The sequence below is a fragment of the Ovis aries genome, chromosome 2 (genome assembly GCF_016772045.2).
Source record: "Ovis aries strain OAR_USU_Benz2616 breed Rambouillet chromosome 2, ARS-UI_Ramb_v3.0, whole genome shotgun sequence".
Lineage (NCBI taxonomy): Eukaryota > Metazoa > Chordata > Mammalia > Artiodactyla > Bovidae > Ovis > Ovis aries.
The window spans coordinates 63,749,069-64,325,784 of NC_056055.1; the positions used below are offsets into that span (position 1 = coordinate 63,749,069).

At 38.9% G+C, this 576,716-nt stretch overlaps 3 protein-coding genes, 1 long non-coding RNA gene and 1 other non-coding gene across 15 annotated transcripts; 3 read left to right on the plus strand and 2 right to left on the minus strand.

Annotated features, from left to right (window-relative positions):
* Window positions 1–223: 223 nt before the first annotated feature.
* ALDH1A1 (aldehyde dehydrogenase 1 family member A1) lies at window positions 224–55,307 on the plus strand. The gene is given in 13 exon segments (NM_001009778.1): window positions 224–330; window positions 14,837–14,941; window positions 24,082–24,222; window positions 26,664–26,793; window positions 28,438–28,499; window positions 30,057–30,185; window positions 31,505–31,618; window positions 35,863–35,965; window positions 37,867–38,051; window positions 41,190–41,354; window positions 47,928–48,085; window positions 49,571–49,645; window positions 54,703–55,307. Coding segments are annotated over 13 exon segments (1,506 nt in total). The 5' UTR covers window positions 224–264; the 3' UTR covers window positions 54,776–55,307.
* Window positions 55,308–86,647: 31,340 nt separating this feature from the next.
* On the minus strand, window positions 86,648–94,479 carry LOC121818635 (uncharacterized). The gene is made up of 3 exons (XR_006058654.2): window positions 94,320–94,479; window positions 91,878–92,143; window positions 86,648–87,618 (listed from the first exon to the last, which is right to left on the minus strand). It is a non-coding gene; the product is annotated as an uncharacterized LOC121818635 (long non-coding RNA).
* A 12,628-nt stretch (window positions 94,480–107,107) lies between these two features.
* Window positions 107,108–396,010, minus strand: TMC1 (transmembrane channel like 1). Of its 9 annotated transcripts, none has more exons than XM_060409363.1 (26): window positions 394,775–396,010; window positions 374,889–374,958; window positions 361,974–362,120; window positions 281,147–292,265; window positions 278,875–279,055; window positions 275,197–275,326; window positions 256,990–257,233; window positions 254,821–254,955; window positions 253,733–253,915; window positions 213,703–213,750; window positions 210,145–210,313; window positions 203,623–203,751; window positions 185,674–185,764; window positions 183,489–183,570; window positions 174,981–175,087; window positions 170,820–170,918; window positions 157,657–157,799; window positions 152,397–152,541; window positions 151,599–151,793; window positions 147,529–147,708; window positions 147,248–147,409; window positions 138,513–138,641; window positions 127,464–127,531; window positions 121,413–121,652; window positions 116,496–116,621; window positions 107,108–113,121 (listed from the first exon to the last, which is right to left on the minus strand). In XM_060409363.1, coding segments are annotated over exons 9-26 (2,613 nt in total). In that variant the 5' UTR covers window positions 253,734–253,915; window positions 254,821–254,955; window positions 256,990–257,233; window positions 275,197–275,326; window positions 278,875–279,055; window positions 281,147–292,265; window positions 361,974–362,120; window positions 374,889–374,958; window positions 394,775–396,010; the 3' UTR covers window positions 107,108–112,622. The 9 variants fall into 9 exon arrangements, with proteins under 9 accessions (XP_060265346.1, XP_060265347.1, XP_060265348.1 ...); XM_060409364.1 differs by lacking the exon at window positions 394,775–396,010 and adding an exon at window positions 376,067–376,436; XM_060409365.1 differs by lacking the exon at window positions 361,974–362,120.
* Window positions 396,011–463,203: 67,193 nt separating this feature from the next.
* LOC114113436 (small nucleolar RNA U13) lies at window positions 463,204–463,308 on the plus strand. Its single transcript, XR_003588470.1, has one exon. It is a non-coding gene; the product is annotated as a small nucleolar RNA U13 (small nucleolar RNA).
* A 29,447-nt stretch (window positions 463,309–492,755) lies between these two features.
* ZFAND5 (zinc finger AN1-type containing 5) lies at window positions 492,756–503,700 on the plus strand. 3 transcript variants are annotated; one of them, XM_015092739.3, is made up of 6 exons: window positions 492,756–493,256; window positions 497,378–497,535; window positions 497,946–498,057; window positions 498,664–498,767; window positions 500,914–501,039; window positions 502,055–503,700. In XM_015092739.3, exons 2-6 carry the CDS (start codon window positions 497,385–497,387, stop codon window positions 502,201–502,203), a joined length of 642 nt encoding a protein of 213 aa, XP_014948225.1. In that variant the 5' UTR covers window positions 492,756–493,256; window positions 497,378–497,384; the 3' UTR covers window positions 502,204–503,700. The 3 variants fall into 3 exon arrangements, with proteins under 3 accessions (XP_014948225.1, XP_027819670.1, NP_001157077.1); XM_027963869.3 differs by having other exon boundaries at window positions 493,192–494,476; NM_001163605.1 differs by lacking the exon at window positions 492,756–493,256 and having other exon boundaries at window positions 497,385–497,535; window positions 502,055–502,203.
* Window positions 503,701–576,716: the final 73,016 nt, after the last annotated feature.

Genomic DNA, 576,716 nt, shown 5'->3' on the forward strand with positions numbered 1-576,716 from the left:
AAATAGCGCCCTGACTCCGGACGCAGCTTCGATACTGGAGCACTGGTTTCTTAAGGATTTAAGTTTAAAGTCAAGGGCTTCCTGCTCTAGGTGTTACAAATAAGTAGTGTCGTTTTCTTTTTGCTCCGAGTTTGTTCATCCAATCATATCCCAGTATGCAAATAAACCTTAGCCCAAGCAGATAAAAAGGAACAAATAAAGCCAAGTGCTCTATCAGAACCAAATCGCTGAGCCTGTCACCTGTGTTCAGGAGCAGAACCAACAATGTCGTCCTCAGCCATGCCAGACGTACCTGCCCCACTCACCAATTTGCAGTTTAAATATACTAAGGTTAGTACAACTTCTGCTTGCTGCTTTGCCTCAGCTTTATAAAAACTACATTTATTTAAAGCACAAAAGGTCAATTTAAGTAAACTGGTGTAGAGAGCCCTTTGCAAATATAAAAATAAAAGGCTTGCAAAATGCAGGTCTGGGTTTAGTGTCTTGATCACATAATGAATTCTAAATCGTATCAGGCAACTTTTCAGAAATTTATTTCTTAAAATATTTCTAAGTAAAAGGAATGCTCTTCACTGTAATAGGTTCTTGTGCCAGGATTCAGTGGACTTTACTAAGCAGTTCTATTAACTTTAGGCAGAGCACCCAGCATGTATAAGAGAGGCAAATACTTACTAGAGAAACTTACTGGAAACAGGCAAACAAATGGAAAATTGGGTGGTTTTTTTTTTTTAAGGAAAATAGAGAGAGAGAGAAACAGAGTATAGTGAAGTAAAACAGAGCATACTGAAGTAACATGATTTTTATATATGTCAAATGAGTGTTAAAATTGAAAGACCTGAATCTGATAATTGGATGAAGGAAAACTCCAGTTACAAAAAACTACATGGTCCTTGCATTATTTAGCATATTTGGGAAAAGAAAGCCTTCTTATTTACTTCTTCAGCCAAATTTGTTGCCATTGGAGCCGGCATGTAATTGTTAGCTGATAAATATTTAGAGAAAAAAGAGCAGGAGCCAGACCCAGACTTAAAAATCCACAGTTAGGGAGAAGGAGGAAATGGATCCTATTTGAGTCAATCAAGAGTATCTCTGAACTTTGCCTGTTTCACACATTCCTGCTTTCTAGTCAGAGCCTAGAACTTTCAGAGAAACAAATAAACAAAACCAATCTAACCAAGATCATTTAAGAAATGAGATTTATGGTGTGATGCGGAAAGGAAAGTAAGGAAGGAACTATTCCCACTCAGGGAGAGCCACTTTGCTGTCTGATTAACCAAGGAAATTCCAAGAGCACTGTAAGTTTATGATAAAGTCCTGCTATTATTGTTTCCTTACTTGTAACCATGGATGGTTTTGAAATTCTAGTCTGTTAAATTTTCATTTTCATAAGCACAACAAATGAGGAAGTTGTTCAGCTGACTGGCTCTTTTCCTTAGAAAAGTGTCTGCAGAGATCAGATTGTGCCTTTAACATGATCGACCAACAGTTATAAAGTGTATTAAAGTATTATTTTTACAAGGTTTTATTAAAAGGGAAAATATTTTTTTGTCCATTTGATTTTATTCCAAATGGGAACATGAAAAATGCGATTGAGACTATACCCTCCAAAGATTTTGCACTTGGCAAAAGCACGCCTAGCAGATAACAAGACTCCAGTTTTCCCAACTTTCTTACTGTTTGTCATTTGCAAGATATTTCAATCCAGAGTAAATACATTTAAAAATGCGTTCATTTTATAAAGATCAAAACCACTGGCAATGATTGAATTATCTATCCCCGTACTATTATAACACAGTTTTGTTTTGTTTTCCCCCATGATACTGGGAAGATATTTTGATAGTCTGAATGTCACATTTTCTGGTAGTCTGAATGTCACATCTTTTAAAAATTTGGTTTGCAAAAGTTTGAAGTCTTCCTTGTCTGTGAATTTCCAGCGAACTCTAACATGAAATATTCTTTCTACTGAACTAAGCTTCTATAAGTACTTATTAATTAAACATGTGAGAAACACTAGTGGGCAAATGAGATAGTCCTCAAAATATATATACAAACACAGATCTAGTGATTCTTTAACATATGAGATGATTTTAAGATTAATATCGCCTGTTCATTTAAAAGTCATTACACAAGAACACCCTCTAGGGAAACTAACTGACCTACGTGCTCAAAAGGAGGCAAGATTCCAAGCAGGAATTTGCTCTTGCATATAGGAACTTTTCTGGGTAAAAATACCCAACGCAAGCAAGTCAGTGAATTTCGATTGCTCACACATCTTCTCTATAAATCTGTTCTGCTCAGATAGCATTTTATTGTCTGATTTATTGGTTACAGCATTTTCACACTTGGGAGGACACCAGTTATGTATGTAATTAAATCTAAATGGGTGAGCTTTTTCAAATGCCTTTGCATTTTCTTTTTACTGTGCCTAACTGAAGAACTGTATTGGATTTGCACTTGCAAGAGGAGTTGGAAAAAGATGGTTATTAGCTAACTTTCCTGGTTGCAAACAAAATAAGCAAGGGACTTTATAGTGTCTGAGAAATTACCTTCTATAGCAAGCCCCTAAACTACGTTATTTTCCTTGCACTGTTTTAGTGTTCATGTTTATTATCATTAGAATATGTTGGTTGTTGGGGCAAGGTGGAGGAAAGAGGCAAGCAAGACTGAGTAACAGAAAACAATTGCAACTACGGTAGAAGAACTATACATGCTCTCAAGCTTGAGGCTGCTTCTAGTCCAAACAAAAGATCCCATTGATGCATAACTTTTATGACTTTACAGTCTACTTTCTTTTTTAAGGTACATGAAACAGAGATTAGCGTTTAAGAAATACTTTATAAAATGATACCAAAGTTTTTGGAATTTAAAATCTCAGTAACATTAGTATAAATGCACTCAAACTCAGAGTCTGTCTCTATCCTCATATCCCCTCGCCCCTTTCCAATTCTAAACAAATTCTAAACAAAATCTCTGCCAGCTCTCTGCTCATCCTTTTAAAGGATGAGTTTCTTGGGAAATTGTGTGATCTCTGAGAAAACTACATTGCCTCCCTCTGCCTTGGTTTCCTTACATGTAAAATGGGAATTCTTAAGGTTGAAGAAACCATCACATGCATTTAACGCATATGAAGCCCTTGAAATAGGACCTGACACATGGGAAGTGATCGATTAACATTAGCCATCTTAGTCCGATTTATTTTCCTGAATTCCACCCAATTTTCCAGGACCTCCTTTTACTCAGCCTTTCCTAGATCTATTTCCCACAAGTGTTCTTCTCATTTCATTGTCATCCCCTAGCTTTTCTGTCACTCTTTCTTGCGCAGTCATGCCCCACCTGACAAGGATTTCATTGGAGCTAAGTTCCAAGGGTTTATCCTGGATTTCAGGGATCAAGAACTTTCTCTTACAGGATTTGGTATCTTTGTTTTCCATTCTCCCTTTACAACACTATTTTCTACCTTAAAGACAAATAGAAAATTCAGGAAGAAAGCTTTCTCAGACAGGAATCAAACCTCCAAATATTTAGTTGACTCTTAAATGTAACTCATTCAATAATGAATAACTTATTCATGCTAGAAAAGATCTTCACTGGCTAATAACATTTCACATACCCACACAGACACTCACAGACAGGAAATATCATAGTTAAGTTTCATTGTGTTTACTCTGTGCCAATGACTGTTTTAGTTATTTATGATGATTTTATTTACTCTTTACAATAACCCTATGAGGATGTTACTATTCCTGCTTTGTAGTTGAGAAGACTGAAGAATAGAGTGGCTAAGTAACTTTCCTTAAGTTACACAGCTAGTAAATGACAAAGCTAGACTTGGAATGCTGGCAGCTTCAGCCCTTACCCCAAGTGACTCGTCTAAGACCAGTATCACTACTTTGGGACACGGAGTTGCTGGCATCCCAGTCTATCTTTATTCTGACTTTCATTTGTTCATTCCTGATTACTAGAGGGGACATGCCTATGAGCCTTTCCAGCTGTTGCTCAGCTGTTTCCAGGCCAACAGGAGGAAGTTTGCCACCAATTTAGAAAAAGAGGAGAACAATAAGAAAGGTTGGAAACAAACAGACTTTCCAATTTGATTGAAAAGGTGGGGTTTGAGCTGGGAGAGGCTGTGATGCAGAAGACTATGACACAGGTGTACCATTCCTGTGAGAACCGCATTTCTTCAGCTCCTAGGGAATAATAAATTTTGCTTGGAGGAGGATATATTTCCCCAGTTTTCTGGTATTATTACTTAACCCATGTAGGTTAAAGATATGTTTTTGATAAAGAACGTTTATGAATCATTGAATACTATGTGCTAGGCACAATTTAAGGTGTGTGTGTGTGTGTGTGTGTGTGTGTGTGTGTGTGTGTGTGTTTCATCACTATCTCCCTTTAAATTCTTAAAACAAACAAGTTCAGGCCACATGCATTTCCAAATACCCCATTCTTTTCACTCGTTTCTCCTTTTTTCCCCTCCTCTCTCTCATTTTATATCCCTTTATTTACCAATCATCGAGTTGTTCTCTGCTAGGTCTTATGATATCAAAAAGCAAGAATGATTCTTGCCTCATGGAGCTTGTATTCCTGGAGTGGGTGGGAAGAAAACTAAAAAGAGGAAAACTGAAAGCTGAGACAATATGAGGAGAAGAGCTTTCTTTGGATGAGGTATCAGGGACAGCCTCTTTAGGAAGGAAGGGGACAGTTAAGGGAAGTCTGAGGGAGGCAGACATAAGGTGGCCATGGAATTGAGGAACCAAAGACCCAGAGTAGGAACACCTGCAGGGACATCTGTGGACAAGGGCGTGGTATATTCAAGGAACTATCCAAAGCTGACCATGGTCGGAATGAAGTGAGAAAGAGAGAGCATGGATAAGACTGGAGATGAGGCTGCTGCCAGATGGCCTGATGGGTTTCATTTGAGCAAACCACTGAGGGGTGCTTAAAACAGGACAAGACTTAGGTTCAAGACAAAGATGACTGTGCCGTGTCACTGCTTTCATTTGGGAGATCGTTTAGCTTCCCTCTGACTGATGCAATATTTTGTTTGGTCTTGGCTCGGAAGCAGTTGAACAAATAGCGGGATGGCTGCAAGGTGAGGCAGCTTAACAAGATAAGTCCGGCTTCGATTTCCAGCTCTTCTACTTATTTAATGATATGACCTTGGCCAAGCCTCTAAGCTCCTTGAGTTTCAGTTCCCTTGTCTGTAAATTAGGAATAATAATGACTACCTTGGAAAGTGGCTGTGAGAATTAGGGTAATTTGTGGAAACTGCCTGGCACTTAGTTATTAGCTCCTTGGTCCAGGCTCTTTTTAACCCTCTCCTTCCCAAGATGATTCCCAGAATTCTAAAAATTTTCAGTTGCCAATGTAAGCAAATCAAATGCTTGCACTGCATGTCACAGTTCAAAACTACATTCATCTGTTGGTCTCATTTGAAGTTCATAATGAGCTGCCAGGAAGGAGATAGGGAAGATGTCTCATTTTAAAGCTGAGGAACCTGAGCTTAGATAGCTTAAGTGACTTGTTCAAGGTCACACAGCTTTTAAGAGGCAAAGACAGAATGAGCTGAATCTTCTCATTTCAGATCGGATTCTTTTCCACGAGAGTTCATTTTTTTCCCTCAACACTGAAAATAGCAGTATTTAATATTTGAATCTCATTAGATTGTCTCTAACAAGTGCTTTTGCCCCTGTTACTTAACTTGTATCATTCATTCTTTACTCTGACTGAGAGAATGGAAATTTGGATGATAAGAGAAGAGAGATGATTTGGACGTCAGATCCCTAGACAGGTGGACTAGTAGAAAGAAGATACTTCAGAGCAGTATAATCTCAAATTTAATTATGTGAATGACACTTACAGATCATGTTGAAATGCAAATTCCAATGCTATAGGTCTGAGGTGAGATCTGGTATTCTGGATTTCTAATAGACTTCTAGGATTTGTTGATGCTACTTAAAGCATGGTCTGTTGACCAGCAGCAATTGTCTAAAAGCATTGAGTCAGCCTTATAACTTTACCTACACAGTGGTCACCATTGAATTAGGGACCTGACGTCCTGTTTCTCCCAGAAAGTGGCTGTCACACTTTCTGGGAGAAATAGGAAAGTCCACTCACACCCAGCCAGGTCAGAAGTATTTATTTTCTCCTTCAGAAAGTGCCAAGTCCTGCAAGAACTAGATCATGGCCACAAGCCAGTGATGGAACCAACTTTGATTTTTTTCCTGGGATATAAACCTTCTTTAAGAATGTAATATTTAACTCATCTCTGAAGACTGTGTCTTGGCAAACTGTTTTGTTCTCAGATACCTGCCTAGCTTTAAGAAAATCTTATCAACAAAATCCTAAGGTAAATAGCACATCCCCTAAAAGAGGGTGTTATTCCCATTTCATAAGGGCTCTCAGAACAAGTGTTCACAGGGTTTCCTTAAACTGAACTTCACATGTTTGTCACTACTTGCCGGAATAAGGGGGTGGGGTGAGAAAAACTCCTGAGGAGTACGAGAAACAACTCATTTGAAGAGCAACCCAAAGTTAGATTGAAAAGTGAAAGTGAAAGTGAAGTTGCTCAGTCGTGTCTGACTCTTTGTGACCCCATGGACTGTAGCCTACCAGGCTCCTCTGTCCGTGGGATTTTCCAGGCAATAGTACTGGAGTGGATTGCTGTTTCCTTCTCCAGGGGATCTTCCCAAGCCAAGGATTGAACCCGGGTCTCCTACATTGTAGGCAGATGCTTTACCGTCTAAGCCACCAGGGAAGTCCAAAGTTAGTATCTCTAAAATGGTCTGGGTAATCTATGGGATGATATAACACAGATCAGCATAAAAGAACACTCCTGGGAATACTGGCATTGATAAAATAGCCATGCACTTGTCATAAAGTGGCAATTATCTAGCATAGAGTGGTGGTGGTTTGGGTATTCATGATGCTATTATAATTGTGGCCAAATGCGTTATATGTTTATTAGATTGAAGCAGCCATATTGAGCCCTGTTCCACAAAATATGGGCAATAATTACTTCATTATTAAACATTTAATTAAGAGCCACTGCTAATAAACAAATCAGAAAAGTAAATTTTTGTGTAAACTGGATTTCATCATAGTGATGCATTTTGAGTATGTATGTGTGCGAGTGTGTAAGTGTGTGTGAGTCTGTCTGTCAGAAGTTCCCACAAATACCAGCATTGCTTGCAAGGTGTGTAAAATGTTGCTAATATTTGACTTTCTGATATTATAATATCTATACTTGATACCTTTATTGTAATGTTGGAATTATTAATGTGAATTTCTTGACTGGGCATTTGTATAAACATCGCACTTCTGAAAATTTTGTCTGAACAACTCTCTCCCTCACCCTGATTCCATTAACTGACCATTTCCGCTGCTCTCCGAATACTTTTTCAGAAGTCAAAGAAATGTAAATATCAAACAGCTGAATTATGCTCTACATTTGCCACTTTCTTTAGAAGGAAGGTATATATGCAAGCAATTATATTACTGGGTCTTAGTATTGTTAAGTATTAAATATTTACAGAACTTTCCAGTGCTTCTGCAGCTTACCTCTGATATAGGGTATACATAATGTATGGAAATTATTGATGAGTATTTTTGCCAGCTATGGGACAAAATGATGATGTGGCTCAAAACAGAAAAGCTTCAGCATCTTTTCTTTTTCCCTGATTGAGTTGAAAAGGATGAAAAGGCTCTTCCAAAGACAAGTAAGAAAAGAGTATACACTCATGTTACTGAACTCAGACTGTAATATAAAACAGAAATGAAAAAGAAAAACTTTCTTTCTCCTACTTTTGTTTTGGCCACCCTCTCATTTTGTTTTCATTCTTTTGACTGCAGTTAAGCATTTTCCTCCCATCTGTTATTTCCTCCTTAATTTCCTTTTGGATTTTTTTTTTAACTTTGAGTCTCAACATTTTGCTTTGCAGCCTCAGGGTTTGGGTTAAAAATAATTGCCAGAAGATCTAGCTTTGATTCTTTTAAATGTTTAACACCCCACCTGACTTTTGCTTAGTCTCCCTCTCTTATTAGGTCGCATCTTGGTTCTTTCTCCCTGCCGTACTTCCCACCCTCTGGGTCTTTGGTACATTTTAGTTTCCTAATGCTGGGGAAAAGTTAACACATTTACAACGTGCATCAGTTCCTATACGTTTTCAGCTGTACCCATTATTCCACATAGCCGAGGCTCGGGATGTCAGGTTTGGAATTTCACACAGGTGACATAAAATAGAGAATCCCTTCAACCTTCCTCACTCTTGGCATGACTTAAAAGAGATTCTCTGTGTGTTGAAAATGTGATCTGTTAAAATCTCTCTGCCACCAAGACAGTGCTGGCTTCTCTTACGGCATCCAGAGCTGCTGGCCCGGGTACAGTTCTGCATAGATCAGGTGAATTTGGGGCACCCCAAGAGACTTTTGGAGGGAGTCAGGGCTTCTCTTTTAAGCCAATGGGTTTCAAAATATCAGCAGATAAGGCTAATAGGTTTTATTTGCCTATTAGACAAATCTAACTTCCTCTAAACCAGTCATATTTTGAGAAAAGTGCCTATTTATTTAGAATTGTAGCTTTATACCAAACACACTAAGATATAAGAACTTTTCCTCAGGAAAGGCTTTCTTTCATTCAAAATTATGACTTATTCTTGGACACTAAACTACATTCAAGAAACAGCCATTTTGTTTTTTTAAAATCAAAGTTTATATACTGTATCTCTTACAATCTGACATATCTAAAATTTAAAGAGTAAAAATCAATTATTAAGTTGCCTCAACATTTCCATTGATTGTTTTCCCAAATAAGAAGCACTTGAAGTTTAAGGGTATGCAGAGGCATCTATAATTTCCCATCAGTATTGTGAACTTGGAGTCTACTGCACATATATATTATTTAAAAGTATCCTGAGTCCAAACTTCATAATTAGAATATAGTTAATATAGTGGTTAAATAGGATCCAATAATTGTTTTTTACTTTTATAGCATGATCCCTTTCCCTTCAAACTTGTTAAAGGCAAACAGCAAATGGAAAATGTTGTAATCAGGATAGATCATTTCAACAGACCTAAAATGGTTTCATAATCATTTTAATAAACATTTATTAACCTATACATCTCCATTTTATATAACTATAGGAAGGATGATTATTCAAAAACATTCAGCTACACAGTTGGCTGTAAGGCATATATAAACTGGATAAAATTAAAACAGAGAACAAGATGATCCAGATAGTCCTACCAATAAATTCTCCACAGCTAAGGGGAAGAAAAGGATGGTACAATGCCAGATTGTTTCATCTCATTATCTGTGCCAAATTTTGTTTTCATACTGAAAGGCTGCTGTTTGCGGGAGAATGTATATCATTGATAACTTAGAGACTATATTGATACATCATTCTTCTTTAAAGGCTTAAGACCTCATGCCTGGAATGTTAAAATGGTCTCTAGGCTAATCCCCTGGACTCTGTCTGTTGTTGTTGTTGTTGTTGTTTTTTAGTCACTAAGTCTATCTTGCCGGAAACTTTTGTGACCCTATGGACCGTGGTCCATGAGGCCTCTCTGTCCATGTGATTTCCCAGATAAGAATACTGGAGTGGGTTGTCATTTCCTTCTCCAGGGGATCCTCCCAGACCAGGCAGGGATCAAACCTGTGTCTCCCGCACTGGCAGGCAGATTCTTTACTATTGAGCCACCAGAGAGCCTGACTCTGTTTGCTCTACCTCAAATCCATTTTTGGTATCAGTATTTCTAAAACATCCATTTGATCCTGTCACTGTCTCATAACATCCAGGATAGAGTAACTTGGGTGTCAAGACCCATCACTAAGTGGTTTAATTTTCACTGTTGGAATTTATCTAAGATTTGTTTCCACTGGAATTCTCTGCTTGGGGCTGATCTCTTGACTGTGTTTCAAATATCCCAAGGGGGTTCCCTCTCTCTACTCCTTGGTTTCCTTCTTTCTACCACTTCAGTCCAAATTTTCAAGGTTGCATTCTTCCAGGCCATGCTCCTTTCTTCTATGAGTTTCTCTGTGCAACTTACTAATTAAAGCATTGCTTTGGTCATTGCATTCTACAATCTTCAATTCTTTACTGACTGATCATGATATAAATATACTCTCCTTTTAGATCACAGCCACTTGAAAGCAGGGCCATAGCTCACTAATCTTCCATGTCTCCCTATTACTAACAGTATTTCTCAGGCGTCTACTCATTATTTGACTAACACTTTTCTGATAAAACAAAAACGATGATTTTGTGTCATATGAGTATAAGCACAAATTCGAACAAAAATTAAGTTCACTGTGTTCCCCTATATTAAAGATGGAAACTGAATAATGCAGAGTAATTGCTGGTAATTTGAGATCATCTGCCACTGATCTCTTTAGTAGCCTGGAGGAGGATAGATAAACTTCTGTTCTTACTTTAATGTTCATTTACAAAATATTCACTGACTCTAATCTGAAAAGGTAGTTTTATGTACAGTTTAAATACAAGAGTCTGATAATGAAAATAGATGGTACATACATATTATAATGGTTCTTTCACCAAAGAGAATGTATGAAGGGATTAAAATAATTTGTAATACACTGGGATGACCCTGAGGGATGGGATGGGGAGGGAGATGAGAGGGGGGTTCAGGATGGGGAACACATGTACACCCATGGCTGATTCATGTCAATGTATGGCAAAAACCACTACAATATTGTAAAGTAGTTAGCCTCCAATTAAAATAAATAATTTTTTTAAAAAGTAAGTTGTAATATATGAGAGCATATTATTGAAAAGCTGAAACCACAAATTATCAGTGTAAGAGGACTTAGGTGGGAGATGAAAAGCTTCACCACAGGTTTAACAAAATATAATACATTCTGTACCTTCTTTTTATTAGAGTTTTGGTGAAATTGCACTGTGGAAGGGTAGAATTCTGGGCATATTTCTGACAGGGGGAGACTTTGTGCTCTCTTAGTTTAGAGATATAAAATTGGAAGAGGTCATACTATCTTTAGAGCAGAGAAAATGCAGAATTAGAAATTTGCAAGGCTGGCTAAAGAATCTAGGACAAATAATATGATGTCTTTAGTTTTTGTTTGTTAGCTGATGAGCTGATGTGTAGATAGCTAGCTTTAACTCAAAACAAAACATAATAAATAATTTATTAGTAGGAGATTCAAATGCTATGTTACGAAAGAGGAAAAAAAGAGGCTAAATCCAACTGGACCAACTAGTGAAATCCTCAGGAGGAAATGACGTTTTAAAAGAGCTTGAAGTATGAGGAGAAGAAAATAATGAAACTCCAGTCTGAGAAACAGAGTAGAATGAGGCTGAAACAAAAGGGAAAGAGTGGGATAAAAGGTTGGAAAATGATCTTGGGGCCAAGTGGTGAGACACCTCAAACACCATGCTGAGGAGTTTGAGAAGGGAGAACAACATACATATTCTGAGAAGGTGACACAATTTGAACTGCTTTTTCTTAGGAAGATTAGAATAAGATGAAAAATCGATTAGGCAGAGATGGGGGTAGGGAGAACAGGGAAAGGTTTTTTGTGTCTTTTTTTAAGCAGCAGCAGCAAAGTTAGTGAGTGAGTGAAAGTCGTTCAGTCGTGTCCTACTCTTTGTGACCCCACGGACTATACAGTCCATGGATTTCTCCAGGCCAGAATACTGGAGAGGGTAGACTTTCCCTTCTTCAGGTAGCAGAGAACACAGTGTTAAAAACAGATGAGTAGGGGTTCTGTGTGTCTTTAACAGAAGAGGGAAGATGTGTGCATGTGTGTGTGTGTGTGTGTGTGTGTGTGTGTGAGAGAGAGAGAGAGAGAATGCAAGAACAAGTTTTAGAATCTTAGTTTGAAGTGAGAGCAGTGTAAAGCTAGAAATGACAATGAGCTGAACTTGGGACTCTTTGATTAAGGTGCTTCCCAGTGATCTCTTGGGGGAAAAATAGGACTAAAGACATAGGAAAGAAAACACTGTAAACTTGAAGAATATGAACTGTAAAGTCTACAATAACTTCAGGGAAAAAAAGATAATATATAGTGAAGGACTCTTTATCAAACATACCAAAATTTACACATTCAGCCTAGTATTCGTTCTTTCAAAGCAGTCAGTTTTAGGTATCTAGACTTGTTTCAACTATTTGTACAAGATTAAGATTTGTTGTTGGGCCCAAAAAGGAAGAATTTCACTTCAAATTTGCCTTTAGAACTTAGAACAAATTATTTTTGATATCTTTGTTATCAAAAGATAATAAGTGTTTATCCTTTGAAAGTAGATTTGATTTTCACAAGTAGGCTAAAATCATTTAAACTTCATCTAGGGTATAAAGTGGGTAAGCAATCAGAGCCCGGCTTTTATGCACAATTAAGCTGTGACTATAAGTTGATGGTATTTTCTTGTTCATCATAAATTTCCTCTAACCTTTCGTAGTATATAAAGATGAATTTCATTGAATATTTAAATCTTATGTTTACAATAATGATATAACAGTTTTTTATTTCTCCCTCAGCCATCTTTTAAAAATGAATTTTATCATTAAATAAAATATTGTAAATAAAAAAAAAATAATAGCTACAATGCTGATTCACTCCAAAAGATGTTGAGCAAGTCAGTAGTTGTAATATAAATTTATTTTTCTTTAAGTTCAGCTAAGAAGTTTATATTTTTTTCATAGAGGCTAATAGGAATTTTATGGTCTTCGTCTGTATTATATTACCCTATCAGAGAAACAAGGATTTTCTCGATACTTCTATCTTTCTCAAACTTCCATATTCGTGTCTTTGGACATCTAGTCTCTTTAGCTGAACTGCTTTGCTTCCCCTTTAATTTACTCATGTCCACATCTTTTTCCTGTCAGTTCCAGGCTAGCGCTACAATTCTTTGGAACTCCTCCAAATACATAGGTTACATTGGCATGAATAGGCAAATAAGGAGACATATCCTTCCTCTTGTTTTTTTAGCAAGTCAAAATATCAAAGTGGACACATGTGCAGAATATTATAGATTCTACCCATATGTAACTACTGGATTCTCGGTTCTTTGATTCAATTTCAAGTTATTTAGTTAAGAGTTCTTCACTGAGGTTAAGATCACTTGAGGGCTGGGATTGTGCTGAACACTTTGACTGGGATTTTTTTGTTCTGAGGATAAATCAGAGAAACAGACACATACTGTCCTTGACCTTATCTTAACTTACAGCTTAAGAGGGAAGGCAGACTTTAAAAATGAGTTTTTTAAAAAGTGACAAGCTTTATAGTAGACGTATAGGAGAACAGGGAATGCTTTTGTAATAATTTTTTAATTTTTTTGAGTAACAATCTTGTAAATCACAGAATATAGAATTAATTATGTGTAAGCATTTTGTGATATATAGTAATATATATCTTATTATTTTGACAGAATGTTAAGCTAAATTTGGACACTGCACAGAACAGCTAAGTCAGTGCAAACTCATAGGTTAATTTAAAAGACTACTTTTATTTCAAATATACACAATATAAATAATTAAATCAACAATGTACAATCTTGAGAGTTGTCACTGGGGAATCTTTAATAGTTCAGTAATTTGTATTTAGCATAACAACCAATTTAAACCTTGAGGGGCAGTGTTTCAATACATTCTCCCTCAGAGTTGCACAATTAATAACTTATCTTTAAATATCAAGTAAAGAGGAGGTGTCTGAGTTAAGATATATATTACAGATCCACTGTGTATGTCACCTTTCATTTAAAATTCCATGGGTCAATTACCTGTGGTTTAACATTAAATAAACTAGTTTATGTTGTAAAAATAATCTAACAGGAAGTCACAACACATAATATTCAACACTGTACTTATGATTTTTTATATTTCAATAATGAATAAGAAAAAAGAGAATAAACAAGAAATAATGGAGTGAGAGGAGAAAGAAGAAATTCTAGCTTTTGTCAGAAACAAAATATCACTTTATTCACCACAAAAATAGTCCGTCTCAATTTGGCTACGTAAGATATTTTTATTCTGTGAAAAGATGAATGAGATATCAAAGGTATTATAGTTTCCATAAAGAAATGCAAATTCAGCATTGCAAAAACTGAAACAGACTTTTTAAATGACATACTAACACTTCTTAATATTTTTACTCTTTGTGTACATAGAACAAAACTCAATTATTTTCTGGACCACCTGTTTCTTTAGATGCAAGTCTCCTTTTCATAGATAGAACTAAGAAATCTAGTACCTGATTTCATCTGAGGACAAATAATTTACTAGACAACCTTTTAAAAAGAAGAATGAAACCCTTATGTCTTTAAAAAGTCAATGAAGAAATGTCACTAACTGATTTTTTTCCTAAGCAATCTTCTTTTAAAATCCTCCCTCAGGCTACTTTTAAGACAGTAAGCTAAAGGATCAGAAAATAGTCACTTACCATACCAAATCACCAGTAGCCCAAGATGAGCTTGTTCAGAATCTGAAGTGGAAAATAGACAATGATTCATAAAGATCAAGCCCAATTAAGCCTTCACTCTTGCCTCAAATTCATGGTTATTTGAGATAACAGCATCTTTCTCTAAATTGTTTTCTCCAGTCTGTATTTTCTGTTCTTTAAATGACCTCATATCTTAGTGAAATTGTAAAGTATTACTTTATTTTAGTGTGTTATATATGCACGTGTGTGTGTGTTTGTGTGTAAAATGTTTTAAACAGTCAAAAAATTCCTGGAGAAGGCAAGTAGCTGAGGGAGGTGAGGTTGTAACATTGGGTTCACTTAGTGCTTTAGTTTAAGTTTATAAAAAGTTTCTGAAATTGGCTGGATATTTAAATGCCTTTTTACTTATCTTCCCTCTGTCTACAGATCTTCATAAACAATGAATGGCATAGTTCAGTGAGTGGTAAGAAATTTCCAGTCTTTAATCCCGCAACTGAGGAGAAACTCTGTGAGGTGGAAGAAGGAGATAAGGTGAGTTTTGTAACACTATTTGCATTTTATGCCAGGTTTCTTTGTTTCTCACCATTCTGAGTGCCTACCCCCTATTCCATCTTCAAACAGTCATGTCATGAAAATATGGTTTCCAGGGCATCTGGGGAAATATTCTTGGTACATAAAGGGTACTCAATAGTCACGTAATAATGATGAGCCTGTTCTTCTGGGTGTGGAGTTTCTTTTCATATTGTTTTCCTTGCTTGTTTTTCAATTTAAATAGTATCTATATTTATTGAATGACCAGACTGCATATGAAGTGAGTGGTCATAGGTTTAAAAAGTGGAGAAATCCTTTATTTATATAAAACATTTTTCTTAAGTGACAAAAGGAAACTAAAAAAAAATTTTAATACAGGACTTTAGTAACAATACATTGCAAGTCATTGCAATAACAAGCATTGAATTAACATTAATCAGTACCTAAAAAACTGAATTTTAAAGGATTTAAGTTGAATCACAAATTGTGTTGTTTCTTTTTAGCTAATAATATAACAACAAAAGCTAACTTTCATAGTGATAATTTTTAATATTGATTTTTAAAAAATTTAGTACACAATGCAACCCTATGTACTATTGCTAGCCAGTTTTACAAATGATGATAGAATAGCAGAAATAAAAGGGTAATTTCCTGAAGATGATATTGCTAATACATAATGAAATCAGCATTCAAATGCTGATTTGAATCGTGCTTCTGACTCCAGAACCTGTGACCAGCAGAGCTACTCTCTTCCTTTGTTAATATTATTAAAGTAAGAGAAGAAGAAGAAGTGAAGTCACTCAGTTGTGCCCAACTCTTTGTGACTGCATGGACTGTAGCCTACCAGGCTCCTCTGTCCATGGGATTTTCCAGGCAAGAGTACTGGAGTGGGTTCCCATGTCCTTCTCCAGGAGATCTTCCTGACCCAGGGATTGAATCCAGGTCTCCCGCATTGTAGGCAGATAGGTCAGGGAGTGAAGAGAATAGAAGCCTTCAGAATTTTTATCTGAACACATATCTTAAAAAGAATATGGTTTAATTGGAAAAGATTTTTCTGGTCTTCAGTTGTCTAGCTCTTATCAAGATTTTAATTTTCTGTCATGTAAGATATAAAGAGGTTAATTATTTTGCTACATGAAAAGACTACTTATTGGAAGATGAAAACTCAGCAAAACTCAAGGATAATACTACTTTCAGTAGTATTAACTGCCAGTTCATGGCAGCAGTCATATGTTCTCATTCTTTCTCCATTCTTTCCTTACCTTCTTCCCAATCAACTAATCTCAAGATATTACACCTTGCAAACCTATTTGAAAACAGTGATAGACCTGAAGGGCTCTTTAGGATTTAGGAAAGGCCCTGGATTCAGGTTGCAGTATTATCAGAAGAAATAAGACCCATGCCTTGAGGGGCAAGAATGCAGAGTTTAGACAGAGGAGTCAAGGGCTTGAGAAGTAGAAACAAAATAGAATGGAGACACATGTCATCTGCTTTCAGATTTCACTTTCTATATACCAGAGTTCACCCATGCATAAATTCCTCAAGGGTTTCTCATTGACTATGGGGAAAAAAATCTTTGCTTCTGGCTTCTATTTTTCCCTTTCAGTGTAAGAGTTCCAACCTTTACCATGCCCCAAACATTGATATTGGTCACTGCCTCTAGACGATGGCCGCGGTACTGTCCTTGGGACCAAGTTCAAGTCATCATCTGTGATAAGAGCACAAAAGATCCACAGCTGCATTTATCATTTAACCTTTTGGCTCGTCTATTCCTTTTTGTATAAAAGAGGGAGATAGAAAAAACTTGGGGAGTTTAACTAAGGAAACATGGGGGACTTCCCTGGTGGTCCAGTGGTTAAGACTCCATGTTTTCAGTGCATGGGGTGCAGGTTCAATTCCTGGTCAGGAAACTAAGCTCCCACATACCTTGTGGTTGACTGCCCTCCCCACAAAAGAATTGGAAAAAAAAGAAGAAGAAAACAAGTAAGTAAAGTGTTTTAATAGCGCCAGGCATATAATGAAGCCTCCATTGTTATAGGTTTCACACTTCTTTAAGCTTTCTCTAACCTTTCCAGGTATAATTGCTCTCTTCTATGTCATTATAGAACACCACGTTTATGTATACTCTAAACCTTGTGTTTTATTGCTTATTGGTTAATTTGTCTGAGACAATATGCTTCTTGTAGAGATCGAAGACGTGAGATGAACTTGGTTTAGAGGTGAACTGGTAGAGATGAACTACATCTCACCTTTATGCCCATGGTATCTAACACACTATAAGTCATGAATAAATGAAATAATTTACTCCTTTATCAAGTTTTGTTTCTTTATATTTCATATATCTCAGAAATCTAGTACTAAATTGACTATTGACTAAAGCAGTAATTCTAGAAATTTTGAATGCTTTAGAATTTCCGGGCCGGGGGGGGCGGGGGGCGGTGGTGCTTAAAACACTGATCCCTGAGCCCCACCTATCCCCAAGTTTGTTTCAGTAATTCTAGAGTGAGACCTGAGGACCTACATTTCTGACAAATTCTTAGCTGAAGCTGATGTTGTTGGGATCAGGATAAGGGAATATACTTTGAGAACCACTGAACAAATATATTAAATCATAAGTTGTATCTCCTCTCAGGTGTTATTAACATGTAACAGGAGGCAGGGGTTCTGACAAGTACGGAAGTTAATGATTGGGAACTGTGCTAAGACAATCCCTCTGCATCTCTCTGAAATGGTGCAAGACTGAACTAGGGCAGAGAAGTACTGATGATCCCTGGCACAGTATTCAGGAAAGGCAGAACCCTGGGTCCCAATGAGCCATTCCCAGAAATGAGAGAAAAATTGGTTCTTCACATTCAATATGGAAAAATAGCTTTTAATCAGAGACTCCTAGAGATCTACCCAGCATTCTGTTTGTGCTAAATCACTTCAGTCATGTCCGACTCTTTGCAACCCTGTGGACTGTAGCCCACCAGGCTCAGTGGGATTTTCCTGGCAGGAATACTGGAATGGGTTGCCATTCCCTCCTCCAAGGGATCTTCCTGATCCAGGAATCCACCTGCATCTCCCACAGTCCCTGCATTGTAGGTGGATTCTTGACCACTGAGCCACCGGGGAAGCCCCCAACCCAGCATTGCTGCTGCTGCTAAGTCATTTCAGTCGTGTCCAACTCTGTGCGACCCCAGAGACGGCAGCCTACCAGGCTCCCTTGTTCCTGGGATTCTCCAGGCATTACATGACCTCAAATATCCTAGTTGCTTGAGTGGCTCTGACAACCCTGAAGAGGTGGGAAAAGCAACAACAGGCAAGCTGAGGGCAGAGTTGAGCCCCTGATGGTTGCCTACTCGTTCTCTCCAGAGGTGTCCTGGCCTCTCAGGAGGGAGACCGCAGAACCGTTTGCAGTTTGCATTAGGGAAAGGAAAAAACATTTCTTAATTCTTTAGCTCTGGGGCCTTGGACATCTCACTTGGCCCCTAGCTTCTGGAATGAGTTTCCTCAGTAAAACAAATCTGTGCCTGGAATTCCAGGTGAAATCTTGTCAGGCCATCTGAGGGCTTGGCATCGTTGGTGAGATTTACCCTCTGTATAAAGTGGCATGAGGGAAAGCTGATGATCACACCTGAAGCTTTAGAAATAGCGATTATCCTTTTGCTCTCTGCTTATTGACGGTTACTGCTGCTTGTCGAAGAGAAGAACTGTCTGTGCAAATGTAGATTAAAAACATTCATTAACGTCCAACAAAGCTGCAAATCAGGTCACTGTGCTAATGGAGTTGGCTGAATACTTATCTCTCAAGTTAGATTGTTTATGGTATAAACTGTCCATAGCAAGCAACTGTTTGCTTGAGATCCAGTGCTCTTGTCATCATATTCTTTTCTGAAATAATCAACCAGCTTTTGTTTTAAAATAATTATTGCTGTTCTCACAAGTTTGCCGACAAATGTATAGTAACTTCTAACGTTGCTTAGTGAAGGTACAAATCTAGTAAATTACAGGGTCACAGTAAACCTAATATTCTGGAACTGACTCTTTAGATAATGAGCCAAGAGGTTTTAAGGATTTAATTTATGAGTAGAATGGAGCTAACAATGGGCTACATACAGCCTTTCAATGGTATTATAAAGAGAGGAGGAGGGGCAAGAACAAATGGAGGTTACAAAGCAAAGCACAGATGTGGGTGGGAACTGTTTTCTTTTCACTTCAGTGGCTCTTTTAGGCTATATCGCCTAATCCCACAAGCTGCTTTTAATACTACAGCATGACCTAGCAAATAATTGGTGGGGATAAAAGTAAATGTCCATTACAGTAAGTGTCTGTGACAGGTGTAAAACTGGTCTGATAACTATTTTCTCCAAATATGGATGAATGTAATATGGAAATGCCTGGTCTGGAATGAATGGATGAGTTCAGTCCTTCCTTAACTTCCTCTGTTCAACTTGGGGTCCCTTACTTTAAAAAAAGGAACACTTTAAACACTATCAGGTAAAAGCGCTATTGATGGTAGAAAATTTGAGTTAATGTATCAAATTGTTTTCTAGTTATTTAAAAATTATGTCTTTGAAAAAAAAAAAATTATGTCTTTGGATATGCTAGTCCTGGATGAAAAATCCAAGCAATAATAATCTTGGGATAATAATAATAATAATATTTTTTAAAACCTCTATACCTAATAGTTTGATTAATGTAAAAGCTGTGCTATGTAATGGAATCAATTAAGATATGAATTATTTTATAAATATCAATATAAGAAGATTATTTATATAAGGAGCACCCTTATATGAAATCAATGTAATGTAATGAAACTCATTATATGATACATAATAAAATGTTTAAATATTTATTAACTGCCTATCGTAGAATCAAAGAGTAAGAAATATTATAGCTTATACTAGCTGCTACTGCTAAGTTGCTTCGGTCGTGTCCGACTCTGTGCGACCCTGTGGACTACAGCCTACCAGGCTCCTCCATCTATGGGATTTTCCAGGCAAGAGTACTGGAGGGGGTTGACATTGCCTTCTCCGAGCTTATACTAGAGGTAGTAGTAAATATTCATTGCAAAGGAGATCATTATCAGGATAGCTTTAAAGCTATCCTAAAACTGGATTTTGGAATCAGATTTGGAATCAAATTTTGGTTCTACTATTACTACATCTCATGTCCTATAAAACCAAGTCTGTGATGCTTAACTACAGCAGTAGCGTAGTGCCAGGAACTTAGTAAGCTCTTAACTAGTAGCTATTATCAAGCTGGTTTAGTTTGGCAAAGGTTTAGGTAGGTTGTGATATTTGAGCTGGGTCTTAAAGAATATGAAGGATTTTGAAAGGCAGGGATGAGCTGGGAGAACGTTCTAGGAAGGAAAATTACAAAAGCAATTGTGAGAAATAGAGGGCTACCTAGAGTAGAAAACGTATAAACACAAGTTTGAGTAGATGACTTAGAGCCCGAAATGAGAGGCCTTGAAAATCAGAAAGAGGAGACTGGCTTCAGGACTGTGGGCAAAAGGGAGCATTTGCAAATACAGGGAAGGAAAAGTGATATGGTCAAATTATTTGAGGAAGATTAGCCTGGTAGAAATAGGCAAGACCACAAAGTGGTGGCTCAGTGGTAAAGAATCTACCTACCAGTACCGGAGATACAGGAGATGCAGGTTTGATCCCTGGGTTGGGAAGATCCCCTGGAAGAGGAAATGTCTACCCACTCCAGTATACTTGCCTGGGAGATCCCATGGACAGAGGAGCCTGGCAGGCTACAGTCCATGGGGTCGGAAAGAGTTGAACACAGCTGAGCGACTAATCACGCAGCAGGCAAACAACCTGAGGAGGGAAGAGAACGGACTTAGGAGGGTTACCAACAATGCAAAATGATAGCCTAAAATAATACAGGGCAGTGAAAAGTGAAAGGAAGTATTAAAATACACTAGAATTGCTGAGTTAAGTTTGTTTTGACTCACTCCAACTCCAACAGAACATACTACCACTTAATGAACATTTAACAAAATGTCTGTCACACAGAAAATGTTTCAAATATCACCTTTTTTAGTCTTCAACACAACTCCATGAGGTAAATTATGGTGGTGGCTTAGTCACTAAGTGGTATCCATCTCCTTGCTAGCCCCTGGACAGTAGCCTGCTAAGCTCCTCCATCCATGGAATTTTCCAGGCAAGAATACTGGAGTGGGTTGCCATTTCTTTCTCCAGGAGATCTTCTCAACTGAGGGAATGAGCCCATGTCCTGTTTTGGCAGGCAGATTCTTTACCACCGAGCCACCTGGGAAGCACGTGAGGTAAATTATCCCTGTTTTAAAGATAAGAAGAGACATTGCTGGTGGTCCAATGGTTAAGAACCCTTCTTGCAATGCAGGGGGCACAGGTTCAATAACTGGTTGGGAAACTAAGATCCCACGTGCAGCAGAGCAATTAAGCCCACACGCCACAACCACTAAGCTTGTGTGCCACAACTAGGGTATCTGTGTGCCACAACAAAAGATCCCACATGCCACAGCTAAGACCTGACACAGCTTAAATAAATAAATATTCATTTTTAAAAAGACAGGAAAACGGAAGGTTAGAGAAGTCATATAATAATATAGTTCACTTCAGAATGAACTGAACCAAATTTCTCATGGTTTATAATAATGATGTGATTATGTGGTTGTATGTTTCTCCCACACAATTAGGATTTTCCAAAGGTTGGTCTCATTACTTCACTGTTTTATGGTTAGCAACCTGATAAGAATGCTACAGAATAGAGTGTTTAGCAAATCTTTAGTGTTTAGCAAATCATAAATGGATGACTAGATGGATGCTTCAAAACTTACATAGTTAATAGGTGAGGAACCAGAATTCAGATCTGGGTTGTTTTGTTCCAGAGCTATATATTAACTACCATTACTCTATTTCTGTGCCTGAAAGGTAAAATATATGAGAAAAGGAGAAGCATGATCTAAAGAATAAAACCACAAAACTGTCCTTATTTATAGCAGCATTCTCCAGGAACATATTTTCCATATGGCAGAGTTACTTGTCTTGAAGCCAATTATTCCATATCCCTTTGAGAGGCCAGAATGCCTATGATAAACCATATTTGGCTAAGGCTGATGATAGAACACTGAGCAGAAGGATCCCAGGGAAAGCTGTGTCATACAGACCTTTTTAAACACAGAGCATGTATTTTATAAGCTGTGGTATCCACAGATCATGCTGGCGATTTCAGATTCTTGCAGTTTGCCTTTAATGTTTTTCAATAGCACTCTTCCAAAATGATTTGGAGAAGGTGAGAATCTATGGCCTAAAACAATGTCTAAATATAAGTAATCAATGTGGTTAACTGAATGCTCAAAATAGGAACTATATATGTGTGTGTGTATATATATATATATACACACACACACATGCATTTCTTAGGAATGGAGAGTAATAATACATTTATTTTATTGTATATAATCTTCATTCCCTCAAATGTTAAACAGTAATATATACAAGTATGATGCTTACAGTGAAAGAATATTTGCTTGTAGTCTGTTTTGTGATAATATTACCACTTAGACCAGATTATGCTTCTAAAATATTTCTCTGGCCCAAGATCATTTTAGTGTGGCAATAAATATTGTAAAAATAATTTACTTTGCTTGTATTTTAATTTGCAGACTTGTAAGTTTGGGACGACTTCTTTTTTTTTTTTTTTTTTTTTTGCTTTTTGGCCACACTACACTGGATCTTAGTTCTTCAACCAGAGATCAAATCTGTGCCCCTTGAAGTGGAAGAGTAGAATCTTGGCCACTGGACCACCAGGGAATTTCCAGTTTGGGACTTCTTAACTAAATATAATAAAAGACAGGGAATATTAATCTGAGATCCATGCCTCCTCAAGGGAAGATACCATTGTTGAATGGGTTCAGTTTAATTTGGGCAACTTAAAAAAAGAAAAAGAACAATTTTATCTTCAGTTTCTTTCAGGGAACTATCACTCCTACCCAAAAGAAAACACACTGGCCTAAGAGGTACATGATTTGTGGAGTTTGTATAGCTTCACAGAGTGAACAGACTGATGTACAAAAGAACACTGGGATGATGTATGTGTTTAAAGTATTTGCAACTGATTTAATGGGGGAAGGAAAAAGGACACAGGATGTAGTCATGGAAGAGGTAGTGATTTTTGTAGTAGATGGATTCCATAGGAGCTCATCGATCTGAACAAAGATCTATGGGAGTGAGTGGTCAGGGAGAGCACTTAACTGAGGCAGAGGAGGAGAGAACAGGAGTAAACCAATTTAGGAAAAGGTGTGAGTAAAGACACACTAATGAAGGCAAGAAACCTAGACTGAGTGTGAAATTTCTTGATTACTTTTGTTTGAATTAATATAATTAAAGCAATGTCTTAATAGTAAGAAACTGACCAGTTGGGAAATGAGAGGTTGTAATATACTGACCCTTCTTTATACCAGACCCTGCTGCCTCTATGCCTTTTTTCCTCCTGCACAAGAGGACTGAGGACATGTTTATAATGTTTACTCTTCAACAGCAAAACACAGTTCTTATTGACCCTTCAGTAGGTTCTTCATGAGAGTACACAGCCCATAAAATCAACAGAGACCCAAGGAGATACTCACTGTTTAAGATCTTGAGTTTCCCTGGAACTTTTGGCAACCAAGTCACCAAAACAGTAAAATGTAGTGATGAAGAGCTAAGATTCTATAGCCAGCTGGGCTCTGTATAAAACATAGTTTAGCCACTTTCAGCTACTGAGCTTGAGCAAATCTCAACCTTTTTTTGCTTCAGTTCCCTCATCTGTAAAATAGAGAAGGTATCTGTGTCATAAAGCTACTGAAAATTAAATGAGTTAATATGTGTGAAGCAATTAGAACATTACCTGATATAAGGTAAACACTCCAATGATAGCAACTATTAAAATATAGTATTTCTATTCTAGGAAATCATGCATGTGCTTTGTATATGGCACTCATCATTCCAAAAAGTAGGCAGCAGGTATAATTCTAATATGCAGTAGATGAGTCTGTACAATGTGCTAGACTTTGAGCTGATGAAGACACAGCTTACGAGGAACTCTAGTCTATTTCATATGGTTATTATCATTGAATTTATGAATATATTTAGCCCACTAATTGAATTCACTTTGACTTGCAGGAGGATGTTGACAAAGCAGTGAAGGCTGCAAGACAAGCTTTTCAGATTGGCTCTCCATGGCGTACTATGGATGCTTCAGAGAGAGGACGCTTGTTAAACAAGTTGGCTGACTTAATTGAAAGAGATCGTCTGCTCCTGGCGGTGAGTATTAACTGAACTGGGCAGAACTCAAAATCTCTAGAAAGCATTCATGGTTCAGATTGGTAACTTATTTTGTTGTTAGTGGTCACTACATACTCTCTAAACAACAATAACAACAATATACTTTCTAAAAACAAAACAAAAAACTTCTACCAGCTCTTGTATATGAACCATACCACTGAGCTTATTTTCAGACAATAAGTACTCTGCACTCGGGTTCTAGATGATGTTAATATCTACTCCCAAAATAGATTTTGCAGTCTAAACTTTGGCAGATGCTGAGTTAAAACAAATTAAACAAATTTCTTTCCTTAACTGTAGAATTTCTGAGTCTTTAACAAGGTCATCTGCAGCATGAAGATTCTAGAATAATAGACTAGCTTTCTTGAATTTACTTGACTACTGAAATCTGAGTGAAAAAAATCTCATGGAGTTTCTTAAAGGTGCCCAGAATATTTCTTTAAAATGACTCTTATTTCTCCAGTCTTAGCCTACCAAAGCAGTTAATAAGTGGCCACTTTTTCCCCTCCTGAAATGAACTGATACACATTCACAATGGCCTTGATTAAATTATATGCTTTTTGTAGGTGAGAGAGTAATAAAGAAAAATCCATTCATGTGTTTATAAAAATGTTATTTTTATGTATACTCCTTTTAAAAAACATTTCAGCAGTTATATGGATTAGCACATAAAATGGGTAGAGGGGGTGTTTCCTTGTTTTCTCCTTGAGAAGCCAATTTAACACAGGGCAACAGCAACAGAAGATTTCAGAGTAAGCTTTTACTGCCTTTAGAACCCTAACTTGCAGTAACAGGAAGGCTTTCTTTTTTAAATCAACATTGTTAGTTATAGTTAATCAAAGTGTTGTTTATTAGCCAATCAAAGATTCAGCATAAAATATGCAAAAGTATGGAATTAGAAGTTATACACAATTAACTGAAAATATCCTATAGGAGGAAAGCAGAATATGTTAAAACTTGGCTTCCTTAATTTATTTAATCTGTGAATTACAGAGACAGAATATTGTACAACAGACGAGGAACTGATTTAAGAGTCTGTCACCTGTACATTTTTGTCTCAGCAGAACGTCAGGCCCCAAAGTCTTAAAAGTTCTGCTTAAGAAAAGGAGGAAAAGAAGAGATAGTCATCCTAAAACCATTAGGGCACTAGATTAAAAAATGCTGAACTTTACAGACTAACCATTCAAATAATTATGGTATTAGTGACAAAACTCAGAGTTTCACAATTCAGAATTTTGTGGAAGAAAACTCATGGATTAAAAAATATCTAGAGGTTACTTAAGTTTGTGTGAATTGTGTGAGAATATCCAGACGGAATGTAAAAATTAAAAATGATTATTGAGGGATTATTAATGGTCACTGACAGTAAATAGACACCCACTGTTGTATCATGCAACAAGTAAAATCTTCTTGGAACCCTGATCCGACTAAAGAGACTAAGCACCAATCTCACAAGCTGTGCATATATCAAATTGTGACCAATTCCTGGAAAGTTGGTTCACTAGGGGCCCTCAGAATGAGACAGAAGGGCACTAAAGTTTAGAAACCAGAATCTCAATACCTTTTCTACCCATATTTTATGTCCTTAAGCAAGTCATTTTAACTCTATTTTTTAATCTCCTTTCCACAAAGAGGAAGTTACACAAGATTGCTCACAGAATTTCTTCCAGTGTTTTCAAAATTCCCTATCACATGACTATTCAAAATATTCAGGTCATTTCAGTCACTCAGTTGTGTCCAACTCTTTGCGACCCCATGGACTGTAGCACGCCAGGCTTCCCTGTCCACCACCAACTCCCAGAGCTTGCTCAAACTCATGTTCATCAAGTCAATGATGCCATCCAACCATCTCATCCTATGTCGTTCCCTTCTCCTCCTGCCTTCAATCTTCCCCAGCATTAGGGTCTTTTCAAATGAGTCAGTTCTTCACATCAGGTGGCCAAAGTATTGGAGTTTCAACTTCAGCATCAGTCCTTCCAATGAATATCGAGGACTGATTTCTTCTAAGATGGACTGGTTTGGTCTCCTTTCAGTTCAAGGGACTCTCAAGAGTCTTCAACACCACAGTTCAAAAGCATCAATTGTTTGGTGCCCAGCCTTCTTTATGGTCCAACTCTCACATCCATACATGACTACTGGAAAAACCGTATTTTTTACTAGATGGACCTTTGTTGGCAAAGTAATGTCTCTGCTTTTTAAAATGCTGTCTAGGTTTGTCATAGCTTTTCTTCCAAGGAGCAAGTGTCTTTTAATTTCACGGCTGCAGTCACCATCTGAATGATTTTGGAGCCCAAGAAAATAAAGTTGGTCACTGTTTCCATTGTTTCCCCATCTGTTTGCCATGAAAGGATGAAATATTAACTATCTTTTTAATGTAAAATTTCTATGGAACTTTAGACTTGGGATGATCTCTTTTTCAGACAATGGAGGCTATGAATGGTGGAAAACTATTTTCCAATGCATATCTGATGGATTTAGGAGGCTGCATAAAAACACTACGCTACTGTGCAGGCTGGGCTGACAAGATCCAGGGCCGTACAATACCCATGGGTAAGTAACTTTAGGAAACCACCCAGAGTGAGGGTAGGGGTGAGGAGAATACTGTAGAGATGAATAAGTCCAAACTCTCCCTTTTAAAGATGTCAACCAAGTAGGGGAAAATTATTTTCTTCTTGACTTTGAGACAATGCAGTTCTGAACCTGGAAGTTCTGCTAAGATTCATCATGTGGATTTTAAAATTGTTCCAGCATAATCATGCAGAAGATAACAGTACAGATATTTTAGAAAATATTAGAGTAAGAACATCTGTATGCCCACAGTTACTGATTTAAGCAGTTGTCTCTCCAAGGAAACTTTTCAAAGCTGGCCTCTGAAATTATTTATTTGGGTTTTATTCCAACAGTGACATTTACATTCTTCCTATAATGTAATTATTTAAGCCTCTTTGTATGTTTCAGTATGAGTAAGCTCTGGTCATTCTGTGTGCCTGGTCTAACTCAGTATAGTTAGAGCAGGCTAATTAAACAAACTAATTCACATTGATTTGTTTCAAATAGTTTCAAAGAAAGATGAGCCTGTGTTTATAGCTTAAGAATTTGTGTGAGTGAATATGTTTGCTTTTTAGTATTTTAATACAGTATACACATAATGGGATAAGAATATGAAAAACATTGATTTGGAAAACACCAGGAGCTGAATTTAATTCATATAAACTTACTGACTATGAAAACAAAATATCCTCCAGGACTGGCCCTGATGTGCATTTCCATCTAATTGGAGCAGCCCTCAGCTTAGAAGTGAGCACCAGGAAGTGCAAAGGGGAGAGAGAGACCATGATGGGACCAAGAACTGTGGATATTTTAGAAACTTTTATTTTACCTTTGACAAAACAGGAGAAGCCATTTAGAGTACAAATACATCTTGACAAGGGGCCTTCTTGCTCTGACAGCCAGGAAATTTTTGTGGGAACTAGAACAGAACAAATCACAAAGCACAGTGCAAACTCAGGATGAGCACATCACAGTCACATGTGGTCATTCATTGAGGCATATGAATCAATCAGATCCAGACTGAAAAGAAATGTTTTCTACTTCTGACATCTTTTTCATAGATTAAAAGAATTTGCTTTTATCATTTGGTAGGCCAAAAAAAGAGGACTTTTTAGAACAAGTCAGTGGGAAAAACTTGCCACTCATAGAGAGCTATTTTTTTAATTCTACTATGTTTTAATTTTACTATTTTTTAAATTATATTAGGCACTTTAAAAATTACTGGTTGAACTTGAGTCATCAGAAACAGAGCTCTGTTTCTTTCCTATTTATACACCTTTTATTTCCTTTATCATGAAAGAAAGGAAATTTTGACAATAAGTATGAATTAGAAAGTAGTCCTCTGGGAGGATCAGAGATAGAATAAACATTATTCAGATCTTTAACAATTGTGCACCTAACTCAGTTTTATGGTTCCTCTTATTTCAAATTACTATTTGAGGGCTCTCAGTTTTATGGTTCCTCTTATTTCAAATTACTATTTGAGGGCTCACCCTATTTTAGGCTTTTCATTTTGTAAATAATCAGAAATATAAACTCTTTTTAAATTATTGTCTGTATCTTCCTCTCACATCAGCCCCAAACCACCATTCTATGACTATCAAGCACATTTGTCCATAAATGTTTGTGCATTTTATTTTCCAGATGGGAACTTTTTTACATATACAAGAAGTGAGCCTGTTGGTGTGTGTGGCCAAATCATTCCTGTAAGTTGTTCCCTTATGTAACTTTCAGTCTCAAAAGAAATGAGTTCTAATTCTATTTCATTTGGTAATAATGCTTTCTCAGGCACAAATGAATGCTTAGATATTTGCTAAATGTGGAGCAAATATAGTCATTTTTGAACTTAGGTCTCTCTGTGACTATACCCTTTGAATACGAACTAGGTAATCTAAATCCTATCTATACTCTGGTACATCTCTTGAGTGTGTTTCCATAGTACAGTATCACCAAATCTTAACCTTTTACCCTAAGGTTTGTTTTAAAAAGCTATATTGTAAACTCTGTTTAAGACTTACGATTAACATGTACATAGCAAAGCAGTCATTGTGCAAGACACCAGCCATTTTAGTGAAGTATAGTATGGCCAGCTGCTCTCTAACACTTCATATATCTGCATTGGGACTTCTCAGCATGGAGAAGAGTAGCAACCAGAGTGTTCAAATTCTTGAATGAAATTTCTTAACTAAATGAAAGAAACCATGCCGGAGGCATTTGAAGCACAGTATGGAATATATTTTACCTTTAGATAAAAGGCTTTGATATTCCATATTCTTCTTTGAGAAAGTACCATGTTTAAGCAGAATCATGAAGATTTCCTTTGAAGTCCAACAAATAGGAGACTACCAATGATTTTACTTTAAATGACATATTCAAAAAGGCAAAAAATAAAAATAAAAAAAGATGGTAAAATGCCCTGGTGTTCTTAAATGAGGAAGTGGTAATGACTATCTTTTGTTCCAACGAGACTAAAATATACGTGTACCAACGTTTTGAATGAAATTGCTTGTTAGTTCAAAACTCCCAATAAAATCCATAAAATTACATAATCCTGAATAGTAGTAATTGCTAATAGTTACTGTTTGTCTGTGGTGAACCAATCATTGTGTTAAACGTTTGGACCACTTTCTCTATAAATCTTCAGGACAGTGTTCTGAAGTAAAGAGAATTGTTGTCAGCATGAGCAGATGATGAAATCATACGTAGAGTGCATATAACTTGTCTGAATTCATATGGCTGCTCAGTGATTGAGCTGAGATTTGAACCAAGCTGTCAGTCTCCAGACTTTAAACTTCTGCCTTTAGCAAGCTGTTTTCAGTAGAAGTAAATATTACTAAATATTATTATTGGGTAAATAGTTATAATTAAAGACCTATTAAGGAGTGAGGATAGTTACACTTTTTAAACACAGACAACTTCTAATATATTTAATAGTAACGTTTGTTTTCTAAACCATGCAGTGATTTCTTTTTCCTGGTAGAAAATAAACTCAAAATAATAGCACTTGATAAAATTTTATGACTTTCTCCTACTCTCTTCCTGTATCTAGTTTATTCGGACTTTGTTTTTGTTGTTGTTGTTATTGTTTTTAGCATTTATGAGTTGCTTTGAGCAATGAACTTAATTAGGATATAACAGATGCTTAAACAAAACTACCACAATTCTTATTTAACATCTACGGGGAGCATAAAATGTAGAAGTTAGATTAGCAAATGTGGCTTTCAGTAATACAAAGAATCTATTGTTTACATATTGCTTTCTAGTGGAATTTCCCGTTGCTCATGTTCCTCTGGAAGATAGGGCCTGCCCTTAGCTGCGGAAACACAGTGGTTGTCAAACCAGCAGAGCAAACCCCTCTGACTGCTCTTCACATGGGATCTTTAATAAAAGAGGTATGTTTGCTAAATCAAAATGTGTGCATGATCTCAGGAATCCTAACTGATAGTAGGAAGACCTCATCTGGTGCTACTATAAACTACATTATCTGCCAACGGCACCTATCCAGTGGGGACACATTACACGTGGCTATTGGCAAGGATTTCTGGCAGTCAACCCAAATGAATCTATGCCCAAAGGGAGACAGGAAGTCAGACTCAAAAGCTTTATGTCAAACTGTCACCTATGAGCTCTTTTTTATTTCTTTTGCCCAAGATTCACAAACGTAGATTCATGTTGAAATTGGCATGAGTTTCTTCCAAATGTTGAAATGTAGGTTGGTTTATAACTGCTATTAATGACTTGGAAATTCTGCATATTTATTTAAACTGGTCTATCTGAAGGTTGGAGTCCTCTGAGCTTGCTTGTGGTATTGGGCTATATTATTTCTAAACAATTCACCCGTGAAGGAATAAGTTTATATTCTCTTACCTATTATAGTTTCTTTTGCATTTACTTCATTGCTCAAAAGCTGACAAAAGAACACATAAAATTTATTTTCATAAATTTTGACTATCCAGGTTGTTTTATTTTTTCTTGTAAACAAGTTCTTGTCCTTGTTCCTTCATATCTTACCAATATTTTTAAAATAAGCATTAGTTCTGAGAAATTTAAAATTTAGAAAATCTGGACCCGTATCTTAAAAATATTCTGCACTTCAAATTAAAAGTAGGCAAAAGACGTGTCAAAATGAGACCTTCTGATGCAAATAACATGAAATTTTAATGTGCTATTCCATTTGCCACACTGCTTTATACTTGATAATTCTATAATTGGTATTAGAAATCAATCTGTGATGCTTGATCATGAATTCAGTGACCATTTTTAACCTAACATTTTTTTCTGATTAGATAATGTGGATAAGAATTTGCAAACAAATTAGTATGCCCTGACAATGAACAGGTAGAAGCTAAAAATATTAACATCCTTTTGGCTTCTTATTTTTGCTGAATGGATAATAAAAGACATTGTTTTCCTTCCACGTGAATAATTTACCAAACACTTTTACACATACTATCTTGAGTTAGTATTATGAAATTTGAGACAGCCATCACTGGGGTAAAGAACCATGAAAGTCAAATGCGGACTTTAATGCAACCCATGAGGTTAAGTGAGCTAAGCAGTGAAACAAGAATAATAATAAATGATAAAACCATGTAGATAAATCTTTCCTTGTAGGGTAACTCATTAGAATCAAGAGGGAGCTTTGGCTCCATACTCTCCTCTTTTTCTGTAGAATTAAATGACCAACTGTTCTATTTTGCTTGTCTTTTAGGCAGGGTTTCCTCCTGGAGTAGTGAATATTGTCCCTGGTTATGGGCCTACTGCAGGGGCAGCCATTTCTTCTCACATGGATGTAGACAAAGTGGCCTTCACAGGATCGACAGAGGTAACATCATTTACTTAGGCCAGCAGTGAAGCAGTCAGAAGCGTGTTTTATGTTACTGCCTTTAAGCCGACATTTCCTTAAAACAAAAGTTCTTTTAATGATTTGTTCCTTATTCCAGCCTTCAAACATGTTTATAGAACATAAGCAGATGTCACTGAGATGAAACGGAATACCCATTACCAATGTGGGAGGATTGGAGCAAACTGTTTCTAGTATGTTATTACTTTGTGCGACGAGAAATATGACTGATCAGAACTTGTCATATGATTTGTAAGGTTTACGATAGAAGATATAAATTAGGCCACAGTGATGTGTATGAATGAATTGTAACTTTAACCTGTAGATTAGGAAGATCAAAGAATAGAGCCTCACCCTTAGCTCCTTATTTGGCGCTCTCCCGTGAACATTCCGAAAAGAAGCCAGCAGCTTAGCTTCCTGGATCCTAACTTTTCTGCCTCACTGGCTCCAGCTTGGCTATCCAAAAGGTGAAAGAACAGGATCCCAGCCATAGGCACTTCAGAGGACATGAGAGCTGGTAAATGCTCTCTAAATGCTCTGAGTGTTGAAAATGTTTACTTTTTAAAACTTTGTGGAGAAAGAAACAGGAAGAACATTCCAGATAGTAAGGGAAAGCTAATTTGATTATTTTATACTCCTGATTAGCCACTTCAATATAAAAATTGTTTACATAGAGAACTAAAGTAATAGAAAATAAAATTTTATTTTTCTTGATCCTTTTTAAGCTAGATAACTATATACTTTTTTCTTGTTGGTTTATAGACATAGAGTAGAAAAAGTTCACATTCTACAAATTCCTAATTGAGACAGGAGAAAACCAATTCTTCATTCAGGAGTCTGGGGATAAAACAATTGGGAATGTTTGAGATAGAGCAATAAACTGAAAAATGATGAAGTCACAGGTAGAAATCATAGCAGAGGAGGTGAAGCATGAAATTTCAAATTCCTCGGCCTAGTATTGTAGACCATCCTCATCAGGGCCCATGCACTGCTTATGGTCCTGGTCTGGCCCACACGCTTTTCTAGCTCGTCTGAGTCAGAGGCTGCTGTTCCCAGATGCCATCTCCACAGCACTGCCTGTTTGTCTCAGCTCATCCCTAAGACTCTACAGCACTTTGGGAGCACTTTATCTTCCCCGCTCCCCCAAAACTTTGATATTAGAAAACTAAGAAACATCTGTGTTCAAATGCTAAGTCTACCCCTTGTGGCAGTGTGCCTTCCAAAAGTTAAGTATCCTTGCTAAAGCTGAGTTTCTTTATATGTAAAATGGGAATAATAATATCTGTCTTATTGAGTTGTACCAAATGAAACGGAATAAGCTAATGAGTAGTAAAACATTTAGCATCCTACGATTAAACTAAAACATTTAGTATCCACATATTAAACATATTAAAAGCATTTAGTATCCACTAAATGGCATGATTACTATGTGTTCTATTGTCATTTCCATTCTCTTGTTCCTTCCCTTACTCTTTAATTTTTCACACTAGTTCAGGTGTGAGGGAAGAGGTCCCTTCTCCACATAATATTTCTTCATCACCGCCCCATCATTTTCTGATTGTTCCCTGTATTTTTTTCATTCCCATAAGTTTTGTTCATGCATGGCCACACTTACCATAATGTGGCTCCCACCCCAGGCCACCGGGACTTTCTCTGCAGTCCCAGGAGCATCCTAAATTTAAAAGCTCTCCATCTGTGCTCCCATTGTCCTTGATATATAACTGTAACAGCACTTGCTCCTTGCTTTGTTATGTATCTCTCTCCACTTTGTTGACTCTCCTCAAAGACTGTCTTATCCATTCTTATCTCCAGAAACCAGTATAGTAACTACTTCTGATTGAGTACTAAAGAATTAAGTGTGACTAAGGAACTGGCAAACCACTCCATTGTTCTTGCCTAGAGAATCCCAGGGACAGGGGAGCCTGGTGGGCTCCCGTCCCTGGGGTCGCAGAGTCGGACACGACTGAAGCAACTTAGCAGCAGCAGCAGCAGCAACAAGATGACTTTAGAAGTCACACAGAAAAATCAGTCTTTCTGGGTCGTCCTCTATTAGCTTCAAGTCTGTGGCTTGGCAGGTAGAAGTGAACTTGCCAAATGTCATGAAAGAGGCAAACCATGGATTTTATATTTTTGCAGTCCTTTACAGCAGCTATGCTTATTATAAAGATGCTTCTGGCAAGGTTAGAATTTTAATGTCCCATTAGATTCGTTTAAAATAGTAATCAACCCACGTTATATGAGATGTGCTAAGGTAGAACATTTTTATGAGCATTTGCTACTTCTGCCCCACATGGCAATGCCACGATATCATGGAACGTATCTTTTACCACAGTCTTAACAGTGTTTCCCTTCTCTTCATTCCAGTGCTTACCTTTTCTTTGAGAAGAAAATTATAAAGTTTTACTTTTTTTCCGAATAAGGAAACAAAAGTATGGGGAAAAGACTGATTCTTCCTTATTTTGACTTTACCTAGACCTTTGGCTGCAGTCCATGGGGTCGCAAAGAGTCGGACACGACTGAGCGACTGAACTGAACTGAACTGAACTTGGGAAAGCTCAAGCAAACCTTTTATCTGCAAATTACACAAACAAAAGTATAACCTTTCTTTCTCACTCATACTTCTAACCATTCTTCATGCTAGTTTTTTTAACACCTGTAGCTTTTAGAAAAATACCTCTGATTTTACTCCCTTCCCCAAGACAAAAATTATCTGCTTTAATAAAGTATCTCCAGCAAATCTTTCTAAGCCAATAAAAGAAAAAAAACATAAAATAAAAAAGATGCAGAAAGAATTTGGAGAATTCAAAGGGAAAAAAGCAAAGAATATTTTTTAGGAAATACAAAATTCTTAATCACCTCAAATGAAAATTCAGTTTTTGAAACTGGTCATGAGAAATATTAATATGTTGTGGAAGCAAAATAAGATATCATAGAAATTTCAAATAGGGTTTCCCCATTTCCAGTCTACTTTTAGTTTATTATTTTAATTAACTTACATTTATAGGTTTCATTTTGGGCATGTAACTTTTACATAAGATGAAAATATTAGCAGATTAATTAATGCTTTACTCTGTAAAGCACAGTAGGGGTCAGTTCAGTAGTCACTTAAAATTTAAACACACACTCAGCAATGTCTACCTATCATTTATTTAGTCAGGATAGAAACTTGTTACTGAAATCGATGCATTGAAAAAGAAAAATGATCCAGAGAATAAAAGAAGCAAGATAAAATGAATCATCTTGTAAAAAAGAAAAGCAAAGATCATTTTAGTGTAGTAAGACTTCAATAAGAAATAATAAAGAGGAAACAGTTGTAAAACAGACCAGGTTTCAGACACGAGAAAAACATAAACAACTACAGAAAATAATCTTGATGGGAAGTGATCTGCAGAGGAAAAAAAAAAAAAAAGAAAACTCTTTCCCTGAAGATAAGCCACTAGCGTTAAAGAAACAAGTTCAAGATTCCAGCTAACTAAAGTAGCAGCACAGAGTACAGATCTAATTTCTTCCTCCAAGTTCCAATATTCAAGGTATGGAGGACAGCAGGAGAAGAGGGAGTGAGAGAGAAACAGTTACTGCTACCAGGCAGGTGACATCTGTTTGGGAAATTGATGTGTATGCAAATGATACAATCCACGGGAAACTCTGAAATCAGAGTTCCTTTGAGGGAATTTACTGGGGATCAGAGAAAGAGAGGGTCACGTTCATCTTGAGTCATCATAGAATGCTAAAGAGGAGCTAAGATACAAGCTGGACCCTAAGGAATGATAGGATTGGAGGCAGCCCAAGTTGGGGTGAGCATGTACTGAGAAGCAGAGATTCGGGGGTGGTAAATATGCTACTTTATTTGGATATGGATAGAGTTTTCTGTATTTCAACAGAGGGATGAAAAGTCAAAACAGAGTAAGTTATGGTTGAATCATGATATATCAGATTGAACAGAAGAAAGATGAAGCTCTGGTTAAAATGAAAAGTAAACTCCTGTTGTGCCATGTACGGTAGAATCATGTACATCAAATCAGTTATTACATTCAATATATCTGTTTTCATGATATATCATATGTTTATGCTTGGATGGAAGAGCCTTTGGTAGCAGAAGCAGCCAAATCTGAAAAAATGCCATTTTTCCCATTTCTCCCACAAATGTCATATAAATTTAAATTGCTAAAGAAACTTGCCTTGATGGCAGCAGATTAAGCCTCCTTCTTTGTAATGCTCCATTTCAGGTTGGCAAACTGATCAAAGAAGCTGCTGGGAAAAGCAATCTGAAAAGGGTTTCCCTGGAACTCGGGGGAAAGAGTCCTTGCATTGTGTTTGCTGATGCCGACTGTGAGTAAAAGCCTCTTTGCTCACTTCTCACACTTCCTCCTTTTTGGCCGGGTAGTACCATACAGAAAAGGGTTTCCTTCTAATGTCAAAGTGTAAGGCATTAACCAGAGTTCAAATACACTCTTAAAAATCTGTCAAACTGTCCTGAAGTTATAAAGCCTAGATAAGTCCAACACAGACACGATTTCTTCCTAATTAGGAATAGATTGAGAAGGAAATGGCAACCCACTCCAGTGTTCTTGCCTGGAGAATCCCAGGGACAGGGGAGCCTGGTGGGCTGCAGTCTGTGGGGTCACACAGAGTTGGATACGACTGAAGCGACTTAGCAGCAGCAGCTGTTTTCTCGGGCTTCCTTCATAGCTCAGTTGGTGTTTTCTCAGCTGAACTCTAGAGAAACTGTTATGCATTTAGGAGCCATAAAGTATATTCTTAATTTCATACCTTAAATATTAGCACCACCTGAAGTGTGGTAAGATACCCTCAGACATGTTGCAGTAGACCAGCTGGAGAAACAGCAAGGTGTGCGTTTGTCATCTCGCTTCTGTCTGGATCACATGTTCATTGAATGAAATGGCCAGAGGAAAGGACACCAACTATTTAAATAATTCCTTTCATTTTTTTTTCTAGCAGGTATAGTTGAATTTACATATATTAAATCTCTAATTATGATAGGACTCCATCATACCCTAAGTTCATCCTGATTATATTATCAAGTAGAATGCCACAATTATTTCCTAATTGGAAGTTAGCAGAAAACGATCAAACATTCCTCTGTATCTTTAAGAGCTGCATTATTTGTTTGAGGCAATCAACTTTTTAGATAGAGCATGCTACCTTATTATACATTCTACAGACATGACATGATTTCTCATTTTACCAAACCTTTCTGTAAAATGGTTTCACTACAACTTAAGTATATGTGAGTAGTTTGCAAAATAAAGATGCTACACTTAGTTGCTCAGTCGTGTCCAACTCTTTGTAACCTCATGGACTGTAGCCCGCCAAACTCCTCTATGCATCAGAGTTCTCCATGCAAGAATACTGGAGTGGGTTGCCATGCCCTCCTCCAGAGGATCTTCCAACTCAGGGACCAAACCCAGGTCTCCTGCATTGCAGGCAGACTCTTTACCGTCTGAACCACCCCCCAAATAAAGATAGCAATAGCCGCTTGCTATAATGTTAAATCTCCTGCATTCAAAAAATTAAAATGCAAAGAAAATTTTCTTCTGGTTGTTTAGGATCTGCTAATGACACAAACTATCTCCTCTTTTTAAGACCCATGTAACCATTTCAAATAAACACATAAGAATTTATAGGCATATGTGAAATAACATGGCACACTAGATAAATTTGGAAAAATTTTCATAGAATAGGGTTGTAAGGTGGTTGAGCAATTCTGAATATTAATTGTTTGGGGTTTTGAGGGGGTTATGATTTTTCTTAGAAGTACCACTTTTTCTGTTGATCAGAGTGTATAAGAATGTTTTTACATTCTTACTTAACATAGTGGATATTTTATATTTTCTTTGTCATTAGTTCAAACCTGAGACCTGAAAGAAATATTCAGTCATTGAATTATAAACGGAAATACTTATAAAAGTCACTTGAAGTAAGATTTAATCATAGATTACTTTCCAAATTTTGTAATTATTCATATCAAAGTTGTATTGATAACCATTATATTTCAGAATTTACTATTTTACTATTATTTGAGTAGCAAATAAAGGATCAGAAAGGCTCATTTGTCACCTGACTGGTAAGAGGTAGAATATATTGAATCTATGTTTGACTACATGACTCGTGATTTTTTTATACCACCATATCACCTCTAATAAAGATATATAAAAAATATTTTATTTTTGGAAAATGCCTTTTCTTTAACATGAATGTCTTCTCTGCAGTGGACAATGCTGTTGAATTTGCACACCAAGGAGTATTCTATCACCAGGGCCAATGTTGTATAGCTGCATCCCGTCTCTTTGTAGAAGAATCAATTTACGATGAGTTTGTTCGAAGGAGTGTTGAGCGGGCAAAAAAGTATGTTCTTGGAAATCCTCTGACCCCAGGAGTCAGTCAAGGCCCTCAGGTGAGTGTAAAATTGATGGAATAACGTTCACAGGGCATAAGAGTAAAGTATCTTCTTTAGGTCTGGTTTTAATTGAATATGATTATTTCCCATCCACATATATTCCTTGGTGATGATATTGCATCAGTTTAGTGACTAAAAAAATAATGAATTGAACTCCCAATGATAAAGAAAATATCTTGATTTTGTGTTGCCCAGTTTTCACATCCAGAAACAGTTAAAGAGATGTTGGAAATTAAAGACATGAGGAAAAGTAACAAATACTAAAGATTTGTTTTTCTCAATCTGTATACCTCTGATGTCCTATATACAGTTCCTATCCACTTGGAAGTTCTTATACCATCCTACAGTTTATTTCATTCTCAGCATCAATCCTTTTTTTCAGCTTCCATCCCACAGATATAGGCAGCTGGCATGGCTAAATTCTTTCCAAACTCTTTAGTCACTATGACCTTCTAAAAATAGCACGAGTATCCTAAAATGTCTTGTTGAGTTCTGACTTTGTACCAAACTTCCCATTTTAGTTGTTAAAGCCCAGTTATTCCTGAGGGTCCCCATTTTCTTCTGTTGGCTGAGAACCACTGTCAGTGAGAGTGTCTCTCTTGTCTAAAGCCCAGCTTTCCCTCTCCCTTACACAGTTCTTTGTTCTTTGTTTTCAAGATCCTGGACCTTAGGTGCTAAATTTACTCCTGCTCCTGATCCAGAGCAGAGTTTTTATGTGATTTCATAGCATTTACAGTGTAGAAAGCTAAAAGGCTGTCTTATATTTTCCTCCTCATGCCAAGATATTCAACTAGGAAAATTTTAGGACTTAGGCAATACCAAATATTGAAACCTAAAAGCCCTAAAACAACTGGTAAAAAGGACTTATACATTTTGTTAAGTCTAAGCCTGTTATATTTTATATTATCTTTGTGTTTAGTGAGTACATAGAAGTAGTTGCTAATTTTGATCGTATATGGTAACTTTTCATATGGATGCCAAGATGCAGTAAATTCAATTTTGATTTGGTCTCCTATTCTAAGAAAGTATGAGACTCTAAGGTTTCACCTGTGATTATTTCTTTCTCTAAATATCTATCTATGGAAAAGTAAAGCACATTTCCCATTTGAGACAAATATATCAAAAAGACATAGATAAATAAATAGATAGATAGATGATAGATATCAATGGATAGATAGATAGGTAGATAGAAATATATATATGTGAAGAGAAAAGGAAATAAGAAGAGAGAATGAGGGAAGAGAATATAACTTAATATTCAGTGTTGTTGGGCAATACTTCTCCCCATCAGGGGATCTACAAGATTCAACCAGAGGCTCAAAAATTGAGCTAGGACACTTCATTATTCCTGAGAGAAGGAAGTTAAAATAGACTTGAAGGAAATTTCCATCCATAAGGTTCTTAAGTGAATAATCTAGTGATCTAACTGCTTAACGTAATAATTTAATCTTTGTAAGTGAAAAGATTTTGGTCACAGGTTGCACTGAATAAGTAAAAAAAGTAGATGTGTTGGGACTTTGAGAAGGCAAAGACTTAAAAGTCCATGAGATGTCTTTACCTTTAAAAATATTCTCTATTGTTATAAGAAAGAGCTTATAGAGACACTCATTTATAAGCTTTAATATGTGTTATAACTTATGATATAAAATTATGTACATATATATATGGATATTATAATTTCTTTTTCAAGTAATAATACTGATTATTTCCAAATCCTTAAGGAAATGCACATTCTGGTCTTTGAAATCAAACTGGTAAAGGACTTTATACACATATAAATGTGTATATATATATATACATATATATACACATATATATACACATATATATACACATAGTGCTTAATCTAATTGGATATGGGAGCTGGATTGTGTGCATTGAGAACTTTATGAAGCCTTTTCCTGGGATTTAGAAGACACAGGAGATGGTAGTGTCAAAGAGAAAGATAGAGAACAACTTTTTAAGTAGTGAGTAGAGACAAGGTAAATTGGCAAGAGGCTTTCGCCTTAACTCCTGGATCTCCAGTGTTTTCCCTTTAAATTTTAACTCCAGCCACATCTGAGACAAGGCAGTCTTCGCCAGTGATTTGGAGTCCCCTCCTCCCCACACCAAGTAGGAATTGAGGTAATAGGTAGGCCCAATTCTAGTGCATGGAGAAGAGGTATGTGCTCCTGATGCTCCCAGTTAGAATTCTGGAGTCATTCTTTTCCTTATAAAAATATAGTTTAACAAAATATATAAGTTCTGTAGTTCTTAAAGTATATTTAGATGTGGTCCATTTAGCAAAGCAGGTTGGCAACAATCAGGACAGGTCAGAAATTAGAACCAGACCTGTTGACTGCCCTGGAGGGACCTGAAGTGGGTGAAATAACTAGGCTGTGGTCAGCATGGATCTGGCCACAGAGGGTGGTCAGGAGAAGAATCTCATCCTGACGTCTAAAAATCTGAAAGTCTTCCTGAAGTCACAAAGCATCTGCTTTATAACTACCGTGTCTAATGAAACCCAGTATCAAAGTTTTCTTTTTTATCTTCTGTCTTTTAATTTCCATCAGTTTCCAGTTTCCAGGTAAGACTGGTTGATGATTAACAGGCATTTCTTTCCGTGTAAGTAAATGACAGTTGTATGAAAAAGTATGGGCTTCCCAGGTGGCTCAAGGTAAAGAATCTGCCTGCCAATGCAGGAGACACAAGAGATGCATATTCAATCCCTGGGTCAGGAAGATCCCCTGGAGGAGGCAACCCACTCCAGTATTCTTGCCTGGGAAAATCCCATGGACAGAGGAGCCTGTTGGGATATGTTCCGTGGGGTCGCAAAAAGTAGGACACGACTTAGTGTCTGGGCACACACACATGAAGAGGTATACACATGTTTGCAGTGCCAATATACTTCTCTTGTATAACTGTAAAACAAATGCTAAATACAAACATTTATCTTCAAGGTTTCTTTCCAGAAAAGTCATGAGAATTAAACATGCCCAACGATGAATCTGAGCCTCTGTCAGCTGTTTTGGTTGGAATATGTAACTTAATAACAATAATCTGAGCATTTTGAAACCCGTATTTACAGGCTGGGCAAACTATTATCTTTAAAAGTTGCCACTTTTTCTAACTTTTCATGTGATATTTTTCCAATAGATTGATAAAGAACAATATGAAAAAATACTTGACCTCATTGAAAGTGGGAAGAAGGAGGGGGCCAAGCTGGAATGTGGCGGAGGCCCTTGGGGGAATAAAGGCTACTTTATCCAACCCACAGTGTTCTCTGATGTTACTGATGATATGCGCATTGCCAAAGAGGAGGTAAATGGTTTCATTCTGTTCTGTTCTCTTTTTTTGCCTTATTTTGTCTGCATGGATATATACAAAGTATTCCTTTAACTTACTCAGCTCTTTGAACACCTTTCTCAATAAATGTTACTCTTCATTTCTAATACTGATAAATGATTATTTTTTATTAAGACTAAAAATAGTCAGGAATTCATTGGTCAGGCCAAGAATTTCCAGATGAACACAGATAAGGATGCTTAACAATTGCTAGATGTTTCCTTCACAAACTTAGATGGAAAATACAATTCCACATTCACTGATGCTTTTTTTTCCTTTGGAAATAATATATTTGAAAATAATTGGGAAAGAATAAAGTGATATGCAGTTTTTAAAAATTAAGCTCCTTATTTTGAGATAATTGTAGATCCAGTTGTCATTGTGAGAAATATTAATACAGAAAGATCCCATGTACTCAGTTTCCTTCAATAGGTAACATCTTATAAAACTATAATATCACAAAGAGTATGTTAACATTGATGCAGTCAAGACATAGAACATTTCATCATCACATGAATTTCTCATGTTTCCCTTTCATAGCCAGATCTATATCCTCCTAGGCCACCCCATCCTCAATCCTCAGCTTTCTTTTCACCACTAATGTCGTCTTTATTTCTATAATTTTGTCATTTCAAGAATGTTACATAAGTGAATTCATATGCCATGCAACCTTTGGATTGACATTTTTTTCACCCATCATAATTCTCTATAGATTTATCTAGGTTGTTGCATGTAAGAATAATTTGCTCCTATTTATAGGTGAGTATTTCATAGTATGAGTGCATCATAGTTGTTTAACCATTCACTCATTGAAGAAGAAGTTTGGGCTGTTTCCAGTTTGAGACTACTTTAAATAATGCTGTTATAAATATCAGTATACAGGCTTTTGTGTAAAGGTAAGTTTTCACTTCTCTGGGGTAAATGCCCAGAAATATAATTCCTGGGTCATATGATGCATATAGCTTTTTAAGAAACTGCTAATCTTCCACTGGATCATGGATAAAGCAAGAGAGTTCCAGAAAAACATCTATTTCTGCTTTATTGACTATGCCAAAGCCTTTGACTGTGTGGATCACAATAAACTGTGGAAAATTCTGAAAGAGATGGGAATCCCAGACCACCTAACCTGCCTCTTGAGAAATCTGTATGCAGGTCAGGAAGCAATAGTTAGAACTGGACATGGAACAACAGACTGGTTCCAAATAGGAAAAGGAGTATGTCAAGCCTGTATATTGTCAACCTGCTTATTTAACTTCTATGCAGAGTATATCATGAGAAACGCTGGACTGGAAGAAACACAAGCTGGAATCAAGATTGCCGGGAGAAATATCAATAACCTCAGATATGCAGATGACACCACCCTTATGGCAGAAAGTGAAGAGGAGCTAAAAGCCTCTTGATGAAAGTGAAAGAGGAGAGTGAAAAAGTTGGCTTAAAGGTCAACATTTAGAAAACGAAGATCATGGCATCTGGTCCCATCACTTCATGGGAAATAGATGGGGAAGCAGTGGAAACAGTGACAGACTTTATTTTTTGTGGCTCCAAAATCACTGCAGATGGTGACTGCAGCCATGAAATTAAAAGATGCTTACTCCTTGGAAGAAAAGTTATGACCAAACTAGATAGTATATTCAAAAGCAGAGACATTACTTTGCCAACTAAGGTCCATCTAGTCAAGGCTATGGTTTTTCCTGTGGTCATGTATGGATGTGAGTGTTGGACTGTGAAGAAGGCTGAGCACCGAAGAATTGATGCTTTTGAACTGTGGTGTTGGAGAAGACTCTTTAGAGTCCCTGGGACTGCAAGGAGATCCAATCAGTCCATTCTGAAGGAGATCAACCCAGGGATTTCTTTGGAAGCAATGATGCTGAAGCTGAAGCTCCAGTACTTTGGCCACCTCATGTGAAGAGTTGACTCATTGGAAAAGACTCTGATGCTGGGAGGGATTGGAGGCAGGAGGAGAAGGGGACGACCCAGGATGAGATGGCTGGATGGCATCATGGACTCGATGGACGTGAGTCTGAGTGAACTCCGGGAGTTGGTGATGGCCAGGGAGGCCTGGAGTGCTGCGATTCATGGGGTCGCAAAGAGTCAGACATGACTGAGCAACTGAGCTGAACTGAACTGAATCTTCCAGAGTGGCTGAACAATTTCATATTTCTATTAGCAGTATATGAATGATCCCAATTTCTCTGCATCCTTGCTAACTGTTTTTGTGTTGTGAATATTTTTTATTTTAGCCATTCTGATAGGTGTGATAGCTTATTGAGGTTTAAATTTGCATTTCCTTAGTGGCTGCTAGGGAGAAGGAAATGGCAACCCACCCCAGTATTCTTGCCTGGAGAATCCTGTGGACAGAGGAGCCTGAAGGGCTGCTGTCCATAAGGTCACACAGAGACAGACACGACTGAAGCGACTTAGCATGCATACATGCATTGGAGAAGGAAATGGCAACCCACTCTAGTATTCTTGCCTGGAGAATCCCAGGGACAGAGGAGCCTGGTGGGCTGCCATCTATGGGGTTGGAGAGGACTAAAGGGACTTAGCAGCAGCAGCAGCAGTGGCTGGTAATATTGAACATCTTTACCTGGGATTATTTGCCATCTGATATCTTCCTTGATAAAAGGATTTCTTTTGCCCATGTGCTAATTGGAGTGTTTGCTTTTTACTGTTGAGTTTTGAGAGTTCCTTATACATTCTAGACACTTACTGTTTCTTAGCTCTGTGGTTTGCAAATATTTTCTCCCAGGCTGTATCTTGTCTTTTCATCTTCTTACCAGAGTCCTTCTCAGACCAAAGTTTTTAATTCTAAGGAAATCCAATTTATTCATTTTTCTTTTTATGAATAGTATTTTTGGTGTAAACTCTTATGAGCTATACTTTATTTATTCCTAGATCCAAAAAAAACACTTTTTCTGTGTAATTTTTTTATTGTTTCTAAAAGCTTTATAGTCTATGTTTTACACATAAGTCTGTGATCCATTTTAGGTCAATTTTTATACAAGGTGTGAGATTTAAGTAAAGGTTGTTTGTTTCTGTCTATATGTTCAGTCGCTCCAGCATCATTTGTTGAAAAGGCAGTTTTTCTTCCACTTCATTACTTTTGCAACTGTCAGCATTTCAGTTATGTGTATTTGTGTATTAATTTCTGTGTTCTCTACCCTTCAATTGATCTATGTGTCTATTTCTCTACCTACATTCCATTTTAAAATGTAATTATTTTTACTAAAGTATAGTTGATTTATAATGTTGTGTTAGTTTCAGGCGCACAGAAAAGTGGTTCAGTGATTCTTGTTCAGATCCTTTTCAATATAGATTATTACAAAATATTAAATATATTCTCTTGATTTTAGTAGCTGTATCAATAGTCTTGAAATTGGAAAGATTGCATTCTCTAACTTTATTCTTCTTTTCCAAATTGTTTTAGCTAAGCTAATTCTTTTGCTCTTCCATATACATTTTAGAATAACCTATTCATATGTATTTTAAAATCTTGCTGGAATTTTGAGAGGAGTTGTGTTAAACATATAAGTCTGTTTGGAGAGAATTAACATCTTTATTGTGTTAAAAATTCCAGTTATTGAACATAGTAGGTCTCTCCATTTATGTATATCTTCTTTTATTTCTTTCATTAGCACTTTGTAGTTTTCAGTATACAAGTCCCATAAATGTTGTATTGGACTTATACCTAAGTATTTTTTGAGTAAATGGTTATTTCTGATTTCAACATGCACATGTTCATTGCTAGTAAGTATTAATACAAGTGTACTTGGTTTTTGTATATTTTATTGTATCCTGTAACATCACTGAACTTGGATATTTTAGAAGGTTTTTGGAGATTCTTTGGTAATTTATATGTAGATGATTATGTCATCTACAAATTGGGACAATTTTACTCATTTCTAATCTGTATGCCTTTCTATTTCTTTTTCTTGCCTTTTTCACTTGCTATAATTCCAGGACTGTGTTAAATAAAATCAGTAAACATGGGTGTCTTTTTGCTGTCTATCTTAGGAGGAAAGCCTTCAGTCTTTACCATTGAATATGATGTTACCTGTAAGATTTTCGTAAATGCCTTTGATCAGGTTCAGAAATGCCTTTTTATTTTTAATTTGTTGAGAAGAAAGGAAAGGAGGTTGGATTTTATCAAATGATTTTCCTGCATCAACTGAGATGATTATGTGGTATTTTTTCCTCATTCTATTAATATGATATACACCGAGTGAGTTTTGAATGCTGAATCAGCCTTGCATCTCTAGAATGAACCTCATTTGGTGATGGTATATAATTCTTTGTAGGTATTGGTGAACACTAATTGCTAATATTTTTTAGGAATATTTGCTGTAGCTTATAATGGTCTGTGGTTTGAGGGATATTGGTTGTACTTTCTATTATTTTTATTGATAACAAAATAGCATTTAGTGATTGTTTACTATGTGCTAAGTGCCTTATAGTCAATATAAAACATAAGTATATTTATATGAAATACTGAATATAAATTCTCTTCAAGAAAATTAGAAATACCAAGGGAACATTTCACGCAAAGATGGGCTCAATAAAGGACAGAAATGGTATGAACCTAACAGAAGCAGAAGATATTAAGAGGTGGCAAGAATACACAGAACTATACAAAAAAGATCTTCACAACCCAGATAAGCACGAAGGTGTGATCACTCACACTCACCTAGAGCTAGACATCCTGGAATGTGAAGTCAAGTGGGCCTTAGGAAGCATCCCTATGAACAAAGCTAGTGGAGGTGATGGAATTCCAGTGGAGCTATTTCAAACAGTAAAAGATGATGCTGTGAAAGTGTTGCACTCAATATGTCAGCACATTTGGAAAACTCAGCAGTGTCCACAGGACTGGAAAAGGTCAGTTTTCATTCCAATCCCAAAGAAAGGCAATGCCAAAGAATGCTCAAACTACCACACAATTGCACTCATCTCACATGCTAGTAAAGTAATACTCAACATTCTCCAAGCCAGGCTTCACCAATACATGAACTGTGAATTTCCAGATGTTCAAGCTGGTTTTAGAAAAGGCAGAGGAACCAGAGATCAAATTGCCAACATCTGCTGGATCATGGAACAAGCAAGAGAGTTCCAGAAAAACATCTATGTCTGCTTTATTGACTATGCCAAAGCCTTTGACTGTGTGGATCACAATAAACTGTAGAAAATTCTGAAAGAGATGGGAATACCAGACCACTTGACCTGCCTCTTGAGAAACCTGTATACAGGTCAGGAAGCAACAGTTAGAATTGGGCATGGACCAACAGACTGGTTCCAAATAGGAAAAGGAGTATGTCAAGCCTGTATATTGTCATCCTGCTTATTTAACTTATATGCAGAGTACATCATGAGAAATGCTGGGCTGGAAGAAGCACAAGCTGGAATCAAGATTGCCGGGAGAAATATCAATAACCTCAGATATGCAGATGCCACCACCTTTATGGCAGAAAGTGAAGAAGAACTAAGCCTCTTGATGAAAGTGAAAGAGGAGAGAGAAAAAGTTGGCTTAAAGCTCAACATTCAGAAAACTAAGATCATGGCATCCGGTCCCATCACTTCATGGCAAATAGATGGGGAAACAATGGAAACAGTGACAGACTTTTTATTTTTCTGGGCTCCAAAATCACTGCAGATGGTGATTGCAGCCATGAAATTAAAAGACACTTGCTCCTTGGAAGGAAAGTTATGACCAACCTAGACAGCATATTAAAAAGCAGAGACATTACTTTGGCAACAAAGGTCTGTCTAGTCAAGGCTATGGTTTTTCCAGTGGTCATGTATGGATGTGAGAGTTGGACTATAAAGAAAGCTGAGTGCCGAAGAATTGATGCTTTTGAACTGTTGTGTTGCAGAATACTCTTGAGAGTCCCTTGGACTGCAAGGAGATCCAACTAGTCCATTGTAAAGATCAGTCCTGAGAGTTCATTGGAAGGACTGATGTTGAAGTTGAAAGTCCAATACTTTGGCCACCTGATGTGGAGAGCTGACTCATTTGAAAAGATCCGGATACTGGGAAAGATTGAGGGCAGGAGGAGAAGGGGGCAACAGAGGATGAGATGGTTGGAGGGCATCACTGACTCATGGACATGAGTTTGGGTAAACTGCAGGAGTTGGTGATGGATAGGGAGGCCTGGTGTGCTGCGGTTCATGGGGTCGCAAAGAGTCAGAAATGACTGAGCGACTGAACTGAACTGAAAATAATAAATATAAATATTTACTTTACATATTATTTAGACATATTTATAAGCATTATATGACTTCCCTGGTGGCTCAGATGGTAAAGCGTCTGTCTACAATGTGGGAGACCCGGGTTCGATCCCTGGGTTGGGAAGATCCCCTGGAGAAGGAAATGGCAATCCACTCCAAGACTCTTGCCTGGAAAATCCCATGGACAGAGGAGCCTTGTAGGCTACAGCCCATGGGGTCGCAAAGAGTCGGACACGACTGAGCGACTTCACTTTCACTATAAGCGTTATATACAAATACTTAGTTGTAATCCATTACTTTGACTTATTTCATTCATTTCTTTTTGAATAGATATTTGGACCTGTGCAGCAAATCATGAAGTTTAAGTCTTTAGATGATGTAATCAAGAGAGCAAACAATACTTTCTATGGGTTATCAGCAGGAATTTTTACCAATGATATTGATAAAGCCATCACAGTCTCCTCTGCTTTGCAGTCTGGAACCGTGTGGTAAGTCAAACCTATGTAATGTCCCCTTTTCCATGTTAACCACCTTAACAGGTTACTTTGAACTTTCTCTGACTCTCACACTGATCCCTGCCTAGCGCCTAGTCTCTGGACTGCTTTGTTAGTTATTTTTGTTCCATCAAATTGTACTTTGTCCACTCAGTCCCAGTAACAGCCCAAGATTATTTTTCTTGCTGATAATGTCACACCCAAATCCATGAAAAGTATTTATCCTTGAGATGTTGAAAAGTTTAGGAGGCAGCCAAAAATCCTTGTCCTTCTCGATAGCTCTAGAATCTTTTTTTCTGAAGCAATGGGACAGTCACTATTTCATTACCGTGTATTCTGTGCTAAGCCCCACACTGTGAAGTGAAGTGAAGTCGCTCAGTCGTGTCCGACTCTTTGCGACCCCATGAGCTGTAGACTATCAGGCTCCTCTGTCCATGGGATTTTCCAGGCAATAGTCCTGGAGTGGATTGCCATTTCCTTCTCCAGAGGATCATCCCAACCCAGGGATTGAACCTGGGTCTCCCACATTGTAGACAGACGCTTTACCATCTGAGCCACCAGGGAAGTACACTGTAGTCCTCACATTTATTATCTCATTTTACCTTACTGCAACTGTTAATTGGTATGGTAAATTTATCGACAAAAAAACTAGTTTAGTGGGTTTATGTAATTGATCAAGATCACACAATAAATGACTGCTGAGGTTCAGATTATTTCAGACTCTAAAGCAGTGATTCTCAACACTGGCTGTGCATTAGAATTGTCTGGGGAGCTTTAAAAATATCTACACTGATGTCAGTGGAGGTGGGTATGCATCAAATCCACCAATTATATCAGTGATTGTTACTGAATCTGGATGTAGTTTTTTAAAATTCTAATTATTCATGTTTTTATAATTATATTTGTTCATATAGACATTTTGAAACTTTTTAAAAACATGGCAAAGGATAAAAAAATTATATAATGAAATTCAACTCCTGCCACAGCCTCTGTTTAAGCAATTTTTTCAATTAATTAATGAAAAAAATGAACTAAGTAATATGAGATATATTACAATTACAAAAGAAAATTGATTCTACCCTAAGGAGACAACCCACAAGAGAACCACAAAGCTTACTGAATATAGGCAGTAAAGAATACTCATCCAACAAACTCTAATCTCTCACAAATGGTATCCATCCACTTACAGTATGTTGGGTATCCTATCTTTCATAATTCAAGCTATAACTTCTCAGGGACATGGTGTACTGCCAACATGGCTATCCACACATAGCATCGGATCATTGCTTTTATTTCTAGTTAGTGTATATACATGTACTTACACTCCTGCATTCTAATTTATGGTGCTATTTTTTTAAGTGACTATGTAACACTAAAATTAATAGAGTTTTAAAAGATCTCTCTGAATTTCAAAAATTCCAAATTTAGGAGTTCTAAGTAGGTTAAGTGTGAGCTATAATGTACTTCTTTCCTTTTCAGGGTGAACTGCTATAGTGTGGTATCTGCCCAGTGCCCCTTTGGTGGATTCAAGATGTCTGGAAATGGACGAGAACTGTAAGAATAACTTTCACTAAGATATTTATCTTGATAAAAATGGTTATCACTCTGAAGGAATTATGATAATCCTTGAAAGTGAGAGTTAGTCACTCAATCGTGTCCCACTCTTTGTGACCCCATAGACTAGCCCGCCAGGCTCCTCTGTCCATGCAATTCTTCAGGCAAGAATGCTAGAGTGGGTTGCTATTTCCTCCTGCAGGGGCTCTTCCCAAAACAGGGATTGAACCCTGCGTCTCCTACATTGCGGGCAGATTCTCTACCATCTGAGCCACCAGGGAAGTTACTATTCAAATTAAAACCTGCTTCTGTGCTTTCCTGGAGATTTATACTGTCAAATAGTTTTTAAATGCTGGATTTACTCTCAAAAGTGCAAAAATGCGATGGCAGAGGGAAATATTATTTATTAAACTTTTTGTAAGGGATCATACTAAGCACTTTACATTGGTTCTTGAAATATTGCAAACTTTTTGTTTTCTGGATACATGAATGTAATTTGGGAAACATTTCCAGAAAGGAGGTGGAAACTACCAATTGGTGATTGTAAAAAATGTGCAAATATAAGAATGCTTCAGCTATTTGAATATATCTCCTAAATGAACAAATTAGGTGTCTTTATCTCAAAATACTTTTCAGTGTAGGAGGAATGATTCTCATTGTTAATATTTTTAGAGATGTGACTCTAAAAATTTACATAACCTGAATGAGTTGTTTTTGATTCTAAAATTTAAACTGAAAGGAAAATTTATTCAAGGAAAACATGTTTTACAATCATGACTACATTGAGGATATATATATTATATAAATGAATTTATGAGCCTTTTTTTTTCAAACTGGGACATACTGACTTTTTAAAATATACACATACATATTTATGCATAGCAAGTAGTGGTAATGTTTGATCAATTTTGCTCAAGCAATTTTAATCATTTTATTTCTTAAAATTTTCTTTCATTTCTCAATAAATTTAAAAAATCATAAAGAAAAGTCATATCATATTCAAACCTTATGAAATCAAACAGTGAAACTGCTCATTTTGTAAATGACAAGTAAAAATTAGCCTCTGTCTGAGAGTATTAAATAGCTAGGTACTTGTCATTTAAATAAAACAATATCGCAATGAAACAACTGTCTTTGGGGAGTCAGTGAAAGGGGGCTGTGTTAAAATGATCCATCCTCTTTCTCAATATACTTTCATTAAATAGTTACTCTATGTATGAGGTCCTTGGAGCCCTACAAACACAATACCATGTCCCATCTTCCATATAACTGCAGTGACATGAGGAACATGTAACAAATATATGTGTGTATATATATGTATATATATATATATATATATATACACAGTGAAAAATAAACACATACTATGAGATAAATAGTAACAGACTGTGAATCCATAGGTCATGGGGGTAGAGAAGCAATTTTTAAAATGCAGAGTGCAGTATTAGAGCACAGAAAATCTGTACCCCTCTAGACTATAACATTTGCAGCATCTCTCTAAGTCTCACTATTTCCATCTGTTAAAGTCAGCATTTGTGGTGGGGATAGGAGTCGGGGAAGAAAGTAAAAGGTCTATGAGCTCTTTTCCATGCCTAAGAGTCTGTGGTTCTAACCCTCCTGTGGAAATTCAATTGATAAAGACAGTTGATAGAATAAGAGAAGATGTAACAGAAAAGATAGGACTTGATCTAGGGCAGGAAACAAGCATCAGATGTTAGGAAGTAGAGAAGAGGACATTTGTGAAGGAACAATCCAGGTGGAATATTGAGGGGTGAGCGAATTTGCCTGGCTGGTAGGGAATTATGGGGGAAGTATGATTTCAGAGTTAAATAGGATACAGATTAAGAAGGCTTGAATTCAAGAAAATCAGCTTACATTTATTAGTGGAGCAGTGAAAAGCCATGGATAGCTTTAGAATATTGTTGGAGATGCAGAGTAGCAAAAGATCAATTCAAAAATGCACAACATAGCTGAGAAAGCATGCTTGGAAACTAACCAGCCTGCATTTGAATCCCGACTCTACCACTTGCTAGCCTTGCAACCCAGTTCAAATTATCTAACTTCTGAGCCTCTGTTTTCTTCTGCTTAAAAGGGAAATGCTAATATTCCTTTTAAGATGGTTTTGAGAGTTACACATGCTTCCTATTCATTCCTTAGTACTGTAACTGTCACAAAGTGGGGACTCAACTAATAGTTCATCCTCCCCAAGTTATTTTTCCTTATAATATCCATTATTGGGGAGCCCCTTGGGAGCACTAAGTACTTTGTACAAAGAACTATAATGAAACTCAGATTATTTTGAAGATTATTGATTGCTGGCCCAGATATCCAATACAATTCCCTATGAATGTTGAAAATAAAATAATCAGAAGGGATGAAATGATTAAAGCAGACTAGACATATAAATTTTGTTAGATTTTTAGATACAATTTATTCAAACCTTATGTTCAAGACATAACGAATCAAATAAGAGAAGGATGAAGAGAATCGACCATAAATTATTCCCCAAAAATGTGGAATATGGGTATAGATAACTTCCTTATTGAAAATATAAAGGAAAACGTTATACTGTAATTTTTACTTCAAAAATCCCAGCTGAGGATTCCACTGTTAATGTCTATCTGAAACCAAAGTTGGCAAATTTAACCAGTCATCCACTGCAAGATGTTTAAAGAGCATGGCTAAAGCAATAATCTCAAATGACCCCCAAGAGTTCAGGTACAGTTTATCCTCAAGGATAGAAAGGTAGAATTGATCATCTGGTTGATCATTGATCAAAAGAGTCCTTAAAGAGCTAAAAATAATAGTATACAGACCCCACTGAGGTACTGATGCTGGGTGTCCAAAACAGAATTGGCACTCCCATCATGACATTAGCCCTGGAATGAGTTAAATGGCAGAAATCCCTCTCTATGTGTAATTGGACTCATTTTTACTTAGATTAACTTAGGTCACTTGAGATTTTACTAGCATACCATTTCAAACTTAATTGGCCCTCAACGCCTCACAAGATGTTTCTTTCTTCCTGTCCCTTTCAGAAATGGGGAGAAATAAAGTATCATAAACTGGTGGGCTAACATGAATAGATTTTGCTTGACTATATTTGCCAAACCAGTTCAGCAAAATTTCCTCTGTGCCTACTTAATTAATTAGTGCCAAGCTAACTTCTGGATACAGGGTGAAAAACAGGCATAATATGTTACTGCATCTTATTACTCCGGGGTACACCCTGGAATAAGCATGGATATCACCTAAAAGTGTGTTGGAAATGCAAAGTCTCAGGCCTCTCTCCAGACCTGATGAAATAGAATCACCATTTGTATCAAGTGCCAGGTGACTGGTACACTGACAATTTTAGAAGCACAGAACCAATAACTCATAGACTAGCGATATAAAGAGAAATGTAAACAGGTATTTTGTGTTATATCAAGACATAAGAATGTCTATACATCAGAATACTAAGAAGCAAGGTTTATTTCAGCTTAAGTAAGACAATTATCACACTTTGTACTCTCCTGAGAGTTTCAAGTGTCCATGTAACCCAAAATACAATGGAAAGTCTATTGGCAAAAAATCATGGGTTAATATATCTAACTTTGCGAGATAAAAATACTTACTAAAATATTATCCTTTAATGGGTTTCAGACAACTGGGGCTAAACCCTTTAATTACTTTGAAGAACATGCTCACTGAAGCTTTTAGAAGGTATTTTCAGAAGCTTAATGGTCCAAGAAAATAATCAGTGTAAGAGGATTAGGTTACCCAGGAGAAAAAGATGTCTTCTACATACCTGTCTACATCACCAAAGGGGAGGGGTAGAAAAGGATCAAGATCTTTTTCCACTGTAAGTCTACATGTACATGAGTGTTATGATTTTAAGAGTACTCTTATAATTTCATAAAATTTCATATAATTGAATCCTTTTATCAAAACAAATCACAGTTTCTAAAACTGGTAGGAGGTCTCAATAAAACTGATAGCAAGATATCAGAGTTTTGATTGATTGACTCAAGTTTAATTACCGATCATTTGGGTTGGATTTAAGAGTTATATAGCAAATAACGGGGGTTTCATGAATCAAAAAATCCACAAAAAGTCCCACATTTTAGCCCAATGAACCCTCTACCCCACTCAAATCAAAACAAAACAATCAACCCTACACTCAAATACAAACCTGTAACAATAAAGTCAAGCTTTTTGTTTTGCTTTATTCTGGGGTGTTTTTGCCTTTGTCAAGAATCAAAAGATACTACTACAATTACAACTAGAAAATATTCTATTCTGTTTTAAGCTAAGCTAAGCTAAGCTAAGCAGGGTCTCTTGCCTGCAATGCAAGAGACCCAGGTTTGATCCCTGGGTGGGGAAGATCCTCTGGAGAAGGGAATGGCAATCCACTCTAGTATTCTTGCCTGGAGAATCCCATGGACAGAGGAGCCCAGCGGGCCACAGTCCATGGGTCCACAAAGAGTCGGACACGACTGAGCAACTAACACTACTACCACTACTAGGGTAAGTTAGAATGAAAATAGAAGTCTGGTCATTTTTAGCAACTTCCTCATTTCTAGACCAATAGGAAATGGTGACTACACTAAACTGAACTTGAATTTACAATTTTTCCGTACTACCCAAGTGATTATATTTTGAATATAACTACATTTCCTCTAGTAATACACCCATCTTATATATTAGAACCTAAAAACTAGAAATGATAAAATTCCTCTTGAGCTTGTATACGTGTATGGTGAGCACTTTTACAATCAAGTAGAAAAAATTGTCAAAAATGAACAATTTCCTTAAAAGTCAATTCAGTGTACGTGATCATTTAAAGCGTGCAAAAAAAAAAAAAAGTAAAAAGTTTTCCCAAAGGGGATTTATATAAGACCAGATATCTTATGGTAGGCTAGCTGCCTTTTGAAATGCTTCTGTACACAGACCACAGAAAATATTTTCCATTGTCCCTAGCCAGATAAGCAGAAACAAACTTATACAAAATCATTGACCATAGTGTATTTGTACAGCTCTGCTAAATTCTGTGCATTTTTTTCTCTACTCTCTAGCGGAGAATATGGTTTCCATGAATACACAGAAGTCAAGACAGTCACAATCAAAATTTCTCAGAAGAACTCATAAACTATGAGAGGACAGAGATGACTCCTCAATGGCTAAGCATCTCCTGCAGTGGCTAATGTATCTTAGTGGTTTTAAATGCAAAATTGTTCTTTCCTTGATTCTTTAAACATAAGCTAATCATATTAGCATTAATACTACACATAGACAACTTGACTTTTATGTTATTCTGAAAGAATCATCAGCCTTCTGCTATGACACCCAAGCCCTCTCTGAAATGAAAATGATGGACTTGGATGCAATCTCTCTAGCTCTGTAATAGCCATGTGCTTCTCTCTGTAGTTACTTGCCTAGGATAATCACTTTATAGAAGAGGACAAGTTGTCATTTAGCATCTTTCTCTTGATGACCTCTTGAAGTACTTACTATACCTGTTAATTTCAGACTAGGTATGTTCTGTTCTCCGTAGTGGTTCAGTCCTTGGAATTTGTTGAAATGTTTCCTAGAATGTCATGTCTGCTTGTCAAATGAAGTAATGCCTGAAATACTTAGATGTAACCTAAACATACACTGTAATAAAAACAACCTTGCATGATTCTTGTTCAGTGTGAATTTTTTAAGTAGAGTTTTTGGCTATAGTGATTTATTCTCCCTGTCACTCAAAAGCAGTGTTAAATTGAGCATAAAGATGTATTTGAAAATTAAGTTTAATCTACTCATTCTCAAATAAGTAAAGAAACAAATTTTATTTTCTGGAAGAATTTTTGAAATCAGTAGCAAACATTTGAGATAGGTGGCAAACATTTACTGAGTTCCTATAGAGTTCTGGACACTATGTTAGGTGTTGCAGAAAATAGGTTAATAGTGGATGGTCCATTATCCAAAATGCTTTAATATGTAGAGAACAAAGATACTGTCTGAAAAAAAAAAAAGATGGGGCATGTAATGTAAATTCGAATTAAAGACCATAAGATTATAGTAAGATGCCAAAGGGTAGTGGTGACCAATACTGATGAACTTAGGAATGGCAAGAAGGAAATTTGACTGAATATAAATCTTAATGATGAGCAAATTTGCAATGAATAAAGAGGAAAGAAGTCTTACAAAATAGTACCTCTGGACATATTCCATCAAAAAATTCTATATAATATTTTCCCCTCGGAGTTGCTGATTGCACATTGGCATAGTCTAAGTTCTGAGAGAAGTCATAAAACTTGTTTAGTTTTGTTTAATAGGTTTTTTCCCCAAATTTATTTAACCAAAGTCTTAGCTTTCCCTTCACTCATTTAATACCAATGAAGATTAAGAACCCCGTGTTGGAACGTACTATTCTAAGCAACAAGGTAGTGCTGAGGGTTCTGATCAGGGATCTAGGGGTCAAAGGGAAGCAGCAGGGAAAATATCATCTGTAAAACTAACTGAACCATATTTATGTAATTTTGCCTTCAAAGAGCCTCTTTTTATGCTCCCACATGAGAAATGACTCAAGCCCAAGTATAATGTTTTTTGTATATTCCTGGGTTGGAAAGATCCTCTGGAGCACGATAGGCTACCCATTCCAGTATTCTTGGGCTTCCCTTGTGGCTCAGCTGGTAAAGAATCCACCTGCAATACAGGAGATGTTCGATCCCTGGGTTGGGAAGATCCTCCAGAGAAGGGAAAGGCTACCCACTCCAGTATTCTGGCCTAGAGAATTCTATGGACTATATAGTCCACAGTGTCAGAAAGAGTTGGACATGTCTGAGTGACTTACTTTCACTTTCATACATATTATAAAACTCTTAGTTCAGCAGCTTAAAATTTAAGCCTAGCAATCTTAAGGATAGCACTTTTTTCCAGATTCAAATTTTATACAAATGGTTAAGCTTGTCATTTTACATTAACAGATTCCTCAGTGGCACTGTTACTAGAACATTGTAATAGCTGCTGTGGTCAAGTGCAACAATGCATGAATGAATGAAATTTACTAGCTTCTTAGATCTGAAATAATTTCATTTCTAACTGCAAGAGTTTCTTTAATTTGTATGGACCAGTAAGATTTGCAGTCTGGACTGTTTTACATAATTTGGGACATAATAACCATTGTGAAGTCGCTCAGTCATGGCCGACTCTTTGCGACCCTGTGGACTATAGCCCACCAGGCCCCTCCATCCATGGGATTCTCCAGGCAAGAATACTGAAGTGGGTTGCCATTTCCTTCTCCAGGGGATCTTCATGACCCAGGGATCGAACCCAGGTCTCCTGCATTGCAGGCAGACGCTTTAACCTCTGGGCCACCAGGGAAGCCTATTTTGAAAACAGGAGGAATTAAATTCTAGGGAGAATTGAAAGGTGTTAGGACACTGAGAAGGGAAAAAAGCCAAATACAGAGGAAAGTTGTGTTTTCCAAAAACCAGACGGTGTCTACATCATGAAAAGATGTTTAAAGTCATACACAAATAAATTAATAGATAGACAAGTTAATATTGTAATGGTGTTCCACCAGAACATTTTTAAATATTGAACAAACAGGGATGAACATAGAACAAGACAAAAGCCAGAAGCAAGTTTAAATATTTGAAAATTAAATCTTCCTTGTATAAATAAGACATTACAGGATTAAACAAAAAAAAATCTGTTTAATATTGGCTCATTCTGACCCTGTAGACGTTATTTGTGTTCCTTCTCCTCTGATTTCTAAAGCTATACTGGCAATAATTCTTAAAACATTGAAAAGTTAAAGGATATCTTATTAACCCATGACTACAGGATGTACAATAGGAATTTTATCATAAAGAATTCAGTTCTGCAGTCACAAATGTGACCTCATGATCATCAATATCCACATGGCAGAAGTATTTTCATCTCTAGGAACACCAAAGCAACTCAGGAGTGAGAGGTAACTGTTTAGGAAAAGGCAGTATCAGGGGTCAAGAATGGATTCTCAAATGTCTAGTATCTTTTCTTTTTTTTTTTTTCTTCTTTCATTTTTTAGGATGCATGTTTCTGGGTTTATTTTGAAATAGTCAATGAGAAATAGAAAATATTTTTCTTAAATTCTTGTAGCCAACTAAAAATAGAGTTAACTCAAAGTAAGAAATTTTAGTTATTTCTTCACGTAATTCAGGGAGGAGTAATGGACCCAAAGACACCTTTCCCTGGGCTCAGTGAATACTTTGAGTACATAATTTCACTCAGACTTTTAGAAGTGTGCATGAGTCATCAAGTAAATTTATCTTTCGGTGACTTTTACAGGGTATATCAAACAGCCAGATTATATTTTCACATGAAGCATTAAATACCCAATTACAATTTCATTGTTGATTCACCCTGGGGTTTTTCAGTGCTCTCTGGAGGTATAGTTGAGTCTTCCCTTTTTTATAGTGAGAAAATATGGAGGAAGGAGAATTGGAGAGGACAGCTAAATTACCTGGATATTAAAATTCAGTGACTCCCAGAAAGGCATGGAAGCTCACTCTTGTAACCTGATGAGACTGTAGGAGTCTGGAAGATATCAAGACACAAATGAGGGAGAAATAGCTCAGTTATCCCTTTGACATTCTGTGAGAGAGGGTGGGTGGAGAGATGGCATCTCCTTCTGAAGGCAAGGCCACAAAATTTCCAGGGGAGTTTGAGGTTTTTCTAGACCATATCTCTAAATCATTCTTTGGACTCTAGGTGGTAGTTTTATTCCAAGAGAAATAGTCACATCCATTAACTTAATTTAGGATCCATAATTTAACGATCTATATCTTAATTTAGGATTATGCCTTTACATCTATTAACATATATAAACACTTAGAATAATTTTTAAATCCCTAGAAAGTCAATTTTATTGCCTAGTAGAATATCTATGCCAAGGGTATTGCAATATTTTTTGAGAGTTACTTCAGTGTAGTATGCTAACTAGTTTCACAAACATTTAGCTTAGTTTTCTTTCATTTTGTTTAGTGTGTTTTAATAGACATCTCTGAGTTTTATAGAAATGTTTACGGGAGGCTGACAAGGCATGATTCTGAAGTGATTTCACCAGTTTCATGATTTTAGACTTTTTTATATTTTTGTCAAGTCACTTAAAGATTCATCAGACCTTGAGAAATATAACAAATATAAAAATGCAAATCTGATTAGGCTGACAAATGATTTTTAACTTTGTCATTTTAAAATAATTTAAACTTTTGGAGGAACTGCTATAGCAACACAAAAAACTCTCATATATCTTTTATTCACTAATATTTAACATTTTTCCTCATTGACTTTTTCATTCTCATTCTCTATATAGATTCTTTTTTTTTTTTTGGTCTTGAGACAAACTTTTAAGAATAACTCTTAAGCATCATGTCCCTTTATCCCAAAATACTTCAGTATCTTTTTCTAGAAATAATGAAATCTTAGCTACAGTATAATTATCTAATTCAGGAAAGAATGAAGGGATGGAGCTAAAACAAAAACAATACCCAGTTGTGGATGTGATTGGTGATAGAAGTAAGGTCCAGTGCTGTAAAGAGCAATATTGCATAGGAACCTGGAATGTCAGGTCCATGAATCAAGGCAAATTGGAAGGGGTCAAACAAGAGGTGGCAAGAGTGAACGTCAACATTCTAGGAATCAGCGAACTAAAATGGACTGGAATGGATGAATTTAACTCAGATGACCATTATATCTACTACTGTGGGCAGGAATCCCTTAGAAGAAATGGAGTAGCCATCATGGTCAACAAAAGAGTCCAAAATGCAGTACTCGGATGCAATCTCAAAAATGACAGAATGATCTCTGTTCATTTCCAAGGCAAACCATTCAGTATCACAGTAATCCAAGTCTATGCCCCAACCAGTAATGCTGAAGAAGCTGAAGTTGAACGGTTCTATGAAGACCTACAAGACCTTTTAGAACTAACACGCAAATAAGATGTCCTTTTCATTATAGGGGACTGGAATGCAAAAGTAGGAAGTCAAGAAACACTTGGAGTAACAGGCAAACTTGGCCTTGGAATACAGAATGAAGCAGGGCAAAGACTAATAGAGTTCTGCCAAGAAAATGCACTGGTCATAGCAAACACCCTCTTCCAACAACACAAGAGAAGACTCTACACATGGACATCACCTAATGGTCAACACCAAAATCAGATTAGTTATATTCTTTGCAGCCAAAGATGGAGAAGTTCTACACAGTCAACAAAAACAAGACCAGGAGCTGACTGTGGCTCAGATCATGAACTCCTTATTGCCAAATTCAGACTTAAATTAAAAAAGTAGGGAAAACCACTAGACCATTCAGGTATGACCTAAATCAAATCCTTTATGATCATACAGTGGAAGTGAGAATCTGGGGAGGCCTTACAGAAAGCTATGAAAAGAAGAGAAGTGAAAAGCAAAGGAGAAAAGGAAAGATATAAGCATCTGAATGCAGAGTTCCAAAGAATAGCAAGAAGAGATAAGAAAGCCTTCCTCAGGGATCAATGAAAGAAATAGAGGAAAACTATGGGAAAGACTAGGGATCTCTTCAAGAAAATTAGAGATGCCAAGGGAACATTTCATGCAAAGATAGGATCAATAAAGGACAGAAATGGTATGGACCTAAAAGAAGCAGAAGATATTAAGAAGAGGTGGCAAGAATACACAGAAGAACTGTACAAAAAAGATCTTCAAGACTAAGATAATCACGATGGTATGATCACTCACCTAGAGCCAGACATCCTGGAATTTGAAGTCAAGTGGGCCTTAGGAAGCATCACTACAAACAAAGCTAGTGGAGGTGATGGAATTCCAGTTGAGCTGTTTCAAATCCTGAAAGATGATGCTGTCAAAGTGCTGCATTCAATAGGCCAGCAAATTTGGAAAACTCTGCAGCAGCCACAGGACTGGAAAAGGTCAGTTTTCATTCCAATCCCAAAGAAAGGCAATGCCAAAGAATGCTCAAACTACGGCACAATTGCACTCATCTCACATGCTAGTAAAGTAACGCTCAAAATTCTCCAAGCCAGACTTCAGCAATACATGAACTGTGAACTTCCTGATGCTCAAGCTGGATTTAGAAAAGGCAGAGGAACCAGAGATCAAATTGCCAACATCCGCTGGATCATGGAAAAAGCAAGAGAGCTCCAGAGAAACATCTATTTCTGCTTTATTGACTATGCCAAAGCCTTTGACTGTGTGGATCACAATAAACTGTGGAAAATTCTGAAAGAGATGGAAATACCAGACCACCTGACCTGCCTCTTGAGAAATCTGTATGCAGGTCAGGAAGCAACAGTTAGAACTGGACATGGAACAACAGACTGGTTCCAAATAGGAAAAGGAGTACATCAAGGCTGTATATTGTCAACCTGCTTATTTAACTTATATGCAGAGTACATCATGAGAAACGCTGGGCTGGAAGACGCACAAGCTGGAATCAAGATTGCCTGGAGAAATATTCATAACCTCAGATACGCAAATGACACCACCTGTATGGTAGAAAGTGAAGAGGAACTAAAAAGCCTCTTGATGAAAGTGAAAGAGGAGAGTGAAAAAGTTGGCTGAAAGCTCAACATTCAGAAAACAAAGATCATGGCATCTGGTCCCATCACTTCATGGGAAATAGATGGGGAAACAGTGGAAACAGTGTCAGACTTTATCTTTTTGGGCTCCAAAATCACTGCAGATGGTGACTGCAGCCATGATATTAAAAGACGCTTACTCCTTAGAAGAAAAGTTATGACCAACCTAGATAGCATATTCAAAAGCAGAGACATTACTTTGCCAACAAAGGTCCATCTAGTCAGTGCTATGGTTTTTCCAGTGGTCATGTATGGATGTGAGAGTTGGACTGTGAAGAAAGCTGAGTGCCGAAGAATTGATGCTTTTGAACTGTGGTGTTGGAGAAGACTCTTGAGAGTCCCTTGAACTGCAAGGAGATCCAACCAGTCCATTCTGAAGGAGATCAGCCCTGGGATTTCTTTGGAAGGAATGATGCTGAAGCTGAAGCTCCAGTACTTTAGCCACCTCATGCGAAGAGTTGACTCACTGGAAAAGACTCTGATGCTGGGAGGGATTGGAGGCAGGAGGAGAAGGGCACAACAGAAGATGAGATGGCTGGATGGCATCACTGACTCGATGGGCGTGAGTCTAAATGATCCCTGGGAGTTGGTGATGGACGGGAGGCCTGGCGTGCTGCAATTCACGGGGTTGCAAAGAGTCGGACATGACTGAGCGACTGAATTGAACTGAACATTGACAAGGTACTAGTATCTAATATACAATCCACAGACAATTTTCTCTAATTGTCCCACTAATGTCCTTTATGATATCCCCACCTTGATCCATAACTTAATTGGGGGCCATGCATTGCGTTTACTTAACCATCGCTTCCTCTCATCTTACTATTCCCTGATGATGGCTCCATACCTCCTGCACACGTCTAATATTCTGTCAAGTTGTGTTGTTAGCCTGGAGAGAACCCTACAGGACAAACGAAACTCACAGTTACTGAGTTAACAAGAATCAGAGAAAAGCAGGTTTAATAGTTTTAAGGAATAAATATTTCATGTCAAGATTTGATTATTAATTACCATCCTCCATGGTAAACTGACAAGGATATTTATAAATTGTAAAATATACCTCTTCTCTTGGGCAAGTTTAAAGAAAAGTTTTATGCTCTCTTAAGGATATTAGTGACTGTCCCTTGTTTGTACTACTGAAATATTGCCCTTTTTCATTCTATTTCCTAGCTTACTTACTTGAATATTTTCCCTTAAAAACAGATTGCTTGTATTCTAATGACATCTGTGGAGGTACTTTAATTTGAACTAGTTACAAATCTCTAACCACATAGAAACACGCTAAATGACTTTCCTATCAAAGTGCAATGAGGACATAAAGATGTTGACCTTTGGAGTCAACGAAACTCTAAATTCTGGTTCCACTGCTCACTAGTGGTATTAACCTATGCTAATTATTAAACTTTTCTCATTTAGCAATCATTCAACAGATAATGGGGGCTATTGCTATTTGGGGAGAATTATAATGTTCTACATAAGCACATGGTCCTTGGAGCACAGCAATATGGTTTCAAATCCTTGTTCGGCACTCATTGGCCTTGGAATTTGGGACAAGATACTCAACCTCTCTGAATTCAAGTTTCTTTATCTATAAGAAGAAATCAATAATGGTACTTAACCTAATTGCATTATTCTATTGAATGAAATAATGTTTGTAAAATGTTTTGCAGGGTTCTTAGGATGTAACAACTGCCCAACCCATTACTAATTTACTAATATCTTAAATTAATAACAATATCAACAAAAATAATAAAGTATATTTAGACATCAAAGAAAGTATCTTTCTTTTGACCTTGACTGTATCATCTCTGCACTCCTTTTCTCAGTCTTCCAGGGGCCTGCTGCTAAGCTAATTTCAGTCAGGACCCCATAATTGTGATTTGCTCATCCTTTCCATCTTAAAAAAATCATTCCCTTCAAATAAAAGTTAAAATTTACTATCAAAGACAGAACAGGATGGAGAGGAATGTGAACAAAACTTGGCTTAGAGCTGAAGTTGGAAGTTTGAATACATTTAATCCCAAAGTGGGGTTAGTTCTAATTAAATGAACTCAACTGCCTTTCACCCCTGAGTTACCAGTCATCATGATTTATCTTTAAGCTAATAGTCAGGGACAGCAGGACTAAGCAGATGACAAACAGAAGAGACTGGTTTCAAACGCCGCCCAGGAGCCCACAATGACATTGGTTAGCCAGTGATTGAGTCAGAGCCTCAGCCAGTACGAATTCAATAAGAAGGATTAGGGGACTTAAAAGCACATAGCTTAGCATTTGTGTTCAATGTTCAGTCATCCCAAATTCAAGTAACCACAGACTGTCAGAACTAGAAAAAGACCTAGTGTTCTGCTAGCCCCAATAACTTCACAGAGGCATGGAGAAATCGAGACCCTTGAACAGTCGCTAAATTACCATTGGGAGAGTCTGGCTAATGCCCTCTTGTATTCTAACTCCTAGTTCTGTGCTACTGCCTGGGTCCCATGTGGCACTGCAGATGTTTAATTGATACTTGACCAAATATGTAACAGCCATCATTTAATTTTATTTTTTATAATTTAGTCCTTGTATCTAGAAAGACATGAAGTTATGTAATACCCATTGTTACATTTTGTTTGTATAATATATTTTGTTTTCTGGAATATATTCCTTCTGTCTATAAAAGGAAAACCTCTAAATGATAGTTTTTTAATAAGCCTTCACATAAGCCAAATTAGTTTCAATCACTTACCAGCAAAGCAAAGTGCCTTGATATAGTTTCAAAACCAAAAATCTGTTACATTTATTGATTTAACAGTAATTTGACATCTACTGTGTACAAAATAACTGCTGCTCCTAAGTTACTTCAGTCATGTCTGACTCTGTGTGACCCATAGATGGCAGCCAACCAGGCTCCCTTGTCCCTGAGATTCTCCAGGCAAGAACACTGGAGTGGGTTGCCATTTCCTTCTCCAATGCATGAAAGTAAAAAGTGAAAGTGAAGTTGCCCAGTTGTGTCTGACTTTTAGAGACCCCATGTACTGCAGCCAAGGAATGCTAAAGAAATAACAGGTATTCAGTTCTTGTTCTGTGAAAACACAATTGTGATTTTCAGAGGTTATTTGCTTCTCATAAAAATGAAAGCTCCTGCTCTCTCAATGCTTACATCTAATAGAAAAAAAAATGAGAAATGTATACAAAATCATAGAAGTAAAAGACAGAATGTAAAAAATATATCAAGATTGATACAGAAAAAAAAATCTGCAGTCATTTGGAGGGAGGAAAGTAGTTTCTCCATGGTTTTGTGATGTAGGCAGAAACTGGCCCAGCCTGACATGGAGGAGGATCTGAACAAGATGAATCAGGAAAGGTGTTCCGGCCACAGACAGAAGTAAAATGGAAAAATCCAAGTTTTATAGGGTGAACAGTGAAGGCTCTGCTTGTTTGGGAGATAAAGCTGGACAGGTAGCTTGGGGCAAGATCATGGAAACCTTGAATTCCAACTTGTCATAAAAATGACAAGACAAAGCAAAATCTTAAAGTGAATGGTAAATTCATTAAGATTTTTGTCAATTAAAATTTTAAATAATTGTAGATTCACATTTAGTTGTAAGAAATAGTAGAAAGAGATCACACCTTTTCTCCAATAGGAAGATGTTGCAAAATTATAATGCAATATCACAACCAGAACACTGATGCCATTACAGCCTAAGATAAGGAATATTTTCATCACCTTGTGGACCCTTTATGTTGCTCTTCTATTTTCATACATGTCTCTCCTACCTCACCTTTCCTTTATCCCTTAAAATCTGTCCTCCTTTTCTATAGTTGGCCATTTCAAGAATCATAAAGTATGCAACCTTTTGGACTTGCTTTTTATTTCAGCCAGAATAATTCTCTGGATATTCATTGAAGTTATTGTCTGCATTGAACCATACTCATGTTAAATATATGATTGAATTTTACCATTTCTAATGGAGATTGTCTTGACAGGTTTTAAGATAGCATATCTCTAAAGAGAATTTTACTTTACTTTTTCATAATGACTTCTGAGTAGAGTTGAAGTGCCTTATTGTGCCCCAGCCAAGTGTGAGTATAGAATGACAGTGAAAAGGTAGGAAAACAGGAGGATCTGTTGGCAGAAACACAAAATGTTTCATTTTTTTGCTTCTAGAGATGTAATTGAATCTCCTCTGAAGTTCTGAGTTAGATTTGAGAAAGTAGAAGGGACAAGCTGGAAATGAAACAAGGCCTTGCAGTATACAGAGCAGGGACCCAAATGACAGCATGTGCCTCAGGTTCTTAGGCAAGCACACAGGTGAGGAGATTGTCACCCCCATGTATCTTCTTCATCTAGCTCTATTCATGAGTCTTCCCCAGAAAGCCTGAGGTAGAAAGCATGGGGCTTCTTCCTCAGAACTCCCAATATACTGGTCCTCACAATGGTCTAAAGGACTGGTCCACTCCAGCTGCTCCCCCACCCAGAAGAAGGTAGGTTGTCCCTATTTGTGCCTGTCAGTCCATGGAGTCGCAAAGAGTCGGACACGACTAAGCGACTTCACTTTTTTCCTTTCCTTCTCCCCACAGCTGCTTAATTAGATTAAGACAACCAGATCACTCAATAGCACTCCAGACCCACCAGCAGAGTGAAAAGAGCAGCTGCCATGGGACACCATGGGATAACACAGAACAGAACACCACACCATAGGACACAACAGAGAATGACAGGACACTACAGAGTACAGCACACCACAGGACACCACGCAATACCAAGTCACCACAGATACCGCGGGATACCACAGAGCACCACAGAATACCACAGAACAACACAGCCTACCACAAGCACCACAGAACACCACAGAAAACACCGAACACCACAGAATACCACAGACAACACACTACACTACAGACACCACACCATTCCACAGGCACCACAGCGTACCACAGAACATCACCAGACACTATAGACACCTGAGAACACTACGTGGTACACAGGTCCCACAGAACACCACAGACATCACAGTACAGAGTACAGCACACCACAGGATACCACACAATACCAAGTCACCACAGATGCCACAGGATAGCACAGAGCACCACAGAATACCAAAGACATCACAGAATACCACAGACAACATCAAACACCACAGAATACCACAGACAACACAGAACACTACAGACACCTCTAAACACCACACAACTCCACAGGCACCACAGAATACCACAGAACATCACAGAATACCACAAGCACCACAGAATGCCACAGACAACACAGAACGCTATAGAATACCACAGACAACACAGGACACTACAGACACCTCTAGACACCACACAATTCCACAGGCACCACAGAGTACCACAGAACAACACAGGACACTATAGACACCTGAGAATACTACATAGTACACAGGTCCCACAGAACACCACAGACACCACAGAATAAAACACAATACCACAGTATACCACAGAATACCATAGCACACCATAGAGCACCAACGAACATCATGGAATACCATAGGATATATCACCCATCACAGAACACTTTGTTCACTCCAGTCAGGATACTAAGTGCCATCAGAAAATTATCTCATTTTCTCCTCTCAACAGTCCATTGAGACCAGTAGTACTGTCCTTATTTTGTAGTTGAGGAAAATAAAACTCAGAAAATTTAACTATCTTGACAGAGTTACACATTTAGTAAGTACTAGCATGATGATTCAAAGCCAGGCAGTCTAACAATTTAATCTCCCTCATTCTGAACCAAGAAACCTTAATAACTAGGCATCAGGTCTAAGTCAAGCAATCACAAATTACATATTATTAGCATAATAGGGAAGTTGTCATCTCTCTCATTCATTGGCTCTTCCAGCCAAAAATTTACCCAGATATTTGCTTGTCCAGTGATGGTCAAAGCAGTGGTCTGGTGTTCAAGGTCTTGTAGGCCAAGTGAAGTGATTAGGGTATGACTATAGCATTTTAGGACTTTAAAGCTACTCTTAGCTGATTTTTAAGGACAAAAGAGTTTTATTAGGGCTCACTGACTCCAACAAAAAAGGATTCAACAGTTCTTAAGCTAATCAATTCTCAAGGGAAAAGGATAGAAGAGAAATATTTAGATTTAAATTTTTTAATAATTAAATTATGGCTAAGAGAAAAATCGATGGAAGATCCGGAGAAATAGGGAATGGAAAGCTCGAGGAGATTGCAGGCACAGGCCCTGAAAAGAGAGGAAAAAATAATTTATTATAATGTTAACTTTGGTGATTGTTTGAAGCTTAAGTGTGTGGTTACCTCAATCCAGAAGTCTTCCCTCACACACACTTTTCTCAACCACTCTTCTAGTTAGCTGGCTCTCCAATCTGTCCTATTGTTAGTCAGCCAGTGAACCTTTCACCTAGAATGCATTGTTCTCAACTGTAACCCTCTGTTGCCTGGCTTACATTACATCCTGGACTGAGGGATGACAGCCTGAGATTTGACACTATGCTTTTACTTTACATTCCCCCATGCAGCACAGTGCTTAGCACTTATTAGGCATTCAAATCAAAGCTACAGAATGAATTTGCCCTCTGACACCATGGTCTTTTGCAAACTCATGTTACACCTCAAAAAATGGGTTTTACATGTAAAACATATATGTTGGATTTGTCACAGCTGGACTTTGCCATTTGCTCTCTCCTGTCTTAAATCTGGGGATAATGGAAAGGTATGGGCACCAGTGGTCAGAGGATGTAGGCCAAGAGAACCAGAACCGCTACGCACTGCACACCCTGCAGGTGGAGAACAATCACCAAAGTGGATCATAAATATACCCTCATTACCCCAGGCAGGCGGGCCAGTTCCTATAGGAAATACCTTAGAGATTTTGCACAAGAAAGGTGATTTCAGCATCATGCAGACTTGCTTTTAAGAGTCAGTTATTAACTCTGATGTGAATAATTGTACTACTTTGGGTAGAATAACCATTCTTCTGCTGCTACTTAGTTGCTCAGTCATGTCCAACTCTTTGCAACCCCATGGACTGTAGCCCACCAGGCTCCTCTGTCCATGGGGATTCTCCAGGCAAGAATACTGGAGTGTGTTGCCATGCCCTCTTCCAGGGGATCTTCCCAGCCCAGGTAATGAATCCAGGTCTCCCACATTGCAGGACTCTTTACCGTCTAAGCCATGAGGGAAGTCCAATAACCATCTAGATTTTATTTTCTTCATGTCATGAGTGAAATGGGGACATAACACTAAAAATGCAGGGGGTTGTGAGAATGAATCCATGTAAGTAATGAATAGCCCATAGTTCATGATTCATAAGAGTTAGCAATGAAATCATTAGCAGTGCAATCCTTCATGACAGCTAACATTTCAGTTGCATATGGCACATTATTGTATTTGATTCTTATAACATGTCATGAGGTGAGCTGAGAAGGACTTGTCATCCCACTGGATATATAAGAAATCTTAACTTTTAAGAGATTTACTAACTTGTTCAAGTTCAGACAGGGAAGGTACAATGGTGCAAAGATTATGCTGAAATCTTCTGATTTTATTGCTCCAGGCTCCTAGAAAGCATTTTCATATCTATAATTGTTCTTTATCTCACTGTGCTTTTAACATCAGAGGCTGCCAGAAGAGTAGCAATGGCAAGGAATAGTATTTCACTGTTGGGGAAATGGTGGGAAGGAGGAAGGAAGGTGATGTTTATGCACAGAGGCACTGGGACATCCCTCCTTCATACAGCTCAGGAATGTCAAAAGAGAGCTTCCTGGAGTTAGTTCTGTGTGGGGAAGGGGTGCAGATAAGGGATGCAGGGCTCAGAACACTGGAATGACAATCCCACAAAAGGATGCTTATTTTCCCTTTGGAAGGCTGGGACCTCTTAATTTTTCTTTATTCTCTTACTGTTTCTACTACTAAACAGAGCAAATAGCAGGGTAGGTGGGGACAGTGTAAGAATGGAAGGAGCCATCTGTCTTGAGAGTGCCATCTCTCCATTCCAGAGCGCTCTCTTAGGGGCCTGAGAATCTGATTGTAAATCCCTTCATATCTAAAAGAGGGACAGAAGCTTCAAAATAAAGTCTAAATGGTGATAGAAGTAGGACACTATGGAAATTTCTGGATCTTTCATCTAAAACAAATATTGGAAGCAAAATGGTCGCTCTTAAAGAGCCAAAATATCTCCTCCAAATAGGATTTACATCATCCAGCATTCTGAAAGGTAAAATCTCAAACCTGGCAAATCCCGGGCCAGTTCATTTCACTGAAACTGAGAGGTCTGTCCTAGTCTTTCTCAGGCAGAAAGAGCTGTGGTAGATGAAAATGTTAACCTACAACCTGCCCTTGGATAATTGCATGTTCTGAGCAACATCAAACAAAAAGGCAGTCTCGACTTTATTGGCATGAAGGGTTATTAGGTTGTCAGAATCCTGTGATCTCAAACTGCAAGAATAGGCAGAAAATGACTATGCAGAGGATATTAAAGGATTGCAGGATATTCTCTCCATTGTTGCTTTATCATTCTTTTTCCAATCATTTGAAGTCACATTCTGGAGGGGGTAAACTGAGTAGGATTTTCCCATTATGCAGGCGATGCAATTTAAAGAAAGAGAGTGGTTTTGCCAGGCTTATAAAAGTCCCATCTGATCTTCTGCTAGTTTATAAGATGCTTTAGAAGCAAGAAAAAAAAAATGTAGGCAGCTGGGACATGATTATACCCAGCAGGTAAAAGGGAAGCAATGAAATCGCGTTTCTGGAAGTTATCCACATTTCAATTAACTTTCCAGTATTTTGGGGGGGGTTGTGACAGATTGTTTGTCATAGATTCGAGAAAGAAATCAAAATAAAATGACTACAAAGTCAAACTCCTTTCTCTAGAAACAAGGTTTTTCTATACCTCCATCAGTTCAGTTCAGTTAAGTTCAGTTAAGTCGCTCAGTCATGTCCGACGTTTTGTGACCCCATGAATCGCAGCACGCCAGGCCACCCTGTCCATCACCAACTCCCGGAGTTCACTCAGACTCACGTCCATTGAGTCAGTGATGCCATCCAGCCATCTCATCCTGGGTCGACCCCTTCTCCTCCTGCCCCCAATCCCTCCCAGCATTAGAGTCTTTTCCAATGAGTCAACTCTTCGCATGAGGTGGCCAAAGTACTGGAGTTTCAGCTTTAGCATCATTCCCTCCAAAGAAATCCCAGGGCTGATCTCTTTCAGAATGGACTGTTTGGATCTCCTTGCAGGGGTTAAAAATGGAAAAGGATTGGGACTTCCCTGGTTGTCCAGCGATTAGGACTTTGCATTTTCATTGCAGGGGGCATGGGTTCTATCCCTGTCAGAGAACTTAGATACATGATTGGGAACTAAGATTCTGCATGTGGGAAGGCACGGCCAGAAGAAAAGAACAGTGGGAAAGGATCTAGCCCACACCCATCATTATGTAGCTGAAGCTGTTGAGGCTCAGAGAGGTTAAGTGGGTGCCTGCTCTCACACACAGCTAGTTAGTGGCACAATCACAACTAAATTCCAGGATTGCTAATTTGTATACTGGGGCATTTAACAGTATCATTCTACCTGTTATATATTTCTAAACATATAACTGACTTGAGAGCGTGTGGTCACATATTATTGGTCATTGTTTCGTTTTGCCAGCTTAACATGTGTTTGAGGCACTAGTATTTCCCAAACTGGTTTGGGAAAATGGGAATCCATGTACATCCTCTAACTTTAGGGATGGGCATTAATCCAAGTCTTCTGAGAGTTCTTATCTTGCTGTACTTGGGGATTAGTGTCCATCTTCTCAGCTAAGCCAATCAACACAGTTTGAGACAACTGCTAGAACAACAAAGACTGATCACTAAGACCTCTAGCATATAGAATAAATAAAACTTACAGGATCTAAGAGCTTCCCAGGTGGTGCTAGTGGTAAAGAACCTACTCACCAGTGCAGGAGACACGAAGACATAAGAGACATGGGTTCAATCCCTGGGTCGGGAAGATCCCCTGGAGGTGGGCAAGGCAAACCACTCCAGTATTCTTGCCTGGAGAATCCCACAGACAGGGGAGCATGTGGGCTACAGTCCACAGGGTCGCAAAGAGTCTGATGCAATTAAAGTGACTTAGCACACATAGGATCTAAATGGTACACAGCTTTTTAAAATTTTACCTTTCTCCTCTGAAAATATATTGGACGAAGTTCTAACCTTCCATGAAGACTTCAATAAACTGTTTACTTTCTCTCACTCTCAAAGAATAAAAAGTTCTTTATATTTTTAAGAAGTAATTCTGCATTTAGAATGTCAAAGCCCACTTCTTAGTCAAAGGTCTACCTTTTCTCAAAGTCATAATAACTTCTCCTCCCCTAACCAGAGTTTGTGGTTGATGAAAACTTACAGACTGGAAAGGAGTAAGAACATGGTCCTTTTCTTCTTATTTCTCTCTTTTCCCAACTTACAGCTTTATCTCCTTCTTCCTCAACTTACTAAGCAGATTTCTTACCCTTTAGGGTCAAATCGAAGATGGAGGTAGGGCGGGATGAAAGGGGAGGAGGAAGCAGTGAGGCAGCAGGAAAGGTCTTATGTGCCTGGCGCTGTGGTGTCCTGGCTTTGTGCTCTCTGCCTCTGACTGTCTCCTGTGGGCATTTTCATGGGTTCTTTGGAAACCTTGAACGCAGGAGTTTTCATATCCTCCATGCCCTCATTCAGAGGAATATTTCTTCATTACTCCTGGAACCCTATTCTTACTACAGTCATAAAATGTCTGCAAGAAAACCTTCTTTCTGGCAGAATCTAAGATAGCGCTCCCGACAACCCTCTCCGATATATAGCCCCACACATTCTATGATGGACTGAACTGTGCCCCCCACCTCCTGTTCATATGTGGAAGTCCTAATCCTCAGTAGCTCAGAATGTGACTATATTTGAGTAAAGTTACTTTAAAGAGGCAATTAAAGTTAAAATTAGACCAGTAGGGTGGGCCAATATGACGGTCTCCTTATAGTGAGAGATCACTATAAGAACATACACTTGCACAGAGGAAAGACCTGTGAGATCACAGCAAGAAGGTGGCCACCTGCAAGCCAAGGAGAGAGGCCTCAGAAGAAACCAAACCTGCCAACACCTTGATCACGGATTTCAGCCTCCAGAACTGTGAGTAAATGAGTTTTTGTTGTTTAAGGCCTTAAAGTCTAAGGCCTTTTGTTAAGGCTGCCCTAGAAGATTAACACACAGTCCAAGGGAGACACTTCTGCATCACTCTTGCTGTCAAGCTGAACACAGCAGCAACTCTCCTTCACTCTGCTTCTAGGAAAGCTAGTCAACTCTTCTCTCATCCTCTAGATTCCTCAGGAGAGAGTCATATAGTAGTACATTGCAGGGGAAACTGATTATAGACAGCACAGCAAGCTCTAGGAGTACATTTTTTTGAAAGCTCCTCACTCATACCTTCTCACAAACTGTTTTCTCCAAAGAAATCATTCTCCTACTTCCTCCTTAATATTGCATAAGTCAGCCTGTTTGTTAAAGGTGAGATATTTTTAGCATTACATAATGCATCTTTGGTTAATTCTGCAAATTCCACATATGGTTTAGCACCTCTTCGTAAGGCAACAGACATTGAACTTCAGTGATTCAACTGAAACTTTTACTTAATGAAATGTAAAATCACATCCTCTATAGCAAGAACCTAGACATAAAAGAAGTGAACTTAGAAGGAAAAGTAAACCCAGTAGATAGACAGAGTCTTGGTATAATTCACACTCTTGAATTCAACCACACCTGAATAGAAACTATCTTTGGATGTTTCAGTTAAGCAACCCAACTACAGAGCTCTTTCTCTGAAGTGTTCTCATTGTTTGATTCTTCATTTCCAAAGTTTCCACTGAAATAAAACAAACAATTAGGGCCTTATTTTCAAGTGTTTTCTTATTGGGTGGTCAGTTCCATTGTCCTGTCATGAAACTGTCAGTAGTGGGTACGGTAGATGCAGAGCTGGGTGTTGTGGGGTAAGCCTAGCATCTTCAACCTCTTGGAGGGCTGGATGGGAATACTCCTTAGAGCGTAGGAGTCTCTCTGGGTGTGGACATTTGACCAAGGAGGGATAAATAGAGATGGAAGCCATTTCAAGAGAGGCAAACTGATCAGAGCCAAAAGTGGCAACATTTTACCAGTGCACAGTCCCACATGATTAAGTCTTTTGAATCCTTGAGCTTCACAGTAATCTTATCTGTCTTCATTTCCTGTCAATATTTTCACTGTAATATCTTTTATATCTCAACTTGATTATCTGTTCCTATAGTCTGTTATACCAAGTGAGACTCTCAATAAAACTCTCACTTGGTATTCATTATATTTAGATAAAAGACATTTACTTATGCACCTAATTTCGTATAAAATTTCATGGCATTTATCCACCTTCTGAAATCCATTCATAAGTAGGTCTTATAACTTAAGAATCTTTCTTTTGTAGTTTTGCCTGAACGGCTTTCATAATATTGACTGACATCCTGAATAAGGCAGAATGAGTTTCTTTATTATTTTATATTTTCAAACATTTTTAAAGTGCTTATATGTGCCAGGAACTATGAAGAATACTTTGATATTGCCTGAATTACCTCATTTATTCTTATCACAAACATCTGAAGTATATACTATTCTTATTCCCACTTTATGGATGAGAAAACAGGTTTAGTGGTGTTAATATAAAGTCACAGACTGAGATGGACCCTAGACTCAAACACAAGTCAATTTCTGCAGGATGACTTTATTCTTTTTGCACTCCTTTTTTTCTGCCATGGCTTTGTCTCATGAGCGTTAGTCAGGATGGGTTATAATGTGGTGCAATAACAGATAAACCTCCAAATCACAGAGGCTTTGCACAAAGAAGTCTTATTACTCTCACATATAGTCTCAAGTGAGTACCTCAGCCTTCCTGCATCTTTCAGCTCTGCCATCTGGAACACAGGACCTTTAAGGTTGCCACTTTAAGGGAAGAGGTAGATGGAAGACGCACATTAGCTTTCAATTGCCTCAGCCCAGAGGTGATGCACTACACATACAATCTACTTTACAGAACTTTCAGAAATTATACTAGCTGTATAAACCCTGCCACTATTACAGAAAAATGCATTATGTTGCAAAGTCACCTCAAAGCAGTATATTTTCCTAAACGTTAAATAAGCTCAGCCATTGTTTTTTCTGTATGTTTCCCAATCCCCCCATCACTGCAGCAATGCATAACCCATAACAGACTAAGTTATTAGAAAAATGTCTAGAAGAGGAAAACTTTTGATGATTCTAATTTGGAGTTCATCGGGCATCATTTCTCCTTTTTGTGGATACATGGTTTCTTGGGTTGTATAGAATCTGCAACTAAGCCTAGAGACATTTGCAGCTTCCACCATCTCATTGCCAAACAGAACCTCTAAATCCATGAACAAACCACTCCAACTTCAAGCATCCACACATCAAAATATTAATAACAAGATTCTGTAAATTCACTAAAGTGATTTAGGAAAAAGTAAGAATCTATAACTAACTAGACGTTAATCAAAATAAGTTACTGTGAAAAGCCCAACAATAAGAGAAATATAGAAGCTATCAAATGTCCCCATCCTTCAGTAAGAAAATGCAAGATGTTGGAAAACTGTTTCTGGAATGTCATTGGAAGAGGAAGACAAGCTGCTACTCAGAAACTCACTTGCCCATATCAATCACATTAATCGGGACAATTATACTGGAATGTATTCCCCCCTCCCATTTTTTTTGTTTTGTTTTTCTGCTTTCCCTTTGTCTCAAGAAATGATGGCTATATTTATTTAACTATAGGCATGGCACTAGGCTCTGTGGGTATATGTTTGTGTGTGTGTGTGAGTGTAGGTGTAAATGTGTATTCTATACAATTTTTCATAATCCTGGTGATGTTACACGGGAATTAAGAATTTTCATTATGAAGTGAAAGAAACTGAAGCACAAAGAGGATAAGTTATTTCTTCCAGGTCCTAAGCCCAGTAGGTTGTGAAGATGGCATTCATACTCTGATTGGGATAAAGTCAAAGGGAGTCTCCCTCACCAGATTAAAAAAGCAGAACAGAAGACCTCCTCCAGAGCCTCTTAAAGAATTCCAAATAGACATGGCTGACTCTGCTCCATCTAGGCCAGTCAACCTGTGGTGAAAGTGAGCAAAGAGAATGAGCTGCGGGCGGTGCAGGAATGGATAGAGAGACTAGAATGGTAGTTTGCAGGGCTGGAGATCAGGAAAGTAGGAAGATGGGTCAAAGGGTACAAACTTCCAGTTATAAGATGGATAAGTTCTGGAATTTTAATGTACAGCATGGTGACGATAGTTAACATATTATTGACCAGGGTTCTTTTGCAGAAACTAATGCCTATGGCTGGCAATTTGTTAGGTAAGTGAATATTGATATGCCTCTGATCAATAATGTTCAAGCAACAAAAGATGTATTAATATATCTCTGGTCAATAATGAGTTAATAATACTATATTGTGTACTTGAAATTTGCTAACAGAGTAGATCGTAAATGTGCTCACCACAAAAAAACATAACTACTTAAGGTAATGGATGTGTTTATCAACTTGAATGTGGTCATCTTTTCACAATGTGTACCTGTATCAGATCATCACATTGTACACCTAAAATATACACAATTTTTATTTGTTAGCTGTACCTTAATAAAGCTGAAAAATAAATAATGAGAGGACAGGAGGCTTGAAGCTTGTCCCTTCTGTCATCAGAGCCCCAAGGCAAGCAGGCAGGCTACTAAGAATAAAACAATGTGCTCCCTGAGTCCTTACATTGCTTTCATGCCACCAATTAATGCATTCATTTCTTCCTTTGTGGGCTTGTTTACTCATTCATTTATTAACTCAACTTTTTTTTTTCTCTTATTGTTTCTCCTACTTCTGAATGATCTTCTATTTACCCACTCCTTAGTCAAACCTCCACACCCAGAGGGACTCCTGAGTTCAAAAGACTCTTTCTGCCCATCCCTCTGAGTCATGAGGACTCCAGACCGATTCCACCACACCCAGCTACCCAGCTCCTGGGACCACTGCTTGTTTTATGGCAAAACGGCAGCACAAAACCAACTGGCCGTGAAACACCTGAAAAGAGTCTTCTCATCAAGAGGCTGGTTTTAATTCAATTGGAACTTTGCAGATAAGAACATGAGATTAAAAGCTGAAGTCTCTAAATCTAGGCAGTGCTGAGTTCAAATCCTGGTTCTACCTGTTCTTACTGTGAAACCTTGATCAAGTTAAGTTGAATGCTGTCACTTGGAGTGTAGGGATAAAGATGGTATTCAGCCCACTGGTTGAGAAAGTTAAACAGGCTCAGAGGGAACACTTAGAACACATGGCAGGGCACATGATGGTCAAGGTTCAAGATGGTAGGGACGCAGCAAAGAATACTGAGAGAGATAATAATAAAGAAATAATAAATATAGAATACTTTGGCTGGTTATAAGTACTGAGAATAAACAGGCAGGATAAATGTCTAACAGTGACTGCAGAGCAATTGGGTTGCTCCTGAGGGCACACAGGGGTGAGGAACACAGTGATGCTGTGAACTCCCAGCAAGTGCTGCTCTGAACAGGTGTCCCAGATAGACCCCAAAACTGACAGACCTGTTGTGGAGAAGAAGAGAGAAGAAATTCATCATCTCTATAACAAAGTCATAAATAGAGTCTCCACCATAAAATAAAAGTAATTCTTCCTTGCTCTCTTTTTTCATATATGAGGAAGACTGACCACAATCCCTAAATCTACCTGAGAGCAATTTTGCTTAATAAACATGCTGAGCAAACTCCCTCTTTAATATAAATTTGTGAGCCTGCAGAACCCAGAACACTTTCAAGGGGCTTAAAGTCTTGCAGGCTTATAGTCATGCACCTTACTCCATTCTTAGAAGTCAAAATTGGGAACAAATTTGAGCTGGGAGGTTTGGAGGACCAAGCTATTAAGCCAATGGAGGAGGTAACAGTCTGTAACATTCCCAGGTTGTCATCAGTGCATCATGAAGCCAACTTGGATGACTGCCTTAAAGTGATCTACTCTTGCTGGGAAGGCAAGCAGCCTCTGGAATGCTATGTCCAGAGTAGAGAGTATTTGGCAACAGTTCCTAAGGGTTTCTCATGCCCCTCCCATCCTGCTTGATGTCTCCATGGGAGGTTTCCCATACAAAGAAAACGCCTCTGAATCTCCCCCCTCATTCAGTTCCTTCTACCATCTGGGGTACCTGTCAGGGGTGTTCAGCCCTCAGTGACCATCTATTGGGTCCTGAGGCCCCAGGAACCACTAACACTTCCCTACACTGCCTGCCTGGCTCTTATTTCCCCATGGCCTTAATGAGGCAGCCCTGTGCCCACACAATTGCTTACTGCGTGTGCCTGGCTACCCATTCCCTGCCCCAATGCAGAGGTCTCCACACCAATAACCTGCTTAATCTGGGACCAATTGAAGGTGACAGCTCACCCCATGTGCAACCAGTCTTGCTCTTTTAGTATAATGCCTCTTGCAGCTCAGTTTTGATGTGCTGGCTTCTAAGGGATTATCATTCTTTGGCTTAATAGCATAGAGTCTTGTTTTAAAGAGACAATCCCTTTCTAGCGCATTGGTTCTGGTTTGTGCAAATTGCCCCATAGACCCTCTTGGTGGAGTAGGACAGGAGGTGTTTGCGAGGCAAGGTAGGAAAAGGCCAGCTTCATTGGTTTGGACCCTCCCAGCTCCAACCAGAGCATCTCCTTCTGCCTCTGTTCACATAGCATGCAACTGGTTTTTAGTTGAAAAAGGGCTAGAGAAAGGTTGAATACTTTTGGACTGAGTGATTGACTTCCTCCCCATTTTGAAACGGGCCTAATAGTTTAGGGTGTGTGACTCAGTGCTCACAGGAGCCTTCACATTCCAACCCCGCATCTCAAATTGAAGCTATGACTTCAACTTCACACCATCTTCCTTCATTCAACCAATAACAACTGTTAAGAACATATTCTGTGCTATGAATCTGAGCAGGACATGATATCTTCTTCAGACCAGAGTTAGGCCCTCTTTTAATTGAATGTCTTAATTCTGGTTTCCAGGGACTTAATTCTTAGGCCCCCAAAGACCTTTTAAAAAATGTTTCTCTTAGGAAGTTTCCTGGCTATCGTGCCTGCCTGGGTAGCCCAGGATCCCAGTGGGATGCACTGTGTGTTAGACTCTGAAAGACCCTCAGGGTCACCAGGAGCAACTTTGCGGCATCGTTTAGTAAGTTTACCACTAACAGGTGCTTCTCACATGCACAAATAGATTGTTGTTGTTGCTGTTTAGTTGCTAGGTTGTGTCCTACTCTTTTGCAACCTTGTAGGCTACAGCCCACCAGATTCTTTTGTCCCTGGAATTTTCCAGGCAAGAATACTGGAGTGGGTTGCCACTCCCTTCTCTAGGGGATCCTCTTGACCCAGGGATTGAACCTGCATCTCCTGCATTGGCAGGTGGATTCTTTACCACTGAGCCACCTGGGAAGTCCCCAGTAGATTATGATGTTTTAAAATTTCTCATTTCTTGCAATGTTGGATATGTCTCATTGGAGAGATAATAAACTGGGTCTCATACCACAATGAAAGTAGAAAAAAAAGAGAAGAAAAGATTAAAAAGGGAAAGATTTGCAGTGGGGCCCGTAATATCCTCTGGGCACAGTGATGAAATCCAGTCTCCTGCTGGAAGGAAAGAAAAAATACTCCATCCTTTTTCCTAGAGATTTCCCCAGGTTTGAACATAAAATTCAATCTAGCCTGAATAGAGTCCATCCCATGGTATGGTTCAGTGAACAAGTAAGTTACTTTTTAAGTAGTATCTCTGACCCAAGAAATGTTTTTTTAAAATATCAAATTCTTACTCCCTCTCACTCTCTTTCTCTCATACTGCCCCTACATACACACACTCACACCCACACTCACAATCAAATAGGAAACACTCGCATATTATGTTAGTGGCAGTATAGGCTCCAAATTTCCCACAATATTTCCTCTGCCCTGCACTGCCATATGTTTGATATATACCACTTTTCAAAGTTTTGGCAGCTTCATCTGTGCATAATAAAAGAGAGGGGCTGTAGATGATAGTAATCATCACCAATGATTTCTTCTTGTCACACGTCCCAGAAAAGAAAGAAATCATTCTGGGATTACTCAATACTTTGAAGAATGGCCCAGAAACATAAGCAAAAGGCCTCAGTGTTTGTCTAGTTGCTATTGCTATAAGAACAAGGGTGTTCAGCCCTTCTTCTGAAGAAGCTTTAAATGCATCTCACTATTTCAGAATATGTCAAAACTATTTTAAAATATCACCCTTTGATTTCCTTGTTTTGTTTTAGTTTTGTCCAGGTGCTTTCATGGAATGAAGGAGATAGAAAAAGTGAAAAGGAAAAGACAGAATTGTTTCTTTTCTTTAGTTCTTACCACTAGAAGAAAAATGGTATAATAATAATAATAATAGTTACTGTTTATTAAATTCTATGCGGAGTACGTCATGAGAAACGCTGGACTGGAAGAAGCACAAGCTGGAATCAAGATTGCCGGGAGAAATATCAATAACCTCAGATATGCAGATGACACCACCCTTATGGCAGAAAGTGAAGAGGAACTCAAAAGCCTCTTAATGAAAGTAAAAGAGGAGAATGAAAAAAATGGCTTAAAGCTCAACATTCAGAAAACGAAGATCATGGCATCTGGTCCCAATACTCCATGGGAAATAGATGGGGAAACAGTAGAAACAGTGTCAGACTTTATTTTGGGGGGCTCCAAAATCACTGCAGATGGTGATTGCAGCCATGAAATTACAAGACTCTTACTCCTTGGAAGAAAAGTTATGACCAACCTAGATAGCATATTGAAAAGCAGAGACATTACTTTGCCAACTAAGGTCCGTCTAGTCAAGGCTATGGTTTTTCCAGTGGTCATGTATGGATGTGAGAGTTGGACTGTGAAGAAGGCTGAGCGCCGAAGAATTGATGCTTTTGAACTGTGGTGTTGGAGAAGACTCTTGAGAGTCCCTTGGACTGCAAGGAGATCCAACCAGTCCATTCTGAAGGAGATCAACCCTGGGATTTCTTTGGAAGGAATGATGCTAAAGCTGAAACTCCAGTACTTTGGCCACCTCATGCGAAGAGTTGACTCACTGGAAAAGACTTTGATGCTGGGAGGGATTGAAGGCAGGAAGAGAAGGGGACGACCGAGGATGAGATGGCTGGATGGCATCACGGACTTGATGGATGCGAGTCTGAGTGAACTCTGGGAGTTGGTGATGGACAGGGAGGCCTGGCGTGCTGCGATTCATGAGGTCGCAAAGAGTCGGACACGGCTGAGTGACTGAACTGAATTGAACTGAAGCACATCATGGCTTCATCTAATTCCTGCAGCTAGTGCAAGGAAGTTATTATCTCCACTCCAGAGATGAAGACTGTGGCTGGGGCGGTGAGGATGGAATTAGCCCAAAGTCATAGCATGTTCTAGCTGCTAGGAACTACTATCCTGAACTAGCCACTTCACATTGACTGTGGTGAAATCTTCAGAGCATCCCTAGAATAAATATATGACTGAAATTAAAAGATGCTTCCTCCTTGGAAGAAAAGTGATGACAAACCTAGAGAGCATATTAAAAAGCAGAGACATCACTTTGCCAACAAAGGTCCATTTAGTCAAAGATATGGCTTTTTCAGTAGTCGTGTACAGATGTGAGTTGGATCATAGAGAAGGCTGAGTGCCAAAGAATTGATGCTTTCAAACTGTGGTGCTGGAGAAGACTCTTGAGAGTCCCTTGGACTGCAAGGAGATAAAACCAAACAATACTAAAAGAAATCAATCCTGAATATTCACTGGAAGGACTGATGCTGAAGCTGAAGCTCCAATACTTTGGCCACTCGATGGGAAGAACTGACTCACTGGAAAAGACCCTGATCCACGGAAAGATTGAGGAAAGGATGAGAAGGAGGCAAGAGTATGAGATGGTTGGATGGCATCATCGACTCAATGGACATGAGTTTGAGCAAACTCAAGGAGATGGTGAAGGACAGGGAAGCCTGGCATGCTGCAGTCCATGGGGTCGCAAAGAGTCAGACAGAACTGAGCGGCTGAACAACAACCAACATTTTTATAACTGTTCAAAGTTGCAGGCTAAGTGGTAAATTCAGGGCAGAATTCAAAGCTAGGTCTTTTTCATTCCAAAACATGCACTCTATTGTGCCAGAAATATTCTCATACCTTGTCAGAATAAATGTCCTGAGCTTAGTTTGAAATGTATAGTTACCATGCACAGTCCACAATGAGAGGTTTAGCCTTTTGCTACGGAGTTTCTGAAAAGCATTTTTAAAAACATCCTTAAACAAGCATTTGCTGAGGAGTCCTTTGGGCAAAGCCTCAGGCTAGACAGTGCAGGTAGGGCTGGGATAGAGGTGACCCAGAACTTGACCCTCGGGAGATCATGGTCCAGGAGAGTTTAGGGTGGGGGTAGGAGAGGAAGGGAGAAGAAGGAAGTGAGAGTAGAGAACACAACACAAGTAGTAGAGAACACACACAGCATATACTCACACAACAGTAGGTGGCAGGGGTGGCATTTGAATCCTGGCCTGTCATCTTAATCAATGCACTGAGATGAACAACATTTTTAAAGTCTTACTAGGCTCACTCACTTTCTTTACACATCCATAGACCAAATATAGTACTATCAACATAAGAGAATGAATATTTATAAGCTTATATGTAGTATAATCTTTTTGTGGATAGTCTGTCTTATCCATCCTGGAACTAATTAACTAGTTTATTTTGGATGATTCAGTTGGGAGTCATGCCCATATCACCAGGGAAAATAATTTTTAATTTTGAAGAATAGAGTAAGTTTCATATCTTGGTTTATCTTTTTGGCAGTCCAACCTCTATGTGGAGACCAAAACAATCCCTAAAGATAATAAAATACTATTGACTGAGGAGACTAAATATATCGAGTTGTTTTTATTGGAATGACTTAACAACAGGCCAGAAAGCAAACCTGGAAGTCTCCTCTTCTTTAAATAAATACCTGAAAAGATCTTCATTCAGGGTTACTAGGAAGTTTCCATTTGCATTGCCAATTCTATCATTCAAATGATGCGAGTAAATTTACATTAGTTATATTTTCTAGGTATTTCTCAGAAAATTCTAAGTGGAATAGTTCCTTTACAGGAAGGGTATTTAAATAGTCTGTATGCTTGGCTGAGATAGCTAGGAGAGAATACTGATCATTTTTATTCATTCTCTTACTCCAGTAGACACTTAGGATCTGCTTCTTGATTATTCAATTTTTTCCTTTGTATCTACGGTCTATTAGTACATTATCCAAGATCTAGCAAGTAGGTGTTCCTAGGAACATCAACATAGGAATTGGAATTGTCACTGAAGCTGTATGAAATCGGTGGGTTTGAGACTCTTGTCTGTGAAATCAGGACTTGAGGAAAAATAACATTCTGACTCAGGGCGGCCAACCCACTAATTCATAAATAGCCCGCTACATGTGAGGAGTCAGAGAGGACCAGGACTGAATGCCAGACCTCTGACAGTCGAGTCCACACTAGTGGACACAGCGATACCAGATGCATGTCAGGTGGTGTCTTGGGATTCCCAGTGACTTGATTTCAAAGAAAAGTCATCCGCAGGTAGAACACTGTTTATCTATCTGGCTGAAGCTTGCCTTTGTGCCATTTTAGCAGTGAGAAAATGAACCAGATCTGCTAGTTAATGAAATAAAATTCCCCCAAGAAGCAAGGAGTTTGGCCAACTTAAAATGCAAGGCAAGTGATCTTCATGCATTTTAAAATTATTAGGAACAAATGTTAGGGAAAACTGTGCTAACAACCAATTTATGATCTCTACCTTCAATATCCACATAAAGCAAATACAGAGTGAGGACCCAATCTGAATGGACAAGAATTGTCCATTTCACAGACTTCCACAATTAAGGGCTTTCCCTAATTCTGAGAGGATTTCCTCTGTTCACCACCAATGTGTTCACCCATATTAAAATAATAAGCTCTTTAAAGAATAAGCCCCGTGCCCATGTATACATAGGAACTGGTTAAATTTTCCTCAAACACTTTCTAGCTGAGCAAATTTCCTGTTCCACTCTAATTGTGCTGACTGCTAGTTGTCTTTTTAGGTCTATGTTTAAACGTCCCTTAAAAAAATTTTCCTCAACCTCCTAATTGCTGTTAAGTTTCCTTATTACACTCTGTCTTAAAAGCTGCATATTTTATTCATAGCATTTATAGCAATTTATAATTGTATGGATGTGTATTTATTTGTTTAATGACTCTCTTCCCATTTAATGTTCATTTAATGCCATATGCATCCTTGTATCTCAAGTCTTCAGCACCAGAGTGGAGACTCAGTGCATATTCAGCGAATGAATAATGAATAAATGAGAAGCAGAAATGAGAGTGACCATGTGTTCCCTAAGAGAGGCAAAAAGCAGCCTCTGCTCCCAGTAGGCCTTGGCTATATTTCATTTCTTTTCCAAAAATGTCTGTGATATTCCTTCTTGTGTATTTATAATAGTATTCTCTTTTCTTGAGCCAGCTGGAATGAGTCTCTATTCCTTGCAACACAAGTATCCCAAGTCACAGCCAGAGAATTGTGCACTTTGACATAACAAACAAAGCAAGTATGATACTAACAAGGTAACATTTTAAAAGGAAATGTCAGAGGAAAGTAGTCCCCTTGGTATAGTTTATCTTTGCTTCATCCAATCTGAAAATGAAAACTCTCAACTTTCTAAATTTAACCCTTTAATAAACTACCCTCTAACTCCACCTGGTGGAGACATAGAAACCTGGGGAGATGAACCAATCCAAAGCAGGATAAAAAAGCACACCTAGTGGATTTCTCAAAAGGAAGACACATACTCATTAAGCCAAATAGATGACCTCTTGGGATGTGTCTTACCCACTTAGAGTCCCTGAGAAGAAATAGGTTGTAATGATAATTTTTGCCTTTTATTCTTGGCTCCCATTTTTGCCCTTCTATGTACTGCAAGGTATTCTAAGAGTCCAGGGACCTGCATATTCCATTTTTCCAGATACTTGCCAACAAGCTTCTGGTTAATTTCTACCAATGGGGAGTACTGATGGAAGTTCAAAGGGCAGGAATAGAGAAAGGGGGTTTGCTTCCTGTTCTAGAATCTGTTGGTATTTTTCAACAACTAGAGAGCTAACTCTCTATCCTCATCTTTCAGCACATGCAGCAAAGAGTCTTAGCACTGCTGAATAGCAGCCTCTCAGCAGTCCCAGCACCCCTTCATTTGTGGTTTCAACAGTGGCTCAGGCAGGCCCCTTTCTCCATGATCTTGTGTCTTGTAAAACCATTGCCCTCATTTATGTCTTCAGAAGGGTTGTTGATGCTCCCAGCAGCTACTTTGCATGGAGTTACTAGGCATAACTAATTCAAAGAGGCTAAATTAATGTTTTCCTACCCCCACCACCCAGATGTATCCAGGATCTAAGTTTTGGTCGTTAATACTATTATGGACTATAAGGGAACAGGGTCCCTCGGAGAGTAATTCTTTCCAAGCCATAGAGAAGGAAGATGAAAATCTATGTAAATCTCGATTACACTGTTTTCGCCAAAAAAATCTCATAACAACAGGACAATGAATTAGTACTGTTGTCCATTTTAAAGTGCACATTATTTCTAGAATCTCAAAAACAAATTTCATAATATTTATAAACTGAACTATCCATAGCCAAACAAGGGAAATCCATTATTAGAAAGGATATATCCCAAGTAAGTGATGCAGTTTGCAGTTCTGCAAACTACTAAGAATCAACGTATCGAGAGAGTAAACCCTAGACCTTGGCAAGTCGGAGTATTCTTCTGCTTTGTGGTTTGGAAAGATTATTTCCACCTTAAAGGCGATATTAAAGTCAACATCTCCCCATGTGCTATTCAGTAAGTCATTATTGGTTATCCATTTTAAATAGCAGTGTGTACATGTCAATCCCAAACTCCCTAACTGTGCCTCCCTTCCCCACTTAACGAATTTGAAAAAAAAACCATAGATACATGTAAAACTGAATCACTCTGTTGTACCCCTGAAACTAACACAGTATTGTTAGTCAGCTATGCTGCTGCTAAGTCGCTTCAGTCGTGTCCGACTCTGTGCGACTCCATGAACAGCAGCCCACCAGGCTCCTCTGTCCACGGGATTCTCCAGGCAAGAATACTGGAGTGGGTTGCCATTGCCCACTCCAACATAAAATAAAATGGTTAAAAAGTTAGCATCTGGCAATATCACTACAATCTTGGAACAGGAAAGCAGAAGAGCAAAAATAAGAATATGAATGTAAAATGAAATCATTAGTAGTGTAGTTATATGTTTTCATCATCACATTTATAACTATTTCAGTTTTACTGTAATACTTGTAATTGATATATTTTATGTGTAGATTTTCTGCTCTTCAAATTGTTTAAAGCCTTTAAGAGAATTTTGTATTTCATGTTTTGATTTCAACTAAATATTTAGAAGAGTAAAATTAAATGTATTCACAATCATTTAAATATTTGAGATATTTTTAACTGAACTCTGTAAGTACTGATGGATTATCCTTGTAAGTAATATAAAAATATTTAGAGAGATTGTGAGTGTTCAATGTTTAAGTGAATGTTTATAACAAAATGGTTTTAGGTTTAATGAATTAAGCATTAAAAAAAATAAAAGAGAAGGTTGCATTTTCCTTCATGGAGCTAAAGGACCCGTTAACACCTTTGACTCTCTCTGTAAAATGTCACACAGTTAAAGGAGGATGTATTATTCACTGAGGTTGGTGGAAGGATTTGTCAAAACATTTAGTCTCCCCTAGCACCAACACTATGGATACTTAAGAGACCAGGAACATAGCAGGCACGTGGCTTCAGCTATATTCGGCTTTGAATCTAGCCATGCCTTTTGAATTTCTTATTTTTATAGTTTACCTATCATTGTTACATATGCGAAGTAGACATGGCATTGCCCTCATATTATCTAGTGTCATCTTAACTGGGAAAATCTCTCTTACTGAGCTTTTAAACTGGAAATATATACTTTTAAGACACTTGTCTCTCCTACTTAATCACTAACTCCTTTAGACATTGTTCTTCTTTGTATATGCAGACTCCAGCACATAGTAAATTGATCAATAAACATTTTTGAATAAATTATTGAGAGGGTAACATTTTGTGAATCCTGGAAATGCTGGAAAGGGAAGACAGAAGCTATTGCTTATGTATTATTGATGGGAAAGTAAACTGATACAACTCTTTGAAACTGAAGTTAGAAATGTTTTATAAACTTGTTCAGATAAGCTTGGACTGACTTTATAGGAATCTGGCCTGAAGTAATAATGAAAAAGAAGCAAAACAACGACAACAAAATTGGAAACAACCTGCATGTTCACTTACGTGGAATTGGTTAAATAAATTATAGTTTATTCATTAGATAGAAAATTAACCCTCCAGTAAAATTACTTATTACGGCATCAGCTCATTTTAAAGGCAGCATTTGGAACAATTATGACATTATAAAACACATGGATTAAAAATTAGAGGAAAATAATATGAAAATTGTAGCAGTGTTAATTCCATCCCCTTTCTGTTTTTCAAATGATAAAATTTGGCTCTGTAAATTGGCCTTATATTTACATTATAATTACTTGAATTTTAAAAAATTTTTTCCTCTAACTATATACTCAATTGCAGGAATCAAACAGAATATACATTTTTAAAAATGTGATGTTTAATCTAGGAACAAACTCTACTTTCAGTTTTTAGCTCATAACAAGCATGAATTTCAGGGCTCCTATTATATACTTTGATATTTTTTTAAACTAGTTTTCTACATATAGTTAAATGTAAGTAGATGTTTCAACAGCCTTTGGGAAAATAAAAAGAAAGAGAAAAGAAATACTAAGTTGAAATCACAATGAAATAAGGCTTAGCAAGACTTAAAAATATTATGAAGCATTCCAGCCAGTGACCACCACCATCATAAGAGTGAAGCCATCTTGGGCCTTCCAGCCTAGCCCAGTTATTACTTTCAAACCATGACTACATTTTCAGTCACATGGCAGTTTCCCTCTGAAGAAGAGTCCCTGTAGTAGTCCACAGTGTTTAATGTTCTCATAGGATCTTGATAGCAGAGATCATTTGGCACTGCCTCAGCACTACTGGGAGAGGGCAATGGCGCCCCGCTCCAGGACTCTGGCCCAGAAAATCCCATGGGCGGAGAAGCCTGGTAGGCTGCAGTCCATGGGGTCGCTAAGAGTCGGACACGTCTGAGCAACTTGACCTTCACTTTTCACTTTCATCCATTGGAGAAGGAAATGGCAATCCACTCATGGATGGTCACATCTTATTATTCCTGTTCTATTTCTGTTTCTCTGAAAAACATTGATTAATACAGGCAGGACACTTGGATACCAGATACCACCAAATTGACAAATGTTCACTACATTAAAACTTCTCATCATTTTGAACATATTCTTATCCATCTCAATTACACACCTCATTGAAGAGCTATGAATAGAGTAGGATTTACCACTAAAGTATCTCAATAAGTATCTCAGTACCATTAAAGATCTCAATATTTATCTCAAGCTTATTGTTACTCATTCCCTTTCAAGTTTCTAGTTTGTAATTTTTAATAAGATAGATGAAAATGCCACAGCTTGCAAAACTGATTTCAACAAAAAACGTAAAATTGTTTCAAAAGGAAATAAGCTTACAGAAAGCAATATGTATTCTTATACCCAACTTGATGCTTTTGGCAAGTGAACAAGTATCAATGCATGTGTTCATTGCATTATCAATGCAAATATCAATGCAATGAAAACAATTTTTGTCATGAAACAAAATCAAGAGTACTGGATAAGGCAACTAATGCTTTGATCTTAGAGTTCAAGAATTTTAACTTGTAAACATTAAATATATACGGTATAATCTTTACATTTAAAATAATTTTTATTTGACATTTTTTTTATGTCTCCTCTTTCAGTGTTTTCTATAACAAAATATAAATATCAGGTAGAGATGAATCTATTGCTAGAACATAAAATTTTTTGCAATATACTGGCTTATAAGAATAATAAAGAAAACCTCTGAACTTTAGCAAAAACCCTGTGAGAAAAAAAGTGCTTTTGTTTATTATTATGGTCAAATGCTACTTCCTAAGGCCCACTTGACTTCTCATTTCAGGACGTCTGACTCTAGGTGAGTGATCACACCATCATAGTTATCTGGGTCATTAAGATCTTTTTTCTGTGTATTCTTGCCACCTCTTTTTAATATCTTCTGCTTCTATTAGGTCCATACCATTTCTGTCCTGTATTATGCCCATTTTTGCATGAAATGTTTCCTTGGTATATCTGATTTTCTTGAAGAGATCTCTAGTTTTTCCCATTCTACAGTTTTCCTCTATTTCTTTGCACTGATCACTGAGAAAGGCTTTCTTATCTCTCCTTGCTATTCTTTGAAACTCTGCATTTGAAACTCTGCATTCAAATGGTTATATCTTTCCTTTTCTCCTTTGCCTTTTGCTTCTCTTCTTTTTTCAACTATTTGTAAGGCCTCCTCAGACAACCATTTTGCTTTTTTGCCTCTTTTTTGGGGGGATGGTCTTGATCACTGCCTCCTGTACAATGTCATGAACCTCCATCCATAGTTCTTCAAGCACTCTATCAGACCTAATCCCTTGAATCTATTTGTCACTTCCACTGTATAATTGTAAAGGATTTTATTTAGGTCATACCTGAATGGTCTAGTGGTTTTCCCTACTTTCTTCAATTTAAGTCTGAATTTAGCAATAAGGAGTTCATGATCTGAGCCACAATCAGCTCGTGGTCTTATTTTGCTGACTGTATAGAGCTTCTCCATCTTTGGCTACAAAGAATATAATCGGACTGATTTCAGTACAGACCATCTGGTGATGTCCACGTGTAGAGTCTTCTCTTGTGTTGTTGGAAGAGGGTGTTTGCTATGACCAGTTCGTTCTCTTGTTAAAACTCTGTTAGCCTTTGCCCTGCCTCATTCTGTACTCCAAGGCCAAATTTGCCTGTTACACTAGGTATCTCTTGACTTCCTACTTTTGCATTCCAGTCCCCTATAATGAAAAGGACATCTTATTTGGGTATTAGTTCTAGAAGGTCTTGTAGGTCTTCATAGAACCGTTCAGCTTCTTCAGCTTTAATGGTTGGGGCATAGACTTGGTGTGATATTGAATGGTTTGCCTTAGAAACAAACAGAGATCATTCTGTCATTTTTGAGACTGCATCCAAGTACTGCATTTCAGACTTTTGTCAACTATGAGGGCTACTCCATTTCTTTTAAGAGATTCTTGCCCACAATAGTAGATATAATGGTCATCTGAGTTAAATTCACCCATTCCAGTCCATTTTTTGTTCACTGATTCCTAAAATGACAATGTTCACTCTTGCCTTTTCTGTTTGACCACTTCCAATTTTCCTTGATTCCAATTTTCCTGAGTGGACCTAACATTCCAGGTTCCTATGCAATATTGCTCTTTACAGCATCAAACTTTACTTCCATCACCAGTCATATCCACAACTGGGTGTTGTTTTTGCTTTGGCTCTGTCTCTTCATTCTTTCTGGAGTTATTTCTCCACTGATCTCTGGTAGAAAATTGGGCACCTACTGACCTGGAGAGTTCATCTTTCAGTGTCCTATCTTCTTGCCTTTTCATACTGTTCATTGGGTTCTCAAGGCAAGAATACTGAAGTAGTTTGCCATTCCCTTCTCCAGTGGACCACATTTTGTCAGAACTCTCCACCATGACTCATCCATCTTGGGTCATTCTACACAGCGTGGCTCATAGTTTCATTGAGTTAGATAAGGCTGTGGTCCATGTGATCAGTTTGGTTAGTTTTCTGTGATTGAGGTTTTCAGTCTGTCTGCCCTCTGATGGAGAAGGATAAGAGGCTTATGGAAGCTTTCTGATGGGAGAGAGTGACTGAGGGGGAAACTGGGTCTTGTTTTGATGGGTGGGGCCATGTTCAATAAATCTTTAATTCAATTTTCTGTTGACACCCAAGGCTGTGTTCCCTCCTGGTTGTTTGACTTGAGGCCAAACTATGGTGGAGGTAATGAAGATAATGTAAACCTCCTTCAAAAGGTCCCACTGCTCTGCTGCACCCAGTGCCCCCGATCCTGCAGCAGGCCACCGCCGACACACACCTCCACTGGAGACTCCTGGACACTCACAGGCAAGTCTGAGTCAGTCTCTTGTCGGGCCACTGCTCCTTTCTCCTGGGTCCTGGTATGCACAAGGTTCTATTTGTGCCCTCCAAGAGTCTGTTTCCCCAGTCCTGTGTAAGTTCTGGTAGCTCTATGGCGGGGTTAATGGCGACCTCCTCCAGGAGGTCTTATGCCATACCCAGGTCCGCTGCACCCAGCCTGCCCCTGTGGCATGCCACTGCTAACCCGTACCTTTGCAGGAGACACTCAAACACAGTTCTGGCTCAGTCTCTGTGGGGTCTCTGGGTCCTTGTGCACACAAGGTTTGTTTGAGCCCACCGAGCATCTCTGGCAGGTAAGGGGTTTGATTCTAAATGCGATTTTTGCCCCTCGTACCATCTTGCTGGGGCTTCTCCTTTGCCCGTGGATGTGGGGTATCTTTTTTTGGTGGGATCCAACATTCTCCAGTTGATGGTTGTTTAGCAGCAAATTGTAGTTTTGGAGTTCTTGCAGGAGAAGATGAGTGCATGTCCTACTCTGCCATTTTACACCCCAAATTCACTACTAATTTAAAATACGCAAATAATTTTTAAAAGTACATAATGATATCATTTCAAGAATTCCTGGGAATTCTGATTCTCCTTTCCCAGACCCTAGAAATATTACCTTGGAAACCCTATAATAATCTAAATCCAGAAACAGTGAAAGCCAGGAGGCACACAGTACACGGGAGACCACATAGACAAGTCCATCACGGCTCCCACCCACCTCATCAAACAGTGCCTGAGGAGATGATGGGCTGCCACCAGGTGGCAGCAGTGAGCACAAGCGCTTAGTTCTGAAACCCGACAAGGCCAAAGAGAACTTGACCCACGTTCAGAAGCCTCTTAGGTTTTTCGTTTTAAACTATCAAGATATTTAACCTTTCAACTGCCTTAATTAACCTATTATGATTATCTTTTCACTTGCTTTTTGACTGTTTAACCGAAAAAAAGTATAGTGGTCTCTTGTTTTCAAAGTAGGAGGCATGCCTTAGCTAGAACAGTGGCACATACCTGGCACTCAATAAATAGATGTTAAGAAAATTAAAGTGTGACATTAATTAATGAGAGGAACAGAGAATACTTTTATTTGGAACTGGCATTTTTCCCATAAGTCAAAATTATGCAAAACCAAATTTCCTGTAAAGAAAATGTTGTAATTGAATATTAGATTCTCTCCCATAATCCTAATATACAAACTTTTATAAAATAACTGCACACGATTTTTATCTTTTTAAACTTCAATCAATTGGGTGAGTGAAGAATCAGCTTTAATAGGAAGCTTTTAATTTCTTCAGGGGTATGGTAAGGATTATCTTAGCTGAAGTAATAGGAGACGCAGATGTATTGATTAGTTATAAGGAAAGCAGGTTAAAGTAAATAGTCTTGTTTTCTCATCTTAAACTTACCTGCTCATCGGAACATAAAATTAGATACAGACGATACTGCATATCTGGCTTCCCTGGTGGCTCATATGGTAGGTAATCTGCCTGCAATGAAGGAGACCTGGGTTCAATACCTGGCTGAGGAAGATCCCCTGGAGAAGGGAATGGCTACCCATGCCAGTATTCTTGCCTGGAGAATTCCATGGACAGAGGAGCCTGGCGGGCTATGGTCCTTGCAGTCGCAGAGAGCCAGACTTGATTAAGCGACTTTCACTTTCACACTGCATATACTGTATATAAAAATGAGATCTGGTTATTCAAAACTCTATATGTTTTTTTTCATATGTAAATACATCAGAGTATTTGCCAAGATTAGAAATACATAATAAAGTCAAGGACTGTGTTAGCACTGCTAGTCAACAACTAATTCTTAAATTTCATTACACTAAAGATAATTCAGAGCATAATATTAACAATTTAGCTAGGTATTTATTTTTTAAAGTTCTCTTGAACACTGTGAACTATATCATAGGAATGTCACTTCAATAAGATACACTTATATCAAATGTCTGCTATAATAATTCCTACCACATGTGGAATTCCATGTGTCAGACCCTGCATGGAGCACTTCACAGACTTCAACTCAACAACATCTTGCTAAGCCTTGTGAAGTACTATTATTCTCCTGGCTTTACTGCGGGGGACACAGGGGAGGAAACCAAGAAAAGAAACAACAAATAAATCACACCTCCATTCAGGGCTTGATGTGCGGGCTGATAAGAGAGGTTCATAGAGACTCCAAGAGAAACAGGGCAGATAAAGCTAGAAACCTATGAAATGACTAGGTTCTAAGCCAGAGTGGCATCTTTGGATACCTCGGCCCATTAGGGCTAACCATTGGTTTTCCTTTGCCAAAAGGAAAGCATATTTCCTGTCTCAAAGAATCCTGGGTTTTGGGGGGTTTTTTTCTTCCTTTTTTTCTATTTTAAATTTAAATTTGAATTGTAAGTTATAGGACTCTATAGAGTGGTTCCAAACTCTATATTGTTTTTGCTTCTTTACCTCTGCCTTGAGAATACCTCTGCCTTGAGAATGATATAAAAAAGTTAAATTGAATATATAAAGTAAAAACCATAAAATATAAAAATTAGACTGCTAGGCTTTAACATGAGTTTTAGGGGAGTTTGTTGTCTGTTTTTATATCTAGTGAAATAGTTCTTAACAAAATCAAGCCACATAGGCAATTTTAGCAGGAAGAGGTAACCTAAAATGTCATACGATAATAGTTTCACGTTTTGCATGAATTAATGTTGACTTCAGGTAAAACTTTAAAAAAAAAAAAAAAAGAAGTTTGAGCTCCCTCTTGTGGTAGTTGATGAGAGCTAGAGAATCCCAGGGATGGGGAAGCCTGGTGGGCTGCCGTCTACGGGGTCGCACAGAGTTGGACACAGACTGAAGCGACTTAGCAGCAGCAGTGAAGGAAAGTACAGATACATCTTAATGAGCCAGGAGAGGAATTGCATTCTTTTCAAAGGAGAAAAAGACCTGAAAAATACTGACAAATGGTTTCTAAATGTGCAGAAGAGGACTCTTTATCTGAGGGACTGCTAGTATAAGAACATCAGAGCACACCCTTGGACAACATCCTGCCAAGAGATGGAGTGCATGTGTGTATTAATTAGTGCTAATTACTAACATTTAAAATATTTTAGTATGTGCATGAAAGTCCAGGTTTCCAGCTAATCTTTGACAAACCAGAAGATCTGGGAGCCAGAGGTCTGCAATAATTAGCAAGAACTGAATATTCACGCTCCCTAAGTACAGGACAGAGCTCATTTCTCCACGGTCCCACTGGATAACTGCACTTAGTGTGCTGTTCTCTTGACTGTTGCTGGCCTCTGGGTTTGAATCCCTGTTAAAGGAGGAAGCTGATGGCAAAAAAGGCTCAGATATGATTGAAAAAGCATAAACCACGAAATAAAAGACCCTTCTGCTTCCCAGCTTTGTCATATCCTGGCTGGATCACTTTAGGGGTGGGGGATGGTCTATATCTTTTAGCCTTTACGTTTTCATCACTTTCTATACTCATCCAATCATACTGAGCTTTTATTTTTACTAAATAGAGTAGTTTGTAGAGAAGGTATGGATTATACTCTACAATACTATTTTAAAAGTGATGTTGATTTCTCTAAAACGGGCAAATTATGGTCTCCTCGAACTATCTATATTCATGGTAATTTAAACACTTTTTGTAGGCCTCCCCTTTATCCCCAAGGGATCTTAAGGAAAAACAAAATTCAAAGAATGTTTTTGTTTGTCCCTTTTTCATCAGTTATGTCTCAACTCCAGTGTCATCTTCTCAGACAAGCTTTCCCGGTTACGTTGCTAAAGCAGCCCTCCCAGCCATTTACCTTATTTTACCGTTTTCCTAGGGCATCCTAGGTGGCGCTAGTGGTAAGAACCCACCTGCCAATGCAGGAGACTTAAGAGACGGCTTTGATCCCTTGGTCAGGACGATCTCCCGGCGAAGAGAATGGCAACCCGCTCCAATCTTCTTGCCTGGGAAATCCCGTGGACAGAGGAGCCTGGCGAGCTACAGTTCATAGCGTTGCAAAATGTCAGAGGCGACTTAGCACAAACAAGCACCTTTTTCTTAGCCATTATCAACAGAAGCAGTGGCTGAAACCATGAGTAATGAGTAAATGAGTAAATCCATTTCACCTGCCTTCACTAATGAAGGTCGGTTGACGACTTACACATTCTTCAAGAGGCAGGTAACCTAAATAGGAAGTTTGCGTGTATTGTTTTCCAGAAACTGGCAGTCAGCTGTGTCGTTAGAGCTGAGCTGTTACGGTTGGACAGGACCACCCAGCCTTCAGCGGGGCATGTGCCTTTTGACCTGAACAGGCAGGAAAACTCCACCCCTCAGCATGGAGAGGCCTGTCGCCTTGGTGTCTCAGTGTTTTGTCTTTCTGAGCATCAGGCAAGCGAACCTTTCCGGAACCTTGTTCTTGTTTTAATTTACTCTTTCACTTATTTGGTTTGTTAGTTTGTTTTTGTAATGGTTTCTTGTGTGCTGGAGAGGGTGTGGAGAAAAGGGAACCCTCCTACACTGTTGGTGGGAATGCAAACTAGTACAGCCACTATGGAGAACAGTGTGGAGATTCCTTAAAAATTTGCAAATAGAACTACCTTATGACCCAGCAATCCCACTGCTGGGCATACACACCGAGGAAACCAGAATTGAAAGAGACACATGTACCCCAATGTTCATCGCAGCACTGTTTATAATAGCCAGGACATGGAAAACAACCTAGATGTCCATCAGCAGATGAATGGATAAGACAGCTGTGGTACATATACACAATGGAGTATTACTCAGCCATTAAAAAGAATTCATTTGAATCAGTTCTGATGAGATGGATGAAACTGCTGGTTAGCTGTCTGACTTGTTGGAAATCATGTAACCTTGTAAAGCCTCATTCTCAATAGTCACATGTTGCTAGTGGTTACCATATTGGGTCTCTCAGCTTTATAGCACAGGAAAGAATTTTGAAAATTTTGAAATATTTTGCAAATGAGGCTTTACAAGGTTACATGATTTCCAACAAGTCAGACAGCTAACCAGCAGCAGTGACATGGCTAGAACCCTGAGATCCTGATGCTCAATCATTTGCATTTTTCTTCATTTAGTGCTGCTTATCTTAAATTTGTCAAGCCACTCTATTACTAAAACAGTTCTATCTAAAAAATAACTAAGAATGTGGCAAAATAATTTGGACCATTGTTTTTGTTGGTCTGTAAAAGATTTGGTTTCTCCAACTGAATAAAATCTTCCTTGCAAATTGTTTTTTGATATCTCCTTGAATTAAATCAATGAATATTTCATTTTTAAACTAGAACATGAGTAAACTTTTCAAAAGAAAATATTTGACAAAAAAGGAGAATGAGAGGTAATATTTATCCAGCCTTTAACTAGATGCTAAATGATATGCTACATGCTAAACGGTGCTCAGTGGTTTTCAGGTTCATCTCATGTAATCCCTGCAGCAATTTGAGTGGAAACAATTATCTGTCTAAAGATGAAATAATTTGAAGGCTAGTGGGTGGAGGAGCCTGGTGGGCTGCAGTCCATGGGGTCGCTAAGAGTTGGACACGACTGAGCGACTTCACTTTTGATTTTCACTTTCATGCATTGGACAAGGAAATGGCAACCCACTCAAGTGTTCTTGCCTGGAGAATCCCAGGGGCAGGGGAGCCTGGTGGGCTGCTGTCTATGGGGTCACACAGAGTCGGACATGACTGAAGCGACTTAGCAGTAGCAGCAGCGGCAGTGAAGATAAGTAAGTAGCCTGAGTCCGAAAACCAATAATGATTACCAAAAAATTACATGGCCATTGGGTGACACTCTTCAAAACAAAACTTAAGCCTTGGCCTGGAATCCCAGGCCTGTTCTCTTTCCCTCCACCACCCAGCACCCACAATTATTTAGTTGTCTGTGGGCTTGATGTACATGGAACCTTTTCTGTGACACAGATCCAAAGACTGAGTGTTTCCACTAGCTCTTATCTACTGTTTCCCTGGAGACAAACATTTCCCATGGAATCAATTTATTCCATGTTCCACTGAGATCAGTTGTAATTCCAGCTCTTGACCCCTTTTGCACCAGGTTAATTTTCACCTGCTGTTGGGTTATTCCATCATATTCCACTACAAATGTATTTATTAATTCTGAAGTCAATCCCCTAAACACCTTACCCTTCAGGCCTGTTAATCTACCATCTTTTTCAGGGTTATCCTCTCATCACTCATAACAATATAAAATGTCATCATGCATAAAATGTTTCTTAATTAATGTCATTCAATTTGACCTGCCTTAACACATAGAGTCATTTCTAAAAATTTACAATAAATCCCCTTCCTCCATTTATTTCCATTATCAAGTCATGTGGGAAATATTTGATCCCAAAAGAAAAAAAAAGCACTTTAGGATTTTAAAATTTTAAAATACTCAGTGTTCCTGTTGACTCACAGTCCTTATGTATTTAGCCCATGTATATAATTCCTGAAATACTTGTTACATCTATAAGGCATATAGACATCTGCCCTCTAATTTATAAGCACATCTGCATTACGTACATGTGTATATGCTCAGTTGCATCCAACTATCTTGTGATTCCTTAGACTGGAGACCACCAGGCTCCTCTGTCCATGGAAGTTTACAGGCAAGAATATTGGAGTGGGTTGTCATTTCCTTCTCCAAGGGATCTTCCCAACCCAAGGATCAAACCCATGTCTCTTGTGTCTCCTGCATTGGCAGGCGGATTCTTTACCACTGTGCCACCTGCATTACAGATTGCTAATTCCATGTGCCTGGATTACTTAACAGAACAGGTAAGTGGGTATTTAGAGGCCCAACAAAGCAGAATTTTTTTTTTTTCCCCAGAAAGAAACATCTTCTAAATGACTTTCAGGAGTCAGAAAGCATAACTTCAGCATGCTTGAAAGTTTAGAGTTTTAAGAATAATATTTTTTAAAAATTTAAAATTAGATATTAGGGATCACCATTAAAATTTCATTTTTCCATTCATAAAAAAAAATGTAACCTTCACAAATTCTCATTTTAACAGTGTTCTTAATTTTTTCCCAGAGTTCAGATGTACAATCGAGCAGAAAAAAAGCATCTGAAATGGTTACCAATAATTAACTGGCAAATTGGTGACTGTGCTTTCCTGTCTGAAGCATTAAATGATCTCTTAATTACTCTTTACAGTTCATCCTTATTGCTCCCTTAGTGTAATGTGTTGGCTGGTATGGAATATTTTTGTTTACAAATGAAAGCTAACACATAAGATGGACTGTAATAAGGGGTCTTATATTGTCTGCTGCTAAGTCGCTTCAGTTGTGTCCGACTCTGTGCAACCCAATGGATGGCAGCCCACCAGGCTCCCCCGTCCCTGGGATTCTCCAGGCAAGAACACTGGAGTGGGTTGCCATTTCCTTCTCCAATGCATGCAAGTGAAAAGCGAAAGTGAAGTCGCTCAGTTGTGTCCGACTCTTCGCGACCCGATGGATTGCAGCCTACCAGGCTCCTCTGTCCATGGGATTTTCCAGGCAAGAGTACTGGAGTGGGGTGCCATTGCCTTCTCTGCTTATATTATCTAGACCTTTTAAATCCACTTTTATCCACAGATAAGAGACTGCTCTTAATAGTGGCTTTGATGTTGAGAAAGTAATCAATGAACCTAATCAGTTATTTTCAGGCAATTTATGGAGAGTTACCATTTTAGAGTCTTACAAGGAGCATGGGTATTTCTAATCCACTTTCAAGATGCTATTTTCCCCTTAAAATTCTTGGGGAAATCTTCAGAGGGTCAGTTGGGGATTTCAGAACTTAAATCACCTTCTGAATTTAAGCTGGATATATTTGAATGTCATGATCCACTTGACATGATCGATTACTAATCTGCTATGTTATGGAATATTCTATAACTTCATTTGGATTTAGGGAGTCTCTGTTAGTTTACATATGATGCACAATGAGTGATCCAGAAATTAAAAAATGTCCTGAAGTAATTTTTGTGACACAGAAAAATGTTAAATAAGAAAACAGGATAAAAACTAAATACATCTTGCGATTCAAAATATTTTATCAAGTCTGTGTGTGCATGAATCTGAGAAAAAAATACACCAAATGTTAACAGAAGTTATTCTGGCTGCTGGAATTAAGGGTTCTTTTGCTTTTTACATTTTATTAAAATTTTCTAAATTTGCTTTAATGAAAATGTACCACTACTATAGGTTTTTATTTTTTCAGTTTTTTAGTTTTTTACTTTTTTAATTTGAAAATCTTTAATTCTTACATGCGTTCCCAAACATGAACCCCCCTCCCACCTCCCTCCCCATAGCGTCTCTGTGGGTCATCCCCATGCACCAGCCCCAAGCATGCTGTATCCTGCGTCAGACATAGACTGGCGATTCAATTCTTACATGATAGTATACATGTTAGAATGCCATTCTCCCAAATCATCCCACCCTCTCCCTCTCCCTCTGAGTCCAAAAGTCCGTTATACACATCTGTGTCTTTTTTGCTGTCTTGCATACAGGATCGTCATTGCCATCTTCCTAAATTCCATATATATGTGTTAGTATACTGTATTGGTGTTTTTCTTTCTGGCTTACTTCACTCTGTATAATTGGCTCCAGTTTCATCCATCTCATCAGAACTGATTCAAATGAATTCTTTTTAATGGCTGAGTAATACTCCATTGTGTATATGTACCACAGCTTTCTTATCCATTCATCTGCTGATGGACATCTAGGTTGTTTCCATGTCCTGGCTATTATAAACAGTGCTGCGATGAACATTGGGGTACATGTGTCTCTTTCAATTCTGGTTTCCTCGGTGTGTATGCCCAGCAGTGGGATTGCTGGGTCATAAGGTAGTTCTATTTGCAATTTTTAAGGAATCTCCACACTGTTCTCCATAGTGGCTGTACTAGTTTGCATTCCCACCAACAATGTAGGAGGGTTCCCTTCTCTCCACACCCTCTCCAGCATTTATTGCTTGCAGATTTTTGGATCGCAGACATTCTGACTGGTGTGAAGTGGTACCTCATTGTGGTTTTGATTTGCATTTCTCTGATAATGAGTGATGTTGAGCATCTTTTCATGTGTTTGTTAGCCATCTGTATGTCTTCTTTGGAGAAATGTCTATTTAGTTCTTTGGCCCATTTTTTGATTGGGTCGTTTATTTTTCTGGAATTGAGCTGCATAAGTTGCTTGTATATTTTTGAGATTAGTTGTTTGTCAGTTGCTTCATTTGCTATTATTTTCTCCCATTCAGAAGGCTGTCTTTTCACCTTGCTTATATTTTCCTTTGTTGTGCAGAAGCTTTTAATTTTAATTAGCTCCCATTTGTTTATTTTTGCTTTTATTTCCAGCATTCTGGGAGGTGGATCATAGAGGATCCTGCTGTGATTTATGTCTGAGAGTGTTTTGCCTATGTTCTCCTCTAGGAGTTTTATAGTTTCTGGTCTTACATTTAGATCTTTAATCCATTTTGAGTTTATTTTTGTGTGGGGTGTTAGAAAGTGATCTAGTTTCGTTCTTTTACAAGTGGTTGACCAGTTTTCCCAGCACCACTTGTTAAAGAGATTGTCTTTACTCCATTGTATATTCTTGCTTCCTTTGTCAAAGATAAGGTGTCCATCTGTGTGTGGATTTATCTCTGGACTTTCTATTTTGTTCCATTGATCTATATGTCTGTCTTTGTGCCAGTATCATACTGTCTTGATGACTGTGGCTTTGTAGTAGAGCCTGAAGTCAGGCAAGTTGATTCCTCCAGTTCCATTCTTCTTTCTCAAGATTGCTTTGGCAATTCGAGGTTTTTTGTATTTCCATACAAATCTTGAAATTATTTGTTCTAGTTCTGTGAAAAATATGGCTGGTAGCTTGATAGGGATTGCATTGAATTTGTAAATTGCTTTGGGTACTATACTCATTTTCACTATATTGATTCTTCCAATCCATGAACATGGTATATTTCTCCATCTATTAGTGTCCTCTTTGATTTCTTTCATCAGTGTTTTATAGTTTTCTATATATAGGTCTTTAGTTTCTTTAGGTAGATATATTCCTAAGTATTTTATTCTTTTCGTTGCAATGGTGAATGGAATTGTTTCCTTAATTTCTTTTTCTACTTTCTCATTATTAGTGTATAGGAATGCAAGGGATTTCTGTGTGTTGATTTTATATCCTGCAACTTTACTATATTCATTGATGAGCTCTAGTAATTTTCTGGTGGAGTCTTTAGGGTTTTCCATGTAGAGGATCATGTCATCTGCAAACAGTGAAAGTTTTACTTCTTCTTTTCCAATTTGGATTCCTTTTATTTCTTTTTCTGCTCTGATTGCTGTGGCCAAAACTTCCAGAACTATGTTGAATAGTAGCGGTGAAAGTGGGCACCCTTGTCTTGTTCCTGACTTTAGGGGAAATGCTTTCAATTTTTCACCATTGAGGATAATGTTTGCTGTGGGTTTGTCATAGATAGCTTTTATTATGTTGAGGTATGTTCCTTCTATTCCTGCTTTCTGGAGAGTTTTTTATCATAAATGGATGTTGAATTTTGTCAAAGGCCTTCTCTGCATCTATTGAGATAATCATATGGTTTTTATTTTTCAATTTGTTAATGTGGTGAATTACATTGATTGATTTGCAGATGTTGAAGAATCCTTGCATCCCTGGGATAAAGCCCACTTGGTCATGGTGTATGATCTTTTTAATGTGTTGTTGGATTCTGATTGCTAGAATTTTGTTGAGGATTCTTGCATCTATGTTCATCAGTGATATTGGCCTGCAGTTTTCTTTTTTTGTGACATCTTTGTCAGGTTTTGGTATTAGGGTGATGGTGGCCTCATAGAATGAGTTTGGAAGTTTACCTTCCTCTGCAATTTTCTGGAAGAGTTTGAGGAGGATAGGTGTTAGCTCTTCTCGAAATTTTTGGTAGAATTCAGCTGTGAAGCTGTCTGGACCTGGGCTTTTGTTTGCTGGAAGACTTCTGATTACAGTTTCAATTTCCGTTCTTGTGATGGGTCTATTAAGATTTTCTATTTCTTCCTGGTTCAGTTTTGGAAAATTGTACTTTTCTAAGAATTTGTCCATTTCTTCCATGTTGTCCATTTTATTGGCATACAATTGCTGATAGTAGTCTCATGATCCTTTGTATTTCTGTGTTGTCTGTTGTGATCTCTCCATTTTCATTTCTAATTTTATTGATTTGATTTTTCTCTCTTTGCTTCTTGATGAGTCTGGCTAATGGTTTGTCAATTTTATTTATCCTTTCAAAGAACCAGCTTTTGGCTTTGTTGATTTTTGCTATGGTCTCTTTTGTTTCTTTTGCATTTATTTCTGTCCTAATTTTTAAGATTTCTTTCCTTCTACTAACTCTGGGGTTCTCCAATTCTTCCTTTTCTAGTTGCTTTAGTTGTAGAGTTAGGTATTTATTTGACTTTTTTCTTGTTTCTTGAGGTATGCCTGTATTGCTATGAACTTTCCTCTTAGCACTGCTTTTATAGTGTCCCACAGGTTTTGGGTTGTTGTGTTTTCATTTTCATTCATTTCTATGCATATTTTGATTTCTTTTTTGATTTCTTCTGTGATTTTTGGTTATTCAGAAGTGTGTTGTTCAACCTCCATATGTTGGAATTTTTAATAGTTTTTCTCCTGTAATTGAGATCTAATCTTAATGCATTATGGTCAGAAAAGATGCTTGGAATGATTTTGATTTTTTTGAATTCATCAAGTTTAGATTTATGGCCCAGGATGTGATCTATCCTGGAGAAGTTTCCATGAGCATTTGAAAAAAAGGTGAAATTCATTGTTTTGGGGTGAAATGTCCTATAGATATCAATTAGGTCTAACTGATCTAATGTATCATTTAAAGTTTGCGTTTCTTTGTTAATTTTCTGTTTAGTTGATCTGTCCATAGGTGTGAGTGGGGTATTAAAGTCTCCCACTATTATTGTGTTATTCTTGATTTCCCCTTTCATACTTGTTAGCATTTGTCTTACATATTGCGGTGCTCCTATGTTGGGTGCATATATATTTATAATTGTTATATCTTCTTCTTGGATTGATCCTTTGATCATTATGTAGTAGCCTTCTTTGTCTCTTTTCACAGCCTTTGTTTTAAAGTCTATTTTATCAGATATGAGTATTGCCACTCCTGCTTTCTTTTGGTCTCTATTTGCGTGGTATATCTTTTTCCAGCCCTTCACTTTCAGTCTGTATGTGTCCCTGTTTTGAGGTGGGTCTCTTGTAAGCAGCATATAGAGGGGTCTTGTTTTGTATCCATTCGGCCAGTCTTTGCCTTTTGGTTGGGGCGTTCAACCCATTTACGTTTAAGGTAATTATTGATAAGTATGATCCCGTTACCATTTACCTTATTGTTTTGGGTTCAGGTTTATACACCCTTTCGTGTTTCCTGTCTAGAGAATATCCTTTAGAATTTGTTGGAGAGCTGGTTTGGTGGTGCTGAATTCTCTCAGCTTTTGCTTGTCTGTAAAGCTTTTGATTTCTCCTTCGTATTTGAATGAGATCCTTGCTGGGTACAGTAATCTGGGCTGTAGGTTATTGTCTTTCATCACTTTAAGTATGTCTTGCCATTCCCTCCTGGCCTGAAGAGTTTCTATTGAAAGATCAGCTGTTATCCTTATGGGAATCCCCTTGTGTGTTATTTGTTGGTTTTCCCTTGCTGCTTTTCATATTTGTTCTTTGTGTTTGATCTTTGTTAATTTGATTAATATGTGTCTTGGGGTGTTTCGCCTTGGGTTTATCCTATTTGGAACTCTCTGTGTTTCTTGGGTGATTATTTCCTTCCCCATTTTAGGGAAGTTTTCAACTATTATCTCTTCAAGGAGATCTCATGATCTTTCTTTCTGTCTTCTTCTTCTGGGACTCCTATAATTTGAATGTTGGAGCATTTCATATTGTCCTGGAGGTCTCTGAGATTGTCCTCGTTTCTTTTAATTCGTTTTTCTTGTTTCCTCTCTGATTCATTTATTTCTACCATTCTATCTTCTATTTCACTAATCCTGTCTTCTGCCTCTGTTATTCTACTATTTGTTGCCTCCAGAGTGTTTCTGATCTCATTTATTGCATTATTCATTATATTTTGACTCTTTTTTATTTCTTCTAGGTCCTTGTTAAACTTTTCTTGCATCTTCTCAATCCTTGTCTCTAGGCTATTTATATGTGATTCCATCTTGATTTCAAGATTTTGGATCATTTTCACTATCAATATTCAGAATTCCTTCTCAGGTAGATTCCCTACTTCTTCCTCTTTTGTTCAGTTTGGTGGGCAACTCTCCTGTTCCTTTACCTGCTGAGTATTCCTCTGTCTCTTCATCTTGGTTATATTGCTGCGTTTGGGGTGGCCTTTTTATATTCTGGTAATTTGTGGAGTTCTCTTTATTATGGAGCTTCCTTACTGTGGGTGGGGTTGTATCAGTGGCTTGTCATGGTTTCCTGGTTAGGGAGGCTTGTGTTGGAGTTCTGGTGGGTGGAGCTGGGTTTCTTCTCTCTGGAGTGCAGTGGAGTGACCAGTAATGGGTTATGAGACATCAAAGGTTTTGGAATAATTTTGAGCTGCCTGTATATTGAAGCTCAGGGGAGTGTTCCTGTGTTGCTGGAGAATTTGAGTGGTATGTCTTGTTTTGGAACTTGTTGGCCCTTGGGTGGAGCTTGGTTTTGGTGTAGGTATGAAGGCATTTGATGAGCTCCTATTGCTTAATGTTCCCTGAATTCAAGAGTTCTCTAATGTTTTCAGGCTTTGGATTTAAGCCTCCTGCTTCTGGTTTTCAGTTTTATTTTTACAGTAGCCTCTAGACTTCTCCATCTATACAGCACCGATGATAAAACATCTAGGTTAAAGATGGAAAGTTTCTCCACATTGAGGGACACTCAGAGAGGTTCACTGAGTTACAAGGAGAAGAGAAGATGGAGGGGGTAGTTAGAGGTAACTGGAATGAGATGCGGTGAGATCAAAAGAGGAGAGAGCAAGCTAGCCAGTAGTCACTTCCTTATGTGCGCTCCATAGTCTGGACCGCTCAGAGGTATTTACAGAGTTATATGGGGAAGAGGAGAGGGAGGAAGTAGACAGAGGTGGCCAGGAGGATAAGAGAGAGGAATGAGGAGGAGAGAGACAAATCCTGCCAGTAACCAGTTCCTTAGGTGTTCTCCACCGTCTGGAACACACAGAGATTCACAGAGTTGGATAGAGAAGAGATGGGGGAGAAAAGAGACAGAGGCCACCTGGTGGAGAAAAAGGAGAGTCCCAAGGAGGAGAGAGTGGTCAAGCCAGTAATCTCGCTCTCAGGTAAACTTGGGTAGTGAAGTTTGGGTTTTAAATGTACAAAATTGACAACAAAAACCTAAGAGCAAAGATTAAAAATCTAGAGTAGAGGTTGGATTTTCAAAAATACAATATTAAAGAAAAGAAGCAGAAGGGAAAAGGAAGAAAGAAAAAAACCAAGAATTATTTAAAAAACAAACAAAACAACAACAACAACAGAAAAACAAACAAAAAACCACCAACAACCATCCAAAGACTATATATGGTGTTTGCCTTAAAAAAAAAAGTCTTTTTTTTAAAAAATAGTAATAGTAGGTTATAGAAATAAAAATTAGAGGAGAAATAGAAGACTTAACAATTTTAAAAAAGTTAGAAAAAAGAAAAGAAAAAAGATTTTTTAAAAAAAGGAATGATTTTAAAAATAGTAAAAATATATTTCACCCTTCTCTGATGTTGTGGGCCGTGTGGGATCACCTCCAAGGTGGTTCCCTCTGTTTAACTTCTTCTGTTTGCTGGTTTTTTAGGCTCACTAGTTCAGTCGCGCTGTGGGGAGGGGGGATGCTGCAAACAAATAGCACTGTCGTGTGCACACAGTGTCTCAGCCCCGCTTGACCTGTCCCTTCTCACTGCACACAAACCGCTCTGGCTCTACGATGCTCAGCCGGGAACCGTCTGGGGCCGGCCCTAGGTTGCGTGCACTTCCCCGGTCCAAGCCGCTCAGGTTCAGCGCTCAGGCAGCCCTCAGAGGCACAGATTCGGCTGGGACTGCGCTTTGTGCCCTTCCCAGGTCCAGGTAGCTCAGGAGTTTGGTGAGCGCAATCGTTGTGGCTTGTCACCTTTTCTGCCGCTGCTGCTCAGCTTTCTGGGTGGACCGCTGGTGCCCCCCGTGAGGCAGATGGTGACTGTCCAGCACCCCCAGAAGTCTTAGCAAAGAAGCCTGCTTGCAGTTAGGTAAGTAAAGTCTCTCCGGGTCTGCAATTGCCCCTTTCCAGTCCTTACGGCTCTGGCTGCCTGTCCCTGGCGGGGGATGGTCTGCAGCCGGCTTTTTCCGCTCCGTCCTTTGTTCTGTGCTCAGTCCTGGCGGTGTCTTATGTTCGAGCTTTTCGCGTGGTAGCTATCCCACAGTCTGGTTTGCTAGCCCAAGTTAGATCGTTCTGGTTGCGCGTGGGGCGTTCCTGCCAGATTCTTACAAAGCACTGCAGCCTGCGCCTCCCGCGTGTCTCTCTACTATAGGTTTTTAAATGACCAAGGATTTGTATGAAAACTTCTGGGTGTATAGAAAGATGTGTGTTATATAACATTTAAGTTCCCAGAAGAGATCAAGTATTTCAGGTCCAAAGTTTCACAGACACATTGTTCCATTATTCATAATTCCTAAGTCACCAGGACCCATTCTGATAAAGGCAGCTATACCATCCAAGGCAATTCATGACAAGAGAACTTTGAGAAAAAGAGCTTAAGAACTCTTGTAACCATCCTATCATGCTGTTTCCTTCTCTCACTGGTTGTAAAAACAGGTTTGGAAGTGGCATTCCCTCTTTTAGATGCTTGTCCATGTGACAGGATGGGAATATTGAATATTTTCAGCAGCTCTCTGGAAACTGAAAGAACTAAAATTTCTTAAAAATGTTTAATTTAAATCGGGTAGATACTTAGGTTGGAGAAGGTGATGGCAACCCACTCCAGTACTCTCGCCTAGAAAATCACATGTCGGAGGAGCCTGGTGGGCTGTAGTCCATGGGGTTGCTAAGAGTTGGACACGACTGAGCGACTTCACTTTCACTTTTCACTTTCATGCATTGGAGAAGGAAATGGCAACCCACTCCAGTGTTCTTGTCTGGAGAATCCCAGGGATGGGGGAGCCTGGTGGGCTTCCGTCTATGGGGTCGCACAGAGTCGGACACGACTGAAGTGACTTAGCAGCAGCAGCAGATACTTGGGTGCTATAAAAACCTAACTTAGTTTTTAATTTATAGAAAGACTGGAAGTTAGCATGTCGTGTCCTAATGCTTCTTACACCACGAGCACTTGTTTGGAAAATACATTGCCTTTAGAAGGGTTTCCCTTGTGGCTCAGATGGTAAAGCATCTGCCTACAATGTGGGATACCTGAGTTTGATCCCTGGGTTGGGAAGATCCCCCGGAGAAGGAAATGGTAACCCACTTCAGTACGCTTGCCTGAAAAATCCTATGGACCAAGAAGCTTCATAGGCTACAGTCGGACACGACTGAGTGACTAACACACTTAGAAGATGAAGCCCTTTGGGGACAATTTGTCATCTTGTATCATCTTCCTTGTGAAGCAGATCAAGACAAGGGAGTTTCATCCATATTGTAAACTTGGCAACATGTGTAAGTCAATTATCTAATCTTATTACTACACAGTATAAAAGTAATCCAAGTAGAAATAAGCACTAGCTTTATTTACTCATCTGCATTATAATCTAAGATAATAAATTCAGCCCATCAACAGAATTCCATTTTGTACAGCATAGTAAAGTTTTTCATACAGATAACAGAAAGTTCTTTTCACAATGTTATTGCTGCAAGTTAAATTGATTCAATTTAATTAACAAGCATTTATTCAGTGCCTACCTGTGCACAGCACTATAACAGGCATCCAAAAATTAGAATATATGATCCCTGCTTATAGGGAATGTACAATCTGGATAGGAAAGATGAATTATGCATATAATTTTTTAAAATTACAAATTACAGAAAAATCAGTAGAATAACAAACTCTAAGTTAAAGACAGGTGAGTCCGAAGGGAGCCTATAAAGAGAGTTATATGATTGGTAATGGAGGCTAGTCAGGCATATTTGACCAGAGGAAGTAATCTTGAATTTGGTTTGATGGAAGTGATGAGCACGTGGATTGGCAGAAGAACAGAGTGCTCACTCTATGGCCAGGAAGAAAAACTCAAAGAGAGAGTAATACAAAATTAGTAAATCAATTGTAGGGAATGGCAGGCAAGTTGGCTTAGCTGGGGATGGGGTAGGGGTGGTGGTGGAGACACTGAGTTAAGAGATTTAACTGAAATCATGAAACAAAGTTGGCTGAGTGCATTGATTGTTACTAGTCAAAGTCAATTTAAATTTTAACAAGGTAATAATGTTTAAACATAGGTATAAATCACCCCCCCCCCATAATAGTATGTGTTTTCCTAACCTTAACAAAAAATCAAAGAAAAGGTATAGAATTTTAGACTCCAAACTCAGGAGATATGATCATTGGAGGTCGTGATCAGACTGTGATGGAATAGTACTCACTTGATGGTATCATTTTTCTTTTAACTCACAAAGTTATATTTAAAGTAAAGTAAGACTCATATATCTCCTCAAGGTGTCAAGACCTTCAAGCCAGTGTTGATCAGGCCCCTAATTCACTTGGGACTTTTCTTCTAAAAAGTCCATTCCTTCTCATAGTGAATCTAGCATAAACAAAAAGGTTTGGGGTATGCATTTGTGGATGAACCATGGATGCAGAGGCAGAATGAAAAGGGAAAACAAGATAATTTCAAAAAAATGAATATATGAATGATTATAATGAATACTTTATCAAGATATTTCTGAATTTAGAAAAAAAAAGGTGAAATATCCCCATTTCCAGACTAAGAAAACTAAGGCAGAAGAAATGTATAAAATGAAAGTCCATATGAGCAAAAGGTTTTTAAATTAACTCAGCAAGTAAGCTAGTGATCCATACTGCAGGATCACACACACTTTTAAACTCAATTCATTAAAGAAAATGTCAGGAGAGTGGTTCAGGGGAGAAAGTGGTGGTGGGGGAACAAATCATTAATTTGGAAGAAGGTAGAGACCTTGTTTTTTTAGTTAGGGCAAGTGATGCCTTGATTGATCAGCAAGACCTTGATAATCCATCAGGTTTAGAACAGGGTAGAATCAACTCTTCATGCTTTGTCCTCTGGGCCTTCATGAAAGTCACTGACTTAGAAATGCATGATGAGGAATACTTCTGGGCCTCCAGAATATCCATGAAAATTACTGGCCACCAGCAGCTGCAGCTATTCAAATTAATTAAATAAATAAGAGACAGAAAGAAACAGAGAAAGAAGATAAAGAAGAGATAAGGAAAAATTCATTTCAGTGTGCATAATTGTTCTGAATGAGATGGCTTAAAAATCTGTATCTTCCAAATGTGCTCCATGTTGCCATAATATCTTTTGCCATATATCTCTATATTTCTTATTTTATAAAATCTGCATAAATTCTAAAGACAAGAGAATAAAAGTTCTCTTTTGGTAACATTTATTCATTCATTACGGCTTATGTAAGTAATATAGAAATGTATTCCTTTCAAATTTTTCCCAGTAAAAGAATTCCTCATTGTACAGTAGATATTTAGTAGGTATTTATTGAGTGACTGATATATAAGTCCTATGTTAAGTCCTGAGGAAACAACTATAAATTATATAGTCTCTGTCTTCACAAAGGTTATACACATTTTTAAACAAATTATGAAAAAATATCAGAAAAAAAGCATGCAATAACATCATGTCACTATTTAAAAGAATAAAGAAAATATGCCTTAGCTAGAATTCAGATCTTAGAAGTTAGAACATTTTGTCAATTATACCTCAATAGAGCTAAAAAAAAATGCAGTTAAGAAACAGGTAGCAGATGCAAAAAAAAAAAAAGCACACAAAACATAAGACAAGTATAATCCAAGGACATGGCATTGGAAGTTGCTACATCCACATTTGCCGCCATGACGGTTGGCCAACATAATAGGAATGTAGTATTGAAAGACCCACAGGAAATGGGGCTCAGTCCTGATTGCTTCTAAACTTGGGGTAAAATGTGATTGGAAGTATTACATACCACACTCCTCTTCATTTGTGTGAACTAATACATTTCTTTTCTACTTAAGATAATCTGGTTTGAGGTTTTTTATTATTAATATTATTAATTGTGGGGGAGATAGGGGACTGAAATGCAAAAGTAGGAAGTCAAGAAACACCTGGAGTAACAGGTAAATTTGGCCTTGGAATATGGAATGAAGCAGGGCAAAGACTAATAGAGTTTTGCCAAGAAAATGCACTGGTCATAGCAAACACCCTCTTCCAACAACAACAGAGAAGACTCTACACATGGACATCACCAGATGGTCAACACCGAAATCAGATTGATTATATTCTTTGCAGCCAAAGATGGAGAAGCTCTATACAGTCAACAAAAACAAGACCAGGAGCTGACTGTGGCTCAGATCATGAACTCCTTACTACCAAATTCAGACTTAAATTGAAGAAAGTAGGGAAAATCGCTAGACCATTCAGGTATGACCTAAATCAAATCCCTTATGATTATACAGTGGAAGTGAAAAATAGATTTAAGGGCCTAGATCTGATAGATAGAGTGCCTGATGAACTATGGAATGAGGTTCGTGACATTGTACAGGAGACAGGGATCAAGACCATCCCCATGGAAAAGAAATGCAAAAAAGCAAAACGGCTGTCTGAGGAGGCCTTACAAATAGCTGCGAAAAGAAGAGAAATGAAAAGCAAAGGAGAAAAGGAAAGATATAAGCATCTGAATACAGAATTCCAAAGAATAGCAAGGAGAGATAAGAAAGCCTTCCTCAGCAATCAATGCAAAGAAATAGAGGAAAAGAACATAATGTGAAAGACTAGAGATCTCTTCAAGAAAATTAGAGATACCAAGGGAACATTTCATGCAAAGATAGGATCAATAAAGGACAGAAATGGTATGGACCTAACAGAGGCAAGCAGAAGATATTAAGAAGAGGTGGCAAGAATACACAGAAGAACTATACAAAAAAGATCTTCACGACCCAGATAATCACGATGGTGTGATCACTCACCTAGAGCCAGACATCCTGGAATGTGAAATCAAGTGGGCCTTAGAAAGCATCACTACGAACAAAGCTAGTGGAGGTGATGGCATTCCAGCTGAGCTATTTCAAATCCTGAAAGATGATGCTGTCAAAGTGCTGCACTCAGTATGGCAGTAAATTTGGAAAACTCAGCAGTGGCCACAGGACTGGAAAAGGTCAGTTTTCATTCCAATCCCAAAGAAAGGCAATGCCAAAGAATGCTCAAACTACTGCACAATTGCACTCATCTCACATGCTAGTAAAGTAATGCTCAAAATTCTCCAAGCCAGGCTTCAGCAATATGTGAACCGTGAACTTCCAGATGTTCAAGCTGGTTTTAGAAAAGGCAGAGGAACCAGAGATCAAATTGCCAACATCTGCTGGATCATCATAAAAGGAAGAAAGTCCCAGAAAAACATCTATTTCTGCTTTATTGACTATGCCAAAGCCTTTGACTGTGTGGATCACAATAAACTGTAGAAAATTCTGAGAGAGATGGGAATACCAGACCACCTGCCTTGCCTCTTGAGAAATCTGTATGCAGGTCAGGAAGCAACAGTTAGAACTGGACATGGAACAACAGACTGGTTCCAAATAGGAAAAGGAGTACGTCAAGGCTGTATATTGTCACCCTGCTTATTTAACTTATGTGCAGAGTACATCATGAGAAACGCTGGACTGGAAGAAACACAAGCTGGAATCAAGATTGTCGGGAGAAATATCAATAACCTCAGATATGCAGATGACACCACCCTTATGGCAGAAAGTGAAGAGGAGCTAAAAAGCCCTTTGATGAAAGTGAAAGAGGAGAGTGAAAAAGTTGGCTTTAAAGCTCAACATTCAGAAAACAAAGATCATGGCATCCAGTCCCATCACTTCATGGGAAATAGATGGGAAACAGTAGAAACAGTGTCAGACTTTATTTTTGGGGGCTCCAAAATCACTGCAGATGATGACTGCAGCCATGATATTAAAAGACGCTTACTCCTTGGAAGAAAAGTTATGACCAACCTAGATAGCATATTGAAAAGCAGAGACATTACTTTACAGACTAAGGTCCATCTAGTCAAGGCTATAGTTTTTCCAGTAGTCATGTATGGATGTGAGAGTTGGACTGTGAAGAAGGCTGAGCACCGAAGAATGGATGCTTTTGAACTGTGGTGTTGGAGAAGACTCTTGAGAGTCCCTTGGACTGCAAGGAGATCCAACCAGTCCATTCTGAAGGAGATCAGCCCTGGAATTTCTTTGGAAGGAATGATGCTAAAGTTGAAACCCCAGTACTTTGGCCACTTCATGTGAAGAGTTGACTCATTGGAAAAGACTCTGATGCTTGGAGGGATTGGGGGCAGGAGGAGGAGGGGACGACAGAGGATGAGATGGCTGGATGGCATCACTGACTCAATGGATGTGAGTCTGAGTGAACTCTGGGATTTGGTGATGGACAGGGAGGCCTGGCATGCTGCAATTCATGAGGTCACAAAGAGTCAGACACAACTGAGCAACTGAACTGAACTGAACTGAACTGAGGAGTCCTAGTAATATAAAGAGTTTTAGAATTAGAAATGAGGGAAGAGTTAGAAAAGATTTTCAAAAAATTCATCACTTTTCCATGTATTAAGCAAAACATATCAGTAATTTTGGCAAATAGTTTAAAAATTAAGAAAGATAGCTCTAAGTCATGTCTAACTCTTTGTGACCCCATGAACTCTAGCCTACCAGGGTCCTCTGTCCATGGGATTCTCCAGGCAAGAATGGGTTGCCGTTTCCTGCTCTAGAGTATCTCCCTGACCCAGGAATCAAACCTAGGTCTCCAGCATTGCAGGCAGATTCTTTAACAACTGAGCTACACAGGAAGTTAAAAATTAAAGAGGTGAAAAAGTAAAAGAGGTTAATGAATTAGAGAACGCTCTGGGAAATCAATAATGATGAGCCTAGAGGATTCTCTTAGTATCTTCCCAACGTGTCCATCTATGTACAAAAATGGTCAAAATGGGCAGGAGAGATTGTATATCTGTCTCTGCTATTTGTATAACTATATGGATATTTCCTTCATCTTCCATCAATTAGTAAAAGCCCTTTTCTATCACTAATGCTACTTTTATGTTCCTGAATTTTTCTTTGTCTTTTCTTTCTCCCACTGGAAAATAACTGAACCCTGGATATGAAGCCTGAAAGGGCTGAAAAGGTGGACTGTAAAGAGTATAAGATGACTTGCTGTGGCAATAATGCCTCTCTGCACCAAATGCCCCATTATGAGAGGGGGAAAAAAAGGAAGAGTATACTGTTCGTAGGGGGAAAAGAATGCAAACATAGCAGAGCTCAAACCTGCTCGCGCAGCTGCCATTTTCTTGTTTCGCATTTTGTTCTCCAAAGCTTGCTAGCAATAAAAAATAGTAAAAAAGAAAAACATGAGATTTCCTGGTGTTTTCTACAACTTGACATGAATGACGACAAATATTTCTCTGAAATATATTGTATCCTACCTGTTTCATCTTCTTTTTTAGATCCAAATTTGCTGCCTTCTGGCCCTTTGCAGTAGCATTGAGATAATAGATGGTCAAACTAAGTTCAAAAAATAAAATAAAATGCATGCTATTTTTTCAGCTCCTCAAGATTCTGCTTAAATTTACATTACTTAAGTCATAGAATATTGGCCCTGGAGTGACTTTAAGATATTTTCTACTTCGAACTTCTATGATGTAGATAAAAGACTGAAGTACAGAGAGGTGAAGAAGCATGTTCAGAACTACACAGTGACTAGGCTGGATCTAGGAAGTGGCACCTAAGGCTCCTCCTTCACAGCCCAGGGCATTCTGTCTGATATACCTTACTGCCGAATTTTAGCTGTTCCTTGGAAATGTAGTAATATCATTTTATGTTATAATTGAAAACAGCATTTTAAATCGATACCAATGGCATCCAAGGGAAGAGGAAATCTCCTGAAGCTTAAGGAATGTGTAGAATAAAAAGGAGACTGACTCTCCACTTTAAATTCCCTCCTTGGGCTTTTACAACTAACACTATAATCCTCAGTCATAGTTAATTAACATGGCCTTTTTATCCATAGGATGTGTTGCTTGCCTTTCTCTCTCCTTCAAAAGAAAATGTCTCAGAAAAGAATAGTCTTGGCATACAAGTGACATTTACATTTCTCAAAAGAGCAAATTCCAGCCAAACATTTTTGCAAAAATAAACACATTCATCTTCACTTAAAGCAAAATAAACAAAGGAAAAAATGCAGTGAAAAAAAAAAAAAAGGTAACAGGCATTGCCCTTTATTGCAAATAACTGGATATCGAACACATTGCCTCTACTCCAACATGTCAGATCATAACCTTTATGAACCATCTGCTGCTAGCATCACAGTTATTGATATCGTTTCTGCTGGGTTTATTTCTTATACAAGTGTTAGGAGTTTGAATGATGTTATATACCTGAAAGCACCTGGTGTAATATCTGGGATGAAGTAGGGGCTTAATATATGTGTGTGTGTATTTCAAGAATTTTCTTAGAAAAGTGTCTGGATTTGGAGAAAGAACTCAAAGACCTCACAAATCATTTGCAGACTGTAATTCTCTATTCATTCATCACTTTTTCTGTCTTGAGATGCACCTTCAGTAAGGAATACTCATAGATCATTTTTTAGACTCCAAAGGAATGAAACTGCCTGCAGAGAATTAGCTTAAACTCAGTTACCCCAAAACCATCCAAGCTGATTGAATATGATTCACTGGGGAGATTAAAAATGCTTATAAACATTCTCTAATTAAAGGTAATAAAAAGCCAAACCAATTTTATGGACACCATTAAGTATTGAAGATGAGATCTTAGTATCTGAAACATCAAATCAACAATAAACTGAAATTCAGGTTTAAAATCAGAACGTCAAAACTAAACTCAACCTTGTGGGACATCTATTTGATCTTACATCCTTCTGGTTTCCATTTAGACAGCCTATATCAATGGTTGTCAAACTATGGCCTCCAGGGCAAATCTGACTCCCAGCCTGTTATGTATAACCCATGACCTAAGATTGGTTTTTATATTTTAAAATAGTTATAGAAGTATTTAAATAACATCCTCAACTTTGCCTCTTGGATCACAAAGTCTGAAGTACCTACTATTAATATCTTGACCCTTTAAGGAAAAGTGTGCTGACCTTGGATGTAGAACATCTCAGATAAGTGGCTTCCAACTCTTATGAGCATAATTATTTAGCCTGAACCGGGTGTTCGGTGCTAAATAAGTAGAGGGTGGGGAGGTGGGGAATAAGAAGACATGAGCTTGAATTTTACTTACTAGCTGTTTGATTTGGGACACATCTTCCATGTGCTTTCAATAATATGATTAATGTGGCCAACTTAAGGTTATTGTGGAAATTAAATGGGTTAATATATGGATCGTGCCTGGAACAAGGGCAGTGTTCATTCCTCTCCCATACCCTCAAGGTAGCTTATTAAATCTTTAATTGGCAGCATTAGAACAATGTTGCTCCTTTGCTTAGAAATAAATCTGTCTCTCACTAATTTAAGAATATAGTCATAAAATCTGACATTAAGTTTTGTGTGTGTGTTTTAAAACAAGACTTCCTTTATACCATGAAAGCCACATGATACTTAATATGGTCTCTGTAGCTGCTGAATCATAAAAACTCAGAGAAGGAAAATCACTTCCAGGGTTATCTGGGGAAACATGCTGCCTCCAGCAGGTTATGTTCTAACACATCTGCGCCAGAGATTCACTATCAGATTCCTAACGCCACCCCATGATCAAGGCTCTGTAATATATAAAATAATCTGTTTTACTGTTTAATTATCCCTACAGGCTATTAGCTCTCCCTCAAAGAAGGCATCATGGTTTAAGAGCTGAGTGCTGGATTTACTGTCAAAGCCTTCCTATCATTTTTCTGTATTCTCACCTAGGGAAAAACCAGTCCCTGCCTCTAAGTCTGTTTAATTTATAAACTTGAAGATGACACCTGCCATCACGGATGTGGCTTGTGACCACAACCTCTTCAGAGAGGATCACAACAACTTGGCCTAGAACCCAGTTCATTTACTTAAACCACTGGGAGTTCTCCCCTGAGATTTCCTAGTTTTACTTTTATTTAAACAAATCAGAGTGTCAAGAGTGTCCACAAGAGTGGTTTCACTGACAGAGAGCAGTAGCAGTTCTGGGCTTTTCATTTATGAGGGACTTGGGGTTTGAAAGGAAGGGCTGGGGCACTTTTTTGCAGCTCTTCCATAGGAAGCATATTTTCTTTCCTTAGAATGTAAGTTTATCTGTGGTGGCCAGGAGTCAGAAACCAAAGAAAGTCACATGGGAACAAAAGCCCCCTCTCAAGTTGCCCTTTGGGTATCACCTCTGACTTTGAAAGGAAAAACTAAATGACCTTTCCAAGAGCCTTCTGGTCCTCTGATTCTATTATGGGCAAGCACAGTTATTGATGGCCTTCTAGGAACAAGGACAGGGTAATTTTTAAGATCCTTTAAGCCTTCAGCCCTGAAATACAGCCTATACAGCCCTCAAGGGGAATATTAACTTAGAGGCTTATCATTTCTATGTGTTTACAGCCATCTGCTTTATGGAAAAAGAGGTGGGGGGCAGGGGCTGGAGGGAAGCCTGATGTGCTGATTAGATTTAGCATTTATGTTTCCCTTGCTTTAGCTGTTTACTGATAATTATTTTGGTTACTTGGGAACAAATCTTATAATCCTAGGCTGGCAAATATAGATGCAGATGGCTATGAATTACATGCAATAGGATGAGAATATGGCTCATGAATTTTAGCCTCTCACCACCGTGTAATCAGTGCTGAATTTGGTTAGGTTACAGCACAAGCCCTGGGGAGAAAGAGAGAGTTGAAAACACTGAAGCTTAAAAGGAGCAGGAAGAACATCACAAAGGCTCTTTCTATGAGGAGGGAAAGCACATACGCCATGACCAAAACTACAGCAATAACCAGTCCAGGATTAGAAAGCTGTCTCAAGATCTTTGCCATCCAGCTTGGAAAATCATGCTCCAGCGTTTCTCCAATGACTTCAAACATCCTATTTTTGCCACTGAAAAAAAGAGAGACATTTATCTTAAACAGATGTAAAAACCATGGTTACAGCAAGAAAACGAGAAATTTTTCTCAAACGCTGCCTAAGTACTCTTTCAGGTTAGAAATCTGCTGTTTAGCTACAACTCCTGATACTTCAAACTCATACTGTCAACATGTGGATGAGATATGAGAAACGTTATATCAATGCAAACACAGAGACCAAGCAGTTAGGAAATTAATCATAGAATCAGGAGATTTGTTTTTGATTTTTATTGGGACATAGTTGATTTACAATGTTGTGTTATTTTCAGGTGTACCTCAAAGTAAATCATTTGCACATATACATGTATCCTCTCTCTTTTAGATTCTTTTCCCATGTAGGTCATTGAGTAGATTTCCCTGTGCTATACATTAGGTCTTTATTAGTCATTTATTTTATATATAGTAGTATGTATATGTCAATCTCAATCTCCCAATTCATCCCTCTCCCCCAGGAGAAGACTTTTTAAAGTTATATTTCTAAGGTTTGGGTTACTTTGTGAATAAATATATAAAAATGAATATATAAAGTAATATCCATCATGCAAAATTATTTTTTTCTGAATATGCATATAGATTTTGCTATAAAATGTGTCATTTTCAGAAAAGATATTGAATTTTTTACCAGAAATTTGTATGTATCATGAGAATAAAGGTTAGCATAACACTGAGCAGACTATTTTCATTTTACTTTTGTCTTTTGACTGTAATACATTCTTATCCTCTAAATAAACGTGACCCACAAGTTCCAGATCAGATTTTTTCTCTCCTGGTCTAACTAATTGTATTTTAGTAGACTGAAAGTGACTTCAACTATCTTGTCAGGAGTCACTAGACTGCTAAGTCACTTTAGTTGTGTCCGACTCTGTGTGACCCCATAGACAGCAGCTCACCAGGCTCCCCCATCCCTGGGATTCTCCAGGCAAGAACACTGGAGTGGGTTGCCATTTCCTACAGAGATATAAATTTTGCTTCACAAATTATAGATCTATACACTAATTAGCAAAACCTATGATACATAAGAGGGAATGAAGCTTATTGACAATTTAAGATTATATCAACCTATCGCACCAAAGTTTATTCTTCCTCATCTATCTAGCTGACCATGCTTTACCACGACGTATGGAATATAGCCAGAGTGAGGAGACTGGCAGCGAGGACAAGAGAAGATAGAACAACCCACCCCCACCCTTCTCCAGCCTCTCAGGTGTGGCTAATGAATATCAGACTCAGGAAACTGGAATTTTACAAAATCATTCTTACCCCTAAAGTCTTCTCTGCGTCTAGCGTATAAGAAATGTGAAGCTATTAACATCTTTGAGGGTTCTTGGGTGCCTTTTCCAGGTTAGGTCTCTTACCAGGAGTCCGGATCTTTTATTATACACAAACTTTAGAAGCATCTACAAATCCCAGCAGCCTCTTTTTCTGACAGGTTAAGCAAAATATGCCACTTTATCATATTCCCAGAAGTCTCTTCCAACCTGTTGTGAGTATACAGCTAAGTGAAATGCTACTGAACTTAAATTTACAGCTCTCTTGGGCATAGCTCCATCCACCCCAGATTAAAATAGTCTAGTCTGTCTTTTCAGCCAGATGGAAAGTCCCACCTGATCATAATTGATGCCCAACATATTCCTACATCTCCTCTAGTGCTTAGTGCACAATAAACATTCTTCATTCATTATTTCAAATTACAGGCCAACACTCTACTGTGTTTGGACTTTTGAAATGAAAATATTCTATCCCCAAGCTGTAGGGCTTCCTTTGTAATTCAGCTGGTCTTACCAAGATTCAATCCCTGGGTTGGGAAAATCCCCTGGAGAAGGGAAAGGCTACCCACTCCAGTATTCTGGTCTAGAGAATTCCATGGACTGTATAGTCCATGGGGTCACAAAGAGTTGGACACAACTTAGCAACTTTCACTTTCAAGCTGTAAAAGTCAGCTACACTACTAAGAAAAACTGATACATCAAATGAGTAATGTAATAACAGTGTCATGATATATAATATAAACCTATATATATTATATGATCTAAGTTTGAAGTCTGCATAAAAAAGAACACCACAACACAAAATGCCAAAATGCTGAGAGTTGTTATTTTGGGTCTTTGGGGTTATGGCTAGTGTGTATTTTCATGTGAAAATGTTTCTATAATTTCCACGTTTTCTAGGATAAACACGTTACCTTTGCAGCTAGATGAAAATACATAAAGTTGTCATTACCATAACGTAGCAAGGAGGTGTGTGAGAACCTCTCTGTGTGTGTTCAGTCACTTCAGTCGTGCTTGACTCTTTGTGACCCTATGGACCTTAGCCCCCAGGCTCCTCTATCCATGGGATTTTCCTGGCAAGGATACTGAAGTGATTACCATTTCCTTCCCTAGGTGTGAGAACCTAGAGAACTAGAAAATGTTCAGAATTATTAGTGAGGGTGCTGTGGGGAGAAGCATCAAGTGTCAGGAAATGTGGTCGAGCAATTAGAATTTTCTTCATCTGGACACCAAAGAAATCATTTTTTAATTGTCACGCTGTTAAGGTAAATTCACTTTATGGCCTATTGGAATAATTTTCTGGAAAATTCACCCTCCCTGACCAGTTGTTGTGATACCAGACCAAGCAGAATATCTCATCAAACTGCTTTGCAGAATGGTCTTCTAAGGTATTGTAGTCATCTTACCTGAAAATGTACCTGCACTTGGGAGAGATTGCCCATGACCGTGTCCCCATTAATCTACCTCAAATGCATGTTTATCAATTTGCTGCCCACCCAGGTGTCAAGTAGGGTCAAACACCCCTCTCTAGGCAGGCTGGGCGTACTACCTCGAACTCAGGATCCTTAGGATGGCAAGTCATGAGGTTCCTACTATTAATGCTTTCTCACCTCACTACCAAGGTAGGAAAATGTTTTAAACTTTAAAATCCAATGAATAAACCACGTATACATTCTTTTGCTCCAGGAAAAGTAGACTAAATATTACAGATATACCCCTTTCCCAGTGCTCCACTAAAAACATTTACATTTCCTTCTTGATCTCAAAATAGTCATATATATACATATATGTATATATGTATATATTTACACATACACACACATACTGTTAATTTGCCAAAGTTTGTTAATTTGCCAAAGTTTGCCCATTTGGAAAGAGTTGGTCAAAATCAGATACTATTCCTTAGATACAGACTGATTTTTATTAATTAAAATAATAGTAACTCAGTGTGATTTAAAGAGAGGAAGAAGAATTAGACTTCAAAAGCTAAAACTGTGTAGTAACCAGCTCAATGATGTTTTTAATATCAATGGACATTTCTTACCACTGCCCAGCTATATGTTGACCTTGTAGGGTTTCTCTTGAAGACAGCTAAATTCCTTCGATTTTTCTGAGAAGTATCCACTTCCAATTAAAAAGTTAAAACTTATCCTGGATATTTAATTGTGTGGGTAATTTCCAATTAACTAAAGGTTTTAGATGGCTCATCTCTTGAACTTCCTATCATGAGCAATTGCTTTCAAAACTGCAGTTTCACATTTAGCCTCCAGATGTCACTGTTTGCATTATTTATTTCAGCCCACCTGGTTGGGGCAAAGAAACAGGACTTGTCAACTTCAGCTTTCTGAATATGTATGACAGGACTCCAGCAGTTTGGGTTTAATCAATAGGCTTAACCTTTTCTTAATTTCTTTTCCAGTAAAGCAGTAATAACAGGCTATTATTAAAATGAAAATATCTCTTTTATACTGAAGTCTGTGAGCAAGGAAATTTGACCTTAACAACTTGGTTCTGACGGCATGAAGGAGAAATTACGTATGTCCATTATTGCACCATGCTTGCCATTCACATGACTTTTCACATTCTCATTTCCTCACTGAAAAGTAGAAATAACTCAGATGCATGCTGATCAGTGACTCAACATGCTGAGATTCATGGGGGGACTGGTGGTAGAATGAAATCAATCCTCCAGACCTGGAACCTTTGCTTTCTTAGCTCAGTGTCACAGAGAGAACTGTCATAGAGAACTGTAGAGAAGTATATTTCTAAGAGCCTTCTTGACTCTTTATTACTGACTTGAGTGATTTATCCTTGTTATTTGAGGAGAATATACATGAGGAGCATCCTTAAATTTTTTACTAGCATGTAGAATTTGGATTATACATGATGTGACTCTCTTTATATACATTATTATCTAATAATGACCCCACTTCCTAAGTATCTTGTGGAGTAGTCTTTCTTTCTTTCTCATCCCTCCCACCTTCCTCCTTCCTTCCCTCCCTTCACTTCCTCCCTCTCTCTCTCTTGCCCCTTCATCCCTCATCCCTCTTGTCCCTCTGACCCTTCCTTCCTCCCTTCCTTCCTATTTTTTTTTCAATTAAGTGGTTCATGTTAGAAGTAATAGTAGCTTTCCAATGTCTGAATGAGATGACCTAGCACCAAGAAAATGTTCACATCTAGACTAGTGTAATCAAACTTTTCTCTTTGCTATCTCCTTATATGCAAATAGCTCAGATTCATTGTACATATTTCACATGGTTAGAGTCTGAAACAGTTAATTATTTTCCCTTTTATGACTGCCAATGAAAATAGATGGATCTTGCTTAAGAATTTCCATGCCCTATACTGAGTCTGAATACCCCAAAGATATCATTCTTATAGACCAAAATGTTGTTTTTTTTGAGGGGAAAAAAATGATCACTTATACAATGAGTGACCATTTTTATCTCCACCTCTGAAAGAAAACTATGCCCAAAACAAATCGCAAAGGTAAGAACCTGAAAGGGCCACAATCAAAAGATGGTGGGAGGGACACGATCATGTACAGGACGGGCATGGTGGACAGGAAGAGGATGAGCAAGAGCATTCCCAGGTAGAAGTTATTCGATCTGGAAGCTTTGAAGACCCTGGCCTCAGGAACATTGCAACACATCACAGCCCAGCACTGGAAGTACATGGATGTATGGAGCCGAAGGATATTGATGCCTGGGAGGCTGGGAGCGAAGAAGGAGCCCATCCTAGAAAGAAGAACAGAACTCTTGTCACCATGGAGCTTCACTCCACAAGGTCACCAAGCATCTGTTTATTTTACCTCGTGTTTGTTTGCCAAAGGCAGAAATGTGTTGGCACTTTTAGTCACATAAACCCTTTACGCTAATAAACTTAATTTATTTCCATCTCTTATACACATTCTACCATCTTCCTGATTATTTCAGGTATTGCATATACGTCTTTCACAGAAACTATGTTGATCACTCACCATATCCGCTTATCACTGGTAAATTTAAACAACAGACCAAACAATATATTGCATTCATTTTACTTCTCTCTTCTACTTCTAAAAACAGTTTACTTTACCTTAATGTCCATATAATTATTGATATATTGAAAAATTTAGCTCCAAAAAACTCCCCTCCCAAAAATTAAAAATTAGCTTTTTTTTATAAGTAACTCTTAAAGCTACCCATTATATTCAAATAAACTGCAAATGTTTGTTAGTTATTTTGTCATGGCTAGTTAATTTTTACTTAATGAAAGAAAAAGTTAAAATAAGTTTTTCTTATGTTCTTTTTTATTTCTGGCGGTTATGGTATTTTAGAGCTGATGGGAATAATCTGTGCCTAATAAGGTATTATGTTTTGTTGCTATTCAATTGCAAGCTTAATATGTTTTTGAGATGAAAATTCGACATATCCATTTAATTTTGTTTATCTGCTTATTCTCTTACTTTAGTTTGTCCTGGAAGTCCACTGATCTGTACATGCAATTTTTAAAAGGTATTTTAAAATGCCACTTTTAAACAGGAACCATTTGGGTAAGGTCACTCTTAACTTGCTGACTTCAATGGTTATTTCAACAAAATAAATTTTAACTTCCATTGATGAGAAAATCCATTAGCATCATAAAGCCACATTAATGGCAATTTATTAATCAAAAATCCAAAAGCGGATACATGTACACTTATTTCAGAAATACAAGCAGTGTCCTATCTTTTAAACTGTCCCAAATATAATAAAATCTAGCAATTCTAGTTAGGGTTTGCACATTCTATTTCCTGGTTACGTGGAATAATTGTTTTAATCAATCCAATATAGATTTGGTATATTATAAGGGAGAGACATTACTTTGACAAAAAAGGTCAGTCTAGTCAAGGCTATGGTTTTTCCTGTGGTCATGTATGGATGTGAGAGTTGGACTATAAAGAAAGCTGAGCACCGAAGAATTGATGCTTTTGAACTGTGATGTTGGAGAAGACTCTAGAGAGTCCCTTGGACTGCAAGGCGATCCAACCAGTCCATCCTAAAGGAGATCAGTCCTGGGTATTCATTGGAAGGACTGATGTTGAAGCTGAAGCTCCAATACTTTGGCCACCTCATGCGAAGAGTGGACTCATTTGAAAAGACCCTGATGGTGGGAAAGATTGAGGGCAGGAGGAGAAGGGGACGACAGAGGATGAGATGGTTGGATGGCATCACCAACTCAATGGACATGGGTTTGGGTAGACTTTGGTCGTTGGTGATGGACAGGGAGGCCTGGCGTGCTGCAGTTCATGGGGTCACAAAAGAGTCAGACATGACTGAATGACTGAACTGAAGGCATAAAGGGTTTAGTTAGATGAAGAAGTTATTTTCTGCTATAATTGAACTTGCGTAACCCAACATTAAACCATTTCATTGAAAAGTGATAATTTGTTACAGTTTGTGTTGTCTTGTTGGTAGGTTCCCACACAACAGATCTGAAAAATATTTACACATACTAAATTGACCAGAGACTTTGTAGAAAGATGGACTATCTTTTTAAAAAATGGTATGGACTTTGAGTGATGATGATTTGTCCATGTAGGTTCATCGATTATAACAAAGGTACAGCATTGTGGAAGATGTCAACAGAGGCTGTGCATGGGTAGGGGTAGGAGGTATAAGGGAACTCTGTACTTTCCATTCAAAGTTGCAGTGAACCTTTAACTTCTCTAAGATATAAGGTTCATTAGTTTTTTAAAAATGAGGGTAAACTTTGGAACAACCTGGAACCCCAGAGATGTTAGCAGATGAGTGACAGTCCCAGCTGAGGGGTCATAATTACAAAGCATTAAATTATATTCCCAAATGCCAATGTTTGTAAGGCAATATACTTACAGATGATTATGCTTGCCCCCTCCTCAAAGTCAGGCTTAGCCACGTGATTTATTTTGGCCAGTAAATTAGAGATAAAAATGAAGTGTTTCACTACTGGGTGAAAACTGTAATAATGCTGTGGGTTTTTTGTTCTCTTCTGTCTCTGCTGTTCTGACCAGTGATGCTCCAGAAGGATGTTGTTCTGTTCCGGTCTATGAGACTATAGTGAGAGTAACTTACAGGAGCAGAGTCCTTTACCTACTCACATTTCACATGGAGTAAACAAGAAATAAACTTTTCCTTTTCTAAGTCGCTAAGATTTGGGGATTGTATGTCATTGGTACACAACTTAGTCTATCCTAAGATCTGGTTCTGCACATAATTCAAGATGCAAACTTGCCTAATTTCACATACATGTGTATCTATAGATAGGCGTGTGCCATTTATCTATATGCACACATGTACACTCATATACGTAAGTGCATACGTATAGGTAAATAAAGTTAATAATTTCAAAATAAACATCACACAGGCATTTTGAACAAATGACTCAAGAACATTAACCTAGAAAGAGAGATGCCGGCACAGTGATATCTGAATCTTAAAGCTCATTCCATCTTTGCCTGCTACTCACTAATCAGCTCAGCTCACTAAGTCCCTTACTCAGACCTGATCCCATCATCTGTCAGTTGAAGATCACTCTAATACCTTAGCCTTATAAAATGCTTTTCTTCCAAGAAGATCAAAGCAAAAGAAAGCTTCTTTTATTTAGCTCTCCTTATTATTCTAGTGACATGGTACACGTCAGGTAAATTACTCACATTTGATCAAGGGAGAAAACGAGATAGCAGACTGTGACAAGACTGGCAGGGAGATACAGGAGCCAGTGGTGGAACAATGTCCAAACCCATCTTTCTCACTGTGTGTTCTCTGCTAGTGCTACATCCTGCTCTGATAGAGACATGATCTGCTTCCATCATTTAAAAATATGATTACAAAACCTGTGCTGTCTGTTTTAAAAACATGTGTGTAATATGGTTTTACTGATCAGTTCATTTCAGTCGCTCAGTTGTGTCCGACGCATTGCGACCCCATGGACTGCAGCACGCCAGGCTTCCCTGTCTATCCCCAACTCCCTAAGCTTGCTCAAACTCATGTCCATTGAATCGGTGATACCATCCAACCATTTCATCCTACGTCGCCCCATTCTCCTGCCTTCAATCTTGCCCAGCATCAGGGTCTTTTCAAATGAGTCAGTTCTTCGCATCAGGTGGCCAAAGTATTGGAGTTTCAGCTTCAGCATCAGACCTCCCAGTGAATATTCAGGACTGATTTCCTTTACAATTGACTGGTTTGATCTCCTTGCAGTCCAAGGGATTCTCAAGAATCTTCTCCAACACCACAGTTCAAAAGCATCAATTCTTCGGTGCTCAGCTTTCTTTATAGTCCAACTCTCACATTCATACATGACTACTAGAAAAACCATAGCTTGGACTAGACAGATCTTTGCCAGCAAAGTAATGTCTCTGCTTTTTAATATGCTGTCTAGGTTGCTCATAGCTTTTCTTCCAAGGAGCTGAATCTGATCATATTAGCTAATTCATAACAAAATGGATTTTACCTATGATTGTTTGACAATTGTTTATATCTGTGTAAATAGCCTTCGCTACTCAGAAACTCCTAAAGCAGTTATTGAACGTCTCCAGTCACAAACCAGTAATATTGAACACAAAATCTCCATACTCTTTCAATCGTTTCTGTAGAAAATGGCCAAATTTGGGTATCAAATCCTTATGCCTCATAAAATAGTGTGAGTACAAGGTAGCCTACTAAACTTAGACTACACACTCCCCCCACCACATCCCTACCCCCTCACCAATGTTCTGGGAAGGAAGAAAAGACCATTTGTACAAAGGGTTGCAAAGTGAATGATGTTTATTTTGCTTCTAGAACTCTGGGAAGCATGTAAATGTCTTATACACTCAAAAAACAGAATCACTTTCTAAAGTCCTCTTCAAACTAACCAGAAGCAAGATTCATCTGAAGGATGAATATAGAAAAAGTGATAGTGTAATGGTACTGCAAAGATTCTGAGATGGGTTTGCCAGAGAACTGAAGAGCATTTTTTTTTTTTTATATTTAAGAATTTCAGTATGAATAATAGTGGACTAAAGAGTGGCAAAATTACAGGTGAAAGCAATCAGGACACAATTATAAGAGCTTTGCTCACAATGACAACAAATTTCTAGGTCAATCTGTTGTCTTCACTATGAAAGCACAGGAGAGAGACATGCAGCATATGTCTGTACAAATGGTGCCCACCAGGCCTGAGGGATTTGTGACACTCTGCATAAGAGCCAAGGAATTTTAAAATCGGTAGAAGGCAGTGGTTTCCCATTACCCCAACAGCAGTGTTAGCCATTTTCTGCCATGACAGCAGAATCCCCTACAGGAGATAAAAGATCAGAAGGTGAGCCCTTTGCTGTCTCTGTAGACAGTCACACGTTGAGCCACCTTGACTTTCCTCTCTGCCTGAAGAAGGATGCCTTTCACTCCTTAGTGATTCTTTGGACATACGAGCCATAAATAATGTGTAAAACTTGGAGCAAGAGAACAGGAATCACATTTTAAAACATACCTGAGAATGGAGAAGAGGATCTCTTTATAGTCTTCTCTGCAGGATTTGACCTAGTGAGGCCCAGGAATTTGATGGGCCCCAACACAGGATGATGGAACCCTTGACTATAGTCTTCAGTTTATTTAAGCAAGATCATTTTAACAGTTGCAGAGAGGTCTGCCTTCACAAAGGTTTAACAATTCAGACTAGCCGTGGTTGTGGGAGTTGAGTAATATATAAAGCTCATGCAAAACTGACTCCAGTAACTAGCATATGTACTTAGGACAATGGTGTGATCACGGGCACAATATTTGTCCTGTGTCAGTGGGATAAGGAAGCTTAGTTATAACTGCTTGTTGGTTGATATATGTTAGTTAATTGTGACAGATTTTCAAGACACATGGTCCCCAGATGAATTTCCTGCTATGATTCAACTTTTATAGTCAAAAATGTTTTCTACTCTATCAACTCATCTTAACTTGTCAGGATTTACAGTGAAAATGCTTTCATTTAATAAAAGAAATGACAGTCCTTTGTACAGGTGAAGAAATAATTTTGATGTGCAAATGGCCCCATGAAACAAGTTACCAAAAAAAAAAAATCATATTTCTAACTAAACCTTCCTAAAACATGTGTTTCATCTCTATCAAGTATTGAATTTGGTAAGGTAATATCTTTTTAAAGTAGCTATAAATTCCATTTGAAACATATTCAGTAGTGACCACAAGTAAGTTTCTCAGAAAGGTCTTATATTAATTTCTTTCATTCTTAACATGCAGTCATGGGATCATTAATGTTTCACTGTGAGATCCTAGTGTCACAAGACATAAAACTACAAAAAGCATTCAAATAATCTAGAAGCCAGAACCTAGACTCCCAGTATTTGATGAAAAAGTGCTCTGCAAAACAAGATGCCTTACAGAATTAAGACTTCAAATCTGGGCAGAAAAGTAAACTCTACATAGCCATTCACTCTGAAAAACAAATACTGAGTTAGGCACTGACTGTGGACTTCTCTGACACCAGGCTCCAGTGCTTTGTGCAATAATGATCTTGCAGGCTCATTTCAAGTGATGAATTGTCCACAGTTGGCTTACCAGATCATTCCTTGATTGAAGATCAGAGCAAGGACATTGCCGCTGATGTCAAACTCAGTGTATGAAGGCTAGAGGAGACAGATATTCACATATGGATTAGCATCTCAAATGGTAAAAATTGAAAGGCAAGTTTTTCATATTTTTATATAGGTATGATTAGACTCTCAGCTCCTTTCTAGAAGCAACAACAGCAGAATAATCAATACAATAAATAACTAGCAATACATAAAATAAGACATCCTTTTTAACACCCTAATACTCATTTTTAGATGCTATCGTTTGATGCTGTGGAAGTGTGGTGAGACAGGCTCTCAAACATTGCTGGTGAAGGTAAAACTTGGCATATGTTTATAGAAAACAATTTGACAATATCTGATTCTCTTTGACCCTGTAAATTTACTTCCAGTAATCTGTTTTAACAAATTAATCCTAAATGTTGACCAATTTTAAGAAGCAGAGATGAAACCCTCTAAATGTCCAACATTGGATAAGTTAAATACAATATAACTATGCTATGATATATATTGCAGCTAATTACAATCACTGTTGGAAGGATATTTACATACCCAAGAGAAAACTATGCTCTAAGGTTAAACAAAAAATATGTAAACATTATTTTTTCAACTCAATACAGAAGTATGCATAAAGAAAAAACTTAAAAGTAATCAGTATATTAATAGTTGTTATATGTAGGTAATGGATTATACGTTATTTTCTTAAGTTTTGCATACTTAAAATATTTTTCAACAAAAAGTGGGAATTTCTTTTACAATTAAAAAAAGAGCTAAAAATACAACAAAGTTAAAGAAATTATTCAACTCAATGTCCAGTGTTCATATCCTAGATAATACCATCATGTTCAGGGCAACAGCACCTGGTTGTTCTTTGTATGCAGACACCACCAACTGGAAGTGAGCTGGGCATCTCAGCCCAAAGGTTTCCTAGTGACACATTAGGCATCTTAGAAGGAAAACTCTACCCATGGAGTAATGCTAGTTAGCCACAATAAAGCTGGCTCTATTTAATTTGATATAGGGAATAATCAATCAGGAAATTGACTAATTGTAACAAGAGAAGAGAACAGCAAAAAATATAAAGTGAGAGAACCACGAAGACAGAGTAATAAAGTGGCAGGACCCGATTACTGCCCCAGATCCTGAAAATGGCAGATGTGTATCCTCATAATAACTCCTTCCTCAGCACATACACACACACACACGCACACACACACACACACACACACACACACACACACGCATACACACAGAGATAACCTGAGAGTGTCTCAGTTCTTCTTAAACCCAAGAGTCCAAAAATATGTTTGTAAGAAGACAGAATAGGTCTCTGATTTGGAACCCCAACAAATCTTTCACAAATTGTGAACACTCTGCCTCCAAAAATTCTTGAATCCAGGCATCTACTTTGTTTCTTCCCCAAAGGCAGCAGTACCCTCCTAGTTAACTGAAGGATATGAACAATGTGCCTCGTGACAGCGTCAGGGAGTAAATGGCAAATCTGACATAACAAGAATGGTTAAATAGCAAGATATAATAATAATATGATACATAAGGGAATAATAAATAACCCTATATATTTGGCAGAACAAAAATGACAGATGATTTCAAGGTAAGTTCACTAAAGATATTACTGAAAGTGAAAGTGAAAGTGAAATTGATGTCGCTCAGTCATGTCCGACTCTTTGCGACCCCATGGACTGTAGCCTACCAGGGTCCTCTGTCCAAGGGATTTTCCAGGCAATAGTACTGGAGTGGATTGCCATTTTTACTAAAGATTATAAAATGTGTTTCACTTAGTTTGCAGATGGAGAAGCTTACTGTAAGATGCAAAGAAGTTCAGTTTTTGTTCTAAAATCAACAATGAGAAAACTGTGGTTTTCATGGAAAAACGAAGAAGATGAATTGCTTCTAATCTGGAGAAATGTTAGCTCTGAGTCTTTCTCTTTTTCAGGAGCCCTTTGCTCTGCATCAACTTCCCTTTTCTCCTGGAGCCCTGTGAGATCACAGAACACACGTGACAAACGCTCAGCCGGTGCCTGCACCATCTGTGGCCTTGAAACGGCTCTTCTCTGTGTACATTTATGAATCAAACCTTCAACCCTGGCCTCGTTAGAAAAGTGTCAGATTTAGCCCACAAAACTGAGGAAAATGAAAAAAATTCAGACGTTCAGAAGTACATTTCTTTTATTTTCATAAGCACATAAACCTCTTAAAGGCCATTTGAGATGAGATATTTTTATAACCAAGTAACTAGAAAAACACAAAGGACACACTAGGAACCCCTGGCTTCATACCGTGCATGCAGCAGGGGCAGCTGAAGGAATGACATCTTTGATGCATAAATTGATTAACTCAATTCAGAGAAAGGGTAGAGGGCCCCTACTGTGCCAGCGGGTTTGTGCTACAGACACTTGCCTGGGATTCAGATACTAGTATGAGACTTTGCCTGCCATTTCCTAGCTGGGTGAGCTGAGCCAATCACTGATTAATTCAGGCCTCAGTTTCCTCACAGATAAATTGATGGAATGAACTAGGTCAGGGATTGGTGCATTTCAGCCTAGGAGCCAAATCTGGCCACCACCAATTTATCTGGATAAAGTTTTTTTTTTTAGAACATAGCTGTATTCATTCATTTATGTATTGTCTATTGCTGTTTGGGATGAAAATAGGAGTTTAATAGGTACAACAGAAACCATATCACTTGGTGCAAGGAAAATCACTCATTTTCCTCTATGACTACTTATTCATGATACTCCCCCCACCCCCAACCCCGCAAACCAAGTGTTTCTCTCTGTAGACATCAACTGAATGTCCTACAATTTAACTCAATTCAGACACTAACAGACCCCACAGGTTAAGGTCTCGTTCCCACAAGACCCATTCATTGAAAGCTCAGGTTGTCATCTATGCTGATTAGAGATTCCCATGACTCCCTCCTCAGGTTTGATCATTTGCTGGAACAGCTCACAGGTCTCAGGAAAACTGTTTACTAGATTACTGGTTTATTATAAAAGGACACAATTCAGGAATAGCAAGTTAAAAAAAAAAAAAAAGATGCATGGGCAAGGTGCAGGGGAAGGAGTACAGTGTTTCTTTGCCTTCTCCAAGTGTACCCTCTTCCCAGCCCCTCAGTATATTCAGCAACCTGGAAGTTCTCCTAACCCCAAGGGTCAGAGATTTTTATGGAGACTTCCTCACATGGACAAAACCAATCATTAACTCAGTTTCCAGCCTCTCTCCTTTCCCTGGTGGATGGAGGAATAAGGTTGAAATTTCCAAGCTTCTAATTATGGCCAGGTCTTTTGCTGACCAGCCTCCAATCCAGGAGCACACCAGGAGTTGCCTCATTGGAACAAATAATGCTCCTATCATCCAAGATATCCAAAGGAATTTAGGAACTCTGCATCAAGAGTCAGGGCTAAAGACCAAATATAAGAACACAAGATGTTCTTAGCACCTTCAATGCTTAGGAAACTACAAAGATTTTAGGAGCTCTGGCCAAGAAATAGGATGAAAACCAAAATATTTCCTATTACATCACAATAACATACCTGCAGAAGTGAAAAAACTTACTATGCAGAGAAAGTTGGCTTACTTTTAGACAATTTCTAAGATCCCTTTCTAATTTAAAATCTGTTATTGATTGACTCAGTTACTAAAGAATTGCTTCTCTCTAAGCACCTTAAAAATGGAATTTATATTCCATGTATTAAATTCAGAAATCCACACTCTAAAAACAGAACAAATGTAAGAAAGCAAACACACACACACAGAGTGTGAAATTCAAGGCTCATTCTTTTTGAGGTGAATTTTTTAAAAATATGAGATAACATTATAGTTTCATTTTTAAGCCAATGCATTCATGAGTGTAAACCAATTTGCAAAGTTTGCCTCTAAAATATAAAAAGGTTAAAAGTAAACGATGTTTGAGGAAAAAACAAACAAACAGGTTTTCTTGAAACCTGAGATAACAAAATGATTCAAATGGAATAAACATAGAGAAGTCTCTAAGGGCTGCTCACCCGTAATAAGATTTTTAGGAACTAGCAACAGGAGAACCTACTTGGATTTGGGTTGAGGTCCATAATAGTCAAGGAACTAGAAATTATCTAGCTTTATTTTTAGACCTTTGTTTTCGGTGGGCTAAAGTCACAGTTAGCTACCCAGAAAGAAGACATGTGGTGCTCACTGGACTAAAAACTCAGAAAATCCATTCTCTCTCTGCAAGTTTAGTTATTTCTCGCAAATCATCAACCTCTGGATATTGTGAAATGAAATTCAGGATCCCAGAGGTAATTCTGTCATTGCAGTGACCTGCTTTCTTCACACAAATCTCATTCCCCACAGCTGGAATCACCCTGCCGAGAGCTTCAGGCAGGCCTGGCATAGGGCTCCCGGGCAATGGTATGCAATGGTGGTCCCTAGACCATCCACAGCATCAACACCTGGGAAGTTCTTAGTAAATTCTTAAGCCCCGTCCAGATCTACTGAATCAGAAACTGTGTTTTCATGTGCCTTCAGAGCACTTCTGATATATGCTCAAATTTAAGAACTAATGCTCAGACTACCGCGCAATTGCACTCATCTCACATGCTAGTAAAGTAATGCTCAAAATTCTCCAAGCCAGGCTTCAGCAATATGTGAACTGTGAACTTCCTGATGTTCAAGCTGGTTTTAGAAAAGGCAGAAGCAGCAGAGATCAAATTGCCAACATCCACTGGATCATGGAAAAAGCAAGAGAGTTCCAGAGAAACATCTATTTCTGCCTTATTGACTATGCCTAAGCCTTTGACTGTGTGGATCACAATAAACTGTGGAAAATTCTGAGAGAGATGGGAATACCAGACTACCTGCCTCTTGAGAAATCTGTATGCAGGTCAGAAAGCAATAGTTAGAACTGGACATGGATCAACAGACGGGTTCCAAATAGGAAAAGGAGTATGTTAAGGCTATATATTGTCACCCTGCTTATTTAAGTTATATGCAGAGTACATCATGAGAAACACTGGGCTGGAAGAAGCACAAGCTGGAATCAAGATTGCCGGGAGAAATAACAATAACCTCAGATATGCAGATGACACCACCTTTATGGCAGAAAATGAAGAGGAACTAAAAAGCCTCTTGATGAAAGTGAAAGAGGAGAGTGAAAAAGTTGACTTAAAGCTCAATATTCAGAAAACGAAGATCATGGCATCCAGTCCCATCACTTCATGGGAAATAGATGGGGAAACAGTGGAAACAGTGTTAGACTTTATTTTTCTGGGCTCCAAAATCACTGCAGATGGTGATTGCAGCCATGAAATTAAAAGACGCTTACTCCTTAGAAGGAAAGTTATGACCAACCTAGATAGCATATTCAAAAGCAGAGACATTACTTTGCTGACTAAGGTCTGTCTAGTAAAGGCTATGATTTTTCCAGTAGTCGTGTATGGATATGAGAGTTGGACTGTGAAGAAAGCTGAGCACCGAAGAATTGATGCTTTCGAACTGTGGTGCTGGAGAAGACTCTTGAGAGTCCCTTGGACTGCAAGGAGATCCAGCCAATCCATTCTGAAGGAGATCAGTCCTGGGTGTTCTTTGGAAAGAATGATGCTAAAGCTGAAACTCCAGTACCTTGGCCACCTCATGCGAAGAGTTGACTAATTGGGAAAGACTCTGATGCTGGGAGGGATTGGGGACAGGAGGAGAAGGGGACAACAGAGGATGAGACGGCTGGATGGCATCACTGACTCGATGGACGTGAGTCTGAGTGAACTCTGGGAGTTGGTGATGGACAGGGAGGCCTGGCGTGCTGCAATTCATGGGGTCGCAAAGAGTCGGACACGACTGAGTGACCAAACTGAACTGAACTGAACCTAGGACAAATCCAAGCCTCATCTTCTAGGAGAATTCAGCACCTCAGGGCTTTGTACTCTAACCCTCACTGCCTGCAGATAGATTCCATCCAGCCCAGCCTGTTCTTGTCCCTTTGTGCATGTTCTCATCCCCTCACTGGGGACCCATGACTTCTTACTGACTGTTTATCATACCCTCTTCCCTGGACCCCTGAATAGTATCTCATTCCCAGATAAGGAATATCTCCCTATCTCCTAATTCTACATCCCACTCCTCCTGCCAATTCCATTCTACAGCAAGAAACCTGTCTAAGCATTTGAGTAACAAAGGCCAGGGACTGGCTCATGAATTATTCATGTTTTGGTAGAGTCCTTGATGTTTCTAGGGGTAAGCATTACAGCAAAAATTCAATATGATGGAAGGCTGGTTCATGGCTTTGAAGTCAATCAGATGTGGGTTTTAGTCCTAGCTCCACCACTGACCAGTTAAATTGTCTTTGAGCAAATTATTAAGCATCTCTAATTCTCAACTTACTGTAAAGGAGGAAAATATCTACTTCATAGTGTTGCTGGCATGATTATACAGAATAACATATGTATTTTGTAGATGTTCTAACACATAGTAAGCACTATGTAAAAATATAATACAGTGTAATATAACTAGAAATATCCTCTGATGGTCTGTGATCAGATCTCAGCGAAATCCTCCATATTTTCCACTTACATAAAGTGGAATTTAACGAGGACCACGTTAAAAATGTAACTTTAAACAAGACACTGAGGTTTTAATTTGATTGAATATACTCTTATGCCATGTATTCAATCCATGTCTTCCTGGATGCTCTTTACTTACTTCATTGACAAATGGCAAGGATGGTGTCAACATAAATTAAATTGAGAGTAATGTTGAACCATCATAGAAAATCCAGAGTTTACAAGAGGCCTCAGGGTGATTTTGCTGAATCAGGGTGGTTAAAATTCTTTCTGTGAGCAAAGCATTCCACTTCCACGAGCCAGTGAACTCTTTAGAAACATTGAGAACCATCTGCTATGCTCAGAGAAGCCTCACAGAAAGATTAACTTACATTATATGGTCTAATAGTCTGCTCCTAGCCAGTAATTTTCCTACCCCAATTCATCCTCTTAGGTTTGCTGTGATGATACTTTGGCTGTGAATTTACAACTGGAAAAATATATAGGGTCACTTTAAGCCCAGTTTACTCAGATTTAATCAGTATGTAATTCAGTATACTAAACATAATAACTTTCAAAAAAAAAAAAAAGATCACTTCATTGTCCTTATTTATCCTCTGACTAAATAACTTAAGCAACTCACTTCAATTCACAGACTCTTGAATTTTTTTTGGGTAAAATAAAAGCATTATGATTTATTTTGTCAAAATTTCACCTAACCTTAACATTTTATGGATCTCTGAGTCTAATGCTAGAGTCTGCAGAGTTTACATTTTATAGAGGTTAGTTGTAGAAAATGTGAATGTACTTTTTCAAAAATATCTTCTCTATGACTGGGCAGTTCAATTTAGAGAAATTTCTCATAAGGAAATAATTTGTGCATACCACTATGGTTTATCTATGGAGATATTTATCTGCATGGATATAAATAAATGTGATCACAGTGTTTATTATAATAACAAACCATTAGGTACAATTAACTGACAACAAATAAAAAATAGGTAATTATAGCAAATTCATATGTAGAATCACACACAGTCATTTAAAAATTATAAAAGACCAGTTAATAGCATAGAGAAAGATCACCATTAGGTGAAAAATGCAAGTAACTAGTCAATGAGATACATGCTTATATGTATTTACAAAAATCTACAGTAAAACATATAAATCTGCAGTACATGTTTATCCATACCTAAATAAATATTAATACTCTACAATTCAATGAAGTAATATCCTGAAGGGTAGGATAACCTGTGATTTTTATTTTCATATTAATTTTCTATTACCTTTTACAGACTTTTTAACAATGAACTAGTATTATTTTTAAAGTTCAGAAAAAAATTTCTTTAGTAGCAGAAATGGACATCTTTTCTCTTTCATTCCTGAAAGGATTCTTAAAAGCATCTCCTCTGCCCATCTCAGGTTATCCTCTGCTTCAAGACAGGTACTTTCTGGACTCATATTGCCAGTCAGTAAGTTCAGAAGATCAGAGATGCATTCTCATCATCCTCTTCTTCGCTAAAGCAGCACCATTTTAGATTTTGCATCTCTATCTGCATTGTCCATACTTGCTAGCTGCAGGGCCCTGCCTTCCATCAGTCCATCCACTGAGAATGCTTTCTTTCATCTCAATCTTTTGAAATTTTGATTCTTCTTCAAGATTTGGCTCAAATGTTTCTTACTTCATCCTGTCTTTGAATTTCTATTGATCTCTACCTCACAACCCAAAGTCATGGTGTCTCCAATGTGCAATTACATTGTAAGAGCAAGCAATTACATTTCCTGCTCTGTGCTGACAAGGGAAGCTTGTAGCAGAGTGTGAAGAATTGGTGAATGAATATTTTACCGAAAGGGGGCAGTATCCTCAGCTCCTGCCAGTTTCTCCAGCATGGGAATATGGGCCTTTCAATATGTCAGGAAAAATAAGAAATCCATATTTTTTAAATGTAAAGCTTATGACAAAACCAATACAATATTGTAATTAGCCTCCAATTTAAATAAATTTATATTTTAAAAAAAGAAACAATACTGCAGACCTGAATAAAAATATCTATCAGCTGAATCTAGCCTGCAGGCCCTCAATTGCAACCTCTCCTTAGGCTTACAACTTTTACCTCTCTGTATCCTCTTATCTGGGGGCAGGAGAAGAAGGGGACGACAGAGGATGAGATGGCTGGATGGCGTCACCGACTCAATGGACATGAGTTTGAGTGAACTTCGGGAGTTGGTGATGGACAGGGAGGCCTGGCGTGCTGCAATTCATGGGATCGCAAAGAGTCGGACACGACTGAGCGACTGAACTGAACTGAACTGATCCTCTTATCAGCTGGCACAGAGGTTTGCTCATGATAGTTCATGACTTGCAGGCACTCAGCTCTGTAAACTATCCACCTGGTGAGTCAGTGATAATAAAATACATATCAAAGATCCAGCATCCAACCTTAATGTTTCAAAACTTGTTTCACTGGTGAGTTTCTCTCTGATGAGCCTTCCAAAGGTAACATGGAAGAAAATTCACTCACTGTGACCTCAAACAGAATTTGTCTGTTTACCTATATTTCATACTAACCCAAGAGCACCGTCAGCACTCAATAAATAATAAATTAGTCACTTAATTACAGCTTTTATGCGTATAGGTCATGTTATATTGACTTCATATTTGAAGCAAAATTTTCTAGCACTTAAGAAGGAAAAAAGGATAAAAGGCAAGCATAAGCTGAGTGATGGTCTAAGAAAGAAATGGCAATTTTTATGCCTGCTTCAGAAGAGCTGAATCAGGCCAGGAAAATAGAAATGAAACGAAGCCAGCTGAATACTTCACAGCGGAGAACGGGGAAACAACACAAGAGCATTCTGGATCTATAGCATTACCTCACCATCGTCTACCAAACAACATGACCTTCTGGCTCCTCCAAGAAGCACTTTCCGGAAGAAAGACAGAGATGACCTCATAAAAGGAACAGTCTCAAAGTCAGGAAGAGAATTTAGCCTGGAGTCTTAAAAATAGTTCTGAATATAGGACTTGACCGGAAACTAGAGGGCATGAGACAAGAAGACCAGCAGGGAAGAATATCCCTTCACGGGGGAGAAGAGAAACATCATTAGCTCAAGAATACTAGGGCAGAACTTGACTCCAGGGCACATCCCTGGAAGCAAGCAGAGTTCTGTCAGCAGACAGTGTTGCCTTAATGGTACTGAAATGTAGAGGTTCAACACTGAGTCAGCCAGGCAAAATAACTCCTGCTATGTGACAAGCACAGCTCAAAGCATGAGGTCAAGGCCTCTGTTTTGAGAAAGCTTTCATTCCAACAGAGGGAGACAGATAATAAGCACTTTCAAAACAGAAGATGTCAAGTAGTTATACATTGTATAAAGAAAATAAAACTGTGCTGAAACAGAGAGTGCCTGATGGGCCACCTTAGATTGGAAGGGCAGAGAAACGCTTGAAGGAGGTGACTTATAAGCTGAGTCCTTAATGATAAGAATCTGTCCCGGCAAATTCTAGGAAACTGCACCCCCAGAAGGAAGAACATCTAGGGCAGATGCAAGGAGCATCTGTGTTTGAGCATAACAAAGAACCCCAATGTTTATGGATTTTACAAAGCAAGAGCAAAAGTGGTAGGAGATGAGTTCAGAGGGGGAAAAAGCAGAAGATCACAAAGGGTATCGATGGCCCTGGACAGAGATTCAAATTCATTCTAAATATTTAGAAACTGCTGGAAATACTTGAGCAAATAAGTACTATCAACTCTTCAGGTCCTGTTTCCCCAGATAACAGTTTCATGTGCAAAAGGAGGACGCAGAGATGTGTGTTCTGCTGGCACTCTCAAACTTTGTGGGGGGATCTGGCATTGAACAAAGATGGGGGTTAATGATGAAATCAACACCAGTGGGGCTCAGAGAAACCTGTGCTGTTGCTATGGAGGAGCAAGTCAACTTGCTAGAATTCTACGCCACCACTTACCAGAGCCCTAGCAGCACCCTGGGCCTTTTACAGCCCCCTGCTGTGTCTCTGCTGAGTGCTTATTAGACTGTGAGCTTTATGAAGCAAGCAGCATAATCACTGATGCTTTCATCCCCCAACATCCTGCACAGTGATGCACTTGATAAGTGTCCAGGAGTTTGCTTAGTAGAATTCAAAGGAATTAACAGAAAATGTACAGTTGATACTACTCATCTTGCCCTGCTTCTAGAAATGCCAGCAAACTTCATGGGAAGGGTACAGACTGTGGGCCCAAGATTTACTGAGTTCACCAATTTAACATATAGGTTGAAGTCACTGCTTTTGCCACCTATAATTTTACTAGAGTCTAATTTTGTTAGACTACTGCAAGCCATGATATTCAAGTCTTTTCTCCTTCTGAATTAAAACAGTCCTCATTGGTCTTTGCTTATTGACATCTGAAAGACCATCCTACCTCCTAAGTCTTCTTATTGCACTGTATGTGTAAATGATGAGTCATAAAGGAATGATCTGATAAGAGAAAGATGAATATCACACTTACATATCCATATTCCAAATCCCAGCACCAGCAGTAGTTGCAAAACCTCACAAAACATGCTCGGAGAAAGTCCCCAATGAGAATTGTGACATAGGTGGTCAGAACATCAGAAACAGTCAGTCGCACAAATTCCTGTTGAAATAGTATGTGTATTAAAACAAGCATTTCTCCCTTCATGTGGTCCTAAAGTTGACAGCGAGCTTGTCATGCTTTCTAAACAGTATTAACTTGAAACCGCAACTAATGGTAAAGAAACTAGTTAGGCATATCGAGCCAGTGAAAAATGTTTCACCCCTATTTTATTAGTTTAAAAATAATTATTTCCTGTGCCCAAACCACGGGATCAAAAGTCTTTTTATTGAGAAACTTTTATAAACATGATACAAGAACACAAAACAGGAAAATACCTATAACACGGAAATTTAGCAGTTTAATCTGACAAGCAGTGCTATTTATAAAATTAAAAGACAAACTTGTAAAAAGTACTTGTGGCATATATGATAGAAGACTAGTTTTTCTAACAAGTTAAAACTTTTACAAATCAGTGCAACAGATGGGCAATTCAATAAGGAAAAGAATGGCAAATGGCACATATAAAAAATAAGAAAATATACAGTTAATTAAAACAATCAAAAGTACTTAATTCCTTATAAAAATAAAAAAGGACTTAATTCCTTATAAAAATAGAGTTGTTACTTTACACGGTGATAAATATTTTAAAAACCATGCTCTTCCATATTGATGAGAGTATGCTGAAATAGGCACTGCCATAAACTGATGGGAAAATTAAACTGGTGCATCATTTGGGGTGGCGGGGGCAGGACTGTTGTGAAGATCCATCCCATTGTAAGTGTGTGGAATTTGATCAAGCAAATCCACATCTAGAAATATATCTTATGGCAAGTGTCAATCTATACATATAATTATGAAAGCATTGTTTCTCCCAGATCAAAATTGGAAACAAGTTAAATACTCTCAAGGGGAAATAAAATAAAAATGGGTGTCAACACCATGAAATACTGTGAGCTCTTAAAAAAACAAATGCTATTGTGATTAACAACATAAACATTTACTAAAAACCACTGAATTCTGTACTTTAAAGTCCATGCAGCCTTCTCAGATGACATGCACTGCATTCTTGTAGTGCTTTGTTGACACTATAAAATTGTAAATGTTATCAATTCAGTGGCTTCCCTGGTGGCTCAGACTGTAAAGCGTCTGTCTACAATGCGGGAGACCCGGGTTCAGTCCCTGGGTTGGGAAGATCCCCTAGAGAAGGAAATGGCAATCCACTCCAGTACTATTGCCTGGAAAATCCCATGGACAGAGGAGCCTTGTAGGCTACAGTCCATGGGGTCGCAAAAAGTTGGACACGACTGGGCAACTTCACCATCAATTCAGTTCAGTTGCTCAGTCATGTCCGACCCTTTGAGACTCAATGGAGTACAGCACGCCAACCTCGCTGTCCATCACCAACTCCCGGAGTTTACTCAAACTCGTGTCCATCGAGTTGGTGATGCCATACAACCATCTCATCCTCTGTTGACCCCTTCTCCTCCAACCTTCAATCTTTCCCAGCATCAGGGCCTTTTCCAATGAGTCAGTTCTTTGCATGAGGTGGCCAGAGTATTGGAGTTTCAGCTTCAACATCAGACCTTCTGATGTATATTCAGGATTGATTTCCCTTAGGATGGACTGGTTGGATCTCCTTGCAGTTCAAGGGAGTCTCAACAGTCTTCTCCAACACCACAGTTCAAAAGCATCAATTCTTCGGCACTCAGCTTTCTTTATAGTCCAAATCTCACATCCATACATGACTATTGGAAAAACCATAGCTTTGACTAGAAGGACCTTTGTTGGCAAAGTAATGTCTCTGCTTTTGAATATGCTGTCTAGATTGGTTATAACTTTTCTTCTAAGGAGCAAGCATCTTTTAATTCCATGGGTGCAGTCACCAATTGCAGTGATTTTGGAGCCCCCCAAAATAAAGTCTCTCACTGTTTCCCGATCTATTCACCATGAAGGGATGGGACCAAATGGGATGATCTTAGTTTTCTGAATGTTGAGCTTTAAGTCAACTTTTTCACTCTCCTCTTTCACTTTCATCAGGAAGCTCTTTAGTTCTTCTTCACTTTCTGCCATAAAGTTGGTGTCATCTGCATATCTGAGGTTATTGATATTACTCCCTGCAATCTCGATTCCAGCTTGTGCTTCTTCCAGCCCAGGGTTTCTCATGATGTACTCTGCATGGAAGTTAAATAAGCAGGGTAACAATATACAGCCTTGACATACTCCTTTTCCTTTTTGAAACCAGTATGTTGTTCCATGTCCAGTTCTAACTGTTATTTCTTGACCTGCATATAGATTTCTCAAGAGGTAGGTCAGGTGGTTTGGTATTCCCATCTCTTTCAGAATTTTCCACAGATTATTGTGATCCACACAGTCAAAGGCTTTGGCATAGTCAACAAAGCAGAAATAGATGTTTTTCTGGAACTCTCTTGCTTTTTTGATGATCCAGCAGAAGTTGGCAATTTGATCTCTGGTTTGTGTGCCTTTTCTAAATCCAGCTTGAACATCTGGAAGTTCACGGTTCATGTATTTTTGAAGCCTGGCTTGGAGAATTTTGAACATTACTTTACTAGCGTGTGAGATGAGTGCAACTGTGCAATAGATTGAGCATTCTTTGGCATTGCCTTTCTTTGGGATTGGAATGAAAAGTAACCTTTTCCAGTCCTGTGGCCACTGCTGAGTTTTCCAAATTTGCTGGCATATTGAGTGTAGCACTTTCACAGCATCATCTTTCAGGATTTGAAATAACTCAACCAGAATTCCATCACTTCCACTAGCTTTGTTCATGGTGATGCTTCCTAAGGCCCACTTGACTTCACATTCCAAGATGTCTGGCTCTAGGTGAGTGATCACACCATCGTGATTATCTGGGTCATGAAGATCTTTTTTGTACAGTTCTTCTGTGTATTCTTGCCACCTCTTCTTAATATCTTCTGCTTCTGTTAGGTCCATACCATTTCTGTCCTTTATTGAGCCCATCTTTACATGAAGTGTTCCCTTGGTATCTCTAATTTTCTTGAAGGGATCTCTAGTCTTTCCCATTCTACTGTTTTCTTCTATTTCTTGCACTGATCACTGAGGAAGGCTTTCTTATCTCTCCTTGTTATTCTTTGGAACTCTGCACTCAAATGGGTATCTTTCCTTTCCACCTTTACTTTTGCTTCTCTTCATTTCACAGCTATTTGTAAGGCCTCCTCAGACAGCCATTTTCCTTTTTCTCGGAGATGGTCTTGATCCTTGTCTCCTGTACAATATCACAAATGTCCGTCCATAGTTCATCAGGCATTCTGTCTATCAGATCTAGTCCCTTAAATCTATTTCTCACTTCCACTGTATAATCATAAGGGATTTATTTTAGGTCACACCTGAATGGTGTAGTGGTTTTCCCTACTTTCTTCAATTTACATCTGAATTTGGAAATAAGGAGTTCGTGATCTGAGCCACAGTCAGCTCCCAGTCTTGTTTTTGCTGACTGTATAGAGCTTTCCCAACTTTGGCTGCAAAGAATATAACCAGTCTGATTTCGGTGTTGACCATCTGGCGATGTCCATGTATAGAGTCTTCCCTTGTGTTGTTGGAAGAGAGTGTTTGCTATGATCATGCGTTCTCTTGGCAAAACTCTATTAGCCATTGCCCTGCTTCATTCTGTACTCCAAGGCCAAATTTACCTGTTACTCCAGGTGTTTCTTGACTTCTTACTTTTGCATTCCAGTCCCCTATAATGAAAAGGACTTCTTTTTTTTGGTGTTAGTTTTAGAAAGTCTTGTATATCTTCATAGAACCATTCAACTTCAGCTTCTTCAGCATTACTGGTCAAGGCATAAACTTGGATTACTGTGATATTGAATGGTTTGCCTTGGAAACAAACAGAGATCATTTTGTCATTTTTGAGAGTGCATCCAAGTACTACATTTCGGACTCTTTTGTTGACTAAGAAGGCTACTCCATTTCTTCTAAGGGATTCTTGCTCACAGAAGTAGATATAATGGTCATCTGAGTTAAATTCACCCATTCCACCCATCTTAGTTCACTGTTTACTAAAATGTCGATGTTCACTCTTGCCATCTCCTGTTTGACCACTTCCAATTTGCCTTTGATTCATGGACCTAACATTCCAGGTTCCTGTGCAATATTGCTCTTTATAGCATCGGCCCTTGCTTCCATCACCAGTCCCATCCACAACGGGGTGTTGTGTTTGCTTTGGCTCCATCCCTTCATTCTTTCTGGAGTTATTTCCCCACTGGTCTCCGTAGCATATTGAGCACCTACCGGCCTGGGTAGTTCATATTTCATTGTCCTATCTTTTTGCCTTCTCATACTGTTCATGGGGTTCTCAGGGCAAGAACACTGAAGTGGCTTGCCATTCCCTTCTCCAGTGTACCACATTTTGTCAGAACTCTTCACCATGACCCGTCTGTAAATGTTATATATTTATTTAATTAATGGTTTTGTTCTTCCTATGAGATTCTAAATCTCACAAGGACAAAGAAGAGATCCACTTCTGTTCCCCACTGGACCTCCAGTATCTAGCACAATGCCCAACACTTAACATGCACTAACAAACATGGAGTGAGTGATTGAGTGACAGTAAATTCTTGCAGTTATTACTGAACATAACTTTTCTCTTCCCTACTCTTATTTATTCTTCTTTCCATTCCCCAGGAAACTTGAGTTCAGATTCTAATAATTAGCATCCATTAGAGGCAGGCTGTGAGGGATTTTTTTATCCTTTTTATTCTTCCTCAATAAGAGATAATTTCAGAGTGATTTTGAAGTCCTCCACACACTCCTAAGCACCCTCATCCCAATGGTTGAAGTCTGATTCTTCCCCTAAGCAGTGTCCTAACTTTTACATAAAATAGCAGAAGAGGATTCAAACATTATGTGAAAATATTTATTAACACACCATAGAAGGAATATACTGCTTTATAAGAAGGAAATTCCCAAAATGGTGGTCTGGCCCACCAAGGGAACATCATTCAGTCCCAGTTCCTAGCGTGCTAGTCAGGATGGAGCATGGCTTCCCCACAGGCCTTCTGCAGACCACTGCACTCCACACCTCACACTTCACACTCCAGACATGTAGTAATAAAATGCTTGGGAAGCTTTGATCAATACATCTAAGACTATCATTAACTAGTAGTGTTAGTGTTAGTTTTAGTCTCTCTCAGTTGTGTCTGACTCTTTGCAACTCCGTGGACTGTAGCTCATCAGGCCCCTCTGTCCATGGAATTCTCCAGGCAAGAATACTGCAGTGAATAGCCAGTCCAGGGGATCTTCCCAACCCAGGGTTCAAACCCAGATCTCCCACACTGAAGACAGATTCTTTACTGTTTGAGCCACCAGGGAAATAATAGAGAAGGTGTATCACAAAGACTATAGATTTTCCATGGCAGGATCCTGGGGAGCACGCACTGATGCTAGTTATGTTTCTGGGGGATGATTCGGCACTATGGAGGACACAAACTCTAATCAGACTCTGTAGGTTAAATTTGGGTTCCTATCACTGGCTTCCTTTAAGGTCTCCTTTAAGGTCTTCCTTTAAGGTCTTCCTTTAAGGTCTCTTTACTTTTCTAAGTTATGGTCTCCTCATCTATAAAATGGGGATAATGATATAACTTGGAGGGCAATTTATTAATAAAAACTCAAAGAGGTAATGCCTGGCACACAAGAATTTGATAAATGTGAGCCATTGTTGTCATTATCTTCAGTAGCAGTCTCTTTCCTCTCTGTCCCCAAAATGCAGACCTCGGTATACAGCTTCAAATAGTGATCTCCCAAGAATTGTTCTGCTGCCTACCTATCAAGTGCCGTTGGAGATGAGACTAAGTGACTACATCTTGAGATTTCCTGGAGACATAAAGGAGTCACCAAATCCTTATAATCAAGGAGAGACTGAGTTCCTCAGTATCCTTGAAGGAAAACAGAGGAGAGGACATCCACAAAGAAGAAGAGGAAACATCTGGAGTGTTCTCATAGAACAACAAACAATTCTTTGGGGTGCATCTCTAAAAGCTGCTGATACTGTTTCTTCTGGAATGACTTTGTTTTAAAAGTGGTTAAAATTAATGTTTCCAGGTGCATGCATATGCCTATTAATCTCTTAAAGGTGAGACCTTCCCAGCACTCAGGGATTTTACATCCCCTGTGTTATCTTTGCCCCCATGGATCTCACCTCCCTCATCAACATTCTGTTCAGAATCACAGCCCTTCCCTCCTCCAGCTCCCACAAGCTTTCCCACTGGTGCTGCCTGTTCCTTTAAAGAAAGGAAGGTGAAAAAGAAAAGGGAACCCTAACTACAAACAGCAGTAAGAAAAGATGATGAAGCAAAGAAAACCACTAGGGACAGGATTTTTAAAAAGAAAAAGACAAGCAGCATGGTACAGGGGCTCCAAGAAGAATAATTAAATAAATATTTTTTATTTATTTTAATTCAGGAGGCAGAGGAATATCCCAGAAGCTTCTGAATAATCAGAAACATGTTTTCTAGATTGCATTGACATTCACGTCTAATTAATTGTTGCCTCCTCTTCAGAAGTGAGCAGCTTCCACCTTATTCTTTACAGTTAGTTCTATTAATCCTGTTTAATCCAGGTGTTTTCTTGGTAAAGAATAAGTTTCTTAACCCTCATGCCAGTTTGCATTCTGGGATGTCCATTAAGAGAATGTCTCAAACTCTTTGAGTTTGTGAAAACTACATTTTTTTTTTTCATTTCTCTCAACTTTTGCTGAAGATTTAGGGAACAGCCTAGAAGTGATTACAAAAAAAAGATTCTATAAAAAAAGGCTCATGGCCCCCTTCCTCCACTTTTAAAGAGCATCACTCCAACCTCTGTTTCCACCGTCACCACCAGTTGTTCTCACTCTTGCCTCCCATGTATGAGCATGTTGTGACTTTGTTAGGCTCACCTATGTAATCCAGGATACTTTTCCTATCCCCAGATATTTAACTTACTCACATTGGTAAAGTCCATTTTACTATGTAAGGTAACATATTCACAATTTCCAGGAATTCGAACATGGACATTTTGGAGTAGCTTTTATTCTGTCTACCACACCATGTATCACAAGTATCTCTCTACCAAGTGTAGGCAGTTTTCCTTTCATTTATTATTTCATACATTGTATGATCCTGTAAACGTGTATAAAACATGGATGTCTGAAAACTGAGAATTTAATAACATATAACTGGAAAAGGAAGGCCTATCTGGTCCCTGAGAGCTTAAAAAATAAAGTAGAGTCCTTATTTATACTCTTTGGACTTGGTTCTAAATGATGTCTGTCTAGCATTATATGCATTTTCCTTATTTTTTTCCACAGTTGAAATCACAGATGAGTCGCTTAAGTCAGATGAATATCTGAAGCTAAGGACATCTAATGATATCTATATTTGTTTAAATTAGTTTTATAAAACTAATGCTAATTTTCAATTTTCCATTTATCATACAAATTTTATGCAAATAATAATACGAATAATTAAAAACTAAAGAAAGATATATTCATATAATTTCCCAAAGATTACACTACTACTGAAACTGAGCTGTTGTCTGACCAACAGAAGCACTATGACATGTCTTTAAATGTCTGTTCACCATAGTCCAAAGTCAGTTTATGAAATGCACATGAGGAATGTCAATTCTAATGAGATAAAAGTAAAGGCATTTCAAAATATAAATTGGACTTGAATAGAAATAAGAGACCTGAAGTAGGTTTTTGTTTTTTTTCTGGTTTGGTTTCCCTTTATTGAACAGAAAGCCATAGGAAACACTATTTCTTTTATCTGCTAAAATACCATTAGTCTTGGACTGGGATCGTTTACACAGTCATCTGAAAACAACAAACCTAAAATAGCTTTACTTTGATGCTTAAGGGGCAATTATTTGATAAAACTCAACATTATTGAAATAAACTTTAGTGTATGCTTCCAAATGAACTTTTTATCTTTTTTATGGAAAACAGGTAACAGTAACTAGAGTGCCATTTAAATATTTGCTTGGGTCTGGGTGCTAAATCTGGGTGTGTTATTATAATATATATAGAAAATATCTCCTCAGGCCATTTTAAAACATCCTTCCATTATATGCTATCAAACTGTGGTGTTGGAGAAGACTCTTGAGAGTCCCTTGGACTGCAAGGAGATCCAACCAGTCCATGCTAAAGGAAATCAGTCCTGAATATTCATTGGAAGGAATGATGCTGAAGCTGAAACTCCAATACTTTGGCCACCTGATGTGAAGAGCTGACTCATTTGAAAAGACCCTGAGGCTGGGAAAGATTGAAGGCAGGAGGAGAAGGGGACAACAGAGAATGAGATGGTTGATGGTATCACTGACTCAATGGATATGGGTTTGGGTGGACTCTGGGAGTTGGTGATTGACAGGGAGGCCTAGCGTGCTGTGGTTCATAGGGTCACAAAGAGTCAGACAAGACTGAGTGACTGAACTGAACTGAAAAGGGGTGTAAATGTACTACTTACCTGAATGGATGTTTGTGAGGACTGCAAGAGTTAATATATGTGAAATTCACAGCCAGCATATAGTGAATAGTCAGTAAGTCTTAGCAATTTTCATTAATAAGCAATATAAACCAGGTCACACTTACAGAAGAAATCTCTACTCTGCTCCTTTTTAATCCAATAATTGTTATGCACTCCTGTGTGTGACATTACCTGCCCCACCATTGTTTCCCAGCAGGGTCCTCGAGGTACATCTGCAGGGTGCACAAAAAAGGGTGGCCCAGTGGTATTTCCAGCAAGGGAAGCATTGTAGGCCTTGATCATGTTGGCTTCCCATAGGGTAATATTGGCCTTTACTAGCTTCTCCTCTTCAATCTAGAAAGGAGAGTATTGGAAACAAAACTGAAACAGATTTTGAAGGCATTTCTGGCAATCTTGAGACTGGGAATGTAACAACGTGCTGATGGCAAGGACAATCCAGACACAAGATTTACCTTGTTGTTAATCTCATCCATCAGGGCAAGAATAAATACATACAGGTTGCCTAAAAGAAGAGCAAAAATGCGTCCCAGTAGCCATTTCAGAGCAATGAGGGGATGGTAGTCTTCCAATTCAGCAAATAAGTCAAATAGTGTTGGACAGAACATCCCCAGGAGGGACATGACCATGTTCATCTACAAGAAGACACAAGAGGTGAACCAAGTTGACGATGTTTAAAAATTATTACTGCTTTCTTCCAAATTTGCAAGATTCCAACTAGATTCCTTTGTTAGTCTATAATACTAAAAATTATTTCATGCATTTTTAAAATTTGATCTTAATAAAATAGGGGCCATATTCAACTCACACTGCACAAGTTTATGGACATGCCAGTAATAATAGTCTGTTTCCTAGTACATGAGCGATGTGATTTACATTAATTTTTATGCAGATAGTATGTTGGTCTACATGGTACCAATTCTGCACTTCACAAGAAGATTTCCAAAGAAAATGAAAAACTGTCTGTTTGAGGAATAGGTTCAAATAGGAAATACTAATTTGACAATCATCAACACATAGGCTAGTTTAATCAACTAGAATGGATGAATTCCTTGAGATGGGCTCAGGACTACTGAGTTAGGCAGAACGCAAACTGTTAGGGGCAAAAAGAAAGAAAAAAGAAAGAAAATGGAACAGATTTTATCAAAGAAAACAGAAAGGATGTTCAGAAAATACAAAAGGAGAATGCATGGCATGATGTCATCAAAGCCAAGGCAGAAAAGTTTCAGAAATGAAGAACTGACTTAAAATGCCAAAAGTAAGAAACGTATGAAAGAGAGAGAGAATGAAAATATGACAAGCTGGAAATTTGTGGTCCACATCTCCAGATTGATTGACACACTTATGAATATATTACTAGGGTAAATTAAGCATGTGCCACATTTATAATAGGGGAGAAAAACCTTTAAGTAAAATTTTAAAAACGGTTCCAGTTAGCACTGGCAATTTCTTTGCCTGAGTATCTGGCTCAAATTGTCACTACTGTGAGTTCCCATTTCCCCTGGTGGACTCCATGTTTTGAATGATTAGAACTACCAGGCTATACTTAGAAAATAATTGTCAATATGTTGGGTTTTTTTTTTTGCTTTTGACTAAGAACATTATATAAGTATGACTAGCGGGAGCTAAAAGTCAGCATAATATAATTTCAGCCTAAAGTAAAAACTTGGCAAAGCCTATGCAGTCTAAGGTAAGTTTGAATTATTTCATCAAATTTGTAAAGTGTTTCATGAATCTGCATTATTACCTTTGTTGGCCCCTAGAATCAGAGGTCCCCTAAGATGGAAGTTTTTTAATCCATCTGGGCTGGATGAAGCACAAGATGGAATCAAGATTGCTGGGAGAAATATCAACAACCTCAGGTATGCAGATGACACCACCCTTATGGCAGAAAGCAAAGAAGAACTAAAGAGCCTCTTAATGAAAGTGAAAGAGGAGAGTGGAAAAGTTGGCTTAAAGCTCAATATTCAGAAAACTAAGATCATGGCATCCAGTCCCATCACTTTATGCCAAATAAATGGGGAAAAAGTGGAAACAGTGGCTGACTTTATTTTGGGGGGCTCCAAAGTCACTGGAGATAGTGATTGTAGCCATGAAATTAAAAGACACTTACTCCTTGGAAGGAAAGTTATGACCAATCTAGACAGCACATTAAAAAGAAAAGGCATTACTTTGTCAACAAAGGTCCATCTAGTCAAGGCTATGGTTTTTCCAGTAGTTGTGTATGGATGTGAGAGTTGGACTATAAAGAAAGCTGAGCACTGAAGAATTGATGCTTTTGAACCATGATGTTGGAGAAGACTGTTGAGAGTCCCTTGGACTGCAAGGAGATCCAACCAGTCCATCCTAAAGGAAATCAGTCCTGGGTGTTCATTGGAAGGACTGATGTTCAAGCTGAAACTCCAATGTTTTGGCCACCTGATGCAAAGAGCTGACTCATTTGAAAAGACCCTGATGTTGGGAAAATTGAAGGCAGGAGGAGAAGGGGACGACAGAGGATGAGATGGTTGGATGGCATCACCGACTCAATGGTCATGAGTTTGGATAATCTCCGGGAGTTGGTGATGGACAGGGAGGCCTGGTGTGCTGTGGTTCATGGGGTCGCAAAGAGTCAGACACAACCGAGTGACTGAACTGAACTGAACTGAATGAAATTAAAAGACGCTTACTCCTTGGAAGAAAAGCTGTGGCCAACCTAGACAGCATATTAAAAAGCAGAGACATTACTTTGCCAACAAAGGTTCATCTAGTCAAAGCTATGGTTTTTCCAGTAGTCTTGTATGGATGTGAGAGTTGAACTGTAAAGAAAGCTGAGTGCTGAAGAATTGATGGTTTTAAACTGTGGTGTTGGAGAAGACTCTTGAGAGTCCCTTGGACTGCAAGGAGGTCCAGCCAGTCCATCCTAAGGGAAATCAGTCCTGGATATTCATCAGAAGATCTGATGTTGAAGCTGAAACTCCAATACTTTGGTCACCTCATGCAAAGAACTGACTCATTTGAAAAGACCCCGATGCAGGAAAAGATTGAAGGCAGGAGGAAAAGGGGATGACAGAGGATGAGATGGTTGGATGGCATCACTGACTCAATGGACATGGGTTTGAGCAAGCTTTGGGAGTTGGTGATGGACAGGGAAGCCTGGCGTGCTGCAGTCCATGGGGTCGTGAAGGGTCAGACATGACTGAGCAACTGAACTGAACTGAACTGAAGATGGATATTAAACAAGTTCTTATAAAGAGTGACTGTTTTAATGATAATCAATTACTCATTCTTTTTTGTGATTCTCTGATACAAAGATATAATCAATATGAACCACAAACCAAAGTGGTATGATGATTTTGCCTATCAATGCTATCATAACTGCAAAAGATAATCTTAAAAGCAAACTTAGTAATACTGTGAGGCTCCCCCTTAGTTTTAAATACATAAGACCCTACCTAATGACTCTGTTTTACGGGATTCCATGAAATATCAATGTCTTCATAGTCTCTTAAATGTATGGTCTCCCATCTTCAGCATTATTGCTTCTGAAATACCTAGAATGCTTTTGTTTGGAATCTTCTGTTTTAAGTGTGTTATACCATTTTCTGTCCAAGATTTTTCTAGGAAATTCTATGCTTATGAATACTTTCTTAATCTGTTTGGCCTATAAGGCTTTGCAGAAATTTCAGTACTGTAAATCTACACTTCCCACTGCTTAAATCTTCATATTCTTTGAGAACCCCAGTTCAAAATGATGTCAGATTGTATTATGGAACATTTTATGGAAGGGAACAGGCCCAAGAAACAACACATGGCCAATGACCTCCTGACTCTAAATGTTTATTTCTGACCTCTTTTCTTGGACCTGCTAAATGGGCAGATACCCTGAAGACAAATCACAATGCTAATATTTAATTTCTGGCAAAGATCTGGCCTTCCTCATTTGACTAGCATTTGGAGGGGGAGGTAATAGGGTAGGAGGACAAGGAGGTGGAGTAGCTAGGCTGCTAGAGAGAGGCCCAGTCTTACCCAAAGTATGGGAGGCAATCTGAATGTTTCCAATGAGATTAATATAAGAACCCAGGGCTTTATCATCCCCACTTCAGAGAATTCAGGCAACAACTGGATCATTCAAAGACAGAAGCAGGATCTACAGAGAGTGTAAAACAGGATCATGGAAAGAGTGTTGGGCTTGAAACCAAAATTCTTAAATTTTAACTCTCATTGTTCTCCACGGCTCTATGACCATGAACACATCACCTAACCTGAGATTCATTATCTCTGTCTATAAAACATACTGGTTGGAATATATGTGTTCTAATCTCTCTTCCAACTCTACCTAATGTCACAAAGTAAGAAACACACAGTAGAGAGACTTGGAAATAAGGCTGGAATAAAGAACCATGTGCCAAGGTTGGTTCACTCTCAGGGCGAGATGACAGGGGTAGGTAAAAAGTGGCTGTATTTCATGTTCCAGCACTGAAGCACAACCCACAAAACCTTCAATGTCAGATTCTAAGTACATAAAAAGCATGCAGAGACGAACTTCATTTTTTTCCCACCACCCAAGGGTGTCAGGATCTTGCTGTGCAAATTCCTGGGATCGCTTCACAGCCCAAAAGATGAGGTATCCACTCCCGCCAAGTGTTAGAAACACGAAGAAGTTAGCAAGAAACCTCAGGAATCTGATCAAGTGGATGTTTTCTTCTACTTGGGCTGCTCTTTCTTCTATTATAGCTTCCTGTATCCAAGGAAAACAGAAAAAAAAAAAAAAGAATTATCTGATCTATAAAAAATATCATGAACTTAGGAATTATTTTCACAAACGTAAATGTGAGGAATGAAAATGTAAACTAAATCTGGGATTCCACAAACCAGGTGAATATTGCCAGCAAGTGAGAAAATGTAAGACAAAAAAGGGAAGAATTCTTACAAAGTCTGGTTGATTAAGACAGTCTTCATTCTAAAGTCTCTTCTAGTATGGCTTTTTAAAACAATTACAAAATAATACTTTGGAGTTATTTTAAGTACTGAGCTAATGTATTCTTGTAACTAATAAGTTAGCATTGTTCTATTATTTAAAATATCTGATTCTGATTACTAATGGTTAGCTATTCCAATCCAATGGTGTTTTATTACCAAATTTAGAGAGAAATAGTGCTGTCACAAGCCATCAATTATTTTTCAGTCATATTCATAACCCTGCCCAGATCCTGGTAGGAAGAAATGATGAGTTAATCTTTCTTTTAATTGTCAAGATACTCTACTACACATACCATTTGGAATGATTCCAATTTTACTTTTACAAATACCAAGGAAAGTCTCTTGACGTTGGTATCTTTACCTTAAAGTTCATTGTGATAGAATTGAATTTGTTGTCTGCTGTTTCAGGGTTGCCAATAAGGTAGTCCCAACTAGTGAACACCTTCCAGCTAAAGTTGAAAGTGTTATCATCACCACCTCCATCATCACCAATATTTTTGGTCATCCTATGCAAACAGGAGATTTAATCCAGCAGCCAGAATACAAACAGAAAGGGAGAGATTAGGAAATAGCAAGACATCATAATTTTAGGGATATTGGAGAAGCAATATCTAAAAGACATATACTTTCAATTAAGTTTGTTCTAATAACCAGAAAAGTTTGTTTTAAAAAAATTTTGGTTTGTTTTAATTTTTTAAACTTCATTTCTAGGCTTTCAAGATTAGAAAACTACTAAGCATTGATGGTTTTAACAATAAATTAATTTACAGGTTATATAAAAATGCTTTTATTTGTTTTCCTAAACTGTTTTCTTAGAGTCATATACTGTACTCTGAACCTTTTATGGGACAAGGATCTCTTAAGAAATCTGATGAAAACCACTGGGCCCCTATCCAGGGAGAAAAGATGTATAGGCTCTAAAATGGTTGTACACAATTTTAGTTGGTTTAGTTGAAAGCCTAGGGATAGATTAACCCAGGTCAGGTCAGGAAACTTCTTTATAGGTTTCAAATCCCCTAAGAATCTCCTCCCAAAGAGTGATTACACTGAATGCATGAACGTTTTCCATGCTCTACAACTCTTGACCAAAAATCAAGATGTTTATACAACTTTAATGCCAAGTGGTTACATATATTCTAATAACTTATGTTAAAAAAATTTTTTTTGGTTGGACCATTTAAAATACATTGACTTAAAGTTTTATTTCAGTGGTTAAAAATCTATATCCTACTTGCTTCACTTCCTTGTTTCCCCTACCACCATAGCTAGCAAAATTAAAATTTTATATGACATATATTACAGAATGGTCCTATAAGGTTTTGGTTTTTTATAGTGTTATAGAACTAAAAAAGAAAGGAGAATGAGGACATAAAGATGACATTATAATTTGGCAGACATCTCTCAGGTCATCTAAATTCTACCACTGTTAGTCCTATCTCTTACAGAGGTTTATATGTTTCAAATGGGCTTCTGTGTTTGAAAAATAACTAAAAATAATTATTACTTACCTCAGTCTACCACTTTACCCTCTGCAAATGGCATTTATGTGTATTATTATATTTGTCCTTCTCAAAAACTTAAAGAGAGGTCAAGGTAGTTGATACTAAGATAGTAGATACTATTCTCTGTTATAGATGAGGAAGCTGAAGGGTAAAATTATGAAGTGATTTCCTGGACATAATTCAGAAGTAAACCACAGGGGTGGGTCAAGAGCTTAGGTTTTCTGACTTCACTCTAGTACCCAAGCTAGGACACCATGAGATATGTTGAACCATATAAGATACCTTTTTGTAGGTCAAAAAGTATTGAAATCAAACATTCCTAATGATTTAACCTAGGGAGAAAATTATTTTTTTGATTAAGATGCCATGATTCCTTTTGTGCATAGTCATTGAGCAAAGGGCAGAGCCTCAGGTAAAACTGACCGCTTGACAGATGATTTTGCATGGACCTTTATCACTGGCAGGATTCTATATCTGTAGTCAGCCTCCCAGAGAAGGGAACTCAAGCTTGACAAGCAAACTGGGAACATCTAGCATGTGAGAATTGTCAAGAAAGGGAGTGGAATACTAAACGCATAAGGAAGGATACTGAAGACAAACTTTACTAACAACACATTTTCTTGAGATGGCCCTGATAGCTATAAAATGTTCCATGTATAGCTCCATCCCTTGGTTGCAGAGAAAAAAATTGAGTGTACATACTTAAACAGAAATTCTTCCTTTTTCAAGGGGGCTATAGTTTTTAACAACTGTATCTCAAGCTATCTCAACATGCAATTTGCAAGGAAGGAAGGAGCAGAGGAAGGACGAGTGACCAACCATCTTGCTTTGTCAGGGACTGAGTCATTACCCAGGGCAAAAGAGTTTTGGTGCTAGAGCCGATGGAGTCCTGGGTCAACAAAGTTAGCCATCTTATCTTAAAATTTCAAAGTACTTTCTTGTATGTATAGCTATCTAATTTTCCTTCCAATTTCCCCATTGTTGTTGGTTTAGTTGCTAAGTCTTGTTCAACTCTTGTGATCCCATGGGCTATAGCCCGCCAGGGTCCTCTGTCCAACGGATTCTCCAGGCAAGAATACTGGAGTGGTTTGCCATTTCCTTCTCCAGGGGATCTTCCCAACCCAGGGATCAAACCTGGGTCTTCTGCACTGCAGGCAGATTCTTTACGGACTGAGCTACCAGGGAAGCCAATTTCCCCATTAATTAATCAAAACAGATATCTGCTTCCCTTTTATGGATGAGGACTCTGCAATAAACAGTATGAGCAAGAGGATAAAATCCCTCAGTTGCCTGATTGATTTTAAGTACTCAATTTTAGTTTCACTTGATTTGAGGCATGTACCCCATAAAGCCACTCATGTTTATTCCAAGAATGTATTTGTTTGGCACTGGTGGGGGACAGCGGAAGAGATGATAAAGGATTCTGTGCAATCACTTATATCCCACCAATTGTTTTATTACCAAGCTCTGCCCCCAGGGCTAGGAGCAGCTAGGAATAATAAATGGCTTTGGAACTGTCTCGCCATAAAGGCCAATGAACTTAAACCACTTGCCAATCATGTAGTGCATAACCAAAGGTCCCCTGCCAGAGGGAGGAACCAAAATCAGGCTGGTTTAGGTGATATAACTTGGATGACTTTGAGGGTGAAATGTGGAACTGGTGCCCTGCAGGTATCCTAAATGGCATCTTTGAGTTAATTCGAAATAGTTTCCATTTCCTGGAGAGCTGCACTAGCTAGTAAGTTTGCCATCAGCAATATGTGGTTACTGAGCACTTAAAATGTAACTGGTGTTTCAAAGACTTAGGACCAAAAAAGACAGAAAATATATCAATAATAATTTTAGATTGATTATATGTTGAAGGAACTGTTTTGATATATAGAGATAAATAAAATACATTATTGAAATATATTCTAGCTATGTATTTGTTTAGGATAGCTGCCAGAATATTTAAATTACATGTCCCTTGTCTTATATTTCTTACATAATGCTATTCTAGATGCTTTATACTCATCTGCCAGAAATTATAATAAATGTACAAATCTGTTAATGTACAACTACATAACCATGCATAACTACCTTACTGTGAGGGCTATCATATGACCACACTGCCTATCATGCTGGCTTTGTTTGGTTTTTCAGTAAGCCTATGAATTATAATCCTAATAAAACAGTTAAATTAGCATATGCTAGCCATGTTCTAAGTGCTTTGACTGTATTAACTCATATTGTCCTCATAGCCATCCTAACATCAAGGTGTTATTACACCTCTACCAGAAATAGGAAAGGGTTTCCTTGGTAGCTCAGCTGCTAAAGAATCCGCCTGCAATGCAAGAAACCCTGGTTTGATTCCTGGGTTGGGAATATCCCCTGAAGAAGGGATAGGCTACCCACTCCAGTATTCATGGGCTTCCCTGGTGGCTGAGACAGTAAAGAATCTGCCTACAAGGTGGGAGACCTGGGTTTGATATCTGGGTTGGAAAGATCCCCTGGAGGAGGGCATGGCAACCTACTCCAGTATTCTTGCCTGGACAAGAATTCATCTCTCCATGGATAGAGAAGCCTGGCAGGCTACAGTCCATGGTGTCACAAACAGTCAGACACGGCTGAATGACTAAGCAACTAAGCACAGCACAAGAACAGGAAAACAAAGCAGTTGAACAATTTGTCAAAGTTCTTTTATAATGGGCTAGAACTAGTATTTGAATTCATGAAGAATGGCTCATGGTAACCCACTCCAGTATTCTTGCCTGGAGAATCCCATGGACAGAGGAACGTGGCAGGCTACTGTTCTTGGGATCATAAGAGTGAGACACAGCTTAGTGACTAAACCACCACCAGAATGGCTCAAGAGACCACTAGAGTATATAGCCACTGCAGAGTCACTAAAAGAAGCTGAGGAATTGGACATCCATAGACACGCTTCCTTGGGGAAAATGGACACTAAAGGACCAATTTGAAATGATACTCACAAGGCCTGTGTGATGTAACTGATACCCTTGACTTTAATCCTGCCAAATCTAAATGGCTAAAAGGCTAGAAATATGTTAGATTTTTTAGAATGAGATACTATTTTAGCAGGTAGACAGATATTTTACATACTTAGGGTCTCTGATTACACTTGGACAAATAGATAAAGATTTTGGATACAGGATCTCCATTAAGGCCTTTTTCAAGTTCTGAAAGGGCTTAAAAATCTAAACGTGATAGTTTTTCTTGGGGAACCAATAAGTTTGGCAGGGACAGGATGTAAAGCATGTTTCAGACTGCTCTAGAGAGGTCCTGCTGAAGAGGACTTGGACCCTCAAGTAAAGGTCCTTCCCTGCAATGAAGCAAAAGCTCAGTTTACCCTGTGCATAGTTAAATAAAAGGGAGACTTCATTGAGATGTTTCAACACTTCTGCTAAACTGGTTCAGAAAATTAGCTAAAAGTTGGGTTATTCATAGCCCTAAATGACTGTGCAAGGTTCCTGCAGTGTCTTCAAGTGAGGTTTTAACAATATATTTCAAACAGGGGGAAAAAATAATCGGCAGTTTCATCAGTTCCCCCAGTGAAATTCTTTCCCATGTTCTAATAAATCCTCTTCCAAGATAAAATATGATTACACAGTTGATCATGACAATCTCGTTGAGGGCCATTTGTTTCTGCTGTCTTACACAGCTGAAATTTTTTGGATGAGTGATTATTCTGTTTTTTTGTGGGGTTTTTGTTGTTGTTTTTTAATAAACAAAGAACAACAGATTCTGCCTATTGAGCTGATCCTGCAAGTCACAAATCTCTCTGCACACTAAAAGAGGGGTCAACAGCTGTTTTCCTGTCTTGTTTGCAACACTGACTTACACCTTAAAATACAAAAGAGCACAATTTTAAAATAAGCTTAACCACAGGATAGGTACACAACCATCACTGTGACCCGGGCTTGCCCTTGTTTTCAATCCTTCTGTTTGGGAAATGTAATAGTCTAACATTTGTACAGGTATTAAAACCACATTTTGTCTCTTATATACTCTGCATTCTGTAGACATAAAGCAGAAAAAAAAAAATCCAATTCCCAAATTAACTTTCCCATTTGATTCCAGCAATCATTGCTTGCTTCCCAGGAGATCAATGAAACTTACGCTTTAAGGACAACCAGAAAACTGTATCCAATGCACATGATCCCCACCAGAAAATAGGAGAGTGGCAGTCTGAAATTCATCCATCCAATTGTTCGTTTATTGTCGTAATAGCCATAAAAGAGGACGGAATATTGAGCCAAGCCCTAAAATGCAACAACAAAGCGGCTTAACAGATGCTGTGAAGAGCAACTCAAAGAAAAAAGATTGACTTCTAAGAAGAATAACAAAATGACATTAATTCTCAAACTTGGGAGATGGCTCTGACATGAGCCCTATTGTTTTGCTTCATGGAGTGACTGTTTCAGCTGCCACACTGGCTGACAGCCTCTTGGTTTACTTGAAACTCAGGGACTTCTAAATAGATCCGATTTTTAACCAAATATAGGCTTGCTCAGCTGTGGAGCCATTACCGTGAAATGCCCATTGATTGAAACATCAAAACACACTTCATGGTGTCATTAGATTTACAGTTTTAAGAGCTTGCTTAATACTGGGGGAAAATCTGAAATGTGCTTCCTCAAAGTTTCATGGCAGGTTTCCACTTTCAGTCACCTAAGCCACAGTTATATTTGTTCTCCGTAAGGTACAGAGGCCATGTTTCAGCTCATACTTAGCAAAAACAAGGAGCAGATGAGATGACATTGCAACTAATATATACAACCTTCTATTCATCAAAATTATTATCCCCACATGAGCATGTTTATTTATACAACTACATGCTCTTTCCCAAAAATTATCTGCCAGGGTTGGCATCACTGTCTTCCAAAGCCAATTAAGTAACTGCTCTCCATACATAGAACATGGCATATTTTGATGCTGTTTCCCTTATAATATTCTTCATCTTTCTCTCCTGTCATTCACTGTGTTCTTCACTCTTAGTTTGGAGGCATTGTTTCTGTATTACTATGCATCTACTTCCCCCTCTTTTCTTCAACTTCATCTCTCTGGCAATGATTTAAAACTACTATGCTTTGTGAAGTGAGAGGATAATTGCAGTAATAATATCAATCAATAAACTTGACTGAGCAGAGACTTCCCTGGTGGCACAGGGGATAAGAATCGCCTGCCAGTGCAGGCGACATGGGTTTGATCCCTACTCTGGGAAAATTACGCATGCCGTGGAGCAACTAAGTCTATGGGCCAAAACTACTGAGCCTAGAGCTCCCAGCAAGAGAGGCCACCACAGTGAGAAGGCCGCACACCACAACAAAGATGAAGTACAGCCGAAAAGAATAAATAACATAAATAAATCCTTTTTAAAAATAAATAAAAATGAACTTTATTGAGCAGTTAGAGTTTGCTGAATACTTCATCTTATAGAATCCTCACAAGCACCCTCTTGAAGTGGCTCCTGTTAGGGGCAATCATTTTCCTCTAGTTTGGTTACCTTCCATATAGAGAAGACCCATGAGTGCAACACTCCCAGCCGCTCTCCACTGCCTCATACTGGCTCCAGGGAGGAGAACCTCATCTGATAGTAGAGCATGGCTGAGGAATGGGGACAAGGTGGGGAACCACTCTTCCTCCTCCTTTGAGGTCACCCTCTGTGTTCTGTCCCTGTGAGGGGCACCCTGTCCTGGTCTAGGACAGCTGGGTAGGACAGTCTATTCTGAAGCTCATTTGCCCGTGAAAAGATGCACATTCTTCAATATCCCAGCTTTAACAATGATAAACGTGACATGTTGACCTCCATCTGTCTGTTTGTCCTATTTCTGGTTAGCTCACAACCTGAGTTGACAACGCATGTGGTATTATTTACCATGACTCCCCCCCACCTGCAAAAAGACACTAAAGCTTTATATCTACTTTGCTGATGAAGAAACTGAGTTTCAGAGAAGTTAAGTTACTTGTCCATGTTCACGCAGCTAGTAAGCAACAGTCTGAACCTGAACTGGGTCTAATTTTAAATCTGTATACTTAACCACTGTGCTATACTGCTTCTCCTATGTTTTCTTTTCCTACCAGGTCTTGCATCATACTTATGTCTTATTTATCCAGGAAAACAAAGAAACTGAAGCCCCAGGACCCCTAGATTGATTCAGAGTGGTTCCAGGACCCCCAGACACTCCTTTTGAAAAGATTTCAAAGGCTCTCATCCCCATCCTCGAAGGGCCTCATTCTCACATGTATAAACATTACAAGCTGACTTCTTTTTCTAACTCACAACAACAGTACTGGGATTAAAAGCCACCTTCAAAACAACATAAAAGGAGAAAGGAGATATGTAGCAAACATCTGGTGAGCTTGTTAGGTTAGCACAATAGCTACCAGGGCAGCTAACTCATCTGGCATATGTATTATTCAGCATATGTTCAATGGTGGCACTATATAAATATTAGATCACAACCAAAGCGGGTAAGGTCCCTTTTTTTGGAATCCTGATTATTTAACAAAGGTTTCTTCAGTTGGCCTATTTCTACCTATGCAGTGAAGCATGTAAATAAAAGAGGAGGTACTATTGAAGAGCACAATTTTTAAAAGCTTTATCCAGTCACTCTCAGTAGCATATTGAAGGGTGGTTTTAAAAACACTGAAAGGCTTAAAAGAGGATTCCCCCTTCCCTTCCACCCGGTGGGCGCACCACAAGCCATCCGTCGATCCCTTTCCCTTAAAACTCCAACAGCAGACATCTGGAAGTGACTAAAATAGCAATGACTCCTAGCCTAGCCAAGGTTCCATTCGGTTTCCATGTCAGCGCACATGGCTTTTCCTGTGGGAACACTCTTCCATCCCCAAATCTGTGACAGGGAAACCACAGTCAGAGCCAAGTTTCAGATGAGCACAGAAGCTTCTTGTCCAATTCTGGGTTCCATGCTTGCATATCATCTACTAAGTCTCTAATTTCGGTCTGAATGCTATGCTGCTGCTGGCCTAGTGCATAGACACTGCCACACACATCGACACACCGACACGACATGACATTCTACGAGATGATGTGGTCACAGGTAATCATGTACTTATTTATCTGACTAACTTTTAATGAGAACATATTTGCTAAATGTTATACATAGATGGAATGGGAGACTGGATTACATAGACCCTTAAGAAAAGTTCTACATGCAAATCCCTTTTTAACCATACTGGCTTCTGTAAAGCAAAATTCCATTTGCCGTTTATGTCATGATCCACAACTGACAAAAAGGTAGAAATTCTAGATCATATGCCCAACACCTATTACACATCTCACTCCACTTGAATGTTCCACAGGAATCTTGACCTTAGTACATTTTAAAAGTTCTCCCAAACATTTTAAAAGCTTTTCCCTCCTACCTCAGGAAATGATCCATCAACCCACGATTACCTCAGCCAGAAACTTGGACATTTTCACTATCTTCCCATGTTTATACCCATACGATGCATGCAGCCACTCACTAAGCCCTTAGTTTCTGCCTCATTACCATATCTGATACTCATCCCTTCTCTGTACACCACCTCCATTTATAGGACTCCCTGCCTTCAGCTTGCAGTACTTTTGCCTGGAAAATCCCATGGACAGAGTAGCCTGGTGGGCTGCAGTCCATGGGGTCGCTAGAGTCAGGCACAACTGAGCGACTTCACTTTCACTTTTCACTTTCATGCCTTGGAGAAGGAAACGGCAACCCACTCCAGTGTTCTTGCCTGGAGAATCCCAGGGACGGGGGAGCCTGGTGGGCTGCCGTCCATGGGGTCGCACAGAGTTGGACACGACTGAAGTCACTTAGCAGCAGCAGCAGCCTTCAACTTATGAAAACAAACCCATACCATATTGACAGAGAGTCTTCTAAAGGGTAACTCTGACCATGTTTCTATCCTAATTCAAAACCGTCATGTTCTCCACTGCCTAGTAAATAAAGTCTGAGTCTTCAGCATAATGAATGAGACAGTCCTGCCTGATTACACCCTTGTTTTTCGTGTGGCACGCTCATCTTCCACCACTCTTATCTCTCCTTACACACCAGCTTGGCTGAATCACTCACAGATACTGAGTGCACAGCACTGTCTATTGCCTCCATACCTTTGTACATACAGATCCGTCTGCTAAGAATACTATTCCCTGTTATTCTCCCCATTCCAGAGCCTAGGTTATTCCTACTGTTTCTTTAAAATTAGGTGAAAATACCTTTGTAAAGACTTCTCTGACCTCTAGACCCCAGTCAGGTGTATGCGGAAATGAATGATTGCTTCTTTCATTTGCACAAAGTGCCACTAGAAGAACTTCATCCCATCCCTCCTCTAGGTTTTACTCACTCCACCCCAGGGAAGATATAGTGATGTCTCTGATAGGTCAATGAATTAACGTGGCTCGCCTTTCCAATTTAGAATTCAGATCAGAAAGAGTTACTGTTTACTGGATCCTCTCAGAAAGCCAGTAAACTGAATCCTCCTTCATTATGCCTCCATGTGCCCAGGACATACATCTGTGAGCTTGAGATTGTCACCTTGTATGGCATTCATTTGTTTGCATGTCCAAATAGACCATAATGTCCCTGTAGACAAGGAGTATATATCATCTTTGTATTTCTAGCATCCCACACTCATCTTTGTGGAATGATTAAATGAACAGAGAAATTGCTTCTGGTAGTCATTAGCAATCCTCAGTTAAGTTAAGCTCCTTCAAATTGTCGTCTAAACCACCCTTTTCTATCATTCTGCTACTACTCATTTTAATAAAATAGAGTAAATCATTCAAGACAGAAACATGAAAATAATGATCTTATGTTGGGATTAAATGAGTCAAAACACCAAGAAAATATCTGACAAAACTCTTCAATTATTCCTACTGTCTAATTGCCTAAAACTCATAAATGAGACAATCCCGGTGCTATAAAATGAGATGCTACATGTGATTTCTTTCTACATAGGAAAAATGATATTTTATTTCACAAGAGGAGATTAAAGGGACTATATTATGGGGTTTTGTCATTCTATATAAATCTGCCCACTACTTCTTTAAAGTCATGAAATGTCAAGTCATACACGAAAAATGATGTGGGTAGTTATCTAGCCACAGGTTGTACTGGGAACACTTCAGTATTATCTTAGTATTTTAAAAGGAGTTTTTGAGGAAATAAAACTACCCCAAAAATGTAGAGGAAATATTGAAATGGCTTAGAAAAAACTTAAATTCAGAAGTTTAAAAATCCAGTATGAACAGCATATATTTTATTTCAAATATTTAAGATTATCAAATGTAAATAATTTCAAGTACAATATATAAGCAAATAATATCCATAAGTGATATATGATGATGAAATATTGGATAGAGTTTTTACTGAATTGCTTTCAAAAATTTGTAAACTGAAGTAATCTATTTGTCACAGCTGAAGTTAGACTGATAACTTGGGGTTTCTTGTTTATATCACAGAATATAATTTAGTAGGTTGCAAGGTTCTAATCTAACTCAACAACTCTTCCTTTCAGCTGAATTTACCAAGCTCGGCCTATTAGGTTGGTGCCAATATTTAGATATAGTCCTAGCAAATTCCTTAACAAATTCCTTCCAGGTAAACTGAGCTCTTCTAAACAATCTTAGTCTCTCACCTCTGGACATATTGATAGACTCTCCTTTGGTCTCCTCACATTAATCTTACCTTTCTCCAACCTGTTGATCTTTTCAAAATCCAAGTTTGATAATGTCACTACTCACTCACCACTCAAATTCTTTTCAATTACTCTGAGAAAAAGTAAAGTGTTATGATCTAGATTCTAGATGGTCTCACATGTTTTACTATCCTTTTATTTCTCTAACGATATCTGTCCTTGATGCCCCTTCACATTCTCAGCTTTAGTTTCACCAGCCTTCACTCTGTCCTTTAAATAAGGCAACCCTTTCTCATCACAGGACATTTGCAGATGCTGTTCTCACTGCCTAGAATGTCTATTCTCTCTGGTTCTTCAAAGCCCAATTCAAATGTTACTTTCTCAGAAAAACTCCTGCTCTTATCCACCTCCCTCTCTTAGGCCATAACCCAAGCTTCCCTGATACATGTTCTCTTAACACTGGTCAGCTTTCTTTCATAGCACATGGCACGATTGCAATCACATTTATTTCTATGATTATTTGATTACAGAGGTTTTGTTGGTTTTTGTTCAACTTTCCTTAATGCCTGGCACACGACTGGCACCTGGCAAACCTTCAATAAATGTTCACTTAATTAATGAGAAGACTTGTTTCTGTGATTATTTCTAAAGAAGAAAACAACATTTTCATGTTGTAAGTATAGTATTAGGATCATAGGCATCCCAAAGTTTTGCAAAAAGAAAGCTCATCTTTGGTTTGGCAGGTACAGCTTAAAGGAGATGCTGAATAATAGGAGTTGTTGCTGAAGCAAAGAAAGAAGATCCCAAGGAATCAGTTCTCCAAATTCAGGAGAACAAAAGGATACCAAGAAAGCTAAGAGTAGACCCAGGGATCTTTCCTGCTACAGGCTATAAAAAAGTGTCATAAACAAGTCCAGAAATAGTAGGTTAAGTATGAAGCAAGAAAAAGACCTATGAATGGGAGCAGAATTTGATATGCCTCATTTTAAACCAAACTAAATGAGCCTGTTGAATCAGAGAGATCTGCACTGGACATTGAGGAAATGAAGCAAATGTGGAAGCCAGGGGTGAACAGCCCTTAGATGCTGCCAATCCCAGCACCATATACCTGAGCGGCACCTGCCTCTGTTCAGTGCAGCCTTTATAGGAGTCTCATCATGTACACAGGTGAGAGGATGCTCACCCCTTCCAACCTTAGTATCTCCATTACAGGGAAGAGCCATATCTCTGGATGGATTTGGGAATCTACAAGAGGCTTAGCAGCCTGGCATGGGGTAATACTTTTGCCCTCACTAGGGAATTATTTATGTTCTAGGAGTTCAGAGTCTGCGGGTCAGCTTTGGGCTAGGCTGAGACAATAGCCTTGGCTAAGGGGCCATGCCGTGAAACTTGCTGAAACTAAGTAATCCCAATATGGGCTTCCTTGGTGGCTCAGTGGGTAATGAATAGACTGCCTGCAATGCAGGAGACACAGGCTCAATCCCTGGGTTGAGAAGATCCTCTGGAGAAGGAAATGGCAACCCACTCCAGTATTCTTGCCTGGGAAATTCCAGGACAAAGGAGTCTGGTGAGCTACCCCCACTGGGGGTCTCAAGAGTAGATACCATCAACAACAATACAGCAGCTGCTAAGACTTCCTTCAAAAGACAGTGACATGGGTAAAGGGAGGTAAAAAATCCAAACTTCCAATTATAAAATAAGGAAGTCATGGAGATATAACACACAGCATGGTGACCGTAGTTAATAATACTGTATTGCATATCTGAAAACTGCTAAAAGAATCATGGACAAAGCTGCCCACCGTTTCAGTAAACAGAAGACATTGCAGCCATCAAGCCATTCGCCACTGCAGGTACCCTCAACCATACACTTTTAAGACAATTCAGGAGAGAAAAATAGGATACCAGGCCATATAGTTCAGAAATGAATCATTTCAATGAAACCAGACTCTTGCAACTTCCTCATACAAACAAATGCACTAAAATTATTAACTTGAGAGGTTTGCTTTTTTGTGACTAGCAGTATCCTTTTATGGTCCACTATACGGGCTGCATTTTGTTTGTTTTTTTTTTCCCCAGCAAAGACTCCTACATATCCTGACACTTCCCTTACCTCATTGGAACAATCCCCAGAGCAATCTGAGAGACTGCCACCCCAGGCTATGAATCTCAGTAAAGCTACTGAATAAAGCATAATTTTCAACTTTTAGGTTACGCATTGTTTTCAGCAGACAGAGTGAATCTTAAAATTTCTCATCACAAGAAAAACAAATTCAGTAACTATGTTATGTACAGTAAGAGTCATAACTAGACTTATTGTGGTAACCATTTGCAACATATATAAAAATACTAAATCATGATGCTACATACCTTAACATGAATATAATGTTTTAGTCAATTTTACCTCAATTTTAAAAAGAGGAGCTCTCTAAAAACAAAGATGCATTTGAACTACTGAAACATTTCTAAAGAAAAAATGCATCATTCCATATGTGAATCACAAAAATATCTCTTCTAAATGTGGCTGGTACAGTAAGAGATGAAGGAACTTCGAGAACTGAGACTATCTGAGAGAGGGTGCCCTCGCTTTAGAAGATCACTACTTAAAAGAAACATTGATGCCAATAAAACAAGGACCTAACCTGCTGTTTATCAACATTTAGACCGTTTGTGACAGTCTCCTTTGAGGATAGAACTCAAAAATGAGATGTGGCAAAAGTGGGCAGAAGACATAGGCTTGAGATGATATGTTAGAGTAAAACAAACAATTTTACATTGTCAGCCACATTTTAGTTTGAATTTCAATACCTTCTTTAATTACCTCTGCCGTCTTTGGGAAACCAGTGAACCTTCCTGAGTCCCAATCTCCTCAAATATAAAAAGATTATTGATCTTCATCTTGAAGCGTTGTTATAGAAAGATAAAATTTAATGTATGTGCCTGTTTAATACATAATGGGTATAAACTCTCCTCTCCTCTCCATATCTCCCATATCTATGATGACCAGGGGAAAAGGGAAGACAAAGTTTAACTCATCATTTATCTCCATCCACAATGTACAAAATGCCCTCAAGCTGGAAAGCTAAATCCATTTCCCTTAACTCACAGCTCAAATCTTTACTCACATGATCTCACTGTCTAATAACAGCACAAGCTCATTCCAAATTCCACCTCAGTTCCTCCCTGTCTCTCTCACAAGAATATCAAAGCTCTATAGATCTTCATCATTCCTACATCATTCTTGTGTCTCCAAATATCATGCCAACAAAGACATCCTCTTCTTACTGACTTAAACCTGTTCTAATTCTATTGCTTCAAATAATACTATTTCTGTCAATTTGATTCATAATATCCATATTATACCACCTTCCTATTTCTTACTATTTTAATAAAATATATTTTCCTTTTACCCAGTAAGACCCACCACTGGGTATATAACGAAAATAAATTGAAAATATGGTGCTTTGTAAATGGTGAATTTAAGAGTCCATGAGACTGGCTGGCCTTGCATATATCAAATGGTACTCAACTGCTATTAATTAAAGGGAATTTGGATGAGCTCCAAGGGGATACTTCTGAGTGAGGAGGGGGAGCGTCCAGAGAGACATTCCAAGGTTCTAACATAAACTCAACAGAGAAGCAGCTCCCCACAGACTTGCCACCTCCACCCTGAAAATTTTCTGATCCTTCCCGACTTATAGGATCTTCTACCACAAGAGGTCATGCTTGCATCTATTTTACAGTGTTCTATAAGTTGATTTTGCTTTTCTTTACCTGTGTCTAAATGACACTGCTTACCTAATCTGATATATTAACATTCTTAAATGAAGGAAAAAAAGCTCGTGTTCTGATGAGACCATTTAGGCACCAGTCGTCTCTACCCTGAGCCTAAAACTTTTTCTCCTGGCATCTCTAAGCTCTTTGGAAGTACAGAATTCTGGGTTTCCAGGGACCTCAAGGATATCTGGCCAAAGGTTTCCGCCATGGTACTATGATAGATGAAATAGTGGGCTGTCCAGTTAGATCACTTGATAATACAGAGAGGACATCTCTATGAAGTAACTGTTCAGAGCAGCAAGTAAAGAATTCAGGCAAGGTTAAATATTGAACCTTTCTACTTGAGAAGCTAATTTAGGAATTGCATGTTTATCACAAAAGGTGGAAAAAGGATCCAACCGCTCAACTGCTTTTCCCCTTGCAAGATACAGCATTAAATGGAGTCAGTCTGTGTTCCAGAAATTGTCAATGAGAAGGATGTTGGAAATTATGACCAAAAAATGACTGATGTGATACAAGACAGAGAAAGAACACTAGATTAAGAGGCTTTTATTAGCCATAAGACCTTAAACATGCTTCTATGACTCAACGTTTCCCTAACTTTTTAATGTGAGACATGGGATAGAAAGTCTCTATGGGATTAAAACTCTCATTACTCTCTTAAGTCTCTTATTTGTGATATGTCAAAAAATTGAGTGATCACAGTCCTCAGAAAAAAATTAAGAAAGAAATAAGTGCATACCATTACTTTAATGACTTTTTTTCTTGACCTTTCAATAATCTCTCATGGCCTTAGAATAATTTCTAGGTTGGCCTAAGTGAATTATAGGATCTTCCAGTTTCCATCTTCCTCTATCCACAGTAAATAGTATTTCACCAAACTGGGAAGTTCCTTAGTGGTTCAGTGGCTGAGACTGTGTGATCCCAGTGCAGAGGGCATGGGTTCAGGCCCTGGTCAGGGAGCTAGATCCAGATGCTGCATGCCACAACTAAGATCTGGTGCACAATTAAAAAATAATATTTCACCAAACTGAACAGGAGAAAGCTGTTGAGGGCAGTAATAAGAATTTTAGAAAATATATTCATTCCCCAAACCTTTCCTCTAGTCTCCTCCCGTGCTCACCTCCTAGACTCTCTAGTCCACTCCTTAGCAACTCTCCCAGCGCCACCTTCCTCTTTGTCTTTCTTCGCTAATTAATACCTCTAAAAATCTCAAACAGACATTGTTTGCAAAATGGACATTGTTTCATTTCAGTTACTTGACAAATTTGTAAGTGTAGAAACTTCAAAAAGATGTGTTTAAAAGTCAAAATGCCTTTTATTCATACTTTTAGTTCTTCCTTTCCCTGATATGACTAAAACATCAGAAAATGCCAGTAATATTATTAGTTGTTGGTCTTATTAATCAGACTGGAAGCTTATTATGTTACTAATCAGAGGAAGAGAATGAGAAATAAAAATCGTATGGGGGATGCATGCTGCTAAGTCACTTCAGTCGTGTCCGACTCTGTGTGACCCCATAGACGGCAGCCCACTAGGCTCCTCTGTCCCTGGGGTTCTCCAGGCAAGAACACTGGAGTGGGTTGCCATTTCCTTCTCCAATTCATGAAAGTGAAAAGTGAAAGTGAAATCACTCAGTCGTGCCCGACTCTTAGTGTCACCAGGCTCCTCCGTCCATGGGATTTTCCAGGCAAGAGTACTGGAGTGGGTTGCATAGTAATAAATTAATTGAAATGTAAATGGGGGGAAAGGAGAGAGAGGGAGAAATGGAAGAAGTAGAAGTAATAGAAAGGAGAAATAAAAGATAAGAAGTCAAATCTAACTCAAAGGCCATAACTTCTCTGAAATCCAGACACGCAAGCAAAATAAACAACCTGCTTCCTCAGGGCTCCCCGGTATTTTTTTCTCCTTCATTTTACTAAGTGCAGAACACATGGTATACTAGTTGCCTGTGTAAGAGCTTTCTTCTACTGTCATAATTACCTTGAGGTCAAGAACCATGTCACATTCATCTTTGTAAAACCAGGGCATGTTTATATTTAATAAACATTGAATTTAAGGGAAAATTCCAACTGACAGGTGTAAATTAGAATTCCAAAGGCCACAAAGTTGAGGCTGTCACTCTGCTTGCGCTTATTCTATAGCTGCCTTGTTGAGTCAGAGGCTGGAAAACTTTCCTAAAGTCTACATTTGCTGGTACTGCTCACATCAATTAAATTCTTTGATTCTTATTTCAGTGCTCTACAAATCCTCCCCCTTGCTCAGGATTCCCAGGAAACAAGATTCATGAAGTCTCAATGGTTGAGTATTATGTCAAGGGCTTCAACGAAGATGCAGCAGATGTTATCCCTTCTTTAGGAAACTCACAATTTAGAGACGTTGAGGGCAGAATTCAAAACATCTCTGAAATATGCATATTAATAATATAAATATGAAGACGATCATTTTTCTCTCCTTCCTTCATTCCCCACTCTACATAAAATTTTATTCTCATTTGCTACCCTTCAAAGATTCCTGAATTATTAATTCCCCAATCTCCACCATCCTATTTTCTGATCCTATACACTTCAGAACATCTCTAATCTGGCCACTACACATTTAAGAAGAATGTGTAGAATTGAATCATTGTCACAGACTTGAATCATGCTCCAAAATGATAGGCAAAAATGAATCCCTGCCATAATAATCCCCACCCAGGGGAGCTCAAAGTGTAATACTCATTTTAGTGCTATGATTAAATAATGCTCATTTGGGTATCACAATTGAGTAATAATCATTTTCATTTTATATAAAAGTTAGAATTTGGTATTGTTTAACTCTAGTTTTATTTAGTATTGACTCTTTAGTAATGCAAAATGGACATGTGTAAGAGGGGAAGACGCTAATACAAAATATCAAAACCTGAGGAATACAACAAGATATTCCAAAAAGCACATTTGCAAACTCTTGCTTTGTCCTTTTCCAAACAGTGACAATAATATTTAAAGGAAGAAAGCTAAGATCATGGCACCCAGTCCCATCACTTAATGGCAAATAGATGGGGAAACAATGGAAACAGTGAGAGGCTGTTTGGGGGGTGGGGGAGTCTCCAAAATCACTGCTGATGGTGACTGCAGCCATGAAATTAAAAGATGCTTGCTCCTTGGAAGGAAAGTTATGACCAACCTAGACAGCATATTAAAAAGCAGAGACATTATTTTGCCAATGCAGATCCGTTTAATAAAAGCTATGATTTTTCCAGTAGTCATGTATGGATATGGGAGTCGGACCATAAAGAAAGCTGAGCACTGAAGAATTGATGCTTTTGAACTGTGGTGTTGGAGAAGACTCTTGAGAGTCCCTCGGACAGCAAGGAGATACAACCAGTCCATCCTAAAGGAAATCAGTCTTGAATATTCATTGGAAGGACTGATGTTGAAGCTGAAACTCCAAAACTTTGCCCACCTGATGCAAAGTGTTGACTCATTTGAAAAGACCCTGATGCTGGGAAAGATTGAAGACAGGAGGAGAAGGGGGCGACAGAGGATGAGATGGTTGGATGGCATCACCGACTCAATGGAAATGAGTTTGAGCAAGCTTCAGGGGTTGGTGAGGGAGAGGGAAGCCTGGTGTGCTGCAGTCCAGGGGTCAAAAAGAGTCGGACATGACTAAGTAACTGAACTGAATGTTCATTCAATAATCTATATTCCCATTTAATCATCTTATTATATTCCTAAACTCCATTTGCTCTTCCTTCCTTTTTCTTTTTTTTTTTTAAAGGGGGCAGAGCCCTCTCTCTTAAGACCTTTATTCAGCTACAGAATAGGGGCCATGGAATTACAGAATACGGAAAAATCTGTCACCACACAGCTATGTGGGAATACTTACATTGAAGTCATACAGGACACCAAAGTTGGCTGCTGATGCCTCCTCAGCCCTGGGAACCGTTTTCCTAGGTAAACTGCCGTATGGCAAACCCCAGAGGTACTACATGGAAAAACAAAGAAAGCAGTTGACAATTGGAAACAAAGTCTGAGCCACACATGTGATCACAAATGGTTTTGGTTAGAACTCTTCTGAAACTTTTTCATGGCGACTCTGTGGGTCTGCATGTGGGGTCCCCTTTTCTGGGAACTGACTACTAAATCCAGAGTTAAGAACAAAGGGAACCCTAAGGACCCTGCATTCTGACTTCAGCAGACCACCAGCAGTCTAACCAACCACTTTGCCCAGAGGCTTGCTGAGAGCCCTACTACCCACCACCACTGCCATACTAGTCTCATTTAGGAGGTCTGGAAAGGAGAGAGGTGGCCTTTGGGGGACAATAGTTTAAAAAAAAAAATACTACCCACATAGTCAGATGGGAATACCCCTCAGGGGTTGGGGTGGTGGAGAATCTCTCCCTCATGTCTAGGAAGAGAAGAAGGAGAGTCACTCATACAATTAGAGGGTGTCAACTAGCAGGGGCTTCCCTGGTGGCTCAGATGGTAAGGAATCTGCCTGCAATGCAGACCTGGCCTTGATCCCTGGGTTGGGAAGATCCCCTGGAGAAGGGAGTGGCTACCCACTCCAGTTTTCTTGCCTGGAAAATCCCACGGACAGAGGAGCCTGGTGGGATACAGTCCACAGGGTCACAAAGAGTTTTACATGACTGAGCAACTAACACTTTCACTTATTAACTAGGAGGGAAGACTGCACCCTGATTGTGATGTCTGCTTCATCACTGATTCAGGTTTACTGCCCAGACCCTGTGCTACCAGATTAGAAGACATGTGATTAGGGAGGGAAGAAGTCAGAGATGGAACAGAGTAGGGAAAAAAGTACCCCTCTAGCCCCAGCGTAGGCACAAAATTGGCCAAGCAGATGCTGCTTCTTGTGCAACATGAAAACATCCCTTCTCTGGGGCTGTGGTTGGAGAAGGAGGAAGAACGTGGGTGGAAACCTAGGTGCAGAGATTGACTGGGCAATGGCTGCGAATCAGCCCCTGCTCCTTCTCTCCACCCAAACTGCACAGCTTCCACAGCAGTCTTTCTGGCTTCCTTAGACAGAACAGAACAGAGGCTGGGTTCTACTCATGCTCTCTTTGCCCAGAATTGGAGGCCACAGGAAACAGAGAAGACTGGGGTCTCCTGTTTGCACAGGGAGCAGGAACTTAGGGCAAAAGGGCAAATGCATCAGAGGAATGCTGAGTAAGGCTGCTGGGTGGAGGCCCCTGAAAAACCCAGCATGGTGGCCAGGAGGCAACCAGTCCTGCCCTCTGTTGATTCTGTAAAGTCAGCAATCAGTGAGCCCATCCCCTTCTGTTTGTTTGCTGGAGTTGGTAATCAATGCCCAGAAAACAGGATGCCCGTCCACATCTAATACAACCTGGAAAAAAAGCATCCAAAACCAATATGCTTCCTAGTTCTGGGAACACATCAACTTGAACACATATTAGCTTCCTGCACTACATATGAGTGTTCAGTGCTCATTCAGTCATGTCCTACCCTTTACAGCCCCATGGACTGTAGCCTGCCAGGCTCCTCTGCCCATGGAATTTTCCAGGAAGAATACTGGAGTAGGTTGCCATTTCATTCTCCAGAAGATCTTCCCACCCCAGGAGCGTCCTACAATTTTCTACAGTTGGAATGAATTAGCAACAACCTTTCATTCGTCCACATGGAGGCAGCATGGTGTAGGGGGAAAAGAGTAAATGCAGCTGATAAGATTCCGTGTCTACCCTGCATCTGACACCGAGAAGTGTCGTAGTAACTGGTGATAGAGTTTCAGGTTTCCTTAGAGAAGAGCAAAACCAAAGTTGGGGTTAACTCGAAATAGGTGAAATACATTCTGCTGCATTGCTTAAAGTTTTTGCTTAGGAGATGTACTATACTTATGACCTCAGACTTCTTAGGACTTTTTTTTTCTTTTTTTTGGATTCTTTTTTTGTTTGTTTTGTTTTTTTTTTAATTTTATTTTTACTTTATTTTACTTTACAATACTGTATTGGTTTTACCATACATTGACATGAATCCACCATAGGTGTATACAAGCTCCCAATCCTGAATCCCCCTCCCACTTCCCACCTTATGATCTAAGTCCACCATCTTCTACAAGCCAGATAGTCATATAAACCCCCAAATTATCTCAAAGATTATAAAACTAGCAAAACAGGGTGCAAAATCTTGTTACATAAGAAGAATGCTCATTCCAGATCAGCTTTAAAAAAATAAAATAAAATAACAACCTCTTCACTCTGTGATATCAGCTAAGTCCAATGAGCATTATGTGACTCAGATTCCACATTTTTAAAATGGATAAAGAAAAACTCGACTATATTCTACTTTATAAATTTGTTGTGAGGCTCAGTGAGTAAAAGAAGTGAAAGTACTTTGCACATTAAAAGCTGAAACTCATTAAGCATATAAGGCTAGTATTATTCTTGTGGGGTGGCTTGATACAAAAGCTGGCTCTGATTCGAAACCACAGGGATAAAAAGTCACTCAAAACAATTAGTTTTGGCTGTTGCCAATGGTGTATTGAACAAATTGGCTTTTGAAATACTGATATCTGGAAAGATCCTTTGTAGGTTAAGTAAAGCATAACCCAACATGTATGGTAAGCATCCAAAGAAGTCAGAGTCATTTAACTTCTTACGGTTAAGTACACAACCTCAGTCTCATTTCCTGGTCTTAGTTAATTGGTCTTAGTACAGCCTTGACATACTCCTTTTCTTATCTGAAACCAGTCTGTTGTTCCATGTCCAGGTCTAACTGTTGCTTCCTGACCTGCATACAGGTTTCTCAAGAGGCAGGTCAGGTGGTCTGATATTCCCAGCTCTTTCAGAATTTTCCGCAGTTTATTGTGATCCACACAGTCAAAGGCTTTGGCATAGTCAATAAAGCAGACATAGATGTTTTTCTGGAACTCTCTTGCTTTTCCCATGATCCAGCGGATGTTGGCAATTTGATCTCTGGTTCCTCTGCCTTTTTTAAAACCAGCTTGAACATCTGGAATTTCATGGTTCATATACTGCTGAAGCATGGCTTGGAGAATTTTGAGCATTACTTTACTAGCATGTGAGATGAGTGCAATTGTGCGGTAGATTGAGCATTCTTTGGCATTGCCTTTCTTTGGGATTGGAATGAAAACTGACCTTTTGCAGTCCTGTGGCCACTGCTGAGTTTGCCAAATTTGCTGGCATATTGAGTGTAGCATTTTCACAGCATCATCTTTTAGGATTTGAAATAGCTCAACTGGAATTCCATCACCTCCACTAGCTTTGTTTGTAGTGATGCTTCCTAAGGCCCACTTGACTTCACATTCCAGGATGTCTGGCTCTAGGTGAGTGATCACACCATCGTGATTATCTGGGTCGTTAGCTCTTTTTTGTACAGTTCTTCTGTGTATTCTTGCCACCTCTTCTTAAAATCTTCTGCTTCTGTTAGGTCCATACCATTTCTGTCCTTTATTGAGTCCATCTTTGCATGAAATGTTCCCTTGGTGTCTCTAATTTTCTTGAAGAGATCTCTAGTCTTTCCCATTGTATTGTTCTCCTTTATTTCTTTCCATTGTTCGCTGAGGAAGGCTTTCTTATCTCTCCTTGCTATTCTTTGGAACTGTGTATACAGATACTTATATCTTTCCTTTTCTCCTCTGCTTTTGCAAAGCTCCATTAAATAGTATTTTTTTGAAAGCAAACTTGGCAAACTAAATACATGCAACTCACAAGATGTCAGAGTCTTTCTCTTGAGTAATTAACATTTGGGCATAGGGACCACCTTGGGAATCTGATAGAATCTGTGAAACTTTCCACAGAGAAATGTACATTTAAACATGTATACACATTTTATTTATTATTTCAGGAGGCCACATACTCTTTGGAGAAGAATTAGGACCTTTGGTTGATGGACACCATTTTGAAGATTAATTTGTTATAGATACTATTCCTCTAACTGCATAAGTAGCTAGATAGGCGTTCTGCTCTTAAAGAGTGGAGTTTTTTTAGTAGAGTGCTTGCATAAGAAGCTTGTAACAGCATGTTTTATAAACTAGAAGTCAGAATCTTACCTCTGGCAACATGATAAGGCTGAATGTCAGGATAAAGAGAACCATGTTTACTCCATACATCCATCTCAAGAAGAGGAAGTATGAAGCCACTGATGAGCCAAACTGACCTATTAAAAAGAAAATAAAAGTTGGAGAGAGGGGGCAAAACAAGACAAGCCAAGTTGTGGCATCTTCCAAATTGGGTCATCTCATTGCAACACATTGATTTTTTTTCACTTTTACAGGCTCTACCATTTTTTTTCTATCCAGAAAGAGAAAATGTTAACATGATGAAAGTAGATGTGCAATCTACACAATGACCACATCTTTAGAGTCCATCTTCCTGCCTTTTGCTCGGCAGCGAGTTGCCATTTGAAGAGTTCATTTTATTCTTTGAGTTAACACAGTTAAGTGAGAAAATGTATATAAACTGGTTATGTTATCGAGCCCAAGCTCATACTTCTCACACACAACAGGCCAATAAACCAAGAGATGAGTTGTTGGGGCAAGGGATAATGACTTTATTCAGAAAGCCAGCAAACCAAGAAGATGGTGAAGTTACGCCCCCAAAGAACTATCTGGACTGGTTTAGAAGTTAGGCTTCCTTTATACTAAAAGGGGAGGGAAAAAGTCAGACATTTCCTAGTTCCCAGCTAGCTTCCAGAGGGAATGTGTTAATTTCTTCCTTCCTTTAGTCATTTATAGGTGGACCTGGTGAGAATGTTCCTCATGAGCTAAACAGAGATATTTTAGCTTAATGCTCGTTACCTTGAAGGCAGGATTCCCAGAAATAGGCCATTATGTATAATTTAAACTTACAGGCAACATCCCTTTAGTGGTTAACATAACAGAACACAAAAGTTCCTCCCTATTACAGTTACTACAATGCCTGGCCAGTAGTTAGCTATCATTATAATTATAATTACTGTGCTTCTTCCTCTTTTTCTCTGAAGCAACAATATTCTTTCCAAAATTTACCACATCGTCTATGGAGAGGAGCCTGGCAGGCTCCGGTCCATGATGTCACAAAGAGTTGGACATAACTGAGTGACAAACACACACACACATCCTATCGACCATCCTGTGCTGTTCTGAGCAGATGGGGCATTTTGTAGACAGTGCAGAAGCTGAAGTCCATTCATTCATTTTTCACATGTTTACCTTCTGTCAGGAATTATCTTAGATGTGAAACATAATATCAGAGACAGGATTGCTGCCCTAATACAACTTGTATTTTACTGAGGTGTCGAAACAAGAAATATGTAATAATTTAAAAAGACATAAAGAAGTAAACATCCATCATAATATATACTACATTACATTATAATCATATATTTGTAAAAGTATATATAATAGTTTATCCAGATCAGTCCTGGAGGGAAGAAGGTAAAATACTGAAAGGGGTTGCTTTAGATGGGTTTGTAGAGGAAGGTCTGACTCTCATGTGAGCCTGGCCTCATCTTAGTAAGCAGAGGCTGAAATGAAAGAAGGTAACATTTGAGCAGAGATCTGAAGTTAAAGGAAAAGGCAGCAATGCCCAGAGTTGGGGAAGAGCAGCCCAAGCAGAGGAAAATGCAGGGACAAACATCATGAGGGAAGCCAGAGCTCGGGACAATTGAGGAACAAACCTAAAGGCTTCCAGTTGGAGTACAATGAATAAAGGAAAATGGAGACGGATGCAGATGAAGAAACCAAACGACAGTGTGTGTAGGGCCTCTTAAGGAAAGGTAAAAGATGAGTGTTTTATTTTAAATGTAACTAAAAGTCATGGACAAATGTTAAGCAGTGGGCGTGGGCAGGGAGATTTCACATTTTAACACTCACTTCAGGCCTGGGGAATTAATTGGGAGGAGACAGGCAAGAATGGGCTTTCAACTCACACCTCAGAGAAAGTAAAGTGATCTGTCCAATTCTTATTGACTAAGAAAAACCAAACAAAAGCATTCTCTTAAATCAGAGAATGGAAAAGGAAGGAAAAACTGAATTTGAATCTCAGGTTGAAATTTCACAGATTAATAAAAGCCATCGTCCTTTGATAATCATTTAAGATTCAATAGCAAGTTGCTAGTTTCCCCAGTCTTCCTAATTTTCATTTTCATTGCCCAAGAAAAACCAGGGAACACTCTTAGCTACTCTCTGCATCAGGCCCTTTGTCCTGACTCATTCAGCAAAGCACCTCCTGGGGAACAATGGTTTTCTTGGGGTCTCTAGCTTTGAAGCATTGCTGATGGAGAAGCATTATTACAGGAGGAGGGAAGTTAATGTGGAGCAAATTTCAGCCTCTGCTTACCAAGATAAAGCCAAGCGCATATGACAGTCAGCCCTCTATTTCCAGAATTTAGTCCATTCTTTAGGTACCATCTTACTCTCAGAACACAGTGACAGTTTTTATAGAAACTTAAAAGGAATTCAATGCCTAATTGGACATTGTGCATCCATGAATGCATGTTAAATTGCTCAGTCATGTTCAACTCTTTGCAACCCTATGTACGAACTGTAGCCTGCCAGGCTCCTCTGTCCATGGAAGTTTCCAGGCAAGAATATTGGAGTGGGTTGCCATGCCCTCCTACAGGGGATCTTCTTGACTCCAGGACTGAATCCATGTCTCTTATGTCTCCTGCGTTGGTAGGTGGGTTCTTTACCTCTAGCAGAGCCTGGGAAGCCCCAATTGGACATTTTGTATTTGGATTCATTTCATTTTGTAGAGGGGTACTGAGTTCTACAAAATTTCTAAAAATGTGTGCTGTTGATAAACATGCCCCCCAAGTGTTGTAACTGGATGCACTGGTCTATCTGCAGAAAGGCTGGAGCAGGTGCTCCTCTCCTAGGACATCTGATCATCCACCTGGCTCCCAGTGATTTCATATCATTTCATGGTTGTTATCTGTGTTATCTGTGTTCTCCAGTAACAACTACCCAAGGGCTGCCTCAGCCAGGTTCACTCATCATGTTTTATTGACAGCAGTGGACTTCCAGCTTATTAGTCATTACAGTTATTCATTAACTGGAGAACATTTGTCTCTAGGTTTCCGTGGCAAGCTTTTCCCTGAAAATACATGTGAAACCCTCTGATATAGAGTTCTGTGCATAGGATACTGACCCATCCTTCCCTTCCTCCTTTTTTCTTTCCTTCCTTCCTGGCCTTTTATGCTTTTGCTATTCTAATTAGCACCATGGCCCACCCTTTCCCCATCCCCCATACACAATCCCTGGCAAATAAGTATAAATATACCTAAAAGCAAAAAAGAGAAGCAAATTAAAATATTTCAAAAAATACCCCTTACATCATATATGGGCTTCTCTGGTGGGTCAGATAGTAAAGAATTTGCTGCAGTGCAGGAGACCTGGGCTCAATCCCTACATCAGAAAAATCTCTTGGAGAAGGAAATGGCAACCCTCTCTAGCATTCTTGCCTGGAGAATTTCACAGACAGAGGAGCCTGGCAGGCAGGCTACAGTCCATAGGGTCGCAAAGAGTCAGACACAACTGAGCAACTGAAGACACACAAACACATCCACCCTATATATAATCCATATATATTATGGGTGAAATATACATTCGACCCCAAAGCTTATAAACTTGAGTTTTTAGACTTTAAAGTGGTTTCACCACAATTTTTTTTTTTTGGAGGTAGAGAAGTGGCAATTAAGGTTCCCTCTGCAAAATCCTAGGTATAAAAAAAAATGAATTGTAGGAAAATAGATTTCATCAAAGCTAGAGTGATTGTAGGAAAGATCCAGACACAGGTCAAAGAAACTGAGAAGTCCAGAAGGCAATGATCCTTCTGTGTGACACCTACCAATGGCAGAGGAGGAAAGAACACTAACAAAACAAAGAACAAAGATCATAAAGAAGAGAAAACAAATCAATGCATTGACATCAAAGTTCCATATGCCCTTTCCCTTTCTCAACACAAAAATGAAAAAGAAGACATTTTCCCTCTTCATATTCACTTAGCCCAGTGGTTCTATCCTCCCAGAGATTGTTGACTGAAACTGGCATTTCCTAAAAAAAAAAAAAACAAAACAAAACAAAACCTTTCTACAGTGTAGCTAAATGAGCATAATTAAAATAACAGTCATTTCCATGTGCTTAGTCTCTCAAATAAAACTGACTTATTCTTGTAGAGAACAGTTAATAATAGTAGTAGCTGATGAAAGTGAAAGAGGAGAGTGAAAAAGTTGGCTTAAAGCTCAACCTTCAGAAAACAAAGATCATGGCATCTGGTCCCATCACTTCATGGGAAATAGATGGGGAAACAGTAGAAACAGTGTCAGACTTTATTTTGGGGGGCTCCAAAATCACTGCAGATGGTGACTGCAGCCGTGAAATTAAAAGACGCTTACTCCTTGGAAGAAAAGTTATGACCAACTTAGATAGCATATTCAAAAGCAGAGACATTACTTTGCCAACAAAGGTCTGTCTAGTCAGGGCTATGGTTTTTCCTGTGGTCATGTATGGATGTGAGAGTTGGACTGTGAAGAAGGCTGAGTGCTGAAGAATTGATGCTTTTGAACTGTGGTGTTGGAGAAGACACTTGAGAGTCCCTTGGACTGCAAGGAGATCCAACCAGTCCATGCTAGAGGAGATCAGCCCTGGGTTTTCTTTGGAAAGAATGATGCTGAAACTGAAACTCCAGTATTTGGCCCCCTCATGTGAAGAGTTGACTCTTTGGAGAAGACTCTGATGCTGGGAGGGATTGGAGGCAGGAGGAGAAGGGGACGACAGAGGATGAGATGGCTGGATGGCACCACCGACTCGATGGATGTGAGTTTGAGTGAACTCCAGGAGATGGTGATGGACAGGGAGGCCTGGAGTGCTGCGATTCATGGGGTCGCAAATAGTCGGAGACAACTAAGCGACTGAACTGAACTGAACTGAACATATTTTGATGGTCAGTTACATATACTGAGAACTTTACTAGCATCAGTTCATTTTACTGCCTTGACAGTTTGGTAAGGTTAAGTATTATTAGTCCAGCTGTGTGGATGGGAAATCAAAAACAAACACAGCAGTTGACTGATCCAAGACTTGATTAGTAATAATAATCACTAAAGTTTAATGATTTTGTTCCAGTCATCTATTTTATCTCTGCGTAGTAATTCATTTAATTATTATCAAATCCCTGCCAGGGAATCTATTGCACTCCCATTTTACAGAGACTTAACTCCATAGTTACACATCTAGTAAATGATGGAGCCAGGTTACACTGTATTTACATAAGTAGTAAATGATGCAGCCAGAGTTCTAAATCAGATAGTCTTTATCTATAGATGTCTGACTCCAAATCAACATTTCTCTTATCCACAGTGCAATATTGCTCCTCAAGTATAATCACAATTGCATGCTAATTCACTTCATTCATGTCGGACTCTGTGCGAACTGCTGGACTGCAGCCCACCAGGCTCCTCTGTCCATGGGGATTCTCCAGGCAAGAGTACTGGAGGGGGTTGTTGGGCCCTCCTCCAGGGGATCTTCCCAACCCAGGGATCTAACCTGCAACTCTTATGTCTCCTGCATTGGCAGGCAGGTTCTTACCACTAGTGCCACCTGGGATAATCATAGTTAAATACATTTTAAAAATGTTTTTTTTTTAAAAACTATTTTATGCTATATAGAATAAATATGCAATGAATGTGTGTGAGAGAGAATAGATACAGGTAATATCAATCAAACAGCTAAGGCTGATCAAATTTACAAATCTGGATTGTGCCCATCAATGACCAATTCCTTTCTCTTTAATCTAATGAATAAATTCTGTTTCATTAGTAAATTACTAATATATTAAAACAGTCTTTGGTATTTATTAAAATGAAGTCTAAACCTCATGCAATATTCTTTTTCCTGAATTTTTCTTGTGTATCTTTTAAATTAATGTTAAGGTTTCATATCTCCCTCTGGATATTTATTATTAAGACAGAGTAATTTGTAGTCTGTCATCGTGTATCATTTCCTCTTGAACAGATGGGTAGTAAGACAAGCAGATAAATATGAGCATTTCTAAATTGAAAAAGACCAATTAAATTACCTGCTGTAAAGTACAATATAAATACCATCTTGTTAGGCAAGGATTCAGAGCACAGTTTCTGTCAAACTGATCTAAGGATGGGGAATTAAAGGTGGCAAATTTAATTTACATTTTTCTGGAGCCCTAGGCCAGCAGGGAAACATGTAGTTTAAACTCTGTGCTTAAGGTTGCCTGTCTAAAGCTATTTCTGGTCTTAAAAAACAGTAGTCTATCATACCTCAATTTTTTTTATGTCTCCTGTTTCTGAAAACTTTTTTTAAACTTTTTATTTCGTATAGCTCATTAACCACATTGAGACAGTTTCAGGTGAACAGTGAAGAGACTCGGCCATACACATACATGTATCCATTCTCCCCCAAACTCCCCTCCCATCCAGGCTGCCATATAACATTGAGTCGAGTTCCCTGTGCTATACAGTAGGTCCTTGTTAGTTACCTGTTTTAAATATAGCAGTGTATACATGTCCACCCCAAATGTCCTAACTATTCCTTCCCCCAGCCATCTCCCTTGGCAACCATAAGTCTGTTCTCTAAGTCTGTATCACACTTTAACTTTGATGGTGTAATTTACTATTAGGAAGAAGTAGATTTTGATTCTGAGAAAGACTTGTAATCTCCAGCTTGAAAGAATTCAATGATTTAATCCATGGTTTTCATAGTAATACAGGAGTCAAGTAGGTACAGGTTATATTTGTACTCCTGGAGTACCAATGTACAGCTTCTTCAGCAAAATATGCAATCCAATGTGGTTGATAAGGTGCTTCTCAGCAGGTAACCATGGGGTTTTAGACAAGGCTGGCATAACAGTTAAATTCCATGGCATCACCATAAGACACAAAACTTCACAGCAAGAATTATCAAGTCTATTTTTCATATGAAAAAAAGTTGAGAGTCAACAAGTGAGTACCTGGTCCACATTAATATTGGGATCCAGGCATTACTGGAATTAAAATGGAAACAGCAAGAGTTTTAAAAATTTATTTTTCCATTTCCATTTGGAAATTTAATTTTATTCAGCACATTCAAGCATATTCTAGGTCTAGGGGTGCAGGAGTGAACAAAACAAATTTTCTACCTTCATATCTATTGGAAGAAATGAACAAAATGAAGTAAAATGACTGTATGTTTCATTTAATTATTTTATTTATTATTTATTTAACAATTTATTTTTAAATTAAATGAAAAATACTTTATTTTAGATAGTGATAAGTGTTGAGGAGAAAAATACAGCAAGAAAGGGCTGGTACAGGAATATGTGGGAGGAATTAATGAGCTGATTTATTTTATTAGGTATTATGTGTTCGATTAATAAGCTGATGTATTTTAATTCATTGCCATCTGATGATGAGAGACAGAGGACTGAGTGGTAGTCACTCCTAAAACGTGCCCAGTCTTGTCAGTGAAATATCCATCAACTGTGTTATCTCCCTATGGAGCCTCCACTTTAATTAGGCAACACATTTAGCCCGCAGGAAAATCTGCCCTGCTATCTGGAGGGGTATGGAGGAAAATCAGATTCTACTCAAAACTATTAGAAACCAAAATATAACAAGGTTATGCTCAAAATTATTTTAAATGTTTTAAATTTAAATTTAAATTATTTTAAATTTAAATTAAATTTAAATTATTTTAAATTTTTCTTTTATTATTTTTAAAATGACATACTATCATATTTACAATATTTAAAAATTTTTATCTTCCTTATTCTAAGCCTCCTGCTGCTGCTGCTGCTGCTGCTGCTGCTGCTAAGTCGTTTCAGTCGTGTTCGACTCTAGGCTCCGCGATCCCTGGGATTCTCCAGGCAAGAGTACTGGAGTGGGGTGCCATTGCCTTCTCCTATTCTAAGCCTAGAGCACTATAATAAACAGGTTTTTGATGGAATATATTCTCCTGCTTTCTCTGTACACTATGAACATTGCACAAAATGAAGGCACAATATGATATTCAGATAGCGAGTTTCTGGATGACTATTGCTTATTCTCACTTCAGAGGTTTGAAAATGATGCTTTAAGATCTCTTCACTATTTTTAGATATGGCTCATTTTGATTATTGTCTAACATCCAAGTGAATGTATATTTTCTTTTTTTGATATTTCTATATGAGTTTATTTTAAATTGAAGTATAGTTGATTTACAATATTTCAAGTGATTATGTATTTCCAATGTCATGTTCATTTCCAAAATAAAATCTCTGCTTTCCCAATGATATGATTCAATGTCATTGTGCACAATACTGACTTTCATGCATAGAAGAAAATACAAGGTCAAAATGAGAATATTTTGGTCTAATGCAGAAAGGAGAGTGGAGTCTCCAGTGCTACCGTTAGTAAGGGCTAGCAAAGCTTCACAGTGAGCAAAGAGGACATAAAAATATCTTCATTTGTTTATTTTCTTGTTTTTAATCTTTTCAGTAGTACAGGACTGAGAAAACCATCTGATAAGCTTATGAGACATTTATCTAGGACAGCATTCCTCATCTAATGAGATAGAATGAGCGCTTACTTTCAATTGCCTTGATTTTATTTTCCCATGGGACACAAGCAGCTTTGAAGTTCTCAAAATCTCGGAGAAATTTCGCCCATTTCTGAAAAGAAAGCCAAGTGCAACAGTAAAACCCAACTGCTTGTTTGTTAAGATGTTTATTCCCCGCACTCATCCCAAAATATCACATGACAATGAGCTTGGAAAGATCTCTCTGGCATCACATAGTGCTTTTTGTAAAAAAGCGCTAGTTTTCACTTGTTCCCCTGTTCTGCACCTACTCCTGGACCAATTTAATGAAAAGATATTTACTGGCTCTCTGTTTTACAGAAAATATGCCGACCACTGAAAACGATCTGTTTATTCTGCTACACAATAAGAGAGCAGGGACTGAGTTAGCACCTAATAAGGTATGTGTTTAATTAAATATTCATTGCATGAAGAAATTAAGGAACTATAAATAAGGCATAGTTCCTGCTTTGAAGGGCTTCTGGGTCAAGTACACTGTACAGTATGTTGAGTGCTATGACTTTTCATTCCGGTAGAGATGAAACAGTTGTCTAAATGGAAAGGCATGGTATTATAGGAAAAAGAAGAAAAAAAAAGATTCGTAAACTAGTTTTTGTAAAAGATCTTCCTTCCACTTTATCCAACAATGTTGGGTTACCCATATGAAGAAGAATGAGGGTGGGACAGATAACTTTGCATATGTATAGATGATGCTGGGATAATGGATGAGCTAAACAGGCTTGTGACACCTAAATAAGATTCGATACAAGTCTGAAGTTCAAAAGATTACCCAACTCATAAACAACTCAAATGTTCATCTATAATCGAATAGATAAGTAAATTATAATATCTTCATATGATAGAATATAACATATAAATAAAAATGAACTATAATTCCCACAACATGGGCATATTTCATGCAAATAACATTGCTCAAAGAAGCAAGAAACAAAAGCATAAATACTGTATGATTCCACTTATTTAAACTGTAAAAACAAACAAAACAAATCCATGATATATAAATATGTATCAGATCTACTTATAGATTTCATATTTAAGATAAATGAACTTTATTCACAAAACTCCATCTCTATGGGAACGTATTTAGCCTCAGGTCGTATAACACTTGTAAAGAGATAATAATGTCTACATACCTACTTTGCTGTGAGAATTAAATGTGGAAGGACTTTATATAATAAGGACTCAATTTTTATAGAAGGATTTAACTCAGTGCTTGGAACATAGCAAGTGCTAAATAAATGTTAGTCTCTTTTCTATCTTTTCCAAAAATTTACATTTATATTGGCATATCATTTGTTTTCTCGTATTTTCTATCCAATTTATAGTTAATGTTCCTAGTAGAGAAGAGTTATATGGCTCTGTAGCTTGTAGACATTTTGAGAAAGAAACCTTGACCCAGAACCACATAACTCCTAGGGAATGAAAATGAAATTTAGGAAGATGGTAACGATAACCTGGTATGCAAGACAGCAAAAGAGACACAGATGTATAAAACAGTCTTTTGGACTCTGTGGGAGAGGGAGAGGGTGGGATGATGTGGGAATATGGCATTGAAACATGTATAATACCATATATGAAACGAGTCGCCAGTCCAGGTTCGATGCATGATACTGGATGCTTGAGGCTGGTGCATTGAGATGACCCAGAGGGATGGTATGGGGAGAGAGGAGGGTGGGGGGTTCAGGATGAGGAACACGTGTATACCTGTGGTGGATACATGTTGATGTATGGCAAAACCAATACAATATTGTAAAGTAATAACCTCCAAGTAAAATAAATAAATTTATATTAAAAAATAAATTAAATAAAATATATAACCAAGCAACCAAAAAAAGAGAAAATGAAAGAGGCACAGTCTATTACATTTGGAAGTGATAAAATCATACAAGTCAATCTTTTGCCATAAATCAATGTTTCTCAACTTATTTTTCATTTTAACTCCTTTGAAGAGCCTTTCAGGACAATTTTTTTTTTTTTTTCTGAATCACCACTTTCTCCAAATTTCCTTAACACAGAGTACTATGTATCTAGTATAATGTACCTAAGTATACACATAACATGTCGGATTTTTTTTTCACTCTCTCAGAACAGAACCAATTTTACAACCCCTTGGGGGCAATGTGGCTTCCACAGAGCTTATATGGCATCAAACTGACTGAGCTATGAAAATACTTACCTTGGCCATCATCATCTTAAATGCAAACCACCGTTTCCCTTTTCCTTTCCCAAGAGCCCCTTCATTTTCACTCACAAATTTTTTTGCTTCCCTGAGAAAATGAAACAAAATAAAATGTGGGTGGAGATTAATATAGTATATAGGTAGTGGATATTTAATTTTATTAGGTCTACTGCTTTATTTCTCGTCGACCCTTTTAAACTCCTAACAAGTGACTAAATTTCATAATCTTGGGATTTGTAAATGATGATTAAGTTTTAAAATTCTGGCCAAGTGTTTAAGTTTTTAAAATTCTGGCCAGGAAGAATAAGATGTTTTAGTCTCACTTATTAATCAGCTATAGTCATCAAAAAGCAAGGAATTTATGCTAAACATCAAAATAGAGAACCCCAGTTTTCATTTCTACCACATGTAAAATTGAATCTGAAGTTTATTTCAGATTCTGGCAGTCAGAATGTTTATTTTAAAATACTTTCCTTCTTTTTTAAGGGTTGTTTAAAAAAAAAATAGGGCAGAGAGTTTGGGACAAACTGACATAGAACACACTTGTTGACCTGGTATTTAATCTCATAAAAGCAATTATGACTTAAAACAGAAAAACCATACTATATAAAGCAAAGGGGTTTAGGGAAGCGAGAAAAGGAAAGGGGTAATCTTTGGCCTCACATTCTCAAAGGGTTTCAAATTTAAATTTTAACATTATTCCCCAATATTTGTACTTTTACAGTAGTCACATTAGTGCCTGTGTGTGCATTAAAAAGCATTAACTCATCAAAATGGATAAAGTGAACATGTTAAATATACTACAACTTTTATAACCTTTTTAGTCATTTTTGCTATCATTGTCTGTTTGCAGTTTGGAAAGAATTTTACAAATAGAGGCAGTCCAGGCTTGCCCTAACCTCTCAGAGGCCATAAAAGGCATAACCCAAGAGAACCAAGGGATAATCCAAACCTGGACATTGGTTCTACAAGTACAACACTGTCGTCAGTTGGGTGGCCCCTTAACACATGACTACAAACTTAATACACAAAGTATTCTTTAAAAGGTTAAAGATGAAACTTCATCCTTAAGTTGATGAAGGATATTTTTGTGTTCCTCAGTATCAGTGCTAAGCTCATGATTTTGCCATAGCCAGTGATCAAAACAGCACATGCCTGCTACCTTAGCCGATAACTAAACAATAGTGCCCCATTATTCACCCATATATGGGTACCTGTCCATGGCCTGCCATAAAAACACAAGCACAATGGAGAAGATTCTCTTCAGACGTCAGACTCCCCACATCATTTCTTTGATGGCAAGGACAATATCTTATCTCTTTTTTCTCCCACAGCACTGCTCACTACTTGGATCATAAGAGGTGTTTAGTAAACTTATTTTCAAGTAAACTTGAAATAGACATGACTGGCATAATTCAGGTAGATGGAAACAGGGGAGTGTCTAAAAACTGTATTATCCACATCAATTAATGCTCGAAGGCAGTCAGTCCTAGACTTTGGAATCACACCCTTCTCTTTTGTCTTCTCAGAAACTAAATAAGACAGCTTCCTAGAAATGAAGAAGAGTTACTAGGCTGGCCTTGTGAAACACTCTGACATTTGACAGGACGTCTGGGCTGTGAAGATTAATTGAAAAATAGTTTCTGAAACATTCTACACAGTCTAAGATGTTCGATAAAGCCATATCAACAAGTATAAACTGAACTCTCATGGCTGGGTTTTAAACACAGGCAATCAAAAACAAACATATTACAGTTAAGCTTTAACTATGTGTTATAGAGATGACAAGACAGAAGTGAGTATGGTACCTAACAGACACTTTATAAAATACTGAACTGATATAAACTGAAAATCAAGTAACCTGATTTTAACCCAGCCTCTGTGATTTGTCTCTATAACCTTGTCCATGTTTTTGTCACTTTCTATACCCATGCTGGGGCTTCCCTAGTGGCTCAGACAGTGAAGAATCTGCCTGCAATGTGGGAGACCCAGGTTAGATCCCCTGAAGGAGGACATGGCAACCCACTTCAGTATTCTTGCCTGGAGAATTCCATGGAGAGAGGAGCCTGGCGGGCTCCAGTCTATGGGGTCGCAAAGAGTCAAACACAACAGAGCAACTAACACTTTCACTTTCTTTCATACCCATGCTGAGGAGAAGCCTGTTTTTCAAACGAGAGCCCACTTGCTCAAGACTTGCACAGACCTGAGCAAGTTCTGCACAGATTCCTTCAGTTACTGTGTAGCTTTTAACAGGTCCAGGATTCGCAAACAAACAAAAATTGAACAAATGCTTCCTGCTTGCTTGGGTGGTGGTGAAAACCTAAGGTGTGACCATCGGTGTGAATGTGCTGAAGGCATTACTACACTGTCAGTTCCTCTGTAACACTTGTTTTGAAACCAAGAATCTGTTCTAACATGATTGTTATACTATGGAACAACCTGAACATAACACAAACTTTGTGTTTGCTTATGTGTGATTTTTATCTACAAGGAACGCTAAGTGAATGCAAAAAAAAAAAAATCGCATCCACCTAAACCTAGAAGGGTTTAAACAAAATCCACACACCTCATCAACCAGCTACTTCATGACACTCCATGTATCAGAAAAGCCACATGCATTCAGAGCTGACTTACAATGACCCTGCTTCCAGGCTTCACAATAACTCACAAACTGCAGTCTTACCATTTCCACAAGCAAACTTCAGATCTTTGTAAAGGTAAACAGCCATATTTATTGCATTTCTCAGCCATTTAACATGTGTAAAATGTTGCTGTCATTTTCTTAAATTTCTCTTTTTAAAATATGTCACCTATGATGTTCCTGAATATTATGCCCCATTCCCATTATTCTGTAAGCCCTGTAGTTTTCATTACCCAATTTTCAAGGTGTGGTGATTTTTAGGAACCCATTCATCATGTTATAACAATTATTTGACATCAAGAATTTTGAAATTCTTAAGATCAAGTATATGTAGGAATTATCACATCATTCTCTATTATGATAAACATATATAAATGGAAAACCAAAGATTCTTCTTAGTAGTAAAATCAAAATTTGTTTTTCAAATGTAATAAAGTGACTACTTTACAGGCATATCCACAGCTCTTGATATTTAGGAGATAATTAAAGAACATCAGTTTGGCCTATTAGAATTATATTGCTTTCTACTTGACTGGGCAGTTAGAAAACAAGACTGCTCTAAGCACAGAAGTGTAAAGGAATAGCTAATCTACTCCATAGGTTTTAAATTTTGTGAGCTGATAATTATGTTACAGGAACAGTAAACTAGCAAAATTTAAGAGACAGGGAAGTCCAGGTTATAAACAAATTGCAGTCACCAAAAAGTTAATTGTAAATTAAATTATAAAATACAAAAATTTATTTATATGGCTTCCATAAGAGTTTTTAAATCAGTTATTACGTACATACTTCTCCTTTGAACAATCTAAACAAGTTTTTATTTTTTGTCTCTTAAATTGCCAAATTCTCCCTGGTGCTAGGTATAGTTTCATATTTGTCTTCCAGTACTACCCTACCCTGCCCTCAGCATACATACACATCCTGAATTTTCAAACAAAAGTCTGGATTTCACTCCACTCGGTGTAATTTCAAGTATGAATTTTTTCTCCTGGTAGCTCAGCTGATAAAGAGTTTGCCTGCAATGCAGGAGACCCCGGTTCTTTTCCTGGGTTGGGAAGTTCCCCTGGAGAAGGGCTTGGCAACCCACTCTAGTATTCTCACCTGGATAATCCCCATGGACAGGGGAACCTGGTGGGCCACAGTCTATGGGGTTCCAAAAAGTCAGTCACGACTGAATGACTAAGAACAGCACAATGCCCTACCCTCTCCTCTATTCTCCAAGAGGTCTTCTCCAAGTTTCATAGTTTCATACTTAAGGGCTCCTTGGCCAGCCATTCTAGCTCCTCCTGCTCCCCACTGCCCACCAGGGCCAAATAACTACCAGGGGTAGTGGGCAGAGAAGAATTGTTAAGCAAGAACAGAGGGGTATAACCATCTTGCTCCTTTCGAGCATAGAAGAGGGGAAATTGAGGTGGAAGAGCTCGGAGAAAGAACAAACCTTTACACTATTTTCAGGGCTGACCTTTACAATTAGCTGGCATGATTTTAGGATGGAAGAAACTAGCATCACCCAATCCCATCCTTCCTGATAAAGATTTCTTAACCAGAAGACAGTATCTTCTAACTGTGCTATTAGAAACAAGATAGAAAAAGAAAATATCCAATATGGAGATAAACAGAGTGCTACTTATCACACTAAAGTAACCATAACAGATGTCAGAATGCAGGAAAACAAACAGCAGAGTCTTTAAAAACCAAAGGGCAAAAAAAAAATTTTTTTTAATATTTTTCTTGTAATGAATCTATTTTCCTACCCATTTGTATTGTTCTGGATAATTTAAAGGGATTTTTCTAGGCATTTTTCATGGCTAATATGAAATAGGCTTTTGTGGATAAATTCTGAATACCCACTAGCCTCAACCAACCAAATATGTGACTGAAAAATGTGTGTCATCTCCTTGAACTGCATTCAACAAAAGCTGCCTGCCAGGTCTGTAATCCAGTCTCCACATCTCAGAGCTCAAACCCCTGGTACAATATGCACAGCTCTCTGAGCTGTAACCCTAGACCCAGGTATAAATAATTGAGCAAGGTCTATTTAATGACAATAATACCTGGCTTCATCATTCATTTATCAACCCTTTTTGTTGGTAATTAGAATAATAAGGTTTAATGGGCATTCAAGAATGCTTTCACAGTTAGTTGAAGGAGCACACTTTGGCCTAACTTACAAAATAGATAATTTACCCTTAACATGTGATACAACCCTGAATCCACAAGGGAGTTAGGACATGCTATGCTGCCTTTGACACATTCTCATCCCAGGAAACATGCTCCTCATTTGGGTTAGGTTAAGTTGACTTTTCTTTCTTCTTGTTTTCAGTTTGATGGTATCATTGAGCAACCCATTTATTGCTCAAGTAAATGAAAGACATTTCAAAACTGGCCTTTAAGCCAACTGTCATCAAAACTTGTGCTCATGAACACTACTTCCCAATAAAGCAATCAGAAGAACAAAAAGTCTTTTTCTAATAAGCACCACCATTAAAAAAAAAAAAAAACTGACCAATTTAAATTGACTAAAACTTAGAGCTCTAACTTTTCCTAAAATATTACTGAGTAATTGAAAGAAAATTGAGGAGATAAGAAGATAGTCTAATGTACAGAAACATACAGTCTAATATAACTCCATAATTAGACTGACAGAATTATTTTAAATCATCCTAATACTGGAACTGATGATCAAAACATGTGCTTTTAAAACAAGGATATTGGTGACAGTAGTCATAATGGATAAGATATTCAGCCACTTCATCTTTAAAATAGAGATAGTAATAGCTATCCCAAGGGTTGTTTGTGCTTTATAGGAAAGAATGTCTGTGATGTGTTTTGTAATAATGTGTGTAATGTGTCCATGGCAAACAGGAAGATCACCATAAACAGTAACTATCATTAACAGCAATAGAACTAATAGGGCTGACCAATTTTGTGCTGACTCTCCAAATAAGTAAAAAAAGTTGAGGACTAGATACTTCCAGGCAGTTGCAGAAAGCCAGTCCATTTCCCCTTAGACTGTGACCCTGGTGAGATGTGAGTATAGTGGGAATTCATCTTATTACCAAAAGAGCAGGAGAGAATTCAGCCTTACATCTGAGACCTGACGAGGGTGCCCAGGTGTCCAGTTTCAGAAGCCCCAGATACAAAGCTCCTGGGAGGAGCGCAGTGCTAGGTGCCAGCCCAAGTCCTGCTCCTGCCATTCTGTGCTATTGCAGAGAGTACAGGATGCTTGGACAGCTGGGGAGTCTGTGATAAGAGACGAAAAGAGCTTCCCTGTGGCTCAGGCAGTGAAGAATCTGCCTGCAATGCAGGAGACCTTGGTCTGATCCCTGGGTCAGGAAGATTCCCTGGAGAAGGGAATGGCTACTGACTCCAGTATTCTCACCCGGAAAATTATATGGGCTACTGTCCATGGGTCACAAAGAGCTGGACACGATTAAGCAACTAACACACACAGTCCGTTGACTAGGACCACATTTCTATTCAATTCTGTGATCACTATCTTATAACTGAGACACAGATTTGAATCCTGGCTCTGTCACATATTAATATTAGCCGTGTGCTCTTGGGGAGCTGTTGTTGATCCCAAGCTTTCTCACCTATAAAATATGACCAGGGAAAGTCACAGCAATGACAGTTAATATACTGAATGTTTACCATAAGCCAGGCAGTTTACATCCATCATCTCATTTAATCCCCACCAAATCCTGCAAGGTGGGAACTATTTTTATCCCCATTACAGAGATGAGGAAACTGAGGATTAGGTCAGTAAAAGAGGTGTCCAAATTTACCCAGAGAGTAAGTGGCACAGCACAGCTAGGAACTGAGCTCAATATCTCCAGTTTCCTCAGAATAACATTATTGCTTACCTCATGGGATTGGTGTAAGGACATATAAAAGTTGACACAGCATAAACAAAACAGTTTCTTGGTATACCAGGGGTATATGGTACTTTTGATTAGTATTTTAAAATATTTATTATTTTTCTGGGGAAATGTATTTGATACACTGAGTAAAATGCCAGAATAAAGAACGATTCTGACATGACTCAGTAACTGAGCATGCATGTACACTATCTTTACAACCCTGTAAAAATTGTGTGTGCCAATGGCCAAAGACTGGGCAATTGTGCAAATAATTAGTTCCTCTATCTTCTAAATGTATAATGTTATCATACAGTTTTGTTTATAGTAATAAAATAAGATTTACGATAATAAAATACAGGGTTTTGTTTGTTTGTTTCAAGGCACTGTGCCATACGAAGGAAAAAAAAGAATGTGGTTCTGTGCTCTTCTGTAAGGCATTTCTAATTTCATAAGAAAGCAAAGGCATAGATAAACATTCAGGGAATCATCTAATTGCTACCAAATGAATAGTAAAATTAAGGGCTGGAAAAATTCAGATGAAAGAGCAGGCTGGTTAGAAGGAAATTTGAACAAAAGGAGGATTCAGATACATAGCCAAGGTTGCTGGAAGGACATTACAGTGCAGGGAACTGGTGTGAACAATGGTGAAGAGATGGAAATATATCTGGGGCCTTCAGATGGCTGATGAAGAAAACAGTCCAAGTGCTTAAAGGAGGAGTAGGCACGCCCAATGCCAGGTTAAGCAGTGCAGAATTCATTCTGATGTTAATAAGCACCATGAGAATTTTTTTATCAGGAGACTGATTAGTGCAGTACAGTGTGCTATCTGAAAAATGTTGCAACAATGATTTGCAAGATGAATTAGAGGAAAACCAAGAGAGGCTGGATGTATTAATAACTTGTTTCCTAACGCCTTTATACAACTTGCTTCCTCTTTCTGCCCTTCCCCTCTTCGCCACATGATTTCTTCCTTTTCATTTTCAGTTCAACAGCCAGGTCCATACTACAGCTCCTCCATAACCTCTTTCCTGGTTTTCCTTTCTAACACTTACCTCCAGCCACATGTCAGGGTGATTTAACCTCTGCCCTTTATGTAGTAATTACATCACATATTACAGTTAACCCACAGTCCATTTTCCCCTCTGCACTGGGATTTCCTGAAAGCAAGGTCCATTGTCTCAATTTCTAATTTCCCAATATTTAATATAGCACCTGGCAAAGAAGTAAGTTTCCACAAATGCTATTTGAATGAATGAACACCTCCAAGACTAGATAATAGTCTGCTGTGGGATACCTGGGGGATCTTTTAAAAATTCCAAAGGCCAAGTGTCCCCATCTCCAGTCCACTTAAGTCACAATCTCTAAGGATGGGACATAGGCATCAATACTTTTCAAGGTCCCTAAATGAGTCCAATGTAAACAAGTTGAAGATCAAATTCAGAACTAAACTAAATTTTGTTTGTTGAGACTAGTAAATTTAAGAGATTTTTATGTGGCCAAAAAGTTGCTGGAGGTTTGGGCTAAAAAGTTACTATATCAAATATGATTATTTTGGTGACCCCTGGCATTGACAGTACTCTACGTATTTTAAAACATGATAAATTTATTTTGGTGAATAACTTCATCTTGAAAAATAACTAGTTCACTCTATCTTGTATCCCTAAAGGACAGTTGACTAAAAATTTCTGAAACAATCTGACAAGCAAGAAACAAAGAACACCAAAAACGTTGGCTGGATATTCATATAACCTCTTAGCCTATATGCATGGCTTATTTTGGTCTGCCTCCTTTTAATAGCATAACTTCACAGATTTCACAGATTTTATATATATATTAGAGAGAGAGATCATTAAGACCCCTAAACATTTCATCAGCAATAAACATTAAAATGATCTGTTTTCACCAGCTCTGATGACATTCATGAAGATATGTCAAAGCCAGCTGCTGGTATTGATAAAAAACTAAAGCAAAGCTCAGGTAGGTCAAATCTGTATTAAGTTCAAAGTTACTACCCATAGAAATTCTTCAGAACTAAAATTTCTTTGCTCCCCCTCCCTGGAAGTATAAAACAATGTTAACTTTCATGGCTGGCTTAAACGTCAATTAAAAACTCAAACATAATTTAGTTGTACCCTAGCAGTCAGTCAGGCATCTCAGAGTAATTTTAGATGAATCAAGGGAGAAACAACATAGCTGGGCTTTAGTAGTTTAATAAAGAAAGAAAGAACATTAGATCCTCTTTCTACTTGCTGATTAAATGTTTTCCTAATTCTATTCTACCTGATTAATTTAAAAATCAATTTATGTTTAACAGTATTCCTTTTTTATTATAATAGTAGAGAGAGGAGAAAGAAGACAATATAGATTTTCCCAGGAGCTGAAAGTTTGTGCTGAGTTTTAGATATTGGTCACAACATAAACTAGTTTTCTGCTCTACGAGGACACCAAAAAATTCTAAAATTTGTAAATTGTCAGCAGAGATGATGTGCAAATAAGTTGCTAAAAAGAATTCTTTCTCCGTCTAAAACAATCTATAACAGTAACTTTATAAATATCTCTCCAGATCTTATTAAGCTCTATATTGAGGATTTTTTGTTCTATTTTTGTTTTTGTCTTGTTTTAATGAATCAATGAGCATGCAATTAGCAGCACTAAAATCTGAAAGTAGGGGTGGCATTACATGGGCTGCAGAGTTCTGGGCCATATCCCTAAGACATCTAGGTATATCCCAGTATATTGCTATTGCTTTGACTTTGGGGCAGAAATGAGATTTAAGGAGACCAAGTCCTTAAAGACACAAATGAATCTTAAAATCAAGAGGTTAAGAGTAATAAGAAAAGTGAAATCTAAAGTCTTATCTTGACTATTCTTAACCCCAAAGATTTTCAAAATGGCAGTGTATCCTCTCCCTACCTTCACTGTGGGAAAATTATACTCACAATTAGGTAGGAATAGCACTGAAAATGTAGATTGCTACACAGAGATGTAAGAAGGACCTATCTGAAATTCTGATCAACAAGGAAATTTATTTCTATAATTTTTCATTCTCCTTTTTACTTAGCCATTTTTTCTAAGTATTGAGTGTGTTTTATGTTTTTAGCAGACTTAAGTGGTTCGAAAAACTAAAGAAACATGGAGATTCCTTCCTGAAGCTTAAACCCCATTAAGAAAAAATGAGATATAGGCCCATAAAACTGTTATACAACAGTGCTAGACAGTCTTGAAGTGAAAAGGGAGAGGGCAGTGGAAGCTTGAGAGCTTGTTGAAGACATTGTAGATGAGATAAGATCTAAACAGGACATTAAAGGGCTGATAGACTTGAGTAGGCAGAGAAAGGCATTTCAGGCATAAATTTGCAGAAATTTCCTCAACAAAGGAGACATTTCCACCATGAATCTCAAGTACAATCTCATATTCTTAGATATACTAACATTCAGGGATTGGTAGACAGACTGTGCTAATTTCGCTTGGTTGGTTTATATGCATTCTAATGAAGCATGTTTAATGAATTCTGAATACTGTGAAACAGATGGATTCACAGGGCACTGCCTCAGAATGAGAGGAACCATTCTGTTTTGAAAGTTTTGGTAAAATATTTCTGCACAACACCTGTGTGTTCATATTTAGTCCCTGGTCAACATTTCTAAGTATCATGAAATATCTTTTTCAAAATTTTGTGTGATGATATTTAGGAATGCTAGAAAGCCTTAGTTTTCTGTTAGAACAGTATGTTCTGCCTTTTGATCCAAGAGTGGGCAAGAAACTTTAAATGATGGCAGTTCAGTGAACTCTACAGATAATGAAGATTACCTGGTAAATTGCTTGCTACAAGATACCCTTAGATCTAGGTCTCTCCTGAGCATTTGTCAACACAACTTACACAAGGTCATCCACAGAGCATAGGATATTCTGATGTGAATTAATCTTTCTGCTGAGCTGATTTGGAGTCTTACTATTTCACAGTCTCCTTCCATACCCTTCCTTCTAAGCTTTCCTGACCCATATGACCAACCACTGGCCAAGAAACACTATAATAGTATGCATAAAATATAAAAATTAATTCATCCAAAGAATCATGTATCTCATGGATATTTGAGTGTGAATATGTATGTATATGGTCAGTAGCATATACATACACATGCGTGTACATATATTACAAAAGCATAATTAACAGGACTATTTGAAAGAAATAATTTATATTTAGTTTAAAATTTTCTAAAATCAGGACATCTTAGACATAATATGTTGAATATGAAAGACTATTCCCCTTTCTTCAGCTCATCTTATTTTTTATGATATTCTAATATACTGCTCTCTGAATTTACTTTTAGTATATGCATTTTAACAAAATGTAACTATTTTTGTTCTATAGCAACAAGCTTATTTAAGTCCCCTGAAGTAATGTTCTACCAGCCATTTCTTGGTTATATAGATAAAAACATTTTCAAAAATGCCTTAGTTATTCTCTTTTATTATAAACCTGATAAAGTTAAGGGTTATCTTCATAATTAGTATCTTATCTGATATCTGTATCATACTTTTCCAAAACAACAAGGACACATTTCTGAAATTAAGTTTATTTTGTGCTTGTCATGTGCACAGTTGCTTTCTTTTTACTGTTAATATATCACATCAAATATATTTAATAGCATTCCTAAATACTTTTAAATCATAGTCAAGGAATTTCTCCTTTTAATCAGTTTCCAAAGATCATGTATTTATCGATAGCCTAAGAACAAGTTGTGAAAATTAGCTATCACTGACGCTAAAATTCTAAGGAGTGCAAGTTAGGTAAACTGCTATTTATCAAAAATTTGGGGAGGCTATGTTACTTTGGTAAGCTGGAAAAACTAACTCAGTGTGTCTTACCATATACAGTACACTGACTGATAATACCATGAGAAAGTAGTGTACAATGAATGTAATTAAGAAGAAGATGAAAATAACAATATGTCACCTATCTAAAAGAAAACTTTGGAACTTCTTTGTTGCTAACATTTATTTTTATTATAATTATTATCTTATAGAGTGCCATTTAAAAAACCCCTGTTTCTTTGAACTCTAGGATTATTTGAATTCTGGATAAGCAGATGTTCATGGAAGGTAGCAAATAAGGTTGCCAAGAATCTTGGTACACATCCTTGAATATTAGCATTTTTAACCCATTTTTTCAGTGACTAATACCCTTCCACAGCCATATGGGCAGAATTTCAGGCTGATTTAACTAGCCTACATGCTCAGGATTTTGAGATAGAATAGTCATAAATTCCTTCACAGATCTCCAAAAAGATACAGGAGCGTGTATACAGGTCCATGTGCCACCTGAAAAGCTTGCCAAACCAAGATGAAGAACACATCTCCAGGAAACCATGGTAAAATGGTACAATATGGATTAAAAAAATGCAATGAGTCATGAAACAAATAAAGAAAGAGAATTCTTGGTAGACAAAAGTATGTTTCTCTGAAATAATTCAGAACTACTTTAACAATTGAAAAAGTTTCCAGAACATACAAGTCCCAAGCAAAAAAAGTCACTTTCTCATTTGGTTCCTTTCAATATCCTTCAAGGGAGAATTCCAAAATATTATTAGAAAAGCATTATTAAAACAACCACAGTAATTTTCTAAGGACTCACAATAAAACAGCAAATGTTAACAGTCTAAATCCCAAGACAGAAAGACTTGTTGGGGACACTGTTCTTATTTAAGATGGAAAGATTCCTTCTAAGACCATGAAAATGATGAGACAGACAATTGTGGCAGGTGAGCTCTAAGGTAAATGATTTCTGAAATCAATCATGAACTGAATACTCTTGAATAAAAACTTTTCCTCTTTACAATGAATTTTGAAAAGAACAGAATAGGAGGAAAGAAGAAAGACAGACTGAAAATCTCTAGACATGTTTAAAAAAGAAATTGAGCATGGTGATAAGATAAAATAACTAGGATAAGAGGTTACTAATGCACTGTGGCCAAAAAACAAGCAAACAAACAAACTGCTGTCACTTTAGTAAGCAAAGAATGCTGCCTGCGATCAAGCCATCAGTCACTGCAGCCACCTCCTAACTTGCGATCAAGCCATCAGTCACTGCAGCCATCTCCTGACTTTGCACCCTGAGGGAACTTCAGGTGGAGAAAAACTGAATACTGACCCTAGATAGTTAAGATGCATATCTAAGGAATAATTTCAGTGAGCCTGGACTCCTGCATCTTCCCATACATAAAAAAGCACTAAAATCATTAAAGTGAGATGTCTGTTTTTCTGTGATTAGCAGTCATCTTCTCATGTTTGACCACATTTTTTGTTTGTTTTCAACAAAAACTCCTATATGTGCTGGCTGCTCCATAAACTCTTTGAAGTAGTTCCTCAGACCTATCTGAGAGGCTGTCTCCCAGGCTATAGTACTTGGTAAAGTCCCCAAATAAAGCATAACTTGCAACTTTGGTGTTGTACAGGGAACTTTTTGTTTTTTGTTATCGGTTAATAGCACTTTGAACTTTAGAGTCCAGAAATTATAGAATAATGTTTTTGTTTTTTTTTTCCTCACAGGTAGTCCTAAATTAAGCATTTCATTGTTGATTAGAATTTAAATAAAGGAAATATGTTATATCATAATAAATAGGTTCTATTCTTTAGCTTCTGCTCTTAACTGCTCCAGATTAAGATCTCTCTAATATAAGCTTAATCATAGGGCATCACTTGATTCCACCCCCACCCCTACCCCCCGCCATTGAGGTGCTGCAGCTGACTCAGCCACTGACTGTTAAATTTTCAGGACTTTTGTGAGCTGGTTCTTAAACTGTTAGTAGCTGGAAATTAATCATAATGGGAATATTTACACCATGGAAATTGGCAAACACTATGAATCAAAGTTTCAGCACATTCCTGCCTTTTACTCACACACTTATCTAGGCCTTTAACAAGTCTCAGTCATGTTAATGATTCTCTTGGTTTGGGAATGAGTGTCCAACAACAAAAGAAATCACCATGAAGAGTGATACTCAGGAAACAGTAATTGAACACTTATGATGTACAGAGCAAAAGGCTAGATCCTGAAGAAATAAAGAGCTGTCAGACCCCTGTCATATTCTTAGGAGTTCAAAATCTATTCTAAAGGAAAAGAGATTTATATACAATTTTAAAATGCGATATAATGCGGTACAAGAACAGAGCCAAATGAATAATAGAGAGACTATATGAGTTCTCTTTCTATAGGATTTGGCAGAGAAAAGACCACGAGGAGACAATAATTCATGGAGGGGATAGAACTCAGTTGGAAGAACTATAGGCTGCAGACAAATGGAGAGGAGACTGAAGCAAAGTGAGAAAGTCCACCAGAGTGTCTAGGGAAGACTGTTTATTTTGCTGGAAAACATGGTTCTAATGAGAAGTAGTATGACAGTAGGAAAATTATGAGGTTTTGCAGATGAAGAAAACTGGATTTGCATGTTCACCTTAATAGTTATTAGCTGTGTGAGGCTACCTTACCTCTGTAAAGTCTTCTCATCTGTATAATAGGAATAACTTTGCATTTTAAGTTTCTTTTGAAATACCACTTTGAACATGTCATCTCTATGTTCAAAGCTTTCAATGTCCCCGTAATTATAATAACAAAATTTTAAAGTTTTTGATTAAAAAAGTCAGTGTGCTCCACAATCTGAATTCAAAATCTGAATTCCAGCTCTTTGATTTAGAAATCATTAGTTATTGACAATGATAACCATGAGGTTTGGAGATGGACAAGACCATGTCCAAAAATTTTTGAGAGTCCCAAGATGAATTATGGCTTATGAGAACTATACCTGGGTCTCCCACAATATATATCCTCAGAACCATAAGCCTCCATTCCTGAGGCTTTACTCTAAAACACATCTTAAAACGCTGACCCTCTGTAAAAATCTGTTTTAGAAGTTTCACAAGTTTTTTCAGAGTCCAGAGCCAGATGGGAAGACTTGGAACCCAGATACAGATCCAAACCCATGAGGAAAATATCTGTTCCAGTTATATTGAGCCTAGTGTCTTGGATTCCATCAACTTAGCCAGAAGTGATGACTGGAGGCTACTTCTGGGAATAACATAATCCACTGACATACTCTGTCAGAGTTTGAAGTCTCCGAAAGGAATAAATGGTAGCAGGAAAGATGCCGGCTCCCATGTTTTAATAACACTGGGGTAGGGAAATCTTTATTGTTGTTGTTTAGTCACTAAGTCATGTCCAGCTGTTTGTGACTCAAAGAGATTTCCCAGGCAAGAATACTGGAGTGGGTTGCCATTTCCTTCTCCAAAGGATCTTCCCAACCCAGGGAATGCATCCATGTCTCCTGCACCTCAAACAGATTTTTTACCTCTGAGCCATCAGGGAAGCCCCAGGGACAACTTGACCTGCATGTAAATACTATGAAGTATTGATTCCAGTATGTAACTGGGACCCTTGGGGGAGAATACAATACAGCATTCAGAAACCTGCAAAGGGAAATAGGTCAGGCACTGTAGTACCAACAATTTTATCACAGAGGCTGAACCCAAAAGAATCAGGCTGATCGTGGCCAATGGTACCAGCTGTGCAGAATACTGCAAAGCCACAAAGCAGGAGCCATTTCTAGCTCTGGAGAATCATCACAAGACAGTGGGCATTGCTGACAGGTTAGAAGCCACAGTTGTTTCTTCTCTGGGCCTAAATCTGTGCTTCCATTCTGCAAGCTGGCTTTCACCCCAACTTTCTGAATCACTGTCTCAGTAGCACGCCTAACTTGCTCCCCAGATGCACGGTGTAGGAGGCAACAAATGAAAGCTTATAAGGTCCAGCCAAGGAGCATGAATAAGTGATGTGGATTGTTTGGGAACTGTGCATACTGAAGAGTGAATGCCCTATTAGCAGGGGACAGAAATTGCTTAGTCCTAGTTATTATTTTCATGTAGGAATGTGGACCACACTTTCTTCTTGTCCAAGAGAAGATGAATATCTGAATTTTAAAATGTGAAATCTTCTATTTTTTAAATTTAAGATCAAAGAAAAAAATTATTATCTTTATTAAATGATTAAAATGTTAAATTTTATGGTACATATATTTAATCATAATTTAAAAAATAATAATCAAAAAGAAACAAAAAGCATGTGGGCCAAATAAAAACCATTTATAATCTAGATTCAGCTGCAGACTCCCCATTTTTGACCTCTGCTCTAGCAATAGGACCTGTGTTTCCCTTCATTCCATCCTAATCTTTATCTCTCCCTGTGTCTAAAAATGGCTAAATCCCAGGATTCCAGCCTAAGGCCCCAGGATCTGGAATCTGCTACAAGATGACCTTGTGGGTACGTTTTGAAAAATCTAGAAGTGGCTGACCATAGATTCTGCTGAACTGTAAAGATACCCTCTTTTCTTTCTTGGAGCATCAAAATCAGTTGTCCATCCTGCCAGATTGTCCAGACTGCTATACCGACGTGCCAGCATCCCCCAAGGCTCCTGGGGTTGCCTATGGCTAAGTCTGCTCCCACCCAGTCCTGATAAGCCCTATACCCTCCCCATCTCTCCTGTTATACTGCAGGGAATCAGGCAACACTGAGTCTGTCCTGAGATAAAATGATAATTACAAGTTGTATTTCCCAGCTTTGTGCAATATTCTGGCACCCTGATTAGTGTTTCATATGAAATAACCCACTTTATGAGTCCAGTAACCCTGTAAAATAGTAAAATTTCATATGAAATCTGAGGACTACACAGTTCATTCAAATTTACATAGCTTTTAAATGGAAGATCTGAGATTCAAACTCAAGCCTGACGCCCATCCCTTCTTGCAGACAAGGAACAGCAAGGGCTATTTCTACACCTCCAGGCAGATGGAAAGGGAGGATATATTTCCTGGCATTTTTACTCAATTTCACATCATGCTTTGAAAGTTCAAAATATTATTACTATATAATTTTACAACTTTCCACATACAGTTACCTGTGGTTTCGGGTTTGGGGATTTCATGGTCAGCAATATTTTAAGACATATTTTGGGAACCAACATAAGGTTGCCAAACTTCTATTTTGCTAAGTAAGGATATTTTTTAAGCCTATTATTTAGCATCACTATCTCTTCATTGAATGGAAACTATTTTAACAGACACACATGTACGCACACACGGACATGCACACGCATATACATTAATAGCTTCATTGAACCAGGAATGCTACTTGTCTTTGACCTCATTTATGACTGGTGTACATGCACAAACATAGGGAGTTCCCAGCCTACAGTTGTGTGGTGTTCCAGAAGTTTTCTGGGAAGACCGCTCTTTGGAACTTAGAAAACTTTATTCCACAAAACAATACTGTTAGAAATGATACCTAGGTTCCCACATCATAGGATAAAGCTTGAATATCTTGTTTTATTTTGGATACAGGGTGACTGAGGTCCTAGAAGTTTAAGCTATTTCCTTAAATAATGCACAACCTCTTGCAGAGCCAAGATTAGTAGTGAATTACCCTGATAGCTGCTGCAGTTCTTTTTTCGTCACCAGAGACAGAAACATTTTCCCCTAATTTTAACACTATTATATATACACTAAGCATTTAATGTTATTAGTTAAATAGGCTTGTGGAGGGATAGCTTTGGAAATTTACCACCGTTTATAAAAATGCTTCTGTGGGGAAAATGCAATCAGTATCACATCTGTAGATGCAAACATGGTTGTTATCACAGACACGTCCTTTTTATTCATGCCCCGCTTCCCCAACCACTATGGCAAGGAAATAAAGTGTGATCCTCGGAGGCAAATCTGCTTGCAGTCCCAGGAAAGGGATAATCATTTGACTTTTTTTATCAGGAGTTTATAAATCTATGTGTCTCTGAGTGCATCAACACTCAACATAAGAGTGAAACTAGGTTGCTGACATGTTACCAGGGAATAGCTATTAGCATAACCCTTAATTGGAATCCCATTTACTGTTCAGTTGGCTTAGCATCCTCCCTGTGCTTTAATAAGAGCTGTCACATGAATGTATCATTTGAGGCTGGAACCCTGCAGAGAAACTAGAGTGTGCAATCCAACAAACTTGTAAAATTCAAATATAGTATCGTTTTCAGAGAGATAGTAATGAATGTATTAAACTAAGGAAATTCTCAGTTCAAGGAGCAAATGATTAAAGGTGATCAGAGATTGTAAGATTCCAAAAAATGAATTTAATTATGGCTGTTTTCTTTTATAATCATTATCCCAGGCTCTCTAGTGATATATATATATTTTTATATATATATATATGTGTCTGAGTGTGTATATGTACATATATGATATGTTAACATATGATACATTAAATGGCCATGAACATTATATATAATGAGTGATTTATCTAAATGATGGACTACATATAGTATTATCTATAATGTATAGGAAATAGAGAATTTTGGAAATCAATAGCAAGGAAAGTGTTTCTAATTATGAAAAGTGTCATCATACTTGAGAACTTCAATTTTCTTCTCCATTTTCCAAGGCTTGCATTTGACAGTAGCAATCGTTTGTCTTTTCTCATCTAACTCTGCCTTCAATCTTTCCAATTCCTCTGCATCTATTTCTTCTTCTTCTTCCCTTAAGAAAAAAAAAGAAGAAAAAAAAAAAAAACCTTCTTTAGTAAAGTTAAGATTTGCTTGACTTCCAAACTTAAAGTATGCTATCAGATACTCAGCTGATTAATGCATAACAACTTGGTTGTATACAGTGAATGCTGAGATCCATAAGCTTTAGAGCTTATAGCTGAATGCTGATGCAGGATCTCTGGAATTATTGTAACTTTAAAAATACTATTTATTTTCTGAAGTCCTGGAACCATTTTATGTCCATAGTCCCAAATTCTCAGAAAATCCATGGAAATAAAAAGCTATTAACATATTTTCTTCTCTTCTTTGTTCCCCTGTATACCTTCCGCCTTCAATTCTACATTTCATTAAAAAACTTTATTTTTCAACAAGGATGGTAAATTAGAGGTGAACGTGTCTTTGAAGTGCCCTTAAAAAATTTGTTAGCCCTGTCTCAAGAGAAAGAGAAAAACTGAAATAGGAAAAAATAAAAAGAATCTATTCCTCTAAGGTAAATTAATCTGTTAATTAAGCTCAAAACTTCAATTGATAAAACTGAACTCAAAGTGTACTTGATAGAAGCCAATCCTTTGAAGAGGCCTTCAAAGGAATTTAGTTTCTCACTGAGCAAATGAGATGGATCTTTTCTCTTCTGTATTCCCAGAATTGCAAAAAATATCAAAGGGTCCAAAACCCAAAGAAAACAAAATCTAAACATGAGCAACAAGGTTTATAAATTGAAGAATGTAATGCCCTATTGTAGAGAAGAATGTTTTGGGTAAGAGATTGTTTCAGTTACGAGTTATTGTTGCAAAGAGATCAAACCAGTCAATCCTAAAGGAAATCAACCCAGAATATCCACTGGAAGGACTAATGCTGAAGCTGAGGCTGCAATACTTTGGCCACCTGACACGAAGAGCCAAACTCATTGGAAAACACCCTGATGCTGGGAAAGACTGAAGGCAAAAGAAAAAGAGGGTGACAGGGGATGAGATAGTTAGATAGCATCACTGATACAACGGACATGAATTTAAGCAAACTCTGGGAGTTGGTAGTGGACAGGGAAGCCTGGTGTGCCACAGTCCATGGGGTCTCAAAGAGTCAGAAATAACTTAGTGACTGAACAACAACAACATGGTCACTTAACTTCAAATTTACCCTTTTAGGCTTAATATTGTGATGCTGTGGCTGTGACTCTGTAGGACACATTCCTAGTTTGTCAGTTGGCTCAATATTCTGCTGTCAGAATCGGCTGCCAATAGAGTATACTAAGGAGAGACTTGGTTTCTCCTTTGGCTTCCCGTTTGCCTCTTGTGGGATGCTTGCTGCTGCTGCTGCTGCCAAGTCGCTTCAGTCCTGCCCGACTGTGGGACCCCATAGGCGGCAGCCCACCAGACTTCCCCATCCCTAGGATTCTCCAGGCAAGAACACTGGAGTGGGTTGCCATTTCCTTCTCCAATACATGAAAGTGAAAAGTGAAAGTGAAGTCGTTCAGTCCTGTCCGACTCTTAGCAACCCTATGGACTGTAGCCTACAAGGCTCCTCTGTCCATAGGGTTTTCCAGGCAAGAGTACTGGAGTGGGGTGCCATTGCTTACTCTTCAGCAATTCTTTTTCACCCCAAGAGCTGCAGGACCTTCCCATAGCTGTAGGTGAGACTAGTTAACCAGTTTTTCCAACATTTGCAGAACCAGCTTCATCACTTGTGCTGTAGACACCAGCACCGCTTGAGCATCACCCCCTCTGCAGTAGTTTCAGCTCCCCGGGTCTCTCCTCTATGCTTTTAGGTTTTAATTTCAACCTGTTTCCATTGTTCCTCCAGCCCATGGTGTGCTATTTGCTTCCTATAGTTGCTATTACCATGATACTTAGTGTTTTCTTTTCACCTTTCCAGTAACCTATTTATTATTAGCCTAGTGATTATTTATACCTACTAAATCAGTTCATGCTGGGAGAAATATCAACAACCTCAGATATGCAGATCCACCACCCTTATGGCAGAAAGTGAAGAGGAACTAAAAGCCTCCTGATGAAAGTGAAAGAGGAGAGGGAAAAAGTTGGCTTAAAGCTCAACATTCAGAAAATGAAGATCATGGCATCTGGTCCCATCACTTCATGGGAAACAGATGGGGAAACAGTGTCAGACTTTATCTTTTTGGGCTCCAGAATCACTGCAGATGGTGATTGCAGCCATGAAATTAAAAGACACTTTCTCCTTGGAAGGAAAGTTATGACCAACCTAGATAGCATATTAAAAAGCAGAGACATTACTTGTCCAACAAACGTCCGTGTAGTCAAGGCTATGGTTTTTCCAGTGGTCATGTATGGATGTGAGAGTTGGACTGTGAAGAAGGCTGAGTGCCGAAGAATTGATGCTTTTGAACTGTGGTGTTGGAGAAGACTCTTGAGAGTCCCTTGGACTGCAAGGAGGTCCAACCAGTCCATCCTAAAGGAGATCAGTCCTGGGTGTTCATTGGAAGGACTGATGCTAAAGCTGAAAGTCCAATACTTTGGCCATCTCATGCAAAGAGCTGACTCATTGGAAAAGACCCTGATGCTGGGAGGAATTGGGGGCATGAGGAGAAGGGGACGACAGAGGATGAGATGGCTGGATGGCATCACCAACTCAATGGACATGAGTTTGAGTGAAATCCGGAAGTTGGTGATGGACAGGGAGGCCTGGCGTGCTGTGATTCATGGAGTCACAAAGAGTTGGACACAACTTAGCAACTAAACCACCACCAGAATTTTTAATCAGGTCATGGTTACGGAACAGAAATTTAATTAACCCTGTAAAATAACATCTGTCATTGATAGTTTGGTTGTTGTTTTTTTTTTAACCAATTAAGATATTTTTCTTAGAATAGTAATCCTGGTTTACATGGACTATGGAAGTACACTCATACTAAGATACAACTCTGAATGTCATTAAGTTGTTTCTATTTTAAACATTTGATGTTTATTATATAAAATCCTTCCCTGGTAGCTCAGATGGTAAAGAATCCTCCTGCAATGCAGGAGACCTGGGTTTGATCCCTGACTTGGGAAGATCCCCTGGAGGAGGGCATGGCAACCCACTCCAATATTCTTGCCTGGAGAATCCCCATGGACAGAGGAGCCCTGGAAGGCTACCATCCATATGGTTGCTGAGTCAGACACGATTGAGCGATTAAGCCTACACACACATATAAAATCCTATGGTGCTGTACAAGGATAACAAAATACTTACACAGAATGAAAGAATGACCTATTTCATGTTTGGATTTACCATGTAATTAAAGCTTATTTCTCTACGTTCCTAATACTAATTATTTAGTTTTCTGCTGTCTTAAACCCAGTACTTTATATGTTTAACATATTCAGATTCTACAACTCCTTCAAAAATCATATGAAATGTCTTCAATACCCTTTTCTGATTGTCCTTATGAGATAGTTTTCTTTAAGACTCTAAATCACTTTTTACTTCTGTGGCACATTTATACAGTCTTATTTCATAATAATTGTGTCTAAGTGGCCTCTCCCTTTCTAAGTCACTTCAGTCGTGTCCAACTCTGTGTGACCCCATAGACGGCAGCCCACCAGGCTCCCCTGTCCCCGGGATTCTCCAGGCAAGAACACTGGAGTGGGTTGCCATTTCCTTCTTCAATGCATGAAAGTGAAAAGTGAAAGTGAAGTCACTCAGTCGAGTCTGACTCTTAGCGACCCCATGGACTGCAGCCTACCAGGCTCCTCCGTCCATGGGATTTTCTAGGCAAGAGTACTGCAGTGGGGTGCAATTTCTTTCTCCGGCCTCTCCCTTACTATGTTATTAATTTGTAGAAAATGGAGGCAATTTCACATTCATATTCATATCTTTCAAAGAAATTAGCAAATTATCTTTGACAGAAGTGGAGCTGAATAAATATTTATTAAATAAATGTTTATGTACAGAATTTTTCTGGATGACAGGATTACCAACAAGTACACTAAAATAAAATATAACAATGTCTTCCAAGTTATAGAAAGATATTTATTCCTACACTAAATGATCTCAGACTGGTACATTTTTAATCTCTGTGTTGTTAATTGTCAATTGCTCTAGGAAGATCATGCTGTGCTACAATGTATAGTTGTTCTCAGCTAAATTACATTCAAATATGCAGGTAATTAAGATATTACATTTTTTGCATAATTTAAATATAATAATGTATAATTAAACATTGCATTATAGGGAAACAGCTTTTCCAGGAACCACTCAAAGAAAGTGCTAATCATATTAAAAGAGCGTAGCACAGGCATGCTTTGCTTCTAAAATGTAGGGCTAATTTGTGTAAGAATGGCTTTCTATCTTAGTTTTGATTTATTTAAACAACAGTTGTTAGGAAAAAGGAGGCATAATGTGCTGAATTTCTCACTTCTATAAACGTATTACTTATTCACTTAAAACTGGGTCAAGAAAAGCATAAAATATTATTAGAAATACTTCAAAATGCCAAACAAGGCAGCTTTTGTTAACCATCTCCAAAGACAGTTAACATTACAACCTTGGATTTAGTTGTTTTCAAATGTTTTTTCAGTGCAAGAAAAATTCCCTAAGGTATTTCACATGAACATTTAAATAAAAGAAGATCATGAATTAATTAACCTAAATAAATGTGCCATGATTTGCCTACTAATCTTTCTCAAAACATATTTGCTAATACGTTTTCTTAAAAACAGAAGGGCTTATCTTCAAAGTGAACAATAGAATATGGACCCTGAAATAGTGATCAGAACTGTCAATCATCATAAGTAATTTATATTATTTAAAATAGTTGTAAAAGTTATGGCAGTAATAATATAATTTGCAAAACCTATGGAGATAAAATTCATTTTAGTCAAGACTGGTTCTGCAGAGGAGAGAGGAGGACGGGAGACCGGTGCTTCTGGTTTCTCAGAATCAGAATAAGAGTGGGACCAGCTAAGGACAGACCCTGTCACAGGGACAAGATTGCCCCAGGTAACCGGGGCCAAGACCCAGTTGATTCACATGGTCCTATTTCTAGAGGTTGAGCCTTGACAGGAGGGCCTTGAGTAGACCAAGAAAGCAAAGGAATTCCCATCTGAGTCATATGGTGACACTCCCATCTGAGTGACAGGTGGAGAGGAAAAGGCAAATTCTGACACAATCTGTATCATTCATATATCTACTGGCGATGTTTCCTCAATGAAATACCACTGTCAGAAAGCATCAGCTTTGCTAGTAGGAAATATTACTACCTAATAATTGAAATAACAATCACAAGAAGACATGAAACTGAATAGGGTGTTTTGTTTTTGAAAAGAACAAAATATAAAAATACTTGAAGATAGACATAAAAAATATCAGAGTAAAACAGAAAGCAGGTGATGTCTTAGTATTCAAGGACAGAAGAAAGAAGAGGAGATTGGGGAGAAGGAGAAAAAGGAAGAGAAGGAGAAAGAAGAGAAAGAGAGAGATTTAAAACCTTAAGTCAACAAAAATACAATGAAGAAATGGGTGGGGTTACTCTTATTTTAAAAGGAACCATCGTCAACTAATGCTAAACTTCTCTATTGACAAAATATTCACAAATAATAGCTAGTTATTGAATACCACAAGGTGTCATCTTGGGAGGAAATCTTGGAAAGTTCCTCAGCATTTAAAGTTCTAGGACTGTTTTAGAGGAGAGATCCTATCACCTCATGGTGATTCCCATGCCCCACCTAGGGGTGGCAGAGGAGTTATTCTCTTGAATCCTTTCCAAGTGGCCTAGGTTTTCTATAAGTAAATGTGTTTCACATTTACAGTTTTTCCACCTGCCTGCCATCGGCAGTTTTCCAGGCAGCAAAGACCAGAAAATTATTTTCTTGATTTTTTTTCCCTAAACAGCATTAATATATTATTCTAGACAAAGGCAGCTATCAGAAAATCATTGGCCTGCTAGAAGTGAAAGACATAGAGATGTTAAAAAGGGAAGGACAATCCAATCCTCTGTAGGGACAGATAGTTAATACTTTAGACTTTGGGAGCTACATACAGCTCTGTCCCATATTCCTCTTTGCTTTTTTTTTTTTTTAATTGCAGTTTTATTAAAATGATAAGAACAATTCTTGCCTCTTAGGTTGAAATTAACCATAATTTTTCAACTCCTGCTCTGTAAGATACGTGATTTGGGATGATGTTTATAAGTTTTTTATTTAACTTCATTAACGATGCATTTAACTAATAGAATAAATTAATAGAATATTTTAATATTAAAATACATTTAACTAAGTGGAATAAAATGGTGGCATCAGACTAAGCTTGTTTTTCTGAAAGTAGTTTTAATTACTAATTTTAAGGCTAGGGAGTACCTAAAGAGTGATCTTTCAGCATCAGACACTTTTGAATGAAAAATAATGTCAATTATAGATCAAAACTAACTCACGCTCCTCTCTTTAATCTCCTCCTTCTCTCTTTCTCTCTGGCCTTCCTTGTTTCTTCATCCTCTGGTTCAGGCTCTGGATCATCTTCATTGATAACATCTCTGGTCCGTTTCCTCTTTGGCCTCATGCTCTCTCTTCGGGGTAGTTTGTATTCCTCCTCTTCCTCTTCACCTAAACACAACAGTTAATGCTTCAGTGAGTAGTTTCAGAAAAGTGCTTTCCTGATCCCAAATGTATTCTTCCTTTTTAATTATCATCGTCACACCTCTGAAACCATAATCTAGCAATTTGTCATATTAAGATAAAATGCACCGTGCCATATGTATTTCATAGTCTGCCATTTAAATACACTTATCTACATTCTCATTTCTTGTCATTTATCTACTCAAATATGTGAGTATCAATCCCCAAATTCTAATAATGCTTAGAATTCCAGCCTTCATTTACTTGTATAACTAGATGACTTGGGAGTTTAATATCATACCATGACCTCTCAGACCTAGTTTGTAGATTATCAATTCAATACATAAGTGTTGAGTGTTTAATCACTATGTGCTAATATTACTTCTATCTTAGAACAAACCATAAGAATGCAAGGAAATGCTATAAATTAGAATAATTTTGAAGAAATTAATTTATGCCTTGACATAATTCAAATACCTTTCTAATTGAAATCATTCTCATTCTTTTTTTTTGTTAACTTTTTTAAAAAAACTTGAAGCGTAGTTGATTTACAATATTGTATTACTTGTTTGGGTGTATTGCAAGTGGTTCAGTTTTATATATATATATAATAGATATATATTGTAGATTATTTCCTATTATAGATTTTTACAGGATATTAATACAGCTCCCTGTGTTACATAGTAAATCCTTGTTGCTTATCTATTTTATGTAAAATCATTTTCATTCTTAACTTCAAATACTTATTTTTCTTAAATTTCATTCTCTTTCTTAGATGAAATTGATAATAAATAACTTTGCTTGATCATTCTTTTTGATTAGAAATAAATAACTAGTAAATTTAATACATGATTGAGAGAAATAATATTATTTTACTTTATTCACCAACTGACTATTAATGCCTCATATGTCCATAACTTCTTTGGAAGCTTTCCAGTAAAGAGTAGGAGGAGAATTCAGTTCCTTCCTTCACTGTTTATGACAGACAATCCTACTTCACCTTCACTTTTTCTTTTTAACTTCTGATATTTAGAGTTAATTATTATTTTAAAAAAAACAAATATTACTCATAATTATCACTATCTTTTTAAATAGAAGCTACTATGGGGAAAAAATTGTGCTTTAATGGAGAACTATGAAATGTCTGTACCATACCCTTCTATGTTGTCTGATGCTGATTCTATGGGAGCTATCTTGTAACTTTGTAAATTGTAGATCACTAGATAGCAATGCAAAATAGTTTTTGTCCATAGACAAGCAAGTGAACTCTTAGTGTAGACAAACTTCCACCGCCAAAAAAGAAAGGAAAGGAAAAAACCCCACAAAACAGTTATGTCTTCGCTTACACAAACAGTTCAATATTCCTGATCTATAAATGAATCTGTTCTTTGGACTTTCCTTTGAACTGGTAACTGCTATAAATGGCTCACCAGATTCCTCATTTATTAGTTAAATATGTTCAGTTTTACATAGTGTGTGTCATTTTATTTTTTTTATAAATTTTGTTATCTTTTCAACATTACTTATTAAACTTTTATTGATATTCCAAATCTAAATAAGATCTAAACATTACCAATGTTACTAAAGTTTGACTGGCAGAGAGAAACAGGAGAATAACTTTTCTAACTAGGTTTTGAAAACTGTACTCTTGTCATCATGACCAAAAATTTGTTAAATACTGTGGCAGATGTTGCATGATATTCAAACCCCATTCTGGCATTTTGAAAATCTACCCAGCCTTTATTGTTCATTTTAGTCACTAATCATAGAAAGAACAAGGGCCTCATAGGAACTGAGAAACAATTTCACCCTCAAATAACTCAAAAATTCAAGAAGCCACGTGGTATTCTGCATTTTAGTATATTTTACATTAAAGCTAAGCTATTAAACTTGTAGAGTTTTACCATGGATGAAAAGTATATCATTATATTTATCTTTTAGCACTTAGGACAAAAAGGCTATCTTTAGTGTTTTCACTAGTTTCCAAATATTCAAATTCTTAAAAAAAAAAAAAAAAAAGAAGTGTTTTACAGTTGCCTGCTAAATGTGGATTTGCATAACCATTACCTTTTGGAATGGGCTCAATTTAGTTTTGAAGGGTAGCAGAATATACCACCTCAAAAAGACATTCAGAATATACCACCCCAAAATATGCCACTTCAGTGTATTGACTATTTTGAGATGTAGCACTTGAAAAACAGCAAATGCAGAAAGAGATTTTCTCTGAATTCCTCTTGTCTGCCTGAAAACAGAGCTTCCAAAAGGAACTCAGCTGTCATAAATCCCCTCCCCAGGAATTTCATCCCCAAGGAACACTATAGAAGTGTTCTATAGAGGAGACTATAGGTCAACACCACATGCAGACATATTTTATCATAAACTATCATACCTCCTATCTATTCTCTTAAAACTTATTCTCTCCCAAGAGACCTACATACCCCTCACTTTTCCCTATTAAGATGGCATTTTAGTCTCAATTTTAAGCCATCTCACACAATTACTTAGTTTTTTCCTGGTATCATCCATGTATACATGAGGTGTATGTGTTAATAAACTTCTGTTTTGGTTTGGTTTTCTTGTATTATAGGAGTATCAGTTAAGAAACTCAGAAGGATAAAGGAAAAATTACTTTTCCTCCCCTATAATAGTCGAGTCAGAGCCTGTAGGAGCTGTGTGAGACTCTGGGCTGTTTACATGCAGAACGTACCAAATTAATGAAAACAACTGTCACCATGAACATTCACTGGCTGTCATATTGGGCTCAGATTTTTAACTGATGGTGTTGTATTCTCTAATTGAACTCTCCCTGAAATGCTGCACTTTCAGTTTTGATCAACTCAGAACTTTAGCTCATAAAATAATCTTTCTCTGTTCTAGTCCATGAGTGGTTTGCATGCCTGGGAAGGGTTCACAATCCACTCTTGAGCTGAAGCCATTCGAAACAAAAACAACAGGGCAATTTAGACAAAATATTCATGAATTCAAAAGAACAGGTTTATTCATTTTTTTTAAACAACCTGATCACTTTAGTCAAAAAGGCCAATCTGTCATATTGTTATAGATTCAGCCTAAGGGAAAACATTTTAGGACAAAGAAAATAGTAAAGAAATAAAAAAGCAGATTTTTCTGGACCACCATCCACTTAATGATGAGCAATTTATAAATTGGGTGGAATGTGTGTTTGCCAATTGAATGGACTCTCAAGTGAAGAGTCTATCTGATGGACTTGATCGCTCTTGTGAGACCACTGAAAGTCATCCACATGTGCTCCTGCGTTTGCATGGAGTCGCATATCCCCACAAGATAAGAGGACGAATCCCCTAAATTCACTGCTATTCCACAGGAAACATATCTCAGCTGGGTCCAACCCCACTTACTTGAACTTTCCTCAGTATCGTCTTCTTTCTCCTCCACTTGGATTTGCACTGTCGAGGAAAGAAAAAATATAGCAATTCTTTAAATGACAGCACAATTGTTAATAACAGGTTTTTACCGCTGTTACTTTCATTGTAAAGTTTTCTGTGCAGTTAATATATTTTTTCAATAATCTTGTCAAAATGAACATTGTTTATTAAAGATATACAGCTACAGCATCTTATAGAGTGTTGTGCAAGGACTTCTCTGCTTCATCACCTTCGACAATTTGCAAAACATGTCAATCATAAGCCTGTCAGTTCAATTCAAAATAACTTCAACCAAAATAAATTTTGTTCTGCAATAAGTTGACTTAGGGTTTGTTGGGTCGTTTCACTGCATGATAAAGAAAGTTGTTAGCAAAGCTATATCCATATGCACAAACCATTTGATTATTATAACCAAATTAACTTATTAAAATAGAGAATATTTCATTCTAACCAGCTACCCAGTGTCAAAGAACCTTTCAAAAATGCTTAAAAGCTGATATTTCCTATTTTAATTATTTCTATACATATTATATGCAGCCTAAATTTTTCCATATATGATTTACTTTGACAATGTGGAGATAGGTGATTTAAAAGTTCTTTCAAGACAAAGAATGTTTTTTTCTGTTTATTCCTCCCCTCATCCTTAGGGTCTTATTTTCAGATTAGCTCCATTTTTATAAAGGCATATACAAGTTTTATAAAATTTTAATGGTACAATAATATCAGAAAATATATTAACTGGCAGATTTTTTCCCCTTGTCAACTACTGTCTGTTCATCATAGATTGAGTCAACCGGAGACAAAGATCTGTGACTTGCCATGGCAAAAATCAGAGCAGACTATTTCTTTAAACCACAGTTTAGTAACTCATTTAAAATATCAATTTACATTTTTTATTTAAGGTAGATGAGCCTAAGTCCAAAACAGCAAAGATAATAAACAATGCTGCTGTGAACAGAAGAAACAACCTCTGGTTTTGTTTCTGCTCAGCGCTGTCAAAGGTTATTATTCAGAGCTTGACAGGCGTATTGAAAAGGCAGCACATACAGAGTTTAAATTCTATTCACAAAGAAGATTAGTGTAAAAGCACTTTTTGCCTTTAAACAGCATATGCATAAAAATTTTTACGATATGCAAAAATGTTATCACTCAATGTCAGCCACGGAATAGAAAAATAAGTGTTCTTTTGTTCAGAGTGGACATATGCCTTTGTCACTGGCTGTAACTGAATCTGCAGGGGACAAAAGTCTTTATGTCACTACTGAGAGTTCACAATAGTGACGACAGACACTTCTCAGAAGATATTTTATATTCAACAATAAGTCATGGTCTTTACTTGCAATTAATGCTACCACCAAATTTCTTCGGTCAAAGAAGAATTCACTTAGGAAGGCAACTTAATGATATAAGATTAGCCTTAGACCAAGGTCTCTGATCAGTGGCATAATATAGGAACTGCTGAGGACAAATAGCAAAGGCTGACACACAGCCTCTTTTGCACCATGCATAGCCAAAGCAAAAATTCACACAAAATGCTAAACTGATTTTTAATAATCAACTCACTAGACATGATTAAAGTTAAATAATGAAATGGAGGAAAATACTAAATAAATAGAGATACAAGTAGATCTTTAGGAAGGATTACAATCCTATTAAACAAAAGCAGCAAAATGAAATGTCCCAAGCCAAGGAGATGAGTGACAAATCAATTTCCTCTGATAACCAGAAGAGAGAAAATGCAGGGCTGGAGTCATGGATCATCTTCTAAGGTACAGGGAGGTTATAAATTGCCATTAAATAAAACTGCATAAGGGAAGATAACTGCTGTGGTTGCAAGTAGAGATGAAAAAAGAGCTATGGTTTCTGAGTGATGTAACAGACAGTATTGGAGAAATAGCCTCTTCATCCCTCTTGAGGTGATTTTCCAATGGCGACCCTCATCTGTGCATGATCATCTGCACACTCTCAGTAGGTGCATTCTTTGTTTAACAGTGTTTCTTTTGTCTGGCAGTTGAGTCAGGAGCTATGGAGCCATTGTTTTTATAGGTGAAGTGAAAGTGAAGTCGCTCAGTCGGGTGCGACTCTTTGGGACCCCATGGACTGTAGCCTATCAGGCTCCTCCGTCCACGGGATTTTCCAGGCAAGAGTGCTGGAGTGGATTGCCATTTCCTTCTCCAGGGGATTTTCCTGACCCAGGAATCGAACCCAGGTCTCCCGCATTGCAGGCAGACGCTTTACCATCTGAGCCACCAGGGAAGTTTTTATAGGTATTGTGACCATAATTGGTTTATTCTTGATACAAACCCTCAGCAAAGGCAGCATCAGCATCAGGAACTAAATAGCAGCACCATGACCAGCAGACTGAAGACTCCATCAAGAGCTTCAGACCAAGCTTGATTTTAATGTAACACTATTTAGTCTGAAAAGCTACTGTCAATGCTGATCTGCCTCTCCTGAAACTCAAAGTAATGCTGAAGAACCAAGCTAAGAAGCCCCTCCCAAACAAAAGCCTGTGCAGAAGAATAACTCAGAACATTTAAATGCGAGTTACAGACTGTCTTTCCCTTCTCAAACAATTTTTGGCATGGCTAGTTGCCATCCCTGCTCTCAGCAATCCCTGGTTAGCTTTCTCCCAATCCTATGACCTTCTCATGTTCTGGATGTTTCCCAAAGCCTATTGATTATGTACTTTAAAAATAACCTTTCTCCTGGGGAGTGATGGGAAGAGAGTGGGACAGTTGGGGGTGGGGGTGGGGGGTTCTGTCTAAATGTTGAAGGCAGCAAGCAAGACTACACCGAAGTATGCTTATTTAAGAGAAGAATATGAAATAGGAGCAGATGAACTCCTAGGCAACCCAGATCCACATTTCATGCAAATAGACCCAGTAATTAGAAACAGTAAAAGGAAACAACAGCAAAATGTCACATTTTAGAGGCACTGGAATCGTTCAGAAAAGTGAATGTTGTTCCAGGCTTTCTTTTTCAGTCTATAGCACTGAAAATATTTTATGGTTCTACAGGATCAGAGTGGCCAAGTAGCTGAAAGAGCTGAATGATATCACCTGTTCCTCTGACCCACATTTAGCTCACGAAGGGATTATTGTAGCACCAGGTCATTCCTTTGGAAACTGAAAATTCATTTATTCATTTAGCGTTTATTGTGCATTTACAAGGGTCTATAGAGCAAAGTGTTCTGGAGTAGGAGTTTGTAGACTATAGAAGAAAAGTGATAGTACTTAAGGAGTCTATCTATTTGATGCAGAAGAATGACTTTATAACAATGTTTAGGTATGAATATCTTATCTAGTTTACTTGGGTTATTGCAGCAATGTACTAGCTATGTTTATTAGCAATGTGAGTGAGTGAAGTTGCTCTGTCATGTCTGACTATTTGCAACCCCATGGACAGTGGCTTCCAGGCTCCTCCATCCATGGGATTTTCCAGGCAAGAGTCCTGGAGTGAATTGCCATTTCCTTGAAAAGGAGTACATCAAGGCTGTATATTGTCAACCTGCTTATTTAACTTATATGCAGAGTACATCAGGAGAAATGCTGGACTGGAAGAAACACAAGCTGGAATCAAGATTGCCGGGAGAAATATCAATAACCTCAGATATGCAGATGACACCACCCTTATGGCAGAAAGTGAAGAGGAACTAAAAAGCCTCTTGATGAAAGTGAAAGAGGAGAGTGAAAAAGTCGGCTTAAAGCTCAACATTTAGAAAATGAAGATCATGGCATCTGTCCCATCACTTCATGGGAAATAGATGGGGAAACAGTGGCAGACTTTATTTTTTGTGGCTCCAAAATCACTGCAGATGGTGACTGCAGCCATGGAATTAAAAGACGCTTACTCCTTGGAAGAAAAGTTATGACCAACCTAGATAGCATATTCAAAAGCAGAGATATTACTTTGCCGACAAAGGTCTGTCTAGTCAAGGCTATGGTTTTTCTTGTGGTCATGTATGGATGTGAGAGTTGGACTGTGAAGAAAGCTGAGCGCTGAAGAATTGATGCTTTTGAACTGTGGTGTTGGAGAAGACTCTTGAGAGTCCCTTGGACTGCAAGGAGATCCAACCAGTCCATTCTGAAGATCAGCCCTGGGATTTCCTTGGAAGGAATGATGCTAAAGCTGAAACTCCAGTACTTTGGCCACCTCATGCGAAGAGTTGACTCATTGGAAAAGACTCTGATGCTGGGATTGGAGGCAGGAGGAGAAGGGGACGACAGAGGATAAGATGGCTGGATGGCATCACCGACTTGATGGACGTGTGTTGAGTGTACTCCAGAAGATGGTGATGGACAGGGAGGCCTGGCATGCTGTGATTCATGGGGTCGCAAAGGGCCAGACACGACTGAGCAACTGAACTGAACTGAACTGAGTGTTATTTTTTTAGGGTTCCTTTGTCTATGAGCAAATGTCAACATCAGTTCTTCCCTTATAAATGGGGAACGTTTCCAGGGAATAGAGTTAATATTTCATAATAACTGTAAATGGAGTATAACCTTTTAAAAATGGAAAAATGATGTAAAAAGTTACATAAGATAAGGGAAAGTAAATAAACTTTGATATTTAAAACAAAAGCACTGCCTTTATCAAAACTGGGCATACACATACACTTTCATGTTCACCTGCAAAATGGTAAGAAACTGCTCATTAATTAAATTATAATTGTATTATTTAAGAAAAAATTTAAAAATAAAATATAAAAAATAAACCTTTCAGTTCAGACTAAACTGCCCTGAGACAGACATTAATCCACACCATAACAAGCACATTTCCAAGTCTTCAGTGAAGAACCCATGTCTTCAGTATGTGGTATGATGTGGGATGTGAGAGGAAGAAAAGAATCAAGGATAATTCCAAGGATTTTGGCCTGGGTAACTGGGAGGGTAGAGATGCAAGAAAAAGAGATAGGAGGCTCTAGGGAAAATAGGTTAAGTAGCAACTGTTGAAGTTCAGGAGTTTAATCTAACTAGATAAAATCACCAAACCATACTGAGGTGTCAATTCCTCTACAGAGAGTGGCTCAGCACTCAGCTTCCATTAATTCATTGAAACACCATCATTGGTGGATGTTAAGTAGGGAATGAAAGCCGCTGTCTGTGAAAGTGAACAAAAATGATGGAATGTGATTTTTCTTCTTCTCATATATCTTCCAAGGATATAAGCTCTGATTCAGTTTAACTCAGCAGCTCCATTTATTTTTACTAGTTTTAGGTCAGGATAAGAAAATATTCAGGCTTCCCAGTGGTGCCAGTGGTAAAGAACCCGCCTACCAATGCAGGAGACATAAAAGACTCAGGTTCAGTCCCTGGGTTGGGAAGATCCCCTGCATGAGGGCACAGCCACCCGATCCAGTATTCTTGCCAGGAGAACCCCATGGACACAGGAGCCTGGCAGGCTACAGAACATAGGATTGTAGAGAGTCAGACATGATTTCAGTAACTTAGCACACAAGCACTCAAAAAGATTTTCAGGACATTTGTTTATAACAACCTGAAATCCTTCAAGTTATGGACTTGAGCATGATATTCTAGAAGCCACAGAGTAAAAAAGAATAATTATTTAGCTATTCTATCAATCAAATATGTTAATGAACCTTAAACTATAAGATATTTTAAAAAATCCTCTGAAGTGGGAATAACAGAATGAGATCATTACACAACTGTCAATAAGGTATCTTGGGAAAAGGTTTAATTTGACAGACCTAGGCTGATATTCTTTCTGCAGGTGCCAGCATCTTTCCTTAATACCATTAAAAACCTTAAAATCATGGGGTGCATATGCTCAACAATACACTAATGGAAATTTGTATAGTAAATGCCAAAAGACTGGTCATATTTTCAAACATAATATCTTGGATATATTAAATAGTTATTTTACTTTTGTGGTTACAAAATCACAAAAAAAGAATTATAATTTTGGTTTTTGCTAAGACTCACCTAAGGAGGGAGGGGGCAGGCAAAAATATATATATCACTGTCATTCTCTAATGTCTTTCCTTTTGAATTATATTTATTTTTAAGGCTCTGTGGCCCTTAAAGAAATAGAAAATAAATAGCTGCTGATGCCTGCTTTATTAAAAACACAATATAAAATATTATATTTGCCAAATGGAAGAGAATTAAGTCTATGGAGAAACACATTTTACCACAAGTTTCCAGAGAGACAACCCTGAGATAAACAAAGAGAAAAATAGAAAATTCACTCAAAATAAAGATAAAATAAGAGGAGATGCACACCGAATTTTTTGGCACTTTTTCCTTCTGTTTCCATAGTATATAAAATTAAAATTAAACAGGCTGAGTGAAATGGGTAGCTGGTATTCTAAATTCTACCACTCACCCCTGAGCTGTCAAGAGCAAATATGAAATGATGAAGCATCATTCTTCAAATGGCAAAATATATACAGGAGTGTTTGCAAAAAGCTGCAATCAGATCTTTCTTGACACCATGGTCTACAGAAAGAACAAAGCAACTCTTATTCTATGTGGTTTGGAGGGTTGACTTTATTTTAACTATATCCAGGAAATAAATAGCTATTTACAAAGGCATTAGAGCTCTCTATAGTTACAAAAAAGTAAGTGGTGTCTTTCTTCTTCTTTGCATTTAGATTATTTCGGGGGGAAGGGCATTTCTTATTTAACCATGCTGTCATAATATATATTCAGAGAGTGTGCTCTCACACTACAATTACCATGGCAAAGGGCAACCGCTGTAAACAAATGTGCTAAAATGAAAACACATTCTCCTGTGTGAGTTTTTGTGGCTGCTAACCCAATGAAAATAGTGTGTTATAAACCCTTGACGACTTTGCTTCTATATCCTCGGATTGCTTAGAACAAAAAGGAATCTTTCTGTTGCCCATGAAATTTCTGTAATATTCCCAGTCATGAAGAAGGAGGGTTGTCTGGATTCATGGGTAAACAAACAAAAAACTATGAAACAACTGAAAGAAGATGATTGTTCTCAGAGCATAAAGTATGAAGGAAGGCTCTATACAGCCTCTCCCCGTCCTTCTTAACACCAGCCTTTGTTCACACAGAAGATGCTAATTAATACTCATTAGCATACATTAGCAAATGTTAATGAGTGTCTTCTAAAGAACAAAAGGCACTGGGGGCAGAGAGTCACGATGAAAGCTGAATGGTGAGAGAAGGGCTCCAACAAGACAGGCAAAAAAAAGAAAATGAGGGCAGCTTAGAACTTGAATTTATTTTCTGAAATTTAGAATTTGTTTCACTGACAAAATATTAATAGGATTAAGGATGAATTTATCTCCCCTTAAAAAAAGTAAGTCATTGACTAGAATGAATCATTCTTTTTTCTGCTCTTTAGCTGTTTCGGAACAATTACACATTATAGGATTTGCTACTCAACTAGGGATATTAGATAACACTGTCATCAGTTAATGAAAAATAATTCTGAATTCTAGGTGTCCTCAGGAGTTTATATAGCTGACAGGCTCCTCTGTCCATGAAAGTCTGCAGGCTCTTGCAGACTCTACTAGAATGGGTAGGCATCCCTTCTCTAGGAGATCTTCCAGATCCAGGGATCAGACCCAGGTCTCCAGCACTGCAGGCAAATTCTTTATGATCTGAGGTACCTGGGCTTCCCTGGGAATGCAGGAGACCTGGGTTCAATCCCTGGGTCAGAAGATCTCCGGGAGAAGGAAATGACAACCCACTCCAGTATTCTTGCCTGGAGGATCCTATGGACAGAGGAGCCTGGCAGGCTACAGTCCATGGGGTCACAAAGAGTCAGACATGACTGAATGACTAATACACTTAGGAATTTGTAAGTACTGCGATCAACTATCCACCCATGCCAATTTCTTCCTCACAGGCTTGATTTATAATACTCAATAAGACAAACCCTTAAGTAATTTGTATGTAGTCTGTAATTTTATTAAAATAGCTCACATAAAATGTATTCATTTATATCCTAAGGGCAGTTGGTTAACATCTGAGTACTCTAGTTAGTAATCCACAATGGTAGAATGAAGTTTTTGCAGAATCTAAGCTACTCCATTTTGTTAACAGAAAAACTCCATTTTGCAAGGTTCCGGGAAAAGAGCCTTTGGAAATCCAAGAGCCTTTGGAAATCCTCTGACCTCACCCCACCGCCCAAGAGCAATCGGACCCCAGACCAAAATCTCCTGACTTAACACTCAGGAACTTGCGGTCTACCTAGACAACAGGGACCAATCAAGAACCAACACACAACCCTTCGAAAGAAAGTGACCAATCAGACGTTCCCCTACCTAGAAATCCTTTTTTTCCCATGTATACTCCCTATATAAGCAATGTAATCCAAAACCCGGGGCTCCCCCCTATAGTCGGTATTGGTGGGAGCCCCAGCTTGAGCTTGATAATAAAAACTCTCTTGCTTTTGCATCGGATATTGGCTCCCTGGTGGTCATTGGGAGATTTCATGACTTGGGCATAACAGTTTTAACATCCAAAAGACTAGTCAGAAGTACTTCAGCCATCTCTTCCTCAAACTAACACTAGATGATTTGTTAAGTGAAGTAATCCTTCTTAGAAGTGAACTTCATGAAATCAAATGTGAGAGAGAGAGAACTATTGGTCTGTTTCTCTAAAGAATCCTAACTAATACAAAGAATATCTGCCTTCAGGGTCATCCTGATGGAATTAGACAAATATTAGAAACAATTACACAAGATATAATGGCAAGTTCCCCAGAGACATACAAGCATAAATGTCTATTATAAATATCTATTAGATATTAGAACTCTATAAATATATATTAGAATTCATAAGAGAGTGAGATTATGCTCATTAGGACTTTCAGGATATTCAATTTTTGCAACATTTCTTCAAATATTTCTGGAAATAGAACATTAATCAATACAAATGAACACGTTTCACTGCTTAATTCCGTTTGAATTAATTCCAGTTCCTTCAAGATCATGGCCATAAAGAACAAAGTGCTGGGGTCCAACCCCGGTGGATCCAGGGTGATTCGAAGGTGGGGACAGAGTCGGCGTCCTTGGAAAAATACATATTTAATTACAGATATATAGAGAGACTAGAAACGGATAGTGTAGTAGGAAAATTAGTGGAGAAAAAGAGGCTGAATAACTTGGTTTACATGGAATAGCATCCATGCTCCAGATGGGAATTCAGCCAGAAAAACAGGGAGCCAGAAAGAAGCAACATGGGGGAATCAGTCTTTCCGGAAACTGATCCAATTTCTTTATTTTGGGGTTTGCTTATATACCTTTTGTTACACACAGGGATGAATACAGAGTCACGTGGGGGTCAGCAGTCCTGACCTTTATCAAAATCAGGTGCTTCACATAAAAAGGTCTTACGGATTTTACATCATCTTCTGGCCATGAGACCTGCTGACATTTTATGATCCTTTCTTTCTGATAACCAAAAAACTTATTTTTTCCAAGGGTGTTTTTTCTTAAACCAGGCACCACCCTCCAAATAAAGTTGCATTCCTATAGGATGAGGGTGTAGTGAGTTACAATCAAGTAAGGAATTTATTTAACCCAAGGTTAACATGATTAATCTTAAAGGTTAATACTTATTTCTCCTATATGCTTAAAGGTTAATACTTATTTCTCCTATATGCTAGTTATATTCATTATAAGGGCAGGGAACATGGAGATTTAGCAGCAAACATCAGCCCAACAAATAAAGATCCTTTCACCAATGCTCGCCTTAAGATCTATTTAGTCTTAAGATAGTGATAAAGTTACATTTTTACATAGCAAGGACACAGTGATTTATAACAAAGTACAGTGATCTATTACAAAAGAAAAAATTCATTAACTCAAAAAGTCTAGCATTGCTAACCTTAAAACTACTATATTTCCTTTTCTATATTCCAAATACATTGATTAATATATTCCCAGGTGCCTAAGGATATGGAGGCCTGGTGGCAATCATTGACTCAGCAATGAGAAAAGCCCTGTGCTAATTAAGACTTTCAAAATACTCCAAAACTCTCTGTGCTGTTTATGGTTGAGAGGTAGTAAACAGTCATGTGCATAGTGGCAGGAGTATGGATAATCCTGTCACATGCTAGTCTATCAGCAGAGAGGTTTGACCTGAGACACCCTTGTTACACCCAGGGCAGGGAATTAGCAGCAATTATTGGCACAACAAATGAAAAATCCCTTCACCAATATAATTCCTAACCAACCCACTATACTGACAATTTCCCAAAAGAATTTGCCTTTAGTAAGTCTAAAACATCTCGTGCCTCTCAGGATGGGAGGCTGTAAACAATCACATGTGGCCGGACGAACCTATACAGGCGGGCTAGATAACCTTCAGAGGAGTCCGAAAGCTGAAACACTCTTGTCACACCCAATAATTTTTATTGCCTTGGGGCTGCACGTTTACTCCTTCTCCAAGGGAAATGGTGATGGGGGAGAGCCCCCGTAAAGTCAGAGGTGTAGGTGAGAGCATAAAACAGACTCTGGTTTCGGGGTAGATGCTCGGGAACAGGGGTTTCCTGAGGCTTGATCACGCCTTTGCGTATGCCAAGCCTCCTTCCTCATGACCTTTGCCATGGGCGGAGTTCCTCACGCTGGCCCCCAGCAACAAAGTTTATTTCTATCACTGACCTACTACTGAAAAATAGGAGCAGAAAAGGACTTATGCTCATTTGGGTTCCTAAGACTATTGCATTCACATCATAGAACTAGAAAAGGCAACTCTGAGCTTTCAAGTTGGCAGCTGGCTCTTGTAGAAAGAGCCTGAGATTTTAAGTCAGACAAACTCATATTTGAGTTTTGGCTCTGCCACAATTTTATGCCATAACTTTGGATAATTCATTTAAATTCTCTATGTCTTAGAGAAAGGAAGGAATAATAACCATCATGCCAGAACTAAATGTAATAACAAATGCAGGCACATAATATAGTGCCTCACATATAGCAAAAGTTATAGTAATTTACAAGGAAGGTTCAAATGCTTTTATGCATAAACAAAAATTTTACATCTTTCACCTAAAATTCTAGGAAGACAGGAAGACACAGCTACTTTGACCTTTACTTTAATATCTTGCACTCTGCAAGTTAGAAAATTGCCACGATATTCAGTCTGAGATTACATTTAAGACTAATCACCAAAAGATGAAAACAAGGAATAAGATTTGACCCAAAACTCTCCATCTCTTGATACTCTTAGCTTTACACCTCACCACACCTGTTTATGATGCCAACCAATGTTGAAAATTATGCTGTCTGAGCCAACAGTCAACTTCATTAGCCAGTTTTTGCCTGTCAATAATTGGAGCACTTGTAACACAGGTTTAAGTTGAACAAAAAAGCAAAGGGATCAATAGCCATTGTGAGTAACCATCTTCTAGTGACACAGAAAATTAGTTCCATACAAAAAGACAGAAGTCTGTGGACTTCGGAATGAGAGATTTTTATATCCTCTCTTACTCAACTTCCAAATTCCTTTCTTGTCAGTACTCTGGCATCCAGAGAACAAGCTATTAGGACTACATAGCAACAGTGTTCTTGCCTGGAGAATCCCAGGGACGGCGGAGCCTGGCGGGCCGCCGTCTATGGGGTCGCACAGAGTCAGACACGCTTGAAGAAACTTAGCAGCAGCAGCAACAACAGAAAAGACAGAAGCAGTATGAGGAGCATTCAGTAAGCACCTGACAGTCTGCTAAGTCTACTAAACATTGGAATCAGCATCCTGATTATAAGTGATTTTTTTTCGTTTTCAGTTAAAGGTAATCAATTTTGTCTTGATTAAATGCCAGAAGGTTGGGACTATGATTGTAACTATTATGTCTCATAGAGAAGGGTCAAATATGTCTCATAGAGAAGATCAAATATTAAGATCTAAGTTTAGTCCTATGACAGCCAGGGGGGAGGCAGGATAGAAAGCTGATGCTGATTAAAAGAGACCCCTTTAAAAGAGAAACAAATAAATTCAAGTGCTCATTACATTTTCAAATTCCCATCATTCCTTGCTTTTCTTTCCATAAGATGGACTTACTTTGATTATTGAGACAAACCACATCCTAAATCCAGAAAGCAGGACCAGACCACATGAGACTCAGTTTCCTAATCTAGTATAAAACATTTTTTCAGGCAGTTGAAGGTAGGGCTAAAACTGTAATGGTAGCCTCAGAAGCTATTTGGCCTACCTAATGTAATCAAGTATTCCCCAAGAAACTAATTTCTAGGTCTTACAGAGCCAGAATAGCCTTTCAGCTCTTTGCTCTTAGAGGTGAGATCTTATCACTCAGACATTTCATCAGAACTGCTCAGTTTCACATCCTGTCTCATGTGTCATGAGATGTCACTGTGAAAGCATGTGTGTGTGTGTGTGTGTGTGTGTGTGTGTGTGTGTGTAAAAGAGGGAGAGAGAGAGAAAGGGAATTTTAAAAGCCTCAAGGAAAATTTCAGAATTCTAGATTTCTCTTCATAGCCTCTGCATTATTCTCAACCACCTATTTGGTTGGCCAAATATTCTTTTGTGGATCAGTTTTAAACAGTAAATTCAATTTCTATTCAGGTTATCTATCTCTTCTTGAGTCAGGTTTAACAGGCTATCATACAGGTAATTTGTACAATTTACCTAAGTTGTCAGTATATTGTCATGAGTTGTTCATTGTTGTTGTTCAGTCACTCAGTCGTGTTCAACTGTTTGTGACCCCATGGACTGCAGCACGCCATGCTTCCCTGTCCTTCACCATCTTCCGGAGCTTGCTCAAACTCATGTCCATTGAGTCAGTGATGCCATCCAACCATCTTGGCCTCTGTCATCGGCTTCTCCTCCTGCCTTCAATCTTTCCAAGCCTCAGGATCTTTTCTAATGAGTCAGCTGTTTCCATCTGGTGGCCAGAGTACTGGAGATTCAGCTTCAGTATCAGCTTTTCATAATACTCCCTTATTATTCTTTCAGTATCAATAAGATTTGCAGAGATGTCACTTCTCATTTCTGTCTTCTACTAGGTGAATAACTATATTTAACTAAAATTATTTCCTCTTGATAAATTCCTGATTAGTCTGGCCAGAAGTTTGTCAATTTTATTGATTTTCTCAAAACACAAGTTTTTAGTGTCAATTTCTCTATTGTTTTTATCTTCCATTGATTTTAGCTCCAGCCTTTATTGCTTACTTTCTTTGCTTATTTTGAGTTTTATTTACTCTTCTGTTCCTTTTGGTTTTTAAAGTAGAAACTGAGATCACTGATTTGAGACCTTTCCTTTTTTTCTAATATCGGTGTACAATGCTACAAATTTTCTTTTAAATACTGTTTTAGCAGCTTCCAAAAATTTTTTAAATGCTATATGTTTATTTTAATCCAGTTCAAAACGCTTTCTAATTTCTGTTTTGCTTTCTTATTTGACTCAAGGGTCATTTTAAAGTGTCATATTTACTTTCCAAATTTTGGGGGGTCCCAGATAAGTCTTTTGCTACTGATTTCTAGTTTAATTTTATTGTAGCCAGAGAATATACTTTGTACAATTTGAATCTCTTCAAATATATTGAGATTTATTTATAACTTAGAATATGATTTATCATGCTAATGTTCTATATCTACTTGAAAAGAAAACATATTCTGCTATTCTTGCTGCTGCTACTGCTGCTAAGTCAACTTCAGTCGTGTCCGACTCTGTGCAACGCCGTAGACGGCAGCCCATCAGGCTCTGCCGTCCCTGGGATTCTCCAGGCAAGAACACTGGAGTGGGGTGCCATTTCCTTCTCCAATGCATGAAAGTGGAAAGTGAAAATTGAAAGTGATGTTGCTCAGTCGTATCCAACTCTTAGCGATCCCATGGACTACAGCCTACCAGGCTCCTCCGTCCATGGGATTTTCCAGGCAAGAGTACTGGAGTGGGGTGCAATTGCCTTCTGCTATTCTTAGGTGGAGTTATATAAATTTCAGTTGGTTCAAAATGTTGGTAGTGTTGTAGAGGCCTTCTCTATGCTTATTAATATTTTTGCTTATCTATCAATTATTACAAAAAAGATGCTGAAATCTGACTATAATAGTGAGTTTGTGTATTTTTCCTTTCAATTCTATCAGTATTTGCTTTGTGTATTTTGAGATTCTGTTATTAGGTATGTGAAGTGAAGTTGCTCAGTCGTGTCTGACTCTTTGTGACCCCATGGACTGTAGACTACCAGGCTTCTCTGTCCATGGAATTTTCCAGGCAAGAATACTGGAGTGGGTTGCCATTAGGTATACAAATATTTAAATTTGTTATTTCTTCTTGATTAATTTACCTCTATCTGTATGAAATGGCATTCTTTAATCCTGGTAATGTTCTTTGTTCTGAAATAGAACTTGACCAATGTTAACATGATCACTCCAGCTTTCTTTTGATTAGTCTGATGCACCTTTTTTTTCCCCTATCTTTTTTACTGTTAAACTATTTGTATATTTATACTGAAAGTGAGTTTCTCATAGGCAACATATAGTTGAATCTTAGTTTTTGACTCTAGTCTGACTGTTCCTAACTGTTAATTTGGGTATTTAGACCATTTACGTCTGATATTAATCTCATGCAGTATATGCTTCATCTTAGACACTGTCTGTAGAAGATTAATTTTATCTCTTTAATTTCATCTATGTCTCTACTTGGGAGAAGGCAATGGCACTCCACTCCAGAACTCTTGCCTGGAAAATCCCATGGGCGGAGGAGCCTTGTAGGCTGCAGTCCTTGGGGTTGCTAAGAGTCAGACTCGACTGAGCGACTTCACTTTCACTTTTCACTTTCATGCATTGAAGGAGGAAATGGCAACCCACTCCAGTGTTCTTGCCTGGAGAATCCCAGGGACGGGGGAGCCTGGTGGGCTGCTGTCTATTGGGTCACACAGAATCAGACACGACTGAAGTGACTTAGCAGCAACATGTCTCTACTTAATTTTTCCATTAGCCTCTTGAATGTGTGTAATAAGGTTATAATAACTATTTGTCTACTATTTATATCATCTGTATCTGTATCATCTGGGTAATTATGTTTCATTGATTTTTTTCATAATTATATGTATTTTTATACTTCTTTATAGTCACGATAATATTCGATTACATAATAGAAATTATAAATGTGTCTTTATTGAGTGTTCAGTTCAGTTCAATCTCTCACTTGTGTCCGACTCTTTGCAACCCCATGAATCACAGCACGCTAGGCCTCCCTGTCCATCACCAACTCCTGAAGTTCACTCAGACTCGCGTCCATCAAGTCCGTGATGCCATCCAGCCATCTCATCCTCTGTCATCGCCTTCTTCTCCTGCCCCCAATCCCTCCCAGCATCAAAGTCTTTTCCAATGAGACAACTCTTTGCATGAGGTGGCCAAAGTACTGGAGTTTCAGCTTTAGCATCATTCCTTCCAAGGAAATCCCGGGGTTGATCTCCTTCAGAATGGACTGGTTGGATCTCCTTGCAGTCCAAGGGACTCTCAAGAGTCTTCTCCAACACCACAGTTCAAAAGCATCAATTCTGTGGCACTCAGCCTTCTTCACAGTCCAACTCTCACATCCATACATGACTACTGGAAAAACCATAGCCTTGACTAGATGGACCTTAGTTGGCAAAGTAATGTCTCTGCTTTTGAATATACTATCTAGGTTGATCATAACTTTCCTTCCAAGGAGTAAGCATCTTTTAATTTCATGGCTGCAGTCACCATCTGCAGTGATTTTGGAGCCACAAAAAATAAAGTCTGACACTGTTTCCACATCTATTTCCCTTGAAGTGATGGGACCGGATGCCATGATCTTCGTTTTCTGAATGTTGAGCTTTAAGTCAACTTTTTCACTCTCCTCTTTTACTTTCATCAAGAGGCTTTTTAGTTCCTCTTCACTTTCTGCCATAAGGGTGGTGTCATCTGCATATCTGAGGTTATTGATATTTCTCCCGGCAATCTTGATTCCAGCTTGTGTTTCTTCCAGTCCAGCGTTTTAAATATTTTTATATTCTGATAAACATTCTTCAGTTTTGTTGTGGCATGCATTTAAGTTACCTTAAAGTAGTTTTATTCTTTGGAGATTCACTTTAAGCTGTTAGGTGGGACCAGAACAACATTTGGTCTAGGGCTAACTTTTCCCTATTGCTAAGGAAAATCTCTTCTTAGTACTCCACCTGCATTCCATGAATTATAAGATTTTATATACTTGCTGGTAGAAAGACAAACTATTCCCAGAATTGTGTGGGCTCTAGTGATTTCTCCCTCTACGCCTTTTGGAAGTTCTTTCCCCAGCCACATGCAAACAGGATCATTAGGCAGTTGAACTGTCAGTGCGTGCTTGGCTGCTTCAGTCGTGGCCGACTCTTTGCACAGAAACACTGCAAATCTCTAGAATGCTCTCTCTCTGTTCAGCTTTCTTTCCTTTTCTCCAGAATGCTCTCTCTCTCTGTTCAGCTTTCTCTTCTGTTCAGCCCTGTGAATTTTAGCTGCTTTAGTGTCCCTGGGATCTTAGCTGTATCTCCTCAACTCAGGGAGCTCATTAATCTCTGCATACACCCCTACTCCCTACAATGTGGCCTGGAGACTCTCTCTAGACAGTAGCTGGGGCAGTTGCAGGGTTCACCTTATTTGTCTTCCATTACTTAGAGGCTACTATTCTTTATTGTCTGAGGTATAATCTCTTGAAAATGTTTGTTTCATATATTTTGTCCACTTTTTAAAAATTTATTTCAGAAAGGAGAGTAAATTTGGTATCTTGACCAAACGAGAAATCTATTCATGCTAAATGTTCTAGCATTCGGTAGGTTGAGTTCTTTTTTCCAGTCACATGTGGGAAACAAAGCAAAGCAAAACATGAGTCAAGCTCCCTGGCTGCCTCCTGGCTCGTTCTTTTTTATTTCATATCCAATACCTTCAGATTATCAGAGATCAGAAATCAATGTTTTATGCAAAAAGGGTGCACAGGCTGAGGTGAAATATGCCAAAATGTTAGCAGTTATATCTGGATGATGAAATTGTGAAAAAGTTTCTTCTTCTTTAGATTATTTCTGTATTTCCAAATTGCTATTATGGTAAATTATTACTTACCACATTTACTTTTAAAGATACTTTAAAAAGCAAAGTTTTGTTTTGTTTTTTATTTTAAGACTGAGACATAGGGAGACAAAACAATAAGGGAAATTTTTGAAAAAAAAAAAAAAAAGCTACAGAAAGTAAGAGGTTACTGCTTCACTATGTCTTCTAGAATCTCACACAAACATTTCTTGGACCCTTGCAGTTATAAACCACCCCTGTGTCCCTGTAAAGAAGGCCTGGATTATAAAGCATCATGAAAAAAAAAAAAAAAAAAAAAACAGGAATAAAGCAGCCAGAACTTAGCAAACAACATTTTTTCCCACAGTGTTAGGAAGAAAGAGCCAACTCATAAAATGTTTAGTGCTTTCTTCAGTAGTAGCTAAAATGTTCCACCTTATAATGGAGCTCAGAAAAATGTCTCTGAGACATTCTGTAAGTTTAAGGAGAAGTGATGGGAGAGAGTTTCATTTAATTAACTCTACTTTTTCTTGGTTTCCAAATTAAGAGATCTCAGTTGACTATTTTATTCAGAGGTCAAGTACCTGCCATCATCTTCACTTAGAGAGAGAACAGCACAGAAATATCCAGATAATTCATTCATTAATTCATTCAACGAACAAGAGTACAACAAAGCACTAGGAAGGACTCTGTAGCTTAGCTGAAGGAACTGTCTTCTTAGAATCAGGGAGACCTGAGTTCAAAACCTAGTTCTGCCACTTCAAAAAGCATGACCACAGGCCACATATAACCTCTCCAAACATCGGCTTTCATTTCAACAAATTATAAAAGCAAATAATTTCATAGGTGTGTTGTGATAAATAAGTAAAATGTATGTGGCAGTGTCTGACATACAGAAGCACTCAAATCTAAAATAATCTAATGAAATCTGGGGAACTGTAAAATGTTTTTCTTTCAATTAAAGAGGTCCAGTCTAGCTAGAATATATGCTATGCACAAATAAAATGGTGTAAGGTGGAAAGTAAGTACCCTGATATTAAATGTCAAATATAGAGAGCTAAGAGGGAGGAAACATCCCAGGGAGTTGAAATGGTCAGAACAAGGTGCATTAAAGAGGTAGACTCCCACTGACTCTCTAGATGTAAAGAGATTGAAAGTCATCACTCCCACCCCCAAAACAAGAAAAAGCTGATAAAACTGAAAATCAATAACTCTTCTAACATCTGTCAGAGAATCAAGGTTACAAGGCAGCCCTCAAAATTAGAGAGAGAGAAGCGAATACAGAGAATTATAATTTACCAGAGCAAAATCTACAAGCAGAACCCCCCACAGGAACTGTTACTGAGTAGGAAATTCTACACTGTAATGGATAAATTACTGAAGGCTCTCTGTGAACAGTTCTGAGAGTTAAACTGAACCTCTAAAACAGAAGTAAAAAAAAAATCTTAATAAAAAAGAAGCAGAATTGGTAAAGAGAAAGTTACAACCCCATTGAGTTGACAAGATGGGGGCTAGAATTTATAGCAATAGGCACTGTTAGCTATGAAAAATGAATAAATAAAAACCTCAATTAAATAGAGTTTGGAGACCAGAAGGGGGAGCTCTCACACCCTGTGACCAAAACAGCCCCGGAGGAAGACAGATTTCTTTTCCTAGCACAGACTCAGTCAATGAAAAGCCGTGGACTCTTGGCTTACTAAAGCCCTATCAATTTCCTTTTCCTTTCTATCGCTTTTTTAAAAATAATTTTTATTGGAGTATTGTTGATTTACAATGCTGTATTAGTTTCTGCTGTACAGCAAAGTGAATCAGTTATGCATATACATTAATTCGCTCATTGTTTGGATTATTTTCCCATATAGGTCATTACAGAGTATTGATTAGAGTTCCCTGGGCTATACAGTAGGTCCTTATTAGTTATCTATTTTATATGTGTGTGGCTGTGTGTGCTCAGTCGTGTCCAACTCTTTGCAACCCCATGGACTATAGCCCACCAGGCTCCTCTGTCCATCGGATTTTCCAAGCAAAAATACTGGAGTAGATTGCCATTTCCTTCTCCACTATTATATATATCCTAGTGTGTATATCTCAACCCCTATCTCCCAATTTACACACCCATTTTTTCCTCTCCTTAAAAGTGTTCCCCTTCCCTCCATGCAGGAACTTGCATGTGGCTAACCATGGCTGCAGACCCCTAACTGCAATTTTATGTAGATCCTCAATAAATCTCTTTTTGCTGGAGAAATTTCTGGCAATCTGTTTGTTTCAGGTCAACATACTTGACTATGTTCAGTTCAGTTCAGTTCAGTCGCTCAATCGTGTCCACATCTTTGCGACCCCATGACCTGCAGCACGCCAGGCCTCCCTGTCCATCACCAACTCCCAGAGTTCACTCAGGCTAATGTCCATCGAATCGGTGATGCCATCCAGCCATCTTATCCTCTGTCGTCCCCTTCTCCTCCTGCCCCCAATCCCTCCCAGCGTCAGAGTCTTTACCAATGAGTTAAATCTTTGCATGAGGTGGCCAAACTACTGGAGTTTCAGCTTCAGCAACATTCCCTCCAAAGAAATCCCAGGGCTGATCTCCTCTAGAATGGACTGGTTGGATCTCCTTGCAGTCCAAGGGACTCGCAAGAGTCTTCTCCAACACCACAGTTCAAAAGCATCAATTCTTCAGTGCTCAGCCTTCTTCACAGTCCAACTCTCACATCCATACATGACTACTGGAAAAACCATAGCCTTGACTAGACGGACCTTAGTTGGCAAAGTAATGTCTCTGCTTTTGAATGTGCTATCTAGTTTGGTCATAACTTTTCTTCCAAGGAGTAAGCGTCTTTTAATTTCATGGCTGCAGTCACCATCTGCAGTGATCTTGGAGCCCCCAAAAATAAAGTCTGACACTGTTTCCACTGTTTCCCTGTCTATTTCCCATGAAGAGATGGGACCAGATGCCATGACTATGTTACTGCCCAGCAATTGAAAAATTACAGGGATTAAAAATGTCCAGAGTCCACAGAGAAACCCAGTGATGGCTGTGTTATTATCTCAAATTTTAGACAGATTAAGTGGATACATTCATTTATATATAGTGGGTTGTATATGTGTTTGCCTTTAGTACTTCCCAAGATCTAACTACACATGGTAGTGAAGGAAGTTTAAAAGGCACAAATCCACAAGACAAAGGGAAAGAAGGAATATCAGCAGATGAGCAATCTCTACACCATTTCAAAAATGAGAGAACAGAGAAGTCTGGTGTCTCTAGGCAAAGGAAGGTAGTGCATGTACATTTTTATAGTGAATATGTGGCAGCTAAGAGGAAGGAAGCTGACCTACATTGCAGAATCCAAGGGAATATATCTCTAAAAAATATACCTTACAGGCTGGAGGGAGAACGTAGGGGTGAGACATAGGGTAGGAAAATGCACTAACTTGAAAGTCAACACTCGAAATTTCCTTTGCCATGCCACCTGCAAGAGCAACTAGAAAGATGGAGAAATCAAAAACTACCAGGATCACTAGTTCTCCTGCCCTGCTTTAGTTTTCTTCATAGCACTGTCACGTCTGACACTATGTAATCCAGCTATTGGTAAACTGAGCCACTGTTCTTTTTCTCTACAAGCAGTAAGCTCCAGGAAGGCAGGATCAGCCTTTGTTGGCCTTCTTTAACTCTTTGTCCTTAGTGCCTGGCAAGCTGTTCAGTTCAGTTCAGTTCAGTTCAGTCGCTCAGTCGTGTCCGACTCTTTGCAACCCCATGAATCGCAGCACACCAGGCCTCCCTGTCCATCACCAACTCCCGGAGTTCACTCAGACTCATGTCCATTGAGTCAGTGATGCCATCCAGCCATCTCATCCTCTGTCGTCCCCTTCTCCTCTTGCCCCCAATCCCTCCCAGCATCAGAATCTTTTCTAATGAGTCAACTCTTCACATGGCAAACTGTAGCAGTCAGTAAATATTTGTAACTTGAATGAGTGAATGAATGAATGAATAAACCAGTCCATCAGTGAACAATAGGGATATTATACAGTAAATTCCTTCCAGTCTCAGACTTACCACATTTCCCCTGGAGTCTTGCTTGGGACCTTTCGGTTAATATAAGAAACCTTTCCAAGAGTAAAAAAGATACTGAGCAAAGTCACAGGAAGGAGGAGGCACAGGCCATGGAGGGAATAGATAAGAGCTGTGCCCCAAGAGATGAGGGCTGCTTCTTTAGGCTCTTTCCTAACTTTCTTAGAGAATATCTTGTTTTCCTTAACTACATCACTCATACCTTTCAACATCAAAGCACTTTTAAATGTAGCTATTGTAAATTTTTCCCCTTGAAATTTTTGATATTTTAATTTCCTGACTTCTCACCATAACATTTGTTCAGTCTGGCAGCTCTGCTCCTCACATAACCCCAGCCTCCTCCACACAAATGAAACATAACTGCAGGGGGATGGAGAGGAACATGGCACGGAACTGCAGGCCATGTTCCCACTTCTGCACACAGTTATACAGATCATTCCTCTTCACAGAGAAAGCAAATGTCACTTTCTCATGAGTGGGATAATTTTTCTTCCTAGTGGTCAGTGCTGATAAGCTCACAGGCATCTGGTGCCCTCACCTCTAGACAAGAGAAAGTTAAAGGGAAGCAAAAAGCTACACAGATTTTTTTAGATAAAACAAATGATTGAAGGTCTATTAGATTAACCTCACAGTCTATAAGCTAAGGCAGCATCATGGTGCCAAAGGTAATATTCAGGTCTGCTGACCCACAGCCTGAGTCACCAGCTGCCAGACTTGTTCCACCCAACCTCTCCCAGATCATTGGAATGCAGTGTTAAAGCACCCTTGATGTGATATTCTATGTGTGAATATCTTTGCACCACCTTCTACAGCAACCTATCTAAATAAGTCACCAAGTCTAAAAATAAACCTATTTCCTTAATTTCTGCCTTTGATCTCATATAACCTACCAAGACGGAGAAGGCAATGGCAACCCATTCCAGTACTCTTGCCTGGAAAATCCCATGGACAGAGGAGCCTGATAGGCTGCAGTCCATGGGGTCGCTAAGAGTTGGATACGACTGAGAGCCTTCACTTTCACTTTTCACTTTCATGCATTGGAGAAGGAAATGGCAACCCACTCCAGTGTTCTTGCCTGGAGAATCCCAGGGATAGGGGGCCTGGCGGGCTGCCCAGAGGCCAACCTTCTTTTCTAATTCTCCCTGCAAAAGCGAGCTAAGAACAAGGAGTGGGGTCCTAGACTACACTCACGTCTTACACCTACCTGAAAATGGGTTTTAGGAGGTATCTTATAAAGCCTAGGATCACTCTACTCACTATCCACGTACCTATTCACAGTACAGTCAATTGTTCACCCAATAAATACTAAGTCTTAAGTATTCATGTAGCAGTAGAAGATACATGGGATTAAAGCCAGCTATGCCCCTGCTTTCCCATGTCTTCCAGTGTAATCAGTGACAGGATACATCCTGAAATTTCTAGAAGAGTCCTGATTACAAATATTTTGCTAGCTGTGGCATATTGTTGAATTTTCTATTCTTTCTTTTTTAAAAAGTAACAATTTTTTAAAAATGTAACATTAAGTGAGCACACTTTCTCTCATATTATTAAAACAAAAGAAAACAAAACTTCTGCATGCTATTAAACATCAAAACATAAAAGATGAGATATGATACAGGTGAAAGCTTTCTAAAGAGATAGAATGGCTCCCAGGGCAGAACAAGTAGTTAAAATGATGTTACTGATGTACTTGAAAAATAAAAGCGGTCAAAAGAAAAGAATCGGTCAGAAAAAGAAGCACAGAAAGTGAGAAGCCAAAAGAGAAGTGATGTTAGTACTTATTAATCAAACGGGTAGGGAATGGAAAGTGGATCAAATAGATCAAATAAGAACTTACAGTAAAACTAAGTTCAAATGGCAGAAGATCCTGACATACTGGTTTGGGAAATCTATTTAAATGTTACATGGCAACAATAGAAACCATCTAAGCTTTCTGATGAAGGAAGAGACAGAAGGGAATGACAATCTAGGAATTAGGCAAGGTCTGAAAAAAATATGAGCCATAGCAGAATACTAAAAAGCACTCCTTTACCCATCAATAATTTAAATTCTAGTGTAAAAATAATATATTGATATTTTCTACCCAGATACCTGGATAAAAATTAAATTAAAGCAAGCTAAAATGAAAAGGACAGAGAATTTAGAGTACTGGATCCTAGATCACAATGGTGGTATTATAATAAGAAGCCACATGAGGACACGATCTAGGGCTACATCCTAAGTTTAACTGGAACTTGCAAGTATCTCCTGCAGGGCCCAGGAGATGTTTTTGCAAGAAGACTCTTGCATTATTTTCTAAGTATTTTGTGGGAGGTTAGCATTATCGATATGTTTCTATATTGAAATCTTTTATGTGGAGTCAGAGAAACTCTGGAACTGTGAAAGCCTGGAGTTTTTGCATATTTGGGGAGTTGGAACAGAAATAGAAGAGCAGGAAAACATCTTTTTCTTTGAGTCAAAAATATTTTCTTAAAGGCAGATAGAATTGGGGGAGGAGATGCTATTGTATTAGTCACTGCCTCTCAAAAACCAGATATTAAAGAACAGAATTATTGATTTGAATGTAATTCAGTAAGTTCAGTGAAAAGGAACTCTATTTGAAGTTAGAGAATTCCATTTCACAAAATCACCGTATTTCAAGGTGTGGACTAATTGCAAGTTTAACTTGCACATAATATTAGCTGTGGAATGAAAAAACAAAATGAGCTACGCTTGCTGTAAAACTGTTCATTACCCAGGAAATGTCATGGTGCTGCATAAATGAGGGACCTATTTTCAGTGTAGACTTAACAGCAGAAGATAGGATCAACATTGAAAGGGTAGGAAGGCCTCTTCAGTCTACATAGTTTTCTGACAATCTTTACCTTCAAGGAGAAAGAATAGATGTGAGGAATAAGACAGATAAACCATTAGCCCTCAGGTGCATAAAAAGACTTACAGCATCATGAAGTCATTCTCAGAGTTAAAAAGCAAAGATTGTGAAAACTTTGTAACACATAATTAAGGTTTTAGAATTAGAGCGCCCAGGCCAAATCATACAAGGAGCAGGATGACACACAGGATATATGAGCCATACCATCCTGTAAGAAATTTCTCAGCTGTCTGGTTCAAAGCTTCTAACTGGCTCTGTTAAGAAAAAGAACTGGGTCATCAAAAAAGCAAGAGAGTTCCAGAAAAACATCTGCTTCTGCTTTATTGACTATGCCAAAGCCTTTGGCTGTGTGGATCACAACAAACTGTGGAAAATTCTTCAAGAGATGGGAATACCAGACCACCTGACCTGCCACCTGAGAAATCTGTACGCAGATCAAGAAGCAACAGTTAGAACTGGACATGGAACAACAGACTGGTTCCAAATAGGAAAAGGAGTACATCAAGGCTGTATATTGTCACCCTGCTTATTTAACTTCCATGCAGAGTACATCATGAGAAATGCTGGGCTGGAAGAAGCACAAACTGGAATCAAGATTGCTGGGAGAAATATCAATAACCTGAGATATGCAGATAACACCACCCTTATGGCAGAAAGTGAAGAGGAGCTAAAAAGCCTCTTGATGAAAGTGAAAGAGGAGAGTGAAAAAGTGAACAACTTGGCTTAAAGCTCAACATTCAGAAAACGAAGATCATGGCATCTGGTCCCATCACTTTATGACAAATAGATGGGGAAACAATGGAAACAGTTTAGCTTAGGTTAGCTAAACTGGAATATGTTGTCTGTAACCAAATTTCCCCTAACCAATAAGATCTAAAGCTTGCAAGAAGAAGAGAAGCAAAGATTGAATTCAAACCCAGGTCTGCATGATTCCAATATTTGTTCCACTCCCCACACTGCCAAGAGATAATGATATGATGTGGTGATAAGAGTGAGCACCTTCAGTTCAGCATAAACAGAACTGTAGTAGTCAGAACTTTAAAATGGTCATCCAGACATATCCAGGGCCTACCAGATTTGTATCTGCTGAAAATTTCAGCTCCATAGCTAAGGGTTGATCTGAATAAACTGAAGAATGTTCAGTAGAGTGTCATAGAAGAGGATTAAGTAATTGGAAATGAGCAAAGGTACATAGTATATATTGCCTCTGCAATTCAACTGATACTTCATATCCTGCACTCAAACATCTTTCTCATAATGGCACTGCTTTTTAAAATATTTTCTACTCTTTGTCTCATCTCCTCAAATAGGTTAAGAGTGTCTTGAAGTCAGAGAGTTTCTATTATTTTTTTTGTATATTGTGTAAATGAATCAAAATTAAAGAAGATGCTTTGTTCAAACACAAGAGAATAAGAAGATAATTTAATAACAGTACTGGCAAATATGAATCTCTGCATTGATGGGAACTGACGTTTCCCCACACCACAAAGAGAAGAGGAGGAAAAATTCTCACATACTAATTTGAGATATTTGAAAGTGAAAGTGACTCAGTTGTGTCTGACTCTTTGTGATCCCATGGACTCGTCCATGGAATTCTCCAGGCCAGAATGCTAGAGTGGGTAACCGTCCCTTTCTCCAGGGGATCTTCCCAACCCAGAGATCGAACCCAGGTCTCCTGCATTACAGGTGGTTTCTTTACCAGCTGAGCCACAAGAGAAGCCCAAGAACACTGCAGTGCATAGACTATCCCTTCTCCAGGGGATCTTCCTGACCCAAGAATCAAACCTGGGTCTCCTGCATTGCAGGTGGATTCTTTACCAACTGAGCTATCAGGGATATCAAGATTTAGGGATAAATTTCCAAACTGAAGCAATTGTTGTAGCATGAGGAAAGGCCTTAGAGGTTCAACTTCTATACAGCAATATTTTTCTTGTCTAGGGCAATTTTGGTTTGGATCATTTAAATGTCTCTCACTAAATATTGCTTTATGAACTTCATGCCCCTTCTTCAAGCCTTTCCAAGACCTATGAAGACATCAGACAAGAGTGTAATTTTATCTTTTTTCCCCATTAAAGTATATGAATATATTAATGCCTAGTGCTTCTGAATATTAGCATATGGAACTCAGATACTAAAAATCTGTATCTTTGGTGAAACAAAAACAGGCCTGTGAAAAATACTCCTAAGTAGAAAAATATGTTTTGAAGGTATTTACCTTACATCATTTGACAGTTATAATAACTGAAGGGAATCCTCACACAGTCAAGCCAAAGCATACTATAAATGCAGTATTGGAATTTTTGCTTCTAGCCACAATGAACTAAAAAGCCTCTTGATAAAAGTGAAACAGGAGAGTGAAAAAGTTGGCTTAAAGCTCAGCATTCAGAAAACGTAGATCATGGCATCTGGTCCTATCATTTCATGGGAAATAGATGGGAAACAGCGGAAACAGTGTCAGAATTTATTTTGGGGGGCTTCAAAATCACTGGAGATAGTGATTGCAGCCATGAAATTAAAAGACGCTTACTCCTTGGAAGGAAAGTTATGGCCAACCTAGATAGTATATTCAAAAGCAGAGACATTACTTTGCCAACAAAGGTCCGTCTAGTCAAGGCTATGGTTTTCCAGTAGTCATGTATGGATGTGAGAGTTGGACTGTGAAGAAAGCTGAGCACCGAAGAATTGATGCTTTTGAATTCTGGTGTTGGAGAAGACTCCTGAGAGTCCTTTGGACTGCAAGGAGATCTAACCAGTCCATTCTAAAGGAGATCAGTCCTGGGATTTCTTTGGAAGGAATGATGCTAAATCAGGGCTTTGGCCACCTCATGCAAAGGGTTGACTCATTGGAAAAGACTCTGATGCTGGGAGGGATTGTGGGCAGGAGGAGAAGGGGGCGACAGAGGATGAGATGGCTGGATGGCATCACCGACTTGATGGACATGAGTCTGAGTGAACTCCGGGAGTTGGTGATGGACAGGGAGGCCTGCCGAGCTGCGATTCATGGGGTCTCAAAGAGTCGGACATGACTGAGCGACTACTGAACTGAACTGAACTGACATGTATTAATGAAAAACCAACCCCACCTGTTAAAAGTTAATATGCAAATATGAGCTATTTCTAATAGCTTCTATGGAAAAGTATGCTGAGATTCAAAAGAAGTGGTTGATTTTGTTTTTGCATTTTAAAAGCAATGACTTGTTTTGATAATAATATTCCTAAGACTCCCCAGATGTTTGAAGTCAACAAAATAAGTGAGCATATTAAATAGGATACTGCTCAGACTCTCAAGAGCTAGGTCTGGATGACTTTGATCGGTTATCTCTAAATGAGCTCCAATACTTTGGCCACCTGATGCAAAGAGCCAACTCATTGGAAAAAACCCTGATGCTGAGAAAGATTGAGGGCCGAAGGAGAAGAAGGCGACAGAGGATGAGATGGTTGGATGGCATCACTGACTCAATGGACATGAGTTTGAGAAAACTCTGGGAGATAGTGAAGGACAGGGAAGCCTGGCATGCTGCAGTCCATGGGGTCACAAAGAGTTGGACACAGCGACTGAACAACAAAATGAGATCTCTAGTGTCTTCACTTCCCATTCCAAGATTAAATAAGATGGTTAATGGAATGATGGAGACCAAAGCCATTTGGATTGGAAGCTCTATGCTGAAAAGCAAATATGTATTTCCTGGTTTTCCATATTTAAATTTTTTACCAGTTTGTCTTTTGGGGACTGAAATGAGGCTGACAACAGATCAAACTGTGTTAGCATCATAGAATAATAGCTGAATATGCTAACCACTATCTCCATGGTACTGAAAATGCACCTCTATGACAAGCCATAGGAACCAAAAGCGCTTTGTCGCATTGCTTCCTGTCATATACATGCCTCCCCCAATAGGGTTTTATGTCTCTCTTCTTAGCTTTCTCTGTCTTAATCCTCTTTGCTCTGCTCATCAACTTTACTGAACTCAGAACTGTATCTAATTCACAAACTGAAACTAGACAGGTCTCCCTCACAAAGTTGCTCCACACACCAATCCAACAAGAGATCACTGCTACAGACTAAACCCCTAGTCTGAGTTGCCGCACCGGAATCTCAGTGTATTTTGCTTCCCCCATTGTCTTCCTAAATGAAAGGAAGGTAAATTTGAGCACTTACTAGTTGGTGAAATCACACATCCATTACAGAAAAGAAGTTGAAGAAATATTAAACCCATCCCAGTTTCTCAAGAAACAAAGGGGCCCTGCACACAGAAAAATAGAAAGGGGAGTTACCCCAAAAGGAAAACAAAAATTATGAAACAAACTTTTTAAAGTGCCTAATCTCTAAGAAAGGTAGAATATCCTACAACGAGGTCTTTATTTTGAAATACCTTTCTTGGGTGGCATCCTGGTGGTATCCTTTCAGAACGTCTCAGCTGCCAGTTAACTTGAAAAGGAAAGACAAGTTGGAGGGACAAAAGTTTCAGGTCTGGTCCAGCCCATTCACACACTTCTGCCTGTTGCTGAAAGTGCTCCCTGGTGCCACTTCACAGTCTGAAACATAAGAAGGTACTAATTTCCTTGCCATTAAATTTTCATGAATGTTTAGTTTGCCATTTAGGGATGCAGCACTCAGGTCAAAAGGGCTATATGTGAGGCTCATGCTTGAAACAAAACTAAACTGATCATGTAAGCGGTATTCAAAGCAAATCTAGCTTCATCCCATGTGTACTTGTCTGCCTCGTTTTAAATACCTTCAATTCTAGGGCTTTATCCCAATTACAAGTGCAGAGGGCAGTGTATGGAAAGCACTTTCAGAAAGGTGAGAAGTACTGACTGCTAAGTTGAATCAGTAAATTAAATGAGTAAATAAAGAAGATACTCTTACGTGTAGAGTTCATGTTTAAGCAGCAAAGCTGACACACATTCAGTTTAGCAATCGATCCCAATGTGGGGGAACTTGGAGCTGTTGTGTTCATTTTCTCAGCTTCTTTGAAAATCAAACTTTCCCAGAAAATAAGGAAACATTTTCTGGGAAATTAAAAACAATTTTTTCTCTCTGTCAACACTTCTCAAAGGAAGGTGGTAATCTTTTCTTTGAAAGGGTAAACAACAAAAAAAATTTTCCATCACTGCAAAGAAACGGACAAAAAGTGCTGAAATTTAATGTTGCAAAGAGGTTGCCTTTTTGAGAGGGAGAACATGAGCATTCTCTGGTTACTTTGGTGATAGCCACTGACCTTGGCAAGAGGAAGCACTGTTTTGAAATGGATCCTGGTGGCACATTTACAACAGGGCAGCTTTTGGCTTCATGGATGGATTCCTGTACGCATCTGACCCTTCTAGACTATAAAGCCTACTACGTAGATTTCAGCCAAAGCAGTGTGTAGCACACCTGGAATTATAGTTTAAAACAAAGCTCCGTGGAGTGAGGCTCAGTTTTCTCCTATTCTGGAAACTAGATCTCAATTATAATAGTAAGATAGGATATAGCTGATATGAGTACTTACATTTAAAGACTTACATTCAAAGTTAAAGTGGCTCTTTAACTTGGGACTTTATAAGGAAACTGAGAAGTTTTGTTGCAAATTATTGGACCTATACTCTAGAGTGAGGACAAACTGTAATTTAATTGATATGAGCTTAGATTATGTAAAAAAGTGTGAAATAACTCTAAATGCTATTCTGACAAAAACCATAGTAAACATAAATAAAATAACAAAAGATGTTTTTCAAGCCTTGTCTCCAGAAAATTATAAAAACAATACTATACAAAAGATTAAAAACAGAAACCAAAAAGAAAAATAGATTAGCTCAAGCATGTTAAAGGTAAAATTTTCTATACATAAAAAGATATGTCAAAAAAATTAAAGTAGAAAATATTTACAACTCACACAACACTTCATTAGTACAAAAAGCAAAGAATTTCTACCCAACAAGAAGAAAACTAGTACCCCCAAAAGGGGAATAAATGGCAAAAGATATGAACAAATATTCCACATAGGAAGATATACAATCTCATAAAAATGAACAAAATATGAGCAGTAATTTCACAGAAGGAACACATAGCCAACAAATATAAGAAAGTTCCAGTCTTATCTGGAGAAACTCAAACTGAGACCTCAAGCAGTATGAGTATGGGCTTTTTGATTCCTTTTAGTAAGAACTTGTCAGACCAGGACACATACCTTCCCTCTTTCAGTGCTGTGGGTTCCATTCCAGGTACAGTATGTTTCAATAGGCCTGATTTGCAGCAGGACAGCAGGATCCTAGTGGAGACTGAGTAGTTCCCCTCACTCAGGGGTACAAAGTAACTCACCCACCCCAGTGGAACATTCCATTGTAAATTCTACTTCCCTGCTGGCTCAGATGGTAAAGCATCTGCCTACAGTGCAGGAGACCTGGGTTCAATCCCTGGGTTAGGAAGATCTTCTGGAGAAGGAAATGTCAACCCACTCCAGTACTCTTGCCTGGAAAATCCTATGGACAGAGGAGCCTGGTAGGCCACAGTGCATGGGGTCACAAAGAGTCGGACATGACTGAGTAACTTCACTTTCAAGGTCTCTCCCGACTGTGATGGGAGCTTAGCACCAGAGCACTTTGATGCAAGGTGAGGGGCAAGGCAATGGCTGTATCTTGCCATTCCTTTGCCTTTACAACGTGGGGTATCTCAGCAGGGGTCCCAAGTCTGGCATCTGGGTCATCAGGCCCTACTTGTTGATCATTCAAATCATTCAAATGTATTAAAGCCCAAGGGAGCACTTTAGTCCACCCAGCCAAGGTAGTTTTACCTATTGGTAATTTAATCCTCTGCTTTAATATTCCATTTTTCCTTTCTACCAACAACACTGCCTACAGGTTATAGAGGAGATAGAACCTCCATTGCGTGTCATGTTCTCTTGCCCAGTCTTGTACACACAACCTTCAAATTGTGACCCCACTCTCTGTCTCTTTGGTGAAGGTATCCAAACATGATACTCAGTTTCTCTAACCACCTAAGGGTGAAAACCTGGTTTCTGGAGGCACAGGAGAAAGCTTGGGTTAGACCAGACAGAATGTCCACACAAACCAAGGCATATCTAGAACCCTCACTCAGAGGGAGGGTCCCGATATAATCAAGTTGCCAGTCTCTAGCCAGCTGGGAAATCAAGGGCATTGTCCCAGAGTCCTTTGGTAGTTGCCTGTGCATTGTTTAGAACACAGAGACGTGCTGTGACTGCATTCATCACGTCACGGTATCTCAAGGTCAGTCTGGCTTCCTTGGCATTACACCATCCCCCCATGCTCTAGGGTGGCCACTCTTTCTACGTATACAAGCTGCTGTATCTACTGAGCATCAGCTTCCTAATTACCAGGGAGTGTCAGCACCTGGTGAGCTGGGATGTGGAAAACAGTGAGGACTGTCACAGGCTCCTGTAGGAGAAATCAAATATCTTTCCATATATCCTGCCCCTGCAAGGGCTTATTCATGATCATCTACCCATCAGTTTCCATTGTCCAAGCCATAGGTTTAATCCCTTTAAAATAGCCCAACTTTCAGTACAAAGGGTAATGGCCAAGGTTCTTAAGTACCAGCTAAAATGCTCCAAGTTCAGCCCGTTGGTTGCAATGGTTTGTTCATGTTTCCATCCAGATGGTGTCAGTGTTGGGCTGAATTGCAAGTGCAGCCCATGTGCATGGATTGCCCCTACTAGAACCCTCTGTGTACCAGGCATCAGGAGGAACTTTCACTGTCCTCTCTCAACAGCCTACAGGGCCTGCCACAGGACTTTGGAGAACCATTTTCTATAGGGCCCTGTAATACCTGCATTTCTAGAGACAGTGGACTTGAGGACAGGTTAGTCTTCTACTACAGGCATGCCTCTGAGTCAGACTGGGAGTTTGAGCCATGGCAGAGGTAGGTCGGCAGAAAAGATTCTCAATTCACCTTCAATAGGAAGGGAAGCTTTCACCACTCCTTCATGAGAGGCTCTCCTGGAGGAGTGCTGTGTACACTGCTAGGAGCCACTGCTTTACAGAGGGAATCAGGTTTCTTACGGCTTCCAGAGCTGGGACCAAAATCCTAGGGATACTCTAAGGTTCTGTTGTTGTTCAGTCGTCCAGTTCTAGGGGTATATCTACTAGCTATGTGGATCGTGTTTAAATTTATGAAGCTTACTTTCTTAACCTTACAACTAGCATTCTTTAAAATATCTCTCCATGCATTCTATAAATTCATATCCCACAACTTGCAAAAAAATCCACCAAACTGTTCCTCAGATTTCCCTTCAAAATTTACTAGATAACCATTTCTGTGCTAGACTATTTTTTTAAATAATGGATTCCTTATTAATGAAATACCAATTCTCTTATACTTTTCCAGTTATGAAGATGTTTATGCAGAATCCCCTATATTCAAGAATGTGTTCTGAATAACTCAGAATAGAAGGAAATTTTCCAATGAGTTTCTAGGATTCATTAATAAAATTATATGTAAAGGTGTTTGTCAGGGAAGTTTTTAAGACCTATCTGATCCTATCAATGCTACATATGACCCAGTGGGACATCCATAAAGCTTTCTTGGTGATCTTGATTAGTCTTATAAATATTTCAACAATTAAGACTTCTATTCTGACACTAGAAGAATGATTCAGAGTTGAATGGTTATAGCTTATCAGAGAGATTAATTTTAAAAATTAAACAGTTCAGAGGTGTTCTAATTATGAAACTGTTAGGAAGCGCTATGTTCAACATGAGGAGCTTGTAGAAGGCCTGCCAGCTGGGGATAGAGACAGGACAGAACCATGGGGAGGATTTATACTTCTTGAATTTTCAGGTTGAGGATGTATTGTCTAGAAAAATCTTATGTAAGTGAAAATAGATCCAGCACTCAGAACAAAAAGATCTCTCTGTCAGACATCTCAATACTAGGCCATTAAAATAGGTTTGTGAAAAGAGAAAATAATAGGCAGTTTGATAACAAGCTCCCATGAAATCTCTGAACTTTAGAAAATAAACAAATTGGTTGTCATTGGTAAACAGCAAACATCTAAAATGATCTGGACCTGAGGAACTCTGAATACCACGGAGGGCTGCTGACATTTTTGTTTATCTCCCCCGTGTTTTTTCTCATTAGTTGCTTGAAAAAGGAACATTCAGTAGAAGTTCTAGGCTTCTATTTGAGGTCAGAGTTTTTCAATATTGGCCCTATCGACATATCTGACCAAATAATTCTTTTATCACTGGGGGTGGGGGAGCGGTGGGGGGTCATCCTCTAAATTGTAAGATATGTAACAATATCCCTGGCCTCTGCCCAATAGATGCCAATCGCACAAGTCCTTAAGGTATGACAACCAAAACTTTCTTCGGAAATTGACAAATGTTCCCAGAAGACAAAAACCCTCCCTGGCTGAGAGCCACTGCTCTAGGTTGACAATTACCATACACCACAGATTCAAAGATCCACACATTGCTGGATTCTTTATCATCAAAAGAATTAAAAGCACTGAAAAGGTCTGAGACAGAAATATATAAGGCATCAACCCCAAAACTGTACCCTTTCATTTATTCCATACCACACTGCTAATTATATCTTGAAATCTTAGGAAATGAGCCTTTTGAATGACTCAATGTTCATAATTATTCTTAGAAAATTCCCAAGTCCAGACAAGTTAGATATGTTAGTAATAGAAATATACATAAATTTCTTGGCTGAATGCACTTAGAACTAAGTTCCATTAAGCTGGACCCTCCTTCAATCAAATCAGGCCTTACTTCTATGCGTAGAAGCTTGGTATTTAATCTGTTGCTTGGCAGAGGCAAAAGGCAGACTAGACATCCCAGAAAGAATGGAAGATCACTTCAACCCCATTTTAGATCCCAGACCCAGATTCCCTTGTCTTACCTTTAACTCTGGCAGATTTTCCTATATAAAGGGCATGTCTTAGACTGTTCAAGCCACTAAACAAGGTACTATAGACTGGGTGACTTATAAACAACAGAAATTTATTTCTCACAGTTCTGGAGACTAGAAGTCAGAGGCCAGAGAGTTAGCATGGGTAGGGTTCTGATGAGAATCCTCTCCTAGCTGCATATTACAGTCTTCCTACTGTATTCAACATGGCAGAGAGAGGGCTTGAGATCTCTCTGAAGTCTCTTATATGAGGGCATTAATCCCATTCATGAAGGTTCCACCCTGATGATCTAACCACCATCCAAAGGCCTCCTCACCCACCTCTTTAATATCATCACAGTATGGGAATTTCAGCTTACAAATTTTCTGGAAATACAAACTGATTCAGCCCATAATAGGGAGCTACCTCATTTGGTGAAGCTGAAAAGTCCACAGTCATGGAAGAGACAATCTCTAAAGGGTGAATATGTATATGCTTAAGACAAGTGTTTTAGGGCATGTATTCAGTGAGGAAATGTGACTCTGTCTGGGCCTATATCAGATTTGCCCAAAGATACACTGTTTAATCATAGTTTCCACTATCTCCAAACTCCAAATTGCCAACACCCCTTGCAAGTCTATTTCATAACTCCTCTCTGTGTATGCTTTAAGCTCCTGTTCCCATTGCTAGTTGACTGACTCTGAGTTACCCAAATCCAGTTCAGGAAAGGATAGAGAATTTGATTGAATTATCCTATCTTTTCAAATAATAATAACAATAGGGAGGGGACTTCTGTATACCTGTGGCTGATTCATGTTGATGAATATTATAAAGCAATTATCTTCCAATTAAAAAATAATAACAATAACAACATGCGACAGGATAAGGTATCATATACCAAAGAGTGCTTGCCTTAACTCTTAATCCTTACTTCAGACAAACCAAATAGGAATAATCATTAAGCTCATTTCACGAAAGAAGAAAATGAAGATCAAAGTTTAGTGGCAAATCTTAGATCTGGACCCAGACAGTCTAACTCAGTTTCCATTCTTTTAATCACCAGTAGTTTGATGGTCATGGATCAGGTGCCCACCAAGATCCAGTTCTGGCTGTACCCGAGTAGGACAAAGCATGTGGTCCCCACATTAGGAGCTGAGGGCAGTGTCACATCGTTGAAAGTGGCTTAGGCATGTGGCAGGAAACTACCTTTGATCTAACTCAATAGCCATCCAAAAGGGCCACGAAGGCCAGCTTAAACATAGAGTGAGTAACAGGTTAGCAAAAATATTTCTCCTATACCATGAAAGGAGCAAGAACAAAAAAGGTAAGGCCAACCCTTTCCTTTAAGCCATAAAATATATCAGGTTATAATGGATCCATGGATTTGTTGAGCAAATTGGATATGGAAAAATTCTACACACTTTTTAAATGCTAACATTCTTGTTATTAAATTCTGTTTTTGAATCATCTCTCAGTGATTAATGCACACTGTTAAGTCTATTTTGTTTTAGTTATATTTTATCTTATATTTTTCAAAAAAAGAATATAGGGTAGTTAGAAAGCTACTATGTACTTCTAAAAATACATCTTTCTACTATCTTTGTCAATGAAAGTGTGCTTGCCTAATTTGAATATCTGCATTTTAACCTAGTCTCTTGCAAAACTTACAGATACGTCTCCATGTTCTTCTGGAATTTAGAGTTACATAAGAAAAATTAAAGCTTAATTTTGATTCGTTCACTGAAATTTTGTTTTCTACTGCAAGAGCACTTATTTTTTCTAAAACCTAATAATATATTTGCAAGAATACATTTTGTAGTGTTTTGGCGGGGAGAGTATCTGATTTGAAGGCTTTTTAATAGAATGTGAGCCTTTTCAATCTACATACTTTGACTTTATCAACACAAAGTTTTTTCTCCCATTACATTTTTAGTAATTATTCTGTTTATATTATCTTTGTTGGTTCCTTAGGAGTACTCAGCATTATTAGCTTTAGCTTAAATTCCATTCTTTGCCCTCTATATACATGACCTTTTCCTTTTCCTTCTTATCCTTTTACTCTACGTTCTGCAAAAATTTCTCAAGTTTGTTTTCCACGAGAGTATCTGCATCATTGAATGTGCTCTTTACTCCCTGGCATGAATGTCTCATTGTTTTTGTACTGCTTTAGTTCCTTGCCACTCTTAAATATCTCTCCCATATCTCTTTCAATCTCACTGGGTATCTTCTCATCCTGGCTTGTTCTTTTCTAGTAACTTTGTGCTGCTTCATAATGGTCATGTTTTATTACACCCTGCACTTGTTTCCATGGGCTTCATTAATGTCTTTTGTGATTGTTCATCTTTGACAAGAAGACACATGTTCAGATTTGCCATTCTCAAAGAAGAAGAGCATGTGGATGGCTGATGTTTTCAGTCACCAGATTTTTATCCTGCTTTCCCTAACAACTTGCTTTACACAGAAATAGGAACTTTGAGAAAATGGCTGTTCAAGAAGACTGCATTTGATGTGAGACTAGCTACAGGGCATGGTAGCCTGGGATATATAGTTATTAAAATAAAATGTCATACTGTTTAATAGACCCTGTAGTGCACAGCAATTTGTAGACGATAGATGGTAATTTTTCATGAATTCCATCTTTCAAACAAACAGGAGGGCAAGGGTTTTAGGGGGAAAAGATCTCATTTGAGTTCAGCAGAGCTGCTGCTGCTAAGTCACTTCAGTCGTGTCCGACTCTGTGCGACCCCCATAGATGGCAGCCCACCAGGATCCCCCGTCCCTGGGATCCTCCAGGCAAGAATACTGGAGTGGATTGCCATTTCCTTCTCCAATGCATGAAACTGAAAAGTGAAAGTGAAGTCGCTCAGTCGTGTCTGACTCCTAGCGACCCCATGGACTGCAGCCTACCAGGCTCCTCTGGCCATGGGATTTGCCGGGCAAGAGTACTGGAGTGGGCTGCCATTGCCTTCTAACTCCAAGAGAAAATTTGCCAATACTTGGGATTTTTTAAGTGATTTATCACCTTGCTGGCCAGTTCTACCTGAGAATAGTTTACCAGACATCAGGAAACAAAATTGAATTCTATAAGCATTTTTCTTGTTCATTAGTAAAATATTTACTAGTATTTCTGAAAGTTAAATAATCAATAATGAATATACAAAAATCATACAAATATATATACAAAATGCATAGTTTTATGTAGTTTAGGGGAATGGGAAGAGAAATAGGTATGTGTGTGTGTGTGTGTATATATATATATATATATATAATTTTAGTTTCCTATTTTTTAAACTAGAATTGCGTAAAATGAATTTTGTATGTTATTTGTAAACATAATTTTAAAGGTACATTAGGTTGCATCAAAGTGATGTGCTATGGCTACTTAGGCTGAGTTTAATGATTCACCACAGTTTGCTTGTTGTGATCCATTGGATCATTGAAGCAGCAAGAGATTTCCAGAAAAAACATCTACTTCTGCTTTATTGACTATGCCAAAGCCTTTGACTGTGTGGATCACAACAAACTGTGGAAAATTCTGAAAGAGATGGGAATACAGACCACCTGACCTGCCGCTTGAGAAAATTGTATGCAGGTCAGGAAGCAAGAGTTAGAACTGGACATGGAACAACAGACTGGTTCCAAATCAGGAAAGGAGTACGTCAAGGCTGTATATTATTATCTTGCTTATTTAACTTATATTCTGAGTACATCATAAGAAATGCTGAGCTGGATGAAGCACAAGCTGGAATCAAGATTGCTGGGAGAAATATCAATAACCTCAGATATGCAGATGATACCACCCTTATGGCAGGAAGCAAAGAACTAAAGAGCCTCTTGATGAAAGTGAAAGAGGAGAGAGAAAAAGTTGGCTTAAACCTCAACATTCAGTAAACTAAGATCATGGCATCTGGTCCCATCACTTCATGGCAAATAGATGGGGAAACAATGGAAACAGTGACAGACTTCATTTTGGGGGGATTCAAAATCACTGCAGATGGTGACTGCAGCCATGAAATTAAAAGATGTTTCCTCCTTGAAAGAAAAGTTATGACCAATCTAGACCACATTAAAAAGCAGAGACAATGCTTTGCTGACAAAGGTCCATCTAGTCAAAGCTGTGGTTTTTCCAATGGTCATGTATGGATGTGAGAGTAGGACTATAAAGAAAGCTGAGTGCCAAAGAACTGATGCTTTTGAACTGTGGTATTGGAGAAGATTCTTGAGAGTCCCTTGGACAGCAAGGAGATCCAACCAGTCCATGCTAAAGGAAATCAGTCCTGAATATTCATTGGAAGGACTGATGCTGAAGCTGAAACTCCAATATTTTGGCCACCTGATGCAAAGAACTCACTCACTGGAGAAGACCCTGACGCTGGGAAAGACTGAAGGCAGGAGGGGAAGGGGCCAACAGAATGAGATGGTTGGATGGCATCACCGACTCAATGGACATGAGTTTGAGTAAACTCTGGGAGTTGATGATGGGCACAGAGGCCTGGCGTGCTGCAGTCCATGGGATCAGAAAGAGTCGGACACAAAGGAACAACTGAATTGAACTGACTGACTGAGTGACAGACTTTATTTTCTTGAGCTCCAAAATCACTGTGGATGGTGACTGCAGCCATGAAATTAGAAGATGCTTGCTTCTTGGAAGAAAAGCTGTTATAAATCTAGACAGCCTATTAAAAGGCAAAGACATCATTTAGCCGACAAAGGTCTGCATAGTCAAAGCTATGATTTTTCCAGCAGTCATGTACAAATGTGAGAGCTGGACAATAAAAAAGGCTGAGTGTCAAAGAACTGATGCTTTCAAATTATGCTGAAGAAGACTCTTGAGAGTCTCTTGGACTGCAAGGAGATCAATCTCATCAGTCCTAAAGGAAATCAACCCTGAGTATTCATTAGAAGGACTAATGCTAAAGCTGAAGCTTCAATACTTTGGCCACCTGATGGGAAGAGTCCATTTATTGCAAAAGACTCTGATGCTGGGAGAGATTGAAGGCAAAGGGAGAAGAGGGCAGTAGAGAACAAGATGGTTATATAGCATCACCAACTGATGGACATGAACTTGAGCAAATTCTGAGAGAGAGTGAAGGACAGGGAAGCCTGGCATGCTGCAGTCCATGGGGCAACAAAGAGTCAGACATAAAGATTGAACAACAGTGACTCACCATTAAAAGTATTTGCAGTAAATATTTATAATTTATAACTGTTTATTACAGAGTTCTGAAACTAATTCCAAAACATTGATTTAAAAAGCATAAACACTTATAACATCTTAATTATATATTGAGCTTTACAAAAGTGTCCAACCAGTTTATAGAACAATGAGCAAAACACAAATATGCCTAGTTCAATTTATCCTTAACAATACTGGATATTTTTATCAGTTTTATTTTTCATTGGTTATTTTTTTTTCTTTACTTGGATTACCAGTAAGACTATTTTCCCCATATACTTGTGTACTAATTGCATTTCCTCTTTGGGAAAATATTATGATTAGTACAGTGGGTCTCCAGAAGATAAGAAGGAACATATTTACCTTATCAAGACAATTTTGAAAGTTTGCAGTCATTACAAAAAGTAGAATTCCTGATTTCACCATTCTCAAAGACTTTTATTCTCATTTTCCATCACTCTACTACCCATTACCACTATGTTCCAGTTAAATCAAACAATTTGCAGTTTCTTGTATCAGTCATATGCTCTCAATCACTTGACTTTACATATACTCTTCCTTTTGAATGTCCTTTATCTTACCTCAAACACACACAAACACACTGTTCATACCGCACATGCACATAGAGCCTATGTTTTCCCCCAGGCTCCATCAGTAGCTTGTTGCTACATTTCTTAATATCTAACATCCAACACCATAATAATTGATATTCTTTCTAGACTTTCTCACTAACCTGTGGGTTCTGTGAGGGCAGGGACATCTCATCTTTGATCCCTAGATTCCACATCATTTATCATCATGTACAGAAGAAAGTAGAAACTCAGTAAATGGTTCTGTGAGTATGAACAGTATTCAAAAATAAACATAGCTGTATTCCTAGTGATAGAACTGAATGTCACCCCCAATAATTGTGATGACTCTGAGGGGCAGCTTGTTTGAGTGGAAAGAATATAAATTTCAGAGCCAGTCAAACTTAGGTTCAACCCAGCTGTGCTACTGTCCTTGGAGTCATTACCTGATATTAATATCTTTGAGACTGCAAAGAGCAAATGGTAATCACAAAACATATCTTACTAGGACTCAGTTCAGCTCAGCTCAGTTCAGTCACTCAGTCGTGTCCGACTCTTTGCGACCCCATGAATCGCAGCACGCCAGGCCTCCCTGTCCATCACCAACTCCCGGAATTCACTCAGACTCGCGTCCATCGAGTCAGTGATGCCATCCAGCCATCTCATCCTCTGTCGTCCCCTTCTCCTCCTGTTATTTGAGTATAAATTAGGTAATGAGTATATGAAAGAACCTAGTGAAGTTGCTCAGTCGTATCCGACTCTTTGCGACCCCATGGAATGTAGCCTGCTAGGCTCCTCAGTCCGTGGAGTTTTCCAGGCAAGAGTACTGGGGTGGGTTGCCATTTCCTTTTTCAAGGGATCTTCCCAACCCAGGGATCGAACCCTGGTCTTCCGCACTGCAGGCAGATGCTTTACCATCTGATCCACCATCTGAGCCCAGCATATAGTAGTGGCTCAAAAAATAATAGACATTTTCTAGTTACTGCTGTATGTTTCCATTATAACACTATGGAAATTATTTCTATATAATTAAAACTTCATTCCATGTATATTTCCATTCCATGTATGTTCTGTTATAATAAGGATTAACCAATTCAAAGGATTTGATTCTTATGTATATATATTTTCCTTAAATCATCAAGACCAAGAGATAAGGTCAATTGTTCTGTCCATATTCTCGCTGCACGGGCAAGAATATTCCTTTTAAATAAATCTTGGTGAAGAATTAGCTGTAGCCACAGTTGAGAAAAGAAGACCTGTATTTTCCAAAAGCAAGAAAAATAGAGTACTCTGTAAAGAAACACATGATCTAATCACCTGCTACTTAATTATTTTTTTGTTTGCCCCATTAAAACTGCTGAAGGTATTTGGGGACCTGAAATTGCTATAAATAAAAGTACTGCTATCCCTGATGGCAAAAGAAAAGAACTTTTGGATCATGCTCTACTTTTCATTACCAAAAATAATTCACTTGAGCCACGCTAAAGAAGTACGTGAAATCTTTTCAGTTGAAAACCAGATGTAAACCAGCGGTACGTTCAGCCTGTGCACATGCACATACACGCTCGCGTGCACACACACATGCACACATACCAGAAATTCTCTGAAGGTCGGCTTCTGTTTATCACCCAGCCAAGATTCGTACGTGCCTTCTGTATGCCTTCCTTCAGTCCAAAAGGCATTTACATCCATTTGTCAACCAGATGAACTCGGGAAAAGTCACAAAGTCTGCACAAATAAGGATGACACAAGTATTTGTGTGGAATAAATTTGCCAAGATCTTTTTCCTTCTACCCTTATCCCATACCCCCTGCAAGCTGGTTTTAAGTCTCACGTGCTGCAGTTTCTGTTCTGCTGACAGCTTGGACCATCTCCATCAGGACTTTGTGTTCTTAAGCCTCATTCCAGGCACTTCTCCATGATTAAATATAATAGAGTGTGTAGCCCCTAGTATGGTGCTAAGCACAACGAAACGTGCTCAGTGCATAAATGTTCATTTCTAACTTTTCCAACCCCTCTGAGCACTCACAGAATTATCCTCCATACCTTTCCACACAGGGTCAAAATTACTGCCCCTGGCAGAGCTTCTCAAATACTGAGCAATGTCTACAAATTTTCCATTTTAGAGGTCTCTAACATCCCAAAATATGAAAAAATGCCAAAGCCAGATTTTTAACAACAATAGTAGATTTTAAACTTTTACACCTAACAAAAGACTATTTTTAAATATAATATACTCAGGCTACTATTCACAAGGCAACTATAGGGATTTGTAAAAGGATATCACAGCCACTGTAGTCCAGGAATGCAACAGGAGTTAAACATACATGTTATTTCTCATCTTCTTAATATGTTCATTGTGTTTTGTCTGTGTGGAAAGGCTCATTTGGAAGCAACATTTGAAATATAAATTTCAAGTCCTTTGAAATGTCAACTCTTCATTCAAAAAGCCTTACTCCAATTTTTATCATAGTGCTTGTGTCCACACATTCATGGCAAGGAAACCACAAGAAAATAAAGAAAGAGTTAGGGGTAAGATCTGCCCTGAAAATAAGTGGGAAAGAGAAACTTAGAGGAATCAAATGAGGCCATTATGTCCAGATCTACCTACAGATTGAACTGAAGAGAATTTCTTTCCACAACCCCCTGATAACTCATTCCCTATTGCCAAGGAGGCCTCGACCTCCCCCTTGCATTAGCAGAGTCCCATATCAGTGTCCCAGGAGAATGAACTGTCATAGAAGCCCTGACAATCAAACCAACGAATTAGCAGGCTAAGACTAGAATATTTCCCCCAGACTTTTCTGATGAAAGTAAGCTATTCCTCCTGCAAAGGTGCCTCAAGAGTTTATAACTTTTAGACTGAAAGTGTTTCTGAAGTAACTACATGGCACCGATGAACACTGAGTACTATTTTTAATGATGAACTACTTTACTTTCAAGAGAAATAAATAATGAGAGATTTAAAGTGATTAATAAGGCAAACACATAGAGTAATGTATTTATAACTGGAAGCTGCAGGTTAAAGTATAACACTCAATATATATCAGGATGTGATAAATCCATGCTATTCTGGAATTATGTTTCATGACATGATGTGATTGTTTTATGGGTCATTGAATTGCATAAAAAATTATATACCAACGAATAGTTTGGAGAAAATCAGCATAATGTGGTGAAACAGCATGAACTTTGGTATTCTCTTTCTTATCTTCTCCTCCCTCCTTATCTCCGCAACCTGGTTTCTGTCCATCACTGCTTAGCCTCCAGTTTCCCTGAAACAACTTCTGCCAACAAGGTAAACTCACTGTTGGTAAATCCAAAGAATACTTTTCAGTCCTTGTCTTCAGTGACCTCCCTCCACAGCATTTGACTCTGAAAAATGCCCTTCGTTTTGCACACTCTCATTCTTGACTTCACTGACATCATCCCTCCTGGACGTCGTCTGATAACTCCTTCTCAGTCTCCTTGCAAATGCTTCTTTAATCTTTATCCCTTTAGAGTTGTTGCTAAAGGTGATACTCAAGATTTTTTTTTTTTCTTTTTCTCAGTGAACATTATCTCCCTGATGACTTCATCGATGACTGTAACTGCTTTCTCCTTGCTAAAGGACTTTCTAACCTCTCCCTCCAGGCTTTGATCTCTCTCCTGAGCTCCAGAACTATAGAGCTAACTGCCTACCAAATATTGTAACAGTTCTCTATTACTGAACAACAAATCACTCCAAAGTAGTAAATCAATGGAATTATTTATTTTACTCACCAGATTAGAGGCCAGCTGGGCTCAGCTAAGTAGTTCTCACTGCATACAGGTCCCTCACACAGTTGTGGCCAGGCAATGACTGGGGCTGAGATCAGCTCAGCGTCTTCTTTATTCAACTGTCTGTTACCCAGCATTCAATAGTTAGAGACTGAACTCTGAGCCATCTCTCTATATATGTACGCATGTGGTCACTCCAGGTGGTAGCCCAAGGGTAGCCAGACTTCTTAAATGATAGCTGAAAGCTCTGAAAAAGAACTCATGTTCAGAAATGATCTGACATTCCCAGCAAGGCCATGTTAGTCTCCTACTGGACATAAACAATCTCATAGAATACCAACCTTAGGCAAGGTTACTCTGACATCATGACGGGATTATATAAAGTAAGGCCTCTTCATAACCTTGTATAAATACAGATAAAAGCAAGATCACTATGGCACCTCTAAAATATCCAACCATAGAATTACTCCCACATTCTGACAACACCCAGTCTAGACCAAATCTCTTTCTTAAACCTTCCCACAAATTGCCCAACCAAATTCCAAACCCTGTAAAGGGTTCTTTCTAATATCTTCCTACTGAAACATCCCAGTTTCCCATAATGTGCATTCTTCCTTGCTACAAATAATAAATCCTCAACTTGTTTAGCTACAAGTGTGTTCCTGGTGGACTTTGATTGATAGATCTCAATATTATTCCATTAAATGGATATATCCACAATTATTCAACTAATCCTTTATTGCTGAACATTTAACTTACATACTAATCAAGGTCCAGTTGGGAGACAGAAACCACAACAGTTATTTGAACAGGGAAAAATAAATATTCAAAAAACTAACTACTAAAACAGGTAAAAGTAGGCTCTAAGGAGCTTCTAAATTGGGAAAGGAGTACATCGAGGCTGTATATTGTCACCCTGCTTATTTAACTTCTATGCAGAGTACATCATGAGAAATGCCAGTCTGGATGAAGCACAAGCTGGAATCAAGATTGCACAGAGAAATATCAATAACCTCAGATATGCAGATGACACCACCCTTATGGCAGAAAGTGAAGAGGAACTGAAGAGCCTCTTGATGAAAGTGAAAGAGGAGAGTGAAAAAGTTGGCTTAAAACTCAACAATCAGAAAACGAAGATCATGACATCTGGTCCCATCACTTCATGGCAAATAGATGAGGAAACAATGGAAACAGTGACAGACTTCATTTTGGGGGGCTCCAAAATCACTGCAGATGGTGACTGCAGTCATGAAATTAAAAGATGCTTGCTCCTTAGAAGAAAAGCTATGACCAACCTAGACATCATATTAAAAAGCAGAGACATTACTTTGCCAACAAAGCTCCATCTAGTGAGAGGTCCGTCTAGTCAGGTTTTTCCAGTAGTCATGCATGGATGTGAGAGTTGGACTATAAAGAAAGCTGAGCACTGAAGAATTGATGCTTTTGAACTGTGGTATTGGAGAAGACTCTTGAGAGTCCCTTGGACAGCAAGGAGATCCAACCAGTCCATCCTAAGGGAAATCAGTCCTGAATATTCATTGGAAGGATTGATGCTGAAGCTGAAACTCCAATACTTTGGCCACTTGATGCGAAGAGCTGACTCATTTGAAAAGACCCTGATGCTGGGAAAGATAGAAGGCAGGAGGAGAAGGGGACAATAGAGGATGAGATGGTTGGATGGCATCACTGAGTCAATGGACATGAATCTGAGCAAGCTCTGGGAGATGGACAGAGAAGCCTGTCATGCTACAGTCCGTGGGGTTGTAAAGCGTCAGACATGACTGAGCGACTGAACTGAACTGAACTGAAGGGGGCTCTAACTTTAAATTCCCTGCTCTTTTAATTTGTGGTACTTTGGGATTGACAAGTACATACTTATATATTTAAAATAGATTACCTATTTTAATCTAATAAGGACCTATTGGATAGCACAGGGAACACTGCTTAATATCCTGTGATAACCTAAATGGGAGAAGAATTTGACAAAGAATAGATATGTATATATGTATAACTGAATCACTTTGCTGTACACCTAAAACTAACACAACATTGTTAATCAACGATGTGCTAAGTCACTTAGTCATGTCCAACTCTTTGCAACTCCATGGACTGTAGCCCACCAGGCTCCTCTGCCAATGTGATTTTCCAGGCATGAATACTGGAGTAGGATGCCATTTCCTATTCCAAGGGCTCTTCCGGACCCAGGGATCAAACCTGTGTCTCTTGTGTCTCCTGCAATGCCAGGCAGATTCATTACTGCTAGCGCCACCTGGGAAGCCCCATTAATCAAGTATGCTCCAATATAAAACAAAATGGACAATAAGGGACTAGGAGAAGCCGTCTAGGACCCAAGGCTGAATTCAAACCTCTTCAACATGAGTCAGTACCACAGGCAGCCTACTATAGCAAAGGGAAAACAAAAACAGAAGAAGCACTTGGCTGAGAGAACTAGCTCATCATTGCTGGTAGGTGTGGATAGGTGGGAGCTGATTGGCAGGAATGGCATGCCTTTGCTGGCTGGTATGGATAGGCCAGAGTGTGGCTGTAGATGTGGCCAACATTGCTGGTTGCTCTCAAGTGGCTGCAGATGAGAGATGGCCTGAGGGTGCCGCTCAAGCTCCTGCTTAAGGCTGTGGCACTCAGAATGTATCTAGAGGGCTACAAGATGGAAAAGAAGTGTTTTCTTGCAACTACTCTAAACTGCCCTCTGCTGATGAAGCGAATAACGCACCAGCTGGCAAAAGAAGAGTTTACAGGACTCCGCTACATAACACAAAGGAAGACAAAGAAGGGTGAATTTGGAGCTCAGGATGACTAAAACTATTATCAAAATTCACATAAATCTTTATGGATACCTTGCAATTATTTCCCATAGAATAGATTACCAAGGTCAAAGATTCAAACACTTAAAACTTCTCCATAAAGGTGTGAACATTTATGTTTATTCCAGCAGGAGATAATTGTTTGAAGAATGAGCACACTCTGGGCAGTTCTAGGAGGCTGATGTACTGGAGCAAATCCTTAGACAGTGAGTGATCTTAAGCTGATTGCCTAGGTTAGTCAGCTCCTGTTGCTCTGCTCATTTCTTCATGGAGTCTTTCTCTAAGGTCATTTTGGTTTGTTTGTTTGTTTATTTAAGTGACTAGCAAAGCAGAGATAAAATTAAAATTCTAATAGTTGGAAAGAATCTTTTAATGAAATTTGAGACTATCCATAAATGACATCTAATTTTTTAAAAACATGTGATTCAGAAAAGCCAAGATCCATGTTCACATTTTTGAAATTGAGGGCTTGGGAAATATTTGATACATCCCCTCACTAATGTCAAGGTTCTCATACTTATTGGGTTGTTATGAGCACCAATAATGACATATATAAAGAATCCAGGTAGAGTCAATAAATAGTTGCTTTATTTCCTTAGAGCACTGCTGTTAAATTGCTAAGAATCCAAGCATATATTTTTTTCATTTTATATATATATATATGCATATATACACCAAAGTTGTTTTCATTAAAGATGTAATTGCACTCCTCCTTCCCAGTCTATGTTATGATATAGTTATGCCCTGATGGCTATTAGTTACAGATTTGATGGTATTTTTTCCCCCGCTCTTTAACAAACACCATTTGTCTCTAACTACATTCACTGCAACAAAATCTCAATGCAGTGAGCAGAAGTGGAAGGGAATCAGATATTACATGGTCTTTGCATTTGTCTTTGTTTCCAATGCACTTAATTTTTATTATCATTTGGGCATTTATCCTGCCTATGTGTCTTCATTTTAAAAACATTCTGTGAGGCAAAAACCTACTTGGAGTAAACTATTTCTAGCATTGTGCTTTAAATGAATAAGCTACTTAAAAATCAGGAGTGCAAACACAAATGCTTTCATGGACCAGGCATATTATCTTAAATTAATGAAACAAGATAATTTAAAATTTTAGGGATCCACAGGGAACATACAAAACTGAAGAAAGCATACTCCATCTAAAGACATTTACACTAAATAAAATAAATAATGAAATAAAAGATGCTGCTAGGGAAGAAAAATTCACAAACCACATTAGACTATTAGACAGCCCACTCAGGACTTCTGTACAATTTTAGGTGAACTGAATTAGATGCTGGGGTAGTGCTAAGAAAGAACTACTAAAAATGGATTCACCAAATAAAATCAGGACTCATTTCCAAGCCAGGTGTCCCACTGATTTTAGCTTAGTCCCTAGCACCCCTCACACTCACTCTCTTTGGCTTCTACGATGCCAGCACCTCCCCATTCTTCCCTATATCACTCCCCACTAAACTACTACAAAAATTAAAGCCTCAAATGCACTACATTGAGGCCTTAATTTTGTTTACTGTAAAACTCACTAACATAAAATACACTGTTTTTACCACTGTAAAGTGAAAATTTTATGGCATTTAGTACATTCAAATGTTTCGCAACCATTACCACTCTCAAGTTTCAGAACATTTTCATCACTCCCAAAAGAGACCCTACCATTAAACTGTTTCTCTCCATATCCCTCTCCCCAGGCTCTGACAACCACTGGCTTTCTTTCTGTGAGACTCTTGGTTTTGTTTTTTCTTGTACCTTCAGTTCAGCCAACATCCCAAGCAAATTAGAGCAGAGCTAAAGCCTGATACGGTGAGAAAACAGAACACTTAGCTGGGGCAGGGAAAAGCTCTCCAGTGGCACTTTCTGGATTCAAAGTCAGGATAGGAGGGAACAGTAGTGCAAAGTCTTTTTGCTTTCCTTAGGCTGGCTAAAGAGTCCGTCAACCCACTCCAGAATCCAAAGACATGACAAATCTATTCTCTTAGTTTTTAACTGCATTTTCACTTTTTTCTATCTAGATTATTTTGTTGTTGTTGTTCAATTGTTTTTGTCACACAAACGTGTTCTAATTTGCGACTTTTAAAACTGCAATTTGAAGATCAGAGTCTGAAGTAATTCCCCTACTGAAATTTCTTTCTTGTTCTCCATAATCATTTCTCTTCTTTTCCCCTAAACTGTGGCTAACTATATATTCTGTTGAGATTCCCTGGTGGCTCAGATAGTAAAGAATCTGTCTGCAATGCAGGATACCTGGGTTCCATCCCTGGGTCAGGAAGATCCCCTGAGTAAGGGAATGGTTACCTACTCCAATATTCTTGCCTGGAGAATTGCATGGACAGAGGAGCCTATTACACCTCAAAATGCTCTTGCTTTATGCTTTCAGTTATCTGGAAATAAGTTTAAGATACCAGACATAAACACTCACACAATCCCTCTTGTGTCAAAGTGCTTTCTTTGGCTGAATTGGAATTGATAATTGATGGTGTCAGTTTCCTTAGAACCATATGAGACACTCTCTACAGAAGGATTCCCCTCTAAGGCCGAATTTCTCTAAATGGTGAAGTACCAGCTTGTTATACCAATATATCAATATACCCTTGTGGTGCAAGATAATCACTATAAATCTACACTGAACAGACCTTGAGATTCTTGGAGGTCAGTCTTTTAGTCACTTATTCATCAGTCCATGAGAAATTCACTTGTACCAAATTTGGCTATTTTTCTCTAGGTTTAGGAGAGTACAAAGCTTTGTACAACAGAAATACAACAGGTTCAGGTTAACTTCAAATTAAGGGAAATGTAATTTTAGAACTATGATCACACTTTCTACTTTGGACTTTTTCTCTTTGCTTTGTAATGATGGCCTCGGGCAAGTCATCTCACTTTTTTGCGGTCTTTTTTGTTTGTCTTCAAAATGAAAAGGTTGAACTCAGTCAGTAGTTTTCTATGCAGAATATCAAATCTCTGAGCACAGGCATTATTTATAGCCTGAAAATAATAATCTTTCCATTCACGTGCTATCTTTTTAAAAAATACTTGAATTTTTTAGTTCATAAATATTTGCTAAATAGCCTCTTTCATTTAAAAATTATAAAATTATGCATCCTAACTACAGCGGATTGGAAAATAAGTTGAAGATAAAACAAAATCTCCTGCAATCCTGCCATATAGATATGGTGTGTTGTATACTCATATAGTTAGTATATGAGTGTTTACTAATATTTAGTATATTCATGTAGTATATCCATACAGTTTTCTTTATATGCATTCTTATGCATATATTATTTTTAGCAAGCTAAAATATACTATAGACATATTTTATAAGTTGATTTTTTACTTAATATCATAAACATTTTCCTAAATCATAAATTGTTTTTTTACAAGATTTAAATGACATTTTCATATATGAATACACATTACTATTTTTTAGCTTCTTTTCTGATATTTCATTATTTTTAAACACACTGCTATGAATATCTATGATGTGATTACATTCATCACATTAGAATTAATTATTGTTATTCTTATTAATGTTCAAATTATTTCATCTCTGGATGATGGGAGTCACTTTTGGGGACTCGAGTTATTTTGATAAAACCCCTAGAATCTTTCATAGCTCTGCTGCTTTTTGGTACAATCAATATTGCAGGCACCTTTTGTATGTGTTATTTTACCTTTGTTTTTAATGTGACTAGAGCTGTGCACTCAAATTATTATGCTTTAAAGTCACTTGAAATCATTTCTCTTGCCACCAACTTGATTCACAGTTAATATGTTTATTTTCGCTTTCTCTTAAGAAATTCTTCCTCTTTTATTTTTTCTGTTTTTCTAATTACAGAAAATATTAACTTGGTTTAAAGTCATACCTACTAACAAGCTATACCCAGAGAAGTCTCACTTGCTTCTATCCCCATCCTCTTCATCCTTTTCATTTCCATTCAGATATATAAGAATGAGAGATAGAGACTAATTGATTGATTTTGAGGAACTGGCTCACAGAGTTGTGGAGAGTGGCAAGCCTGAAACTTGTAAGGCAAGCCACCAAACTGGAAATTCTGGGAAGAGTTGATTTTGCAGTCTTGAGGTCAAATTCCTTCTTCTTTAGGAACCCTTGGTCTTTACTCTTAAAACCTTCAACGGATGGAATAAGGTCCACCCATATTAGAAACATAATCTATTAATACTTTACTCAAAGTCTATTGACTTAAATGTTATTCACTCCTAAAAAATACCTGCATAGCAACATTTAGACCAGTTTGACCAGATAACTGGGCACTGCAGCCAAGCCAAGATGACACAAAATTAACCATGATGTATACACACATATATATTTATACTCATATGTTCTTATGTATATGCACAAACACATACTCATACTTACATATTCTTCTTGGATAAATGGTGGTTTCTGAGTTTTCTGAGTGTTCTCTATCTTGCTTTTTAACTTAACAATTTATCCTCAAGATTACTCCTGGCTATGGATAAAAATAGTTCTCATCCCCCCTCTCACTTGCATAATATTTTATAATATGTATATAACATCACAAGTCCACAGTCTCTATTGGTGGCCATTTGAGTTGTTCCCATCCTTGCTCTTAAAAATCATGCTGCAGTGAATGGCCTTTTCATGTGATGTCATCTTGTAAAATGCATGTAAATGCTTGTGTGATGAATGAAGTTATTTTGGAAGCTTTGAAATTCACAGTGGTCTTTTAACATTTGGTATTGTCTCGGTTAGTATGCTTGAAACATTATCTTTGAAGGTTTAGTGTGTAGTGTATGCATATATCTATATATAAACATATATGCACATATTTTCATTTCAACCTTCCGCAACATTTCACATCTAGTAAGCAAAAAGCTGAGATTCAAACCCAGATCTTTCTATTCCAATAAACTTGGACTAAAACTGGCCAGTGGTTTTTCATAACTTGGGGACATTAAGATAGAAGTGGTTGTGACTTATTGAAAGAGATCTGGGATCTGAACCTAGATCATTATAGTCTAGTTCTACTATGAATGAAGTAGCTTTCATCCCTGGATGAACCTCTCTGGATTTCGGCTTCCTCATTTATGATGTAATAAGGACAGATGAGATTATGGCTAAAGCCTTTACCAATCTAAAATTCAATGAAATTTCTATACTCGCAAAACATCTCTTTTATGACAAGAATAATGACTTAAACAATATTATTCCTATTTTGACTATAGTTTCTTATTACATGTAAGCACCAACCAATGAGGTCAGAAAGGACTGGGAAATTTCTCTGCAAATTTGGAAAGTGTTTATTCCAAACATTTTAATGATAAAAGGATGACCATTTGATTGAATGATATGGCTGAAAAATATTATACACTATCTTGGAAACACCATGTTGGAGTAGAAAGGCCATTTTACAAATTACTCAGTATTGTCCCTCATTCTACTGATGCAAGTTACATGATTTCCCAAGACCACACAACTTACTTATATTATAGACATCTTCATTACCTGGGTTATTAAGATTAAATATACCATAATACCTTCAAAATAATCCTCTCATATTTACCGCCAAAGTACAGCAAAGGAAAGTGGCATAAGAGAGTGATTAAGTGTATGTAGGCTGTGAAATTAAATTGCCTGGGTGCAAATTCCAACAGCACTACTTACTGTGTGATTTTGAACCAATTATGTAATCTCTTCATGCCCCAGTTCTCTTCATCTAGAGAATGAGGGTGATGATAATTGCACATACCTCCAGTTTACCAGAAGAATTAAAAATGTAATCTGTGAAAACTGTTTAGTATACTGTCTGATACATAGAAAACAATCAATACTAGCTGGATTAAGATTATACTGTGTATTTTATATACTCGCTAAATTTGGCTTAACTTTTCAATTGCATTTCTTTTCCTGACATTCAAGGTCAGAATTATTCTAAAATGATCTTTTAAGGATTATTAATCTATAAATTAGACTATGAGAAAAGTGTTTACTAGAAAAAATGAACTCTAAAATTAATTTTAAAAAGAATGAGCCTAGATATAGAGCTGCTTTTCATTGTAGTACACTAAAGTCAAGTTATTCCCTTGAAGACCCTGTAAAAATGACTCAGAAGTCACAAATAAGCAACATTTCATCCACTGAGATATTTGTCCCCCATTAAGCAGTCAGTGATCTGATTTTTGCCAGTGTATGGACATTGCTAAAACATCACCATTTTTAACTGACAGTGATTAAATCCATCTAACATGCTGTGTATGAATTTCAAAAGGTCTTTATGACTGTTTATCTCATCTTTATGGACCTTTAAACTTAATAGCTTTGGTTGCAATAAAGAAGTGATTTCCAAAAGTTAAGCATCTCTTCAAAACTACTGGCGGACGTTAAGCTGATCAAAATTATGACATCATCCAGACACAGATTTCTGTGTGTCCTTGTTCTTCAACTTGTCCTCTAATTAATGATATGGTGCTAAGGTGAGTGAGGAGTGAGACATGGTCCCCTGTCAGTAAATAAGAACATTAGTCAAAAGAAATATCAGTTCAGTTCAGGGAATACAAATATTGCAATTTTGTTCTGGTTCAATAGTTTCAGGATCATATGTAGTTTCATTGAAAACTCATAGTACAAAAAAAAATAAATAAAACTCATAGTATAATAACCCATGTTGGCATTATCAATTCCTCTTCTTCCCCTTCTGAAATGTTAAGGTATCCAGTCTTAAACACAGAGACCCAGAAGATGATAATCAAAAGAACTGACATGGGCAACTGCTACCTTATGGCACACCAGCTCTCTTCTCCTGCTGTTCATGGCCTGCTGATTACCTAGTAATGTCTGAAATAAACATGAGAGATCACAACAGACAACACAGAAATACAAATGATCATAAGAGACTACTATCAGCAGTTATATGCCAATAAAATGGACAATGTGGAAGAAATGGACAAATTCTTAGAAAAGTACAACTTTCCAAAACTGAACCAGGAAGAAATAGAAAATCTTAACAGACCCATCACAAGCACAGAAATTGAAACTGTAATCAGAAATCTTCCAGCAAACAAAAGGCCAGGTCCAGACAGCTTCACAGCTGAATTCTACCAAAAATTTCTAGAAGAGCTAACACCTATCCTACTCAAACTCTTCCAGAAAGTTGCAGAGGAAGGTAAACTTCCAAACTCATTCGATGAGGCCACCATCACCCTAATTCCAAAACCTGACAAAGATGCCACAAAAAAAGAAAACTACAGGCCAATATCACTGATGAACATAGATGCAAAAATCCTCAAGAAAATTCTAGCAATCAGAATCCAATAACACATTAAAAAGATCATACACCATGACCAAGTGGGCTTTATCCCAGGGATGCAAGGATTCTTCAATATCTGCAAATCAATCAATGTAATTCACCACATTAACAAATTGAAAAATAAAAGCCATATGATTATCTCAATAGATGCAGAGAAGGCCTTTGAAAAAATCCAACATCCATTTATGATAAAAACTCTCCAGAAAGCAGGAATAGAAGGAACATACCTCAACATAATAAAAGCTATATATGACAAACCCACAGCAAACATTATCCTCAATGGTGAAAAATTGAAAGCATTTCCCCTAAAGCCAGGAACAAGACAAGGGTGCCCACTTTCACCGCTACTATTCAACATAGTTCTGGAAGTTTTGGCCACAGCAATCAGAGCAGAAAAAGAAATAAAAGGAATCCAAATTGGAAAAGAAGAAGTAAACTTTCACTGTTCGCAGATGATATGATCCTCTACGTAGAAAACCCTAAAGACTCCACCAGAAAATTATTAGAGCTAATCAATGAATATAGTAAAGTTGCAGGGTATAAAATCAACACACAGAAATCCCTTGCATTCCTATACACTAATAATGAGAAAGTAGAAAAAGAAATTAAGGAAACAATTCCATTCACCATAGCAACAAAAAGAATAAAATACTTAGGAATATATCTACCTAAAGAAACTAAAGACCTATATATAAAAAACTATAAAACACCGATGAAAGAAATCAAAGAGGACACTAATAGATGGAGAAATATACCATGTTCATGGATCGGAAGAATCAATATAGTGAAAATGAGTATACTACCCAAAGCAATTTACAAATTCAATGCCATCTCTATCAAGCTACCAGTCATATTTTTCACAGAACTAGAACAAATAATTTCAAGATTTGTATGGAAATACAAAAAACCTCGAATAGCCAAAGCAATCTTGAGAAAGAAGAATGGAACTGGAGGAATCAACTTGCCTGACTTCAGGCTCTACTCAAAGCCACAGTCATCAAGACAGTATGGTACTGGCACAAAGACAGACACATAGATCAATGGAACAAAATAGAAAGCCCAGAGATAAATCCACACACATATGGACACCTTATCTTTGACAAAGGAGGCAAGAATATACAATGGAGTAAAGACAATCTCTTTAACAAGTGGTGCTGGGAAAACTGGTCAACCACTTGTAAAAGAATGAAACTAGATCACTTTCTAACACCCCACACAAAAATAAACTCAAAATGGATTAAAGATCTAAATGTAAGACCAGAAACTATAAAACTCCTAGAGGAGAATATAGGCAAAACACTCTCAGACATAAATCACAGCAGGATCCTCTATGATCCACCTCCCAGAATTCTGGAAATAAAAGCAAAAATAAACAAATGGGATCTAATTAAAATTAAAAGCTTCTGCACAACAAAGGAAAATATAAGCAAGGTGAAAAGACAGCCTTCTGAATGGGAGAAAATAATAGCAAATGAAGCAACTGACAAACAACTAATCTCAAAAATATACAAGCAACTTCTGCAGCTCAATTCCAGAAAAATAAATGACCCAATCAAAAAATGGGCCAAAGAACTAAATAGACATTTCTCCAAAGAAGACATACGGATGGCTAACAAACACATGAAAAGATGCTCAACATCACTCATTATTAGAGAAACGCAAATCAAAACCACAATGAGGTACCACTTCACACTAGTCAGAATGTCTGCGATCCAAAAATCTGCAAGCAATAAATGCTGGAGAGGGTGTGGAGAAAAGGGAACCCTCCTACACTGTTGGTGGGAATGCAAACTAGTACAGCCACTATGGAGAACAGTGTGGAGATTCCTTAAAAAATTGCAAATAGAACTACCTTATGACCCAGCAATCCCACTTCTGGGGAAAGAGACACATGTACCCCAATGTTTATCACAGCACTGTTTATAATAGCCAGGACATGGAAACAACCTAGATGTCCATCAGCAGATGAATGGATAAGAAAGCTGTGGTACATATACGCAATGGAGTATTACGCAGCCATTAAAAAGAATTCATTTGAATCAGTTCTGATGAGATGGATGAAACTGGAGCCGATTATACAGAGTGAAGTAAGCCAGAAAGAAAAACACCAATACAGTATACTAACACATATATATGGAATTTAGAAAGATGGCAATGACGACCCTGCATACAGGACAGCAAAAGAGACACAGATGTGTATAATGGACTTTTGGACTCTGTGGGAGAGGGAGAGGGTGGGATGATTTGGGAGAATGGCATTGTAACAGGTATACTATCATGTAAGAATCGAATCGCCAGTCTATGTCCGACACAGGATACAGCATGCTTGGGGCTGGTGCACGGTAATGACCCAGAGAGATGTTGTGGGAAGGGAGGTGGGAGGGGGGTTCAAGTTTGGGAACGCATGTACACCCGTGGTGGATTCATGTCAATGTATGGCAAAACCAATACAGTATTGTAAAGTAAAATAAAGTAAATATAAAAATTAAAAAAAAAAAAAAAGAAGAACTAGCTCAGGGACACATTCCCCAAGCATAACCCTCCTCCAGTTGTGATCATCAAAAATGTCTATAGATACTATCAAACATACCCTAAGGGTCAAAGTCTTCCCAGATTGAGAACCATTCTTATGAATCAAGCAGAAGACTGCTTCTCCTAGATCAAGGATCAGTAAACTACAGTCTAATAGGCCAAAAGTAAAACCCACTGCCTTATCTTTGTAGATAAAGCTTCACTGAAACATAGGCACATTCATTCACTTATTATCTACACTGCTTTATCACTAAGAGAACAGAGTTGAAGAATATTGTATTGTATAATCTGTAAAGCCAAAAATATTTACTATATGGCTCTTTAGGAAAAAAATTTGCCAACTCCTGTACTAGTCCACCAATTTCAAACATTTTTTTTAGTGATGCAAAATTTTATAATGAAATCTCACATAAAAATTGTGTCAGACAGGGTCCAGATGGAACTTTCAACTTGGGTAATTTGAGAAAGTAAAGCATATGCAGCATGTATAGGAAATTTCAAATGTGTGACAGAGAATAGAGAAATCACAAAGGGCTAAGAGAGTTGGGCATTATCACTGTCTCTAGGCCTGAAGGGGAGAGGACCAAACGACCTTGTAGTAAGGAAGCCAGAAGAGTGAGTACCTCTCTCACATTCTCCCTCCCTCCAGTCTCAGACCAGTGCTCCCAATAGCTAAATACAAATGGAAGCAGGAGAGCAAACTGTTATGGTCCCTGTTCATCAGCCTACGAGGTCACAGAGCAGAATGCAAAAGGGTGGAAAGGGGAACTGGGGAGCAAACAGCAAAGAAACGCAGCATGCTGTGCTGTGCTCAGTTGCTTCAGTTGTGTCCGACTCTTTGTGACCCCACGGACTGTAGCCCACCAGGCTCCCCTGTCCATGGGATTCTCCAGGTAAGAATTCTAGAACGGGTTGCCGTGCCCTCTTCCAGGGGATCTTCTCAACCCAGGGATGGAATCCAGGTCTCCCACATTGCAGGCGGATTCTTTACCGTCTGAGCCAAGCCCTAATGACCAAAACTGATCAAAGCAAAGTTTTTGTGATGTTTAGTGGGGGAAGGTACTGAGATCAGTACACGTTGGCCTTATCTCTGACCCACTGGTCCAAGCTGAAACAAAGAATGCAGTTTGAAAAGTCTCTTAAATCCTCTTCTGGCCTTCTGATTTTGTCTCCTTTCTGAAGCAAAAGCCCATAGTCAGATATTTCAATGCTGTCTTTTCTAACAAACTGCAATCCTTAGACCTATTCCCACCATTAAAATCTTCAGCCCCAAGTATCAGATATACCCATCCCTTCCCTGCACCATACATCCTCTGCTCATGTCTTTAAGCTGCTAAACATTGACAGAAAAAGTTTAAATACTCTGATTACTGAATCCTCTACAAACCTCATAGTATCAGGTAACAGGGGCTTAACTGCTTGCTCAGCTTCCCATGACTTTCAGCCCTCAAATAAAACTGCCTGAATATTCTAATCACCAAATCTGATAGACTTTTCCCAAAACCTTATCAACTTTAACTTCTTTGCAGAAAAAGATCTTGCCATTATTCCTTCCCTCTCAATTTACTTCTTCCTCTGGCTTCTTTGGTACCATATATTCTTTTTTTTTTTTTTTTTTAAGTAAAGTATAGTGATTTATGTCATGTTAGTTTCAGGTGCACAGCAAAGTGATTCAGTTATATTGTTGTTCAGTTGCTCAGTTGTATACGACTCTTTGCAACCCCATGAACTGCAGCATGCCAGGCTTCCCTGTCCTTCACCATCTCCTGGAGCTTACTCAAACTCCTGTCCATTGAGTTGGAGATGCCACCCAATCATCTTGTCCTTTGTCATCCCTTTCTCCCCTGCCTTCAATCTTTACCAGCATCAGGGTCTTTTCTAATAAGCCAGCTCTTCACATCAGGTGGCCAAAGTATTGGAGTTTCAGCATCAGTCCTTCCACTGAATATTCAGGGTTGATTTCCTTTAGGATTGACTGGTTTTGATCTCCTTGCAGCCCAAGGGGTTCTCAAAAGTCTGCTCCAACACCGCGGTTTGAAAGCATCAATTCTTCCGCACTCAGCCTTCTTTATGGTCCTTCTTTATGGTCACATTCATACATGACTACTGGAAAAATCATAGGTTTGACCATATGGACCTTGTCGGCAAAAAGAATTAGAAAAAGAATAGATATACATATATGTATACATATGTATGTATATATGTATGTATATGTATACATACATATATATTTTTTTCAGATTCTTTTCCCTTATAGGTTATTACAAAATATTGAGTATAGTTCCCTGTGCTATATAGTAGGTTCTTGTTGGTTATCTATTTTTGTGTATAGTAGCATGTGTATGTTAATCCAAAACTCCTACTTTATCCCTCCCACACCCTTTCCCCTTTGGTAATCATAAGTTTGTTTCTATGTCTATGGCTCTATTTCTATTTTGTAAGTACGTTCATTTGTATTACTTTTTAGATTCCACATATAAGCAATATCATATGATATTTGTCTTTGTCTGGTTTATTTTAGTTAGTATGATAATCTCTAGGTCCATCCATATCACTGCAAATGACATTATTTCATTCGTTTTAATAGCTTTGTAATATGGTAACTCTATTTTTAGATTTTTAAGGAATCTCCATACTGTTCTGCATAGAAGCTGTACCAAATTACATTTCCACCAGTAGTATACGAGAGTTCTTTTTTCTCCACCCCCTCTCCAGTATTTATTATTTGTAGACTCTTGATGACATCCATTCTGACCAATGTGATGTGATACTTCATTGTTATTTTGAGTTACATTTCTCTAATAATTAGAGATGTTGGCCACTGTATGTGTTCTTTGGAGAAACACCTATTTAGATCTGTCCATTTTTTAATAGGGTTTTTTTGGGGGGTGAGTATTGAGTTGTATGAGCTGTTTATGTAATTTGGAAATTAAACCCTTGTCGGTTGCATCATTGCAAACATTTTCTCCCATTCTGTACATTGTCTCTGTGTTTTGTTTATGGTTTTCTTTGCTATCCAAAAGCTTTTAAATTTAAAAGATCATACAGTATGATCAAGTGGGATATATTGCAGGGATGCAAGGATTTTCCAATATCTGTAAATCAATTAGTGTGATATACCACATTAACAAATTGAAAAATAAAAACCATATGATTATCTTGATAGATGCAGGAAAAAGCTTTTGACAAAATCCAACATCTATTTATCGTAAAAACTCTCCGGAAAGTGGACATAGAGGAAACATTTATTATTGTTTAGTCTTTAAGTCATGTCCAACTCTTTTGAGATCCCATGGGCTACAGCCTGCCAGGCTCCTCTGTCCATGGAATTTTCCAGGCAAGATTACTAGAGTGGGTTGCCATTTCCTTCTCCAGAGGATCTTCCCCACTCAGGGATCAGAGACCCACATCTGCTTATTCTTTATCACTGAGCCACCTGGGAAGCCCAGAGGGAACATATCTTAACATAATAAAGGTTATATATGGCAAACCCACAGCTAACATCAGTCTCAGCAGTGAAAAGCTCAAAGCACTTCCTCTAAGATCAGGAACAAGACAAAGATGCCCACCCACTCTACCACCTTTATTCAACATAGTTTTGGAAGTCCTAGTCACAGCAACCAGAGAAGAAAAAGAAGTAAAAGGAATTCATTGGAAAATATGAAGCAAACTGTCACTGTTTGCAGATGACATGATACTACACCTAGAAAATCCTAAAGACGCTACCAGAAAACTCTTAGAGAATCAACGAATTCAGTGAAGTGGCAAGATACAAATTAATACACAGAAAACTGTTACATTTCTATATACTAACAACAAAAGACCAGAAAGAAATTAAGGAAACAATCCCATTTACCCTCACATCAAAAAGAATAAAATATCTAGGAACAAACCTACCTGAGGAAGCAAAAGACTTGTACTCCCAAAACTGTAAGATACTGGTGAAAGAAATTGAAGATGACACAAATAGATGAAAAAATATACCATGCTTCCAGACTTAGAAACATTTCTGACTATGATCAACTCCCTTTAGATGGTGGGTAGAACTGTGAGGCTATTGAGCTAGTAAATAGAGGAGGCTCTTATAAATATTCCATATTAATAATTTTTAGCAAATCTTGTAAACTTCCAGGAGTATGAGGATATATTCCTCTTTTGGCTTTGCTCATTTCTAAGATAATTTTCACGGTGAATTTCAGTGTATAATTCCTTTTTGCAGTTATGTTCAGGATTAAATGAGAGTTTATCAGCAGACGAATTGTATTCAGTGTATTCAATTTTGACACACTGGTGTTAAAATTAAAAGCATACCAGGCATCAATGTTTTCTCCTTCATAGGAAACTTCATCTCCAAGTGATGATGGCTCTTTCTCCCATTGTATTCTGACAAAACAGCTTTAAAACTAAATTTGGCATTCCTTTGGTGAGAGAAGATGTTTTATATTAATACTCAGCTTCATAACAGAAAATGTTCTGACCTAGCATATCCATGAAAAGTGAAGTATTAATGTGTGTGCTGGTGAGGAAGTGTTCACTAGCCATTATACATATGTGATTATGGATAGAGAGAGGAAAACATGCAAAGATCCAGAAAAATAAGTAATAGAAAAATCCCTGGTGTGTGGTCAAGCATGAGATTGTGGCTTGGGCCTTCAGTGACTCCAGCAATTAGTTAATCAGCCAATAAAATATGTGCTCATTTTAGATGTTTAGAGAAGCCAAAGGACTTGAAACAACGTGATTTACATGACCGAGTTCCCCTGACTCAGGATCATCTTCTTGTTCCCCAAGATGCCTTAAATATCTATCAGAACCATTGGTACTATTGAAAAAATAATCTCCACAAAGCTCTCAAAACCACCTCTACGAGCAGTACTGTGGATGATGTTGAATATGACAAAAATGAAATGATTTATAGCGGTGGCAATCTAGACTTCCTCCTACCACCTCCCCAAAATAAAAGCCATAAACTGAATAGTAGATGCACTTTATTTTTGTTCTGAGTCAACAAGTTCAGCAATTTCTCTCTAGTCGGAAGTGCTCATTGCTGCTGCTGCTAAGTTGCGTCAGTCATGTCCAACTCTGTATGACCCCATAGGAGGCAGCCCACCAGGCTTCCCCGTCCCTGGGATTCTCCAGGCAAGAACACTGGAGTGGGTTGTCATTTCCTTCTCCAATTCATGAAAGGGAAAGTGAAGTCACTCAGTCGTGTCCGACTCTTAGTGACCCCATGGACTGCAGCCTACCAGGCTCCTCCATCCATGGGATTTTCCAGGCAAGAGTACTGGAGTGGGTTGCCAGTGCCTTCTCCAAGAAGTGTTCATTGGGGAGGAAGTAAGTTTCTACCTAAAAATTTGAATATTTTTATGAAAAACAATGTTCATCTCAGAACAAGGAAATATTGATCACAAAATACATTAATAAAAGGTTCTCAGGGTTCCAAAGTTTCCAGATGCATGACATGCTTGGGAGGTAGGAATTCACCAATAGGAAGATGACAATAATTCACTAACATGTATAATTCTGGATTTATTAGTTGTTCTCACCCATTGCTTATTGGCTGTGTGAACTTGAGTTATTTTGCTTTCTCAAGTCTCAGTTTCTTCATTTGTTATGATGATTTTAAAGGAGGAGAAATAATTTTTCCTTCATTCTTCTGAGTTCTAGCTGAGACCCCTATAATGAAAAACAGATTAATAAGAGAAAAATGAAAAATGTATTAACATGTATACCTCATGTATACATGGTAGATGCACAGGGGAAAATGAGTAACTCTCTAGGGTGGCTTGGAATTCTGACCTAAATATCATCTTCATCTAGAGACCAAAGAAGGAAAGGTGAGAAAACGTTAGTTACAGGAGGCTATTAGCACAGTAAACAAGGACAAGTTTGTTATGCAGATTTGAGCTGGTAACTTCTCCACTAATAAGATTCTCTTGTGATTTAGAGCCAAACTTCTCCTCTGGGGCTTCCCTGGTGGCTCAGAGGGTAAAGCGTCTGCCTGCAATGCAGGAGACCTGGGTTCGATCCCTGAGTCAGGAAGATCCCCTGGAGAAGGAAAGGGCAACCCACTCCAGTACTCTGGCCTGGAGAATCCCATGGACGGAAGACCCTGAAAGACTACAGTCCATGGGATCCCAAAGAGTCGGACACGACTGAGAGACTTCACTCCTCCTCTGGTACACAAAGGGAGACACTCTTAACCAATGGAGAGTCTTGGGGTTATCATGAGGATTTAGTGAGCTAAGGTTAAGTAAGGTATTCAGAACACAGCTGGAACATAGAAAGTGCTCAATAAAAGTTAGCTATTATTACTGTAGTGGAGAAGAAATGGCAACCCACTCCAGTATTCTTGCCTGGAGATTTCCATGGACAGAGGAGCCTGGTGGGCCACAGTCCATGGGATCACAAAGAGTCAGACATGACTGAGCAACTGCACATGTACATTATTATTTCAGGTTGATGGCTCTTCATGTGTGGCCCCTGGACTAACAGCAGTAACAGCACCTGAAGCTTAAAGATACAAATGCTCAAGTCTCATCCCAGACCAACTGAACAAGAAACTCTGCGGGCAGGACACAGTACTCTGTTTTAATAAGTCCTGAAGGTGATTCTGGTAACTACTGAAATTTGAGAACCATGCTTGTGGAAAATAGGGTAAAACAAACAAAAATAAGTTTTAACATAAGTTATCATTAAGAACTTCTGTTTTCATGACTATTTAAATGCAGGAGAATGCTTGGTTTTCTTTCTTTCCTTAGCTAGAAAAAGAAATGCACCAGTAGCTTGAAAACAATAGGATTTCTGTAGAATAACTCTTACCATCTTATTTTTGACTTTGCTTTGGTCCTTTATATTACACAACCATGTTCCAAGAGATCTATTATTAAACTGTTAATGTATTTTGTAAAGTCAAGAATACAATGGAAAAACTCACTTAAAAGAGAGAGCCTATAGTATTTATGATAATTATTAGATTGAACATTTGAACACAACTTATTACTCATTAGTCTTAATCAGTTCTATAAACAAGATCATATGACTGTAAGATTACAACATAGGCATATGGTGAATCACTGACAAATCTAGGTACAGGCATGTAATGCAGGGCTTCTAAGTCTGTGCATTTTGTGGCTTGAGCATAGTCAATAAGGTAAATACACAGTTAAAGGTAAAATTGCCTTTTAGAACAAAGTAAGCCATACTGTATATTTTTGTCACTTCAGCCTCCACATGGCTGCCATAGAGATGTTTCTAAAGAACACATTTAATCATGTCATCAAACAACTTAAAAGATTTAAATGGCTCCCTTAAGCCTGGTATGAGAGTCTCTGTAATCTGGCACCTGCTGACCTATTTCATGGACCTCAGTCCTATAATTATACCTCCTCTTTTTATGGAGCCTTCCTTGACAATCCACTCCCTATCACCGGGGAGTTGGTCCTTCCTAACTCAGAGCTTCTGGGGCACCATGTGCAGACTTCTAGTAGTCATTTTTACATTACATTATAATTGTTTGCACTTCTCTCTCTAAACAAGACCTTTACTTGACTGTTACTGATGGCAAGAAGCAATTTTCATTTTAGTGTCCCCTGCAATTGGCATAGAGCCCAGTACAAAACAGACACTTAATAAATAAAGATATTATGTAGATTTAAAATGTAAGATCTATACATAAGCCAGAGATCAGCCCAGGAAAATACAGCCATCACCTGAAGCCTCTTTCTTAGTCCCATATTTGACCAAAATCTTTGAATTTTGACAAAAAGCTCTGCCACTTCCAAGGTTCCAGTGTCATCCTCATTCTGGCAGACAGTCTCCAAGATGGAATGTCCTGTTCCCACTATCTTCTGAGAGTCACTAAAACTCATTTCATTTAAGACATTCTGGCCCCCAAAGTTACTACATCTGCTGACATTCATTGAAACCTCCACACTTTCTCTCAGGCTGTTTGCCATGAGCTTTACAGCTTTAAGAGTTAAGTCAAAACTGCAAACTAAGCTGGGCTTAGCATTTTTAAGGCAGCTGACCCCCCATTTGTTAGCCTACTATGTAAACCTCCTGACTCCAGAATCATGGTACTTATTAATATTTGCTGATCTACAACGCATCACTCTCCATCTGACTTTCCTCACAGCCATGCTACCATTTCACTCCTCAGATTAGCATTTTAGAATACTTTCCCTTCTCCACTTGGCTCTGTTGTGTGCCCCTGATATTTCATTCTTGCTAGATTGTTCGGCCTCGAAGCATTCGGCTGGGGGTAGCTGAAACACCTAGCAAGCTATCTAAGCCAGTTCTGTCCCTGGAGCACTTAGTGCTTGAGTGCCAACACCTTGAATTAATCGCAAATTGTTGGAGAATATCCTTTTTATTTGGTTGCTCATTATCATCTCCCTAGTTACTGCCATATCCCTTAAGCCAAAGGACACATTTTCAGATTTTAAGTAAATTGGAGCAATGGATGGGTCTGGATGGAATGACAATAACTCTCCCTGTAAGTACCAGTTCCTTACTGTCTGCCTGGAGAAACCAAGTGACCTTTCCCTGTTGCTGATTCTGAGATATCCAAGACTCCTCCTTGCTGGAAACTTCTGTGATGCTTTTTAGCAATGACTAACAGAAGCTTGTTTTCTCATCCTTACAGGGTTTCTGTAAAAATTAACTCAGTTAATATAAATAAATCTAGGTTTCACCACACACATTGTAAATAATCAATAAACTAACCATTTTTGCAACTGAATTTTGGCAGCGGTATTAGTTTCCAAGGGTTGCCATAGCAGGTACCAAAACTGGCTTAGAACAATAGAAGTTTATTGTCTCACAGTTCTGAAGGTTAGAAGTCCAAAATCAGAGTTTACAGGACCACAGTTTCTCTGTTGGCTCTGTCAAGGGAGCCTACATCATCTCTTCTGGTAGATGCCAGCAATTCTCGGGTCCTTGACCTGTAGGTGCATCATTGTAGTTATATGGCCATCTTCTCCCTGTGTGTCTGATATCACCTCCTTTCTGCGCTTATCTCTCTCTGACCAAATGCCTCATAATGACACCAGTCCTATTGGATTAGGGACTAATGACCTCATTTTATCTTTATCACCTCTGTAAAGATTACATTTCCAAATAAGGTCACATTCTGAGGTACTGGGGATTAAAACATCAACATATCTTTTGGGGAGAACATGATTCAATCCATAACAGAAGTGAGAGAGAGCAGAATATATTACCTTAAAACGCTACTCCAAAATATGTCACTTTGGTGTATTGACTATTTTGAGCCAAAGGCACCTGATGCTGGGAGAGGCTTCTCGGAACTCCTCACATGTGTCTAAACACAGCTCTTCCGAAAGGAACTCACTTGTCATAGAGCTCTTCCCCAGGGCCTTGTTAGGCAGAGAAAACTGACTCCTATCACAGGAGAGAAGGATAGAGGTCAACACCACACTGAAACAAACTTTCCCACAAACTGTCATACCTCACATATATGTTCTTCTAAGAACCCTTTCAACTTTCCTATACATCCTTTTTCCCCTTTCCCTACTAAGATGGTATTTAAGTCTGAATTCTAAGTCATCTCAGGGAGCTACTCATTTCCTTCTATGTGTCTCCCATGTATACATAAGGTATACATGTTAACAAACTTGTCTGTTTTTCGTTTGTTAATCTATTATTACAGAAGTATCAGCTAGAACTCAGAAAAGTTCAGCTAAGTTCAGTTGCTCAGTCGTGTCCAACTCTTTGCGACCCCATGGACTACAGCATGCCAAGCCTGCCTGTCCATCACCAACTCCCAGAGTTTACTCAAACTCATGCCCATCGAGTTGGTGATGCCATCCAACTATCTCATCCTCTGTCGTCTCCTTCTCCTCATGCCCTCAATCTTTCCCAGCATCAGGGTCTTTTCAAATGAGTCAGCTCTTCGCATGAGGTGGCCAAAATATTGGAGTTTCAGCTTCAACATCAGTCCTTCCAATGAATATTCAGGACTGATCTCCTTTAGCATGGACTGGTTGGATCTCCTTGCAGTCCAAGGGACTCTCAACAGTCTTCTCTAACACCACAATTCAAAAGCATCAATTCTTTGGCACTTAGCTTTCTTTATAGTCCAACTGTCACATCCATACATGACTACTGGAAAAACCATAGCTTTGACTAGATGGACATTTGTTGGCAAAGTAATGTCTCTGCTTTTTAATATGCTGTCTAGATTGGTCATAACTTTTCTTTCAAGGAGTAAGTGTTTTTTTAATTTCATGGCTGCAGTCACCATCTGCAGTGATTTTGCTGCTGCTGCTGCTGCTGCTAAGTCACTTCAGTCGTGTCCGACTCTGTGCGATCCCATAGATGGAAGTCAACCAGGCTCCCCTGTCCCTGGGATTGTCCAGGCAAGAATACTGGAGTGGGTTGCCATTTCCTTCTCCAATGAATGAAAGTGAAAAGTGAAAGTGAAGTCGCTCAGCCGTATGGACCCCATGGACTGCAGCCTACCAGGCTCCGCCACCCGTGGGATTTTCCAGGCAAGAGTACTGGAGTGGGGTGCAGTGATTTTGGAGCCCCAGAAAATTAGGTCTCTCACTGTTTCCACTGTTTCTCCATCTATTTGCCATGAAGTGATGGGACCGCCATGATCTTAGTTTTCTGAATGTTGAGCTTTAAGCCAACTTTTTCACTCTCCTCTTTCACTTTCATCAAGAAGCTCTTTAGTTCTTCACTTTCTGCCATAAGGGTGATGTCATCTGCATATCTGAGGTTATTGATATTTCTCCCAGCAATCTTGAGTCCAGCTTGTGCTTCTTCCAGCCCAGTGTTTCTCATGATGTACTCCGCATATAAGTTAAATAAACAGGGTGACAATATACAGCCTTGACGTACTCCTTTTTCTATTTGGAACCAGTCTGTTGTTACATGTCAAGTTCTAGAACTCAGAAAAGCAGAGGGAAGTTACTTTTCCTCCCCTGCAGAAGCCCAGTTTGGTAAGGCTATAGGATGGTTTTTGCTTTTTAATAACTGACACAATTTTATTTTGTTAACCTCCCTTTTCTTGCTGGGGTGCAGGATTCTTTACTTATATTTCAATTTAATTTCTTTTCTGTTCTTGAAATAATCAGATATGTTACCCCCTTGGGCTCTCACCGTCCCCAGAGAGCACCTGCCAGGCGTAGGGAGAAGGCAGTGGCATACGTGGGGACCAGCTCTTTAGGGGAGAAAAAAGCTCAAGACCCCCATTTGTAGCACTGGCTGATTTCCACTATGTATTGTATGTATGTATTCCACAGTAGTCCCACCAGAGCTGATCCAAACCACCAACAAACAACTGGCAACATTCCTGAACATTTAAACTTAGTCTCCGGAGCAAGTATGAACTGCTTCCAGCACCCCGCTGAAAGCATGGTCTGCCTTCTCATGACTGCCTTCTTCCTTTCTCCTCTCTGATTCTTCAACCCACATTTACCCTTGGACTTCAGGTAACCGATGCAGGAAGGGCCAACACTGACTTACTTGAGATAAAGCAAATTGCTCTCCACAAGCGCATTGTTTCTGGTAACTGTTGCTGTCTCTTATCCACCAGTGTGGCAGGGCCTTCTCTGCATGACAGGTGTCCAGGTACCAGCTGTGTACTGTTGGTTCACTGCAGGGTCCTGACGGGTCTTCCTCTACATAGAGTCTGATATGGAAAATCCAGCTTTATCTTGGCCTCTACTCCCCACCCCTTTCCTTGTGACATTTAACCTACAGACTTTTTGTAACTGGAATCCACTCTTCCACAGTCCTTCTGGGAGACACCTGCAAGAAGGCTTTTGCCCCTTCCATCTTCTTTGGCATCTACCTAATGGAGAATAATCTAAATATCTTTGCAAATAAAATGGTGGGAAATGCATACATTCTCTGGCTCAGCCGTGTCTTTCCTACCACTTTCTCCTTGCCTAATTAGTATCAAACACTGTACTGGTCCAATAGAAAGTAACTTTAAAACAAGAGATCATGTGGGGAAGAAGGAACAGATGACTCTGACATCCCCAAATATGTACAGGAAAAGGAGAGGAGCAAATCTAAAGTCCTTCTTTGAGTAGGACAATATGAATTCCACAATATGAATTCTGCATTATTTCAAAAGTCATCATCTTCCTCTCTCTGGGCCCTCCTTAAATGTGATTCACTGACATAGATAGGGAAGCCAGTTTGGCTTTCCAAGCAGTAGGAGTAAAGATTATGACTTAAAACTGGGCCCTTGGCCTTGGAGAATTCTGCAATTTTATTATCAGAGCTTTGAGTCCATTGTATTTCCTACATTATCGAGCAAACTTTGGGAGGAGAAAAAGATATTATTAATAATAGATAACATTATGAAAATAGAATAATCACCTCACAGTGCTCCCTTACATTATTATTCTAGCAGTGGAAGGGGAAGAAAAGCTTGTTTTTAATCAAAACTAACTATAATTAAATCTGCCTTCCAAGTTGGAAGAACAGAGGGAGGAATTAATTTATGTTACTGGGAAAATAGGTCTCTATGCTGCCCTCTTTCAATTGCAGAGACTGATAGGTAAGAAGGATTGAGACCAGAGTAGATGACTTAGCGGAGCAAGAGCATATTCATTTGTCTTTGGGTATACAAGAAGAGCCCTAGAGCAGAGACTGAGGATAGTAGGGTCTATTTCCACTTCCAAGGGGGAAGCAACAGAAGTAAAGAAGGGAGATGGACTTTCCTGGAGGTACAGTGAATGTACCTACCTATGTAAGGAACATGGGTTTGATCCATGGTCTGGGAAGATCCCACATGCTGAGGTGCAACTAAGCCCACGTGCAACTAAGCCAGTGCTCCAGAGCCCTCAGCCCTAGAGCGTAAGCTCTACAACGAGTGAGGCCACCACGATGAGAGGCCCAAGTACTACAGCTGAAGAGTAGCCCCTGCTCACCACAGCTAGAGAAAGCTCATGCACAGCAACAAAGACTTAGCACAGACAAAAGATAAACTGATTAATCAGATTTTTTTTAACTCAAAAAAAAGAAAAAGGAGGGAGCAAAAAGATTAAAGGAAAGCCACACTGTAGTGACTGAAAATTGCTTTGTTTCATTTTTTTTCTGTTTTCCATGTAAGATATTTGCTCTGCTAGGATATAAACCCCCTTGTGCATTCTCACATATGCAGTAAAGACTATTACACATAAGTGCCCCACAAGGGTAATTTTTTCATGTAATTCAAAAAGAAGGGGATGTGTACAGTGTTAGTTCAGCATGGGATAGAAAGAAGGGAACTTGTATGGGAGATGAGAGGCTAAGAACATGGAATAAATTCTCCCAGAAGCAAGAAGTAGAAGCCAGCCCTGAACCAGTATTAACCCCTGGAAAAGTGTAGAAATCTTGAAGAAGATAGAGAACAGAAGGTCTATGCTGACATCTGGGTTTTATTAATAATACTGTTGCTACTGTTATTATTCTCCACTAGGGGGCTAAATAGAACACACACAACACAGCTCCCAATTACATCCAAGGCATGATAGCCCCTATATCTAGGTCAGGGACTTGTGAGAGGCCTGTTATCAACTCTCTACATGCCCCTAATAAGCACTGACTTTTATTCCTACTCAAGGTCATGTGGTGAACAACTTGGAAAATGTAACCATGTCCTGGAGCTGACATGTGGGTAGCCACGATCACCTCATGCCAAGTTGCTACAAACAGCTACTATGTTCTTCAATCTTAAGCCAATAGAGGGTGAACAGCAGGTGCCCTCAAGGTGGCCCTTCCTTTTCCAGAAACTGTAATCTGTCAGGGAGCACTGAGAGTCCACAGAGTTGAGTAAATGTGAGCCAATCTGCACCATTGTGAGGCATGCAGTGCCCTGGTCCTGCCGACCCGCTTGGCAAGAGCACGTCTCCTGCCCAACATGAACAGCACGTGTTCAGGTCATCCTTTCTTCTCTGTGCAGGAAGAGAAGTCAACAGCTAGAACTCTGGTCCTAAACAAAGGTAAAACGTGCTTCTCTAAAGAGACAGCATTAGAAAGTTTTTGCTAATAAACTTTTCTTTTTAAGAATTCCACATCTTGTCATCTGAGAAGTCTCCCAAGTGGCGGTTTTGCGATAGTTGCCACAGCTCTGTAACAGTAGCAGCAAAGCTCTCAGCTGGTGGTATCTCACTTTGTGAAATTCAAATCCACAGATACATGCCAGGGACGCTAGAGATCAATGTGCCTTCTACCCTGTCACAGCATGAAGTGAGGGCACAAGGACCTTAGGGCACCTACTTCACATACTTCTTTTCAGAGACATTGGTGGGTTTTTCTTTGTTGCTTTTTCCAGCTTTTTAGATGTGCATCTCTTTTGTTAGTTGTGTATTTTCCTCAAGGTAAAAAAGACCTAATGATAATACAACTCAACTACTTTAAGCTGCCCTAAGCAACTGTGATCAACACACAGTATGCTGAGTTTCCAGAGGGGGCAGTGCACACACTTGCGTATCAGGCGTGCTTTGGTGTACATTTACACTATGTGCCTTTGACTGTCTTTCTTCTTGGTAGAGTCCTTGCTGCTTGTGAGAAGGTGCGCTACCATATACTTTCAATAAAGACAGCCTTTATTATTAGGGTCACTTATTGCATAAGTTGGAAGATAACAAGGTTTGTGTCTCATTTTTCTCTTTCACACAATTAGGTTGTTGTATGATCTTCTATCTAGCAAGCTCCTTCATGAATCACCATGGCATACAAAGAATAAGTTAGTGCACCATACCTCCAGTACCAAACTTCAGTATACCTGGCACATTATGAAAGCAAAATAATTGAAAAGTGGAAGAGAGAAGAGAAAGGAATGAAACAAGAAAGAAGTAATGGAAGAAAAGGTAATGGGCTTAATTAGCCATTAAGGAAGCTCTGGGCTCTCCTTGTATTTTCCATTCACCTCTTTCTTTGGCTAGAAAAACTGTTCTAAAAAAGAAACCCCATACTGGGGAGGAGAGGGCAGGGTAATACTCTTAGGCTGAGGATATATGAACGGTCTTTATACTTGTCAGCAAGTAGTTTCTTTTGTCTACCTTGATAACCCCAGTGCCTTGTACAGTATAAGTACTCAGTGGAGGGGCTGACAAATATTTGTATAATAAATGTTTAAAGCTAATGTGGAAACCATTAGATGAAAGGTTGCTAAGGAAAGGGAGCGATCAGGCTGTGAATATTTGAATTCAAGAATCAATATTTACATCACTAAAATGAAATGGCCAGATCCAATGTGCCTCCTGAAGTGATGTGATATGAAACATATAACATCATATTCTAAAAAAAAAAACGAACCTGAATTGGGTCAAGGTTGTAGAACTGAATTCCAATTAAAAAAAGAAAAAAGCATCTGGAGAAACAAGTTAAACACCACCTAAAGGAAACAGACAATGCAGGACATTCTACAGGTCAACTCATTAGTATCTTTAACAAGTCAATAACAAGGACAAAAAGAGAGGCCTTGGACCTTAACAGAATTCCAATTTGACCAAATAAATTATACGAAGACAGTTAGGGAAATTGTAACATGTACTGAGTGTTAAATGATCCCACATCATTGACATACAGTACAATAAAGTTATGACTATGTAAGAAAATATCCACATTTTTGGAGATGTATATCAAAATAGAATGGTGTGATATTGGAGGTGTGCTAAAAATAGTTAACACCCATGAATAAAGAGAAAGGGAACAGATAAACATTGTGTGGCAAAATCTTTATAATCTGGGTAATAAGTATAAGAATGACGTATAGAGGAGTGCACGTTGCTCTTCTCCATAATTTATGTTTGAAACATTTATAATATAATTCTTTTCAAAGGTAAATATCTTGGGGCATGTCCTGCCCAGGAAAGGGCATAGAGAACTTTTGAGAGGCTAAAAATCCTCTCCATATGATCTGGGTGGTAGTTACATGAATGTGAACATATGGAAAACTCGTCAAACTGTACACTTGAAATTGTGCTTTTTTTTTTTGCTACTTGCTTTTTTATTTGCTTAAAAATAGTTTCAGGTGAGAATTTAAGTTATACTGCACTAAAATAAACAAACTAATCTCCCATCTTTAGTAGAGCAATGAAATAAACACCTGCCTGAGAAACTAAATGTAGCACATATCTGCTTCCCTGGTGCCTCCGCCTAAGAGATTTCTGAGAATTCCTGCATCACTCTTTACCTGGTCTTCTACATGCCAAAAAGCAAGGACGCTCAGTCACTGAGAACGCAGTCTCCATTTTTAGAGACTGGAAAAACTATCACCAAGTTTCTGAGGGTTTGAAAAAAGAGGTAATTACAAGCCCTGGCCTTGAGTCATCAGCATCTCAGAGTCCTGGAGAAAAGAAGTAGAGGAAAAATTGATGTGTCCTAAGGCAAACAGACTCAAAGAGAAAGACCTGGGGGAGGGTCAGAAGCAACAGCATCAGCAGAGGGACAGTGGCTCCCTGGGTACCGGGAGCCAGCACGGGAGATCCCACCCATGACAAGGTCATGCGGAAGAGTCCTGATGAGCAAGGCCTCAGGACTCAACGGACCCCCTGGACCTGCTCGAGCATCTACCCCCGAACCAGAATCTGTCTGTCTTACTATTTTATGTCTTTCACCAGCTCTTCTGACATTAGCAAGGGGCTGTCTCTGACCAAAAGAATTAACTTAGGGCTCTAGTTGATAAATCTCCTGGGCATGAAAGGAGTGTTTCAAACCCTCTGTTAACATTCTAGCTTACTTGGCAGCTTTATCCAGACTCTTGCAACATTGTTGAGCCTATGCAATGCTTGCTGCCAAGTTCTCACATCCCTTATCCATTGTGTTCCTGGGAGTGCTTATAGTCAGGATGTAAAAGAAGCAAGTAATAGCCTTAGCATTAGCAACATTAGACTTTGAGTTAATAAGTTCTTTCTTTGCTGTAACCTGCTGAATCTTTGCTCCATAAAAATGTAACTCTGTACTTTAAGGTTGACGCAGGCTAAGAATTTAAGAAAAAACACCTTAAGGAAAAATCATTGTTCTGGTGTTCTGGCTGACCAACCTTTATCAAAAGGAGGTCATGGAATATCAACAGGCCTCCGGAATAGAAGATGATGTACAGAAAATAAGACTTTTACAAGAAGGAACCTGATATCCATAAAAGTTATTACTGATGGAATGTTGAGTTGACTCTGCATTTTTCACCTTGCTGTATGTATAACTCAGGGTATAAAAGCCCCGAAAAGAATAAAGTAAATGAGCCTCGCTCGAAGAAGCTTGGTCACCCCGTGTCTCTTTCTATATCTCTTTATCTATCTTTCTTCATTCGCTGACGTCGTCCATACTGAGGATATCCCTGGACTCTGCTGAGGCTGGGCCTCGGCACCTGAGGTTGAACCCTAAGGTCTCTGGCTCAAAAATCTATGTTGTGCCAGACAATCCCACCCTCACAAGTGCATGCATGCTAAGTAACTTCAGTTATGTCCAACTCTTTGTGACTCTATGGACTGTAGACCACCAGGCTCCTCTCTCCACCAGATTCTCCAGGCAAGAATACTGAGTGGGTTGCCATTTCCTCCTCCAGGAAATCTTCCCAACCCAGGGATCCAACCCAGATCTCCCGCTTTGCAGGCGGATTATTTACTGCTGGGCCACCAGGGAAGCTCCACCCTCACCAGAAGATCCTGGCAACAGCCATGAGGGACAGGTGATGCTGCTGCTTCTAGCTGCAGGAAAAGAAAGGAAGAGAATAACAGTGGAGTGAGCAGCTATTAAAGGTCCTTTTCCATGGAGGCCATAGAATGAAACTTGCTGAATGTGGAGAACTAAGACTTTAGTGTAGTTTATTGTAATGACTGAATCTGATCCCTTTCATTTCACAAGAGAATACTACAGAGAAGGGAACAGAATGCCTGAAAAGAAGGGGAGAAAAGCAAGGAGGTAGGCAGCTCTGATGATCTCCAAATCACCTTTGAGGTTGTTCTTCCTTTGGCTTGAAGAGCACACTTTCACAGCCAAGGCTCTATGGTCCAGGCCTATAGGATCTAAGAAGTCCCACAGCCATCCCTTTCAGTTCAAACTGGAAGAGTTTCTGCTGGGGTGGCTGATCAGGCCCATGTTTCACATGCCACTAATATCCTTTCAAACGATGTTCCACCACACCCTTTGTGCTCTCTGCAATGTATTGATAGACTCTGAGAATTTTCAAAATCTTTAAATTCTGGTTCCTTTTCACGTAATAATTCCTTCTACAATTCATGTCTCTTTTCTTGTGTTTTACTATAAGCTGTCAGGGAGGAACTGCTTCGGCAACACTTCGCTTAGAAAACTAGTTAAACACCCAGTTTATCATTCACAGGTCCTACCTCCCATGAAACACTGGAATGTGAACAAAATTTAGACAAGTTCCTTGCCACTTTATGACAAAGGATGCCATTGCCCAAAAACCTATTTGTCATTCCTGAGACTTTATCAGAATGGCCTTTACCGTCTATATTTCTACCATGCTATCCATGATTATTTAAATGCTTTATGAAGATCGATGCTTTCTTTGTAAACCTCCTCTTTTCTTTCTGAGTTCTCTCTCATCAGAAATACCTTTAATAATCATTTTATGGTAATCTTGGCTTCTCTAGCACGCATTTCAAAACTCTCCCATTTTCTACCCAGTACCAAAGCCACTTCCACAGTACTCCACTTCATGGTACCAATTTCTGTATTAGTCAGCTCTGGCTTCCAGAGCTAAATACCATAGACTGGGTAATTTAAATAACAAATATTTACTTTTCTCACAGTTCTGGAGCTTGGAAATCCAAGATTAAGTGACTGATAGATTCAGCGTCTGGTAAGAACCCTCTTGCAGGCTTGCAGATGGCTCTCTTTTCACTGTGTCTTCTAATGACAGAGAGAGAAAACTCTGGTGTCTGTTTCTCTTCTTATCAGGGCACCATCCCATTTGGGGCTCTGCTTTCTAGTTACCTTCCCAAGGCCCTACCTCCTAATACTGTCCTGTTGGGGATTAGGGCTTCAACATATAGATTAAGCATACACAAACACTCAGTTTATAATATTACTATAGCATAATCTAGTTGATCCTGACTGTACGAACCCTCTGACAATAAAGGAAGACAGCCTCGGTATGCAGCCAACATTGTAGATAGCAAAGCGGAAGAATAGATAGGGCTTTTGATAATTGTTGAATCGCTGGAGCATCGCTCATGGAAAGGCCATTTTACTGCTAGACTTACCAGTTATGTAAGAAATAAATTCCCTTATAATTTAAGGTATTTGAATTAAAACCACTCCACTGGTACGGTGATTATATTCTGTACTATATGACCCCCAGTGATGCTGTGTCTGAATGGAATAAGAAAGGGCACCAGACTTCTGAGCAAAGAATGTGCAGGCTGGATAATGGTCTGTGAAGTAGCTGGATACAAAAGTTCTGTCCACAGGGACATTATGTCCAGGGGCATTAAATCCAGACTGACCAAAATCAATCCACCTGGCTTCAAGTCCTTCAGTAAGTCTACTGGTAACAGCAAGAATAGTTGAATTAGAAGCAGAGGAGAGCTACATATTGTGAAATCAGTTTCATAAACTGTGGGTACAGTTTCTATTTTCTATCACAGAATTAAAAAGCCATGTATTTTCCCCATTCTGAGAAAAATTTAGAAACAAAGAAAAATTATGAGTCCACGTTCATACATTCAGCCTACCATCACCGACCATTTGTGTAGCCCTGACATCACCATTTAGTAACACCATGCCTCCGTAGGAGGCAGGCCCAGAATGGAGGAGCAAGAGAGAAGAAAGTCACTGGGCCTGCATCTGCCATCTAGGGAGCTACAAGAAAGACAGCTAGATAGCAACATCCGCACTGAGCAATCGGTTCCAACATGCAAATCCATCTGAGAAGCCCAGCGATATGCCTGTTCCCGTTTTCTCTGTAATGCTGGCTTTGGGTGGAGATCTCCGACTTCCTTATTTCCTTTCATATGTGTCCTTTGAATAAACCCTTCTGAATTACAATGCCACTCTGTTCTGAAAACTGAACAGATTTTTCAATATCCAATTCTTCCAACTGTTTCTGTCAAAAAGAAAGTCCATCTTCCTTCTAACAAGTTTTACTCAAATGTTTTAATTGTTTAACAACCCGGGGCCTAGACTGCCAGGTCATAGTTGTTGCATCACTTATTTCCACCAGATGGCGCTGTTGTTAATTCTCTCACACACGGAATCCTATAAAATTTAATCTCGTTAATGAAAAAACACCAACAGCTGCTTCTCCTCGTTCCTGAGAAATTACCAGTTTTAACAACTACCATCTCTATAACGAACCTACTGGACACTTAACGACTGTCTCAGAGGGTTTCCTTAAGTGAAATTAGATATTGAGCTAAGCCTTCAGTGGTGTTCTCTTAGACGTTAGCAAGAGAGATGAATGTTCAGAAAATAATCACACAAACACATAATCACCAACTTTGATTTGTGCTACAAATCAAGAAACAAAGATTCCTGGCTGCTAATGACCAAGCCTGAGGGATGGAATGCATAAGGAGCTAAATTTAAAGGGGGAGAGGAAGCATTCTTCCAAACAGAAGGAAGCACCTTTAAGAAGGGACAGAGGCTAGAAGGATTATGGCACTTTGGACAGGCTAAGCAAAAAAGAAGCCAGAGCGTTGAAAAATTAAGGATAAGAGCAAAAGAAAGTTGGAAAATGAAGTGGTCCCATTGATAAGTCCTTGCTTTCAGGGACTATTTATATAATGGTTATCAAATTAAATCTCTAATCACTCTCTCTTCCAAGTTCTATATATGTCCCTACTTGATATATCCACTTAGTTGTTTCAAAGAAATCCTCACATACTGAACTGAACTCATGATCTTTTCTGGTCTGATGGGCTGTTCCCTGAATATCAATAAATGGCACAACCCATACTTCCAGTGGCAAAATTCAGAACACCAAAGAGAATCCCTGCAGTCTCCCTCACCCTTAGGAACACAGACCACCTATCACCAAATTCTGTACATTTTATCTACCAAGTCTGACGGCTTTTCTCTAGATCAGTGATTTTCCAATGTGGTTTCCAAACCAGCAATGTTGATATCTCCAGGGAACTGGTCTGAAATGCAAATCCTCAGGTCCCAACCCAGAACTACTGAATCAAGGGGGCCCAGATATCTGCATTTTAACAAGCCCTCCAGTGATTGGAAGTCCTGTACAGTCTGAGAATCACTGCTCGACAGCTACAGGTACAGGGTCCCTGAAAGTGAAAGCTATTCACTCCTGTCTGACTCTTTGCAACCCCGTGGTTATACAGTCCATGGAATTGTCCAGGCCAGAATACTGCAGTGGGTAGTCTTTCCCTTCTCTAGGGGATCTCCCCAACCCAAGGATGGAACCCAGGTCTCCTGCATTGCATGTGGATTCTTTACCAACTGAGCTATCAGGGAAACCCCTGCTACTGTCAAAAACCTATTCCATCATTCCTTCTCAGAGGCTACAGTAGTAGCTTTGCTATTGTTCTTCACATCCATTAAAGCCGCCCTCTAAGTAATTCTCAGCCCTGGCATCCATTATAATCTACAAGAATCTACTCTAAACAACTAAATCCAAATCACTGCCGATGGGGCCCAGGTTTTGGTATTGTATAACAGCTTCATGTTGAAGACCAAGACTGAGAACCAGTACTGCTGCTGAACTCATTGCGACTCTGCAGCCTCACTGGATCATAAACTGTAAGAGTTCAACACACAGGATGTATTAACAAATATTTGTTGAATGGCTAAACAACATTTTAGACACATTAATTAGCATTCCCAATGACATAAGGAGTAACTGAGTCTACAGAGCTTAAGCATCTTGCCCAGATCACACAGGAAATGGTGTGGCTGGAATTTGAACCGATGTCAGGAGTTTTCCAACACCATAAACATAAATAGCTGTGTTTTCAAGTGATTTTCAGAGAGATTTCCACAGCCTGATTCAGTGCCTGAGTATCCATAATGCCCAGGGTTGAGCTTTGCTTGATTCTTATTTGAACTGAGCTCAGCTTGAAGGCTACATAGTTATTTCCTTTCCATTGAAATTGCAATCTGCTCCAAGGAAATGAAGTTTATAGCGCTCGGGGTATAAAGGGCAAATATGCAGGAGAAGCCAGAGATCAAGTGGTCAAGTACACTTGTTATAGAATTTTTCATGAACTGGATTCAAATGCTATCATTAGAGCAACTCCCCCTTGTATTTGAAAGGACAAGAACAAAGGATGAGGGGAAAGGCAGCTGTCCGTGCATAAACAGAAGGCAGATGGAATGGTCCAGGCTTGGGGATGTGGAGTAGATGCAGCCAAGGGCTGGGATGGGGTCACAAGAGGAGCCAGTGCAGCAGAAGCTTAGAAGCTGTTTCTCCCCCAGTGGAGCACAGAGAGAAACAGTCAGCTCCCTGTAATTCATCAGTGGGCCCCTCCACATGTACCAACCGCACTTGGTCTTTCTGTGTAACCGTGAGTTGTTATAACTCCAGGAGGTCACCTTGTTTCACTGATTCTCACTTTTCTCATATGCAAAATGAAGAAGCTCAACTTTGATGACCTTGAAAGATGCTTTCTGCTGTATAATTCTGTAGTTCCATGACCCACAGCCAATGCTTCTAGGATTTACTCTGGAAAGATAGGAAAACACATAGGTAGCAGTTATAATCCCCTTCTCAAACTTAGGAAAACAATGGCCTGTTTATGCTATTCCTCAAGTCCTGTTGCATCTGATTCCTAAAGAAAGTGCTTCAGGTCAAGTCTAGCCTGCTTTAAAGTCAAAATTGAACCATGAAGTTGAAAGCAAAATGAATCCAAAGCAGAGTGAGCACCACTAATCTGCTAAATCCCAAAACTGAGATAAACTAAACTATTATTATTACTAAAGAAAACAAACATGTAACAGAAAAATTGGATTTTTAAAGTTCATTTGTTTGCATTAGAATAAAGCATGTATAATTTTAGACAATTAAATCAAAATCAACTCCAGATTGCCCTTTCATGGATTACTACCTTGTCACGGCGAAGGGACTTGCATAACTCAGTGAAGCTATGAGCCATGCCATGCAGGGCCACCCAAGATGGACGGGTCATAGCTGGCAGTTCTAACAAACCGTGATCCACGGAGGAGGGAATGGCAAACCACCCCAGTATACTTGCCGTGAGAACCTCATGAACTGTATCAAAGGCCAAAAAGATACGACACCAAAAGATGAGTCCCCCAGGACTGAAGGTGTAACCACTGGACAATTGTACTCATCTCCCATGCTAGTAAGGTATGCAGGGAAAGATTGCGTGCAGAAGAAGAGGGCGTCAGAGGATGAGATGGCTGGATAGCATCACCGATGCAATGAATGTGAATTTGGGCAAACTCCAGGAGATGGTGAAGGACAGGGAGGTCTGGCATGCTGTAGTCCATGGGGCCACAGTCGGCCATGACTGGGTGACTGAACAACAGCAACAAACCCGGATTGCACTTCACATTATTAAGACAGTACATTTGATGTATATTCTATAATTGGATTGAAACATTTTTATAAGGCTTATGTCAGCACTAGGAGCAAGTAGCTAGGAGGCAAGACTGTCTAGAACACTGAGAATTAATTCAGATTTAATGTGCTTTTGTCCAGCATGCTCATTCCCCAGACTCCACCTAAAGAAATCTTGCCATTTCTTCTACTGTGTCACTTACCTGAGAAAGTTTTTGAAACATAACCCCCAGATTCTTCGGCCTTTCTCCTATTGAAACATGGGATATATGTTCTCTCCCTTAAGTTTGGGCTCTGTGACTTCTCAATAAAGAGAATACGGTAGAAGTGATGCTGTGCCGGTTTCCAGACACAGGCTTTAAGAAACTGGCAGCATTTACTTTCTGCCTTGGAACCCAGCCACCATGTTGTGAGGAAGCCAAACAGCCACATGTAGAGGCCAAGTGTAGGTGGTCCAGCTGACAGTCACAGCTGAGGTCTCAGTCTAGAGCCGGTATCAACTGCCAGACATATGAGCGATCAAGCTTTCAGATGATTCCGGCTCCCAGTTTTCGAGCTGTCCCAACTGACGCCACATGGTGTAGAGATGAGCTGTTCCCTCCTAGGCCAAGCCAAATTTCAGCTTCAAGAGCTAATTAAATGACTGCTGTTATCTTCAGCCCCTAAGTTTGGGGTGGTTTGATATGCAGCAGAAGACTTCCTTAAATCCCTGCACCGTTGCCTCAGCCAGCACTACCGTCAGTACAGCAGTCACGTGGGCAGTCCAAAGCAAGTCCCACTCTCTCCTTCTGCGTACAAGACAAAAATGCACTTCCCACCTGCTGTGAATTTAGGTTTGGTCATATGATAGATTACAGCCAACGGAAATGATCTGTGCCAATTCTGGGCAGAAGTTTAAAATCTCCTGTGCCATCCGCCAAATTCCCTTCTCCTGTCACAGTGATGGTGGAAGTCCACACAGACACCATTAGCCAGACTCCTCAGTGGAACTATAAAGAGCAGGGCTCCATTACCAACCAGGCTGAAAGCTGATGATGACAAAAAGCAGGGCTCCACTGCCAGCCCAGCACAAGGGAGACATCATTGTTTGTTAAGCCACTGAGATTTTAAAAAATTGTCTGCTACCACAGCGTATGACCAGGTTTCTCAGTGTCAGCACTAGTAATATTTTAGGCTAGATAGTTCTCTGTTGGGGCACACTGTTCTGTGCACAGAAGGATGTTCAGCAACATCCCTGGCCTTCATCCATTGGTGATGCCAGCAGCTCCACCACCCCACAAGTTGAGACAACCAAAAACATCTCCGAAGTTCACTAGAGGTCCTTTAGAGGGCCCCGGTTGAGAAACTCTGACCTAGACAGCTCCACCCGATGCAACTACCACCATCAGAGTGGCTTCCCTTCACAGATTCTCTTCTATAGCACTCATATCATTCACCACATCAACTTACAGTTACTTCCTTGGACTCTGTCACCTGGAAGACTGTATGAGCAGGTGGAAACTGGGGCAGGTGCAATGATCTACCCAGAGCTTGAGTGTTCTGTTAGTGATACACCAGGCGAGGAACCTGGAACTCAGTCTCTCCCAGGAAGGTGACGCAGATCAGGGTCACCACAAAGGGTTGTGCAGTGTGCAGACTTCACAACAGTACCTAACCTCAGAGATAAGCCATGGATGAGATCCATCCAACTCTGCTCACTATGCTGTCTCCATGCAGAAGGAGGAAATCCTTCTCATCCATTTGGCTGAAGAAGAACCTTTTACAAAAATCACACTAAGGCCAGGGATGCTCTGATCCAGGTTGTGGGGGACACATCCAGATATACAGAGAATGGGACTAGAAAATCAAAGTTCTGCTGCCTGATATTGACACAGTGGTTCTCTTTGTCCTGAATCTTGGAAAGAGATGGAAAGCCAATTTAAGCCCCTTAGACAAGAGTAAGTAAAAGAAATTCAAGTTAAGACTGACTAGTTTGAAAAGAAACAGTGAAAAAAGTTAAGTCTCTTTCCTGCTCTCGGCCCCTAATATTCCCTTCCAGGCCAGCCACCGTCTTTAGTTTGTCTGATTAGTGGTCTTCCAGAGGAACTCCAGGCATATACAGCTGATATGTATATACGGGATGCCAGCTTTTTAAATACATATGTTAGCATACTTTACTCATTGTTCTGCATATTCCCGTTTAATTTAAATACACATCTTAGATGGTGTGCTATCGTTACAGGCCTCATTGTTTTAAAGGCACACATTTAATTTCATGGGTAGACACTTCAGATAATCAGTTCCTTGTTGATGGACATCTGTCTCCAAGCTTTTCATATTACAATCATTGACCAAATAAATAACTTGGTAGATAAAAAGTAAATTAAAATAAAATAAGATGGTCTGGTTTGTATCAAGCAAACTTTAACTGGATTCCCTAAAATTGGATATTTATCTGAATCAAGCGGGCATCTCCATTAAAAGACCCCCAAATCCCCAAGCATTAATGTGTGGGCCTGTGGAACTCTCTAATCTATGTAAATTAAGCACCACTTAGAATGGTTTATTACAGTTTCCATGTAAAACACCAGCTAAACTGTATACATTAGTGCATGTCAAGATCAGCCCTTATGTAAATTGTTTCTGAAAACACCCAGCCAGTAGGAATCACTGCAAATGCTGCTTATGAAATTTCCCTCTGGTTCTGCTCAAGCAACTCTTCTTGTTATAAGGTAGATACCAACCAGTCTAGGAGGTGACATGGTCAGTGGAATCCAGCATTAATATATGGGAAAGGATACGTGATTTCTCCTATCTGCTCACCTGTGCCCCAACCCACTGCCTCATCCCTACACAACACACATCCTAAGCTTGATGGATTAATTGTATCAAACTGTGTTCTTTGTCAAATTGCCACCATGTTCGACCCTAACAGAAGAACAATCTGATCCAATAGTTTTTCACTGCCATCATTCCCAAGAAATTTCCATATTCCATAGTGTCTTTAGCATTCTCCATTTTGGTCAGTTCTAATCCTGAGAAACTCTTTATCTTGAAAACTTTCACATACCCTTTATTTTCATGTGCTGTCTCCACTTCAGGAAAATACAGTTAATCCCTGTCATCATTTTTCCCTTCCCTTTTCTTCTTGTACTATCTTCCCTTTTCCTCATTTGCTTCCTCTCTTTATTGTTACTGTCAACTCATAAATAGCCCCAATTATGATTGATAGGCATTAGAGATACTCTTCTATCCAGAAAAAAGAGAACTACAATGTCTATTACTCTTTTTTTTTTTACTTTTTATTTTATATTGGAGTATAGTTGATTTATAATGTTAGCTTCAAGTATAGAAGAAAGTGACTCAGATATATATATATATTATATATATGTGTGTGTGTGTGTGTGTGTATCTATTCTTTTTCAAATTCTTTCCCCATTTAGGTTGTTACATAATATTGAGCAGAGTTCCCTGTGCTATATAGTAGGTCCTTGTTGGTTATCCATTTTAAAATAGCAGTGTATATGTGTCCATCCCAACTCCCTGACTATCCCTTCCCCCCTCACCCTTTCCCTGGTAACCATAAGTGTGTTCTCTGAAGTCTGTGAGTCTGTTAGGAGAAATACAGTTTTTCAACTGAACTGCATATGATAAAGACTAGTGTAGTGAAATTCCCAGAACTCCCCTTTAAAAAATTCTACCCACCTCTATATAAACCTATCTTCCTCAAGAAGCAGTATTAATGCTAATCTGTTGCTGTTAATAATATTCTGTAGCAACACCATTTTGTCATTACTCATTGCAATTTAGTGACATTATGCTTTATTCATGCAACCTCCTTGAATTGAAATGACCTGTTTTTTGCCTTTGAAAAATGTCTATCTTTTAAGCTGTTGGAGAATAAACCGTCCCTTTCCCTGTACTCTCATATCAAAACTTTATTGCTATTCAATACCTATGTCTTTTAGCCTTACTTACTTTGTATTTGTCTCTCCTTCTAGAGTCTCTAAAAATCTTTAAGAAACATAACTCTGCTAACGCTTAGAAACTACCCTGCCAGGAACACATCTGTAAATGCACATGAAATGTACGCTGAAATGATATGGGATTCTTTCTGGACTATGAACCTAAAGATCATTCACAAATCCCTCTCCCTGCAATAACTGCGTTATTTTTAAAATAACTACTTGATGGGTTTCTTGATAGCCTGCTTTAATCTATCATAATCTCAGATAGCCTGCAGAAATTTTACAATATTTTATAATGCCATATTTTGTCAACAAAAGTCAAGACTGAAGATCAATATCAAGAGCCCAGCTAGGTGGGCCATGGAACCTTACACAGCCTTAGAAGTTGGGCTACAAGTTTGGTTCTGAGCTTCCTGGCAGCCAAAGCACAAAGGAAAATATGTTCACTTACATGGATCTCATTATCCAGAAAGAAAAAAAAATGCCGTTACTTGAGGAAAGCAAAATTTTCCTAGCACTTAGTTCTGAAACAAAAGGTCTCATATAATATCCCTCATAGAGGATATTAAATAGGCAAACAAGGACTCTTATTTGAAATTCTGATGCATGATTTGTTTTTAGACTGCTAATGAAAAGTCATGTGGAAAGAGGCAGAGCCAAAGAGGTTAAAGTAGTAAAGTTAATTTATCTGCTTTTTAATAACAAAGATTATTAGAACATATCTAATAAGTAAAACTCATGTAACACCTAACACAAAATCCTAGAAGGTTAAAAATTTTGGTGTTGTTATTGGTTTTGTTTGTCATAACAAAGGAGACATTTAGGCTTCTGCTTTGTGGAAATTTTGAACAGGGAATTCAGGATCATTGACTCAATATTTCTGAGGTTTAGTCTGAAGTTTAAGAAGTAAAGCATACTGAACAAATCTACATTTAATCAGTACGCCATTTTGTTGTTGTTCAGTTGCTAAGTCGTGTCCAGTTCTTTGTGACCCCATTGACTCCAGCTTGCCAGGCTTCCCTGTCCTTCACTATCTCCCAGAGTTTGCTCAGACTTGTGTCCATTAAATCGGCGATGCTTTCTAACCATTTCATCCTCTGCTGCTCCGTTTTCCTCCCGCCTTCAATCCTTCCCAGCATTGGAGTCTTTTACAGTTAAAAGAGAAATAAATTTAAATGATTTCCCTTCAAAAAATCTAATAAGAAAAATTCAAGATTTTCAAAATCAGGTGTTTGATTAAGTTTTCTTTTCCCGCATACATCAAGGTAGCAATTCTATACAGTCAGGACTCAATGTAGCCAATTAGCACACAGCTAAAGAAGGCAGAGGCCAACAAGAAGGGAGAGAGACTTGAAAGATTAATCAACTTCTGTGGAAACTTCCAAGGGGGCTATTTGGGTCTCACTGTCAGAAGTAGATCAGCTTTTGGATATTAACTAAATCCCCAGTTAATATACAGACTGCCTACACAAGCCAAGATCAATTGTGCTTTAAATTTCATTTTAAACATTTAGAAAAGAAAAAAAAATAAGCTGTATAGTCAGAACATTAACTCATAGCACAATTTCCTAAATGTGTTTTTCTTGCACTTTGCCAACTTTTACAAATCCTTACATATTTATTGTTAAGTATAAGATGCCATCATTCTCTCGAAAATTATTCAACATGAAAATTGATAGCACTGTTTGACTAATTTTGTTTTCTGCCAGTTATCTCCAAAATTGTCTCTTAACCCAAGGGAAAAAAAAATACAGACTTATTTACAGTTCTATGGAACATAAGAATGTGAGATGTGGAATGCTTACCCCCCAAATAGTTTTATTAATAAAAATAACCAGACTTTTGTGTAACTTATTATTATTGAGTTTAGGTATAGAGTTCTATGCTCAGGAAAAACAGTGGCAATGAGAAGGCGAATAAACTGCTAAACAAAATATATCAAAAAATACATTTAAGTGTGAACAGAAGTTGAAACCAAGCTGCATTAATGCTTCTTGCGAGGTCACTATATGGCAAAACTATAATTATTCTTTAAATAATTAAGCTGACTCAAGAGTACTCGTGGCTAGAAGCTCTAACCCAGTGAGAAACATTTAGAAATAAAGAAGAAAGATATAAACGTATCCATTGCATCTTGAAATATCAACTGCAATTCCAGTTAGGATACAATTCCATGATCAAGCCACTGAACAGAATAACATGACCATTACAGATGGCTGAGGACATAGCCTAATATTTATTCATGGAATATTCTTGTGAAAGTTGGCACTGAAGAAGCAATCTGGGCAGCTAAATGTAACCGAAGAAAAATAACCAAAGACCCCTAAACTAAGTTTTCCTTGTCAACTTTCGATTTTGTCTTTTTCTACCTAACAATGATGCATTACAGATACAGAGAACAAATTAGCAGTTAGCAGTGGGAAGAGGGGATGTATAGGAGTATGAGATTAAGAGATACAAATCACTATGTATAAAATAGGTAAGCAGCAAGGATGTATTGTATAGCACAAGAAAATAAAGACATTGTTTTGTAATAGCTTTAAATGGAGTCTAATCTATAAAAATATTGAATCACTATTGTACACATGAAGCTAATATGAATTCATTTATAATCAACTATACTTCAATATAAATCAGTAAATAACATTGATGCATCAACCATCCGAAGAAACTTTATATAATTTGAACTCCAAAATGCTAATTTTTCACCAATCATTACTGACTATTTGTGAGGTTAAAGATATTGGAATACATTCATTTTTCAAAAATAGTCCAAATAGCATAAAAATTCTTTTGAAGTTAGGATCAAAATGTTTTCTAGAGCAATGAGACTTTTGCCAAGCAGCCTGAACTTTCTGCACGTGTAGACAGAGGCAGAGATACCAAGAGGTGTTTGCCACCTGGAAACTTCTGACTCAGGGAAGAGCATCATGGGAGCATTTCTGGTTTGATTTAGATATAATCCACCCCTGAATGAGATTGTAGTTCTGAGGAGGTGCCATGGTATCAGCAGATCCATATTCAAAAATCTTCCCACCCTTGCTTCACTTGGAAGAGACACAGTTCAATATCAAATGAAACTTTTCTTCCAAGGCCACTGGATGTTTGCATTTCTCTGTCTGGAAACCGGAACTTGAAGCTACCGCGAGTAGCTATTTCCAGTTGTAGTGTACAACAGGCATTAATGAGGCAACTAGTTGGTATGATCAAACAAGTCTTCATGGGCAGCCTGTGCCCATATGTACATGAGCACCTTCAAGTTTAGAAAAGAGAGTTGGAAGTCAGTGTCTTCAAGGCCTTAAACTGTGCAAGGGAAGATATCGAGAAACTGAGTCAAAACGGCAAAACCTGAAGCCGGGCTGGAGCCCTGTGCTCGTTCAGTCAGATACTATGCATATAAAGGAAATGAGAAAGGTGTATGTAATAAAACCGCTGATTGAGAAAGAAATGAGTGAGACTGCACAGTGAGCAGATAGTGGTGTTACCGGGAAAGAAATAAGGCAATTCTTTCGAAGCAAGAAATGAGGGAAAATACACCAGACAATATAGTGGGGAAATAAATGGTATTCTTGGTTGGTACTTCTTAGGGTACATCAAAACCACTTGAGGGGCTTGATAAAATACAGATGTCTAGACCCCACACCCAAAGAAACTGTTTTAGTAGGCCTGAGATGACACCCAGGTATTTGAATTTCTAGCAAGATCCCAAAGTACACTGATTCTGCTGATCCAGGACTGACACATTTTAAGTAGTAAGGCTGTAGATGCTGACACATGATGGTCTGAACTACCACTCTGTTATTTCCTAATTGTGCACTTTGGGAAAATTACCCAGACCTTCTGAATCTTAGTTTCCTCATCCTTAAAGATGATGATACTCTGGAAGAGTATTGTGAGAATTAAATGAAGCAACATATTTCAAGCACCTCAGACCTAGTAGAAACTTTACAAATATTTCCATTGTTATTCCTTCTGAGGACAGAGGAAGAGGAAATGGAATCATGATCCAGGAGTAGCTCCAGGAAAAAGATAGGGGAGTATGTGCCCAAACCTAGAGCAGTGCGAGGTGAGCATCAGAATCCACTGGGGTATCATTTAGATGTGGAGAATTCTGGGCTTCATCCTTGAGTCAAAAGACTGGGTGGATGTCAGAAGTGGCATGGACGCTGGGGGATTCTGAGGCCAGTCAGAGTGGAGACCACACACACATAGCAATGTGAATCTGAGAAATCCAAGGCAGAGAACTGGACAGCAGAGACCAAGCAGATGACACAGGGAACTGGGAAGACAAGGTTGTCAATTTAAGGGCGGTAATGAATCCCAGGGACAGGGGAGCCTGGTGGGCTGCTCTCTACGGGGTCGCATGGAGTTGGACATGATTGAAGTGACTTAGCAGCAGCAATGAGTTAGAAGAAAGCAGCTTGCAGAGAAGAAAGGAATGGTAAGAGGATCAGTTTAGGTATGTGCCTAGGTTACCAGAACTTGACTTGAACTTAAAAAAAGACAAAGTAACAGATGATAAATAACACCTAAATATATGTGTGGTTAAAACCCCTCACTTTGGAGAAAGATTCGGTTCTGTAGTCAGATGGAATATGTTGATTTTTCAAAGTGAATTGGTAGAGCGAAGTATAAAGGAAAGGGAAAATTCCAGAAGCCCTGCACCCTCAAACAGGAGTCCCCAGTTCGTGCTACTCTCCTCAGGTCAATTCCAGTGGTGAAAAGTGGAAAGCTATCCACCAACAGGAACTATGATGGGTTAATTTTCTATTCTGCGATGCCTTGCTCATTCCATTCCTTTCGTATGCCCTGGGGCACTGCCAAAGTGTTTCTCTGAAGGCTAGGCTTAAAAGACTGCAGGTGATGTGGTTTCAATGATAAATATGAAAAATGACATGTACTATTAACTCATTCTTGACTATGCCCAGAGCACATTAGTATATTTTATACTTCAAGAAAAGTTCCCTCATTGGAAATCCTTATTTCAATCAATTTGTTGGTAGCATCCCTCCTGTCAGTGACTCCTGGGAACATAAGCAGAAAACACTGCCCTGCGGCAAAGTCTGCCACAGGGCAGACTCTGCTTGCCCCAGAGCCAAGATCTGGAACTGAAAGCCGCACTCTCTAAATGCAAAGTTGTTCAGACTCCAAAACACTGCTTGCTTGAAAGAAAACTTCTCTTGGCTTTCAGATTCACCACCTGCAAAAAGGGAGGGGTAAGAACATCACCTGTTTTGTCGATTGCCTTTCGTCACTGGAGAGATTAATAAGCAGATATATATTTAATAACATGAACACACCTGCACAGGATTCTCCACCCCCTCGTAGACAGATATACACACATACAACAGATATGCACATTCACAATAAGAACAGGGGAGAGAGAAATCCTTAGTGTTAAAGAAAAAAAATGACATAAAGTCCTTGAAAAAGAAAATAAAAGTACAGGAAGTGAAGATGAAAACAGCCTGCTGGCTGGGTGTAGGTCCATAATGCAGTTGGTTTGTTTTCCAGCAAGCTAATACTCCCCTCCCTTGAAACTCCAGCTTGTAAATATATTTATAGCCACTCAGACATAATATGCCAGATACTAAAAAAAATCCACTTAGTCATTGTTCCTGGTGAACCAGTTTTGCAAGAGTTAACCTAATCTCTTGCATAAAGCTGAAAAGAGTTTGCCAAAAGCTTTAGCAAGGAAGAGTCATGCTCCTTGCCTAAAAGCTGGCTGATCTCAATCAGACTGCAACAGAAACTAAGCTATTTTTTATTTACGGAATGAACTGTTTCTGCTTTGGCTGGAAATGGAGGCATTATGGGTGTTCTGGCGAGAACCTGTGTTAATTGACGCTTCTCCTTGTTATGCAATCCTAGTGAGTGCCCTGAGAACTGGCTTCTTGTTCCTCTGCTTCACCCTTCCCTGGGGCCCAAGCACAATAGTCTGCTAAATTGAGCATTTCTAAATCAGTTGTGTCAGCTAGTCTTATCAATTATCAGATTGATCAAAACATTTTAAAACAATCTAAATTTTGCTTCCTGAGGTGGCAAACTACCTGAGGGCAGGAATAATGGCAGCTCCAGAATTTCTAAGAGGAGAGAAATGGACAGAGATGTTACTGGAAAAGGAACAGTTGGAGGCTGTTCCCCAGGGACTTGACTAGAAACAGTTGTACAATAAGCACATGTACCCTTATAATATATGCTATACATCAATAAAAAACAAGTTTTTCTGAGGATAATTTTGGTAAGATTGAGAAAAATCCCAGTTGCCCATATTATGTATTAAGAATGCCAAGGCTGGTGAGTGGAACATGTTCCAGGAAATAGAAGTTGGGGATGCAGGAAGGGGCTGAGCAAAACCCATCAAATTATCCCGTGATGCTGAGCAGGAGATGGAAGTGATTCACCCTGATACCCCTGCTCTCAGCATGGTAATTGGCAGAAGCACTAGTTGGGTACACGTCTGCTGAGGCAAAGCGGCACTGAGCATTTGAAGAAGAGGAAGGAATGATCAGCAGAGATAGAGGAGGGAAGGGAAAGAACAGAAGGAAGACGGTCTAGAGAAAGAGGTCAAAAAGGAAAAAGAAAGGGAAAGGAAAAGAGGAGCAGGAGGAGAAAAGGCAGAGGGAAGAGAGAAAGAAAAAACCATGGCACATTCGGATGAGATTATCCAAGATATCACGGGCCTCCTCAGAGTTCAAGCATATTTTTCCCCTCTTGGCCAACTGTATTATAGTTGTCAGAGCTCACCATGACCACAGTTCTTGTTCTATGATGCTGTACTTTTTCATCTGAGCTGCTTTCTGGAAGCAATTTCGTACAGTTTACTTTGACATCTTAATGGGGATTCTACCACAGGGCTCCTTCTCAGTGGCGCCATCTCTTTAGAAACAAAGGAAACCTGCTTTTCACTGACTTTACCACAGAAAACATTCTCCTCGCGTCTTCCCTAGCAGGTTCTTCTTGTACTTCCAGATGCTTGTCTGGCTGTTGGGAGGATATGTGTGAGCCCAGTTTTAATCACTCCAGCTCTCTTACCTGACTCAGAGATACCAACCAGAAACTAATGCTTGACAGCTCTGTCCAGAGAAGAAAAACTTCCCAAGTCCCAGATTATGAAGTAACAAGATGAGCAGTATAGAACAGACCAGAGAGAGAAAAAAAGAGAGAGAGAGAGACCAGAGCAAGGAGCCAGGGCCACCCTGAAGGCTGTGACCCTGTACCCTTCTGGTATAAGGCTCCTTTGTTTCAGTTAGTGTTGCCTTCTGGGCAAAATGGGCCAATAAAAGGCAAACCATCTGTGCATACACTTCTCTCAGATGTCCACAAAATCCCCATAGTTATTACCTTCTGGGAAGCTCAAAATAACAAGCTCAACAATTGTCATTGTTCCCAATTCTTGTTCCAGACATTTGCAAATTTAAGAACATGGCATTTAGTTTTTAAATTTCATCTACTATTGTGGAATAATAATACAAATGACACAATACATGTAGACCCACTGTACAAGTGTAGTATTATTTATTTCCTTTTAAGCAGAAAGGGAGGTAAAAGGGAGGTCAGAGTGGGGGTTGGGAGGGAAAGCCTGGCCAAAAGAAGTATAGAAGCTTCATGACAGTTGGCAGCTGAATCCTCTCCCCACACACAATTCTAGCCAGTAAAATTGTCCCCCAACTATTAGGGGGCATGGTCTGGGAGATCAAACAGACAGCACCAGCCCTACCTTTCGAGGAGTCTGGAGTCTAAGCTCTGTGATGGAGACAGATAAGTAAACAGTTATAATGCGTAAGTAATTCTAACAATGGGGGCAAATACAGTGTGAGGGCTCATTTTCTATGTCAACTTGAATGGACTGCCAAGGATGCCAAGATAGCTGGTAAGATATTATTTCTTGGTGTTCTGTAAGGGTTTGTCCAGGTCAGTATTTCAGTCAGCTGACTAAGTAAAGAAGACTGCCTTTACCAATACAGGTGGGCATCATCCAACCTGTTGACAGCCTCAATAGAATAAAAAAAGAAAAGAAAGAAAGGGTGAAAATGATCTCTTTGTTTCATCTGTGACATCCATCTTCTTCTGCCTTCACAGGTTGGCTCCCCTGGTTCTCAGGCTTTCAGATTCTGAATGAATTCCACCACTGGCTTTCCTGACTCTCAACTTTGCAGATGACTGTGGGACTTTTTGGCCTCCTTAATTGTGTGAGCCAATTTTTATAATAAATCTCCTCTTACATATATTTCTACATATCCTATTATTTCTGTTTCTCTGGAAAACCCTGATTAACACACAGGAAGATGTGAGAGTATATGGAGACTGTAGGGAAAATGAGAAGAGAATACTTCTCAGAGGAGTTGATTTACTAAGTTTTGCCTTTGGCATGCACCATAACCCTCATAACCCCAGAGCAAGGATAAGTATAGAAAGTGACAAGGAAATAACCAATATCCACCTTGAATCACCTGGAGAAGGAAATGGCAACCCACTCAAGAATTCTTGCCAGGAAAATTCCATGGACAGTGGAGCCTGGCATGCTACAGTCCAGCTGCAGAGTTGGCCATGACTGAGCAATTGAGCACCTTGAATAGCACAGCACCTTATATTAGTTTCGGCTTCCTCTGGTTACCAGTAACCTTTTACAACCTCCCTGTGGATAGGTAAGGTTTCCAGTCAAGTTTCAAAACTGACTCCATATTTATTACTGGAGAGAAGAGTGATATGAAATGCCTTTTATAAAAGGAAACATTTTTTGAAATTGATCATCAATTCAATCTGGTTTGACTAGGACTATGGCAAAGGAAAATTTTCAGCTGGAGAAGTATACGGCCTCTGAAGTGGGAGTAGTCTCTGCAGCATACTTAGATCTTTGTTTTGCATCCCTGATATCATTATAGTAATTCAAGAACCATGGGGTCAGTTAGGATGGCCACCCACACTGGAGCATCCAGTGGCGTGGACACCCCATTAAACGAGGGTCACTGAGCACACTCCCTTATGTTCCTTAACCATCTGTTCCGGAGGAGACTCTGCTCAAGGATCTTCCTGTTCTCTTTTCCTAGTCCCAATCCTGCCATCTCAAAAATTCTTTGTTTTCAAGAACACCCATGCAGAACACAGAGCATGGTTATAGCCTCATGAAATAATGAAAACTGAAAAAAAAAGACAGAGAAAGGGAGACATTCTGCAAAGTAGACATTTGACCTAAATACCACTAAAATGTTACCAAAACAGACATCTTAATTAAAGAGTATGAAGTGAATGAGATTTTTTTTTTTCCTCAGAGTGATTTAGGATCATTATAAACCATACGAAGAAGAACAAGACCAGCCACTTCAGGAAACCATTACCTGCTTCCTTAACAGCTTAAAGGGAGGTATGTTCTCTTCCAAGATCCACACACAACGTTGAATCACTGTGGTGGGCAGGAAATGCTAGCACAGCATGTCAATGTCATCATGTTCTCTGAGACCGTTCATCAGTGGCGGATTTTGAGGCTGCACATTCATTCTGCCTTCTCTTATTCTAAACCCCTTATTTACAGGAGGACACACTGTTCATCAGCCCACATCACCCTTCTTTATTCTGAATTAGCCTTCCTTTCCTTTAACTTATATTTAAACAGATAAGAAATTTAAAATTGTGGGTGTAGGGGGTGACAGAGTCAGACACAACTTGGCAACTAACACACCACCACAGGGAGTGAAGTTGGACAGGATGTCCCTAAAGTTAAGTATCTGAGGGAGAGAACAGCTGAATGGGCTGTGACCAGACACATATAAAGTGGGCAAAGTATATGAATAGAAAATTCATCAGAGAGAAAACCCAAATGGCTCATAAACATGTAGGAAAAAAATATTCAACCTTACTAGTTATCAAGGGAAATGCCTATTTAAACAGTGATGAGATACTGTATTAGTCTGGGTTCTCTAGAGAAATAGAGCTGATAGGATATGGTATAGATAGATACAGATACAGGTACAGATACATTATAAAGAATTGGCTTATGAATCATGGAGGCCAAAAGTCCCAAGCTCTATAGCCAGCAAGCCAGAGACCCAGAAGAAACCTATGAATGGTTTCAGACTAAGTCAGAAGGCCTGAGAACCAAGAGAGTCAATGGTAACAGTTTTAGTCCAGGTCCTATTGTGAAGGCAAGAGAAGATCCCAGTCCCCACTCAAAGACTGGCAGCAAGAGAGAATTTTTCCCTATTCTTGTTTGTTCTATTCAGGCTTTCAATGAGTTGGATGGGACCTACCCCCATTGGCAGAGGCAGTTTACTTAGTTTACCAGTTCAAATGTTAATCTCATCCAGAAACACCTTAACAGACACAGACAACGTTTAAACAAATATCTGGGTATGGCCCAGACAAGTTGACACATAAAATTAACTACCATCACAGATACCATTTTGTACTCAACATGATTGACAAAAATTTTAAATCTAAAAAAAGTAAGCATTGGCAAGGAATGAAAGGAATCAGGAAAGCACCAATGGCTGGTGGTAATATAAACTGGTACTGCCCCTTTGGAAAGTCATCTGTCACTCTCTGAGTATGGGTACCTCCCATAGTCTCATTTCCGTGAAAGTTTCATATTCATACAAGCAGAGCTGTTCAAGGATACACTTTACAGTATTGTTGATAATATAGTGCTATTCTCACTGTATTATCAGAAAAGTAAAATTCTGTATCATAGAGCAGATTTTAAAGAGTAAAGTGAATCTACACGATAAATCTCAAAAAATATAATGTTGCATTTAAAGAAAGAATATTGAAGCAACTTGATGGACCATACTGAGTGAAGTAAGTCAGACACAGAAAGACAAACATCACAGGATATTGCTTGTATGTGGAAACTGACACAGGGGGTACAAATGAACTTATTTATAAAACAGGAGTAGAGTCACAGATGTGGAAAACAAACTTATGGTTACCAGGGGATAAGGATAACTTGGGAACTTGAGACTGACATATACACACTACTATATATAAAATAGATAACTAACAAGAACCTGCTGTATAGCTCAGGAAACTCTACTCATTCTCTGTAATAGCCCTATATGGGAAATGAATCTAAAAAAAAAGTTGAGATATATATATATATGATTCACTTCACTATATACCAGAAACTAATACAACATTGTAAATCAACTATATTTCAATAAAATTTTTTAAAAAATAAAGCAAGCAAATTTTAAAAAGATACATACAGTATGATACCATAAGTTTAAACATTTAATGTAAATAATAATAAGAGAGAGAGCAAGGAAGAAGTGATTACATTTGGGTGGTTTGGCTATATTGAAATTTTACTTACAAAAAAGGTTTGGAAATGTGTTATTTCTCTTAAATCTAAGTTCAGAGTATATAGATGTTATTCTGTTTTATTTACTTTTCTGTATAATTGAAATATTTCTAATTAAAGATGAAAGAAATAAAATACGAAACAGTATGATAGCAAGAGTTGACAAAATATAATGCATGATCAAATAAAAAATATACGCTAAAAAAATCTAGAAGACTAGACTAAACTGTCAGTGTTAGCTGTCTGTGGCAGGGTACTTCAGGGGTTTAACTCTGTAGTTTCTACATTTTTGTTTTGCTTGAACTTTTGCCATGATCATGAATTAACTTTGTAATCAAAACAGCCATCCAAAATGTCGAGAAGGGGCAGAGAAGGTAAAGAAAGATGCAAAGAAACTTACATTTAGGTCCTTACTCAAAAAAACACCCTTTGAGCCCCGCCCCTTGGTGTCATTTTTCAAAGAGTAGGCCAGAGGAAAAAGGAATGCATGTATGTTCTTAGAAGCCAGTAACTAGCTAAGCTCTAATTTTGCAATTATGCAACACCAGCTGCCATTTCTGAACATTCACAAAGAACTAAAAAGGGACTCATTATGTTCCTCTGAAACCTGCTCCTCATCCTGTATTCTCTGTCTGGATAAATGTTGCCACTAGGCTCACTAAGCCCAATCCTATCTCGATGCTGCCGCCTTCGTTCAGCTCTCTCATTTTCGTTTTCCTGCTTTGGGGCTTAACCTTTGGAATCCATCTAACAAACAGAACTCATGGCAATCAACCTGAAGAATATTTGATCATATAAATCCCTTCCTCAATTAAATGCCTCCACAAAAGTGTTTGCTTCTCCTTACTGACAAGATAAAATGCCAACTCTTTAGGATGGCTTCAAAAGTCTGGAGCTCCTCGTGAACTAACCCCTATCTGTCTCAGCAAGCTGACCTCTTTCTACGCATGTCAGCCCTATAATTTCTCTGCAGTTACCTGTAGTCTCTTTCACTTCCCTCTGTGTTTTGTTTATCTTGCTTCCTCTGTACAAAATGCCTGCCCCTATCTACCTGGAGAACAGTATATCTGCTTTTTCCACAAGCTCAGCCCGGCACTTCTCTTATGAAGATTCTCCTGGTTGTTATCCATATGTACTCAAACACACACACACACACACACACGTTTATTGACACTTGTTTTCACTGCACTATGCTCTTAGTTTCCATTATTCTACAAGGGTCGATTTGGTTTTGTGGGGATTGTCTTATTAATGCTGTTGGTTTTCCAAACATGCCTGATACTTCTATATTCTACTATTTAATTGACCTTTCATTTCCTAAAATATTTTTAAATCTCTTATTTGCGGATAAGCTCTCTTTTCTTTCCTTTGTTTTATAAGTTTATTTCATTTTGTGCATCTTCACTTTCATTTCAGGGAGGTGCATGGCAGCACAGTCAATACAAATGTTCAGTCCATCATCTTGAATCAGAAGGCTAGCCAACCATTTCAGAATCCACTGAGCTAACAGATACTAGATAACGCTGAAAAATGAACAAATTTCTAAAGACCTAAAACACTTAAGAATGCAGGTTAAGAATATTGTACTTATGCAATAATTATCTATAATAATTGAATCGTACAGTATAGTAAGCTTTGATACTTGAATCAGTCACCTTGCTTTATTTTGTTCTGATCATATCCATACTGCTGCTGCTAAGTCGCTTCAGTCGTGTCTGACTCTGTGTGACCCCATAGACAGCAGCTGACCAGGCTCTGCCGTCCCTGGGATTCTCCAGGCAAGAACACTGGAGTGGGTTGCCATTTCCTTCTCCAGTGCATGAACGTGAAAAGTGAAAGTGAAGTCACTCAGTTGTGCCCTACTCTTCGCGACCCCATGGACTGCAGCCCACCAGGCTCCTCTGTCATGGGATTTTCCAGGCAAGAGTACTGGAGTAGGGTGCCATCACCTTCTCCGATATCCATACTAGAATGCAGCTTTAATCTAGCTTCCATTTTTATTGGAAAGGGGAAGTTTTAGGCAGAGATAGAAGCATAAGAAATACGGTTAAAGTAAGAGTTCCTACTTTTTTGTACCAAGGAATATATTTTCTCCTCAGATGAAGCTGTGTGACTGAGTGCTGGTCAGAGGGGAACGTGTTGAAGAAGGAAGTTCAGCTTTGTAGTCTGAGAAAAAGTGCAGGAGGAAGCAGTACATTTGAGAAAAGCAGCTGACTATGAAATCTAAACCATTTTTATCTGGGAGATCCTAAACATTTCTCAGGATCTATAAAAAAATTCCCAAAGATATAATAACCAATATGAGCCCCATGCCCTCTCCTTCCTCTCCCCTCTCCACGTCCAACTACTTACAGAGTTTCAAGCACAAACTCAATTCTCACAGGCTACAGATATAGAAATTTGGCCTTGGAGTAAATTCAATCTATGGAATAAAATAGAATCTAGAATTGGGTTGTCCCAGGAGATAACAATCAATTTTGAGAGCTACAGGATAAAGTCTGATTAATGAACAAAGATTCAAAAGGCAGAATTAATTGTTTGAAGCAAAATAAGACTACATAGGTACCTTAACCGTCTTTATTTAGCTGGAGAGCTATTTTATGGGTAATGCTAAATAGCCATGTATTTCTTCCACAGAAAGTAAAGAAGGACAAACTTCTTTTGAGTGTCAAATATCTGAAGCTATTCTGGGGAAAGGAGTTACAATGATGAACAAAGAAGATTGTATACTTGAGAAATTTAAAGACTGGTGGAGAATACAGACAAGAAAAGAGACTATCACAAGAAGGTGTGATGAATCCTACTATGAGGTGATCAGCAGGTGCTATTGGAACTTATAGAGGAACATGCTTGCAGTGAGGAGGCAGGGAAATGTTCCCAGGGAAGGTGACATCTTCTCTGAAACTTGAAGGATTATCATATACTCAGGGGAAAGTTTACAGAAACTCATCATGGGAAGGGGAAAGAGAATCTCATAGCAGAGCAAAGAGCCTTGAGGATATCAGAGAGGGACTTCTGCTGCTACAGTAGAGAGCTAGAACTGGACCAGGAGGGCAGAGTGGAGGCAATGAAAGGGTTTGAGAGGGGAAGCAGCAAGATGTGATTTGCATCTTAGATCTCTCTGGGTTATGCGGAATGTATTAGGAGAGGAAATGGCTGAGTATTTGATGCTAGGAGCTCAGGTAGGATTCTGAGGCAGTAACCTCGGGAAAGAGGAGAGTGGTCCTAGACTAACATAGTAAGATTAGAGGGAAGTTGATATGACCCGTTTGAAAGACACATCTGTGGAAGAATCAACATGGGTAGAGAGAATCTAAAGCTAAACAAGCTTTATTCATCCAAGTCTAAGGACTTCAGGAAAGTCAGCTATTCAAAGCAGACCCTCTTTATGGGCCCTTCTTGTGTCTAGCCTGTTTCTCCTTCCTTCCCATTCTATAATTAAGTGTTTCCTTTCTATAAAGCCTTTCAGTATAGAATCTGTGCCCCAGGAACACATTTCCCCTCCCCCAAATGTCTAGGCTAATGCCAGTTCTTTTCAATGTCCATGAGTTTTTGTCTTGGATGGAAAAGTTTTTTTCCAGCACCACCTATCTTACTATCCTGTTTTGAAAGGGTAATCTGTCAGGCACGTCAAACGTTAAAAGCAAGAGGAACATTCTGAGGTTTGTAGTGTGTATATTTTTCTCACTGATTAAGTCTTCACTTCTCAGCCATCAGACAAAAGAGAGGAAAACTGTTCCCCTCTTCCCCTAAAAGGAGAAAAGCTTTTAAAACAGTTGGCAGAATCCACTATTCAAAATGGGAAAAGAAAATTTCCAAGCTACATCAGATGAGAAAGGCAAAAGAACACATGTGTTTGTTTTTACTTGGGCTAAAATATTGCTGCTTCATGATCCTAAGTTATTATCATTAGAGGCAGATTGTAGCTAACAATTCTATCAACACAATTCAATGCTTCCCCTAGGTTACTGTAATTAAGAAATACAGGGGAAGTTTTAAGCTGATCTCATCAAATAACAAAGAAACTCCAACATTTGTAAAAATACAAAATGACAGAGTAAAGGATTGGTATGCAAGACTCAAAATTTCTTCTTTACCTCCAACTGATAAGTATGACTGGTGTTACTATTAGGACTTTGATATCACCTCTTTGATTGTCATCAAAGAGGACCTAGATTCTTGGATATTCTGCTAGTATCTCAAACTCAACACATTAAAATTAGAATTCTAGGTGTACCTTTCTCTCTTCCTCTTATTTACTCCCCCTTCAGTATCACCAATCTTGGGAAAAGCATTATCAATCACCAAAGACATTAATGCCTTTTCCTTCATTTTCTATCTTCCTCCCGCTCCCACTGCTTAAGTCCAATTTTTTCAGACACTGGAATGCCTTCGAACCCATGGCCACTGTGTTAATTCTGACTTTTACTGTCTCTTGAACTACTGGCACTCAAGTTTGATGAACTGGTCCTTCATAAACTGCTTCTATCAACTTTTAATCTAAGTTTCTTATGAAAAGCCAAATTACTATTATAAAATATAAAGCGAACGATAAGAGTCAGACACCACTGAGTGACTGAACTGAACTGAACTGAACGATGATTTAAAACTTTCTACAGCTCCCTGTTGCCTATATAAGGCCAAATTTTTCATCTGGTCTAGAAGAATTTCTCAATCCAATCGCAATACACTTTCCAATCCACACCCGCCCCCCCACCAACTGCAACCCACCACTGTATCCGTGCAGTGGAAGCTTTGACCATTCAGTTCAGTTCAGTCGCTCAGTCGTGTCCGACTCTTTGCGACCCCATGAGTCGCAGCACGCCAGGCCTCCCTGTCCATCACCAACTCCCAGAGTTCACTCAGATGCACGTCCATCGAGTCAGTAATACCATCCAGCCATCTCATCCTCTGTCGTCCCCTTCTCCTCCTGCCCCAATCCCTCCCAGCATCAGAGTCTTTTCCAATGAGTCAACTCTTCGCATGAGGTGGCCAAAGTACTGGAGTAGCTTTGACTATACCCACCTCCAAATTCTGTTACACCTCTATGCCTCTGTTTGTGCTGTGTTCTTTCCTTGTAAGAGGGATGGCTCAGTGGTGAAGAATCCGCCTGCTAATGCAGGAGATGCAGATTCAATCTCTGGGTCAGGAAGATCCCCTGGAGAAGGAAATGGCAACCCCCTCCATTATTCTTGCCAGGGAAATCCCATAGACAGAAGGAGTCTGGCAGGCCAAAATCTGTGGGGTTACAAAAGACTCGGACATAACTTAGCAATTAAACAACAACAACTCCTTATAAGTCCTACATTTGAACCCTCATTTTCTACCTGGCAACTTTCTCCTTGATCTGAAAGACAGCTCAAGTGCCATATCTCAATTTCTTTTTCTTTAATAACCCCTCAAAATTTAGTTGAATCTTTTATTTCCATATCACAGTTAACAAACTGTCATCAATATTATAACAATTATCCCACTATGATTATATTTTTACTAGGAAAGTCTTTGATAGATTAGGCTGTAACTTCTTTGTGTCCCCAGTTCCTAATACAGTATTACACACAATAAGTATTCAAGTGTTTGTGAATTAAACTCTCTCCCCTAGTAATAATAAATGTGAATGATTTTCATGTATAATCTCAAACTTCAAGTTATTAGAAAAATCGACTGATTCTTAAACAATATAGTATGGTACAAAGGTATGTCATAATTTATATAAAATGTAAATTATATTAAAATATGTCAATTATATAAAAGCACTGTTTCTTCTACAAAAAGTTGAGTGGGTCACATAATACAGCACAGGGCAGAGTAAATTTTATGCATACAAGAATTTTAAAAGATAATGTAATGTGAAACCAGTGAACAAAAAAAAAAAGTGCATTTTTATTAGAAACTGCAAGACATTTGCCATGAAGTATATAACAGGATTTAGTCAGGGCAGAAGACAGTTCAATTTAAACAATGAATCAATGTTCAAGGATAACCAAGTGGATAGAATAGTAACTATGAGTGTTCTACAGCACTGTGAGAAATTGTTAGGCAGTAATAAAGGTCATGTTGTAATTATCACTGACTTGTTTGGGACCAAACCTTCCAGTTTTTGAAAGTATTTCTTAAAAGGGAATGAAGCAGAGGCAGAATTGTGGAGCAGCGGTTTAAAATTGACAGCCTGGATTTAAACCCCAACCGTAAACTTACTTCCTCTGTTAACCTTTGGCAAGTCACTGTAACCTTGCTGATCCTCGGAGGACTCTACTCGAGAAAGGGATGGGAACTACTTCACAAGACTATGAAAATTATACGAGAGGAAAACAATGTGGGCTTTGGAGTAAGCCCTTACTAAATGTTACCTGCTGTTATTTGTTGACATAGTTGTTCTGTTTATTACAATGGCCCATAGTGAAACTGGGCTTTCCTGGTGGCTCAGAGGTAAAAATCTGCCTGCAGTGCAGGAGATGTGGGTTCAATCCCTGGGTTAGGAAGATCCATGGAGGCAGGAATGGCAACCCACTCCAGTATTCTTGCTGGCAAAATCCCATGGACAGAGGAGCCTGGCGGGCCACAGTCCACGGGGTCACAAACAGTTGGACGTGACTGAAGTGACTGAGCACGCAGTGAGACTAACACACTGTCTTCATTTTATCACCTTTACTTTTCACTTCTGTGATCTTTTTCCATGATCCAGCAGATGTTGGCAATTTGATCTCTGGTTCCTCTGCCTTTTCTAAAACCAGCTTGAATATCTGGATGTTCACAGTTCACGTATTGCTGAAGCCTGGCTTGGAGAATTTTGAGCATTACTTTACTAGTGTGTGAGATGAGTGCAATTGTGCAGTAGTTTGAGCATTCTTTGGCATTACCTTTCTTTGGGATTGGAATGAAAACTGACCTTTTCCAGTCCTGTGGCCACTGCTGAGTTTTCCAAATTTGCTGACATGTTGAGTGCAGCACTTTCACAGAATGGGAAAGGCTAGAGATCTCTTCAAGAAAATTAGAGATACCATGGGAACGTTTCATGCAAAGGTGGGCTCGATAAAGGACACAAATGGTACAGGACCTAACAGAAGCAGAAGATATTAAGAAGAGGTGGCAAGAATACACAGAACTGTACAAAAAAGATCTTCATGACCAAGATAGTAACGATGGTATGATCGCTCACCTAGAGCCAGACATCCTGGAATGTGAAGTCAAGTGGGCCTTAGAAAGCATCACTACAAACAAAGCTAGTGGAGGTGATGGAATTCCAGTTGAGCTATTTCAACTCTGTGAAAGATACTCACAAATTGAAACTACATTAATGTAAGGTCAGGCACATGAGGCTGACTCAGGAAATATAAGTATTCAGGAGAGCCCTAAGTTTTATCTCACCAAAGTTAAAGATCAATGGCCAAAATGTTTATATATGCATGTGCAATTCTGTGGCACATTCATGCAATGCTTTTGTGATCAGATAGATACCAGTGCAATTTGCCTCTCAGGAAATAATAAGTAGTAACTTACAACTTAGGACATAATTGTTTTCAGCCAATCATCTGAATTTTACAGGTGTATATGGCAGATATTAATACCTGCCTCCTGAGACTATTGCAATAATTAGCATTTTCAACAATGTTTTGAGCTGTAGAAAACTACAAACAAGTATGGGAAGATGGGCCATGGTTATCAGATATAACTATTATTTATTTTTCCTTCAGTCAAGGACATATAAGGGCCAGTGGTTCCTCACATACTTATTTAAGAATGAATTGATATCCCTCAGTCAAATTATGGCTTTCAAACAGTGGGATTCTTCCCTAAATTAAACCTGAAATCAGTATGTTCCAACATAGTTAATGCCACTTAAGTACACTGAAGTCTCGGTATTGTATCCTTGTTGCTAATTTCACTTGTATACCTCTTAACCCTCACAGCATTCAACATGGTTGACTGGTGATTACCCTCCTTCTTTAGCCATTCTTTTATTTTTTTATGTGTATGTGTTTTTTTTAATATAGCAGAATTATGAATGGATGATTTTTCTTCATCTCTATTTTCCAAAGTTTAACTATTCTTTTTTTGTGGTCACTATGATACCATATTTTACTGGGTTTGATTCTACTTTGCAAGTTCTTCTTTGCCTGTTTCACAGTTTGTTTCTTTTCTAGGTCCTGTTCCTCACTTTTTGAATTCTCTGCTCCTGAGCAGCATTGCCCACCACCATGGTTCTTAATGAGAAACACTGAGTGCTGTAGGAATTCAGAGTGGAACTGGTCCTTACAGAGGGCATCGGGAAAAAAGGTGGTATGTGAGTTGATGCCTTAAGAGTGTGGGAAAAGTGGGCCAGGTTAAGTTTCTGGTATAAAAATTGAAGCTATTTTTATAAAATTGTATCTCTCATTCTATTGTCTACTCCAGCTTGCTCTTTATAAAAGAAATATTTTCCTCTAAAGGAAATGTTTTCACTCTAGTGTCTCAAACCTAAATGAAATCCACTTTACTGAGTTGTAGAAGAAAAAGAGACTCACCTCATTCTTACATCAAAATACATTCATTTAAATTCAGTAAGATATCCAAATGAAAAGTTATGTGACATCCTTAGTCCTTCAGTTTTTCAAATAAGAATTCTTAGGATTGCCGAGTAGACTTTTCCATTTAGAGAGAAAAGTATACTTTTATTTGCATTTCTAATGCAAAGAAGAAATGCAAGAGAATTGTTAAAGAGGGAAATTATGCAACTTTGGGGATAAAAGGTTTAACTCATAAACACAGTTTTCAAAATATTAATATTTTAACAGAACTCTTCTGTGTGACAAACACATAATGCACATGCAAAAAAACATTTTAAAAGGAGATCCAAATACCTTTCAACAAAAGAGAGAGCAGATTGGGAGTAGAAAAATCATCCTGGGAGGGATGTGGATTTTGATGGATTCCCCAAAGGAGACAGGTGGTATGGCATCTAGATGACTTTGCAATTTTATTGAACAGTTTTATATTTGTGAAGTGCTTTAAAATAGCTCCTCATGACAAGCATGTAAGCCAGATAACCATTATCATCCCAATTTTTGAAAAGATGACACAGAGATCAACAAAGCAAACTGCCCTCTTCCAATAGAAAAGGGCAAGTGGTAACAGATTAGGAATCAATGAGCCTGAAATTCTGTTTTGCTGTGTGAGCCGAACCCTGGGTCTACCTGTTGGGTGAGTGCTAGTCAGCATTTGCCAAATTTGAACAAACAAAGCAGTGCACAGTTGTGACAGTTCATCCAGATTATTCAGGTCAGAATTTCCCTGTGACCCTGGAATCTCAAAAACAATGTAACCTAAATTATTTAACAAACTCACAGTTTTAGGTTTAGTTTAACTGAGTGAGACACGAAGATTTTAGCATTCTACAGGAAACAGAGATTTAACTCTCATTTGGTTGGGCTGAGGTCAAGTAATGAGAGTGACTGGGAATTTTGCTGAGAAAGAGAATGAGACATTTACTAAATATTTAGGCAAGTAAGAAACGTTTCCTGTGTCTTCAGTTTTCACAGTTCTCTTCACTGAAGAAGTATTTTTTATTTTATCCCTGGCTACCCTTACTGTCCTAGGGAAGCGTATCTACTCTCTCTGAATATAACCTGAAATGCTATTTAACGTTTACTATTACATATAATAATAAAAGAATGAGCTGCTAGAATCTCTTCTGGGTTCTGACACACTCCACCCTGGCCCAGCTGCAGAGAAGGAACACCAGCCAGAGCTCTAGATGCTGCACAAAGACAGTGCAAATTAAAGAAAAACAAACAGCTTGTTCTTCCTGGTCACCCTCTCTAGAACCAAAACACCGGACAACCTGAATGAGCAGAGCAAAGCCACAGGCAAATGATTCACTGGAAATCTTGAATGTTTGCTAGGTAAGGTCTTCAGGGGCCTCTCAGATCAAAAAGCCCAGGCCCCTTCTGCTGCCAGCCCTGACTCACTTTGGAGAAGCCCTGAAGCATGTCTCCTCTGATATCTGCTATCGGGAAGGCTCACAACCCAGGGGTGGTGGTAGTATTGTTTGCTTCTCAGTCTTTAAGTTTTTGTATGCGTTTGTCCATTTGTTTAAAGCTTATAAAGTAAGCGTTCCATATTAAATATTTGGAAAAGATAGAACTTTCTTTTTTCAATAACAAGGAAAAATATCCCATAATCCTATCCAGAAGCAACCTGCTAACATTTCTATCATTTCATTTAGACCACGGTTTCTCAACCTCAACACTGTTGACATTCTGAACAGTTTAGTTCATTGCTGTTTGTGTGTGCAGGGACTGTCCTGTGCACTGTATGATATTTAGCAGCATCCCTGGCCTCTACTTAAGAGGTTGGTAGTAATCCACCCTCAACCTCCAATTGTGACAACCAAATGGGTCTCCAGACATTATCAAATGTCACCTGAGGAACAAAATTGCCCTAATGGAGAGCTGCTTTAGAGAGTTTACATTTGGAAAGCAAGAGTGTTGATTTGAGATTTATATATGAGAAAGTTTTAAGAAAGTCATTAGGGATGGGGCTCCCCTGGTGTCCGGTGGTTAAGAATCCTCTTGCCAATGCAGGGGACATGGGTTTGATCCCTGCTCTGGGAAGATCCCACATGTCATGTGGCAACTAAGCCCATGCACCACAGGTACTGAGCCAGAGATCTACAGCCTATGAGCCACGACTAATCAGCCCATGTGCCACAACTGCTGAAGCCCGTGTGCCTGGAACCCATGCTCTGCATGCAACAGGAGAAGTCACTGCAATGAGAGGCCAGTGCACTGCAGCTAGAGAACGGCCCCTGCTCTCCTCAACTGGAGAAAAGCCCATGAGCAGCAGCAAAGACTCAGCACAGCCAGAGATATACTAATGAATTAAACAGAAATTCCGTAGGGAGAACTCGGTCCAAGCTGTCACGTCACCATGAAAAGGTTCATACAGATGTGACTTGTGCAAAGTCATCCAGTGGATTCAGTTCAGTCACTCAGTCATGTCCGACTCTTTGCAACCCCATGAATTGCAGCATGCCAGGCTTCCCTGTCCATCACCAACTCCCGGAGTTCACTCAGACTCATGTACATCGAGTCGGTGATGCCATCCAGCCATCTCATCCTCGGTCGTCCCCTTCTCCTCCTGCCCCCAATCCCTCCCAGCATCAGGGTCTTTTCCAATGAGTCAACTCTTCCCATGAGGTGGACAAAGTACTGGAGTTTCAGCTTTAGCATCATTCCTTCCAAAGATCACCCAGGACTGATCTCCTTCAGAATGGACCGGTTGGATCTCCTTGCAGTCCAAGGGACTCTCAAGAGTCTTCTCCAACACCACAGTTCAAAAGCATCAATTCTTTGGCACTCAGCTTTCTTCACAGTCCAACTCTCACATCCATACATGACCACTGGAAAAACCATAGCCTTGACTAGATGGACCTTTGTTGGCAAAATAATATCTCTGCTTTTTAATATGCTGTCTAGATTGGTCATGACTTTCCTTCCAAAGAGTCTTTTAATTTCTTGGCTGCAGTGACCATCTGCAGTGATTTTGGAGCCCAAAAAAATAAAGTCTGACACTGTTTCCACGGTTTCCCCATCTATTTCCCATGAAGTGATGGGACCGGATGCCATGATCTTAGTTATCTGAATGTTGAGCTTTAAGTCAACTTTTTCACTCTCCTCTTTCACTTTCATCAAGAGGCTTTTTAGTTCCTCTTCACTTTCTGCCATAAGGGTGGTGTCATCTGTATATCTGAGGTTATTGATATTTCACCCAGCAATCTTGATTCCAGCTTGTGCTTCTTCCAGTCCAGCGTTTCTCATGATGTACTCTGCATAGAAGTTAAATAAGCAGGGTGACAATATACAGCCTTGATGTACTCCTTTTCCTATTTGGAACCAGTCTGTTGTTCCATGTCCAGTTCTAACTGTTGCTTCCTGACCTGCATATAGGTTTCTCAAGAGGCAGGTCAGGTGGTCTGTATTCCCATCTCTTTCAGAATTTTCCACAGTGGTCAGATTTCCTGAGCTTCTGATCTACAGATCTTCCCACTCTTTTCCTTGTGTTATTCCTGTAGTCTTAGTTGATAGTCATATATGTGGGACACAGTCAAAACTGTCTTTTTCTGTGGCTCTTAAATTTCAAATCAGTTATCATTCCAACTGCAATGTGTGATTTTTTTCCTGCTCTTCATACTTCTCTCTAACCAATAGTGACCAGTTTCATGGGTGATGATAGATTCTGTTTTACTAAAAAGAAATCTGACTTTCTTAACTTAATAGTCCTTCTGCTAAGGGGCACTCAAGTAACTTCCATAAGTTCTTGTGATTCTGTTTTTCTGCTCATTAGTTATCTATCCATAGGGCAATAATTTTGTGATTAGGGTCTATTTTCTTTCCTCTTTGTTCTGATTAATTCCATTAATCTAAATAGCAGCTCTAAATTTCTTTCCTGGAAATCTCCTGCTTCTATTCAAATTCAAAGCCCTATCATCTTCCATTTGACTAAAGGAGCAGTCTCCTTGCTTCTACTTTTGCTTCTCTGTAATCCATAATCCACTCTTCACAGAGCTCTTTTCTTTTCAAAACGTAAATCAGACCATGCCATTCCTCTGCTTAAAATCCTTCCACGGCTTTCTATCACACTTAAAATACAAATTCCTTGCCCTGACCTACAAGGCCTTATGCCAGCTCCCTACCCCTCTTCTCTGGTCATTCTAGCCTTGTGGTTTGTTCCCAGACATTCCAAACTCTGCACACCTCAGAATCTTTGCTCTTGCTCTTTCCTCTGTCTGGAATGCTCCCCCTCCATGTTCCTGTGACTGAGTCCTTCTTATATCTGGTTTCATCTCTAAAGTCAGTTCTTCAGGGGAGGGTTCCACCTCGTTATCAGAGCTTCCCCTACATGCACCTCAGTGACTCTGGATCATGTTACTTACAGTATTTATTATTATATATTGATCTAAATAATGATATTTATTAGTTTACTTTTTATTTACATAGATTATTACCCCCCCATAAGAATGTATCTAGTTTCTTCATTGCTCTATCCCTATTCCCCACAATATTCTGCAGATAGTTAATACTCAACAACTGTTTTTGAATTCAGTTCAGATCACTTCAGTCACTCAGACATGTCTGACTCTTTTTGACCCCATGGACTGCAGCATGTCAGGCTTCCCTGTCCATCACCAACTCCCAGAGCTTACTAAAACTCATGTCCAACAGGTTGGTGATGCCATCCAACCATCTCATCCTCATCACTTCTCCTCCCATCTTCAATCTTTCCCAGCATCAGGATCTTTTCCAATGAGTCAGTTCTTCACATCAAGTGATCAGTATTGGAGATTCAGCTTCAGTATCAGTCCTTCCAATGAATATTCAGGACTGATTTCCTTCAGGATTGACTAGTTGGATCTCCTTGCAGTCCAAGGGACTTTCAAGAGTCTTCTCCAACACCACAGTTCAAAAGTGTCAATTCTTCAGTGCTCAGCTTTCTTTGCAGTCCAAATCTCACATCCATACATGACCACTGGAAAAACCATAGCTTTGACTAGATGGACCTTTGTTGGCAAAGTAATGTCTCTGCTTTTTAATGAGCTGTCTAGGTTGGTCATAGGTTTTCTTCCAAGGAGCAAACATCCTTTAATTACATGGCTGTCGTCTCCATCTGCAGTGAGTTTGGAGCCCAAGAAAGTAAAATCTGTCACTGTTTCCATTGTTTCCCCATCTATTTGCCATGAAGTGATGGGACTGGATGCCATGATCTTCGTTTTCTGAATGCTGAGCTTTAAGCCAGCTTTTTCCTCTCCCCTTTCACTTTCATCAAGAGGCTTTTTAGCTCTTCTTCACTTTCTGCCATAAGGGTGGTGTCATCTGCATATCTGAGGTTATTGATATTTCTCCCGGCAATCTTGATTCCAGCTTTTGCTTCCTCCAGCCCCACATCTCTCATGATGTACTCTGCATATAAAAGTTAAATAAGCAGGGTGACAATATACAGCCTTGACGTACTCCTTTTCCTATTTGGAACCAGTCTGTTGTCCCATGTCCAGTTCTAACCGTTGCTTCCTGACCTGCATATAGGTTTCTCAAGAGGCAGGTCAGGTGGTCTGGTATTCCCATCTCTTTCAGAATTTTCCACAGTTTATTGTGATCCACACAGTCAAAGGCTTTGGCATAGTCAATAAAGCAGAAATAGATGTTTTTCTGGAACTTTCTTGTTTTTTTCCATGATCCAGCTCTCTGGTTCCTCTCCCTTTTCTAAAATCAGCTTGAACATCAGGAATTTCATGGCTCTTGTATTGCTGAAACCTGGCTTGGAGAATTTTGAGCATTATTTTACTAGCGTGTGAGATGAGTGCAATTGTGCGGTAGATTGAGCATTCTTTGGCATTATCTTTCTTTGGGATTGGAATGAAAACTGACCTTTTCCAGTCCTGTGGCCACTGCTGAGTTTTCCAAATGTGCTGGCACATTGAGTGCAGCACTTTCACAGCATCATCTTTCAGGATTTGAAATAGCTCAACTGGAATTCCATCACCTCCACTAGCTTTGTTCATAGTGATGCTTTCTAAGGCCCACTTGACTTCACATTCCAGGATGTCTGGCTCTAGGTGAGTGATCACACAATCGTGATTATCTTGGTCATGAAGATCTTTTTTGTATAGTTCTGTGTATTCTTGCCGCCTCTTCTTAATATCTTCTGCTTCTGTTAGGTCCATACCATTTCTGTCCTTTATCGAGCCCATCTTTGCATGAAATGTTCCCTTGGTATCTCTAATTTTCTTGAAGAGATCTCTACTCTTTCCCATTCTGTTGTTTTCCTCTAATTCTTTGCATTGATCACTGAGGAAGGCTTTCTTATCTCTTCTTGCTATTCTTTGGAACTCTGTATTCAGATGCTTATATCTTTCTTTTTCTCCTTTGCTTTCCGCTTCTCTTCTTTTCACAGCTATTTGTAAGGCCTCCCCAGACAGCCATTTTGCTTTTTTGCATTTTTTTTTCCCATGGGGACGATCTTGATCCCTATCTCCTGTACAATGTCATGAACCTCCGTTCATAGTTCATCAGGCACTCTATCTATCAGATAGACTAGTCCCTTACGTGCTGCAATTCATGAGGTCGCAAAGAGTCAGACACAACTGAGCGACTGAACTGAACTGAACTAGAAATAAATAAACAGTAAATTTCAGGAGTTTTTTTACCTTCTTTATTCTCTGGAGACTAACTGTTGTCATGGGTTATGAAAAGAGCATACATCAGAGAGCAAGAAAACTCCTTAGAAATCATCTGACCCAACACCCTCATTTGATAGATGACAAAGAAATACCCAGAAAGTCACATACCAAAGTCATTCAAGCTTTTTAGGGCTTCGCCGGCCTAAGGCATCTTTCCCTACATTCACTCTACGGATTGTCTTCTGTCATGACCCTTCCCACATGCCATTATTCTCTCACTCTCCTCTAACTTCAAAAGGTCAGGCTGAAAACCAGGAAGAGAAAAATGCTAAGATCAAGATCTCATCTAGAAAAAAAAAGCACATAATTTTGTCCTGATATTTCCAGATTTGGGGTTTTTGATGAGAAATAGCCACTCTTGTTGAAAGGATGCAAATAAGCATCTGCAAAGAATTCTGGTTAGCATGGTCAACATTTTAAAACCTTGGCTAACTTGGATGCCAGCCCTCTATTGCTCAGCAATATGGATTGATACTAAATCCAGTAGTATGTAGACTAAAGCAAAAACTTAGGGGGAAAATCTCAACAGAGAAGATTAGAGAATTCACAACTAGGTTGTTTCATAACAAAATGGATTTCCTTTTTAATAGAGTAGAAATTAAGTATTTGGGGAGGAAAAAAAGCAGTCCTTAAGCATTCAATAACAAATGAGCACAGCTGAGGAAACCCAAAGACCAAAAGGCAAGAAACAATACAATGGTATCAGTCAGTTCTTTGCACGGGGAGGTGGGGGCGGGGGGGAGAAGTAATGTTTATAAAATATCAAGACTTTGAAGAATCAAAAGCCAAGAATGTGCGTGCTACCAATCACAATGAAATATTAAGTGTTTTCTGCTCTTTTTGAGGATATGGAGTAATTATAAATGAATTTTTTAAAGGACTTCCATTTGTAAGATAAAAGGAATTTTGAGGCATAAATTCAGTTAACCTAAAACCTGAATTTGTTTTCAGATAGCTGTAGGAATACACCAACAGTCAGACCCACACACAAAAATACATTGAAGAAATAAACTGCAATGGCTCCATATAGAACTGCTAGCATGATTTCTAATCACTATATATCCAGGGCCTCAGAAATCCAGTTACCTTTAAGAGAAAATACTAGATGAAACTAACCACGGTAGTTTCTATACATTGAACTGGCCACTTCTCACCTGTTAATACAGGAGAGATAAATTTAAAATAAGTTTTTAAAATGTCAAGTGGTGGGGAAAATGTATCAGCAGAAGTATAGGCAAGTTCTGATAAAATATGAGCACACTATTGTGGTGTAAATTCTGCTTTCCCTTCTATTTCATGCTTCATTTTATTTCTTTCTTGTCCTTCTAAAATCTAGCAACAGAGAAGATTAGAGAATTCACAACTAGGTTGTTTCATAACAAAATGGATTTCCTTTTTAATAGAGTAGAAATTAAGTAAGATGTTTAACTCTATATACAGTTTTCTTCATCCCTGGGTGATTAAAATGGGGAAAAAAATAGCACAGCAATTGATATTTGAATATGCTTTGTATTTTGGAACTTTATACTTATATTTTAAATTATATAGAATTGAACCCTAAAAGGACATTATATGCAATAGGGAGAGTACTATATACAGTGTAAACCTGAACAACACAAGGAATTAGGGGTGCCAACCTAACAGTTGAAAATAGTTGAAAACCTAACCTGTAGTTGAAAATCTGAGTATAATTTATCTATACACCCATTTCCTCTGTATTCATGGTTCCACATCTACAGATTCAACCAACCCCAGACTGAATAGTACTATAGTATTTAGTATTAAAAAAAAATCCATCTATAAGTGGACAGTGCAGTTCAAACCTATGATGTTCAAGGGTCAAACGTATGTGTGTATATGTTTATGTATGTATGCACATTTTAAAATACATATATATTTATTTAAATTTTAAAAAATCTTCATCATATGGAAAAAGAAGATACGGAGTATTGAGATTTGCTGATCCTGATCCCTTTTATAATATGATAAATAGAACCATATAAATCTGAACAGAAATAGCTAAAATCTAGTGGTTCAGCAGGTAAAGAATCAGCCTGCAATGCAGGAGATGCAGGAGAGGAAGGTTCGATCCCTGGGTCAGGAAGATCCCCTAGAGGAGGAAATGGCAACCCACTGCAGTATTCTTGCCTGAAAAATCCAATGATAGAGGAGCCTGGTGGGCTACAGTCCATGGAGTCACAAAGAGTCCGACACAACTGAGCACATGGCATCATACTCTGGGACAAACATCACCAGTGGTTAGTTGGTTGGTTTTATAAACAGCAAGTAATTCAATGTAGCTATCACTTTTTGCTTGTGAAGTATTCTCTGATTCTTTCATTTGAATATTTGCTATTCTACCTAATCTGATAATTGCAGACTGGTTTCCAGATTTCCTGTGTATTATGTTAACAAAGTTGTACCATAACCAGAGTGTCCTGCTACAATTCAAGATGCAAATGAAGATCCATAATACATCCCCCAAATATAATGCTTTCACCCTCCTCTCAACATTCAAGCAATAAGCAGGAGTTCAGAGATCCAGTTGATCTCCTCCAGCTCTAACTCTCTCCCTGTTAGCTAGATCCCTCATGCTTAAAAGTCTCCTCCTCAGCTTGGACCTTTCTTAGTGCACAGACTGCTGTGGCGAGAGGCAAGAGCAACTCTGTCCAAAGCACAGAATTTAGCAGCAGTTAATCTTCAGGAGCTTATTTGTTCTATAGAAGGGCTCCTAAGTAAGCAGGCCAAAATCTTCGATATCTTTCAATCCCTTCTTGCCTTCCAGATTTGGGCTAAGACAGACCAAGACCTGTAGTGCAGATGGTAAAGAATCTGCCTTCAATGAAGAAGTGGGTTCGCTCCCTGGATCAGGAAGATCCACTGGGCAAGGGAATGGCAACCCACTCCAGTATTCTTGTTGCAGAATCCCATGGACAGAGGAGCCTAGGCAGAGGACTACAGTCTGTGGGGTCACAAAAGATCAGACACAACTGAATGACGAACAGTACACTCCACTACTACTAGACCAAGACCACTGCCATCAGTGTGATCAAGTTCCCCTGGCAGAAGACACACTGTATTAGTATCCTTCTTGTTGTTGTTCAGTTGCTAAGCCATGTTCAACTCTTTGACACCCATGGACTATAGCATGCCAGGCTTCCCTGCCCTGCACCACCTCCAGAGTCTGCTGTTTGAGACATGAGTCCCAAACTCATGTCCACTGAGTCAATGATGTCCACTGATCCAACCATCTCATCCAGTGGCGTCCCCTTCTCCTCCACCTTCAGTCTTTACCAGCATCAGGGCCTTTTCCAATGAGTCAGCTGTTCGCATCAGGTGGCCAAAGTATGGAGCTTCAGCTTCAGCATCAGTCCTTCCAATGAATATTCAGGGTTGATATCATTTATGATTGACTGGTTTGATCTCCTTGCTGTCTAAGGAACCCTCCAGAGTCTTATCCAGCACCACAGTTCAAAAACAACAATTCTTTGGCATTCAGCCTTCTTTACGGTCCAACTCTCCCATCTGTACATGACTACTGGAAAAATCATAGCCTTGACTATATGGAACTTTGTTGCCAAAGTGATGTCTCTGCTTTTTAATATGCTGTGTAGGTTTTTCATAGCTTTTATTCCAAGGAGCAAGTGTCTTTTAATTTCATAGCTGCAGTCGTCATCCACAGTGATTATGGAGCCCAGGTAGATAAATCTGCCACTGCTTTCACTCCTTCCCCATTTGCCATGATGTGATTAGTTTCCCAGGGCTGCTATAACACATAACCACAAACTGGATGGCTTAAAACAAGAAAAATGTATTCCTTCACAGTTCTACAGGCTGGAAGTCTGGAATCTAAGTGTTGGAAAGGCCATCCTCTCTCTCTGAAGGCTTTAAGAGAAAATCTATCCCATACTTTTCTCTTAGCTTCTGGTGTTGCTGGCAGTTCTTGGTATTCTTTGACTGACAGATGCATCATTTCAATTTCTGCCTCTATCATCACATGGTCTTATCTCTATGTATCTGTGTCTCTCTTCATCTTATTAGGACAGCAGTCAAACTGGATTGGGGCTCACCATAACCCAATATAATCTCCATTTTAATTACATCTGCAAAGATCCTATTTCTAAATAAGATTACATTCCCTGACCCTAGGGTTAGGACTTCAATCCACCTTTTGGGGGACACAATTCAACCCTTAATCACCATTTATGGTTGTGCATGTGTGCTCAGGCACTCAGTCACGTCCAGATCTTTGCTACCCTATGGACTACAGTCCACCAGGCTCCTGTGTCCATGGGATCCTCCAGGCAAGAAGACTAGAGCGGATTGCCATGCCCTGCTCCAGGGGATCTTCCCAACCCAAGGATCAAACCCATGTCTCTTTAGTTCAGCCACTCAGTCATGTCCGACACTTTGTGACCCCGTGGACTGCAGCACATCAGGCTTCCCTGTCCATCACCAACTCCCAGAGCTTGCTCAAACTCATGTCCATCGAGTTGGTCATGTCATCCAACCATCTCATCCTCTGTCATCCCCTTCTCCTGCCTTCAATCTTTCCCAGCATCAAGGTCTTTTCCAATGAGTCAGTCCTCTGCATCAGTGGCCAAAGTGTTGGAGCTTCAGCTCCAGCATCAGTTCTTCCAAGGAATAATAAGGACTGATTTCCTTTATGATCAACCGGTTTGATCTCCTTGCAATCCAAGTGTCTCTTATGTCTCCTGAATTGGCAGGCAGGTCCTTTAATATTAGCGCCACCTGGGAAGCCCCATTTATGGTTGAAACGCCTCAAAACCATGGTTAGAAGGGCCACAGGCCTTGGTTCACGCCAGTCACGCTCTCCTAAAGTCTGATCAAGACAGCAGTGGCAGAGACTGTTTCTCATTATCACCATGCTGCAGAAATTCTAAACAATGTCAACAACAGACACACAGAAAAGTGTTATCAAATTGTGTTTTTATAAGATAATTCTGGCTGCAGCACTAAGAATAGATTGGAGAGAAGCAAAAATGAAAATGTATAGAACATAAGGCTATTTTTATAATCTAAATGGAAAGTTGAGGCTTGTATTAAGCTGATAGTAGAGGAGACAGAAGGAAATGTATATGCCTGAGAGCTAGAAGACATATTTGGAATCTATATTTGGAGCAAAACTGATAATCTGTCACTTATGGAGTGGACGGACAAGAGGAGAAATCAGGATATCCCAGATTTCTTGCTTAATCAGTTAGTGATTGGTGTGTCACTCATTGTGATGGGGGAAAAACTTGTTTAGCGAGAAAAATCCTTACATCAAGCTTCAAAGGCAATCTCACGAGAAAAAGTACAAAAATACAGATTAAATGTAAAGCATTACCCTAGTTTAAAAAAACATATATCATATAGAAAAAAAACAAGATAAGGCCTAATCCAGATTGTTATTTTGTATACTAGGAAGCTGAGACCCTAAAGGGAAAGATGATCTGCTCAATGAGTTAGAGTGTGGATCAGAAGTTATCTATCTCCTAGGTCAGACTCTTTGGGTCTAGCACTCCAAATATTTCACTTGGTGTTTTGTTTTTCATCATAATCCTTTTCCTGTGTGGAGGCCAGGTCTGCTACAGAGCCTGTGAAACTCACTTGTTCCTAAATGCACAGACAGTGATAACAAGAAGGTTCTTCTTATCTTCAGATATTTTAGGCCAGCCATACCTCATTCTTGCAAAGCATATGGCAACCAGGCAATTTTCACCTATTAAGCATTGTTTTCTAAAGCCAATACCCTGGAAACCATTCTAGAAGTCTTCTTAACTCCTTAAGAGAAGTGTCGATATTCAGACAGTTTAGTCAGACAAACATTTATTTAGTATCTACTGTTCTGTAAGCTATGAATGAGTAAAAAAGATGACCTTTGTTCCTTCGCACCTACAAGTTTTAAATTTGGTTGGAGAGCTTAAGATACAGAGGTAACAACTAGTTATGTGACAGTGCTGGTAAGTATAAGATTTGGCATCAAAATAGGTAGCTAGCACAGTGAGGGCCATGACATTTCAGAAAAGGTGGTCATCCATGTAGGTGAGAGAAATTAAAGATTGTGAGGCTAGAGATGGAAATCAAAGAACAGTTTGACTTTGAAAGGGAGAGAAGAAGAACAAATCTAAATATTAATTGAGAGAAACTAATCCAGCTCATGGCCTGACCAAAAATGGATCAGGAGTTTTAATGAAGAGCAATAGTGTTGGTGAGTGAATTCAATGGAGGCAGACTAGCTAATCTGAGATTAACTAATCACTATACTTGTACTTATAACAAACCTATGAGAAGGTGTTATTCCACCTCCAATTTGCAGATAAGAAAACTGAAGCGTTGAGTGGTTACGTAACTTATTTCAGGCACAGAGCCAGCACATGTCAGTGCTAGGTTTCAAGCCCATAGAGTCTGGTTATAGAGCCTGTGGTCTTAACCGCTACAGCCTGTGGTCTCTCATGTGAGTGCTAGTGGTTTATAGCAGTCTAAGGGAGGGGCATCAAAATGGACCTGATGAAGTCTGGAAATAGTGACTAGGGACACAAATAAATGAGTACCAACAAGTCACTGCAGAGACAAGGTCAGACTGCAAAGATAGAAAGGCAGTTAAGTGCCAGCTTCCATACAGTAAGGACAAGGATAAACATTAAGAACAGGTTCTGGGAAAATTTACCCAATGGTTATGAAATGAGGTGGGATTAAAAGAAAAAAAAAAAAAATGTACGGTAAGCACAGCCAAAGATAAGCTTCCCTGAGGTGGATGATTGGCTGAAAACTGGTCTGGCTGCCCCTGATTTCACTACTCATGTGAAGAGGCATGTCAGTCTCTAAAAGGAAAATAAATGTAACACAATTTGATAGTGGAGACTAGCATGAAATGCTCAGAGCACTCCCTGATCCTCACCTTCCTACTTCCTTCATGAGGTAAAGGACCAGTGTTAAAAAGTATGAAGAAACAAGACCATTTAGATATGTCAGACTGTAAAACACAGATATTCAGGGGAAGTGGCTGAAATTGAACCTTAGAGGTAATACGGAGCCCCTGAAGTTTCTCCAGGTAGGGAGTAAGGGGACACAATGGCATATCAAGTACCCTTGCTAGAGCATAGTTTGCAGGTTGGATTGAAGAGAAAAAAGAAAGATGATAAGTTGAAAATTTAAATACAGCCAAGGCAAGAAGGCATGTAACTTTGTATCATGAGGATTCAAAAGAGCAGTTTAAACAACGATGGAAATATGAGGTTCCAAAAGAAAGCCAAACTTTCAGAGATGACTTCCAAAAACCCTTAGAGAGCTTCTTCCTGCAATGCTAATGGTTTAGAAGGTTATTTCTGCAGCACATTCAACAATATACTGAATAGATAAGTTCCTCTGAACAGAGGTGAACTGTGTGATTTTAGGTAAATTCATAGTTTCCCTTGAAAACATTCTTTCATCCATGATAAATACAGTGTTAAACAACAGCCCACATGATTCATGTGGTTGTAACACATCAACAAGATTTTCATTCTAAGAGACCCATGAATCAACTGTCTTTGTCTAAGAATTAGGGCAAGCAATTTGCAAGGATCAGTATAACAGATAATAGATATATACCCGTAGCAAGAACAGTGATACCAAAAATAAACCATTTCTACTCTACTATTAAAAAAGTCTTTTCTTTCATAATATTTTTGAATACTCTAAATCTTTATAAACAGATTGTCAGCTACATGATTGGTCTTTGGTCTTTTTAATTTCTTAACCACTATTTTCAGGGATTTTTTTTTAAGCATTTAAAACGAAAGCTTAAAAGTACCTTTTTAAAAACTTTATAATTTCATGATTCATGTTGTCAGTTTCTTCATCAGTAAAGTAAGGAAGTTGAATTGTACGTTCTCACAGGAACCAAACATATATGATTCCATTTGGTTCAGTTCAGTCACTCAGTTGTGTCCAACTCTTTGCCACCCCAAGGACTGCAGCACACCAGTCTTACCTGTCCATCACAAACTCGTGGAGCTTGCTCAAACTCAGTTGGTGATGTCATCCAACCATCTCATCCTCTGTTGTCCCCTTCTCCTCCCACCTCCAATCTTTTCCAGCATCAGGGTCTTTTCCAATGAGTCAGCTCTTTGCATCAGGTGGCCAAAGTATTAGAGTTTCAGCTTCAGCATCAGTCCTTCCAATGAATATTCAGGACTGGTTTCCTTTAGGACTGACTGGTTGGATTTCCTTGCGGTTGAAGGGACTCTGGAGTTTCTTTTCCAACACAGCAGTTCAAAAACATCAGTTCCTCAGCACTCAGCTTTCTTTATAGTCCAACTCTCACATCCATACATGACTACTGGAAAAACCGTATAGCATTGACTAGATGGACCTTTGTTGGGAGAGTAATGTGTCTGCTTTTTAACGAGTGGTGAGTTGGTCACAGATTTTCTACCAAGGAGCAAGCATCCTTTAATTTCATGGCTGCAGTCTCCATCTGCAATGATTTTGAAGCCCCCCAAAATAAAGCCTGTTACTGTTTCCATTGTTTCCCCACCTATTTGCCATGAAGTGATGGGACCAGATGCCATGATCTTAGTTTTTTGAATGCTGAGTTTTTGTTTTGTTTTGTTTTTGTTTTTGTTTTTTTGAATGCTGAGTTTTAAGCCAGCTTTTTCCTCTCCATTTCACTTTCATCAGGAGGCAGTTTAGTTCCTCTTTCTGCCATAAGGGTGGTGTCATGTGCACATCTGAGGTTATTTATATTTCTCCCGGCATTCTTCATTCCAGCTTGTGCTTCATCCAGCCAGGCATTTTGCATGATGTACTCCACATATAAGTTAAGTAAGCAGGGTAACATACTCTTGACATGTTCCTTTCCCAATTTGGAACCAGTGCATTCTTCCACGTCCAGGTCTAACTGCTGCTTCCTGACCTCCATACATATTTCTCAAGAGGCAGGTAAAGTGGTCTGGCATTCCCACGTCTATAAGAATTTTCCACAGTTTATTGTGATCCACATTCTGTCAGACTTCTCCACCATGACCTGCCTGTCTTGGGTGGCCACACGGACATGGCTTAGTTTCATAGAGTTAGACAAGACTGTGGTCCTAGTGTGATTAGATTGACTAGTTTTCTATGATTATGGTTTCACTGTGTCTGCCCTCTTATGCCCTCTTGCAACACCTACCATCTTACTTGGGTTTCTCTTACCTTGGTCGTGGGTATCTCTTCACGACTGCTCCAGCAAAGTGCAGCCACTGCTCCTTACCTTGGACAAAGGGTATCGCCTCACCGCCACCCCCCCCGACCTTGAACGTGGAGTAGCACCTCTAGGCCCTCCTGCGCCTGCCTGCTGAAAATTCTTCAAGCCAGGCTTCAGCAATACGTGAACTGTGAACTTCCAGATATTCAAGCTGGTTTTAGAAAAGGCAAAGGAACCAGAGATCAAATTGCCAACATCTGCTGGAACATGGAAAAAGCAAGAGAGTTCCAGAAAAAACATCTATTTCTGCTTTATTGACTATGCCAAAGCCTTTGACTGTGTGGATCACAATAAACTGTGGAAAATTCTGAAAGAGATGGGAATACAGACCACCTGACCTGCCTCTTGAGAAACCTATATGCAGGTCAGGAAGCCCCAGTTAGAACTGGACATGGAACAACAGACTGGTTCCAAATAGGAAAAGGAGTACGTCAAGGCTGTATATTGTCACCCTGCTTATTTAACTTCTATACAGAGTACATCATGAGAAACGCTGGCCTGGAAGAAGCACAAGCTGGAATCAAGATTGCCGGGAGAAATATCAATAACCTCAGATATATAGATGACACCACCCTTATGGCAGAAAGTGAAGAGGAACTAAAAAGCCTCTTGATGAAAGTGAAAGTGGAGAGTGAAAAAGTTGGCTTAAAGCTCAACATTCAGAAAACGAAGATCATGGCATCCTGTCCCATCACTTCATGGCAAATAGATGGGGAAATAGTGGAAACGGTGTCAGACTTTATTATTTTGGGCTCCAAAATCACTGCAGATGGTGACTGCAGCCATGAAATTAAAAGATGCTTACTCCTTGGAAGAAAAGTTATGACCAACATAGATAGCATATTCAAAAGCAGAGACATTACTTTGCCAACAAAGGTCCATCTACTCAAGGCTATGGTTTTCCCAGTGGTCATGTATGGATGTGAGAGTTGAACCGTGAAGAAAGCTGAGCACTGAAGAATTGATGTTTTTGAACTGTGGTGTTGGAGAAGGCTCTTGAGAGTCCCTTGGACTGCAAGGACATCCAACCAGTCCATCCTAAAGGAGATCAGCCCTGGGATTTCTTTTGGAAGGAATGATGCTAAAGCTGAAACTCCAGTACTTTGTCCACCTCATGGGAAGAGTTGACTCATTGGAGAAGACTCTGATGCTGGGAGGGATGGGGGGGCAGGAGGAGAAGGGGACAACAGAGGATAAGATGGCTGGCTGGCATCACTGACTCAATGGACGTGAGTCTGAGTGAACTCCAGGAGTTGGTGATGGACAGGGAGGCCTGGCATGCTGCGATTCATGGGGTCACAAAGAGTTGGACATGACTGAGCGACTGAACTGAACTGAACTGATTGTGATCCACACCGTCAGAGGCTTTAGCGTAGTCAATAAAGCAGAAGTAGATGTTTTTCTGGAATTCTCTTGCTTTCTCAATGATCCAACAGATGTTGCCAATTTGATTTCTGGTTCCTCTGCTTTTTCTAAATCCAGCTTGAACATCTGGAAGTTCTCAATCCATGTACTGCTGAAGCCTAGCTTAGAGAATGTTGAGCATGACTTTGCTAAGCATGTGAGATGAGTGCAATTATGAGGTGGTTTGAACATTCTTTGGCACTGCCTTTCTTTGGGACTGGAGTGAAAACTGACCTTTTCCAGTCTTGTGGCCACTGCTGAGTTTTCCAAATTTGCTGGCATAGTGAGTGCAGCACTTTCACAGCAACATCTTTCAGGATTTGAAATAGTTCAGCTGGAATTCCATCACCTCCACTAGCTTTGTTCATAGACATGCTTCCTAAGGCCCACTTGACCTCACACTCCAGGATGTCTGGCTCTGGGTGAGTGATCACACCATCATGGTTATCTGGGTCATGAAGATCTTTTTGTACAGTTCTTCTGTGTATTCTTGCTATCCCTTCTTAATATCTTCTGCTTCTGTTAGGTCCATACCATTTCTGTTCTTTATTGTGCCCATCTTTGCATGAAATGTTCTCTTGGTATTTCTAATTTTCTTGAAGAGATTTCTAATCTTAATGTTTGTATAAATATTTTTCTGTCAATAGGCTTCAAAATGTCTGGAACTCTCTATATTTTTCAAAATAATATACAAACTCTATATTAAACATACGGCTTCACTGATAGCTCAGTTGGTAAAGAATCTGCCTGCAATTCAGGAGAGCTTGGTTCAATTCCTGGGTCAGAAAGATCCACTGGAAAAGGGATAGGCTACCTACTCCAGTATTCTTGGGCTTCCCTTGTGGCTCAGCTGGCAAATTATCCACCTGCAATGCGGGAGACCTGGGTCTGATCCCTGGGTTGGGAAGATCCTCTGGAGAAGGGAAAGGCCACCCTCCTCAGTATTCTGGCCTGGAGAATTCCATGGACTGTATATTCCATGGAGTCCTAAAGAGTCAGACATGACTGAGCAACTTTCACATATTAAACATAAATTTTAAAAATTATATAATCCATGTCTATATTAGTTAATCAATTGGACATAGTTTCTTAAAGGATGCAATTTTTAAATTAATTGCTTACAAGTTCTTGGTTGTATGAATGAAGAATTTTTTCAGAATGCTCATAAATATAACAAATTAAATTATATCAAAGAGCTTCCTTTGGTGGAGTTCTGTTATAATGTCTGCTCAGCACCTTCCTCCACATTCTTTCCACCTTTCCTGTGAACTGTTATTGGTTAATATGATCAAAAGCATGGATCCTAACATGATATTTCCAGGTCATGGCCTTATGCCATGACCACAGCTCATTAGGTCAGGGAAGGCCTTTGACTCTGGGATTTGGAATCTGAAAAGAGAGTGAAAGAGTGACAACAGCCTCTTTCCAGGTAGCTGGAGGAGGAACATACAATGTTTGTAACTTTCAGCAATTGTATTTTTCCATATGTGCATGGAAAAGTAGATAAAGCTAGTCCACAGGGAAACAGAGAAAGAGAGAAAAAGGAAAAAAAGAAAAACCTGAAATCAGACACAGGGAAGCAGAAGCATCTGCGTCTCTGGTCTGGTTTCTTTCTGAGGCTTTGGTGTTTCTTTTAAATTCTGTGTCCTTATCATAAATTCTTATTGTTTGCATTTGTACTCAAGCATCAATGAGACATTAATAAACATTTATAATCTCCTTCAAATGGTTCTCTTCTCTGAGTTTGTCTCTCCAGAACAAGAACTCTCCCATGACAAGAAGTGTAAGGCTGTGTGGATGGTATCTCCTCAGATTCATCTGATTGCCTATGTGTACTCAAATCACAACTCGGGTGGTCTGTGGGGGACATCTCTGGTAGAATCTGCTCAGGAGAAAATAAGGAGAGGAAGCAGAAGTCTTTGCTTAAAGGAGGACCTCACTCCAATGGATTGCGAGGCTATGTGCAATGTTCCTCTTTCAGTTAATCTCTCAACATTTGGAGCAAGGTTATTTCTGTGAAATAACTCGCACACAGAATAAAAGTAAATCATTCTATTCTGGCTGCCTAAAGGTCCTTCTAGAGCTAGAGATCTCTCTTGTGTTCCTCAAGATCTTTCAGACTGTTTCAAGTTACACATTATGAGCTGTGTTAGTTCTCTTCATACGTACGTACACCTCATAGCAAGGTACTCAACTTCTGACAGGCAAAGCAAGAAAAGGGACCCTTGATCTGGTCCTAGAAGTTATCTCATAAGCATCTTACCTCCAAGGCAAGGAAAGAATCAGGCTTTAGAATATAGCTTCCTCCTACAAAACACAACACTCCTTTTCCACCACACCCCTACCTGAACTCCAACATGTATGTAGATTAAAGGAGGAGCCAGTTTTCCACAATAATAGGATCCTCTATGCCAAGTAGCCCAAGCCCAGATTGGTAGACTGACTCTCACTTAGGAATTCAGGCCCATAAGTTCCTTAAAAATAGCTTTCTTTACCTTTTCCTTCTTAGGCATTCCTCAGACAGTGAGAAAATTTAGTCTCATCAGCAGGCTCTAACAAGACTACATTTGCATTTTGTCATTCTGAAAATTAATCTGAATCTGTCCGAGGAAATTAAAATACATTACAGTGCTCTTATTCAAGTATCATTGCAAAATCAGCAAGGCTCTTGAGAGCCTGTCTCATCCCACTTCACCAATTCCTTTCAGAGTCATGGCTAAAGCCTCAAGATGACATGGCTCTAACTCTGGTAGAGCAGAAGCAAAATATCTGCTTCTGTTAGAAGACAAGGTAGTGTAAGCCATTCTCACAAAAGATGACTAAGAAAGCTGGATGAAATTTTAAGAGACAAAAATCTTGGTAGCATCAGAGGGCCAGAAGAATACTGATAAATTACCAATCCCAGAAACAGAGGGATGGGAATCCAGATAAGCAAACTTGGTATTATGACCTCCTTCTTTTAAATTGGAGGGTTTTGTCAATTAGAGAGATGTGGTCAAGAGGCTGAACTATACTTTTGGTATCTTCATAGAATTAGGAAGATAAAAACCAGTGTCCAAAGGTAGGGAAAGATAGAAATCCATAAACTACAGAGCTGCCACCCATAGATGTAAGTATAAGTCAGAAGTAAACTATTTCTTTTATGAAATACAGATAAGCAGAGTGGCCCAGAAAATATCAAATCTAGAACTTAGATTACCCAGTGGCTCAGCAGTAAAGAATCCACCTGCAATGCAGGAGCTGCAGGAGCCACGGCTTCAATCCCTAGGTCAGGAAGATCCCCTGGAGAAGTACATGGCAAACCGATCCAGTATTCTTGCCTGGAGAATCCCATGGACAGAGGAGCCTAGTGGGCTGCAGTCCATGGGGCTGAAAAGAGTTGGATTGACTAAAGCAACTTACCACCCACTGAATTATTAGTGTCGCCAGCACTTCATTAGATTAATTAAATACTTTCTTTGGTGGACAAAATGTTCCTCCAGTTTTCAAATAATTCATGCACTTTGTGTTTATAAAATTATTAGGGGAAAAAAATGTCTAGCAAACAACCAAAGTATCCAAGTGCATGTGGAGACTACATACTATGAATGTAAACCATGGGCAACAAAAACCGATTCTAGAGGCACCAGATGTTATAATTTTTAAACAAAGATAAAAACAACTATGCTTACTATGTTCAAGGAGATAAATATCAACCTTAAAAACTCTGACAGAAAACAGGAAATGTGGCAAATTAGACATTCTAGACCTGAAAATTTCAATAATTAAAATCAAGAATTCAATAAACAGACTTAATAGTACACTAGACACAGCAGAAAAAAATACTTAGTGAGCTGGAAGATAGGTCATAAGAAATTATCAAGAACAAAACACAAAGATATAAAGATGGGCAATAAATGAAGGAAGTAAAAAATAGAGAAAATACATTAAGAAGCTCTTACATACACTTCATTAGAATCTCAGAAGTAAGACAGATAATGGGACAGAGGCATTATTTGAAGAGATAATAGCTGAAGTTATTTTGGAACTTGGATGCAATCTCAAAAACATCAGAATGATCTGTTTGTTTCCAAGACAAACCTTTCAATATCACAGTAATCCAACTGTGTAATCCAATGCCCTGACCAGTAATGCTGGAGAAGCTGAGGTTGAATGGTTCTATGAAGACCTACAAAACCTCTTAGACTAACTCCCAAAAGAGATATCCTTTTCATTATAGGAGACTGGAATGCAAAAATAGGAAGTCAAGAGATACCTGGAGTAACAGGCAAATTTGGCCTTGGAGTACAAAAATGAAGCAGGGCAAAGGCTAAAAGAGTTCTGTCAAGAGAATGCACTGGTCATAGCAAAACCCTCTTCCAACAATACAAGAGAAGACTCTACACATGGACATCACCAGATGGTCAATAATGAAATCAGATTGATTATATTCTTTGCAGCCAAAGATGAAGAAGTTGTATATGGTCAGAAAAATCAAGACCGGGAGCTGACTGTGGCTCAAACCATGAACTCCTTATTGCCAAATTCAGACTTGAATTGAAGAAAGTAGGGAAAACCACTAGACCATTCAGGTATAACCTAAATCAAATCCCTTACAATTATACAGGGGAAGTGACAAATAGATTCAAGGGATTAGATCTGATAGACAGAGTGCCTGTAGATCTACAAAGGGAGGTTCATGACATTGTACAGGAGGCAGGCATCAAGATTATCCCCAAGAAAAAGAAATGCAAACAGGCAAAATGGTTGTCTGAAGAGGCCTTACAAATAGCTGAGAAAAGAAGAGAAGCTAAAGGCAAAAGAGAAAAGGAAAGATATAAGCATCTGAATGCAGAGTTCCAAAGAATAGCAAGGAGAGATAAGAAAGCCTTCCTCAGTGATCAATGCAAAGAAATAGAAGAAAACAATAGAATTGGAAAGACTAGAGATCTCTTCAAGAAAATTAGAGATACCAAGGGAACATTTCATGCAAAGATGGGCACAATAAAGGACAGAAATGGTATGGACCTAACAGAAGCAGAAGATATTAAGAAGAGGTAGCAAGAATACACAGAAGAACTGTACAAAAAAGATCTTCATGACCCAGATAATCACGATGGTGTGATCACTCACCTAAAGCCAGACATCCTGGAAGGCAAAGTCAAGTGGGCCTTAGGAAGTATCACTACAAACAAAGCTGTGGAGGTGATGGAATTCCAGTTGAGCTATTTCAAATCCTAAAAGATGATGCTGTGAAAGTGCTGCACTCAATATGCCAGCAAATTTGGAAAACTCAGCAGTGGCCTCAGGACTGGAAAAGGTCAGTTTTCACTCCAATCTCAAAGAAAGGCAATGCCAAACTACTGCATAATTGTATTAGTCTCACACACTAGCAAGGTGATGCTCAAAATTCTCCAGGCTAGGTTTCAACAGTACATGGACCATGAACTTCCAGATATTCAAGCTGGATTTAGAAAAGGCAGAGGAATCAGAGATCAAATTGCCAACATCTGCTAGATCATAGAGAAAGCAAGAGAACTCCAGAAAAACATCTACTTATGTTCTATTGACTACACCAAAGTCTTTGACGGTATGGATCAAAACAAACTGTGGAAAATTCTTAAAGAGATGGGAACACCAAACCACCTTACCTGCCTCCTGAGAAATCTGTGTGCAGGTCAAGAAGCAACAGTTAGAACTGGGCATGGGACAATGGACTGCTTCCAAATTGGGAAAGGAGTACGTCAAGGCTGTATATTGTCACCTTGCTTATTTAACTTCTATGCAGAGTACAACATGCAGAATGCTGGGCTGAATGAAGCACAAGCTAGAATCAAGATTGACAGGGGAAATATCAATAACCTCAGATATGCAGATGACACCACCCTTATGGCAGAAAGTGAAGAATAACTAAAGAGTCTCTTGATGAAAGTAAAGGAGGAGAGTGAAAAAGTTGGCTTAAAACTCAACATTCTGAAAACTAAGATCATGGGATCCAGTCCCATCACTTCACGATACATAGATGGGGAAACAATGGAAGCAGTGAGAGACTTTATTTTTGAGGCTCCAAAATCACTGCAGATCATGACTACAGTCATGAAATTAAAAGATGCTTGCTCCTTGGAAGGAAAGCTATGACCAACCTAGACAGCATATTAAGAAGCAGAGACATTACTTTGCCAACAAAGGTCCATCTAGTCAAAGCTATGGTTTTTTCCTGTAGTCATGTATGGATGAGAGAGTTGGACTATAAAGAATGCGGAGCACCAAAGAATTGATGCTTTTGAACTGTGGTGTTGGAGAAGACTCTTGAGAGTCCCTTGGACTGCAAGGAGATCCAACCAATCCATCCTAAAGAAAAACAGTCCTGAATAATTCATTGGAAGGACTGATGCTGAAGCTGAAACTCCAATTCTTTGGCTATCTGATGCAAAGAGCTTATTCATTAGAAAAGACCCTGATGCTGGGAAAGTTTGAAGGCAGGAGGAGAAGGGGACAACAAAGGATGAGATGATTGGATGGCATCACCTATGTCCATCATGATGGACATGAGTTTGAGTAAGCTCCAGGAGTTGGTAATGAACAGGGAAGCCTGGTGTGCTGCAGTCTATGGGGTCGCAAGGAGTTGGACACAACAGAGCAACTGAACTGAGTGATTCTGAAACTGATGAACTATAGCATTTATCATCAGACTGTGCTGCAGAAACACACATCAAGATGATCTGTAAAAATCAAGAAAGAAACATCAGTTGTGGGCAATCATATATGCTGGCTACATACACATTTTAATCCCAATTTGTCTCAGTTGTTTCTCCATACAAAGTCAATTGCCCTGCTGTATCCTTTATTTTCTCTTGCAGGGTCATTTCGTTATAAAGCTCTCTTTCATGACTATATAGCCTTCAACGACAAAAAAATATTCTATTCCTGTGGGCCTTAAAGAATCTCCATGAGGTTACCTCATACTCACCAGCCCAGGTATACTTCAGTGATATTCTCTTTATTTCCAATTTGTGGCAATCATGTAGAAATTCTGAGTTCTGTCCTGATCCCCACACTCTGTATTATGGACATCTCTGAACTGCCCCACCAAAACCATTATGGGGATACAAGAGTGGGAGAATTTCTTCTCCTATACTCTCAGGACTTGGGCAGAGCCCTTATTAGGGATCTAAGTTTTCACTCTCTCCTTATTCTCTCCTTTCTTCTGGAAATTCTCATCGAGTTGCAGGTGGAGAAAACTGATTTAATCTGATAGCTTATTTTAAATTTTCTCTTATGCCAAGGCAAACTTTTGATTCTGTTTTGCTGGGTCCTTTTTTGTCAAAAGCAATGAATAAAGCAGAGTAAAGGCAAAGAGAGAAGACCTTCAACCTGGGAACAAATTTAAATGAATATCTCCAAATACTATTTTATAATATATGAAGCTGTAAGTTTTGACAAATGCATTTATATTAATATATATACACAATACAAGACATTATTATATGTGCATAGGTTTACCACAGCAGCATTTATTATTCGCCAAGTCATTTAATACCTAAATAGTTTCTAATCAACTTTTTATGTTCTGGGCCCATATTCTAACATACATGCATACACACATGGTCACTCAGTCATGTTTGATTCTTTGCAACCCTTTGAACTATAGAACCCACTGGATTCTCTAAGTAAGAATCCTGGAGTGGGTTGCCATTTCCTTCTCCAAGGCTCTTCCTGACTCAAGGATCAAACCCACATCTCCTGTGTCTCCCACATTGCAGGTAGATTCTTTACTCACTGAGCCACTGGGGAAGCCCCATATTTTAATATACTTTGAAATAAATATGGGCTTCCCTGGTGGCTCAGATGGTAAAGAACCTGCCTGTAATACAGGAGACCTGGGTTTGATGCCTGCATCAAGAATTTTTTACCTTGTCCAGTCTTCATGCTCTTCATTCGTTTTTTTATAAGTTCCCTAAAATAGAAGGAGTCATTTTACAACTATTTATCTAATCCTGTAAGAAATCTATCACGTAAATGTGGCAAAGGTCATAATGAAACTCAGTCTGAAGGCCTACCTACTTCATGAATCCAGGAAATTTAGCAGTAACATGGATTCCCTGAAAGAAGAGAGGAGAAGGGTATTAGGACTGAAAGCCAAGTCTTGGGTGCCGAGATTCAGAACCTTTGGGAGGATAGAAGTACTTCCTTAAGTTCTGGGAGAAACTGTTGTTGCTGTTGTTGTTTATTCCCCAAGATAAGGGTGATGAAAGACACGGGTCCTTGTCAGGTGTCAAAGAACAGGTACAAGAATTATATGGAGGGCTGGGAACCATGAGGCCATATCTAGAATTGCCAACAACCAATTGTCACTTAATGACAGTCTGTAAGTCTAGCTGATAGAAGAACACACAGCAGAAAAGCCCCTTCTGTGTGCCACAGAAACAGCCTAGTGATTGCAGCTTGACAGCAGTCGCAGCAGGAATAATAACAAGTTCTCCTACAACAATCAAGGGACAGAACAAACAATGGGGACAGAATAGCCATGGTGGCAGCAGGGAAACAGAACCTGTGCTAGCATATAGTGAGCAGGCTGCGTCTGCACAAGTCACAGCAATGGTGCTGGCAACCGCAACAAAGAAAGGTCAACAATGGGAAGAGTGTGAGTCACTCAGGGCCTGGGGGAGGGCAGTGTGAGGAGGAGAGCTGAGGAAAGAGGCCTCTCTCCTGGAGGTAAACATCCACCCAGATGAGCAGAGTCAAACCAGGAAACACCAGGATATCCACCTGATTGCACAGGCAGATTCTGAGACCCTGCCTCAGAGCCGCTACATCAAAGTACCTGGGAGTACAACATAGGAAACTGAATGTCAAACAAAGTCTTAGTGTGGTTTTTAAATGGTACTACCTATAAGTCTGAGCAACTGGGAATGCTGCCCTGGATCTTGCCTTTGAAAGAACCTTTTTCCAGCCATGCTCCTCAAAGCATGGCAAGGTATCCTTCAGGTCAAGATAACATGCCCTCCTCATACACAGCTATCCCTCATCAGACCATAATCCTGGTTCTCAAGGCCCTGGATTTTCTGTCTAACTGACACTGAGACCAATTCAAAGGCCTGAATGGGCTTCTTCCCCAAGTCTGCTCTCCCATGGTTGGACCACCCTTCAGGGTGTGCACAATTCTAGAACTAAGTATTTGCCAAGAGGCAGCTGCTTGGTGGTCTTGTAGCTTGAACTTTTGTGCTGGGTTCATCACCTGTGGTCTCCAAACCTCCCACACAAGAGAGGTGCCTTCCCCTTTGCCCTCCATCTGCAACTGTGCCCTGGACCCACATACTGTTAGGGACAGCTACTGGTCTAGACTAGAGACTTACTTGTTATTTTTGACTTTTCTATTTTTTTTAAATAAGAGGGGGTTTTTTTTAGTTTTTGTTTTGTCTTGCTTTACTTTGTTTTTAAGAATCAGAGAGGAAAAGAAAGCTCTTGGTGTCAATGTGCCAATTAGAAAATGAATAAATGCTAGAATTTGGTCCCACTGTAACTTTTTAAGCTCTTGCCTTTTCCCTTGGCCAGTAAAGTCTTGAAGAACAAGGCTTGCATGATTAAGTGACATCCTAAAACTTTGAATCCCTAGAGTTCATTTAGTTTAAGTAGTATCTATTGGGCATTTATTCTATGTTCCCCACTGTCCCAGACAGAGAGGATCAATTTGATATGATATGATATCAAAGCAAAGCCATTGGATAATTCAAGCTGTATATATGGAATGCAAAAATAACAGCTGTGAAAGGGACTGCGTTAAGTGGTAAAGTGAGTGCCCCAGACATACTAACTGCAATAGGAATTTTATGTGTCTTCAATAGGATTCTTCCCTTCTATTCTCAGGGTTGCCACCTTCAAGAGGAAGACACACACACCTAGCTAAACAAGAGCCTACTGCTTTCAAGTTTCAGCAACAAGCATGACTGGTGAATGATTCTTGGTGCATCAACACTTATTTAGTCTTTGTTTTTAAAGATTGGTTTGATTTTTCTTCTGTGTATGTGTGTGGGAGCGGGGTGGGGTAGGGGGCAGTGAGAGAAAGAGTGTGCAAGGGCACAGCCACAACAGCTTAAAGTGTTTTTCTCTCTTGCAGCGATGATCCATCCATGATAATCATCCACATCACCCATGACGAGCTCTGCATGTGTTAATCACAGATAGCCTTTGATAGGCTGAGTGTGGTTGGGGTTCCTTTCTGGGTGGAATATTGAGCAATAAAACTTGGGAAAAGATTCAATTATTCACACTGTTGGTAAAGTCAGATATTCATTTTACCATAACACAAGCCCCAGGCATCTGAGTCAGTAGAGGCAACTACCCTAAGCATTAGTATCTGTTTCACTTTTTGCCAATAAAGTTGTACCATGAAGGATAAAGAGCAGCAGAGACAGGAAGCAGTGACCAAGAAGTCAGTTGGGAAATTCCAGCTGCCCTCCTGCCCTACTTATAAGGAATGTGGATGACTCATGGTTAAGAAGCAAACAGATGTTGACTTGGCTAACAGAAACCTATGCAAAACTTAACCTCTCCATGCCCTTGCATCCTGTTCTAGGAAAAATGAAACAGACAGGTTATTATATTTGGACACCTGGATAGCATTGTTCAGTACGGGTAGGAAAGAATAGGCATGTGTGCCTTTTTTAAAATATGCTGTTTCTTGTGTCCTTGGAGCCCACTTTCTGGAACATATCCTTCCATAGCGGCCACGCTGTACAAAGAAATCTCCATAATCCAGGCTTCAGCTGTGCAGGCCTGCTACTTATAGAGACGTGGAATTTTAGGTAAACACACTAGTAAGTTCTTATGTGCCCACCCAAACATAGGGAGACCCAGGTTATAATCTTGGCTCTACACTAAGGAGGCATATAGCCTCAGTTTCCATGCCTGTGAAATCAAAAGGTTTGACTCTTAAGGATCCTCCCTCCTTTATTATTTTAAGATTCTAGGGCTTTAGAAGAATTGAAAATATATATCTATAATCCCTCCCTCTCTTATCCATCGTATAACAAGCACCTATACAACACAGAAAACGTTTCTGTTAACAGTTTTCTTTCAGTGTACAATAGGAAAGTATGGTTTGGATAATATTAAATCAAGGATAAGATACAACTTGGAGTTAGAAACAATTCCTTATTTACCTCACTGTAAGTATTTACACACTTGCTGCACTTATCAAATGAGATCACATCCTTGGGAAATTTTTCCTGTATTGTGCTCTACAGAGATGTGCTATAGAATGAATGCTTCTGTCTCTCTGGAATTCATACATTGAAATCTAATCCTTAATATGATGGTATTAGGATATGGGGTTCTTGAGAGGTGCTTTAGTCATGAGAGCAAACCCCTCATGAATGAAGCAGTGCCTGTATTAATAAAAGAGACCCCTGAGACCCACTGCCCCTTCTGACATGTAAGGTTTCAGCAAAGAGACGGATTTCTATGAACCAGAAATCGGGGTATCAACCAGACACCCAATCTACCAGCACATTGATCTTGGACTTCTCGGTCTCCAGAACTGTGAAAAGTAAATTTCTATTGTTTGTAAGCCACTCAGTCTATGGCATTTTATCACAGTGTATAGTATCAGTCAGTCAGTTCAGTTGCTCATTCATGTCCAACTCTTTGCGACCCCATGAATTGCAGCATGCCAGGCTTCCCTGTCCATCACCAAACTCCCGGAGTTTACCCAAACTCATGTCCATCAAGTCGGTGATGCCATCCAGCCATCTCATCCTCTGTCGTCCCCTTCTCTTCCTGCCCCCAATCCCTCCCAGCATCAGGGTCTTTTCCAATGAGTGTATAGTATAGATAGACTGAAAAGGCTAAGGGTAACCTATCCCTTCTCCAGTGGATCTTTCCGACCCAGGAATCAAACTGGTGTCTCCTGCATTGCAGGTAAATTCTTTATCAAATGAGCTACCAGGGAAGTCCCTAAATGTTATTATTAAAAATAAATATAAATAAATTTATTCAATAAACATTGATCAAGCACCTTCTGTACATCAGACATCATGATAAATGTGAAAAAGGCACAGATCCTGTTTTCCCAGGGCTCACAGGAAATCAAAAGAGCTCAAATAAAATAATGGTGATGTTTATCCTTTAAATTATTTTTTACCTTTATAAAAAGTTTCAAGCTGAATAAAGGAACAAATTGTTACAGGTTTTTTTTTCTCTAGTTTTAAGTGTCACGCATCTTTTTAATGTTTCTGTCCCAAACCTCAAGAAAAACACACCTGAGATTCTGCAAAATCTCAACTGATTTCAGCACTAGGTTATGAAATAAAAGATGCTACAGTCTACTAACTGTTGGGACCAAGTATAAAGCAAGTATTTAATGGGCTCCCCAGCAGTGGTAAGAGAAAAATGGATGATGATAACTTCACTGTAAAGGGTAACAGAAGAGTGACCTTGAGCTATGAAAAATGTGTTCTGTAGCCTTGTGGCTGCAAAGCCCACTATCCTCCCTTCCCACTTCACGATTCAATAACACTGCATGTCCCGGCTTCTAGGTCCTTTAACATAATATGCTGGTTCAGGCCTTTGTGCATTTTCTCACTCCCTGTCCTCAGCATGGACCAAGTAATGCCCCATCACTCTTCACTCTTCTTCCCTCCTCCTTTCCTTTCCCTCCTCCTCCTCCTCCTCCTTTGCATCCCCCACAGGCTGCTGCTCAGTTTTCAAGGGAAACCTCATTTCCCTCCCGAAGTCTTTCCTAATTTCCCCCCATACCCACAGTCTTTGTGAGGTGCCCTTTCACTGCACTCCTATCAGTCCTACAGCATCACAGCACTTATTTTGATGTATGAGAAACTTCTATATTTTGTCTGATACTTCCATTAGACCAATGGTTCTCAACTGGAGAAGATCTTGTCCCTCGGTGGAGGGGTAGGGTGGATAGCAGGGAGGGATTTCAGCAATTTCTAGAAACATTTTTGACTGTCAGGATTGGGGAGGGTGTGTTACTGGCATCTAGGATGCTACTAAACATCCCACAATGTGCAGGAGAGAGAACACCCACAACAAATTAGTTACCTGGATTCAAATGCCAGCACTGCTGAGGTCGAGAGCCTGCGCTGGACAGAGTTCCTTTGCTGTTTCACTGGCTTCAAGCACAGTGCCCAGCATTCAGGGCCCTAATGTCTACCACCCTTCTTACAGGCATAATACATATTTGAAATGCAAATTTCTACTTTGATTATAGCTTTTGGTTACTTGATGCTTTGGTTTAATAATTCCTTATTGTTTTCTTCCCCACCCTCATTTTCAGTCAGTTTTCTCTGGCCCTATGTTCTTTGTTCTGATTTTGTATCCTAGGCTATTTGCTCTCTCCTCCAATCCCTCATTGGTATGTCTACAATCATTTCCCAGAGTTCTTACAGAATGTTAATCGTTTTTTGTGCATCCTAAAACTTTTAACCTCTCATCTAAGAATAAATACTAAACATTTATAATGTTTATGAATATATTATGCAAAATACTAAGTTCAAAATAGTTGACATATTTCATGCTATATGTTACAGATAAATAAGCTTAATTTCACACAGATGAAATAAACATTGAAGTGCATGTATTTTTTTGTACATCGCCTTTTTCTACCTGCTGCCTATAAACATCAGACATTACAAGCTTATAGGTTATAATGTCTGATGTGATTACTGGACACATTTATGTTCATTGGTGTAGCCACTCATGCCTACTGAATATTTGGGAAATGTACTCAAATACAACAACAACTCAAATACATATAATAATACCTCTGAAAAAAAGCAGAGCAGTGCCCTCTTCCATATCCAAGGACAAGAATTCATTTCTTTAAGCTTCCTTCACAGAAAAATGTAGTAATAGAGTTGGAAATTGAGATATTATTAAAGAAATGTATCTGTCAGGAACATGAGCTAGTGGATAACTCTAAGAAAGCCCTCACAGACATTTTTTTAACCATTCCTAAAATAAAGACAGTACATTAAGTGAATGCCATTTGACATCTTAATAAGACTGAATACAATATAATTAATTTTATTTTTCATCCCTCACTTACTAAATTTTCAGAAGACCACTTTCTCTAAATTTCAATATGAAAATTATAAACTATAATTTATAATTTATAAGCTATAAATTATAAGATCATTAGCTTTATTGCAAGGGGCTTCCCTGGTGGCTCAGAGGGTAAAGCGCCTGCCTGCAACGCAGGAGACCTGGGTTCGAGCCCTGGGTCGGGAAGTTCCCCTGGAGAAGGAAATGGCAACCCACTCCAGTATCCTTGCCTGAAGAATCCCATGGATGGAAGAACCTGGTGGGCTACAGTCCATGGGGTCGCAAAGAGTCGGACATGACTGAGCCAGCTCACTTCACTTAGCTTTATTGCAAAGAGCATGCACGTTGAGAACTGGCATTGTTTAAAAGTGTCTGATCCTTTTTGATTTTTATAATTTAGAGTTCTAACTCCTATCATCTCAGTTTATACTATAATTTCAGGGACACAGAGATTTAAAAGTAGATGCTCAAAAGGCTCTCCATACACTAGCCTATTTTGCACAAATGAGGAGCAATTTTTTTCAAACCTTTTTTCTAATATACATGTTAATACATTATGGTCTCTTTCCAGAAAGTATTCTGGTTAAAGGATCTTCTGAAACATGTCTGAGTTCTCACCATTTTAACAAAGAAAAGAATGTGGTATGAAAGAAGAGGTTGCTGCCTCAGCTTTCTTTACCTTTTCCCAAGTTTTGCTGGAAAAACCTCTTGCATTCATATCTACATAGCAGTGGCTAACATCTATCTAATAACAATGTGCTGGGTGTTGTATGCATTATTTCACTCAACGCTTACAACCACCTTAGGAGACATATATTAGTAGTATGTTCATTTTATGAAAGAGGAAATAGAGATTTCTAGATGTCCAATATGTCATCCAAGGTCACACAACTAGTGCATGATAAGGGGAGAATTTAAACCCAAGTTTGATGCCAGAGCCAGACCCCTTAGCCACAAAGCTGTGTGTGTGTGTATGTGTGTGTGTGTGCGCTAAGTCACTTCGGATGCTGAACCACCATTTAACTCTTCTCATGTTCCTTTTCCTAATCCTCAGTTACTTCTGGTTCCTAAGTGTTCTCAATAAAGTGATTCGCAATTTGTTGATAAAGAATTGGAATTAAATATACAAGAATGTAGGCTTCCCAAGTGGCACAGTGGAAAAGAATCTGCCTGCCAATGCAGGAAACACAAGAGATACAGGTTCAATCTCTGGGTCAGGAAGATTCCCTGAAGGAGAAAGTGGCAACCCACTCCAGGATTCTTGCCTGGAAAATTCATGGACAGAGGCACCTGGCAAGCTACAATCTGTGGGGCTGCAAGGAGTTGGACATGACTGAGGGTACACACACACACACACACACACACACACACACAAATGTGTTAAAAGATGGTGCAAGGGAAAAGAGAAAGGAAGAGGATGAGAAAAAAAAATGAGCTCTGCTCCCAGATAACGGACTCACACATTAGGCGAATGAAACCTATACACACAGAATGAGAAAACCAATGCTGACTTCTGTGTTCTTTGCGTAAGTCTCAGTGCCTTCCACAAAGTAGGAGCTAGATAAATGTTAAACCAAATGCAGAACCAAATGAGTTTTAGAAGTATTAGAGACCTGAGCAGTATTGGGTGTGAAAAGAGTCTGTTGAGAAAACATGTATATCTTGATAATAATAGTACAAAATAGTACTATTTCACAATAATGCAAAGTATATATTGCTTTCCCATTATCAGAAAGGTCCATCTTATTAAAATTGTGAATATTAAATAAAAATATCTAGCACCCACTCCAGTGTTCTTGCCTGGAGAATCCCAGGGACGGGGGAGCCTGGTGGGCTGCCATCTATGGGGTCGCACAGAGTCGGACACAACTAAAGTGACTTAGCAGCAGTAGCAGCAGCAGCCTAAGAATGAGATTTATTACAATGAACACTACTATGATTCAATTAAATGTTTATTGAATGCCCATGCAAGCAGTGCACAACAGCTATTTTGAAGCCTTAATTTGTTCACAATACTGGCAAAAATTGCTACATCACTATTTTATAAGCTTACTTTTCTCTAAATCAGAAGCATTCTGAATTAGAATAGGAATTTATGATTCTAGGCCAATTTTTATCAAGTACCCATTTATTTCTGCTATAATATTTTAAATATAAAGCAAGCTATATCTTCTTCAAAAACATATCCTTTAACATTGCTTCCTGAATTAAGTAGGTTTAAAAATATGCTAAAACTAAAATGGGCTCTGGATTCCCACATGTCACAGTAAAACTCATTAAGATCTAGAATCTTTCTCCTCTAATGGAAAGCTCTAAAACCCTCTCCTTTCAAACAGTTTTCACCATATTTGGAAAACCAACAGACTACATTTACTACTATAAATACTGAAACACTTGATGCTACCAAGAAGTCACATTTCCAGTTTCAAAACTGATCTTAGAAATAACCTATGCACAATTTCTTAATTTCGAAGTATCTTTATCTTGGCAAAAATTCTTATAACAATATAACAAAACAATAGACTCATGAAATAAAGTCTATATTATGACAATTAATATATATAATTAAAAGGGCTATGATGACCACAAATTTTAGAAAAGATGATCAAGTATTGTGCAAATGAGCATATGAAAAAGGGCTTCACAAAGAAGCGGGGCCCAGGTAGAAAAAGGTGCCTGATAGGGCTAGCTATTTTTTACTTCTTAATTCACAAATCTTAATATGTCACTCTTCACTTAATATCTCAACAGTTTCCCATTGCTTGCAATATGAAATCCATTACCATACCTTACCGTAGCTCTCAATGACTTGATTAAAGCTCACTTCTCCATCTTTATCTTCAACACTCTCCAAAATTCTCCCTAAATTCCTGTCATACTAGCTTTCTTGTGACTCTGAATAATACCCCATGGGAAAAACTACAAGACTTCCTTCCAAAGAGCAAAAATCTGTTCTATGCATTCTTGCTTTCATGCACAGTTTCCTCTAGCTGAAATGGCTTGCTTACCTGACTCATCTTTCAAAGTGCTCTTACCACTGCCTTTTGTCACCCCAAAATTGTTTCCAGACAGTCATGCTCACAGAGAATGGCATGGGGAATAATGTGCCCTGCTTGTGATTCCCTTTCTGGGGACTCTTAGAAATACTGGGCCACAGTGGGTGGACGTGAAAAGCAGCAGGGTCTGGGGCTCGGGATTTGCAAAGATAGTCAGATGACATTTTTTTTTTTTTCTTTCTCCTGGACTGACACACAGGATGGTTTTATTAGGACTGATTCCTAATATGAGTTGCACATGCCACACTCTAACACCTCTTTCACTCTCATGGACACTCTGTACCTGAGCCTGACTTGTTCGGCTGAATGTTTTCCTCATGGTGAATTCTGTGCTAAAACTCCACCTCTCTTCATAAAATTGATAAACTAGTGTCTCCACCTTTAACACAAGCACATTCCAACCTCAAATCTACCAGAAAAACCTGTAAGCATCTGAATTTTGAGCCACACTTAAGTTATTTTTTTCTTTCAGAAAGTTTTTCAACTCTCTTTTGGAGTCAGTAATTACAAACATATACTCCTAGGGGAAAGGAATATCATCCAACCCCATGTCACCAAAATGTCCAAAATCAGCCTGAATCCAGGATGATTCCCTTCAAGACAGCCATTATCACTATTAGAAATATTTTCATCACTGGCATTTACAACTTTGGGGAAACACAGGATCACTCAGTTCAAAATGCTAGAGTGAGTACTGCTGAAAATGATACTCTTAAATATAGCTAGAATTTAAATTAGACATTCATTGAAAAAGTAAATGATAGGAAAGTCATGAAGTTAAATACATTTGGTTTTCCTTATCTAGTGACATTCAGTTCTCTTTCTCTATTGGTAAATCTTATTAACATAATACAGGTATTATACGAATCTCCCTTTTCCTGATGAATGGCTTTGGTTTGAGCAATTTCCTTCTGCAGCTGTGCCACGTGTAAATATTGACTGTGATGCAACATGCTCCATAAACTAAGGTTTTAAATTCAAGAGTTAATTTCCTTGTTGGTACATAATGAGATTTCATTCAAGATGAAAACAGATTTGTTTTTTTTTAATTTTATAATTCAATAGGTCAGAAATACTAGAGTATGTGCAATTATCAAACCAGGCAAGGGTTATGTCCCACTCTGCTTCGACTTCTCTAATTTTGTAATGTAACAGTGGCTCTTCTTTGAACAAAGGACAGACAAAGGTCAGATATTTCAGATGACTGAAAGTGGGAAAGCACTAAATCAATTTCCTAGCCAATGTATCTAAAATATTGTTCATTAAACAGTTTGGGTATCTACAGTTATTGAACTTACTAAATCACTTATTTTGTATGGTTATACTTTGACATTAAAGGTCAAATCGAAATGACACACAAGAGCAGCAGAAGGCTAGTTGCCCTAAGTATATATTATCTATATGCTTTCAGATACTATGACTGTGTGAGGTAGAGCTGAAGTTTTTTGTTTGTCTGCTTGATCTCTTTGAGCTGAAAGAAGTCACTTAAATGACTCTCGCGAGGTAAAAAACAATATAGACCAAGTATGCACCCATTGTCCTGGTAGAAGAATATAAGGCCAGTAGCTAAATAAATCTGCCCACATCCTGATAAACAGAAATTTTCCTTGGGATGAAGGTGGCCCAATATGCATAAAGATTTCAGTCCCTGAAATCTAACCAATATGAAAAACTCTAATCATGAAAAATAAGGTGAAAAACTGGGGGTTCCTGGGTGGACTAGTGATGTAGAGCCAACACTAGTGCCTACATGCTTATGAGGGAGGGCTGGTTTGAGAAGTATGACAAATGCTAAAAATTCCTCCAACCTAGACACCTAAGCACAGCAGTTGTACTTTAGAGAATAGTCATTGAGCATGAAAGTGTGAATTAAAATGTTGCTCACTTGGGACCCAACATGTAACCTGGTCAAAGACCTGGATTCCCTAGACCATCCCTGCAGCAGTGTAGCAATCTTCATCCTTAATATTAAGTTGCAGCAAGAAGAAAGAGCAGTAGGATCAGAATTCACACCATCACAGCCATCACTGACCCCATCTTTGAGTCAGGATTATTAGACTATTTGAGAGAAGAGGGTCACAAGAAGAAGTATTCAAATTTTTACTAGTAAGTCTTAGGGCAGTTATGCATGGGAAAGTTTAAGTATTTCATACATCAAACCAGTCAATTCTAAAGGAAATAAATCCTGAATATTCATTGGGGGGACTGATACTGAGGCTGAAGCTCGGATACTCTGACCACCACATGCGAAAAACAAATTTATTAGAAGAGACCATGATGTTGAGAAAGATTGAAGGCAGGAGGAGAAGGGGATGACAGAAGATGAGATGGTTGGATAGCATCACCGACTCAATGGACATGAGTTTGAGCAAGCTCCAGGAGATGGTGAAGGATAGAGAAGACTGGCGTGCTGCAGTCCATGGAGTCGTAAAGAGTCAGACATAACTGAACAACTGAACAACAACATAAGGTCAAGTACTCCAGATGACTGTGGTTTGTAAAAGAGCCCCATTTACATTATAATTCAGAATATAAACATTTCCTCCAATAGCTTTTAATTAAACTTTGGTAATGTTTGCCTTTTCCTTGCCATGTAAATAAAATCCAGCCACTAACCAATCAAGTTGGAAACTCAGGAGTTGGGATAGGACCAAAAAAAAAAAAAAAAAACCTTGGTTTTTAGCTTCACCTCTGTAAAGGCCAGAAAGTAGTAGAGTGGTGACGCTGGTTAAGGTTGAAATGTTTTAAGAGTGGGAATCACCAAAAATACAGCCTCAGCCCATATCAGAATACACACACACACACACACACACACACACACACACACCCTCAGACACACACATTTCTCAAAAACATCAGTCATTAAAGCCTAGAGGTTTTCTTTTTATACACTAAGTTTAAGAATTGACTCCACAGAAAATGACAAGTCTTAAATTCTAACTAGTGTCTAGGGCCTCTATTTTATGACTCAGACTTTCACTTCTTGTTAGGAGATGGAAAGAGAGCTGTACATCTTGGTTTATTTCATTTTTCTCCAAACCTACTTATCAGCTAAGGTTACTGTGAAGGCTGAAGTTATGGGATGGTTGAATTCTTTCTACTTTGATCAGTGAAAGATATGCTGTGATTTGTCTGTTTTATATCAATTTTCTTTCCAGGAGGCCGTCACTGAAGCATATTTTATTTTTTTAGAGGTAATATTTTTAGCCTGTATCACTCTGTTTTTACTTGCCTTGGGGATAATTTGAGGAAATCTATTGCAAACATGTCATGAACTACAGGATAGAAAAATGTAGTGAATTCCTTCAAAGTCCTTTAGTTCAATGCATTTTATTGGGTATTGTAAATTTCACATATTCAGTTTGGACTCTCTCCTCTAGCTCCTCGGTTCCATCTCACTCCCACACCCCTCTGAAAGATAAAAATATATGAATGCTATTCTTGTCTACTCAGACTTATAGAGACTAATAGCAGCAGTTTTGAAAATCTTTCAGTACAATTCATTTAACCTGTGGCATCATTTAACCATAGTGACTCATATTTGTGTAGGACTTTCAGTTCAGTTGCTCAGTTGTGTCTGACTCTTTGCAACCCCATGGACTGCTGCACATCAGGCTTCCCTGCCCATCACCAACTCCTGAAGCTTGCACAAACTCATGTCCCTCAAGTCAGTGATGCCATCCAACCATCTCATCCTCTGTCATCCCCTTCTCCTCCTGCCTTCAACCTTTCCCAGCACCTTAGGTCTTACAATATATTTGCCTTTGAGCTTTACACAATCCAGTGAGATAGACAGAACAAAAATTGTGCCACAGTGGAGATAACTGAGTCTTCTCAAAGGCCAAGTGATGACTAAAGTCGGCTAGCTAGGGAACTTCCTAGGCCTGACTCCTAGCTCTGCATTGTCTTTACTATACTATTTTTCTCTTTCCAATTCTGATGTGACTTCCCATCTACCATGTTTGCAGCATATTCAGCATTTCTGTTTTTCCCTTAGAAAGTAAAGTGAAAGTGAAGTCGCTCAGTCGTGTCCGACTCTTTGCGACCCCATGGACTGTAGCTTACCAGGCTTCTCCCTCCATGGGATTCTCCAGGCAAGAGTACTGGAGTGGGTTGCCATTTCCTTCTCCAGGGGATCTTCCTGACCCAGGGATTGAACTGGGTTCTCCTGCATTCCAGGCAAATGCTTTAACCTCTGAGCCATAGAAAGTAAATCAGATAGTAATAAGCCAAATAGAGGAGGGACTTTAGAGAATTCTCCAGGTAGGTTGCTCTGGATACAAGTACCTGCTCTAAATCTCTATGAAGATTGCACACAGCCTTTATAGGTAATACCATATATATCTTGCAGCTAAAACTCAAATATCATTTAATATTTAGAACAGGAAAAATTAGTAGTCCAAGAAATATTTCTTAGACTCTATCATGAACGTCCATCAATATCAAAAGTGCTTACCTTTTTCTATGGCATTAGCACCCAAGAGTAATTGAAAATATGCTTGTAATTCCACAAATATATTTAGATTTCACATTTTTGCATTTCATGAGCTCCTTATGGCCTGAGTTCTGGTCTTATTTGTCTTCATATTATTGCAGATAAGCACAATGCCTTGAGCATAATAAGCATTTGTTAAGTATTTGGTATTGTTGTTAAGCATTTGACAGATACCTGTAAGCCGCCATAGGTTCTGATTTAGGATGACTAGATTATATCTCTTATCAAAATCCTAGGCAAAACTTCATTATCGTTCTTGATAGATACATAGACAGAGGTTGTTCTTTAGTAGTTTCATTGAGAAAAGTTATGTTTGCAACCCTCTTTCCAACCCTAGCACTTGTTGATTAAACTGACTTGGTAATAAGGACTTCCCTGGTGGCCCAGTGGCTAAGACTCCATACTTTGAATGAAGAGAGACGATCCCTAGTCAGGGAACTAGATCCCCCATGCTGCAACTACAAGTTTGCATGATGCAACAAAGAGTTCGAATGCCACAGTTAAAGATTCCCCATGCAGCAACTAAAAAGGGCCCACATCCTGCTACTAAACGTAGCAGCAACTAAGGCCTGGTGCAGCCAAATAAAGAAATAAATACTGTTTGAAAAAAAAAAAAAAAGCTCAGTAATGAACAGTTGTGTGTCTGCGTGTGTGAGAGAGAGAAGGGGTGAAAAAGAATAATAATAAACAATAAGCTTGGACTTTATTTTTTTATACATAATTTTAAATCTATTTTTAACTGGAGAATAATGGCTTTACAACGTACTGTTGGTTTCTGCCATATAACAACTTGAGACAGTAAGCCTCCCTATAATTCTATTTGATGATAATAGCTAACACAGCCAAAGTAATTTACACGAGAAAATGCAAGTTATCTTTTATAGCATTTTGTATATTTCATCAAGTTGTTCATTATATAATAACAAACACACTGCTTGGATGGCCACAACTTTTTGTTGTTGTTGCAAGGTGGGATGGTGATTTTATTTTCAAATGTTAGTTAGGTTACCTTTAAATCTGCATTTTTATGTAATAAAAATCCCATGTTATCAACCCCATTAAGGTAAAATGAAAAAAGAAAATTTATGCAATGAACCCACTGTAACATGAAAACACTTAGGTATTATTTTTCTAGATCACAAAATATTTCACTAATACAAAATTCACTTGCAGAATGAGTTCTAGGACTGCCTCTCTTATTTGTTTTTTAAATTTTACTTTATTTTAGTTTACAATATTGTATTGGTTTTGCTATACATTGACATGAATCCGCCACTGGTGTACATGAGTTCCCAATCCTGAACCCCGCCTCCCACCTCACTCCCCAAGCCTGGACTTTATAAGCATGTGGCCCTTTGTGCACTAACCCTAGCGTGGCTTCCCATTCCTTCATATTACTCTAAACAGCACTTCTCAGCCAAACATGTTTTAAGATTAAAAAAAAAAAAAAAAACACTTTAATGGGCTTCCTTTGTGGCTCATACAGTAAAGATCTGCCTGTAATGCGTGAGATCTGAATTCTATCCCCGGGTTAGGAAGATTCCCCTGGATGAGGGCATGGCAACCTACTCCAGTATTCTTGCCTGGAGGATTCCATGGATAGAGGAACCTGGCGGGCTACAATTCATGGGGTCTCAAAGAGTTGGACACGACTGAGCAACCAACAACAGCACAGCCACAGCACATACGCTTTAATATATATTTATATATAGTTTAAATATTATGCTATATTTTTACAGTTATCAGTTTAGTCAGTTCAGTCACTCAGTTGTGTCCGACTGTTTGTAAACCCATGGGCTGCAGCCCACCAGGCTTCCCTGTCCGTCACCAACTCCCAGAGCTTGCTCAAACTCATGTCCATGGAGTCGGTGATACCATCCAAACATATCATCCTGTCACCCCCTTTTCCTTCTGCCTTCTATCTTTCCCAGCATCAGGGTCTTTTGAAATGAGTCAGTTCTTTGCATCAGGTGACCAAAGTATTGGAGTTTCAGCTTCAGCATCAGTCCTTCCAATGAATATTCAGGACTGATTTCCTTTAGCATGGACTGGTTGGATCTCCTTGCTGTCCAAGGGACTCTCAAGAGTCTTCTCCAACACCACAGTTCAAAAACATCAATTCTTTGGCTCTCAGCTATCTTTTTAGTCCAACTCTCACATCCATACGTGACTATTGGAAAAACCAAAGCTTTGACTAGATGGACCTTTGTTGGCAAAGTAGTTTTCTGCTTTTTCATATGCTGTCTAGGTTGGTCATAACTTTTCTTCCAAGGAGCAAGCGTCCTTTAATTTCATGGCTGCAATCACCATCTGCAGTGATTTTGGAGCCTCAAAAATAAAGTCTGTCACTGTTTCCTTTGTTTCCCCATCTATTTGCCATAAAGTGATGGGACCAGATGCCAAGACCTTAGTTTTCTGAATGCTGAGCTTTAAGCCAACTTTTTCACTCTCCTCTTTCACTTTCAACAAGAGGTTCTTTAGCTGTTTTTCACTTTCTGCCATAAGGGTGGTGTCATCTGCATATTTTAGGTTATTGATATTTCTCCCTGCAATCTTGATTTCAGCTTGTGCTTCATCCTGCCCATCGTTTCTCATGATGTATTCTGCATACAACTCTGTACTTTACAGTATATATACATGTATATAGGCTTCCCTGGTGGCTCAGCAGTAAAGCTTCTGTCTGCAATACAGGAGATACAGCAACTGGGTCGGTAAGATCCCATGGAAGGAGAATGGCAACCTACCCTACTGTTCATGACAGGAAAATCTCAAGGACAGAGGAGCCTGGCAGGCTACAGTCCATGGGGTCACAAAGAGTCAGACAATACGGAGCATACACGCATGCATGCATGTATATATTCATATGTATATATGCATTCATATGTTTATGAATGTATATATTTTTCCTTTTCCAAAAGAAATATAAAAAGGGCCTATTTAGTGAATCTACTTATTATTGCATCCTTTCATCTTAAGATATCTTAAAATCAATAACCATGTATAGATATAAGCACAATTTATATAAATCCTGAAAGATTAAATATTATCCCTAAGGAAACATTTTATCAATTAGGATATTTCAATGTGTGATGACAGATGTTAACTAGATTTATTGTGGAAATAATTTCACAATATATATAAATATTGTGTCCACCTGAAACTAATATAATGTTGTACATCAATTATAATTCAGTAAAAGGAATAGAATTTTTCAATCAAAAGTATCAGAAATCAACCCAAGCTCAGCAAAAAGAAGTTGTCTTGTGAGATAGAGCACAAATCTATAGGAAGGCTGGAGGAAAACTCAGAACCAGGTCAGGGTGGGAACTACAACCACTGTAATTGCTTGACCTTCTTTTCAGGCTACTACTGCTGCTGAAATTAATAAACGCATGCCAAAAATTACTATTATTTGGTACTCAAGTTACTTCATTCAGTGTTCAGGGTCCTGAAAAAGAGAATTCACTTGGCTTAGTTACAGCCATATGTTCACACTTGACTCTAGGATTGGGAAAATTATGCAGCATCAACCACATGACTTGAGGTGGAGTCCTAATGAGAGTAAGGACATCTCTTGGAACTGTGTTGAATGCTCCTGAGTGACCACAACCATCTTGCGTAACTTCCATGTTCCATCTCCTTTTGCTGCCCCTATACTATCCTTTCCATGCAGGGATCTTCTAAAACATCCCCAATTAACATAATGAAAAGCCTCTTGATGAAAGTGAAAGAGGAGAGTGAAAAAGTTGGCTTAAAGCTCAACATTCAGAAAACTAAGATCATGGCATCTGGTCCCATCACTTCATGGGAAATAGATGGGGAAACAGTGGAAACAGTGTCAGACTTTATTTTGGGAGGCTCCAATATCACTGCAGATGGTGACTGCAGCCATGAAATTGAAAGACACTTACTCCTTGGAAGGAAAGTTATGATCAACCTAGACAGCATATTCAAAAGCAGAGATATTACTTTGCCAACAAAGGTCCGTCTAGTCAAGCCTATGGTTTTTCCTGTGGTCATGTATGGATGTGACAGTTGAACTGTGAAGAAAGCTGAGCATCGAAGAATGGATGCTTTTGAACTGTGGTGTTGGAGAAGACTCTTCAGAGTCCCTTGGACTGCAAGGAGATCCAACCAGTCCATTCTGAAGGAGATCAGTCCTGGGTGTTTTTTGGAAGGAATGATGCTAAAGCTGAAACTCCAATACTTTGGCCACCTCATGTGAAGAGTTGACTCATTGGAAAAGACTCTGATGCTGGGAGGGATTGGGGGCAGGAGGAGAAGGGGACGTCGGAGGATGAGATGGCTGGATGACATCACTGACTTGATGGACGTGAGTTTGAGTGAACTCTGGGAGTTTGTGATGGACAGGGAGACCTGGTGTGCCGCAATTCATGGGGTCGCAAATAGTCGGACACAACTGAGCGACTGAACTGAACTGAACTGACCTGAACTCCTTTGATGAATACATACTCACCACTTCTCCAAATTAAGATAATTTAAATTCTCATTACCTCCTGTACATGTTTCCAAGTGGAGGGTCTCTTGCTAGGCCTCCATTTCTCCTCTAGTTTCAACATGATTCTATTTCAATGCAGTAAATTAGGGATTAAACAAGTATATTTAATCACTACCTCTTATGGGTTGAATTATGTCTTCCCACAATTTACACATTGAAGTCTCAAGCCCCAGTATTTTAGAAGTGGTCTTATTTGGAGACAAAGTTTTTATAGAGATAATCAAATTAAAATGAGTTCATTAGCAAAGTAGGGGCTGTTGCTGCTGCTGTTAAGTCGCGTCAGTCGTGTCTGACTCTGTGCAACCCCATAGATGGCAGCCCACCAGGCTCCTCTGTCCCTGGGATTCTCCAGGCAAGAACACTGGAGTGGGTTGCCATTTCCTTCTCCAATGCATGAAAGTGAAAATTGAAAGTGAAGTCGCACAGTCGTGTCTGACTCTTAGCGACCCCATGGACTGTAGCTTACCAGGCTCCTCCGTCCATGGGATTTCCCAGGCAAGAGTACTGGAGTGGAGTCCATTGCCTTCTTCAAGTGGAGTAGGGGAGGGAAGGTTAATTCAATATGACTTGCATCCTTATATAAAGGATGGACTCAGAGACATGGAGTCCAAATTTATTTTATGGAACTGAGTTATGAAATTAGGGAAATTTGCTAAGTTAAAAATCTGATGGAGAAGGCCTGAAGGCTGGAGACTCAGGAAAAGAGTTACAGTTGAATCTAAAGACAGTCTGCTGACAAACCAGGAAGGGCTCATGTTACAGATAAAATCCAGAGGCATTCTACTGCCAGAAATCTCTCTAGCTTTAAGGGACATCAGCCTTTTATTCTAGGTCTTCAACTGATTAGATGAGGTCCATCCACATTATGGAGAGCAAAACACTTTATTCAAAGACTTAAATGTAAATCTCACCCAAAAACACCCTCAAAGAAAGATTCAGAATAACTTTGGCCAAATATCTGGTTACTGTGTGATGTAACCAGGTCAAAACATAACAGTAACCATCACACATGGTCATTCTGCTGCGTATACATCCTAGCACCTCTTTGAGTATCCAAACTTCTTTTTATCAGACCAGTCAGATTGGACTGAGACTTACTATAGCAGCCTCATTTTAACTTAATTACTTCTTTAGACGTCTTATCCCCAAATACAGTCACTTTCTGAGGTATTGGGGGTTAGGGGCTCAACATACAAATTTTGGAGGGGAGGGAGGGACACCACTCAGCCCACTATAGTTACTGCTATGCTTTACTGGTACTACAATCCCACTATAGCTACCATTGCACTCCTCCTCCTCCTTGCTCTCTTCGTATTACCAACACTTCCAGAAAGTCTCTTCTAGTTTCAGTTTTCCATATTTCTATAAAATGGATTGTACACAGAAGATACCACGAAGCTGAAGGTTTCTACCAAGACTGCATACAAGTTCAGCCAGAGTTCACGGAACACAGTTTAGATAGTGATTAAAGAATATTTCAAGACATAGGAATTTTGGTCAAGGAAATGACAAACTATAAAGAAGTTAGGCCAGGAAGACTGGCAAAACCAATATGCCCTCTCAGGAGGAGTTTTAATTTGTTAGTGGTTACCAACAGGAAAGTTATCCAGCTCAGGGAGCCCAAACATTCTGGCACTAAAGACTCACCAGAAGTTATTAGTTGGATAACACAGTCTTCATCACTTGAATGGCTGGTCTGGTTTCCTCAATAGTAAGAGTCTGAGGAATGTTTATCCTTCCTTCCTCTCTCAAGCATTAAGTATACAATTGTGTTTACCAACTGTATGGTAATCCCTAGAAAATAATTGAGAAATATTGCCAGTTAAGGACTAAGCAGTGAATCCACAGGGAAAACACTCCAAATACAGAGATTCATTCATACCATACAGATATTTTAACAGACCAGGAAATAATGAGCTTTCTCCATTTTATCATTTATTCCATATAAATGAAATTGTATGAACAAAGACGATGAGACTCCCAAAGGATGAACACTGTTCTATTCTTAAGTTTGTGTCTCCCATGGTATTTCATTCAGTATCTATTACATCATCTGTGTTCAAGAAACATTTGCTGAATTTTGTAGAGAGAAGACTCTCCAAATTCTGATGATACTAGCTCTATTGCTGTTCTTTCTCTCATTCAAAAAGATGTGCCATGTGCAGCTACCCTGCTACTTGCTGAACAAATAAAGTCACATCATGGATTTACCCTTAAGTTTGAGAGCCTATAGCATAGTAAATAGTTCAAGTCAGTCCATCAGTCATTTACTCAGCCTGTGTTATGTGTAAGATGCGACAGAGCTTAACACCCATTAAGGTAGATTGTGTGTACATGAATATCACAACTCAAGGCAATTTGCTCTATTAATAGAGATATAAATAATGTTCTCGGCATGGGGAACATGGGTAGGACAGGGCAGGAAACCAGAACCAGTGCCAGATTGTGGAGCGGTTTGAAGCTTGAGCAGTACTTTAACACTGATAAATTCTTCTGTTGCTACTATTAAAGGTTGAAAAAATATGAAGACACAAAGCCTAGATAGCTGTATGCTCTAATAGGCACAGAAGGAGTAGTTCGATAGTGACACCACTTCAGAGAATAACACCAGTTTAGCAATGAAAAGCCCAAGCTCATCCTCTCCAAAACATTTGGTTATGAATCAAATATACCAATGTCTCTGTATTTTAATCCATATTACTGAAGCAAGCCAGATTTAAAATTCTTTAATGCCATATGCAATAAGTAAAAATCATTGAAGAGGAAATAGTTACATAATCCCCCCAAGGTCACCATTTGGTAATTTACAAGACCAATTCACCAGTCCCTATTCCCCTCCGTCTCTCAGACTGGCGTAAAAGGAGGAAACAAATTAAAGAGGTGAAATGACTCACAGATAAAGAGTTGTGAGAGAGAGAGAGAGAGGAGGGAAGATAGAGAATAAAAATCATATAGACTAGACTGGGGAGAGCATTTAGGTTGGTGGTGTGGGGGGCGGGGGTGGGAACATGGATGGAAATGGGGGAGGGGTAGTTAGTTGTGAATAAGAAAATGCAAAAAGAATTGAGAAGAAGGGAAACAAAGGATATGATGATTCTGATTTGGATTCCTGTAATGTCTTTGAGAGATATTAGTAAAGAACAGATTTCTTTTTTAATTTGAGAGAAGAGACAAGATTGCTTAGTGAACAGTTTCTCTGAAACTCCATCCTCTTCAGAGACTGAAACCTTGGGGTCCCCAATTTATTAGGATTGCAATAGAACTTAAAATATTTTGAGGTGAAATGCATTACATGTATACCAGACATTTCTAAACTAGCAATTAAATTCTGATTTAACCTAGAAAACTATACTCTTAACCTACTGATACCATTTCAAAACAATGCATATGAAAATAAAACATTTTAGGGATTCTAAATAGGACATGGGTTTTTGCTGTTGGTGTCTAACTATCTATTATTTTTCCCAGAAGCAAGCCACTTGAAATATCTAGGTCAGAAATGAAAACATCTCTGCACCAATTGAATCGTAAATGTAAACAGTTAATGAAAGCTTCATTTCTTTACAATCTATGGACTACATTAGGCAGTTAATGTTGATCTTTTAAAGTGCCATGTCTTTTATTTATGATAAAAACATATGTATATGCAAGCGTATATTCATGCCATGAAAGTGCTGTACACTGATATATTTATCAAATTAATTTAAGCATGTAATAACCACAATGCCACAAAAAAGCCAGGCTTACAATTTATTTATTGCTAATATATGACATCAAAAGTTCCAAAGCTCAAAGCTGTAACCTAAATAATTAAAAGACAAAGAAACAATTTATCACTCAGTGCTCCAGAATATCTAAACATTCCACAAAGCAGGCTAAACAATTAAACATGGATAATAATACTTAAATGCACTGTATATTTGCATTCAAACCAAAGATAACTCTAAAGCAAGCAACTGCGTGAATGGGAGAATCATACAGTCTGAAGCAGACAAATACACGTCCAAAGACCCTGACATCTGCAAGATGAGTGTGGAAATAGGAATCTAAAGCAGAGGGAGAATGACTCAGAGAAATGTCTGTTATAAACTGCTTAACATCATAGCTTAGAACAAGCCATCGTTTAACGGCCATAAACATGACAACCAGCTAGCAATTACTCAGAAAGTGTGTACCTTTCAAATTTGCATGAACAATAATAACATATGGATATGTATGTGAAATAGATGTTAAGACTGTGGTGAGAAGCCCCTTACAGTCCTGCTTAAAGGAGGGATTTCATTCTTGAATTGAGTAAAAGCTAACTGTAGTTCTAAACCCATGTTTTCCTATTCTCTGAAAGTTATAAAACGAGGCACAGTTCTTCTTTTGATAAAGACCCAAGGAGAGAAATGAGGCTGAGCAGCAGTCTTTACCTCTGTGCCCAGTCTCGAGTCTGTTTCAGTTCCAAGCCATGTCCCAAGGAAAGACAAGGTAGGGCTGGAATGAGGAAAAAGAACAGAACCAACCCTAGGGCAGAGACTGATTCTGATAACCCACAGCTGTGTTGTCTGGCCACACTGTGTTTTAAATGGAGAAAACATATTTAAAATAAGACTGCTAAGTGGCTTCAGTCGTGTCCGACTCTGCAATGCAACCCCATAGACAGCAGCCCACCAGGCTCCCCTGTCCCTGGGATTCTCCAGGCAAGAACACTGGAGTGGGTTGCCATTTCCTTCTCCAATGCAGGAAAGTGAAAAGTGAAAGTGAAGTCGCTCAGTCGTGTCCGACTCTTTGCGACCCCATGGACTGCAGCCTACCAGGCTCCTCCGTCCATGGGATTTTCCAGGCAAAGGTACTGGAGTGGGGTGCCATCGCCTTCTCCGTTAAAATAAGACAAATATTGTAAAATGTCACTTGTACGTGGAATCTAGAAAATGGTACAGATAACCTTATTTGCAACGAAGAAATAGACTCACAGATAGATATAGCAAACAAATTTATGGTTACCAAGGGAGGAAAGAGGGGCAGGATGAACTGGGAAACTGGAAAGGACGTATATACGTTTAGTTCGGTTCAGTTCACTATGTATAAAAAGATGACTAATGAGAACCTGCTGTATAACAAAGGGAACTCTATTCAGCGCTCTGTGGCGACCAAATATGGGAAGATTTTTTAAAAAACGTGGATACATGCGCATGTATAGCTGATTCACTTTGTTGTGCACCAGAAACTAACACGGCATCGTAAAGCAACTATACTACAATAAAAATTAATTTTAAAAATAAATTAAATATACCTAAACAAAAAATAAATAAGATAAAGCCAGATTTCTAGCATTTTGGAAAAATTAGAAGATCCAGAATCTCTGAACTGCTAATGCTCACTTCAGCTAGAGTTGAGTAGTTTTTGCTGTCTTTAGACAGGGCAGATGTTTTCTGGTTTACTACACTGCTCATCTCTCCCTATTGTGCTACCTGCCCAATCCTACACATAGGCATGAGTTTTTACCACTCTGGGATTAACATATCTTCTAAAAGCTCCAGGCAGAACTGTAAAGAAGTTCTCATAGTTACAAAAGATTTTCTATAATTTTCATAGCTTTCCTGAGATTCCAGTCTGTTCCAGGATGAGCTGCAAGACATGGAACCTTGCCTTATTTGTATTTGGCTCTCCCAGGGACGGGGGAGCCTGGTGGGCTGCCGCCTATGGTGTCACACAGAGTCGGACACGACTGAGGTGACTTAGCAGCATAATCCACACAGTACCTGTCACATAAAAGGCACTCAGAAAATGTTTCTTATTACAAGCTAAGTGTAGAAAGGGTCAGAATAACCCTCCAAGAGTCTTGAACATCTTGGTTTACTCAAATCCAAACCTTTGGATCCTGGATTGGCTTTAAATTGAAATAAACCTGGATTAGGGGCTGATGGATTGTGCTGACATGGAGATCAGAAATCAGAAAAAAAAAAAAAAGAAAAGAAAAGAAAAAGAAATCAGATACCCTGCATGGGAGCAAGATGGTGTATGGTGGGAAAGGACTTGAGTAGTGTAGAGGAGGGGAAACATCCCTCTGCTCCCCTAGGTTATGTGGTTGGTCTAAGAATTAAACTGACATAAGACAGATTAACAAGAGAAAAACATGAAAATTTAGTTTAATATTTTTATATATACATGGGAGTCATCAAAACGTAAATGACTCAAAGAAGTCATAAGCCTGAAAGCTTACGTATATTTCTAAACAGAGAGCAATAAATTGTAGATGTGACAAGACAGTTAGGCCACAGATAGTAAATTGTGGAACAGTGACAGGGAAATATGGGGAAACTAATGGGAGTTAAGAGTTATTCTAGTAGGTTTATTTGTACAGATCTCTATCAGCATTGAATCCCAGTCTCTGGTGTTAAGAATGTTCTTCTCAGTACAGGGAGGGCATCTTTTTCATAGGACATTTTATGATCTGCTTTTAGGTACAAAGGGGGAAGTTAAAGAGCCCTTCCTGCATATGCTGTTTCTCAAGTGTCTTTAACTCAAAATAATCAAATGCAAAAGTGGCATGTTTGGGGATGGCATATTCTGAACCCCTTCACTAGGCATTAGAAGTTCTGGATATATTGATTCCATAAATAAATACTTATTTATTGCCTACTATGCACTAAGTACTAAGGATACACACATGAATACAAGAGCCTTTAAAGAGTACAGTCCAGGGAAGATTCAGCTTTAGTGGAAGCCATGCAAAACTGGGCATGTCACCAAACCCTTCCAAACTCTGTTTTCCATTAGCAAAAAGGGGTTGACATGTCTGTTTCTTGGGGGCTTATTTCTTGCTACAGTGAGAAACAGCTGATATAATAAAACTGTACACTTTGCAAGCAGTGAAACACAGGCAGCAAGATGATAGAATTGGATTCTTCCTGCCTTTGTTTCTTAGGACTGTAACATAATAGATTGTGGTCACAAAAGCAAGAATAAGACACACCCCTCTCCAAATAGTTTTACAAAGAAATGGCCTTGAAGAACCTGTTGCATACCAATTGGATTCCTCAAGTAGATGGAAACCATGAAGAATCAGGGCACAGTTCAAAATACATTTCCTGTAGTTCAGAGTAACAGAAGATTCTCGCCTGGATCACACTGAGGCATCTAAGGCAGAGTGTGGATGATCCTGGGGAAATCTAGATGGTAAGAGAGAACTTAACTGGCTTAACTGTTTTGGTGGGGGATCCAAGAGGGACCTGCCATATTGGGATTGCATTATCCATGATGAGTTTACCTAAGCAAGAAATATAGGATGTCTCCTGTCGACAAAAGTGAACTATTCAGGACAGAGTGACCTCTGTTATTTTTCTGTCCTGTAGAGCTGTCCTCATAGACATATGAGGTTACCTTAGTAGAAAGGCTTCCCTGATGGCTCCCACGGTAAAGCGTCTGCCTGCAATGTGAGAGACCCGGGTTCAATTCCTGAGTCGGGCAGGTCCCCTGGAGAAGGAAATAGCAATCCACTCCAGCACTTTTGCCTGGAAAATCCCATGGACGGAGGAGCCTGATAGGCTATAGTCCATGGGTTCGCAAAGAGTCGGACACGACTGAGCGACTTCACTTTCTTTCACTTTAGTAGAAAGAGCCTGGATCCACACTCAGTGATATTCAAGGACTGAGCAAGTAGCAAGTACCATGCTAATGAACATGGTAAAATGTCTAAAGGAGAGAGGAGCCCAGCAAAGAGAGTCCATGAGACTGCCACCCAGGAGCAAGTCCATTTTTGTCCCAAATCCCTGCCTTCCAGGATTTTCAAGAGAGGCTAGCATTAACCATCTGCCAAGTCAAAGAGCCAAAGTCAGCCAGCCAAGAGACAGTCTTATCCTTTTATCTCTTCCATGCTACATGAGACTCTTGGAAAGAGGCGAGCAGGGAGCATGAAAGAGGAAGAAGAGACAAACTTGCTTGTTCTCCTATTGTTGATTTTAAGCTGAAACAGAAGATATTTCAGGAGTTCAGATTTCAGGCAAGAGAGATTTGATGCTAAATTATGTTTGTAGTTTTGACTTTACATGGCCCTGGACATTGTAGAGCCTGAATTGAAACTATGCTTATGACTTAAGATAACCATAGGACAGCCCAAAGACCTGGGAGTAGCCTAGATCTTCACCTAGGGTCAGATGAAGATTATCCCACACAAAGAATAAAGGGAGAGTAAGGAACATAAACAACAACGCATTTGACTAAAACACACATGTCATTCACCATACGTATGCATCATATAAACAGGAGTAATTCTGAGAAGCAGCAGTGTTTTTGCCTCTTCTTGAAAAGTAGCTTTTAACAATGAACTATTGCTGAAGTAGGCAAAACTAGCTTTTTCTATGGCTCTATTCTTAAGACAAAATGTGGTTAATGACTACTGACAGAATAATAACAGCTATAGGTCACATCAGAGATCTGAATTTGAAGGTCATTTGAAGAGCACTGACAAAAATTGTTTTAGGGAATGGTGGACTTCCCAAATAATGTTGATTGAGTTGCCCCATCTCTTGAAATTTAGGACTTTCTTCAAATTTTGGAAACATGAGCAGTCATTGTATCATGCCTCATGCCTCAGTGCTCAAGTTTCTGTGATCTGTCAGTCAAGTGGAATCCTTAGAAGCACCAACTGGCCACACTTGGCAGTGAAATTGAGTGTAGATAGAATAATTATTCTGTGCACCTGCCTCTATGCCACCCTAATAAAACTTCCAAAATATTGTCCCCATCTCCCCCAAAATACTGTTCCCATCTTACTCAGGAAATTTAAATTTCGTATAAAGGAAATGAAAAAGAAAAGCTCTGTGATTCAAATAAGGATTCCACTCAAGATCCTGCCATTTGCAGCATCCCTTTAAAAACTTCTACTCTGCCCATTAAGTCATCCTGTGATTAGCATATCATTTTAAGTTGAAATCTGTAAAAGAAATTAGGTTTACTCTTTTTATTTAGCCTTGAAAAAATATACTTCCGAGGAGTCTTAGATATAAGTTGTGGACACAAAGCAGGCACTTTTTTTCTTTTAATTGAGAATTATAAGGGTGGAAAAGGGAGAGAAAATGCCCTCCTTCTCTCCAAAGATCCTCTCCTAGACTTAACAACCCCAATTTCCTCTCCCAGGTCCCTTCTTGCCACTCCTACATCTCCACATTTTATCTAGCACAGTTTCAGGATTGATGAAACACTTTTCTTAATTTCTGCCGTGTTGCCTTAAAGCTGTAGTGCTGCTTATCTTTTAGACGGTTACTGCTGCTTCCTTACCTCAGTCAATTGTCACTGGCAGCTGTGTTTAAAAAACAATCACTTTAGTGTCATAAAGATCACTGCTAATTAAACTCAACCAGAGTATTCACTATTTGGTGTCTGTCCATTGTGCATTTTCCCAAGATCCTCTTATCCCAAAGTTAATTATACCAAAAGACAGCAGATTGTCTGAACCTCGGGGGGGATTTTTCCCCAGTTTGCCTTTTTGCTATTATTCTTAGAGGATTATTCTTGACATTTGTTGAAAAAAAGTATCTTGAAAAGAAGACAGAATTGACAGTAGAAGTGTTAAATTTTGAGAAGGCTGATTTTTAATTAACATTATTAATGGTATTAAGCAGATATCTATACAGAAATATGCTTTTTGTATTTCACCAAAGATGCATACCAACATGTTTAGAAAAAACTGGACTATAAAGAGAAACCTGTACTTCATTAACTCATTTGAGCAGCTCCTCATATATTATATACTTAAAAGAAATATAAGGCATGGGCCATGCTCTCAGAGATCACACAATCTAGTTGAATGGGTATGAATCTTTTGAATTTCATAGGCCAGTAACTTTTCTGAAGAATAAAAAAATGGGAGGAACAGAAAATATAGTGACATCAATTTTTTCTTCTGCCCAACTAAACAATAAAAATGACTAACATTTACAGAGTGCATGCTACGTGCCAGATGTGGATCTGAGGGCTTTATTTCATTTATACTTTACAGCAACTGTTCTGACACTTTATAAATATATAAAACACTAAGTATATATATATTTTATTATTGATACATATAACTTTGTGTGTGTAAGTGTTCATCATTCAGTCATGCCCAACTCTTTGCAGCTCCATGGACTGCAGCCCACAAGGCTCCTCTGTCCAAGGAATTCTCCAGGAAAGAACATTGGAATGGGTAGCCGTTCCCTTCTCCTGGGGATCTTCCTGACCCAGGGATTGAACCTGAGTCTCCTACTTTGCAGGCAGATTCTTTACCATCTGAGCCACCAGGGCCGCCCTATATATAATTACATGTAGTATCGTATGTGTGCATGTGTGTGTGTGTGAGTATACTGTTAATATTCCCACTTTTCAGGAAACTGAGGTCACAAAAGTCAATGCCTTCGGTCTCATCAAGATTTGAATACAACCAGTCTGGCCCGCAAAACCTTTAGACACTATGCTATCTCACATCAGTTAATTTCATCAATTCATGGAAGAGCTTTATCTTAACACTAAAAGAATAAACAAACAAGTCATCTAAACACAAAATAAAGGTCTGTTAAATACAATGTATGTAGCTTTAGGACAAAAAAGCTTTAGGACATTGTCCTTATTTTGGTCATTTTATATGGGTGTATAAAGACTGGCATTTGCGAGCTGTGGAACAACTGCAAAGAGACAAGACCTATACTTAGGAAGTATAATTAAAATACGAGCCAATTTGTGATTCAGGTGAGTGGTAAAATCACTGAAGAAGTGAAGCCCACACTGGGTTGAAAGACTGAATGGTAAAACAGTGTGGGGAGAGAATTCCAGACAGGCAGAGGATACAGGCAAAAGCCCAAGGAAGAAATAACAGAGGGGTATGAACAGCAAATATACTAGTTTGATATATTCAGAAATTTGACTTGACCCAGGATAAATGGCACAAGCTGTAGGCCCATGAACTCTACCAGATTTACAACTATGTTTTTTTGGCTTGCATAACACTTTTAAAGTAATCTATTTTTTAATATAACATACTAACAGAAAAATGCACAAATTATATATGTGCAGCTCACCGAATTCACAAATTTTGAACACACACATGTAACTTCTTAAAGATCAAGGAACAGAACACCTACTAGCACCTATAAATCTCTCTTATGCCCCTTTTCCAGACACTATCCCTGGAAAGTAATTACTATCAGCATGGATTGGTTTTGTCTGGTTTTGAACCTCATATAGATGGAACCATATAGTACGTATGATTTTGTGTTTAACTTTGTGTTAATGAGATTCACCCATGTTATTCCATGTAGCAATCATACATTCCTGTTCATTGCTGTACAGTATTTCATTTATAAATACACTATATTTTATTTATATACTCTATTGTTGAGGACAGTTGTGTTGGGGGTATTATAAATGAAGTTTCTTTGAACATTTTGGTACATAACTTTTGGTTGACGTGAGTACATTTCTGATGGAAATAGAGTTGCTGGATCATAGTGTAGGTATATGCTCAGCTTTAATGGACACTATCAAGCAACTTTCCAAGGCAGCTGTTCCTGTTATACTCCCACCAACAGTATCTTCGGAGAAGGCAATGGCACCCCACTCCAGTACTCTTGCCTAGAAAATCCCAAGGATGGAGGAGCCTGGTAGGCTGCAGTCCATGGGGTCACAAAGAGTCGGACACGACTGAGCAACTTCACTTTGACTTTTCACTTTCATGCATTGGAGAAGGAAATGGCAACCCACTCCAGTATTCTTGCCTAGAGAATCCCAGGGACGGGGGAGCCTGGTGGGCTACTGTCTTTGGGGTTGCACAGAGTTGGACACGACTGAAGTGACTTAGCAACAGCAGCAGCAGCAACAGTATCTTCACTGTAGCTTTAATGTGCATTCCCCTAATGATTATTGAGATGACAAATTTTTTTCAGATGTATACTCACCATTTAAACATCTTCTTTTATAAAGTTCAAGACTTTAACCTATTTTTCTATTGGGTTGTATCTCTTTCTTATTGCTATATAGGTATTCTATATTCCGTCTATCAGTCATTTGTGAAATATGTACTTTACACGGCAACCCTTCTTACTCTCTTATTGGTGTCCTTTGGCAAACAGAAATTTTAATTTTTAATTTATTGTTAGTATTTGTTGCATCTTTTTAAAGAAACCCTTGCTTCCCCAAGATGATGAAGATATTCTTCTATGTTCTCTTCCTTCATTATTATTGTTTTACTTTTCATATTTGAACATGAATGTGAAAGTCTCTCAGTCGTGTCTGACTCTTTGCAATCCTATGGACTGTATAGTCCATGGAATTCTCCAGGCCAGAATACTGGAGTGGGTAGCCTTTCCCTTCTCCAGAGGATCTTCCCAACCCAGGAATTGAACCCAGGTCTCCCGTATTGCAGGCAGATTCTTTACCAGCTGAGCCACAAGGGAAGCCCAGGGAGGGCAGAGCATAGTTTTAAATTTTTGAGCCATTATTTTAAAATCTGAAGATTTCATGAACAAATAAGGATTTTCAGCTCCTCTTGAAAATAAAAGTGTCTGGCAGAACCAGTTAGAGACTCCTGTACTGCAACAACAGGCAGGAGCTGCCCACTCTCACTGCAACACGTGTTCTCCCACTTGTCACAGTTCTTACCCCAAACCCAGGGCATGAATCTGGACTCAGCTCTGACTTCACTCATTTATTGTATCTTCTGGGTCATGACATATGGCTAAAAAATAAGGATGGAAAATAGCGAGAAATGTGAAAAATAATGTTCACCTACTCATTCATCCAATATTTACTTAATTCTAATTATACACTATACTACCTGGGATATACCAGTGAACAACAACCAAAAAAGTTACTTTTGTGTTTTAACCCTGAGGACTCTACTATGATCATTTTAATCAGAATTATAACAATGTTGAATATTTTTAACAAAATATTTTTCTTGGCAACTTTCATTCAACCAATTAAATGCATTAGGGATGATAGAAGAGTGAGCACACAGCATGACACAGAAAAAGAAGAAGAACATGGAAAAAGAGTCTTGAGCTGTTCTGTCATATTAACAGATAACTTCTCAAATACACCAGGACATCAGACAACCTTTGTTTCACAACATCCTCAGGTTCAGAATAACAGACAGAAAAACTATCTGAAGCTTTCACTCCCAGGAAGCTTACTTTCTACTGGTAGCATACTTAGGTTGGAAACTTCTTCAGTGAATTTCAATTTCAGGAATTTTGACATTATTCTCCTGCTAATCCCTGGGTCGTCGGAAAGAAACCCTGGAGGTGGAAATGGCAATTCATTTCAGTATTCTTGCCTGGAAAATTCCTTGGACAGTCCATGGGGCTGCAAAACCTTGGCAATTGAGCACAATGGGTAATCAGTGGTGTTTATTACCTTTAATTCTAGGTTTCATAGAATACTTACCGAAACCTCATTCTTCATCAGTTCCCAAGTATTTAGAAATAAATCAACCCTGACCCTAACTCAGTGAGTTATTTGGTTTCTGTGAATAGGGGGAGAAAAGGAGAAAAAAATCCCACCATCCAATGAACTTTTAAAATACAAAGGGGCAGTCCAGGGTGAGGTTGTATCTATTTCTTTCACCAAGAATTCAAAGCACCTTTTCACTCAGCTCAGTTTGACCTTCTCATTGCAGTCAGTAGTATAATACCAAGATGTGTGTGCGTGCGTGTGTGTGTGTGTGTGTGTGTGTGTGTGTGTGTGTGAGACTGGGCAGGGAAAGAGGCAGTGAAAGTGAAGTGCAATCCAGTTGTTACTAATGGACTGCTAAATTTTTCCTCATGTAAAGTTATTTTAGCCTTCTCCTTCTCCTTCTCCTGTGTCTTATGTCATGTCTTGGGATCCAATCAGCACTACCAGAGGCAAGCCCATTAACTCTTTCAGCTCTCTAGGGTACCATTCAGACTACTCAGTGCATTTCTGGTGCTCTACTCTCTAAGTGGACCATACAAGGATGCTATTTAGTTCAATACACTAGTGATTCACAAAACAATTCCTTGAAGGTTTGAAAAGAGTTAACCTGTATCCCTCTCTAAACATTTGGCTTAGTGCAAGGGATTGACTGAGAAAATGAGGAGGATAGAGACCAATATGTCATTAACTGGCACAAAATTCTAGCAACATAAGCAAAAAAACAATCATCTTTAGTATACAAGTGGAAAAACAGAACTACAAGAAGTTTTTGTCCACAGTCACACAATAAGCTGACCTCTGAGCCAAGACTGTTTCCAGATCTCCAAATGTTCCATCTGGAGCTATGCCTATGGTTTCCTCCAAATCCAAACCCGTGTAGGGAAGGGGAGGATGGAAGTGTATGATGGGGCAAAGGTTAACACAAGAATCCTTCTGGGCCCTTCCAGGACCAAAATTCTTTTTTTTTTTTTTTAATTGTTTTCATTTCTCTGAAATGCAAATGCTAGTCTGTTCTACTGTAAATCCTACTTGAGATGAAACAGAATTTTAAGTAGAATCTATAAAGCCATCCCTTCCCAATTTCCTTCCTGGCCAGTAGTTCCTGTCACCTCTGACCACACTAAACCCAGCAGCCTTTCCACGTTTTACCTCAGTTCCCATCAGCATGTTTGCAACTTTCCATAGTTTATTTTCATCTCTCTCCAGCAAACAAGGCCTCCTGTGAAATGAGAGAAGACAGGGTCAACACACACACACTCGCCTGCTGGTTTGACAGAAAACACCACACAAAACCAGGGAAGCTTGCGTGGGGTCCTCCATGAGGCCACACAGCTAATTCGCATGCTGGTACTGCAGTTGGACTCCTTAGGAGACAGAAGTCTCAAGTTTAACTCACTCTGTGGTTGGAAAGGAAGTAGATAATAAAGTGGGTGGGGAGCTGTCATGACTTCACAACCAAACTGTGACCGACCTCTTCACGCGGAAGTCCAGAATAATAAATTTTGGAATTGGAAATGGTCTGCCTCACATCTTATCAATGACAAAACTGAAGCAAATGGGAAGTGACCTATCCAGGGCCATGTGATTTATTAGCATCACAGTCAGTTGGTGAGGGCACTTCAAGAGTAGAGAATAGAAAGAGAGAGGCTCACCACAGAAAATGAGGATTTGTTTCAAGGATCCACAGGGCAGGGAACTTTAGTGGTAGCACCTGCAAGCTTCATTGAGCACTAAATATTGCAGGTACCTAACAGCAGCTCTCGGAGAAGGCAATGGCGCCCCACTCCATTACTCTTGTCTGGAAAATCCCATGGACAGAGGAGCCTGGTGGGCTGCAGTCCATGGGGTCGCTAAAAGTCTGGCACGACTGAGCGACTTCACTTTCACTTTTCACTTTCATGCATTGGAGAAGGAAGTGGCAACCCACTCCAGTGTTCCTGCCTGGAGAATCCCAGGGATGGGGGAGCCTGGCGGGCTGCCATCTATGGGGTCGCGCAGAGTCGGACACGACTGAAGCAACTTAGCAGCAGCAGCAGCAGCAACAGCAGCTCCAGTCTGCTAGTTTCACAATGGCAAACATGCCTTAGACAGTAGCACCTGTCTGCTTGCTCTAGTCCTTTGCTATTGTGGCATTAACTACTCTCTTCTCTGCTCTTGCTTTTACTGCTTTTGTTCATATAAACACATATCTCTCTATTATCCTGTCTGCTTCTTAATTTCTGCTTCCCAGGGCCTCTGCTTCCTGTGTCACCTTTCTGAGTTATTTTCTGTGTGTCTCCTGACTTCTTTCCACTGACATATAACTGGCTATCCTTGAATAGACTTACTTGCAAGTTCTGGGAGGGAGGATCCGATGGGTTCACCTAGTAACTGTCCAGTAGTTCTGTCACCAGACCTTAGGGTTATTATAGATGATGGCCACAGGGAGATGTCCTTTCCTGGTCAATCAGGATAGACTGCAGAAACAAAGCTGAGTAGTCATCTCTCCTCAGAATGGGGTTTTGGGTATGGAAAACACTTGGAACATAACAGAGTCCTCCTCAAATTAGTGCTTTGGACTAGATCCCATGTCTCTCAGTTATGTAGTGTACAGTAGTGAATAAGAGAATATTTCTGGAGCCAGGCTGCCTGGCTTTTAATCCAATGACCATTACTTTCTGGCAAGTTATGCTTTAGGAAAGTTATACAAGCTCAAATTCCTTACAGTAGAGATTATAATATAGTCCATCTTATAGGGTTGTGGGAGGACTGGAGTAATTTACATAGAATATTTAGAAGAGGATCTGATACATTAAGTGCTCAATAATGTTAAATATTATTATTATCATGTTTTTCCCATAGCACCTGTAATGAGTTTTTGTTTGTTTGTTTTGTTTTGGCCACACTGCACAGCTTGTGGGATCTCAGTTCGCATGGATCAAACCTGTGCCCCCTGCAGTGGAAGCAGTCAACCACTGGACCACCAGGCAAGTCCCACCTGTAATAGTTTTAAATGAGATCTGTATTCTTTGACACTTTTCCCACAAAAACATGGAGTTTAATTCTTCTCCTTCGAATATGGTCCAGAATGTGCAGACTGCAATAAAGTAATGCTTCATGATTTCCAAGGCTAGGTCAGGGAAGGCAATATAGTTTCTGCCTTGGTGGAATTCTTGCTTTTGCACCTACACTGCAGCTTCTCTCTAGCTCCTGCTCCCATTCTTCAGAATAGTAGATTCTCAAATCTTAGTGCACAAAACTAAGCTGCTAAATGTGAACTCTTAAGCCCAACTCCCAGAGATTCTGATACACTAGCCTAGGAAACTTTTAAGAAACACTCCAGGAAGTCTAATGCAGGTTAATTTTAGATCAGACTTTGTAAAACACAGAACTAATCTTTAAGAGGTCATTTAGTACAATGATTTAAGAGCGCAGTGTCTAGAACTCAACCACCTGGGTTCACTTCTTGGCTCTTCTATTAAAACTTCCTGTGTGATGTAGCACATGACATTTAACCTCATTGTGCCTCAGTTTCTCCAACTGTGGAATAGGATTAATGATAATACCTACCTCACAGGCTTGATGCAAGCATTAAATGCATTAACATATATGGAACATCAGAATAATGGTGTGCTTATCAATTATTTGCAGTAGGGGAATTACCTAGCTATCCCTGGAAGCTAGACCTTGCCTATAGACAGCTACAACAAGATTCTTACAGTGACACCAATAAGGGTGAAGAGAAGTCCATTAGATGCTGTTTCTCTGTCCATTCTCTTTTCTCACTTTCCCTTGCCCCTCAAGCTGTGGCCAATAGACATATTTTGTTAGAAATCAAATTAAGGCATGAGCCAATCAATCCTGCTACGCTTTTAAGTCCTTCTATGTATGTCTTAAGGACCTTTTCTAATCTATTATTTGATCATCATATTTGGCATGTCAGCAGACTTTAAGTCTTTTCCACCATTATTTTGATGCATGCTGTTAGCGAATTTGGGTTTCCATGTTTCTTTTACAGTGCATTTCACCAAGAGTTCATTTTCAAATGCAAACATAAAAACTAATGTTCCTAAAGCTTTATGACTCATAAAATGCATTTCTCCCCCTCCCACCTCATTCACTAGCATAATAGCAAATCTTTTACAGATTGCCTTGCACCTAGGGAGGTGGCTCCCAGTGCTCACATAAATAATTTATACTGATCAACACTTGCTCCAATTAATGGAAATGATAATGTTGTAAAGAAAACATTTTACTGTGTTTCCAAGTCTATTCACCAGAGAAATAATATTAGTATTCCTAGGTATATGGGAAACCTCAGAGCTAAAAGTTCCAAAAAAAGAGGTTTTTTGTGTTTTTTCTTTTTAATTTTTTGATAGCAAAGAACAGTCTTTTCTTATAGTGCCAGGTCTGTTATATACTAGATACTGTTAACACCTCACTGGCAGAAATAGCTCTCTCATATTATGGAGCTGCTGCAATTTTTCTATCAGCCAACAACTGTGGTTTCCTGAAGTAGCAAAACCTGAAAAAAAATGCAGCAGCTCAGAGAGAAGGAATCAGAGTGGGCTGGTGATTCATGCATCCTCAGGAAGAGGGTTGGACATGACCTCTGAGACACCTGTCAACACTGTTTTTTGTTTTTCTACCATTCTATTCAAACACTAATTTATAGTCAAATATCAGTCACACCTCAAAAACAAACAAGATGTTTTCACTCCCTCTCCCCATTTCTAAATGTTGCAGCTTTAAACTTTGCCCCAGAAAGTTGATCAGACATGTAAACAAGTTAAATTTAAGTCACTTTATTCCTGCAATTCATTGACATGAATAAGAGTTATAGAATGTGTTTAGTTAGCATTAAAGATAAACTCCAAATATAGCTCTGGAGTGGAAGACTATATTTCACCTAGACTGTAAGACAACACTATTTGCTCCTTGGGAGGGGGAAGAAAGGATGTATTATTGACCTTAAGTGACCTATTTTTGATCCCTTGTAAACATGAAAAGTTGGCAGCTGAGTATTTGTGTGCTAAACTCTGCCCCCTCATCCACATACCATGTTTGGAGGAACTGAAAGCACTTCCTGTATGAGGTCATGACCCAAGGCCAGCAACTACAATTTAGGCAGAATTAGAGCAACAGTATCTGCAAGTGGGATTGGCACCTCCTAAAAGCCATCATCGCCTGCTGACAAGAAACCTAGAATCCAAACTTAGGCAGAGGACAGAAGGGAAGCTGAGGTGTTTTATTAAAGAGACACAGCCCTTCTGTGTACCATGTACTGCTGGTTGAGCTCAACTTCACAACAACTCATATCCGCACAGTGCTGGCTTCCTTTCTCTCACACACAGACACTCTCCTGGGGGGTGAGAGGAATGGCTCAAACACAAAATCAAAATTCTTTGAAGGGTGACATCCGTTATGGCCCTAAGGAATTTTGTGACCTTAAATTTCTAAAATTAATCCACCTGAAAGCTTAAACATGGAATACCCATTTCATCTTGAAGGAGACTTTTGCCACTTTGCCAAATTACCTGGTTAATTAATTCAGGCCTAGTATAATAAAACTAATTTAAAACCAAAATATCCATCATGTAATAGAACTAGATATGCTGTTTTTATCAAAGTAATTATCAGGATAATTGCCAAACTTTCCTTTGTTTTGTTTTATTCCATATAAGCCAATCCCACTGGTTTATATGCACTATATATACATATATCCTTATATTAGTAAACAAATATGTTGAGAATAAATTTATAGTCAGAAACTTTCCTCCCAGAGCAAAGGATAAAAAGAAAACAAGAGCTGTATTTCCAATCCAGATTGTTGGCTTTATATAAATAAATGAAAACTTTATTTAAAAATCTATGTCTTTATCATACGTATATTCAGAGGGTTTCTATATATAGTAATAAAACCTTTCTACTGGCAAATATCAACAAAATAAAAAACTGATAAATGAGTAAAGGTTAGGACTACTATACAATTTCAAGCCACTTCCAAGGGCGATTGAAGTTTGACAGATTCCCTTCTTCCCACCTAGGAAAGGATTTGAGAAGGTGTTCTTCCTCTTCCAGGATGGCTCTTCATCCTGTGAGTCCCAAGGAGCTGGGCTATTGGAGAACCTATGCAGGTACTGGAACAGTTGTTCCTCAGCAACTCACCTGGCTGTAGAGCTGTCCTGAGACTTCTCTAACACTTCTCAACTCTGAGTCACTATCCACAGAGTCAGTGACTAATGTACCACGTTAAAAGGAAGTCTTAGAGAATTTTCTTCAAAGCAAAGGCCTGAAACTCGAACACCCACAGGAAACAGGAACATAAAGTATAGCAATGAGGGAAGAGGGGACAATTAGAAAATATGGGCTGCAGTTATTTCTGCACTCTCCCTAACTCCATCCAGTTTTTGCCATGAGAATTTGTAGGCTCAAAATTGCTATTTTTCTTCATTTTTAAGAGATTTCAGAAATCTGATTTTATTGATATCTACTGATTTATAAATATTTACAATGAACTTGATTGTGTAAAACATTTGTGCTAGGAAATAAAAAAACATCTGTGACAATAATCACTAGTTTATGATCTGTGGTTTATAGTGTCATCCCCTGCACACACAGACAGGCATAGGCACATGTGTGTGCATACTCACCCACCCCTAAAGAGTGATAGATCCTGGGAGCTGAACCCGTCAAATTTGAATCATCCTTGGAAACAGCTTGAAATTGTTTAACAGTTCTAACTTTCATTCATTTATCAATTTACAATTTTGTAGACTATTTGCTAGCAAAAGATACTATTATAATTTATAGAAAAACACTGAACATAAGTACAACAAAGACATGAAGGTGAAGGTGAAGGTGAAGTCACTTAGTTGTGTCCGACTCTTTGCGACCCCATGGACTGTAGCCTACCAGGCTTCTCCGTCCATGGGATTCTCCAGGCAAGAATACTGGAGTGGTTTACCATTTCCTTCTCCAGGGGATCTTCCCGACCCAGGGATCGAACCCGGGTCTCCCGCATTGGAGGCAGACAACAAAGACATAAGATTTTTAAGAATTTTTAATTGAAGTGTAGTTGATTTACAATATTGTGTTAGCTTCAGTTATATAGCAAAGTGATTTGGTTATACACACACATATATATATTCTTTATTTTTTCCAATTCTTTTCCATCATAGGTTATTACAAGTTATTGATTACAGTTCCCTGTTGTTGTGCTCAATCACTCAGATATATCCAGTTCTGTGACCCTATGAACTGTAGCCCTCTGGGTTCCTCTGTCCATGAGATTTTCCCAAGGAAATCCTGGAGATTTTCCATCTCTAGGGGGTTTTTCCCAACCCTGGGATCGAACTCATGTCTCTTGCATCTCCTGCATTGGCAGGTGGACTCTTTACCACTGCACCACCTGGGAAGGTCCATAATTCCCTGTACTATACAATAAAACCTTGTTGTTTAAATATGGAAGTGTGTATCTGTTAATCCCACACACCTAAATTATTCCTCCCCTCCTCCTTTGGTAACCATAAATCTGTTTTCTATAACATATAGATTTTTAAATTAGGTTTTCATTCATTTACTAAACTGTGAACTCCAGTTAGAAAATTCTATTAAAGACTAAATAATTTTACTTATAGTTTATTTATGTATATAAATAAATAAAACTATTTATATACAACCAAAAATTATACCTATTTACCAAAAAGTAAAGAATTAATGCTTCTCATCCAAAATTTTGTTTATTCTCCATAATTACTAGAATCAAAGTTTGAGTCAGAAAGCCTGAAATAACAATGAAAGCAGTCAGTGACCTTACCTATATGAGGTAAGCAGTTAGTCACAGCAGACAATTCCTAGGGTGTGTCCATGATGACAAGTTTCTGAAGGATATTGTTACACTATGATTTATTTTCAAGTATAAACAGGGGGTGAGTGGATGAGCTGACTTCTGATTACATATCATATTAAAACTTCCATATTTATATCATATTAAAACTTCAAGCCAAATTTTCAATAATCAATAAAGTCCTTACTGAACCAGAAGATAAAAGATCCTTAAGCAAAGTGACTTCCAAAGACAGACATATAAGTTCGGTCCTGATTTTTAGTTTGACATAAATATCTGTTTTTTGGTGGTGGGGGGAGACAAATTTAATGTTCAAATACATATTCACTGTGTATTGAAAGCACAATATACATGTAAGAGACATTCCATAGAGTGTTTATTACAACCTTAACAGTCAGTGTGTAATGCTGGTTATCTTTTCCTTCCCCTCACAAACAGTAGACTTCATTTTCCTGTAGAATTTGTTGAAAGGGTTTTCAGTGTTCTGAGAATTGGGACCCATTATGGGATGCCTGTTGAAAATAGTTGCTTACTCAGAATAAGCTGAAAGCAAAAGGATATTATTTTCAGTCTAAATCATTCTAATGGGATTGGGCCAATCAGTCTCTCTCCTTGATCTTTATATTGAAAATGTTTTCCTTTTTCTCTCACTGAAAATTTCTGTTGCTTACAACCATTTGCAAACTCCAGGAAAACCTGTGTAAGCACCATGATTACAAGCTCAAGGCTAGACTTTAATGCTCTATATCACAAAATAGCTGCTTAAAATCAGAGATCCTGCTTAGACTGAACTAGAAGGAAATTTTGTCTCCAAATTCACCATTGTTGCTCTTTTTCTTTCATATATATTCAGTAAAATAGTTTGTCTCTTCAACTGTAAGGCAATCACCACTAATTCTTTCTAAAGGATTTGGGAAATATTTCTACTTCAGAGAAGTGGGCTTTGAAATCTGAAATATTTGGAGTCATGTTCTTATTCTGCATCTTAGCAAACTAAATGCTCTTGGGCAAGCCCCTTAATCGCTCTGAGCCTTTGTTTTCCAAAATCTACTTTTCAGCCTTGTTGTGAGATTTTAAAAGAAAACACAGCGAGTTAAATACAACAGCAAAACATTTTAAATAAATATTTTAGGACAAAGGCAGTTTCAGTTTGTTAGACTGTGGGTGACAGAAACAACTTTCCAAGATCAGTCAATAAAGACAATCTTCAGAGGAAATTCTTGAGTTCCTTTTCCATTCACTTATGGTTATTTCCATCACATAAATAATTCTCACTAGAGCTAACTATGTTCAAAGAGACTGTAAGCTGGGAGTGAGAAAAGAAGGAAAGGAGAGATATCTAGATAGCTGAATCAGTTCCACAAAGGATTTAAACCCTAGCAGTAAACAAGGAGATAAAACCCGCCAGCAAATAACTATAAATCAGAACAGAAATTCATCCAGGCTGTAACAGGGGCAGGGCTAAAGAGCAATGACAGTTGGGTGAGGGAGGAGATAATTGTTTCCTTTTATAGTTGTGATTCTGAAACCTATAGCAAAACCCACCCTCTAAAATAATTTTTTTTCTAGAAAATGGTTCCAGAGAATTTAAGAATTCAATATATTTTAATAGTTTTGGTTAGAACACTTCCATTTTACAGATTAAAAAAAAAATAAATGGGCCCCCAAAGATGAGTTAAGTAATCAAGTTAGGACAGAGTCAAAACAAGAAGTATTGTGCTTCTCCTGCTTCAGAAAACCCATAACGTCTCTTTGTCTGAGTCAACTGGAAATACCCTTTGAACAATGTATGTCTCTTCTATCAGAGGAAGAGAAAGTTCAAGTTGCAAATAAAAAACTCTATAATACTCTGAACTTCAGGCTTTTCCATGGCTTTAGGCCTTCTGCCATTCTCTAACATTCCTTTTTCTCCAGAGATTTTCATTTCTGCCTAGAATATAGGACTTTCTTTTGATGATTCATTGTCTAACAAGCAAAACCAGAGATCCCTGAGCTAATGACTTCTTCCTTCCTTTCACCCTTCCTTTCTTTTCCTTTCTTCTTTCCATGTGGCTTCCTGTGATATTGGAATTTGATCCAGCATTCTTAGATTGACCTTAGAGTCCAAGCATGGCAAAATATCTGGAGTATTGGGCAAAGAGGATTCCCGGCATTATTCAGGGTTGACAGGGACCAATGAGTATCAAGACTTTCCTAAAGGCTTCATGAAAGACTCTGAATGAACTCTTCACTGAAAACTGAAAGGAGGTGGAGAACCCAAGAACCGCTGAGATTGAATTTCCTATCCAGTCCACACTGGAGTCAAATTAAATAGAAAGAAAGGAAAAGATGGTAGGACAAAAGAAAAGATGGTAGGAAAAAAAAGGAATTAAGGTATTATTTTATTTCTTGCACACTTAAGACGTAGGCTGACATTCATTGACACTACACTTTATTCTACACAGTGTACTACACAGTGAATGCCTCTACATACATGCATGCTAAGTCATTTCAGTCGTGTCTGATTCTTTGGGATCCTTTGGACTATAGCCCACCAGGCTCCTCTGCCCATGGAATTCTCTAGGCAAGAATACTGGAGTAAGTCGCCATGCTCTCCACCAGGAGATCTTCCCAACCCAGGGATCGAACCTGCATCCTTACAACTCCTGCACTGGCAGGCTGGTTCTTTACCACTAGTGCCATCTGGGAAGTCCCCTTCACACAATGATAAAGTGGTAATATTACCTTTATAACTCAAAATGAAGGTAGCTTTCACTCAGCACCTACAGAGCAATTGACCTTAGCCAGAATAAAGGATTAATAGGTAAATGTTCAGTAGATTACTGAGCATCTACAGGATCTTTACCTACATTATTCAGTTTTATCTAATTATCAGAATAGTTCTCTAATATTGGTGTCGTTAATGGCAACCCACTCCAGTATTCTTGCCTGGAGAATCCCATGGACGGAGGAGCCTGGTAGGCTACAGTCCAGGCGGTTGCAAAGAGTCGGACACGACTGAGCGACTTCACCTTCACCAACCCTGTTTTAGAGATGAATACAAGGATCAAGAAGTCTGAGTAGTTTACCTAAAATCACAGAGACAGTAAGTGGCAGTACTGGGATTAGAATCCATGTCTGTCAGGAGCCACATGAACTGCTTCATACCCTTCCCATGAATTGCTCTGCTGCCTAAGATCGCAAGGCATAGTGACTAGAGTTCTTAATTGGAAGCTGGGATACTTAAGATTTTCTCCAGTTTATATTCTTTATTGTTCTTCCGTCTTTTCCAAAGACTTTGACTCTCATGTCTCCTTTTATTCATATGTGTTTCTTCTATTGTGCTAATTCACTGTCTGATCTTGACCACAATCCCATCTCAACTAACGGCCTCTCATCAACACTTGCTTATCATCTGACCCCAGGCCCATCCTGGGTTTGCTTCTGTTATGCTTTTCTGGTTCTGACAGCTCACAATTCACTATGTGGTCCAGAGGAGATAGTGAGTGACAAGGGAATCATTCAGAGAAGATTGAGATGACTACAGGCTGTAACAATCAAGGAACATTTGATGGAAAGAGATTATTAAGTGGGAAAGAGGGAGAAGACCCCTGTATTTAGAAAGGGAATAAAAACATGAAAATTAGAGTATGAACAATAAGTGCTGTGCTTAGTCGCTCAGTCGCTCAGTTATGTCCAACTCTTTGCGACCCCATGGACCTGTACTCTGCCAGGCTCCTCTGTCCATGGGGATTCTTCAGGCCAGAATATTGGAGTGGGTTGCCATGCCCTCCTCCAGGGGATCTTCCCAACCCAGGGATCGAACCCAGGTCTCCCACATTGCAGGCAGATTCTTTACTGTGTGAGCCATCAGGGAAGAATAAGTAGAACATACTTAATGTAGAAGAAGAGAATTAAGCTTGATAATAGTCAGAGATTACTTTGGTATGTGGGTTAGGATTAACTGTGACTTATCTGAATGTTTTAAGATTTAAATTTCCCTGCCAATATCGTACAGTATGTTTAGAAATAGAAAAGAGTGAAGGCAGAAAAACCAATGATTGTTACTGAGAAATAGGTAGGATCCAAAAAAACTCCACAGATGTAAGCCATGATAAATAGGAGGATGACTGAGACCAAAGGGAGAACCGGGGATTTCAAGAGGCAAACATTATTTACAAAGAATATGAATTTTTGTTTACCCATGGTGACTCTGGGGTAATTTGGTGATGTTCCAGTGAAAATGGGTAAACCATGCAATTTAGATTGGGACTTGAACCTACAGTCTTTTCACCAAGGTCACACCCAGTCTCAGGAGTTAATGCATCATGTTCTTAACATTTCATCACAGAAAGAATTCAGTGAGAGATAAAGTGATAGGCAAGAAGTGGATTTATTCAGAGAGAAACACACTCCACAGAAGAGTGTAGGCCATCTCAGAAGGCAAAAGTGGCCCAAGAGTATGGAGTTGTCAGTTTTTATATGGTGGATAATTCCATAGGCTGAGTGGGAGGAGTATTCCATTAACTTGTAGGGAGAGGTGAGGATTTCCAAGAAGGGCCTCTGCCCACTTTTTGCCTTTTCATACTGAGCATGGAGTTCTCCAGGCAAGAATATTAGAGTATGTTGCCATTTCTTCTTCCAGTGGACCACATTTTGCCAGAACTCTTCACTATGACCTGTCTGTCTTGGGTGGCCCTGCACGGCAGGGCTCATAGTTTAATTAAGTTATGCAAGCCCCTTTGCCACTACAAGGCTGTGATCCATCAAGGGGATTACTGCTGAAGGTAAAGCTCCAATACTTTGGCCACCTGATGCAAAGAGCTAGCTCATGGGAAAAGACCTTGATGCTAGGAAAGATTGAAGGCAAAAGGAAAAGAGGGTGACAAAGGATGAGATGGGTAGATAGCATCACTGACTCAATGGGCATAAATTTTAGCAAACTCCAGGAGATAGTAGAGGACAGAGGAGCCTGGCATGCTGCAGTTCATGGGGTTACAAAGTGTCAGACACGACTCAGTGACTGAACAACAATGTTTTGACCTTTATGGTCAGTCTTGGAACTGTCATGGCACCTGTGGGTATGTCATTTAGCTTGTTGATGTATTACAATGAGTGTATACTGAGGCTCAAGGTCTAGAGGAAGTCAGCTATTCTGCCATCTTGGACTTATTTGGTTCTAATCAGTTTATGTCATGTCCTTGGGATGTGTCATTCTTTTAAAGGCTGTGTCCTGGCCCCTTCTCTTCTATTTCAATACCATCAAGAAGTTAGAACTGCAGGACCAGAATTTGTGAAGTTGGTCTAAGTAAGATTATCTGCAAAAAACTGAGACTTAACTCCATGACAACAGATGTACTAACCAAAGGAAAAGCACAGGCAATTTCAGAATTGATTAACACAATCTTGAATGCATTTATACCCACAACAATTTATTTATGACTCCTAGTATTCCAGGACTAGAGTAGATAAAACCAGTTTAGGGGGTTTTAGAATAGAGAAGCATATTTAGTTAAAAAAAAGTGTTTAACCCCTTTTAAGTTTTTGTGCTTAGTCCCTCAGTTGTGTCCAACTCTATGCAACCCCATGGATGTAGCCCGTCAGGCTCCTCTGTCCATGGGGATTCTCCAGGCATGAATACTGGAGTGTGTTGCCATGCCCTCCTCCAGCGGATATTCTCAGCCCAGGGATTGAACCCAGGTCTCCAGCATTGCAAGCGGATTCTTTACCATCTGAGTCACCAAGGAAGCCCTTTTAAGTTTTTAACTGTGGTAAAATATACATAATGTTAAATCTACCATCTTAACCATTTTAAGTGTACAGTTAAGTGATATTAAATTGTTGTGCCACATCACCAACAGTCATCTCTAGAATTCTTCATTTTGCAAAATTGAAACTTTGTACCCATTAAACAGTGACTTCCATTTCCCCTCTCACTCCTTCAGCCTCTAAGAATCATCATTCTATTTTCTGTTTCTCTGAATTGTGACTATTAGATGAACCTCATGCAAATGAAATCACATAATATTTGTCTTTTTGTAACTGGTATATTTCATTTAGCATAATAACCTTGTTTATGCTTGATTCGAACCTGGTGCAAAGAGCCAACTCACTGGAAAATACCTTGATGCTGGGAAAGACTGAGGCAGGAGAAGGAGATGACAGAGGATGAGACAGTTGGATGGTATCACCGACTCAATGGACTTGAATTTGAGCATACTCCTAGAGATGGTGGACAGTCCATGGGGTCGCAAAGAGTCAGACATGACTTAGCAACTAAACAACAACAATGTCCTTGGAGTTCACATGTGCTGCTGCTGCTGCTGCTGCTAAGTCACTTCAGTCGTATCTGACTCTGTGTGACCCCAGAGACAGCAGCCCACCAGGCTCCCCCATCCCTGGGATTCTCCAGGCAAGAATACTGGAGTGGGTTGCCATTTCCTTCTCCAATGCAGGAAAGTGAAAAGTGAAAGTGAAGTCGCTTAGTCGTGTCCGACTCTTAGCGACCCCATGGACTGCAGCCTCCCAGGCTCCTCTGTCCTTGGGATTTTCCAGGCAAGAGTACTGGAGTGGGGTGCCATTGCCTTCTCCAGAAGTTCACATGTGTTATAGCATATTTCAGAATTTCCTTCCTTTTTGAGGCTGAACAATACTTCCTTGTAGGTATAGACAACATTTCACTTATCCATTCATCTGCTGATGGACACTTGGTTGCTTCCATCTTTTGCCTACTATGAATAGTGCTGCTATGAATATGCTTGTACAAATACCTCATCAAGACCCTGCTTTTGATTCATTTGGGTATATACTCAGAAGTGGAAATACTGGATCATATGGCAATTCTATTTTTAAGTAACTTCCACACTGTTTTCCAAAGCAGCTGCACCATTTTGCATTCCCATCAACAGTGAACAAGGGTTCTGATCTCTTCACATTCTTGCCAACATTTGTTATTTCCTGTTTTTGTTTTTTGGTTTTTTTATAGTGGCCATTCTAATGTACGTAAAGAGGTATCTTGTGCGGTTCTAATTTGTATTTCCCTGATGCTTGGTGACGGAGAATGCAATGGCACCCCACTCCAGTACTCTTGCCTGGAAAATCCCATGGACAGAAGAGCCTGGAAGGCTGCAGTCCAAGGGATCGCGAAGAGTCGGACACGACTGAGCGACTTTACTTTCACTTTTCACTTTCATGCATTGGAGAAGGAAATGGCAACCCACTCCAGTATTCTTGCCTGGAGAATCCCAGGGATGGGGGAGTCTGGTGGGCTGCCGTCTCTGGGGTCGCACAGAGTCGGACACGACTGAAGCGACTTAGCAGCAGCAGCAATAGATGCTTGGTGATGCTGAGCATCTTTACTTGTGTTTATTGGCCATATGCATATCTTCTATGGAAAAATGCATATTCAAGACCTTTGCTCAGTTTTCAATTGAGTTGTTAGTTTTGTTGTTGTTGAGCTTAAAGAGTTCTTTATATATCCTGGATGTTAACCAATTATGAGATACATGATATTAAAATATTTTCTCCCATTCTGCAGGCTGCCTTTTTCATTCCCTTGATTTTGTTCTTTGAAACACAAAAGTATTTAATTCTAATGTAGTCCAGTTTATTTTTCCTTTTGTTGCTTATGCTTTAGGGTCATATCCAAGAAATAATTTCTAAGTCAAATATCATGAAGTTGCACCTTGTTAATTTTCTTAAAAAGTTTATGAAGTATAACTTGTATATTATAAAATCTGCCCATCACAAGTGTACAGGCCAATCTGCCCATTATAGTGTACAGGTTCATCGCTCAGTCATGTCTAACTCTTTCTGGCTACATGGACTGCAGCATGCCAGGCTTCTCTGTCCATCACCAACTCCGGCAGCTTGCTCAAACGCATGTCCATCAAGTTGGTGATGTCATCCAATCAACTCATTCTCTGTCGCCCCCTTATCCTCCTGCCTTCTATCTTTCCCAACATCAGAGTCTTTTCCAATGAGTCAGTCCTTTGTATCAGGTGGCCAAAATATTGGAGTTTCAGCTTCAACATCAGTCATTCCAATGAATATGCAAGACTGATTTCCTTTAGGATTGATTGGTTGGGTCTCCTTGCAGTCCAAGGGACTCTGAAGAGTCTTCTCCAACACCACAGTTCAAAAGCGTCAATTCTTTGGCCCTCAGCTTGCCTAATAGTCCAACTCTCACATCCATACATGACTACTGGAAAAACCATAGCTTTGACTAGACAGACTTTCTTGGCAAAGTAATGTCTCTGCTTTCTAAAATGCTCTCTAGGTTGGTCATAGCTTTTCTTCCCAGGAGCAAGCATCTTTTAATTTCACGGCTGCAGTCACCATCTGCAGTGATTTTGGAGCCCAAAATAATAGTCTCTCACTGTTTCCATTGTTTCCCCATCTATTTACCATGAACTGATGGGACTGGATGCCATGATCTTAGTTCCCTGAATGTTGAGTTTTAAGCCAGCATTTTCACTCTCCTCTTTCACTTTTGGCAAGAGGCTCTTCAGTTCTTCTTCACTTTCTGCCATAGGGGTGGTGTTATCTGCATATCTGAGGTTATTGGTATTTCTCCCAGCAATATTGATTCCAGCTTGTGCTTCCTCCAGTCTGGCATTTCACATGATGTACTCTGCATAGAAGTTAAATAAGCAGGGTGACAATATACAGCCTTGACATACTCCTTGTCCTATTTGGAACCAGTTTGTTGTTCCATGTCCAGTTCTAACTGTTGCTTCCTGACCTGTATACAGATTTCTCAGGAGGCAGGTCAGGTGGTCTGGTATTTCCATCTCTTGAAGAATTTCCCACAGTTTGTTGTGATCCACACAGTCAAATGCTTTGGCATAATCAATAAAGCAGGAATAGATGTTTTTCTGAAATTCTCTTGCCTTTTCCATGATCCAATGGATGTTGGCAATTTGATCTCTGGTTCCTCTGCCTTTTCTAAATCCAGCTTGAATATCTGAAAGTTCTCGGTTCAAGAACTGTTGAAGCCTGGCTTGGAGAATTTTGAGCATCACTTTGCTAGCATGTGAGATGAGTGCAGTTGTACAACAGTTTGAACATTGTTTGGCATTGCCTTTCTTTGGAATTGGAATGAAAACTGACTTTTTCCAGTCCTGTGGCCACTGCTGAGTTCTCCAAATTTGCTAGCATATCAAGTGTAGCACTTTCACAGCATCATCTTTCAGGATTTAAAATAGCTCCATTGGGATTCCATCACCTCCACTAGCTTTGTTCGTAGTGATGCCTCCTAAGGCCCACTTGACTTCACAACCTGGATGTCTGGCTCTAGGTGAGTGATCACACCATCATGGTTATCTGGGTTGTGAAGATCTATTTTGTACAGTTCTTCTGTGTATTCTTGCCACCTCTTCTTAATATCTTCTGCTTCTCTTAGAGCCATACCTTTCTGTCCTTTATTTAGCCCATTTTGCTTGAAATATTCCCTTGGTATCTCAAATTTTCTTGAAGAGATCTCTAGTCTTTCCCATTCTATTGTTTTCCTCTATTTCTTTGTATTGATCACTGAGAAATGCTTTCTTATGTCTCCTTGCTATTCTTTGGAACTTTGCCTTCAAATGAGTATATCTTTCCTTTTCTCCTTTGCCTTTAGCTTCTCTTCTTTTCTCAGCTATATGTAAGGCCTCCTCAGATAACCATTTTGCCCTTTTACATTTCTTTTTCTGGGGATTGTCTTGATCACTGCCTCCTACACAATGTCATGAACCTCTGTCCATAGTTATTCAGGCACTCTGTCAGATCTAATCCCTTGAATCTATTTGTCACTTCAATGGTCTTCAATGATCTTGACATATTCCTTTTCCTATTTGGAACCAGTTTGTTGTTCCATGTCCAGTTCTAACTATTACTTCCTGACCTGCATACAGATTTCTCAGGAGACAGGTCAGGTGGTCTGGTATTCCCATCTCTTTCAGAATTTCCCACAGTTTGTTGTGATCCATACAGTCAATTAAATTTGTACAGGTAGGCAACTATCTTCCCAATTAAATTTATACAGGTAGGCAACTATCTTCCCAATTCAGTTTTAGAACATTTTTTCACCCCCAAGAGGTCCATTATGCCAGATTATAGTTAATCCCAGATCCCATCTCCAGCCCTATACAACCACTGATATATTTCCTATTCCAATAGATTTGCCTGCACCTGACTAAATTTTAAGTAATTTTCAAGTAATATTTTAAAAAACTAGCGTTTCATAGAATTTAGTGGCAGGAGTAGTATCTCGCATAATCCCCCATTACGCTTTCACACATTTCTTTTCATTGATTCACCATTTTGTTATCAGGTTTTATTTTTATTTTAATCTTTGTTAAAAGCAAATTTGGAAATCAATCTTGCTCGTAAGTGACACACTTGAAATATGTTATTAGTGTCCTGCTGCTGCTTCTGCTAAGTTGCTTCAGTCGTGTCCGACTCTGTACCACCCCATAGACGGCAGCCCACAAGCCTCCCCTGTCCCTGGGATTCTCCAGGCAAGAACACTGGAGTGGGTTGCCACTTCCTTCTCCAATGCATGAAAGTGAAAAATGAAAGTGAATCACTCAGTCGTGACCGACTCTTAGGGTCCCCGTGGACTGCAGCCCACCAGTCTCCTCCATCCATGGGATTTCCCAGGCAAGAGTACTGGAGTGGGGTGCCATCGCCTTCTCCAATTAGTGTGCTATTTAGTCTCTAAAGTGTATCTCCCATCACTGAATCTAATTTCTTTCTAAAATAAGGCATGACATTTCCACTAAGGCCCCCAGGTGAGTTATATGCCTGCTCTAATCAACAGCCACCTGTCATGATCCAAACAGGTTTCTGGGTTGTTAATATTCTCTTCCTCCCTCCCTAACTCAGCCCTGAGGCTTTTAGTCTTCAGTGCCAATTGGCTTTACTCTGCACACACTACAGCCTGTACTGGGTGGCATTCAGAAGCCTCCGTTGACACATAAACATGCTGAAAGTGAATTCCTTGAGGCTTTGATATAAGGAGGCCCACACCCATGCTATCTTTCAGATTGAGTTCCTTCCAAAACAGGTTTTTTCCCTATATCTTAAGGAAGAAAGAGAAGGAATTAAAAAAAAAAAAAAAAAAAAGGTGTTTCAGTGAGCAAATAATTTCTCTGATAATCCAAGTCAAATTCATAAAATTTGATTTAAAAAAAAAAAAAAAGCACATGTAACACTGTAGAGACAGATTTTTAAATTAATTTCCTGAGGTGATAAGGTCAAATTTCGAGTTACAGGCTTTCTAAAAAGGTAAACTTCAGATTAAGAGCTTTGTGTTGGGCTAGCGCTTGTGACGGAGAAGGTGATGGCACCCTCCCCGCCCACTCCAGTACTCTTGACTGGAAAATCCCACGGATGGAGGAGCCTGGTGGACTACAGTCCATGGGGTCGTTAAGAGTCGGACACGACTGAGCGACTACACTTTCACTTTTCACTTTCATGCGTTGGAGAAGGAAATGGCAACCCACTCCAGTGTTCCTGCCTGGAGAATCCCAGGGATGGGGGAGCCTGGTGGGCTGCTGTCTCTGGGGTCGCACAGAGTCGGACATGACTGAAGCGACTCAGCAGCAGCAGCAGCAGCAGCAGCAGCCCTTGTGACATATAGATGTTTTAGTGACTTTCAGTTGAGGATGATCTTTAATAGAGAGAAACCACTTCATTTTAGAATTAGGAAAACAGGATTAGAAGTTGAATCCTACCATGTCAACATAAGATAACAGTGTGGGAGTATATTATTACAGAGCAGGTTATGTTTGTGGCTTGACATGTTACCCTACATCCATATCACCTTTGTACCTCAACTCAAAGAAAACTAAATAGGGAATAAATGCCTTTGGCTAGAAGCCAGAGAGTCTCCAGGAAAAGAAAATATTTAAACCTAAACTCTATTGAGTTTCACCATTATTTAACAATTCTGAGATCAATGAGTAGGAAAACCCACCAGGGATGTTCTCCCAAAGGAGGAACTAGCCTTAATTATTAGGAAATTACCTGAATTATTCAGGTAATATTGTTGAGACCAGACCATTGGTGACAATGGGCCAGTGGTCTGGACTCAGCAGCATTATCTGAATAATTAATTCACAGGGGAGTTCTTGACACAGAGTATAACTGAGATACACAACCTCTCCTGGCCTAAGTCCTCCAGTACTATGGATATGCTTTTATGAGCAGTTATGCCTCTTAATATAATGGTAAGCAATTTTATTGAGTTACCAGGCATAAAGTGATATGGAGTGATCACAGCCAAGTACCATACCACAGGGCTACTTCTATCTTCCTTCCTTGCACACTGGTCCTGGGAATTTACTGCCAAACCAATGGAGTGAGGATATCAGGGGACTGTTAAAGGTGGCTGGTTTTCAAGAGAGTCCTATGAGATTGGCTTTTCCAATTCTCTCTCTGGCAGCAGGCTTGGCAATGTTTCCTTTCTGGACTGTCTACTGAAACACTTTTTTTTGCAATCACTAAAAAATAAATTACAAAAGTTAAAACAATTTGGCATAGATTTTTACATTTAGGTCATTGCTAAAGAAGAAATCCTTACAATATGCAGGAGATGAATTTAACAAAAGCATGCATGCTTGTTCTATGCATCTTTGATATAACAGTGACCTGCAGTGATAATTTAACTTGTATTAGAATTTTTATTCTCTATTAAAAAGTCTCCTATTCATGGAGTGAGCAATTTATCAAGAAGGAAAAAAATGCATTCTATCTCCACTCCCTAGAGAGAAATGGAAAGATTCTTATGTTTCTGAAGCCCAAGTCCTTCTTAATGGTCTTTTAAACTTCACTGTGGGAGGAAGAAGGTACCATTTATTTTAGGAATATGAAGAAGAAAAGATGCCCACATCCTAAAAAGACCCTAGAATTCAAGAAAGGTAGAGTGGTTGTCATTTGAGAAACAATGAGATGCTTAGATATTCTTTGGTTGGGTGAAAGACCCTGTGGGAGCATGGATGTAAAGGCTACTGAAAAGGTGAGCATTAGTTAGTAGCCTAGGGACCTAAGCAACATGTTCTAATAGAGGACAGCAAATTGTGTAAACTTTGGGGGCCATCTTTTTTTCAAAGTCCCATGCTGCTCAGCAGGAAACCATAAAAGTTGGTGCACTGCTAATATCTAAACAGCTGGGCTAGAGGTACAGTGGAAAACTGATGGCTCCAGCAAATCCTAGACAGGAAAGACACAGTAAACAGAGACTCACCTGGGTCCCTGGTGACTGGAGAGTGGAATTCTGGCAGACTATGATGTGTTGTTTAAGCCCCTTGCGATGTTAGATGGTCCAAGAAAAAGAGGAAGGAAATGTCTTTGTCTGCTCAGGCCGCTGTAACAAAAATATCATAAACTGGGTGGCTGATAAACAGCAGAAATTTATTTCTCACAGTTCTGGAGGTTGGAAAGTCCAAGAGAAAGGCACCAGCATGCTCAGTGTCTGGTGAGGACACACTTCCTAATTCATAGACAGCCATCTTTTCCCTGTGTTTTCATATGTTGGAAGGGGTAAAGGAGCTCTCTGTGTACAAAGCCACTAATTCCATTCATGAGCGCTCCACCCTCATGACCTAGTTCAGGTCAGTTCAGTCACTCAGTCATGTCTGGCTCTTTGTGACCCCAAGAACTGCAGCACGCCAGGCCTCCCTGTCCATCACCAATTCCCAGAGTTCACTCAAACTCATGTCCATCGAGTCGGTGATGCCATCCAGCCATCTCATCCTCTGTCATCCCCTTTTCCTTCTTCCTCCAATCCCTCCCAGCATCAGGGTCTTTTCCAGTGAGTCAACTCTTTGCATGAGGTGGCCAAACTATTGGAGTTTCACCTTTATCATCAGTCCTTCCAATGAACACCCAGGACTGATCTCCTTTAGGATGGACTGGTTGGATCTCCTCACAGTCCAAGGGACTCTCAAGAGTCTTCTCCAATACCCAGTTCAAAAGCATCAATTCTTTGGCGCTTAGCTTTCTTCACAGTCCAACTCTCACATCCATACATGACCACTGGAAAAACCATAGCCTTAACTAGATGGACCTTTGTTGGCAAAGTAATATCTCTGCTTTTCAATATGCCATCTAGGTTGGTCATAACTTTCCTTCCAAGGAGTAAGCGTCTTTTAATTTCATGGCTGCAGTCACCATCTGCAGTGATTTTGGAGCCCTCAAAAATAAAAAGTCTGACACTGTTTCCACTGTTTCCCCATCTATTTCCCAAGAAGTGACAGGACCAGATGCCATGATCTTAGTTTTCTGAATATTGAGCTTTAAGCCAACTTTTTCACTCTCCTTTTTCACTTTCATCAAGAGGTGTTTTGGTTCTTCTTCACTTTCTGCCATAAGGGTGATGTCATCTGCATATCCGAGGTTATTGATATTTCTCCCAGCAATCTTGATTCCAGCTTGTGCTTCTTCCAGCCCAGCATTTCTTATGAAATGCTGAAATAGATTTAAGTGAGAAATAGATTTAAGGGACTAGATCTGATAGACAGAGTGCCTGATGAACTAAGGACGGAGGTTCATGACATTGTACAGGAGACAGGGATCAAGACCATCCCCATGGAAAAGAAGTGCAAAAAAGCAAAATGGCTGTCTGGGGAGGCCTTACAAATAGCTGTGAAAAGAACAGAGGGGAAAAGCAAAGGAGAAAAGGAAAGATATAAGCATCTGAATGCAGAGTTCCAAAGAATAGCAAGGAGAGATAAGAAAGCCTTCCTCATGATCAATGCAAAGAAATAGAGGAAAACAACAGAATGGGAAAGACTAGAGATCTCTTCAAGAAAATTAGAGATACCAAGGGAACAGTTCATGCAAAGATAGGCTCGATAAAGGACAGAAATGGTATGGACCTAACAAAAGCAGAAGATATTAAGAAGAGGTGGCAAGAATACACAGAAGAACTGTACAGAAAAGATCTTCATGACCCAGATAATCACTATGGTGTGATCATTCACCTAGAGCCAGACGTCCTGGAATGTGAAGTCAAGTGGGCCTTAGAAAGCATCACCATGAACAAAGCTAGTGGAGTGATGGAATTCCAGTGGAGCTATTTCAAATCCTGAAAAATGATGCTGTGAAAGTGCTACACTCAATATGCCAGCAAATTTGGAAAACTCAGCAGTGGCCACAGGACTGGAAAAGGTCAGTTTTCATTCCAATCCCAAAGGAAAGCAATGCCAAAGAATGCTCAAACTACTATACAATTGCATTCATCTCACATGCTAGTAAGGTAATGCTCAAAATTCTCCAAGCCAGGCTTCAGCAATATGTGAACTGTGAACTTCCTGATGTTCAAGCTGGTTTTAGAAAAGGCAGAGGAACCAGAGATCAAATTGCCAACATCCACTGGATCATGGAAAAAGCAAGAGAGTTCCAGAAAAACATCTATTTCTGCTTTATTGACTATGCCAAAGCCTTTGACTGTGTGGATCACAACAAACTATGGAAAATTCTTCAAGAGATGGGAATACCAGACCACCTGATCTGCCTCTTGAGAAACCTGTATGCAGGTCAGGAAGCAACAGTTAGAACTGGACATGGAATAATAGACTGGTTCCAAATAGGAAAAGGAATACATCAAGGCTGCATATTGTCACCCTCGTGACTTAAGCACTGCCTAAAGGCCCCAACTCCTATTACTATCACATGGGTGATTAGGTTTCAACATATAAATTAGGTTGGGTACACAAACATTTCACTCTATAACAGGAAGGCAGAAGTATGATACTGCTGCTGCTGCTGCTAAGTCACTTCAGTCGTGTTCGACTCTGTGTGACCCCAGAGATGGCAGCCCACCAGGCTCCCCCATCCCTGGGATTCTCAAGGCAAGAACACTGGAGTGGGTTGCCATTTCCTTCTCCAATGCATGAAAGTGAAAATTGAAAATGAAGTCGCACAGTCGTGTCCGACTCTTAGCGACCCCGTGGACTGTATGTAACCCACCAGGCTCCTCCATCCATGGGATTTTCCAGGCAAGAGTACTGGAGTGGGGTGCCATTGCCTTCTCTGGAAGTATGATACTGGATCTTCCTTAATTGTGGCAGATGGGGCCCAGAGCCAGTTCCATGTTAATCTGAAAAGGTAATGCAGCATGCTGCCCATCACACGTCATGAAGCATTTTATAAACCCTAATGTTCAGACTTGGATGGAGTTTCACATATATGTTGCAATTTATATCATCAATTATGTCTTCAATCAGCATCCAATAAGGAGGAACAAAGATAAATGCAAAGACTCCCTGTGCTCTCAGGAGTTACTGGAGCTGCCCTACAGCAGGTACCTACTATGATAAAATGAGGCAAATTCTATAAGGCATTAACAGGGAGCTGTGGGAAGATAGCACAGCAAGGTTTTAACTTGGCCAGGGGTGTTTTTATTGGATTTGAGTCTTGCTGCTTGGGAAGGTGTTTGGTCTTTCTTCCATTGCCAGTCCTTTAACAGAAACACCACAAATGATTCCCACCAGGAGCATGTCTGTGAAATTCTGTTTCACTTAATCAGACAAGTGTCTCTCTCTCACCTTTTCTAGTTTTCCAACCTCTATTCGACCCAATTTACTTCAAGTGGCCCTTTAAGGTAAGAGATTTAGCTGGAACTAGAATGTCTCTTTTGTGTCCACTTTTAGGCAAAATGTTCCCTTGATATCTCCAACTTTCCTGGAGAGATTTCAAGTCTTTCCCCTTCAGTTGTTTTCTTCTAGTTTTATACACTGTTCATTAAAGAAGGTCCTCTTGTCTCTGTGCTGTTCTTTGGAAATCTGCATTTAGTTGGATATACCTTTCCCTTTCTCTCTTGCTTTTTGCTTCTCTTCTTTCTTTAGTTATTTGTAAGGCCTCCTCAGACAACCACTCTGCCTTCTTGTTTTTCTTTTCTTTGGGATGGTTTTGTTCACTGCCTCCTGTACAATTTTTCAGACCTCTATTCATTGTTCTTCAGGCACACTGTTTACAAGTTCTAATCCCTTGAATCTATTCATTATATCCACTGCATATTCATAAGGGATTTGATTTAAGTCATACCTGGCTGGCCTAGTGGCCGTATAGTCAAGCCTATGGTCTTCCCAGTGGTCACGTACAGTTGTGACAGCTGGACCATAAAGAATGCAGAGTGCCAAAGAATTGATACCTTCAAACTGTGGTGCTGGAGAAGACTCCTGAGAATCCCTTGAACAGCAAGGAGATCAAACCTGTCAATCTTAAGAGAAATCAACCCGGAATACTCATTGGAAGGACTGATGCTGAAGCTGAAACTCCAGTATTTTGGTCATCTGATGTAAATAGCTGACTTACTGGAAAAGTTCCTGATGCTGGGAAAGACTGAGGGCAGAAGGAGAAGAGGGTGTCAGAGGAGGAGATGGCTGGATGGCATCAGCGATGCAATGGACATGAACTTGGGCAAACTTTGGGAGATGGTGAGGGACAGAGAGGCCTGGCATGCTGCAGTCCATGGGGTTGGAAAGAGTCAAACATGACTGGGTGACTGAACAACAATAGAATGCCCCACCTCCATATCCCCTACCCAGATGGAATTTATCAGTCAGTTTCACCCTGCTGGGCCCCTTAATCAGAACTGGGGGATCAGACATTGTTATGTAGAGGAAGTGAAGCAACCAGTAGGAAATATTAGTGGATCTACCACATTCTTGGAATCCTTGCATTCAACATTTTCTTATTATGACCTCTGAATCAGTCATAATTCAATTCAACTCATGGTCACTGAAAATTCTTAGTAAATACTTGGGTAGCATCTTAGTGTGAGCGGCTATTTTAAAAAATATCATAGACTTAGTGGTTCAAACCACAAACATTTCTTTCTCATGGTTCTGGAGGCTGGAAGTCTGAGATCAAGGCCCTGTAGAGAGTCCACTTTCTGGTTGCAGACTGCTGACTTCTGGATGTGTCCTCACATGGTGGGAGCTCTCTGGGGTCTTTTTCATAAGAACATTAGTCCCATTCTTGAGGACTTCACCCTCATAACTTAATCACCTCCCCAAAGGCCTCCCCCCACCCACCCACCAACCTCCTAATAGCATCACCTTGCGGTGTTGGGGGGTGGGGTGGTTTAAGATTTCAACATATGAATTTTGGAAGGACAGAAACATTCAGGCCATAACAGGTAGTGAAAGATCCAAAATATGAGAGCTATCAGACCATAGTGGCTTGGATCACAAGTTCATAGTCAAGTTTAGGCTTAAATTTACTTTTTCCAACAAATTCTCGTGTTTCCCCAAACTTGCTCCCTCCAAACCAAGGAGAATGGGTCATTACGCCACAGTTTTGGAGCTATTTCTAATGAGAATGTAGCATTCTCCACAAATATGCAAGGGTGAAATATATATTAACCACTAAACTGATTTATGAAAGGGCCTAGTACATGCCTGGCACCTTGTAAGAATAAGTAAATGGCTGGTTTAAAGACATGATATATAAATTTAAAATGTGTGATTTGTGGTACTTGGTCTTTCCACCTGAAATTTACTGGCTAGTATAATGAGTGCTACACATGTGTTAGATTCGATTCAGATCTTCTGTATCCCTATACAAAAACCCTTTGCTAAAATACCAATTAATAATTTTTCATTTCTCAAACTGTTCCAAATCTAATACGTATCAAAAAATTTACTCTTCTTCTATTTTTTATTCTAAACTCCTCCAAGCTATTAATTTTCAATTTGGACCTGCCATGATTAGCCATTTGCTTAGAGAAGAAATAAACTTTTGTTATGAGACCAGAGCTCAGTTCATATCAGAGGTAGTTACTGTGAAATCCTCTGTAAAATATTTAAACTGAGCATATATGGAATTGAAATTGCTTTCACTCAGAAATGAATCGTTATATGAAAGGAGACAACAAACATGAGAGATACACCCCTGCTATTTTATGCCTCCCCCACAAATTGTTTCCATCCATGTCTCAAGTGAAAGTTTGTTTTCATGAATACAATAATAACTGGCAACACAGAGCTGGGAATAAGTGTTACGTTGGAATGGAAGGGATATTTTTACATCTGCAGAAAAAACCCACAAAAGATATGCGATTTGCATTTCAGACTGACTTCCAGAACACAGGAAGAAGTTAATGAGAAACCAGACTTTCCGGCAGTCTAGTAGTAGACATCAAGTTCTGGGGCTTCCTCTTTGGATAAATACAAAAGGCAGAACTTCTATAGTTAGGCTAACATTGACAGAGGAAGAAGAGACTTACTGGAATCAAATACTAACTTGATTAATAGAATACTGTGTTCTAATGAAGAAGAAATAAAAAAGGCTTTATTGCAAACATAGTGACTGACAGAGATTAATCTCCAAAACATACAAACAGCTGATGCAGCTTTATATTAATAAACAAACAACCCAATCAAAAGTGAGAAGATCTAAATAGGCATTTCTCCAAAGAAGACATACAAAAGGCCAAAAAGCACATGAAAAGATGTCATCATCGTTAATTATTAGAGAAATGCAAATCAAAACTACAAAGAGATATCAGCTCACACCAACCAAAAGAGCCATCATGAAAGTCTACAAACAATAATGCTGGAGAGGCTGTGTAGAAAGGGAACCCTCCTACATTGTTGGTGGGAAACTGGAACATTGCTTCAGAAAACATTTATGGAAGTTCCTTAAAAAACTAAAAATAGAACTACTATATGATCTAGCAATCCCATTCCCAGGCATATATCCAGAGAAAGCCATATTTGAAAAGATACATGCACCTCAATGTTCGTACAGCACTATTGACAATAGCCAAGAAATGGAAGCAACCTAAATGTCCATTGACAGATGAACGGATAAACAAGACAAGGTACATACATACAATGGAATGTTACTCAACCGTAGGAAAACAATGAAATAAAGCCATTAGCAGCAACATAGATGGACCTAGAGATTATCATACTAAGTGAAGTAAGTCAGACAAAGATGATATGATATCACTTACATGTAGAATCTTTTCAACAAAGATACAAATGAATTTATTCACAAAACAGAAACAGACTCACAGGCTTTGAAAACAAATTTATGGTTACAAAAGGGAAGATGTAGTGGGGAGGGATAAATTTGGAGTCTGGGACTAACATATACACATTGCTATGTATAAAATAAACAACCAGGACCTAGTGTATAGCAGAGGGAACTCTTCTCAGAATTCTGCAATAACCTATATGGGAAAATAATCTGAGAAAGAATGGAAATATGCATATGTATAACTGAATCACTGTTGTATACTTGAAAGTAACACAACATTGTAAATTAACCATACTCCAATATAAAATTAAAAAGTAAATTTTTAAAAAAGAGAGGGTTTAATGTCAGTGGTACAGTTTTACAGACCACAGTTATCCCCAGATGGAAAAGTTTTTAAATGGACATAACCATTGAGATATGAAATTATAGATTTATTTTGCCCAGAAAAGACATAGAGGAGGTATCTCATTTAGAACAATTTGTGGTATGAAAGTGGGTTCTTTATATGTCAACAAATACCAAATGAATTTAAATTATTGAGGCAAAATTTTTCCTAAGGAAAGTGATTTATTGTTTTGACATAAATGAACACAGTCAGTATCATCAAAATCTGCTTAACCCCAGAAAAACTGTACCATCTCCAAACATGCCCAGCGTCTACAAAGTACACCCATTATTTATATAAGAATCAATAAGATTCAGCGAAATGTATAATCATGCAATAATTTCTCCGGTAAAAAAAGTAAATAGTTTCAGGGTGTCCGTTGGGGAAACAATGGAAAAAGTGAGAGACTTTATTTTCGGGGGCTCCAAAATAAAGTCAATTAGCTTACTGACTATGGAAGGTGTTATAAAAAGAATATTTAACCATTAATATCATTAGTATTTTAAATAGCTAGACTAATGGAAGACAACACTAATGCAGACAAATGCAAAATTTGCAAACAAGTATGTAACAACATGGAATAAATATTTATACATTTGAGGTGCATACAGAGGAGTTATTGCAATTTGTTTCGATTTACCAAGCCTTCAGCAAGTTGACAGGCGAGGTCAGGCAGAGACAAAACCCAAGATACACAGTAAGAAGACTGAACTCATATATCGTTGTCTAAATCAGTGGCTTCTGAACTTTTTAATCCAATGCACCTATGAATAAAAACTGAAGTATATATCTTTGATGTGTATGTGTGTATATCAAAGGAATATGCTTAAATATACAAATATAGAAAAATTATACACATATACTATTATACTAACATATTATACACATAGTAAACCATACACAAAACAGAAATTCAAAAAATATGAGATTAAAGGTAACATAAATAATATTTTATTTTATTAATTTATAAGAAAATATATTCACACTTTAAAAATCATTGATATTACTAAAAATTGTTTAAATAATGTAATATACTTTACCTGCTTTCTGAGAAATCTGTATTTCTCAGAAGCAACAGTTAGAACAAGACATGGAATAACAGACAGGTTCCAAATCGGGAAAGGAGTACATCAAGGCTGCATATTTCAACCTGCTTATTTAACTTATATGCAAGTACATCGTGCGAAATGCCAGGCTGGATGAAGCACAAGCTGGAATCAAGATTGCCAGGAGAAACATCAATAACCTCAGATATGCAGATGACACCACCCTTATGGCAGAAAGTGAAGAGGAACTAAAGAGCTTCATGATGAGAGTGAAAGGGGAGAGTGAAAAAATTGGCTTAAAACTCAACATTCAAAAAATGAAGGTCATGGCATCCAGTCCCATCACTTCATGGCAAATAGATGGGGAAACAATGGAAAAAGTGAGAGACTTTATTTTGGGGGGCTTCAAAATCACTGCAGATAGTGACTGCAACCATGAAATTAAAAGACGCTAGCTCCTGAGAAGAAAAACTATGACCAATCTAGACATCATATTAAAAAGCAGAGACAGTACTTTGTCAACAAAGGCCTATGTGGTCAAAGCTTTGGTTTTACAGTGGTCATGTATGGATGTGAGACTTGGACTGCAAAGAAAGCTGAGCACCGAAGAATTGATGCTTTTGAACTGTGGTGGTGGAGAAGACTCTTCAGAGTCCCTTGGACTGCAAGGAAATCCAACAAGTCTATCCTAAAGGAAATCAGTTCTGAATATTCATTGAAAGGACTGATGCTGAAGCTGAAACTCCAATACTTTGGCCATCTGACACGAAGAACTGATTCATTGGAAAAGACCCTGATTCTGGGAAAGATTGAAGGAGGGAGGAGAAGGGGACAATAGAGGATGATACGATCGGATGGCATCACCGACTCAATGGACATGAGTTTGAATAAGCTCCAGGAGCTGGTGATGAACAGGGAAGCCTGGCATGCCGCAGTCTATGGGGTCGCAAAGAGTTTGACTTGACTGAGCGACTGAATTGAACTGAACTTATTTTTTAAAATCTTGCCTTAATATTTATGATTCAGTTGAGTTCAGTTCAGTCGCTCAGTCGTGTCCAACTCTTTGAGACCCCATGAATCGCAGCACGCCAGGCCTCCCTGTCCATCACCAACTCCTGGAGTTCACCCATACTCATGTCCATTGAGTTGGTGATGCCATCCAGCCATCTCATCCTCTGTCGTCCCTTTCTCCTCCTGCCCTCAATTCCTCACAGCATCAGTCTTTTCCAATGAGTCAACTCTTTGCATGAGGTGGCCAAAGTATTGGAGTTTCAGCTTTAGCATCATTCCTTCCAAAAAACACCAGGACTGATCTCTTTCAGAATGGACTGGTTGGATCTCCTTGCATTCCAAGGGACTCTCAAGAGTCTTCTGCAACACCACAGTTCAAAAGCATCAATTCTTCAGTGCTCAGCTTTCTTCACAGTCCAACTCTCACATCCATATATGACCACTGGAAAAAACCATAGCCTTGACTAGACAGACCTTTGTTGGCAAAGTAATATCTCTGCTTTTGAATATGCCATCTAAGTTGGTCATAACTATCCTTCCAAGGAGTAAGCATCTTGTAATTTCATGGCTGCAGTCACCATCTGCAGTGATTTTGGAGTCCCCCAAAATAAAGTTTGACACTGTTTCCACTGTTTCCTCATCTATTTCCCATGAAGTGATGGGACCAGATGCCATGATCTTCGTTTTCTGAATGTTGAGCTTTAAGCCAACTTTTTCACTCTCCTCTTTCACTTTCAGCAAGAGGGTTTTTAGCTCTTCTTCACTTTCTACCATAAGGGTGGTGTCATCTGCATATCTGAAGTTATTAATATTTTTCCCGGCAATCTTAATTCCAGCTTGTGCTTCTTCCAGCCCAGCATTTCTCATGATGTACTCTGCATATAAGTTAAATAAGCAGGGTGACAATATACAGCCTTGACATACTCCTTGTCCTATTGGAACCAGTCTGTTGTTCCATGTCCAGTTCTAACTGTGGCTTCCTGACCTGCATACAGGTTTCTCAAGAGGCCGGTCAGGTGGTCTGGTATTCCCATCTCTTGAAGAATTTTCCACAGTTGGTTGTGATCCACACAGTCAAAGGCTTTGGCATAGTCAATAAAGCAGAAATAGATGTTTTCTGGAACTCTCTTGCTTTTTTGATGATCCAGCGGATGTTCGCAATTTGATCTCTGGTTCCTCTGCCTTTTCTAAAACCAGCTTGAACATCAGGAAGTTCACAGTTCACATACTGCTGAAGCCTGGCTTGGAGAATTTTGAGCATTTCTTTACTATCGTGTGAGATGAGTGCAATTGTGGGGTAGTTTGAGCATTCTTTGGCATTGCTTTTCTTTGGGATTGGAATGAAAACTGACCTTTTCCAGTCCTGTGGCCACTGCTGAGTTTTCCAAATTTGCTGGCATATTGAATACAGCACTTTCATAGCATCATCTTTCAGGATTTGAAACAGCTCAACTGGAATTCCATCACCTCCACTAGCTTTGTTTGTAGTGATGCTTCCTAAGGCCCACTTGACTTCACATTCCAGGATGTCTGGCTCTAGGTGAGTGATCACACAATCATGATTATCTAGGTTGTGAATATCTTTTTTGTACAGTTCTTCTGTGTATTCTTGCCACCTCTTCTTTGTATCTTCTGCTTTTGTTAGGTCCATACCATTTCTGTCCTTTATCGAGCCTATCTTTGCATGAACTGTTCCCTTGGTATCTCTAATTTTCTTGAAGAGATCTCTAGTCTTTCCCATTCTGTTGTTTTCCTCTATTACTTTGCATTGATCCCTGAGGAAGGCTTTCTTATCTGTTCTCGCTATTCTTTGGAACTCTGCATTCAGATATTTATCTTTCCTTTTCCCTTTGCTTTTCGCTTCTCTTCTTTTCACAGCTATTTGTAAGGCCTCTTCAGACAACCATTTTGCTTTTTTGCATTTCTTTTCCATGGGGATGATCTTGATCTCTGTGTCTTGTACAATGTCATGAACTTCCGTCCATAGTTCATCAGGCACTTCATTTATCAGATCTAGACCCTTAAATCTATTTCTCACTTCCACTGTATAATCATAAGGGATTTGATTTAGGTCATACCTGAATGGTCTAGTGGTTTTCCCCACTTTCTTCCATTTAAGTCTGAATTTGGCAATAAAGAGTTCATAATCTGAGCCACAGTCAGCTCCCGGTCTTGTTTTTGCTGACTATATAGAGCTTCTCCATCTTTGGCTGCAAAGAATATAATCAATCTGATTTCGGTGTTGACCATCTGGTGATGTCCATGTGTAGAGTCTCCTCTTGTGTTGTTGGAAGAGGGTGTTTGCTATGACCAGTGCATTCTCTTGGCAGAACTCTATTAGCCTTTGCCCTGCTTCATTCCATATTCCAAGGCCAAATTTGCCTGTTATTCCAAGTGTTTTTTGACTTCCTACTTTTGCATTCCAGTCGCCTATAATGAAAAGGACATCTTTTTTGGGTGCTAGTTCTAAAAGGTCTTGTAAGTCTTCATAGAACCATTCAACTTCAGCTTCTTCAGCATTACTGGTTGGGGCATAGACTTGGATTACTGTGATATTGAATGGTTTGCCTTGGAAACGAACAGAGATCATTCTGTTGTTTTTGAGATTGCATCCAAGTACTGCATTTTGGACTCTTTTGTTGACCATGATGGCTACTCCATTTCTTCTAAGGGATTCCTGCCCACAGTAGTAGATATAATGGTCATCTGAGTTAAATTCACCCATTCCAATCCATTTTAGTTTGCTGATTCCTAGAATGTCGACATTCACTCTTGCCATCTCCTGTTTGACTACTTCCAATTTGCCTTGATTCATGGACCTAACATTCCAGGTTTGTATGCAATATTGCTCTTTGCAGCATCGGACCTTGCTTCTATCACCAGTCACATCCACAGCTGGGTATTGTTTTTGCTTTGGCTCCATCCCTTCATTCTTTCTGGACTTATTTCTCCACTGATCTCCTGTAGCATATTGGTCACCTACCAACCTGGGGAGTTCCTCTTTCAGGATCCTATCATTTTACCTTCCATATTGTTCATTGGGTTCCAAGGCAAGAATACTGAAGTGCTGAAGTGTATGATTCAGTACAACTTCATTATTTACTCATTATTTCTGTACTTGACTTTATGACTGTCATGATTGAAAGTTATTCCTAATGATACAAGTACATTGTATCATACAGTACAAGTACATGACAGTATATTTGTGCAAGGACTAGCACCAGTCTTTATATTATCAGTAAAGTGTAATTTCTTTACTCTATAAATGTGAAATGTGAAAAGAAATGTCCTCATCATCTTGCGAATTAAATCATAGCATTTTTTTAAAATCCAATCCACCAACTATGCAAAATGTTTATTTAAATTTGACACAGTATTTAACTAGAGTGAGGTCTATAATGACAGGGAAAGTAAATCCAACTTTCATATTCTTGATCATTTCAAAATTCATCAGAATTTATAAATTTATATTTTACTTCTTTGACTGTCAGAGAATTGGGGTTGTACAGGATTAAGAGAAATGTCAACTTTGCCATTTTGTATACTATTAAGCAGTGCATGAATCATTATTTTTAATTTCAGATATTTTTACAGAAATATTTTTATCCATTTGTCCATTTTTGTGCAATGAACTGAAGTGTAAGTTGCTCAGTCAGGTCCAACTCTTTGCAACCCCTTGGACTGTAGCCCACTAGGCTCCTCTGTCTGTGGAATTCTCTAGACAAGAATACTAGAGTGAGTTGCCATTCTCTTCTCCAGGAGATATACCAATGCAGGGATCAAACCTGGGTCTCCTGCACTGCAGACAAACTCTTTACCATTTGAGCCACCAGGGAAGCTGTTTGTGCAGTAGGTAATGAAATCCTTAAATCCCCCTAATCAGATACATATACACTTCACTCTGTGTCAATACACAGAAATCAAGCAACAGAGAACCCCAATGCCAGTCCTTTGGGATTGGATAAGTGCTATTCTTCCCTTAAGAAACTCAGATGCCTTTCTGACAGTACATTTATGTAAGGACTAGCACCAGTCTGTGTATTAATTATCAGTAAAGTGTAATTTATTTTCTCTATAAATGTGAAGCTATAAATTATAATTATTTTTCCATATGCAAATAAATGGTCTTGTTCACACTGTGATAAGCATGTCCTCCACTTTGAAATGACTTGTCTCCTCTCTTCTTTAGAGTGATGAATGAGTATTTTATGGCCCATGGAGAAACTCTAAGAGTGAGGCTACAGGTAAACAGTTACTAACACTTCCAGTGACTTGGGGTTCTTGAGTTAATTTGTTTTTTGTGGAAAGTATGACTGAAAAATAGCATCATTCATTTCATAGATATTTATTGAGATTGTATTATCTTACCACTTTCAAATTAGATATAAAATCTTGGAGTAATTTAGAACCAAAGTGAATAATTTGCTAAATAATTTATACCAGAGACCAGAAACTCTGTGAAGGACTGCTGCTGCTGCTGCTGCTGCTAAGTCGCTTCAGTCGTGTCCAACTCTGTGCGAACCCATAGATGGCAGCCCACCAGGCTCCCCTGTCCCTGGGATTCTCCAGGCAAGAGTACTGGAGTGGGTTGCCATTTCCTTCTCCATGTAAAGGACTAGATAGCAAATACTTTTGGCTTTGTTACCCAAACTTGTTGCTGCAATTTATTGAGTTCTGCCAATGCAGCATGAAAGCAGCCATAGAAAGTATGTAAAAGAAGGTGCTTGGCTGTGATCCAACAAAATTTCATATATGAAAATAAATAGCAGAAAGAATTTAGTTGGTGGGCCCTCGCTTGCCAACCCCACATCTGCTTCTCTTCCCCTATCTGATCTGACTACAGTGATAAGAGTCTGCACAATTTTACCTATATGCCTCTTGAGTCTATTTTCTTTTACCTGAATAAGTAAGAAAATTAAAGAAAACCAGTCATTTTATTGTCTTTACTTTTTCAGATAATTGTCTTTACTTTTTCAGATATCCTATTTACTTTTTGTTCCGAGGTGCACTGACCAAATGAGTTGGTCCCTTATTTCTTACAAAAGAAAATTAATTTATAGAGTAAAAAGGCACAATCTAGCCTACGAAAGAACAAAGGTGTTCTTAAACAATATTTGCTGGATAGAAACTTCTAGATGGTTCTCGTTTGTTTTCATTCTTGTGATAATATATATGTTAAATGCTGTAAGAACAGGAAAAGCAAAGTATGACTTGCCAGGAAGAGGGTTAACCTTCATTATAATAAGTAAAAAACTGCACAGTGATGACTATAGTGTACTAATGCCAATTTAGAGTCCACTTCTCAGTGTACTCCAAGATCTATTCTACCTCAATAAGCACCCAATTCTTGGTGCTCAAATTTGAGTATTCCGAAGTTTCACCCTGGAAGTTGGTGAAAATCCAGATTGTAGGTCTTTTGGAGTGGGATCCAGAAATCTGAGAACTTGGGTTTCTGCTGATTCTAATTGGGCCAGTCAGAAGAATACATAAACGCAGAGAAGCACAGAGTAAATTTGCTAAATTCAAAAATGCCCCCTGCAAGGTTGGTGTGAAGATTAGTGAAAATATGTCTGAAGCTCCTAAATCAGAACTTGGCAGATAGTACATGCTCAGTAGATTAGGTAATTTTATAATTATTATTGTGATAAAATTATCATTTTATACAGGAAAAGAGCTTTGGAAACTAGAAACATTTAAACTGCATTTAGGCAAAAAAGTAAGAAACAATTTATAAATCCTCAATATAAAAAGTGGTTGCAGTATGGGACAGTCATAAACTGCAATAGTTAACAAGAAAGGTCATAACTGCTGAATCACTAGGTAATCATTAAACCAAACTAGAGACAAGTAATGAAGGAAAAGAGGTGAAAAGGCTTTAATGGCTATTTGCCCATATGTCACAAAATTGAAGCAAAGATGTGTTTATTATGTGGATCATCTGGGTCTTAGCTACAGTTCTCTGACTTTCTTTGCCTGAGCAAACCTGTATTTAAGGCAATAAAATAGAGAAAGCAGTAGGAGTTAGGGGAAAGGGAGATTTGCAAGCTGTAACTAAAATCAGAGAGCCATTCCAGCCTAAAAGTCTACAAGCAATAAATGCTGGAGAGGGTATGGAGAAAAGGGAACCCTCTTACACTGTTGGTGGGAATGCAAACTAGTACAGCCACTATGGAGAACAGTGTGGAGATTCCTTAAAAAATTGGAAATAGAACTGCCTTATGACCCAGCAATCCCACTGCTGGGCATACACACCGAGGAAACCAGAATTGAAAGAGACTCGTGTACTCCAATGTTCATTGCAGCACTGTTTATAATAGCCAGGACATGGAAACAACCTAGATGTCCATCAGCAGATGAATGGATAAGAAAGCTGTGGTACATATATACAATGGAGTATTACTCAACCATTAAAAAGAATCCATTTGAATCAGTTCTAATGAGGTGGATGAAACTGGAGCCTATTATACAGAGTGAAGTGAGCCCAAAAGAAAAACACCAATACAGTATACTAACGCATATATATATGGAATTTAGAAAGATGGTAACGATAACCCTGTATGCAAGACAGCAAAGAGACACAGATGTATAGAACAGTCTTTTGGACTCTGTGGGAGAGGGAGAGGGTGGGATGATTTGGGAGAATGGCATTGAAACATGTATAATATCATATATGAAACGAATCGCCAGTCCAGGTTCGATCCATGATACTGGATGCTTGGGGCTGGTGCACTGGGATGACCCAGAGGGATGGTATGGGGAGGGAGGAGGGAGGGGCGTTCAGGATGGGGAACACATGTATACCTGTGGCAGATTCATCTTGATGTATGGCAAAACCAATACAATATTGTAAAGTAATTAACCTCCAATTAAAATAAATAAATCTATATTAAAAAAAAAAAAAGATCTTTGCTTTCCTCAATAAATTCCCAGAGACTCATTGTTTTGTCATTTGCTTTGGCCTTGGCAGAGAAAACTTGGACTGTACTCAGGCCAGTCCTGGTTCTTCCACACTTTTTTTCATTCATTCATTGAGCCAATATTTAAGAGGTCAGACTGTGTGACAAGCACCATGTGAGGCACTTGGGATACATAGGTAAACAAAATTATAAAGATCTCTGCCCTCATAGAACTTACATTCCAGCAGAAAAACAGAATCAAAAATAAACATGATGATTATGTAAGTTTTATAAAATAAAAAGGAAAGTAAGCTTTACACAGAGGGACCACTTCACTTGGAAGCATCTGCCACAAATACTGATGTCTGCTTGAGAGTGAGGGAGATGAGCAGGGCGGTCAAGGTCAGTCTCACTGGGACAGTAAGACTTAAGCAAAGATCTAAGGAGGTAAGGGAGTGGGGCCAGCAGCCAAGGGAGATACAGCATTCCCAGTGGTTGTAGTTCAGCTGTGAAGAAATAAAAAATTTGACTTTTCCAGATATTTATGATTTTTTAAAATATTTTACGGTGTCTTTCCACCCCAATAGATTCTTTCCAAAGCCTTTAGTTCTCATGGAAACAATCCTCTTCCTTTTCACATTTATATTTCTTTGGTTTTCATACTACTTAATAAACTATATAAAATCAATAATGAACACAACTGACATAAACAGATTTGGGAGCAAATGCAGCTGACTCTTGGTAAACATAAAACTCAACTGATAGGGGCAGAAATGTGTGAATGTACTAGAATAGCCTTCTGGCTGTCAGTACTCCTCTGCAGTGGGCATTGCCCAGCATGTTTTACTGAGGAAATAGAGTATGATTACTCTAGGGAGTCAGTTAAATGGACATTGAATAACTGAGCTTCTATGATATAAACTATTGATGTCAAGTGATGAAATCTTATTGAGAACTGCAAACATAGGAACTGGAAGGAAAAATAAGAAAAATAACTACCATAATCCAATCATTTAGCAGATGAGAAAATCCAGACATCAAGAGCTAGGTATCTTCCCAAAATAGGTTCATCATTAGGAAGAGAAACAGATTTGACATTTCTGTTCAGTGTTCCTTTCCACACCAGAGTGCTCCATTTTGTCACTACTTGATAAAGTTACTGAAAATGACCGAAATTCCTCTTTTCTCTAGTCCTTCTGTTTTTCAAATAGAGTACAAAGAAGTAATTCTCTCACCTGAGACTAACATCTTTATTACCTAAAAAGTTAGAGATGTTTAACCTTGAGGTTTTCAATTAAAAATATGCTGCTGCTGCTGCTAAGTCGCTTCAGTCATGTCCGACTCTGTGTGACCCCATAGACTAGTGTTTTTTAAAATATGATATTTCAATAACAAATTACACAAAATTAGTTTGTCCTTTTCAAAACATGGAAACTTAGAACCAATTTTTTCTTATAACCCATTGATTTCATAAGGACTCACATTTGGGCATTGGTCAGGGATTAGAAAATAACTCAGAGGGGGAAAAAAGCAACTGAAACACTAGAAAGACTGAATAAATAAATAAGAAATCAACCTTGCAGCTGACTTTCCCAGACACTCGGCCAAGATGCCTAAGTAAAGTAAGTAAGTAAGTAAAGTCGCTCAGTCGTGTCCGACTCTTTGTGACCCCCATGGACTGTAGCCTACCAGGCGTCTCCCTCCATGGGATTCTCCAGGCAAGAGTACAGGAGTGGGTTGCCATTTCTTCTCCAGGGGATCTTCCTGACCCAGGGATCGAACCCGGGTCTCCCGTATTCTAGGCAGATGCTTTAACCTCTGAGCCACCAGGGAAGCCCAAGATGCCTAAGATCATTGGTAAGTACTCAGTTCTCTTGTAATGCTATCAAAAATATCTACCATAGAAAAAGATCAGAAATTGTAATATTTGCATTGTAAAAAGTATAAGGCTTATGATGTATGCTCTGGGTTAAAGTACAATGTAATAAAATTATAAAAAAGAAACTGTGGAATTAAAACCATTTTCCATATTCTATTTATTTCTTCTTATTTTTTTCTGCTAGAACAATATCTACAAAAATTGGCATAAATAAGTGTGTATGCTTATTAACTCCACCTGCAACTCAGGCCTCAGCTTTCTGGCAATAATGAGCTACTTTTAATCTCTAAGTTTCATGATTACTTCCCATAAAAATGAATGAGGGGTGCTTAAAGTCACCTGTTGGGGAGCATCGCTACTCCCTTCTTGCTAGAAATCCTCACCCCCAGCTCCTCCCAAGGATAGGATTGGCAGTCACCTGGATAACTGTTCTAAGTGAAAGTTTAAATAGTTACTCAAATCTTCCATGATGCTGCACTCCACTGGTTCTTTTCAAATATCTGGTTTTCTCTGTTTCCTCATATTTATTTTTCCTTCATTTTATTATTAAATGTGGAATTTCCCAGCGTTCCAGACACAGCCAATTGTTCTTCCTAGTCATTTTCTCTCCCAATTAATTTCCTTCCCTCCCAGAGTCTTGACTATAATATGTTAAGGACTTTCAAATCTATGGATCCTCACAGGCTTCCCAGGTGGCACAGCGGTAAAGAAACCGCTTGCCAATGCAAGAGACACAAAAGATGAGGGTTCGATCCCTGGGTCGGGAAGATCCCCTGGAGTAGGAAATGGAAACTTACTCATATTCTTGCCTGGAAAATACCATGGACAGAGGAGCCTGACAGGCTACACTCCATAGGGTTGCAAAGATTGAGCTCACAAGCACACCAATTGAGCGTTTGATCCCTGGCTCAGGAAGATTCATGAATGCACAGTCCTCTCACTAGCAAATAAGTCATGTCAAACTTCCACAAATAGCTTTATTTGAACACTTCAAGTTTATCTTATCAAAAACTGAACATCTGATTTCCTTTCCTCCCCAAACTGTTTTCATGTGTTCTTTCTCTCTCCTAGAAGAACCAATTATCCAATCCAGAAACTTCGGAGCAAATCCTCAGCAATAATTTCAATTGGATTACTGCCATTAAATTTGGATGTTTACTAAGTGTGTAATTATAGGGTCTTAAGATGACACTGCTACTGCTGCTAAGTCGCTTCAGTCGTGTCTGACTCTGTGCGACCCCATAGACGGCAGCCCACCAGGCTCCTCCGTCCCTAGGATTCTCCAGGCAGGAACACTGGAGTGGGTAGCCATTTCCTTCTCCAGGAATAAGATGACACTAGTTTTATTTAAATAAATAAGATGACACTAGTCTTATTTAAATAAATAAATTTTTGTACTTCACAATGGTATAACACAAAGTACACTAGTGAATTAATCCACTAATAGTTTTTCTTAGGCACTACACAACCACAACTACCATCACCACTGGCTCTATCATGTTTTTTCCTTTCAAGTAAGGCTCTTTGAAAGGCTTTCCTGGAGGTTCAGATGGTCAGATAGTAAAGAATCCACCTGCAATGCAAAAGACCAAAGTCTGATCCCCGGGTTAGGAAGATCCCCTGGAGAAGGGAATGGCTACCCACTCTAGTATTCTTCCCTGGAGAATCCCATGAACAGAGGAGCCTGGTGGGCTACAGTCCATGAGGTCGCAAAGAGTCAGACACAACTGAGCAACCAAGAACAAGCACCCAACACAAGGCTCTTTGAAGACTTACGGTCATAATTATGCATTGGAAATTCCTAATTTGGGTAACCTTGTCAATATACAGCTATATAAAAGCAGCCAGCACTACAGATTGCATGTATTTTAAGAATAAGAAAAACAAACAATTCAGTATCTAGGTCCATATTCTCGCTTCCTTTCACATGTGTATATTTACATTTTTCATCTCTGGACTAAGAAACAAGGAAAGGGACAAAAGCAAAAACATTTCCTTGAGAAAAAAGTTCCAGAAATAAAAAGGTAGGGAGGGGATTGGGTAGGGAAAGAGATAAAAAAAAATACTGATACATTTTCTACTTACCCTAATTAAATCTAACCAAAGCTCACAACTGACTACTGTGTTGTGAATTTGCAAGGTCAGTCTAAAGGTTTCCTTCCGATTAAATCAACTACAAGTAGTACTGAAGGCACTAATGATAAAGCAAGCCCCATTAGACTATTAAAATATAAAAGGGGTCCTCTTTTCTCAAATCAGTGTATTTCCATTTAGCCAGAGCCCGCCACACTGAAAATACGTCACTAATCATTCTTCTCTGTTTCTTGATCTTTTGCTACTTTCTCCAGGGCCTGCAGTCAACTGTGGAGGTGGAACAATGAAGTCTTTCATATAGAAGAAAAAAAAGAAAACTCTGAATGCCATGCTTTCTCTCCTTCTCTATATCACTGTGAGCATACCAAAAGAAACAAAGGGGAAGGATCAACCCTTTTTCCAGTGGTCAAAAGGTATTTTAGAAATTAAAGGAAGAAATCCTTGAGAATGGTTTTGTGTCTGTCTTCCAAATGACTGTCACTGATAGTGCATGTTAAACCTTTTCAGTGTCAGGAATCCAGATCCAGAGGAGACATCCAAAGTGTAAACTCAGGTTTTCTCCTGAAAAGCAGTAAATGACATTTGGCTAAGACAACCAAGACCCTTTGGCATTACAGAGAATTCTGTAAGATAAAAAAATGTTGGCACCATTGAGAATTTTGAAAGTTTAGACAGAGAAATGTAGACAAACCTCCTAAATGTGATCTTACTTATTGTTTACAAAATAATTTTAAAAGATATGCAGTGAGATCTTGGAATTTACATCTAACTTCAGGGTCAGGAGAGAGGTCAAGAAACATACAGGGATCTTTGAAAGATCAGAGCCTACATTAGGTCAAGATCATAGCCATTCTCTGTTCTTCAGCTGAGAGTACAAGCAAAGTCAGACAATTAAGAAAGAGAACTGGTGTGTGCAAAAGATCTAATCAGTGTGCTGCTTCTAATCTACAAACTACTCAAGAAGCAAGGGACTCAGGAGTCCTTGCCTCTGCTAGTTTGTTAAAAATACATTGGCCTCACTAAATCTTTTAGTCCAATAGGTCTTTCTTTAACACAGTGTTTAAAATTTTTAAATAATATTCTTTTATATTTTTAATACTAAAGAGGTCTAGCAGAATTTATTCATCATTAATTCATTTTATTCTCACCTCAACGTGAGTATTATCCTAATTATTAATCAGCCAGGATGAGTGACAGCAACTCAGTTTTGTAAATGTGGAGTCAGAGCATTGTGGGGACTGAGAAGATAAGGCAAGAGTCATACTTTGAAAGCAGTAAAGCCAGGACTAAGACCCAGTTCTCTGATGAGCCAGCATTATGTTACCACATAAACAAATTATATTTAAATAACAAAGGAAGCTACATTTTATAAGAGGCAAGTAGGCAGTTTTAATCCAATTTAACTCATTATATACCAAAGCAAAAGCATTTGTCTAAGAATTTCAGTCACATAATCAATATTCAGCTAAAAGTGTTTGGAATGGAGGAGCAATGTTGTATGAATGACTGCCCATTGATAAAGTTTATTATTAATATATTCATTTATTTTAACTGAGGACCATACTGGGAAAGCAGAGACTCCCATCAAGCCCTGCACTCCTAACACTTCAAGTGACAACAGCTAATATGGTTTTAATATTGCTGATTTACAAGCCATAATAAATTTGTTTGGATGCTCTACCCGGAGGCTTATTTAGATGTGAAAACAAAGGAACTAGTCATAAAGAGTTTCTTTGTTCTGAATTTAGTTGAAAAACACTAGAAAACAGTTATATTTGAGGCGTAAAGTGTATCTTTGGTATACTATTAGTGTCCCAATCAACTTTAAAGCAAAATGCAATGAAGATTTTCTACGTTCTATATGTTTTTGTTTTGGTTTTTGTGTGTGTGTGTGTTTACTTGTTTAGTTTTTCGTTGTTGTTGTTGTTTTAATATTCCCTTATTTGGCTGTACCAGGTCTTAGTTGTGGAATGTGGGATTTAGTGCCCTGACCAGGGGTCGGTCAAATCTGAGTCCCTGCATTGGTAGCAGGGAATCTTAGCCACTGGACCACCAGGGAAGTCTGAAGGTTCTATATGTTTTAATATAACTAATATTCACTGAGCAATTAGTGTCCATAATGTATTATATAAAGTGAATAAAAATTATAAACTGGTTTTGGAGAAAGATAAACAATGAGTTAAACACATGAATTTAACTTTCTTCCCTCTAGAACCCCCTATAAAACCACAGTAAAGAGATGGATGGGTGAATAGATAATGTTTTTAAAGGTATATAGTCAAGAATAAATAGAGATAATACAATAGCACAAAATTTAGGAAGGCAGGAAGGCAGACAGATGAATATTAACCACAGGGCCTTGTAGACCTAAAAAGGCCAAATATAACTAACACTGATGAAGGCTGAAAACTGATCTTGTCTTCACTTGAAATTCTTCAAGTCTCAGAAACTGACAGCACCAGACCTGTCTGAAAATAGGAATTAAGTGAGTTGGGAAGCTAAAATAAGGAGGAATGGCTTGAAGCTTTAATGAAAAACAATTGAATTCATTTCTACACATTCTTCTGGCTATTCCACTGAATTACTTCCCTTTCCCCTCAATAATAGAAGATCAGAATGATTAAAACAGAGTCTCCACTCTGGAGGAAGCCATGCATAGTTGAGGGTAAGAATACTCATGTGAAAATGTGTGAATCAAATGGATAATTATTTGACTATCTGACTGCTAGCAGATAGGCCTTACACTTCAGGTCACAGATGAGAAGTTCCTTTTTAAGGTATCAGCCCAAGTGGAAAGACATGAATATCAGGGCTCCTCCAACACTAGCTCAACCAAATTACCCTGCAGGGAAACTCAGCATTGACAAACTCTCCCATGCCCTCAGAGATTACAGAGATTCTACTTAGGAGATCATATTCTCCCACTCTAAATCATAAGCCATCAAGCAAATGTTACCAGAGATCAAAAAGAAAACATCTCATATGCAAAACAGAGATGAGAATAAACTGAATAAAACACTTGGAGAAAACAGGCTAAAACAGACAGAAGAAAACTTCAAAAAGTTCTCATTAATATCTTTAGAAAGAGGATTTCCATAGATGCAGATTGCTAACAGCTAACTAGCAAAGAGTCAGACTCAACTGAGCGACTGAACTGAACTGAACTAGCATCTATGAAAAAAGAATAAGATGGTATTTGAAAAATTCAAAGTAAAAAGAACTCTTGGAAAATAAAATTTGATAGCAGGGAGGAAAACATATACAGAAGTTTTTAAAAGGGACTGTTAAGGAAATCTTCAAAAAAATTAAAAGGTTGACAGATCCCAGAATGAATGCAGAATGTGGCAAAACAATTTAACTCTATTATAAATATATAAAAATTATAAATATATTTTTTAAACCCCACTGAAGGGTATTGAGGGGAAGAGATGCTGACTTTGCTGCTGCTGCTAAGTCATTTCAGTCATGTCCGACTCTGTGCGACTCCCTAGACGGCAGCCTACCAGGCTCCTCCGTCCCTAGGATTCTCCAGGCAAGAACACTGGAGTGGGTTGCCATTTCCTTCTCCAATGCATGAAAGTGAAAAGTGAAAGTGAAGTCACTCAGTCATGTCCAACCCTTCACAACTCCATGGACTGCAGCCTACCAGGCTCCTCTGTCCATGGGAGTTTCCAGGCAAGAGTACTGGAGTGGGTTGCCATTGCCTTCGCTGACTTTAGCACACTGGAAATGAATAAAGTTTGTAAAAATGAAGACATATACACCCATGGCTGGTTCATATTAATGTATAGAAAAAACCACCACAAATTTGTACTTAGCCTCCGATAAAAATAAATTAATTAATTTTTTAAATTAAATTAAAAAAAAGAAACCCCATATATAAACACTGAACTCTAGGTGATAAATTTGTTTCCTATGAGAGTACCAGCTAATAATCTTGATACTATGATATATATACTGGAATTAAACAATCAAGTGAGTGGATGGATATTACAGCTGCCACATTTCTCTCTGAGAGGGATTCAAAGACAAGAAAGGAAAAATAGTGAGAATGATACATATGATAATGGATTAGGGTTGAAGACATCAGTGTGAACCTATATTTAGTTTAATGTAGATATAGATGTTAAATATAGAGACACTTACAGATACAAGTATATAACTGAGTTGGTATCAATTCAGTTCAGTCACTCAGTCATGTCCAACTCTTTACAGCGCCATAGATGGCAGCATGACAGGCCTCCCTGTCCATCACCAACTCCCAGAGTTTACTCAAACTCATGTAAAGAACAGACTTTTAGACTCCGTGGGAGAGGGAGAGGGTGGGATGATTTGGGAGAATGGCATTGAAACATGTATATTTTCATGTAAGAAACGAATCGCTAGTCTAGGTTCGATACAGGATACAGGATTCAGGATGCTTGGGGCTGGTGCACTGGGATGACCCAGAGAGACGATATGGGGAGGGTGGTGGGAGGGGTGTTCAGGGTTGGGAACTCATGTACACCTGTGGTGGATTCATGTCAATGTATGGCAAAACCAATACAGTATTGTAAAATAAAAAAATAAAAAACTCACATCCATTGAGTTGGTGATGCCATCCAACCATCTCATCCTCTGTCACCACCTTCTCCTCCCGCCTTCAATCTTTCACAGCATCAGGGTCTTTTCAAATGAGTCAGCTCTTTGCATCAGGTGGCCAAAGTATTGGAGTTCCAGCTTCAGTCCTTCCAATGAACACTCAGGACTAATCTCTTTAAGAATTTTCCAGAGTTCATTGTGGTCTACACAATCAAAGGCTTTGGCATAGTCAATAAAGCAGAAGTAGATGTTTTTCTGGAACTCTCTTGTTTTTTTGATAATCCAGCAGATGCTGGCAATTTGATCCCTGGTTTCTCTACCTTTTCTAAATCCAACTTGAAAATCTGGAAGTTCGCGGTTCATGTACTGTTGAAGCCTGGCTTGGGGAATTTTGAACATTACTTTACTAGCACGTGAGATGAGTGCAATTGTGTGGTAGTCTGAGCATTCTTTGACATTGTCTTTCTTTGGGATTGGAATGAAAACTGACCTTTTCCAGTACTTGTAGCCACTGCTGAGTTTTCCAAATTTGCTGGCATATTGAGTACAGCACTTTCATAGCATCATCTTTTAGGATTTGAAATAGTTCAACTGGAATTCCATCACCTTCACTAGCTTTGCTTGTAGTGATGCTTCCTAAGGCCCACTTGACTTCACATTCCAGGATGTCTGGCTCTAGGTGAGTGATCACACCATCATGATTATCTGGGTCATGAAGATCTTTTTTGTACAGTTCTTCCATGTATTCTTGCCACTTCTTTTTAATACTTCTGCTTCTGTTAGGTCCATACAATTTCTGTCCTTTATCAAGCCCATCTTTGCATGAAATGTTCCCTTGGTATCTCTAATTTTTTTGAAGAGATCTCTAGTCTTTCTTATTTTATTGTTTTCCTCTATTTCTTTGCACTAATTGCTGAGGAAGGCTTTCTTATATCTCCTCGCTATTCTTTGGAACTCTGCATTCAAATGGGTATATCTTTCCTTTTCTCCTTTGCCTTTCACTTCCCTTCTATTCACAGCTATTTATAAGGCCTCCTTAGACAACCATTTTGCCTTTTTGCATTTCTTTTTCTTGAGGATTGTATTGATCCCTGCCTCCTGCACAATGTCATGAACCTCTGTCTATAGTTTTTCAGGCACTCTGTCTATCAGATCTAATCCCTTGAATCTGTTTGTCACTTCCATTGCATAATCATAAGGGATTTGATTTATGTCATACCTGAATGATCTAGTGGTTTTCCCTACTTTCTTCAATTTAAGTCTGAATTTGGAAATAAGGAGTTCATGATCTGAGCCACAGTCAGCTCCTGGTCTTCTTTTTGCTGACTGTATAGAGCTTCTCCATTTTTGGCTGCAAAGAATATAATCAATCTGATTTTGGTATTGACCATCTGGTGATGTCCATGTGTAGAGTCTTCTCTTGTGTTGTTGGAAGAGGGTGTTTGCTATGACCAGTGCGTTCTCTTGGCAAAACTCTGTTAGCCTTTGCTCCACTTCATTCTGTACTCCAAGGCCAAATTTGCCTTGGTATATACACAAGTTTTTGTTCTTTCTGCTGGGAGGGCCTAGCAACTAGCACACAATAGAAGGAATCAGATCTCCTTGGGGAAATGTCTATTCTAGGATTGAAGTAAGAAATATTCAAATAAGCCTGGAGCATCTTACAATGACAGAAAGGTAGGAAATGTTAAAAAATAAATAAGTAAATTCAAAATGTTGGTGGTATGGACACAGCAGCCAACCAATATCTCACAATGGCCAAAGTTGGAAGAGTCTGAGCAACAAAATAGATGAAGTAATATTTGATTGTAATCCAGAGTATAAAATAAGCATTTGTTAGTCCACAGTGCCATAATTAAGTAACTGAATAAATAAATAAATGAAAGATAAAGAGAAAAATCTCCCATGCAGGAGAATTCCAAATAATTTATGTAGATATTCTGCCCTCTAGGAAGTGGAGCATAACTCCCCATCTAAGTATGAGCTACACATAATGACACTTATCCAAAGAGTACAGTGTGGAGTGAGAATAGCAATATTACACCGCAAAACCCTGAGAAACACTACCTCAGCTAGATGATGAGAAAACAGAAAAATCCCTGGGATTTTTAAAATCTGAGGGACATTATACAAAACATCTGATTTGAGTTCTTCAAAAGTCAAGGTTAAGAGAAACAAGAAAAGTCTGAGAAACTATTACAGCTAAGAGGAGCCATAAAGACATAATTACTAGATTCAATATGATATCTAGATAGGATCCTAAAAAAAAAAAAAAAAGTGACATTAGGTAAAAACTAAAAAAATCTTAAAAAATGCAGACTTTGGTTAACAAGAATGTATCAATATTGGTTCATTAATTGTGACATAAACCATAAATATACCACATTAATGTAAGATGTTAATAAGAGCAACTAGGTGTAGAGCACATGGATACTCTTAATACTATCTTTGTAATTTTTCTGTAAATCTAAAATGACTTTTAAGTTCAAAGTCTATTAAAACATGTTTTAAATGGGAAGAGCAGGGTAATAAAATATTTCAAAAATTAGAAAAAAATTGCAAAGATAGAAAATATGAGAGAAAAATAGTAACAAGAACCATAGAAGTTATTGACAAAACGTATAGTGTTACAAAACATATTCAGAAGGAAGGAAGAGAATAATAGAGGGGAAACAATTATCAAACCAAAATCAGAAGAGAATTTTCTAGTACTAATGAGACTTCAAACTACAAAGGCCTATTGGATATGTAACAAAACATACAGAGGGAAATAAACCTTACATTCAGTCATATAATTTTGAGATATTGGAACTTAAAATGTAAGGTTTGAAAAGCTTTCATAAAGAGATAGATAAATAAAATAGGTCACTTCTAATGGAAATACAATTGGATTGCTTCAGCTTCACTGAATACTAGAAGAAAAATTGTCAAGTAGAAAGTTTTGATTCTAGAATTTTTTTAACCAAATCAAACTATTAATCAATATAAGGACAGCTACTTTTAGACATGCAAGGACTTACAAAGTTTACCTCACATGTATTCTTTCTCAGATATTAACTTTTGGATTCTTTTTTTCCATAAATTGAATTAATCAGTCAAAAAGGAGGACAACAGATGGATCTTGGAGAGTGTAGATTCAACTCAAAAGAAAAATGAATAAAAGTCTCAAGACAATAGATTTATAGCCATTCTAGATAATAACTAGACTGTGTTGAAACAGGAGCAGTCCAGGAAGAAGGTATTCCAAAAAAGAGATAAATCCATTTTTGGGATCCCTGAGACACTGGAATGATTAAAGATATGATAAAAGCAGAATTTAAAAAAAAAAAACATAATTACAAACCCAAGGAAAAGAAAAAATCTAAACAAGAAAGGAAATATGCTTAACTAGATTGTGAACAATATTAACCATAATTATGCAAGCACTATTTACTCTCCTTAGAACCTATCTATCAACCCATAGACTTAATAATAGTTACAGAAGAAAAAGCAAATGTTAACAACCTTAACCATACAAGAGTATGAAGAAGATAGAAAGTTAAAGGAGCGAAGGGAACTGAAGAGAAGAGTTGGTGTGATAGTGTCTCAGGTTTACAGTGTAGAGAATCTAGAGATGCTATGTATAATGGAAAGGTACATCTAAAGCACACCAATAGAGGACAAAGAGACAATTATTTGGGAAGCAGAGGTGAGATGGCAGTATAAATAGGCTAAATCATTTTCTGTTCAATAAGAACATATATAAATAATCTTTAAAACTGATTCAGCCAAATCAGGAAATAATGGTATAAATAGACTTTTAGGCAAACTGAGATGAGCTGGTTTTAGAAAAGGCAGAGGAACCAGAGATCAAATTGCCAGCATCCGCTGGATCATGGAAAAAGCAAAAGAGTTCCAGAAAAACATCTATTTCTGCTTTATTGACTATGCCAAAGCCTTTGACTGTGTGGATCACAACAAACTGTGGAAAATTCTGAAAGAGATGGGAATACAAGACCACCTGACCTGCCTCTTGAGAAATCTGTATGCAGGTCAGGAAGCAACAGTTAGAACTGGACGTGGAACAACAGACTGGTTCCAAATAGGAAAAGGATACGTCAAGGCTGCATAATGTCACCCTGCTTATTTAACTTATATACAGAGTACATCATGAGAAACGCTGGACTGGAAGAAACACAAGCTGGAATCAAGATTGCCGGGAGAAATATCAATAACCTCAGATATGCAGATGACACCACCCTTATGGCAGAAAGTGAAGAGAAAGTCAAAAGCCTCTTGATGAAAGTGAAAGAGGAGAGTGAAAAAGTTGGCTTAAAGCTCAACATTCAGAAAACGAAGATTATGGCATCCGGTCCCATCATTTCATGGGAAATAGATGGGGAAACAGTGGAAACAGTGTCAGACTTAATTTTGGGGGGCTCCAAAATCACTGCAGATGGTGACTGCAGCCATGAAATTAAAAGACATTCCTTGGAAGAAAAGTTATGACCAACCTAGATAGCAGAGACATTACTTTGCTGACTAAGGTCCATCTAGTCAAGGCTATGGTTTTTCCTGTGGTTATGTATGGATGTGAGAGTTGAACTGTGAAGAAAGCTGAGCACCGAAGAATTGATGCTTTTGAACTGTGGTGTTGGAGAAAACTCTTGAGAGTCCTTTGGACTGCAAGGAGATCCAACCAATCCATTCTGAAGGAGATCAGCCCTGAGATTTTTTGGAAGGAATGATGCTAAAGCTGAAACTCCAGTACTTTAGCCACCTCATGCCAAGAGTTGACTCATTGGAAAAGACTCTGATGCTGGGAGGGATTGAGGGCAGGAGGAGAAGGGGACGACTGAGGATGAGATGGCTGGATGGCATCACTGACTTGATGGACGTGAGTCTGAGTGAACTCCGGGAATTGGTGATGGACAGGGAGGCCTGGCATGCTGCGATTTATGAGATTGCAAAGAGTCGGACACGACTGAGCGACTGAACTGAACTGAACTGAGATGACACCAGAATAATAAAAATACCGAAATGTAAAGAACTAGATAGGCTTTCCTTTGGCAAATAAGACTGAGGGGTAGGGAAGGGTGAGGTAGTTGCTCTTGTATTATTTGAAATTTTTAGCTAGCAAGTACATGTATTACTTTAATAAAGATAAAAATGAGTTAATTTTTAATGACAAGATGTCATTCCTGCTCTGAGGAGCCTTACAATCAAGTACAGAAAACTGATAACTAAAATGTGAGGAAGCGAGGGAAGAAAGGAGGCAAAAAAGGAGGAAGGGAAAAAGAAAAGGAAGGAAGGAGGTATCAAAATATCTATTGAGTGTCTACCTTGTGTGGTGCATTTTGCTGGCTGATTTACATACACCATCCCATTTCAAGTTTCTGCCTTTTGGTGATTTTCCCCATTTTACTTTGAACAATGGAGGCTTGAAAAAGGAGGCAGTTTATTCAAGATCACATAGTTCCTACGTACCAGAGCTAGGAATCAAATCCAGGTCTGTCAAAGTTTAAAATCATGTACTCTCTCTTATAGAAGGCAATCACTAAGCACAAAAGTTATTTGGATATCAGTAAGATATCTAAGATAGAAGCTGCCTTCCTAACTTCCTAGTTATCATACATTTCTCAGACACAGCAAGACAAGGCAGGCTCCAGCCCCTTCATGAGGTCTTCTCCAGAGAGCAGATTGCTGAGGGCCCACTTTTGATGTCTGTGTCCTATCCAGTATATCCAAAACTTTTAACAGCTGGAGAGATGAGTGATTCATCTGAACCTATCCCAGGAGTCCTAAAACTGTTCTCTTTATTGCACTGAGACATTAAAATAACCAAGAAGAGAGATGGCTTCCTGCAAATCCCTACCACAACTGACCTCCAATCTTATTCCACTTCTCTGTCACTCACCTATGAAATTTAGGGCTAGACTAATTTGGTCATATTACTCTTCAGCAGCAGGCCCTCTCTCAGAAATCTGTGTTGGTATTTTTGGCCACCAACTTATTCCTTTCCTTGGAATAATTTTTGTTAAATTTCCACCACCTCCTTAAACTCTCAGTTCCCCTTCCTTTTCTTCCTTCCTCCCCCTCCTCTTCTTCTCTCCTCCCAGCCTCCCAGCTCCTCCACTTTCTCCTCCTTCCTCTTCTTCATTTCTCTCTCTCTGTCTCCATCTGTCTTTCTTTGTGCCTGTCTATGATAGCTATGCCTATGATGTCTCTAAGAAACAGAGACCATCAGTCTTATAAATCCAATCAACTTCAATCCTCATCCATTCTTTCCTCCTGCATCAGAAGTAAAGCCCTTCCCACAGGCAAAGCCTAGATCCTCTAGTCTCAATTTTCCTCCTGTGTGCTCTAATCTCTCCTCGAATTGGCACCATCTCTTATTGTCTCTTCTCCCGGCTTTCTATTCCTCCTTCTCCATGGCACCTTTCCCTTACCCTAAAACACAGCTAAACTTCTCCCACTGAGGAACATCCTTTCTTTCTTCTCAGTTACATTCTTTCTTCCACAGACATTTGTGAGCACCTGTTACGTGCCCAACATTGCACTGAAAGATGAGACTGCTCTGGGTAATGAAGCAGGCCTGTCCCCAGTGGAGCTTACAGCCTAATAGAGGAGCAGATGATAAGTATTTAGTGTAAATTTTAAATTTGCCACAAATCCCAGGAAGGAAGCAAATAGGACACAGTGATAAAAAATAAAAGGGAGGTCCACTAAGTTAGGGTAGCCAGGAAAAGACCCTTACTTTTCCACCATTTCCATTATTAGGTTTTAGGCTGTCATTTTTCACCTAGGTTCCAAAAACTCTTAAATGAGTTCCCTGCTTACCAATTCCACCTTTTGGTCCTTTTCACATATTGCTACTATTGTTGAGTTTCTGAAGCAGATCAAACTTTGTCATTCCCCTACTTAAGCCTCCAGGCATTTCTCAAGCTCTAATCCTTGAGCCTTGCATTTTTAAATGCCTACGTGATTAAGCAGTAACTTTGAGATCACTATATAAACAGCCACAGTGCTGTGCAGAATACTTTGTGCTGACTCAAATCTCCAGAACTCTTGAGTTTGTTATTTTTGCCCGTTCATCTCTGTTTCAGTTTGTTTTGTTTAACCAATGGAAAAGCTAGTGCAGCAGCATTCTCCTCTATGACCACTAAGACGTCTTAAGATGTAAGTTGGGCTTTGGCATCTGCAACATGGAAAAGGAAGTGACTGAGATGCTGAAGAAAGACAGGACCATCAAGATCAGAGTAAGCAATTCTAGAAGATGAGCAGCAGGAAGGATATTTCAATGTGGGCTTCCAAGAAACACTTAACACAACTTCCTCTCTTTGGGTCTCTTTCCTCTAGCTCTTGCAAGAGACAATTTAACATTTTCCCTTAAAATGCTATTAGGAAAGCTAGTCAATGAGAACAAAAGAGATATAAAGTTGATGAATTTCCCACTTGATGAAATGAGTTTCCATGAATTGGTTGTTGAATGAATTTGCTTTGAAAATCTAAGAGAATTTGGCATTTTGCTTATTTGACCAATTTTACTAGGGGGAAGTGAGTTATGTGGGTCAAGGTCAATGCCGGGGGTAGAGAAGCTTCTGCCCTGCTTCCTTTTTAGTATTTGGGAGGATATTGCATCACTGGTTGCCTTTGCATCAACTTGTGGATAGCAAAGGGTGGGCCTAAATTTAGCTCTCTTGAGCTGCCCTTGAAAGGGAACATTGGACTTAGTTGAAGATCTGAATAGGAGCTTATCAGAAGCTGTCTTGACAAAGCAGATGAAGTAACCTGCCAAGAGTGGACCAAAACTGGCTTACCAGCTCAGAGAACTCACTGCTAAATAGTCAGAAATTTTGCAAGCTAGTTGTTTAGCATGGCAATTATTCAAAATTAAATTACTTAAACTTAAAATTCAATAAATTCTATTAAAAATAAAGATAGTTGCTCAAAACTATCCATTATAATAAATATAATTACTCCATTATTTATTACATTTTACTATTATCTTTGCTCTTGAGATTATTTACATCTGTTGGATCTGTATGGTGCATCTCTTCCCAACTCTGCATTTGGTGGCAGTATACTGGTAGTTTGAAATGCCAGGGTGGGACTCTTTACACCACAGAAGTCTCCAAATACTACAAATCAGGGCTTCTCCTGCCCAAAGATAACTGCTAAGCATCTACTGCCTATGGTTCACAGAGCAGGCTGAAATCTAGGGGACACACTGGAACTCTGTAGTGCCCACAAGGAAAAGCTAAGTCAGCAAGATTGGGAATGGTATGTGAATTATACCAGCCTCAGACATCAGCAAAGCACCCGAGGATGACAGCAGTCCTCATTAGTGGTCACCAGCCCAGGAAGAAGTTATGACACAGCAGAGACCAGCAAGGATCCAAAGGACACCAAGAACCCCCACCTTCCTCTACCACCGTTCAATCACTCAAATGTCACATGCAGATCCCATCTTGGAAAGCAACAAGAGACAGCAGAAATCTGGAAATCTGAGTTCTTTATCCAACAGAGATAAGAATTTACCTAAAGAAAAGATTTTTTTTTTTCATAGAATTGAACAAAATTTGTCTGGTGTGACTGAAACTGACCCTATCCCACAAACTTAGCTGCCTGGGGCAAAGGAAGATGGGTGAGGAGGCTCTTTCATGAAGATAAACCAATTATAGGGGAAAGGAACCATACTTTGTTGTTGTTGTTGCACATTTAAGAGATATGGGTATAATTTTATCCTTCTGCTGAAATGCTGATATTGAGCTTTTAGTAAGTGGTTAATGATTGTTACCACTTCATCTTCCATATGCAGATAAGGAGATGAAGACTCAGAAAGTTTATGTAACTTGCACAAGGTCACACAGCTAGGAAGTAGAAGGAGGCAGGTTTGTTGTCTGTAGGGATTGAGCCCTTTTGTTCTACTCCCTGTCAGTAACTGTTCTCAGGCCTCCTTTGGGTCCTTTGGGTTGTTAGGCACTGCAGAAGGCTTGAGACAAGCCAGAAGAGAAACGCCTCATAGGAAAGCATCTGGAATGGACAGCCTGAAAGCTAAGTCAGAAAAGCTATTACTTGAGAGGGTGCCCATATATATTTTAGGACCTAGGGAAAAAATTGAATGTTACTGGAAAGGAAACTGGGGTCAGAAACTAAGCACACAAATAATGAAAACAGTAAATGAGCAATAAAGTTGGTAGCTAATAGAGCTGAGAGACTGAAGAAGTGACTGAAGTACAGAGCAGAGATTGGACTGTGTAGAACCAAACTTGGGAATAGTGAGCAATCATACCTTTTATGCACTGCCCATGTCATCTTGCCAGAGTAGCAGCAGCATCATAAAGGAGCCAAACCAGGCATGAAACCAACCTTTCTCCAAAGTGTGATTATTACTCACACATTCCCTCCTACTGCCCTGCATGCCCCAAGACTATCTCCATACTACTTGTACTTGTTTTTTTTGGGGGGGGGAAGGCATTTTTATTAGTTTAGCAACATAATTCACATAGATAATTTTAGAAATTCATATAATACAGAAGGGCTTATAAGAAAAAGCAGCAATAGCCTGCCCCACCACATCTCCTTTCCAAATCCAATTCTCCACACTTTGTATTCCACTTTGTAAATTTCCAAATGCCCCCTGTACTCCCACAGCTTTCATAGAACAAAACAAGTTGGGACCCGTTCCATTATTTCTCCCCTGGTTTTATTATCTCAGAAAGAGTGGGAGGGGCTGACCAGAAAAGTCCCAATATACAGAGCCCTGGTGAATACAAACAGGCTGAGATCCAGAATAGGCACAGGCGGGAGGAGAGGGTGTCTACAGCCCCTCTTTGTTTCACTGATTTCCATGGGCGGACAGATGGTTTCCCTCCATAGCCCAGTGTGTATTGTACACTTTACCAGCTCAAGAGAATGAGTCAGCATTGCCCTCCTCCTTTGTTTCCCATCCACTTCTATTGTAGCTCTACAACGTTGTTGACTCCCTTTAAAGCTGAGAAGAACTTCAAACACAATTTGAATTCAAAGGTGCATTTTTCCATTTCAGTTTGTTCTGGGGTCTGATGCTGCCTTATTGTGGCCTTTTCGTCTGACTTTCTCTCTAGGCCATTCTCAAGATGAAGGAACAGATGCACGTTAAACTGTGACCACTGTGCTGAGCACATCCGTGGCGCAGAGTGGATACACAGCAGATACTTGTTGAATGAATGAATGAATACAGGAATGATGTCCTTCAGAATGGTAGACAAAAAGAATTCCTAAGATGAAAAGGCCACCATCTCTGTACATAGATAACCATAGAGCTAAATAAGAACCCTGCTCTAGCAACCAGCCTGGTTCCCTGAGTGTGCGTGGTTCAGTTTTGCTGTTTCCAGAATCCCAGTTCCAATATTTGTCATTCAGATACTTCCTTCCTGAGCACTCCAAGGCCCTGAAAAGGGAAGCAAAGTGCTTCTCAAAGCTATCTTCCTACTAGTTCAAGAAATTATACGCAGGACAAAAGAAGCAAGACTGGAAGACACATGGAAGTCCCCCAGAAATTCCAGCCCACCTCCCCCTGAAATTCCACTTTGGTGCTTCAACCTTTTATCTAAGCACTCTGATAACTATTAAGCTGATATTCATCCCAGAGAGATAATATTTGGGTTAAATATGTTCCAAATTTTTCATTTTGATTTAAAAACATATTAACACTTAAGAGTAGAAAAGTAGAAACAATTGAGGGGAAAAAAACCATCAGGTGAGAAAAGAGGCAAGGGAAATGGGAGCTAATATAGACAATAGGTGAAGAAAGGAGTGATTGAGCTAAAAGGAAGAGAAGGAATTTGGACAAGTGAGCACAGAAATGAAATGCCAAAACTAGGGTCATTTAAATGGACAATTTTATGGAAAATGTATGTTAAAATATGTATTGAAAAGGGGCAAGGAAGACAGGAAGACAAGACAGGAAAGGATGGATAATATCAGATTTGGTCCATAGAGAATCATTTGGACTTTGGTAGTAAAAAAATTTTAAAAGACCAGCCAAAGACCAAGCAAATGTGCCACTCCTCTGCTGTCTTTGTTATATAACTTCCTCCAGCTAACACACAGCATTGGCACAGCTGCTCCAGCAGAAAACACACTTGTAACTATGCCAGGAATAACCTTTCCTAACTTGTTAACACAGAGGGCAGATGAGCTCTGCTCGTCTTTACAACTAAAACTCACTGCTTTTGTGAATTCCTCCTGAAATCACTCCTCTACCTCCCTGTCCCCCTCATATTCTCTGGGGAAACAGTCAACTGTACAAAGAGTCCAATTATTCTCCATGTGTAAGAGAAAGGGACTGCAGTAACCCTGAGAAATTTCAGAATTAATTCATAGCATGAAAAATTCTCATACACACTACCTCTGGGATCCTTGATCTTAAAAATAGTGTTTTACCAACAATCCACTGAAAAGACAATTTTAGCTTAGATAAGGACACTTTTCAAACTGTTTGTTGAATACACATTGAGGGTCCTTCCCTGTGTATTTCATAAATATACAGCCCAACATGGAATTGTAGCTTAGTATTTTAGAGATCAACTCACTGGTGAGGAAAAGATTTATTCAAATTGTTCACCCAGCATGGAGAAGTTTATCTTTCCAATTCAGAAAAAAAAAAAAAAATCAGAAGGGGAATTTTCTACTCGTGTATCTTCTAACAAAAACAAAGAAGAAAATATTACTTTGCCTAGGAGTTTAGAATAAATCTGATGACAACACACTCAGGAATTTTTTTGAAGCACCATTGGGGATTACTTATAGACTTTCATTGTAAGTAGTAAATCTGGAAAACCATGTTACCTTGAAACCATTATTTATTTTTCTTCATGAACTTGAGAAAGTATTGATTTGGAAATATGGATTTATTTGCCCACTGAGTCTTTTGGAAAACATATTCTGGTTCTCTTTATGATCCCAGTCTATCCTCTTAACTTTACATGGAAGTTAATTTCTTTTGGCATTGTACCTGTTTCTTCATCTAATGCATATGTAAGATTTAACTACATCTCTCTAGAATTTTGTAAATACTCATACTCAGGCTTTCGGAGAAGGAAGAACTTTAACTCCACGTGGGAAAGGCTGGATAGTTAGAAGGACCGTTGGTCCCTTTAGCAAGAAATAGAGGATTTCCCTTGGAGCAAGAGGGAAATAGTTAAGCAAAAAGGATTTTTTTTTTTTTTTGGCAGATACAAGGTCTAACAAATTCTGAAACTATCAAGGAATACCTATTATAGAAGATGTTTAAAAGGATTATCCACTGATCTCTTTTGAATTATTTAAGTAGTAAGCGGTTTATGAATGATGACAGTCCTAAAGTACACAAAGATAAAAAGCCACACTCACAAACCATCTGTGTTATAGAGCTTTATTGTAGGCTGCAGCAAGAAATCTCTCATTCACCACATGACCACCCTAGCTCCCAGCTCTTCTGATTATGGGGAGATTGCAGGCTTCAAGAGTTTAAGAGCAATTCAACAGGTAAGACAACACCCCAAACTTGAAAGACTCACCTTCTTCTGTTCAATTAACATTTTTTACTTCCCAAAAAGAAATGTGGGTGAATTTTCTATCACTTGATTTGAAATAGAGAATAGGCAAAGATGTCTCAGTATAGCAAATCACCTTTCTCCATAAATAGACCTCCTAGTTAAATTGACTATGGCTAGGACAGCAAGGTTTGTTTGATTAAGAAGCAATAAGCATCAACTGTATCCGAATCTGCTGGAAAGAACTAGCTAGGGTCATTTTGCTTAAAATGTACTTTGCCACAATGACAGAAGAAGAAAAAAAATTAAAGATACATGTAATACATGTGGTGAAGTATTAATAACTATAACGTAAAAGAGGCACTAAAAAGAAGAAAAATTGACATTGCATAAATCAAAAAAGAGCCTTTGTTTTTTGGAGGAGCTACCCAGGGACTGAAAGTCCATCTAACGTGGATAGTACTGGTGGAGAATAAGCCCCTACTTTTTACTGTGGAAACCAAAGGGCTCAACAAACTCCGTTCTTACCCCCACTGATTACTATAGTTCAGGTACGTGACCTAGGCTCAGTCAATCAGGTGCTCCCACTTGGGACTCTGAATCTTCAGAATAATGCAAAGACAGAGTGGCAATTGAGAATTTCCTCACAGTAATATTGAGAGTCCCAAGATAACGACTGTGGGTTGTGTAGAAGATGCCAGTAACAGTATATTAACTGTTCTGTTTTATGATATTAGAATACTGCATTCCCCACTGTCCAGCCCTCCTTTAGCAAGCCTATTTCTCCAACCATCTAACTGATTCCATATGCTAACCCATATCCTTCTAACAAAATCTGTTTCTATCTAACCAGAAGTGGCTATTGGTGCTTGTAACTAAGAGCCTTAGTTGATAGAAGAAATGAATTGACAATTTACTAATAAAGCAACACGTGAAAAATAAACATAGAGAAAGATGTTCAACTTCACTAATAATCAAGGAAGAGTAAATAAAGAGAATAAAATATGCTTTTTCATTAGATTATCAATTATAAAAGAATTGTGAGAATCCAGTGTTGGTAAAGGTGTAGAGAAATCATAAATTTAAACCATTAATGTTAATGGGAATATGAACTGATGCAACTTTTCCAGAAGGCAAACTGGAAAAGTATATCAATAGTTTAAATTTGTATATTCTTTAATCAACAACTCATAACTAGTGGTTTATCTTAAAGAGATAATCAATTAGTCAAGACCCATCATTAGTGTTTATATGACAACAATATTTATAGTAAAAAAAAAAGCTGGAAACAATCTAAACATCCAATAAAGAAATTATTTAATTATGATAAATTCTTTAAAAAGAATAGTATTTAGGTTATATTTACTGAGAAATATCTTCACAGCTTTCATGAAAGAGAAGTCTGCATAAGAATAAAGATTGCACAATTTCATCAAAAAACAAGGTTTTTTTCTACCTAAGATGGTAGGCAAAATTCTAAGATGTCCCCCAGGATCTCTGTCCCTACTGTTATACCCATGATTATGTTACATTACATAGAAAAAGGAATTTCATCAACATAACTAAAAGAAAAGAATGGCAGAAAAAGAGAGAAGAGAATGGCAAATCACTCCAGTATTCTTACCTCAAGAACGCCATAAAGTCCATGGGGTTGCAAAGGGTCAGATGTGGCTTAGCAACTGAACAACAATAACTAAGATTACTAACCAGCTGACTTTGGTTAATCAAAAGGGATATTATTCAGTTGGGCCTGACCTATTCACATAAACCCTTTAATAGTAGAGCTGGTAGCAGAAACTCAGAAATTCAAAACACAAGGAGGACTCAATGTGCCCTTACTGGCCTGAAGAAGGAGGGGAATACTTGGAAAGGATCTGACATAGCCTCCCAGAGCTGGGAGTAACCCCACAGGCAATAGCCAATAAGAAAAAAAGACCTTAGTCTTAAAAGTAAACTACAAGGAAATAAATTACACCAACAACCTGAATGAGCTTGCAAGCGGATTTTTCACTGGAACCTACAGAAAGGAGCCCATCCTGGTTGACACCTTAACTTCAGTCTTGTGAAATCCTGAGCAAAGAACCCAGTTGAGACCACCAGACTTTTGATAACTGATCTCACAGTAATATAGAACTGATACTAGTAAATAAAATCTAAAACTAATGCATAAACTATGTATATGTTTATGTAGACAGATTTATATAAGACACATCCATTTTTTTTTTAGTATAAATTTGTTTATTTTAATTGGAGGCTAATTACTTTACAATATTGTATTGGTTTTGCCATACATTGACATGAATCTGCCACGGTGCACTGTGTTCCTTGTCGTGAACCCCCCTCCTACCTCCCTCCCCATACCATCCCTCTGGGTCATCCCAGTGCACCAGCCCCGAGCCTCTGTATCATGTATCAAACCTGGACTGCCGATTTGTTTCCCCATATGATAATATACGTTTCAATGCCATTTCTCCCAAATCATCCCACCCTCGCCCTCTCCCACAGAATCCAAAAGACTGTTCTATACATCTGTGTCTCTTTTGCTGTCTCGCATACAGGGTTATCATTACCATCTTTCTAAATTCCATATATATGCGTTAGTATACTGTATTAGTGTTTTTCTTTCTGGCTAACTTCACTCTGTATAATAGGCTCCAGTTTCATCCACCTCATTAGAACTGATTCAAATGTATTCTTTTTCATGGCTGAGTAATACTCCATTGTGTATATGTACCACAGCTTTCTTATCCATTCATCTGCTGATGGGCAAATCAAGGTTGCTTCCATGTCCTGGCTATTATAAACAGTGCTGCAATGAACATTGGGGTACACGAGTCTCTTTCAATTCTGGTTTCCTCAGTGTGTATGCCCAGCAGTGGGATTGTCGGATCGTATGGCAGTTCTATTTCCAGTTTTTTAAGGAATCTCCCCACTGTTCTCCATAGTGGTGTACTAGTTTGCATTCCCACCAACAGTGTAAGAGGGTTCCCTTTTCTCCATACCCTCTCCAGCATTTATTGCTTGTAGATTTTTGGATCACAGCCATTCTGACTGGCAAGAAATGGTACCTCATTGTGGTTTTGATTTGCATTTCTCTGAATATGAGCGATGTTGAGCGTCTTTTCATGTGTTTGTTAGCCATATGTATGTCTTCTTTGGAGAAATGTCTGTTTAGTTCTTTGGCCCATTTTTTGATTGGGTCATTTATTTTTCTGGAATTGAGCTACAGGAGTTGCTTGTATATTTTTGAGATTAATTATTTGTCAGTTGCTTCATTTGCTATTATTTTCTCCCATTCTGAAGGCTGTCTTTTCAACTTGTTTATAGTTTCCTTTGTTGTGCAGAAGCTTTTAATTTTAATTAGGCCCCATTTGTTTATTTTTGCTTTTATTTCCAATATTCTGGGAGGTGGGTCATAGAGGATCCTGCTGTGATGTCAGAGAGAGTTTTGCCTATGTTCTCCTCTAGGAGTTTTATAGTTTCTGGTCTTATGTTTAGATCTTTAATCCATTTTGAGTTTATTTTTGTGTATGGTGTTACAAAGTGTTCTACAAATGGTTCTTTCACAAGTGGTGGACCAGTTTTCCCAGTACCACTTGTTAAAGAGATTGTCTTTTCTCCATTGTATATTCTTGTCTCCTTTGTCAAAGATAAGGTGTCCATAGGTGCGTGGATTTATCTCTGGGCTTTCTATTTTGTTCCATTGATCTATATTTCTGTCTGTGCCAGTACCATACTGTCTTGATGACTGTGGCTTTGTAGTAGAGTCTGAAGTCAGCAGGTTGATTCCTCCAGTTCCATTCTTCTTTCTCAAGATTGCTTTGGCTATTCACGGTTTTTTTGTATTTCCATACAAATTGTGAAATTATTTGTCCTAGCTCTGTGAAAAATACCATTGGTAGCTTGATAGGGATTGCATTGAATTTGTAAATTGCTTTGGGTAGTATACTCATTTTCCCGATATTGATTTTTCCGATCCATGAACACGGTATATTTCTCCATCTATTTGTGTCCTCTTTGATTTCTTTCACCACTATTTTATAGTTTTCTATATACAGGTCTTTTGTTTCTTTCAGTTCAGTTCAGTCGCTCAGTCGTGTCCAACTCTTTGCGACCCCATGAATCGCAGCACGCCAGGTCTCCCTGTTCATCACCATCTCCTGGAGTTCACTCAGACTCATGTCCATAGAGACTGTGATGCCATCTGGCCATCTCATCCTCTGTTGTCCCCTTCTCCTCCTGCCCCCAATCCCTCCCAGCATCACAGTCTTTTCCAATGAGTCAACTCTTCCCATGAGGTGGCCGAAGTATTGGAGTTTCAGCTTTAGCATCATGCCTTCCAAAGAAATCCCAGGGCTGATCTCCTTCAGAATGGACTGGTTGGATCTCCTTGCAGTCCAAGGGACTCTCAAGAGTCTTCTCCAACACCACAGTTCAAAAGCATCAATTCTTCAGTGCTCAGCCTTCTTCACAGTCCAGCTCTCACATCCATACATGACCACAGGAAAAACCATAGCCTTGACTAGACGGACCTTAGTCAACAAAGTAATGTCTCTGCTTTTGAATATACTATCTAGGTTGGTCATAACTTTCCTTCCAAGGAGTAAGTGTCTTTTAATTTCATGGCTGCAATCACCATCTGCAGTGATTTTGGAGCCCCCCAAAATAAAGTCTGACACTGTTTCCACTGTTTCCCTATCTATTTCCCATGAAGTGATGGGACCGGATGTCATGATCTTTGTTTTCTGAATGTTGAGCTTTAAGCCAACTTTTTCTCTCTCCTCTTTCACTTTCATCAAGAGGCTTTTTGGCTCCTTTGCTAGTAAGTCATAGAATGGAGGCTTGAACCTATGTTCAGAACACTGAAATCTATCATATACATTATGATAAAACATTGCATGTTATTATAAAACAGCATTCCCCATGATTATCTGTTAGATTCCAATCCCAATGATTATAATCAACTGGGGAAGACCAGCCCAAATGTGGAATTCTAGATTTTAACTATATTTAAAGAAACATGCCAAATTCAGACTTAATTGAAGAAAGTAGAGAAAACCACTAGACTATTCAGGTATGGCCTAAATCAAATCCCTTACGATTATGCAGTAGAAGTGACAAACAGACTCAAGGGATTAGATCTGATAGACAGAATGCCTGATGAATTATGGTGGGGAGGTTCATGACATTCTACAGGAGGCAGGGATCAAGACCATCCCCAAGAAAAAAGAAATGCAAAAGGGCAAAATGACTATCTGAGGAGGCTTTACAAATAACTGAAAAAAGAAGAGAAGCTAAAAAAGTGGAGAAAAGGAAAGATATATCCATTTGAATGCAGAGTTCCAAAGAACAGCAAGGAGAGATTTTTAAAAAGCCTTCCTCAGTGATCAATGCAAGGGAATAGAGGAAAACAATAGAATGAGAAACACTAGAGATCTCTTCAAGAAAATTAGGGATACCAAGGGAAACTTTCATGCAAAGATGGGCACAATAAAGGAGAAATGGTATGGACCTAACAGAAGCAGAAGATCTGACGAAGAGGTGGCAAGAATATGCAGAAGAACTGTACAAAAAAGATCTTCATGACCCAGATAACCATGATGGTGTGATCACGCACCTAAAGCCAGACATCCTGGAAGGCAAAGTCAAGTGGGCCTTAGGAAGCATCACTACAAACAAAGCTAGTAGAGGTGATAGAATTCCAGTTGAGCTATTTCAAATCCTAAAAGATGATGCTGTGAAAGTGCTGCACTCGATATGCTAGCAAATTTAGAAAACTCAGCAGTGGCTACAGGACTGGAAAAGGTCAGTTTTCAGTCTAATTCCAAAGAAAGACAATACCAAAGAATGCTCAAACTACCTCACAATTGCACTCATCTCACACTAGCAAAGTAATGCTCAAAATTCTCCAAGCCAGGCTTCAACAGTACATGGACCATGAACTTCCAGATGCTCAAGCTGGATTTAGAAAAGACAGAGAAACCAGAGATCAAATTGCCAACATCTGCTGGGGATCACTGAAAAAGCAAGAGAGTTCCAGAAAAACATCTAATTTTGTTTATTGACTATGCCAAAGCCTTTGACTGTGTGGATCACAACAAACTGTGGAAAATTCTGAAAGAGATGGGAGTACCAGACCACCTGGCCTATCACCTGAGAAATCTGTATGCAGGTCAAGAAGCAAAAGTTAGAACCGGACATGGAATAACAGACTGGTTCCAAATAGAGAAATGAGTATGTCAAGGCTGTATATTGTCACCCTGCTTATTTAACTTCTATGCAGAGTACATCATGCAAAATGCTGGGCTGGATGAAGCACAAGCTGGAATCAAGATTGCTGGGAGAAATATCAATAACCTCAGATATGCAGATGACACCACCATTATGGCAGAAAGTGAAGAACCAAAGAGCCTCTTGATGAAAGTGAAAGAGGAGAGTGAAAAAGTTGGCTTGAAGCTCAACATTCAGAAAACTAAGATCATGGCATCCGTCCCAATCACTTCATGGCAAATAGACAGGGAAATAATGGAAATAGTGATAGACTTTATTTGCTTCAGCTCCAAAATCACTGCCGATGGTGACTGCAGCTATGAAATTAAAAGATGCTTGATCCTGGGAAGAAATGCTATGACCAAACTAGAGAGCATTTTAAAAAGCAGAGACATTACTTTGCCAACAAAGGTCTGTTGAATCAAAGCTATGGGTTTTCCAGGAGTCATGTATGGATGTGAGAGTTGGACTATAAAGAAAGCTGAGTGCCGAAGAATTGATGCTTTTGAACTGTGGTGTTGGAGAAGACTCTTGAGAGTCCCTTGGACTGCAAGGAGGTCCAACCAGTTCATCCTGAAGGAAATCAGTCCTGAATATTCATTGGAAGGACTGATGCTACAGCTAAAACTCCAATACTTTGGCCACCTGATGCGAAGAACTGGCTCATTGGAAAAGACCCTGATGCTGAGAAAGATAGAAGGTAGGAGGAGAAGGGGATGACAGAGGATGAGATGGTTAGATGGCATCACTGACTTGACAGACATGAGTTTGAGCAAGCTGCTGGAGTTGGTGGTGGACAAGGAAGCCTGGAGTGCTGCAGTCCACAGGGTCACACAGAGTCGGACATGACTGAGTGACTGGACTGAACGAACTGAAAGAAACATGGATTTTTTTGTAGTTGTTGTTTTTGTTACATGAGAGTAATATGCCCCCTGCTAGAGATAAACATTGTCCCTCCATTTCTTTTTATATCATTAATTTGCATAGCTAATTCTTTTTTCATAAAATTTGCAGCAAAAAAAAAATGTCATTAGTGAAAGCAACTGGCACATGGGAGAAATTGAGTAAAAATCATTTTAAATGGCATACAAAACCTTCAGTTCTGTACTTGTCCAATCTATCACAAATTCTATTTCTGAAATTAAATACAATAAAATCCTTTTTGACATTACTTCAGAGGGAAAAAGTTGCTGCATATTAAATAGACTAAGAATATTTGGATACATTTGGCTACCCGTAAGTATATCGCTTTTGTGTTAGCATATGATATGCAATATAGGTGGAAATCAATGACATTAGCAATGGTGATCTACCATATTGGTCATTCCTTTTGTTAATGCTGACATCTTATCAAATCTATACAAGAAAAAAAAAAAAAGAATTTTGCCCCTAAATAGTAACTTCTATTATTTTGCAAGGCATACTAAGCTTCTGCAGGATTCCGAGGGTGGTATCCCTCTTTTGTCAACTGGGCATAAATAAAAACAACAATTTCTAAAATAATTCTCCAGGATAATGGAACTCTGGATAATTACCCACATAGAATAATGACTTATATGGACGGTGGGATGAGTATACCCTTCTTGAGAATACCCTTCTTGTTCTAGTCAATGGAGAATAGGTGGCAAAAGAGAAAATCTATCTGATCTGGTAAAGAGTAGCGCCCATGAGTTGCTCTTCTCTGCTGCTAATTTCAAAGATTATTGGTGCTCACTTTGGGTGAGGTCCTATTTATTGATCTCAATAAGCTAAGCAAAGAACAAAAGGGGAGAAAGAACAGTGACAAAATCCAGAGAAGAATCATAAGAATAAATATCTACTGAGGATTTACTATGGGACAGGCTTTATAAATGCCAATAATAATAATAAAAACAACCAGCATCGACTAAACACTTGTGCTAATGACTATGATGTATGTTTCCATGTATTAACTTATTTAACCCTCATAACAATTTTACAAAATAGTAACTGTGAATATCCTCATTTAATTATTCAGAAATCAGAAGCACAGAGAGGTTAAGAAACTTTCCCAAGGCTATACTGCCAGTAGGTAGGTGGCTTGAATCCAGGTAGTTATGGAATCTGTGCTTATAACCTCTCTACCACTGTCTCACATAATCCCTACAACACACCCATGATTGTTATAATTTCATTATTATTCACATTAAAAAAAAAAAAACAACTATATCTTAGAGAGAGAAAGTGCCTTCTTCAAGGTCCCTCACTGACAAATGAGAAAAACTAGGACTTAATCTCAGTCCCAATTGGCACCAAGCATCAGAACATAACCACCTGACAATTCCATCATTACATTGAGAAATTAAAATCTTATAATCTATTGACACATTAAGTGATCTAAGCATAGTGGTCAAAAGCAGAATGTAATAGGGAAGAAAAAAATCTGAAATTCATTACTTGTAATTAGAAAAGACTAGTGACTACAGCCTGTGATCTAAGCAAAAGCTTTACCTCTGGGCTTCTGGTAAAGGAAATGTGTAATCAAAGGAAGTGCTTCTCACTTAGAACCAATGCCTGGCATCCCTAAAGACTGTTATTTACTCCAGAAACTAATATTCTCAGCCTTCATCAGAAAGCTCAGTGGGAGTGGGCAGATGACACCGAGGGGAAGATGGGGCACAGGAACAACAATACACCTGAAACAAAGCCAAGCGTTACAAACATGTATTACATCTGGGTGTTCGTACAACAGAAAGACCAAGAGAGTCAATAGTAACCTCCGAAAAGCTTGTTTGAGATAAAGGAGAAGTAGAAGATGTTTAAAATTTAAAAAAAGGAGAAGAAAATTCACCATGAATAGTTAAATATGGGTGATTTTCTCCCTCTACTTTCTAATATCTTTCTGAAATTTCTGTTTTTTTTTATAATAAGCATAATTGTTTAAAAACTAAAAAAACAAATTTCCAAACTTAAAAATGATCTGGTTATAACTTTAAGATAAAAAAAAAATGTCCAGTTATGTAACAGAATTCTTTTACTGATCAACATGGTGCCCTAAAGGGAGTTGCTCATAGGTGCCTAAATTGCTCTTAAAGTAAATAAATGTATCACTGGTTATAAGTTTCTAACTAGGCCATGCTTAGGGTCACAGTAGAAGTTTTGCCGAAGAAAAATAAGATGAAGATGCCACTGGAAGTAAGATTAGAAAACAGAGAGGGTAGATATTTCACTATCTTTCAAACGAAAACAGTAAAGTGAGTCTCTACAATAGACCACCTTATACGTACTTTTCCCAAAGAGCCTCTCCTAGAAGACAGTTAAGTGTATAATCAAGTGATTTTTATATAATTCTTATCCTTAGAGATGAAGAGTGACTAGTATGGTACTCTATGTTATGTGTCATTTCAGATAGCTTTCTTTACTTAATTATCTAATAATTTCACTTAATTATCTGATGTTTTAAAAAACAAAGCCTCATCTCTTCAAACTTTATATCTATATTCCATTTCAGATGAAATACAGTAGTCTTAAATTTACTTGTTGACAGATAATTGACAGATAAATAAGTGATATATAATTATGAATAATTCCTCCATAGCACCCTCCCCCCAGCAAAAGCTTAAACCCATTAATTGCTTAAACCCATTAATTACTATTTAAAAGAACTACAAAAAGAATGTTTTTAAAATGAAGGTGAACAGACTTTAGATTAGATATTATCTGGTATTGATATTATCTGGTTCTCATATGCAACATTAGCACAGGCTAAGTTCTATCAGCATTTTTAGTTGCATAATTTAAAAGGAAATTCAGACCCAGTAAAGTTAATTTCCTTGGATCCCACACCAAGGTCATGCTGGAGTGAAAACAAAAACATGGGTATTTTCTAAACACATTTATGGAAAAATTGACTGTATCTGGAGGGCAATTCCCACCCCACCCCCAACCCCCACAATCCCTGGGAATCCACAAGCCTGGCAACTCTCTTCCAACTATAATTAATTTTACACACTACTTAGAATGATTGCATTCTCCATTCAGTAGAGGAATTAGAGCCAAAAGATTAGAAAATCTTTCCCATTGTTTTTCTTTGCAAAATTTAGGGAAAGAACTTCATTGGTAAAACTGTTTGCATATGAGGGGTTCCTTCACTCAACCTCCTACAACACAGTGGCTGGGAGTTTGGAAAATCCTGGGTTTGGCAAAATTGGAAAGAGAAGACAAAGGAATCTTGTTTTGGAATAAGGCCAAAACATCACACACATAGGAATTAGCAGAAAATCTCTACTTTTGGTCTATCTGCCCAATTTCCCAATCCTGATAGGAAGATCCTAAGGGTTAAAAACCTTGTTTTGTTTTCTTTATATCCTCAGTTAGTCTCTACTCAGGGAGTAAAAGGAACACTATTAACATCTTCAGGTCAAATTATTAAAGTAGTTACATACATGAATAATATAAATTATGTAGCATAACATAATATAAAAATTATATAAAATACCAAACAAATGCATTGTTTATAAGCATTTATAAGTATTATAGGGAAGCCATTATCATAGAATTGAAAGGCTATTAGCCTAGGCAATGCTTGAATCTCAGTCTGCAATTTATCAGTTGTGGGATCCTTGACAAATTCCTTAACCTCTATGATAGAATGTCTTCATCATCATGTTGGGGGATATATAATGAGGATATATAAAAATTTGTCCTCTAAGTAGCGTCTGATCTAAGGACAGAAGAGACTTACAGATCTGAAGATGAATTGCAAGATACATCTAAATAAGAGCATGATGTTTGATATATGGGTATAATAACCATACTCATAGGATTATTTTGAGAAATAAATGCAATAATGTATGTGAGAATGTTTAATAGACACTAAAACAAGTTTTGAAGATTCCATACTATAAACTCACTTTCACTAGGCCAGGTTTTATTTTTATTGTTATTGCATCATTTGGCTAAAACAGTTGCCATGTCATTCCAATAACAGGTAGCACTGGAACAGTCACACTCAAGATGTGTAAATCCCAATATGATTCAGGTAATTATTTCTGCGCCCCCTGAGGAGGAGTAAGTGACTGTCTCCACTCCTGCCTTCTACCTGTAATATCCAAGAATGCAGCATCATACTTGGGTGACTTTCACCACAAATCACCACAGAGTAGAAATCTCTTTCTTATCAAAGAAAACACAAACTCAGAATCTATGCTTGACTGAAATAACTTTTCTTGGTTCATTTCATCATAAAGTCCCTTTCATCCTCAATTATTTTGTGTCACCTCTACCATAAAGAGCTTAGAGCATGAATGTTCTGAGCCTGGAAAGCTTGTAGAATATTAACAAGGGAACGTTACCAGATAACATACTAGATGCAATGAAACCAAGTTCTTCTAAAAAGAACTGTGCATGACCACAGAGTGGGATTTCCTTCTTCCAGTTATATGGGATTGTTTTAAATTTTCTTCACTTTCCCTAAGCAAGCCTAAGGATGTGTTGGATACACAGTGTGAATCTATCAAATTCCAAAAGATCTAGTTGCAGATGGGCAGAAAAGTGAGTATGACGGGTCTAATGGGTATCTCAGCTCACAGCTTTCAAGAATATAAACAGGGGACCACTTTGTTTGATCTTATTAAATGGAAAAGCAGGGGATAGCCTACTTGTGGAGGGTAAATGCTGTGCCTTAAATAACCATAAAACAGCAATCTGTGTCAGTTCATGGCAGACAGAAACCAGATTAATTTTGGAACACAGCATGGTAGAAAAGAATCCATTAATTCTCAAGACTCTTAGGCCCCCAAAGACTGCTGATGCCAATTTTCCTGTACTGCAATCCTCCCCTCCCCCCAACTCGGGCAGCAGTATATAAATGCCAGATATTTACATGTTGCGGATGAAGTTTGTGGCTGAGAAGTAGGAAGTCAGTATTGGGAGCAAAGGGACCTAGAGGTCTTCAGTGGCTCTGACTCCTAGTGTGCATTTAAATCCACATTCTGCATACTGGTAGCTAACCTGAATAATAAGGGTCATTCCAGCTTGAGGGTTTGGGGTTCCACTCAGAAGTATTATCAATGGGCTGAAAAACAAAACCATCTTTAATGACTGGCAGCTCTATGAAAAAAAAAAACCCAAACCAAACTAAAAAATTGGCGACTAAACAGCATTAGGGTTTCCCAGGTAGCTCAGTGGTGAAAAATCTGCCTGCCAATACAGAAGACACAGGAGAAGTGGGTTCTATCCCAGTGGTCAGGAAGATCCCCAGAGGAGGAAATGGCAACCCACTCCAGGATTCTTGCCTGGGAAATCCCATGAACAGAGGAGCCTGGCGGACTACAGTCCATGGGGTCACAAAGAATTGGACACAACTAAAGCAACTTCCCTGGTGGCTCAGACGGTAAAGTGCCTGTCTACAATGCAGGAGACCCAGGTTCGATCCCTCGGTTGGGAAGATCCCCTGGAGAAGGAAATGGCAATCCACTCCAGGACTATTGCCTTGAAAATCCTATGAACAGAGTAGCCTGGTAGGCTACAGTCCATGGGGTCGTAAAGAGTCGGACACGACTGAGCGACTTCACTTTCACTTAAAGCAACTGAGCACACACACATTAAGTATGCCTTACTTTCACGATTAATTAACCCTGCCAAATAAAGAACTACAAAACAACAGCAGCAAAAAATATAAAACATTTATTTTTCACTCATGCACCTGCTGGGATTCAACTGATGTAGGCTGGGCTCTAAACTTTGGGTTGTATCTAGGTCTGGTCTGTGTCTAGGTTCAGATTCTCTCACCCTCCCTGGACCAGTGCTCAAGCCAAGCACAAGTATGTTTCAAGCCCTTGCTTATGTCACTGCTGCTTTTGGTCAAAGCAAGGGGCAAAGAACATGCTTTAGGACAAACCTAAAGCCAAGGGACAGAGAAACATACTTTGTCCACCCTAATGCCCTGGTGAGGGTATAAATAAATATAATACCAGCATAGCAGGAAAATGAAGCATTGCAACCAACAATTCAATCTGCAACACCACAGATGTCAAAAGGGTAATGAACTATTTATGTCCATACTAGGCCCTTATATATCAGGAAAACCCTACACCAAAATAAGAAAGGACTTAATAATCCTCAGAACTAGAAAGAAACTTAGCCTTACAGCCTTACTTCACAGATGAGGAAACTGAGCTCTGAAGAAGAAGAGTCTTCCCCAGTCAGGTGACTGTTTAGTGACCTTCCCAGTTTGAGCCAATTCACCTTCCAACAAACAAAAGGAGGACACACCAGAAGAAAGGGAGCGGCAATCTCCCCATGCAAAAGGAGTCAGTTCCAATAAAAAAGCCTTCCTAAAGATTAATTTTTTTAATAAAATTGAAGTTTTTCACTGAAACACAAAAGTCTTAAGCCTCCTGGAAATTTTTATGAAGAATACTATATTATATGGACAACTGTAAAACTCACAACTTTCATAACCAGCTACAATGCCCAATTTAACAAAAATAATCTCATCTGTATAGTCTATAATTTTTATCCTTCCTCAGATAGAACCAGAAATACCATAAATCATTGCCAAAGTTGCTCTAGTCTCTTATTCTCCCTGATGATACCACTCAATTTGTCCTTACAAGTCTCTAATGCTTCAGTCTTCACTTAGTAGATTCACACCAAGAGGCTCATACTCATGACACCCAAAACTACCTCATGTTCCTTTTTTCTCTACATCTTATTCTTGATCTTCACAAAAGCACTTTTTCACTATCATGTGTTCCTCTCTCTCTTTTTTTTTTTTAAGTTTTGAAGAGATAAGTGATTTATCCTTACAGTTGAACACCAGGGCCTAGCCTGGGTCAAGCACAAAGCCAGAGAAATAAATGAATGAAAATGAATGTTAAACTATTAAGACTGCACAGTGGTATACTGACTGTCCCAACCAAACAAATCCTAGAACAATGCTAATCTTTCCAATGCATAATAATGTCCTTCTGGGTTAATAGGTATAAATAAGCTCTCACAAAAATGAATGCAAAGACCTGTCACATTTAGAAAATAAAATCTTGCATTTCTTCTGCAAGTAGAAAAAAAGGAGGCTGGGGTATAGTAAGAGACAGTCCAAAATCCCTCAGTTCTTCAAATATTTAACAGTATGTCTATCAGAGGAAAGAAAAGTTGTATTTGGTAGAGCTCCAGAAAAAAGAACTAGGACAAGTAGGTGAAGTTAGGGAGAGAAATTATTTATGTTCGAAATATGGAATAACTGGGTAACAATTAGAGCTATCTAAAAATGGACTAGGCTGCCTCATGTGGCACCAAGTTCCAGGTCACCAGTAGCATCTGAGGAGAAGCAAAGTGGCAACTTATCAGGGATGGCATTTAAGGGATTCTTTCTGGAGAGGCAGGGATAAGAGAAGATGATGCTGTGAGGTGATTTTGACTCTGTAGTTCTGTTTCACACCCTTTTACCCCCTCCCAGCTTCTGTAAGGCCTTCTGGTAGGCAATAATAGTGAGGCAGTAAAGAGGGAGAGCTAGGGGAAGAAAACCTAGGTTCAAATACCACCACTACCACTTTTTAGTTGAATGACCTTGAATGAATCACTTAATACTTTTGAGTCTCCACTTCTTTGTCTGTAAAACAGTTTTCTACTACTACTTGTTATGAGGAATAAATGAGATATTACATGTGAGGTGCTTCAAATAGTGCCTGGCAAAGACTAAGTCCTCAACAGATACTAGTTGTTACAATGATTATTATGACTCTAAGTAGGAGAAAATTAGAGGAGCTAGAGCGATATTGTAAAGGATGCCATCATAATTTAACTATTAACTCTGGCTATTCAATGGCACCCCACTCCAGTACTCTTGCCTGGAAAATCCCATGGACGGAGGAGCCTGGTAGGCTGCAGTCCAGGGGGTCACGAAGAGTTGGACACATCTGAGCGACTTCGCTTTCACTTTTCACTTTCATGCATTAGAGAAGGAAATGGCAACCCACTCCAGTGTTCTTGCCTGGAGAATCCCAGGGATGGGGAAGCCTGGTGGGCTACCGTCTATGGGGTCACACAAAGTCGGACACGACTGAAACGACTTAGCAGCAGCAGCAGCTGGCTATTCAGGAACACATAGTGGGGAGGTTGGTATAGACAGACAAAGGGCTAAGGACCCATCCTGGTAGCTCCATTAGCATGCAAGGTTGAATGGTCAAGTATCATAAACAATCACGGAATTTGGAAACCTTTGTGTTTTTCAGAGCACTCATTAACTCATTGTCAACACCAGGATATACTGTGACTCTCCCCACTTTGCAATGGTTTCTACTGTCAAATTGACCAAATTTCCCTGGAAATATTTATCTAGTTGCCCACTTTCACGCTTAATTTTTAAACCAGAAGTGGAGAAAACAGTGTATTCACTGGCACATGTTCAGAACAGAAACTTGCAAATAACAAGGAATAAAGAAAATAATAGCCAGTAGATTCTTTCTGGGCTTCCCAGGTGGTGCTGGTGGTAAAAAACCAGCCTGCCAATGCAGGATACCTAAGAGTGGCAGGTTGGATTGCTGGTTTGGGAAAATCCCCTGGAGGAGGGTACAGCAACCCACTCCAGTATCCTTGTCTGAAGAATCCCACAGACAGAGAAACCTAGCAGGCTATGGTCTACAGTGTCGCAAAGAGTCAGGCACAACTCAAGTAACTTAGCACGCATGCAGATTCTTTCTGAGTTGCTTCTTGGTATGTGGGCACACTTTAATTGCCTCTCTGTGAGCCCTTTTGCCCTACATTTTCCATTTCATCCCACTGAGACATCTGAAGCACACTCTTCCTCCTGTCTTCCCAATCTCAACCCACCTCAGCTTTGAAAGGTTCATTTCCTACATCGTCTGCCCATAGCCCTAGCCTGACCTTTCCCATCATATCTGTCAATTACGCACTCCACTGCTATGCTGTATTGACTCGTTCAATGTTTCAGTCTGAGCTCTTTGGGGAAAAGACCTTGTCATTTCTACTTTCACTTTGCAAGGTACCACGTGTATTCCCAGCACTGTATAAATAATAAGATCAAGTAAAAGGTGATTCTCTATGTGTTCAAGTTACTAAATGAAAAATGGCACTTTCTATTTCTGATCTTAATGCCCTCACCTACTAACACTCATTTTATTTTCATATTTGGGGAAGAAAAGAAATGTCTTATTTTAATTTAAATTTACACTAATGATCTTTTGAAATGAGTGAGGGCTACCCTTGAGTTTAAATTTAAATACAAGTTCATCTTAAAAAATTTCAAAAGCCTATTTCTCCCTCCAGTAATAATGTACTTTACACAGTATTTTCTTTACCAACATGTAATCTGCATGCCTGCTAAGTTACTTCAGTCGTGTCCCACTCTTTGTGACCCTAGCGACTGTAGCCCACCAAGCTTCTCCGTCCATAGGATTCTCTAGGCAAGAATACTGGAGTGGGTTATCACTCCTTCCTCCAGGGGATCTTTCCAACCCAACGATCGAACCTGTCTCCTGTGTCTCCTGCATTGGCAGTGCGGTTCCTTATCACTAGTGCCACCTGGGAAGTCCAACATATAATTTAAATTTGATAGACGTTTGTTGGACCAAAAAAAAAAAAAACTAATGAGATTCAATGAAACTCACAAGATTAGGAGATAAGTTGGGTTGGTGATATTTTCCCATCTTACCCATCTTACTACCAAAGAATTAGAAGTCTTAAAACTGTTAAGTATCACATTCATGATCTGAATCCAGGTCTCATGACTCTTAAGTCCTAGCCAGATTTATTTGATGATCATTTCTCTACCTTATCATTTCTTAAGCTATAGTAATTTGCATATCACCAAGATTTTTGCCATATCTACATACCATTTACTTTACATTTTTCCTTAAATTATTTCATTTTGATGTATATTACACAACTATATTTTTTAGTATTCACCCATGCATATGTTATATCAGTAGATAAATGTTGACACAGGGCCCCTGCCTAGCTCAGAACTTCCACCACCTCCTCCTACTCCACAAACACCACCTCCTCCAACATATTCATAAACTTCAGATTTAAAAGTGACAATATAAGGAACAGGTTTCCCTGGAGGCTCAGTGGTAAAGAATCTGCCTGCCAATGCAAGAGCCACGGGTTTGATTCCTAGGTCAGGAAGATTCCCTGAAGAAGGAAAATGCAACCCACTCCAGTACTCTTGTCTGAAGAATTGCATGGACAGAGGAACCTGGCAGGCTACAGTCCATGGGGTCGTAAAAGAGTTGGACACAACTTAACAACTAAACAACAACAACAGTACAAGGAACAATTCTCTTTCATGCTGCCAAACAAGCACTGACTTCAGGTTCTCCTCATTGACTGAAATAAGGTAAAGTACAGCTTATATCCTCTATCACTGAATTTACCCAATTCACTTTTAATTATGATAATTTCTGACTTCCCTCAATTTTAACATGGATACTTTTCTAGAGAAACAGAAACAGCAAACTCTATCCATCTATCCATTCATCTAAATATCAATCTCTCTATAAGAACTGGCTTATGAGATTGTGGCAGCTGGCAAGAGTGAAATTTGCAGTACTTATTAGTAGACTGGAAATTCTAGCAGGAGTCAGTGTTGTCTTGAACCTGACAGCAGTGTAGTGGTTGAATTCATTCTTCTTTGAGTGAACTCAGTCTTTGTTCTTAAGATCTTCAACTAATAGGCTGAAATGCACCTACATTATGGAGAGAAATCTGCTTTACTCAAGTCTACTAAATGCAATTATTAATCACATATAAAAAAACACAAGCAACATCTAGACTGCTGTTTGATCAAACAACCGTAGCTTAGCCAAGTAATAGATAAAATTGGCCATTGCACCTTCATAAATGTATATAAATACAATTGTTTATAGATAGGTAGATATAGATATGTATATAAATAAATGGACATGTTATATATAATGCCTTTCTGTTTAATTCTTCCAATTTCATTTTTAAATTTAAAGGCAGTATGACTTCAAGATCCCAAGAATTTAAGGAACGATTAGGATACTGAATTTGACTCCTTCTACTTGCTTCCAATCTGAGTTAACTTGGCTTGTCTAGACTCTGTGAATATATGATTGATATGATAATGTGGTAAGTACAACAGTGGACCCCAAAGATGTCCACATCCTAATCCTGAAACCTGTGAATATGTTACCTTACATGCAAAGGGGGAATTAAGGTTGCAGATGGAATTAAGCTTGTCTAAGTGAAGAGGAACTAAAAAGCCTCTTGATGAAAGTGAAAGAGGAGAGTGAAAAAGTTGGCCTAAAGCTCAATATTCAGAAAACGAAGATCATGGCATCCGGTCCCATCACTTCATGGGAAATAGATGGGGAAACAGTGGAAACAGTGTCAGACTTTATTTTTTGGGGTTCCAAAATCACTGCAGATGGTGACTGCAGCCATGAAATTAAAAGATGCTCACTCCTTGGAAGAAAAGTTATGACCAACCTAGATAGCATATTTAAAAGCAGAGACATTACTTTGCCGACTAAGGTCCATCTAGTCAAGGCTATGATTTTTCCAGTAGTCATGTATGGATCTGAGAGTTGGACTGTGAAGAAGGCTGAGCGCTGAAGAATTGATGCTTTTGAACTGTGGTGTTGGAGAAGACTCTTGAGAGTCCCTTGGACTGCAAAGGAGATCCAACCAGTCCATTCTGAAGGAGATCAGCCCTGGGATTTCTTTGGAGGGAATGATGCTAAAGCTGAAACTCCAGCACTTTGGCCACCTCATGCGAAGAGTTGACTCATTGGAAAAGACTGTGATGCTGGGAGGGATTGGGGGCAGGAGGAGAAAGAGACGACAGAGGATGAGATGGCTGGATGGCATCACTGACTCGATGGATGTGAGTCTGAGTGAACTCTGGGAGTTGGTGATGGAGAGGGAGGCCTGGCGTGCTGCAATTCATGGGGTCGCAAAGAGTCGGACACGACTGAGTGACTGAACTGAACTGAACTGATCAAGTGACCTTAAAATAAGCAGATTATCAGAAATCCAATTGTGTCTACTGTAATCATATGGCCCTTAAATGTGGAAGAGAAGACAGAAGAGGAGGTCAGAGTGATGATGTACTGTGGACTGAATCACATACTCCAAAAATTCATGCTGACATCCTAATCATTTGGACGATGGCATTTGGTGATAGGGTCTTTGGGAGGTAATTAGGTTTAGATGAGGTCGTGAGGGTAGGCTTCCCCATAATGCAATTAGTGTCCTTATTTCTTATTAGAGACACCAGAGAGCTTGCTCTCCCTATCATATAACAGCACAGCAAGAAGGTGGCCATCTGCAAAATCAAGAAAAGAGCTTTCACTTCTCTGTGCTTGCACCCTAATCTTGGAATTTCCATCCTCCAGAACCATGGAAAAATAAACGTGTGTTGTTTAAGCAACCCATCCTATAGTATTTTACTGTAGCAACCTGAGCTGACTAAGATGGGATGTGAGAGGGACTTGGTCCAACATCGCTGGCTTTGAAGACAAAGGAAGGGGACAGTGATCCAAGGAAAGCAGGTGGCCTCTAGAAACTGCAAAAGGCAAGGAAACAAATTCTCCCAATATCCTACAGAAAGGAACTCAGCCTTCATAACACCTTGACTTTAGGCCTGAGATCTAGAGCAGACCTCTGATCTATAGATGTGTAGGCTACTACATTTGTGTTGCTTTCAGCCACAAAGTTTGTTGTAATTTGACAAGAACAGGTATATTCAGAATGGTATGGCCGTAGACTGTAGTAATTTGATACAGCAGCAAGAGAAAACTAATACAGATACTAAGAATCAGATGGGCAAGACTGAGCATGTAACATCTCAACAAATTTAAATATGTCATAGTACACTTGTTTCATGTCAATGTATGGCAAAAACCTCTACAATATTGTAAAGTAATTAGCCTCCAATTAAAATAAATTAATTAATTAATTTAAAAAATAAATATATCATAGTTCAGACTACAGTTATTAAAACTAGAGACAAAGATGCTTCAAAAAATCTGCTAGCACATGTCTTATACAAAGCATAAAAGACTAGTGATTTTGCTCTGTTGTTTGTATCACTTCAGGGCATATATTTCAAATATTATTAAGAGAATTTAATTGGTGCCTGTATTTTAGTATTATTAAATAATTTGTAAGGTTGAAATCAAGATTTTATTTGCAACTAATTTCTACAGATTTCAAAGCAGTAAATTGACTGCTGGGATATTGATAAGATTTTTAAAAGTCTTATCTCAGCCATAGCTCCTAAAAACAGAAAAAAAATGATTGTAAAAATTTAATATTTGGTAAATTGTAATAGCCATGCTTACTTTATGCTAAGAACATATTTTTTTAGGAACATATCATTCTACTATAGTACCTGAAACTGACTAAAACAGACCTAAACTAGGAGTTGGCAAACATTTTTGTGAAGGGCGAGACAGTAAATATTTTAGGCTCTGTGGGCCACTCCTCACCAGTACATTGTAGCACAAAAGTAATCATGGCATTCTAATGAAATTTTATTTATAAGATTTAAATTGTATATAATTTCATCTATCAAACAATATTCTTCTTTTGATTTTTTTCAACCATTTTAAAATGTTTTAAAAAATCATTTTTAGCTCACAGGCAGCAGGCTAGATTTGTCCCAAGGGACAGTTTGCAGATGTCTTCCAAATTCAACAGATCTTGAGAATGATTAAAAAAAAAAAAAATGGTGAGCTATGTTCAGCAAAAGATATTCACCTTGTAAGTACAGAAATAGCAATTCTACGATAATGCACACAGATTATTTGAATTGTAGAAAAAACTGGCTCTATGGAGTCAGATATATGCCAATATTTAAGTCACAAATTGAAAGTACTTCATTCATTCACCCATTCACTCATTTCTTCAACAAATATTTATTTAATGTCCACATGGTCCCAGACACTATACAATGTAAAAGCTGGATAAAAGAAAAAACGTTCTATAAATTCATTCCCAGAACATTTTTTTAAAATTACTTAATAATATTGCTTTAACCTGCTTGGGATTTTAAATTTTTTAATTAAACTTTTTTAATTTACAGGAATATTTGTCTTTTATTTTTATTCATCCAACTCAAGCTACGCAGAACTGCAGTCAATGGTTAACAAGAAGAGATGGTGTCAGCTCAAGTCAAAGGTATTATTGACTTAAGTAAAACAAAGAGCTGCTAAAATGAGTGACAACGAAACTTCATATTCAAATGAGATGAGAAGCCAGTACATGTTTTATCATGTGCATCAGAGATGGTTTAATTAGAAATAACTATAATAGTTTCAGCTGAGGAAAGGATACTTTATTTTACCTTCTCATCTCTAATAGTATGAAATTAATTTTTTGATATGGTGATTAAGTATAAGTTGCCATCTTTCAGGAAAATAATGGTCACAATGAAGTTATCTTTTGCAAATGCAAAAGAAACTAGACCATTGCAGTGAAAGCCTAATTATCAAAGTGTATTTACTGACTGCCTCTTAATCAACTAAGAAAACACTGAGTGATTTTGAATACATTTGTAAGCTTAGATATGACTTGACATCCTTCATCTTTAATTGTAATGAATTAGAAATAGCTTAAATGTCCATCAGGAAATGAATATATTTATGAAACAATGGAATATATACATATATACAGTGGAATACATATACAATGGAATATGACATACAAAAGATTATTCTAAATTAACAGTTTTTGTTGGAAAAGATGCCTACACTCATTAAAGAGGGTTGTTTTTTTTTTTAGGGCAGTTTATAAACCAGCATTTATAGTTTGATCTCATTTATTCAGGGTCATACAAATTAGGATACCAACCAAAATTTTTTGAATGACTATTTCTGGACGATCACAGTTTGAGTCATTTGATTTTTGCTGTCTTTTCATTTAATCTATTGCGTGAATTTTTTTTTTTTTTCCACAGTGGGAAAGTATTGGGTATTTGTTTGTGTGTTAGTGTGCATGCTAAGTTGCTCAGTCATGTCCAGTTCTTTGCAACTCCATGGACTGTAGCCCATCAGGCTCTTCTGTCCATAGGATTCTCTAGGCAAGAATACTGGAGTGGGTTGCCATTTTCTTCCCCAGAGGGTCTTCCCAACCCAGGGATCGAACCTGTGTCTTTTATATCTCCTGCACTGGCAAATGGATTCTTTACCACTGCTGCTGCTGCTGCTGCTAAGTCGCTTCAGTCGTGTCCGACTCTGTGCAACCCCATAGATAGCAGCCCACCAGGCTCCCCCGTCCCTGGGATTCTCCAGACAAGAACACTGGAGTGGGTTGCCATTTCCTTCTCACTAGCACCACCTGAAATAAATAAACAATAAAAATGAGCAAAAATATTATGATTAATGAATGATTTATGATACATAAGTGATGATTTCTGTAGAAAAATTAATAACAAGTACATAGAACTTGTCTATGTTCTATGGATAGGAAGCTTTTACTCACACAGTGTGGATTAATTACAGCTATTGAAATTTACTGGTAACATGAACTTTCTGAGAACGCCAACCCATTCCCATTATCCTGCTTTCATCAACACTCTTTCACTTGAAACCTTCGAAGAATATTATGAGCCTTGCCTTCCTTTCTATGCCTATTGCTTCCTAGAAGCTTGACATCCCAGTACTGCGAAGTTTAGGGATGAAGTCCAGCTCACTCATCCTACAAATAAATGAAGGAACTGAGATAGGGAGGTGAAATGTCCTGCCCAATGCCCCACAACTAAATCTTTCCAACAGTATCTTGTCAGTCAAAGAAAGTCGTGTACATAAAATATGTACAGCTATTAAAAATATGCAATTATACATCAAGAAAGTGGTTAAAAAATAAACAAAGTCATCTTACTCCATCATCAAACTTCCTCCGTCTCCTGGAATTCCCACATGAACCCAAACTAAGCATGATCTGGGATGTGTTAGTGTCCTGCATGTATTCCTAGAGCTCTGGAGTGTTCAAGGCTATAAGGTCAGGAAATGGGAAGACCCAAGCAAGCAGCTATGATGCTGATCTGGCAAAAGGAGTTGTGTTAACATGAGGACTCTTAGAGGGCAGAAAGTTTTAGGAGAAAGAAGCATTTATGTGTTATCAGATACCCAGGCCTAGAAAACCTTGACAATGCTTAAACTGTGCAGTCCAAGAAAGATTCAGGTATGACATTTGTAGCCTCCAATCACTGTATATGTCCTTTTCGCTATAGGGGACTGGAATGCAAAAGTAGGAAATCAAGAAACACCTGGAGTAACAGGCAAATTTGGCCTTGGAATATGGAATGAAGCAGAGCAAAGGCTAAAAGAGTTCTGCCAAGAGAATGCACTGGTCATAGCAAACACCCTCTTCCAACAACACAAGAGAAGACTCTCCACATGAACATCACCAGATGGTCAACACAGAAATCAGATTGATTATATTCTTTGCAGCCAAAGATGGAGAAGCTCTATACAGTCAGTAAAAAGACCAGGAGCTGACTGTGGCTCAGATTATGAACTCCTTATTGCCAAATTCAGACTTATATTGAAGAAAGTAGGGAAAACCACTAGACCGTTCAGGTATGACCTACATCAAATCCCTAATGATTATACAGTGGAAGTAAGAAATAGATATAAGGGACTAGATCTGATAGTCCCATCAGAGTGCCTGATGAACTATGGATGGAGGTTTGTGACATTGTACAGGAGACAGGGAGCAAGACCATCCTCAAGAAAAAGAAATACAAAAAATAAAAATGGCTGTCTGAAGAGGCTTTACAAATAGCTGTGAAAAGAAGAGAAGCAAAGAGCAAAGGAGAAAAGGAAACATATACCCATTTGATGGCAGAGTTCCAAAGAATAGCAAGGAGAGATAAGAAAGCCTTCCTCTGTGATCAATGCAAAGAAATAGAGGAAAACAATAGAATGGGAAAGGCCAGAGACCTCTTAAAGAAAACTAGAGATATCAAGCAAACATTTCATGCAAAGATGGACTCAACAAAGGACAGAAATGGTATGGACATAACGGAAGCAGAAGATCTGAAGAAGAGGTGGCAAGAATACACAGAAAAAACTGCACAGAAAAGATCTTCATGACCCAGATAACCATGATAGTGTGATCACTCACCTAGAACCAGACATCCTGGAATGTGAAGTCAACTAGGTCTTAGGAAGCATCACGACGAACAAAGCTAGTGGAGGTAATGGAATTCCAAGTTATTTCAAATCCTAAAAGATGATGCTGTTAAAGTGCTGCACTCAATATCCCAGCACATTTGGAAAACTCAGCAGTGGCCACAGGACTCAAAAAGGTCAGTTTTCATTCCAATCCCTAAGAAAGACAATGCCAAAGATTGTTCAAACTACCACACAATTGCACTCATCTCACACACTAGTAAAGTAATGCTCAAAATTATCCAAGCCAGACTTCAACAATACATAAACTGTAAAATTCCAGATGTTCAAGGTGGTTTTAGAAAAGGCAGAGAAACCAGAGATCAAATTGCCAACATCTGATGGATCATTGAAAAAGCAAGAGAGTTCCAGAAAAACATCTATTTCTGCTTTATTGACTATGTCTGCCTTTGACTGGATCACAATAAACTGTGGAAAATTCTGAAAGAGATGGGAATATCAGACCACCTGACCTGCCTTTGGAGAAACCTGTGTATGCAGGTCAGGAAGCAGTTAGAACAGTTAGAACTGGACATGGAACAACAGACTGGTTCCAAATAGGAAAAGGAGTATGTCAAGGCTGTATATTGTCACCCTGCTTATTTAACTTATACTCAGAGTACATTATGAGAAACGCTGGGCTGGAAGAAGCACAAGCTGGAATCAAGATTGCCGGGAGAAATATCAATAACCTCAGATATGCAGATGACACCACTCTTATGGCAGAAAGTGAAGAACTAGAGCCTCTTGATAAAAGTGAAAGAGGAGAAGTGAAAAAGTGGCTTAAAACTCAGCATTCAGAAAACAAAGATCATGGCATCCAGTCCCATCACTTCATGGCAAATAGATGGGGAAACAATGGAAACAGTGACAGACTTTATTTTGGGGGGCTCCAAAATCACTGCAGATCATGATTGCAGCCATGAAATTAAATGACGCTTACTCCTTGGAAGAGAAGTTATGACCAACCTAGAGAGCATAATTAAAAGCAAAAATATTACTTTGCCAACAAAGGTCCATCTAGTCAAGGCTATGGTTTTTCCAGTAGTGATGTATGGATCTGAGAGTCGGACTATAAAGAAAGCTGAGCGCTGAAGAATTGATGCTTTTGAACTGTGGTGTTGGAGACGACTCTTGAGAGTCCCTTGGACTGCAAGGAGATCCAACCAGTCCGTCCTGAAGGAAATTAGTCCTGAATGTTCACTGGAAGGACTGATGTTGAAGCTGAAACTACAGTACTTTGGCCACCTGATGAGAAGAGCTGACTCATTGGAAAAGACTCTGATGCTGGGAAAGATTGAGGGTGGGAGGAGAAGGGGATGACAGAGGATGAGATGGTTGGATGGCATCACTGACTCAATGGACATGAATTTGAGTAAACTCCAAGAGTTGGTGATGGACAGGGAGACCTGACATGGTGCTGTCCATGGGATTGCAAAGAGTCGGACACAACTGAGTGACTGAACTGAACTGAACTGATCACTGTAGAGGTTATGTTGGAAAATAAAGGTCTGAATTGAATTCCATACTGTATGATGAGGAGAGAACATAAACTTACAGAATGGGTAAAGGAAAACACTCAGTAAAAAGTAATTTAACAAACGCTAATTCTTATAATCTATTGAGAAGCTAGCATGTACTTTACATAAACTATCACCCCAAACTTTCATTACAACCCACAACCTCAGCACTTCAGTTGATACTACACTGCCTCCCTGACAAGCCAGGTCGGAGCAGTAAGAGGAGGGCTTTGGGAATCACATCACAGAAGGTGATGGAAAAGAAAATAATAAAGGGAAACTTATTCCTGTCAAGTGGTGCTCTGGAGTTTAGGGGGATGAAGACTATGAAAAGCCACTGGACACGGTGTTTAAGGGGTTCCCTCAGGACTCAGTGGCGAAATATTTGCCTGCAGTGCAGGAGACACAGGAGATGCAGGCTCAACCCCTGGCAGGGAAAATTCCCTGGAAGAGGAAATGGCAACCCACTTCAGTATTCTTGCTGGAAATCATCCCAGTTCATGGGGTCGGTAAGAGTCGGAACTGAGCAACCAAACACACATATATGGTGTTTAAAACATTTTCAAAATCCTTTCAGAGTTGTATGCTCCCTCCTGTCATGCTACTGTAAAATCTGTACCCTACTTGGTTAACTGAATTTAATTACTAGGACTAAACTGAGTCTACGGTAACTGTACTATTTTCTGGAAGTAAATGATTCACCTGTATGAGGTATAGGAAATTTTCCAGGAAGATGAGTTGCTACTTAACAAATGCCTTCAGCTTATCAGAGCAGTGGTAATCATTTATTGACACATATTAACTCAGACTGCAATGAGCCCAATCTATAAAGTATATAAATAAGCTTCATAAGCCATCCCTCATTCTTTTCCTCTCTCCCATCCCTACCCTCTTGCTTGAAGCTATTACAGAGAGCTATTACAGGTAGTCTACAGAAAGGTACAGGTAAAATAATCAACCACTGCAAATGGGATGTGATTCTGGCATGTTTCCCTGAACTAAAACTAGCTCTGAACTGCTTTATGTCTTAAGGAAGTTTGTATTCGTGTACTTGTAAACCTGGTATTATTATTTACCTTCGAGGGTTTTGTTTTTGTTGTTGTTTAGTCGCTATGTTCAACTTTTTTTGTGATCCCAGGGACTGTAGCTCACCAGGCTCCTCTATCCATGGGATTTCTCAGACAAGAATACTGGAGCAGGTTGCCATTTCCTTCTCCAGGGGATTTTCCCAACCCAGGGACTGAACCCATGTCTCCTTCTTGGCAGGCGAATTCTTTACCACTGAGCTACCTGGGAAGCGTTCCCATTTTCCTTCTTTTCTCTTGTCTATAATATATCTAAATTTCTGACTCATTCTATTAGATGATTCTTAAAACTGTAACATCTTCCACATCTGTGTATAAGTTAATTACCACACTTTTTCTCAAAGTGTAATTCACTGACATTGTGTTCTAGATCAGCACTGGCCAATAGAAATAAAATGCAAACCACATATGCAATTTAAAATTTTCTAGTTACTGCACTAAAATGAAAAGAAAAAAGTAAAATAAATTTTCATAGTATATTTTATTTGCCCAGTATATCTAAAATACTGTCACTTTAACATTGAATCAATCTTTTTTGTAATGCTAAGGGGATATTTTACTAAGTTTTCAAAATCCAGTGTGTGTTTTATACTTAGAACACATTTTGTGAGGTCTATAGCCACATGTGGCTAGAAGCCACCATATTGGGGAGCACAGCTCTAGATCCTGAATGAAACTATTAAATGAGATGAGACTTTTAGCTGAGTCTTCTGTTAAGGTCCTCTCCCGCCTCCTTATCTCCTCACCACCACCACCACCCAATTTAGAAATACAGTTCTTTCTCAGGCCAATCTTCCCAACTGATTAGGAGCTACGTCTTAAACACTTCTGCAATCTCTCTCCCACCTTCCACTCTCCATTATCTCCAAATCCTTCATTTCATACATGGGAAATGGTGCCCAAGGAGGCTGTCAATTGGTCAAAGTCAAATAGTGGGTAGGATCAAATTCAGCATTACTGATGACAAGACTAGAGCTCTTCTGACTTCCTTAAGCATCCAACCATTTCCCTTCCCCTTATTTCTACTTTAGAACTCAGTTACTCTTCTTTTTAGACTCACCAAGAGAAGAGTTGATCTTACTTACCCTTCTTTTCAGACATTAAATTTAGAGACCAAAACTAAACTAATCCTTCAAGAACAACAGATGGATTTAGAGATTTCCCACTGGTACCTGAGAACTGGCAATTTCTGTTTCAGGTTCCTTAAAAACAAACTCAATAAACTTTCCATCAAGGAAGGGAGGAATTGTTATTCACTAGCTGACTTTCTGACTAAGCATTCTACTACATGCATTCATTTTCACTCAGAAGACTAGATTAGATTTCAAAATGCCTTTATCGTAACTTCTCCTGGTGCCACTAGAGAAAATGGTTACTGTTGTTTATTTGTGGTTTGAGATTTTTCTGCAATGAATACATGCGTTATTTTGTGCAAGCAAATGATATATGTTAATAACAGATGAATGTCCCCAGTACCTTTTATAAAGAAATTGTCTGATCATGCATCTTGGTTTAATTTTCCCAGATCTACAAACAGAAGCTTTAAAAAAAAAAATCATTTTAGATTTCAGATAATCATCTAAATACTTTCCAAGGATATAAATGGAGACAGAATGCAGCTTGAGGCCCTACTGTATAAAAATCACTCATCAGTATAAAATGACTTAATATCCACTTAGATGTCTATCAGTGCAGAACATGATAACACTTGAGCCCTTCAGCAATGCTCAGGGTAACCATTTTGTTGGCATCTCCTTCTCTCAGCCACCAAAAACAAAGAAAAAGCAAAACAAGATAGGTTACAGTCAACTCCTAATATAATACAGCCAAAAAATTGAAAAACAGCACATTTTATGCACTTAACAAAATATATATATTATTTTGTCTTAGGTAATTTTAAAACCTTTTACTGATCATTTTCAATAGACAAAAATGTAAATACCCACACATATCAATCTGTCTTGAATGATTTATACTTTCACTTTCAACATACAGTGTGAAGGTGAGGAAAGGAGAAAACCTTGTATTTTCCTAAAATCTTCATATTTTCATACCATGCTACAAGAAAACAAAGTCCGAATGTTTGTAGATAGTATATATATTTTGTGATTTTTTTGGTTCAGATGCACTGTTTGGTATAAATGTGGTACAAATGCATAGCTACATTATATTCATAGCTATGTTACTGTTTCAATTAAACTAAATTTCATAATATTTTAGGTTCACTGGTGGAGTTTACAATTAAAAGGAATAAAGGAGCAAATGTCAAGTTAAAAGACCAGGTTTTTATTTTTGTATATTTAGATGTACATTTTATCTCTCCTACAATAGGGGTAGACTTGTAGTTTAGAAGATACAAAAAAGATATCAAAAAACATCCTTACGAACAATGGAATCTAATCACTCTAATGGCAGAAAGCAAAGAGAAGCTGAAGAGCCTCTTGATAAAGGTGAAAGAGCAAAGTGGAAAAGCTGGTTTAAAGCTCAACATTCAAAAAACTAAGATCATGGCATCCAGTCCCATCATTTCATGGCAAATAGATAGGGAAAAAGTAGAAACAGTGACAGACTTTATTTTGGGGGTTTCCAAAATCACTGCAGATGGTGACTGCAGCCATGAAATTAAAAGATGCTTACTCCTTGGAAGGAAGGCTATGACCAACCTAGATAGCATATTAAAAAGCAGAGACCTCAGTTTGCCAACAAAGGTCTGTATAGTTAAAGCTGTGGTTTTCCCAGTGGTCATGTATGGATGTGAGAGTTGGACTATAAAGAAGGCTGAGCATCAATGAATTGATGTTTTCCAATTGTTGTGCTGGAGAAGACTTTTGAGAGTCCCTTGGATAACAAGGAAATCAAACCAGTCAATCCTAAAGGAAATCACCTCTGAATGTTCAATGGAAGGACTGATGCTGAAGCTGAAGCTCCGATACTTTGGCCACCTGATGCAAAGAGCTGACTCACTGGAAAAGACCCTGATATTGGGAAAGATTGAGGGCAGGAGGAAAATGGGGTGACAGAGGATGAGATGGTTGTTTGGTATCACCGACTCAATGGACGTGAGTTTGAGCAAATTCCAGGAGATAGTGAAGGACAGAGAAGCCTGGCATGCTGCAGTCCATGGGGCTGCCAAAAGTGGGAAATGACTTAGTGACAGAACAACAATGTAATCAATCCCAGTTCTCTGGTGTTTACAGATACAGATTTTGATCTTTCTTGGGGGCGGAGGAGGGGGCTGGGGGAGCAGTGGAACTGAGGATTTGCAAATAAACTTAAGAATAAATGTTTTTTAAAATAAACCTTGAGATCACCCAGTCCAACCTCCTTCTGGGTTCTTTACCACTAATGCCATCTGGGAAGCCCCCTTCATTCTAGAGGAGACAGTAAGCCTTTGATTTCAGAGCAGAGTTCTTGCTATACCATACGGTATTCTCCACTTTGCTAAGAGGTGGAAACCCTAGAAGTCAATGTTTTTTGTGGAAACCTATTAAAATGCTGATATAGTTATGTCTGCCCTGGGAAGCAAAACTTTGTTGGAAATGTGATTGTATTATATTTATATGTTATATTCAACCTCAACTATGTCCAAGGGGGAAAACGTTAAACTATTGCCTACTCATTTGATTTCCTGCACTCAATGCAGCAAATAAGCAAAGGAAATAGCAACCCACTCCAGTGTTCTTGCCTGGAGAATCCCAGGGACAGGGAGCCTGGTGGGCTGCCGTCTATGGGTCGCACAGAGTCAGACATGACTGAAGCGACTTAGCAGCAGCAGCAACAGCAGCAGCAGATGGCAAATATTGAAGAAAAATATAAAGAATATTAAATGCAGAATTCCAAGTTTATTATCCTTTTTTCTAAAGCTGAGACCATACAAATATCTAAGCACTACATTATGTACCTGAAACTAATATAACATAGCAATTACATTCAAGTTAAAAAAAGAAAAAAAAGATGAGACCAACATCCTTTCATGTCAGCCATGGTGCATCTATACTCCCTTGGAGCTTATTTCAGTTTTTTGAAATTCTAAGCTGGTTCTTATTTGGTATAGAAGAGATAAAACATTTGAATGATCACTTTTCTTTTGTTTTCAGCCCACTGTGTTAAAAGCATGTGGTTACTGTATGTTCCTTTTGTTCTTTAAAAGATTTTACATAAACATGTTTTGTGACTATAAGGAGTCTTTTAAAGTTTGGGGAAAATTACCACAATAAAACTAAATTTGAAAACTCCTCAATTAAAAGACATTTATAGTGGGAAGTGACTGTTAAAAAGATTGAGTGAGTAGATCCTTTTGTAGTTCATGAGTGTGATGATTGGGTGTTCACGCTGCTGCGTGACATGTGCCTCCCTGCAAACCTTGTTATGACACCGGCACATTACCCGTCTGACGTAGGAAAAAAAAAAAAAAAGATTGACTGACTCCTCTTGATTTCAAAAATATTCTGTATGTATGAGAATTGTCTATGATATAATCCTGAGTAGAAAAAACTGCTGCAGATTTCATTTCACATGTAAAATTTTTTTAAAAAAAGAAAGCAGTCTGGAACAAAATAAAAGTTAACACAATTTACTACAGGTGATAAAGAAAGAACTTTCAGTTTTTATTTTCTAGACTTCCATATTATTTAAGCATTTTGTGTGCCATATAAAGTGTCATAAAAACATTAGTTACAAATAAAAGATTACACCAAATTTGTAGAGTGAATATTTGAAAAGCTGTTGTTTGGTATTCTACTCTTGGATTACTGTTCTTTCGTAATCAAACCTTTGTCCTTTTTTTTTTTCCAGGTTTTAAAACTTTTTATTTGCATATTTAAAAAGTTGTGCATTCCAATAATTAAAATAATTTGAACAACAAAAAAAAATGGCAGTCTGATTAAACTGCATTTTACAGCTCCCAGAACACCTTGGACCAGCTTTTTACTCTAGATTTCACAGTCCTCCCACCCAGCTTCCTCCTTCACCAACATGCAAGTTCTTTTCCTTCCCTGCCGGCCACACAGGCAGATGGGAGAGGCAGGCGCGGCCTACTTTGTCAGTAGTTCTCCATTCTTTGATATGAAAGGGGGTAGCACAGTGATTTAAACTCGATCCAGCCTCTTTGCATCTTAAAAGTTAAACAGCTAAAAGAAATAAAATAAGAAGGCAATGCTTGTGGAATGTACAGTACATACTGGCGGCGCATGCTTCATTACGACTCGCCTGCTTGCTTCTCCTGTTCAATCGTTTCTTTCGAAGGCAGTGGATTTTTCTCTTGCGCTTCCGTTTTCTTCAATTTCGACTTATCGAACTTTTCAATTTCAGCCATATCAGGTTTGTCACACATGGTTGCAGAGGGCGCGGAGCGAACTGTGAGAGAGTGAGGTCGGGTCTGCGCTGTGGCCGCCGCCCTGTGCCAAACCTTTACTTTTCACAGGGTAGATCCTCGGTAAGTACTTTTGAGATTGAACACTGGGTTGTCTTTTTTTTTTTTTTTTTTTTTGCCTATAAAAAAGGCAGTTTTAGATGTTCTACCTAACTGTAGTTGCTCAGTGAATAAATGGCAGTGTTGAAAAGAACAATTTAAAATGTAGGACTCAGATTGGTGATGGCTCTGAATCCTAAAAGCATCACATAAAATATCGAATGTCATAACTCAAAGTAAGGACAAATTTGTGAACAAGCTAGTGAAAGTGAAAATGAAGTCGCTCAGTCGTGTCAGACTCTTTGCGACCCTACAGACGGTAGTCTACCAGGCTTCTCCGTCCATGGGATTTCCAGGCAAGAGTACTGGAGTGGGGTGCCTTTTCCTTCTCCAGGAAGGAACAAGCTAGAGAGTATCTTAAAACTCCAGAGTATAAATTTCCAGTTGATCTCCTTAGTTTCCAAATTTATAAATGAAGAGCTTTTCAAAGTCTCTATCAGCCAAAGGATTCTAAATCTAGGCCAAAGAACTGATTACAACCAAAAAAGTGCCAGTTAAATACGTTTTCTTTCCTTTTTTACTAAACAAATAAGAGAACCTAGATAAATTTGTAATATTATAATTTTTTCAGAATGTGAAACCAATAATGTTCTTAAAGAACAGATATATTTTCAAGGCAAGTTGTGAATTCTCTTCCTTGTAGCCCTTCAGAAAGTAAGACAAAAGTGACTTTGTGTGGCTACATTGTTAGGGGAAGCACACTGATTGAAACCGCCCACCCTGGCCAGGCACCATAGTAACTATTTGCATGAGCAGTTTTATGACAGGAGATCCTGATAAGGAATATGGAACTAATAAACCACCACCAACCGGAAGAGTTTGGGAAAGGTCGAAAGGAGACACTGCGTGTCGTGTCCGTCCACTTCCCAGAATCCCTCTCGCTAGCATCCATCTTGGCTGAGCGATGCGTGTGCCACCAGGAAAGACTGAATTAGAATGATTGGGCAAAGACCACCTGGAAACTAATCCCATCACCATTAAACCTGAGACTTCGAGCCATGCAGCAGAGCAGTTTTCCTGGGTTCCCTTACCCTATTGCTCTCCACCCGGGTGCCCTTTCCCACTAAAATCTCTTGCTTTGTCAGCACATGTGTCTCCTCAGACAATTCATTTCCTAGTGTTAGACAAGAGCCCAGTGTCGGGCCCTGGAAGGGGCCCGCCTTCCTGCAACAACGGGACTTGGGTCCAGTTCTGTTTAGAAGTTAGTGGGAGAGATAATTGGTACTCTGAGGCTATAGCTGCTTAATGTGGAGTAAGGAAATTCTTATGGATCCATGCTGGTTTTTCCCTTACAAACCAGCATTTTTAAGTCAGAGTATAAGGGTCAACTTGAGCCAGGATACATGCAACCATTTCCATTATTATCAATCAGTTCAGTTCAGTCGCTCAGTCGTGTCGGACTCTTTACGACCCCATGAATCGCAGCACGCCAGGCCTCTCTGTCCATCACCAACTCCCGGAGTTCACTCAGACTCGTGTCCATCGAGTCAGTGATGCCATCCAGCCATCTCATCCTTGGTCGTCCCCTTCCTCTCCTGCCCCCATCCCTCCCAGCATCATAATTAAACTGGAAAGAACATTTCAGTAAAAATCTTTTTAAATAAATTAAAAATAATAAAACTTGGCTAATAAAAAAAATGGAAAGAACACTGGAAATGTAACATTTCAAAAGCATTATGTAACTGGGTAGAGTAAAAGGTAAGAAAGTTTCCTTGGGAAACTTAAGAAGTGCTGGACTGGACTTGCCTGGCGGTCCAGTGGTTAAGACACTGTGCTTCCACTGCAGGAGCCATGGTTAGGGAACTAAGATCCCACATGCCACAAGGAGCAGCTAAAAAAAAGTCCTGGATTTTTCTACCATTTCTGGTGTGTAAATATAGTATTAGAAAGAAGAAATATGAACACATAAGATATTCTAGTCCTGGTTTATTGATATAACAGGTTGACCTCTACAAAAATGCTCATTAGGAATGTCATAATAATAATCATGGACATAATAACTGTTTACAATTATAATTACAGGTTGGACCAATGCAACTTTCAGGCAAACAAAGATTTTGGAGCGGCATGATCCTCTCCACAAAGCTGATAGAATACGTATTTCTGTGTGTTCAATTGTTCAGATGGTTTGGGAAACTTGTTTTCAAAAGGCAATTTCAAGACCTAAAACTTTTACTCCATTAAAATATATATTTATGTTTGAGAGATTAGCTAGAGAGTTACCCACTAATTCATGTAGCAAGTATTTCTCTAAGCATTTACTGAGTGCCTGGTACTGTGACAAGCATTGAGGCACAGAAATGGAAAAGCAAACATGGTTTGATGACTATACCAGTTAACATAGAAATATTCATTAATATAACACATTGCCTATGGTGGATAAATAACATACTGTCAAAAGTAATTTTCTATAAAACACAAAAAAATGATTTTCTGCCTCTGGTTTAGCAGAAGGTGCTAAACGACAAAAATTTACAATTCTGTGTGCAAATGAAAATTCACAATTTCTTCAGTATGAGTGTGGAAATATACATATATTTTGGCCTTTGAGAGAGAGAAGTGTCATCATAATTTTTAACTACTGTTTATTGAGTACTATTATTGGACCTGTGTTTAATATTAACTCTGGATCTTCAAAACAACCCTGAAAGTAGGTATTATTTACATTTTATGGATGATTTATGTTGAGAATCCCCTCCCAAGATAAGCCCATGATATTTTGAACAATTTGCAGTTCCAAGGCAGCAGCTGCAGCTCATTTAAAAAGATGAAACAATAGTGACCACTTACTGAACATTAACTCCTTGTACAGTTCCAGGTCCTTCAGATTTATTGGTTCATTTCATTCACAAGAATCCTTCAGGATACATAATAATGTCCCCATATTATAGATGTAGCAACTGAGGCTCAGAGAGGCTCAGCAATGTGCCCTAAATCATAGAGTCAGCGAATGACTACCCAGCAAAGTTATCAAACCTGGGGCTTCTGACCTTCAAACACTTACTTTCCTCTCTCTAACATACCCGCAGGCTCCACTGACGTTCACTTCTCCAGGCCTCTTTACATGCTCGGCCCTCTGAGTGAAATGGCCTCCTCTACCTAACTGCCTCTCACTCTCCAAGGTCAAATGCAGACACTACCTTTTCAGTCCCAAACACCCCAGGCAAAATTTGTAATCACAGCACAGGTTTTTGTTACTAGTCTAGCACTTATCACATCTTATTGTAATTATTTGTATTTCTCTCTCAGGGAGGTTAAGAAGACCTTGAGGGCAAAAAATTGTTTATTATTCATTTTTGAGTTCCTAACACATAGTTATCAGCTTGGCACAGAGACTGACACCCTAAATCAATCGGTGGCAGGCCCAATAACTCACTCAAGCACACTGTCAATTAAAATAACCTCTTAAAAAGTGACAAAAAACAATCCTCCTGTCTTTATAAACTATTTTTTTAAATGTTTTTATTTGCTTGTTTAAAAGATCCTCAAAGAAGTAAATGCTACCACCTTCCAATCTCTATTTGTGATTCTCCTAACAGGTCATTCTAGCCCATTTCTGCATGTTTCTGTCCTCTGAGAAAATTGTGCCTTCTCCTAGTTCAGAAAACACAAAACAGAATTTTCACAAAATCTGTCTTAATTTTGCCTGTTTCTTGGATAACTAAGCTGTGCATGGCACAGAATTTCTCTCTGGATTCTCATCACAGTGATATGCTTTTTTCTTGCCAATGAGAAATATGATGACCACAAGGGAGTCTCTGGTGCCAGAAAGAAGGAGCACACCGAAAAATGGTGCATGGCTTAGCCCTTTAAACACAGCAAATGCATTTTTATTTACCAATGCTTTATTTCCCTGTAAGGAGATAGTAAATGCTTTGATTCTTATGTAACAGATTGGAAAACAAAGATATAGAAAGAGTAAATTATTTGGCCTAAATCCTATTGTTCTAGAGTTTGGAATTTAATCCAAAAGTTTTCACCTTCCAGCCTGCAATCAAACCCAAGGGCAAATTTTCAGAAAAAGGATTGTAACTATGTTATTTTCTTTATCAAGACAATCAGGTCATCTCTTTAAATAACTCCTTTCTGCTTTAAAAGTGATATTAATATACAATTATCCTAAAAGCCTATATGCAAAACAGGCTAATAAAAATATCTGGCTTTTTTTAAAGTCTATACTGAGTAGAAATATCACAGATAATTGGCAGTGCTGTCTGGACAGAGAGTTGCAGCTTTGTGGTGTAAAAACATAGGCTGTATGTCTAAATTAGCTCAAGAAATTTCCCATTTCTAAGAGGGAGGGCGGGCTGGCTGCCAGTTCTCTAAAAGAAAAAAACACACCCTCCTAGAACATGAATCATTACATAGCACATAAAGCAAGTGTTCACACACAAATGCATACACACAGAGGCATTTTAGATAACTGCACAAGACTTTGCCTTCACCACATATATCAACATTTTATCAACCAAGACCAGGTTGTCCTTTCCTCATCCATGCTGTCAGAAAGGGTAGGCTATTTATCAGTAGCGTTGCTACATGAGAAGGCTCAAGATGTGCTGTAAACAGGGGTGCCAAACACAGAGGGCAGATGACTCAGAACTGATTTTAGAGTACATGCTGGTAGGTTGAACTTAGTGCTTACAGCTGGTTATTTCTCAACCCTGTTTTATAAACAGATTGGCTGACCTTTGTGCCTAGAACTAGTTACCTTCTAAATCTCATACTTTAAGTGCAACACTCTTAGAGAAAGAGTACCTAATCAGTGTTCTTAGCATAGGTGAACTAAGATTACCATTCTTCTTCAGAAATGTAGATTGAAATTTTGACAACAATAGAGGTGAGTTCCCTAAACTGAAACACAACACAAAACCAGAGGCAAAGTGACCTGCCAGAAACGAGAGTGGGCATTTGGATGGCTCCCATCCATGTCATAAATGAGTACAGTGTGTGTCCTTATTCTTTTTACTGTAAATACTCAAAAGTACTGACACTTTACAATTGGTTGGATAGTTTACAATTGAAATGAGGCCAAAATAGTTTCAAAAATCTAAGACTAAGGAAGCCAGATGTCTCAACATGCGTCCCTAAAAAGCAAGTGTAAAGCACACAATCAAATATAGAAAGAAAACTTACAAGAATAATTGTGCTTTTTAACTTCCTTGAGACAACATATTTCTCACAACAATAAGTTCTACATTGGCTGGCAAAAAGAGTTACTAATTTGGCCCAAAAGTTTTTTTCCCTTCTATCAAAATTTCTAATTTCATCATAAATATTATGGTATCACTATTTAAAGGTCTCAGAATTTAATACATATTTTTAGAAAAATTAATAGAGCAGAATCTCAGCTTTCAAATTTCTTTTCTTTTAGTATTGGAAGAATATTTGTCCATCTTATACTACTTTTTAAAAACTTTTTTTTAATAAGGCATTTTTGGAAAGAATATTTTACACACTTTTTTCAAGCTAATTCTACTTCTTTTTAATAAAAACGAACCCACAAATGTAAGTGCAAACAAAGAATCAAAAAATAAATATGTTCCCTAAATTAAAAGCAAATTATTTTTTTCTTGCATGGTGCATCAGTAAGCTCAAAATACACTTAAACTGATAAATAAAACAATCTATAATGTCTTATCTTCAATATTACAAAGTTCTAGGATAAAACAATGAGAATGTCTGACACTAAAAGAGGTATATACTTCCAGCTAAATACATTGCAACACCCATGAAGGGACAGGTAATGAGAACATTGTTCCTGTAGGATGCTTCTTGGAAGCATCCATAATGCTGGGTTTTTGAAGAGATACAGCAATTTTCTTCTGTGTTTCTGGTTGGTGATAGTGGTGATAATTGCTTATGAAAGCCATCAAATATGGTTATTTATTAGCACAAGAGCCTTTAAAATGTAATGAAGCAAGGAAAGATTAAAAAGTCAACTTAAAATTATAATATATAAACTCTTCTACCACAGTCCTAAATAACTGTTAAAAAAGTGAGATTTGACTTTGAAAACAAAAATCCTTTTCTCATTATTTCCATCCTCTCAAAGTTCTCACAAGTTATATGAAAAGTTACACAGAGAAATTAAAGGATTTTTGATAACCTGAAAGAATGTTCAACCTACCACACAATTGCACTCATCTCACACGCTAACAAAGTAATGCTCAAAATTCTCCAAGCCAGCCTTCAACAGTACCTGAACCGTGAACTTCCAGATGTTCAAGCTAGATTTAGAAAAGGCAGAAGAACCAGAGATCAAATCGCCAACATCTGCTGGATCATCAAAAAAGCAAGAGAGTTCCAGAAAAACATCTACTTTTGCTTATTGACTACACCAAAGCCTTTGACTGTGTGGATCACAATAAACTGTGGAAAATTCTTCAAAAGAGGAGAATACCGGACCACCTGACCTGCTTCCTGAGAAGTGTATGCAGGTCAGGAAGCAACAGTTAGAACTGGACATGAAACAACAGACCGGTTCCAAATCATGAAAAGAGTATGTCAAAGCTGTATATTTTCATCCTGGTTATTTAACTTCTATGCAGAGTACATCTGGCAAAATGCCAGGCAGGATGAAGCACAAGCTGGAATCAAGATTGCCGGGAGAAGTATCAATAACCTCAGATATACAGATGACACAACCCTTATGGCAGAAAGTGAAGAGGAACTAAAGAGCTCCTTGCTGAAAGTGAAAGAGGTAAGTGAAAAAGTTGGCTTAAAACTCAACAGTCAGAAAATTAAGATCATGGCATCCAGTCCCATCACTTCATAGCAAATAGATGGGGAAACAATGGAAACAGTGACAGACTTTACTATCTTGGGATCCAAAATCACTGCCGATGGTGACTGCAGCCATGAAATTAAAAGACACTCGCTCCTTGGAAGAAAAGCTATGACCAACCTAGACAGTATATTAAAAAGCAGAGACACTATTTTGCCAACAAAGGTCCGTCTAGTCAAAGCTATAGTTTTTCCAGTAGTCATGTACGGATATGAGAGTTGAACTATAAAGAAAGCTGAGCGCCGAAGAATTGATGCTTTTGAACTGTGGTGTTGGAGAAGACTCTTGAGAGTCCCTTAGACTGCAAGGAGATCCAACCAGTCCATCCTAAAGGTAATCAGTCCTGAATATTCATTGGTAGGACTGATGCTGAAACTGAAACTCCAATATTTAGGCCACTTGATGCAAAGAACTGACTCACTGGAAAAGACTGATGCTGGGAACAATTGAAGGTGGGAGGAGAAGGGGACAACAGAGGATGAGATGATTGGATGGCACCACCGACGTGATGGACATGAGTTTGAGTAAGCTCCAGGAGTTGCTGATAGACAGGGAGGCCTGGCATGCTGAAGTCCATGGGGTCACAGAGAGTTGGACACGACTGAGCGACTGAACTGAACTGAAAATAACTCACTCAAAAATTTAAATTCTTCAAATTAAGTTAACAGCCAATAAATGTATTTGGTTATAGTCTGGTGTCCAATCATACAGGTGTTTTTAAAATACAGCAATGTAAATATAATGTGATAGATTTTCTTGGTTATAAAATTAATAAGCATACATTTATATATTATTTTTAAATGGAAAATACAAAACAAAAAGCAATACTTTTACAGTTTGTTTTGGTTCCTATTTCTAAATGATTCATTTATTAATTTGGAGATTTTCTTATTAATTTCCTTTAACTGCAGGAAAGATTTTAGCTCACTATAAGACTCTATACCTCTCATTTTTCAGCAATTATATCACTATTTTTAGTTTCTCTATTGGATCTCTTACAATTTCATTTCATTACACTATGAATTCATTTTTACTTAAATATTTTCCCCCCATTTGGTTTCATGTATAAATTATGTCACACATTCAGAAAGTATGTAAAGCATAGATGTATTCTGAAGCAAACTCCCTCCATACATTTTATGTCATAGCTCACTTCCTTTTTCTTAAATGTAACTCTCTCCTGACTTGCTTTCCTCCTTCACATTTTTGTTATCTAAGAATACATCACTCAATATTACAGTCTAACCTGTTTTTGAATTTAAGTAAATAAAATCATGCAGTATATATTTTTTGTATTAGCCTTTCAAGCTCAATATAATGTTTATAAGATTCATTTATACTACAGCATCCACTTGTAGTTCAATTTCATTGCTATATAGTATTTTACTGTATATCACCATTTATTAATACATTCTCCTGTTAATGACATTTAGCTTGTTCCTATGCTGAGCTTATGAATAAAGTTATAAACTTTTTTATACCTGTCTCCTGGCACAAATGGGCATAGACTTCTGTTGGACATATATACCTAAGAGAGGAATTGCTAGCTCACAAGCTGCTGTGTGTGCTCAGTTACATCCAGCTCTTTGTGATCCCCTGGACTATAGCCCACCAGGCTTCTCTATCCATGGAATTTTCCAGGCAAGAATACTGGAGTGGGTTGCTATTTGCTCTTTCAGGGGATCTTCCTGACCCATGGATCCAACCCACATCTCCTGCAGCTCCTGCACTGCAGGCTGATTCTTTACCCTTGAGCCATTAGCAAACTCCTTTCTAAATTGGTTAAACTAGTTTCCATTCCCACTGGCAACTGTATAAGAGTTCCAGGTACTCTACTTCCTTGGCAATCCTCATTATTTTGTCTTAATTTCAGCCATTCTGAGGCATATGTGGGCTTCCCTGGTGGCTCAGATGGTAAAGAATCCACCTGCAGTGAGGGCGACCTGAGTTCAATCCCTGGGTTAGGAAAATCCCCTGGAGAAGGGAACAGCTATCCAATATTCTGGCCTGGAGAATTCCATGGACAGAGAAGCCTGGAAAGCTATAGTCCATGGGGTTGAAAAGAGTGAAGGACTGAGCAATCTTCACACACAAATGTATATATACGCAAATATAGGGGCAGGGACATCTCTTTGCATTTTTAATTTGCATTTCTATTTTGACTAATGAGATTGTCCACCTTATCATATGTTTGTTGACCAATTGGATATTCCTGTTTTAAAACGGTTATTGAGTCTATTTGCCCATTTTTCTATTAAATTGCATTTTCTTACTGAGTTGTATCAGTTCACATATTCTGGATACAGGCCCTTTGTTGAATTTATGTGTTCCAGATATCCTTTAATCTGTAGCTTGTTCTTACATGTCCAACTCTTTGTGACCCTGTGGACTATAGCCCATCACACCCTCTGTTCGTGGTATTTTCCAGGCAAGAATACCGGAGTGGGTTGCCATCTTCTTCTCCATGGGATCAAATCTGCATCTCCTGTATCTCCAGCATTGGCAGGCAGATCCTCCACCACTGAGACACCTAAGAAGTCCCTTACTTAACATTCTTACTTTTGCCAAAGTCTTTGACTGTGTGGATCTCAACAAACTGGAAAATTCTTAAAGAGAGGGGAATACCAGAGCACTTTACCTGCCTCCTGAGAAATCTGTATGCAGGTCAAGAAGCAAGTTAGAACCGGACATGGAACAACAGACTGGTTCCAAATCAGGAAAGAAGTACAACAAGGCTGAATATTGTCACCCTGCTTATTTAACTTCTATGCAGAGTATATCATTTGAAATGTCGGGCTGGATGAAGCACAAGCTGGAATCAAGATTGCTGGGAGAAATATCAATAATCACAGATATACAGACACTTATGACAGAAAGCGAAGAGGAACTGAGGAACCCCTTAATGAAAGTGAAAGAGGAGAGTGAAAAAGCTGGCTTAAAACTCAACATTCAGAAAACTAAGATCATGGCATCCAGTCCCATCACTTCATGGCAAATAGATGGGGAAACAATGGAAACAGTGACAGACTTTATTTGCTTGAGCCCCAAAATCACTGCAGATGGTGACTGCAGCCATGAAATTAAAAGATGCTTGCTCCTTGGAAGAAAAGCTATGACCATCCTAGGAGCATTTTTAAAAAGCAGAGACATTACTTTGCCAACAAAGGTCCATCTAGTTAAAGCTATGGTTTTTCCAGTAGTCATGTATGGGTGTGGGAGTTGGACCATAAAGAAAGCTGAGCACCAAAGAATTGATGCTTTTGAACTGTGGTGTTGGAGAAGACTCTGTGACTGCAAAGAGATCCAACCAGTCCATCCTAAAGGTAATCAGTCCTGAATATTCATTGGAAGGACTGATGCTGAAGCTGGAGCTTCAATATTTTGGCCACCTGATGAGAAGAACTGACTCAATGGAAAAGACCCTGATGCTGGGAAAGATTGAAGGCAGGAGGAGAAGGGGGTGACAGAGGATGAGATGGTTGGATGGCATCACCTATTTGACGGACATGAGTTTGAGTAAGCTCCAGGAGTTGGTGACGGACAGGAAAGTCAGGAGTGCTGCAGTCCATGCGGTCACAAAGAGTTGGACACAACTGAGCGACTGAAGTGAACTAGGTTTGTCATAGCTGTTCTTCCAAAGAGCGAGAGTCCTTTAATTTCCTGGATGCAATCACCATCTACAGTGATTCTGGAGTTCAAGCAAATAAAATCTGTCATTGTTTCCACTTTTTCCTCATCTATTTGCCATGAAGTGATGGGACTGGATGCCATGATCTTAGGTTTTGAAATGGTGAGTTTTAAGCCAGCTTTTCCTCTTTCACCTTCATCAAGAGGCTCTTTAGTTCCTCTTTGCTCCTGCCTGGAGGAGTATCATCTGCATATCTAAGATTGTTGCTAAGTCTCCAGGCAATCTTGATTTCAGTTTGTGCTTCATCCAGCCCAGCATTTCACATGATGTCCTCTGAATTTAAGTTAAATAAGCAGGGTGACAATATACAGCCTTGTATTCCTTTCCCAATTTTGAGCCAGTCCATTGTTCCTTGTCCGATTCTAACTATTGCTTCTTGACATGCATATAAACTTCTCAGGAAACAGGCAAGGTGGTCTAGTATTCTCATCTCTTTAAGAAATTTCCAGTTTGTTGTGATCCACATAGTAAAAGGCTCAGTCAATGAAGCAAAAGTAGATGTTTTTCTAGATTTCTCTTACATTCTCTATGATCCAAAGGATGTTGGCAATTTCGTCTCTGGGTCCTCTGCCTTTTCTAAATCCCAGCTTGTACATCTGAAAATTCTCAGTTCACATACTGTTAAAGCCTAGCCTGAAGGATTTTGAGCATTACGTTGCTAGCATGTGAAATGAATGAAATTGTAAGGTAGTTTGAACATTCTTTGGCATTGCTTTTTGGGGGGATTGAAATGAAAACTGACTTTTTCCAGTCCTGTGGCCACTGCTGAGATTTCCTAATTTGCTGGCATATTGAGTGCAACACTGTAACAGCATCATCTTTTAGGATTTGAAATTGCTCAGCTGGAATTCCATCACCACCATCAGCTTTGTTCATAGTAATGTTTCCTAAGGCCCACTTGACTTCACACTCTTGGATATCTGACTCTAGGTGAGTGACCACATCATATGATTAACTGGGTCTTTAAGAGCTTTTCTGTACAGTTCTGTATTCATGCCACCTCTTCTTAATCTCTTCTGCTTCTGTTAGGTGCTTGCCATTTCTGTCCTTTATTGTGCCCATCTTCACACAATATTCCCTTGATACCTCCAATTTTATTGAAGAGATCTCTAGTCTTTCCCATTCTATGGTTTTCCTTTATTTCTTTGCACTGTTCACTTAAGAGTCTCCATTACATAGGACATGATTTACTGACCTCAGGGCCAATTTTAATCCCCAGGCCCCCAAGGTGTGACTTAAAGCCTTGCTCTTAATCACACCTATTATAGTATTATAGTTTGACTGTCCTAAAACCCTCAGGAAGACAATAATACCTCATCAGGCAAGACATTCCAGGAGTTGAGAGATTATCTCCCAAAAGCTGATGGTAAAGGCCAGACCTCTTGTGGGGTAAAGTTAAATTATTTATTAAACAATCCTACATCTTCTCCCTTCTTGACTTTCGTCATCTTTTTACTAGAGTACGCGCTCTAGTAATGGTTCATAGATGTAAATTCCCACATTAAATCTTTAGCGTTCTGAGATTTCACAACGGTATCTCTAAATACAGGTCCTTTTAAAATTTATGTGATTTGTGTCTTATGAACTGTTTAATGTTTAAAATCTCCTTTTAGCTCTGAAGCAGTTATTTCTTTAGCAATTCCCTCCCTCTATTATGAGTACTTTGTCTTTCTAGAACACCTACTAGTTGGCTATTAGACATCTTGAACTGGTTCCAGTTCTGAGGCCAAAGCTTTGCTAGGGTTCCTCATGGAACTAAGTGACTTCCATCTTTGCAGTCCCCTCTCTCATATTTTAGGGTATTATTTTCCCCTCTTCCTCCTCTCTGCTCTGCCATAAACTTAATAAAGCATGTTTACCCTATCCTCATCTACCCATGACCACTTATATTTCTCTCCATCTTTGTAGACTATATATATTTTTTGTTCTTCTAGTATTATTTTAAGTTCTTTCTTTGAGAGAGGAATAAATAAGTGTGCTTACTCTGATGTCAACAACCAGAAGCTGCCCTTGTGGATTGAAAAAGTATTTTAAAGACAGGCAGTTTTTATCTTCACAATATGCCTCCTGTGACTACATCACTGGCAAGACACCCAGCAATGAATGCAATCCCCAAACCTCGATTACACAAATTCAGGACAAGAGCAATTTAGGAGAGGTATGCACATAGAGCCTTATATAATACTTCTTTCTTTATCATATTATACATATAAGATATCATGTTGTATAACATATTAAAAGGAAAATATGACCTAAGTGACTTTATTTTTAAAATAAGATTTTCAAAGCTGGTCCTATCTAAAGAAAAACAACAGAAAAAAGTATAAAACTCTTACAAGGTTCCAGATGCCAGTTGTGGTGTACAAGAAAGAATGCTGGCTTTGGCATCAGAAGACCTGAGTTTGAGGCCTGGCTCTGCTTCTGTTGTCTCTGTAACTTTGATCAAGTTACTAAACTTTTCTGAGTCACAGGGCTTTCATCCAGAAGCAGAATGATAACACATGTGTCTCACCACTGTTATGACGCTGAAAACAAACAACAGATAAGAAAGAACTTTATAAGGTGAAACATAAATAGAAAATAAAATACATTTGCCAAATTCTCTGGGGGGTTCAGAGAAAAAAAGTCTTCATCTCTCCGAACATCTTTTCTCAGACAAAGAAAAAAAAAAAAACACAACAGTCACCTGAATTTCCCATGGGTCCCACCAAATAGATAAACACCCACTGGAAATGATCATAAACATAATCATAGACTCTAAATTGGTATATAAAAACAAGTTCCTAATTCTGAGCCTATTCATTTATCTCTCCTTCAGCAAACATACAATGAATACCAACAACTTTCCAAGCCCTTGAAACATTTTTTTAAAAAACATCAATTAGACAGTACTTTCAGTCATTCAGAAAGCTTCTTGCTTATAGGGGTGGGGTGCTCATGTATGTATCCTTATAGCCACAGTACAGTATTGGGTTTAACAAGTTACACATGCCTGATTCAAACTAATAAGACATGGTACTTGAGTTGAGCCTTAAAAAATTAGTAGGTGATATTTCATTTCCCACTAATGAGAATCACAAAATTCCAAAATGTGACAATAAACACTACTGTAAACAATGCAGAGAAACACGCTCTCATAAACATTGCTGTTGAGAATGTAAGATGGTACAAATTTTATGGCAAAGAACTTGGCAATACAGACATATCTTTCCCTGTATTGCTGAGACTCAGCAGTCCCACCTCCTGGAATGTATGTAAGATACACCAACAAAAAATGAAAAGACATATGCCCAAGTCTATTCACTGCAGCCTTATGCATAATATCAAAACTGGACAAAACCCAAAGTCCATCAACAGGAAACATGTTGAATAAAACAGGGTCCACTCAAAAAAATAGAATATCACATGATCAACTAAAAGAAAGGGGGTGAGGAGGAAGGTCTCTTGCACATGATCTCCAGAATACATTGTTAAGTGACAAAGCTAGCTGAAGATATGCATTAGTATGTTACCATTTAGGAAAGGGGGTATATAAATTAACAAACATATTTGCTTATTTTTAAATGGAGCAGGAGAAAAAATGAAAGTAAAAGTGTTAGTTGATCAGTCGTGTCCAACTCTTTGTGACTCCACGGACTGTAGCCCACCATGCTCCTGTCCAAGGAATTCCCCAGGCAAGAATACTGCAGTGGATTGCATTCCCTTCTCCAGAGGAATCTTCCCAACTCAGGGACCAAACCCAGGTCTCCTGCACTGCAGGTGGATTCTTTACAGTCAGAGCCACCAGGGAAGCCTGGAGAAAGAATAGTCTTTTCAATAAATACCACTGGGAAAACTGTATACTTAACATCCAAAAGAATGGAGTTGACCTTTATTACACAATATAGAAAAATTAAAATGGTTCAAAGACCTAAATATAAGACCTAAAACTACACATGTCTTAGAAGAAAACAGGAGAAAAGCTTCAGGAAAAGAAAAAAAAAAAATTAAGAAAGAAAGAAATTTTTTAAAAAAAGGAACAGTAGGTTTTCAATTGGCTAAAATAAGTAAAAGACCATGCCAGCAAAAAGGAACTAAGTTCACAATGGTAACAGATATGGGAAAGTAGGGCTTTGTTCTGGGAAGTGAAAAGCCTGGATTACCTGAAGAATGGGTTATGTATAGAGGATATAAAGCATACGCCATAAAGGAGAGGGCTTCTTAAAAAAGGTTAATGCATTTGGACATTATTCCATAGGCAATAAGAAACCCTGGAAGGTTTTCTTTATCAAAGAGGCACGTAATAAAATAGAACTTAATACCAATAATAGTTTGGTTTTGTATTGACCTTTACTCTTTTTATTTTTCCTTTTTTAAGCTGTGTTGCCTGGCATGTGGGATCATAGTTCCTCAATCAGCGATGAGCCCCACGTTCCCTGTAGTGGAAGTACAGTCTTAGTGAACCACCAGGGAAGTCCCTTGATCTTTACTCCTTACAAACTGCTTTCATAGACACATGATCTCATTTGATCTCTGCCACAACTCTGTGGTAGAGGTTTTGTTACTACTTGTCAGTGAAATAATCTTTAAGACATATTTTAATAATCTTTAAGACAAATCATAAGACATACACCCATATCTTATGATTTCAAATTCAATCTGCTTCAAATCTACTTCCATTGTAGGAAGATCGAAGTGTTGAAGTTGTGTACAAAATACACTGAAAGGAGAAGACACTGAAGGCAACAGGGCAGCTCCTGAAGAACAAAGTAACTGCTGAGACAGACCTGGCGATTAGGAGCCAGTGTCTAGCCAAGCAATTCAAAACAAATGAGCAGGCCCCTTCTCTTCTAGTAAGTTTGACTCTGTTCTAAAGGCAGCAGGAACAGGATTATGGAGATGATCTCAAATTTCTTTAAAATTCCCCCACTGACCACTGTCCTAGGTATAGAGCATTGCCACATGGGTGCCTGGAGCATTCATTCTTCTCAATGGGCACTAACATTGCAAGCCAAGGACAGGGAGAACCTTGATCGCTACAGGGTTCTGAACTGCACTCCATGCTTCCAATTGCTTAGTGAAGACCCAGATCACATCACCCCCACAGAATGAAATTAGACGCCTCTTCCAATGTGACAAAGATGTTTGTTTAAATGACAACTGTAGGATTCCCCCAAGGACATGTGGACCATGTGAAAACTGGGAGTACAGAGCTCACAGCTGTTCATTTCAACAGTCAACGCTGGACAACTGGTAAGAATCTAAACAATTTTTTATTGTTTAAGTCTTAGGTGCTGTTGTTTTTCTTTTCTTTTCTTTTTTTTTTTTTTTTTTTGGCTGTTGTTTTTCTAATAGCTTCCCTGCTAATGATGCAAATTTGATCTCTCAAAATAAGGATTTTTTCAGGAAAAATGTCTGCTGTATGTTAACAATGACTAGTGTTTGACTCAACTTTTCTAACACTGAAATATAAAGTGATTAAGATGAAAATTTCCTAACATCATATTACCTTTAAAGGCTATTTTCTAAGACAGTTAAAAGGTTAAAGTCTAGATTTGTTTCAAGACCTCCCTCCCACCAGATTCTGTGTTGGAGTAACCTGAGGTTTCACAAGACTCTAAGCATAGACTCACTCACCTAGTTCAGATCCTTCTTCAGGTTCTCTGAGAAATGCTGATAGAAGTGTTAAAGCAAAGGATTAACATCCCTCACCCAAATTCCCTAAAACAGTACTAATAGTTTTCTTTTTTTCTGCTTTTTGTTTGCTTGATGTATTTTAGCTCAAGAAATCCTATATTTATAAGGTATCTTTTGTTGAAGTCCACTATGTGCTGTGTGCTGTGCTTAGTTGCTTCAGTCATGTCCAACTTTTTTTGACCCCGTGAACTGCATCTCACCAGGTTCCTCTGTCCATGGGATTCTCTGGGCAAGAATACTGGAGTGGGTTGTCATTTCCTTCTCCAGGGGATCTTCCCGACCCAAGGATCAAACCTGTATCTCCTGCATTGCTGGTGGATTCTTTACTACTGAGCCTACAAAATTGCTAAAAGCAGAGTTGTAGTTGATGGAAATAGGAAAAGAGGTGAGGGAGAAATAGAGAACTGATCATCCTCCCTGTGCCCAAAGTCTTTTGCTGGACAGAGTAAAACTGTTGACCTTGAAGATTTCTGAGGTAGCTTAGAATCTGATGCATGATCTTCAAGATTTAGGAGCATTAAAAAACTGAGTTAGACTGACCTCCTGGGTGTGAATAACAGAGCGGTCTACCTGACCTCTTCACTTGTTCATTCTTTCCACAGTTATTTGCTGGATATTTACAAGGTGCCAGACACTGTTCTTGGCACAAGGGGTAGAGCAGGAAACAAAAGAGACTATTTTTCTCCTCTCACAGAGCTTACATGATAGTGGGGGAAGATGTTTAATAAAGACATAAATAAATGTATGTATGTTCTATGTGATAGGAAATGGATATGAAGAAAAGTAAAATAAGGTAAGAGAATAATAGTAAGAGGGTATACACATATGAATGTGAGTGTGTGTGCTCTCTTATGTGGTAGGCAGGAAAGGATTCCCATGTGAGGGTGACCTTTAAATGGGGAATCAATAAAGTGAAACACCTGGAAAAAGAGCTATTCAGGTGGAAGAAACAGTAAGTAGGAAAGCACTGAAGCAAGAGAGCTTGGCATGTTTGAGGAAGAGTGAGGAAGTCAGAGTGGCAGGAGCCAAACAATGAAGAGTGAGAGAAGTAGATGAGGCCAGGAAGACATCAGCTCTTACAGGGAAGAGGCAAGGTCATCCTTGATGTTGCTCTGAAAGGGGCAAGCTGCAAGTTATGGAGTCGATGGTCAATAAGCATGTGTTGAGGAGAATCAGAAAGTCCACTGTTTCAATAAAAAGAACAAGTTAAAGGTAATACATAATTTCTTAGTTCTTCCATGAGAAAGTCTGAGGTGGAAATTTTGTAATATATTTGTCTGATTAGAGTTCAGAACATCTTCTCCCTCCCTAGTGACCCCTGTCTTGGGGACAAAGTGCCCTCGGTGTTTTCAGGGCCACAATCTCCCACCAGTCAGTTTCTGATGTTCTTATTGCTCGGATTACATAGGATGGCGTGTTCCAAGGAAAATGATGATTCTTGAAGGATAAACGCCATTAGTAGATTAGATCCCCTGGATGAAATCACTTTTGTTTTAGATCAGAAAAGAAACCAGTTGTTGCAAAATCAATGGCTTTGCACTATAGCCCTGAGCTTTACTGTACTTCTGTCAAGTGTAGTTTTGGTCAACGATGTCACTCCCTCAGTCACTTAGTGCTGCATTAAGCACAATTCCAGAGCTAAACTGATATGAGGCAAAAACAGGTTGACTCTTTTACTTGAATTTCTGGGAACAGGCCACTTTTATCATGATTTCTTAGGTGGGGCAATTTTCAAATGAGGTTTTATGGCAAGCTTTATAAAATCTCACCAAACAAGCGTATGTCTTGTGTTTCTTTTTGAAAGGAAAGCCATAGTTTCATTGTTCCCACTCTTGGCACCCACTATCCAGCAAGAAACAGGAATGACTGTTTTTCTGATCCCTTTTGCAATTTGTAAATAAAGGGGACGACCCAGGATGAGATGGCTGGATGGCATCACGGACTCGATGGACGTGAGTCTGAGTGAACTCCAGGAGATGGTGATGGACAGGGAGGCCTGGCGTGCTGCGATTCATGGGGCCGCAAAGAGTCAGACACGACTGAGCGACTGAACTGAACTGAACTGAAATGAGTTAACAACAACAAGAAAAGTCATTCTGTTTGTAACTCTAAATATATTAAGACTGCCAGACTATTTTAAAAAATGCAATCTTTGATTTTTACTTAAAGGGACATTTTATCTTTGTTGTAATGAGACTAATTCCAGATCACACACCCAAAAAAAGCCCTAAATCTCTGCAACATAAGATAATGAAGTAACTTAGATTGTTGACTGCAGGTGAAACAAAGAAGAGTAGAATATTTTGTAGGCCTATTATGAGTAGAAGCAGGACATTATATTTAAATTGCATGACATTAAAAGTCAAAAAGGATAAGAACTTTTGTAGTCAGAGAGTTTGGTTTGGTTCCTCATCAGCATCCTTTGTGCCCTGATATATCAGAATGCAACTCAAGTGGTAGGCCTCTTACTCTTTTTATCTTTCTCTGCCACACAGTGGGTACCCTACAGACCTGGTGGAGAGGGTAAGTCAGCAGCCCTGATCTTACCTTACACAGTTGGGTTTACAAAAAGATATTCACTGCTAGAGTTCACGATGAAAGTCCTGCCAAACTCCTTGATGACCATGAGGTAGATCAGCCACCCACCTGCTCCGGGTATGAACTCCCTCAACTTTCCTCACAATAAATACTACTTAGACTAGAATGACCAGCCAGCTAGGACTGCCCATGACTGAGGAACTGACTGAGATCTGGGACTTCCGGTGCTAAAATTGGGAAAGTCCCAGGCAAAGCTGAGGAAATGCTCACTCTAAGCTGGACCCCCTGCCCTCCCCGCCGGAAATGTGCAGCAGCTCTTGACTGGCAGCTGTGGACACTGGGCACTGGTGGGAGTTTTGCTTCTCCCTTCCACTGTACTGGGGGTAACACCTCACTGTCCAGGCCTTTGGGAAGTCCTCTCGATTGTCCAGTACCAGGGTAACCTTTGACGATTTCCACACTGGCAAAATGGGGATGATAATTGTGCCTACTTTCTAATTCTTGAGGATTAATTAAGCTAATATTAACATGGATAAAGTGCTTACAGCAAAGCGTGCACTTGATCAGTGCCTAACAAACATTACCCACTGTCATTATGGTCATTAGTTTCCGGATGGGAGAGAAATGCTGCAGGACTTCACATTGTAGTTGGCACTGTCCTAATGAATCTTAAGCATCTTATGCACATTATCTTTTCAAAAGTAAGAAAGAAAGAAAGCAGGAAAGGGACAAAAGAAGGAAGGAGGGAGAGAGGGTAGGAAGGAAAGAAACATTATGGTCAGTAAAGTCAGTAAGATTTATCTACTTTCTTAAAAAGTGCTCAGGCCCTAGATGTAAGGAATGCTACACTTACAAGCTGCATAGAGAAGTCAGAACCAGCTAATGAAACTTAGGAGTCATCCTTTTAGGTTGAAAGAAATGATCTAATAAAAATTTATATTAAGGTCTCAATTTTGGGTGAGATGAATGATATACAAGATATATAAGGGTGGTTCACATTATAATGGGAAACATAATTATGATGTGAATTAAAAAAGGAAATGCTTCTGGAGAGACAGCAGAACTAAAAAACCAAGGGACAGAAGGCTAGAGTTAAATTCCCAGCTCTGACTCTTACTAAATGAATGACATGGGACAGAACACATAATTTGCTCTGAGCTTCAGTCAATTCCCTTGCAAAAGCAGAGATATTAATATTGACCTACCTCAATGTGCTGTTGTGAGAATTTATTGAATCGATGCTTTCAAATATACACTGTAAATGAAAAATATTATACAAGCATAAGGCACTTGCCTTGGCTCTCTGCCTAGAATTTATATTCTTCCAGGACAAGGGCCCACCCTACCCATTTCTCTCTTACCAGTCTTCTGATTGAATTCTGCCTATCTGATGGTATCCACTCACATTCTGTTATCTTTTTCTGTGGCCTGATAGCTAGGGCCTTAGTACCATTTGCCACTGCCAGAGCTTTATGCCATTCCAGTTGCTGTGGTGTACTTGCCAAATCACTGACCCCATTCTTGACTATCTTTCTGGCCAACCCAACCCCCATAAGTCCAAGTTATGATATGCTCCAAGGTGTCATTTCAGAACTAGTCCCACATATAACTTACTGACATTCAAAACATACAACATCCATACCTAGTTTGTTTGTTCAGTCACAAAGATTTCTTAAAGTTCTTGAGATCAAAGTACCTTGTATCTAAAAAAGGCGATATCCACAGCAATAGATATAAATATAAATGCATGCATATTCACCAATTTACTTCACCTTAAGTTTTTATCTCCATAAAAAATAAAGGCTTCTGTTCAATCAAATAGTCATGAAAATTGCTTATGGTTGTCTGAGGAAGCCTTACAAACAGCTGAGAAAAGGCGAAGCTAAAGGCAAAAAAAGAAAAGGAAAGCTATACCGACCGGTCTGAATGCAGAGTTCCAAAGAATAGCAAAGAGAGATGAGAAAGCCTTCCTAAGTGATCAATGCAAAGACATAGAGGGAAACAATAAAATGGGAAAGACTAGAGATCTCTTCAACAAAATTAGAGATATTAAGGGAACATGTCATGCAAAGATGGGCACAATAAAGGACAGAAATGGTATGGACCTAACAGAAACAGAAGATCTGAAGAAGAAGTGGCAAGAATACACAGAAGAACTATACAAAAAAGATCTTCATGACCCAGATAACCACAATGGTGTGATCACTCACCTATAGCCAGACATCCTGGAGTCCGAAGTCAAGTGGGCCTTAGGAAACATCGCTATGAACAAAGGTGGTGGAGGTGATGGAATTCCAGTTGAGCTATTTCAAATCCTAAAAGATGATGCTGTGAAAGTGCTACACTTAATAAGCCAGCAAATTTAGAAAAGTTAGCAGTGGCCACAGGACTAGAAATGGTCCATTTTCATTCCAATCCCAAAGGAAAGCAATACCAAACAATGTTCACTCATTGTTGTACTCATCTCACACACTAGCAAAGTAATGTTCCAAATTCTTCAAGCCAGGCTTCAACGGTACAAGAACCGAGAACTTTCAGATGTTCAAACTGAATTTAGAAAAGGCAGAGGAACCAGAGATCAAATTGCCAACATCTGCTGGATCATGAAGAAAGCAAGAGAGTTCCAGAAAAATATCTACTTTTGCTTTATTGACTATGCCAAAGCCTTTGACTGTGTAGTTCACAGCCAACTGTGGAAAATTCTTCAAGAGATGAGAATACCAGAACACCTTCTGTGCTTCCTGAGAAATCTGTATGCAGGTCAAGAAGTAACAGTTAGAACTGGACATGAAACAACAGACTAGTTCCAAATCGGGAAAGGAGTACATCAAGGCTGAATATTGTCACCCTGCTAATTTAACTTCTATGCAGAGTATATCATGTGAAATGCCGGGCTGAATGAAGCACAAGCTGGAATCAAGATTACCGGGAAAAATATCAATAACCTCAGATAGGCAGATGACACCACCATTATGGCAGAAAGCGAAGAAGAACTGAGGAACCCCTTAATGAAAGTGAAAGAGGAGAGTGAAAAAGCTGGCTTAAAACTCAACATTCAGAAAACTAAGATCATGGCATCCAGTCCCATCACTTCATGGCAAATAGACTGGGAAACAATGGAAACAGTGACAGACTTTATTTGCTTGAGCTCCAAAGGCACTGCACATGGTGACTGCAGCCATGAAATTAAAAGGTACTTACTCCTTGGAAGAAAAGTTATGATCAACCTAGACAGCATATTAAAAAGCAGAGACATTACTTTTCCAACAAAGGTCCATCTAGTCAAGGCTATGGTTTTTCCAGTGGTCATGTATGGATGTGAGAGTTGCACTATAAAGAAAGCTGAGTGCCAAAGAATTGATGCTTTTGAACTGTGGTGATGGAGAAGACTCTTGAGAGTCCCTTGGACTGCAAGGAGATCCAACCAGTCCATTCTGAAAGAGATCAGTCCTGAATATTCATTGGAAGGACTGATGCTGAAGCTGAAGCTCCAATTCTTTGGCCAACTGATGGAAAGAACTGACTCACTGGTAAAGACCCTGATGCTGGCAAAGGTTGAAGGCAGGAGGAGAAGGGGATGATAGAGGATGAGATGGTTAGATGGCATCACTGACTGGATAGATATGAGTCTGAGCAGGCTCCAGGAGTTGATGATGGACAGAGAAGCCTGGTGTGCTGCAGTCCCTGGGGTTGCAAAGAGCTGGACACGACTGAGTGACTGAACTGAACTGATATTAACAGTTTCTAGATTGCATCTGAAAGTCTTCTCTAATTAGGTAAGCCATTCATGTTACTTTTTTGAAGATTCTTAGATCGAGTTTTTTTCATTGTAAATAATTACAGCTTTAAAATTACCAAAATGTCTATACAATAATTAAATTTCTACCCGCTGGATTATTTTCCTGGGGAAAAATATTCAGTCACTTGTTGAGCTAAGTCTAAAAGCAATCCATTGGATTAACTGATATTTTAATTAATATTATAAAAGAGGAAAATGTTTAGTTAAATAACGGTATGTTCTCTTAATATTTAATTCACAGCAAATCACTCTAAATACAAAACTAAATCCTTTTATCTTATTTGAGAATAATAAAAATACAATTTTAAAAATAATAAAAATACAATTGAGTCTTGTTACCTTGATCTTTGAGATTTGGGAAAGGGCGAAGAAAGGAGACAGCAGGATACCATGTGAATATCAAATGACACCTAATGGTTTTTAAAACCCCAGCAAAGATTTTGTGCTTCACCAAGCTCTTCTCAGGCACAGAAGGGAAAAAAATATGTGATAGCCATGACAGAGTACTACAATTATGCCATAGAAGCAATTCTTATTCCAAAATGGAAAGCTACATATCAAACTAAAAGAACTCCAGGTCTTTTACATTTTACACTGGACTAATAATTTTTATTGCTATTTTTAAAGGATGTCAGTTTCTACTTTCTAAGAAACTGAATTTAATTTGCTCTTCTCCAATTATTAATCCTCTTTCGGCTCATCCCTAGATTGCAAAGAAAAATATTAGTGAGCTCGTAATGACTTTACCTGAATTTTTAAGTAGAATACAAACTGTTTCAGCTTTCTCATAGGACATGCCAGTTTGCTATAGCCAACTACATTAAGGAAGTATGCCTCGTTCCATTGTGATTGGGGATGACTGGTGATGGGGATGACTGGCAATGGAACTCAGATCTGGGTGAGTTTCAGCATCCATTGTCATGGGTTATATGCTCCCATGTGTGTTAGTCGCTCAGTTGTGTCTGACTCTGTGACCCCATGAACTGTAGCCCACCAGGCTCCTCTGTCCATAGAATTCTCCTGGCAAGAGGGTTCCCATGCCCTTTTCCAGTATGCTCCGATAGCTTTCTGTATCTTTCTTTCAAAGAGTTTACCAGTTCATATTTATATGCTGCTGCTGCTAAATCACTGCAGTCATGTCCGACTCTGTGAGACCCATAGACAGCAGCCCACCAGGTTCCCCTGTCCCTGGGATTCTCCAGGCAAGAACACTGGAGTGGGTTGCCATTTCCTTCTTCAATGCATGAAAGTAAAAAGTAAAAGTCAAGTCGCTCAGTAGTGTCCCACTCTTAGCAACCCATGGACGGCAGCCTACCAGGCTCCTCCATCATTAGGATTTTCCAGGTAAGAGTACTGGAGTGGGTTGCCATTGCCTTCTCCTCATATTTATATATTTATGTGATAATATTGCTGATGTCTTTCTCCCTAATATGACAGAAAGATCCAGGACAAAAAGGGTAAGATCAATTTTTCCCACCAACGTATATTCCAGCACCCAGTTCAGTGGGTACCTAGAATGTAGTAAGTGTGCATAACACTTTATGAGAAAAAATGAATACAATATAATTCAGTGTTATTTTCAAGGAATATTTAAGAATGGAGAATTCTAGGGACAGAGGAGCCTGCTGGGCTACAGTCCACAGGGTCGCAGAGTCAGACATGACTGAGCGACTAACACACACACAGTACGAGTCACTTGGTATGTCCCATGTAATGAAATTCTGCAAGAGGTGTTTTTCAACAATCAATTAATAACACCACAATTAGAGCATGCCCCACTTTCCCTGTAATTTTTTTGCAGAGGCTGGTTTCAACCTTCTCTAACAAGCATGGTGACAGCCCTTTTGCACCCTATACTAAGAGCATTCTATCATATATTTGGTGTTCTACAGTTTGTCCTTATAGTCCAATAGAAAATTCAGAACTCCAAAAACAAAACACTCCTTAGAAGCATATCCCCTAATCTGTTACACCAGTAATAGTAATATGAGAAAAAAAAAATTTCACTTTTTCCCTTCACGTGGTGTGAACATCTCAGAGATCTCCTATAGTATGGTGGGGTAATTCCGTGGTTCTCAAACTTCAGCATGCATCAGAATCATATGGAGAACCTATTTTAACAGATTGGACAAAGTGATCTCACTCAGAGTTTGTGATTCCACAGGTCCAATGTGGGGTCTGAGAAATTTTGTTTCTAACAAGTGTCCAGGTGGTACTGATACTGCTGATCTGAGGACTATACTTTGAAAAGGGCTAGTGTAGTTAAGAACTAGGCTCAATTCCAGGTATATTCCTGTTTGAAACAGTCTCATACAGAAAATCATAAATGCTGGTAGAAAAGACAAATTATCAGAGAGTGCTACATAACATATACTACACAATACATTATTAAATAACCAGCTTGCCTTGTTTTTTTTTTTTCTTTTTTTCAATAACACATCATCAGAGATTATCTTGTTTCACTTTTTAATAACTAAAATGGGGGAAGGGGAAAATCTCCAAGTTATTTTTGTCCTCAGTAAAAACCACCTCTATTGATTCCCTGTCCTTCAGTGCCTCAAGGGAGTCACTTATCCTCTTTAGGCATTATCCACTTATCTGTAAAAATGGATATATCAGTACCTATCCCAGTGAATTCCTGTAAGGATTAAATGAAATCCTAAACGGAAAATACTTAGCCCCAAAAATGGTCTGTAAATGGTAGCTGCTAAGTTTTTACTAAACTGTCTACTCAAGAAAGTCAATTCCAATGGTCCTGGGACCAGTGTCTGAAACTACTTCTATCTCTAATACATTAATTGCTTACAGCAATAATTTTAAAAGATGGAAGGCGGGAGGAGAAGGGGATGACAGAGGGTGAGATGGTTGGATGGCATCACCAATGCGATGGACATGAGTTTGAGTAGGTTCCAGGAGTTGATGATGGACAGGGAAGCCTGGCCTGCTGCAGCCCATGGGGTCACAAAGAGTCAGGACTGAGTGACTGAACTGAACTGAAAAACTTTAAACTGTAAAGAAAACGTTCAGTTATGTTCTAGGTATTCTGCTTACTCTGGCAGAGAACTGTTTGATTTGGAAATTTCGGCACAGGGCAACAAGACAGCATCCTCCCAAATATACAAAATTTAAAGAATCACCTGGAGCACCACTTAAATATGCAAGTTTCTGAGCTCCACCCCAAACAACCAAAACTATCTACAAGAGAGCGGTCTAGCTGATTATTTAAAAGTAAACAGTTTCCCATTACTTCATGACAAATAGATGGGGAAACAGTGGAAAGAGTGTCAGACTTTATTTTGGGGGGCTCCAAAATCATTGCAGATGATGACTGCAGCCATGAAATTAAAAGATGCTTACTCCTTGGAAGAAAAGTTATGACCAACCTAGATAGCACATTAAATAGCAGAGACATTACTTTGCCAACAAAGGTCCACTTAGTCAAAGCTTTGGTTTTTCCAGTAGTCACCTATGGGTGTGAGAGTTGGACTATAAAGAAAGCTGAGAGCCAAAGAATTGATGCTTTTGAACTGTGGTGTTGGAGAAGACTCTTGAGAGTCCCTTGGACTGCAAGGAGATCCAACCAGTCCATCCTAAAGGAGATCAGTCCTGAATATTCATTGGAAGGACTGATGCTGAAGCTGAAACTCCAATTCCTTGGCCACCTGATGAGAATTGACTCATTTGAAAAGACCCTGATGCTGAGAATGATTGAAGACGGGAGGAGAAAGGGACAACATTGGATGAGATGGTTGGATGGAATCACCGACTCAATGGACATGAGTTTGAGTAATTTCCAGGAGTTGGTGATGGACAGGGAAGCCTGGCATGCTGCACTCCATGGGGTTGCAAAGAGTCGGAAAGGACTGAGAGGCTTAACTGAACCAATTAGTCCAGGTGATTTTTCTGATCAGCAAGCTTGGGAAACAAGGAAGGGACCTCCCATTCCCCTCTAATAATGACTATTACACGCCCTAAACATCGTTTCTCGAGAAGGCAATGGCACCCCACTCCAGTACTCTCGCCTGGAAAATCCCATGGATGGAGGAGCCTGGTAGGCTGAAGTCCATGGGGTCGCCAAGAGTCGGACACGACTGAGCGACTTCACTTTCACTTTTCACTTTCATCCATTGGAGAAGGAAATGGCAACCCACTCCAGTGTTCTTGCCTGGAGAATCCAGAGACAGGGGAGCCTGGTGGGCTGCCGTCTATGGGGTCGCACAGAGTCGGACACAACTGAAGCGACTTAGCAGCAGCAGCAGACATCGTTTCTATTTCTTCATTCAGTTCAGCCACTCAGTCCTTTCCGACTCTTTGCAACCCCATGAACCGCAGCATGCCAAGTCTCCCTGTCCATCACCAACACCCAGAGTCCACCCAAACCCATGTCCATCAAGTTGGTGATGCCATCCAACCATCTCATCCTCTGTCTTCTCTTTCTCCTCCTGCTCTCAATCTTTCCCAGCATCGGGGTCTTTTCACATGAGTCAGCTCTTCGTATCAGGTGGCCAAAGTTCTGGAGTTTCAGCTTCAACATCAGTCCTTCCAATGAACACTCAGGACTGATCTCCTTTAGTATGGACTGGTTGGATCTCTTTGCAGTCCAAGAGACTCTCAAGAGTCTTCTCCAACACCACAGTTTAAAAGCATCAATTCTTCGGAGCTCAGCCTTCTCTATAGTCCAACTCTCACATCCATACTGGAAAAACCATAGCGTTGACTAGATGTACCTCTGTTGACAAAGTAACGTCTCTGCTTTTTAACATGCTGTCTAGGTTGGTAACTTTCCTTCCAAGGAGTAAGCCTCTTTTAATTTTATGGCTGCAATCACCATCAGGCTATTATTTACCAGGAAATTTCATAAGTCCTTTCTGTCTTACTGTTTGTTTTTTGAGTTGAACAAAAGTCACCTGGCGAGGCCAGCTGCAAATGGGGTATTTTTTTGTTGGTGCTTTGAAAAGGTTCTCAGTGTTTTTGGTTAACTCGCCCTTTCAAACTAGTCGGAGCATGTGCCTCATTTCTGAATTGCCCCCTCTTGAACTTCCTCTTACAGCGTCTCCTTATTGATCTCTCCCTTAGGTCTAGCTTGTTTGTCCCTTAGCTTCATTTCTAGAGTAGAACATTTGGTGCTTTCCCAGTTCACGAGGCTTTGCTGGAATAGACGATTTCCAGGGATTTTACATGCTGGCCAAAACAGTTTGTTCAGAACCGTGACGCCAGGGCCGAGGGCTGGCAGCCAGTCCGGCGAGCCTTTCCTGACTCTGCACAACCACCCGTGACCTTGGGCGAGCAAGGAAGCGAGCGAGCGCCGCCTTGCCCCACTCCTTCCCGGTAGCATCAGGGCAATGCTCAGGTTGGACTTTAGAATCGAAAGGGGTGTGAGGGAACTGGACTTGGGAGCTTCATAAACAGGCGGGAAGACCCAGAAGCAAAGAGCGGTCTATTTTCTCATCTCGAACCAAATCCTTCTAACTCGTTCTGGATGGGTGGGTGAGGAGGAAGAATAAGGAAGAAAGGGAAATGTCTGCCAAAGACTCTAGACAAAGCGTAAGAACTCAGAGGGCAAAAAGCGGGCTTGACTGAGAAAATCGGAAGGCGAAAAGCTTAGGGCGGACAATCGGGCTAAAAATAGAAACGCATCCTCCACAGGACTATTTCTTTCCAGCTCCACCCTGGAGCCGGCAGCCGGGCCAGTAGCTAGGCTCCGCGCAACAGCAGCGCGGTCAGGCTCAGCCCCGCCTCCCCGGCCGGGTGACTGAAGGCAGAGGCGCAGCGTCGGGCACGTGACGTCAAGGCGCTCCCCGCCGCCGCCGCCGCCGTCGGGGTTTTCGCTGACGCACAGACCCCGCCCCCTCTCTCTTTCCATCGCGGGGCGGAGAGAACGCGTCAGTCGGCCGGAGCGCGGACCTGCCTGCATCACCGTTTGGGGCTCGTCGTTCTGGGAGCTGCACAGCTTCCCCGGCGGTAGCGAAGCGACAGAGAGCGCAATTCGCGGCCCCTTGCGGTCCCCGGGCTTAGTTGCGCGTGCCCCGCTCGTGCTTGGAGTCAGCCAAACTCGCGGCCGGTGGAGGTGTGAAGCGACGACGGGCGAGCGCAGCGAGCAGCCTTAGCCGCTGCGGCCTTCTGTTCTACTCCCTCCGCCCCCTCCTCCTCCGCCGCTTCCCCCACCGCTGCCCTCCCCCCACTTCCCGAGCTCCGGCGTGTCCCGGCCACGCTCGGGGCTGCTGCGGGAACAAAGGAGGACCCCGCGGCGGCGGCGGCGCCACCTCCGCCTGCGGCTCCAGCCCGCGGCGGCGGCTCTAGGGCTTCCGGCTCGCCCCTCCCAGAGGGCTCGGCCCGGTCCCCACTTCGCCGGCGTCGTGCGCGAGCCCGGCTCCCGCAGTCGAAGAGTAAGTAGCACGGGGCTAGGGGAAGGCGCCCGGCTGCTGGTGCCGGGCCGTGGGTGGGAGACTAGGCGCCGCGAGCCGGCGAAGCCCGAGCGGCCCACGGATGGCGGCGTCAGGGGGAGGGGAGCCCGCCTACCAGCTCAGGAAGCACAAAGACGGAGGCGGCATCCTGTCGTCGTGACCGGAGGCCGGTTCCCTGTGCCCCGGACTCGCTCGCACACTCACGGTCGGAGAAAAAATGCCCGGCGTGCGGCCTCGGGGAGATTCGAGCTCCGGGCCTCGCTCAAATCCATCCCGGCCGCCTTCTGCGGTGGCGTCCCGCCTGGGCCGCCGAACCGGGAAAGACAAAGAGGCGGTGGCGACGGCCGCGCCCCCAACCCCTTGCCCGCCGCACCCCCCTTCGCCGCCTCCTCCGACCCTTTCGGGGCCGGGGGTCGGCGAGGGACCGGCAGGGTGAGAGGCCTGCTTGGCCTACGGAACTGCTGTTCTGCATGACTCAGTGGTTTTTGGAGAAGGCCCTGCTGGGCTTTCCTGAACGAGGCCTCTGCTTGGAAGGGCATGGGGGTAAGGGTGGAGGACCAGTGGGATTCGAACTTGTTTTAAAATTTCCTGGGACGTTGGGCGATAGGGACTTATCCGTGGTGGTTCGGTTTTATCGAGGTTGCTGCATTTCTTGCCGGAGATTCTTTTCATGAAGGAAATGGAGCACCTTCCCCTTTGTTTCGTGCATTTAGGCTGATGAACGTGAAATTTTTTGCTTTCTTTGCACGCACTCCGTGGATCTGTGAAAGACCTGGGTTATCTTTATTGACTAAATGTTTCCTATTAATCTGGTCTAAGAACACAGTAGTAGTATATAGGTCATAGAGCCGATGTTCTTTAACTTGGCCTTTGGATGATTTACAGACTTTCTTAAAAAATTAAATGAATCTTTATTTTACTCTTTATTTTTAAAGCAGGGATTCAGAACTGAATTGGTGAAAATACTGAAATTTTATTTTTTCAAGTTTTCTAAAAATGTCCCCCTCTAGAGATGTTTTAATCGTCCCTGTTTTCTCTCTCTCTCTCAGGCTCTGTATTAAGCCTGAAAAGGAGCCTTTAAAATCACAGTAATCTTCTCCATTTGGCAAGAGGGAACGAAGATCTGGAGAGTAAGGGCTTGCCCAAGGTCACTGGCTTAGTTAGAGGTAGATTAGAGACTAGAACTCCAGTCTCAACTCCGGGTAAGGTGACCATTCTTAACGTCTTGTGCACCTGAGAGAACTAAATTCACATAGTTGTAAAAGCCTTTTTTATTTGTTTGAGGCTGGAGAATTTTTCAGTTACATGCTTCTGTCTTTTGGGGTTTTGGTTTTTAGCTATGAATTAGAGGAGGCCGCAAACTGTAAAGTATATATACACACAGGTACAGTTCATCCTATATTTGATAGAGCTGACACAATGAATGCTCAAGTTTCTAACAACTTTATTAAAGATGCTAAGTAATAATGGTATTGTATTTTTTTCTAAAATACAAATAGGTAAACTTACACAAATAGGGCAACTTATTCCCCACACCCACCTAAAAACTGCCACTAAACAGGAGGGTTGTTTCTATCTTTGCTCTCTTCGTTGTGCTTGGGTTTTATAAAACAACTCTGACCGTTGTGTCTGAGTTTTTGGTGATACTTGCATTTCTGATTTGAGATTTTCTCCTTCCCTACCTCAGAAAAAACTGACAACCCTAATGGCATCTTTTTGTTGTGTTTGCTTATATTAGATATACAAGTGCTGCATCTTTAGTTCTTGGGGTTGTGTAGGAGTTGGCAGCCTCTGAGATATAAATAGAAGCTGATTTCAGAGGCCCCTGTTGACTAGGCTTTATGTGAGAGCCTCCATCCAGCTCAGCCTGTCACATTGCAGCCTTGTGACAGGCTGAAGCGCCCGCCCATGTGATCTAAGCTTCTGAGAAATATTAAGGCAAGCTGTGCACTTGTGATGGCACTTAAAAGCTGCCTTTCTAGGGGGAGAAAAGTCTACAAGATGAGATGTCATGTGTAAGGCTAATACCCTGTGTCTCAGTTTGGAGGCTATTTATGTAAATTGAAGGTAGATGTGTTTTTCTGAAGAAAGTTGGAATACTTTGCATGTGAAATCATTAGGTTAAGATCCCCAGCCGCATTCATACAAACAAAAGATTTTTAGAATCAGGTTAGTATTAATGTAAGTTGACTTTTAGGCCAGTTTACTCTTTAAGCCACTTGTCAGATGATAGCAAAAGTTAATATAGCAGGTAAGCTAAGCATAATTCTTAAGAGGACTTCCAGGAGTGGCCCTTCTTTTTGCATAGGGCAAAGATTCACATATTTTGCATGGTGGGCATGCAAATAAATGCACAATGTATTTTTTTGCACATTATACTCAAACTCTTAAAAAACTCAGCTGAAAGTGTTTATCAATAAACTTCCTAAGTAATGTTGAAATGTTTACACTACCCTGCTCCAAAATGAGTCAGCTGAATTCCACTTACTATTTAAAGAGATAGTGTTAGCTAAATTAGTACTGTTGTCTGAAGTAAGTTGCAAATATTGGTCAATTTCCATGCAAGCTTCATTGGCTTGAAATATTTTCAAGCTTGAAATATGTCTTTTTGCTAACAAAGGGAAAGATTACTATCATTTAAATGGTTGGGAGAATTGTCAGGATTCAGGACACATCAAATTTGGTTAGTCCTCTTCTTTGTGGAATTTTGGTTAGTACTTATTAATACTTTATGATAACTCCCTAAAGAGAGTATCTTAGTTTGTGCTGGTTGGAAAAAAGCAACATGAAATTCTAGGAAGTAACAAGCTCTAGTTGGAAGTACTTTCCTATATGCACCTGAAATGTTCATAACTTGTAAGTCACCTCTATTGTCAACGTTTAGGTACAGGTAAACGACAATGACCAGAATTATTACACACAATCTCCCTTTGATAAAATGCCCAAATATGCTTTCTGTACATTCATACACAATTTTAGGTGACAAGGAAACCTTCCAGGGTTTTAAAATTTTTTTCTTAAATATTTATGTTCTGTTAACTCAGCAAATTTTACTAAATTTAGCAAAACATTACTGTATTTGTGTTAATTTTAAGAAGGCTTCTGGAATAGCAAGGTTATATTAAGTTCTTTTTGGTAACCTAGCATTGAATATTAACCATTATTAAAGATTGTGTATATTGCTTTACTTTGCTATCTTGAAATTGAGCTTGGAAAAGTTTCATTATTTTCTGGCAATGAGGAAGACAAACGCTTGTTACAAGTTTTAATAGAGCTGTTGGTTAAGAAATCTGTGGCTGATAATTTGTGCTTTGCAGGTTTCTAGGCACTGGCTTTAAAGTATACTTAGACCCAGATTTCACATGTCAAATGTAGAACAAAAGAAATTTCCTAGGCAGCTGACCTCTGAATTCTTTAAGAGCGTCACTTTTTGGTGCCAGGGCAACAGGAAGAGCTAGATGATCTACCAGCTCTCTTCTCAGTGTCCTGTATGCTTCAGGTGTTGAAGCATTTTAAGAGTACCCATGCTCTGCCCCGCAGCAGAATTGAATTAATTACAAGGGCCCAGTATGTTCAGGTGTTTTAAGAAACCTTTAGAGCTGCTTCCATATACTAGTTTAAAGAACCACTAGTAGCTATGAAGAGTCAGTTAATTTTGATGATTTGAAAGGATCTGCCTGTAGTGTAGAACAAAAAGTGATACCAGTTAGAAAAATTGATTTAAACATAATTTTGTGTTTATAAAGAATTAAACAATGGAAGGGTGACCTTTTCAGGAATTAAACAGTGACAGGTGAAATTTTAATGTTTAATGATAGAATTTTTTTGTCCTAAAAATGTCAAGTCATGATAGATGATTGTTTATCAAGCTAAAACAGTTCCTTTCACGTACTTTGTTTTATAAAGGCAACAAAACATTCATAATTTAGCCAATTTTAAAGATTAATAACACAATTTAGTCCTTTGTTAGAGACAAACGCAGTGGTTAGAAATGACAAAGATAAATGATGACTATCGTACTAATTTAGTGATTGTGTGGGTTTTCTTTTTTTTTCCCCCACTAAATTCTGGTTTCTAAAATTTTTATTTTGTTCTGTTTGTAGCAGAAAAATGGCTCAGGAGACTAACCAGACCCCAGGGCCCATGCTATGTAGTACAGGATGTGGCTTTTATGGAAATCCTAGGACAAATGGAATGTGTTCTGTTTGCTACAAAGAACATCTTCAGAGGCAGCAGAATAGTGGCAGAATGAGCCCAATGGGTAAGTTGTTTCCAAGAAATAACACATTTGAAGAACTGGTGGCTGCAAAATACAACCAAAATTGGGGCCTCAGACTGAGAATCGTTGCTGAAAGTCCAAGGAGAGAAGACCTGAGAAAAGCTTGAAACTTAAAGCAACAACCAAGTTCTTGGAATGACTATATGAGGAATGAGTGACATCTACAAGCATCTTTTAGCTTTTTCTTTTCCCTTTTTGAGGTTTTATTGGCTATGACTTTTTTATTTATATTTTTTGTTTGGATATCACTTAAGTGTAAGATTCTGCGGCACAGTGAAAAAGTGCTTAAGTCACTAACCTAATTAAATGCAAGTATTTGTTACTTATTAATAGTTTTGATAATGAGTGTTTCTACTGTTGCTTCATTTCTTACCAGTCCTTTTTTTAAACAGGGACAGCTAGTGGTTCCAATAGTCCTACCTCAGATTCTGCATCTGTACAAAGAGCAGACGCTAGTTTAAACAACTGTGAAGGTGCTGCTGGCAGCACATCTGAAAAATCAAGGTACGATTAAACATTCTTGAGTATTTATAATAATGCATGGAGGAAATAAAGATGACTGACATAATTATGAATGTTAATAAATAATAATGGTGTGTTATAACATATATATTATAATGATGTTAATATATTAGATATCTACATGTGTTGCACAATTGGGGATTCCAGTGTCCTTTAATATATGATCTTGTAGGTCATTGAGTAAAGATGTGTATAATAAAGCACTGCTGCTGAGTAGCCTAAAGGATACTGTGTTGAGAATGCTGTGCTTTTTCTTGTAATTGAGGTGTGAAGATTATAGAGAATGAGGCCCTACAGATTATTGTGCTGCTACATAAGGCATTCTGGCAAAGTTGTCCCTTTTGCCCTTAAATTCTAGTTGGCTCTGATGGAACACTGTAGCCTATACAAATATGCAGGCTTGAATTGATGAGCCATTTATCAGATCGCTCTCCTTATTCTCAGACATTTGTGCTGGGCATCCTTTTTAGAGTATTTAGCTCCATTTGATCATGCTACAAATAATATATATATGTTGAACTGACAACTTACTATCTCACCAAGAAGTACCCTTAACATCTTAAAAAATGTTTGCTTGAACTCAAATAGAAATATGCCTGTGGCTGCCTTGCCTGTAACTCAGCAAATGACAGAAATGAGCATTTCAAGAGAGGACAAAGTAACTACCCCGAAAACAGAGGTGTCAGAGCCAGGTATGCTTTTTATCTGATTCTTTATCTCTTCTCTGCCCATCCCCCGTTACCTTTGCACCTATAAATCAGCAAACTTTTATCATGTGAAGGCTGGAAATGTCAAGAATTTAATGAATTTAAAAGGTAGGTTACCACTACATTTTAGAAGTATCTAAACATTAAAGAAGGAAGGTATTGTTCATAAACAGAAGAAATTTGAATTGCAAGGCCATGGAGAAAAAAATAATCAAAAGCGTTAACTCTTTAGTCTTGGATATTGTCAATACTGCAGGAAATACTCAAACAAAAGAACATATTGAACACTGAAGCTTTCAAGTTGAAGTGTGGGATCCCTGTGGGAGTTTAAAACTCAGTGTGGAATGGCATTTTGGTTTTCATTAAATAGTGACTGAGTCTATGCTGAACTTAACATTAAAGAAAACACTTCTGGTTGTGCTCTGTTGTCAGGTTGAGTTTTTTACTTTTCATTGCTAGACCCTGGAACGGTGATTTGCATACTCTGTGGTGGTGCACACAGTTGATTTGATCAATTTATTATTTGGGACACAGTGTTAAAACCTTTAGTGAGAAAAAAGCGTTGGATATGTAATCTGCTTTGGAAGCTTGCTTTTGCTAATGTTACATAGCCAAGCTTATGTGAACCATATAAGTCTTGATTGATAAAGCTAAGGTGAAAATTTTTATGTTGGGTGGTTGAATCCATATTTGGTATTTTAAAGTTCCATCCTTATGATGAAAAACTGACCAAATTAGTGTCATTCTGTTTCATTTGTTTTTGTTTTTTTAAAAAACAAAATCTTGAAACAGTACTTTTTTGGATTAGATCTGTAACTATTTCTGTGCATTTATTATTTCTTCACCTGAATGCACTTTGCTGCTCTGCCTGTTCTGTATCATTTTTCTTTCCTCAACTACTCGCACCCCCACCAAGAACCACTGTCCAGTTTTCAGGTGTAGCCAGGAAAATGGCTGTCACCTCCCCTAGACTATTCCACAGACTGTCCTTCCATTATACCATCACAACAATACATTAGGGTTGCCATGGTAGATTGTTAGGAATAAGTAATAGCTAGAATATTACCGGTGGTCTAATATTATACTGTTAATTTCACTGGATATATCACTAATGTAAATGAATTCTAAATTCGGAGAGAATTTCAGTAAGTTGTTATTAAACCGGTTGGTTTGCTATAGAGTTTGGATTTATGCTGATAGTATTAATGCTGGCCTATTTAGGCAGTAATTCTAGTATTTTATGCATCAATTTGCTGTTCTTGGGATTTGGATTAATATTAATTTTATAAAGGTAGAATTAAATTTTGTTTTAAATAATCTGGAGGTAATATGAACTCACAGTTATCTGCAGTTTTATCTTTATATTGACAAATTCTGTTGATGTCTTGAGTGAACTTAAAACTTAGATCCCTTTTACCCGGAGAAACGGACTTTTAAAAGTAGGTCATATCTCTCATTAAGTATCACAAAGTAAATTAAAGCTATGCTGTAAAAATTCTTGTTTTGCCTATGGAATCCTTAAGCTTCGCAGGTATATTGTCCTAAAGACAGTGTTTGCTAATCTTCAAAAGAAGGTTTTTTTCTGTTTTTAAAAAGACTTCCATGTTTCCTGCATAAGACAATATAAAGGACTTCTTAAAATGATACAATAATTGTGAAATTTTAGAGTCTGAGTTAGAGGTTAATGATTTGGGTTTTATTTGTCAAAATTTACTGGGTTTATCTACAGTTTTTCTTTTAACTTTCCAGTGTAAAAACAAAATGACTTTATAGCTAAGTACCTCAGAAGTTGGCAGCCTTATTTACTGAGTAGTAATGAATTTGAATCTGCCCTAATTAAGAAGATTGCATTTAGGTATTTGCAGTGTGGAAACTAAGCAGATGACCACATCTCTCAGGTCTTTAAAACCTAGAATTAGGATTTTATTTCCCAGTCCTAAAGTGAGTTTAATGGAATTTAAGTGGAGTGATAATAAAGTAAAAGATTCTATTTAAAATACATGTTATATGTTTTCTTTCAAGACGGGCTTAAACATTTTCATGAAGAGTCTTACTGTTTAGTTTTTGACTTACTAGATAATTGTCAGCCAAACAGTTGACAAACTTCTAATTTTTACCCTTGTTTTTTCAGTTGTCACTCAGCCCAGTCCTTCAGTTTCTCAGCCCAGTACTTCTCAAAGTGAAGAAAAAGCTCCTGAGTTGCCCAAACCAAAGAAGAACAGGTGTTTCATGTGCAGAAAGAAAGTTGGCCTTACAGGTATTCAAGAGCTCCTAGTTACTCCCTATGGAATTCAGTTCAGTCACTCAGTCATGTCTGACTCTTTGTGACCCCATGAGTCACAGCACGCCAGGACTCCCTGTACATCACCAACTCCCGGAGTTCACTCAGACTCAAGTCCATCGAGTCAGTGATGCCATCCAGCCATCTCATCCTTGGTCGTCCCCTTTTCCTGCCCCCAATCCCTCCCAGCATCAGAGTCTTTTCCAATGAGTCAACTCTTGGCATGAGGTGGCCAAAGTACTAGAGTTTGAGCTTTAGCATCATTCCTTCCAAAGAAATCCCAGGGCTGAACTTCAGAATGGACTGGTTGGATCTCCTTGCAGTCCAAGGGACTCTGAAGAGTCCTCCAAGACCACAGTTCAAAGTTAGTCTTAAACATAAAACACCCAACTTTCAAGAATAGGAAGTTTCCACAGTAGACTGGAAAGGGGACAGTGAGAAGAAGTTGAGTTTGCTTTCCATTGGTCTCTCTAATCCTATGAAACCCTTTCCTGACTTCAGACCTTCTGAATTATTTTCCTTTATAGGATTAGTAAAAATTTCATCTCTTTTGACTCTTTCCTTTGTTCTAGGGGAGAGGTAGTTGAACTAAACAGTAATCACCTGCTTTGAGTCAGACACAAAATGTTTTGGATACTTTTTAATTGTTTAAATCTCAGAACTGTATGTGGTTGTCTTCTAGTTTTCACGTGCAGAAACATTATTAGTCAGTATACAGTAGGACTAGAATTTAAATCCGGTTCAGTCTGACTCCAGAGCTTTGTGATTTTTCTATTGTGTTTGATATCTACCAGAGTTTATGGAATATAGTTACTTGTATTTCTCACCATGTCAGAAGAGGTTGAAAACACTTTTCACAATTTAAAATGACAATTGGTTTAATATTACAGAGAGTCATGAAAATCTGGTTCCTTTCCTATATTGACTTATGCTTTGTTTCTTCTAATTGCTTTAAGTTCCTAAATAACTCTACTTCCTTTTATATGTACAGGGTTTGACTGCCGATGTGGAAATTTATTTTGTGGACTTCACCGTTACTCTGACAAGCACAACTGTCCATATGATTACAAAGCAGAAGCTGCAGCAAAAATCAGAAAAGAGAATCCAGTTGTTGTGGCTGAAAAAATTCAGAGAATATAAATTACTACTTGTGAAGAGACTGATAATTTGTTTTTATTTTAATATACCGTAGGAAAACATTAAAGAGCAGATGCATGGCCATTTTCCTTTGATGTTCTCCAGAGTTTTACTTTACACTTGTCTGTCTTATAATTGATATTTTAGGATGTTTGGGTGTTTGTTACAGGCAGAATTGGATAGATACAGCCCTACAAAATGTATATGCCCTCCCCTGAATAAAATTGGATGAAAATCTGCACAGCAAATTGAAATACACAGATAATAAGGACAAAATTTAGTTCCTTCGTGCCAAACAAAATAAGTGAAATACCTTTCTGCATGTTTGCAGCATATCTGCCTTTGGAAATGTAATCAAGGTATAATCTTTGGCTAGTGTTATGTGCCTGTATTTTTTTAAAGAAATGGTACACCAGAAAAGGACTGGCAGTCTACTTCTACCATAGTTAAACTTCACCCTGTTAATTTCCACATGTTCCTTGGAAGCAGGAGGAAAGCTATAAAAAGAATCAGACCTTTCCATGAAACCAGTGTTTGGTGCCATATGTAAGCCTGGTTAATTGGTGTTCTAAAAATTGTCAAGACATTCTGTGAAAGGTACACATTGTTTAACTGGTTAAAGAGTAAAATGCATCAAGCCAACAGGGTCTTGAGCTATCTTTGAAGCTTATTATGCTGGCCTGCACCAGACAGTGTCTGCATTACTCTCATTGCTAAAAATGTGTAGAACAAAACTGCACTAGGATTAATTTATTTACAAGAAGAAATTAAAACTACGTTTGGTTTTCACATACAGCAGCTCTATGGAGTAACATGCATCTGAATTTTAAGTTTGCAAAGGTATCTGAATAGTTAATTTTTCATGTGCATATTTTGTTGAATGTTTTGGTTCAAGAAAGAATGTTTAAAGCTTTTTTAAAGACTTCAGTTCTTAATGTAACTGTACCCTTCTGCATGGAAAATCATAACCAACATGGCTGCAGTAGACTTCTTAGTGGTATCCAGCACCACTTGCAGAGGGCTGCTTTATATTAATTGTACTTGGGTGTAGGACTCTAGTGTTCTTGGGTGTATTGCATGGGCTGCATTATCTACAGCATTGTACAATAACAACTAGAAGAGGCAGTATACTTCACTGATGCTTGTCTGGTAATATCACTTCTGTGTTATAATGGAAGGTTTTTTGTGATGTATGAAACTTGTGTTTTTTATATATAAATGAGTATAGTTAGATTAGTGTCGTGGTAATGCCTGTTTTCATCTGTAAATAGTTTTAAGTATGTACACGAGGCACTACTTCTGATTTATTGCAGTGTTCAGTCTTAGTTTTTACTTTTCTTAAAGCATTCAGTTTTGCTTTCAATTTTATGTACCTTAGTTCTAAAGTTAGATTTGCAGATGTGTACAGATAGTACATATTTATGTATTGCACATAATCATGCTATTCAGCATTGATGCTATATTGTATTATGTAAATAATAAAAGCCATGTACAGAGGGAGACTTTCCACTTGTTTATTGGGTTTTTAAGCCATAGTTAGATATTCTAAAGGGGGATTATTAGGAAATGTTTGATATTGAACTTTAGTCGTGTTTATAGACTTTGCATGGCTGTATTATTTTTTTTCATTTCCATTCCTAAACATTCACATGAGAACCATGAGATGAGTGTTAAACTATTATGAATCGGCACTTTAGGATCAAAACTGTTAGAATTCAGGTCAGTTATTCCATCCTATCTCCCTTTTCTCTTTTTCGCTTTATAAATGGCACTTTAGGCATTACAACTGGTTTACAGCAACTGGCATAGTTTTATTTGGGGTTTGATTCTAATGTTAAGATGGTCCCGTGGGCTTGGTCTTTGCAGGTGTCGTGAGATAATAAGAGCTAACAGTGCCATGTTGACTTGGCCAATGCAATAGCTGAAGCCAAAAAGCAGAACCATTACATCTCGATGGAGTTGGAAATGGAAATATTCAGTACTTAACATGATGATTCACTACCACCTGTCACAGTTCTTTGCTGCTACTTTTGCTTCAGGTGAGGGGATATGTATACTATTGAAGTATGAGATAAGGATAGTGTCTCAAATTATGAAGGATACTGAATCACAGTTGAGCTAAAAGTTGTGTTAGAAGGCAAACAATTTTTATTCAAAGTTTAAGACTCTTTTCCTTCAGTGTTACCTATGTAAACATTTGCTTGATAAGTTTTTAAATCTTCAGGTTTTGAAATCCAAGAGGGGTATGTTGGGGGCAAAGAAGACAGATGGGAAGATGATGGATTCTTGGGCTTCACTTGTCTGTAATGGTCTTTGAAGTAAGTAGCATGAGATTATGGTAATGTTTCCATAATCATTTTTTATGCAAAATATTAATTTAGGACATAACCTGACTTAAGGACTTGATTTGTCAGGAGCATCAGTTGGGGAGAAGGGATCAAAGTGTGTAAGGCAACTAGGAAGATTCAAATGTACCAGGACTCCTGTATACAAACCTGAAAGTTTCTCAGGCAAGATTATATATAAATGGGCTTTAACTTTGAAATGCACACTGACATAAAGCATTTCAAGGCTAATACCACATTTCTCCTTGGACTTTGTACATCCCCACCCCAGACATGTTTTGACAGTGATGATATGAATCGTAGCTCTTTTTCAGTGGGCTTTATCTACAAAACTAAGGCCTATGGTTTGAGCAGAAGTGGTTTTTCCACAGCATGAAATTGCAAAGGGGAAAACTGCAATATAGGTGAAGTGACTTCCTAGTTAAGATAATGGACCCTAAAACCAATCTTCATCTGTAAGTAATGATAAAAAATAACCTGGCACTTGGTGTTCCGTATTAAATTTTTTAAGGACTTAATTTTAGGTTCACAGCAAAGTTGAGAGAGAAGTGCAGAGATTTCCCATGCACCCTCTTCATCCACACCACATACGTTGCTGTATTACCAACATCGACCACTAGAGTGATAACATTTTGTTAAAGTTGATGAGCCTGTATTAACAAAGTCCATAAATTATAGTCAACCATTGGTGTTTTCTGTGAGTTTGCACAAATCTATAGTGACAAATCCATCATAATATACAACTGCCAACTACTGACCTTTTTACTGCTGCTATAATTTTTCCTTTTCCAAAATGTTACATGTGGAATTGTGCAGTACATACGCAACCTTCTCAGATTGGCTTCTTATACACTTAGTAATCACTTAAGTTTTCTTCATGCCTTTTCATGGCTTGACAGTTCATTTTTTTTACTCTTGAATAATCCATTTTCTGGATGTGCCACAGTTAATTCCATACACCTACTGAAGGATATCTTGGTTGCTTGCAAGTTTGGGTGGTTATGAATAAAGCTGTTAGAAACATTAGCAGATTTGTGTGGAATTAAGTTTTCAACTCTCGGGTAGGTAATATGTAAGAATATATATTTGGTTTTGTAAGAAATCATCAAATTTGTCCAAAATGGTTGTACAATTTCGCATTTTTACAGCATTGGAAGAGTTTCTGTTCCACATCTTCACCAGTATTTGATATCAGTGTTCCGGGTTTTGGCTGTTCAGATAGGCGTGCAGTTAAATCTCATCATGGTAACTTGATGAATCTTTAGTATTAATTTGCAATCTGTTTGTATATCTTTGATGTGGTGTCTAATAAGCTCTTTGGCCCAGTAGTTTGTTTTCCTACTGAGTTATTTAAGAGTTCTTTCTGTATCTTGGATAACAATTCTTTATCAGATGTGTCTTGCAATCTGTAGTTTGTTCTTGGGCTATTACTAATTTTAATATCCTAGCGTAATGATTTCTAGAACATATAAATTTTTTTTACATTTTCTTCATTATTTGGTTATTTGGGGGCTGCACTAGGTCTTCCTTGCCTCGAGGCTTTGTCTAGTTGCGCTGGGCTGGGGGCTACTCTCTTGTGGTGCACAGCTTCTCACTGCGGTGGCTTTTCTCCTTGCAGAGCACAGGCTCTCAGTGAGTGGTGCCCTGGCGTCAGCAGTTGTGGTGCACAGGTTTAGTTGCCCCTTGGCATGTGGGATCTTCCCAGACCGGGGATTAAACCTGTGTCCTTTGCATTGGTAGGCGGGTTGTTAACCACTGGACCACCAGGGAAGCCCTAGAAAATTTTTTGATAACAGGATTAGTTACATTAAGTTGTATAATGAAAAGGTAAAGATCTGTAACTTTCAGTTTTAAGTGATTACAATCATTCTTTTCAGTTGCATTAAATCAAGTTCTTTGCTAAGAGTGGGCAAAAGTCTACTAAGTAATATAACAGCATATTAAGCGTATTAGTTATGATTGTATTTTTTGAATTGGTAATATATTCACAGGGTTTGAATTCATTGATACACATTGAGAAGCAAAGCAGCTTTCATCTTGTTGCATATGCCCCGTTCCAAAGATAAGTTTTAGGTCACTGTCATAACTTGGAAAGTTAATCTCCTCTGTGTCATGTAAATGTTTGTGTACAGAGACTTAATTTGACTCATTTGCTTAAACATTTGAATGCAAAGTTACAGTGAATTTTGTTCATAAATTTAGCTTATGATTTTGGAGGGAATGATGGATGTGGTTTCTGATTGATCAGCAGTAAGATTATATAGCCTTAAATTAGATAGAAAGGTTTCCACGGGCAAAGCAGTGTGTTGTTAACAAGTAATTTGAAATTTGATAAAACAGTTTCTTATGTTTGTCCAGTCTGCTTTAAAGCAAATGTGCATATACAACAATACAGAAGTGCTGTTTAATGCTTATTACTATTTTCACACACAAACTCTGGTTTTCAATTCATATGAAAGCAAAGAGCATTATTTTGTGTTTTTCCCTAGGGTGCATTTCTGTTCTAGAAGTAAAACCATTTTGTGGCATTAATGTAAGACTCCATTTTGTTTACAACTAAGTACTCTTTCCTTTCTGGGATAGGTAGTGACTTGTGATTGTACTTCACACATGATACTTAAGTAAGCAGCAAGATGACAGAAGGTATATGTTACTTTCTAGTTGGTTAACAGTCTGTTTTGAGTATATTTTTTGCTGACAGTTTTGATTGAAATAGCCACCACATAACCTCAAATTACATATATCTTAAACCATCAATAACACACCAAGGCTGTTCAGGAATTCAGTTGAGTCGCTCAGTCATGTCCGACTCTTCGCGACACTAGACCACAGCACATCAGGCTTCCCTGTCCATCCCAACTCCCAGAGTTGACTCAAATTCATCTCCATTGAGTGGGTGATGCCATCCAACCATCTCATCCTCTGTCATCCCTTTCTGCCCTCAAACTTTCCCAACATCAGGGTCTTTTCCGATGAGCCAGTTCTTCGCATCATGTGTCCAAAGTACTGGAGCTTCAGCATCAGTTCACTTCAGTCACTCAGTCGTGCCCGACTCTTGGCCACCCCATGAATCTCAGCACTCCAGGCCTCCCTGTCCATCACGAACTCCCAGAGTCCACCCAAACCCATGTCCGTTGATTCGGTGATACCATCCAACCATCTCATTCTCTGTTGTCCCCTTCTGCCTTCAGTCTTCTCCAATGAGTCAGTTCTTCGCATCAAGTGGCCAAAGTATTGGACTTTCAGCTTCAACAGTAGTCTTACCAATGAACACCAGGACTGATCTCCTTTAGGATGGACTGGTTGGATGTCCTTGCAGTCCAAGGAACTCTCAAGAGTCTTCCCCAAAACCACAGTTCAAAAGCATCAATTCTTTGGCACTCAGCTTTCTTTATAGTCCAACTCCCACATCCATGCTGACGACTGGGAAAGCCAAAGCCTTGACTAGACGGACCTTTGTTGGCAAAGTAACGGCTCTATTAAATATGCTGTCTAGGTTGGTCATAACTTTCCTTCCAAGGAGTAAGCGTCTTTTAATTTCATGACTGAAATCACCATCTGCAGTGATTTTGGAGCCCAGAAAAATAAAGTCAGCCACTGTTTCCCCATCATTTGCCGTGAAGTGATGGGACCAGATGCCATCATCTTAGTTTTCTGAATACTGAGCTTTAAGCCAACTTCTTCACTCTCCTCTTTCACTTTCATCAAGAGGTTCTTCAGTTCTTCACTTTCTGCCATGAGGGTAGGGTCATCTGCATATCTGAGGTTATTGATATTTCTCCCAGCAATCTTGATTCCAGTTTGTGCTTCCTCCAACCCAGAGTTTCTCATGATATAGTTTAATAAGCTGCATATAAGTTAAACAGGGTGACAATATACAGCCTTGACCTACTCCTTTTCCTATTTGAAACCAGTCTGTTGTTCCATGTCCAGTTCTAACTGTTGCTTCCTGACCTGCATATAGGTTTCTCAAGAGGCAGATAGGTGGTCTGGTATTCCCATCTCTTGAAGAATTTTCCACAGTTTATTGTGACCCACACAGTCAAAGGCTTTGGCATAGTCAATAAAGCAGAAATAGATGTTTTTCTGGAACTCTCTTGCTTTTTTGATGATCCAGCGGATGTTGGCAATTTGATCTCTGGTTCCTCTGCTTTTTCTAAAACCAGCTTGAACATCAGGAAGTTCACAGTTCATGTATTGCTGAAGCCTGGCTTGGAGAATTTTGAGCATTACTTTACTAGCATGTGAAATGAGTGCAATTGTGTGGTAGTTTGAGCATTCTTTGGCATTGCCTTTCTTTCGGATTGGAATGAAAACTGACCTTTTCCAGCCCTGTGGCCACTGCTGAGTTTTCCAAATTTGCTGACATACTAAGTGCAGCACTTTCACAGCATCATCTTTTAGGATTTGAAACAGCTCAACTGGAATTCCATCACCTCCATCTACTAGCTTTGTTCGTAGTGATGCTTCCTAAGGCCCACTTGACTTAACATTCCAGGATGTCTGGCTCTAGGTGAGTGATCACACCATCATGATTATCTGGGTCGTGAAGATTTTTGTATAGTTCTGTGTATTCTTGCCAGCTCTTAATATCTTCTGCTTCAGTTAGGTCCATACCATTTCTGTCCTTTATTGAACCCATCTTTGCATGAAATGTTCCCTTGGTCTCTAATTTTCTTGAAGAGATCTCTAGTCTTTCCCATTCTGTTGTTTTCCTCTATTTCTTTGCATTGATCGCTGAGGAAGGTTTTCTTATCTCTCCTTGCTATTCTTTGGAACTCTGTATTCAGATGGTTATATCTTTCCTTTTCTCCTTTGCTTTTTGCTTCTCTTCTTTTCACAGCTATTTGTAAGGCCTCCCCAGACAGCCATTTTGCTTTTTTATACTTCTTTTTCTTGGGGATAGTCTTTTATCTTTGTCTCCTGTACAATGTCACGAACCTCCATCCATAGTTCATCAGGCACTCTATCAGATCTAGTCCCTTAAATCTATTTATCACTTCCACTGTATAATCATTGGCCATTTGATGTAGGTCATAACTGAATGATGTAATGGTTTTCCCTACTTTCTTCAATTTCAGTCTGAATTTGGCAATAAGGAGTTCATGATCTGAGCCACAGTCAGCTCACGATCTTGTTTTTGCTGACTGTATAGAGCTCCACGTTTGTCTGCAAAGAATTTAATCAATCTGATTTCGGTATTGACCATCTGGTAATGTCCATGTGTAGTCTTCTCTTGTGTTATTGGAAGAGGGTATTCGGGAATTAGGGTAAAAGTCTACTCAGAAATGAATAAGAAATCTAACATTTCTTAAATTTTAGTTGAATGCAAAAACTGTTTATGAAACAGCAATTACTTGAGCACTTATTCTTTTGGAGTTAGGAGTCAGCCAGAAAAAATATAAACAAACTAGCCTAGATGAACTCAACTTAAACCTCAGCATCTTGAATAATTTGTGTGTATGGTGGTTTAGTCACTAAGTCGTGTCCGACTCTTGTGAGTCCATGGATGTAGCCTGGCAGGCTCCTCTGTCCGTGGTATTCTCCAGGCAAGAATAATGGAGTGGGTTGCCATTTCCTTCTCTAGGGGATCTTTCTGACCCAGGAATCGAACCCAGGTCTCCTGAACTGCAGGCAGATTCTTTACTGACTGAGCTATGAAGGAAGCCCTAATTTGTGTGTATAACCCACAGCAAGTTAAAAAATAATAGCTAATTCTTACTATGTTAAAAGCTTCTGTTCTCTTGTCCCCTCCTGATTACTAAAAAAAAATGCATTCAAACATGCAAATCAGAATACCAATCAAATATGACTTAGAGTTTCTTTAAGCATTTCTTAAAAAAAGAAAAACAAAAGTTACCTACCCTGATGTGCTGGTTCCATGTCCAAACCTATGAGAAAAGTACTTCCTTACTAGAGTGATGTTTCTTAAGGTATTCCTCCCCTAGACATAGCTCATGTGCTTAGAAATATCACATGTACTAAAAATAATTGGCTTCTAATATCATGTACTAAACAATGCTGTCAATATAATTCTGTAAAAAATTTTAAAATAGGAAGTTAGTATGCTCCCCTACCCATTAGCCTCTAGCATCTATGTTATTTAAGTGGCCGCTAAAATTATCCATGTTTGAATACTTTTCATTACTAGCTATTCTGTGGTTTATTTGGTTGGCATGAAAATGAGATTGAATATTCAAGATAACCAGTTTTTTTGGTGGCTAGATTATGTATCAGGTGACAGAAACATGAGACTTCTGAAATTTATCAAAGTGATAACACCTGCAGTCAACAGGCATCAAGATATGCATTCATATTCGTGCATGGCCCTTTAGCAGTCAAGAGATGGGCATGTTAATTTGGATTTTTGATTAAAAGAAGGTGAGGCTTTTAAAGTTGATGAAGAGTAGCACTTTTTAGTTGGTTAATTGGAACCAAGAATTTTCTAGACTCTGAGAAAGATGTTTTTAAGGATCCTAGTATTACAGCTAACCATCAAATCTGCCCAGTGATGTACAACCCTTGGAAAGACCCCATACTGTATTAAAAGTAATATTTAGTACTGAATCAAGCATTTCAAACTTTGCAGGAAAGTTACCTTGTTCAGTGTCATGTATTGTAAAGCTTAAGGACAAATGGCTGCTTTTTTAATGAGCTGGATGTATGACATGTAGTAGAAACCAAATAAAACAGACCTATTGAAATTGTTACAAAAGGGTTCTCATAGGTTTTATCTGGGAAGCTATGTCATCCTTTACTGAGAACTGAGAGGAGCCAATAAATTATGTTTGACATTGAGCTTCTCCTTATGTCTGAGACATGCTGTGTGAGCAGAATAGTGAAGCATACATCATTTCTGCTTTCAAGCTTATGATGTACTATATTAGGTAAGAATGATCTCAATTACTACATTGGCCATGTTGATTCTATAACTGAGAATGTATATTTGAGTTTTAGAAGGATAAGTGGTTAGAATTAATGTTGGATATCATCCGATATATGTCATTACTTGAAAGTCTGTCACTGTTGTAAGTGGAAAGTAAATTTTTCATTCCAAGGTGGGAAAACTGGAGTAGGTGGTGGTTAGATAATAGCTTTAAAGTTCAGGTTTGTGACTGAAAAAGTGCGACTCTGGAAAAGTTACTTAATCTTGAGTAACTGAGTACCTTCACCTGTGCTATCTTTAAAGATTAAAGTGAGATTGACTATAACAGTAATGTCAAGTAATGTTAAGCACATTTTAAGTGCTTAATACAGAGTCAGTGTTTCATAGCTATACTTACATAGCTATATTTGAGGCCAGATTCTGATCTTTGCAGTGTAACAGTCATTTTGTAATCAACTAAAATTCATTTGGTGGAATGGAAAGAAAACCCCACTGCTAGTTTCTCTCTGTAAGGCTGACAGTTCTTAAGCTGGGATACACATGTCCCTGGAACTGCATGCAAAGTCTGGAGTCTGTGTTTCTTGGCAGAATTTTCAAATTGATCCATGACTCAAAGATGACTCAGGATCTAAACAGCTTTCCTAGGAAGAACCTTGAGTATTTTAAGAGGGAGCTAGCTGTTATACAAGCCAGAAATAACAAATCGTTCAGACAATATTAAAAGAAAAGCAGAACCTTTTTTCTTATTAGAGGCAGTAGCAATGGCTCCATGGGCTAAAGGAGGAAATGAATTCAGTTCAGTCACTCAGTCAATATCTGACTCTGCGACTGCATGGACTGCAGCACACCAGACCTCCCTGTCCATTGCTGACTCCCGGAGTTTATTCAAACTCATGTGCATTGAGTCGGTGATGCCATCAAACCATCTCATCCTCTGTCGCCCCCTTCTCCTCCTACTTTCTATCTTTCCCAGCATCAAGGTCTTTTCCAATGAGTCAGTTCTTTGCATCAGATGGCCAAAGTATTGGAGCTTCAGCATCAGTCTTTCCAGTGAATATTCAGGACTGGTTTCCTTTAGGATGGACTGGTTGGATCTCCTTGCAGTCCAAGGGACTCTGAAGAGTCTTCTCCAACACCACAGTTCAAAAGCATCAATTGTTTGGCACTCAGCTTTCTTTATATTCCAACTCTCAACATCCATACATGAATTGGTGGGTCACAAACAGTTCTCCAGTCTTCTAAAAAATAATCTTTCTTTGCCATTTTAAATTTGCTTTTCCCTGATACCCCCTGTCCTGCTCATCCCAAAACCAGTCTAGGGCCTTATGACATCATGCTTTGCATGATACACATTCTTGCAAGCCAAGAAATGGGAGTTTCAAGCACGTTATTTTAACATAGTGATTGTCTTAACCTTATAAGTCCTACTGTCCTCTCACAGCATTGGCTGAAATTGTAATGTGTGCTGGAGGGAAACTAAAGCATCTTTATGAAGTTGAAAGTTACTTAGGATAATAGCACTTTATTACTGAGTGATTCCTCTTCTTGTGTGTATTATCTCCCTGAACCGATATCCCAGCCTGTTATTGCTGGAAGAATGTCTTAGAATCAATCTTTGAAACTCTTCTAATGCTTCTTTCCCAGTCCATTGATTTAGACACAGAAGATGGATGAGATTTGCCTAAATCATGCCTAAGAGTAGCAAGATGGCCTAAATCTTTTACTACAGTTATTCCCAAACCTGTGGATCACCAAGATCAAAACAGCAACAGCAAAAACACAAACTTGGGTCTCAATTTTTGGTAAATCAGAATATCTGGGAGAATCCGTATTTTTGACAGTTCTCCCCTACATGATTTTATTAAATCAGATTTGGAAAACACTGTTTAGAATATATGTCTCCTCCTACACAAAATAACCCATGATATATAAATAGGGGTGAGTTTGAACAGTTCAGTGTCTCCTTCACTGAACTATTACAAATGGAGCTTTCTGTTTCTATTATCATCTCCTCTTTAAAGCACTGGTACATGTGGCTTCTTTTAGAACTCTTGTATTTTCTACCCATGATTCCTAATACCATGTTAAAGAGTATTTGCAAAATACTAAGGTAAAAGCAGATCCATTTTAGTTGTAATCCCATGGTTCCTTAATATGTGGCTCAGACATTTCACCTGGAAAATCCTTCCTGAGAGTAACAACTTAATCACATTGTCTTTGGAGTTCTGTGAAACTCAACAATAAAACTCAATAAATGCCTATGCTTTAAAGGCTTGGATGCCTGTCTACCAATCTCACGTTAAAATTCATTGGTGGCACTTGCTGGCTCTTCTACAACTTCTCTGCTTGGGTATGTGTGTGCTCAGTCGTGTCTGACTCTTTGTGACTCCATGGACTGTAGCCTGCCAGGCTTCTCTGTCCATGGGATTTTTCCAGGCAAGAATAATGGAGTGGGTTGCCATTTCCTACTCCAGTGGATCTTCCTGATCCAGGAATCAAACCAGTGTCTCCTCCATTGGCAGGTGGGTTCTTTACCATTGCACTGTCTGTACCCACCAGAGAAGTTGGCTTTTCTACAACTTCTCTGCCTGAGTACACCATCCTTTTTACCTGATATTTTACCTTACTTACTTACTTGTGCACTGATAACACTATTTGCCAACCAGCCTTGAAGGAAGGTATTTAAAGCTGTAGTTGAAAAAAAATAAGATGTAGTTGCACTTCCCCAGGTCTGGAGAGAGTTAAGGAATGGCAGTGGGAATAAAAGTTTCATTAATATTTTTCCTCTTCATTGTGTGAATTCTTGAGAAAGGTTTAGCAAGACCCAAGACAAGGAAATCAGACAGCTCCCAGCATACCTACTATCAGTGCTCCCTGGTACAACTTCAGAATCTTATCAAAAGCATATTCAGAACAGTAGATACCCATTTATGTAAGTATACATAATCAAAGGGTAGATGTGAATATGCAGTCATTACTAAGGTCTTGACTTCATCTCTCTAAATGCAATCCAGGGTCACATGAGCATATACTAAGGGAATACAGGAGAGTTACTAGATTGAGTTTTTGGTCCCGAGAGAGATGGGACAGAGTCATTCAAAGAAGCGTGCCTCATGATCTTCTCAGGAACAGAGGAAGGGCCCCTGGGCTGGAGTGAGGTAGAGGTGACTTTAACTGAAAACGCTGGGCATCCTTAGATAATGTGTCTTAAAGAGGAACATAGTGGGAAAATATCAAGAACCTTGAAATTATACTCAACTCATTGCTTCAGTTCTTAACGGCAGTGTGGTTTGGAGCATATTATTTAACCCCTATCTTTCTTTCAGTGGGAAAACGGGCCTAACAAGACAACTTTATGGGTTGTTATCCCAATTAAATGAAACAAAATCTAAAGAGGTGAGCACAACATTTAGCACAGAACTGATGCTGATGCTTAAAAATATTTGCACCCTTTCTTTGCCATTGCACCTTCACTCTGCCTTCCCTTATCAACCTGAATTATCTCAACCAAGTTAAGATCAGAGCTGGAAAGGGGTGGAGGAGATATCAATGTTAGGCTCTCAATGATTATTATAAAAGCAGAATGGTTTATCTCCCTCCTGTGGAAGAGAAAGTGCTATTAATACAACAGTTGAGATGAATTCTGGTAGTGAAACCCCTCAGATTGATACTTGTCTAAGTCAGGTTACCTATGTTGCAAGAATATGTCATCAGCTGTAGCCCAAGATGGATGGATTTGTGGGGGTCTGGGGAAGATATAAGGTATCTCCTGCAAGGTATTTGGAAGGATTCTGAGGCCCCTCCTGCAAGGAGCAGCAGACTTAAGAAGTGGTTTATGTAGTGGCAAGTGCAGAGTAGGTGGAATGACCACGTAGGAGCCAATAGAGTTCTCCTTGAGATGAGAAGTGTAATGACTTTGGGGACCTCCCGAGAGAAGGTGGAGATGAGCTATTAGGCAGTTTTGTTTTCTTGGTATTTTTTGACCTAAGTATCTGCTATGTGCTAGGCCATCTTGTAATGTAGGTTTACAGCACTTCCTTGGTGACCTGTGATACATGGACTGCAAATGAACTTCATTGTAACCTGTTGTAAATTATCTGTAGCTGACTGGTATATATACCAGTATATACTATAGTTCCATGAGTTGAGTTGAACTAGATTTGACTTTATGTGCCAAACCAGAGCTGACTTGTTTAAAAATTCCTCTTTATCTTTTCTTGCTTTGAGAACTGTATGACAGTGCATAAATATTTGAACACGACAAATTTAATGTGACATTTTCTACCTGTACTGTCAAAATTGAGCCAATGAGTTTCGTTGAGTTCATTTCCTTTGGTCCATTAGAGAATCCTAGGATTTGAAAACAGTAGTTAATCACTTCTGTAGCAAAGTTAGGTCAATAATAAAACAGTAAAAAGCCAAGAGTAACACATTCATGGAGTCAGGACCCCATTATAGTATCACAGTGGTTCTTCAGTAATGAACTGACAATGATTTGGTCTCACATTTTAGCAGATATAATATGAAGGATAATTCCAAAAGCAGTCAAATAATTTTCAGCACCAGTATCTATATGAAGGAAGAATAAGAGGTGACAGTGTAAAACATAATTTCTGATATTTTTCTTTCTTTAGCTGAAGATTCTGAATTATAAAAATGTTTTCCCACAGTTGAATTCAAATACATGTTTTTCACCTCCACTAATTTGCAAGTTCCTTATACCCAACTTTGTATCACCAGTGTCTAAGTGCCTGTACACAGTAGGAGCCCAAAGATGGTACATCTCTCCTAAAGATCAATTTCTTTGCAAATCAAATGTACAAAGTTTCCTAGGGCTTCCATAACAAATTACTACAAATTTGGTGCCTTCAAACAATAGAAGTTTATTCTGTCACAGTTCTTGAGGCTACAAGTCTGAAACTGAGTTGTCAGCAAGATTGGTTCCTTATGGAGGCTCTGAGGGAGAATCCAACCTATGCCTGTCTCCTGGCTTCTGATAGGTGTCGGCAGTCCTTGACATTCCCTGACTTGAATCACTCCAGTCTCTGATTCTTGACTTCACGTGGCCTTCTTTCTTGCTATGTGTCCAAATTTCTCTTTCCTTTCTCTTATAAAGATGACAGTCACTGGATGTAGAGACCATCCTAACCCAGTATGACCTTTTTTTAACTTGATCTTCCAAATAAGATCACATTAATAGGTTCCAGGGATTAGGACATAAATGTGTCTTTTTGGGAGACACAATTCAACCCACTCCATAAAAGACATGACTAAGGATTAGAATAAATTTTCAAGAATTAGAATAACTTTCCAAGGAGTCTTGCTTTATTATGATGCAGAAAAAACAATTATGTTGACTGTGATCCAGATATGATTTTTACATGAATATTAGTTATCAAGACTTTATTAACAATCTTCCCACAGATAAAAATTATATTAATACAGTTTCCTTGACATGACACATTCATAAAGAAACCAGTATCTCTCTTTGAGATTATCATGATGATTCTAAAAACTTTCATTTCCTTCTGGTTGTGGAAAACATTGGCATTTATTTTCAATGTTGACACATATTTTGAAGGATTCAGAAGAAAATGATCTCTGGCTACATGGCAGCAAAAGTGCTGCCTGCTCACCATCCCAGTTCCTCTTCCCCAGCACACGGGAAGACAGTTCTCAAGGTTCCTTGCAGTTAGACGTGTCACAATCTGACTAACAAACTAGGCAGAACTGCAGTAAGCCACTTCCAAATTTAGCCCTTGAAACATTCTGCTTAAGCCTCCTTCCTCCCCTTTCCCGGTTAGGATGACTCTGGGCCACATTTTCCAGTAGCACAGTTACCAGATGAAGAAGGGCTGCCTGGACTTATCCCAGTGGGACAAGAGTAATGAATGAAGTTGTACTAGTGCCTCATGGCCCAGCTCGCCAAGGCAACTCTGGCTCATGCAAGTATATAACATCATCTAACTCAAAGAAAACAGAGTGATGCATTTAAAGCTCTCTGAATACAAGGACTGACTGAGATGAATTTATATTTCTAGCATTGTTCATTGTGATGTTTGTTTTTCTTTATAGCAGGAATCAATCTTCAAGAGCTAGTATGTATAATTTTTTCCAGCTATCATGCTATTTGTAATGAAAATTCATTGTTTGGCATCTTATAATTTTTAACTACTTAAAAGGAACAGAAAAATAAACAGCAACAACAAATGCAAAAAACAGTGAGTGCCTCCCATGTCATGTTCTCTCTCATTAAATAGGTAATAGAAATATTTACTTTATTTTTGGATGTGCTGGGTCTTTGTTCCTGTGTGCAGACTTTCTCTAGTTGCAGTGAGGGAGGGCTATTCTTCCTTGCAATGCACAGGCTTCTCATTATAGTAGCTTCTCTTGTTGTGGAACACAGGCCCTAGTGCATGGACTTAAATAGTTGCAGCATGCAGGCTCAGTAGTTGTAGCACACAGGATTTAGTTGCTCTGAGGCATCTGGAATATTCCCAGACCAGAAATCAAACCTATGGCCCCTGCATTAGCACCAGGGAAGTCATGGAACATAATTACTTTAGAGGACAAGATAGTGATAGTGCTCTCTAGGTTTTGGAAACTAACTTATAAAGTTCCCAAAACACTCTGCAATATCCACCAGGGAGTAATTGGTTATTTTATTTATGAAAAGGTTCAGTTCAATTCAATTCAGTCGCTCAGTCATGTCCGACTCTTTGCAACCCCATAGACTACAGCACACCAGGCTTTCCCTGTCCATCATCAACTCCCAGAGCCTACTCAGACTCATGTCCATCACGTTGATGATGTCACCTAACCATATCATCCTCTCTTCCCAAATTGAATCTTTACCAGCATGAAGGTCTTTTCTAGCGAGTCAGTTCTTCTCATCAGGGGGCCAAAGTATTGGAGTTTCAGCTTCGGCATTAGTCCTTCCAATGAATATTCAGGACTGATTTCCTGTAGGATAGACTGATTGGAACTCCATGCAGTCCAAGGGATTCTCAAGTGTCTTCTCCAACACCACAGTTCAAAAGCATTAATTCTTTGGCACTCAGCTTTCTTTATAGTCCAACTCTCACATCCATACATGACTACTAGAAAAACCATAGCTTTGATTAGGCAGACCTTTGTTGGCAAAGTAATGTCTCTGCTTTTTAATAAGCTGTCTAGGTTGGTCATAGCCTTCCTTCCAAGGAGCAAGCGTCTTTTAATTTCATGGCTGTAGCCACCATCTGCAGTGATTTTGGAGCCCCCCAAAATAAAGTCTGTCACTGTTTCCATTGTTTCCCCATCTATTTGCCATGAAGTGATGGAACTGGATGCCATGATCTTATTTTTCTGTATGTTGAGTTTTAAGCCAACTTTTTCACTCTCCTCTTTCACTTTCATCAAGAGGCTCTTTAGTTCTTCTTCCCTTTCTGTCATAAGGGTGGTGTCATCTTTATATTTGAGGTTATTGATGTTTCTCCTGACAATCTTGATTCCAGCTTGTGCTTCATCCAGCCCGGCATTTTGCATGATGTACTCCGCATAGAAGTTAAATAAGCAAGGTGACAATATGCAGCCTTGACATACTCTATCGCCGATTTGGAACCAGTCTGTTGTTCCATGTTCAATTCTAAGTGTGGCTTCTTGATCCAAATACAGATTTCTCAGAAGGCAGGTCAGGTGGTCTGGTATTCCATCTCTTGAAGAATTTTCCACAGTTGGTTGTGATCCACACAGTCAAAGGCTTTGGCATAGTCAATATACCTGAAGTAGATGTTTTTCTGAAACTCTGTTGCTTTTTCAATGATCCAGCGGATGTTGGCAATTTGATCTGGTTTCTCTGCCTTTTCTTTTTTCTTTTTTAATTTAAATTTATTTATTTTAATTGGAGGCTAATTACTTTACAGTATTGTATTGGTTTTGCCATACATCAACATGAATCCGCCATGGGTGTCTCTGCCTTTTCTAAATCCAGCTTGAATATCTGGAAGTTCATAGTTCACATATGGTTGAAGCCTGGCTTGAAGAATTTTTAACATTACTTTGCTAATGTGTGAGATGAGTGCAATTGTGCAGTAATTTTTATATTGTTTGATATTGCCTTTCTTTGGGACTGGAATGAAAACTGACCTTTTCCAGTCCTGTGGCCACTGCTCAGTTTTCCAAATTTGCTGACATATTGAGTGCAGCACTTTCACAGCATCATCTTTTAGGATTTGAAATAACTCAACTGGAATTCCATCACCTCTACTAGCTTTGTTTGTCATGATGCTTCCTAAGGCCCACTTGACTTTGTATTCCAGGATGTCTGGCTTTAGGTGAATGATCACACCATTGTGGTTATCTGGGTCATGAAGATATTTTTTTGTATAATTCTTCTGTGTATTCTTGACAGCTCTTCTTAATATCTTCTGCTTCTGTTAGGTCCATACCATTTCTGTCCTTTATTGTGCCCACTTTTGCATGAAATATTCCCTTGATATCTTTAATTTTCTTGAAGAACTCTCTATACACAGAACTCTCTATCTATACATAGAAAATAAATTATCTACAAGAAAACTCACAAATTTATAAAATAGTCTTAAAAGGATGGAAAATCACCCCATTCTAGACTGATCCAGAGCAGCAGCTGTTTTATGACTAACCAGACCCAGAATGTAGTAGGAGAGTTTACAACTGGATGTCTTGGTAAGTACCAAATCCATGTGTGACTATTGGGACAATTGGGGGAGGAGGTTTAGTGGGCTGTGCAGACAGGGGAATTTTAACCAAATGACTAGAGAAGTAAAAAGAACAATTATAACTGACAGATCTGAACAGCCGGCTCAGATAATCTAAAAATGAGTCAGACCTTCAGTCTGATGACAACTTTGACAAGACTTTTGGAAGTGACAACAAATGGAAGCTTTTTGCATCTAGATCAACATAACTGTTAATTAGAGCCCCCAAAGGGTTGATGCGTTTAACAAATGTTTTATGTACATTTTCATTTTCAATGCTTCAATAAGTTGCTTGCTGATAAAAATATAACCTAATTTTCATATTCTTGTAATGGAAGACACTTCTTTAGAGCTCGGTAAATGATTCGAAGCGTGAGTCCAAAGTTGGTGGAGGTGAGAATGTTTTGTGTCTACTAGGTATGACAATAGTATGGTAAAGGTTTCAAAGACTGTGCTCCATTTGCAAACAAATTTTGCAAATTCCTTTGGAAAAATAAAAAAATAACTCCTATGCTGATTACAGCTCTTTCTCATCCAGGCCCCCCCAACTAATTTTTTTTAATCCATAAATGTGTTTGTTGCTGCTTTGTTAATTTCTTTCAAAATAGTATATAATCCAGTCTTACCTTTTTTCTCTTTAGACAGATTGGTGAGGTTTTTAAATTATAGATTTAATAATACTTTGCTATTGTGTATAAGAATTAAAAAATTAATTAGCATGTCCTTAGCATTCAAAGTAACATTGCTAGAATTGAGAAATTTCAGAGGGCAGTGAAAGATGGGAGTAAGAATAATGTGAATCACTGGAGTGGGATCAGGAGCAGACCCTCTGAAAGCTTCTGTGTCATCTAGCCATCCTCTAGAAATAAGAAAGGATTTTTTTTTTTTAATTAAAAAAATTTTTCTTTTGTTTAGTTGCAGCATGCAGGATCTTTAGTGGTGTCATTTGAACTCTTAGTTTCAGCATGTGGGATCTAATTCCCCAACCACAATTGAACCCTGGAGCCTTGTATTAGGAGCAAGGAGGAGTCTTAGCCACTGTACCACCAGGGAAGTCCCAAGAAAGAATTTTATTAAAAAGAAAGAAAACTTTTAGTCAATAATCAAGATATATTTTTGATAGAAATCTAAAATTCTTACTTAATTTTTAGTTAAATGTTTTAGTCCTCTTCCTCCATCCTTTGTAATGGTAAGAATAGAGAATGGAGAGAATCTATATCCCCCACTTCCCTTTATGATGATTGGAAAATAAATGGTTCCCCAAAACAGTGTTGGAGAAAAAATTATTCATGACACTTGTCAAAAAATGGTAAGGCCAACTTAACTCAGGGCCATTATGATAGGTAGGGACCACTGCAATGGATCCAACTCAAAGTACAAACAGGAAAAGTGGAAATTTGTAATCTAGCAACAGCAAATTGGGGGTTGGGGAGGTCAGTGAATAGAAATGAGTAAGAGGAAGGAGTAAGGGAAGATTCTGGTTAAAGCAGCCCAACAGGATTCTTGCTGAAAGGCAGGCTAGGGCAATCAGAGTGTGAGATTCTGGTTAAAATGATTTAGGATTTCTTATTAAAACTGGACAATGCATAGACAATAACAGAAGCCTAAAAGTCAAGGCCTATTTGAGAAGAGAGTGCAAAGAAGCCTGTCTAGAGTTTGGTTAAGGAGAGAATCTTCATCAGTGGACAGAAATGAACTGGGTCTCGAGAAAATCACAGGTTGCTTCTGGGTCTGTGAAGCAGCTCTGTGACCACAGACAGATTATTTTACCTCTGGACACCTGTAAAATGGAAGGTCTACTTTAGATGGTATTCACATTCTTTCCAGCTTTAACATCTGGAGACTCTGGAAGAGATTGTTGTTCAGTCTCTCAGTCGTGTCTCTCTTTGCAACCCCATGGACTGCAGCACCCCAGGCTTCCCTGTCCTTCACTATCTCCCGGAGTTTGCTCAAACTCATGTCGACTGAGTCAATCGTGGCCTCCAACCATCTCATCCTCTGTCACCTCCTTCTCTCCTGCCTTCAATCTTTCCCAGCATCAGGATCTTTACCAATGAGTCAGCTCTTTGGGTCAGGTGGCCAAAGTATTGGAGCTTCAGCTTCAGCATCAGTCCTTCCATTGAATATTCAGAACTGATTTCCTTTAGGATTGACTGGTTTGATCTCCTTGCTGTCCAAGAGACTCTCAAAAGTCTTCTCTAGCGCAACTGGAAAGCATCAATTCTTCAGCGCTCATCTTTCTTTATGGTCCAACTCTCATCCATACATGACTACTGGAAAAACCATAGCTTTGACTAGAAGGACCTTTGTTGGCAAAGTGATGTCTTTGCTTTTTAATATGCTGTCTAGGTTTATCATAGGTTTTTTCCCAAGGAGCGAGCGTCTTTTAATCCAAAAGAGGAGAAGGACTCTTATTTGGGCCTCATTTCCTCATAAATAGAAGGACCGAGCTAGAACTTGCAGAAAGTTAGAGGTTCAGCCATTAATCCTCTTCAGTGAAGCTTGCCTTTGGAATATTTGCTAGTCTTAAGGATCATCTGTAGCATTCTTCCTGGTCACAGACATCTCTGTCTAGACTTTCCTGCACTATCCACCAGCAAGATGAGTCTGTCATTTTGCTTTAAGCTTAACTATAGGTCAGTTCAAATTTAAGTATGTAATCTGGCAATGCCTACATCTTTCTGGAATGAATCAGTAAGCTTCGGGAGAGGAAAGTGAGAAGCACAGCAGGAGGTAAATGCATGTAAGTGGAATCAATAGTTTCACTGACCTCATAACGAGTCTATGAATTGAAAAGACAAAATTCTCCACAGTTTCATTTCTCAATTGAAATTCTGTGGAAGGGCCTGGATTCACTGAGGCTAGAAAAATATACCCATGAAATGAATTTCTGATAACTGATTCTGACAGAACCAGAGGAATCATGTTTCAAATGCCTTGTTCTTCACAAAGGCCATGACTTCCTCACATGGTTTGTTTCACTGACAAATAGTTTCTCTCCTCAGACAGAGCTGAATCCCTCATGTGTGAGAAGCCATTTGCAATTGGCTTTCTCAGGAGAGCCACTTGGCTACTACACATTTCTCTGAAGGGCCGCCTGCCTTTCCCTGAATGGATGCAGGATGCTGCCTCCAAGAGGAGGTGGAATCCGTTGTTGTCCTTCCCCCACAGCAGCTCTTCTTAGGCTTTTAACTTAATCACTCTCCATTTCAAGACCTGAGTTCTCTCTCTTCCTCATTTTCCCATCAGTCCCACAGCAGAACATATTCCTTTTCCAAATATCTCCAACCTTTGATCACTAATCTTCCCATTAGCTGTCAGTGAGAGGTCTATTAAATGTTCCAATCTTGAAATCCTTCTGATGAAGACAAATGAGAAATAAACTTGTTGTGAAATAGCTCCTAGAACATTTATGTCTCTCAATTTCTTTTACTTTCTCTCTGCTCTGAGGCTTAGATTTAGAATGTAGACTGGGTTTCAGCGACAGATGGCAGAGGACAATCTTTCATTTCGTCATAAAGTTCACCAGGAGAGGGACTTGGAAAAAAAGACCTTTCTCTTGGAAAAGTGGTGGCTTCGGATGAAGTAGAAAAAGCATCTCTTTTCTGATTTTCAAGATAGAGAACATGCCTTTCCTTTTAAGCTAACCCACCCTGCAAAATACTAAGTTGAGGCTGCCTTCTCCACTCTGTTTTATTTATGCTTTCTGTGAGTGCCATGCACATTTTAATTAATGATGATTTGACTGCACTAGAGCCCTAAAAATAAATAACAAAATTGGGCTATTAAAGATAATCCAATAAACAAACCCAAGAAAAGCTGTCTTCCACTGTTATTTGTTGATATTTTTACAGGGGACAGAAGATTAAATGAAATGCAATGCTGAAATTAATTTTCAAGGTTGATAAAGACAAAACATGTGATTTTTAAAATGTCTTTTAAATCTTATACTGACTAAGAAATCAATGGGCTATAATCAGATGAAGCATTTGTTTTATTCTTTGAGCAAGTTCAGCCAAAGAAGGTTGTGATTTAATGAACAAAGAATATGTGTACTAGGCGTTAGAACAAGGCTAAGAGAATATCACTGAGACCAGTAGCTTCTGACTTTAATCAGTAGAAGACAAAGAAGCCCCCAAACACATTATGTACTGGACAAGATCCTGGGTATTTTATGATTACCTAATAAAAATGAGAGTTAAGATGGTTCCAAATATGAAAGGAGGCAGACGGTTAGTTCAGATTGAAGGGAATGTTGAAGAATAAAAATCTTAACCTGGGCTGATGACTGGACATCCAAGTCACAACATGTTCAGATAAAACTCCTCACATTTGGGCTTCAAGGAAAAGTTGTAAAAGGGCACAAGATCATATCAAGAAGAATGGGCCTTTATGTGGCTTTAAATAATAGCGAAGCCCATTCTCCTTCAGGTAGCTTCACATGATGGTAATGATTGGAGAATACATATATGATAAATGAAGGGAAACCTGGATTTCATTAGACTCAAGATCAGGGACAAACTATTTTTGCATACGTTAACAATCTCTCCCAAACTGCCCTCCTACATTGAAAGACTGACTCCAGAGAAGCTGACGAGCAAGAATAACCTCTGTCAACTGAAAAAGAATACATAAGCTAAAAGTTGAGAATTATGTTTTATTTGGGAACCTTAGCCCCAAGGTTCCCAAATAAAGGAAGATTATGGGCTTTGGGACTATAGCCCAGAGAATCAGCCTTCCATAGCTCTAAGGGACTGTTCTAAAAAGGTAAGGGAAGAGCCAGGATACATGGGAGTTTTAGATGGGAAAAAATCTGTAGTCAAATAACAAAAGATCCCTGCTATCAGTAATTATGGGCTTCCCAGATGGCTCAGTGGTAAAGAATCTGCCTGCCAGTGCTGGAGATGTGGTTTTGATCCTGGGTCAGGAAGATCCCCTGGAGAAGGAAATGGCTACCCACTCCAGTATTCTTATCTGAAAAATCCCATGGAGAGAGGGGCCTGGCGGGCTACAGTCTATGGGGTCGCTAAGAGTAGTATATTTCTTAGCAACTCAGTTCAGTTCAGTCTCTCAGTCGTGTCTGACTCTTTGCGACCCCATGAACCGCAGCACGCCAGGGCTCCCTGTCCATCACCAACTCCTGGAGTCCACCCAAACCCATGTTCACTGACTCAGTGATGCCATCCAACCATCTCATCTTCTGTCGTCCCCTTCGCCTCCTGCCCTCAATCTTTCCCAGCATCAGGGTCTTTTCCAATCAGTCAGCTCTTCGCGTCAGGTGGCCAAAGTATTGGAGTTTCAGCTTCAGCATCAGTCCTTCCAATGAACACCCAGGACTGATTTCCTTTAGGATGGACTGGTTGAATCTCCTTGCAGTCCAAGGGACTCTCAAGAGTCTTCTCCAACACCACAATTCAAAAGCATCAATTCTTCTGTGCCCAGCTTCCTTTATAGTCCAACTCTCACATCCATACATGAGCACTGGAAAAACCATAACCTGGAGTAGATGGACCTTTGTTGGCAAAATAATGTCTCTGCTTTTGAATATGCTGTCTAGGTTGGTCATAATTTTCTTCCCAAGGAGTAAGCATCTTTTAATTTCAGGGCTGCAATCACCATCTGCAGTGATTTTGGAGCCCAGAAAAATAAAGTCAGCCACTGTTTCCACTGTTTCCCCATCTATTTGCCATGAAGTGATGGGACCGGATGCCATGATCTTCGTTTTCCGAATATTGAGCTTTAAGCCAACTTTTTCACTCTCCTCTTTCACTTTCATCAAGAGGCCCTTTAGTTCTTCTTCACTTTCTGCCATAAAGGTGGTGTCCTCTGCATATCTGAGATTATTGATATTTCTCCTAGCAGTCTTGATTCCAGCTTGTGCTTCTTCCAGCCCAGTGTTTCTCATGATGTACTCTGCGTATAAGTTAAATAAGTAGGGTAACAATATAAAGCCTTGATGTACTCCTTTCCCAATTTGGAACCAGTCTGTTGTTCCATGTCCAGTTCTTACTGTTGCTTCCTGGCCTGCATACAGATTTCTCAAGAGGCACGTCAGGTTGTCTGGTATTCCCAATCTCTTGAAGAATTTTCCACAGTTTATTGTGATCCACACAGTCAAAGGCTTTGGCATAGTCAATAAAGCAAAAATAGATATTTTTCTGGAACACTCTTGCTTTTCCATGATCCAGAGGATGTTGGCAATTTGATCTCTGATTCCTTTGCCTTTTCTAAAACCAACTTGAACATCTGGAAGTTCATGGTTCCTGTATTACTAAAGCCTGGCTTGGATAATTTTGAGCATTACTGTACTAGCATGTGAGATGAGTGCAGTTGTGCAGTAGTTTGAGCATTCTTTGGCATTGCCTTTCTTTGGGTTTGGAATGAAAACTGACATTTTCCCATCCTGTGGCCACTGCTGAGTTTCCCAAATTTGCTGGCATATTGAGTGCAGCACTTTCACAGCATCATCTTTCAGGATTTGAAATAGTTCAACTATTCAGGTGGAGGTGAATTCCATCACCTCCACTAGCTTTGTTCATAGTGATGCTTCCTAAGGACCACTTGACTTCACATTCCAGGATGTCTGGCTCTAAGTGAGTGATCACACCATCGTGATTATTGACTAAACAACAGCAATAATTGATAACTACAGAAACAGACATCTCAGGTGAGTGATTTCAGTATTTTTCTATGTATGGAAAGATGAAAGAATCTGGGCTATTGAAATTACTCTTTTGAAATGCATCTTAACTATCTGGGGTCAGTATCTTGTTTTTCTCCATCCTGAATTCCCCTCAGGGTACATCATCAGTTGTGGCTGCGATGGCTGATTGCCTTATTGCCATAACATCTCTTGTTTAGTGAATACCATTTTTTTGTCCACCTCACTTTATAAAGAATGAGGGAGTGGAGAAACTGGATTGAGAGAAGGTCAATGTTGAACACTGGTTCTGTCACATCCCAAGCCTGTTCTATGACCAAGTAATTGCTTCTCCTGCTCTAAAGAACAGACACTTATCCCAGGCTTGGAGAATATTGGTTGTTGTTCAGTTACTAAGTCATGTATGACTCCCTGTGACCCCATGGACTGCAGCACTCAAGGCTTCCCTGTCCTTCTCTATCTCCCAGAGTTTGCTCAGACTCAAACTCATGTCCACTAAGTCAGTGATGCCATCCAATTATCCCATCCTATGTTGCCCCCTTCTCCTCCTACCCTCAATCTCTCCCAATATCAGGAGGAAAATTGGAATTATTGTTAAAAAGGACAGGCAATCAAGGTAGCAAAGAATAACAAGAAAGGATTTGGAGGCAGAGGAGATAGGGGCTTTAAAACCTGCAGCATGGGGATTTCTCTAACAGACTATCATATCCCCAAAGGCTTTCTTGCATGGTTTCTTCCTCTAAGTAGTGTCCCAAGAATGCGGACACTCAACCTCCCATCTAAGTTTCATTGCATAGTTCCCCTTTAAGAAAGGAGCTTGTCCTTGTGCTGTGCTTAATCGCTCAGTTGTGTCAGCCCCATGGGCAGCGTTCTGCCAGGTTCCTCTGTCCATGGGATTCTCCAGGCAAGAATACTGGAGTGGGTTGCCTTGCCCTCCTCCAGGGGATCTTCCCAACCCATGGATCGAACCTAGGTCTCCCACATCACAGGCAGATTCTTTACTGTCTGAGCCATGAGGGAAGCTTGTCTTTGGAACGCAACAACTCTTTATCTTTTTTTTGCTTCTAGACAGAAATGAAATGAAGGACAACTTCTTACTATGTAAAAATAAACTCTACATACTCATCCACGCATCCTTCAAATCTTTGTAAATGAGTTTTCATAGAGAAATTGTTTTAAATAGTGATTGACATCTATACTATCATGGATCAATTTTACCATGGGTGAAATTATCTTTTGAGTGCTATCAGAAGAACCTAGTTATCATTCTCCATGCTTCCCTCCACAAAAATTTTTCTTTAAAATCTAGGAAAAACTGATTTACAAATTTTGGAGCCCATGAAGGGGGAACTATCTGTGTTCATATTTAACAGCATTTTAGGTGCCGGTGACATAAATGAAGCAGATAGCAGCACAGACAGAACATGGCACATATACATTTCCCCAAAATAACTTAGAGGGAGACGAGCCTTGAAAGGCAAAAAGGCTGACCCTTGAGTTATTCATGTATAGTGTTTACCCTGACGTCTGTCCCATAGTGAACGCCCAACCAATCTTGATCAACAAAAAGGAGTCGCACTTTGTGCCATCCCAGGGAGTATCAGGAGAGTTGAGGATGGCCCTCAAAAAGGAGTAAAGAATTCTGAGGAGGTGACAATGCTCAGTCATCTCAGATGATACAGAATCAATTAAGATGAAGATTGAGAAAGAGCCTCTGTAACTGGCAAGGAGTTGCTTGGTGACCTTGAAGATAACAAGGAGTTGAGTTTGGAATCAGATTCCAGTGCACTAAGGAAAAGGATGAAGGAATGAGGGGAATTTTTATAAGAAGGCAAATCAGGGCATATCAAGGTAAATTTATTTAGGATGGCAAAGAATTAAGCAGACTAAGGAAACAGTTATTATGGTAACTATATAAACAAATAATGGTATTAAATGTTGATGTTGATTGAATGGGCTAATGCATATAGTTTTAAGAATACATAAACTCAGGACTTCCAAGAAATCAAAATCTATAGTCTGCATTTATGGTTGTGCAATTAATTCCCTTGACAGCCTAGACAATTAATTCACTTTCCCTGGGTCTCAGTCCATCAACAAATATTACAAAGTGTATAATATTGTAGTCCATAATGATTAAAATATATGTATAGTATATATACATATTTTATAAGAAGAAGGCAGAAAATGCTTTGAAAGTGAGAGTAGTAGAAGACAGTGGTAAAGAAGTGCCAAGTGTTATTAGCAAAATGAGTGTTGCAATGACTGCTACTATGTGCTACTCTCTAATGATGATATTATATATTCAAATTTCAAATGCTAGGGCGATGGGACCTGGTTTATGCAGGTCTAGGAAAACATTGGTATTCTTACCAACGTGTCATCTTTGAAGCAAAGGAGTAATTTTAGGAATAAAACATTCACAGAAGTATCAAAATAATACCTGTAATGCCTCAGTAATTAGTGAAATTACCTTGAGATGATGAATGCTTCTAGGAGGCAGCAGGGGTGAGGGATGAGAGGAATTGATGAAAATATGACATAATCTGTATTAGTTGGGTTAGGATACAAGGTAAAGATCCTAATTTGGTTCATGTAAAATTTCTCTGAAAGCATCTTTTATTTTGTAATTATTTTTTAAAAGAGTTTCGTGTAAGCTCTGAGCATTCTCATTTTTATTCTCTCCAGCTTATTTTTAACCTTCAGGTAGCTACTCAAAATCTAATGAAGCAGCAGAGTTATACCTAGTAAAAGAGAAATTAAGAACCAGTGGTAGGGGATGGTGAAAGGAAAGGCAGTGAGTTAAGATACCCTTCTCCTTCCCTGGTGGCTCAGACAGCAAAGATTCTGCCTGCAATGCAGGAGACCCAGATTCAATCCCTGGGTTGGGAAGATTCCCTGGAGAAGGGAATGGCTCACTCACTCCAATATTTTTGCTTGGAGAATTCCATGGACTGAGGATCCTGGCGGGCTGCAGGCCATGGGGTCACAAAGAGTCAGACACGACTGAGGGACTGACGCTTTCACTTTACACTTTTCACTTTCACTCTTTCCAGGGCTCCAATATAAACAATTTAATCACCAGCACTCCAATAATACTGAGTGCTTTCACATGCCAGCATTTTACATGACTCTTACCTATGAAATAGGTACTATCATTGTCCCCCACTTCTCAGATGAAAAAAATTAAACTTGAGGTCATTTGGCCCAGATCACACAGCTGGTGTGTGATGATACCAGCATAGTACTCAAATGTAGACTCAGCTATACTAGTGCTTTTAAACGTTGTGCTGTCTGGCTTTCTAGTGAATCCTACCTGTGGATCACTGGAGTTGGAGCACAGATACTTGTCCTATAGCAGGTCTTAACCTCAATTTGGGCATTTTGCTCTCCTTGACTCACCCAGCAACGACCTGATGTTTCCATTGTTGGCATCTTCCCAGTGCTACCTGGAGTTGTGTTTCCTCATACTTATTTTCCTTAATGGAAACTAGAAGCTAAGATTCTGAAATGCATTCAAATAGAGCTGCTTAGGGAAACAGACTCTGTGGAGGCCATACATTTAAAAAAGCAATCAGATCCTAGGAACCAGTTTTACACCCTGAAAATCAGAGAGAGGAGGGAAGGAAAGACAGAGACAGAGATCTATTGTCTTGACCAAGCAGCAGACTATCCTAACATTGCTTATCAAGAACAAGCTTCTGGGCTTTATGTAAACTCTAAAAGTTTTTATTGAAATTGGGTGGATAATAAGGCAGTTATTTTATATAATCTTTACCAAGAAAAAAATTCTATGTAAAAATTAAAATATATTTATGTTATTGGAATTATCTCATGTTTCTTTTCACTGGTGAGATAATAGAGAATTATATAATGAAAAAAAAATGTGTTTCTTGAACAGTAGAAATCCAGTTTCAGGAATTTCATTCCACAAAGGAGACCATTAACCAACATTTCCCCCATCTTTTCTAGGATATATGAAAAAACAGAAGAATTCAGAAGACTCTCCAGATGACAGTGATTAAGAGGGACTCTGAAGTCAGGTCAGCCGAGTTTAATTTGGTTCCATCATTTATCAGGTGAGTGGATCTTTATGTATGTATGTTATGTATGTATGTTATATTTATATATGTTACTCGACTTCTCTGAATGTAAGTTTTCAATTTGTAAAAGGGATAAGTGAAGTTGCTCAGTCATGTCTGACTCTTTGCGATCCCATGGACTATAGCCTACCAGGCTCCTCCATCCATAGAATTTTCCAGGCAAGAGTACTGGAGTGGGTTGCCACTTCCTTCTCCAGGGGATCTTCCTGACCCAGGGATCGAACCCAGCTCTCCCACATTGCAGGCAGACACTTTACTGTCTGAGCCACCAGGGAAGCCTGTACAAGGGACAAGAATAATGCCAAATTCATAAGATAGCTGTGAATATTTAATATAATAACCCATGTAAAGCCACACATAAGAAATGCTAAACAAATATTAGCTATTACTATATTAACACTTAACTTGGAGAAGGAGCTTGTACTAGCTTCTGAGCTTTCTCATAGCAATTAAACAAACTGCTGCTGCTGCTGCTTCTAAGTCACTTGTCGTGTCTGACTGTGTGAGACCCCATAGACGGTAGCCTACCAGGCTCCTCCGTCCCTGGGATTCTCCAGGCAAGAACACTGGAGTGGGTTGCCATTTCCTTCTCCAATGCATGAGAGTGAAAAGTGAAAGTGAAGTCGCTCAGTCATGTCCAACTCTTTGCGACCCCATGGACTGCAGCCTACCAGGCTCCTCCATCCATGGGAGTCTCCAGGCAAGAGTACTCGTCTGGGTTGCCATTGCCTTCTCTGAATTAAACAAACTGGGTGGCTTAAAACAACAGAATTGTAGTTTCTCACATTTCTGGAGCCAGAAGACCAAAATCGAGGTGTCAGGCAGGGCTGCACTCCCTTGGGGGAGCTCAAAGGGAGATGGCTTTCTCGCCTCTTCAGGCTTCCAGTGGTTATGGGCAATCTCTATGTCTCCATCACTCCCATCTCTGCCTCATTCTCAGTGACCCTCTCTTCTGCATGTCTTCTCTTTGTCTCTTGTAAAGATACTTGTCATTGGATTTCAGATCCATTTGGGTAATTCAGGATAATCTCATCTCAAAATCCTTAATTTAATTGCATGTGCAAATATCTTTTTCTATATAAAGTCACATTCACAGTATCCAGGTATTAGAAGGTGAGTACAATTTTTTAAGGGCCACCATTCAACCTTCCATAGGTGTTAAGCATGTTTTTTCACTTCTCTTTTCAACTATACTTGTATTCCACTCTTAACTGCTTCCTAAATGCTAATAATCCTGGCCTCCACATTCCCCATCCCCACACCACCTTTCCCCAACCAGCCATGCCATGCAATGTGCGACATCTTAGTGCCCCAATCAAGGATCAAACCTGTTTCCCCTGCAGTGGAAGTGCAGAGTCCTAACCACTATACCCCTAGGGATCTCCTGATTGCTATCAGAGGGGTATAGATGAAGGCATTTAAGAGTATGAGCAGTTGTTTTGTAAGGGAGAGAGTAATCAAACCACGTTATGAGTACAGTATGGAAGTGTAAGGATGAGAAAACAACATTCCAAGTAGAAGCAGCAGCAGGAACAGCAGAATAGTATAGTGTACATATTTACAATAGCAAATGGCTTTTGCTTAGAATAAAAGTCTACAAACCCAACCATCCTACCATCTGTTTTTGTATGGCCTCCAATCAGGGTGGGGGGCAGGTTATATTTTTAAATCATTGGGGAAAAAACCCCAAAGGTTGAAGAAGAATTTGCAGCATGTAAAAATTGTATAAATTTCCAACTTCAGGGTCCATAACTAAACTTTTATTGAAATACAGCTACACTCATTCATTTATGTATTGCCTATGGCTTCTTTTGTACTACAATGACAGAGCTGAGTAGTTGTGACAGAGACCTTAACAGCTAAAGAGCTGAAATATTTACTATCTGACTCTTTGCAGAAAAAGCTTGTAGACGTGTGCTTTAGCAGAAGTGTCAAGGGCCTAATAGTGAAAGAAGACCTGCTGGTTTGCTTATGCTTGCTCAGTCCTTTGCAATAGCCCATGTTTTTCACTTTGCATAGTCTTTTTCTACCCATTTAAATATACTGTTCTAAATCTTATTCTCTCAAGGCTTTGTGTAGTTATTTGCAAAATTGCCTGAGAGGTAAGTTTGCAATCCTCTTTAAACTGTGGTCAAAATAAATAACAGTTTAATGTATAATTTATTATATTGTACCTGGTAGGTAACATACTTGGAATTTAGGAGAACCCAAGTCACAGAATTGCCCCCTTGGCAGACTGGTGGGACAGAGATACTTGCAGACGTGAGCCTTTCTTCAACCCTCTTGATGCAGCAGATAGGCAGCCAATTCTTCTACCAATTGAAGCCAAATTTATTTGGTTGTTAGTTTTATTTCCAATTGGTTAAGGTAATAGTGAAACACATGCTGCTAAATTGCACCTTGGGGGAGGGAAAAATGGCAAGAATTACCATGTAATAATTGCCAGCCATTGAGTGTTGAGTCTCTGTGCCCTGGGTAACAATCATTAAGATGGAGAATTTTCCATGAAGGAGAAAACAACCCCCTGCTGAATTGGAGCTGAGATTAGAAATGCTGTAAGAAATATTCTCAAACTTTATCACAGGGAAGACTTTCAAGGGAAGTCTGTTAATATTCAGATTCTCTAATCTCTCTCCCAGATAATCTGTGGATCTTCAGTGGAACTCAGGACTCTGTAGTAAAGATTTAAAGGAAAAAAACAAGGGGCCAAACTGCATCCCACAAAGGAATTTTTCTATTTTGTTCTTCACTTTCCTACAATTCCCTAATTTTGTTATGCTTACATGTATGTTCTTATATATAGCAAGAATAAAATAGGAAGGGGCATCATTTTGAAAAATTTTCCTACTTTCTCACCTTGCTTAGCTAATTTATTTGTTTAAATATACATTGGTTCCTAATCTAAGTAAAAAATAACTTGACCCAGAGAAGGGCTGGTCTTTGAAGGCAGTTTTATATATATGATGGAATATTACTCAGCCTTAAAAAGGGGAAATTCTGCCATCTGTGACAGCAAAGATAAAACTTGAGAACATTCTGCTAAGTGAAATAAGCCAGTCACAGAAGAAAGCAGTGAACTCTCTCCTCAGTAAAAGAGGGGTTTGCTCTCCCAATCATAGTATTCTACTTTAGATTCAAATTGCACGGGGGAAGTCTGTTTAACTTGATCATAAGTTCTCCCTAGGCTAACCAACCATGGCCAAGGGTGTTCTATTCTGTTTGCAAACAGACTTTGAAGATAGGATTCGTGTCTATTTTGTTCTTGAATTTTTTGAAGCACTTGCTCTAGTGCCTTGCACATAGCCCATGTACAAATATTGCCTGAATGAATAACAGAATGAAACACCACCTCTTCAGGGCTTCTCTTGACCTTTGTCTCTTATTTTGTAATTATAGCATGTGGTTGTGTTGTTTCTGTGGTAGATTTAACCTAAGAATTATGTGGAAAAGCCTTTTTTAAAAAGTTAAAGTTCAGGTTCAGAAATATGCTATTATTAAACTAATTTTCAGAGTTTTCCTCTTTATAGTAAAAAATGAACTGGGAGTGTTCCGAAGGAACCAGACTATAATTTAAACCCAGATATACATAGTGCATTAAGTAAATCAACAAAGAAATGAATAAAATTCATAGTTTATCACTTTGGGCTCACTAATATACTTTTATTCAACCTAGTAAATACTCTCAGTTTTCTTGAATCACAGCCCACAGATTAAAGCTGGCCCACTGCTCGTATTGCAAATAACGTTTCATTGGAACACAACGATGCTCTTCTCCTTACTGCTTTGTCATAGCTGCTTTGGTGCTACAATGGCAGAGCTGAGTACTTACAACAGCAGTCCTGTGGCCGGCAACACTAACATGTTTACTATGTAGCTTTTTACAGAAATGTTTGCTGACTCCTGATTTGGGCTCTACAAGTCCCTTTATTGGCAATGTACACTAACCTTAACAAAAAAGCTCAAGAGCCTACCCTTTACCCTCTTTTCTCACTCCAAGAGGACAGGATTGTGAACTGAATCAAAGACAGGTGAAGGGCACTCAGAGGTTATAATGGGGCTTTTGTTGGGAGGTGAAAGGAGGCAAACTCTTTTCCTATTCATGATTTATGCTGTCCTGTCTCATACTGTCTTTGGAGATAGACTGCAGAAACAAAGTGGAACCACGGTGGGTACTGGGAAAGCATCCTGCAGTTGTTGAGAGCAGATTTAGGTTTACATTTCCAGAGAGAAAAGTCAAAGCAGAGTGTATGAAGCCGACCCAGACAGGCATTGCAGCAGGGCTGGGAATAAAGAGTGAGCCTAAAATCAGCGAAACCATCCTGTCATTCTTTAGCTCTGTTCCATTATGGGAAATGTTAAAATATTACAAAGCTTCCTTCCCACAGTGAACAGAAATTCTCTTCACTGGTATTGATCCATTCTTCTAAAACTTTGTGTTGTGGGCCGAACTGTCACCCCACCTCCCGCAAATTCACATGTTGAAGTCCTAATCTTCAGTACCTCAGAACATGGTATCTTCTTTGAAAACAGGGTCTTTAAAGAGGTAATTAAATTAAAATGAGGTTATTAGAGTGATCCTAATCCAATCTGTCTGATGTCCTTATAAGAAGAGGAAACTAGAACAGAGACATACACAGAGGAAAGGCCATATGAACAAAGACTATAAGTCAAGGAGAGAGCCTTCAGTTAGCCCTGCTAACACCCTGATCTTGAACTTTCAGCCTTGGAAACTGTGAGAAATTAAATCTATATCATTTAAGCCACCTAGTCTGTGGTACTAGCACACGAATATGCCGTGTATCAGCCTTCATATATGAGTAGACAACTATCAATCTCTTCTGTTCATCTGTTAAATATTTCTTCTCTCACATAGTTTAGTTTACTGACTGGGTATCATCTCCGGTATATATTATCTTTTAAATATATATGCTTTCCAAATGTTTCTATCCATTGGTTCAACAGTCCTACCTCCAGGAATTTTCCATTTTAAGGAAATCACTCTACAGTAGCACAAAGCTTTATGCACAAAGATTTGCACCCCAGTGCTGCATTTTATTTTCTTCAACTTAGAAAAATGGTCTATATATATATTACTTTATTTATTTTACAAACAAAAATTAACCCCAAGTGCATGTCTGGTGAAGTTTTCAAAGATATGAAAATTTATAAGTAAAAATTTCCTCTTGCACTCTCCAGAGATAACTATAAACTTCACAAATGATTATAAACAATATACTCATACATACATATTTTTAAACAGAAATGGGGAAACTTGTACATAATATTAGAATTTTTTCCCTTATGATACCATGGAGATGTCCCTACAGTAATTCAATTCCTCATTGTTCCTTCCATCACTGCTTTCATAACTCCTGCCCAACTTTAGAGTCTGGTTGTCATCTTCGTCTTCTTCCCTAGTGTTAAGTGTCCTTTCTCTAGGCTCTAAACCATAGTTAAGAATAATGGCTCTAGAGTCAAGCTGCCTGGGTTTGAACCTATTGTTTTCATTTCGTATGGTTGCTATAATAAGTTATTACAAACTCACTCTGGGGATTAACAAGTGGACATCTTTAACGAGCTATTATTCTATCAATACCTAGAAATACCACCTTGTTGCAAGATGTGCCTCAGTCTCTGACAACTATTGAAATAGTAGAGAGATTGTCTCTACTCATGAGGTTGCTAAGAGAATTCAGTGAGTTCATTCATGTGAATAGTGCCTGGAACGAAGTATGTGCTCAGTATCATTAGCTATCATAAGCATATAGTTATCTATGTGTCTTATTTGCCGAGTTACTAGACTGCTAGTTCCTTGAAGGAAAGAACAGTGTTGCATATTATGTGCTCAATAAATGTTTCTTAAACTGAATTGCTCCACCTAAAAGACTATTACTTAGCCAATAAAATAGTAGAAAATTTGAAATGTTATGAAAAATATCGTATCTTGTTGTCCTGCTGCTGCTACTAAGTCGCTTCAGTCGTGTCCGACTCTGTGCGACCCCATAGACGGCAGCCCACCAGGCTCCCCCGTCCCTGGGATTCTCCAGGCAAGAATACTGGAGTGGGTTGCCATTTCCTTCTCCAATGCATGAGAGTGAAAAGTGAAAGTGAAGTCGCTCAGTCATGTCTGGCTCTTAGTGACCCCATGGACTACAGCCTACCAGGCTCCTCTGTCCATGGGATTTTCCAGGCAAGAGTACTGGAGTGGGGTGCCACTGCCTTCTCCAATCTGTTGTCCTATTAAGTGACAAAAGCAAAATAAAATATGCATAGACAATCACAGCTGTTTTAAATGTGCCCAACTAAAAATTATGCATAAAAATAGACTGGAAGTATGCCTACACGTTAACAGTTGGTGGTCTAGGAACGATGGAATGATGGGTAATTTTTTTATTCCTATTTTTACTTTCAGACTTTCTCTACTGAGATTTAAGGTGTACAAATAATTTATATCCGATTTATACACACACACCTCTTGCTTGTTAAACATTAGAGGTGATGTTATATAGAGCCAGAACTCAGGTTTTGAGTTATTAATATTACCTAGGTTAGTGACAGTTCTGGTTCATCATTTAGGAGCTCTGAGTGCAGGGAAGCAAGCTGCCGTTGCCAATGTTATCATTGTAATTGTGTTTCTACTTCAGTGTCCTCACCTGAGAGCCAAGGTGAATGATCCTCCACCCAGAGGGCTGTAGTGGTTCCAGTGCGATGATGAATGTAAACTCCTAGCATGTCATATGACACACAACAGGCCCAGAATAAATGTCAGCTCCCCTTCTCAGGGTTCTTATTCCTGAGAGAATGATGCTGATCTGATCAGACACTTTATGTTTTAAGGAGACATTTGTTCAGAGAAGGAAAGAAGAGAAAATAGAGAATAAAACCAGCTTCATGAATCTCAGGATCTATAAGACTTATTTAAACCCCTCGCATATAAAGATGTGCCAAATCTGATTCTACAAGAATGTTTTTCAAGTATTCTGTTTTTAGTAAGAGAACTCCCTACCCTCTTCCCCAAATCTCATGCAGATTCCTCTAGATTTAAAACAGATCAAAATCGCTGCTCTAGTAAAACAGAGGTCAGGTCACTCATCTGAGCTCCACATTGCTCTTACAGAGCTGAGGCTTCTCAGAGAATAATGTGGAAAATGCTCTTCCAACATAAATGTAACTGGTTCACAAACTGTAACTTGGCCAGCTTCTTCTGGGAGAGGGGGCACGGTGTCCTTGGCTCTCTATTGTGGTTTGCGGGGCAGCAAGGGGCAGAGGGATCATGAGCAACAGCTGTCCCCAGGCTCCTGAACTACTTGGCAGGGCATTTGTGCATGTCTCAAGCCTGTTCCTTAGGAGCAGTGCCCTTATTTGAGCCAGAACTACACAAAGGCATTGTCCTCAAACACTGGGTCTCCTCTTTCTTCACTGGCCCTTGTTTACCCATTCATCAGCAGGTGGTGGCTGGAACATTCCCCTTTGATTTTGTGGCTCACGAGCGGCAAGCTAAAACCTAAGCTGAATAAACATCGTATCATTTGGCACTGGCACGATTCCTGGTAGTCCGGGTCAGGAGAGGTTTAAGGAGGATTAGGTTTAGATTAGAAAAGGGGTTGAGTTATTTTTTTCCTCCTGTGGGTTCTCTTAAGTGCCTTAGGGTTTTGTAAGAGGAAAGTGGGCTGACAGCCTGGACTCAGTTGCTCCAGAGATAGAAGTGGTGAGCTCAGTGTTCTTTTCTGGACCATCAGGGTATGTTCTCCTGAACATGGTTTTTCCCATGAGACTCATGAGTTCCTGGGAATCTGCTGAAAGCGCTAAACCTTTTCTCTAGAAAACTGGGGGCATCTGTGCACAAGCACGCACGGGCAGGTACACAAGGGCACGCCCACACCGACTTGCGCGTGCGCATACACCTGATTTGACTTACTCGCAGGCGTTCCTGAAATTCACAAGCCAGAAGAATTTCAAGAGCCCACACAACTCACTTTTCAGAGGGACTTCATCCTTCCCAGAGGTGAGCTAGAGGAGGGTGGGGTGGTTGTTCTCCCTAGAGTGGCTCCTGGGTGACCACTGGCCGTGCTGCCTGGCCCTTGCTGTCGCAACGCCAGGTTCCTTTGGCAGGCTGGCCTTGGAGGCTGGCCGGGGGCTCTGGCACTTGCTCTTGTTTATAGCACAAAGTCTTGCTCCACTCCCTGGCGACGGCTTGCAAACCAAAGCTGTTTCATTTCCCCCAGACAAAGAGGTTAGTGGGTAGTGGAGGAGGGGAACGGTACCGCGGCAAGCACCTTTGGAAAGTACACCTTCTCCTTAGATTCCCTGGAAGATTGTCCTTCCACCCCAGTGTCTGCCAGCTCCGGCTTTGCTGCTGGGGCAACTGTGGCTGGCTCTGCCCTGCAGGGAAAGAAACTGATGACTGCATTTTTCCTCCCTGTTCTCCTCCTTCTCTGTGGTGTCCTCCCTACCACCATCGTTTATTTAAAGGGTGAGCCTAACGTGTTTTTTCTCAAACAGATGGATGTTCCCACTTAAAATTAAACACTGGACTGCCTAGGCTGCTGTTTACTTGTTGTGTAACAGTGAGCAAGTCTCAACCTCTCTGAGCCCTAGTTTTCTCCTGAGATTAAAACAGTATCTGCAGTATGGGGTGGTCAGGAAAAATCAACATGCGGCAAGTTGTTAGCAGTTCTCTCACTCTAAGTGTATATTGGGGAATGGTTTACCATTAATATTATAAGCACATTCTTATTCTCCAACGGAACATCATTTTCTCTCTAGAAACTTCTCTAGAACCTTAAATAGAAGCAAAAAGCTTTCTCCAACTTGGCATGGGGAATTTCTATTTGCCACCTCTAGGGTGAGTAGCTACTCAGGTGGTGTCAATTTTAGGGAATGTTGAAAATTCTAAGGCTTCCCTGATAGCTCAGTTGGTAAAGAATCTGCCTGCAATGCAGGAGACCCTGAACCCAATAGTACTCTTAGCATGAAGGTAAGGGAACTTGGTGGTCCAATCTAGTCTACTGTGTAATAAGCATATTTTAAATCTGCTTTTAATTGTTATACCACCATATATATGGTGGTATAATAATTAAAATATGTATATAATTTTATATATATATATACACACACCATTCTATATGGTGGAGAAGACCAAACTGGTTTCTATAAGAATTAACATTCATTTGCACACTTTCCATGTCCTGGTAAAAGTCTTAAGCATTTTACCTACTTTAATCCTTTCAGTAGCACTCCAAAGAGGTCCTATTATTATCATTTTATAAATGGAAACAGAGACTCAGAGAGGTTAAGTAAGTGGTCCAGGGTCACAGAGCTTGTACGTATCAGAGCTGGTGGTAAATCTTCAGCTTCCTTCTGCTTTGATATCTCCAAATTTTTATGAGAATGTGTTGCTTCTCTTTACACTCCCTAAAATAATAATTTTTAGTTGAGAAGTTCATTCATGCTCGCTTTGATAGGCCTGAAAATCTCCTCCTAGCAAGAATCTCAGATAGCTTAACGCTGTCCAGAGCTTCAGATTTATTTAATGCAGCCTTCACATTGTTTGTAAAGCTGCTGGATAATTTATTTTTTAACCTCCATGCTGAAGAAAATTATGTAAGTGCTCACACGCTTCAGTGCTCATCAGTAAGGGAGGAAGAAGTAATAGTGTCTGTTTACATCATCCAGAATGTTTGCTACTAAACATAAGAAATCGTTAAAGCCAAACATAGACTCACATGGTGGAGCTTATGTTGGGTTGGCCAAAAGTTTGTTCAGATTTTTGCATAAGAGCTTACAGAAAAACCTAAATGAACTTTTAGGCCAACTCCAGAACTTACACCATGGTCTCCAGCTATCCTCTCATTTTCATTGATCATGAGCAAGTTTTGGATATGAACTAAACTTCTTTGTGTGATTTTTTTTCCTGATTGTAAAAGTGATATATGTCCATGGAAGGAAATTCAGAAAATATGGAAGAATATAAAGAAGCCAATAAAATAGAGCTGTATTTCTTAGTATGTGATCTGGGCCTGGAATCAAAGATCTTTTGGGTTTAGAAAATACCTATTCAGTAATTTTTGTAATGAACTACAAAGAGAAACCCTTTGATTCTAGTGCAATTTTAGGGTATTTTACCATAAGTCATTTTAAAGCAATCAAATGAGAAAAAATAAAATTTTTCCTGTTCCTCATTGTTACAGATGAGTCTCTAGAGAGTTTTTGAATGGGGTTGGGGGGAGAGGTTAGCTTTTCATATCCCCAAATGCTTTGTATTATTTGGCAAACTAGATTCTTGGTTTTTTAAACTTCCAAAATGATCTGGAATCTTGAGTTTCCAAAGCTGTGAGTTAAAAAGATTTAACTAAAAGTGTGATTTCCTGCTCCCCATTTTCCTTCCTATCTATAGATTAAAGTACTGTTAAAAATAAAATTTACAAAAATCAAGTTTTCCATAATCACATTTGAATATTTGCAATACTTAATATTTACCTCTCATCTGAATATGACTCAAAGAATGAATTATCCCACATGTATTTCTCACTATAGTGGCCGTCAAATATTTTAAAATATTTAAGAGTTATTTTCATGCACTGACTGCATATGAACACGTAATAGAAAAAGATCAGGCTATTTACTTATCCATGTCCTTATATCAGCTATCCTGAACTGATACTGTGTTAAGAATGTCTCCTGTGGTACATAACAAGTTAGGTAGATTGGAAATTTATTTTCTTCTTTGGTAAGAGAGGAGTTGATTTCAGCATCACTTCCAGTATGGTCTATAGGCCTGAGTCCTATAAAGCAGTTAGGGTTTTCCAATTTACAATCCATAATTTCAGAGGCATTAATTGTGTAATTATTCATGTAGTATTTATTTACTTATCACTTCACTTCATCTGAGAGCCTCAGTGTGATTTGTAAATATTAATACATTGTAATTATGTGTCATCACACGAAAAATATGATATACTGTCGCTAGTAGTTTGAAACCATTATTAGCTTTGTACTTGACTCATTGGAAAAGACTCTGATGCTGGGAGGGATTGGGGGCAGGAGAAGGGGACGACAGAGGATGAGATGGCTGGATGGCATCACTGACTCGATGGACGTGAGTCTGAGTGAACTCCGGGAGTTGGTGATGGACAGGAGGGCCTGGCGTGCTGCGATTCATGGGGTCGCAAAGAGTCGGAGGCGACTGAACTGAACTGAGCTGACCTAGAAATCTGACATTTAGATTTGTACTTGTGGCTTCTCTCTAACCTTCAGTAAATCACTCTTCTTTTTGTGTCAGTGATTTGCTACCACGTATTGAGAGAAGACTGGATGATGCCACATTGCCACGTGATACCATAAGAACTCAATGTAAGTTTATTCTTCCTGCTTTGAGATTTTCACTGTTTCTCCTTTAAGATGTTAGGAGAAGCTTTAACTGAACACATGAGATTTTATTCTTAGGGTCCTCTAAATAACTGATATCACACTTCCTAGAGTGACCTTTGAGAACCAACCAACCAAAGTCTAGAATTCTAAGCATTACATTTACCAGGATGAAAAACAATAAACGAGCAAGCCAACATTACAATGATACCTAGTTAGTCTGTCTGGGCTTGTGACCTTTCTCCCTTTGCCTTTTCCTCTGGACACTTTGCCATTTTACTTATAAACCTCAGATCCCTGACCTGTGTTACTTGTCATTGCCTTTATTCTTATTGTTGCTTTTTAGTTAGTTCTGGTAGGATGGTGGGGCTCCAAGCTGTGAAATATGGTTTATAATCTTTTGTCTTATGTTCATGACTTTCTGCCTCTTTCCAACATGATTTATTGCTGACCTTGTTTGTAATATTTGGACGTAATGCTTTTATATTTCAAAGCTGAACTTTGATCTTTGTGTGTTATATTTTGTTAATCTTGAGCAATGAATCTGGGGAACCATAGATGAGAAGCAGGGAAAAAATCCCTGAAATGCGATAGTAGCAACTGTGATTCAGCAGCAGGGCTGGTAAAGCCACAACGTACACAGCCACTCACAGTAGGGACTTGTTTGGACTGTAAATCTGAGTCACTCCCTGACCCAGTAACACCCTTCAGTGCCTCTGAATCTAGAAAAAGGATCATCTTTGACTTTATAGTGAATAACAATGTCTGCTTTTCCCAAAGAATGGAGAAAGATGGAAGGGGAAGGCACTGTTATCTACTTTTAGTTATGCATTTTTCCTAGCAATATGCTAATTTAATAAACAAATATCTGAATATATCACAGCATGTCGATGTTAGTCACGTTCATGTTAGCATGTTTAAATGTTGATAACTGTGTCATTCTGGCCATTTGTGTTAGTACTACCTATAACACAGATGTGTCCCCATGAGGACATACTGAGATGATCTTAAATTTTCAATTTTACACTTAATGTTAACAGAAGTAATTACATTATAAAAATCATACTTTTCCAAAAGGCTTTTGAATCCAGGTTCTTACTGTCCTAGAAGGTGGCAATTATTGATTTTAGATCTTAGACACCATAACTTTCATTAAGGCAATTCTATTAATTGCTTGGTGGTCCATGCTTACACTGAGTAACCCTCTTTCTAGGATATCGTCTTTATAAGTAATAGAAGTGCCTTTTGAAGCAATCTAAAACTGGCCTTTTATAAATTATTATTCCTCTTAAGCAGTCCTCAGTAGAAGCAGAGAACAGCGATCGTTTTTCTTCCTTTGTTTCCTTCCTTTGTTTCTTCCTTCCTGATTTACAGTATAGTTAAAGCAAATATATGAAATCTGTACCGAAGCCATGTAAGTGTACAGAAGCATGTACAGAAGCAAATCAGTATTCTGTTTCCAAAGTTTATCTCAGCTTTAGCTGAGATAAGAGATACACCAAACTCTACCAGATAAGGGCCTCTGAAGGATATCTTTTGGCAAAAGCACAAGCATTAACTTTAGATGCATCTCTATCCAAATACGGGATTTCCAGGTGGCGCAGTGGTAAAGAATCTGCCTGCTAATGCAGGAGACCTGGGTTGGAAACATCCCCTGGAGAAGGAAATGGCAACCCACTCCAGTATTTTTGCCTGGAGAATCCCATGCACAGAGGAGCCTGGTGGGCTATAGTCCATGGAGTTGCAAAGAATCAGACATGAGTTGGCAACTCAACAGCAGCTAACTAAATATGTCTCTTCCATGTAACTTACCATGTGACCTCAGACAAGTTTAACCTTAGTTTCAACACATGTAAAAGGAAGAATATGATAGCAAACTTGTAAAAGGACTAGATAAAAAATAAGTACCTAAAATTACACTTTCTTCTTGCTAGACCTAAGGTAATGAACTAATCTGCAAAATATTCTTACAACTCTCATTAAATCTTCTCTCTCATAATTCTCTCTAGAAGCTTATGAAAAACAGTTAGCTTTTCTTTAAGAATAATCTCACCTTTCAAAAAGAAAATTGCCACTTTCTCCTTACCGACAATTATTTCTTATTCATCTTTTCTGTACAGTTAAAGAATTATACAATAATTGAAACAGATGAAGAAGAGTCGAGACACTGTGCCCTTATTCAGGTTGCCACAGTTGATAATGAAGTTTAAAAAGGAATAATTTTTTTTATTTTTAAGATATTTATTATGTAATTTATTTATTTGGCTGTGCTGGGTCTTAATTGTGGCACACAGGATCTTTAGCTGTGGCATGCAAACTCTTAGCTGTGGCATGTGGTATCTAGTTCCCCTGACCAGGGATCAAACCCACATCCCCTGTATTGGGAGCACAAATTCTTAGCCACTGGACCACCAAAAGGAATTATTATCCCCAAAGGAATAATATTATAGGCAGAATGAATTAGAATTGAACTTCAGAAAATCTGGAAAGATAAGCCACATAGATAAAGCATTAGAAAAATGTTAAGATGAAATTCAAGCAAGGTGTTCCAATATATTGGCAAAATGGAAGGGGTTGTTAAATTAAACCCTGGAATCACTTAATCTTAAAAGTAATTATGAAGGAAAAATCCATTCTAAGAAGGCAAGTTCAAAAGAGTCACTGAAAAAATGCAATTAATCCTAACAAATATTCATTGGAAGGACTGATGCTGAAGCTGAAACTCCAATACTTCAGCCACCTGATGTGAAGAACTGACTCGGAAAAGAGCCTGATGCTGGGAAAGATTGAAGGCAGGAGAAGAAGGGGGCAACAGAGGATGAGATGGTTGGATGGCATCACCGACTCGACGGACATGAGTTTGAGCAAGCTCCAAGAGTTGGTGATGGACTGGGAAGCCTGGTGTGCTGCAGTCCATGGGGTCGCAAAGAATCGGACACGGCTGAACTGAACTAATCCTATTAAAAGCAATAGGCAGAAGGGGTCAGAATAATAATGAGACGATCATTTAATGACAACCTTTTATGCATGCCATCTCTGTTTCTCAGCGCAGCCTTGGAAGAGGGGGACCTTACTTATTGTTTTATAGATGTGAAACTGAAGCTCTGGCACAATCAAGTGACTTGCTTGAGGTCATATAGCTAGTACAGGATTCAAAGTCCATTATAACCTGCTCTTAGGGAAAATCTGATGTGGTCCTTTCACAGAAACCTAATGATTTTGGTTAACGCTAATTTTTATAGAAGGCAAACTGTTTTTCTGCCTTGAATATGTTCACCTGACTAATTTAGGAAAATATTTAGAAGTCTTAATTATAGACATTATCTTTTGGGTTATCTTCAGCCTCTACATGTTTATGTAAATATACTGAATTTCTGAGGGATATAGAAGTCCCAAAAGAGACTTCAAACAGACACAACTGTATTAATTCCAACTAAGACCTGAGCCCAAATCCATATTTAGGTTTTCTATTCTGGTAACCTCAGCTAAGCTATGTCTTCACCTCTGGGTGAATAAGGCTTACTGTAAAGGCAGACCAGAGATAAGTGGCTTGATTATTGCACTGCAAATCACATTGGACATTTGTTGGCCATCTTGAAAAAATTAAAAAATAGTATTAACTCAAGTGTAATAACAAGTATATGGCAAAATACACAGATCTTAAGTGTACATCTCGATTTTTACATTTGTACACACCCATGTAAATTAATTACCATCAAGATATAGAACATTTCTAGCACCTGTTTTACAGGATCTGTAAAACTGAACTTTCCCACTCTAAGCCATCAATGGGTAGGAAGATGGCCTTTGTCTACAGACTTAATTGGAAAAGCAATTATTTTAAAACTGCAGAGAGGCCTTAGATATTCAAAAGGATGCCCTGAGCTGAATATGGGGGTGGGTCAAGCATTTACTGGATCTTGATGTTTTTGGCTGCTGTTCTGTGACATTTCACCATTCCATGGTTCTCATAGCTAGTTTCCTTTTAAGGAACCAGTCATTCCTTCTATGTGGTTCATCAGAGTAATCCCACCCCTGGAGTTCCTGGGTTGGATAATGGGAACTAGGCTTAAGCCAATAAGTATGCTGCAGATTGCCAGGAGAAATATCAGTGACCTCAGATATGCAGATGACACCACCCTTATGGCAGAAAGTGAAGAACTATAGAGTCTCTTGATGAAAATGAAAGAGGAGAGTGAAAAAGTTGACTTAAAACTCAACATTCAGAAAACTAAGATCATGGCATCTGGTCCCATCACTTCATGGCAAATAGATGGGGAAACAATGGAAACAGTGACAGACTTTATTTTGAGGGGGCTCTAAAATCACTGCAGATGGTGACTGCAGCCATGAAATAAAAGATGCTTGCTCCTTGGAAGAAAAGTTATGACCAACCTAGACAGCATATTAAAAAGCAGAGCCATTACTTTGCCAACAAAGGTCTGTCTAGTCAAAGCTACAGTTTTTCCTGTAGTCATGTATGGATGTGAGAGTTGGACTATAAAGAAAGCTGAGAGCTGAAGAATTGATGCTTTTGACGCAGGATACAGCATGCTTGGGGCTGGTGCATGGGGATGACCCAGAGAGATGTTATGCGGAGGGAGGTGGGAGGGGGGTTCATGTTTGGGAATGCATGTAAGAATTAAAGATTTTAAAATTTAAAAAATAAAAAACTTTAAAAACAAAACAAAACAACAACAAAAACTGTGGTGTTGGAGAAGACTCTTGAAAGTCCCTTGGACTGCAAAGAAATCCAGACAGTACATCCTGAAGGAAATGAGTCCTGAAAATTCACTGAAAGGACTGATGCTGAAGCTGAAACTCCAACACTTTGGCCACCTGATGAGAAGAACTGAATCATTGGAAAAGACCCTGATGCTGGGAAAGATAGAAGGTAGGAGGAGAAAGGGGCAACAGAGGATGAGATGATTGGGTGGTATCACCAACTCAATGGACATGTGTTTGAGTAAGCTCCAAGAGTTGGTGATGGACAGGGAAGCCTGGCATGCTGCAGTCCATGGGGTTGCAAAGAGTTGGACACGACTGAGTGACTGGACTGAATTGCATGTTGCATTCCCATACCCACAGTGATAAGCAGAGGGATGGACATGTGACTCACTCCTGCCAATTCAATGCAGTGAGACTGCTGAGAGTTTTGGAATTGAGGCAGGCTCAACGTTTCAGTTGATGTTGAATGCTACAAGCTGTGAAAAGTTAGTACAATGATCTTGCCACAGTGAGCAAAAGATATTTGAGAGGGAGTCAGTATCAGGGAGAATGGAGTCAACAGACTGAAAGAAGGAAAGCTGGTCTACAGGCAGGGCAGAGCTCCTGCATCCAGAGGTGCCTGAAATAAGATCTAGTTCTGGACTTTCATTAAAAAGACTCAACAGATTCTCTTGCGTAAACTGGTTTGAACTGGGTTTTTTGCCACTTGCAGTCGAAATGACCTAAAATGTGTCTATTAGGGCTAAATTATTCTCTATAGGTGAATGAGGGTTTTTTTTTTTTTCCTTCTCTTAAAGAGCGTGGGCATACAGGGAGGGGGGAATGAAGGGAAGGTGGCTAGAGTGACAACTGTTGCTGAAAAGGATGAGGGACTTATTTTTAAAACACAAGGATGATATCATATGCATGTTTTTGTAGTGTGACTTTCATCTTTTCAGAACTCTAATAAAGTTGACTACATACAAGAATGCCTTGTGTGGGTTGTAATATTATGTATGTGTGGGTGGTGGGGAGGCAGGAGACTTCCCAGGCGATTCAGTGGTAAAGAATAGACTTGCCAATCCAGGAGTAGCAGGTTTGATCCCTGGGTTGGGAAGATCCCCTGAAGAAGGAAATGGCAACTCCAGAATTCTTGCCTGGAAAATTTCATGAACAAGAGGAGCCTGATGGGGTACAGTCCATGGGATCACAAAGAGTCAGACATGACTGGACACGACTTAGAGACTGAGCATGCACACTCAAGAGGGAGGGAGGGAGAAAGGAGGCCTGGGTTCTGTGTTGTACTGACATGGTACAAATAAGGAAAACAAGCGGTGATGAAAAGATCAACTTTAAACTCAACAAATTCAACAGAAAGTAACTTGGAGTCAGAGCTGACAGAATATAAGCCCTCCAGAAATTCATAGAATTGTTGAGGAGTGCCTTGGACCTTCCACGTGGGGTAGAGGGTTGAGCCTATCTCCCTTAGATCTGAAGGGGCAAGAGGATCCCAGCTAACTATGACTTATATTATTCCTGAGACTGACAATAACATTACTTGCTAGTAAGGATTTTCTGAACTAATTCTAACTTTGGATCCATCAAACAGGAACCCAGAAGGCCAACAAATACAATTCTATGTGTACAATTAAAAGATAATGGGAAGATATTTCCCAAATATTTCTCGAAATAAAGAACTTTAAACTATTCACTTTGCAAAGGCAGTTTCCCCAACCCCAACTGAGCCACCAGCAAAGCCCCTCCCCAACCCCAAACCCCAATTCCTAAAGGGAATCAAGATGCAGCACTTCCCAGTGTTTATAATGTAGCGGCCTGTGCATCATGCTACTCCAGGTGAATTTAACTCAGAATCCCCTGAAAATACTAGTTAGCCCCAAATCAGATATTTACCACTTAATGTGAGTAATAATATTTACTACCCCAGGCTACCCTGAAGCTTCTGTTCAGTTGTTGTTGCTAAGTCGTGTCCTACTCTTTGCAACCCTATGGACTAGCACTCCAGGCTCCTCTGTCCTCCACTATCTCCAGGAGTTTGCTCAAATACATGTCTATTGAGTCAGTGATGCTATCCAGCTATCTTATCCTCTATCACCCCCTTCTTCTTCTGCCCTTAGTCTTTCTCACTGGAAAGATTCCCATTGGCTCCTTGCCTCAGGTGGCCAAAGTATTGGAGCTTCAGCTTCAGCATCAGTCCTTCAAAGAATATTTGGGGTTGATTTCCTTTTAGATTGATTGAATTGATCTCCTTGCAGTCCAAGGGACTCTGAAGAATCTTCTCCAGCACCACAATCCAAAAGCATCGATTCTTTGGTGCTCAGCCTTCTTTATGGTCCAACTCTCACATCCGTACATGACTACTGGAAAAACCATAGCTTTGACTATATAGACTTTTGTCAGCAAAGTGATGTCTCTGCTTTTTATTACACTGCCTAGGTTTGTCAGCCTTTTTTCCAAGAAGCAAGTGTCTTTTAATTTCATGGCTGCAGTCACAATCTGTGATTTTGGAGCCCAAGAAAATTATGTCACTGCTTCCACATTTTCTCCTCCTATTTGTTGTAAAGTGATGGGCCCAGATGTCCTGATCTTAGTTTTTAATGTTGAGTTTCAAGCTGGCTTTTTCACTCTCTTCTTTCACCTTCATCAAGAGGCTCTTTAGTTCCTCTTCACTTTCTGTTATTAGGGTGGTATCATCTGCATATCTAATGTTGTTGATATTTCTCCTGTCAATCTTGATTCCAGCTTGTGATTCATCTAGCCCAGCATTTTGCATGATGTACTCTGTGTATAAGTTAAATAAAGCAGGGTGACAATATACAGCCTTGACATACTCCATTCCCAGTTTTGAACCAGTCAGTTGTTCCATGTCCAATTCTAACTGTTGCTTCTTGACCTACATACAGGTTTCTCAGGAGGCAGGTAAGGTGGTCTGGTATTCCTGTCTCTTTCAGAATTTTCCAGTTTGTTGTGATCCACACAATCAAAGGCTTTTGTGTAGTCAATGAAGCAGAAGTTTTTCTAGAACTTTTTCTAGTTGCTTTTTCCATGATCCAACAAATGTTGGTAATTTGATCTCTAGTTTCTCTGCCTTTTCTAAACCCAGCTTGTACATCTGGAAGTTCTTGGTTCATGTAGTGTTGAAGCCTAGCTTGAAGGATTTTAAGCATAAACTTGCTAGCATGTGAAATGAGCCCAATTTTATGGTAGTTTGAACATTCTTTGGCATTGCCCTTCTTTTGGTTTGGAATGAAAGCTAATCTTTTCCAGTCCTGTGGCCACTGCTGTATTTTCCAAATTTGCTGGCATATTGAGTGCAGCACTTTGACATCGTTTTTAGAATTTTAGGTAGCCAAGCTGGAATTCCACCACCTCCACTAGCTTTGTTCGTAGTAATGCTTCCTAAGGCCCACTTGACTTCACACTCCAGCATGTCCAGCTCTACGTAAGTGATCAGTCCATCGTGGTTATCTGGGCTGTTAAGACTTTTTTTTTTAATTATGAAAGTATGGTAACACATTTACAGGAGACTTGGAAAATACAGAACAAGATTACATATAGTTCCAGTATATATTATGATACTTTTTAAGTAGATAAATTAAGATTTTTAGTTGGAGTTTCAACATTAAACCCTCAAAAATTAATAGAATGAATACACAGAGAAGTAGTAGGATTTAAGATATAGTAGACCTGAAGAGCACTATGAACCAATTCAACGTGATTAACATCATTAAGATTTATACAATTTTCACATAAGTTCTATTCAATTTCCATAGACTGTAAACTAGGAGACCCTGGAACCTATCCAGGGACATAAAATAAGGTGCAAAAGTTAAGGTATTGAAGTTGTATATAATCTGTTTCCTTGTCACTGTGGAATTATGTTAGGAATCAGTATCAGAAGATACTTGAAAATAACCCATATATTTTCAAGTGCAATATGACATTTACCAAGAGAGATCTTTTACTTAGCCATTGAAAGCCTCAATAAAGTTAGAAGAATGAAAAGAAAAAGGTTATTTGAGAGAAGAAAACTTATTTACGTGAGAAATTAATATCTCAGTGAGAAATTAATATCAGATACTTTTTAAAATCACATGTATTTCATAATTAAATGTCCACTATGAAATGATGGGTGTATCTAAAAAGCCATAACAAGGAAAATTAGAAAATACTTGTAATAGAATAATGAAAAGAGATTACCCTAACAGTATAAAATATATACAGTTTGAGGCATTAAGTAAAGTGATGTGGTAAGTGGAAGGGCATACATGCATATGTTTTCATCTGCCTCACCAGTCTATCTTTTGGTTGGTGCATTTAATCCATTTACATTCAAAGTGATTATTGATATGCAGTATTCTTGCGCTTCCCTTGTGGGTCAGCTGGTAAAGAGTCCGCGTATAATGTGGGAGACCTGGGTTTGATCCCTGGGTTGGGAAGATCCCCTGGAGAAGGGAAAGGCTGCCCACTCCAGTATTCTTGCCTGGAGAATTCCATGAACGGTATAGTCCATGGGAATGCAGAGCGTCAGACGCAGCTGAGTAACTTTCACTTTCATGACTCTATTCCCATTTTCTTAATTGTTTTGGATTTATATTCTGTAGGTCTTTTCCTTCTCTTGTGTTTCATGCCTAGAGAAGTTCCTTTTGCATTTATTGTAAAGCTGGTTTGTTGATGTTGAAGTCTCTTACTTTTGCTTGGCTGGAAAGCTTTTGATTTCTCCATCAAATTTGAATGATGAGTCTTTCTGGGTCGATTATTCTTGGTTGTGGGTTCTTCCTTTTCGTCACTTTAAATATATTGTGCCATTCCCTTCTTTCTTGTAGAGTTTCTATTGAGAAATCAGCTGATAACCTTACAGGAGTTCCCTTGTAAGTCATTTGTGGTTTTTTCCCTTGTTGCTTTTAATATTTTATCTTTGTCTTCAATTTTCATCTTTTTGATTACTATATGTCTCAGTATGTTCCTCCTTGGGTTTATCCTGCCTAGGACTCTCTGTGCTTCCTGGACTTGGTTGGCTAGTTTCTTTCCCATGTTAGGAAATATTTCTCTTCAAATATTTTCTCAGGTCCTACTCTCTATTTTCTCCTTCTGGGATCCCTATAATGCAAATGTTAGTGCATTTAATGTTGTCCCAGAGATCTCTTAGGCTGTCTTCACTTTTTCATTCTTTTTTCTGCATTCTGGTCTGTGGCAGTGATTCCCACCATTCTGTTCTCCAGGTCACTTTTCAGTTCTTCTGCCTCAGTTATTCTGTTATTGATCCCTTCTAGTGTATTGTTCATCTCTGTTTGTTCTTTAGTTCTTCTAGGTCTTTGGTAAACATTTCTTGCATCATCTTCATTCTGTTTCCAAGATCCTGAATCATCTTCATTGTCATTATTCTGAATTCTTTCTCTGGAAGTTTGCCTATCTCCACTTCATTTAGTTGCTTTTCTTGGATTTTAGCTTGTCCCTTCAACTACGACAAAACTTTCTGCCTTTTCGTTCTGATAAACTTTCTGTAACATGGTTTTTGTTCTAGTTAGTGTGACTGTGGTTCTTCTTGCTTCTTCTGTCAGCTCTTGGAGCTTCCTGATGGGAAGGGCTGGTGGTGGGAAAAACTAGTTCTTGCTCTAGTGGGCAGGGCCAAACTCTATAAAACTTGAATACAATTATCTGCTGATGGGTGGCACTCCCTCCCTGTTGTTTTGCCTGAGGCGACCCAACCCTGGGGTCTACAAGCTCTATGGTGGGGTTAATGGTGACCCCAAGAGGACTTATGCCAAGGGGCACCTTCCAGGACTGCTGTTTCCAGGGCCCCACGACAAGCCACTGCTGAACCACACCTCCACAGAAGACCCTCCAATAAGAGTAGGTCTGGTTCAGTCCCCTATGGGGTCACTGCTCTTTTCCCTTGGATCTTGGTGCACACAAGATTTTGTTTGTGCCCTCCAAGAATGGAGCCTCTTATTCCCCCAGTCCTGTAGAAGTCTTGTAATCAAATCCTGCTCACCTTCAAAGGCAGTTTCCCTGGACGTTCCCAGTCCCTTTGCCAGATATCCAGGCTGGGAAGCCTGACGTGAAGCTCAGAACCTTCACAACAGTGGGAGGACTTCTTTGGTGGTATTGTTCTCGGGTTCGTGGGTGACCTACCTGGTGGGTGTGGGACTTGATTTTATCCTGTTTTTGCTTCTCCTACCATCTCGCTGCAGCTTCCTCTTTGTCTTTGGACATGGGTATCTGTTTTGGTTGGGCTCCAGCATCTTCCTGTCGATGCTTGTTCAACAGCTAGTTGCGATTTTCATACTCACAGGAGATGAGCACATGTCCTTCTATTACACTATCTTGAACCTAGCCCTGCATTGCCTTAAAGACCAAGACCTCTTTTGTATAGTTCTATGTATTGCTACCTCTTCTTAAACTCTTCTGCTTCTGATAGGTCCTTACCATTTCCATTCTTTATCATGCCCATACTTGCGTGAAATGTCCCTTGGTATGTACAGTTTTCTTGAAGAGACCTCTAGTCTTTCCCATTCTATTGTTTTCCTCTATTTCTTTGCATTGTTCATTTAAGAAGACCTTATCTCTCCTTGCTATTCTATGGAACACTGCATTCAGTTGGGTATATCTTTCCCTTTCTTCCTGGCCTTTCACTTCTCTTCTTTCTTCAGCTATTTGTAAAATCTTGTGAGACAACCACTTTGCCTTTTTGCATTTCTTTTTCTTTGGTATGGTTTTGGTCATTGCCTCCTATACAATGGTATTATCCTCTGTCCATAGTTCTTTTGGCACTCTGTCTACCATATCTAATCCCTTGAATCTGTTTATTACCTCCACTGTATAACCATAAGGGATTTGATTTAGGTTATCCTGAATGCCCTAGTGGTTTTCCCTACCTTTTTCAGCTTAAGCCTGAATTTTGCAATAAGGAGTTCATGGTCTGGGCCACAGTCAGCTCCAGGTCTTGTTTTTGCTGACTGCATAGAGCTTCTTCATCTTTGGCCGCAAAGAACATAATCAGTCTGATTTCGATATTGACCGTCTGGTGTTGCCCATGTGTAGAGTCATCTCTTGGTTTGCTGGAAAAGAGTGTTTGCGGTGACCAGCGTTTTCTCTTGACAAAACTGTGTTGGCCTTTGCCCTGCTTCATTTTGTACTTCAAGACCAAATCTGCCTGTTATTCTGGGTATCTCTTGACTTCCTACTTTTGTATTCCAATTCCTTGTGATGAAAAAGTCATCTTTCTTTTTTTGGTGTTAGTTCTAGAAGGTCTTGAGGTCTTCATAGAACCCGTCGATTTCTGCTTCTTCAGCATTAGTGGTTGGGGAATGTTGAATGGTTTACCTTGTAAATGAATCGAGATCATTCTGTAATTTTTGAGATTGAACCCAAGTACTGAATTTTGGACTGTCTTGTTGACTATGAGGATTACTCCATTTCTTCTAGAAGATTCTTGCCCACAGTAGTAGATATAAGGGTCATCTGAACTAAGTTCACCCATTCCTGTCCTTTTTAGTTCACTGATTCCTAAGGTGTCGATGTTCACTTTTACCATCTTCTGCTTGATCATGTCCAATTTACCTTGATTCATGGACCTAAGATTCCAGGTTCCTGTGCAACATTGTTCTTTACAGCATCGGACTTTACTTTCACCACCAAACACATCCACAGCTGAATGTTTTTCCCGCTTTAGCCCAGCCACTTCATTCTTACCGTTAGCTATTCAGTTAACATTTACTAAATTGTAACTATATTTGATTTTCAGTGAATATAGACTGTAAAGTAGGCAAGATCTACATCCTCAGAAATTCCATGTGCAAATCATACATATATATGATTAACACATTCTCCACTGGCTAATTTCAGCTGCAAGAAAGCAATGGTATCTATAAGGTAAGGAAAAGGGAAAGTCAGATATTGCATGTTGATTCTTCAGAAAGTGGACTGTGAGGTAGAAATTAGTATGTAAATTGTTAATTAGGGAGTACTCTAAGGATCAAAACGTGTGGAAGGAAAGAAACAGGAAGGAGTAGGATTAGAAAGGGAAAGTATTAGTGCTACAATGAAGTCTAGTGGGTCCCACAAGGAGCACTGAAGCTGGAATGGTTCAGAGTTTTCTTATTTGGGAAGAGGAAGCGTGAACCAATCATTGGACCCTGGCTGCCCGAGGGAGGGATGTGACATTGGACAAAACAGCCCTGTGGACTGTCAGTTGACATCCTTGCCAGAAATGGCCCCTTCAGTCCTGGAAGGGGCATCTGTGGCAAGGCACACAGCATCTGCACCACCAGAAATTAATTTAAGTTTTGAAATTCAATTAATCTAGTTATGCTCTAGACATATTAACTTCCTAGGTCTTTTGCAAGGTGGGGGGTAGGTGGTTAGAGTAACTCTCCTGGACAGATTTCTTTGAGAACTAAGCCTCTTCATTCTTAGCCACTTTAATAATCCATCTGATATAGTTTTCCCAGAGGGGGAACATATTAGCCACAAGACAATCTTGCTTGGGATAAGAAAGACATTACTGATATTAGAGCAAAGTAGTTTGGAGTTGATTCTGAAGTCAGACAGAATTCTAATCTTGTCACTAGAGTGGTCTAAAGGCTTTGCATACTGTTAATTCACTTAGAACTTTGGGCTTAAGTGGGCACCAAATGGTTGATAATGTCGGTCATGGGAACACAGCTAAAATGCTGCTCAATTCCTACTATTTGCAACTTAAACATGTGCTGTCAATGAAGAGAGCAAGTAGCCAAGCTTGTGAAGATGCCTTGAGTTCAGAGCTACCAGCTGTGACTTCATATTTTCAAGCACATTATTAATGTTGGTTGACTATCTGAAGACACTCAAAAAACATGGAAATAATTGCTGCATCTACAGATTTCACAGATGTGACTGGAGTGTGTCCCACTTCAGGATAATGGGAATGGGCTGTGTGCATTATTGCTCAATTAATTAATTACCATAATGGTCCCAACCACATTATAAAGGCCAGCACCTCACAAACGATTGGCTTTGTGTGGCAGAAGCAACTGAAAATAATACACGAGAGACGGTTGTGGCTAGACCCTGTGCTAATTCAACTCATAATAACTTAAAAAATAAGAAACATCAGTTCAGTTCAGTCGCTCAGTCTGTAAAGTGTCCAACTTTTTGTGACCCCTGTAGACTGCAGCACACCAGGCTTCCCTGTCCATCACCAACTGCCATAGCTTACTCTTAATAAGAAACATCAGGTGCTCTTAATTGGTGATCTCTTCCTTAGAGAAATATGCCTTGCCATATTTTTGTCTAAGAACCACTATGGAGTGTATACGGAGTTTGGAGACAGCTCTGAGCAGAGTTAATCATAGCCTGCTCAGTTGATTATAGTATGCTTTCTGTTTGCTTGTCATGCGAGTAGAGAGAGCTTCAGCTGCCTGACATAAAAGGACTGGACGTGCCAGAGAATTATGTATTGTGTTATTTGTTAAACTTTAGAAATGAGACCAATGCTTAATGCTGAAAACCTGTAATCAGCATTGGATTGTTCAAACTCAAAGCTGTGTTTATAATAATAGATAGTAGGATGGAGGTAGTATCTTCCATTGCAAGTTAAATAGAAATATTGTAATTGAAAGCTCATTAAATTTTCCCACATAGAGCTAAAAATTAATAACAACTTGATGAGTTTACTGAAAAAAAGAGGAAAAATTATTTGTTAAAATTTTTTCAGTTGCTTGAAGCATCTCTATCTGTCCTCAGTGAACATTGGGACAACACAAAGTAACAAAGCCTAATTATTATATTTTTCATACTAATAGGTAATATCTAAAGAAAACAAGATATTTTAGCTGCCATATTAATAATTGTAATATCCCAGTGTAGGGGGAAAAAACACTTCCCTTGTCCTGCAATATACCAAAATTTGAGTAGAGTACACGGGAATTATAGTAAAGGGTACCAAAGTATTGGTTTTAGAATAGTACCTTAAAACTTTAAGGATATCTCACTTGGTTTTGCCCTGTTAATAACTTTCCTTGTCACCTTTTTTTTTTTCAATTAGGGTGGGGAAGAGGAGCGTCTTTTGCATTATTTATTTTTTTAGCAGATAGCTTTTAACAGACAATTTTTTGAGCAGTTTTAGGTTCATAGAAAAATTGGAAGGAAGGTACAGATGTTCTCCATGTATCCGCTATCCCCCCCACATACATAACTCTCCTTATTGTCAGTGTCACCCACCAGAATGGGACACTTGTAACAACTGATGAATCCACATCTACATAACATCATCACCTAAAGTACATAGTTTACATTAGGGTTCACTCTTGGTTTTGTACATTCTATGAATTTGAACAAATGTATAACACGTATCCACCACCGTAGTATCATACGGAATAGTTTCACTGCTCTAGAAATCCTCTGTGCTCTATTAGTTATTTTAAATAACATAATTAAAATAACAGGCAAACTCTGAAGGCAGCTCTTAAAAGTCATCGCCTGAAAGATGGTAACAATGACCCTATATGCGAGACAGCAAAAGAGACACAGATGTAAAGAACAGACTTTTGGACTTGGTGGGAGAAGGTGAGGGTGAGATGATTTGAGAGATTAGCATTGAAACATGCATATTGTTTAAAAAAAAAAAAAACATGTATATTGTCATTTGTGAAACAGATTGCCAGTCCAGAGTCCATGCATGAGACAGGGTGCTCAGGGCTGCTCCACTGGGATGACCCTGAGGGATGGGATGGGGAGGGAGGTAGGAGGGGAGTTCAGGGTTGGGAACACATGTACACCTATGGCTGATTCATGTGAATGTATGGCAAAAACCACTACAATATTGTAAAGTAATTAGCCTCCAATTAAAATAAATAAATTAAAATAAATAAGTAAAAACATTAAAAAAGTCATCAGCCTGAAGAAATCCTATCTGGCTCACAATACTTAGATGACTGGGGCCTGCCTTTACCGTTGTATTCTGATCTCTGAACTATCAGCATCTGATTGTAGCTCACCTTACACAGGCCAGGAACATCTGCCTGAAACAAATATATTTGAACTCACCCACTAAGGCAGTGGCGTGAAACTGATTTTTGAGATGACTGTACAGCGTGACAAGGAGACACATTTTCACTTACACTGTTCAAATATGCAGGCAGGAACATTTTTGCCCTGCTTTGGTCTATGGCTTAATTCTTCTAGTCTTTACTTTCCTCTTAAATTCCATCTCATTTGATTAAATGAAACAGAAACTAAATTAGGAAAAGCCCAAAATACTTTGATGAATTTAGGTCATTGAAAAGACCTAAGGATTTTTTTTCCTCTCATTAGAGAATCAAGTTCACTCATGTGTTTGTTCATTTGTTCAGTAAGTCAAGAAGTGTAAATCGAAAGCCCCTGTATGCCAAACCCTATAAGACCCTTGGGCTACAACAGTGAGGACACAGTTTTGAGAGATGGTAAGGCCTATCTTCTCTCCTCCCATTCCCTTTGTTTCTCCTGTTTGCTTAGTACACACATACTCTGAAATAGGCCTGTGGATCTAGTTACCTCTTTGGGCTCCACTGTACATCATTTTAATAGAATTATTTTATGTCAGGGAGCAGCAACTATTTAGGCATTTTTTGTTTTGTTTTGTTTTGTTTTTAGTCTTTTTGAAAAATCAAATACTCCTTTGCTAGCATATCTTTCTGGGTTTTATGTTACCACAGAGTCAATTGCAGTGAATTTATAAATGAAGCACCAGTTTTCTTTGTATCATCAAGTAGGTGGGAGATGTGCCAGTCTTGTTAATCCCTTACTGATTAGTGCGTGAGTAAAATATATCATGGTTGAGAGCATGGGAGAAAAGAGGCAATGTCATATAGAGTATACACTGTGGAGTCACAAAGACATGGACTTGAATCCAGGCTCCGTCACTTAGTAGCTAAGTGATTCTGGGCAGGCTGTTTACCGTTTCTGAACCTTGGTTTCCTGCTTTGTAAAAATGAATGATTTTACCTGCCTCTCATATTTTGAGAGTTAAATGTGGGTCTACTCAAGTTGCTCTGGGCTTCCCTGGTGGCTCAGGTGGTAAAGTATCCACCTGTGATGTGGGAGACTTGGGTTCTATCCCTAGGTTGGGAAGATACCCTGGAGAAGGGCATGGCAACTCACTCCAGTATACTTGCATGGAGAATCCCCATGGACAGAGGAGCCTGGCGGGCTACAGTCCACGGGGTTGTAAAGAGTTGGACGTGACTGAGTGAGTAAGCACAGCACAGCAGTCAAGCTGCTTCAGGTCTTGCCAGCCGGAGGGCATGAACCTGATCTTAGGGGTAGTGTATGAGTCTGCTAGTGCTGCCATAACAAAATCCTACCACAGACTGTGTAGCTTAAACAATACAGTAAGTCTCCTACATACAGACCTTCAAGTTGCCAACTTTCAAAGATGGGAATGTGTGTTCCATCAACGTCAGGTATGAGTGAAATCGCAGCTTGCCCTCTGTCTCCTGTTGCTGACGATCCCTTCAGCTCCACCATCTCCCACCTCCTCCCCCTCCTCCAGTCAGTAACTCTTCCTGCCTGTTCACTTGATGCCAGCGCCTATATGCCAACTATTGCACTGTACTGCTGTACTCTTCAAGGTACTGCACTGTGAGATTTAAAATGTTTATTTTTTGTGTTTGTTTTTTATGTATTGTGTGAAAAGTATTACAGAGCTATTATAATACAGTACTATATAGCTGATTGTGTTAGTTGGGTACCTAGGCTAACTTTCTTGGACTTACAAACATGCTCTTGGAAGGGAACACATTCATATGTGGGGGACTTACTGTAGAACTTATTTTCTCAAAGTTCGGGAAGCCAGAAGTCCAAGATCAAGGTGCTGGCCAGTTTGGTTCCTCAGGGCTTCTCTCTTTGGCTGTCTTTTTGCTGCTTCTTCACATGGTTGCCTGTTTACACATATGTACCCCTGGTATTTCTTCTTCTTCTTGTAAGGTTACCAGTATGTTGGATTAGGGTCCACCCTGACAGCTTCATTTTAACTTAATTGCCTCTTTTAAAGGCCTTAGCTTCACATTTTGAGGTTTTACAAGTTGGACTTCAACATACAAATTTACAGGGATTCAATTCAACCCATAAGGGATAGTAACTTTACTGTCATACATTGGTCTGCATAATGTTGGGATGTAGCTCAGTATAAATCCCAGAAGGTACCATATAGTTGTTCATGGTTTTCCAGTTCTTCCACTCTTTTCCAGCCCAGGAAACTGCTCGGGGAACCTCTCTACCACCTCTCCCACCTGAGCCCTCTGAGCACAAGATGTCTGTGCCCAAGATGCCCTGCCTGGTGCTGGGTATGCCAGGGCAGCACACCCGCCTTTGCAGACTGTGCTGCAGAACAGCCAGGTCCTCACAGTGGGAAGCATGACATTCACCCTGCTCTGCATCACAGCCTGTGGCCGAGTCTGCAGCCACGCAGCGTATACTTCTGTGTCTCTGCTTCCCTTGTGAAAACAGCTGCTTCATCATCTGTCTGCATCCCCTTGCCGTAGAGGTTGAGATGATCTGGAACCAAATGCCACACTCTGTTCCCTTCCCTGGTCTTTCTGGTCAGGCACCAGAACATCCCCCATCACCCCCCACAGCTGAGCCTGTGGGCAACCTGGTAGGAAAGGTTGTCAAAAACCTCATTGACATTGACTTCTGGCAACCCTTCCTACCAGGTTGCTTGCAGGCTCAGACAAATCTGAATCCCAATTCCAGTTTAGGGCACTGGAGTCCTTTACATGTCAACTCTTGGACTTTCCCAACATGTTTCTTCAACCAGTGACTTAAGGAGGGCAATGCCATTAGTTTCCAATTCTGCTGTCTTTGCCACTTGGCATCTTGTAGTGATTAAGAACATGGCTCTGCAGTCAGATTGCCTGGACTTCAAACCCTTTTCTGTGACCTTGGGCTGGAAACTTTTTCCTTAAGCCTCAATTTTTCTATCTGTAAAATAGGTATAATAACAATTCTTATTTCATAGGATTATAATAAGTAATGGGTAAGAGATGTAAAGAATTCCTCCCCATGCCTCAAACCCTATGATTCTTATCATTTGTCATCTAATATTCTCTACATACTAACCCTTCTAGGAATTTTTAGGTGTTATGTCATTTCATTCTCAAACAATCCTTTGAGGGAAGTGCCCTTTTAATATTGATTTACAGATAGGATAATAGTTGTCAGTAGCCTGAGATTCAGTCCAGTTCGGTCTGATTCTGCACAGACTGCTCTAAACACTGTGCTCAGTAAGTGATTTATATTATTGCTGTAGTCATGATCAGTTAGCCAACAGATTTTATTTAGATGCTAAATGTACCTAAGGAGGTGGAGTGAAATATATAGAACTTTATAAGTAGTGTTTTCTTTCAAGGATCTATAATTTCATTGGGAAGATTGGACATATGTATGTACAGACAGAACTGAAATAGCAAGGTGCTATGTGAAAATAAATAGTGGGAATAAAATGTATTACAAGTCTCAAAGAGGGAGAAAGAGAGACTGTGGCCAGTGTGGTCAAGGAAGGCTTCATGACCAAGCTTAAACTTACAAGCTTGGTAATTAATGACTGAACAACATAGGCAGACACTGATGAATAAGTGGGACTGGAAGAAAATAGGAGGAGGAAGGAAAAGCATTTCAGAAGAGTAAGTGAGTAAACTGCTAAATTGGAAGAAATACCAATATTGTTTAGGTTAGGAACTTAGAGTGACCCTGAATACATGTGACCCTGTGAGTGAAAGTTGCTCGGTCATGTCCGACTCTTTGTGACCCCGTGGACTGTAGCCCACCAGGCTCCTCTGCCCATGGAATTCTCCAGGCAAGAATACTGGAGTGGGTAGCATTCCCTTCTCTAGGGAATCCTCCCAACCCAAGGATCAAATCCAGATCTCCCGCATTGCAGGCTCAGCTTTACTATCTGAGCCACCAGGGAAGCCCAAGAATACTGGCGTGGGTAGCCTATTCCTTCTCTAGGGAATCTTGAGGCCACCTTGTGTCCCTAGATAAAGTCAAATGAAAATACTTTTGCAAAGCTACCAAACCTCTTTAACTTCAGCACATATTTAGAAAATGATAAGATATTGATAACACATTGGAGTAAATGAAGGAGGCTTCTAGAAAATGGAACAGTAGTCACCGAGCTCCAGCTTCCAGGCCTCACCAACTGCCTGAGGGCTGAAGGGAGTCAATATCTTGGTTCTAGGCCCTGTTCTAAACAGCTTTAAAAATAGGGAGAGTAGAAATTACCCGTATTTCTTAGTGTGTTTTTATATAATTACAACCTGAAAGTGTCTAAAAGTATAAGCTCTGTGTTATCCAAGCAAGCAGAGAAACTGTACAATTAATTTTACATGAACCCAATGGTGAAGCTAGTTCAAAATTTCAGTATGAGATGGGAGAAAAGAAGCCAGCCATGATGGATGAAAACAAATTAAGATGTAGTGGTTTCTGAGTTTAAATACTCCACCAACAAAACAGAAAAACAGTCAACAGGAAAAAGGACAATTAAAAAGCACAGTTTTATTAGGTGATGTCTTACCACACAGAATGCCGGGAACTGTATTTTACTTATCTAGTCCACCCGAAACAGCAGGATAGCACATGCATGGCTGCACATTTTGGGTGGTAGCCTGTCAGTTCCTCCCTCCAAGGCTAGTTGAAAGAGAACATTCTGGGCATTTTGCATGATTAGTAAATTGGAGTGGACATCAGCGCACAGAAGTATGCTTAGACCCAGGCAGGAGGGGCCCTGTCCTGGGATACATAATTTAGAGGGTTCTGCTCTGGCTCCTCACGTGAGACAGCTGTGCTTATGGAAGGAGGACTCCAGCCAGGGACCAGCTGCCTGTGTAGTGAGGACAGAGCTCAGTGGGTGGTCTGGGGTGTCCACACTGTTGGCATAAAGCTGCTCAGAGTTGAGGATAGGGCCAGGATGGGTGGGAGGGTTGGGCGAGTGTCAGGGCCTACGTCTCCCTATGCCTCTGTGCTCCAACCAGGAGGTTTGGGGAGTCTCACGATTCCAGATTCCAGCCTGGCCCTCTAGGTCATTATAGAAGCACATCTGCCAAGGTACACCATTTATCCAGTTGTCCATTTATAACATTTAAATACTTAGACATAAAGTATGTGGATCTCCTTTGTGTTTTCCCTCTGGGTCACAAATGTTTGTGGTGGACCAGCCAGGGTCCACCTTGGGTACTGCATAGGTGATCACCAGCAGGTGTGTGATGAGAAAACACAGTCACTCCAAATTACAAAATGTGAATTATAAATACTTATCTAATAGCACATCCCCTCATCAGCATAAATGCCTAGCTCTGCCTCACATTCAAAACCAAACCATGCATTGAAATACTTCTCTTTTCCTAAAACTGGCCATTTCTAGCCTTTTAGAGTAGAGTTTGTTTAAGATTTTATTTTAATGGATGATCAGTGCTTAAGCCAGAATCAGTGTTAAAAGTTCTTTACCTTAACATAGCTTTCATTGTAAAGTGTTTGAATGAAATTCCCATTCCTATCCTTATATTGATGCATTTTTGTAGTTTAGATTAGGAATGAAGATAAATCAAGAAGTAGCCTTGGAGTGCAGTTTGTACCAGTGATGTTAATTATTAATTTCATCAACCTTTAGACTCTAGGACTCAAGATTTTACACAAGCTTAAAGGAGAGAATATTCTAGTTTGCCTACATCTGCCTATAACTATAGACACTTTCTTGACAGGCTGACTTTGGGCATGTTTGACAAGAAGATAGAACACCAGAGTCATGTGATATTGTCATTTTCTAAAGAGAAAGGAAGAAGGTGGCAGTGAGGAAAGGTCTTGAGATGTGGCACAGAAAATGTAACTTGGAGTTATCCTGGATTCTTTTTTTAATACAAATGCCCAGGTATTGCTTTTCTTTTCTCCAAAGCTCCAGATACATTTCTAACAAGCATCCATGTTTGATGATCTTTTATCTAGTTTGTCTCACTTTTTTAATTTCATATTCAGTGCTTCCATTTCATTTAGTTTGTTTTCCAATTTCTCCATCTCTTCTTTTTTTATGTTCTTTATCAAGCGTAACAGAAAAGCTTTTTTTTGTATACATATATATAAATAAATTTGTGTACTATATTTTAGAAATATTATGAATCTTTAAAAAATTTATGACATTTTGATTCCACTTGTTTGACTCAGCATGAATAGGATGCTAGATTTCTAATTAAAAAAACAACGAAGTTTTACTGTATAGTACAGGGACCTACAGTCAATATTTTGTAATAACCTATAATGGAAAATAGTCTGAAAAATAATATACATGTATATGTATGCCTGAATAAACTTGCTGTGCACCTGAAACATTGTAAGTCAATTATACTTCAATAAAACACATATACTAGGGAAAAAAAATTAGGCCAGAAATTATCACTGTCGAGAAGGATGGAGCGTGGGTTCCAAGGGGCCTTCTTAAAGACAGAGGAATGGGCTCAGGCAGCTCTTTTCATAGGATATCCAATTATTGGACATTGCATCACAGGACAGGATCGCACCCTCCTCTCTCCAGTCGCTCAAGGTGGACTCTCAGTGCACTGTCATCTCCATGTCTGAGGGCCTTTTCTTCCCTTTCCACAAACTGCTGTTGCCTTAATGTGCCAGGATATTAACAAGTCCCTGGGAACAGTCCACAACTCTCAGGAGTGGGTGTATCAGAACTTCAGTCCTTTGCCCCTCAAGTGAGATAATTCTGGGGCATATGTTGGGCACTGCTTCCAGGGTTTCCCAGTGAGATTAACTTCCAGTTATCCACCGAGGTAGCTGGCTTTATCACATACATTGTATTGGCTGTCTTCTCTTCCCCACCTGTGTCCCAGCATTGCCCAAATAAACTACTTGCTAAAAAAGAAAAAAAAAAAAAGACTGAATCCCAGCAGTGCCTCTCACAGCTGCACAACTTTGGGTAGGTTACCTACCATCTCTGAATCTTAGTTTCCTCAACAGCAAAGTAGAAATAGCTCCTATGAGTAGGATTGCTGGTTATCTCAAAAGAGATTATGTATGATAAAATATTTTGGAAACTAAAAATCACTGCAAAAATATTAGTTATTATTAAATGCCCATTAAAAGGCTGTTTGCTTTCAAATTTCTGTAAGAACAGGATAAGGAAGAACTTTCAGAAAAAGAAAAGTAAATGGGAAAAATGATGCAGACTAAACCAGAAACCACTTTAAATATTTAATTTCCACCTGTTAGACTCCATCTGCTTTGGGTGCTGAATAAATAGTATTGACCATAAACAAAACTGAATTCCTTATTTTTAATTTTTAATTGAAGTATAGTTGATTTACAACATTGTATTAATTTACAGTGTATAGCAGTGATTCATATATATACTTTTTTTCATATTCTTTTCAATTATGGTTTATTATAAGACATTGAATATCGTTCCCTGTGCTATATGGTAGGACCTTGTTATTTATCTGTTTTACATATGTTAGTTTGTATGTGCTAATCCTAAACGCCTAACATATGCCTTCTCCATTCCCATTTTCCGTTGGTAATCACAAGTTTCTTTCCTATGTCTGTGAGTCTTTCTGTTTTGTAAGTAAATTCATTTGTATCATATTTTTCTTTTTCTTCCTTTTAAAAAATTAATATATTTATTATACTTGTAGGCTAATTAGTTTACAATATTGCAGTGGTTTTTCCATGCATTGACATGAATCAGCCACGGGTATACAAGTGTCGCCTGTCCCGAACCCCCCTCCTGCCTCCCTCCCCACCTCATCCTTCTACGTTGTCCCAGTGCCCCGCTTCATGCCTCGAACTTGGACTGATTCCATATAAAAGTGATATCATATGGTTTTTGTCTTTCTCTGTCTGATTTCACTTAGTATGATAATCTCTAGGCCCATCCATGTTGCTACAAACGGCATTATTTCATTCTTTTTATGGCTGAATTCTATACACATTGTGTATGTGTGTGTACATGGCGTGTTCTTTATCCATTCATCTTTCAGTGGAGATTTAGGATGCTTCTGTGTCTTAGTTATTGCAAATAGCGCTGCTGTGAACATTGGGGTGCATATATTTTCTCACATTAGAATTTTTCTTTTCTGGATATATGCCCAGGAGCAAGATTGCTGGATAAAGCTGAATTCTTAATGAAATTTCCCCCAAGAGTAAGATGAAATAAAAAATAAAATCAGTATTTTTAAGGACCCAGAAATTTGCTCATCATTTCTGGATAAATGAAAATGCCATATTTATTTAAAATATTTCTCATCCTATTAAATGAGCAGACAGAAACTCCAGTGACTATTATTTCACACAGTAATGGAAGCTCAAACATAGCAGAGATTTTTGTCTGTTTTTTTCACTGAAGAATCCCTTAGGCCTAACCCAGTGTCTGGCACAGAGCAAGTGTTCAATATGTATTTGTTAAATAAAATGAATTACTACATTTATCTAGATCAGTGCTGCAATGTGGGTGCTAGTTTTCACAGAGAATTTACTTAAGAGCCCATGTTTACCATTCCAATGAGAAAAAGTCTTTTGTTAGCATCAAACCCTATGCCTCAATGATTAAGTTTTTCCTTTTTTAAAAAAAAATTAGGACAGCTTTATTGCAAGATGAGAGCAGGGGGTGATTGGGAGGGAGGCTCAAGAGGGCAGGGGATATATGTATACAACATAGCTGATTCACTGGGTTGTACAGCAGAAACTAACACAGCATCGTAAAGCGATTATACTCCAATAATAAAATTTTTTAAACAAGAATATAAAAAAGATGAGAGCAGAACCCCTCTCCCCCACAGTCCTGGTGGAATCAGCCTTAGGTTCTGAGCATCCAGGTGTCCTGTAGCTCGTGGAGGGATGGGCTTAAGATTTTTACGTGAAAATTGTGAGTGAAACCAGTCTCCATAGAAGGTAAGACTGTGGAACTCGCACACACTTTTTGCCTCTGAATAAATTGTCTTCTACCGGCAGGAGGAAAATTGTAAGACCAAGTGTTTCTTGTTTTAAAAATTAACTTAGGCTCGTGCAGCTTAGTTGTTTTAAAAGGCTCTTTTGTGTGTGTTATCCTTGACTAGCTCAGCAAGGCACGGGGGCAGGCAAATGATACAGACTCCGTTTTGTGCAAAATGAGACCGAAAGAAGGGAAGTGATTAGACAAGCAAGGGGGGAGGGGATAAAAATAGAAGTTGGGTCCCTTGAGTCCTTGTCTAATGACCTATTTACCCCAGCATGATGTATGCATGCAGTCATAATTAATACACTGCTCATTCATTGTTTATCAACGCAAAGATGTTTAAGGCCAACAAATGTAAACAATTGTTTGGACTACATTAAAGCGCCTTCAGCTGAACACAAATTGTTCCCCAAAGGCATTCTTTTTGTCTCAACTTTCTGGCAATCGCCTTGACTTCATTTCATCCTGCATGCTTGAACAGTCTTTGTTGCTGATCCTTAACGCTAAGTGCTCATTACCACCTAGTTTCATTCTGTTCTAAAGTGGACTGCTTGTTGTTTTGTGACTTAAAGCTTAATCTTACTTTAAATAATTTCTATTTCCTGCACCTTACGCAAATTATGGTGGAGATAAATGTATAAAAATTTAAATCCATGAACCAAAAGTAGAAAGAATGTGAAATCTTGTGTTTAATTTTAAAAGCCTGCCCCCTGCTGGAGTAGTGGTGACATGACATGTAGAAATAAAAGAGGAATTGTGCAGTTTTGTTGAAGGCCCAATCTTACACCCATAAGGCTTTATTATCATTTCAAGACCCTTAAAATGATAGATCTTGCTGCCTGTTCAGATTAGCTTCAATCACGTACTCAGTCCAGAAAATTCAGTGTTTAGGAATAAGATAAGACCACACTACTGAGATCTCTTAATATAAAATTCTATCTTAGACCTAGGGATTTTCTTTCATAAATTATTTATGAGAACACTTTAGAAGCAAATTTTTTAAATTACCTCTTGAAAATTTTAAAATAAAAACTCAGAGACAAACATAGTAGCAGAAATAGAGAAAAATATCTTTTCTTAACTTGCCTTCTGTAGCTGACAAACTCCTATTCCTCTCACAGGATCCAGCTCAAATGTCTTCTTTCCTTTTAAGCATAATCGTACTCTTAAGGAGGATTAGCCGTTTTCTTTTCTGTACTACTGTAAATAAATTTTGCATTTATCATACTGTATTGAAATCATTGATATATTTTTCTCCTCCAAAGCTTCAGAGACGTCAAATGAGAATTTTAAAGATTTGTAAAATGTTCTGATTTTTTTTTTTTTTTTTTAGGGAGAGAGGCATCCTGCTTGGCTTGTGGGATCTTAGTTCCCTGACAGGGGATTGAACTCAGGCCCTGGCAGTAGAAACACCAAGCGTTAACCACTGCACCACTAGGGAATTCTCAAAATGTTCTTCTTAAAAGTGAATTTCACATGGTATTTTAGAGAATCATAGATTATTAGAACTAAAAGGTATCTGAGAGATTATTAATTTAAATACATCCCTTCCTCAAGCTCTGTCCCCACCCCCAACCTCCATTATTATATATAGACAATGAAGCAAAGCCTATCTAAATAAGGTAACTATATACAAGTTCTCTCTCCTAGGAATTAGCAAAGCTGTCATCCCTTTTTTTAAAACTTTTTGCTAAAATAATTTTTTTATTGATGTATAATTGATTTACAATGTTGTGCTCATTTCTGCTGTGCAGCTCAGTAACTCAGTTGGTGGTGGTGGTTTAGTTGCTAAGTTGTATTCAACTCTTGCAACCGCATGGACTGTAGCCCTTCAGGCACCTCTGTCCATGGGATTTCCCAGGCAAGAATACTGAAATGAGTTGCCATTTCCTTCTCCAGAGGATCTTCCTGATCCAGGGATCAAAACCACGTCTCCTGCAGGTGGTCTCTTGCATTGAAGGCAGATTCTTTACAGCAGAGCCACCAGGAAAGCCCTAAGTGACTCAGTTTTATGAGACACACACACACTCTCACACTCACACACACTCAGTTTTATTTACATATATATACACACACATATAAGAGGAGGGCACTGCAACCCACTTCAGTATTCTTGCCTGAAGAATCGCTTGGATAGAGGAGCCTGGCAGGCTACAGTCCATGGGGTCACAAAGAGTCAGACACAACTGAGGTAACATAGCATGCACACACATACACACACACACACACTTTCTTTTCCATTATAGTTTATTCCAGGAGACTATAGTTCCCTGTGTTATACAGAAGGACCTTGTTGTTTACCCATGCTAAATGTAATAGTTTTGCATCTACAAACCCCAGAGTCTCAGTCTGTCCGCCCCCTCCTCTCCTCCCCTTTGATAACCACAGGTCTGCTGTCTCTGTCTCTGAGTCTGCTTTGCAGATAGGTTCATTTGTGCTGTATTTTGGGTTCCACATATGAATGATATACGGTATTTGTCGTTCTTTCTGACTTCACTTCGTGTGAGAATCTCTAGTTGCATCCATGTGACTGAAATGGCATTTTTTCTTTTTTATGACTAAGTGATATTCCGCTGTATTTATGACTGAGTGATATTCCATGGTGTGTATGCATCACATCTTCTTTATCCCTTCACCTGTTGATGGACATTTAGGTTGTTTCCATGTCTTTGCTATTGTGAATAGTGCTTCTCTGAACATAGGGGGTGCATGTATCTTTTTGAATTATAGTTCTGTCCAGGTTTATGCCCAGGAGTTGGATTACTGGATCATATAATAGTTCTATTTTAGTTTTCTGAGGAGCTTCCAAATTGTCTTCCACAGTGGCTACACCAACTTACATTCCCACCAACAGTGTAGGAGGGCTCCCTTTTCTCTACACCCTCTCCAGCATTTGTTATTATAGGCTTTTTCATGATGACTGTTCTGACTGGTGTGAGGTGGTACCTCTTTGTAGTTTTAATTTGCATTTCTTTAAGAATTAGTGATGTTGAGCATTTTTGCATGTGCCTGCTGGCTATCTGTATGTCTTCTTTGGAGAAATATCTATTAAGATCTTCTGCCTGTTTTTTTATTGAGTTGTTGTTTTTTATTGTTGAGTTGTATGAGCTGTTTATGTATTTTGGAGATTAAGCTCTTGTCTGATGCATCATTTGCTAACATTTTCTCCCATTCCATAGGTTGTCTTTTTCATTTTTAAAAATAGTTTCCTTTGCAGTGCAAAAGCTTGTAAGTTTGTTTAGGTCCCATTTGTTTATTATATTTTTATTGCCTTGGGAGACTGACCTAAGAAAACAATTTATGTACAATTTATGTCAGAGAATGTTTTGCCTATATTTTCTTCTAGGAGTTTTATGGTGTCATGTCTATGTTTAAATCTTTAAACCATTTTGAGTTTATTTTTGTGTATGGTGAGAGGATATGTCCTAAGTTCCTTGATTTACATGCAGCAATCTAACTTTCCCAGCACCACTTGAAGAGACTGTATTTTTTCCATTTTATATTCTTGCCTCTTTTATCATCCCTGTCTTTTGATTCCAGTATAACCACCTTCTTTCTACACAGTGATCCTGCAATAATACATCCTGCCAAACTCTTCAGGGGTACTAATTTTGTATCCTTGAATTTCCTGAAATCATATTTTATATGCATTTTATCATATGCAAAATTTGTATGCATGTGTTTTAGGGCCTGCCTATGTGAGGGATGTCTTCTCTCTCTAAATGTTCATTCACTTATGCATGCATGCATTTATTCAACACTTATTTATCAAAACGCTATGTGCAATCCTCAACAAGATGCAAATTGAAACCAGCAGCATATAAAAAGGATTATACGTCATGACAAAGTGTGATCCCCCCCCCACCCCGCCCCAGGAATGTAAGATTGATTTAACATCTGGAAATCAACATGATCATCTCAATAGATACAAAAAACGTGTTTGACAAAATTCAACACCGTTTCATTATAAGAACACTATAAACTAGAAATAGAAGGGAACTTCCCAAACCTGTTAAAAGGCATCTGTGAAAAGCTTATAGCTCACATCACACTCAATGGGAAAAGACTGGATATTTTCCTCTTAAGATGAAGAACATGACAATGCTATCCTCTCTCACTGCTTTTTTAATATTGTACTTGCAGTTCTAGCCAGGGCAATTATGCAAGAAAAAGAAATTAAAGGCATGCAGTTTGGAAAGGAAAAAGTAATACTATCTCAATTTGCAAAAGACATGATCTTTTATATTAAAACATCCTGAGGAATAGACACACACACAAACTATTACAACTAATTAATAAGTTCAGCATGGTTGCAGGATGCAAGATCATTATGCAAAAGACAGTTATATTTCTATATATTAGCAATGAACAATATGAAAAAGAAGTTAAAATATTTCATTTACAATAGCACCCCAAACAATAAAATACATAGGGATAAATCTAACCAAAAAAGTGCAGGACTTGTACACTGAAAACTTCAAAACATTATTGAAAGGAATTAAAGTAGATCTCATTAAATGGAAATAAACGTAAACATATCCATGTTCTTAGACTAGAAGAGTTACCGTTAAGATGCAATACTTTCTAAATTTATCTACAGAATCAGTGCAATCTCCATCAAAATCCTAGGTGCCTTTTTTCTTTTTGTTTGCGGAAATTTTATCCTAAAATTCATATGGAAATTGAAGGGACCCAGCATAGGCAAAACAATCTTGCAAAAGGACAATATATTGTTTTAGCACTTTGATTTCAGTCTAGGATCCAATTTGAGTTAATTTTTGTATGTGGAGTAAATTAAGGAGTTCAACTTCATTCTTTTGCATATGGTTTTCGACTTTCATGGGCGTGCAAATTCCCTGAGAGTTGATTTAGATTTTATCAACTCAAGTTACATAATGTCTGGAAGTTAAATCAAGTTCAATGTTTGAATTCATACTTTGGACTAGATGTTCAAACTTCTGAATCAAGAGTAAGTTTGGCTCCCAGGATGATAGTGGGTTTAAGAGTGCTGCTTAGAGTCAGCTTGTGAAGGCATGGCACTGCTAGTAACTAGGGAAGCTCACCCCCATGGAATAATCTTGCAGGAATGCAAGCAAATTAAATAAAGTTGTGTTTTGATTGTGCCATGACCCAGTCTTGCTCAGCATACTGTTTACATATATAGGCATGTATTGAAGAAGAAGTCTGTCTTAATGATGAAGGTGAAACATCAGTGTGTGAGGGCATATGGTCACCAGCCCCCAAGATGACCCTCAGTGTGTCCACCTCTCTGTATACTTGCCCTTCTATAGTCTTCCCACACATTGAATAGGGCTGACTTGTATAACTAATAGGATATTGTGCAAATTATGGAATATGACTTCCAAAACTAGGTCATAAAAGACATTGCCTCCTCTGCCTTTCTCTGTCTTGGGTCCCTGGCTCTGAGGGAGGTCCACTGCTGTACCATGAAGATACTCAGGCAGCTTATGGAGCTGTCCACATGGTGAGGAACTGAGGCCTCCTGCCAACACCTATGTGAGTGAAAATCTCGAAAGCAGATTCTCTAACCAGTCAAGATGATGAAAGCCCATGGAGGCATTTTGAAGAGGCTTGGAACTAAAATCAGTCAGCTAAGCTGCTCTTGGATTCCTAATCCATAGAAAGTATGTGGCGTAATACATGTTCATTATCGTTTTAAACTTTTAGCTAATTTGTTACACACCAGTAGTTAAAACAGGATAAGGAAGGGCAATTCTGGATACCAGAGAGATATCTGAGAGCAGAAGGACCAGTCCTGACCCTGCCACATGGTGGCTATTCATCAGTCCACATCTTGACATACTGGTAATTTGACCTTACCTGGTGGGACCTGTGGGGCCAGCCATATGCAGTAATATTGAATGGAGACCCTGGTGAGTTCAAGACAAAATAGAGAAGTAGATCAAGTTTATTTCCAAAACTCTTTTTAGAGTTTTCCTACTGCTTTATAACTCCTCCAAGATCCCCATCTTGACTCTTCAGCTTACTGTCTCCTGTTCCATCACTGCTTCTTCTTTCTTTATCTAGTTTTATAAATTACACCAAGTCAACATATATTGAGAGTTCATTATGTGCAAGGACCTTAAATATGAACAAACTATTATCCTTCTGCTAACAGAAACTTCCTTTTATAGACTTATTTATGTTGGAAACATATTCATTTGCTTCTAACATCGGTGTTAGTCTCTCGGTCGGGTCCGACTCTTTGCAATCCCATGGACTGTAGCCTATCAGGCTCCTCTGTCTAAGGAATTCTCCAGGTAAGAATACTGCAGTGGGTTGCCATTCCCTTCTCCAGGAGATCTTCCTGACCCAGGGATCAAACCCGGGTTTTCTGCATTGCAAGCAGATTTTTTTAATTTTTTTTTTTTTAACCATCTGAGCTCCCAGGGAAGCCCTCTAATGTCAAAGCAGAGGTTAAATTGCAGAGTCTGATTCAGCAAGTCTGGGATGGAGCCTGAGATTCTGCATTTCCAGGGAGCTTGTATGACAGGCTGCTGATCCTGGGACCACACTCGGAGCACAAGGCTTTAAAAACTCTGCAAGTATAGGGATGGCAGATAGTGCAGCATGCCCAGCAAATGCATGAACTCTCATGGCAGAGGGGCACTCACTGCCTGCAAAGCAAACCATGTGTACTGCTCTGGCTCAACTTACATCCAAGGTCTGTCATAATCACCGTGAATGAAACATGAGAGCGAGACTGTGATGGCAGAAGTCAAAATTTTAACTCCTTTTCTTATTGTAGCCCACTAAGATCTACCCGGTCTAATCTTACAGCTGCACACACTTTCTTAAACCTGACGTGGTAGCAGTACGCTACTACACCGGATCCTGTAGGAGTAAAGGCCCTTGGGCGCCCTCTAGAGGCCTATAGTAATAGGGGCAAAGAGAACAGATGGTAATTGAAAGCGAAGCCTGAAGTAGAGAGGGCTTGTTTAACCTACAGCGAGAGGGGCGGGTGTCAATATACTCTATAGCCTTTTAGATCAGCAGTTCTCAAAGTGCAGCCTGGCGACCCCAAAGGGGTCCACAAAATTAAAACTATTTTTATACAGATTTTCTTTTTTACTCTTTCTATAGAGAGACTTCCAGGGGCCACATGATTAAATCTCATCTGAATGAATACAGAAGCAGATTTGAGAATCTTACTGTATTCTGTTAAGCTAGGCATTAAAAAGCCCTGCAAGCATGTAAGACAGTGCTTCTCTTCTAAATTTTTTATTTTTAAAAGTACAGCTATTTTTCATAAAAGTGTTATTTATGTTAACATATAATATGCTTCGGCTTCCCAGGTGGTGCTAGTGGTAAGAACCCACCTGCCAATGCAGGAGACACGGGTTTAATCCCTGGGTCAGGAAGATCCACTGGATCAGGAAATGGCAACCAACTCCAGTATTCTTACCTGGAGAATCCCATGGACAGAGGAGCTTGGCAGGCTACAGTCCATAGGGTCTCAAAGAGTCAGATATGAATGAAGTGACTTAGTGCACATAATGGGCTTATTGCTGCTGTTATTTTTAAGTAACTTAACACATAAAATTTTTATATTCTGGTTTCTAACACAACAAACTTCTACAGATATAATCCACATAAACAAGAACACTTCAGGGGGCCCAATAATTTTGAAGAATGATAGGGTTCTAAGGTTTAAAAGTTTAAGAATCAATGCTTTCAGCCTTGGCTGCATATTGAAGTCAACCTAGGAACCTGGAGAAAATACTGATGCCTGGGTTCCATGCCCAGAGATCCTTATGTAATTGGTCTGGTGTGCAGCCAGGCCATGAGATTTCTAAAAGCTTTCAGAGCATTTTAATGAGCAGCCAAGGTTGAGAACCACTGCTCTGGGCAAAAGGCTTTTTATTGGATGTCAAAACAAACACCCGGCCATGGGCAAATAACAGGAAAGCAAATACAATTCTTAACAGAGAGTAGGGGGAGAAAAGAAACAAGTTGCTCTATCACATTATTCCCAAAAGTACAACAGGACAAGGGAGATATTTGGTACCTCTAGCAATCAGACAAAGAGCTTTTTTCTTGCCAAGAATAGGACAAAGGAGAATACATTAACATGTGACCAGGTGAGGCTCTGAGCAGCTTTGGGAGACATAAAGTAATAAAATCTATCCACAGAGCATCCCTGATAGGGAGCAAACCAAAGAAGTCATCAGGATAACTATTCTGATTCTGAAGAAGCCAGGTAACAGCCGCAGGAGTGGAGATCAAGGGCTTCCTTGTGGGCTAGAAGTCCTCTCCTTTGCTCCCATCCCTCTCACCATGTGATAAATAAGCTCCAGCAGTTCTCAGGTGATCATTACTTAGCTTAGTTGACCAGGGTGGTGCCAGGGGAGTTTGAACTCGATACAGATCTATGAATGCAGTGATAATCATACAGCAGCTCTTGAGCCGAGAGAGCTCTCAAGCTTCCAGGTAACCAGCTGCTCTTCAAAGCTTACATTTTACATTATATTATTTAATTCAGAGCAGTCTCAAGCTCTTTTGGTAATGTGGTCACTAATGACTATAAATTCGTGTATGGCTTCTGTGAAGATGGTTTGCCACTGAGTAGAAGGAAGAGACTTGTAACAGTAGTTGTTGTTGCTCAGTTGCTAAGTCATGTCCAACTCTTTGTGACCCCATGAACTGCAGCATACCAGGCCTCCCCGACTTTCTCCCAGAGTTTGCCCAAGTTTGTGTCCATTGAGTCGGTGATGCTCTCCAACCATTTCATCCTCTCCTGCCCTCTTCTCCTTTTGCCCTCAATCTTTCCTAGAATCAGGGTTTTTTCCAGTGAGCCAGCTCTTCATATCCGGTGGCCAAAGTACTAGAGCTTCAACATCTGTCCTTCCAATGAATATTCAGGGTTGATTTCCTTCAGTATTGATTTGTTTGATCTTCTCTCTGTCCAAGGAACTCTCAAGAGTCTTCTCCAGCACCACAATTCAAAAGCATCAATTTTTCAGTGCTCAGCCAGGCTTCCCTGGTGGCTAAACTGGTAAAGAATCTGCCTGCAATGCAGGAGAGCTGACTTTGATCTCTGGATTGGGAAGATCCCCTGGAGAAGAGAATGGCTACCCACTCCAGTATTCTGGCCTGGAGTCCATGGGGATTGCAAAGAGTCAGTCCATGGGGAGTGCAAAGAGTCACACATGACTGAGCAACTTTCACAGTTTCAACCTTCTTTATGGTCCAACTCTCACATCCATATATGACTTCTGGAAAAATCATAGCTTTATACGGACCTTTGTTGGCAAAGTGATGTTTTTGTATTTTTATATGCTATCTAGGTTTGTCATAGCTTTCCTTCCAAGAAGCAGGTGTCTTCTAATTCATGGCTGCAGTCGCCATCCACAGTGATTTTGGAACCCAAGAAGAGAAAATCTGTCATTGCTTCCACTTTTTCCCCTTTGCCATGAAGTAATAGTACCAGATGCCATGATCTTAGTTTTTTGAATGTTGAGTTTCAAGCCAGCTTTTTCACTCTCCCCTTTCACCCTCATCAAGAGGCTCTATAGTTCCTCTTTACATTCTGTCATTAGAGTGGTGTTATCTTCATATCTGAGGTTATTGATATTTTTCCCTGCAATCATGATTCCAGCTTATGCTTCATCAAGTCTGGCATTTCTCATGATGTACTCTTTATATAAGTTAAATAAGCAGGGTGACAATATACACCCTTGACGTACTTCTTTCCCAACTTTGAACCATTCCATTGTTCCATGTCTAGTTGTAACTGTTGCTTCTTG

Excerpts from the sequence above, each read along its gene's own strand:
- TMC1 (XM_060409362.1), bottom strand. Across the intron at positions 175,088-183,488 it reads TAAAATCAAGGCAATTGAAA|GTCAGTTTGGCTCATCAGTG; the intron begins GTAAGCGCTCAT and ends TCTTTTTAATAG. Across the intron at positions 127,532-138,512 it reads GGGATTTGGAATATGGATAT|CCTTCATACACTGAGTTTGA; the intron begins GTAAGTGTGATA and ends TGTCTCCTCTAG.
- ZFAND5 (XM_015092739.3), top strand. The coding sequence starts at position 497,385 with ATGGCTCAGGAGACTAACCAGACCCCAGGGCCCATGCTATGTAGTACA. Across the intron at positions 497,536-497,945 it reads TGGCAGAATGAGCCCAATGG|GGACAGCTAGTGGTTCCAAT; the intron begins GTAAGTTGTTTC and ends TTTTTTAAACAG. Across the intron at positions 501,040-502,054 it reads AAAGAAAGTTGGCCTTACAG|GGTTTGACTGCCGATGTGGA; the intron begins GTATTCAAGAGC and ends TTATATGTACAG.